The sequence below is a fragment of the Phlebotomus papatasi genome, chromosome 1 (genome assembly GCF_024763615.1).
Source record: "Phlebotomus papatasi isolate M1 chromosome 1, Ppap_2.1, whole genome shotgun sequence".
In the NCBI taxonomy this organism is placed as follows: domain Eukaryota; kingdom Metazoa; phylum Arthropoda; class Insecta; order Diptera; family Psychodidae; genus Phlebotomus; species Phlebotomus papatasi.
In genome coordinates, this window is record NC_077222.1 from 33,403,288 (window position 1) to 33,951,006 (window position 547,719).

Below are 547,719 nucleotides of genomic sequence, written 5' to 3' on the forward strand. Positions count from 1 at the left end.
TGTCTTTGGACGACCCTCACCCCCCGTAGGTCAACTTTTGGATTTTCAATATGTTCCTAGATTCCCCCGCCCCTCCTCTTCCTCAGAAAAAAATCGCACTATGTGTTTTTGAGCAATCCCAAAAAACAATATGGTTTTTGGAGTGGTAGGGAGGGGGCTGGGTAAATGAGGGGTAGGGTAATGATCCCAAGGTCGATTTACGGGGGCGCCGCCGAAGGTGCCAAGCTTCTATTTTCAACCTTTTGGTACTTAAATCTTACTAAAAATATTCAAAAGAAAGATGTTTTTAAGACATTGTTTTCTTATCTTACAATCGTAGGTGGACCTCCATATTACCATTGAAGATGGAGGATAGTTATGTACATAATATATTTCCAATACACAGCATTTCTACTTTACGCCGTCTCTTCCTAGCGATTTTCTTCCAAACGTACGACTTTTTTTGGGACAAGAATTTTTCTCAAACGTACGACTTTTTTTTGGGACGTAGGGAGTATGTTTTAGTATTCTAGTTTTTATTCCCAAAAGGGTTTTGCTTAAAAAAAATTGGAAGTATAAAAAATAATTAAAATCAATTTTCAATATGAGAATTTAAAAATTCGTTATTTTTTAGCTTAAATATTTACTACACAGCAAATAGCTGTAGAATTGCAAAAAATATTCTAGATTCCTTCAACCTTCTACTTTACAATTTTGTACAGACATAAGAAAAAATAACTTTAGGTAGTCAGGAAAAATTATTTTCTTTATGATACACCGGTGTCCCAATCGTCCTTAAAGGGTTAAAGGATTAAGAAAACAATTAGGTATATTTTCCATTGTACAATCTATTAAAAATACAATTTCTCTTTGTTATTGATAAAACTTATTCATTAATCATAGTAAAAACGGACGGACGGACGGGAACGGTTTTTAGCCATCCATATATTCGTGATCAGGAAGTGTCAAAACACATTCTGGCAAAGTTTGGGGCCGATCGGAGGACATGAGATTTTGTTAGGATTATAGTAGGTGAGATTGTTAAGAATCTCACCTAATATTAAAATTATGAGGACTAGTTATAACATGTTGAGTCTCTCCTCCCAATTTCTTAACATATTTATGTTGAGGGACTTGGCTGGTAAGGTAGGTTCAAGTAGTTAATTAACACTGATTGAATTAAATATATAAAATAAATAACCAAATCTCCAGTTTTAAATAAAATTTTGCAATTTTAATTTTCATTGCACGTACAATGTTTTTGCATCATGCATATGCTCGATGAACTTTTTTCTCAATAAAATTAGATAATTGCCTAAATCTATGCAATTGTCTAAATGACGACTTTCATAATCAAAAAATGGTTCAATGGGTTCAATCTGTTTTTCTTTTTAAAATCTTTTTCGCGTTATTGTAGCTTTTCATTCTTGTGGGTATATAATATGCAATTTCTTATTTTACTCTTTTTTTTAATTTTGTAACAAATTTACCAGAATAGTGATTTATTTTTTTGTGAGCAGCAACAAATAGAAAATTTAAATTGAATAGCAATTGCATATTCTTCATTTTTTCTTATATTGTTTCATATTTCCTTTTAATCTAATTTTAAAAGACTGTACAGAATTATCCGGAAAATTCACAAAGTTTTAAGAAAAATCAGGGTGGCATTATGAATATGTTAATAAATCTTAATTCTATTTCTTGACATGTAATCATATATTTCATCTAACTTGAGCAGTTTTTTTTTTAAGCTGAAAGCCTCTTCTACACACAGAAAAATTAAAAATTCTCAAACAGAAACACCCAGGAATTTAATTTCAAATCCCATCCAATGAATGCCAATGCCCTAATTCTAAATCCATGATCATTTAGTTTTAGTTGTAATTTGCAAATCTGTAGACATTTTTCATTTTTCAGCTCATGCTGAACTTAAGTTCCCGATCTTTTAACTTGAAAGAGCTAGGAATTCTATCCCATTTTCTTCGCTCAGAGCTTCTAAACTTAAACGCCTCGAGGATTCACGTCCAATTTAAGTTCCCAGGATCTTATATATTCTTAAATTTAGAGTCAAAATTTTTCTGAGTGTATAGCTTTAAAATGCGAGCTACACCTTTTGTAAACATGAATTTTAATTTCTTCCGATCATTCTCAAGAGGTATCTTACTTACCTGCAGTATAAACGTACAAACACTTTATATATTGTTTTTTTAATTTTTTTTCTAAATAAGGATATTTTAAAATATTTATGATAGTCTAAATTCATTGTTTAATAAGTTAAATTGCTCAACTCCTCATTAATTTTTTAGTCTCTGTATCAGAAAAGCCAATATTTAAATGTTTTATATCAAAATTCTACCATTTGTAACTAATAGGTTTATGATTAGCCCTAATTTAGAATTGCATTCAATAACCCGCAAGCTTGTCATATTTTCCACTCTTCCCACAAATATTTGCTAAACTATTTGGTAGAACAGACAACAGAGACTTATCTGATAAAAGAGTATGTTGCAACTAAATTATTTTGTTGGAAAAATAAGTACTGAAATTGACCAAGAGGTTAATAAGTGCTATACACGGTTCACTTAAGCAGAAATAGTCGAAGATCGATAAGATCTTCGACGATCTTATGTTCTATTTTTGTGCGAAAGATCGATAAGAATTTTACTAATAAAAAATAAAATGTTTGTTTAAGGAATCAATTCCAAGTAATTTCTTTTACTAAAACCCAGCAATATTTATTTTTGTCATATTTTCCTGAAAGCCGTATAATTGATCTAAAGTCAAGGACTGTTTAAGTATGCAATTCACGTTTAATTAAACAATGATCTGTTAATCTTTATGCTAATATCAACAAGAATTTTTCGATTTTCCACTCACAGTTCATTAAAACACCTGCTTAATCCCCTCTTGGGATTGACAAATGTTACGGGAGCTTTTTTTATCACGTTCAAAATGCTTTTTTGCACCCGCAGATGAATTATCAAGAGCACCAAGTGGAACACTAAATAATGTTAAGTATTTGTCGGGTACTGGTACAATAAAATATTTTAGGCGTTTCATTAGTTAAAAATCGGTGCTTGATAGCGCTTCTATTGCGGAAAACTTACAAACGTTCTTATAACTTTACAAAGTATAAAGTTTAATATATAATGCAGGAGAGTTTAGTACTATTCGTGCTACTTGTTTTGTTTGCAATCCTTGTGAAATCACGAAGTGTTCCTGAAGAGAGATTTGCGTCGTTTTCAAGTAAGTTTTAACAGGATAAACTGTAAATTTTCTAAGTGAGTTAGTGTTCTGAATAAAAATTAATTAGCTATGAATATTCTTTTCAATTTAGAGATACAATCTCTAACGCTTTGTGAGTTGTTCTAAGCTTAACTTTACAAATATATCTTCCCACCAAATCTGAGATAAAGAAAGCTTGAAGATTTACTTTCAAAATTAAAGATTTTCTTATCAAAGTTACAGGCTAATGATTCATATAACTTAATCTTATCTCAAAGTTTTCTTTAATTAAAGGTTTAATGGTCCTCCTGATCAGCTTTTAAGTTCAAGGAATCCTTAAAGAATTCATGTTTTCTATTTTACCTTAAAAATTAAAAAATTTTCATTCGAGAATATGAATAATCCTTTAATGGCCGATTTAAAGAAATAACACCTTAAAATTTATCTCAGAATTGAGAGGATCAGTTCAATTTTTTAATCTGAACTGCATCAAAAGCTTTAATTTCAATCATTGAACCCAGGGAGGTGACATTAACTCTGAAAAATGCGACCGGTTTTAGAGTAAATTTTTCCCTGTTTTCGTACACATTTCACAAGATATCTGCAAAACTATGTAGGTTGCCAATTTAGGGTTTTCGGTTGCCTATTAAATATTAAATTGGCCTTTATTTTGCATTTATATATTTTGCTAATTCATCTTACAATGACAGAAAACAGTTAATAAACTCAAAAAATTTTTTGGCTCGCTAGAAACTTGTGGGAAGCATAAGAAACGTCATGCCCCTGATTGAACCACTATAGTCAAATAAACAATTAATGGATTAATAGATAATTTATGATTATAAAGTGGTGAAGTTCCAATGATATTTTATAATAATTATTCTTGCTCTCAGGATATGAATTCACACGAAATGCTATCAAAGAATTTGAAGAAAGAATTCGTTTGGGAGCAATCTTTCTGAATGAGAATGAAACTTTAGCCAATGAGATTATAATGAAGCACAAGACAGAGGAAATCCAAGCTGGACTCAATAATTCTGCAGATTTCCTGGCTTCCCATCATTTTTTCAAAGTCAAAGATAAAATTGAAGAGAGTGAAGTGTTCAAGTTCATCCAGAAAATGCCCAAAGGGGCCAATCTTCATGGTCATAGCAGTGCTATGGTATCTTTAGAGTGGCTCCTTAAGAATGCAACATATCGTCCTGGAGTGATTCTCTATACAGATCCTAACAACGTCACCAAATTGACTTTCCGACGACCTGATCCTCCCACTCAGTGGTACTACCTAGCCGATCTGAGGAATTCATCAGGCGATATAGAGGCTTTCGATAAGTGGTTGGAGAGTAAATTAACACTCTACACTCCCACTCCTGAGACAGATTACCCAGACATTGATGTAGTTTGGACGAGATTCGAACATATGTTCAGTACAATTCATGAACTCCTTCGATATCTACCACTCTTCCTAGACAGCTACAGGCAGATCCTACAGGAACTCGCTGATGACAATGTCATGTACACAGAATTTAGATCAGGATTTGGGGATCTCTATGATGATGCTGGAAAGACTTACGATGCCGTTGAACAAACTGAGCTCCTCATAAATCTCGTGGAAGACTTTAAAAAGGAAAATCCGAATTTCTTCGGGGCTAAGGCCATCGTATCTGGCAGCCGAAATCAACTTCTTCAGGGAAATATGAGAGACATTGAGGCTTTTATTACCCTCAAAGAACGTTTCCCTGATTTTATTGTGGGCTTTGATGTTACAGCTCAGGAGAAGAATCACAATGCAAATTTCAAGTTCATTGAAGCTCTGCAGAGACTGCCAAGAGGCACTAAATTTTTCTTTCATGCGGGAGAAACCAGTAAGTTTCTATTTTAAACCAATTATAATTTCCCAGGTTTCACCTGGGAATGTTAATATACAAATACCGCTCTTTTGATCCGAGATTTATTACAGCCATATATGATAGGTCGGTCAACTTTAATTTTGTTACTTATTCCTTTTACTTAGAGTGTGATAACTGATTAAAATAGTAAAGAATGAACAATACTCAGCGAATTCCAAATGTTATAAATTAGTAAAATTTTGCTACCATTTAATTAAATTTGGTTTAAAAAAATTTTGAATTTGGATTTCGGTCTGGTATTTATAATATGGTATTTATGAAAGCTCTATTCTAAAACTACTAAATGTGCTTTATAAATATTTTTTGGGAGAAATTTAGTGAAATGACAACTTTAAGTTGTAAAATCGGTAAACTTTACAATTTTTTTTTTAAATTTTGAAGTCATATTAAATTGTAACTAAATACAATTATTTTATTCAGTTTTTGGGGCCACATAGGCTCTAATTTTAGTTCCTTACATTTTAAAAAATTAAATAGCTTAATATTCAGAATTCAGCAAATATTTGGCAAGGTAAAACGAAAATTCAGTTAAAGTGTTTACGTGTGTTACAAAGACTAAAAACCGGTAGTGCCCATGCTTTGCATGGTCCCAAGTTCCAAGCTTCATAATAACTAAATTTTTCCTATGTTTTTCAATAAGTGTGACTCATTGCCCGCATATTTTAAAATACCCATATTGCGGAGTCACATTTATTCAGAAACATAGGAAAAATTTAATCATCATTAACTTGGGACCGTCCAAAGCATGGGCACTTTCCTCTATTATCTTCTTTCATTTTTTATCTGTTTTATACATAATAAAAAAAATGATTCAATCTTTTAAGCATATAAAAGTAGGTACAGCATTTGAACTATATTTTCTGAAATTTGCATTAAAATATTTTTAAAAATTCAACAGTTGTGAACAGAATTTCGGAAATCTTTTTTGAAAAGACTTACTTTGCGGTAATCACGATTACTCGGTGTAGGTAGATAAATCTGCAGTCATAAAACTAAATATTTCTTTTTAGCTGATGAGTCAATCTTGTACTTGAAAAAAAGACTCTTTGTTTCTTTCATCACTATTCATTTTACAACACGAAAGTTAGTGTCAAAATACTTCGAAAATGGTAATTTTGAACAAAATTCTCCTAAAATCCAAATTGCATTTTTTTTCAAAATCCGCCGCTTGAATACGAGTTTGGTTTAACTCACCTTCTAGGAAAATTTAGTTTTTTTGACTTCTAATAAATTATAAAGGTGCTTGAAAATCAGGTCCCATGACTGATTTTTTAAATTTGTTTTTATTGAAAATTTCAGAAAATATAGTTTAAATGCTATGCTTTTATAAGCTTAAGAGTATAAAAAAGTAAATACTTTTAGAGAAAATATGCTTTTATTTACTCTTCTTGACCCCATCATAACCCCATAAGTAACAGTTTTTAATTAGAATAGAATTTGAATAAATGACTCGGATCAGCAAAGCTATGTAGCTTTTCTGTCTTCAGACTAGAGGTTTAGCCCAGTTCCCGAATGTGTTAAAATCTTAAATAGCGAGAACTTTTCCCAAGAAACAATTTTTTCTTAATATAGTCTTGTAGAAATCCTCAAGTAAGGCACTATAGGATCAAAAATCTTTTTATTTGCTTATAACGCTCTTGGTTCCATCACTGAGATAACTATAAGTAAAGTGGCGCACTCTTAAGGATCTTAAGAGCGTCTATAGGAATTTCAACGGAAAATTCTCACTTTAAATTTTTTAAAAGTGAACTAAAAGACTTGTTTAATACTTGGTTCTGTAGGGCAGCTATTTTTCTTCTTGGGTTATTGGTTTTTAGAGTTTAATAGGAAATTTATCGTTAAAAATCTAATCCTGAGTTAAATTTTTCCAAAAAATTGTGGTTGATGAAATTAGAGCAGTTAAGCCATATGGCTAAGCCTTATGCCTTTGACACACCTACGACTTAAGCCGAGAGACGACTTAGTGGAAAATGATGGAAATGTAGTTTAACCATTATTTCTAATATAATTACGCTAAGCCGTCTCTCGGCTAATCCTCAGGTCTGTCAAGGTCCTTAGGGCTCAAGCCCGTATAATTGTCCTCATTTCAGCTTTATAATAAGAAAAAAAGTTAAGAAAACAATTAACTATTCTTCTTGTTGATTTGTAATATTGGAATCCAGCTGTTATGCTAAAATTAGCAACGAAATGTGCTAAAAATATTCTTTTTCTGTGTTTTATCAATAAGTTCCGCTAGATAATTAATTATTATTGTAAATTTAACTGCGAAACTTTTTTTCTGAAACGAATAACTTTTTTGGGACGGTGGCGAATAATTTCATCAGCTGATATTCTCTATTTAATTTTTTTATCTAAAAGATTGGTACGGGACTAATGTCGATGAGAATTTGATTGATGCTATTCTGATGAACACGACCAGGATCGGTCATGGTTATGCCCTCCTTAAACATCCTTATTTGTTGGAGACTGTGAAGAAACAGAGGATTGGGATTGAAGTGAATCCGATATCCAATCAAGTTCTCCATCTAGTCAGTGATTTAAGGAATCATCCGGCTAGTTTTTACCTGTCTCAGGGCCTTTCTGTCAGCATCTCCAATGATGATCCTGGTTTCTGGAGTGCCAAAGGACTCAGCTATGACTATTATTACGCTTTTATGGCAATAGCTCCAGCCAATGCTGGATTGGAGACTCTCAAAAAATTCGCATGGACTTCTCTTGAGTAAGAATCATCGAGCTTTAATACTTAAGATGTAACATAAATAAATTTTTTCTAGGCAAAGCGTCCTGTCGGACAAAGAATGGATGACTGTGAGTGACATGTTTCATGCACAGTGGGACAAATTCATCCAGAATGTAACTGCTGAAGATCAATCGGCAGCGTGACATCTCCTTGTCGCTCCGTGAATTCTCAGAAATCCTACACAACTCCTACTGATCTGCTCAAAACACCGCCTAAATCCATGATCTCCTGTCTCAAAATACGGGTCAAGAATTATATTATCCCTCTCACTGTCGTACCGTCCAAGAAGTTCAATCTTTGCTGGTGAGTCTGGAGGAGCCAACTTCTCGAGGTCTTCAACATTTCTAGGGTCCATTCCAAAAATAAAGTCAAATCTGTAGAAATCATCTTGGTTGACTTGCCTGGCGATGTGGCAAGTATCAATTCCGTGTTCCTGGAGAACTTTTAAACACCTGGGCTCCGGAGGGAGCCCCACATTCCACGATGCTATCGCTGCACTATCGATTTCCCATGTGGATGATTGCGGTAGGAGATTCTTCATCACAGCCTCAGCCATAGGGCTACGACAGGAGTTTCCTGGAGTCACAGAAAATCAAATAAAAGTTCCTTTTCTCAGGAGTTTTATTCAAAACAGTAATTACCAATGCAAACAAATAAAATTCGCAATTTTCTTTCACTAGTTGCACACATTTTCTTCACAGTTGGCTTGACACAATGTCGAGAGATCTATTTTTAGGAAGAGACACAGTGGTCATGTGGAAATGCGAGGAAAACCGGTGATGTGAGTTTTGGCGGGCAAATTAAATTCTTCCCTCGGTGGTTTGTGCCAGGAAAGCTTTGCAGGATCTCACACATTGGACGTAGCACTCTTCAAATCCTTCCAATCCAGTATCCTGCTCAAGAACCAATCATCAGGCATTTATCTTTTAAAAATTCGGTTACTTACACAATAGGGATCCCTGATGTTTCTCTGACCCTCAGGATCAAAGTCCCCTAGAAGGAGGATATTCGCTGAACTATTTGCAGGAGCTCGCTCCTTCAGATCACTGATATTCCAGCGATCCATTCCGAAGATATAATCAAATTTATTGAAGTCTTCTTTCTTAATCTACCAAGATAAATATATTTACTTTTTAGATAGATTAAATTCAAAAATAGATTTCGGTTACCTGTCTGGCTTTATGATGTCTGAACGGAAGATTGTGCTTAGCCATCGTTTCTATAGATCGACGATTAGGATTTTTGCCCACATGCCAGTTAGCAATAGCAGCACTGTCAATGTTCCATTTATCCTCCTGACCAGCTTTTTTCACCTCATCCATAAACACAGCCTCAGCAATTGGAGAACGGCAAGTATTTCCTTAAGTTTCCCGCCAAAATTAGTAAATCTTTTTAAAATGTTTTAAGGGCTTTCTTACCAAGGCAGACAAAGAGAGCAGATTTTGTAGTTCCGTCCATAATAAATTAACTAATTCTTATACCATTGGGGAGATTTTAGAGAGTATTTTCACACTAGATGGGAAAATTCTTGACATGACTCATAATGCAAATACAGCATAGGAAAGCACAAGATGGAAGAGGTAAGATTTGAAGAAGAAATTCGTTAAAAAGGGCAGTTCAGATTAGAGAAATAATATGAAAACCCATCAATTTAATCTGAAAAACTGTTGAGATTGACTGAATTAATCATAATGATCATGACTGATGTGAGGAGTAAGGTAATTTAATTAGGGCTTTGATATCTCGTTCATGGTAATATTAGCTTGTCAGGAGGATAGGTAACGCATTCTTCAAAGGTCTTAAATCCGAAATCCAGAGCTTATTCATGTATTAAATCGGATTGGTTGGATGTATTCAAGGATGATCTCAAAGTTCTAAAAACAATATTTACGTATTACGGAAATTTCCTACCAAATTTCTCGCACTTTTCCTCTAGAAAATTTTTAATTTTTTTTTAGATCTTTGGGAAGATACTCTATCATTGAAAACCCTACACTGAGGAAAAAGGGGGTGCGATTAACTTTTTTTCCTCGTAACTTTAACACTTTTTAGCTGTAAAAATATATCAACATTTTTTAATGTTAATTTTACACCTTTTTAAGGGTAAAATTAACCTGAAAAAGCGTAACTTTAAACCATAATACACCTAAAAAGCATAATATTTACACCGATTTCGGATTAATAATGCAGGGTAAAATTAACACTTCCGGAATGTTATTTTAACTTTTTCGGATTTCTCTCACTCAGTGTATGAATTGGATGGGATGGTCTGAGTACTTTAATTTGAGTTAACAATTTATATATCATAAATATTTTGAAAGAAAAAATATGATAAATCGTTAAAAGAGAGCATTTTTAAATGGGCTTCTCCAAATAAATGCAATTGACAATGAAAATATTGCTTTTCAGTAATGTGTTTCAACAAAAAATACAAATTTACAAAATTTTTAATTTTTCTAACACTAGTTTATCACTTTTTAATTTTGATAGACAGTTCTCTTTATAAGAAGACACCTTCAGACTGTTGGTAGATAAATTAAATTCTTCCCTCAGTAGTTTGAGCCAGGAAAGCTTTGCAGGATCTCACGCATTGGACGTAACATTGCTTAAAGCCATCCGATCCAGACTCCTGAAAATAAACGAAAAATAAGTTTTCAAATCAAATCAAAAATTTTTAAATCATTTAGCTGACAAAGTATGGATCTTTGATGATTTTCTGATCCTCAGGATCGAAGTCCCCTAGAAGGAGAATCTTTGACGAACAGTTGGCTGGAGCTAGTTTCTTAAGATCATTGATATTCTCATTGTCCATGCCGAAGATATAGTCAAATTTATTAAAGTCCTCTTTTTTAATCTGTGAAATGATTATTTCTTTATATTTTGTATAATCATGCTCAGAATGGATTTGGCTTACCTGCCTAGCTCTGTTGTTGTAAGACAGATTGTGCTTGGCCATAGTCAACCTGGCTCGGTGGTTAGGCTTTTCACCTAGATGCTTGTTAGTAATACCTGCACTGTCAATGTTCCATTTATCTCTTTGCCCAGCTTGCTTAACCTCATCCATAAACACAGCTTCAGCAATTGGTGAGCGGCAAATGTTTCCTGAAATTCCCGCCAAAATTAGTGGATCTTCAGAAAATGTTTTTAGAGTCTCCTTACCAAGGCAGACAAAGAGAGCAGATTTCTTATCATCTGCCATAATTATTTGGGTAATTGTTGCGGAAATTAAGGATTTTTGGACACGTTTTCAGATATTTTGAAGCACTTTCCATGACATCCGGAGACAAATGCTAGTATAGCATACCAAAGCAAAAGATGGAAGAGGTAAACTTTGAAGAAGAAATCCGTTAAAAAGGCAATGCATCTGAATATTAAAGTAGAAAGCAGACATCGTGCGTTTGATTAAAATTGATAAAGTTGAATATAGTAGGATCAATATGACTTATATGAAGAATTAGGGGTCTAATCGGTCTAAAAGGATTTCACAAGGACATACAGGAGTCTTGGCTTTATGTGTCCCCTCAAGACTGACACTGAAGGAAGCACTCTGGCTTTTGGGAATTGTCAAAAACATTTCGAATGAAGGATTCACGGAGATCTGACTGATCAGGCATTTGTCTTTCGTTTTAAAAATTATTCTTCTTGTAATAAAAAGTCATGAATTATTACTTGCTGAAGAACTTTTTAAGTTTTAAAGACTTCAGGAGAATTGCTTTGCTCCCTTTTATTCTATATAGCCATATTACTTCGTATAAAACTTAATAATCATTCGTCATTAAGTAAAAATCCAAATCTCTGTCCAGCTTCATTCCTGCACTGAGAAAAAAAAGAGGGTGCGATTAACATTTTTTCCTCAGAACTTTAACACTTTTCAGGTGTAAAAATATATAAACATTTTTAATGTTAATTTTACACCTTATTAGGGGTAAAATTAACATGAAAAAGGATACCTTTAACCACTAATACACCTAAAAAGTGTAATATTTACACCGATTTTGGATCAATACTGCAGGGTGAAATTAACATTTCAGGAATGTTATTTTAACTTTTTCGGATTTCTCTCAGTGTGTATTCTACCGCTGTGCTTGTAGCCCTTAAATTTGTCTTCATTGTCCTCACAAGATCATCCTGGATTAAGATTGTTTAAAGCTGGGTGGACGAGGTGGTAAGCGATCGATATTCTCCGTTTTTGTCTCCCGTATCCAGAACTATATCTTATAGTAATAGGGGGTTAGATACACAAAAACGAATGTACGTTAATTTAAGTACTTAATTAAGTACTTAACCAAAGCCAATGTCTTATTTTTAAGTAGTTTCAAAACAATTATACTTCTTAAATGTATAAAAATTAGATAAATTAAATAACTAACATGTATTACCTGCAAGGGCGTATCGAGGAAGGGTCAGGGTGTGACTTTTGACTCTCCCTACACGATATTCAAAAGAAATGAAAAAAAGCCATAACACTGAAAGTAATTTAAAAAAATACTAAGATTTAGCACCAGAGCATTTTCAAATCAAAAGAGAAAAGCGCCTTTATGGGTTTAAATATAATTTGTTTTCTATATATCTTAAATATATTTATATATATATCTTAAATATATTTTGTTCTTTTATATTTTGTATCTCTTGACCTTTTCAAAAAGCTCAAAATTCATCCAATTTGCAATGAAAATGGATTTATAGTGAATTTTTAAAAAAGCATTGCAGAAAATCTAATAGAAATCTCAAAATAGTTCTTCAAGATGACTTTGGGGAAACTTTTAATTAACTTTTCTTAAAGAAAGCTGAAGTGATATTTGTAAAGAGCTTAAAGGGAATGCTCAAGTTTTCAAAATTTCCAAAAGTCACAGACTAAAAATTCTTTATATCTCAGGAATTTATTTCAATAAGATTTACCAAAACAGTTAAATAAAATTCATAATTTTCTCTATTTGCTCTTTTTCGTTTTGCTTGGCACCGAAGAGATAGCACTGGTCCTGGTCAAGTGGAATTATTAGGAAAAACCAGTGACAAAGATCTTGTTGGATATATTAAATTTTTCCTTCGGTGGCTTGAGCCAAGAAAGCCTTGCAGGATCTCACGCATTGGACATAGCACTGTTCAAAACCTTCAGATCCAGAATCCTGACAATGAAATAAAAAAAAATAGTAAACTCATTTTCAAGTGACATAACTCATTAAATTTACATAGTAAGGGTCTCTGATGATTTTCTGACCCTCAGGATCAAAGTCCCCTAGCAGGAGGATTTTTGCTGAACTATTGGCCGGAGCACGCTCCTTCAGATCACTGATATTCTCCCTATCCATCCCGAAGATATAATCAAATTTATTGAAATCCTCTTTCTTAATCTGTAAAAAAGAGATTCATTATTTTTTGTTATGTCTGGAATTTATTCCTGGGATTCCCTTTACCTGCCTGGCCCTATTGCTGTAGGGCAGATTGTGTTTAGCCATTGTCTCCCTGGCTCGATAATCGGGATTATTTCCCGCATGCCAACCACCAATAGCTGCACTGTCAATGCTCCATTGATCCTCCTGACCAGCTTGCTTGACCTCATCCATAAACACAGCCTCGGCAATTGGTGAGCGGCAAATGTTTCCTGAAATTCCCGCCAAAATTAGTAAATCTTTTAAAATGTTTTTACGGCTTCCTCACCAAGGCAGACAAAGAGAGCAGATTTTTTAGCTCCTGCCATAATCACTTGCGTAATTGTTGTGGAAATTAAATTTTTTTAGACACGTTTCACAGAGATTTTGAGATACTTGCCATGACACCGGATGATGGTACAGCACAGCGAAGCACAAGATGGAAGCGGAAAAATTTGAATGAGAAATCCGTTGAAAAGGGCAGTGCAGCTGAAGGTAAAGATAACCATTGCCGAATTTATGCATCAGTCCCAAATTAAGAGCTTTTAAAGATGATAACAAACGAGATAATTCGGCCTTCAGCCCTAGGGTTGACCATATGGATTTACATAATTTCTTATCAGTCAAGATTTTTTGGAAAAATGTAATTAAAGGATTGCATTACTAACGGTAAATGATATAGTAGATTCTTGGATTTTTCACGCGTTGTTAAAAAATCCATGACTCCTGAAGATCATGAAACTTAAAAGACTCCAGTGATCCATGTACTTATCTTATTCCTGATGGTGTGAAAGCCCATATCCCCCATCCCCGAGAAACGATAAATCGTAATACCAGAATCAAGAACATTGAGAGGATTCGAAACTGGAGAATGTTGGTCACGACAGGCTTGAATGTAAAAATGAACCAAGATGAGATCGATCTTCTGGTCCATATCAACTTTCTAGATATCCCAAGATGCTACTGTCCTCAGACTGGGAGTATTTCTGAGTTCCACTGAGCTCGGAGTAGTTGAATTGACCACCTTCTGGACATTTGTTTTCATACGCAGACCATGCCCCTGGCAAGTTTCCTGAAATTTGAAGCCACTTTCTCATATTTCAATTTAAATTTATATGCGATTTTTTTGCACTCGCGACCGTTCCGCTAAATATCTAAAAAAAAGTGAGAAGTTTTAATTAAAGAAAATAATTTTTCCTGACTACCTGAAGTTATTTCTTTCTAATGTTTTTACCAAATCACAAAGTAGAAAGATGTAGGAATCTAGGATATTTTTTGAAAATCTCCAGCTATTTGCTATATAAAAAATATTTGTGCACAAAAATAACGAATTTTCAAATTTTCACGTTGGTGCTTGAATTTTAATATTTTTAATATTTCTAATTTTTTTAAGCAAAAACCTCTTGGGAATAGAAACTATTATAACTATACATAATATTTCTCAACAAAGTAAAAATTATAGTTTATTGGTATTTTCAAGAAAGCTTCATAATTTTCATGGGTCATATATGACCCAATCGTCCTTAAAGGTAAAAAAAAACACCGAATCTGTCACTAGTGGATTTTCGAAGATTTGATGGTAGACTGTTTCCTGTTTTTGTTTATGTGTGTGCAAAATAATTAATTATTCGTGTAATATTGTGTGATAATATCAATTAGCTGAGATTTCCCAATGCAATACTGACTGAAGAAGGTAATATTTTGATAATTTGTAAGGTACTTTTGCGTATATGTTGTAAATTCAAAACTTTTTACTCTTTTAGATGACTTCAAAAATGGAAAAAAATCATGAACAATGAACCAGAAATCATCCACATATTATGCCCGGAAAATAGCGATGATGCCGACAATCTTGTCCTGAACGAAAGCGACATAATATATTTGGAACAAGACGTGGATGAAGTGGACTTTGAAGTCTTCATCGAAAACGCGTCAACTCCGGAAGAACTCCCGGATCCACAGCAACGTACAACTGTACGTCTGAAATTCCCAGAGACAAACAAGCAACATTTTATCTACCCATTACCATCAAACATGTTTCGAAAAAAACTAAGGTGCACATGGTGCTATCAGAAAAAAGGTTTAATAAGACCAATTGTATTTGTGAGGCATGCGACATTTATATCTGTGTTACCTTACCAGTATGCGAAATTTGTTTTGGTGAATATCATAAAAATTAAAAATGAAGTTAATAATACATTTTTTCATAAAAATTGTTGTTTTTGTGTACAAGTCTTCAAGAGTCTTTGAGACCAAAAATTGAATGAGATTTTTTAAAATTAATTTTTGATCGTTTTAATTTTTACTCGTACTCTAAATTTTTTTTATTATTACAAATATATTCAAGTTATTTATCTTTCAAAAATAACAGCGCAAACGAGTAAACTTGTCGTCTGGAAAATGTTGTGCTTTTTTACCTTTAAGGACGATTGGGTCATATATGACTCATAGTTTTCCAGGACTCCTAGGGATGGGAAAATTTCTTTTTAACCGTAAATCTCTTATTTAGGCTAAAATATCGAGGGAAACTTGATTTCATTGAATTTCGCTCAGCGGAAAGCTTCTCGTCCTTAAAGGATTAAATACATTTTTTCTTCGGAGCATTGTAAGGTGAGTCCGAGATCAATTTAGGAAATTGGCTCCAAATAGCTCCGTATAAAAAAATTTACTTGCCACATGCTTGACACAGACTATTGGACTCCCCAATAAGACCCTGAGGTGCTACTACTGTAGCTATTGCCGTAAGTACTTTGGCCGATGAGATAGGAGACGAAACTCAATTGAATCGATGGGAGTTTATAAGTTCACAAATAAATAAATAAGATTCATGAAAAATCTCTTGTATTGTATCAAATTACAGAACTGAGCATGAAATATCTCGGAGCGGAGTATAAATAAGCGAAGAATGGGTTGTAGAGGGATTGTGTTTGGGTGCAGGATCAGCAATCTTCCTTCTTGCAGTCCACAACATTGCTGAGTTCTGTGGAATTGGGTGGTCCCTCGTTGTAGAGGAAGGTGATGGGCCAGAGACGTGCTGCTGACAACTCTTCTAAGCTCTGGAGACCTCCAGGTCTTGGTGGCTGTTGATAGATCTCTCCTTTTTTCTTCGTGGGGTGTGTCGATGTGTGACCAGATGGTTTGCTGGGGAAGTAGCGATCACTACATGTTCGCCACTGATCTAGCTTATCACCTACGTAACACCTGAAAAGAAACCCATAGTATTAGGATTTGTAAAAAAAAAGCCATCCTTGAAAAGAAACAACTTACCAAGGATAATCAAAGCCTTGGGAGTATCCACAGGGATGATCCTCTTTGCAGCAGTAGTCCCAGGATCCGATTTCACCTCCGTCGATTTCGCAGGAGTAGAAACCTGTCACGAGATTCTGCTCGCACTTGGCTCCCTGACGGCAGGGTTTTCCGGACACGGTGAAGTGGCGCAGTGTCTCGCCTTTGGTGGCAAAATCCCAGCAAAATAATGAAATGCGTAAAAGAGACAGAAATTTGAGAGAAAGAGATTCACAGAGTTTGAAAAGGGCCAGAGAGGTGAAGTGGCAGGATGAGGTAGAGGAGGAAAAGCCAATGGGTGAGGTGTGTGATCTCAGAAGCAGAGAAGTGCTGCAAATGGTTCATAAACAGCTGTAAGATCTTTTCTGTGCATTCCCCATGCATGTGAAATTACGTTGGAAAATTTGATCCTGGACAGGAGGGAATCGTGCTGGGGGGAATTTGTTACCCGGTTCTCGGAATACATCCATTCGGCGATCATTTCTGTTCCCACTGACCGATGTCACCTTGTCCCTGCAAGTGAAATCAAAAGGATTCCATGCGAAGAGCCAGAAATCCCTGTCTGTTGTATGTGCATAGTGGACGTTCAACTTCAGCTCACTCTGGTCCAGATCGGACATCTCGCAGTTGTACGATGAGGCTTGAGATCTACGGGAAGATTGATCATTAGTTTAAGAATCTTAGGATCCTCGTCATAGGCTCACCCGTAACTGAAGGAATAGCACTTGAAGGGTGTAGTTTCTCTAAACCGAACACATTCGTTTTTACACTCCAGTTCCGTAGGAGCAGATACCACTTTCTTGATCGCTGAGGAGAGTAATTTAGCAGGAGATCCGTATCCTAAATAACACACTGAGAAATTTTCAATAGGATTAGTCAAAGATCTAGGCTCCCACCAGTTAAGATCCTTACATTTCTGATGCTTTTCATCAACAATTGGTTGAAGTTCACATCCATGACCGTAACTTGCTCTTTCGTAGATGTCAAAGGAAGGGTCAGCTACTAAATGCCGATCCTTGTCAATGTCCTTGCAGGGCCAGTCCGATAACTGGCAGTTGTCGATCACAGAATCATGACCATGTGCTCGATACCTTTATCAAAACCGTTTCAGGATCTTAAAGTAATAATGTCTTTTTTATTGATTTTCTTACCTAAACGTAAAGGATCTGCAAGTGAACTTTGTAGATTTGATGCATTCCCACTCGCACTCCCCAATAGACTTTACAGTCAGAGAATCCCGGACAATGGACTTGAAGAAGCGATTCCCATCAATGGCCTTAAAAAAACATTCTACAAAAAACGAAAGATCAAGAAAGAATTTTACAGGGGTTTTATTAAGAACCTACGAGCATTATTCTGTTCCTCCCTGGCTGGTTGCTTGGTGCATGACTTCATATCATCCGTCATTGAGTAGATATCACAATCTCTGTCCGGCTCGAGGTCTGCATAGTAATCCAGTAGATTGTAAGGCCTATCACAGAGGAAGCAATTGTCCCTAGTTCCTCCGGTGTATCTATAGCTGTACGTGTAGCACTTGAATTTATCCTCACCTACGCACATTTTTTCGCATTCCCGGACATTGGGTACAGCATATGCAAACCTCACTACACCCTTGTGAAGCCTAAATCCTTCACTAGATTTCACACTGCATTCATCAACTCCCGGACGTCTGGTCCACTGTGTACCGTAATCTACTCGATGGGGCCGATCTTCTGGGCCATATCGACTTCCTGGATAACCCCAGATACTGTTGTCCTCCGGCTGGGAGTATTTCTGATTCCCACCGAGTTCGAAGTAATTGAATTGACCACCTTCGGGACGTTTGTTTTCATACGCAGACTGCTGGACTCCCCAATAAGACCCCGAGGTACTTCCACTGTAGCTACCGCCGTATGTACTTTGGCCGATGAGATAAGGGACGAAATTCGATTGAGGCGGTGGGGGTTTGTAAGTTCCTCCTGTGGGTTTATCATCTCGGTCAAGGTAATTGTAAGCTGGCCGAGGCGGTGGGTAACGTTCCCTGTATCCATCAGCTGTATCTGGAGGTCCTCCATAGCTTGGGCGGGGTTTGTTTAATGAAGGTCTTGAGAGATTAAATTAGTAATTAGATATTAAAAATTATGTAATGATTCATTGAGTTTATTTTACCTTGGATGATAGCTATCGGGCCTTGGTCGATAGAAGGGTTCAGGAGGAGGCCTTCCGTAATCCTGTCTTTCGTGATCGTAGTATCCAGTTGGAGGACCGGTAAATGAAGGGCGATCGGGGCGTGATGGTCTGAATTGATCATACCGGTCTACCCCATAAGGCTTGTACCCTTGATAACTTGGTGGTCGATAGACATCTACAGCTGTGGAGATGTCATATCGGTTGTAGTCAGACGTCGGTGGTCTGAAGTGTCCTCCGTATCCACTAGTCTCAGGCTTGTATCGATCTGGAGGGAAGCCTGGATAGTTATCTATCTGTGGCCTAAATGTAGTTGGTCTGTAAAAGTCCGATGGTCCACTACCATGGCTTGAAGGTGGGTAGGGTTGGGGTTGCGGTGGAGGGCGGTAGGGCTTCAGACCGCAATTAACACATCCACTGGGCATCTTACAACTCGGAGAATTGCTACGATCCCTTTCGTAGTAATCGTAATCGGGATGGTTGATTAGGTTCTTATCCCGGTGGAAGGGACTCGAGTAGAGGTCCATTTCGCCAAGAGGTACTTCGGTCAGTTCACAGTTGCCCTGACCCCGTCCTGATGGATCCAGACGGTAATTAAATCCCTCACAAATGAAACGTTTTTCTTCACCGCATTCCCGTTGGCAATCCTCGACTCTGAATTCAAAATTAATACAGTTAGGGTAAGTGTGCCAAATTCCGGCCAGCTTGCAATTTCGGCCACCTTTTTTGTTCCTCGAATTTTCATGAACTTTTAGATTTTACGTACTCTAAAGATTATACAATGCCAAAGAATAACAAAAAATGTAGCTTCGACAAACGAGATGACGTGAAAAAGATATTGGAAGAATTCCCGAAGGGCTAGGAACTATGAGAATGAAGGTAGCCGAAATAGGGCACCAAAGCTATGTCTATATTTTTATTCATTTTAAAATGTATTTAGAATGATTTTAGAGTAAATAAAGACGGTAAACTCTTTACAAGGTTCCAAGTAACACTCTTACAAAAGAAAGAATAAAAAAAATCAATTTGTATTGAAAATATTACATTTCAAACGTGAGACTTTGACGCTTGCATGCAACTATGCCGAAATTTGGCACACTTACCCTAAGAGAATATTAAAATTTTCTGAAACAATTTTTCAAGAGTGGTCGTTACCTCACCTTTCACATGAAAGGGTCCTTCGAACCCAATGAGATGCAACTCTTTTCCCGGCCAGAACTCTTCGAAAGCACGCTGTAAAGATGAAAATTCAGTCATTGGGTTTCTTTCAATCCACCTAAATGAGAATTTCTTAATAGTAATTTGAGAAGTCAATTGAGGACAACCTTTAGCATCCTCGACAATAATAATAGTACTCTCATGGGGGAAACTGCAGTGAGTTTGGATTGCACAGATAGTGACAATGATAAAAATTCTCAGGGTTGTCACCATTTTTTCTTCACTGTCTCGCACATTTCGTTGTAAGATCACAGATTTTCCACGCACTCCTAAACCCACTTACATTGAGATGTTGCTGTGAACATTAGCAAAATCCAAGAATATCTTTCACTTTAAATTCTTTTATAATTAACTTTTATTTTTGTTTCCTGAGAATTTTCGTTCTTATCTTTTACTCAAAATCTCCCCTGAGAATTCTGGGAGATTTCCTCACAAGTTCCACCACGAATTTTCTTAAGCTTTTCCTTTTCTTATGGCTTTTCACTCGATCACACTTGAAACACAATTGAAGTAGCATCCACGCGATGTGGTGTCTTTTATAGATTTTTGGCGGGAAACTCAACACTTTTCCTCAGAGTTGTGTGAGCGAGAAGACTAGCCAAAGTGGGGGCTCTACATGAATGAATTCACCTTCACTCTTTCGGCCAAAATGCACAAGAAAGACGGAAAACCTCCCACAATTTGCACTCATCACCCACCATTGTTCTTATTCTTTCCGCACGTATTTTTTCCATACGATTCTGAAGGGAAGATTAGGCAAATTTGAATTTGAAAGTATGGAAATTTTCAAGTGCAAGACTCGGGTTCCTTTCAAAAATTTTTAATTTTTAATTTGCACTGAAATGATGATTAACGATAAAATATAAGTCTATTGTAATTGGGTATTTTTATCTAAATTACTAAGATCAGGAAGTCTGATGGCGTAGAATATTTTTGATTTGGAGGCCATAGGGGGATGCGGGGTCCCTTTGAAATTGGGATTTTTCTCCTATGTTTAAGTGGAACTTAGCTATATTACAATGCAATTTAATTTCTCAATCTATCTGTGCAACTAAATTATATCACGATAAGGCTCAATTTTATTTAAAAATACTTATGTGAAAAATCCCAATTTCAAAGGTACCCCATTTTCAAAGGTTCCCCACTTCCCCCTATATACTAGGAGCCAGGGACAAAGAAACAGCAGACGTAACGGTCCAGGGACATTTTGTCCATCTGAATCAGCCAGGTCAATTATCCTCCTGAGACAGTAATTCTTTCCCAGAATTAATCAAAGAATTGAATTTGGGATAAAAAGTTTTCTATCCGTTTTTAGCTTTTTCGGGATCATATCATATCCAGTGCTTAATTAATCGAAATCCTATAAAAATATTCTAGGTTCTTATAAGTTTGCATTGATCCACAAGGATTAGTTTTTTATCAGTTCTAAATAAATCAAGAAATTGTTTTTCTCAGACTATTCATATTTTCTTTGGGTACTTTAGAGTCCAAAAAGGTGCGAAAGAGTAAAAAGAAAAATTGTTTGAATCCGGTTTTAATAATTTCAAAAAGTGTTCTATTTTTCAATTTTAGTTATGAAGAAAATTGCAAAATAAAAAAACAATTTTTCCATGGAAAAATTCGAAGTACGTTTTGTCACGTTTTGCATTTTGAATTTGTATGGAGATTTATATTATTTTTCTTTAAAACCTTGCAAAATGTTATTCCATTTCATTCAAAATTTGCTGTTCTTCACTTTCGACATTTTTACTAAATTCATCAAATTCCAAACTTCCAAATTGATTTATCCGAAATACAACGCTGTCCAAAATTCCAAATACATATATTGTCTTCAATTTTTGTTGTAAAATTATTGTGAATATTATTAAAAAACCATAAATAATTTTGTATTTTGTATATTGTAAAAATTTACTAACTCGTAAAAAAAATTTGAAACGAGTTCTTTGTCAAGATTTTCTAAAATCGGACATAAGGATGGTCAAATTTGAATTAATAAAAATTGTAAATTATAATGGAAGTTTTGGGAAAAGAAAAATAAAGAAAAAATTCAGCTTTGTTTAAAATATTTCTAATTTTAATATTGTAATTAATAGGTGAGATTGTTAGGAATCTTATACTAAATACGGTGACTGTTTTCTTATTCGGATAATTGGAAGACAAAATGACATATATGCTCGTTTCGTTATTCGGTTGCATTTATTTTCAATGGCTTGAAAATAAATTATTATAATACAAGATTTTTATTAATTTTTTTTTCGTAGGATTGAGTATAAAAACTTTAAGAAAAAATTGCTTAAAAATACATTATGAGAGAATTTTTTTGTTTTTATGATCCATCTATTAAACAAAAACTAAACAGATTAATTAATTTTCAAACTAAATATATTTTAAATGAAACCACCAATATGTCATACTAATAAGTCTAATCCGAATAAAAGAACACGAACCTGTAAGTATTTTAAAAATTTTGAATTTTATTTAAACTGTTTAAATTATTATTGCGTAGGCCTTTTGATTTATTCCAAAATAATCTTCACGTGAGAGAAATCCGAAAAGTTAAAATAACATTCCGGAAATGTTTATTTTACCCTGGAGTATTTATCCAACATCAGTGTAAATATTATGCTTTTTAGGTGTATTAGGGGTTACAGTTACCCTTTTTTATGTTAATTTTACCCTTAAAAACGTGTAAAATCAACATTAAATTATGTTGATATATTTTTACACCTAAAAAAGTTAATCGCACCCCCCGTTTTTTCTCAGTGTTGATACTCTTGATGTCTTACATTCAAAATATTTATTAAAATTTTGTTTTTGGAAATGAATATTATATTTTTGGTAAATCTTTTTCCTTTAAGTTTCCAATATATGTACACTGACTGATCTTCGAGATTATAATTAATCCGTACATTTTGGTGGTAAAGAATCAGCCTTAACTACCATATGCTGGGAGAGTTTAGAATCACTGATTTTTGAATAAATTTCCTTTATCTAATCCTTCCTCCTAAATATTCGCAATGGTCAGCCTGCGTCTATCTGGACCTTTACAAAACCCTTTATCTAAAACACCAATGCAATCCTTTGGATAATTTCAATTTTTCCAAAGTTTCAAAAGAAAATAAAGTTTTTGCATTTCTATTCACTTTGGACAGAACATCAATGGTCATCTTCTCTGGCAGTGTTGGAAAGTTTCTTAACATGAGTTTTCAGTTGAATTTGGAACATATCCGATTTTCCTCTACTTCCCATCTTTCTCACACCCACATTTTCCATCCTGCTTCACGCAAAAGTGGCCGAGAGTTGATGAAATTTGTGTGGCATATGGAGTTGTTAACACAAATCAATCAAAATGCATCTTATGCAAAATACTATTAATGTTTGTTTGTTTGTTAATTATGCCCCATCGTCCCCACTTCAGCATTGATCCCATATGAATACATCCATCCTGAGCAAAAGACGTTTTTGGAGGGAAAACCTCGTTCCACTCTTTGATTCTTCAGTTGTTTTGTCTTCATCGGAAATATCCAGTAAAATGCATTTTGTTCTCAATGGAAAGATCATCCAATGGTGAATGAAGATTAAACATGCATTGTGAGATGTGCAATCGATATTGAAGACTCCGTGTATTAAGATGCAAAAGGGCTTCTTTTCTAAGCATTATCTCATGAGTCTTATTGTGTAAGACTTCTTCTCTGGGTAGTATTTCTTTTTCTTTACTTTTAGGAGTTTCTACAATACTCAACTTTGTTATTTTACTGCCAAAATGTATGAAGAGAAAAATTTAAAATCTTTCACAATAAATTGATGTGCTCTCGCTTTCATGTTCATCGGCAATTTTTGCTCTTTTTTTCGCATTGTTGCAAAACTCCCAGGCTCATATTTATCCATTATTTAACAATATTATCTCACATAATAGACAATATTATCATCATTACATCAAATAATTCTATTGACCTTGTTGACGGTTCAGTCTTCTGTCTTTGACTCTAATTAACTATATTTGATTGATGGGTAATATGTTAGGTAATTTTGTGACACTTTTGCTCAATTAAACTTTTTAACTAATTAGTTAGTGCCTTTTTTCAACAGGTGGTATTATTTTGAGTAAGTCTTGATTTGACTAATTTTTAAGGATTTCCGTTTGCGTAGCAGGAAATTGATAAAGAGATAGACCAGCCTTACAAAATCACTGAATTCTACAACAGTCTTTTGAATGGCAATCTTGGTGTTCTTATTTTAATTGTACCATCAAAAATTAAGTGCAGAGTATAAATATCCCTTCTTTAGGGGAGCATGGGGCAGTTCCGAGAATCCAATCGTGTTTTTCAAGACTGATTGGTCAAACGTTTACTTAACTAAGTCCACGCAGTTTCTCTTATTACCTTGTTCAAAAATATACAGTACATTTCTGAAAAAAATAAATTTTAATCCTAAAATTAAATATTTTTGATGCAAATATTGGCTTGAAACTGCCCCATTCTTTTCTACGTGATTCGTATTATATATCTAATTCTATATCTCTCTAAGAATACATCAATCCTCAAAGAATTGTGAAGATCTATTTTCCTTTCAATTTCTGATATTTACGAGTATAACAATTGGCCAAGGAAATCGGATAAAAATGATTTAAAAATGATAGGGGAATGTAGGCATGGTTCGCACAGAGTTACCCTTCAAACGGTGCAAATTTTCTCTTTGTTTGCAAAGAGCTGACTTACCATTTCTCATCTCGTTTAATGAACTTAAATTATCCATCTTATGGCTAAGAAATGACGAACTAGCTCTTTGCAAACAAAGAGAAAATTTGCGTTGTTTGAAGGTTCACTCTGCGCGAACCATGTCAACATTCACCTAAAACGGGTTAAATTGTTGAATTAGTGTTTGAATGAAAACTTAGTCAAAAATGAGTAATTTGAATGGAGAAGAGCGGTAATTTTGGCATACTTCTACTTTTTATCTACATTTATTTTTTAAAGGAATTGAAGCTGTAGGGGAACGTAGGCATAGTTCGCACAGAGTGAACCTTTCAACGATGAGATTTTTTTTTTATTTGCAAAGAGCTGGTTTACCATTTCTGCCTACATTCCTCTACTCAATCTATCTTAAATACTCAGTAGGGGGAGGAGGGGCTATTTTGAGCTGTGGGGCTGCATTGTTATACGATTTTTTTGTATACTTCTAAAGGAAACTCTGTTTTAACATGATGTAATTTGGATAGACAAAACAGTTGTGCATCTAAATTAAATAATTGTAAAGCCGAGTTTCATTTAGAAATAGGCGAAAAAACCGTATAACAATGTAGTCTCACAGCTTAAAGTAGCCCCACCTCCTCCTATACACCTAAATTTTATTAGATATAAAGTATTAAGCTCAATTTTAAAATATTAATATCGTTCTTTTCTTTAGAATCATTTGCCCTTAGTACTCCTATTTTTCCATAATTATTGTTAAATATCGTATTCAGTAAACAATTTATTAAATAAAACAACTTTGAACAAATTTTCGTTAGAACCAACCGATATAATAACCGTTGATTGAATTTTATTGCTAGAAAGAAAAGGGGGTGACTCAATTAGGAAATAATACAACTAATACAAGTATCGAAAAGCTCAAGAAATTTTCAAAGATCACCTTAAAGTTTAAAAGGTCTTGAGAAATCTGTAAAACGAGTAACAATTTAAGTTTCAAGTCAGTGAAAAGAAATAATGAGCTTACCCCCCATAGAGTGTAATTAGGGCTTCAGATCTAGACCGTAAGTTCCATGAGTTAACTGTTGTTATTTTTCAAAAATCAATGTTTTTGAAAAAAAAATTATATTGCAAATTTCTAGTGATAACTTAATGCATCTTGAAAAATTATTACAATTACTTGTTGTTTAGAAAATCCATACTTTGGGAACTGGGCTAAACCCTTAGTCTGAATACCGCTAAATGCCCGTTCGGCAATTGTTAATTCTGTTGACGATCGAACCCACCAATTTTAATTCTGCCATTTCTATTGCATGCCCAAAACCCCATCCATGATGATGAAATCCGTCTGGACGGTGATCTTGTTGTTAGGCAATTAACATCATTGCTTCAGTGACTGACCATAAGTCATAAATACGGGCTTCAGATCTAAGGTTTAGGCATATAGTTTAACTCTTCTAATATCTTATTAGTCAAGATTTTGTGGTAAATTTTGACTAGGATTGAGGGACAAATAATCTATTATATTCTGAAAAACCAATGAACCTGGTTGATATTTGGGGTTTTAGGACCTTAGTGAACTAGGCTAAAACTCTAGTCCGAAGATCGTTTACGGGTTCTTCATTTGGAGGAAGTTGATAAGATGGGTACCACTTTCTGTTCCCTATTTTCTGTTTTAGACATTGTAATATTATGTAAACCTATAGCGGAGACCGGGGTACATTATCCACCAAATGAAATTTTCCATTGCGTATAATTTGTATAAAAAATGTTTGTATGAGGCTGATAAATATTTCAATGAATAGTAAAGGAAGGGGATATTTAGAATAAAGAATGGTTTCCTCAATATTCCTTCGACAGTAAACAATAAGATACTACTATCTAATGCTATACGTGGCTAATTCTGTCCCGGCATCCCTTATGGGCCAACACTCTTTTAAAATCAACTTTCATTACAAAAATATGAAGTTTGTCGTTTCAGTATTTGAAGTAACTTATTTCGGAAAAAAATTCAGTCAATCTAAAAAGAGATCAGCCAATCCTCCTTCATGCCCTCTCCTCCTTCACGGAGAAATCATCCCGTATGCTGATCAGGTAAAGAATCTTGGTATCGTTTTTAACAAAACTTTATCTTGGTCTGATCATGCTACTTCCATTTGCCGTAAAATTAACTATTCCTTGTACACCCTTCGACGCTACCGGGACATCACATCCTATGACACTCGCCTGCTCCTTTCGCGAGCGCTTTTACTTCCTATTTTTTCTTATGGAGCTGAGCTCTTCTTCTTGGCTGACTGTGAGACCATCCACAGGTTAACAGTTGCATTCAATAATTGCATAAGGTATATTTGTGCTCTGGGTCCTCGTGACCACATTTCTCCTCACAGGGACGTTTTTGTTGGTTGTGATTTTCCATCCTTCCTTCAGATGCGTGCCCTAATTTTTCTTCACCGTCTGGTAACGAGTGGTTGCCCTGAATACCTGGCTTCCCTCTTGACGAGGAGGGGTTCCGTTAGGGTTCGGGGATTTATAGTCCCGAAAGCTTCGCAAGACACTTTCAAACGCACACTCTTTGTCAGGGGAGTATTTTTGTACAATTCCCTGCCCCGTGAGGTCCGTGTATCTCAGCAGGAAATTCAAAGATATTTCCAGCCTGGGCTTGGTCATTAAGCTTTATCTTCCTTTACTTGTTTTTTCTTTTCATTTTCTTATTCACTATTTTTCTTCTGTTTGACTTTTTTTTTATTTTTTTCTGCCACACTATTGTAAGAGGGTTGCTCCTTATTTATGGTGTTTTTATTCTAATAATGATAATGATAATAATGAAAAAAAATCTGTTCGGGGAACCCACACATTTCTTAAAGGAACCTAGAGCAGGACCTAAAGCCACGGAAGCCACTTTAATTGCTTATGAGCCACTCCCTGCTGATTTTCATTTCACAAGGCATTGGACTTGCAATCCTTTCATGTGTATACGTATTACGAAAAATAGGATTATGAAAAATTATATATAGGGTAAAGTGGTACAAGTTGGACAATCAATGGTACAATTTGGACAGAGCTTTTTGTCTTGATCAAATTTAGTACTCCATTTTTATTTGTATATATTTAATGCTTTAGTTTTATAATTTGGTTCCTTGTGCTTAAAAACAAATTTTGTACTGTATTTATCAAGAAAAAAAGCCATGTACAAATTGTACCGGCGAATTGTCCAACTTGTAACACTAATTTCAAATTATATCACTTTACCCTAAATTGAAAAAAAAAGATTAGAAAATTTTATTCGAAAAAATACACATTCTCAATCGATGAAAATTTATGCTTTTATCAATATAATTATTTATTTTCAACCGCTTATCTCTATTGGGATCGCGGGTATATAAGCATTTTACGCTTAAAGGTTTCTTAGAGAAAAAATTTCTGCGTGTAAAAAGTTACTTATTTGAAAATAAATATAGAATAATTTACGAACAGGCAGACACTAATTTGTTTCAAGAATATTCTTTTAATTGTCCCCTTAGTGAGTTCTTCAGTTCAACAATACTGGAATACACCGGAATAACATTTGGACCTCCGGGTTATTTATTAGAAAACCCTCTTTTAGCGGAAAATTCACCCTTGAGCTTCTCAATGACGATCATTAAGATCGCCAGGAAAACAATGATCCAAAATTGACTCCAAAATAATTCAGGTGGTAATTAAAATAAATTCAAATATTCTGTCAGCGATTCGAGGATCATTTGCGGAGGTGCGATGGCAATGAAAACCAGCATAGCATAAACCCATGCTGCTGCTGTCTTTTGTGCTGTACATGGGATTTTCTTTGAACCTCATTTGCATCCGTATTGAGTTTTAAAACAAAATATCACAGATCCCTCCCATCACCCCTGGACAATAGACCCGGAGACCCCTTATAGTACCTCAAAAAAAAAAGAGTGCGAAGTGGCGGGAGAATTATGTTAATTATCCATGAGATTATGTTCATTACAATTAATGTTGGCATCGCACACAAGCACAAGAGATCACACAAACGACCTAAAGGTTTTCGTGTTATGCTCTGATGATCCCGAAACCAAAAAGCTTCCCGCGATCTTCCATCTCTTACACTCCCATTAGCAATTTGCAAAATATCTATAACAATCATTTTAATTTTATTACACACATCGCTTTTCAGGCCCATTGTTATGGGGCTCTTTTTGTCATAATGTCGCGCGAAAATGAGCTTTATTCGAAGCTCACGTTCATTCATGTCTTTTAAATACCGTGGATGAAGTCATTTTGGCGGTTAACGACATTCTAAAAATTACTGAAAAGGTACATTTGCCTGATGATTATCAAAGAATTTGAACACATGGCGTGTAATTCTGAAAGAGTGAATGAAGAATATTTTTGATAATCCATGCCAAAATGTTAGAAAAAAAACTAAACTGAGATTTTTCTTGTGAAAAGAATGAAAAATCTAAAGAGACCAAAAACCTCATTAGAGAAGGTGGAGGGGTTAGCGGATTTTTCCGCAATTTGCATCCGCGAATAAATTCTCTTCTTCACGATCGACTTGGTGCGTGACATTGTGGCAAATAGCAATTATGTAATTCAACAAGTCAGAACATTTGCTGTGTATTTATTTTTTTTCCAGAAAATCGTAAATAAGAAGAATAGAAGCTTTATTTCATTTCCCAAGACAGATTCTAAAAACGTTCTAAGAATATTAGAAAGGTAGTAGTTTTTGTACAGATAAATCAAAATTTGGTCAGCACAATAATTAGAATTCTTACGGCAGGAAAATTATAGTGCAATGCCCCCATCACAACTTTTAGATTAGAAAAATTTTACGAAATAAAAATTCACTTTCCTTTTTTCACAAATATTTTACATACGTCTATCACACTTTTCAGCATTTCAAATTCAATTGAAAAAAAAAATGAATTTTTAGTAATGTTCAAAAGAATAAGAAGAATGCAAAAGAGTAGAATAGAAATATGCACAGCTTTTAATAAAGAAAGGGATGTGAACTTTCATTTCTTGAAATTTTCCCGATCTAAAAGGTGTGTTGAAGCTAATACAAAAGTTTTTCGTTTTCTTTAGCTAGCCAAATAAAATTATTTACTGACTAAATGTATTTAACAATCAAAAAGCACACTAAAAGGAAGTTCAGGGTTATTAACACAGTAAAAATGTCCAGTATCATCCAAAAATAGAAATTAAATAAATATTTTTGGATGAGGATAATATACAAATTTTATTTACACGCGCTATTGTTATTTTTTTATTCATGTTTATTATATTATTTTATTTTAGCCGGAAAACATGGTATTCTGTCTGAATTTCTGAACTTGCTCATGTTATGGCTTCGATTTTATGGAGAGTATTTCCCTGAATATGAACAATACTTATACGAAATAAAATGTTTTATTTAATCTCATAAAACTTTTCAGACCTTTAGAACATTTTAGAACTTGAAAGAATTTTAAAGTATGCAAGGTTTTCAACTATACTAGAGAGTAACGAATTTAAATTATAGCCGTTTAACTGGTTCATTACCAGTTCATAACTGACTGAAACCCATTCAGTTTTATCGGAAATTCCAAGACCTTTCCAACGAGCCCAAACATAAGACTATTCGGATGAGAAATACACTCTCTAGAAGTTCTTTAACCTTTTACCTTGAAAATCCCTTATTAGGAGTGTATTTTCGGTAGTTTCGTATATGCAGGAAATGTCCACCTGGGTATGAATTCTGAGATGCGTGAGTTTTTCACGTGAGAAACTCACGGTTTTTAGATCGTTTGCTGTAAGCATTTGGTGAAGCTTTCACAAATTGCCACGTGAAATATTTACAGTATCTAAGAATTCAAATGAAAGCTTTTACGAGAGCTTGATAAAATGCTTACTAAAGATGATCTCAGAGCCGTGAATTTCTCACGTGAAAAAGTCACCATCTTAGAATTATTACCCTGGATAATCTCTAAAACATATCCAAAAATGAAAAAAATCGCAGGACGCGTTTTCGAGCAATCCCAAAAGAAACTTGGTTTTGGAGAGGAAGAGGAGGGATGGTAGGAAAATGAGGGACATGCTAACTATCCTTCACTGAGAAAAAAAAGAGGCTACGATTAACTTTTTTTCGTTATAACTTTAACACTTTTCGGGTGTAAAAATATATCAACATTTTCTAATGTTAATTTTACACCTTTTGAGGGTAAAATCAACATGAAAAAGGGTAACTTTTAACCCATAATACACCTACAAAGGGTAATATTTACACCGATTTCGGATAAATAATGCAGGGTAAAATTAACATTTCCGGAATGTTATTTTGACTTTTTCGGATTTCTCTCAGTGTTCGATCGATTTATGGGGGTCCCCCGAAGGTCCCAAGTCGGTATGTCAACAGTTCGACGGACAAATGGACAACAAAACGGACAAAAAAACTCGAAATTTCAGATTTCTAACATTTTACCAAAACACGGCCCCCCGTGGGGGTTAAGAAATCGAAATATATATAACTCAAAATCGAGGAATTATATACTACTCTCTCTGTGGAGTTTGAGCAGTAAAAAAGTAGCTTTATTAGTAGATATCTGTAAATTAAGCTGGAAATTAATTAAATCTTTTAAAATTTTTAACCTACTAACAAGTTTGTAAAAGTTTTTATTTTATTACAAGCATTGCTCATATTTAACTTGATCTCTTGATGAGCATTTTAGTTCTTTTACAAGCATTTCTTCGTTACTGTGTGTACAAATAAATAAATTTTGTAATTTTTTTGTAAATTTTTGTTTGGCTCACAAAAGTTTTTGAACATAAATAAGTATATTGTGATAAATTTTACTATTCGTATACTAACATTTGCTTACAAAATGCTTGTAATAAAAGAACAATAATATTCGATATAAGACCACATTACGAACAATGTTTGTGAAAAAGTGCAAACTTTTACAGACTTCTTAGCGAGTTAACGATTTTTCAGTATTTTGTAAATTTGCAATGCATTTGACAAAAATAACCAGATAGGAAATAAAAAAATAAAGACTTAACTTTTTCACCGAGAAAAAACGAGGGTGCGATTAACTTTTTTTCCTCATAACTTTAACACTTTTTAGGTGTAAAAATATATCAACATTTTTTAATGTTAATTTTACACCTTATTAACTGTAAAATTAACATGAAAAAGGTAACTTTAACCCCTAATACCCAAAAAGCATAATATTAACACCGATTTCGGATCAATAATGCAGGGTAAAATTAACATTTCCGGAATGTTATTTTAACTTTTTCGGATTTCTCTCAGTCTTATTACTTTTTTTTAGATGTTTAATAATAACAGACAAATCTAAATTTTATTTTAATTTTGTGTTTAACAGTCACAAAGAAAGGAATATGATTAAAGAAAATTTCTTTTCTTTAAATAGATTTTACCCCTTCAAACCCTTGAACAATATTATATTTTTTTTACTTTATGTAATTAACTTTTTGTAATTACTCTTAATACTATAATTACAGACTATATAATTACAAAAATACCATAGATGTGGGTGGCTTTGTACCTCTAAGTTTCGTAAGCTTTTTTTTAATTCTAGCACTTAAAGTTGATCTTAAGCGCTTTAGGGTAGTAGGATCATCTTAGCCCTAGTATCCTAGAGTTAAAGTATTTTTTATGTTAAATTTAAATCCTAGAATTAAAGCAAAGCTCAAAACAAAAGAGTGCAAAGTCACCTGTATCTACGGTGCAGGGATCTTTTAGAGATTTTGCTTTATCAAAAGGGAAGGCTGAGGCAGATTACCCAGTAAAAGATATTTCTTTATAGGGTCGAAAGAACAACTATTGGCGCTTTACGATCTTGGGTCATAACTCATGATATGACCTATTTGAAGCCTCTCTGTGCTAATTGGGATATATTATTATGAAATTTCTCTCTTTATACGAAAGGAAAATGTTATACTTTATTTTTGCATTTTGTTATACAGGGGGATGAAGTAGGAAACTTTTAAATCAGAACCTTTGAGTCAGAAACATTTCCTGGAGCCATTTCTTAATTCTCAATTTTTCAGTGAGACTTTTTTTTTGACAAGGAAGGAGTAAAATTTCAATAAATATACTAAAGTAGTAGTATACTAAAATTATTATCCCTTCTAAGGCAAACTTATAATATTCCACTGTCTAATTTTACCCCGAACCCCTTATACAAATGTATAGGGTATTATTGTAAATATATCTATTTTTCTAAACTGTAATTTTTAGACTAAAATCTTAATATTTCATCTTCAATAGTATTAAAATTATTGAATTGCTTTTGAATATCTTCATTTTTTCTTGGTTTCAGAATTATAAGTACATAGATGTCTATCTCAACTTGCAATAATTTTTTGCAGGGGTTTGAATTTTATAAAATTTAAGCTGGATTTTCTAATATTTTATTTTTGTAAATTCATGAACTTCCGGAGTAAAATTATGAACATGAGACAAAATTTGTCTCATGAATGTCGTGAGACTATTCATCAAAATAAACCCTGATTGTCATAGTGAATTAAATCTCAGGTAGTTTCAATGAACTTCTCAAGAGAAAAAAAAAACAGAAAACTTCCTAAAAGATTGACTTACGTGGTTCCGGTCTTGGTCGATATCCTGATCCTCCGCTTGGTCCATAAGCTCCTCCTCCAGTTGGTGGTTTATCTGTCCCAGAAAGATCGTCCCCGAAAAAGAGAAAAATTCTCATGAACATGATCAAGACAACAGAGCAATCAAAAAGGTGGGAGGTATAAGAAGTTATTTGGCTCAAATTATTTTTAATGCCTCTTTAATTGCTGAGTGATTTGTTGCAGAGTATACTTTAATGATCTCGCACCAGCAATAAAATGAGGCTGAAAATCTCAATGATGGTGTATAGAAAAAGAGCTAGAGAATTGGCTAATGAAATTGTGCCATCATCCCAGCATCGGCAGTGGAAACAATAACACCATGTGACATTGAATTAAATATCGCCAGCGACGGAAAGAGCTCACCAAAGTGAATTATTACGTGATCAAAGACAAAAGGACGGGTAGAAATTAATTCAGGTGAATTACCAAATTGAGAGTGAGTGTAGCTGAGAAATTGAGAGTTTTTTTTTTTGGTTTTGCTGTGCAACTTCCAGGAACTTACATTTATCATTCTTCACGGGTTTCTCATACATATTCGAGGGATTGCCGTAGGGATCCGATGGCCTGGTATCCTGACCAGTAGGAAGTTCTGTCACTTGATATCCTCCTCCTCCTCCTCCTCCTCCTACAACCCGGTCAGGCTGCCTTGATCCATATCCTGTTTCACGATCTCCTGCAATTGATCCTGTTCCAGGCCTTGGACGATACTTATCACGCTCATCCAGGGGAGCCAAGGGTCTAATCTTGTGTTGTGCATTTGGGTGCGTTGGTCGTTGGTTAATTGCTGAACAAATGTGATTTTCAGTGAAGGTGAGGGTGTTGTGAAAAGTGAATTAATGTTTGATGAATGAAGATTCCAAGAAGCATGAAATTGAATTTACCTGGATAGTACCCTGAATGTCCTCCATTGGAGTCAGTGGCAGTGTCCACGGGTCTTTGCCCAGGATACCTTCCCGGGGAGGAAGGATATTCTGGTCCATACGGCCTCCCATTGGAAGGATATTGTGGTCCTCCTGGATAAGAAGGTGGTTTAGGTCGATTGGGATACCCTTCAGTTGAGGGATAAGGAGTTTCTGGGTAGCGATTTGTCGTCTGAGTACCGTACGTTGTCTCCCCAGTGCTTCCTGTCGTTGCAGGAGAGTTTCCAGTGGTATCAGTGGGGGTGTAGTTAGGTGTTGAAGGTGGTCTGGTATTTTCTGTTGACTCTACAGAGGTAAACGGCGGCCCAGCTGGTCGATCTGATGTTGAAGATGGTGGAAACTGGGCAGGACGATCTGTGCCTCCGGGAAAACCACCAGGAAAGGGCAATTGACTCGTTGTACCCTGCGTGGGCAGACAATTCTCCTTCCTGGCATACATATCGAAGTCAGGATCGAAGATTGTACCCACAGGACGTGATTTACTGGCATCGATTCTCTGAGATGATAGTTGGCACGTGCCATTTCCTCTTGGATGAATTCTGAAGAATAGAGGAAAGGTGATCACAATCAAGAATCATTCAATAGAAATTCTATTTCGAATGTTCCCCATGTTTAATAATTCAGAACGCAATTGCAAAATGAATGCGTAGAGGAAAAAAAAGAGCAATAAAAGTGCATGGAATTCAATTGAGTACGCTTTTATGAATGAGAGAATCCATTTAGATAGTGATCTTTTTATTAATCGAGGAACAACACATCAATCACTTTGGGGGCTTACCCGAATGCAAATGTCTGGCATTTGGGGCCTTCTCGGGCACACAGCTCCTCACATGTCCTCAGTAAGTTAGTGTCGGTGTTCCTGAAGGTGCTGTCGAAGGGCATCATCGCCCCCAGAGCAATCCTCTCGAAGCAATCTGCAAGAAAGGTATGAGAACACTCGTGAAATCGTGTGTGACAAATTGGCGCGAAACTCTCCTTGATGTTGCGCAAGTCAGCAATTGTTCAGACTGGCGGTTCAATTAAAGCCCAGTGTCTTAGAGATTGGTCCGCGTCAATTAATCACCCTTTTTGAACTCAGACGCTGGCGGATATTTGCAATTAAAGGCAATGCTTTAGCAGTCTTAGCTGCCATGGGTATCGTGGTGCGAAAACACCTTGTCGAAGGTGTGTTTAGGTTAAAGTGAATTTAAAATGCACATTAGGAACTGTGCCCAATTATGTTAAAATACATGAAAAGATTTATTACATTGATCTATATACACCACCTTTTACACAATTAAATAGGTAATCTATTTAAAAGATGTAATTAAAATGATCAACCGTAGGGGAAAGGGCCCATGCTTGATACTGTAAAATGATGTCCAAGGTTTGTGATTATTTTCTGATTAACACACAAACCGAAGCGATTCTTGCACTATGACAAAAAAATGTCTCACTTATTCGGTTCATAATCCAACCTCAAATAGTTCCTGGAAATCCTTAGATTTTCCTCAAGAAGAAAATGGAAATTCAGTAGCGATTTTTATACAAGTTGGGTCCGGGGCCTTCCTGTATAATAATTGATTTGACAATTCGGATGCCCATTTTCACTGCAAAAAATTCACCGGATACAAAAAATTGCACATCAATATTTAGACGGAACTCTAATCTATCTGCTTAAATCGATTGTACGACTGGTTATTAGTTTTAAAATCACTTTTATGTAATTTTTCTAAGCCATGTTTTAATGACATTAGGGCGCTAGCGAAAACAAATTTTTTCACTTTGAGTCCATGAAAATGTCATTCTGCAACCTTAAAATTCAGGCAACAGGGTTGAAGGCTATGTCAATTGTCGATAAAATTGGAGGATTACAATAGGTGTAATTATGAAGAAATCACATCTAATGATAGAGTTGCCACATTTAAATTATCATTCATGGACCCTTCTTAAAATATAGGATGGACACTAGGGCGTTTCAACTAGGAAAAAAAAATTTTGGCACTATTCTCACGGTGCTGTATTTGATGAGACAAGAAAGTTTTTCTTCTACGACCATATGATCAGACGCTGTTTAGAGGTGGCTGAACGACCCTCTCTGTAGTGTAAAATCCGGTAAAATCAGAAATTTGTTCTACAGAGAGGGTCGTTCAGCCACCTCTAAACAGCGTCTGATCATATGGTCGTAGAAGAAAAACTTTCTTGTCTCATCAAATACAGCACCCTGAGAATAGTGCCAAAAAAATTTTTTCCTAGTTGAAACGCCCTAATGGACACAGGTAGAATTTATGAATTTGTCACCACCATCAAAAACAGTGTCCGCAAGTAAAACTACTTTTACATAAATATTAGTACTGATGACCCCTCTGTGTGCCTATGATAGTAGTTTTCGTGAACAGCGACATTAATTAAGAAATACTTATGAAATATCATGTATCGAAATTACAGTTTTGGGCCCATTTTTGATTTTTGCTTCCTGAAACTAGGAAAAAAGAGCTAGGATCCTAATTTTTTTTAGGAAATGTGAGGCTTAGCACCAGCTATTAAAATATATTGCTATGAGTCATCATAACTATTGATTAACATAGGAAAAAATAGTTATTATCAATCTTGGATCGTATCAAGCATGGTCACTTTCCCCTATGGTTCTGAAATAAATGAGCTTAAATATTTATCATTTTAGGGTTAATATTAAAAGTTTCAAACTTTTAATGTTTAAAAATTATTGCTATAGGGTAAAGTGATACAAGTTGGACGTTGGACAACTCGCCGGTACAAGTTTTACATGGCTTTTTTCTTGATAAATACAGTACAAAATTTGTTTTTAAGCACAAGGAACCAAATTATAAAACTAAAGCATTAAAAATATACAAATAAAAATGAAGTACTAAATTTATCAAGAAAAAAAAGCCCTGTCCAAATTGTACCATTGATTGTTCAACTCGTACCACTTTATCCTACGCCTTAAAAATAGAAGAAAATTTTTATTTTAATTTCAACTCAGTTAATGTGAAAAGGGTTAAAGACACTTATAGAAGTTTAATACTTAAAATTGAAAATCTTTATCAGAAACTGAATTAGTCTTAAAGGCCTGGGCTGGAACGATAAGTTTTCGATAGTATCAATAAATCTATATCTGTATAATTTTATGTGAATGTTAACTTCTTACGGATTGTTAGACAATTTAATGTGACATTCTTAAAAGAATGTGACTGTTGGTAAATATCCATTATCGCTATAAAAGCTGCAAATATTAGGTGAGATTCTTCACAATCTCACCTACTATAATCCTAACAAAATTTCATGTCGTCCGATCGAGCTCAAACTTGGCCAAAACGTGTTTCAGCACTTCCTGATCACGAATATATATGTGGCTAATTTACGTTCCCGGCCGGCCGGCCGGCCGGCCGCTCTTTGGAGCTTAATAGCTCCTAAACTAAAAAAGATATCGACTTGCGGTTTTCGGCAAAGGTTATATATCGGGTGAAAATTGCAACTTGGTGCATAGACCCCCCACCCCCCACCCCTCCTTCCGCCATTTTGAAGACCCCCCTTTTTTTGTTTTCTCAATAGCTCAGCCCCTATGGCATCGATCGGGCTCAAATTTTAGTATGTTATAGCTGGGCCTTAGAGCTTTCCATCAATACCAAACTTAAGGTCCCCCGACCCCCCTGACCCGAGCTATAAGGGTCCAAAAAAAATTTCTTAAAATGGCCATAACTCCGGTTCTAATTGTCAGAATTTAAAAAGTGAGGGCTTTTTGGAAAGCTCTCGTGAAATGCCACTTCCCCTTCTAACATCGCAAGTTCATAAAAGCACCGCTAGGGGCGCTTTTTTTAAAAAGAAAATTTTTAAATCTTAAAAGTTAAATAACTCAAAAATTCCATTGTGCATCGAGCTGAAAATTTAGTATGTTGTAGCCGTTGATTATACCTATCAAACAAAAAAAACCTTAAGTCGATCTAAAACCCCTGACCCGAGCTATAAGGGGTCAAAGTTCGAACATTGACCGGCCTCTATCTCCGGTTCTAATTAACATAGCGGCCTAAATTTTACCTTTTTGGTTTCGTCTCGATGAGCACTTTCAGATGGAAGTTCAAAAAGTCACCACAGGTGGCGCTGTGATAGCGTCAAAATTCATCGAAATTCAAAGTCACTTTTCTCAAAAACGGCATTGTGCAAGTTAATGAAATTTTAGTATGTTGTAGTCCAGTCTAGGACGTTTCCAAAATGGTGCGTATGCGCGCTGTGGTTTCAATAGAACCGGAGATATGAGGGGTCAAAGTTCACGAAATTCAAAAAATCATATCTCCGGTTCTATGTGACCGATTTTGATGAATGAGGGCTTAAACGAAAGATCTCACCAAATGCTACAACTTTCTAGAATATTTGAACTTCGTGGGACCAACACCAGGGGCGCCACAGTCGAAAAACCAATTTCAATATCACATAACCTCAATTATCTCGACTGTCGCTGAACCGATTTTGATGATTACTTCTACATAATTATAGAGCACATTTGTCTCTGCATTTCGTCCATACATCATTTTCCACTCAGACTACGCTATCACTCCGATTTTGCCGTTTAAGTGCGAAAAAATTGATTTTTCCAATAATAACGCTTTGAAAACACTCAGATGCCAATTTGACTGCCTCTACTCCACCAAGACACTTAAAATAGGGTTTTAAATGGAAAGTCCCGCAAAATACAACAATTCTTTGATATAGTTGAAGTTCAACAAATGACTACTTGGGGAACTCTGGATGAAAAAACGAGTTAAGAAACAAAAAACCTCGCTTATCTTGGCTTCTGAGTAATCGATGAGTTCAAGTTCTACGGCAAAATTATAGAGAACATTCTGGTCTACATTTCACCCATATAACACTTTTCTGTCAGTTCATCCAAATCCTTGATATTTTGGTTTAAATACAAAATTTGTATAATTTCACGAATTTGATTCAAGATAACTGAATGGCGTCTCCCAACTTCAGCTCCAAATCGAATTTGCATGCACTCCGAGTTAGCTCACGTTAAGAATCTCACCTACATAAGCCGGTTAGGATTATCTGTCCCTTATACTTTATGATAATATACCAGTGAATCTTATAAAATCTTCCCCGATACCGTCCCTCTCTCTAAGCATGTCTCAGCTAAAATAAAAAGGTATACACATTGTATTTTTACATAAATTGGCCAAATTGTTATCAAAGCTAGTCCTTTAATTGTTCCATCGAAGTACTCTTGGACAAACTCACATGTACCATTAAAAAATTTTAAAAGTGTAAGATTCTGTTAATACAAAAATCGAAAGAGTTTTCTATCGTTTTTGCCCTGGAGGTCACAAACAACACTAAGATGGGGATGGTCTCAAAGTAGAATTGGTTGTATTTAAATATTTTTTTATTGTCATGAAAATAACAAAATAAAATTTAAAAATATTTAAAAATTGTAGGAAAGAATGCCTCATAAACGAAAATTTAAATTAAAAATACTGATAATATAATTTAATGTTTGCTTATGAAAATTTTAGAACTTTGCAAGTTTTTATGTAAACATTAAGACCAATTTAAAAATTGTTCGTTACCATTCAGTTTTTCTTATTTGTGTTTGTTATAAATAATTATTAACGGATTTCAGAGAGCACAGGATTTCGATCGAAAGTTCTAAATAAGTTCATTGGAGTATTTTTATATTTATTTCAAGAGGGAGATTTCGAATAAAAAACAGGGAAAAGTGCCCATATTTTGCACAGTCCCAAGCTTCATAATGATTAAATTTTTCTTGACAGGGAGAGTATCCGGTGTTCGCCAGTGGAAAAGTGTTCACCCTAAGAGGAAAACAGTTTTCTGGTCTTGCCCAGAGCTTTCTGTCGCGATATGGACCTTCTTCAGTGGTCGACTAAATTGTGTTTTCGCAGTATTTTCAGGGATCGATCGATTTTTGTTGGTCAGGAAGATCATTCTCAGTAGGATGTCACTATGCGGGTATTTTCTTGTGAAAATTTCTCACTACTTCTTGTAATATTTAAATAGGTTTGGAAAATTGTGATGTGACTCTTTATGACGGTTATTTCTTTTTATTAGGGGAGACTAGGGCAAAACTTGTCAAAACGCATATTCAATTCTTTCACGTGCTCTGAGAAAACTTAAACGTTTTATAATGAGCATATTCTTATAGGAAATTTTCTGCTCTACAACATTGCAGAAGACTATTTTCCTCTATCTCGAAAGAAATGTGATTTTCGAATGATTTTCTAAAAGTCGATTTAGTGGAGATTCTAAAAATTTCTGGAGCAAATTTTGCCAGTCTTCGGATCATTTGTGACGTTTTACTCTCGCAAACGTTAAAAATGTCAAATAGACATATTTTTATAGGAAATTTATTCCTCTACAACTTTCTCGAAGATTATTTTTTCAATCTTAACGAGAAATGTGCTTAAATTGAGCTAATCAGTATTGATATTTTCTGTAAGCCAAATATTCCAAAAATAAGGCTCAAAATTTCATTATTTTTTTATTTTACATAATCCTTCCTTGAATCCCTTGAAACTTTGTAAGTTTCAGAAGATTCACGAAGGCTATCTATAATAAAACTTTCAAGCCTCAGTCTCTTTTATTTTAAAAAATAGTGAATATTGAAATTTTCGTTTTGACAAATTTTGCCCCATTCTCCCCTACTTTGTTTTGTCTTTTAAGTATTTTTAAGAATTTATTAAAAATTACCGAAAATTCTGTAGATACGGATGACTTTTCCGTCTGGGCAAATTCTATTATTCTATAATTTAATTACATTTTAGGCGTTTTTACATAATTTAAAAAAAAGTAACAAATTTATTGATAAGAAAAATTATTTCATTTAGTACTTTTCTATGTACTGCAGATGTGGGTGACTTTGCCAATCTACTGTTCAATTTTTTTTTTAATTGTAGCCCTTAAAGAGGGTCTTTACCGATCGCACCTGGTAGATAGGACGAGTGAAGATCATAATTAAGGGCTGGAATTTAAGAAATGCTTATGAACAACAGGATGGCCAAGTTATCCACGGAGGGCAATATTTCCCACATTTACGTTACCCAAAGGGTTAAAGTCAAAAAATCTTTAACCATGAAATTCTGGTAGTCCAGCGTAGGCCCTATTAAGGTGCCAAGAAATTTAGTAAGTTATTTACTCAAGACAACATAAGTTAAAATAAATTTGCAAAAATAGAATTATAACGCGACCAACACGAGGAGTTGATAGTATTTTATTAAAATCTCATAAAATTTAATGTTTTAAAGTATTATAGATCTTTATCACAGAAAATTTAAATTTAAATTTTTTCTTTCAAATAAGCTGCTTTATCGCAAGATAGTATTACGCACATTGAGATCGAATATTTCACAAAGTTGAATATATTTTTTATATAATAATTTCCAACAAAAAAATATATTACGTTTGACTCTAAAATTATCGAATTCCATAAATAAAAATAAATTGTTGAAATTTCTTTCTATATTTATTTACAAAACAAAATTCATTTAATTACGTGCATAGCGTATTTACTTAGAAGTCGAGTAATTTAATATCATTGATGTTTGCCGGCAAGATGATTTTATATGTGAGAAATTTTAAGCTGTATTATCGCACGGAAATCTCTGAATATTTTTCACATACTAACTTTATTGCTATTATAGCTACAAACTTACCATTTTGTGCAGACACTAGACGATTATCTATCTGGATGGCAGTGGTAGATGTGGCACAGAGACACAGGAACCAAATGATCGATGGAATGTGCTTTTTTCTCATTTCGAGGCACAGAATTCACAAATGCAATTTTAAAAAAAAATACACAAAATTTTAACCACCTTCTGCTACAACTAACACCGTTTGTCAGAGAATCCACAAGAAGCTCAAACTTAGTTGTGACTCTTCTTGATGAATCTGCAAACGAAATTGGCACATCAAGTGTCCAAATGGAGATCAAATGTCTTCACTCACGCTAAATCTCCCCAGAATGAGGAAAAATTTCATTAAATGATTCTTCACCGTTACTCCCCGTGTTGCTGTTTTTTTTCACCTGTCTCAATCTCGTGTTATTTGAGACAAGAGATTATAAAAAAAAACGCCTCTTCGGAGGGAAAAAATTCGTGCTCTCGTACTTTTTTTTTTTGCACAAACACTGTTCACTGGATGGAGCTTCTTCGTTAATTTCAATCTACTTGATCTTCTTCCTCTTGCTCTCGCTGGCTACCTTCGTTGATACTTTAGTACAAAAAAAAAATAAACACATATCCAGAGAAAAAAGATACACTACGGATTTGCAAAAAAAAATTAATTATACAGTCGCAAAATATTTCGATGATGAAGATGATAGAAAAAATTGAGAAAAATAAAAAATAAGATTTTTTAATCTTGAATTTAATGATGATCGTGGGGTGGGAGACAAGGAGAGAATTCTTGATGATTTCACCTTTCAATTATTTGATCATTTCCTCATTTATGCTTCTCAAGTTTGTTTTCTGACGATCACGAAATGATCTTCACACAGTTCTAGGGAGCTTGAGGTTGGTAATTGAATCACGAAAGGGCGGAAAACTGTTTAAATTTACTTCAATGTTTTATTTTTTTGTTACTATAAATTACTTAAAGGAAGATAAGTAATTTCTACACATTCAAAATTTTTAAAAATATTTATCGTTAGGATAACTAAAAATAATTTGATTTATTCAGCTTTATTATAAGCATTATAAGTAACACTTTTTCGACAGATGATTTAAGAAAAAAAAACTAAGCAGCACGAAACTGCCTCACAGTCCTTTATAAGCTAAATTGGAAGAACAAATTATTTTTTAAATATTTTTTTTATAATGCTAAACAAAATCAATGTAACTTAAATAAAATGACTAACGCAAGGGAATTCAATATTAATAAAATTAATAATGTTAAAAAACTTTATTATTTTGAAGTTATTCAAAATTTAATTTACAAAGTATTAACAATAAATATAATTAAATATTTCTTACTTAGAATTTCTTAGGAAAATTACTGCAAATGTGTAGGAGCCTTTAGGCATTTTTATCCACAATTTTTTAAATAAAAAAAAACGTGTTTATTGATATGAAAATTATTTCATGTAGTACTTTCATTATATACCGTACGTAGATGTGGGTGACTTTACCCTCCGGGAGTGACTTTGGCACCATTTGTTCGTACGCTGTTCGTAAACTTTTCTTTAATTCTGGCACTTAAGGATGATCTTCACCAATCGGCCATGGTAAATAGAATCGGTGAAGACAGCTAAAATTAAAGAACAAGCTTACGAACAGCAAAGCGGAGAAGTCACCCGTATCTACGGTAGGAGTGGAGCAATTTTATGCAGATAAACTTTTTTTCAAGACCCATTTTCTAAGCTAATTTAATCCATAGTGAAATAAATTAATTTCCGTTAGTTTTTTTTTGAGTATTTATTATCTAAAAACAAATAAAACAGGACCTGGATTATCATTTATTATCTAAGAAATGTGTATTTTTGTGCCTCACCTTCTCTTATTTAATTTATTCCGTTTACAAAAAAAAATAAAAAAATAAATAAATTCATTAACAAAAAATTTAGAAATATTTTTAAAAATATCAAAAATGATTTTTTCTTTGCTAAATAAGTCTAAAATCGACAATGTCCCCATTGTAGTTATTGAAAATAGTATTTAGTTTTCAGAAAAAGTTTCCAGACAAGCCTCACGTAAAAAAAATACTGAAAAATTAGGGATTAAGGAATGGTTTCAGAGAATGTTTTTGTTATTTGCAAATATCTTGTGGATAAACTATCCTCCATGTTCAGGGATAATATGAGGATCCTATCGCGATGGTATGTTGAGGATTCGATATGTTGAAGTTGTCCATTTTACGCGTATTTTTCAAAGAGCTCCGGTAGATAGTTAATTACTTAAAAACGGACTGTGATTAACATTACAGGCTAGAATTTATTCTAATTTTTTTGTATGCACAAGTAGAACTCAACAGTTATTACCGATATGACATTTTTTATTGCTCAAATTTTGCAGAATGAGCACTAAAAAGAATATCCTTTTTTATGTGTTTATGTATCTGGATGCAAAATGGTGAGAGATGGGGACTTGGGACTTTCAGAGAACCCCCCATAAGTTGACCCTGGGACAATTTATATGTTTCTCTAAAACATATTCTGAATTGAAGAAAAAAATCGCACGACGTGTTTTCGAGCAATCCCAAAAAACATGGTTTAGAAGGGGAAGGAAAGGAGTGGGGGCAAAATAAAGAACATATTAATGGTCCCAGGGTCAACTTATGGGGGGGTCACCCGAAGGTCCCAAGTCTGTATCTCTCACCATTCTGCATCTATTTTAGATTGAAAATAAAACGCAAAAATAAGAAATTTTTAAGACATTCGTTCCTCAACATACATACCATTAAGACTGGACCCCAATTTTAGTACTGGACATTAGCAATAGTTCTTTACAAGAGATAATTGTTGATACATAAAACATTTACCAATAAACTTTCCCTTAATTCCAATTTTTCCCAAACGTATGACTTATTTCGGAACAAGATTTTTTCCCAAACGTACGACTTATTTCGGAACGGAGGGAGTATAATTTAATTTTTTTATTTCATAGTAAAACTATGAAACTCAGTGCTCTTTAAATAATTGAAAATAAACAGTACGGCATCAGTATTAGGGCAGAATCACATTGACAATAAAATGCTCTCCATAGCCTTACCATATTTCGTTAATTTACGCATTTTCGTTGCAATTCTTACAAAAATTTTCCATTTCCATATTACCTTATCTCATACTTGGTGGTACTAGGTGAAAATAATATAAGAAAATTGAAGAAATAAAACGAAAATGTGACAAACGATGAACAAAAAAACTGTACGAGTGATTTCTCTTACAGTTTTTTTTGCTCACCGTTTATCTCATTTTCGTTTTATTTCTTTAATTTTCTTATATTATTTTCATCTAGTGCCACCGAGTATGAGATAAGGTAATACGGTAATCGAGAATTTGCGTAAGAATTGCAATGAAAATGCGTAAATTAACGAAATATGGCGAGCATTTTACTGTCAATGTGACTCTGTCCTTAAACTGTATTCGCTAATATTTTCACTAACAGGTTTTTAGTGATAAAATAAAATTGCAATAAACTTGAATTAAAATTGAAATGAATAAAAAAAAATTATTTCATCTGTTACTTTTTTTTGTATTATCGTCGGGAATTAATGCACAATTTATCACTATAAAAATTTAAATTGCCTAAGATTTTAGATGATTAATGTATCCTTTAATATCCCTTTAATAATAATTAAACCACTTTTATTTTTAACAATAACCGATTTTTTAGTATCCATTTTTACTGTAAGGTAAACCATTTAATTTATCAGCAACCAAATTGCTCAAAGGATTCAATTATTTGTTTTTAAGATTTTAGCAAGGAATATGAAGGTGTTTTAATTAAGAATCCGATTAAGAAGATTGACAGATATTTTCAAGATTTATTCCTGAAATTTTAAGAAAAAATATTTAATCAGTAGGAGAAGGTGGGGCCACATTCAAAACTCAAAAAAAGAAAAATAATATTTATACCAATTTAGCTTAAAATTCAATGAAAAATATTTAAATAACTTTTATGTGAATTATATTAAGGACTACTTAAACTTCAGTTTATTGCTCTCCTCCCAAGTGAGACTACTATACTAAATATCGTTTAATTTTTTACCAAAATTAATTAATGTGAAACAAAGAATAATGAGATCAGAGATTCTGATGACATCATTTCACGCTATTGAAATCTCACATCATAAAATTCACTTTATACGTAAATTATTTTTCAAGGTTTCGAGATTTTACGAATCCGATCCTGAGGAATTACTAAAACTTGTAAACTTTATGGCTTTTCACCTACGGCTTACCAATTAGGTAAACCTTTACGATTCTAAAATTCACTGCACTTGTATTTTTAATTAGAAATTTAAATATAATTCTGGATAGGATTAAACCTATACTGCATTCGAGTAAGAAAGATGAAAAGTGTCTTAAATTAATTAATTGCAAGCCCTTTAGAACTTATGCATGGGGTCTTTTTTCTCTTGAAAATGTTTTTTTTTTTAATTGTAAGGATTATAATTGATTAGGATAGCAGAGTATTTATCGTATAATTATTTATTTTAAAAAACATGCACTTCTTGTATTGAAGATCATCCAAAATTTGATCACAAGAACACAAAAAATCCGAAGATCACTACAAATCTTTAATTTTCAGGAATATTATCACATTATCCAGAGAGTAATAGTATTCAGCAAATGGTCCTGGAGGAGTGTCCACTAATGTACACAAATTCCTCTAGAGAGGATCACTGATACTGGCAGTTGCTGGTGTCGATGAAGATTTGAGTGATCGCGCGCGATCACAAGAGAGCTTCCGAGGATTGCGTGTTGGCGCGTCGGAGTGACGAAAACGACTGAATTACATTGATTGTGTTTAAACTATTTTATTATATTTTTACTACGAGCGTCGTCGTAGTACAAACAGCAATTTATTCATGAGTTGCTTCCACTTTTGTTATTTTATTTTTATATTCTTTTTCTCGCGCGCTGCAAAATTACATTTTGTGTGAGAGAAACACCTGTGCTAAATGCTTGCTATTTGCTCTTTTATGCTACTTTAAAGCAAATTCTCTCTCTCTTGTCTTTTTTTGTTGTTGTAATATTTGCTGCTAAAATCCCATCAGAAATGGGTGAGATAAGGATTTCTGTGTGCAAATTTTTCGGCTAAGAATGACACAAAAGGAAATGATTCTTCATTTCTTGTTCACTGTGAAATTTATTCAGAACCTTTGTCATGGAAGAGACAAGAAAATTAACTAAAGACCATCTTGAGAACTTTTAATTGTTCCTTAGGAGTTCTATTCGCCTAAAACAAAAAAACCGACACCTTTTCGAAATCACTATCTCGCCCTCGGGATCTTTCACGTTTTTGGCGGGCCATTTTTGCGCGTTTACAAAAATCTTACAAGAAAACCCTTCATGTGGAAACTTTTAATAACCTTTCGTGATTTGTTCAGAATTTCTTTCCAGATTTTTTTTTCGGGAGGTCTATTGCCATTTGGGGAGGAGCAGAGGGAAAAAAAAGAGCACAGAACTCTGTCATTGATGATCAAATATGCAAAATAGGCTCACGAGAGAGACACATTCTGCAATCCAAATGCTCAGCCAGTGGAAAGATCATTAGCAATTGAAATGTGGGCCAATCGCTGGACAACCGGGAGATGTTGATGGAAGTATTTTAGGTGAGAAAATAGAATTCACCGAAGGGCATTTCAGATGACAAACTGATAGTAAAAATGTGCACTTCCATGCCAGCACAAAAAGATCTCGCCATTGGGATCATTCACAAAAATGTTCTATGATGATCGCACCATATCCACAAAAGGTACCCCCAAGAAGGCCAAATTTAATGACTCTACATTTCAACAATGGGAAATTTATTCTGTCTTGTTTTTTTTCGGGTATTTTATTAGTTAAATTTGTGGACCTAGAGCTAGGGAAATTATCGAATTGAGCGGAGTAACTGAATTGCGTGAATTTTCATTGAGGTTTTATTAAATGGCCTGAGAACGACGAGGAAGAACACAGCTAAAAAGAGTGAAATAAAAATAGAAAATTACACCATTTAGTGTTAATTCAACAAATAAAGAAGGTTTTATCACCTCACACAATTAACTTGCTTGCTTTTAATCAATTTCTACAATCATTTATTATTATTTCAAACTCTCTTTGTTAAAACCGATTTACCTTTTTGTTTATTTTTGAAATTTAAAATTTTAAAAGTCCTTTACATTTAGGAATAATGGGATTTCAGTAGCGCAATAGTTAAGATCATTAAGATCGTTAGGTCTTGGGCGGACGAGATCTCTGACTCGATTCGCAAAGTTGTTCGAGTTCCGTCCAGTGCAAGCAACTGAATGTCAGGAGCACAGGAAAAGACATTTTCACTGTACTAAAACGTAATAGGGGGAGGTGGGGCTACTTTGAGCTGTGGGGCTACATTGTTATATGATTTTTTCACCCATTTCTAAATGAAGCTGGTTTTTACAATTATTTTTTTTTTAAATCCGAATTAGATCAAGTTAAAACCCAGTTTCCTTTAGAAATATGCGAAAAATCGTATAACAATGTAGCCCCACAGCTCAAAGTAGCCCCACTTCCCCCTATAATGCACGGCCTCTGCCCAAAAAACTCTGGGAGTATGGAAGAAGCATTCACACTACGGGGAAGGCGCTCCTGGGCGGTCTACATAATGGACTTAGCGGATTCTTTAGAGTGTATCCTAGCACCATACCCAAAGACGCCTCAAAGTTGATTCTGTTTTCCGAAGTTTGACAAATCAAATCATTACTGTTTTGTGAGAGATCTCAAGTGGGCTGATGCTGATTCCCTTCTTCAGGCGGCTGCTATTGACCATCGGTCAATTTGTTGTCATCGATCAATAATCGGGCAGAGTTACTGGGTGACCTCTTATATTCTATGTTTTAATCACGCGTTCTCTATACAGTAAGGTGATAATATTACACAATCCTACGACCCCTAGAATGCGTTCATATTAAAGGCAATCGAAGATCCCAATACTGCTAACAAAGAGTGGAGGAATTTATCACTGGTTCGCATTTAACGTTCTTTGTAATAAGGCGAAAACTTTGATACGTGATGCGAAGGCTAATTAGGGGAAAGTACTCTCACTTCGAACGGTCATGCCTTTGAATAATGTGAATTTCTTTTATTGTTCCTAAGAGCCTTACATGTAATTATCACATATTTATCAATAATTGATAAAATAAGCTAACTAATATAATTAATAGAAATGTTTCTTAGGATATATCGACGCTTCCATTCTATACTATGCTATCTCAGAGTGACTACAACTTTTCAGGAGAGCCATTTGGAGTTGGTGATTTCCTATGCTGCCTGTGTAATTTTTTTTTTCGAAAAATGGGATATCAAACCAAATTTTAATCAGTTATAGATCTCGGAACCAGGAACAACATATTTCTCGGGGTAATATAAGACTAAGTCGACTAAGCATAGTATGAACGTTCGATCCTACTATAACAGTCAGCGAGACCCATTTCAAGATTCTGCTTGTGGCGCAATTTGTGCCGGCTAGGGCTTAAAGGGATCTCATAATTCAGCAGATGCTGGTTCAAATGAAATTAATTAATTTTCCTTTAAACTTTCCTTTCGGATGAAGAAACTCAACTTTCCTCCAGAGTAAAGAATCTAGTTGTCATCTTTAAGGTGTTACATGGGTAAAAAAGACTGGGAAACACCATATTTTCTCTATTTTTTTTTTCAACAGCATAAAATGTTTGTTCTAATTTAAATTTTTAGGCATATAAAAGTACAACACATAAACTAATATTTTCTGAAATTTTCATTAAAATTTTTGGAAATTCAGCTATATTAGGGCCTCGCTATAGGCCATATTTGGTTCCAGATTTAACATTTGGGTCGCACGCAAAAGTCGCATTATCAACGACTTTTAGTATTGAAATTGCTCGACGACTTCCACTCCAGCGGGGTTCTACTGTATTGAGACTGGATAGATTTTCGGAGACTTAAAAAAAAAAACATGCTTTTCGGTGGACAAGATTTCTCGGAGTATACTAATCTGAGGTCAAAAATAAACTAAACTCGTAATTGAAAAAATTTAGAGGGGAAATATGCTGTGCTTTTCTAGTCTGCGTGACCTACGTATCTCCTTAATGATACATTTACTTGATCGGATCATGTAGCTGATATGTCGTAATTGGATGAAGGGTTGATGTGATACGTAGGGGAAAGTACTCTCCCTTCGAATGTTCATACCTTCGAATAATGTGAATTTTCTTTAAGTTTTCCTTAAGAGACTTATATACATTTCTATTAAATATTATTTAGCTTATTATCAATTACTAATAATTATGTGACAACCATGTGGAAATCTCTCTGGTGATGGCCAATGGATTTGAAGTCACATCACAATAAAACCACTTCTTCAATCTTGCTCAGAGCTTTAGATATGAAGAAGGTCCATATCCAGGACCGAAAGATCTGGGCAAAACTGAAGAAGCTTTTTTTGGAGGTGACTTCAAATCAACTGACCATTATCGGAGAGTCGCCTATCTGTCTGTCGTAAAGTTTTTCTTACGCTGCGCATATTACAACGATATCAAGCTTTTACGCCCAGGGAAACCAGATTGCTTCTGGTTAGAGCATTAATCGTGCAATTTTTCATCTATGGATGGATGTGAGTTCTTCTTCAGAATACAGGCTGAAGCCCAAAGTCCTCTGAAACTCGAATCTAATTCAAGTTGACGATATGCTTTCGGACTTCACAAATAAGACGCTCAGAGCAAAGGTGGACCGTTTTAATAGGGAAATGCATATAAAGGAGACCACTCTTGCTCTGAGCGTCTCAATGATCACATCTCGTTGGCTTTTCTACTGCCCGGATTTCTGGATGCCCGTGTGGTGAATTTCACCTCCAGGATTCTTAGGGTAGGCCGCGGTATCTCGCAGAGCTTTTGATTACTGAATTATCTTTCAGATTTTCATGTCTCCGTATGCCTGATTAAGGGGATCGTAATTTTCTAAATTCCTTGTTTGTGGAGGGCGTCATTCTCTCATGTTTGTGTCATGGCGTCGTGTTTGTGGAGGGCAAAGGGAGCAAAAGAGGGGCTTACTTGGAGTCATGTGGCCTTCTCCTTTAACACCTCGTCCTAACTTACTAGGTAGGGCCATTCGTTATTCAGAGGACAATGTGTTCTAATTATTTTAAATAAATTGAATGTAATTGAAAAATATCTCTTATGTTTCAATTTTTTATACGGGTATCCTTAGGGGATGGGGAGAATAGGAGCGATTTTTTCTAGACAGGTTAAGTAATTATATCACTTACCTATTAGATGATATTCTTGAAATTATTATATTCGGCTTATCCGGCGTATAATAAATCCAGTGATAAAAATCGATTAGTAGTATCTTTTTGAGGATTTTAAGTACTTATTTTGTGTTAATTAATTGACAATTGCTGTTTTTCACTGCAAGTTTATTCATTTTTGTTAAAAGCTTTCTGTGATTTTGAACGAATATGTTTTACATATTTGCATCACGGGAAGAATATAAATTTATTATTCTTTGTTACCTCAAAAATTTCTTCAATTTTTTGTTCCATTCTCAGAGTCAACTTGGCTTTGTTCATCCATCAAACAGAGACCTTTCTTGTGTGGGAAAAAACAATAAAATTTGCAATAAATCGACAAAATATCGTAAATCTAGAAAGCATTATGACATTATCTCTTCGCAGCACGAAGACAATGTCCAAGAAGATAGAGATGCCATGGAGCGTAAATTGATATCCTTCCTCGGTAAATTCCTGCCACAGTGAATTCTGTGACTGTCTTGAGAGGTTCTTTGGTGCTTTTGGCAAAGTGAAAGAGGAAATTGCTTTATGTTTCTGTCTGTTGATTTCCTGCCTCCGATGTCAATGACACTCTTTTTTTCTGCAAAACTTAATTTCTGTTGAAAATATTTTCAACCTGTTTTTCGGACAAAGAAGATATATTCTTTGGAACTGTTAGGAGTTTTCTAAGGTTTCTAGTTGGATGATTTCGAATGTTTAGCCTTTTTGGAGTAAAAGATTCTTATTTCGTCACTTTTTTTTTGTATATATTTAATAATGTATTAATTAGTATAATAGTTTCTGTACACTTTCAATAAAAATCTTTTTTACTTTTTTCTTCAACATATTGTTTTTAATTAAAAAAAAAACAAAAGAAAAGATCTTCTCTTTTTGCTTTTTCTTCTATTTATTTTTTCACTTTTTTTCTCCTTGTTTTCTCAATAATCTTTAATTCTTTCAATTATTACTAGTTAATTAGATTTGTGTTTATTATTTTTTGTAGGTTTTTCTTCTTACTTTCTCCCACTTTTTTTCTTACTTCCTCACCTTGTCTCCTAACTTTGCTGATCGTTTTATTTTCTCTCAAAATTTTGCTTAATTCAAAAATTGTTTTTCTCTTCTCTTTCTATTTTCTTCATCATCTTTATTAATTTATTTATTTTTAAAAGAATAAAAAGAAGAAAACTATATAAGAGTTATTACAATTATATGAATTTATTATAGGTACATGATAATTTACTTCTTTTAATGTTCATCATCCATTTAATATTCTTTTGTGTTTTTTTTTTCTTTCTTTCAATTTCTTTAAATATTCTTTTCATTTTCATTTTCAATTTCTCTACAATTCTGAGAAATTTCTATATACTGAAGGATTCTTTTTTTCTTCTTATTTCTTTTGTGATTTGTGGTTTTTTCTTTATACTCAGAGAAGGAAACAACAAAGTTAAAATCTTTACATCTTTCTTCTTTTTTGTTTTTTCTGCTAAAAGTAATAATTAATATTTTCTCTCAATCATAAAAAATACCCTTCTTACACATTACTGATGCTTTGCATTTAATAAAATGTGATTCATTTTGTAATTCATTAAAACAATTACTTTTCAACAAAAAAAAATCTAGTTAGAAAAAAGAAATTTCTCTAAAATTAAATTGTTTATATTTCTTTTCTTAATTTGTTTGTTTAGAGTCGAAATTTTTCACATTACTTACGTTTTTTTTTGTTGTTTTTCTTATGTACACAAAAAAGTATGTACAATATTACATAAAAAAGATTTTTCATGCCCATTACATCTAACGCCTAGCGGATCCATCCTAAATCTCTTACAATTTCACAGTGATTCCATCATTTTAATAGGTTCATTTTTTTCTTTTAATTAATTTGTTGTTTGTAGAATAACAAAAAAAACGAAAATTGGAAATGAGACAATAATTTTCTTTATTCAAGACTCATCACTCAAATTTGAGCGACAAACAGTCCTCGATCAAAACTTTCCTTTAATACCCTTTCACCCAAAATAAACCCTAAGAATTAATTTAAATTCTCCACTTTTCCATCTTCTGTTTGTTTTTTTTAGTATTTAATTATAAATTAAGAAATAATTATTTGCATCACTTACGTCCTACATCTTTTTTTTATATACCTTTTCATCTTCAAAATATGAATAATTTCGACTTTGTGTGTTTCATTTTATTTATTTTTTCTTTTGCAATATATTAACGTTTCTATTTTCTCACCTTTTTCTTGTTTTCTCTTTTTTTTTACTAATGTTCTATGAACAAATTAAAATTAATTAAATAAATCCCTACAAGATATACTTTACATACGCGCACTTTCATCATTTTTTTTGTTTAAAAATTCTTTTGAACAAGAAGGAAAAGAAGACTAAATTTCATCTATGAAAAAATATGCCAAAATTTTCAAAAATTCATTCTTTTGTCTCATTCTGAGAAGATTCTTTGTGCATAAAATTGGTTTTGTTCCTTTTTTTGTCTTTGTTTTAGATTTGCAGGTTTATGGGATTTTCGAGATCAAATTAAAGACATAAAAGAGCACTTGAAACTTTGCTGAAAATTCTAACCTCAAAGTTTGTAGGTAATAAGCACTTTGAGGTTAGAATATTAGAATTCACAACGGTTTTCTTGAAGAAACTTCCTAGGACACTTTCAAATGCCCTAAACAAAAGCGTTTAACGCTCTGAAGCTTAGCTTTGACTGCAATAGATGCATCAAAATTGAAAAATCGTTTCAATGTAAAGGTAAATCCTTCTTTTTTATAATTTTGAGGTTAGAATTCTCAGTGCTTTAATATAATTTTCACGCTTAAATTCCTTAGAACGTAGTTAAACGAATTGGCCTGGCGCTTGATTGCTATGACAGGATCAGATGCAAGATACATAAAACTAGAAATAAAATCACCAAGCCCAGATCCTTTGCCCTTTTGAGGTTAGAATTTTCAGCATTCACGTCCGTGGAATAAATAAACTAAAAAACGACTCCAGACAAAAGATGAAAAATCGCTTCAAATTAACGAATAAAGCAGTTTTTGTAATTTTTAGGTTAAAATTTTCAGCACTTGAGAACGGGTTCTACGTTTATACTTCCTAGAACGTGGTTAATCATTAAGCGAGTTTTCCTTGCGCCTGGTTGCTCAGTGGTGACTCAATCTGACATAATGTGACAGAAAATAGAAATAAAATCAGCAAGTCCTGATTCTTTGCCTCTTTGAGGTTAGAATTTTCAGCATTCGTAACGGTTTCTGTGATTGAAGCTCCTATGACGATTTTACACACTAACAGCGAAAGCGTTCAACGCTCTAACGTTAAGCACTGGTTAGAATAGAGGCAAAAAATAAGAAATCGCCTAAAATCAATGAATAGAACATTTACTGCAATTTTGAGGTTAGAATTTTCAGCATTCGTAATTTTTTTCGGGATTGAACCCCTTAGGACAAATTCAGTCTCTATAAACGAAAACGTTCAACGCTCCAGTGCTAAACATTGGCCACAATAGGTGCAACAAAAATGAAAAATTGCTTGAAACCAACACATATAGCAGTTACTGCCATTTTTAGGTTAGAATTCCCAGCGTTTGGGAATACTATCCACACATAAGTCCTTATAAAGCATTTAATCTTAATGCAAAATCAATAAGCCTTCCTTTTTTGACATTTTGAGATTGAAATCTTCAGCATTCTTAACGATTTTCGTGATTGAACCCTTTAAAACAATTTTAGACGCCACGAGCGAAAGCATTTAACGTTTGGGCGATAAACATTGGCTGCAATAGATGCAACAAAAATTAGAAATCGTTAACTAACGTATACAGCATTTACTGCCATTTACTGTCGCTTAAAGTCTTCACAACATGTTAATACGTTTCTTAAAATTACCAAGCTATGGTTTTTTTTTATCATTTTGAGGTTAGAATTTTCAGCACTTGCATTGGTTTCCTTGGTGTTCTTCCAGACGCTACAAGCGAAAGCGTTCTTTATTTGGGCGATAAGTGTTGGCTGCATTAAACGCAATATAAATTATTAATGTTAATAAAATCAGCGAATCTCACTTTTTACGATTTTAAGGTTAAAATAAACGTTCACGGACCGTTGCTATATTTGTGTTCCAAAGAACGCGTTCTAATGCTACGATTCCAATTTAGTTTAAAATATTTTTATTTTCAGCTGAATTCTGCAAACCCTAAACGAAAATTCCGAGGCAGTTCCAGATATTTGGTTAGCACTTTTTGTTCGACTGCTGCTGACCGGTTAGCACATTTTTGCTGATGGATTTAGCAAAAATATACTGAAAACGCATCTTTTATTTACTGTGGTCTCTGGGTCATGGCAGCATTTACTGAATTTGATGTGACATTAATAAAAAAAACGCAAATAAAATCGACGAATCCGTTACACTTGTGTTTTTTAGGTTATACTTTTCAACGTTTGGGAAGAGTTACCGCGATTTACCTCAATAAAGGCATTTATACATTAAGCCAGTTAGCATTGTGCCATCAGACGATTAACACTGGGAATTTTAAATACAATGTTGCCATTTTTGCGATTTTGTAAGGTTAGTTTTTCAGTATTCGCAAACCGTTTTTCTAAGAGCAGTCCTTCATTTTTCTTAGTGGTTTTTGCATAGAACTAAATGAGGACGATGAAGCTATCATCGCAAAATAGTTTTGATTATTTTGCACATAACCTCAAACAAATGGAATTACATTATATTCAAGAAGGTTAAATTTTGTAGGTTAGAATTTTAAACAATTTGAGTTCTGTTTCGCATTATACAGCGAGAGTTCTACCACTTGACTTATTGAGTTCTTCGAATCATTCTCAGTAAAAAAACGTTCATAATTTTCAGGTTATGTTGACTTTGACAAAGATTCTCTGGAAAATTAAAAGATTTTAACAAAACAAAATTCGGTATCAATATTTTACGAAATGTGGAAGGCTTTTTTTCTGCAGAAAAGCAAAACACGACTAATTTTCAACAAAAATGCCATTGAGGTTAAATTGAGGTTAGAATTGACTTCCACTGAAAGATCTCCAAAATCGCATAAACCTTTAGCTTTTTTTTTGAAAAATAATGAAAAATAGAAATAACCTTTAAAATTTTAGTAATTATCTAAAAACAAAGTTCGTTTTTTCTTCTTCTAAATTTTCTTTTTATAGTAAAAATGTTTTATTATCGAAATATTACGGATTGAAATTGAACATTTTTTTTGTGTATATTTTACGTGTATTCATTTTTGTTTTAATGTCTTTTTTGTGAATTTTAAATGCAACTCTGTAGAGATTAATTTGTCAATTAAGCCTTTCCCCCGAATTACCCCGAAAAATTTCCCACCAAATTCATTCCCAATTTGTCCATCTTCTGCCCAAGGGTATTATGAGTTTTATTTCTCTTTTTTTTTAAATGGAAAGTTATTTTCTTTTGTCTGATAAAAGTTGATTTGAAAATGATTTTTTTTCTTTTTGCGACTAATCACTAAGTATTTTCGTCTTATGTTTTTTTTTCATTTTGTAAAAGTGTTGTATAATTTATGTAATATTTTTTTCTTTTAGTTTTTTTTCTTTTTAATTTATGCACTTAAGACTACTCTCAGAAAAAAAATTGTATCTAATATCAATCTTTTAGTTTTTTTTAGTAATTTTCTTTTTTTATCTATTTCTCTCTCTCAGATTTTTTTTATTCTTAAACTCTTTTCCTTCTCTTCACTCACACTCATTTCTTGCACTCTTTTTTTAATTTTTTTTTACTTTGCTGTATTCTGTGAAATATAATTTTTTTTAAAGGTTTCATTTATGTTTAACAAGTTTTTTTTTTAGCTTTTTTGTTTTTTTTTTCTCTTACTATTGTATATAATAATAGTTAATAATAATTACTAATATAATTCTTTATATTTAATATTAAATTATTCAGATTTATTTTTTTTAGTATATATTTTATGTCATTAATATATATTAAATCTTCTTTTTTTCATCATTTATCTTTTATTTAAGGCAATTAATTCATACATGTATTTTTCTTCATTTTTTTTTATTATAGAAGCACCCATACATTTATAAGTTTCTCTCTCTCTTTATTTTTTTCGGTATTTTCATTCTTCATTTACTGGATTTTTGTTTTTTTTTTTTGAAAAATTGTAATATTTCTACTATTTTCTTGTATTCTCGATGATTTTACAATCATCACGATCAACATGAAAAAATATTTATGAGGTGAATAACCAATATTTTTTGAGGAAGAATTAGCCAAAGTAATTTTTCTAAAAAAATGTTTTATATCAATGATTTTTTTTTGTGTTTAGGAATTTTTATTTTTTTTGTATTTTGAGAAAAACAAATTTCATGAAAAGTGTATTTTATTTTAAATTCTTTCTACTCGGAAAATGTCTATTTTCTTTATCATTCTTTTCTTTTAATATTATTTGTTTTCTATTAATGTTTTCTTTAGTACGTATAGAAGATTGTTTTTTTTCATTTGCTTTCTTACTAAATCTCTTTTATTGTTTTGTCTATTTTTTAAAAGTTCTTTTTCTCAGCTATTTTTAATCGTATATTTTTTCATGTCTTTCCGTTTTTCTCTTTTATTTTTATTTTTTAAAATTTTCATTTTTAAATTTATTCTTCATGAAGATGCAAAAGAATTTCAGAAACGTTTTCTTGGAAAATAATACAAAAAAAAACAAAATAAAAATATTTTTAACAAGGATTTTTACAGCTATTTTCACACACTTTTCCTTCACTCCCTCCTTTTTTTGTATTCTTTTTAACATATCACAAGATTTTCTCTTCGTTCACTATTTTTTCTTACGTTCCTCTCCAGCTTCTTTTTCTTCTATTTAATTTTTTGTTTTTTTTTCTGGGGTAAGGGTCCTGCTCTAAATATTGCTGAAATTACAACAAAACAGACAAAGGACAAATCATTTAAAAAAAAAATCAAGAAAGAAATTGCAATCCTCAGTTCAAGGTTTCGTTTTTGTTTTTTGTTTTTAGATTGATATTGCATGTAAAAAGTCTTTTTACTTCTTCAATAAACTGTATTAAGTGATTCTAACAATTACTGTTCTTTTTATAAATCTATTTCTCTGTTTTTTTTTCTTTATAAATATTAGATTGCATTTTATTATTTCAAAGTGTGGAGATTTCCTTCTTTTTCAAAATAGTTGATAGGAAGTCGTCAAATATGAAAGGAACTTTTGCCAAATTAGGAACAAAAAGCAACTTTCATTATTTGATCTTCCTCTTAAAATTCAGAAAATAAAAATTAATGTAATTAAAAATTTTATTTATTATTTGTTTTATTAATTTTTCAATACTTTTTAAATTGTAAATATGAATGCAATATTGATGTTTTATTTTATTTTAATGTTGTTTTTTGGTTTCTTTTTTCTAGTTATGAAATTTCCTATTTTTATTTTTCTTTGTCTGTATTGTGTGTCAAATTGTCTTTTAAATGAAGAGTTTTATTTTTAAAATATCCCTCTAAACTGTTTTTATATTTATTAAAAATCTATTCGCTGCAATTTTTTCAACAGTATTAAATTCAATTTAGACAGTAATGCCCAGTGCACAATAACTTTTGTTTTGTAAACATGTTTTCAAAATTTCCCATGAGAGTGAACGAGATGAGTAGATCTAGATCTCACTCACTCTCATTGAAATGTCAAAAACATATTTACAAAACAAAAGTTATTGTGCGTTAAGCATAATGATGAAAAGAGAGTATTTTGATTTAGTGAAATTTTATTTGTCGCTCAATAATTTTGGTTGTTGACTTAATGACTTAATGACCAGTGAAAGGTAATTTTGTACAGTTCTTTTAAGCTTAATTGAAGTAAACTTTTTCGTTTGCAAATTGTCCAAATATTCACCAATTTTATTTGGGTATAGCTTACTGTCAAAAGCTAATTCAGCGTTTTGGGTTGGCATATGATATCAGCAGGTTTGACAGTTCTTTTTAAATGAAAATAGCTTCTAATTAAGCTTACTAAGTAATCTCGATTTTAAAGCTTCTATCAAGTATATTTTTTTCTCAAATTCTCTTCTTTACCTCCCTTTCACACTCAGATCTAAATTGAATTTGTTGTGATGCTCAAAGGAAGAAGAAGAGTACGAAAAAGTGGAATGACCATACATAATACTTTACAGAGAGAGGGATGGAAAACTTTATTACAAAAAATAGAAAGTAGAAAGTGTTCTAAAGATTATGAATTTAGATTTCGAGATCACAAAAATTTCGAACAAACTAAATTAAATCGACAGAAATAGTTCGTTTTCAGCAAAAAACGTATTTATAAGTTTCAAAACAATTCTTTCAATATTTTAGCAATCCGAAAATTTAATTTTTCCAATTTAGATTCTATTGAATTTAGGCTTATTTGGTATCCAAAATATTGTTTACTGATCATCAAAAAATTTTCACAGACATATTTTTAAGTTATAAATGATTTACTAACAGAAATTAATAGTTTGCTAAAAATCCTTGTATTCCAATACAGAATTACTAAGTAAAAATAAAAAAAAACGTATTCAGTCAGTAAAGAATGCCGGTAGAAATTTAAAAATTGACTTAAAAAAATAATTTTACTTCAGTCAGTCAAATTCAGTCGATCGAAATGTCGTAGTACATGATTATATCTTTCTAAGAATGAGAAACAAAAATCATATTTTCTCATGAAAATTAAAATTTACACAATATTGGAAGATATTCTATGGCAACCCTAATTGATGAATATCGTATTTTGACAGCTGCGAAACAAAAATAAACTCAAAAAATGCATCAGAACGTAGAGAAATGAAATTTTCTTTACAAATTCTTTATCTTGACACATTCACTGACTTTTTTTTGTATGTAAAGTAAATACAACTTGACAATTTGAAATTGACGTCTAACTGTGACAAACAAATTTCACTAAATCGAAATTAAAATTCACCAAATCGAAAAGGTGTGCGTTAATTACAAATCTAAATTCATAGTAAAAAATTGTAATTGAAATCCAAAAAGAAATCAATGAAATTTATAATTTATCCTCACTGATTTAGTATTGAAAAATAACTTTTAAAAATATTGTTTTCTTCAATAATGTTCTAATGACATTGTATTCTCTGATTGGCAGGAACCTCAAAGCGTATAATGCTCGAACCAATCAGAGAACAGGATGGGATTAATATATTTAAATGGCATTTATATTATTTATTTTCCGGATAATGCTCTTCTAAGGCTTTATTTTTTGAACTTTTCTTTTCTGGCAAAAAAAGAAATTATGTCTCTGAAGCTTTGTAAATTTCCCAGAAGGTAATCTTAAGTAAAAATTTTCTTCTTTTCGTAGAAAGTTTTACTGAAAATTCTTCTTTGGGAAACTGCAGAAACTTTATCTATTTTTCAATCTTGAGCCAAACCCACGCGTAATTAAATGTGTAATGTCGTAAAATATTTTAGTCACCGAGCATTCTCTGATTGGCTGTAGCTTGAAAGTCCGCAAAGCTTTTGGAGATACAGCCAAACAGAAACGACTGCGAGACTAAAATATTTCTGAAAATAAATATTCAATTCCATAAAATATTTCAGTTCCATTGCGCTTTTTGATTGGCTAAAGCTTAAAAGCCCTAAAAACTTTCAAAGCTTTAGCCAATTAAGGAATGAAATGGTACTAAAATATTTTGATAAATAATATATAATTCCATAAAATATTTCAGTTCCATTGCGCTTTTTGATTGGTTCAAGCTTAAAAGCCCTCAAAGCTTCCAAAGCTGTAGCCAATTAAGGATCGCAATGGCACTAAAATATCTTAATAATTAAATATTTAATTCCATAAAATATTTCAATTTCATTGCGTTATCTGATTGGCTAGAGCTTGAAAGCCCTCAAAGCTTTCAAAACTTTAGCCAATTAAGAAACGCAATGGCACTAAAATATTTTAATATTTAAATATTTAATTCCATAAAATATTTCAGTTCCATTCAAAATTCCATCCAATTTGAAAACACAATGATAATTAAATATTTTAAAAATTAAATATTTAATCCCATAAAATATTTTAATTTTGCAGCGTACTCTGATTGGCTGGTATTTGAAAGCTCTCAAACCTGGAGCTTGAAAGTTTTCAAAGCTCCAGCCAGTCAAAGATTACGATAATGATAAAATACTGCAACAACTAAATATTTAATTCCACAAAATATTTCAGTCCCATTCGGTTCTCTGATTGGCTAGAGCTTGAAAGCCATTATAGTTTTCCAAGCTCCAGCCAATTAGAAACAGCAATGACATTAAAATATTTTAATAAATAAGTATTTAATTCCATAAATAATTTCAGTCTAGCGACAGTTTCTAATTGGCTGGAGCACGAAAGCTTTCAAAGCTTGCGAAGTTCCAGCCAATCAGAAAAGACAATGACACTACAATATTTAAATATAATCAAATATTTATTCCCATCTTTTCATGTCACTGCGTTGTCTGATTGGGTAGAGCTTGAAAGTTAGAAAGCTTTAAAAGCTTCTGCCAATGAGAATTGGCCAAAGCTTTGTTCGCTTTAGAACATAATTTTCATAATGCTTTATTAATATATTTTTTTAAAATAATTGCAAAATATATTTATTTTTCAACTGTCAAAATTGAAAAAATACTGTTCGAAAAACGCAGTTATTTCTTTCACTGGATTTATCAAATTAATTATTTTCATTCTTGAAAATAAACTGGGACATTACGGATGTTTTGGCTTTCGAGAGAATTTTATTAATTTAAAAGAAAAGTAAATAAATTCTTTTTCACAAGAAATTTTTGTATAATACAGAAAAATCAATCGCGTGGGTCAATTAGAAAAAAAAAATAGTTTTCTCACATTACGTCACGGGGAAAAGTTATTAATTAGAAACAAACAAAACTATAAAAAATTAAATTCTACGAATTATAAAAAAAAACAACAAGAACAGAACTATCAAAGTAGTTATTTAAAAATTCAATATACACCAATAATATTTTCAATGCAAATAAAATTTGAGTAACGTTAACTAAATGACATGTTATTACACAAAAAAAAAGACAAAAGAAAAAAAGTAAAAGAAGTTACATAAAATATCCAGAAGGATAAACTTTTCCAGTGTTTTGTTTTTTTGCTACAAAAATTTTTTTCCTTATTTTTTTTTATAGCTTTTCTCCAAATCAGTTTTTATCTTCTCAGTTAAATTATTTTAAATTAATACAAATTATGTGCATAAAATTACATTTCTTAATTTAATTGCATTTTCTATACGTTTTCACTGTGTTCTCCTCTTTATTCTCTCATTTTCATCCCTCCTCTTGATCTCGAGACCTTCTTCTTTTGCAGATTTTCTCACTTGTTCTGAAGGATTTCCCTTTTTTCTAATTTTACTGGAGAATCCATTGAGAATTAAGTAAATAAACAAATACACAAGAAAATGCAATCAATCTACAAATATTTCGAAAAAAATATACTGGTAAAAAACTAATTATTTTATAAAAAAAAAATTATAAAATGAACACAAACGTTTCGCTAAAACGAAGGCAGTTTTTGAGTTTCTTTCACAAAAGAAAAATCCCCTTTCTCCACGAATCTTTGAGAAAATTAGAAGAATTTCCCGAAGAAGAGGAGAATGAGAAAGAGAGAATTGTGAACAAAATAAATAAATTACAATAAAGAGACCAAGAACATGCAAAGAAAATTCATAGAAAAAATTTCCTTTAAACATTTCTCGAGGGATAGAAAATGAATTAAAGACATTTCACACACAGTATAGTTTTCTTCTGAAACAATTATCACTTTTCTTCGCTATTTTTTTCTTATCCTTCTTTTCTTCCTTTTTTCTTCTTCACTGTTAAATAGTAATGTTACTCTTGTCCCCATACCTTTATAATATGCCGTGTGCCTAGAATTTCCTCTGCTTTTTTTTTGTATTGAACACCACACAATCTCCTTCAGATGTATTCTATTTCTGCCTCTTGTATGATGAGAACCACGGCGGCATTGTCGTCGCTATGTTATGTGAGATCTTGGGGTGAATCGATGGAGAAGAGCTCCTTGTACAGTGCAGGAAACACATAGTGTGGATGATCCTGTTTGAATTTGCTCAGTGCTTCCATATGCATCAGGGAAAGTTCCCTTTTGGATATTGAGAGAAAGTCCCAATTTAGAAAATGAATAGAACCACAAAAAAATATATTTCTGGGTGATTTTTTTTTTAAAGAAACAGTGATGTCAAAAAAATTTACAGCGCCACTGATGATCATTTTACAAACTTGTCTTGTTTTAAAGTTACTGGGGTTTCAAAGACCTTTCATTTGAACTTTATGTAATTAAAATCAGGCAAGTTGCACTGGAGAAATTACCACTAAAGTACCAAAAACTAGAAAATTAATTTTGCCTAAATTACAGGCGCAACTTCAAATTTTTGTTCTGATTACAAATAATACGCAAAATAAGCCAAGATCAGCTTATTGTAGATGAGCTTCTTAACGTGAGTAAATTCGGATTTACATGCAAATTCGAGTTGGAACTAAAGAAGAGAAATATTTATATAGAAGAGAAATGTCTGAAAAATTGCAAACTTTATATTTAAATCAAAATACCTAGGATGTAAATGAACTGACAGATAGATGATTGTGGAATATAGAGCAGAATCTCCTCTATAATTTTCCCCTAAAACTTGATCTTATCGGTTGCTTGGTACCCGAGATAATTCAATTTTTGTTTTGGAACACGTTTTTTGACTACAGCGGCCGTTTTTTTCCATGTGACGAACTACAGCAATATCAAAGAATGATTGAATTGATCATTCTTTTGAACCCTATTTTTAATTACTCAGCCGAGTAAAAGCCGTCATATCAGCACCTGCGTAGGGGAAAGTACTCTCCCTTGGAACGTTCATGCCTTCGAATAATGTGATTTTCTTTTATCTTCCCTAAGACACTTATACATAATTATCACGTACATATCAATAGTTGACGATAAGCTAACTAATATTTAATAGAAATGTGTAAGTTTCTTAGGAAAAAATAGAAGAAAATTTATATTATTCGAAGACATGAACGTTCGAAGGGAGTGTACTTTCCCCTTACTTTCGCAGCATTATTGTGGAAAAAATAATTTTTTTCTACACTAAATCGACAAAATCGAGCAGATGGCATAATCTGAGCAATAAAATGATGTTTTGACAAAATATAGATATAGGGGAGACCGGGGTACTTTTAGCCAGCAAAGAGGCTTTTTTTCGCGCATGATTTGTGAAAAAATGATAAGGTTTGTCTAATATTTTTATATTTGATAAGTAGCTTTAGGATATTGGCTATATGAAACAGTGTAGTTCAAAGCTCTAAAATCCTTGGCTTTTTCTAGAGACGACAATGAAAAAAGTATGACACATTGGCTACACGTGCCCCGGCCTGGATAGATATGGCCACTTTTGGAGTGCTAATTGCCACGAGTTTTCCAGACGAAATTTTAAACTTGAGATACCAAATACTGTTTCGCTTGATACACTGAAGCCCACTAATGCTAAGTGTCACTTAAAGCTAAACAAAAGGGCCTTAGCCGACTTTTTTATGACATTTTTGTAATTGCGGTAAAATAAATGAAAACATCCTGAAAAAATCTATTTCACAAATTGCTCATCCGAATGGCAATATTGCTTCGAATATCAATAGTACTTTTTCATCTAACAATTACCCATATATTAGTGAAAAATCATTGATAGTTTTAGCCCGCAACGGAAGAGTGGCTACAACTGCCCCGAGGGCTGTTTCAGTGTTTATCGTCTTTTATAAAAAATTGGATAATTATTATCCAAGTGAAAAATATTTTTTAATTAGGTTTATTAAACCACAAACGAGGTAAAATTATGAAATCATGACTTGAAACTCAGAAAACTAAATGCTGGTCTAAAAGCTGTAACATCAAAATTACAATTTTATTCCCATTTTATAAAATTGCTTCTAAAGTGTAGGATGACAGGATCAGACACTTAAATATTTCTGGGAATATGGGGATGTGTTCCTACTTTCATTAAAAAATACTTTGCTCAACGCACATTTCAAGGGATATGAGAAAAATTCACTGTCTACTTCTACCCCTGGCTAATTGTACCCCGGTCTCCCCTATATGTCCTCAATAATTATGCCGAAATAATCATCAAAATCGGTTGAGCAAGAGTCCAGATAATTGAGTTTATATAATATGAAAATTGGTTTTTCGTCTGTGGCGCCCCTAGCGTTGATCCTATAAAGTACAAATGTTCTATAAAACTGCAGTGCTGTGCGAGACCTTTAATTTGCGCCATCGCTTGTCAAAATCGGTCAAATAGGTCAAAAAGAACCTGCAGGGGGGATGACATTAGCTCTGAAAAATGCGACCGATTTTAGTGTAAATTTTTCCCTGTTTTCGTACACATTTCACGAGATACCTCCAAAACTACGTAGGTTGCCAATTTGGGGTTTTCGGTTGCCCATTCCATATTAAATTGGCTTTTATTTTGCATTTATATTTTTTGCTAATTCATTTTACACTTACAGAAAACAGCTAGTAAACCCAAATTTTTTTTCGGCGCGCTAGTAACATATGGGAAACATAGGAAATATTATGCCCCTGAGAACCCGATATGGCGTTTAGAATTTCGTAAACTTTGACCCCTCATATCTACGATTTTATTTTAACCACAGAGAACCCACGTTACTTTTTGTAAACTTCATAGCCTAGACTACAACACTCTAAAATTTGATTAACGTGCCTAATAGTGTTTTTGAGAAAAATGAGTTTGAATTGGTGAGGCAGCGCCACCTGTGGTGACTTTTTGAACTTTCATCAGAAAGTGCTCATTGAGACGAAACCAAAAACCTAAAATTTAGCTCAAAATGTTAATTAGAACGGGAGATAGAGGCCGGTCGATTTTCGAACTTTGACCCCTTATAGCTCGGGTCAGGGGTTATGGATCGACTTAAGGTTTTTTTTTGTTTGATAGGTATAATCAGCGGCTACAACATATTAAAATTTGAGTCCGATGCGCAATGGAGTTTGTGAGTTATTTAACTTAGAAAATTGAAAGTTTTTCTTTTAGCGATAGTTTTATGAACTTGTGATGTTAGAAAGGGAAGTGACATTTCACGAGAGCTTTCCAAATTGCCATAATTTTTTTTTAATTCTGACAATTTAGAACCGGAGTTATGGCTATTTTAAAAAATTTTTTTTTGGACTCTTATAGCTCGGGTCAGTGAGGTCAGGACCTTATATTTGGTACTGAACGAAAGCTGTAAGGGTCAGCTATAGCATACTAAAATTTGAGGCGATCGATGCCATGGGGGCGGAGCTATTGAGAAAACGAAAAAGGGGGGTATTCAAAATGGCGGAAGGGAGGATTGGGAGTCAATGCACGAGGCTGCAATTTTCACCCGATATAACCTTTGCCGAAAACCGCAAGTCGATATCTCTCTTATCGTAGGAGATATTAAGCTCCAAAGAGTGGCCGAACGGACGGGAACGTTTTTTTTTAGTAATCCATATATTCGTGATCAGGAAGTGGCCAAACACATTTTGGCAAAGCTTGGGCCCGATCTGAGGACATGAAATTTTTGTAGGATTATAGTAAGTGATATTGTGAAGAATCTCACCTAATACAATATATTTCCTATAGGAGGAAATGGGGTTACTTTTAGCTGTAGGGCTACATTAAGATGCGATTCTTTTTCGTATATTTCTAAAGAAAACTGGACTTAAACGCATTGTGCGTTTCATAAAACAAGCGATGATGAATCTAAATTAAATTATGGTAAGACCCAGCTTTCTTTAGAAAATGTCGAAAATTCTTATTCTTGTATGGGTTTTTATTTGTTATTTTCGGTCCCAATCATAGCTCAGCGTTTATGGAACCTAGAAACGATCTTAACTTTTTGAGATTAAGTTTTTAGAATATTTTATTGACACTAGCTCCTCTAGTGTCACTCTAAGGAAATTTGAATGTTCTAGAAAGTTTACATAATCAATTAAGACTTTAATTTGAACACAAAATAGAAAAATATAATGACGAGAAGGGTCGTTAAATTTAAAGCGCAGATTTAAATTGATTTCTAAAAATAGACAAAAATACTGCATTATTTGTATATTCTTGTAATTTTAACATCACTGTTCCAAGAAACAAATTAAGTGCATATTCTCTTCTTGGAAAACTCACCTAAATGTTGGAATTTTATTGAGAAGTGTGTCCAACACCGTGACATCTCCCTTAAGCGGTGCATGATTTGATTCTAGTTCTTGTCGTATTGCTGACATGCTCATATTGAACAGTCTTTGAATTTCCGTATTGCCTCGGACACCATTTCGTTCTGGTACAAGAAATAAAAAGAATAAAATAAGAAGAAATAGAGAGAGGGGGAGATAAGAATGATTCAATAGAATTGCCAAGGTATAATTGAGTATCCAGGTGGATAGAAATGTATTAGTCTCACCTGGCCACAGCAACACAAGACTCTGATAGAGTGCCAATTCAGTTTCTGTGAGTTTAAGTTCCGCAATACTTTTTGCAGTCTCAAAGATAAATGCAACTAATTTCATCTCAAATGAATCAGAGGTATAGAAGGCCTCCTGTGGCAACATGACATCACCATATAGAACAGCATTTTGTGAGAGATCCATCAGTCGTGACATCCTTACGATGGCCAATTCGAATGAGCCAGTTTTCAGCAGGAGAATCTGCAAAGGAGAATTTCACGAAAAAAACAAGGAACGACACGCGAACCAAAAGAAGAAAAAAGAACATGGAGAAAGATCACTCTTTTTTTTGCTTTCACATTTTTTTTGGTAAAAAAGGAATGAAGATGAATTTTTTTGATGTGAATATCAATTCCAAATTTATAATTTACTAAGAAATATGATCTTTGGACTGAGAGAAGGAATTAGGATTGGATTTCGATTGGGGAATTTTCTTTGAAGGAAAGAGTTTGAATATTTGGTAATGAGATGAATTTTATGAATGTTTTTTTTTTAATGAACAAATGATTGAATAGCTTGAAAAGACTTTCATTACCTGATCATCTTGACTTAACCTCATAAAACCAGGTATGAGTTTGGCGAATTCGATGATATTTTGTATCATTGCTGTCAACTTTTCTGCACAATCCAACCACAAGTCCTCCTGACCCAAATTCTTATAGTACAATATCCGAGACATATCCTGAGGAAAAGACATAATATCAAAATACGATGAAATCGATAATGAAAATAGTTAATTTCTTAATTCATAGTGCGTTAAAGTAATTTACAGTTCCGTGCAATAAATGCTCTAAAAATAAAAAGTTATGAAAACTTGTCGCTGATCTTTTATAGAATTTGGTTTGCTACTTCCAAAGATTACTTTAATTTTTATCCATTACATTATTATTCTGAGAAAAATTTTGTCTTTCAAATTTGATTTAAATAGATCATTAAGATCTTTATCGCACAAATGTTTCGTGCAAAATTCATTATAGGGAAGGCATTCAAGCTTCGCACACACTCTAGCTTCGCAAATTTCATATTATCCGTATTATCCCATTTTCCTTTAATAAAAGTTTTCGGCAAATGTATGAGTTAAGACTGCTATTAAAATATATTGACATTAGGTCAGATTCATTAAAGTAATATATGGGAAAATAGAAAGTTTTCCCCAAGCTTTACGTAAAAAACGTAATCATTAAGCAATTATTTCCAAAATAACTGTTTATTTTAAATAAATTTAAATTTAAGGTTATAAACATAAGCTGTCCATTGGTTTATATACCAAACAAAATTTATTTCAATATCGACCATTCAGAATAAAAGTCGAACAAGTCGATTTGTAAATCTAATCTATGTAATTTTTAAATATCAAAAATCCTATACTCTGCATGTAAAATCTCTGCTTCAAATTACTCTCCTGTAAAATGTGCCTACTGCGAGTTGTTCGTGTCTTATACAGGCTTCAGACCTAAGGCTTAGCTATCTGGCTTAACTCCTCTAATTCGTCATCGAGCACGATTTTTTTAGGAAATTGTTGTGTAGGATTGAATATTAAGGGCAAATGATCCATAAGATTTTTAAAAATAAGAAGTAATATTAAGATTTTTGAGACCTTCGGGAACTGGGCTCCAGTCTGAAGCCGGTATTACTCTGAGTGGTCGATATTTGCTGTCAACACAATCTGTAATTACCAGTAGAGATCAGAAGAGAAGTTCTGATCAAGATGGCTTTCTTAAGAAGAATTGAACATAATAATACGAAATGTGTTCAAAAATGGCTAACGCGAGTCATTAAGGTTGGCTTCAGTAGAAGAGTGCCGAAGGACTGACAAGTTGGGGTCATTGTACCCATATTCAAAAAAGGGAAACAGAAAAAGATTGCTCCAATTAGGGAAATTCCTCTTTTTGATTTTGCCTGGCAAAGTGTATGCTTAAGTCCTTGAGAGAAATGCCGTGAAATAGTCGACCCCAGACTGGGTGAGGAACAATGCGGCTTCGAATCTGGTAGAAGCACCACGGATCAACTCTTTACCCTGAGGATGATTGTCGAAAAGGCTTGGGAGTATGCAATTCTTTGCTTCATAGATTTGGAAAAAGAACATATATGACCGAGTACTGAGAGAATAATTTTGGGATGTATTGCATGAGTACGGACTGGATGAGGAATTGGCGGTAGCCAGTCAGTCATTGTACAGAGACTGTAGTAGCTGTGTTCGTGTAAACCATGTCAACGGATCCAAGTCGGAAGGTTTTCAGGTGGGTATTGGAATTCACAAGGGGTGTCTTATGATGATAAGATTATGGAACTCAGTTGAGGGCGGAATATCATTCGTATTGGGGATTTCAGGGTGACCTATCTTCTCTTTGCAGATGATTTGGTCCTTTTTTGATCTTCCGAAGAAGAGCTTCAGCGTACACTTGACCGATTTGTAAATGTTTGTGCCGAAACAGGTATGAAGGTGAACGAGAAAAAGTCGGAGGTAATGGTGATTTCTCAACAGCCTGTGCAATGCACCCTACATGTTAATGGAAAAGGATTCACACGTGTGGAAAAGTCCAAGTATCTCGGGATGTTATTCATGAGTGATGGTAGGTTGATCACCAAACTATCATCGTAAATCGGACGAGCTTCTGAAGTAATGAGGGAGTCGTTCGGCTAAATTTATTGGTTTTTAAAGCTGTATCCATTCCTATTCTCACCTATGGCCATGAGATTTAGGTAATAATTGAAAGCTAGCCCACGGCGAAGTGTTTTTTTTATATGGAGCTGTTTGAAGCTAACTCACAAATTAATTACAAACTCAGCTTACACTTCTCAGAACAAGACCGCATTTAGACAGATATATAGTATATTTATCCCTCTTTACAAGGCTCAGAGTCTTGTACACAAGGACCACGTCAATTTTGACATATATCATGTAATGGTCAAGAGTGCATAAAAATTCCCATACTCATTTGTATGTGAAAGTAAGAAATTGGCTTCAACTTTGAAGGACACTCGCCGAGGACTAGATTGAAATTATAAGATTGCGAGTACAAGCTGCCGAGATGAGGTACCTCCAGGCGGTTAAGGGAATCACTCGTCGAGATCGAATAAGGAACGTTGAAGTTCGTGAAGAGCTGCTTTTTTTGCGTTGAGAAATCACAACTTCGATGGTATGGACATGTTCAGGGTATGAATAGAAAAAGATTTCCTAGAAAATCTATGCAAGCCATTGTGAGGAGGCGTCGACCTCGAGGCAGACCTAGGACAAGGTGGCTGAATCAAATTCAGAACCTTGCCTTGGAACGCTTTGGGATCGAACCCGAACATTTTATTGAAGTGGGGGAGGATCGACAGGCGTGGGCTGCCAATTTGGATATCATGGACCCGCGACCCCAATAGGGATAAGCGGTTGAAAATGATGATGATGTTCTAAAAAGTAAGTTTCTATTCCTAGAACTAAAAATCCCCATGAAAAATGACATTTTGTCACGATTAAGGAGATAAAGACCCCATCGCCGGAAGAGTTCGAAGCCATGTCAAAAAGTGCACATCAGAAGGACTTCGAGTATTGGAAAAAAAACTTAAGCATAAGTGCTTTATATCTGACAGGGATTACTTTGAGGAAACAGAATAGATTATGATGAATAAATAGGTATTTCTAGAGAAATATAAAAAATTACCTTACAGTACCTAAATTCACACACCTCGTATACAACAAAATCCCATGAAAATATGGGATCTTCTGGAAGAAGCAAGAGAGATGTCCTGAGCAAAATAATGTTTTACTATTCATAAAACAGGCTAATTTTAACAGTTCTGGATTTTAAAGAATATCAGCAAAATTACTTTTGCATCACTTGACGTTTATCGGTTGTCAACCGATGTAAAACGATTCATACGTCACTCTAAAGATCTCACAGAAAAGGTTTAGGAGTAATAGTATTGATTTTCGGGCAAAAATTATTTATTGGATCATAACTTGCCGATTCACAACCGAAACGTTTCCGGCAATTGCTAAGGGTTTCTCTATATGAGTTACCCCTCGAGTAGAGGATATAAATTAATAAAATAAAGAATAATAATTAATAAAATAAAAGTCCTTATTCCGTGATAACTTTAAAAAATTTACTACTAATACACTAAAATTGTATAAAAACTTGTTAAATATATTGCCTTTTTCCACATAAAGCGCCTATATGATATTGTATGCAATGCTAGTGGCAATAAAAGGGAATATGAATAAACATGAATCATTGGATAATATTACTAGTGCAACAAAATTAATATTCCATTCAACGGCTGTTATTTATAGTTTCACTAGACTTTCATATAATAGTGAATTTGAGTGTTGGCTTTTGGTTGGGGGAGGTGTGAGTTATCATTTATTGCACGGTTCTGTAGACTAATAGGATTTCCTTTTTTTGAAACGGAGCGTACAAAGTGAATAGCAACAATAGTTAAAATCTTCAACATACCTGCGGTTTCCTAAACATATCATGAACTACTTCTAACTTGAGATTTGTGTTTGCATGCGCCTCAGCAAGTGTTTTAATTAACACTTCATTGATGTCACCTTCGGCTGCAATAGAAAGGTCAAAAGTTTCACATTAGCACTATTATCAATTTTTTTTATCAAAAATATCCCTATTTAATTACAATTTAAAAAAAATATGAAATTGAGAAAATTGTAACAGAATTTATTTGTTTGTTTTTTTTTTCATTTATTGGAATCAAATTAAAATTCTGTGACAATTATTTTGAATCTGATTACATGAAACAGAGGATATCACACTGAATAATATTAAATAAATTAATTACTGAGGAATTATTTGTTATTATATTGATATTAAAAAAAAAATAAAAATAATTATTTGCAATGTATTTATCGTATCATGCAAACAAGCAAATTATGTTGAATCGAATTCAATATTTTTCTTTCACAAATATTTGCACAAATCACACGATATTAAAAAAAGGAAACATAAAAAATTATCATAATATGAGAGAAAATCGAGAGAATGAACAAATAAAAAATAATTTCGGGTTGTGGAGAAGGGATGGCAAATGGGATTGGGGGGTTCGGTGAAAAAAATAAATACAAAAGGCAGAGAAAATAAAAATGAATCAAAGGAAAATAATAGAAAATAAAATTGTTGCAAGAAAAATCTTTTCTTTCTTTTTTTTTGGAAGGATCAAATAGCATCTTCTTACCCCATCTTGTATGGGAATCACAAGAGCTATCGTCCTCTCCAAATGTGGTTATTTGAGTTATTTGGGCATTCTGATGTTGGTGGCTCTGGGAACCCGAACCAGGAGGATTTGAATCACCATGGCAGCACTCAGATCCTCGGCGTATATTGTTGCCTAAAAAAATGTATCCTTCATCTTTTTAGCGCAAGACACGTGAAAACACGAGACACATGGAAAATCCTCCCACAAAAATAGTATATAAGGTATATATATCTAAATGGCAAGGCATGACAATTTTTCTAATGCGTCCAAAAAAATAATTATATAAATAAATTTATCATTTTTTGCTTATGTTTTTATTTTTTGTTTTCCAAAAATCTAATAAGAGGCAAAACACATCATTCTCTGTTTTTTTTTTCAAACTTATTCTTGTCCTTTTTTTTTGTTTCAGGGACGAAAATATTACATTACGAAAGAGGCATTCCAATTTAAAATGTCATTCCAATTTCTACGGAAAATTTTCAATATAACGAACAAAAAAAAATTGTGAGAATTTCTACGCAAATAAACATGGAAAATAAGACACCATCGAGGAGACATACTTTCATACAAAAGATATTCAATATAGAAAAATAATAAATATTATTCAGCAATGTTGAAATTTTTTTCCTTCAAAATATTAAACACCAACTTCTTCAGAGGCTTCTTCAGCTGATGATAATAATGAAAATGAAAATGAATTAACGTCTTGCAGAATTTAAAAGATTTTAATTGGATAGAATTCCAAGAGGAAGGTGAATGTTTGGTTCATTTAATGAAAATTTACAAAGGGTGACTGACTGACCGAATTCTGGGCATATTCTAAAATCATTTTAAGGCAGAATCACATTGACCGACAACACCTTACAGAACCCGTTAACCCTTTAAGGACAATTGGAACACCGGTGTCCCATAAAGAAAATTATTTTTCCTGACTACCTAAAGTTATTTTTTCCTTATGTTTGTACGTTTTTGCAAAGTAGAAGGTTGAAGAAATCTAGGATATTTTTTGCAAGTCGCTAGCTATTTGCTATACAGTAAATTTTTAAGCTCAAAAATGACGAATTTTTAAATTCTCATCTTGAAAATTAATTTTAATTATTTTTTATACTTCCAATTTTTTTTTAACCAAAACCGTTTTGGAAAAGAAACTACAATACTCAAACATAATATTTTTCATTAGAGTGAAAATTATCATTCATTGTTATTGTCAGAAAAATTACTTAAAGTTTTGGGCTATTTTTGTCCCTATCGCTCATAGAGGTAAAAATACACCGAATCAGACTCTGTTGAATTTTCTAAGGCTAGATGTAAGTCTTTTTCTGATTTTGTCTATCGGTTTCATTTTTATTGCGTATTTTCGATCCGCTAAAACTGTCTCGTCGTTAAAGGGTTAAACTGTTTTATCACAATTTATTAAAGAAATCTAGCTATAACAAGGTGATAAAGAGAGCTAATCTAGTATCACTTAAACCGAGATTTTACGATTTTGTACAGAAATTGTAAAAAATTTAGAATTATTTTTTTAAGCAAGGTTCTCACTATACGCGTACTTTACACTAAATTATATTAAAAATGAACACAGCAATTTGTCGATTTTTGCGCAAAAACTCATTCGCTTTAATGGTAAGTGTGTAAATATCTTACGATTTTGCAATCTCTGTGTAAAAACTGTGCGATTCTGAAATTTCTGAAAAAAAACTCGCGACAGATTGTGATTTATCGAGAAAAGCTGCACGATCTTGCTATTTCTATAGAACTAATTACGTGATTTTGCCGATTTTGCCGATTTTGCCGATTTTGCCAATAAGGATTCACTCAAATAATTATTTTGGTACCATCTGCCGAGCAAGGCACTCCCATGTGTATTAAGATAAACGAAATAACGATTTAGCGATTTTTGTGCAAATATCACGCGATTTTTCGAACTCTGTTTATTCGATTATTACACAATGATTACGCAAATTTATGTACTTTCATTAAAAATCGCGCGATCAAACGCGTGAGAAAGCTCGTGATTCTTTGGCAAAAATCGCAAGATATTACGATTTGTGTAGAACAAATCACGCGATTTTGCCGATTTCGCCATTCACGCCTTAATTAGCCTTTTTGTCACATCTGCCTAACCTTTCTCCACGAGTATTCTCAGGTTAAGAAAACGAAACGTAATAAAAAAATAAGCCCAAAATGTAAGACATTATATAAACGAAAGAATGATCTATAAAAATTCCACCATTTACACGAGACACAAGCCACATTATCCGGTTTTAGCCAAAATTCTTTACAAACTCCTCTTCTGTGGTTCGTTTATTTTTACAAAACTCCTATACCAAATGACCCGTGCCTGCTCTAATACCTTAGTTTCTTCTACACATTAAAATGTTACCATTTTACTTATCTTAAAAATTTTCATCCTTTGAGTTTCCACACAGAAATAAAAGCGAAAAGACTTTTTGCTTCTGACGGTTTAAGAACATAGGATAATCCGAAATATTGTAGGATATTAAATTCAAAATAATTTAAAGTAATACTCGTAATATTTTATATTATGACTTTATACAACATTAAAAATTATATTTTGTTAAATATAAAATTCTGTTGCAATTTTAAAATTTTTATTATCAAATACATCAATCTTTTCCCAGTAAAGACATGTTGTAATTAATGTTAATGCTAATAAAGCTACCATAACTCAGCATGGATTACTTTTAAAAGAATGTTCACAGAATATTCCAAAATGTATTATTATAAGTCAATTTATTCATTGCAATTGACAAGAAACGGTAACGGTTAAAATTCAACGGTCAGTTTGATTCTGTCTTAAATCCAAAATTGTCACAATTCCTCTTGAAACTCTTACTGATAAAATAATAATGAAGTGATAACAGCGGAAAATGAGAACGCCAACAGAACCAAAAGAAGAAAAAAAGAAATGATTAAAATGATCAACTTCTAGAATATTACTTTTGCCTAAAATTTTTCTTTTGCATTCAACCGCAGTCTTTTGAGGAAGAAGAAAAATTTAAAAAAAAAAGAAAATTCATTCGAAAAATCACCTGCTGACGCTCCTTGAACTTGAACGAGATTTGGGTTAACCATTTGACTATTTGGTGAGTGCAAGAAAGTCGTGGAATCGACAAAATTGCCAACTAAATTGTCAACACTTTGGAGTGATTCTTGCTTTATGGTGACAATTGTACTTGAATTGTTTGTACCATTTCCGGTGGTTGTTTGATTGTCCGCCGTGGCACCTGGTTGAGCCACCGCTGTCGGTGTTGGTGGCGAGGAGGAGGATTGCTGAGGGCCAGAACTGCTGGCTGCACGTGAGACAGCACAAGAGAGGAGACATATGGGATAATCCATTAGTTTGGGAGTTGGGACAAAAGCTACATATCACATTGGACAGACAGCTAAATACCCATCAAGAATACCCACCCCCACCCACCCACTCCCCAAACTCTCAAATCCAAAAGAAAGCAACAGATTCATCATCAACATCCCACTGAACGAGGACAAAAACAAGGGACTGCTCGCTGTGTATCGAAAATATAAACAGAAAATAATGTATTTAGAGGAATTTAATTAGGGGGAAATACTTTTTTTTTTTTTGATAGCAACGATAGCAACAGAAGATTGAGAAAAATTCGGGATTTTTAATCAGAAAAATTCAATAGAAGATTATTCTTCTGAAATATGTTAACTGTACTACATCGGATAAATTATAAGGAATTATGGAGTTTTAAACTTTCTTTTTAGCTATCATAGAAACTCATAGAAGAAATTAACATGGGCTGTTCTAAGAAGTTGTAGAAGTTTGCATAAAATTCATCTAGGAATTGTTGTCAAAGAAATAATTCATACGATTGTAATTATTTCTCTTGATGTTTCTTTGAATACTTCAAAGATTTCTTTTTGGCTTAAAAAATAACACAAACTCGAAGTACACAAAGTTTAATGAAACTTTTAGCAAATTCATGTTGTACAGGATTGCTTTATTTATTGGAACTTGCTGTAATTTTGTGCAAATGTTGTTGAAATTAATACACTGAGAGAAATCCTAAAAAGTTAAAATAACATTCCGGAAATGTTAATTTTGCCCTGCATTATTTATCCGAAATCGGTGTAAATATTATGCTTTTTCGGTGTATTATGGGTTAAAGTTACCCTTTTTCATGTTAATTTTACACTTAAAAAGGTGTAAAATTAACAGTAAAAAATGTTGATATACTTTTACACCTAAAAAGTGTTAAAGTTACGTGGAAAAAAAGTTAATCGCACCCTCTTTTTTTCTCAGTGTATGGTGAACTCCTATTTTTAAATGGTTTTTATTAAAATATTTTATTAAAATTTTTCTCCTATTTCTAAATGGAATTGAGCCTTAGGGCAGAATCACATTGACAATAAAATGCTCGCCGTAGCCTCACCGTATTTCGTTAATTTGCGCATTTTCATTGCAATTCTTACGCAAATTTTCCATTACCGTATTACCGTATCCCATACTTGGTGGCATTAGGTGAAAATAATACAAGAAAATTGAAGAAATAAAACGAAAATTCCATAAACGGTGAGCAAAAAACCTGTAAGAGAAATTAATTGTACAGTTTTTTTGCTCACCATCTATCGCATTTTCGTTTTATTTCTTCAATTTATTATGAGATAAGGTAATACGGTAATACGAAAATGCGTAAATTAACGAAATACGGTGAGCATTCTACTGTCAATGTGATTCTGCCCTTATCATAATGTAATTTAACTTCACAATAGGTTTGTAAAGCTAAATAATATCACAATAAGGTCCAGTTTCGTATAAAAATGGGAGATAAAAGCCGAATTTTAAAACTGCTTCAATTCAAAGGCGCCCCATTTCTCCTTACAGCACGATTGCAATAGTGTCTATCCCAAGTTTAAACACCTTTGAAAAAATATATAAATATTTTAAAAATAATAAATATTTGATATCTGTTTAACTTTGGAAAAATATGTAAAATTCCATCGTAATGCGCTTCTTCCGTGAACAAGATGGAGAGCAATATTTTGGCTTTTGTAATTCCCAAAGGTTCCCAAAATTGGGTAAAACAATTGAAACCTCAGTGAAAGCTCTGCAACAGGATATCTTTGAATGTTTGGTATGCAAATTATGAAACAGATAATAAAGAAAAATTATAGATATTAACATACAAAATTAATATTAATAATAAAAATAATAATAATAATTATTATTATTAATATTATTATTAATTATTTAATGGTGTTAGTTCAATGACAAATGAACATGTTTTTCTTTGTGCTTTTTTGTTCTTAATTTTGTTCTTAGATGACGCTATTAACTATTCACAAAATTTATTTTTAAGCTTTTGTACGGAAAAAGTCAACCACATTAAACATTTTTCAAAATCTCTGCAGCTTTTTGTCTGGAGATCAAAAAAAATTTAAACAAATATTTGTCAATAAAGCTCTCCGGCGCATAATTTTATTAAGTGAGTTTTATTAAGGGAGAATCCGAAATAATTTTAAAAGAGTGAATTAGTGATGTGCTGGTCACACTAACGACTTATGCCCAGCGCACAATAACATTTGTTTGTAAATATGTTTTCAAATTTTCTATAAGAGCGAGAGAGATGACTAGATCTAGATCTCACTCACTCTCATTGTAATGTCAAAAACATGTGTAATAAACAAAAGTTATTGTGCGTTGGGCATTATGCCCAGCGCACAATAACATTTGTTTGTAAACATGTTTTCAAAATTTTCTATAAGAGCGAGCGAGATGACTAGATCTAGATCTCACTTACTCTCATTGAAATGTCAAAAACATGTTTACAAAACAAAGGTATTTGTGCGTTGGGCTTTAAGCTAAGAGATGGTATAACGTAATTATTCTCAAAATAATCATTACATTACATTCTCGTCAGTTTCCCATTAAGTCGTATCTTAGCTTAAGCCGTTAGTCTGTCTAGGGGGTCCGGGTCAAAATCCCGAAATCCAAAATCCCCAAAACCAAAATCCCGAAAGCCAAAATCCTGAATTCTTAAAAGTGTCATAGCTACTTTCATTAAATTCATTAAATTCATAATTCATGAAATTATTCACGTGTGTATACACATTATTCCTCCATGTAATTTCATCCCTTTCAGGATTTTGAATATTCGGGATTTTGGCTTTCGAGATTTTGGCACTTTCGGGTTTTTGCCGTTCGGGATTTTGGCTGCCTCCGCTGTCTAGGGCATAACTACTTCGACTAATGACATAGAAAATTTTAAAAATACAGGAATCAAACACATTGACACTATTGGAGTCGTACTGTATACTTATAAATTTGGAGACTATCAAATTCGAATATGAGTATTTTACAAGGAGATAAAAATAATTCTTATTAGTAGGCAGCCCCTTGATACGACAAATATCCTTAAAAATTAATTGAGTTTGTGGGAGTTGTGAATTTAATGCCAACTTTTAGAGCCAAAACAAATACTTTCGAGCAGTTTCTTTGGAAGGAAATTGGAATTTTTGAGCTTAAAACCACTTAAGAAGGAACTTTAGCAAAAGCTTCCAAAAATAGCCTCAGAGTTGTTTTTATTATTTTTTCGGTTCGTCAACAGAGAGCTGTAGATTGTATTTCAGCAAGTGTTGCAAAGTAAAAGAACAAATCGATAATGATTTGTAATGCTCCAAATATGGAATATAAGACGGAATTCCTGCAAATGAGTCTATTAGACACTTTCACAAAAATTGTCTTCCGATTTTATTTATAAAATGTAAATAGAAATTTGGGTCAAAATTAGCACAAAACAGATACATAATATTTGCTCTATTTTTAATCAAATACAAAAAAAAGGAAATCTCTCTGACCTCCATTTGGGGGGGGGGGGGGGTAGTGAGACACAATATCCAACGGAAATTCTTGGAATTGTATTTACCGGGGTAATATTAAAAGGAAATAATCAATGAGGAGAAAACCTTCTTCCATATATGTTTATTTTTAGAAATGGCACAATATAACGCACCAATTCTTCTTCTATTCCCCAAATTTTTCCCTTGAGAAAATCATCTTCCTGATAAGGTTATTGCCTCTGGCTAATTTTTCTCTAACTATCCCTCTCTATCCTCCTCCACATACAGAGACTATCATCCCTGATTATCTTCTAATTAATTAAGTCTCTCACTATCTCTCTCTTTCTCCACGTGAACTTTACCATGGGGGATTTTCTTAGTTAATTTCCATCAAGTGTTATTATTTTGCAACTCTGCAATTTATTCTTCATTTAATTTCCACCACAAAATTAGAGAGGGAGCGAAAATGAGGAAGTGAAGGAAGGTAAAGAATATAGGAAACATCTTTTATTCTACCAAGAATATACCAACATTTTCCCACCCTGATTTAGTTTTGGGATTTTAAAATCAATTTTACCTCCCAATCTTTTATCCCCCGATACAACAAAAAAGGAATCAACACAGGCCAATTAGTTAAACCACAACCACGAAATTGCTTTTTTTTTAGAATACAATTAACCACCAGACTCTCTTATAGTTATTAGCAATAATAACAATTAAAATGATTTTTCTGCACAAGATGTTTTCTCTCACAAGTGAATGTCTTTTTTTGTGATTATAATGTTTGGTGAAGTTCTTTTGCTCTTTGCTCTAAATAGAAATTTTCGTGAATGACAGTGTGAAAGGAATAACAGAAGAAAAATTACGATGAGGGATGATTTTTTTTATATAAAAGAGAAAATTACTTCGTCTTTTTTTTGATGATGAGGTTTATAAGATGAGGTATGAAAGAATAAAATGACTTATTTTTTCTTGGTATAAGAAATTATGAGAAAAAGGCTTCTGACTTACTGTGTCCCCCAATGAAATCGGGATCAATCATCGTACTTCGAGGCTCATATGTTGTTGTACTGTCCACATAATCGGCGGAAATGTCGTAACCCATTGTCTGCTGAGGCGTCACAGATGAGGAGTAACCATAGGGACTAGCATATCCCACCTCATTGAGGTACGTGTACCTATAGTTGATTGGAAGTTTTCGGAGAAGGATGGAAAGAAAGGAAAACATTAATCCACAAAAATCACACCCAAATCATGAAACTATTCTGAATGAAGTTTAGAAGTCAAAATATCAGTAAAAGAAAAATTCCTTAACTCTCAATTGCCTTTAAAAAGAAAAATAAACGCGAAAATTTATTCTTTTAGGTTATATCAGAATGTGAGTAAAACTCTCACTGAGAATTCGGTTTTTGAAAGACAAAACCTTCTAAATTGACTAAATAAACCGGCTTCAGACTGGAGGTTTAGCCTACTTCCCGAGGGTTTCAAAACCTTAAACAGGAACTGATTTTATTGATTTTTCAAAATTAAATGGATAATTTGCCCTTGATATCCAATCCGAAGCAACAATTTCTTCAAAAATCTTGCATGATAAGGAATTAAAAGATTTAAGTCATATAGCTAAGCCTCATGTCTGAAGACCGTAATACATGTAGGTCTGTAGGTATGTTCTGAAAAATAATACCATTTATTCACAAAAATTTAATTTTTTTAATTGAAAATTTGAGTATTGTGTTTTAAGGTTATGTTATGCATAACCTTACGTTTTTGACTATTTCTTTTGAATTAAGTCCAACACGGAGAAAAATTTCAGACTAAACAGTCTGAAATTTTTTTATAAGATTAAACTATCTTATATTATCCAAATTTTTGTAAGCATTTTGATATTATCATTTAAATATCAAGATTGTATGACCAAAAATTTTATGAAAAATCTCAATACTGAAAAAAAAATATCTTGGCTGAGGTTACCAAAGCTTGGGATCTTACGAAGTATGGGCTGGGCATTTTCTCCTAAGTTTAGTTTATCGTCTAAACTAAACAAAAAATGTAGATCTACCAAAATTTGTAAAATTTAAACATTGTAAACAATAATTTTTTGTAGACAATAATTTTTTTTATCTTAAAATATTTTGAAAAATAAAAAGATTGTGTAAGATTTTTTTAGCACATATTAAGTGAGATGCATTATGTACCAGCTTTATTTTGCTAAGAACTATTAAGAATATCAGTTCATTCGAATATTAAATATTCAATTAAGGGGTTACAAAGTAAAACATTTTCAAATATATTTTTTCAAAGTTTCAATTCAATCGAAATAAAACTCTAGGAGGTAGGGGATTTGAACATCCTACGATTGTGCTGTGAGGATCGTAACATGGATTTCAGACCTAAGGCTTAGCCATATAGCTTAACTGCTGTAATTTCTTAATAAGCAAATTTTTTTAGAAAATTTTTATTCACTGAGAGAAATCCGAAAAAGTTAAAATAACATTCCGAAAATGTTTATTTTACCCTGCAGTATTGATCCGAAATCGGTGTAAATATTATGCTTTTTAGGTGTATTAGTGGTTAAAGTTACCCTTTTTCATGTTAATTTTACCCTTAAAAGGGTGTAAAATCAACATTAAAAAATGTTGATATATTTTTACACCTAAAAAGTGTTGAAATTGTGAGGAAAAAAAGTTAATCGCACCCCCAATTTTTTCTCAGTGTTCAGTATTGTATAATAATAGCAATTGACTAATATAATAATTGACATTAAAGAAAAAGAATTGTAAGTGTTAATATAGAAAAGCCAGACCATCGGGAACAGGGCTAAAGCTCTATACTGAAAACCGCTTAACCTTTAATGGCACACTGAGAAAAATCCGAAAAAGTTAAAATAACATTCCGGAAATGTTAATTTTACCCCGCAGTATTGGTCCAAAATCGGTGTAAATATTACCCTTTTTATGTGTATTATGGGTTAAAAGTATCCTTTTTCATGTTAATTTTACCCTTAATAAGGTGTAAAATTAACATTAAAAATTGTTGATATATTTTTACACCTATAAAGTGTCAAAGTTATAAGGAAAAAATGTTAATCGCACCCTCTTTTTTTTCTCAGTGCACTTTTTATCAAAACTCGATTTCTAAAGGTGGTTCTCACGATTTTTCGAAAATTAAAGCATTGATTTTATGGATTTTATTGAATTTTTCACACATTTTAATCCCAAATTCATTGCATAAACGATAAAATGCTTTCCATAATATCTTTTTTGTATAAAAAATATGCCGTAAACTCAATTTTGATTATTTTCAAAAATCCCTCGCTTTAGCCCAACCTGTAAAGGGAAGTAGACCTACACTGAACTGAGACAATATTGAAAAATCTATTTGTTTCATGTATTTCTAAAGAAATCTAGGCTTTAACACAAATTTAATTTAGTTCCATAATACCTTTGTGGAGCTAAATTACATTATGTTATTACCCAGTTTGTTTTAGATAGATTAGATTAGATTTCAGTTTATTTCCTGCCTTTTGGATCCAACGATCCTTTCTTAAGACTATATGTATATATTAGACATATTAGAAAATTATCATATAATGAAGCCCCAGATCAATGTAGCTCCAGTTCTCTCTATTCACACTTTATCCGAGTTTTTTCAAAGGAATATCTGAAAATCAGAATCAAATCTGAAGTTAAGAGATTAAATTAAATAAATCCTATAATAAAAAAAACATAAAGTGCTTTTAAAGCTCTCAAAGCTCCTATTACCCCTTAATGATGGCCTCTGACGCTAAATCACAATTCTTTACGTTGATGTCGTTCAAATTTATCAATTGAATAATTTTGTGTTTAATGAACCGATTAATCGTCGAAATTTAAAATAATATATAAAATTCGTTGGAATAGTCGTCATAAAATCGTTACAATGCGTTTTTTATTTTGTACAAATACCTAATTAAATTATTGCAAAATTTTTAATTGTAGAGACTTATCTCTCTCCAGGTAATGGTGGACAGTTAATTTAAATGAATAAATAATGAATGAATAAATAAAAAAAACAAGTTTGTTGTACAAAAATTGTTCAGAAAAGGCATTGGAGGGTTAAGAAGATTCAGTTTATCTTCCAAGAATAATTGATCAAATAATTCTTATGTATATTAGGACTCAATTCATTCAAAATAGTTCATTTAATCAAAAGCAAAAAGCTTGTAAGAATAACCCCTATTGAACAAAACACCCACAAAACAAGGAAAAAAATTACAGCGAAAAAAAGGGTAGAATGAGGTTGTAAAGCATCCTCGTACCAGCGTGAAAAATTAAATGTGAAATTAAATGTCTACACGATACAAAATTACCCATTATACCCATGATGAAGTTGATCACTGCTTGATGGCGTTTGGGTGTCAAAGACAGAACTATCAGGTGCTGCATCACTCTGAGCTCTCATCTGTGCTCGGTGAAACCGCACCTCGTCCTCCACCTTTTCCCTCTGTTTCTTCGACATTCGTCCAAATTTTACAGCTGAAAAGACATTGAGGAAAAAAACAACAATTTATTAAAAATCAATGCGACAATTCAGGGAGAAATAATTCACAGGTTCCTTAGCCGAGACACACTTTAGAGCATCGAGCATATGCTGCATAGAGAATTTTGCATTCACCTAATATCTTTCAGTTTATGAACTATTCTAACCACCTAATTAAATGAAATTAATTGAGAATTCTTGAAATGTTTGTATTCTCACTGTCGGTGGATGCTGTCAGAAGAGTCTTCTTGTTTAAAAAAGAAAACATATGACAGAAGAATCGTGAGAAAGTCGTGAGTGTGCTAAAGAAGAGCTACTTCATTTCTCTCAAGCACGAAAGTTAGTGGTTTTCATTTAATCTTCCCGCACTTCCCGCATATTCCAAAAACCAAAATTAGTGAGAGAATTTTGCAGATTCTTCAATTGACACAAATTGTACACAATTATTCATTCCCTCAATCCATAAGTCACATTAAGAATTCTTTGCTCATTTTTTTTTATTATAGTTTGCCCTCGCACCGAATAAAAAATCCATCTTCTCACACTGAAATACCGCGTGTTGATGCACACAAGATCAACTCTAACAAGCCATCACACAGTTGGAAATCGTGTAACACACGAAAACGTTAATTTTATAATATTAACGTTATTACAGTGCTTATTTAAAAGGCAGTGTGTCAAAAAACAGTTATTTATTATTGTGTTCTTCACATGTTCCTCTTTAAGCTGCTTCTTCTTCAACCTTCTGGTTTCGTGTCTTCTCCAATGCATAACTTCTTCGGCCTCTTGGTCATCCAACCTGGGGGATTCTCTACTGTATATACTATAGTGATGATGCGTGAAAGATGCGATATTTACATAGACATATCTATTAAGTTTATTTATGAGTTTTCTATTTGCATCCTCAGTTGAATCAGCACAATCGGGTTTTTCTTGATAAGGAATCGTGAAGATGGCATTTTATTCTATTTTGCCAATATTAAACCTAATGGCAAAATTATGTAATTATCTAATGCACTTCAACATTTCAGATAGTCCCTAGTAGTAATAGATACTTTATAATATAAAGAGTTAGACATTATTATAACGGATAAGAAAATTGATTAGTTCTCCTTTACCGGTGTCGTTTGTCCATGATAAAAGACATTCGAAGAGATCGGCTTGCAAATCAAAATCGAAATAATTCCCTGTTCGAATTTCGAAATGTCACAAGTGTCAACAGAGTGTCATTCTCCACTTTATTGAGAGGAAAATCAAATAACAAAGTGCATAATTTTCTTCCGATTTAGGCTTATTAACCCTTTAAGGACGATTGGAACACCGGTGTCCCACAAAGAAAATAATTTTTCCTGAAAACCTGAAGTTATTTATCTCTTATGTTTGTACGTAATTGCAAAATAGAAGATTGAAGGAATCTAGGATATTTTTTGCAAGTCTCCAACTATTTGCTATATAGTAAATTTTTAAGCTAAAAAATGGCGAATATTTAAATCCTCATAATGAAAATTTATTTTAATTATTTTTTATACTTCCAATTGTTTTTAGGCAAAACCGTTTTAGAACAAGATACTACAATACTCAAACATAATATTTCTCTTTAGAGTAAACATTATCTATCATTGGTATCGTCACAAAAATTACTTAATTTTTTTAGCTAGTTTTGTCCCTATTGTTCATAGAGACAAAAAATACACCAAATCAGATTCTGTTGGCTTTTCGAAGGTTAGATGTAAGAATCGTAAGTTTTGTTTATCGGTTTCATTTTTATTGCTGATTTTCGGTCAGCGAAAACTGCCTCGTCGTTAAAGGGTTAAGACCGAAAATAACATATAAAAATCAGTGCGAGAATGGGGATTTTTTGGACTTTTCCGTGTCTTTTGCAGCGGTCATTCGAATATATTGAACTGCCGAATATCGGACAGCTCTTATCACAGATGCAATTTTTTTTCATCAGAAAGAATCTCGACTAAAGGTGTCTACACACTAGGAGAAATATCTTTAAAAAATGCCTTTTTAAAGAAAATTTCCCCTATCCTTGTTAAATTGTTAAATTAATCCAAATGGAGACAAGGGAAATTTTCTAATTGGAGACAAATAGTGTATAAGTGAAACCGCTACGAAAGGCTTCCAAAACCTTGTTGAGTTGCTCTTGAGTGCAGGATTTGTTCTTATTCCTGGTTTTTTCTCATTTTCCATCTAAAACAATAAGAAAATCTCTCCAAAAAATCATATTTCCGGGGTTTCTTATTGAAGCATTTGAAGACACTTCAGAAAAACCCTTTTTGTTCACGAAATAGGTAATTATTTCATTTGAAAATTTCACGTACCGTTAACAATAAAGATAAGCACTTAATTTAACTAAAATTAGCCAGAAACATGACATAAATGTTAAACAAAACGAATAAACAACAGTCACCTTATTGCTGTGTTTTTCATTGGAAAACATGGTCGATCGATGAAAAATTCGATGGTGAAAAGGTACACTTTTAATTTTTCTGAGAAATTAACAAATTAAAATTTGCGATTATGAATGGGTTTTCGCTATATTTTGATCAAAATTAACTAAATAATGAAACTGTGGTATAGAAAATACATAAAAATAATAATTTAGTACTATCATGAAAACAATGACATTTCCATTTGGAGTAGTCAAAAATTTCCATTTGAAGCAGGTTTTGAATTAGCCTAATTTACCCTAAAGATTATAATTTTATGTAAATAGTGAATCATTCTTTAAATTTCGGGTGAAATTTATCATCCGAATCTCATATTTCATGTCAAAAAATAAGTATTTCGTGAGCGTCTCTTCAGTGAGGTAATGTTTGCTATTTCGGACAGATCTTTTGCTTTTCCAAAATTGCTATATTTTAATTTTTTTTTCAATTTGTAGGTTATGAAATACCCAATCAGAGGCAAGAGCATTGCCTGTATGAAAAATATAAGATGAAAGAGGCCTTGGAAGAGTTCTAGAAGGCCAAGTCACTATGGGAATCTGTGCGTAAATTTGGGATGTTCTTCTTAAATTTTTCAGAATCTAATATACACGAAATATATCAGGACTCTGTCGATCATATAAATGTATTAAACTAAATATTAAACTCGTTTCATATGATTTTTTGAAATTTACTATCAGTTGTTTCACACAAGGTAGTCTAAAAACAAGGAGTCGAAATTCCATTCAAAGTGGCCGAAATATTACGCAATGCCTGTATTATTATTCATTTTTAAATTTTAAACACTTTAGGAATTAATTTAGAGAAATATAGTAAAATAAGAAACCACTTTTAAGGGTTCCAAAGAATACTGCTAAAAAAAGAAACAACAAGAAATTTCAATACGATTTAATATTACATTTCAAAGTTAGGACGTTGGTACGTATTTTCAACTACGTCAAAATTTGGCACACATACCCTAACTAAAAAAAATGTACTCCAAAATATTTTATTCTGATCTAAAAATTTATTGAGCTCATTTATTACTATAATTATAATAAAATTAAACCTTTTCTTGATTTCGATAGTGTTAAAAAAAATAGATAATGTAAATCAGAGGCGTGCAAGAACTGTTGAAACCGAATAAACGTCAAATGAAACTTGTACGTCAATGGTCAAAACGCTACTAGAACAAACTTATTTTGACGTTTATTCGGTTTCAACGGTTTTTGCACATATCTGATGTAAATTGTCTTGTTCTGGATTCTTCTACATTATTTAGTTTCATTTCTCAAGGTAATTTTAATTGGATATTTTTTCTATTTAATTTTACTAATTTTAATGAGAGTAACTACAAAAAAAATTGAAAACAAAACTGCAATGATATAAATGCAAAATGTTTTTTTTATACTATTGAAGACGTACCGTAATTACCTGTATCTAAATTTACAACATTGCATTGCATATTTTACTATAAATATATTTAATTCGCCAATGTAGTTTTATTTTGTGAATTATGTATCAAACTCAATGCATTCTGGTGAGAAATAAATTTGATAAAATGCGAAGAATGGAAAATTCTTATCATTAGGATTGAAGAATGCGAAAAATTGCAAGTTATCTTAATTAATTTATTAACTGTTTAAAATATCATTCTCCATCTTATCCAGTGAAATTTCAACAATTATTCTCCGTATTTAATTTGAGAGATATGCGAAAAGTATTTTGTCTTTCCACTTATTTTTTCCGTTTAATTATTTTGCAACTCGACATAAGGAAACAGTCTCAAGTGATGAAATAATCTAGACCTCTTTAGTTCTTCTGCACGTGAGGAGTCATCCATAAGATTTGTGAATTTTCCTCTCTATGAAATAAGTACAGAAAGAATGCGAAGAAAGGTGCAAGAGATGCAAGGTAAAGTGTGTTAAAATAAGAGGTCAAGAGATGGATTAAAAAAAAAATGCGAAATAGTACTGTAAATACAACCGCTAGAAGTAAATTGCACACACGCAACATTTAAAGAATGTTTTGAACCATTTATAGTGTCTTGCGTGTATTTTTTAGCGGTTTTTTTTTGTAAACACTTTGTACATGGCAACTAAAAGACAGGAGAACAAGAGATGATTTTCTTTTGAGGAATCCCAAAAAAAGACCAACTCAATTCTTTCTCTTTCTCACTCCCCAAAAAGCATTTCTCAAGCATTCTTCACAAACTTCTTCCGTTCTTTGCCTGCATCTTGATGTTCCAAAACAATTTACTTTTTATCATAAAGCAGCATATTATTACACAATGCTTATTCTCATTTTAATATTCAACACTCATTTTTTTATTCTCTTATTATTGCTATTGTTGTTCTCTTTTGTCGGAGCTCTTTTCACGCTATAACTTTTTTTTTGGCAACATTGTTCTTATATGCTTGAGCAAGAGAGACTTTAAGGAGCAGATAACCGGTAAAATGCAATGATAAAATTATAGTAATTTACAAGGCAATTTAATATAAATGCAATTTTTCACTCTAATTTTTTTTTGAAGGAAGGCGGATATATGAATATTCAGTAGTTTGGTTATTCAAATCAATATATAGGAGGATAATTGGACTAATCCCGAACAAATATTGGTTTTTATTGCGGGAAACATGAAATTGACTTTAGGTCATAGCTGCTTGCATAATAATTTTTATTGTAAATATGCTGACAGTGAATATTGGTCGGTATTTTGCAAGTTAGTTATTTGTATCGGGATATCACTCGAAAAACCGTTGTAGTAATCATTTATAGGGGAGAGTGTGGTAGGTGAACGAAAGGACAGTTTCAGTTTTGAAGAATCCCATTGAAAGGGATAATATAAAACTTTCAAGTAAAGAGCTATCTAAGCCCAGTTTAAAAAAAAAGCATTAATTTTATTACGCTTCTCGTATGTTTTTTGCAATTGATTTTATAAACTGATTCATCAAAATTTTTTATAATTTTTTATTTTAATATTTGTCTTATTTCACCAATTTCTGAACCATTCCAGGTAGGTGAGTTGTTCTGCTTGAAGTATCAAAAAGTAAGGTAAGTGTACAAAATTCCGACCAGCTTGCAAATTCGGCCATATTTTTGTTTTTCAAATTCCCATGAATTTTTAGTTTTTGCATACCCTAGAGATTGTACAATGCAAAAAAATAACAGAAAAATGTCGTTTCGACGAACAAGATGCTCTGAAAAAGACATTGGAAAAATTTCGGAAGGGAAAGAAACTATGAGAATGAAGGTGGCCGTAATAGGCCAAAAAAGTTATGTCTATATTTTTATTAATTTTAAAATGTATTAAGAATGATTTAGAGAAAATAAAAACGATAAACTGCCTATAAAGTTCTAAGCAACTTGCATTAGAAAAAAAGTAATAAAAAAAATCAATTTGTATTAAAAATATTGCATTTCAAACTTAAGGCTTTGGCGCTTGCATGTAACTATGCCGAAATTTGGCACACTTGCCCTATACTTCGTTCATATTTCTATTTTCAAGTTTTCAAAGTCCAAGATAATAATTTCCTAAGAACGGAGTAACCTACTAAGAATAATCATTCAGAAGTAATGAAATTGATAAGATTTCAATTCTTTTTTTAGCAAAAGCCTAAAGCAGATTGAGCAGTATTTTGAAGAGATTGTTATAGTCAAACTGTACCAATACATATGCAATATCGGACACGTGTTTTGTTCGGACACGGAGTCTTCCGAATGTAGCGCGCTCTTCTCTACAGTTTTATTTTACGATTTTAATTAAAAACAATTTAAAAATGTCAATTGAAAAGGTTTTGGCAGTTTTTTTGCCGATAAAGTTTGAGATTTCAAAAAATAATATTTCCTAAAAGCACGTAAAAGAGAAAAATAAACTTTTAGTGCTTTTTGCATATTTACAGAATGGAAATTTAATTGTAAAAATATTTTTTTAGAATATTTTCTGCAAAAAAATTCTATACTTTAGTTGAGATTCTTTACAATTTTAGTTTTTGAGGATTCAAAACTTTAGAACATTATAAAAAAAATTATACTACAAAAGATACAAGAAAGTGATATAATAGGTAATCCTCCAATGTTCAGAAAAAAAGATGCAAAAGATCTGCTATTCGTATACAAAAATTATCAAAATGGAGCAATTGATAAGGAGAGCATGACAAAATCTAAAATATTTTATGTATTTTGTCTTATAAAAAAGAGTAAGAAAGACTGGGGCAAAAAGTCACAAAACTAAAATTTCAAAATTCACTATCTTCCAAGATAAATAAGATAGAAATTCCTGGGGCGTTCGAGTAGTTTGTAAAAAAATAAAATATCCGTTTTGTGACTTTTTGCCCCAGTCTCCCCTATTCAAATTCTGTTATAAAATTCCAAAACGATTTAATTTTTTTGTATTCTAATGTCTTACAAAGTCTCAGAATACTATTTTAAATACATTCTGATACTGGAAGTCAGAAATAAAGGTTCATTTATTGTCCTTGGATCAAAAACTGATTTCTTGAATATCACAAAATTGTTAAACACATCATAAAGTACTTATTTTACGGTTTTTCGAAATCTATTCTACGTAAAAAAAATTAAGATTTTTTCAAGCTATCCATAAGTGTTTAACCCTTTAAGGACGAGAAGGTCGACAATTGATGGTCAGAAAAAAACATTTTTTCTAACTTTTTAGAGAAAAATACATCTTTAGAAAGCCGTAGGCAAAAATTTCATTTTTGGGTCACCGGTGACCCAATCGTCCTTAAAGGGTTAACGTCCATAAATTGATGACTGCACTCTGCATGGTATATAGACTTCTTACCCACAAGAGGTAACATTTTGGTAGAATTTTGCAAATGTGAAGCTCTGAGTTTTTAGACATAACGCTGTTTGTCTGTTAGTCCATCCGGTTATCATGCTTAAAGGTCAAACGGATATCAGGCCTTGGAGGACCTCCCCATAAGTCCACCAGGGACCATTAATATGCCCCTCATTTTTTTCTACCATCCTACCCTTGCCTTCCAAAACCGTGTTTTTTAGATTGCTCGAAAACACGTCGTACGATTTGTTTCATCTTTGGAGATGTTTTATGGTGTCTAGACACTAGAAGCAATTTTCGTCAAAAATTGCCTTTTTTTTAAAAAAAATTATGACGTTTGTGCCTACAAGAATTTTCTAAAGAAATTGCTCCTAGTGTGTGGAGGCCATTAGAAAGTACCCAGCCGAATATTTGCTCCCTATTCGAAAATACCGTTTAATCATTTCTTAACGGTTTTTCAAGGTCAAAGAGGGAGCGTATTTTTCAACCGAAGGGTAATATGTTTGGGCTCGTTGAAAAGGCCTTGAAATTTTTAATAAAACTGAACCAGTTCCAATCGGTTGTGAAAAGGCAATGAATCAGTTATGAACGTTATGAACCAATAAATAATTTTTGTCCGAAAATCAATTCAATTAGGGGAAAGTGCTCTTCCTTCGAACGTTCATGCCTTCGAATACTGTGAATTTCTTTTGTTTTTCGAAAGAAATTTACACTGAATTATCACGAAATTATCAATAATTGATGATAAACCAACTAATATTTAATAGAAATGTGTAAGTCTCTTAGGAAAACTAAAAGAAAATTCACATTATTCGAAGGCATGAACGTTCGAAGGGACAGTACTTTCCCGTACTCTCAACCTAATTTGGAGTATCTTGAGAGATTTATGAATTGTTTTAAATCGGTTAAGAACCGATAAACGGCAAATGATGTGAAAGTACTTTTGACGTATACCGCTACGGAATGAACCATTCCGCAGAGCATGAGATGTTTCACCAACCCTTTTTGTAAATAATAGAGAACATTTAAATTTTTACGGTTAGTAATTTGATAAGTTTTGAATTGTTTGGAGGCTAATTCACGGTTTGATAAAGTAGGGGAGGAGAGTACTCTTCCTTCGAACGTTCATGTCTTCGAATAATGTGAAATTTCTTGTATTCTTTCTAGGAGACTTACGAATTTCTATTGAATGTTAGTTAGGCATTATCAATTATTGAATTACGTGATAATTATGTGTAAGTCTCTTAAGAAAAATGAAAGAAATTCACATTATTCGAAGGCATGAACGTTCGAAGGGAGAGTACTTTCCTCTTTACTTTTTTCAAAAGCTTTTTTATATTTCTCACTGCTAAAATGGTACATAGAGGCACTTACTAAATATATTTAAACTAGAAAAAACATGAATATTCAATTGAGATCTTCAACAGAGCTTTCAGAGTAAAAACTATTCTTCTTTCAAATTAAACCAGTCACCAAAGAAACACAATAATTTCATTACGAAATAGAAAGTGTCAGGGTACAGAGAATGTTTAAAAATATCCTTTGCAGTAGATATTTGTTCTGTGTTTTCATTTGATGGACTTTTTCTCATGTACATGTTACGCTAGAAGTCACTTGGCTGTTGTGGCTCCTTTTGTACGAAGCATTTCCAGCTCAATTGCAGTATTTTGCAATGGAAAACCGATGGTAAGAGGGAGGTAGAAAAAAAAATCATAATACAATATAATGTGTTAACAATGAGTCGATAGATTCACAATTCAAAGAGTTTTTTTTTCCCATTTCGAGCCATTTGCAGTGTGAGAGAAGGAGTTTCAATTTATGCTTGTCTCATAGCTATATTTTATTACAGCATATATCATGGAGTTTATATAGAAGACATGTCGAGTTGTAACAGAAAAATCGATACATGTGAAAATTGTGTGTATATTTTCCTTCCATTTAGTAGGAGTTTTTTAAAGTGTTGTACGAGGATAGACATAAAAAATATTTGCTATTAAATAGTATAAATCCTCCTTTTCAAATTAATTGAAAATTCAACGTGTTTTTTTGCCGGTAAAAAAAATTTTCCAGTGGTTTTAATTTACAGCTGCGTGAGAAAAGTTTTTTCAAGTTCTTTGATTCTTTCATCAAAGTTCTTTAAATGATACAGTCAATGACATAATTATGGGGTACAGAGTGGACTTTTTTTTGCTGTTTTTGCTCGCAGCTCACTCTCTTAAAAAGCTACAACTCATCGATCTCTGACAGTGATCCCAAAAAGCAACAAATGACGAGAATTGATTTTGCAGATGATTAAGCATGTTTCGTGATTGAGAGTCAAAGAGCCGTTCATGAAGAAAATTTCCCATTGAAATTAAAGTCTTTAATCCAACGGTGGATGTATTATAAGATTTATTAGAATTTATAGTGATTTAGTGGAAGAGGTTTCAATTGGGAAGAAAGTTCATTGGGGTTGTCTCTTGTGAGTCTGTTGATTGTGAATTTATTTGAGATCTTAAATTTGAAACGTTGGTAGGGTAAGATGGGGTAATTCGGAATCATGTCTAATTTGGAATTTTGAGATTTTCTCACTGTTTCAGTTAATCAAAGAGAAAAAGAAAACCACAAAAAGTACAAGACTTTACATTCGAGAGTACTTATTCGGTCTTCTTTTTTACATTTGTCATCTAAAACTGTTAGGAAATCGCACAGTTTCAAATTAGACATGATTCCAAATTATCCTATATTGCCCTATACCTCCAAGGTTTCCCAAATAAATCAAAGGAAAGATACCACAGGGTGAGTCAATTGAACTGCAACTTTTTAAAGTGCTGTATTTTTTTATTTGAAGATGAAATTTATTGACATAAACGAGAAAAAGTCAGAAAATAGTCAACATTTGAGAATATATTTAAAATTTTACATAAAATGACCTTTAGGATAGATAATAGTCCTGTGCTAATCAATGAACGCATCGCACGCTGTCCGAAGATGAGACTCCGGCATGTGAGCCCATACAAGACGAAGGGCTGCCTTCAGCGGATTGACACTCTGGTATTTTATAGTCATGATATTGACCAATAAAATGCCGCTTTTGGAGAAGTCAAGAGAATTTGCATTCGCTGATGCAAAACGAAACATTGTGTTTTGGCCAATCTTCTTTGACGTGCAATTTCTGTAATGGTTCCGGTGCTTATTGGAATCTCTACTAATTTCTAACCGATCTTTTTTGTGTACTCACGGTTTTAGAGCTTCTTCCAGGACAATTTACCGATACACATTGATATTCATTTCGATCCCATAAGTCGAAAAATATCAAAGGACATCGCGAAAGTCATCTTTGACATCGCGAAAGTCCTTACCATAAAAAAATTATGGTGATTGAGTTCCGGTGGACGTTCAAATGTTGAAATTATATTGAAACAACCATTTTATTTGCTCCCGGATTACTAAATTGGATAATTTTGGCCAACAGAGAAGCTGATCTTTGGCAATTGGCCTCTAATGGCTAAGCGAAGCAATTCATGCACCCAATCGAGCATTACTTTTTCTTGAACATCGATAATTTTTAACTTTTCGGAATTTTTAAGACTTCATATGGAGATCCTTTTTATAGATATTTGTCTAATGGTTATTTGCTATTAGAGCGTCTTAGCGACCGTTTGTCTACAGCTATGACGCGGATTTCGTTCAATTCGCTTCTTCACTTTGAGGACGATGGTTGACAATGATGCGATTGTTTTCGACATTCACCATAAAGTTTTATAATGCTGGCAGTAGTCCTGTATCGAGTTATATTTCAAAATTCAAAAGAATTAATCGTATTTAGGTATGGAAGGGACCTAAAGATAACCATTGGAATCTTTCCGGTCAAATATAGAGCAATCGCGCCATCATATTTGAGTGCCATTAGGGGAAAGTGCTCTCCCTTCGAACGTTCATGTCTTCGAATAATGTGAAATTTCTTTTATTTTTCCTAAGAGACTTACAAAAATTATCACATACATCAATAATTGATTATAAGCTAATTAATATTTAATAGAAATGTGTAAGTCTCTTGGGAAAATAAGAGAAAATTCACATTATTTGAAGGCATGAACGTTCCCAGGGAGAGTACTTTTCCCTACGTATACAAGAAAAATCAAAAAAAAAACATAAATGTTTTTGTGGGCCTGACACCAACCCCCTACAAGTTGCCTGAAATTTGAAGTCATTTTCTCAAACTTCAATTTAAATTTGTATTTGAATTATTTTGCACTCGCTACCGTTATGCTAAATATTTAAAAAGTAAGAAATTTTTACGTATTATAAGATACCTTTCCGTATGGAGGGATAAATATACTAAATTTTTGTTTAAATAAATTTTTTCCTCGGAGCTTTGTGGGCTAAGTCCGAGATCAATTTAGGAATTGGCTTCAAATAGTTCCATATAAAAAGGCCAACTTGCCAAGGGGTTGCCTGAAACCAATCAAGTGTACTAACTTTATGTAAAATTTGAGCATGCTGTAGCAAACAGTTTCAAAGTTATATCGATCTAAATTTAGTTGCAGTTCAATTGACGCACCCTGTATTGAATTTAAAACTTTATGAAATACTTTTGGTGAGTTAGAAACCTAATTTAACAAAAGTGGATTTAATTTACACAAATAACTACATTAAACATAGTTACAGAAATTCATACATATGATTATTATTACACTTTATTACAATTAATTAACCACATGTTATTAATTGAAACATATTTTTGTGTAACGTTAAAACTAATGTAATCGGCGTTTCGTTAATTTGATGTTCTTTTCAAAATTTTATATTATTGTTAGGGGCGGGAGAGGTAGTTTCATGCTTGATTTGAGACTTGATTGAGACCGTTTTACAAAACGTTTTTGGCCTTTCTTCTTCATAAAACTATAATCAAATCAATTATAAGATAAACCCTAATGTTCTGTACCTTGTGCCTCAAACTACCCCTGTTTCAAACATCCCCGTTCTCCCATTACACATTTTAATCATAAGAGCTTCAATTGTCTTTAGATTGATTTGTAATTGAAGTGATTAATTTCTAACCAATAAATTGGCAACATCCTTAATCGTCCTTTACATTTCCTTTACATCAAAATTGAGGGGAAAATCCAAAGTCTTTACCAAACTTACATAAATAATTACGGTAAATTAAAGGGAACTAAAACAAGTTTGCATGATATTTACCATCATTTTCGTGTCACGCTTCCTCTTAGTTAACGCCTCCGAGAAAGACAATTTGAATTCGGAACCATCCCTATATTTTTGAACTTCAAAGAGCGGTATATTTGCATTCATGCTGAACTTTAGCGACACTCAATGAAAGTTTCAGTCGCAGGAAAATCCCTTTAGCGCGACTCAAACAATTCTTTCCCACTGCACATTCGTATGTAAACAATGTAAAATGGCTTACAAAGACGCAAATAGACAAATTAGAGGTGTTTTGCAACATTGGCACAATAAATTATATAAATTTTCATAGAATCTTTGCCAATATTGTGAAAGCATATGGAATACAAAAAAAAAGAAACTAACATTGGATTCTTGGTGAAGCTAATAGTTAGTTTATTTTTCCTCTCTGTGAACATACAACACTCTTGTAACTTATTTGGTGGAAAAGACGTAAGAAGAAGGATGAATTGTGGGGATGCCCTTCGGCAAACTAACTGCAAAATTGTATATAAATCGTTCCGGTGATTTGTTTCTCTTTGATAAACACAAATTGATAGTTAACTATTAGAGCTTTTGCTTGAGAGAGCAAAGGTACATAAGTTCTTATAAAATATCGTTAAAATTTTTTGTCTCTTCAATAAATCCCACGTTAGTGATTCAGTTATGCGCTTTAGTATAAATCTGCCCATTAAGAGATTGTCAAGTAAGGGGACATGTATGAAGAATAGTCTAATAATCCCTTGCACCTGAAATTCTTCCCATTGTACAATTAAAATGGATAATACAAACGTGCGTAGGAGCGCAAAGACTTGTTCAATAAATCGTCACTTGTATCTACGATTGTTCTATCTTTTATATATTTTCAAAAGCCAGATAGAACAATTGCTGATTTAAGTGATAAAACTGCAAACACACCCATTAAACCGATTAGAACGCAAAGATAGGAAGTTGCATTGAATAATTTGTACCTTATTTCGCAATTTCAATCGATAACCATTCGTATGTTGATTTGATAAGTTAAAGAAAAAAAAATGAAGAATTTTTCCTTGTTCACTTCCCCTCTAAGACTCGTCTTCTACTTCTCTTTTTTTTTGCATATAGCTATGAATGAATTGCTACTACCAGTAAAAGGTAAGAAAAGTATAAATCGATAAACTACTCTAAATGGGGTTAAAACACAAATAGCAAAATGTTTCGCAAAAAAAAAGAAGTTGCATTGATATTCAATCAAGAGAGCGACAATGAACTCCAACAACAGCACAAACGTCCTTAACTTTGTTATAATTTTCACACAAGAAAATCACGTAAAGTGCATACACAAGTTCGCATTTACGTTTTATAGAAGAAAAACTCAAACTCATTTTCCTTTAGTTAGACATTTAAAGAAAATTTTGTTCAAACAACCGGAATTACTGAACTAAATAAAATAATTAATTCTAAAAAGAAGAAAAATATATATCAATCAATTTGTTAAAATGCCCCAAGTTAGGTTTGTCATTGAAATTTTTACATTGTTAATTAACTTCTTAGCGTGGTATGTCGACGCAAAATATGGCCCAATTGAAAAGCTTCCGCAATGAAACCTACATTTTTAGAGGAAGAACAATGCGTTCATGTTCTCATTTTATATGGAGAACTTTTCTCACAGGAAGTAAAATTGGTTTTGGCAACAGACAATCTATTAAAAAAAAATATACTGAAATGCAGTTTCGAAGATTGAAATAGTTTTTTCTACAAATATTTATATGTACAATTAAATATAATATATTAGAAAATTAACCGAATATTCGAAATTTTCAAGAAATTATTTAAATTTAATTGACAAGTCGTGGATTATTTTACCTTATTGAATTTCTTAAATAAAACGACGTTAACGAATTGATTCTAATACGACGAAAAGTAACGTTTTCTCAGAAACTTTTAGAAAATAGGAAAAATACGTTAATCACGAAATTTAGTTTGATTAATCATGATTACCACAAAATAAGTTATTTTTTCAAAAAAGGTCTCCGAAAACAGATTCCAACGACCGTATTTTTAAAATTAAAAAAAAAAATTTAAATGTTGTACTTTTACGTGCTTAAGAGTTCAAATCAAAAAATTACTATGTTCAAAAAACAAACTTAGAGAAAATATGCTATTTTATTGTCCTCGTAATCACATAACGTCTTAACAGCTGTTTGCTGTTAAGAAACCGTCAAGCAAAGTAGTTCCATAGTTAAGCAATAATACCCGATTAAAACGGAATAAAATTGAGCTAGCTTTGGTATTGTAAATCTTGCAAAGCTAAATCCTATTTTCTTCTTACAAAATTTAACAAAAATTTCAAATTAAATATCTAATTGTAAAATATGATTATCTATTATATAATTAGTTTATAAAGCAATAAATCCCGAAAACTATCTTTTGCACCCTGGTATTCCGAAGATGTTTTTAGGCTAACACTCACTATTCGTGTATATGCAAAAGAAGCCTCCGAAACATTTCTTATTAAGTTTTTACAAGTTTGAAAATTAATAAATCTAGAGAGAATTGGAACGGGTTTGTATTTGAAGTCCCAGGGAAAATTTTTAATTCACAATGCCTTTTCCATAGAAGCCGCTATACCTGAGAACAATTTTAATCGAAAAAAATCATAAAAAATTGATATTCTGAAGGAAATTTCCTGTAGGGGAAAGTCGTCTGCCTTCAAACGAAAAATGGAGTTCCAAATTTAAGATTTTTTTCTGAAGAATCCACAAAATGGATTTTATTTTCTACTACACCAAAAAATTCTCTTGTTCATTCGACGTATATGATTACCTCATTTAGCACTTGCAAGTCCTCAGTTTTTCCTTTAGAGGAAATTAAAAAAGTGATGTCGATTTGTATGAAGGCAGCTGGCATAGTCTGCCTTCAAACGCGAGGCAGCTGCCTTTAAATGTTTTTTTTTTCACTGAGAATATTGAATCAATAAAACTAAATGGGCTATAAATGATTAGGTTGAAGCCTAACGCACTCACTAAAATCATCACTGCAGTCAAAAGACATTAAACAATAACTTTTCTTCACATTTTTCTGAAGCACTGTTTTGCACATGAAAATTTGGAAGAAAAAGCCATTGAAGTTGAAAATTGTCAACTTGAAACATCCCGGCCGGAGCAAGATAGCAGGTTATAAGTATTTGTATGACGTTCGTCAGAGAAAAGTGGGAGTTCGATTTCACATGTTTTGATGTATGGAAAGATAGGATTTAAAGGCACACGACATTAGCATTTAAAGGCTGCTGCAGGGTGATATTTGCAAATTTTTGCCACCCACAAAAATTATGTCATCTGAACCAAAATGTATTAACAGAAATATTAAGCCTTCTATGTGTCACAATGGAAGATTTATTTGTAAAATGATTTTTACTATGAAAAATCACATGATTTGTGGAACATCAAAATTACAGTTTAGAGCTCATTTTCATTTTTTTTATCTAGCATCTAGGAAATAGGAGCTAGGCTCTCCATTTTTTGATGATTTGTGAGGATGATGGATAGCTACCTAATAGTTAATAGAATATAATTTATGCTTTTGAGAACAACGAAAAAATCGCAACATTTGAAGGCTGCTGCATTTAAAGGCAGACGACTTTCCCCTACTACTGTGGAAAGCAATGTTAAATACCATCAAAAGGACAATTTTCACGAAAATTGCTCCAATTCGGTGTGTGCAGAGTCAAAGTATGATTCTCCCAAAATGTCTCAGCTGTCCCGGCTATTTGTTCTATTTGCAGAAAATGTCGTTGATTTTCGAAAAACTTAAATAGAATTTCGAATTTTCATGCTCGATATTTTGTGAAATGATACAAAAATTTTCAAAATACCACAATAACTCAAAGATCATAAAGCGATTAATTCTATTAAATGATGAGACAGGAATATTATGATCCTCATTGTTTTGATATTCGCACAATAGATAATTCTTATTTCGAAATACGAAAATTATACGTTAGGGTAAATACTTATGGGCAGCTTGCATAAATCATAAATTTTCACCGAAAAGGATTTCGAAAAATCATAAAATTAGTATTCTATGATTTGTTTAACAGTTTTGTATTTTTTCAAAACCTGAGAGGTAATTCACGAGCGCACCAAGATAAGTTTTTGACTGGTTACTGGTTAATATATTTCATAAAAATAATATTGCCTCACCGGTTAAAAATAAAGTTTTTAAGTATTTCGGATTAATATAAAATGGAGTGATGTACGAGATAATTAATTTTGGTCATAGCTAACTTCCCGATTAACCAGGGGCGGAATGATAACTTTTCGATACTATCGAATCGATAGTATCGATAAATCTATATCTCTTAGATCAAGTGGATGTCGACTTTTTACGCATTGTTGGGCCATTTATTAAGACATTCTTAAAACAATGTGACTATTGATAAATATCTATATTCGTTACAGAAAGAGCAGCTATCCCTTACATTTTTCAGAATCGACAGTCGATAGTATCGAAAATAAGTTATCATGTCACCCCAGGTAATCGACAAACGAAATAGACAGTAATCAGTAATCAGTTCTGACTGGTTATTTTTAAGAATTTGACCTCTGTCTTAGATAAAAACCCAACCGACTGTCCATAAGTGTGTAACGTCCTTAAGTGGTGACTTCACCCTATCATTTTTATTCGAACATTTGAAACATATTTACAAAGTAATTACTATAGTGTGCAGGCCGATTTTAAACAAAGTAAATAAAAATTGTTGAACGAATTATCGCAACAGTCTGACTTATTATTTGGTCCTATACGATGATATGATAAATTATAATGCAATTCAACATCATTATTTGTTATGTCTCTAAACTTAAACTCGTGTAAGAGAAGATACAGCTATTTCTAAATCGAGAAAAAAACCTATAGAATTTCTTTAGTTAGCTGTGATTCTTCATTAAAGAATTTTAAATACCACATATCTTTCAATAAAATAAAAAAATAGTGATTTAAGAGCAAAACCATTCATTAAGTAATTTAGAAGAGTAGTCGAGATGGGAAGATCCTCACTTTACTACATGATACACGAAAAAATCTCGATGCTATTTGATAAGAATACCAACGTTATAAGTTTGTTTTACGTAAAACCAGTAATATTCCATTTCTATGCCCATTAGAAAAATTCATCTGCATCGCGATGTAAAGAATTCTACTGGAATTTAAAATAATTCAAATTTATACAATTGAATTAGCTAGAGTTCTGCCTAAAAATCGGTACTCCCTAATTAAAAAATAATTTCTGTGAATTCGCACTATTTTGTTATTCAACAAAGCTCTCCTGCATAATTGAAAATGCTTTTTGATTCTCTAGTGCTGGTTATTTTTTTTCCGTGCGTCATTTGAGGAATTTTAATTTGAAATTTATTTGAAAATCCACCCTTTCGTGGAGTTTATTTAAATTAAATACAATCATCAATGAATTAATTAAACACAGATTAACACTAATGACAACGAAATATCTGTAATCCACAAATTATCCTGCTCATATCCCTCGTGATTTTCACAGATGGAATTCCAGAGGGATGAGGGTGGGAATGTTATTCGCTGGGATGGAATTCTGTGCGTAAAATTACTCATAGAATCAATGTAATTTGTGGTTGTAATTGAATTACCACCAAAGCCATTTGAGAAGAATTAGATAAAATCGGATGTATATATTTCGGAAGTTCAATGATCTTGGAGTTGTTCACCCCTTTTGTTGGATATTGATTGAAAAAAGCTCATGTGGGAATAAATTTAGAATGACACGTAATCCTCCAAGTTGTGTGCTTTAGAAAAAAAAAAATTTCTATTTGGGAAAATGTATGGCCAGTGACTCCTATTGGCCAACCTCAAGAATTTCAGTATTGATATTGTCAGTGTTATAGAATTCGTGCCGGAATGCCAAAGACCGATGGATTTATTTTGGGGAGTTGAAAATAGTACATATTTTTGCAAAATTTTGCTTTTAAGTTCATGAATGGATCAATGAAAAACATTTTAAAAGTCACATACTGCATGAGTAGAGGAAACAAAACACTTTTTGCCATTTTTTTAGGCAAAAATTGAATTTAATTTGACTAAAATAAATTTTCATCAAATTATGCCCAACGCACAATAACTTTTGTTTAGTAAATATGTTTTTAGCATTTCAAGAGTGAGTGAGATCTAGATCAAGTCATCTCGCTCTCTCTCATAGGAAATTTTGAAAACATGTTTACAAATAAAAGTTATTGTGCGCTGATCATTATGCCCAACGCACAATGACTTTTGTTTGTAAACATGTTTTCAAAATTTTCTATGAGAGAGAGAGCAAGATGACTAGATCTCTTTTTCATTCACTCTCATTGAAATGTCAAAAACATATTTACAAAAAAAAATTTATTGTGCGTTGGGCATTGTACCCAACGCACAATGACTTTAGTTTTGTAAACATATTTTTGACACTACTATGAGAGTGAGTGAGACCTAGATCTATCTAGTCATCTCCGTCACTCTCATAGGAAATTTTGAAAATATATTTACGAAAATAAACTATTGTGCGCTGGGCATTAAGCTCAAAGTTTATAGAAATATTTGGAAACTATATTTTTGTCGACCTTGAAAGTAATTTCAAAAAATTACCCGAGTTCCCGATTTTCCCGGACTTTAGTGTACACTGCCCTGCGGTTATATGGCTTAATAACACCTTTATCTTCCGAAGTATACGCTTAAGTGTTGATCCTACAAAAAGGATCTACATGATCTAGTTAAAGAAACTTTCTTACGCTCCATGGAATACTTTACCTTACTCAGAGAAAAAATCGAGTAAAGGGCAATGGGCAGAAATTTATGGGAGCTGGTCCAACCCTTTTCCAGAGATAGGAGTAGGCCCGTTTTGTAGGCCGAGGCTCATATCAGGAAGGACAGTCAGTCCTTGAAAAATTAGCGATATCCTTCTGAAAATTCACAAGTTTGACATTTTATTTCTTGAAAACGACTTAACCGATCTTAATGAAATTCGGGTCAAAGTTAATATGCGATCTAAGCTTTAAATATATATTTTTAGATTTTACCTTTGATTGCTCTATCTGGTGGCTCCCATACAAACTAATCGCGTTTTAAAGTCTTCGAACATTACAGGACAATAAAATGAAGAAAAAAATCGTATGACGGGAAACCATTGGTAATTTGGGAGTTCTTGGAATGTCTTTAACATGTCTGTCGAAGAAACTTATAGTCCGTCGCGTCAAGTTTCTGTGATATCTTAAAATAAAAGTTCTTAAAAAATAGGTAGAATTATTTTTATGAAACTTGCTTTTTTTCTCGATAACGGTATATCGTAAGTTGTCAGTGCCAAAGACCTATTTCTAAAGGAGAACTCTAGAAATATTTTCCTAGAAGAAACCATACACCTATACCTCCCTTGTCCTTGTAGTTATTCAGATTTTTCTCAAATATCCTCGAATGTCCTTTAATTCCATTAAAAGCATTGCGTTCTTTTGTCTCCTTAAAAGAAATATTCTCCTCAAAAAAGGTGCTAGGGTTGCTGAAGATCATAGCGTTGGAAAGGTACCGTTACCAAGGGAATTTTAACAAAAGGCTCAGAGTATAATGGCTAAATTATAATATTATTACTCTAAAATTATTATTCAAAGTTTTTGAATAATGGTAACTTTTAGGACTAAGTGATCTTCAGAGGCTAACTCTATTTCTTTCAAGGAGAATATATACTGAGAAGACATTTCCCTACATAGAATCCTTTTTATTAATTTGAAGAATATTCCAGGATTTATTGGGTAAATCTGGAAAATTACAGAGAAAATGAACAGATAAAGATATAGTTTGTTCTAGATAAATCTTCTTTGAGCCCTTTTTTACAAATTGTTCTTTGAAATGACCAACATAAGATAAATTGTTATTTTATAAAAGGAGTTTTGTAAAAAAATCGTCACATTTCTTAATTATATGTTTTATGCTCTAGTACTTTTCTTACATGCTTTTGGGGTTGGTCCCGGAACAAAATTGCCAATACCTATTCGATCGTATAGGTCTTATTCGTGGCGAAAGGTTGGACCATTTTGCCCATTGTCCTTTACTCAAATTAACGCAAAATAAATTCTTTTTCATTGTTAAACCCAAATGACTTTTTTCAAACCTAATGTTACATCTATTTCGGTGAATTTTATTTGAAAGAATTGTTTCAATTCTTTTAGAGTAATTCTTACTCTTTTAGTCCTAAAGTTTACACGGAAGTGAAAGTTAAAATTACTCTTTTTTGCTAAATTAACTTTTTCCGGACAAGTCGAAATATAAATACATTTTACAATTTGTTTTTTGTTTTTTTTTTTAATTTTTAATTTATTTATTTTTTAATTCAATATTTGTTTTCTTGAAATCAGGGTTCCCATACTACGAAGCACTCCCAACACATTTCTGATGAATTTTGCTAATTGCAAATCATCTAGACTGAAGTATAGTTTTAAATAAAAAAGAACACTTTACTATATACTTCAGTCGAAATAAAATTTTTCGTCGAAAAGGAATAATAAATGAATAGAAATGAAACAACAATAAAGGAGTTGTTTCAACTCTCATTTCTTAAAATTTACAACAAAAAAAGAGCAACAATTACATCATTCAAGTTAATTAACTCGCCGGTGCAATTATTTTAACTCTCGAGCTTTTTTCTTAGTGTTGTATTAATGAAGTGATTCTTTAAATCTAAAAAAAAAGATTATTTTCATAAAAATCTTTTGACGAGAAGGAGCTTTTGTGTCATGATTGATTTTTCATGAAATTCCAATTAAACATAATGATTTTCTGAGTAACACTTTAAAATAAATAAAAGTAAGGAAGACTTTTTCCACTGGCAAATTGTGGTTATTGCACCCTACTAAAATTGGTAATTGAGATTTTTCTGCTCTCGATCGAAAAGTCACGATTCTCCTTTTGTGAACACCGTACAATCATCTCTTAACTTTTGAATAAATTCTAAGAGTGCGGTTGGATAAAGCAGGTTTAGAAGATAACACATGGTTGAATATTTAGCGATAAGAGGGAGCATTACATGTGCGAATAAGAATATCCCTGACAGAGTCTTTGGGGATAATCTCCTTGAATATTAATCACTTTTGGTGTCTCTAATCTCTTGAGCTTTTCTCCTCCTCAACTTTCCTCATCAAAATGATCTCATACCTCTCCACTTTCCTTTTTTGATACTATCCCTTAAGACGTTCCACGGGGGATGGATAACAGACAAAGTTTCTAGTGTTTTGCTTGGAGAGTCTTTGCGAACGAATATGAGGCACAAAAGAGATTAAGGAATAAATAATAGAGTGTTGTGAAGGGGCCCATAAGAAGTTCTATAGCTCTACCCAATGACTCTGTATGTCAGAATAAAAGCGCCAAAGAGGCGCGTAGTAAAAACCCATACAGACATCATAATACAAAAATTGCGCCTCTTCTCTCTCTTAGAACTTTACGCAGAACTTTGTGAGAGGAAGTGAGATGGATCGATTTTGTGTACTCCCCGTTTTGTGAGATGTGGGACTCCACGTGTCCGAATCGCTTTTATTTCTCATTCCTTCCCATTTCTGTGTTCCATTCCAGTCATTCACCTCAATTTTTCGTAACTCACAACCAAAAAAAAAAAAAACAGAACTTCTTCTCGCAAACTTCCCGACTTTGCGCGCGCTTTTTTTTTCTTCGACCCGGCGTCTTATCACAAAACGCCTAGGTAACATAGCAAGAATAAAAATTGGAAAGAAAACTCATCGTGATCCCATATGGGTGGAGGCTTGGGAAAGTGAATGACTTTCGCAATTGATCTCGCATATGCTCTGTTATCTCTCGGACATGGGGAATTTAGATTAAAGTAAAAGTAAACTTACCATCACGACTCATTCCCAATTTGAGGCACTTTTGCAGTCGACAATACTGACATCGATTCCTATTGACACGATCCACTACACATTGCTTATTCCGTGGACACTGATAATTCACCACAGAACTTTGCGATCGTCTGAAGAAGCCCTTGCAGCCCTCGCATGTGATCACACCATAATGCACGCCCGATGATTTGTCTCCGCACACTTTGCATGGGATTATCTCAATTTGAGCTGCAAAGATAAACAGAAAGCACAAGTTAAAAGTGAACTTTCTTAGGGTTCAACACAAATTTAAAAATAAATTTACAAAATGTTCGTCAAAAGACGAGAACTTGGCATAGCTGATATCCAATGAAACTCATTAATCGTTGAATGAGAAATTGATTAATCTTATCATTTCTCTTGGATCATTTTCCGAAAAATTTTAACTCATAATTTCTAATATTTTTATAATAATTTTTATATCTTCTCAATGATTAGAAAATTCTATTTAAGGGTTTTTTGTCCACATTCTACGAGGTTTTTAAGCTTTGATTTTCAATTAAAGCTTTCAGAACTGGTTAAGAATTTGTTAATTCTTTTGTGAATTACCAAAATTTATAGTATATTTCCGAGAAGATTTACGCATTCTTTCTTAAATAAATGAAAAATATATTAGAAATCTTAGAAATCAAGAAAAAAATATGCTACTAATTCCTAGTCAATTAGTAAAGGTTAAAGAAAAATCAGAGCTTAAAAACCCTAAAGCTTGAAAACCCCTAAAGCAAGATTTTATTATCAATGAATTTTTAAAATAAAAAAAAATAAATAAAATTTATAGATTTCTGAGAAAAAAAATAAAGTGGCCGAAATTTCAAGCTAGCCAAAATTTCTTACAGTTCCACAAAATTTTTTATTGACAATCGTTTTACATAATCACATTTTGGATCAAAATTAAAAAGAAAAAGGAAACTTTATACGTCACTTTATTGATGGTTTAAAACGAAAAAAATCATTCTATTTGTGCGAAATCTTAAGAACTGGAAATTTAATAATTTGAAATGTTAAATAATAAGCAAATTAAAATTTTAAGTCTTCTAATAATTTTCAGTATTTCAGAACACGTTTAGTAAGGTATTCTTTTTAGAATAAACTTAATTAAAAGAATTTCATAAACAAAAGGTAAAACAAAATATATATTTGTAAAAGAAAAACATAGCTTAGCTTATTATATTTTATTTGGCATTGTATAATATTATATAAATGAACAGTAAACAGTTAAAATTGAGCAGTAACAAAAAAAATTGAAACAGTGATATTATCGTCCAAATTTTGGCAAAGAGAAAATAAAAGACTTTTCATTCTATCCGAAACAATTTTAAATGTTAAATATATAAATTAGACCTATTTTTGTAAAGATTTAAGTTTTTTACCAACCATAATTAGATATTTTCCTGATGATTTTTAATTTTTTACTGCCCATTTCGATTTTTTTACTGCTCGTTTGTTATTTGCCATTTTATTCTTGGTAGAAGATTTTTGTTTTTTTTTATTCTCTTTAGATAGACAGATAGATTTATTGTCATCAATGTTTTTGGAAATTGCGCTATATTCATTACATTGCAAATATTTTTCTGTGGCCACCGCTGTCTTACCGTTGGTTACCAACCTACTCCATGTGTGAAAACGGTGGAAAACTCTTTTTCAGGTTGTATATGCCATATATCCACAGGATGCTCATTTTTATTTAAAAATTTATTGAAGTAAAAGAGTAATTTAGCATTTCTACAAGTTTACAGAATATATAAAGTTCGACAATTCGTTCTAGTACTAAAATAATTGAGATTGTTAATTTCACTTAATGTTGAACCCATTTTTGGTGGTATTATTCCGGTATGAAAACTATATCTAGAATTCTAGAATCGTGTTCTCAAATATCTAGAAAATTTCAGATATTTAAAATTGTATACGTAACTAAATATTTTGGGAATGAATAAATAAACTTTCGCAAGTTCCTTTTATTAAGATTTTTACATTAAGTATTTGGAAGTATTTGTAAGTCAGGGGGAGGTGGGATAACTTTGCGCTTTGGGCGTACAGTGATATATTTTTTTTTACCTATTTCTAAAGAAATCCGGGCTATAATGTAATGTAATTGAGCTCTACAAAACTTTTATGGAACTAAATAAAATAATTGTAAGGATCAGTATCCTTTAAGAATATGTGAAAAAATCATATATCAAGTACATCTTTATCGCCCCACACTGCACAAAACAGCTCCATCTCTCCATAATCAACTATTATTTAGAATAATAAGTAGGGGAGACTGGGGCAAAAAGTCACAAATCGAAAAATTCAAAATTCAATATATTTCAAGGTAAAAAAGATAGCGGCTCAATTTTTTTTCTATAGATAGCCTTCATTGACCTTCTTCAATGTCGTAAGTTTCTTAGAATTCGAACAAGGAATTTAGAAAATAAAAAATATCGAAACTTTTAGCCCTATTTTTGAAATATTTTCCTTGCAGAAGATAACAATTATTACCTACTTATTTTCCAAAATTTGGATTCTTTGAATACAAATCCGCTATCTCTTTTAGAATTGTACAAAAGTTCTTTTCTCCACAAATCCTTTTATTAAAAATGGCCACTTGGGGTAAAAAGTAACAAAAGGTATAGAGCAAAAAGTAACAAAAAACGAAACAATTTGTGATGTCTCACGGCGAAAAGAAATGTCATTATCATGTCTCGTCGCTTGTTGTTTGGATTGGTCAACCGATTTGCAGTCTTTTGTGTAAGTTTTTTTTTAATAGCTTGAAAAGCACTTTTCTCGTTTTTTCACCTTCTCGCAGAGAAAACGGTGTTTTAAAAAGGTGTAGATGAATAAATTTTCTATGAAAATATGTCCTCTATGTATTTTTTTTTCAAATTTACGGAAGTCTGGTACTATTTGCCCCAGGATTTTTGAGAATAGTCACAAAGTTACCTTTTAGAAATTGGCTCGATAAACGTATTTCCTTACAAAATAGAGGAAAATTACTTTCACAAAGTTGTAGAACGGTAAATTTCCTATAAAACTGCGCTAATTAGAAATTTTTGAAGCGCTCGAGTAGCTTGTAAAATAATAAAATATCCGTTTTGTGACTTTTTGCCCCAGTCTCCCCTAATCCTATGCTTCACATATTAAAAAAATGGGTCAATTCTGCTTCAGAATTCAAAAATTTTAAAATTCTTCAATTAGTGTATCATTATTATCACATAGAATACTAAATTCTATGTGATAATAATGATAATAACAATCCGGCAAGAGCCATAACCAAGCCTAATAAAAATATAATTAAATATTCTGATCATTTTTCATTGAAATCACTGCTGCTTTATTATTACTCTTATATCTTGTTATTCAGTTTAATTAATTTGAATACTATTAATATGTTCATATCCCATTCGTACTGAATAATTCCGCAAATGAAGCACCAAAAAATAATATGAGGTGGTAGTATTCCAATAATTTTAACTATATTGCAAAGAATAATTGAATTTTGCAAAAATGCATTTAATTTTCGCATTATGCAAACAAAATAAAATCATGCCAAATTTTTATAAAATGATGCAGACAAGAGAGAATGGCTCTGAGAGTGAGTTCAAAGACTTGGATCAGTTTCAACAAGTCTCTAAGCTTTAATAAGATCAGAAACATAATACGACGAAAATCCACCATGCAAAGTGAATTATCACACGCGTGACAGACGATGGAAATGTAAAATAGCTAAAGATAATATAGTTGGAAATATAATCTAAAAAAAATACTAAAATAAAATTTCAAACTAAAATTAAATGTATATTATTAAGGTTTACTGTGTCACAAAATACTTCAAGTATTGAATATATTATTTAATTATTTATTCAGTTGTTCGATCACGTGAATGAGAAGGTAATATTTTTTTATTGGGCAATGTCCTATTATTGTGTCAAAGCTCATAATATTCTGTAGCATTATTCATTGGAATCCCCTACGAAATATAACTCCAAAGTGTTTCTTTTGCAGCACAAAGAAAGTTCAAAAATGCGGAAGTTGACCTAAAGGAAAAAAGTGAGAAAGAAAAAAAAAGGCAGAGAATAATCAAATTTAGCTCCTTCTGAGACACGGTATAAATAATGTAAATTTGACTTGGAATTCTTACGTTAAAGTATTTATGCCTGGGTGAAGTATATAAGAGGAACACCAGAATTCTTCTCAACACCGGGAGTCATTCACCTGACCTCACCAGTGGACCAAACACATAAACTTTTTGAGCAATAAAAGCTCCACATGTGAGTAAATTCACCTCAATGAACACTAAATAGGAGCCAGGCCTCTAAGTTTTTGTCTAAAATAAAGAAATTTATTATATACAGGGCTCAAGAAAGTGATAAGAGAACAAAGAGTAGGTGATTTTATCGATAAAACCGACAAGTTGAAAGAGGAAGTTTAGGTTGTAAAGTTTGTTGAGTGAAACATTGACAAATGCTTTAGGGTCAAATGTCCCCATATTGGCCGGGTGGATAAAATTATTAATTTCACATAAATTGTTTAAATTGGTCTTATATGTGAAATTTTTAAACTCAAACTCAATTCAATAATTTCGTTGTTATATTGAATGTTTTAAGTTATATAAAATTAATTTCTAATGAGTTTTAACCAAATAGGGTAAGATGGGGTAATTTGGAATCATGTCTGATTTGGAACTGTGAGGCGTAACAGTTTTAGATGACAATAGGGAAAAACAACGTAGAACTACACTTGAATGTAAAGTCTTGTACTTCTTCGTGGTTTTTTTTCTTTGACCATGTGGAACAGTGAGAAAATCTCAAAATTCCAAAATAGATATGATTCCAAATTACCACATATTACCCTATTACTCCAAAATAATTCTAGTCACATAATATTGATTTTTTTATAGTTTGACTATATTTCACCAATGGAAAACTTCATAAAAATTAATCAGAATGTTAATGAAACTATGAAAAATAACTGGCTTGGAATGTTTAATAAAATATGCAATCAGTCATATCAGCAACAAAATAAGGCGTTATACGAATTACCTCAATTACATATTTGCTAAGTAATTGATTGTTCAATCACTACTTAAAATTAAGGAATTGCATTAAATTAAGCACTTATTAAGTCCTTAATAAGTACTTAATGTTTTAATTAGGATTTAGTGTCTAAATGGGGCTTAATGCGATACATAGCCTAATCCTCTCAATTTCTGTGTTCACCTCCAAGCGGGCTAGATGCCTGATAGGCCCCGGTACACTCAGGTGAATGATAGAAAATTGAGTAACCAATCTCAGTGGAAAGTCAAAACCCTAAGGCTAAAGAATAAGGGATCTGCTCCCTTATCTGGGCGTGGATCTGGGCGTGGTGCTAACAACCCCTACCTGCAAAGTAAGATTGTTATGAAAACACCAAAGGAGCCTAGGATAGGACGGACTTTCCGGCAGCGACTTATCCAACGAATGTTAGCTGAATGTTAGCTACTACACACTGAGAAAAATCCGAAAAAGTTAAAATAACATTCCGAAAATATTTATTTTACCCTGCAATATTGATCCGAAATCGGTGTAAATATTATGCTTTTAAGGTGTATTAGGGGTTAAAGTTACCCTTTTCCATGTTAATTTTACCTTTAAAAAGGTGTAAAATTATCATTAAAAAAATGTTGATATATTTTAACACCTAAAAAGTGTTAAAGTTATGAGAAAAAAAAGTTAATCGCACCCCTGTTTTTTTCTCAGTGCACTGATAAAAAAGGGAGTGCGATTAACTTTTTTTCCTCATATCTTTAACACTTTTTATGTGTAAAAATATATCAACATTTTTTAATAATAATTTTACACCTTTTTATGGGTAAATTTAACATGAAAAAGGGTAGCTTTAATCCCTAGTACACCTAAAAAGCATAATATTTACACCGATTTCGGTTCAATACTACAGGGTAAAATAAACATTTCCGGAATATTATTTTAACTTTTTTGGATTTCTCTCACTCAGTGTAAGAAGCAAAAAAAGTGAGCCTAAAGGAAGTAGGATGAGGGAGGGCTCAAAAAAGCGATCGAAAGAAGTGGTGAACAATGTCCTTAAAAAGCTGGGGATACTGAGGTGCTGGAGGGAGCTGGCTGAGAGTCGCTAGGACTGGAGGAGGTTAGTACAAGAAGCCCGGTCCCTTAAAGGGACATTGCAATTGCAGCAGTTGAGTACAGCTAATAATGTGTTAGGCCTTGGCCTCGGTGTTCTCTGTTCAATTTTGTGTTATACAACGTAGCGAATGTGTTAAAAGCTGTAAAGATATGATTTTATTTCATCACTTTATGTGTCAGGACTTAGTGCAAATAAGTCTCATGAGCTAAGACCTTGGTAGGGGGGGGAGGTGGGGTGTTAGGGAAAAGGAAAAATAAAAAAAGAACATTGCAGCCACCTAAGTAAGTAAGTTAGTCAAGATTTATCCATAATTCACGTAAAACTGATCCAAAAAGAGAAGAACTATAGAAATTCGTACTAACTAAGGAAAGCTTAATATTTTTTGGAAAGACTGAACTCAAAAAATCAAACTCCACCCTAAAAAAATAATCCACGCCTTCTATACGAGTTAAGTCCATTAGATTAAAAACACCTTTCAATTTTTAGAACTGAATTAGAATCGAATTTGGCAAACTTAGAGCACACCAGACCAGGCACATCCCAACTATAAGTTTAATTCAAAGTTGGATCAAAAATGCCCACTCCCGGCATAATTAAGCCACGCCCCTTTACAGACTTTAAGATGGCTTTAAACAAAATAATATTTTTAGATGAATAACGAAAGAGCTATTTACACTACTAGAAATCCTTGTAACAATAAGGCAGTTTAGGAGGGAGTGAACATACTTGTTAAGCAAACAATAATTCCTAAAAGGGGCGTGGCTTAAAATCGTATCCTTATGGGGTTTACTAAAGATGGCCAATATTACCTTTCTAGAAAATATACGTTTTGGAAAAAAAGCTATGCTCTTCTATAGTTCGACAGAGTTATAGGGAACTAAATGTGCTTCTTGAAAGAACAGATAAAAAGGGAGCATTTTTTCCCTAGTTAACTTTAAATAAGCCCTCCAATTCCCGCTAATGATGCATAAATTTCAACCACAGACAACACCTTGATTTATTGTGATATATTGCCACAATAAATTAGAGCTTACATATTTGCGCATAAAAACCACAATTTAAAATAAAATGTATTAATAATAATTTTTCTCATTCACCACAAAAATTGTGAATTAAATCATATTTTTTCGACATTACATGGTGCACAAAAAATTGTATGGTTCATTGGGCAATTTCTGTTAGCACATTGGTGTATGATGGAATTTCCACCCCAAAACATCCCAAACTCTCCGCAATGAAAATTTCCTGGTGCAGATAACAGCGGAAAAAAGCTCTCGTTGAGCTTCAAATAAATCAAAGAGGACAGAGTGCGGATATTCGCCTATTGTGCGGCTGCCTGGTGCTGGAAAGTTCTATTTTTCACCCCCAAGTCCATTGTGGCGGAAAATGAGGCACAAAGCCAGAGAGAGAGTGAGATTGATATCAAAAATTTAATAGCAACGCAAATTTCTGTTGCAATAGGTCAGGTATGAAGCGCGATTGTCTGCGGTTGTGTGCGAACTTTTCTGTATGCTCTGGACACTTGAGTTGGGGATTTGTGGTCGACAAAAAAAAAACACAGCAGAGACTCAAGTATTATCCATCCAATTGAAAATTATTTGTTTAAAATATAAACTGAAAATAGAGTGAGGAAGGAGTTTAATCCATAATCCCTCAGCACTTCAATCAATCATGTCGAAAATCACCGTCAAAATTCGAAAAGGGTTGAACCATTCCGTACAGACAAAAAAAAAGCTCAATAATCAGCCACTCAATCAATTTAAACCCATCGGTGGGCCTATAGTAATTTGTTAATTTTTTCATGAATGTCGTACGCCTACATTCAATTATACCTTTTCTACGAAATAAATCATTTTGAACCATAATATGGATTTTTTTTAATTTTTCATACATTTCGCTGCTCCGGCAAAAAATGCAAATCAATTTTTCTACCTCCATCCTGCCTAATTTTTTTTTCAGCTGAATTTTCTCTTATTCACAAATGAAAAGTACACGAAATATGTATATATTTTTTTGGCATTATTCCAATTATTCTTTACTGTAAAAATTGGTAAAAATGCCCCAGAAAATCTCAAACATTAGGAATTCATTGGAAATGAGGGGAATCATAAAAAAAAGGTTTTATTATTAAAATACATTATTTTTTGGAGCCTTACAGAATGATTTCCCCAACGAAAATTTTTTTAGGAGGTTTTGAATAAGAATTGTTTAAAAATGAGGTATTTATTTATTAGAAATTTATTGTTCTAAAAGAACATTCTTAAACGATATCGTATTATAGTCAAGTGTGCTAATCCGGACGCTTCGCTATCTGGATAGTTAAAATAATCCACGTTAATTGGATCCACTTAAAATAATATTTTTATTTTTATTTCCGTAATATAGTCACTACAGTAACATAATATACCTATTCTAGTTCGAAAAAATACAAAAATAATATTTTTATCCATTAAATAAGTGAGTGTAATCGTCTTATTTCAATCTTGTGTTAGCTGGGTTCTTCACTAAAAATTTTCTAGCAGTGATATTTTCGCTAATGACAGCTTGTTGAATGAAAACATTTATTGTTTCTTTCCTTGTGAAAAAGTATTTTAAATCCAAAGGTTTAATTAAAAGTGAATTAGCGAAAAGGCGACCCAGTTAGGGCATGCTGACTTATTTTAGTATTATCATTACTTTATAAATTTTCTTTAATATTTTTGATATTTTTTTTAATATTATGTTCCTGAATGAAACAGTGAATAATTCTATGGAGTTAGAAGAAGTAAAAAATAATTTCATCAGTCCAAAAACAAGTGTTTAAGTAGCACTCTTCGGAAAACGATCCAGTTACCCCAACTTACTATAAGCAGGGGCAATCAGGTCTGTTATGCTCTAGGCACACTTACGACTTAAACCGAGATGCGTTTTAACGTAATTATAATAAAAATAATGATTTGACTAAATTCCCATCAGTTTCACACTAACTAAGCCATTTCTCAGCTTAAGCCGAGAGACGGATTAGTCGAATTAGTCAGAAACTAATGGAAATGTAATATTATCATTATTTTGATTACAATTCCGTTAATCCGTTGGCGTTTAGGCATTAGGGGAAACTGGGGCACCACCAAACACGGGGTACCACCAAATACTAATTTTTATTTCTAAACTATTTGGACTATCTCGACCATTCCTTCAGTGGACAAACATCCCTATAGTGCCTATAAATTCCTATAGGTCTTATCCTCTGAAGTAGAATATCCGATTAAAAAATCGCAGTGTTTAGTGGTACCCCGTGTTTGGTGGTGCCCCAGTTTCCCCTACTCCCGGTGTACTATATGTAGCTGCAGATCAGCCGATGATTAAGACTCGTCGGCGCCGATTATCCGAATAATTAGTGCCGATCTGCTGATCTACCACTAGAGACATTTCTGGTCACTTTCAATCAGGGTATGAATGAATATGGTCAGTGAGTGAACTGTGAGTGGCTGATCGGCTGATCGACACCGATCAGTCTCCATGATCGACTGATATTGCCGAATAGTCGAAATGATCGGCTGATCGGCGCCAATCAGTCCCTATGATCGACTAATTGGATGTTCAGCAACCATAATTAATCATGAGCGGCTAATCTGTTTACCCCTTTCCAAGAGCAGATTCGAACCAGATTCGAACTTGCACAATAGAGCAAGCGCTCTATCACTTATCTCGGATCACTGTCTTGGAATAATGTATACATTGACTCTAAGTCCAATCTTCAAATGAAATCTATAAATATTATTATTATTTTATTAAGATTAAAGCCAAACTAATTTCATGTATATTTGAATTTATCTGGAAAACGGACTAATTTGATACAACTTGCCTTAACCCTTTAACGACGAGACACTTTTTCGGACTGAAAATCAACAATAAAAATTAAACTGAGAAACATAATCAATGACAAGTCTTACATCTAATCTTGGGAAGTCTAACAGGGTCTGATTCGGTGTATTTTGTGCTTCTATGGACGACAGGGACACAAATAGCCCAAAAATTTCAGTATTTTTTTCTGACAATACCAATGAATAAATATTTTTCGCTTTAATGAAAAATATTACGTATGAGTATTGTAGTTTTTATTGTCAAAATGGTTTTGCTTGAAAAAATTGGAAGAATTGGAAAAATTAAATATTTACTACATAGGAAATAGCTACACTGAGAAAAAAAGAAGGTGAGATTAACTTTTAACACTCGTAACTTTAACACTTTTTAGGTGTAAAAATATATCAACATTTTTTAATGTTAATTTTACACCTTTTAAGGGTAAAATCAATATGAAAGAAGGGTAACTTAAACCCATAATATACCTAAAAAGGGTAATATTTACACCGTTTTCGGATCAATACTGCAGGGCAAAATTAACATTTCCGGAATGTTATTTTAACTTTTTCGGATTTCTCTCAGTCAGTGTAGAGACTTGCAAAAAATATTCTAGATTCCTTTAATCTTCTACTTTATAAATATGTACAAAAATTAGAAAAAAATAACTTTAGGTAGTCAGGAAAAAATATTTTCTTAATGGGACATCGGTGTTCCAATCGTACTCAAAGGGTTAAGAAGGGTAGCCATCAAGGGATGCAGAATGTACTCAAATATAGTGACCTGGGTTTCTTGTAGACACCGTAGATGATGGTGACTTTGCACTCTGGGGATAACTTTGCACTCCTCTTCTTCGTAAGCTTTTCTTTAAGTGCCCTTAAGGACTTTAGAATATCCTAGAACTAAAAAATACTAAAAGCAGGAGTTCAAAGCCTAAATCAAAATTTAATTGCCAGGAAAGCTATGCAAGCCATTGTGAGGAGGCGTCGACCTCGAGGTAGACCTAGGACAAGGTGGCTGAATCAAATTCAGAACCTTGCCTTGGAACGCTTTGGGATCGAACCCGAACATATTCCTGAAGTGGCGGAGGATCGATAAGCATGGGCTGCTAATTTGAATGTCAAAGGCCTGCAAGCCCAATAGGGTTAAGTGATTGAAAATTATGATGATCTCATAAGTTCCTTTAAAAAATATTTAAAGAACTTATTGCATTTTTTAAGACAAATTCTGGAATTACTTATCCATTAGAAAAAATCAATAACGATCATTGTAATATCTAAAGGCGTCCCCAGATGTAAAGCTATAGAGCTGTAAATTGTATCTAAATTTGATTTCATCTGATAGGATTTTTAAAATTGGCCCATTAATTAGTAATGAATATCAATAGAAGTATTATTAATACAACGAATAGTGAAAGTTAATTAGGGATGTAAATTGATGGATGAGTTAGGAAATGAGTTATAAAAGAGATTAGTAGCTACACTAATTTAAATATCTTTCAGCGACTGTTTTATTATTCTATCTCTCTCTCTTTTATACAGCAATCAATCCTATGATAGAAAATAGAAATGGCTCAATTTTCACATGAAAAAATGTTTATAATTTTATGGAAAGAATGTAGAATTTACATTAAAGCAAACAAGACAACAGGTGATGGAAACGACGATTTTATAAGGTTTCAAAAATAAAATTAATTTCTTCACCAAGCTTGTGAATTAATACTGTTTAAAATTTCGCTAGCTAAAATTCTCACAGTGAATAAATTATATCCAACTGATTATTATTTAATTTACTTTTTGAATATTTAATAATTTTATTAAACACTGTGCTAAAATTAACATTAAAATGAGTAAGATTAAAATTGCATTTAGCGTTTTGCATTTCATTAATTAGAATAACTATGTTTACAGCATTTATTAGGCAATCTTTATATATATCGTGGAATAAATAATTTATTTTTTAGACAACCTTTTATTCTTTAATTGATGAATATTCGGTAATTCTTTACTTTTAAGTTTAGTAATATTGTTTTAAAATAAATGGATAAGGAAAAAAACACTACAGGACGAAACGAAGAAATAACGAAAATAAAAACTGACTAGCAAAAACTAAATTTTAACTAGGCCCCAAAAGCGGAATTATATCTTTTTTTTGATATCTTAATGTTTATGCAATACATTGCACAATTTGTTTAGGAACTTAAATGAAGAACACTGTTAAATTGTATCCTCAATTGAAAATGTTTCCTTCTCATGTAAGTGCCACAACATTAAAATCCAGAAGCACAGACGTTTTAGAGCAATTACTTTTAATGACATCCTTTCACGAAGCAATTCTAAATACTCTTTCTCCCTAAAAAAAAACACTTCACTAAAAAATGCGTAACGACAAAAACCTACACGTGAAATTGTTACAAACTCCAATTAAGATTCCATTCTTCAGGAAAATTCTCCATTAAAAAAATAGAAATGAAGAATGAGTCTGAGGAAAAAAATGCCTTGGGAAATTTCTCAATAACTCAAAAAAATCTAAATTTGCATTTTAATTGACTTTTCATGCTGTACAGTGCACAAAAAGACCTGAGAGAGCACCCAGAAATCATGGAAAAATGTGTAATTTCGCAAAAAAAAGTCTGAGAGACTGATGTCATCGCAAAATGAAGAAATGCAATAAGAATATTGCATTTGTTCATTTTTATTTTATGTTTCACACCGAAAAAAGGCAACACAAAACATGTGAACAAAACACAGCAATTTCGATGCCAGTGAACTTGAACGTCCTCCACCCCCTTTTGGCTCACAGGTTGCCCCACCCAGATTGGCCACCCCCTCACCCACCCAAACACAGGTTCTCAGCAATGATTGTTTCTTTTCTCGCACATACACCAAAGTCTCAATGAAAATCGACAGAAAATCACGTCTTGAATTGCTTCTTTTGCCACACATGCCTCATCATAGCTCATTTTGGCTCACTTCACACCACCAACGAGCATTCCTCATAAAATTGCATCGAAAACTGGCTAAAAAAGTCACTAGAATCCCAAAAAAGTTTTTGAATAAGGGGGAAATATCTGGTACAATTATTTTTAATTAAAGAACTTTGAACTCGATAATAGACAGAAAAAAAACAATTCATAAAATTGTTCATAAATGTTTGTGAATTCCTATTGGGGACTTACAAAATGCTATAGAAATCGTAGGGGAGACCGGGGTAGAATTAGTCACTAAATGAAATTTTTCTTTGCGTATAATTGTACAAAAAATGTTTGTATGAGGCTGATAAATATTTCAATGAATAGTAAGGGAAGTATATATTTAGAATAAAGAGTAGTTTGCTCAGTATTCCTTTGCAGGCAAACCATAAGATACCACTATCTAATACTATACGTAGCTAATTATGCCCCGGTCTCCCCTATAACCCACTAAAAAGGTCGTAAAATTTTGCACTTTTTCACAAAAATTGTTCGTAACATGATCACTTTACGTGCATTTTTTATGTTTTTACAAACTCTTGTTCGTAAAGAATCGTAAGCACACACAAAACGGTCGTAAATTTAGTCATTTTTTGATAAAATTTTGCCAGACAAAAATATACGAATAAATGTTTGTAAAGGACAAAAATTGTTCGTCAGCTGATCATCATACTAACAAGGTTTGTGAAAAAGTATAAACTTTTACACACTTTTTAGTGAGTTATACGATATAAGAACATATTGAAAGTAAGGAAGACTGAGGCAGTATTTGTCAAAATGGATATTTTATTTTTTCACGAGCTATCAGAGAATCTAATTGACTTTTATTAAGCATATTCTTATAGACAATTTACCGCTCTACAACTTTACCAACGTTATTTTGCTCTAACTCGAAAGGAAATGTGATTTCCGAGCAATTTTTTAAAAGATGATTTTGTGGGCATTCTCAAAACTGCTGGGGCAAATTTTTCCAGGTATGAGGTATTTTTTGCTATTTTCTTTTGCTTTGCTACGAGTTCTCGTGAATGAATGAAATATCCAATTTTATTCCTTTATAACTTTATCCAGAACATTTTTTATTATCGAAATGAGAAATGTGCTTTTCAAGTTATTTTCCAAATGCTGTTTTTGGCAAGAAAATTCTCTTCGCCGGCTTAGAAATGGCAAGAGGGCGAATTGGGTGAGTTGGACCGAGCAAAGATTGCAGAGTAAATGTCACATAACAAAACAGGGGAATAAGGTGGCGGAGAGTGTTTTGTGTTTATGGAACTCCAGAAAAAATTAGGCCTTAAAAACTAATTTGTGATGTTGGAGATTCTTCCAAAAATCCTTTAATCTCTTCCTGTTAGAATTGTTTTGCCTCATAAATCATCTGCAGTCTCCTTAGAACCAGTGACTGGTTGTTCCCGTTGTTCCTATTCGCCGTGTGGAACATCGGCATTCTTCGTTTTTTTACAATATTTGCCCCATGCCTTCTGACAAATTTTACCCCGAGTGTTCTTTTTTAATAAAACTACTTCTGGAGAAAAATCAGTTTGGAAAATTCACAAACGGAAAATAGATTCGTGTTCAGCAGATCCGAATTATTCACCAAGCACACACTAATTCAAAAATTTTGGAAAGTAAGTCGATGAAAATTGATATCTCTTGAAGGGCAAATATTTTAAACACAGGGCTCAAAATTTCAATATATTTTATCTTCTATATTCCATGCTCGAATTCCTTAAAAACTTTGACGTTTATTGAGGTTCACGAAGGCAATCTATGATAAAAATTTGAAGTCTCGGTCTCTTTTCTTTTGGAAGATATTAAATTTTAAAATTTTCGATTTGACAAATTTTGCCCCAGTCTCCCCTATGTCCAATACGAATTCACAAACATTTACGAACAATTTTATAAAACCTTTTTTTTCTCTGTAGAGGAACCAGATCTAAACCTGATAAACGCAGTTTTGAGACATAATAGTCTTACGGCGTTATCACACTTGCACATTAAAATTTTAATGTGATTCACATTAATTGTCGCTTGCGAGCGTCCAAATGTGTTATTTGTGTCTTTGAGTCACTTAATATTTGGGGTTTCTCTATTTATTGATAAAGAAGTGGACTTGGCCTGCAAAAAAGGTTTAAATTTACCTAAAGCATAAATATTTTTCACATTAAAAAATTAAAGAGAAAATCGCATTAATTTTTCGCATTAATGCTATAAATCAATTTATGTCAAATTTTGCGGGCCAAGTCTACCTTTTTATCAACAAATAGACCAAATTTTGAATATAAAATGATTCAAACACACAAATTACACATTTGGACTCTCACCAGCGACAATTAATGTGAATCATATTAAAATTTTAATGTGCAAGTGTGATAACACAGTTATGGAATGTTAATGCTAAGTCTTGTTTAATTAAAGCATTGAAGCTTTTTGAATGCCATTGGAATATCTTTAATATCAGAAAATTTCTAGTGACTTAGAGAGAAATCGGAACAAGAACCTTTGCATCACAGAACCTGGACTATAGCACTTAAACCCACTGATTGATCATTAAAAAAATATCAACACTGAGAAATGTAATATTTTAGTAAATATTTTTCAGATTAATTATTTTGCTAGATAGTTCAAGAGACAAGTCATAAGAAGAGTTACTAAATTAATTTAAATATTTTGAATTATTTCATAATTTATTATTTTTGAAAAATCTCAAAAAAGTCAGTTTATAAAATCTAAAAGTCGGAAATAGTGTAAAATCCTAAATTTGATAATAATAAAATTATGCAAAATGTCATTTACATTTCTGATTCTTTTACAGATTGGACTATAAAATAATCTTCTTAAAATGAAATTCTTGTTATTCAAAATTTAAATGACAAAATATGCCAGATATCTCCCCCTTGTTCCTTATAAGACATATTTTCACACTTCATTTCTACAGTCATCCCCATGGTAAATAAATCAAAAATCTAAAAAAAATGAGAAAAGTCTTTTTGTGTTCATCAATGAATGGAGAAAAGCCCCAGCAGAATTCCACCCATGCTTGTACTGTACGAAAAAAAGTGAGTATGTGAGAACACAAATCGATTTTAGAGCGTCAACAGAGTGAGAACGAAAACTACATCGTGTCAATGAACTCTCCTCCCGATTGAGTCATTAGATTCATTTTTTTTTGGGTGGTAAAAATATTAGTATAAAAAAATCGTTGGGGCCACGAAGTGAACGCGCGCGTATTTTCCTCCCCGATCGCGAAAGAATTTCAAGAATGCCGCATCCCAAACTACAGATGTGTGCGTTCTTATGATAACAGCAACTCATTCATCATCAATTTTAAAAACAAGTAGCTATTTTGGAGAAAAAAAAATCCAATATAAATTCATTTAGCGTGCTGGAAAAAATTCAATTAAATTCTTGAGCCACTCTATAAGTGGCTCAATTTCAGTCGCTCATCAAATAAGATTTATAATTTCTCAATTTCAAGATTTCAGTTAGGGCAGATTGCATTGTGATATCGACTGTGACTCAGGCAGATGGAGAAGCGAATAAAGACAATACGCAGAATATAATCAAAGCAAAAAAAGAAAATAAAAGCGTTGACCCACTTTTGAATTTTAGAAATATAATCATTATCTGACAAAGTGTTTTAAAATAATTTATCACAAGGAAGCCTTATCACCTGAAGATTAGGAAGTCTGCAATATGATGCTGAATTTTGTGAGAATTATCGTTTAGGCCTACTTTTATTGTGGAACATACTCCAAGTCAAACAATGTTGTGCTGTTTATTGTTAACTCGAAAAACAAAATCTTCTTCTAATATCCGGAAAATACGCACTTATTTATAGATTTAATTTTGTACTATGCGAACATTTTTACACCTTTATCTATTGGGGCTAAATTATTCAAGCTTTTAATCCATGATTAAATTTTTGATTATTTTTAATTACAAACAGAAATTATTTTTGTCAAATGGAACTGATTGCATTACAGAACTATTTTCTGTTTTACAATCTAAAGTTGTCTACAATATTATCATGTTCGAAACATTGCTGACAACGTTCAATTGATTCAAGCTTGTGATCAAGAGATTAAGTATTCCAGAATTCAAAAATATTCAAGATAGAAATTAGTGTGAATAGTATCTAATCTAGAGATAAATTGAGTAATTTGGACATAGACCTAAAATGGAAACTTTAGATTTTCTCACTGCCTCAGTCTCCAACTTAAACAAATTTAGAGTCCAAGAATTTCGAAAACTCCAGGAATTTAGAAATTCGAAAAGGAAATGCTTCAGCCATCACGCGAACGAAAAGAGAAGCAAAAATGTAGAAAGACAAAAGGCAGATAATAGAATAGAAAAAAGAAGTAAATTTGGCTTTCCAAACCGATCTTCGAATGTCTTTTCTGTTGGGGAATCTCCTTCTGTAAGCGGTCGGAATACGACTTTTGATTTATTGAAAATTGTCAGCAATAATTCGACAATACAACAAGTCGAACACGCAAGGTTTCTAACTAGTCATTCGGAAACAAATTCAAAGCTACACACCGGTTCAGACCCATCAATTAACCCGAATTACCTGTTCGAATTCGAATTTAAATCCAGTTAATGAAGATCTACAAGTGGTAGGTTATTTCGGGATATAGAAAAATTCTATATTTTCGAAAATACTATTTCTTGTTCGAAAGTTTCTTATCAATTGGACATGGACATTGCAATCCATTAAAAGTACAAAACTTCGGATTCAAGAGACATTAAGAATATGAATGAGAAGCAATACTAGGGTCATTTGCCTAAAGCGAGACAGTTTGGAAAGTTGGACAAAGCAGTGTGGAATGTGAGACACCTCCCTAAAAACTTGATAATAAATCAATTAAATATTTCAATTTTCGATAAGAAGACTATTAAATCTAATTTTATGATTATTTTAGAAGTTAAAAATGCAAAAATCTTTTAAAAAATGTATTGCATGCGTGATATTCATAACCTTGACACGGTAGTTGTCATTTTCTCTGTTTCTTATGGAAGTTGCTAGGAAAATATCAAAATGTTTTATTTGATTTTTCTGCATAATTCCGTAGTGAAAATGGAAGGACATACATCCATTTAAAAGGTGAATAAAAAATATTTGTGAAATATTACATTAAAAAAGGATAGAAAAGTGATTTAATTTCGCGTTGCTTTCTAAACAAGTTTTATGAAATCTTGGACAAGTTGATGGAATCAACAAGTTTGTGCAGTGGAATCATGTTATCAAGAACGACAAAGATCCTCAAGTATCCGGAGAAATAGTTGCTACAGTAGTTATTAGCTGATAAGGAGAAAATCTCCTGGAGAAAAGCTGCCAAAATTTCCAGATTCCTAGGACCACTTTTTCTGACAGAATGGATAGTAAATATCGCAAAAACTCCTGGAGAAAGACAAATAGGAGCCTCTACAGAACTCTCAAAGCAAGTGGAAAAGGATTTGGGCGGATGGGGAATTGAAATGTGCTAAAAATTGCATCCGCTTTAAAACTATAACTGCTGGACAGCGCGAGGCGTCTGTGAAATTTACAGAACCTCTTTTTGGTTGGACGTCCAGGAAGTTCTTGGTAATTAGCGTTCCTCAACTGTTACCCGGACATAAAGGAGGGATTAGCATAACCATCAAATGTGCAAGTATACACAGAAAATCCTCAACATTTGATTTTCTACATATTTTGTATGATATTTTGTCATTAATATCACTATGTTCAACTTTCCAAAAGTTTTTGTCCCGCTTTCCAAAATTTTCTCCATCTTTTAAAAATGTGTTGTTTTTTAATTTCCGTAAATTTTCCGATTATTCGGTGGCAATATTTAATAACAACTGTTAAGATTCTGTTAAAATATTTGTCAAATATTTGTATCCCATGATACAAAAAAATGGTAAAAAAATAATTATTTATTCAGTTTAAAAATGCATTTGAATTTGATTTTTTTCTTAACTGTCTCGCTTTCCACCATTCACCCTACAAGTTTTTTTTTTATTAAAATTAATAAGAAGTAATATTTCGATGACAAATACGAAAATTACACACGCATCAGAATTTTGAGGTATATTCGAAAGGAATTTCGAAAAAAATGTAACGTCGAATGCTCACTTTTGAATACAGCAGAAATTCTAGCTTGAATAAAATTTGAAACTCAACAAACGAAAACTTGTAAGATACATTTCTTTGAGAGTGTTCTGTTTGTAAAAAAGTTTGCCTGAAAAAGAAAAACGATTTTCTACCTCTGATTGAGTTGGGAACTTTCTTCTCAGGCTCTGGTCCTGTAGCCCCATTGACATTTCCGGCCGTTTGAACAGCCATGGCAGTTGCATGCATATTGGAGCAGTTTTGAATAAGTGGAGGCGGCGTAGTGCTGTCCGCCGTCTCCTGATGTCCCGAAAAAGTCGACGAGGCCGCCGCCGCATGTTGACACGGCGACGTCGACGTCGATATGGCACTTAGTGAAGAAGAGGCAGCAGCACTGCGGGCATTTCGGGTGATGGTGGTATCAAGTGGCAGCCGAAGTGCCGGCACTTCTTTGAGTGGCGGCTGCGGCGGATGAAGTGGCCTCATGGGCCGACAGGAGGCTGAGGGTGTGGCATAGGAGGTTCTATGGTGTATTGGAAATTGCTGATGACGCTGAATGTTGGTCTGATGCGTTGGACCACGCATCTGGGTGAGGTCATCGAGAAAGAGTCGCGGATCAAGTCCCATCGACGTCTCCTTGCCCATTTCGGCTGGCATAGCCTGATGGGTCGGTGCTTGATGCCCCATGTCCATTTTCCCGCACACCCCTCCCGTAACCACATTATTGTTGTTTGTCGCAGAATTTCCACGTACTGCACCATATTTTCCATACCAATTCTGACTGAGAAAATCGCTAAAGTCGTTTTCCATCTTCTCCAGCGTCTCTTAGGTAGGATACAGTGGTCGTATACACTGAATACTCATCATCGTTGACGTTGATTTTTCTTCAACACAACCACCACCTGTCACTCACGATTTTTTTTTTACCACAAACTTTTCTTCAAGGTTTTAGATTCTTTTTCTCTCTTTCCGGGGATTTATTCTTCACAAACCTCCTAGGATGTCTATCACTGAAATTTGGCAATCAACACGAGAATTTTCACGTAATCACGTGAGACATTCTCCCTTTGGGACTTTCTTCAAACACTATCCCTGAAATCCTTTATCTCTCTCCCCATGGATTTTTGTTTTTCTTTCTAGTGGATTGCGCCCAAAAAGTGCCAAGACAACTTACATTGGAAAACTTTGACCTAAATTTTGTTGTTATACTTAAGATTAAAAATAAGAAAATTTTGGTATTTTGATATTTTGATATTCAAGGCATGAATAGCTAATATTTTAATATCAAAACGTGATTTCTTGCTTTTTCATATTCTTCCTAATACTTTTAGTGGTTTTGATGAATTTGATATTTGAAAATAATCTGATATATTCATCTTGACGCTGATTTGAAAACTAAGATATAAATTATGAAAGAATATCAAGCCTCTAATTAGAAAGTCTTTAAGTATTTAATAAATTAATTAGTCAAAACTTATTGCTTAAAATGTTAACAAGAAAATTTAGTGAAATAGTTTAGATTTGCGAATTTCTTGCAAAGGCCTATAAGGGACTCATTTCAGAAAATCCAGGGGGGTGACATTAGCTCTGAAAAATGCGTCCGGTTTTAGTGTAAATCTTTCCCTGTTTTCGTACACATTTCACGATATATCTCCAAAACTACGTAGGTTGCCGTTTTGGGGTTTTTGGTTGTCTATTCTATATTAAATTGGCTTTCATTTTGTATTTATATTTTTTGCTAATTCATTCTACAATGACAGAAAACAGCTAATAAACTCAACAGTTTTTTCGGCACGCTAGAAACACATGGAAAACATAGGAAATGTCATGCCCCTGAGGAAACCTATGCCAATCTGACCAGGAAACCATCAGAAAACATGGGCAACCCATATATTTTTCTAGAGAACTCTAGAGGATCTCACGGGAAAGTCGGAAAACCAATAAATCAAAACATTTTATCAGGAAATTCAAGAAGTGTATAATATTTTCAGGGAACACCGGACAAGTCATAAATTTTTCCGGGAATCCGGAAAATTCAGATACTTTATCTATACATTCTTTGGGAAAATTGGGAATTCGAGTCACTTTAATTGTTTTAATGACCTCTAAATATTCTTTATGACAGAGATTTTTATGTAAAAGAAGTTCTATTGATCTGAAACAGATACTACATTTCGACAGATAAATTATAAAATCAATTGCCGAGACTTTGAAAAATATCTCGTATCAATTTTAATTCCATCTCCCAATGTAATCGGAAGGATTAAAGTCTCACTTTTACACGAAAGACTTCTGTAGATCGCGCTTTTGCCACATAATATTAAATAAATAAAGCTTCAAGCTTAAGAGAATAATAAAAAAACACATTTTAGAACAAGAATTCAGGATTTTAATACCAGGCCCTATCTTTAGTATTGTCAAAAATTCATTAAAATGCATCAGAGTAACAAAATTTCTCTATCAACCTTTATTTTTTCGATTTCTAATGTTTTCTAAATGAAATTTAATTCTATATATAGAATATTTTAGTCCCATTGTGCATTCAAATTGAGTTTGCAATAAAAGCTCTTGGCAATCAGAGAGCGCGACGTGACTAAAATGTTTTATATGATAAAATTTTTAATTGCATAATAAAATTTTGTGTTATAAAAAAATTCTTTTAACAAGCCAAAATCGACGGTTAAACGATCTGTAAAATTTCATCCTATATAAAATTTAGTGTTACAACTAAACATTTTTGGTTCGAAATCCAAAATTTCTGAAATAGCGTTAAGGAAAATATATTATTCAATTTTAAAAGTGTATTATGACAAATAAAATAAAAAATTGCAAGTTTAAAATATGATAAACTAAAAACGTTACAATTTTTTTTAACATTTGATGTTGTTATTATTCGAAAATGATAGATCGTTCAGGGAATCTGTTCGGACAGAATTCTTTAAGTCAACTGCGTGGATGAGCGCCCTTATTGCCGGAGGTTTCTCCAGAACCTTCACCGTTGATTCTAATGTACTAAATAGACCTACGGCTTAAGCCGAGAAACGGCTTAACGTTATTATAATCAAGATAATAATTAGACTGCATTCCCATCAGTTTCCCTCTGAGCCGTCTCTCGGCCTCAGTCGTAAGTTTTATGCCCTAGACACACTTACAACTTAAGCCGAGAGACGACTTTGTGGAAAATTATGGAAATGACGTCTAACCATTATTTCGAATATAATTACGCTAGGCCGTCTCTAGGCTAAACCTCAGGTCTGGCAAGGCCCTTACACTGGTAAAAATAAAAGGATCAAATTGATCCTTTTGCAAAGGATGGATCGAATTAACATGTCCTATTATGAAAAATGTGCATTCATCGTGTGAAATTTGATCCGTCCTTAGGAAAAGGATCAAATTTGGATCAATTTGATCCTTTTATTTTTAAGAGTGAAGTCTTGGGCATAACAAACTACTCTATACCGAGATCCAACATGAACTAACTTTTATTGCTTTACGTTTCTACGATACCCCTCCCGTAGAGGAACTCTCAGGATAAGGATAACACTAGGAATGCTCTTAGGAGAAATCGTCCTTGTTCTGAGAGATCTCTATAAATCAATTCAAATATCAGAGGGGACTTCAAATGTTGAAAAGCAGCTATTGCGAATAAAAAAAAAACAAATTCTAAATAAAATGTGCAAAGTGCCGGTCCTAGGGATTTAGAAAAATAAGGAATTTTGAAAAAAAATGCTAGGGGAGGATAGGGCACTTAACATTTAATCGATATCCCCAATCGCCAAAAATTATGAACTATATTGAAAGGAAATGAGTCCTAGGAATAAGAACTTATCATACCTATAATATGGGTCCCGGTCAAAATCCCGAAATCCAAAATTCCGAAAGCCAAAATCCCGAACACCAAAATCCCGAAAGTCGAAATCCCGAGTGCGCCAAAATTTCGAAAGGCAAAAACCCGAATTTTTTAAAGTGCCATAGCTACTCCCACGATTGACCCTGCGCTTACTAGAGGCAAAGGTAGAATTTTTGTATCTTAGGAAGTTATTCTACACATTATTATTATTATTATTTATTATTATTTATTTCAATCAATACCAATAGGGTCCGCCCCTCTTACATGGTTTGAAAAAGAAAAAAAGTCAGAAAATAATAACAGAGAAGAAAGAAAGAAAAAGAGAAACTTATTTAGCCTGATCCAGTCTGGTAGAATCTAGCGATGCCGATCAAGGATGATCTGGCATGCAAAGGAAGCATTATGTGCATTATCCTCCATATAATTTCATCCCTTTCAGGATTTTGAACATTCGAGATTTTGGCGTTCAGGATTGTGGCTTTCGGAATTTTGGCGTTCGGTATTTTCGCTTTCGGGATTTTGGCGTTCGGGATTTTAGCTGCCACCGGTATACTAGAAGATTCTCTTGAATCCTAAATTCTAAATTTTCACTGACCAATTACTCAAGTCAAAATGTAATTTTATAAATAGACCATTTGAAAATGTTTACTAAGAAAGTAAATTATTATACTAACCAAATAGATAAACGGTTTATCGTATATGCATTTATCAAATAAAGTAGTTCACGCTTGCTCTAAGAGACATAATTTAAAAAAATAAATTCTTGAATCTAATACCATTATATATTCAGTTTTAAAATTTAGGAATACCTAAAGAAATTTAGAAATCAAGAAGCTAATGCGTTCCGAAAATTCGATATAGGTAATGATCTAATTCTTCGCATAATTTAGATTTTTAATTCTAAACATATTGTTTGTTATTGTAATTCTTAGTCCTATGCCTTTAAGTCCACCACATTAGGTCTTCGAAATTCCTCAACAATTTGCCCAGAGTTCAATGAAGACACCTTGAGTCATCATGTTTGGGAAAATTGCGCAAAAGGCAATCAACTCTGAACCACCCAAAGTATTGGGTACTCTTTTCAATTTATCGTGTGTCTTAGGTCAAGATACGGAAAAGGCCTTATTCGGTGAATTTCTTTTTCGTTCAGCAACCACCCAGAAAAGTGCACAAGTGGCGAAAATTACGATAAAACGACAGAAAAAATAATACCTCAAATTGCAATTTTCAATGTGGGTATGGAGCCAAATCGCACCGCTTTGACATGCAATTTGTCTTTAAACTATTTATGCATTTTTTTTCTTCAAAAATTTTGCAGGAAAAGTAGGAAAAAATCCACGAAATTAGTTATGAAAAATATCGTTAATTTAAGCATAAATGCAGTGTAAAAAATATATATCTTCGCACGATCAATCAGTTCTTTTCTCATAAGACAGTTCAATTCTATAAATAGCCCAATTGGGTTGTTTGGAAATATTCTTCTACCCTTTTGCGGAAGATGATCAAATTCGAATGCGAAAAAAAACGGAGAAAAACAAACAAGAGAGCAAAAACAGAAGTAAGAATTAAATAAAAACTGGGGGGTTTAGTCACCTCGGCTGTGGGAGCTTTCAACGCGTGACGCACTGCGGCCAGAGAGCTTTCTGGAAGAATCTCACGCCGAATTACTCAATATTTTACAATATATACAAAGTCAATGAAATTGTGCTGAAAGGCAAATGATCTGAGTAAGAAAATTCTTAGGCTGGGTTCTATTTTTTTTCCTGGCCAAACACCAAAGAGAAGGAACAATTGAGAGTGTGGCGGAAAAAAAATTGAGTGTGAGTGTTTATAGAGTACGACGTGAGTACTCTCGATGTTATTGAACCGCGGCGCGCGACGTCACCATGAGGCGCGCGATGATTTGCCGGCTTTTTCTCTCACACTCACACCCCGCGGCATCATCATCATTTTCATATGTACAAAATGGAGTGAATGACATTTTGTATATTTTTCATCACCATACTCTTCCCATTTCCACATAACATTTCACATTAAACAATGCTAGACCCAGAGGTGTAATCCTCACGAGAGCCTCAACCAAATATCTACAATGAGATAAAAATTCGCTATACTGCCGGTTGATATTGTTTGAAATTTGAATCATTGGCAGTTGATCTCACAGTGGCCGTCAAAACAATTGCAACAGCTAGAAAAGGTCACACGGTTACTAATAAGAAAAATCTGTAAGCAGAATTTGAAGTATCTTGGCAAATGTGTTTAAGAATGCCTCCAGCATACCTTTTAGTTCAGGAAAATTTCACGAAATCAAAATTCACATTACTTTTATCCTCAAACACTTGGTACTTATTCATTTCACTCTTTTGCATTTTTTTTTCTTTTTTTTTTATTTGATAACGAATTTGATTTAGTTCACTCCAATTTTGAGAGAAGTTAATTTTGATTTCATGAAATTTTCCTGATCTAAAAGCTGTGGAAGGACGCCATATTATTTAAATAGCCAAATTGAACTGTTGAAATTTAATTTAGTCACTATAAAAATACGTTTTTGTCAGTAATACCTCAAGATGTTTTTTAGATAAGGAAAATATCATGAAAACATCATTTAAGTTATCATTTAAGTCCCTCAAAATTCAGTTGAACTAAATTGGGTTTCTTGTGATGTTGAAAATGAGAAGAGCAAGAAATAGTCAGATAGACATAAACAAAACGTTTAAGGAAGAAGTAGATGCAAATTTTGATTTTATTAAATTTTCCTGATCTAAAAGGTGTACAAGAAGGCAATATAAATTAAAAATTAACAGTTGAAATTTAAATTTAAATTAGATATTCATGGCTCCGGCACACCTTTTAGATCAGGAAAATTTCATGAAATCAAAATTCACATCCCTTTCTCTCTCAAATGTTTTGCGTATGTCTATCTCATTCTTTCGAACTTCTAATTCGATTGAGCTAAATTTCATTTGTTGTGATGTTTAAAAGAAGAAGAAGAGTGCGAAAGAATGGAATAGACTAATGCAATAGATTTGAGAAAGAAAGGGATGCGAATTTCGATTTTATGAAATTTTCCCGATCTAAAAAGTGTGCCGGAGCCATAATGGCAATGGCATACCTTTTAAATCAGGATAATTTCTTGAAATCAAAATTCACACCCCTTTCTCTCTCAAACGTTTTGCGTATGTCTATCTCATTCTATCGAACTTCAAATTCTATTGAGCTAAATTTCATTTGTTATGATGTTTAAAAGAAGACGAAGAAGAGTGCGAAAGAATGGTATAGACTGGTGCTATAGATTTGATAAAGAAAGGGATGCGAATTTCGACTTTATGAAACTTTTGCGATCTAAAAGGTGTGCCGGAGCCATAATGGCAATGGCACACCTTTTAGATCAGGATAATTTCTTGAAATCAAAATTCATATCCCTTTCTTTTTCACACGTTTTGCATATGTATATCTAATTCTTTCACGTTTTAAATTCGATTGAATTAAATTGAATTTGTTGTGATGTTTAAAGTAAGAAGAAGAGTGCTAAAGAGCGAGATAGACATATGCAAAACGTTTGAGAAAGAAAGGGATGTGAATTTCGACTACATGACATTTTCTTGGTCTAAAAGTTGTTCCGGAACCATAATGACTCTGGCACACTTTTTAGATCAGGAAAATTTCAAGAAACGAAAATTCACATAATTTTCTTTTTCAGTGCAATTTGAATTGCATACATCTATCCTACTCTTTCGCACTCTTCTTCTCCGTTTAAACATCACACTAAATTCAATTGAGTTCAATCTAATTTAAGGTGAGATGGAATGGGATGGACATATTCAAAATGTTCGAGAAATAAAAGAATGTGAATTTTGATTTTATGAAATTTTCCTGATCTAAAAGGTGTGTTAGAGCTATAAAAAATTGACTCTTATCAATAATGTCTCCCGCATACTTTATAGAGCAGAAAAATTTGAATTTGGTCAGTGAAAATTTAAATGTTATCCGCAAAAATTAATTTTGGTCAACAAATTCTTAAGTTTTGGTCAGATACAGTAACTATAAATAAAAATAAATAGAAATAAAGATCTATTTGTTGTTTGACCGACTAAAAATTGTCGTAAATTGGCGAATTTATTGTGGCGAAAAACAAATTAGCAGTGGAAAATTAAATTTGCCCACTAAAAATCAATATTGGTCAGCATGATACTAAATTTTAATTAGTAAAGAGATACAATATCTTTGCAAGTTTCAGTTAAAATGAAAATCAGTTTATTTTCCCATAGTCAAAATTTACGAATGATTACACTGCTTTTTAAAGTTCTAAATTGACAGCTCAAATTTGACTTTATGCTGATCAAATTTATTTTTTTTTACATAAAAAAAAAATTGAAACATATCTTACTGATCAAAGTTGATTTCATTACTGATAAAAATTGTTTTTTTTTTTAAATAATCATCTTTATTAAAGAAAAATAACAAGTAAATAACCAAGTAATAGACAATTCGAAAAAAAATAATTTTTCAATAAATAATAGGAAATTATCAATACAATATTCTGTTTTGACTAGTAAAATATTCCGCATTAGTAATCAAAATTGATTAGGAAACAATTTAGACAATGTCTGAGATGCTTAGCTTACATTATACAGTCCTTATCTTCTCTATTTTCCCTTGCTCAGTAATATTTCAATTTTCAAAAATTATAAATTTATGGTTTTATATTATAATTATTTTTAAATTGAATTTAAATTCTTTTTGTAATAATTATTATGTAAAGAATAGAAATTATGATTAAAACTGGTTTCAAATCGTGCCAAGAAATTGGTTTTAAGCCACACTGAATTACAGATAATATAGGATTTCCATATTCCCAACAATAATTAAGAATTTATTTTTAACCCAAAACTTAACCTTCACATTGTTTTTTTTTTCTGAGTGTTTTGCGGATATCTTTCCGCAATATTTGTCACTTATCAATTGGGCCGCTCGTTAAAATCAAATTAACATAAAGGAGAATATTTAATCAACATTGCGAAATTATTTCAGAAAATGTCATTAACCCCAGTGCTGAGCTTTACCCCCAAAAGTTCTAGCTAAAGGTCTCTCATTTATGCTCCTCTGGGCTGATTGAAGTTTTTGGTGGGACGGAAGTAACCGCTTGTATTTGGGAAACTATACACAAAATTTCAAAATAATCAGGAAAAAAAATTTCCAACAGAATTTCCATTGCTGTTCTACAACCTCAAATGGCTTTATTGGGAAATTCTTTGCCACATTTTATCATAGTAACAGACACGCATTTGGCGCTATTTCCCCATAATATTGATGGTACTTTCTGGGGCTGATACAGGGCCTGGGACGCAGGGTATAGGGGGACATGTGCGGTGTATTCCCCATTTTCAAATAGATAGTGCATATGGAATTGTTTCAATTGTGAATTGGCTGTTTATTGTGGTTTATTCGGTTGGCTGTGTGACACCTAAATTATCCGCTCTATATTTTCCACGACGTAGTATTTTCATTTTGTCTTATTTTGAAAAATTGCCTTAATGCTCTCTTATTCTGATAAATTGCCTTTTGTGGAGAATTTTATTAAATAGGGAAAAGTCTATTAATAAACCTGCATAACAATGGTTAATTGATAAAAGTCAATTTTCTGTGGCTAGTGCCTTATCAATTTAATACACTTGTAACTGTGTGTCTGTCAGGGTTTTAGTTTTGTGTTCCAAAGCTTTTGATTTGTATAATACAGTGGTTGCCAAAATTATTGAGTCAGCTGATTCTCCCGCAGATGATATGATACAGGCAATAAAAGTCTAAATTTTTTTGGTTAATTTCTCAAATTTTTACACCGAAAAATCTTGCTATGTTAAATAGTTTTAAAACGTTTTTTATTAATTTACATAGAGGAAAAAAATCAAATATTTCGTATTTTTTAATTTTATAAAGTTAGCAAAAAGCTTATTTCCGTTCCAATATTTTGACTGAGAAATCAAAATAAGAAAATAACAATTAATTCAGTGAAAACATTTCTCATGTAAAAGGACACTGTTCCCTCCCAGGAATGAAGTTAGCAACTGTTCTCAATTTTTAATTCCCATGCTTTTAGGGTGTATAATAAATTTTGTAGAAAATTCAGGAAGTTTTTCGACATTAAACATTATTCACATCTAGAGTTATTTTCATAAAGTATATTTCAGTTCTACTTGCTTATTAGCTTTTAATCATAACACTTAGCTTTGAATATCTCAAATAACAGTTTGTTCTCAATATTTTCAACGATTTGAAAATATCGACTTCCACTTTCCACTTTCACTGGATAATTTTTTGAATTCTAAGACAAATTTTTAAACATTAAATCTTAATATAATATTTTCAAGGTGATTCGTTATCTCTGACAAAAATCTGTAATTTTAAAGTATCAAATTTCTTTATACTTTTAAGCCAAAGCGTAATAAATTTCACAATAACGAAAATAAATTGAAAATGTCAAAGTCCTTAAAATTGTCTTAATTTATAAAGTTGATCGAAAAACCATTCAAATTTTCAATGTCAGAAAATTCTGAGGGAATATAGGATTAGATAAAGTACTTGTAGCCCTTATACGGATTTCAGACATAAGACTTAGCCATATGGCTTAACTTCTCTAATTTCTTCTTAATCAAGATTTTTTGGAAAATTATCACTTACGATTGGACAACATGGACAAGTGATTCATTAAATTTTGAAAAACAAATAAAATTGGTTGCTATTTTGAATTTCGAGACTATCGGGAACTGGGCTAAACCTTAAATCTGAATAAGAAATCTGGCCTTACTCAGAATCTTAAATCTGGCCTTACTCAGAATAAGAAAGCTTAAGCTTTGATAAAAACTAAATATTTAACATAAATCTTTTAGTTTACCTTATCTCATAATTCTTAATCAATTTTATTGACCTTTTTGTATTTTCTCAATTTATAAATAAAAATTTTGCAGTAATTTCTGAAACGTCTGAAACCTTTTTTTTAATTTCTAATAAATATTAAAATTTTACGGTTTTTTTTTTGTGTCGTAAAACTACTTTGCAGAGAGATCTTTTTAAGTTTGAATTTAAGAAAGGCGCGGCCTAAGTTTAGCTAACGATTTTCCTTAGGTGTTATAAACTTTATTTATTTAGTTTTTCTTGAAAATGTTCCTGTGTTATTAATTGCTTTCTCGAAAACGCCTTGAGATCTCGGCCCAAGTAATCAGTCATAATCTTCTTAAAGCGCTGTAAACTTGCTTTTTCTTTGAAAAAATACTCTTTAAAAGTCAATTTTATCCTATTTATTTTTAGTTTCTATTGTGTCTTATCAATTGCTTTCCTGAAAGAGTAGTGAGAACCCGATTGATTGAGCCAGTACGAGCGTGGCATAAATTTAGTTAACGATCGTCCTTTGAAGCTGTAAATTTGTTTTTTTTTTTAATTTATCTTCTAAAATGAATTTTATATTATTTAATTCGATATTATTCCTGTCTTATTAATTGTTTTCCCGAAAGAGCCTTAGGGTTTTGGCCCAGAAGAATTTTCTCAACTTTGAATTTAGTAGGGGCGTGGCCTAATTTTAAGTCACGATATCTTTTAGGCATTGATAACCCCTTTTTGAAAAGTAATTGTTCAAAAGTTAATTTTGTACAGTTTAATTTTATATATTCTTTTTTTGCTTTTCTGAAAACGTTTTGACAGCTCGGTTCAAGATTTTTTTTTTTCAACTTTGAATTCTTTAGCGGCGTGGGCTGATGTTATGTCATGATTTCATGTAAGCCCTGTTATGTTTATTTATTATTTTTGTACTATTTATTTTTTATTATTATAATTATTTTTTTTAAAATTACTATTCAAATGTGAACTATATACTATTTGATTTTATTCTCTTTTGTGTCTTATTAATGGTTTTCTCGAAATGGTTTTGAGATTTTAAGCCCAAGGGTGATTTTTTTAAGTTTGAATGCTGTGGGGGCGTGGCCTAAGTCTAAGTCACGATTTCCTTTAGACCTATAACACAATTTTATTGCGAAGTGTTTCTAGAGATTTTTTATTACTTTTTAACCATTAAACAGTGACAGTTTTTAAATTTTGCTAATCATTCCCTTACCTCACCCAGTGGGATTTTTAAATAATTTTACAAACTTTTAGGAAAAGGAATTTTAAGTTAAAATTGTTAATTAATAAATGTAAAATGCATTTTTACAGCAATCTAAAACCCATAGATTCATTAAACGAACTAAATTATTCATTCAACAAATATTAGATTAACATTAAAGTATTTTTTCACAGTGTATTAAGGTGTCATTGGCAAAGCATCAGATTTTTTTATTTCGTTTTGAATTTTGCAATTCATATGAGGATTAAAAAACACATATATACACAAAAAAAAGCATCTCAATGCTCTCCACATAGCAGATAAACATCACTTAATACATGAATATTGATAGCGTGCAGGAAATTGGATGCTAAAAATGTAATTCGATAGCCGATCCAAGAGACAGAGAGTCTCGTACGGATATTTAAATTACAAAGGATTGAATTGATATGGGATGAACCAGTTAAAACTGCCATTATTTCCCCCAAAAGTCAATGTACGCAATGGAAAATTTTGCAAAATTTCCCAACACTTATAGAGAGAGAGTGAATATTAAAACAAAATTCCCCTAGGAGAAGGTGATTCTGGGAAAGGATTGGGAAGTAGGTTAAGATCCTTTTCGGAGGATGATAAAGGGGGGAAAAAGGCTTATGGTATAATGTCAAAGGTGAAAATTCTTAATTATCTCTATAAGAGACTACTAATAGAAATAAATCCATCGTGATTTAGGTGGAAGAGTAAACAAGTGAATTCTGAGAGACGGAAGTAGAGCAGAAGATTGGAATAGCATTTTCACTTTCTGATTTTCTGAATTAGGGTATTGGCACCACTTAAGTGCCAGTTTTGTCCACTTTATGCCAGGGTTGACAGGTTGGTATTTTTATCAAAATTGTGGCACTTGATTGAAATTTTAAAAAGGATGTTGTATCGTAATTTTAAAATACTGAAATGTTGATGAAAAAATACTAAATTATTCAAAGTGGCATTAAGTGGGGTACTGGCACTAAAGGGTTGAGTTTTTGAACTGGCATTGATTGGAAATTAACTAAATTTTCTTGTTATCGCAATTTTTGTGCGCAATCCACCCACCATGGAGAGAAGGCAAGTATTTCTTCGTTTTTTCGCCTTATGCTCGAATTTGTGTTCTTTGATATTAAGAGCACTATCAGTATATGTGTGTATTTTGTGATTATTGATATCGCGGTGTGCAATATAAGATGGAAATTAATATATTTAAAAAGTACATAACATAATTTCACTTAGTTCACATTCTCTCCCGATTAATAGTATTTATTATGTGTTGTTCTGTATGCGATGTATCACAATATTATATATATTATATATATATATAAGAACGTCACACACTTTTGTATATCAGTCCCAATAAGAGAGTCAATGAACTCTTTTGACTGTAAAGAAAAATTATTTACGTCTGTGTTTTATATATGTTATTTTTTTGGCTGATTTTTTTTTTATTTTATCCTACTGTTCGCCTCAACTCTTGTCTTCTTATTTTTGCTCAAAGTGGATGTTTTACACATGAACACAATTTTAATTTTCACACATCTCACTCGGCTTCTTTATAATTCCTCACACTCTTCTTCTTACATGCTTCCTCGTTTTCATCATCTCATTTTCGTCTTTAGCACTATACTCAGAATTTATTTAATTCTTTGCCCTATCACAGATATTCCAGAAACTGCGGTTCTTTTTGCACGTCAATTAAAATCTTTTTTTTTCCAGAACATGGCAAAAAATTTCAACCACTTCTATCGAAAAGTTAACAAGCCACTATTTTCCTTTGGGAAAATTTCCTCCTTGTTTTTTTTTTACCACTGAAGGATTTTTAATTAAAAAACCCTTCGTCACTTTGGCAGAAAAAAATCCTCTGTCAATTTTGTCACTTTAAACAATTTTAGCAAAAATTACAAAAATTATCAAGGCCTCACAAATTTATCAGAAAAAAATTAACTCAGTCACTTCATAGAAAAAAAGTTATTTCAAAATTTATCTCAAAAAATCTAAAGGAAAATCCTTTGAAATTTTCCTTCGACACGAGTCACAGAACTTTTTCACACGGCGAACGACTTGAGAGAATTAAAATAATTTTTTCTTAAACACTCTCGTCAAAGTACAAAAAAAAATGTACAAACATCTCTCTTTCTCACATTGGCAATTGTCTCTCTCCCACACACAAATACACACGCACTTGAGAGGGACTCCCAGAGAACTTTCACCCCCGAAAAATCTGTCTTGGCGACTTTCTGGTGACTTCTTTTCGGCACTTTTTTCTGTCACTTTTACTTCACGTGGAGTTATTCCTCTGAACTTTGCAGCATAAATCCCTTTGAAATCTACACAAAATACAGACATATACTGCAACAAATTCTACAAAATAAAAGAATTGGCAAAACTATCCCAAAAGGGATTAATTGTCGAAGAAAGTCCAAGAGAGAAGTACAAAACTCCCAATTCACTCCTTTTCCACCCCAAAATTTGCTAAATAAATAAAAAATAATAATATCCAAGCTTGGTGAAAAGCACAACACAATTGGCAAAAGAAAAACCGGGCGAAAAAGTTTGAGGAGAGTTTGAGAACAAGACCGAAAAAAAAGAGAAAAACTTTCCCCGCACCGCACAAACTTTTTTGGCGACTTTCATCGACGACTGTGGAACTAGGAAGCGACCCAACACCACGGCACCCGTGAAGCCTGACGTAAGATCACACTCGCCATCCAACACAGAACCGCTCTGACCACGACATCCTCACCAAAATCCCATATGATACTCTATCCATGCTGTCAGCCGGTGCCTCTGTATATGTTTGGAGCCACAATGTTGGGCCTCATGAGCGCATGTGCCCCATTCTCGAGAACAGTAGCTGGTGGGATGACAAGGACGCACAGTGTACTCCCATCTGGTGTCTCTGTCTAGTGTTCTGGGTGCGGTGGAAGCACCAACTTGCACTGGTCGCTGGGAAAGAACGTGGCCTAAAATTCTAGTTGGTTGAGGAACCCAGCGAATCCGAAAAACGCAGTATTTTCAGCATCTTTTTGCTAAATCGAACAGCAAAAATATGCTGACCGGTCAGCTGTTCTCGAACAAAAAGTGCTAACCTAATAGAGGGAGGCTTTGAACTTTCGCACACAAAAATAATGTTCAAGTTCAGTGATTTTTTCTGACTACCATGTAAACCGTATCGATTCTCCAACTATGCCAAAAAAGTCTCTTACTTATAGGGTTCATAGTCCCACCTCAGATAATCCCAGGAAATCCTCAGATTTTCCTCTAAAGGAAAATGAAAAATTAATGACGACATGTGCGAAACTTCAATCAAGTTTCCATCTTCCCACACGAATCACGACATCATTGAAACTCTATTTCTACCTCAAATTTTGCATCGGACACTAAAAGTTGCACATCTCTAAAGCCCAATTTAACCATTTCCTTCAGACAGCATACCGGCGTATAATTGCTATATATAACAAAAAGCATGAAAATCGTGATTATTATATCCACCAAATTGATAAACAATTTGACAGAAAATATTCCAAGATCATTTTGAGAGAAACGGATAAAAATGAAAGTGAAAACGATATATTTTGCAACGCCATCTATTGAGAAATTCCCACGAAAACCAGATTTTGAGAAAATGTTTTACAAGAATTCTGTTAATTAAATTTGGTGGATTCGGTTTTAACAAGAAATCGCGTTGAAAATGAAAAGATTTTACGAGAATCCCTATAGCAACAGGGGTAGCCAAACATTTTTTTTTAGAGTAAAAAGGGGTTCAGGGACGAGATCTAAATTGACCATCCGTGTCTTCTTTCAACCAGATCCTCCTTCTGGTATGCAAGTGCGCCTGTTCTTACTCATTGATGTTCAATCTCTAAATAACTCTTCATGGATGAATAGGTGGTATCAAAGTATGTCAATTGGTACCAAATTGTACCCCTCAATCCCATTCTCTAAGTCCTTACACATCTATCAAAATCGAAGATCATTAAAGAATAATTACAATATTATAATATGTTTACAATTTACGATTATGGTTTACGGTTTAAGGGCAATGATATTGTAAAAATGATTACTGTATTGTGGGTATTGTATGAACGCTTAAGATATGTCGTTATCGAGAATATAGGGATCTCAGTGGCGCAATAGGCAAGATAATTGGGTTTTAGGCGGGGTGACATCTCTGACTCGACTCTCAAAGCTGTGAGTGCCAGCCCCGCCCGGTGCAAGCAACTGAATGTCAGGAAAAGACATTTTCACACGGAATAAAACGTAATATAAATCCACCGCCTCTGCCCAAAAAACTCAGGGAGCATGGAAGAAGTATCCACACTGCACAGCGGGGCTGTGGCGGCCAAAACCTATTTTTTCAACTTTTTTTTTAACTTCACCAAAATTACTTTTAGTTCATTTGGCATTAATTGAAGATAATTTTCCCAAATTTTCATGAAGATCAGTTGAAAATTTTAGCATACAGAAATTTTTAAAGTCACCTCTTCTATGAATTTTTTCATCATTTTGGGCTTCTTAGAGACATGCACCTAAATGGCACGGCCAAGTGTATTTTTCTGGAGATATTATAAAATATTTATACAGAAGATGAACCACTGAATTAATATAGTCATTTTAAGTTATGCTTATAAGGATTTTCAAGGATTTCTTATACGATAAATCACACAAATTAGCAGTTCTGGAGATTCATCAAAGGTTCTACTTATGATGTCGCTACTTGCCGCACTTCTAAACAGCATAATTTTTCTCTATTTTTAATCTACTTCAAAAAGAGATGGTAAGCTCATTTTGCGCATTACCGTTTGCCCAATTAAATATGATTTGTTTGAATACCAACTACCTATGGAGGCGTTACACCCCTTTCCCCTATATTTTTTATTTTAATGACCAAAAATGAATTCAGGGACCCCAAATTACCTATATATGACCTTTTTGCCTCAGAGTTAGGGTTTTGGCCGCAATTTGTATGGAGTGGCCCCACTGTGCATTGAGGGGAAGACGTTCCTGCGGGCGGTCAACACATGGAATTTTAGTGGATTCTTCCGCCACGGCTAACACGATTGCATTGTAACAAAGTATTCCGATACGATTGATACTAATAATCGAGAATATCCGCTTCGCCATGTCCTGCCTAAAAGATGCTTCACGTCACTCTATACGAGGATGACAGCTGTAATATAGTGAATTTTTCCTTTATCCGTATACTTCATGGGAGCAACCCATATGCATTTGGAAGGAAGTTCGTTTTGTGTACTGTATTGAACCAGGTTTCAGTTTAAATTTTAGGTGGAAAATTCAACAATTGAATAAAAAATACTAAATCTGTAGCACGAGGTGAAAAAAACTGCAAGGTGAACGTAAAACCCCACGAGCTTTTCGAATAACCCAAGAAGTCGTCATATGGCCCACAATATTGGGGGCGGGTGTGTGCGGGAGACGCCGCTGATCCCGTTCATTGAACGCACCGTGTGGGTGAATGACTAGAGAGAAGCGGTCAGAGAGTGAGCAGGGGAGGTGTTTCCCCAACTGTCATCCCTTCCACTACGCACCCCTCAGTAATATAGACAAAAACCACGCCGAATGATCAATCTGTCAGTTTGACAGATAGGGGTAGAATCAACCCCCGTCATCCCTTAATCGTACACCCACCGCAGGAGGCTGGATGAATGACGATGGGCCTGTGACAATAGAAAACACCATCGCACACACTTATGCAAATCTTGACGTAGCACTTGGGGAATGTCGCAAGTGTGGCGAGAAAAAAAAAGAGTCACACATATCGCTATACACATTATCTTTTATTTCACCACACAGTGCCATTTCATCGGTCATTGCCCCCACTTTGGGATGGCATATACCATGAGTGAGAGTGGGATAGAACACACTACACATTCTCACAACAATTCTTTTTCTAAAATATTGAAGAAAATACTATAAAAGCTAAATATACAGAATCATTCACAAATACACGATCATCCAAACAGATGAGAGAAATATACAAAATTTCAGTGATTCTTTCGGGAAGAGAAAAGTCTTCCTCTCGTGAGTTCTGCGGCGAGTGAGACAGCGATAGGAGATTCTTATCAGAAATAAACATTCTCCATTTCTGATAAAGGAGACATTAATATGACACCGGCTGCCAAACAATGGAAACCCTCTCCCTGGAGAAATCTCAGAATATGACGGAGGATTTATCCGGGTATCATATTTATGTCCTCAATATAAGGCTCAACATGAAATGAAGCAATCAATTCAGTGTAACTTTAAAACCTATCAATCGATACTTTATGTTGTTGCCGTTTTGTTGGCGTGGGGAATTTCTATTAAAGGAAAAGAATAGAGATTTTTGTACAGCAGATAGATTAATGTTTCATTGTCAAAAACTGGAAATAAAAAAATGGAAAATTTGACGAAAATGTGTAACGAGTAAACACGTGTAAATTTTACACAAGATAATGTGTAAAAGTATGTGTAAATTTTTACAACAAATTCAGCTTCTTTCAAAATGCATCAGATTTTAAAATTCTTTCGCAAAAGAGCAATATCTGAAGTAGGGTAGGTATTCAAATTAAGTTTTGCTTTTTGGTATAATCGAATCGCCGCGGCCATCACAATAGAAGCATCGCTCTTACGAGCCAGGTGCTTTTGGAAAAGCCTAAAACGGCTCCAAGAGGGCAAGGGCATACAGTGAGAAAAAAAAGATGGTGCGATTAACTTTTTTTTCTCGTAACCTTAACACTCTTTTTAGGTGTAAAAATATATCAACATTAATTAATGTTAATTCTACACCTTTTTAAGTGTAAAATTAACATGAAAAAAGGTAACTTTAACCCATAATACACCTAAAAATGGTAATATTTACACCGATTTCGGATCAATAATGCAGAGTAAAATTAACATTTCCGGAATGTTATTGTAACTTTTTCGGATTTGTGTCTCAGTGACTTGGAGTGCCGAAATCAGTGCTCTTTAATGAATTATATGGAAAGGTCCCGGGCTAATTGAAACATCCTACACGGTAAAAAATTTTCGGCACTTATTTGTTCCAAAAATTAGCTCGTCCACGGACACCATAATTTTTGGAACAAATTTGTACCTTCTAGGAGGAACAAAAAGATACCCAATATTAGTAATGAATTTGCTCCAATAAATAGCTCGTCTAGTATAAAAGCGTATCCCTCCTCTCACACTCAGTCACCCGTCACCGAAGTTAAGAGGAAACCAAATCCGTGGCAATTTTCGTGCTACATGGTTTCACTTTTTTAATTCGAGATTCCCTTCCCCTCTTGCTGCCAGCACTTGCATATGATTTCGTCATGCACGCGTCTGTATAAAACACTCTTAAGTTGATTCTTATTTGATGTTCCTTATGAACTTTCGCCACCCAAATCCATCTCGACTGAAGTATAGGCCTTAACTGTAAGACGAAATCACTTACACGAATTTGTTCCCGACAATGGGAACAAAAAGATTCCCCATATGAGTAACAATTTGGTTCCAAAAATTACCTCGTCCACGCACATCGAAAATTTTTGGAACAAATATGTTACAGAGGTAAGAGTAATATTGTTATAAAAAATATGTATTAATTTATTCCTGACATTGGGAACAAAACAGCCGAGTGCAACAAATTCTGTTTCAAATTTCGGGAACAAATTTGTATAAAACGAAATCAACTCAAATTTGTAGACATTCCACCGTATCAAAGCGGTTCCAAAAGAAAACTCTAACAAAATTGTAACTGTATTTTGTAACGAAACTGTAAAGAAAACTTTTTGGAGCAAACAAATATCTTCTCTAGGTACAAATTGATTCCAAAAAAATTTTTTCCAAGGAAAACTTGTTCCAATATTTTGGTCAGTGTCCAAAAGTTTTTACCGTGTACTGTTCCTTCTTATAAACAGGAGATGGACTAGGTAAATTTAGATTCTTGAAATGGACGAAAATGGGACTCCTATTGCAAAATATCACCTGTCCGAAATTAGATGCAAAGTGACCCAATTACCAAAGTGTCTGTCCAAAGTTACAGTTAAATGAATGTCTACACACTGAAAAAATTTGACTCTAAATTTAATAATATATAAGACTCCAGGAACTTAAATTGGACGTGAATCCCCGACGCGTTCAATTTTCTTTAACTAGATGTAAGCAATTTGCAATTTACTTGAATTCGGTGTGAAGTTTGCTTCATTAGTTTTTATATATCTAAAAAATAAAAATAAAATTATGTTAAAAAATACACCTCCTCAGGTGTAAAATTTACACATAATCTTAGTAATTCTATACTATTGATACTAAAATTTTTATTGCGCTTCAAGCACATTGTAAAAACCCCTTACATTGCCAAAGTCAGTACATAATCCCAAGAACAGTTTAAAACAACCACGTCTTCTTCTTTTTTTTCTCTCAAATAAAGCCATAAAAATGGTAATAGTGGGAATATAAAATAAAAATATACAAGAAACTCACATGAATTTTATCATTCTCACTTCACACCAACAGGAGACACTTTCCCACACCCTTCCCTGCCAATGCATACCCAACCCTAAAGAAAACTCATCGAAAGATTGCCGACGATGGGGCGTCATGGAAATTCCTCTCACTCAACCCACTCTTTCTCTCACGCCCAAGACGAAAAAGCTCCGAAGTGAAAGCTCCTTTCCCCTCAGCAGTCGCTTTGCTTGCACACTTTAAATTCAACATAGTGATAAATTTTCACTGAGATAAATTGCGACGTCACAGAGTCGCAAGGGAAAATATCTCGGTGGGATATTAGGAATTCAGCTTTTCCCATCTCCGAAAAAAAAGTATGTGCTTAGCATTCCAGAAGGAGCACATATACATATAGTAAAGTTTCAGTGTGCAATTGAGCGACTACGGAGACAAAATTGCGAATTACACTTTAAATCTTATCAGATGCAATTCATTTGATTAACTCGATGACTTTTTTTCCATCACACTCTTGCACAACCCAAAGAAATTGGTGTGTTGATGACAAATAATTCTCTTGAGATAAAGAAAAAAAAACATAAGAAAAGAAACTGAATCGGGAGCGCGTGAACAAGGGTTAATCATTTTGGCATTCAGGGTACATGAGAAGCTGAAGTACAGGGCTCAATGGAGATTTTAGAACCCATTGCAATAAGGCTATTTTGGATGATTTTGGGGATTTTCTTCCCCTAAAAATTCAAATAAATCGAACGTGAAGGAAATCGGTAAAGTTTTGTGTGAGAAAATGTCCCCTTTCCTACTATTCAAAGGCATTTTCAAATATTTGAGAGGAATGTAAGCAGAGAGATTTTCCCATAAAAGCCATTTCAAACATACGGCTAAAGAAAACATTATGGTATCCGAGGGGTGAATAAGAAACAAATTGTATTCTAAATGGCAAGAATATTGGTAATATAATGTAATATCATAGCTAGGAATTCAAGAATAACGTACAGATTTACATATATTATAAAGAATAACAAGGCATTTAATTTTCAGAGCTTACTAAAAATGAATATTAAAACAACTTATTAATTATGTGTTTGAAAATAATTATCTTTCAATTATAATATTCACAGGGAATGTAGGGGGTATAAAGAAGTATCCAAAAAGCGAATAAAACGATTTTTTGTAAAAAAACGAGTAGTTCGACTTATATTCTGCGTGGTCGATATTATAAAATTTGAATGAATAAAATTAAGAAAAAATAGTCATTTATTTACAACCAAATTATTTTTAAATTACACCGAGAAAAATTTGGATGGTATTTTCTACAAACCGTGTCTTTAAATTCTACTGCCTCAAAAGATAGTAGAAAAAATACCATCCTCCATAGAAACTTTCCTTTAGAATGTACCATCTTGACATTTTAAAATTTACTATCCTATGGATAGTAAATTCTAACAGCCGGATGGTAAAATCTACTATCTTCATTTAGATTTTACCTTGACCTCTCTTAGATTCTAATATCCGGGAAGTAAATTTTACTGGCCGCATATTATATCTTAGAATTTAACTGGAAGACAGTAAATTTTAACGGCGGATAGTAATTTGGATTGAAATTACTATCGAAGCCAGTAAAATTTGCCATCCTGCTGTTAGAATGTCATTTTGGAATATTGTGGGTGCCGATGCAACGGTTCCCGATATGCTTTGAATAAATTATAAGAATTCGTGGCGCAGCTGGAAGATGCTCGACTGTCATCACAAAGGTCGCGTGTTCAAATCTCGGCGCAGTCGTTAATTTTCACGCACCAAAATGGCTTGAAATACAGAGAATATCATCCAAAAAGGGCTCCAAGCCCTCAAACAATGGCCAAAAATCAATGAAAATAAGGAAAAATAATTTTTTCCGACATTTTTCATTCTAATATCCGGCTAGAAAAATGTACTATCCTGCCAGTAAAATTTACCATCCGGCTAGTAAAATCCAATATCCGGGGATATTAGAATTTACCATCCGGATATTAGAATTTACTATCCATGCAATAGATTCTACAAATTTTGACAGTCCAATTTAATATCGCGTTTGCTGGGTGACTTTTTTACTATCCGGCCATTAGAATTTTGTATAGAGGATGGTAAATTTTACCATCCACATTTTTCTCGGTGTAGATTTGCATCTACTTTTAAAATTTTGACGATTCTGCCTCCAAGGATAGAGGAAATTTCCTTTAAAAAGGCATTTTTTAAAGAAATTGCTTCTAGTGTGTAGAGACCTTTAAATAAAAAAAAAGCTTATGAACAGGGGGGTGTCACACTACTCCACAGGGGACAAAGTCTTGCGCACTTACGGTACTATATTTATTACCTATCAGTAACATTTAATAAAACAAAATTTAGATTTTGAATGTCGAAACTAATTATATTATTAAAATTTTGACGCTGTAAAAAAATCCATTAGTTGTTAATTTGATTAAAACATGTCTCGAATATGGCTACTGCTAATTTAATTAAAATTGAACTTATCAAAAAAGCAGAAAAACTGAATGTATTGACTGAGATAAAGTATTTTACTAACCAAATAAATAAAATAATTTCAATTCAATTTTTTCAATTCAATTCAATTTATTCCATCTCCAATCTTGCGTTTGCCGACCAACTTCACTACCGATCTCATCAGGCAAAACGGCAGAAAACTCCTGAATCACTGATCGTATAAGCCACTTACAATGTTTATAATACACTTCATGCTAATTTTAAGGTACATTTCAATCATATTAATAACATGTTATATTAATACGTAGCACGTAATTTCTTGCTTATTTTTACAGTTCTTGACTCTACGCCGCTAAAGGTGAAGAAATAAATATTAAAAAAAGCAATAGGGGAAAGCGCGCTATCTTCGGTCGACTTAAGCTTTGGACACGCATAGTTTTTTTCTATGTTCTTAATGGATTTCACCCATGGCTCTTTTCAGGAAATTTGTATCCAAGATCCTGAATGGGCCGCAATCCCGAAAAATTAATATCCGTAATAGAGAAAATCCCGAATAGGCACAATCCTGAATCCGAACGCCAAAATTTTAAAAAGCCAATATCCCGAATATTAAAAATCTCAAATGGGCCAAAATGACCAACATTCCACTGAGTGAGAGCTAAAATCTCTAACCCCAAAATCCTGAAAGAGCCATAATCCCGAACGTTAAAATTCCGAAAACCAAATTACCGAATGGCCAAAATCCTGAAAGGAATGAAAAGGATAATGTGTGGAATAATTTCCCAAACCACTGAAAATTTCCTAGTAGCCTAAGCCAGTGCAGATGCAATCGTTCTCGATTGTGAGTTTCGGGATTTTGAGCTTCTGGGAATTTTGAGATTTGGGATTTTAGCATTCGAGACTCTGACTGAGATCCTGTGCATAGATAAAGGAAAATGTCAAAATTCCGTTAACGACATTTTTGGATAAAAAAAAACATTCCTAATATGCCCTTAATTAAAGATAATCTAAAGCTGAAAATAAACACAGGGATCGCCTTAGGGTTCAGATAGAAAAATGAGGATTGAGATAGAAAAATGAACTTAGGAATCAACTGAAAATGTGAAGGATCAGGCTGAGCTTCTAAATTCATAAGGTCTATTGAAATTTACGAATTTTTGAGCACTTTTCGAAATGTCATTTGGGTGTTTAGGTGAAAAAAAAAACATGGAGAGTAATGATACGCAGTCGCAAAATCTAAAAACGGATTAGGATTATTGGAGTAATGGGAAAGTCAGAGTGTTTCTATCTGTATAAAAAAAATTATTGATATCGCACTTCAGAAGTTTTTCAGCAATCAATGTATGCATGTTTAACAGACATTTACATTGAAAACGCTAATCCTTGATCCTAAATCCTCGGTGTATGATAATTTGGACTGATTTTTCACCGCCAAATTTTTCGAGCTAAATATTCTCGAGGATCAGCCTGTGTCTATTTTCGGCATAAGGGGATAAATGGTGGAGCGTTTGCTTTATGAAGTAAGTGTCACGGGTTCTAACCTCTTTTATTTTTTTTTTTATTATTTTTTTTCTGGTAGTAAAGGTATTCGAATTACATACAGTAAGATATCAAAAATAATAATTTTTAGCACTTTAAAGATTTTACAATTGATTTTTTTTTAATCAAGTTTTAAGATAGTAATCTCCGAATTCCAAATTCATTTGTCCGTAATTTTGAATTTTACCTTACTGTGTTCTCACACTTGCACATTAAAATTTTAATATGATTCACATTAATTGTCGCTAGTGAGAGTCCAAATGTGTAATTTGTGTGTTTGAATCATTTTATATTCAAAATTTGATCTATTTGTTGATAAAAGGGTAGACTTGGCCCGCAAAATTTGATATAAATTGATTTATTGCATTAATGCGAAAAATTCATGCGATTTTCTCTTTAATTTTTTAATGTGAAAAATATTTATGCTTTAGGTAAATTTAAACTTATTTTTGCAGGCCAAGTCCACTTCTTTATCAATAAATAGAAAAACCCCACATATTAAGTGACTCAAAGACACAAATAACATATTTGGTCGCTCACAAGCGACAATTAATGTGAATCACATTAAAATTTTAATGTGCAAGTGTGATAACGCCGTTATACTGTTTAAAAGTCTTGCTTGCGAGAAGGATTAGTTATTAGTTCCTTTTTGTGATATTGTGCGAAAAAAGGATGTTTGTAGTGAACCTTGAAATCGATACATACTTTTCTGATTGTGAAAATTGATATCAAATCCTTGTTTTTTTTCTGGGAAATTTCTTTCAATTTCCCAGAAAGCTCTTAAAATGCCGATTTGTTTGCTTGACAATTGGAGTATAAAGAAAAAGTTGTTGGGTGCAAAGAGCCCTGAATTAAAGAAGAGTTCACGAAGTACGAACCGCCCCTTGTTGAAAGTTCATTCAATTACAGAGGCCGTATTGAGGGTGGTGTGAATGGCCTTTGAAATCCTTTTTTTTATTATTGTGTTGTTTAATCCACTCTCTCTCTCTGTAGAAAATTTATGTTGTAATAAGGTTAATCACCCCTTAAAGTCACCATCATTCCACCACCCTCACAGCGCAATATTTCCCGTCAATGACTGCGTAAATCAACAAATAGGCTTTCATTTTAATTGTTTTGTTGCGAGGGTTAAAAAAAGAATCACAACATTTTTCTTCCTGACGCATTTTTTTGTGTTTTCTGTCTTGCAATTTTTTTTCCACTCAACAATCTTCTCAAATGGACAATCTGACGATTCTTTTTTTTTCGTTGATTTATTTATTGGTGCTTGTTGCCAACGAGTCTCAATTTAACACGCGGATCATAAAGTTGAATCAACTTAATATGAAATGAACCCGGAAAGTCCATTCTATTATTCACACATGAGTTCATTTCTTCTTTTTCTCTCTCGCCACATTGACGGAGAATCATCCCATCCTCCCCCAAAAAGAACCACCGAAAAAAAAATAACGAAAATTATGAAACTCCTCTGACCCGTCGTCTTGGAACCTCTTGAGTAACAAACAATTCCTCCACCCCTAAACCCAAGCAAAATATTTTGGAGGCTTTTCCCCCCATCAGAAAAAAAAGTTCCGAGTGTATGCGTAGTTTTCACCGTATGCTCCACAAGCAAACTCAAACACAGCCACATGGTAGAAACGCACGAAAAGAAATAAACCAAAAGGTCAATGTCTGATAAACATATAGCCAGGGAGTTGAGAGTGAGGGAGAGAGACTCAATGAAAATAGTAGGAGAAGGAATTACAATTTGGGAAAATTGTCGATGAGATAAGAAATCTGATTTGAACATGAATTCGTTCAAAAAACACTCCAATTGTTCTTCAATTGACCACCTTAGTTCTTCAAACCCCAATTTTTCCACCCCCCTCGCCCCTACTACCCGCCCACCCAAAAAAAAGCACTCAGAACAATTCGTCAGTAGAAATAACAAATTTTTAAAAATAGCCCATATTGGATTTATGTACTTTCCCAGGAACTTCTCCCAGTCATCAGCGATGAACAAGAATATTCCCATTAATTGCTATATATGAAGTTCATTGAGCAAAAAGAAAAACTTCGATATTTTTAGCATCCTCGTAAATCAAATGTCTTTAATCGGGACTGCTTTTTTTTCTTAAGCCGTACGCATAGTCGCTGCGAACTGCGAAAATTCTTTTTATCTTATCCAAAATGACTCGCTATTGGTGATATAGAATATCAAATTTTATTCGTTCAGTCTTCTTTCTTTTTTTTTTTTTTGGTTTTGCCAATTTCTCCTTCACCTCATTTGAAAACACTTTTGCTGCCGCACAATTTCATTCTAAAAGTCATAGACACTCGCCTCGTTTTCTCAGATAATTTATGCATAGCGTCGGAAGTGTTAGACAAGCGAAAAACTTTTTAATGTGACAGGAACAATTTTCAGTTTATTTTTTCGAGTGAAATTTATTTAGTGCGAAACATGTTGTCTTATTAAACATTTTTTTTGTCAGATATATTCATGTTTAACACAAATTCACGTAGTAAATAATTTTTAATAATCATATTTACTTCGATAAAGTACTCGTACCAAAACTAGTTACTTTCAATTATCGTTGAATTTAATGAACTTTAAATTCAATAAAAGGAGACTCTCTGTACAAAAAGTTGAACTTGACTTTTAATAACTCTAAATGTTGTGATTTTGTTAATCAAAATTTATGCAAAGGACCACTAATCGATCATCCTAAGCCTTTAGTGTATTTAGGGGGAAGTGGGGCACCTTTGAAATTGGGATTTTTCTCATATGTTTAAGTGGAACTGAGCCATACCATAATGTAATTTACCTTCTCAATCTGTTTATGCAGTTAAATTATATCACAATAAGGCTCAATTTTACTTAAAAATAGGTAAAACATCTCAATTTCAAAGGTACCCCACTTTCAAAGGTGCCCTACTTCCCCCTATGAGAATTTGTGATATGTCTTTACTGCCAAATTTTACAGGCTAAGCTAAATATTATTGAGGGTTAACCTACGTCTGTTACGGCCCGAACACGGGTTTCATACTGGAAATTTGGCCCGGTATCCTAAGATCTCTAAATTCTAAAAAAAAACTACTAATTTGAAAGATTTTAAATATAAGGAGAAGTGGGGTACCTTTAAATTGGGCAACCATTAAAATAGAGTTTTTCTGCTATTTTTAAATGGAATTGAGTCTTATCATAATGGAATTTAGCTTCACAATTGGTTTGTGGTTCATGAATCAATTGTCCTAAATCAATCCTAACGCAAAATATTCGCGTAAGCTTAATAAGAAATTGGAGCAGTTAAGCCATATGGATAAATCCTAGATATAAAAACCATATATGAGGCACTTCCTCAAGAATTATTCAAAGGATACCGAAAAAAGGTGAAAGAATATTTGCCGGGTGTTAGAATTTAGAACCTTTCGAATTTCATATCTCTTGGTCCATTCGATCTCTTGCTCAGTAAGCAAACACACAAACAAAATAAGAAGTAATGTTCTGGCCAAAAAAATCAAATACCAAATCATTACCGGGTTGGTAACGATATTTTGACTAGGAAATTTCGAGGCCTTTCAGTAAAGGCAATTTTTATCCAAATCAGTTGAAAAAGAAACCTACTAGAATGGGGTTTAACTTTGATCATCAAAAATTGAAAAAGGATTAATACACCTTTATCGAAATGACATGGTTTCATTGCATTCAGAATAATTATTCATAAAACAGCATGAGCATTTGAGTTCGAACAATAAGAATGATATAAAATCAAATTAAAAGATCCAAAATGAATGAAATTTTCAAAATATAACTGAGAAGGAATTACATTATTAAAAATAAATGCATAAAAGAGTAAATAACAAGACTTAAAAAAAAACAAATTAATAAAATCTATCAAGAACCAATACTAAAAACAAATCATCAATTGATTTTAATCTTGGGGTTAATAAGATTGTGACTTTCATTAGACTTTTGGTGTAATAGAATTGTTTTTTTTTCGGATTTGATAATAAATTAAATTTTATGCAAAAAGCTTTTTTTAAAGAATGTTTAAGTTCACTGCGTTTCTATCTTATTTAGAAATTAAAGATCAATAGGGAGTGGTGTTAAACCTTATACCATTACTCTGAATACCGTATTATTTCCACCGTTTATGTAAGCCTTTTATAAATCATTAATTTATCCTATTGATTTTGTATTTAATTAAGGGATTGCGTGGATCCCTAAAACCAAAGAAAACAACATATTTTCTACAAATTTGTTTTCTACATAATAAGAAAAATATTTAATTCGAACTTTTAACCACTTAAAAATACTATATTTAAGCTGTACTTTCTGAAATTTTCATTTACAAAATTAAAAAATTCAGCCATTGGGATCTGATTTTCAAAAACCTTGTTTGAAAAGTTACTCTGCGCTAGTCACTATTACTCAAATACATAATAAGTCAAGAACCAAAATGTTTTCTGTATGCAAATAAAATAAACTTGTACTTGGACAAAGGATACATGAAAAAGATAAATTTTGTAATTTTGAGTGAATTTTATACAAAAACTACCATTTTTTTGCATTTTCATCAAGTTTTATCTTGTAAAATGATTTATAATCTTGGAAACAAAAAAATCCCTCGTCCAAGTATGATTTTAAATCAACTTCTAACAAAAAAATATTTGTTCTCTTTCTTCTAATGGATTTTTTCTAAGTAATCGTGACAAAAAAGATTTCTGAAAATCATTCTCCAATCAATGGCTCAATTTTTAAAATAAACGAAAAAATGAGAAAATAAATAGTTAAAATATTTTATTTTTGAATGCTTAAGAGTTTGCTTGAATTATATATTTAAAAAAATGTATGATATTTTTTTTTGACTTGGCCCATGTCACCATTTAACGAATCATTTTATATGAGAATCCTGCTTTTAATTTTGGAATTTTACTTCAATTTTCCAGATACATGAAAATTTTTTTCTAAATGAAAATTTGATTGACTTTATCAATTGGATCAGTGTCGATTTCTTTATCTGTCAAAAATAGTGTATGAAAAGTATAAACGATTAAGGGCAGAATCACATTGACAGTAAAATGCTCACCGTCACCGTCAAAGCCCTCACCGTATTTCGTTGATTTACGCATTTTTATTGCAATTCTTACGCAAATTTTCCATTACGATATTACCTTGTCTCATACTCGGTGGCACTAGGTGAAAATAGTATAAGAAAATTGAATAAATAAAGCGAAAATGCGATAAACGGTAAGCAATAAGAAAAACTGTAGGATTTTTTTGCTACAGTTTTTCGTACAGTTTTTTTGCTCACCGTTTATCGCATTTTCGTTTTATTTCTTCAATTTTCTTATATTATTTTCACCTAGTGCCACCGAGTATGAGATAATGTAACACGGTAATTGAGAATTTGCGTAAAAATTACAATGAAAATGCGTAAATCAACGAAATACGGTGAGGGCTTTGACGGTGACGGTGAGCATTTTACTGTCAATGTGATTCTGCCCTAATTCCAAAAAATTATTTAATTTCAAATAAAATCAGTATAATAGAAGAAAATACATGTCGGTTTTGGTAATTTCACTTTGTTTACATTATAAAGATATATTTGTTTTTTTTTTTTTAAATAATTAATGCATAAACAAATTCCCAGCTTAACTTTTTCTACAGCATTTTTACACAAATACGTCTCCGAAATATTGAAGAGAAAATTGCAAAAATGCCACAAAAAGCATATTAAAAGCATTTCATTGTCAAGAATAAAAATTTTGGCAGGTAATAAAATGAAATAATCGGCGCATTATAATTAATTAATTTTAATTAATTTTTCTCTCAGTGTTCCCTGAAAATGCCGAAATACGTCCAAATACTATTTCATGTAATATTATATATAGAAGTTTTCCCCATTCACATTTGACTTCCGGTATTTTCACCCCTTAAATGATGAAAAAAAAAGACTTGAGAATGTAAGGTGGTTGCTCTCGACTTTTCTGACTCATTCACACTTTCAAATTGCGAGGGTGGATGCCATAAAATTGAGAGTTTTGTATATTTTACTGCTTCTCATTCAACTTTTTCTCATGAGACTTTTTTTTCTTAAGCGATTTAAGAAGAGACTTTGCCTGAAGGAAAAAGTAATTCTTTAAAACTTTTGGTTAATTTATTTCTATAGATAAAATTTTTCATGAACTCCCCCTAAAGCGTTCTTTTGCAATTTCCACCGCAATGCAAAAGTATTAATAACGATAATTTGTCCGAAAAATTCGATTGTGACACAATCAAAACGAATAAAAGTGCAAATATTTCAATGGAAACCAATAAATTATATGCTGAATACGTTAAAATTCCTCTTTTTTTGTATCTGACCAAATGTATTTTGTCCATAGAAAAAAATTTGTGTAAGAGACACAGAGAGTAATTGAAATAAATATTTTATATGTTAATACTTATTTTCATGGTATTCCATCAGCATATGCCACGTTCACATCCATAAATTTAACAAACACCCAGAGAAGCTTATGCATCGTCTCTTACCTGGAAAAAATAGAAAAAAAGAGAGAACATATTAATTTTCGAACTCATCTCAATAAATAAATGATAAATTATATTAGAGGTTTATTTACTAAAAGTTATGTACAATTGCGGTGGGAAATTTTCCGAAAAAAAAATGCTTGAAAGAGTCGTCTTCGCCAGTGATAATGTGTTAAAAAATTTGTTGAACATTTATAGAAAAAGCAACAAATAAAAAAGAGCAACAAGCCGCCCAATTGTTGGAGTTCCCCAAAGAGTTAAATGTGACTGTGTGGCTCTTGGTGTAATTTATTATAGAATTACGCAATGAATTTTTACGCATTGCTGAGTGAAAGTGAGTTTAATATGATGAACATGGGGCTTCTTGCATATTACTAGTGTTCGAGAGAATGATATGGATCCCAAATCAACAGTTTTCTTGTTATTACAAGAGCTAAAGAGAATCCTTACAACATTTTTCTTCCTATCCACCTTCTTGTGGAAAAAAATCAAAAGCATATTGTCAGATTAAATTGCGTGAGATTTGTCACTATTCTTCCCAATTTGCTAGAAATTTGATAAGATACCGATCATATTCCACCCACAATTTTTTGGTATTCATTGCAGAATTTCACCCCAAAAAATGAATGACGAAGAGACAGGTTAGAGGTCATTTCCATTTTATAGACAGATACGTGACACAAATATTAGAGCTTCTCTCACTAACTTATGGGTATGATAAAACTACAATTTTTTTTACAGTCACTTCGTGATGTACAGAAGCATTCCACTTTAGAGATTTTATTTTATAAAATAAAATTTGCCATTCAGAACTTAAGATTTTATCTTATAAAATAAAACATTTTTAATTCCATTTTTAGAGAGCAATTTACTAAATAGTACATCCCAAAAAAATAAACTTATTTGATGAGACCCATTTTTTGTGCAGAATCTAGTTTAGTAGAACTCAATTTTATTTTAAACACCTTTAATGCTTGAAAATTTTTAATAACCTAAAGGACACTCAAACCAGGAATACATTCGTTACGAAACGAACGCTCTGTCCAGTTCTGACGCTTAACCGATTGAGTTACTGAACATGACAAAGAAAACTTATCATACTTTCAGCACAAAATGATTATAGGAAATTTGAATATAAATATATTAGCAAGTAAAATAATTATATTAGATAAGTAATAATTATGGCACTTGGGCGGATAATTCCTCGGCTTGACTCACACTCAATAATTTATAAACAGTTTTCATATAACATATAATAGAAATTATAGAATCTGTGAAATGCTTTGCAGCTGCAGGTGAGAAAAGGTGAGTCGCAGCAAGGACTTTCTTTGTAAAGTTTTTTCTGTATAACAGTTTTTCCAAAACAGATGTGTAATCAGAAGGAACTGGGGCACTAGTAAACACGGCGCAGTTGTAAACACTGCGATTTTTTAAAGTGGATATAAAACATTAAAGGACGAGACCTAGGGGAAAGTACTCTCCCTTCGAACGTTCATGCCTTCGAATAATGTGAATTTTCTTTAAGTTTTCCTAAGAGCCTTAAACATTTCTATTAAATATTGGTTAGCTTATTATCAAGTGGAAATATCTTAGGAAAAGTAAGAGAAATTCACATTATTTGAAGGCATGAACGCTCGAAGGGAGAGTACTTTTCCCTATATGAATTCATAGATTTAATTAAAAAAAATATTATTTAATAACAAACAAGATATATTGGAAGACTTTCGGGTGTGATCAATAAAATAAGAGCAAAAAATTCTTTAGAATCCTTCCTCTTTTAGAATAGATATCTTTCAACAAAACATACGATCAGCAGTTCGACTTTTATGCCGTTCTCTTGAAAAACCAATTGTATTAAGGCTGCGGCAGCCGAAACCCAAGTACATTTGAAATGAAATACATAATTAAGATTTAAAAAAAAATGAAAAACTCGATTAACTTTGAGTATTTCGGACAATTGATAATGGTTGAGCATGGCATTACGATAGTTGATATAAACCGTCACGTCGACCGGATTAATAATTGTCGAAGAGGTCATACGACTTTACACTTAGGATTCCTGATTTATATTACTGTTTCATTGGCAAATGTCACAATATCATAAAGTCTTTATTTTAATTTTAAAAGATACTAGCCTAGATGAATACTTAAATAGATTTTATTATGCAAATAAATCTCTAAAAACGATAAAATTAAAAGTTTTCTCTGAAATTTGGGAATCAGATGGGGGATTTGTTCAATTTTCAAATCTTACGGTTTATTAAAAAAGCTTCAACTTGTTGTGGTGTGAGTTTTTATCGATTGGTTTTCTAATCCTCAGTTTGACTCTAATTGACCAACTGGGATAGACACACATCAATGGTAGAACGTTTTGACGAAAACTTGAATTCTTCGATAACAAGAATCTATGACAAATACCGGAAAACCGGGGATCTCAGTGGAGCAATAGGCAAGGCTGTTGAGTCTTGGGCAGATGAGATCTCTGACTCGACTCTCACACTTGTGAGATCGACTCCCGCCTGGTGCAAACAACTGAATGTTCGGAAAAAAAAAACATTTTCACACGAAATAAAACGTAATAACTATGCACTGTCTCTGCCCAAAAAACTCCGGGAGCATGAAAGAAGCATCCAAACTATCGGGAAGGCAATCCTGGGCGGTCTACAAACGGACTTAGCAGATTATTCCAACACAGGATCAACAACAATATAACATGATTACATTGTAACAATATATCCCGATACGATTAATAATAATAGTAACCGGAAAACTTAAAAATTAATAATTTTCACAAAAAATTTTTTTACGAAATTTTCTTAATATTGATCTTCAAACCGTGTTTTTATATTTGGACAATTTTCTACTTTTTACTTTGTAGGGAAAGGGACACCACCGGACACGGAGTGGCACCGAACACTGCGATTTTTTAATTAGATATTACGGATATTACACTTCAGAGGACGAGACCTTTATGTATTAACAGATATTATAAGGATGCTTGTCCCATGAAGAAATTCTCGTCATAATCCATGTAGATTGGAAATAACAATCAGTGTTCGGTATTAACCCATGTTCGATGATGCCACAGTTTTCCTTAAAAGTTATTTTTCAGAGAATTGTGCGCAGGTTACCCTTCTGTAATTCTAACAAATTCATAAATAACAACATTCTAACGGTTTGAATTTGAACTTGAAGAGGTTTTCATAAGAGCTTCAGATTTGAGGTTTATCGATACTAGACTTACTTATAGTTTTTCAGCAAGCAAAATATTTACAGAGATTTTAACTCATTTTAGAACTAGACTAGGTCCGAATAGGTTGAACACGGTGTCTGAACCTGAACACCGTTTTAGGTAACCCGAAAAACTACTCTTTCTTATCGATTTACCTCAGAGGTTAGAAACAGCACTACGACGGCGATGGCCGTAAGGTATGGTAGCTTGCGCATGAGAATTTACAGGTACATAAGTCAGTATTTGTCGATAGCAATAAATTAAAAAAGACTACCAAAACAAAGCCTGAGGTCAAATTCTTGAAAATAACCAGTCACAACTGGTTACTGGTTACTGTCTATTTTCTTTGTAGATTCCTTGGTTATACGGAAAATTAGCAATGACAAAAACCAATTATCTCGTAAAATACTCCATTTTATATTAATCCGAGATACTTTCCCTTGTTTAAAGCAGTGACACAATTTTTTATTTTTTTTTATAAAATATATTGACCAGTAACCATCAAAACCTCATCTGGTTACGCTCGTGAATTACCTCTCTGGATAAAACATTATGTAGCACTTTTCAATTCAACTTAAAATATTAAAAATAATAAAAGTCTCTATACAGATTTAGAAACAAATGTGATTTATAGATGTCTTAACTAAAATATTCATTGAAAATCGACATAGTTTGAAGAAAATTAGTATGATTAAATACTTTAAAAAAAAATCAATGGAACCTAGACGTGAAACATGTGTCAGCTTTTAGAAAATGTTGTATCAAAGGCCTCATTTCGTACGACAAAATAATTTTGAATAGCTCATTTAATATCTTAAAAGTTGAATGCTCCTTTTTTCTCAAAATTTCCATAACACCTGTCACAATTGTTTTAAAACCTGTTGTGATTGTAAATCTTTTGACTATCATGACCATAATAAATTTACCACTGTCATTTATAGATACATTATGAAATCATGCCTAAAAATAGTCACTTGCGATAACATTTCTTTTACTGATCTGTTATTTTCGCTCTCATGTTACACACTTTTCCCTATTTTCACCCAACGACCAAAATTTAATATTCGCAACAATTGATTTTTTTTTGTAGGAGTTAATTCTCAGCGAAATTTTGCTGCTTTTTATTGACCAAAAGAATATAAATTATATATAAAATAAAATTTATAAATGAGACATTTTCTGTTCTCTCTCTGCACAACTCAACGTGTACCCACCATCAAAACGAGAGTATCAATCAAGCTACATAATGCACATTAATTTAATAACTCATAAGACTATATGTAATAGTTAGAGATATTGTAATTTGTGGTGTAATACCATCCTCTCTCGCGGACGGCGTCTCTGTCGCTCATGGCGAGACGACGACGATGGAGCAAAAAAAGCTCCTCAAAAAAGCTCGCTCTCTGTCTCTCCCATGATGAATCCCCTGCACTCCCTCCCAACAGACATCGAGAATCAATTGAAGGTTTCCCCGAAGACAAATGGGCATTAGAAAAATGAAATAAAATAAAAAAAATACGCCAAAGCAAGTTTGACTTTTCATATTATATTCACTTTGAATTTGTCATCCTCTCTTTGCACTCTCCCGTTTCTACGTCGCATTGAATAATAATTTTCAGAGGTGGGCAGGAGGAGGAGAGGAGGCATGAAAAAAAAAGTGCGATGGCAAAAGAACGCAATGGATTGGAGTGAGATGGGAATAGAATGAGAATAACAGCGCCGCGGCATACATAGTGCAATGACCCAACTTAGCGATGACCCACTTACGAAGCTTCTCGCGTACAACTATACGCGATTTCGTTGGGGATTCGCGTATAGTCGTTCACCACCGATCAGGCGGCTTTTTTTTTTACCCACTACATACATGTCACACTGAGAACATCACACACTAATCCACCTTTTAGTATTCATACTTAGAAAATACTCTTCATTACACTCCCAATAAATCACCCATTATACCTCCCCAATACACTCAAACCACCAAAGCTTTATACTTCCATTACATTCTTATACCTCTCTTTCTCTGTATATGTCCAACACTTTGCACGCAAAATAGAGATGTGCGAAGAAAAATTCTCCTCTCAATACAAATGCAATAGACCGAGAAAGAGATAGCACGACATGAAAGAGACGAATAAACAATGTATACAAGCAATTGCAATTAAATCGTCGTTACATGGCTATGTTGGAATTATTTAGAAGCATAAGAATGAGAAATGCTGAGAACTAGAGGTTGATAACTGTCAGAAATAGCGGTTGTCAATTTCGAAATTTTCATCAAAGAACTGTCAATTGAGAATGACAGATGTCAGCTGATTTTAATATATACACATAATTAAGCAATGCTCTTGATGACTAATATCACTTCATGTTAATATTTAACTTATATTGATTCACTTATGTCGATATACAGAATGCATTATGTTGACGTGACAAATGTCAAATTACTTTGAAAGAATCATAATGCGAAAGAAGAAATTAATGAGACATAAGACAAAGGTATGAGAAGAAAAATTAGTCAGTATATTGGGCAGGAGCGATGCAGATCCTGAACCCAGTTAGGCAAGAAGTGCATCATGTTAGATCCGTGCAGAAAATTTCTACGGACAGAATCCATTAAGTCAATCGCAAGGATGAGCAATTTGGCCGACATAGGTTTTTCCAGAATGCTCACAGTTCCTCCTAACGAGCTACTGCTCCCTACCGAGATCCATCCTGAACTAACTCTCATTATTATGACTATATACGATATACTGAGAAAAAAAGAGGTTTCGATTAACTTTTTTTCCTCATAACTTTAACACTTTTTAGGTGTAAAAATATATCAACATTTTTTAATGTTAATTTTACACCTTTTTAAGGGTAAATTTAACATTAAAAAAGGGAACTTTAACCCATAATACACCTAAAAATGGTAATATTTACACCGATTTCGGATCAATAATGCAGGGTATAATTAACATTTCCGGAATGTTATTTTAATTTTTTCGGATTTCTCTCAATGTACTTGGAGTGCCGAAGTTAGTGATCTTTAATGAATTATATGAATTTAAATTTTATTTCAATAAGTGTTACAGACAATAAAAATAGTACCGTAAGTGCGGAAGACTTTGTCCCTTGCGGGTGACTTTGACACCCCCCTGTTCGTAAGATTTTCTTTATTTTTAGAACTCAAGGATGGTCTTTACTGATCAGACATGGTAGATAAATCGGTAAAGACCATCCTTAAGTTTTACACTGAGAAAAAAAATAAGGTGCGATTAACTTTTTTTTCGTCATAACTTTAACACTTTTTAGGTGTAAAAATATATCAACATTTTTTAATGTTAATTTTACACCTTTTTAAGGGTAAAATTAACATGAAAAAGGGTACTTTTAACCCCCAATACACCTAAAAAGGGTAATATTTACACCGATTTTGGATCAATACTGCAGGGTAAAATTAACATTTCCGGAATGTTGTTTTAACTGTTTCGGATTTTTCTCAGTGTACCCTTCCCGAAGAAGTAACTCACAGGATAACAAAAAAAATGCTCTTAGCAGAAATCTGCATTGCTCTGAGCACTGTTCGATGCGGTGATTAACACCTAGGCGTATACTTTGGGAGAGCAATCCTTAAAGAATTCATTAAGTGAAATTATCAGCGAAAACTGAGATCAGTTAACAACTTCTAGACCCGTATCGGTAGGGATACAACTAGGTCCAATGGAGGCATTTTACAAGTAGCCCTCTTTGAAATATTTTCCAGAGGAAACAAATTAAGCTTTTGCAGAAGGATTTTTTTCACGTAAGAGAAAAATTCCGATCCAAACGATTAAGAATAGTTCACAATCTCAAGATTCTTGGCCAGTATTTCGTAAGTATGCTACAGTAGTGCTCCAGACAAGGCTCCAGATACGGGATGAGGAATGAGAAGGTTCCGCAAACGCATAGAAATTTAGGATTATCTGCCCCATACATAATACTACAAACTACACTCAATATAAGGATCGGCGATGAATACCATCTTTAAAGATATTCTCAATTAGAGGAAAGTGGAGCAGAATAAACAAGGGGTAACTCTGAAGCCTAATTTTTATTTTTAGACTACTTGGACTTATGTCTACCATTTCCTTAAAGTATAAAGATCCTTATAGTATCTACGAACTCATGTCTCGTCCTCTGAAGTCAAATATCTAATTACAAGAAATCGCGGTATTACAACTACACCATACTTATTACTATCCCAATTTCTCCTATACTACTTTGTCGAATATATGTTTAAATGCTCAAAGCATTATTTAACAATACCAGTTACATTACTCCAGATAAAATTAACATCATTAAAGATATTTTGTATTCGACAAAAGACAAGATCTGAAACCTCGGCTTTTCAACAATTTCAAAATGACCTACGAGTATTTAATCAAGACAGAACTGTGAGAATTTTACATCCTGAAAAACAAATCAAGCTGACAATAAGCGGTATAATGCCCAACGCACAATAACTTTTGTTTGTAAACATGTTTTTAAAATTTCCTATGAGAGAAAGCGAGATCACTAGATCTCTGTTTCATTCACTCTCATTTAAATGTCAAAAACATATTTACAAAACAAAAGTTATTGTGCGTTCAGCATAAGGGACCAAATCTGGATTATTGGATCGCTGTTACGAGCTCTGTAAGAACTACGGGCTAAGACAAATGGATAGTTTCAGGCATCCTCTTAAACTTGGAATTGGAGAGAGCAATCTACCGAGCTGGCATGAGTTAGAGGGCAATCAAATTGAATAAGCCACCGCTACACTTACATGAGTTCTTCACCCAGATGCTACACATGCTATGAAGAACATTTGAAAAACCTATGTTTCCGATATTTAACTACATCTTAGAGGTTCTGAATTCCGTCTCCTATCAGATTTCGACCATTACAGTAAGCGGCACATTTGATCCTTGGGTGTTTCAATCCAGAAGCTTCAGCAGAAAGACAAAGCTTTTAATGTACTGGATTAGATCCTGTCAGTATTTATGTAGTATAAACAATATTGTGAACTACTGTTCGCGTTTAAGAGTCGAATTCCACGACATATTTTTGTCTCAGTGAATGTAAGAGACCAAAATAGATTTAGATTAATCCTCGAGAATATTCGGCGTGTAAAATTTCACACTAAAGGATTATACAAAGAAAATATATGAAAAGTACCTGTAAATTACAGATCCACAAATTTTCTTTCACTAGGACACTCACAATATTGCCATCAATGTTACAGACCGTTCAAAATGGAGTCGAAGTTTCGAAGGATAACCTATTTCAAAATTTTACAAAACACCTTTCAATCATTGTGAGAGCAAGAACATGATCTAAATAAACGCCCAAAATGCTTTTCCGTGAAAGTCTATCACTTAATGTTAAACTTTTCGAAATTGGCCTAACATTAAAAGCTACAACTGCAACTTTTTGTTCCACATTTTGGAAGAGTTCTTCAAAGGACATCTCGACTTATTTGAAGGATACTTGGTATTAGTGGGATGTAAGACAATATAATCTTTCCAGTACAAACAAAAAATACATGAGTGATAGAGATAAACATAAACAAGGATAAACAAAACTTAACACCCTGCATGAAAAAGCCCCACGAACTTATGCAATCATTCGATAGGTTAAATATCTGGGTTTTGTAATGCTTCTGCTTTCGATGGATGACCATCCACTCCCCAGGGGGGGGGGGGGGGGTAGAAGCGCCTTAAGCGCATGAGCGCTAATTTTAGTGATAAATGTCATAAAAAATGAATTCTATAGTAAAATTTAGAAAGACAGATACTTAAGAAACAGCTCAATTTAATAGTCAATTAACCCAATAGGCCCTAAAGGTTTAATAATTTTATTCGCAAGAATGATAACAGCCCAGATACGATAAGCTAATAAAGGATGTAGGGGAAAAGTGTGACGTAACAGGATCTATTGGCTATGAGTTTATGAGCATAGTAAAATAAACACCGAAAATTACTTCACTGACTGAGAGAAATCCGAAAAAGTTAAAATAACATTCCGGAAATGTTAATTTTACCCTGCAGTATTGATCCAAAATCGGTGTACATATTACCCTTTTTAGGTGTATTAGGGGTTAAAGGTACCCTTTTTCATGTTAATTTTATCTTTAATAAGGTGTAAAATGAACATTAAGAAATGTTGATATATTTTTACACCTAAAGTGTTAAATTTCTAAGGAAAAAAAATTAATCGCACCCTCTTTTTTTTCTCAGTGTTGTACCGCCAGGTAAATGATTAAAGGATTTTCAAAATATAAGAATTTTTAAATAAAACATGTAAACATTAATTTAGAATGCATGAAACAAAATAATATTTAATGAAGGTTTCCTCCTGGGAATTCTCTATTAATGCTACGAATATGTAGTTTCTTCCATTTCTCATTGAAAATTGAATAAAATCATACAAATTAAATAAATTAGACAGAAAAAGCATCCCTATGCTGCATTGCCAAGCATAATTTCTTACTAATGAGTAACCCCTAAAGCGTGAAAGACGAGGCATACAATCAATGAGAGAAACGGTGTATAAGACAACGGAATCTTGTGTGGTATGTGATGGAGACAGAGAAGGAAGATCCCCAGGAGAAACACGTGACAGAGCGAGATGGGAGATGGCAGTCAAGTGGTAGTCGGCAAATGAATTGTGCGATGGAGACGCCAGTCCTGTTATCCACGAGCACGTCATACACGCATTGCATGAAGCATAAGCGCCATTACCGGGCGCCTCCACTGTATTGTGGCTTAACTCTCGCATTGCACTTTGGAAGAGCCTTTTCTTCTCATTCCTTCGTCATCTCTACGTCAATTCTCTCTCCATTTCCACTCATTTTCTTTTCTTTCACCTCCCTCTTCTTTTTCTTCTTATTACTTCTTATTACTATATATCATACCGTGCCTTATTGGCATATTGCAGATAATCTCATCACCAACCAATTCTCACACATAACACTTTTTTTTTAATAGCACCAACGAGCCGGAACATTTTTATTCATTTACCTAACATTTATTCTCCATCTCACTCTGTCATCACACTTTCCTCCGTCCCTCTCTTAACACCTCAGACATTACTTTTTTTAAATAACATTATAAAACACATCTATCTCCCTCTCACTCCTACCCTCCCCCAGCTTTTTCTGCCTCATTATTCATCCATAATTAACAATTACAGGTGAATTATTTGCAAAATAATAAAAAGAAACAAAAAGAGAAAAATTGCACATAGAGCGCCCGATTATCAAATAACACACATCATCATTAATTAAATGTTATGCATTTTGCTACTGAATAATGAATTTTTGTTATTCCCCTGTTTCTCTTTTTTATGCACTCAAATAATATTTTGAATATTGTGAGAAAGAAAAAAAAAGCAAACAAATGTGATAATCACCAGTGTGAGAAATAAAATAAATGTTGGGTACATTAAACAGATTAGAAATAAATCATATTAACAGGTACAAATAGTAACTTTAGGCTTTTCCATAAATAATTTGACGAGCGATAAATTTCAGAAATGGAACCTTTTAAAAACTCCATTAAAAATATTCATTTTAAACATTGATTTTTCGGGTTTTCTTTTTTTATTTTGGAAAAAAGAATATTGCTGTTTTAACTTGAAATTTTGATTAATTTGTTTAATAGCATTTCTTAGAATAATTCGTTGTAGCGTGGGAAAAGACATACCAAAAAACCCTGGACTTTTACCTATTTTAAACAACAAATAGACATAAATGAAATCGATATATTTTTCGAGAAATAACACAATATGCAATTATTTTTAATTAATAACTTTAATAGACTATAAAAATAATTGACAAAATAACTTATAGTAGGGGAAAATGGGGCACCTTTGGTTTAGGGCAGCTTTAAAATTTGGATTTTTTTTGGAATTCAGAGTGCCTCACTTCCCCTTGAATTTTATATATTAAATTTCAATAGCTCATTTACATTAACTGAGTCTTAAATGTTTAAAAATGCACTGTATTTTCTCTATAATTTCATTTCTTGGGTATCACTGCAAGAACATTTGACAATTGTAAATTTTGTAAGAAGTTATTAATATTTTAAATTCGGAACAAACTTTGTGTTAATACATTAAAAAAGGTATCAAAATTACGAACAAGATACAGTACCTACTCAATTATAGATCATAGATATTCAGATGACATCTTGACGGTTTCATTTAATATATATATAGTTCCATATAATGAAAATGACTTAAGCACTGAGCACAAAACTTTTGTTTGTAAACATGTTTTCAAAATTTTCTATGAGAGCGAGTGAGATGACTAGATCTAGATCTCACTCACTCTCATTCAAATGTCAAAAACATGTTCACAAAACAAAAGTTATTGTGCGTTGGGCATTATGCTCAACTCACAATAACTTTTGTTCTTTAAACATGCTTTTGACATTTTAGTGAGATTGAATGAGATCTAAATCTAATCATCTCGCTCGTTCTTATAGGTAGTTTTGAATTTCGAAAATATTTTAACAAAACAAAAATTCTTATGCGTTGGGCATTAATTTGTCAAGGTTTTGTTTGGTAAATTGATTATAAAAACAATGAATTCACAAAAAATAATAACTTAATTATTCCGTCTTTAAAGATTTTCTTGTATTATAATATTTATATATGAAACGTTGAACACATTCAAAAAATCTATCCGAATAACGAAGCGAATATCTGTCATTTTGTTTCTTAATTTTCCAAATAATGACCAGCGCACAATAACTTTTGTTTGTAAACATGTTTTCAAAATTTCCCATGAGAATGAGCGAGATAAATAAATCTAGATCTCACTCACTCTCATTGAAATGTCAAAAATATGTTTACTACACGGTAAAAAATTTCGGTACGTATTTGTTCCAAAAATTAGCTCGTCCACGGACACCATAATTTTTGGCATAATCTTGTTCATTTTATGAGACTCAAAAAGATACCCAATATTAGTAATGAATTTGTTCCAAATTGTAGCTCGTCCATGGACACCATAATTTTTGGAACAAATTTGTACCTTCTAGGAGGAACAAAAAGATACCCAATATTAGTAACGAATTTGTTCCAATAAATGGCTCGTCTAGTATAAAAGCGTATCCCTCCTCTCACACTCAGTCACCCGTCACCGAAGGGAAGAGGACGCCAAATCTGTGGCAATTTTCGTGCTACATGGTTTCACTTTTTAAATTCGAGATTCCCTTCCCCTCCTGCTGCCAGCACTCGCATATGATTTCGTCATGTACGCGTCTGTATAAAACACTCTTAAGTTGATTCTTATTTGATGTTCCTTATGAACTTTCGCTACCGAAATCCATCTCGACTGAAGTATAGGCCTTAACTGTAAGGCGAAATCACTTACACGGATTTGTTCCCGACAATGGGAACAAAAAGATTTCCCATATGAATAACAATTTCGTTCCAAAAATTACCTCGTCCATGGACATCGAAAATTTTTGGAACAAATATGTTACAGATGTAGGAATACTATTGTTATAAAAAATATGTACCAATTTGTTCCTGACAGTGGGAACAAAACAGCCGAATGTAACAAATTCTGTTCCAAATTTCGGGAACAAATTTGTATAAAACGAAATCAACTCAAATTTGTAGACATTCCACTGTATCAAAACGGTTCCAAAAACAACTCTAACAAAATTGTAACTGTATTTTGTAACGAAACTGTAAAGAAAACTTTTTGGAACAAACAAATATCTTTTCTAGGTACAAATTGGTTCCAAAGAAATTTGTTCCAAGGAAGACTTGTTCCAATATTTTGGTCAGTGTCCAAAAGTTTTTACCGTGTAAATAAAAGATATTGTGCGTTGGGCATAAAAAAGGAACCTGCACTGAGTAACTATAATTAAACTTTTAACAAGCTACGATCGGGATATTAGATCAACCTTTAACTTTAATATCATGTGAGTTTATCTCTGGCATTGATATAGTAGGGAGTCAAAGGTGAGCCTCTAGTCCTCAAAATCTTAAAAGAAAAGTTTAATTTCTCAATATTTAAATCTTCTAATATTAATATTTTAGAGCTTTTAGTCTTTTAAAGATCAGGGGATCGGCACCGGTGACTCAAAAAAGAAAACTTTTTTTCTGACTACTTAGAAGTCAAAATAATATAACTTTGTTTTAGGCACAGATGATCCAATGATCTTTACAGGATTTATTTAAAAATCTAATTTACTACTTGAACGCTATGCATGCTGCGTTGTAGTTATTAGTTTGCTGGATACAAATAGTATAGGGCGTATAGGGTTAACAGTTACTCAAAATAATTATTAAATCTGGTACATACACTGCAATATTACAATTCATAAAAAAACAATTTAAAATTTTTGATCAGTAAAATACCACATTGGTCAGTGTTAAATTCAAAGTGTTTTTTTTTATGAATTATTATGAATGAAATTTCTTAATCAACTTCACCAATTTTTGAAACAAAAAACTTCCCATATCATTTACTATTTTTTGCATTGAATAAAGTGCGTGGAGTATGACGCAGAGAATTTTTATATGAAAGCATCATCGCATAGCTCCCATGGGCATTTCTTAAAAGTAGTTTGAGGCAGTGATATATACTCTCTCTGAGCAAGTTTTTACAGTTTTTCCTAGTTTTGTCGAGGGTACAAATTGAAGAAGCTCATCATAAAGTATTCAACAATTAAATGTAGCAACAGCTTAATGAGTCTCGCCATATAGTGCGTTAATCGACAAATTGTGTAATATTTCGATATCATGCGCGATAAGGAAAAAATCTTGAGTAAACTTTGCTCAAACTTTTCTCTTTCTCTATTTTCACCATATAGCTGTAAAATAGAACAATTTAAACAGAAAGTGTAGTAAAACATTGATAAAAAAAGAGAAGCACTATTTGTAATTTGAGATGGTGAGGCTAAACAGGAAAAAAGTGCTTACAAAAAAAAAGTATAAAAGAAAATGAAATGAAAAGTCTCATGGAGGCGCATGCGTTGGTTCTTTAGAAAAAAGCTGATGAAAAAAGCTTCCATCTACCCCAATCCATTGACTTTTAAGTGCCATCCATTCCTTCAACCACCCTCATTCCAGCTTTTTTCCCATCCCCGAGTGTACCAGAGTGTTATCCCACCCTCAGGAAGTTGAAACATGTAAACGTGGATGTTTATGTGGAAATTGAGATGACATATGATGATGGGTGTGGGTGAGGAAAAGCGCTTTGGGAAAAATAAAGTAAAATGGATATGATGAGTGGGTATTTTTTTTTCATCACACCGCCGTGTCTGAAAGCTAAGGAAGATACATATAATATACCGTCCACGAAAAACAAGGAGTTGGGCAAGGAAGTGTTGAAAAAAAAAATGTGAGATGGAATATAAAATGCATTTGAAAAATGAATGTGAAATGAAGAAAAAAGCCCTTTTCACTCATTTTCATTCTCTTGTCCCATCTTCAGCCACTCACATATCGTCGATGGCGCATAGAAAGAGCTTTCTCACCCACACACAATATTCCTCATTTCTTACTCTTAATGCTCCTCATCAAAATCTTACTTAAGTTCCCTTTTCATCATTTTATATTCATCATCTTTTCAAACATAAGGATTTCCATTACAACAAAAAAAACGAATTATGGTGCAGAGAATAAATTGCAAATTATTGAGACTCTTCTGCGGAAAAGAAAGGCTTAAAAGACATTTTCCTCACGTTTCACCAACTTTTTTACATAAAAAAAAGTCTTTCCCAGAGAAACAGAAAAGAATAATTGATTAAATTAATTCTCACTGCAATTGAGCTATGAAATTAAATTATCTCAAGAAGGCAAAAGAAAAAACTAGAGAGAAAACTCAAGGATTTTAAGGGTAACTTAATGAGAAGAAAGTAGAATAATGAACAAGGACTAACGACTATTTTTTTTGCAAAACTAGAAAAAGTTTAAATTTTTTGGAGATTATAAAGTATATTAAGAGAAATATGTAAAAGTGTGGAGAAAAAATGTATAAGCATAATAATTACTAAAAAAAACAAATATTGGGAATAGAGGGGTTGGCTTTACAAATCTGTGGTTATCTCAAAATGGTTGGATTGTATGCATAATGTTGCTTCCTCTTAACTCTTTCGTCTCTTTTGGGACTCTGAGTACCCAAAGCAGCATGTGAATGTTCAGTGAAAAACAATGTTTTTTTTTTAATTATTCAGAACTGATAAAAATCATATTCTTGTGGATAATTACAAACTATAAGGATGTCCAAATGTAAGATATTTTTTGTAGGACCTCAATTAATTCCTGAGCTTAGATATTTTTGATTAAAAAATGGTGAACTTGGCTTGCAGCCTATGCTGCGGTCCGGAAAGAGTTAAGAGTGTTAAAAAAAAAAACTACCGCGCCTTTTTAGAGGCCATAAGCAACTGAAGCTTATGGTCTCAGAACAAATCAGAATCTTAGAACTCATAAGGAAATAATTTCTTTCTTAATACCTATTTTTGTGATTATGATGCAATACAAGATGAATAAGACATGAATTTGGCTGCTTCATTCTTTGAGGTAATTCCTCTTCAAAAAACTTATTAAAAAGAAACGAATTTCTTTTTGTTTCTTAATAAAGACCAGATACATCGAAAATACCAAAACAATTAATAAACTATGAAATTTAACTTCAAAATCAGCTATTCTGTGTTTAAATAATGATCCTTTATAGCTTTCGTAATCATTTGTATGATATTTTGTTTGATATTTAACATTCAGTCATTTCATTATCCTTTTCGTTACGTGAATATATCAACGGCTCAGAATATAAAACGAATAGGGGAAGTGTGCCAAATTTCGGCCAGCTTAAAATTTCGGCCACTTTCAGTGTAATTTCGGCCATGCAAATAAATTAATTAAAATTATGTATGTTATCTTCGAATAGTCAATGAATTCATTTTGCTCTTAAATATTTATTCATTTTAGAATGTATTAACACAAAGACCGCTAAATTTTAGATAATTTGAATTTAAATTGCGTTGTAAAAACTCAGTGTGGAAAGAGTCTTACAGAAAATGTGACAGATCGATTGTGTTTCTAGCAGTCTTACGATTTGTGGTGACGTGCAAAAGGTTTTTCTTCGGTGTTTCTCATGAAAATTGATTAGTTTTCATTAAAGATTGTTTCTGTTTATGTTAATAGTGAATCAATCTTTAAATTTCAGGTGAAATTTCCTAGCTGGATCCTGTATTTCGCGTAAAAAAGTACATAATTTGCGAGCGTCTCTCCGGTGAGGTAATGTTGCCTGTTCTGGCAACATTTTTTGTTTTTCTAAATTTCTTATTCATTTAGTGTGCTTTTTTCAATTTCTGAGTTCTACAATGTCCTGAGAAAAAAAACCATCGCTTCTATGAAGAAGATGATGTGGAAAAGGCATTGGAAGAGTTCAGGAAGGGCAAATTGCTACGGGAATCTGCGCATAAATTTGAGATGCTACTCTTCAGGTCTCCAGGACAAATTACACGGAAGATCTCAGGGTTTGTGGGTCATATTAACGTATTAAACTAAATATTAAACTCATTCCGTACGACGTTTAGAAATTTTCTATCCGTTGCGTCACAAAAGGTGGTCAGAAAAAAGGTGGCCGGTATTTCACTCAAAGTGGCCGGAATACTACCCAAAGCAATGTCCATATTATTATTAATTTTTCAATATTTTAGGAAGTGATTTAAAGAAAACAAGTATGATAAACTAGTTTTCAAGGTTCCACACAACCCTCCCGAAAAGATAGTAACAAAAAATATCAATATGAATTAAAAATATTGCATTTCAAACTTAGGACTTCGGTGCTTATATGCAACTATGCCGAAATTTGGCACACTTCCCCTAATTCCTCTAAAGTCGAACAGTACTGAAAGTCGAACTATAAAATCCGTCTTCAGTACACAATTCCAGATGAAGTTGAACTATGTTTTAAGTGTCTGCTTTTCCAAATATTAACCTGACCAACCATATTTGCCGTTTAGAAATTAGAAATATTTGAGAAATAAGCTCAGCTCTATTTGTATAAAACTTAAAAAAAAGTTTAAGTGATAAGAGAACCTTAATTGGACCGCCAGTATGATTTAATTCACAATGATCTTCAGATGACACTTCTAAAACCTGGACGATTTTCAAACGATCAACTTCTAAAGGCAAGTGAATTGTAAAGATCTTAAGAGAAACTATCCAAGGAAAGTTTAAGGACCAAAATCTACAAAGAACTAAGTCCACATTCAAGTAATAAAACACAGAAGGAAATTCCTGCATATAAAATTTCACAAAGAATACTCTTAAATCCTCACATGCAAGCACTGATTCATCAGAGAAGTTCTGAATGCACATTTCTGGATCTTATTAGTCAAAAAAATTGTTATATCTCATTTATAGAGTGTATAATTAAGAGCCCCTAGACAGAATCATTTTCTTATCGTGCTTTCTTCTCATGAGCAAAAAACTAAATTAAAACTGACACCAAATGAAATCGCGCCAAAACACACATACACACTGATACATATAGCCATTTTATTCACACACTATCCCCTCATTCTCAACATACCTAAATGACATAATGAATTTCGCTTTCGTTTCAATTTCAACCACCCGCCGCCTCCACTGCTGGCCACTTTCAGTCACTTTTCTATTGTATTTATTTGCATCGTCTAGACTTGTGACTAATTTATATTATTGTTTAATTATCCACATTACTCTCTTTAATTTTATTAGCTTAGAAAGAAAGGGGGAAAAAGCTTTTTCAAACCCTAAAAGTTCCTTTAATAGCAGCCCTTCACATTGGTACAAGGATGAAAAGAAAAAGCTCTTGGGGATTATATTGAGGAAATGAATTCAATTGAATTTGCTGTTAAAGTGAGAGAGATTGTTACTTGCAATGGGCTTTTCTTTTCTTTTTGTCTCTCTCTTGGGTGAGAGGAAAATTTGAGAGTGAGAGGAAAACTCAAAGGAATATCGCCTAATTGCCCGGCAACCAGGCGTCTCCATCGTGTCTGCGCCAAAACTCGACAACTTCCTCCGCGCCCAAGAACCCCTCCCGTCTTTCACAGCTCCTCCGCGGATGTTTGTTCCTTCCCAAAGAGAAGGCGACAAGAAGATACTCCAAGTCTACGAAAACACTCCAAAATCCGCCACGGGACTTTTGTTTTGTCCAATAACAGAACAAAAAGGACTAAAAGTTCTTGATATCTTGATATCTTTGAAAAATAACACAGAAGAAAAATTAGAATGGTTAAAAAAATGTTTTTAAAACCAAAACGTTTAATTTTTTAGATCCTAACCATTTTTCTAAAGAAAATTTAATATTTTTGAGTATTTTTGTAAATTTCAAACATAAAAAAAACTGATTAGAATAGCTCTTTTATCTCATGCAGGGCAAAGGAGGATGTAGAAAAAGCTCTTCTGGAAGGAGGAGGAGAGTTGTATATCTCCTCGACAGATCTCTGTGGAAGACGTAATATTTCGCATATTTATTATAGACACAACAAGGCAAATAGTTGTAATAGCATATATATGTATATAGCGAGATCGCGTCAGAAAAGCACGCGAGTATTTGTCGGAGTTATATAGAAGAGCCAAATAGGAGAGAATGAGAGAGAGAGAGAATTGGAAAACGCACGACTTGGTGTGTGAGGAAAATAAATGGGACAAAGTTGAATAGACCAACCAAGGACGGGCAGTTTGGTCGCTAGAATGGCTTCCAACTCTCTTCAATATATATATATTTTGCTATTATATAAAATTGCTACAAACAAAAATGTGTGTTAGTGTGGCTTCCACTTGGGTATCACTCTGTTTTGTCACCATATCGTCTTTTTATTGTCACAAGCTCTATGTCATTTGCCTGTCTTTTCTGCTTTTTTTTTATTTAAATGTAAAATACTGCCTCAATGCAAAGTGCTTAATACCCCGCATGCACTAAGTTTACATATACATGTTATACCTGCCAATTTTCCCATAGGTACACGCAAAATCTTTAATTTTTCATGAAAATATCTAACATCAATATTTTCCCAAGCTTTTTTTTCCCAACACGCCAAATAACTGCTGAAATAGACGATGAGAAGAGGGTTCCCTTGAGGAAATTTTCCATGGGATTTTCCTCAAGAGCCGACAACGGGTGGGAGGTGAGAAACATCAGAAATCATCTGTCAACCCAATGGACATTTTTGTTCCATCTATTCCTCTATCCAAAAACTATTGATAAGCGCGTTTCAGTTCATTGAGGCTGTGATTCTCTAAGTGGTAATTCTATTTAGGGGAAAGTGCCCATGCTTTACACGGTCCCAAGCTTCATAATGACCAAATTTCTCCTATGTTTTTCAATAAATGTTACCCATTGCACTCGCATTTTAAAAACTAGGGCAAAATGTCCCGTTTTTAAAATATATTGCGGAGTCATATTTATTCAGAAACATAGGAAAAAATAGTCATTATAAAGCTTGGGATCGTGCAAAGCATGGGAACTTTCCCCTAAGAACCAAATAGAACAAAATTGAATACAAGAAAAAAATGTTTTTTACACAATTATTGTTGTAAGTAATATTACACAAACGAGTAATGTGTAAAATTTTCACAAATGTATCATTTGTATAATGCATAAAAGAACTTAGGGTAAGTGTGCCAAATTCCGGCCAGCTTGCAATTTCGGCCATATTTTTTGTTCCCAGAATGTCCATGAATTTTTAGTTTTTGGATACTCTTGAGATTGTACAATGCAAAAAATAACAAAAAATGTCGCTTCGACGAGTAAGATGATCTGAAAAAGATGTTGAAAGAATTCTAGAAGGACAAGGAACTATGAGAATGAAGGTGGCCGAAATAGGCCACCAATGCTATGTCTACATTTTTATTCATTTTAAAATATATTAAAAATGATTGTAGAAAAAATAAAGATGATAAACTGTCTGCAAAGTTCCAAGCAACATTACTTATAAAAGAGTAACAAAAATATTCAATTTTTATTAAAAATATTACATTTCAAACTTGAGCCTTGTCGCTTGCATGCAACTATGCCGAGATTTGGCACAATTACCCTATCTGTATGTAAAGCATGAATTTTTTTTGTGTAAAGTACATATTTTACACAATAAACTTTACACAAAATAAAGAAAAGTACATGAATTATGATAGTAAGACTTGTGTATGGATTTTAAATTGTGTATATGTTTTCTATGGTTTTAAGCTCTATTTTTTCAATATAAGCGACCGCGCCAAAGATTGATCACGGAAACTTGTAATGACTTCCGAATGTACCATGGATTCGCAAAATTGCGGAAAAAACAGCACAAATATTTTTTGTGTAAAAAGTAGATATTTTACACAATTAACTTTACACAAAAAAATACAGTAAACAATAATACAAGCATCATAGTTGGTATCATTTTTGAATGTGCATTAAAAATGAAAGACTCGGCAAAGAGTTAAATTGTCAATTTGTTTCTTCAAAAATTTATATCAAAAATATATTTCTAGGGGTCTGAAGGTTATAACAGTGTAGAATCACTGAGACATTCCAAGTGTAATAGAAGTAGGATACTAAAATTTTGACAATAATCTAACACAAAATTGCCATATACACAAATTTTGTTACACAGTTATTTTCCTCTACTTCATGACCATAATGCCCAACGCTCAATAACTTTTATTTTGTAAACATATTTTTGGCATTTTAGTGAAAGTGAATGAAACGTAGATCTAGTCATCTCGCTCTCTCTCATAAGAAATTATGAAAACATGTTTATAAACAAAAGTTATTGTGCGCTGGGCATAATGCTTCTGATATTACACCACTTCATTATTTACACAATATTTTTTTATTGTGTATGTTTTTATTATGAATATATTTTAGTGTAACTCTACAATAAAAATCTGAATCAACGATTACTAATGTATCTGTTATACACATAATTTTGGAAACTATTTGAAAAATTTCGGATTTGGAACTGTTAAAAGAACTAAATGGATGAGAAAATTACATCCTGCTAGTCTCGCTGTCGTTAAAAAATATAAATTCATGTTTATATCTACAAAAAATAAGATTTAAAGATAACTCTAAAAGCGATTCAAGTAATCCCAAAGTATGGCATCGTTGTAAAGGTCTCAAATAGGCCTATAATTTATCTCAATTAGCATTTAAATCATTGAATAATATAAAGAACAAGTTTTTTTTTTTACATTTCTAACTTCTAACAGAAAAAAGATTTTCATATGCAATTTTTTTTTAAACTTAAGTCGTAAAATATTAAGCGGTATTCAGTCAAGAGGTTTAGCCCAAATTCCGAAGGTCTCAAAATCCTAAATAGTAACAAATCTTATTGATTTTTTTTAGAATCAAATAGATTATTTGCTTTTAATCATCCGAACCTAAGTCAAAATTTTTGAAAAATGGCTTTCGGTCTGAATTCATTCCACAATTTGAGTTAATATTATTCACGTTTTGATCTTAGAGGGAATCTTCTTCACGAATCTAACAAAGTCTAATTGCATGGTTGAAATTCAGTACACAGAAAAAAAGTATTTTGTAAAATTGTTCGTAAATGTTTGTGAATTCCTACTGGGGGCTTACGAAATGCTTGTAAATCCTATAATCCACTAAAAAACTTGCAAATGTTTGTACTTTTCTTACAAACAATTGTTAGTAAATGCTCGTAAACACATAAAAGAAATGTTTGAAATTAGAATTTTTGAAAAATTTTGACTGATAAGAAATTATAAGATTTCATCCATAAGGCTGAGCCTTAGGTCTGAAGCCTGTATTACGATCAGAAGGTTTAACGAATGGTTTTTGACGGTCGGTCGTATTAGAATCACAAATATTCAAATTCAAAACATATACTGTGAATATGAGTTCGATCTAAAATGCTTGATTGAACCCTATTACATTAGCTGTGATTATGAGACAATCAGAGCTAATGTAAGGAATCCATTGGAGAATTTGAAATAAATCCTAGAACATGGTATATATTGATTTAACATGTGGAAAAAGAAGTATCCGCAGAAAAGTTCCATCATACGGGATTTTCTGGTCAGATTAATGGTTGTTAGAAAGGAACGTAGAACACTTTAACTCACTTTGAGCCTTAAATAGCCTGAAAAGGTCTTAATATCCAAGCAACTCCTTCACATTAAATCCGAGGATACAGACTCCTTCCTCACGAAACCATAGAGACATCTAAGAAAAATTACAATTTCCGCAAAGTAAAAGATATTCACAAGTCCCATGGGGAATATTCAGAAAAACCCCATTAATTTCTTCATGCCAAATGGTGTTTTAAGAAAAGGTGTATTAACATAAAACACCATAAGTCAGTAACAGTTTATAAATCCTCCAAGACCAAACAACAAATCATTAGCGTTGAAATAAATTAAACTGGCAATTGCGGCATCTTTTCATCTTTTCCCTTTACAAAATATCTCAATTGAATTCACGTTCAGCAGTTAAACTCCTACGAAGTACATTTAAAATAATGTCTTTGCGTGAAAATTGATGCGAAAACTTTTCTGTATAAATTGTATCACAATTGTAAATCATTAGCACTCACTCTAGATGCATTTTCGAGGGCCAACGCCAAATACTTATTTCACCCATTCCTTTCTCTACCCCCCAATACACCCATATCTTTCCAATTGCCAAGTTATTTAGTCTAGAATTTATTTGACTTGAAGTATCAATGATTCAAAAATAACGTTACATCATGAAACATTTACTATCAATTTCATCTCTTATACTTTTTATTGTGCTTTTTGGCTGCTCTCTGTGACATGACAAGTAGTGTTATCAAAAGGAAAGTTCAAGAGGAAAAAGTTATATGTACCCAGAAGACACTTTCGATTGCATTCCGTATTCACATTGCTGCTCTATTTATAGATCATACTGATTTTATTTATACTATTTTCAATTTAATTTTGTGGCACTGAAAAGGAGCAAAAAACACAAGACGAAGTTTCTTCAAATAAACTTAAGAAGAATACTTTATGGACAGGGATTTAAAGTCCTTAAGATCATAAGGTTTCAAAGTTGAGTTAGTAAGGATGAGGACGACTTAGCCTGGGAAGTCTTAATGAGTAGAACTTATGCTTTGAAAATATGAAGTGATTCTATATTTCTCATCAGGGATGTGTAACTAAGGAATAGTGTATGTAATAGGCTCTAATGCAAATGCAAATTCAAGTTTTCAGAACAGTTAAACTCTTGATTAAACTGGTATACTTAATTGGAACAGAGATTGAGGTTCTTCAACCCTTTTAAGTCAGAACTAAAATCAAACAAATTAATTTTTCAAAATATTTTAATCTCAATCAACTAATTCTTCCAAGTCTTTTGAATATTTCAGAGTGATGACTGAGATCCCTTAATATCAAACGGTAATAGATACCGACATAGGGCCGCGCAATCCTTTCATTACAAACATTTACCAAGGTCATGTAATTCTAATTTTCTCAAAAAAACCCATCTGATTCACAACCTAGATTTTCGTCAAGCCCTAAAACAATTGACGGTTATTTGTAATGAGCCTTAATTAAATTAGAATTCTTTTGAATGAATACAGAGAGGTGAGAAAAACCAGAATTAGCGTGGAAAAGAATTCTTCATCACGCATGGTGTTCTCCTCAAGAGTCGGCACTCACAAGTTGCAAAAGAAAAAAAGGAGTCCAAGAGAAATAATTTAATAAGATTTAATTAATAATTAAATTGTGCATATAAGAACCTTAAAGTATGTGAAGCGTCAGATTTCTTGGTGTGAATGAGAATCTATATAAAAATATAAAGAATAAGAGACGAGATTGTGTCGATAAATTTTCGCATATAAAATCCACAAGTTGGCAACCACACTATACACGATGAAATCGCGCATTAAAAGCTTGATGAAGAAGATCTCTTCTCTCTCTGTTACATCCGTTAGATGGTTCTTTGAGCTTGTGCTATATACTGCACAAAGCAAAAATACCATTACTGGAGGAAAAATTGCTCTTAGACATATTTTTCATTAATGCACAATACACCATGTTGGATTTTTTTCTTTTCATTGCTCAAAGTCCACAGAGAGAGTGAGAGAGAGAGCAATACATATATAATTCATTCATGTACAGATATATGTTTAGTTTAGAGTAATTCCTAACCCTCAGTCTCCTAATTTTGGTATAGGGATCCTATTTCGGTGAAATTTTGGAAATATGAAGTATCAATAAAAATGACGTAGTTTGTCCGAGGGGCTGACCGCTGCTAGATGTAGAGCCGAACGGTTGAAGATAGCGACTTAGGGGTGTTTAAGAAACTCTCCCATAAGTTATGCCCTAGACACACTTACGACTTAAGCCGAGAGACGACTTAGTGAAAAATTGTGTAAATGTAGTTTAACCAATTATTTCGAATATAATTACGCTAAGCCGTCTCTCGGCTAATCCTCAGGTCTGTCGAGACCCTTATGTCGTGAAAGTGACCTACAGATCATAACCGTGACCTTCAGTTTTACTCCAATTCTGTTTTCCCCTTCCGAAACCAAGGTTTTGGAAATTCGATTGGCGGTCAATTAGATTAAAGGTAAGGCTTTCGATCTGATTTCATTCCACAATTTAAGTTAATATTGTTCATGTTTTGATCCTAAAGGAGATTTTCTTCACCGATCTAACAAAATCTAATTGCATGGTTGAAATTCAGTACACAGAAAAAATAGGGTAAAGTGGTACAAGTTGGACACTGGTACAATTTGAACAGGGCTTTTTTCTTGATAAATTTAGTAGGGGAAAGTGCCCATGCTTGATACCATTGGAAGCTTCGTAATGACTAAATTTTCTATGTTTCAACAATATATAATATATGTGACTTATCGTAACCATTTTTTAAAAGTATAGGAAAGTGGCCAGTTTTCAAAATATATTGCGGAGTCACGTTTATTGAGAAACATAGGAAAAATTTAGACATTACGAAGCTTCCAATGGTATCAAGCATGGGCACTTTCCCCTGTTTTATTTTTATTTGTATATTTTTAATGCTTTAGTTTTATAATTTGGTTCCTTGTGCTTAAAAAAAATTTAGTACTGTATTTATCAAGAAAAAAATCTCTCTCCAACTTGTACTGGCGAATTGTCCAACTTGTAACACGATGTCCAAATTGTATCACTTTACCCTATTTTGTAAAACTTGTTCGTAAATGTTTGTGAGTTTCTACTGAGGGCTTACGTATTGCTTGTAAATCGTATAATCCACTAAATAGCTGTTTGTACTTTTCCTACAAAAAATTGTTAGTAAATGCTCGTAAATTCATAAAAGAAATGTTCGTGAAATTTTGTCATTTGCTTGTAAAATTTTATTAGAGAAACAAAAATGTACGAACAAATGTTTTTAAAAGAACAAAAAGTGCTCGTTAAGTGCTAATGAACAATAGCCGTACTCACTATGGCGCTGTTATCTTGTAATATCGTTATCTCGTTATCTCGTTATGTTCTCGTAATGTATTTTATAAATGAAAAATTATAACAAGATAACAGATTACGGAGATTACGAGATAACAACGCCATAGTGAGTACGGCTACTATGGCGCTGTTATCTTGTAATATCGTTATCTCGTTATCTCGTTATGTTCTCGTAATGTATTTTAGCCGTACTCACTATGGCGCTGTTATCTTGTAATATCGTTATCTCGTTATCTCGTTATGTTCTCGTAATGTATTTTATAAATGAAAAATTATAACAAGATAACAGATTACGGAGATTACGAGATAACAACGCCATAGTGAGTACGGCTAATGTTTGAGGAAAGGTACAAACGTTTACGAACTCTTTTGTAGGTTATACGATTTATGGGCATTTTGTAATTCCCTAATCCAGTAGGGATTCACAAACATTTAAGAATAATTTTTGCAAAATTGTTCGTAAATGTTTGTGAATTCCTATTGGGGAGTTACGAAATGCTCGTAAATCGTACAACCCACAAAGAAGTAAGTAAAAGTTTGTACTTTTTTCACAAACATTGTTCGTAACATGATGATATGACCAAGATTTTTGTACCTTTACAAACATATGTTAGTAAATATTCGTAAACACACAAAAAATATTCTTAAGTTTTTGTCATTTGTTCGTAAATTTTTGCCAGATGAACAAAAATATACAAAAATACATTGAATACTACCTAAGGATCCAAGTAGACTGAGGCTGATCCTCGAGAATATTTAGCCTATAAAATTGGTCAGTAAAGATTTATCCAAAATTGTTATAGACTGAGAGCTTAGAATAAACGATTGTCCCTTACTTAAATTTCCTTTACTCAATTTTTTTCTGTTAAATTTTATATACTACATAATCTCGCGGATCATCCTAAACTTATTTGGGCCCGAATATCGGTTTTCAAGTTTAAACAAAAAAATATCCTATCACGTGCATTTCTCAACCGATTGATGCAAGCTTAGATTCATTGGAAAGGTCTTGGAATCCTCGACAAGCATGAACCGGTTCAAAGCGAGTATGAATCGATAATGAATCGTCTGTGAATAGATAATATCTTTTCGAATCGGTTGCGGGTCAGTAAAAACAAAAACACTGCAAAACGTTTTAATTTGTGAGCAGTTTAAAGAAAGTATTTTTGAAATATAGTAAGGTTGAAGAATAAAAATAGCCTAGTAAGTGCATTTCTCAACCGATTGATGCAAGCGTGAATTCGTTGGAAAGGTCTTGGAGTTCTCGATAAGTATGAACCGGTTCAAATCGAGTATGAATCGATAATAAACCGGCTGTGAATAGATAATATCTTTTCGAATCGGTTGCGGATCAGTAAAAACAAAAACTCTGCAAAACGTTCTAATTTGTGAGCAGTTTAAAGGAAGTATTTTTGAAACATAGCAAGGTTGAAGAATAAAAATAGCCTAGTAAGTGCATTTCTCAACCGATTGATACAAGCTTGAATTCGTTGGAAAGGTCTTGAAGTCCTCGATAAGTATGAATCGGTTTAAAGCGAGTATGAATCATTCATAAACCGGCTGTGAATAGATAATGATTTTTTTTAATCGGTTCAATTCGGCTTCGAACCAATAAACACAAAAACTCTTTAAGACGCTCTAACTTGAGAGTTCAAAGTTCAAAGAGTTGAACAATTTCATCAATTAACACAAATAACGAGAAAGTACTTTTGGGATATAGCATGTAAGTCACGAGTTCGAGCACTCTGCAAAGCTAGAACTCATTCCCATGGTTTTTCATCTTGCAACGATAGTATACTCTCCTCCTGAGAGACTATATTTATTATGTCTTCACCCATCCAGCCCCCATTTAGTCCACACACGATCAACGGCAAAACTTCACACAGTAAATAAAATAAGCATAAGTTGGGACTGGTATATTGTGGAGAAGTGAAAAAAAAATAAGACAGGTAAGAAAAGAAGACGTAAAGAAGAATAACAGAAGCAACAGAAGCTTGAGATTGCAGTTAGATTTACCGGTTTGAGAGACCTCAATTCCCCACCAAAGAAAATACGCGACCCATAATTTCTTCAGCTACTCTTTAACCATGTCTCAACAACATCACATTTATGCGAGAAAAATCCCTCCACATATTTGGACAAGTCAAAAGCAACGAGTTTTCTGCGGTTGTGGCTCAACCATGAGAAGTAGGTGAAGATTCTATTTAGAAGCTCATCAATTTTGTAAATAAACCAAAAACTGTGAATCATAAACAAGACAAACAACCCAAAGTCCAAAGAACTTTCTCAAGGAATTCCTTCATTCAAAATGGCACTATTTCTGTGGATTTAGCCAGAAAGTCTGATATATCCTTGATCACTGGCAGTTTATAGTTTATTATACTATCACATCAACCATCCCACCATGGAGAATTTATATCAATTAAACTAGTCAGTAGTGTTTGTACATTATTGGCAACAACTTCTTAACTTGACTCGGTGGTGTCTCACAGAGAGTTCAAATTGAAGGTCAACGGTGAAATTGAGCAATCAACGCCAATATATTATTTTTCCATTTAATTCCCCCTCTCTCCTACTCAAATATCCATTCTTTTGTATATATACTTTAAAAAAAAAAAAACACAGAATAAAATATCTACAGCTACTTTTTCAAATCCACCACGCACGATTAAACATGTGCTAGAAGTTTGTTGGAAAAATAACAACACCCAATATCACCGACATTTTTATCAAAACTTCAACCAAATAGTATTGAATAAAAAAAATAAAGCTCTAATAGTTTGAAAAAAAAAACACCTCAATATCACTTCATGTGGGAAAGAGAAGGAATTTCGTTTATACTGGTAAATTAGTGTTAGGTACATGGTAAAATAAAATAATCAAGAAAATTAATCCGAAGGTTCTTTTTTTCACAAAAGCATCGCTCTTGGCGTAAATTAATGGGAAAATTTTCCCCATGTTGGAAAATCACTGCTGAAGAACATAAGTTGCCACTTCAATTTTCATTCATTAAGGTGTATTGTATATACACTGAGCTTTATGGGAGTCTCCAAGGAGTCATCTCAAAGAAATTAACCCCTCAAGGAAAGACAAAATATTTATGAAACCTAATATTAGACACACTGAAAAAAACTTAGGTACTTATGCTGCTCGTACACCTTTTCGATTTAGTCAATTACATTTTTAGTTAATTCACATCAATCAAAATCATGGATTTTCTTCTGTTGCTTCAATGAAGAAAAGCGACAAGTTCTATCAAATTGAAATTGAAATTTTATTTTTGATATGAAATTGAAAAACCTGTAGATACCGTCTGATGGCAGCCTCAAATTCTAAAAGTCTTTACACATTGGGAGCAATTTTCATCAAAAATAAAATTTTTGACAGATTTTTGACATTTTCACTCACAGTACTGGCCTCTACACACTATGATAAATTTCTTTAAAAAATGCTTTTTTAAAGAAAAGTTCCCCTATCCTTGTAGGCAGAAACGTCAAATTTTTTTTTTAAAAAGGCAATTTTTGACAAAAAAATGCTTCTAGTGTGTAGACACCATAATGCAGACAATTTTCTTCAAAAATGCAATTTTTGACGAAAATTGCTCCCAATGTGTAGAGGCCTTAATGGATAAATGTGCTCTAACAAATAATATGAAACAAAATTTAAAAAATAATGCCCTCTGAAAAAAAAAGGTTTGTAATTAAGTTTGTAATGCTGCTAAGTGAATCTCGTTAAAATTTAATCAAAAGGATGTTTTTTTTTCAATTTGACAACACTGCTTCTCAGATCCAGTGGACGGTCGATTTGACAAAATTATTTTGTACTCTGTATGGAAGAACATCTTTTGATAAACTTTTCGCTCAGAGAGTTAAAAAAATCTTGCTTCTTAATCTTTTTCGTCAAGGAAAGGTAAATTTCGACCATATTTTGAAAGAAAAAAATATTAAACGCCAATCTGACAAGTTAGAATTCAAATTCATTTACTGTCATGAGATTTCTACTAAATCGAAATTAAAATTTACTAAAAATTGTAACAGGTATACATAACCTGCATAAAAGGAGGAAATTTGCTCAACGAATTTATTAAACTCATAAGAAGACCAAAAAGTTACTAAAAAGCGTTTCTTTAATGTTTCTTTAATGGATTACAAAATGCTCTTAAAGCGTATAAGCTACAAAAAAAAAGTTCGTGAAAGTTAATACATTCTTACAAATACTGTCCCCAATATGATAACTTGACGAGCATTTTTTTTTTATTTTTATACGAATATTTGTTCGTAAATGTTCGTATACATACAAAAAAAGTTCGTAAAATTTTGTAATTTGTTCGTAAAGTTTTGTTAGACAAACAAAAATGTACAAAAAAGTGTTTGTAAAAAAAATGATCGGAAAGTGCTCAACTTACGAACAATGTTTCGAAAAAAGTACAAACTTTTACGAACTTTTTAGTGGATTATACGCTTTACGAGCATTTTATTAGTTTCTATTTAGAAGAAATTCACAAGCATTTACTAACAATTTAACGAAATATTTTTTATCATTGATAAGCATAATTTTGAAAAATAAATTGTAATTAAAAATTAATAATTAAATAAATAATTATAAGGTAAAGTGCCCCCAAGTCGACCGGTTCCTCAATTCGACGGGTAGAGTTATTTATTCAATTTATTTATATTTACTCAAATATTTGGCGTTTGATCTAACATTATAATAGATCAATTATTTCATAAATAAATACGAATCAGTGACAATTTCATAGAAATTGACCACCAAACAGTCAAAAATTAGCCCACCGGTCGATTCGAGGAACCGGTCGACTCGTGGGCACTTTACCTTAATTTTTAATTAAATTATTAGACGAAAAAAAGCAATAATTTTAAAATATACTAATTCTCTTTAGTTCGTTTTTCTTCAATTATTATCTGCTTAATTTCGAAATAAATCTAAAAGGTGAACTTTAAAAGCTCAGATGAATTTTTAGGTGAAGTTTTTTATATTACAATCTCAGAATTTAATATATAACTTAAAATGTTAAACCTTGTTAAAGTTTTCTTTAATTAACAAAATTTCTTGAAGATACGTTTAAGCTTTCTTTATCTCAGAATTTTGGGTTTAAGGTGAATAGTTCAGATTTTTTTTTAATTTGGTGGAATATTTGTCAAAGCAAACAAGGCGATGTTAAATTTATTTTTCCTATGCTTTTTAGGACAATTATTTAAAAACTTGATATTGCAAGTATCAGCAATAATATCTGTAATACCTCTATAGTCCTTTCAGAAATCTTTTCTTGATTTCTGAAAGGATTGATCTCCCTAACGAATCCGAAAGGAACTTTTGTCCTTGATTTCTTTAATTGGTCTACCGTCAGTGTCTCAATGCATTACTAAATTCTAATTAAAATATTCCGTATCAAGTCCTGTCGTTAGTTTTCTTCTTAGCCAAATTTAGAACTCTAATGCGATAGATGGCAAAGAGCAGGGGCATGGCATTTCCTATGTTTCCCATATGTTTCTAGCGAGCCGAAGAAACTTTTGAATTTATTAGCTATTTTCTGTCATTGTAGAATGAATTAGCAAAAAATATTAATACAAAATAAAAGCCAATTTAATAAAGAAGAGGCAACCGAAAACCCTAAATTGGCAACCTACGTAGTTTTGGAGATATCTCGTGAAAAGTGTACGAAAACAGGGAAAAAATTATACTAAAACCGGTCGCATTTTTCAGAGCTAATGTCACCCCCCTGGCAAAGAGTTTGCTCTAAAATAAAAGTGTCTAGAGTACATATCCACTTAAGGGCACTATATTTTCTAAAATTAATGTGTCAGGAATCCCGTTCCTTACGCTGTCAACGTGATCAACTCTACAGGATTTAAAATTGAGAATACTATCCTTGTTTAAGGATAACAATGAATAATGAATGTCTATTATATTTACCTTACAAGAAAGCCTAAAGGCTCACATACATTATTACATATTACGAGTTTCAGACTAATTCGAAATTCATTTCTAAATTCTTTTTTCAAGAAATTAGAGAAGTTAAGCCATAAGGCTAAGCCTTAGATTTGAAACCTGTATAAGTCAAGAAACAGCTTTATGAAATAATAATCAGAATAATGATTACAACATAATTTCTAATACTAACTGACATTTTGAAGTTCTCGATTAAGAAAAGTCAATGAGCTTTTGTTTTTTAATTTAAAATTGTTTTGGGAAGATTGTTTTGAAAAATAAATATCCTCAAATTTGTCATGGATTTTTAAATAAAGAAAATTTGTTTAAAGTTGTTTTTAATGAATTAAATTAAAAATAAATAACATAACACTTGAATAAACAAACTATTCTTTTAATGTTTTTAATATCTTTTTCTCTGGGTGTAAGAAGAGTCTTAATCCGAATCAAAGAGCTTTTTTATGGTTGTTGTTTTCTCAAAGGAATCCCAAAGGGAAACAATAAATTAAGAGATAGTTTGCATGCAAGAGCTGAACGAGGTGATCAAAAGACAACCTCAACATGATGATCGCGTATGAATTTATTATGAAAATTACTCACACATCTTAAACTCTTTTTTTTGTCATCATAAGCATATGCTTTATATGCGAGAGTCAAACTGTGTGTAAAAATTATGCAATCCATGATTTTTATTCTCTCTCCTTTCGTCTCTTTCATGCTCTTTCAGCTGTATTTCTGAACATTTTTTTTTATTATTTTATTTTCAACATTTTGTGACAAACACGAGTCAAGTGTATACAAAATTCCTCAATATAACAGAAAAGTTAGAGAGAGAAAAGATAAAAATCCATCGAGATTATTTGCAGTTTTGTCTAATTATATATAGTAAATGGTTGTGCTTCAAAATTTTGCCCTCAAACACACTTAATTACACGTGTTTTTACCTTCTAACCACCTGTAATCGTGGCTCAAACTATTTTTGATGGACTTTTTCGTGTGCAGGCAAGAGAGACAGAAAGATGTAAAAAAAAAGTATCGTAAAAAGCTTGTAATTGATTGTACTGAGAGAGCTTTCGCAACATTTTAACTGCAGAGTCACGAGACTTTTTTCGACACTCGTGAAATTTTTTTTTCCTTCGAATGCTTTTTTTCTGCAACTCTGCTTCTCTCCCTTTTGCCCTCCCTTCCCCTACTTATTCAATGTTGAGAGTTGTTGGTATAAATGAAAAATCAGCTGGGCATTTATTTTTCTCTCTACGCCACCCAAAGCAAAATCTCATGAACTTTTTCTTTCTGGCAGACAACCCGTCAAGATAGATTAGAATCTGCTTTTGACTCCATATTTGGTTCAAACACTATTATATATGAATTTTTCATGTTAATTGTGTTTGACTACAAAAGACTATGTGAGTTAATTGCATGAACTGATGGAGATAGTACAAGGGATTTTGGTGAGAAAACTTTATATGGAAAATTCTTCTGCATATAAAATCTCATACTTCACTAATTGATCTGTTGTTCTTCTATAACTTCTAACAGAAATGTAAGAAACACTGAGAGAAAATTTTATTTTGTCTACCGTTTAATTCACATGACCCACAAATGCTTAGATTTTTGATGAAAACTTTGATTAGCAGACTTTAACTTACGTCTAGACTTTTGTCTTATATATTTCAAGAAGTACACGAAATCAATCAAAAATAATTTTTATGCTAGATTTAGCAGAGACACATTCCAAATTATGTGACATTTGTGTTCAAAAAAATGTCAAAATAAACCGGGAGTTTTTCTTTCAAACTTATCCATCAAATCAAAATTTAACTTAGTTTTTTATGTCATAATAGCAAACTCAACTGTTAAAAAAAACAAGTACAATAAACTGAGAATAGGCTAATAAATATTGGTTTCTAAATGAAACGTCAAAAATATTTCAAAAATACAATTCTTGACGAAAATTGCTTCCAATGTGTAGAAGCCTTTAGGAAAAGTTTATTTTTGGGTCACGCGTGACTCAATAAAGGGTTAATTCTTTAAGGATGATTAAGAAGACGCCGGTAATCAAAAAATAAACTTTTTCCTAAATGCCTCTACAAATTTGAAGCAATTTACGCCAAAAATTGCATTTTTGCTACTATGACGTAAAAGTAAAAACTAAGCCAAATTTTGAATTGATGGATAAGTTTGAAAGATAAACTCACGGTTTATTTTGACATTTTTTGAACATATGTCAGATAATTTGAAATGTGTCTCCGCTAAATCTATCATAAAAAACTGTTTTTTATATGTATGAAACAGAAAGAGATCGACAAAATCTGACGGATTGAAATTGAAGTTTATTATTGTGACAAGCAAATTTTATGATGAATTGAAATTGAAATATACTAAATCGTGCAAGGTATGCAATCAGTTTATTTTTATTTTTGCTTTTATTTAAGAACAAGCAACTGCATTCAAAACTATTTACTCAATAGATGTCCAATAGTACGACCAAAATACAGCACATGAACAGTACACGAAAATACAGTACAACATCAGTAGTATCAATGCATAAAAAATTCAAAATTTGATGGAAAAATATGACAAATTCAAAGGTAATTTACATTTTTAACTAATAGCCTCATAGCTGAAGTACATTTTTAACTAATACGGTTAAGTAAGAACACGTGAACTAAAAACGAAAAATTTAAAAACTATATAAATATATTTTAACCAAACATATTGACACTCTAGGAGTCGTACTGTACTAATTTTACACAAAAGAGAATTAGACTGATCCGACTGATCCGATAATACTTTAATTTTTCAAAAAGTTTCATTTTTAACGGATTTTTTTTCTCAGTGACCAAAAAGCTCGACAATGATAAATCGATCGGTAGTCTTTTGTGGCGCCCACCTCCAATTGGTCTCCCCCAAAAAATCACGACAATTGTGAATTCAGTGAGACAAAAATAAGAAAAAATCCTCACGTAGAGTGTATGAAGCAAAAAAAAAATTGAAGTTTTGAAAAGAGAAAGTACAGCCCGTTATTGGGTGAGAAGGTGAATGAAGTGCCCAAGTTGGAATTCATTTACAGTTTTCTTTCATATTTTGCTTCTCCATGGTGTGTTGGATATTCTCTTTTGGTTTATAACACAGACACAACATTATGACTCAAAGAATCGGTTTTGCCTCTCGTTGGACTCTGTTGAGCCAGGCAGAAGAACGGGAGAGAGAGAAAAAGAAGTTGAAAATAAAAAAAAAGAGGCGCACGTATAAAAAGAAAAATAATAATAATAATGTGAAACACAGACCGGCGATTATACAGTTAGGTAACTGTTTCTCATTTTAGACATTCAATGTGAGACACTGTCGACGAATTTCTTCTTGCTCAGGTGTGCGCGAAAAAGATCGCGAAAGAAATTTGAAGAAGACACTTATTATCATTTAATCCCCATTATCGATCATTTTCCCCTCTCTCTCTCACACACTCCCGTAGGTTCAAATGCAAAACAGTTGCTGATCATCTGTTGATCACCTTTCTCTCCTCAATCGATTTTTTTTCACCTTCTTCAATTTCTTTTAAAAGCTCTTGTTCTTCACAAATCTCAACTTGCCCATCAACTCTTCTCCATTCCGTCAAAGATCATCAATTAGATGATCATGCTTGGCAGAGATAGATGATGTTGGGACTTTAGAAAATCCATCTAGAGACACATTTATTGCAATTTCCTCCCCTCTCGAAAACAGTTAACAGAATTATTCAACTTGGCTGATTAGTCCCCATTAATTGGCGTGGATTCGATCTTGGTGAGATGCTAGATCGCCGTTAGCAGTAAGATCACGCACATTATCTTATGTATAATACGCACAACACTTTTCAAATGCTAAAATACTCCATGCCAATTTGCCATCTTTCTTAATCACTTCAATGCTCACAAGATGTGGTTGCAAGCACACACAAAAAAAATGAACCTCAAGATTTCCGTTTGAAGAGAAACATAAATCCGGATACAATTTATCGGTTGGGCATTAGCATTTAACACACAATCTTCCACTGAAAGAAGTACCGAGAGCCACAAAAAAATGCCCACACGAAGAATAATATCACAGGGGGCTAATTTAACTCATTTCGACACTGAAGTGAAAGATTTGCACATTTCCTCATCATCAATGGAAAGTTTTGACTAAAGGTGTCTGCAGAAATGGCAAAATTCTTGATATAAGAATTACACATATATGTGTAAGTTGCCGGTAATCACAGATTATTGCCGGTATTCATAATGACGAAACTTTTTAAAATTTAATGAAAAAAATAGAAATTACGTAACAGTGGAAAAAATTCATAGTATCAATTCACGATCATTCCAGCAAAATCTTAAGCTCGTACAACGATCTATTTTAGCACGTACAACATACCATCCAAGACAGTTTTCGAAATTCGGAAAGGAAGTCGAATTTCTCTTGAGTATACCGACAATAGAATCAGCCAAAATATTTATTCGTACGTAGAAATGAAGATCAAAGTTTTGTAAAGGATTTATTTGTACAGTTAAAACTTCCTAAGATATTTTGGATTAAATTGGAAGTAAATCGTATTTATTCTTTTGGATAATTAAAAAGTGAACAATAAACGTTTCAGAAGTGAAGATTAATCACAATATTTTGGCTTTTGGGGGTGACTATGCTGATTTTCGTAATCCTCTCGTTCAGTAATAACCTTCCCGATTTGAGAAGTCTCTCCGGTTGCGGTTTTTCCTTTACCGATTCGAAAGTAAATCAGAGAGAACTTACCTAAAAACTCGTTGGAAGTTCTAACGTTTAAACTGACGAGTTACACAAAACTGAGCAAGTTCATGAAATGCATAATTTATCTTAATAAAATTACAAGTCAAACTTTCTGCCATCCTGAAATTCCAAAAAACTACACAAAAATTCACTTTTTGTAGCAAACGTTTGCACACTGTTGTTGGCATTGTTGATGATAAGTGTCAAGAATATCGAAATTCGAAATAGCACAACAACCACCGCTAGAGCGGCGGGTACGTGAACTTGCATTTCAGGCTTCCGGTGGATTTTCGAATAGGTTTGGCTTGGCTTTGGAGTGGCTTTGTCTCTTCGAAAGGTTATTACTGAACGGAGCCAATATGGGTTTCAAACTAGAGGTTTAGATCAATACCGGAATATTTCCGCATACAAGAAATTCTAATGGGTTTTCGAAATATAACAAATTATTTGTCTTTATTAAGTCAGAATTTTCCCAAAAAACTTGTCTGTTATTTATCAGATTTGAGAAGTTATGCCATATGGCTGAATATTAGGTCTGAAGTCCATGTAAACTTTTCTTTAATTCTAGAACTTAAGCGTGATCTTGACCGATAGAATATGTCAGCGGTGAAGATTATCCTTATGCCCTAGACAGACTTACGACTAAAACCGAGAGACGGCTTGTCGTAATCATACATAATGGGATTAACGACATAAGTAATGTAATATTAAAAAAAAAAACACTGATTTATAAAAATCTCGATCCTTTCTCCGTTTCATTCGCACCTGATTCTTGATTTCCGATCATTATTACGTTATTGTAAATTTTTTACTTTGAACTACACGTAACACAATAAATCTACCTCTCTAAACCTAAAAACCCTACACGATACTTTAATTTAATTTTGCCACGAATTCCTTTTGCATGAAAAAAGATTATCGTGAGAAGGGCGTCGCAGCGACAGCTTTTTCTCCAAACACACTATCAGTATTAAAATCAAATTCATAGGCTTCGAAAAATAGTTTATTTTTTTTCTCTCTGCCATAGAGAGTTAATAAAATTGTCTCTCACTTCGCACCAAAATATGCATGATTATTCAATCACAAAACTATAATCAAGATACACGATCGCCCGTTAAATGTCAATCTTGTAGAGGTGCGAGTATTAAAAAAAAAACGAAACAGAAAGAAAATAAAAGAAAAGGAAGAGTTTCTCCTGATTGCAAAGCCTTTTTCTCCTTGATTTACATAGTGGACTAGAGGAGTGAAATTTTCTCTTTTAGCACTTCTCCATCGAAGAAATTGATTTAACCACTTATTCCTCAACTTGATCTTTAACATTATGATGGGATGTTGAAAGAAAATCACGCCAGTAGGTAAATAGTGAAGAGCCAAGGGGCGGACTACAATTTTGTCAGAAGTACTATACGGATAGGTATAGAAGTTTTTTTTCATAAAAAATATAAAGCACTGGGTAAGTGCAAGAAGTGTCAGAAATATGTTAGACATTTTCCTCATAGTTCAAGAGCTTTTTATTATTTATAACTGGAGTGATTTCAATATCAATTTTCTTATAAGAAACTTACGAGTCATTTTCCATAAAGTGAGTATGTAGCACTTTGAATATACTCTATACTTTTATCTTCAAGTCACTCCTCCCTTCAGAAACTATTATCAATTGATTTCTAAGATATTTCTAAGATTAAATGACGGAATATTTTGACATCCTCATAAGTAGACTATTATCACAATTTTCTTCTGAACTATTCTGATCTAAAATTCACCCCTGGATAAATAGGCCACGCCCCTAATTGTTTTTGTTTTTTTTTTAATAAAGACCGTTTCCCATATGTTTCTAGCGCGCCGAAAAAACTTTTGAGTTTATTAGCTGTTTTCTGTCATTGTAGAATGAATTAGGAAAAAATACTAATACAAAATAAAAGCCAATTTAACAACGAAGAGGCTACCGAAAACCCTAAATTGGCAATCTACGTAGTTTTGAAGATATCTCGTGAAATGTGTACGAAAACAGGAAAAAATTTACACCAAAACTGGTCGCATTTTTTTAGAGCTAATGTCACCCAACTGATAAAGACTGTTCCTAAAATATCTAAATCTTATTTATTGTCGGTGTGTTATATCCCCAATCGAAACTGCAAATTTTATAAATGATGGCTATTCACGTTTAATTAACTATAAAATGTGAATAGTCCCCCAGCAATTTTCTAATTGGCTAAACCTTTGACTGCTTTAAATTCTATTACGTTCTAACTAACCCGAAAACGCGGTAGTAGTGAAACATTTTAAGAAATCACACTTTAACAGCCAGATAAGTCATTGTTTCATTAAGAAATGGATAATTTAATTAGGCCACGCCCACTTTACAACCACGCCCATTTGTTGTATATAATATCCCAATCAATAATTACCGTATTTATAAATTATCCGAAAAGACTGACAGAAGTATAGGGTAAAATATATAACCTTGTTTTTTTTTATTTAACTTGTAGTAATTTAGTATTCCTATATGAACGCTAATGTTAAGAGGCGGCGTCAATGTAGGAGGAGCATAGGAGAAAGGGACAGCTTTGGCTGGAATGAAGACAGAGTATGATCCTGGGTTTCGGGGCAACCAATTATACACTTTATAAGACCCAGGACAAAGAGCTTAATGATTCACTTTTCTAGGTTTGGACAAAACTGTCTCGAGACATGTACCTTTCGCGATATATACCGCCCTTCTGTGTTAATGTTCACACGGGAAATTCAAATGTTCCTTCTAACATAGGTCTGGTCTTGCCTATGTATTGACTACTACAACGAATACAACAGTGTTCTCAGTCAATTAATAATTCCAATATCAAAAATCGGGATTTAAATCCAAGTCTACAGAAGAGAATAGTGGAAACTTTTTCTAGAAGGTGTGGCTTATTTTTCCATTAGTGGAGCCTTCATTACTTTGCGAGAAAATGGTAATCCAAATTCTAAGTATTGAATATCCTGAAATATCAACGACAAAATTGGTCATAACTTTTTAAAGAGGGAGGGACTAAAATTTTTAGTAGGCGGAGCTTATTTTGTCAAATAAGAATTTTAATTTCTTATAGCTTTTTACCTGGGGGGGGGAGGGGTGCTTTTATCTTATAACAAAACCGATTATTTTACCTTTAATCGACCCACTAGACGGACTCTGGACAGAAGTTGTCTGAATGTTGCTCTGCACCGAAGTGTGTCCATCTAATTTAGTGGTGACTGTGCTCCACATATCAAACATTCTCGAGGTATGCATTTAATCTCGTCTCTTGTTTAATCACACTATTTTTAGGTAGGTCTATCCCTCTCTCACCCACAAAGAATCACTGTGATACAAAAAAGTAACACTGACGAAAATTCAAAAGAAAAAAGATCGTCGTTTTATCTTTATTCCCAAAACACTGCCACTCTTTGAGGGCGGGAAAAGTTCTTTTGTGCTTTTTCCCCCAAAAGAAAAAAAAAGAAACTTTGTGGAAAGTGAGATGAACACAAATTTCCTTGTTTGAACAAGGATGGTTAGACGAAAAGAAAAAAAAAACTTAGATACTAAATGCAGTTTGTGGATCACTTTTCACGTTTCTGTCTTCTCTTCTTTTCTCTGTCGTCTTTGGGAAAACACGAAAGTTCCATTCGCAGTGAATGGACAAAAAGCTCCCTTTTTGGATATCAACACCCACGTCTTTTGTTCATTCACCAACATTTACCACTTGGCTAAAATCATTTTTTACCTATCCAATAAGTTTGTTTTCTTTTTTTCTTTTGCAAATTTCTTTCTCTTGAGTGTCCATTTGGGCTATCAACACTTATACACAAAATTTTTTCAAACATCACATTTTCCTTATCAAAAAAAAAAACGTCTTCTTTCACTCCCGGAGACACTGTTCTGAGTGCGTTTTGTCCCCTTCAACTCAAGAAATGTTTCTTGTTCTCGATCTTTATCTCAAATGCACTCAATTTATCATTCCTATTTTGTTTGTCAACGAGAAATTGACACAATTTCCACGTGAAATATCTTCCATGTGCATTTTACATTGACTGAGGACATCCTTACACGCAAAATACCAAACCGTCCAACGAATAATTTCTCCAAAAAGCTCAAATTTGTTGCCAAAAATGAAGGAAAAAGAATATCAATTGCAGTCGAAAGTTTTCTCAAACGTCTCTCTCTTCAAGTCTTCTCAATTTACTTTTCAGCAGTGATTTTATTAGGAAAATTTCTTGTCTTTGCTCTCAAAAATTTTCTTATTTTTGTGTTTTTTTTCCTAAGTTGTAAATTTGATTTTTTTTCTTTGTAAAAAAAAGATTTTAGTTGTTATTTTTTTTTGCCTTGTGTTGTCTTTAAGCCAAGAGAAAATGTATTATCACAGTTTTTTTTTATATTATGCAAAAAAGGTACAAAAATTTCAACTCTCCTTCGTTTTATTATTTTTTCTTCTTTTTTTTTAAACTTCAACTGCCCAATACTTGAAGTGGCCAATTCTTGTCAATTCAGTATAACTTTTATATATTGGTATTGTTTTTTTTATTTTCTTCTTTTTCCTCTGTACCAACGTTGTTTTCTTGCCTCTTGATTTTTGTCAATGTTGCTTTCTTTTATTCACATTGCCTGTAGATTTTTTTTTTTAAATATTTTATCTCTTTTGTGTGGTTGAAATAAATAAATAACACAAGAAAAAATTTATATATGTACGGTATAAAAAAGCAGAGAAGAAAAAACGTTGTATAAAACTGTACTTTCACGTTGCCATTGCATAAGACACTTTAATATTTTGATTTTACAATTATTAAATCTGCATATAAGCTCGAATTTAGAAAACTCTTTTGCTCTCTCAAGCTCTTGGCGCAAATTTTTGGTGAATTTTGTGGTTTTCTTTTCTTTTTTTTAACAGTTTCTTCTGCTTTTTTTCGTCTTTGAAAATTCAAATGTCAATTTTCAGTTATACGCTTGTCTTCCTCTCAATCTTGGAGTCGGGTTGTTCTTTTTTTTTGGCAATCATTTGCTAATTTGTTAAGCCGACACCTTCTTGTCTATTTCCTAATCAATAGCGATTATGCCATTTGATCTCTATCATGTGGAGATGTTGTTCCTTTCGACGGCTTTGTCGTAAACACACGATTTTTAAGCGTGTACCAGAAAGATCCTCAAAGGAGATTAGTTCGTAAAAAGAAATTTTCCTGATGTTTTATTTTATTTTTGTATTTTTAAATTTCTCCTTGTGCTCCTCTCTCAGTTTCTCTCCTTTTCTTTCATTATATTATTATATTCAATCATGTAATTCCACCTTATATAACGGCTTAAACTCGAGTTGTTTTAATATCACTTTGTAAGACACAACACACCAAACAGTGCACAGATATATACACCAAAGAGGAGACTCTCCACAGAGTTTTATTATTCCAATGCTATAACTTTTCTTGCACACGCAATTTTCAATTTAATTCACAGTCTCTCTCTCTCACTTGGTCTTCCAACAATTGAATTTAATTCTTTCTTTTTTTGCAGTCACTATCCAAGAGTTTATATATGGTTAACAGATATACCTCTTTTCTTTTCTTGCAGCAATAAAACACAAATCACGCAAGTTCGAAGAACAACATATATATATATATATATAACTTAGAGAAGATCATCCAGGTTTTTGAACGGTCCACAGTTTTTGCGACATCCTTTCTAATATGTACTTTACAGAGTTATTTTTACACAATTTTTTTTCTCTCTGGAAATTCGCCACTTTCTACAGAAAGACAAAAACACGATAAATTAAAAAAAAAACTTTCAAACCATTCTATAAGAATTTCTTCAAATCACAGCGATACACGAAAATTCTATTGAGCTTTTTCACCATTCTAAGCTACCCCATAACTTGGTACGTCATGTAATGAATCTTGTGAGCTTTTTCATTGCAATGAATTACATCGTTTTTCATGTTGCACTCTCTCTCTCTCTGAAACTCTCTTTCTCTCTGTTGTTGGTAAAAATTCTGAGAGAGAATATTGATTGCACATATTGTTCCAACATTTTCCTCCAACGTTTTTCCCACGACAAACTATCCTGCTTTTTGTGCACAGAAAATCCACCCTTTCCCACTCCCAAAAACAAATACAAGTACAACTGCGAATAGACTGAAAAGTCCACCCACATTTTTCACCCACCAGGCGCCTCCATTTCCCACTATATTCTAACGAGAAATCGACAAAAAGGAAATTCTCTATGTAGTCAGTATATTTCTTTTCTCATTCGCATTCTCTCACCACCCTCTCAGCTTTTTCTTTGAGCATTATTTTCTGTGGATATGTCATTTTTGTGCACAGCGAAACAAGAAATTATGTTATACATAAAAAAAAACTATGTAAACTAGAAAGAAATTTCCTCAAACAAGAAGTTTTTTTTTCACAAAAAAAAGTAGAAATATTGAGATTGAAAGGGATTTTCTGAGGTATTGTAACATTCATTCTGAGTAACGTTTCTTGAAAGAATTCTTTAGTAAGTTTGGAAAAAAGAAAACAGTTGCATAAGGAATGTGTTTTTAAAAGTAAAATTATTGATATAGGGGATTATGGGAATATTACATAGAAGCATAATATCTTGGAACTGCTCTTAATATTTTTTTTTTCTGAGACAACAATGTACAGAAGACAACATAAAAGAAACTAACGTATACTCGTAGGGGAAACTGGGGCACCACCAAACACGGGGTACCACCAAACACTAATTTTTATTTCTAAACTACTTGGACTATCTCGGCCATTCCTTCAGTGGACAAGCATCCCTATAGTGCCTATAAATTCATATAGGTCTTATTCTTTGAAGTCGAATATCCGATTAAAAAATCGCAGTGTTTGGTGGTACCCTGTGTTTGGTGGTGCCCCAGTTTCCCCTATTATAGCAAAATAATTATGAAAAGAAGTTGTAAAACGTGAAACTACCCCTTTCCTGATATATAAATAAGCTCAGCGACCTGTAATTTTACGATTTACGAGAAACATTAGTAGAAAAACCCCAAACAGATAAGTATCAAATAATTTAATTTTGAAATTGATTGAAAAATTATTATTCTACAAATATCAGTGTTTTAAAATTGAAATAAGAACAAAAAGAAACATTAATCTATATCTTTGAAAATATAAAAATCTTAAACGATATACTACAATTTATTAGGAAATAGCAAATTACTAAATTATTTTATTTTTCATTATAGGCAAATATGCAACCTACCAAATTTCGGCATATAATTGCATGCGAGCGCTTACAATTAAGCCTTAACATTAAAATAAATGTAATATTTTTAAATTGATTTTTTTGTTAATTATTTTTAAGAAGTACTGCTTGGAACCTTGTAGATACTTTATCGTCTTTGTTTTCTCTAAAATTATTCTTCGTACATTTTAAAATGAAGGAAAATATAGACATAGCTTTGGTAATATTTAGGCCATATTGATAGTCATAGTCCTTTCCCCTCTGAAATTCTTCCAAAGTCTTGTTCATAATATTTCGATAGTCAAAACGAAATTTTTTGTTTTATTTTTGGATTATATAATCTTCTGAGTATGCAAAAACTAAAAGTTTATGAAAATTTGAGGAACAAAACAAGTGGTCTAAATTGCAAACTGGACGAAATTACAAACTTGTCGAAATTTGGTACAGTACCTAACTATGTATTATATTTAAGCAAATTAATTGCGTTGTACTTATAAACGCGTAAGCGTAAATTGAAGCCTGAAGTAAGCCCTATCTTACATAACTTACTTTGAAGAAGCTCCATTCAGACTTAACCCTTTAACGACGAGAAAGATTTCGCTGATCGAAAATCAGCAATAAAAATGAAACCGATAAACAAAACTTGTGAAACGTCTTACATCTAACCTTCGAAAAGCCAACAGAGTCTGATTTGGTGTCTTTTTTGCCTCAATAAACGATAGGGACAAAAATAGCTTAAAAATTTAAGTAATTTTTCTGACGATACCAATGACTGATAATTTTCACTATAATGAAAAATATTACGTTTGAGTATTGTAGTTTCTTGTTCCAAAACGGTTTTGCAAAAAAAAACTTGGAAGTATAAAAAATAATTAAAATCGATTTTCAATATGAGAATTTAAAAATTCGCCATATTTGAGCTTAAAAATTTACTATATAGAAAATAGCTGGAGGCTTGCAAAAAATACCCTAGATTCCTTCAACCTTCTACTTTACAATTATGTACAGACATAAGAAAAAAAATAACTTTAGGTAGTCAGGAAAAATTATTTTTTTTATGGGACATCGGTGTTCCAATCGTCCATAAAGGGTTAAAGACGGTTTCAGACTAGAGGTTTAGCCCAACTCTCATATATCGCGGAATCCTAAGAATCCTTTTAAAAGTTTTTAAAAAAAATCTAATGGACCATTTATCCTTATTATATAATTCTCAGTCAAAATTTACAAAAAGAAATCTCAAGAGATAATAAAAATTAGGAAAAGTGAGTCATAATGTTAAACCTTAGGTCTAAAGTCCGTATAAGGGTTAATCATATGGTTTTACTTTTCTAATTCCTTGTTAATCAAGGTTTTTTGTAAAATTTTGATAAAGAAGTAAAGGTGAATGATCCATTAGATTCCAATAAAAACCAGTAAAATTGGTTGCTATTTAAGATTTTGAGACTTTAGGGAACTAGGCTAAACCTCTAATTTGAAGACCTGCTAGTTCTAGTTCTATTTCCTCGCTAACTCTCATTCGGTAATTCGATAACATACTTTCAAAACAAAACCCCTAAACATTCTGTTACCAAAAATTATAAAAGGAAGACGTAAATAGGGGAAAGTAAGGCACCTTTAAATAGGGGTAGCTTTAAAATTGATCTTTTTCCTTTCTTATTTTTAAATAAAACTGGACCTTACCATGATATAATTTAGCTCTGTAAGGAATTTGTGAAGTTAAAACACGCCATGCTAATGCCCAACGCACAATAACGTTTGTTTAGTAAATATGTTTTTGATATTTTAATGACAGTGAGTGAGATCTAGATCTAGTCATCTCGCTCCTTCTCATGAGAAATTTTGAAAACATGTTTACAAACAAAGGTTATTGTGTGCTGCGCATAATGCCCAAAGCACAATAATTTTTATTTTGTAAACATGTTATTGTCTTTTCAATGAGAGTGAGTGAGATCTAGATCTAGTTATCTCGTTCACTCTCATGGGGAATTTTGAAAACATGTTTACAAACAAAAATTATTGTGCGCTGGGCATAATGCCCAGCGCACAATAATTTTTGTTTGTAAACATGTTTTCAAAATTTGCTATGAGAAGGAGCGAGATGACTAGATCTAGATCTCACTCACTCTCATTAAAATGTCAAAAACATGTTTGCTAATCAAAAGTTATTGTGCGCTGCACATAAGGCTTAATCCAATTTAAAAATATGAGAAAAAAGCTCAATTTAAAAGCTGCTCCACTTCCCCCTAAGTTAGTTATTCTAATTATGTAATTTTACCTTGGCTTTACATTAATTTTCACTAAACGCTGGCCAGTTAAATTAGTTGTAGTTGTAATCATTGTAATCCACAAAATGTTTTACACGAACATTCTTAAAGTTTACTGAAGTGCATTAAAAAATCTTTACAATGTCCAACCTATTTTACTTAGAACAAACAGTACATATACTCTAAAGATGCTTTGACAAAGAGAAAGAGATTCTTGAAAAGACAATCTTGCATATTCATTGAGAAAAGTCTGAAGATGAGAACAAGCTCAAAAGTCATGTGAATGCAAAAGCCTCAAGGGAAAAATCTTCCTTCTATATATATACATTTTTCTCATTTCTTCCACCCACAATCTTTGAACATATATTAATTTCTCTTCTTGTCTCGTGCCGCAGTCATACTTTGGTGAGAAATATCTGAACTTTGACATAATTTTCTTCTCTCTCATCCCCAGCCCCATTGTATATATATAATACCGAAAAATCTCTGTGAGAAAATTGCAATTGAAGCGAGAAAACTTTTCCTTCTCAACCACCCACCCCAATTCCCCTCGTCATCAATTCCTCTGTGAATTCCTCTTCCCTGTTAACAGTTGGTATGTGGGTCCCCGTGGTAAGTAAGACAAGAGTAACTAAATACAAAAAAAAAAATGTCAAAACATCCACATGAGACTTTTCTGTGGCACAAATCCGTATCATATGGTGTTATGCGAAAGAAAATAGGCAAAGGAGAGACCCACTAAAAGTGAGCAAGAGTGAAAAAGAGGGTGTGTGAGAGAAAGAGGCACCAGAGAGATGGAAATAGAGGCAAAATATAGAATGTGTGTAACTGGGTACAATGGCACGGCAAATGCACGATGATGATGCATTGAATGTGCGCGACACACATGCTCCATTGCATGTGCATTAAATACTCTCCAACATATTTATAAGTTACACCAATACAAGAATTTCACAGGAGGGAATTTTATGCTCAAAAGAGCCATATATATAAGTATATTTTCCCATCGGACTTTAATACATTTCTCATGTTGCATTCCACCCATTTAATGATTTTTATCCACAGACACACACCGCCAACGACAAACAACCCGGGGAACATTCCCATGCATGTTTATTTTTCTTTCTTTTTTCTTATGTTGCATGCACATACAACACCATGCAAATCGACCCCCGCTTCATCATCATCCCAACATACACGAAAAACTTTTAACTATCATTGTATTCATGAGATGGCTCATAAGTATGTGCAATTTACCGAATAGATGAGTGTGTAATTTATAAGTCATCGGGTAAATAGTACAAATCCCAAAGCAACTTGTTTTACTCTTGTTTTGTTATTATTATTTTTTCTTTCTTTTCATTTTTTTTTGCATAATACCGCTCCAAAAAGAAAATTATATGGAGATGCAAAGTGCACGCAGCATTTGCATCATACACGATAATTTCAACCAACTTATGTATAATTTTTCCCACTCGTGCTATATAGATCCCTTTTACAGAAAGCACTTTAAATTAAAAAAAACTACATATGGAAAAAAGTGTTATATGTAACAACATGGATTTTTTGGGATATAGTTGAGCATATAGAGAGAATGTAAGAGGAAACAATTTAGTACATGAAGGAATTGCACTGAGATTGCGCATTTTCTCCCATTTAATACTCTCTTTCTCACTCTCTCACATTTTCCAAAAGAGATTTTCCTATATAGAAACATGTCCCCCCTGATAGTTTATTCCCCTATCCTCTTGTGACAGGAAAATCGAACTTTTCTTTTTTTTTTAATATTCCCCGAACAACCTGGGAAGAAAACAATAGTGAAGGAAAATATTAGCAGAGTGCTCGCAATTGGTTTTGTAATCAGTTTCAACCGGTATGCAAATCAATATACCGCTTGCCGAAAATTAACTAATGGATGATGCAAATGGATTCCTCTTTGAAAAAAAAATCACTAAAGATTTATTCCGAAAAAAGCATAGACAAGGATCATAGTTGAGCATCTAGGGAAAACTGCTGTCCCTTCGAACGTTCATGCCTTCGAATAATATGAATTTCTTTTGGTTTTCGGAAGAGGTTTACACTAAATTATCACGGAATTATCAACAATTGATGATAAGTCAACTAATATTTAGTTAAAATGTGTAGAGTCTCTTAGGAAAACTAAAAGAAAATTCACATTATTCGAAGGCATGAACGTTCGAAGGGAGAGTACTTTCCCCTACATAAGTTCAAGTTTATCCAAAACGGCTATGAAATAAGCTTTATATTTAAATGGTTGTTAAACCATTTTTATTTAAATGTCCTTTAGAACCATTTGCAATATTTAGCGGTTATATCGACAATTGTAGCATCTGAATTTATTTTGTGTCAGCATTTAGTGGAAGAGGTGACGTTTCTATCGTCATTTGCACCAAATGCAGATACAAAACAAATGCAAATACGATAACTATCGATACAAGCGACGATATATCCGAGATAATTTTCTTTTGGAATTGTTTTCAAAATATAATTTCAAATCAAAAATCGCAGAGTGCTCGATTGCAGAATATAAACCGTTCTGCTATTTTTTTCTTGTAATGGTTTTAGGAGGGGTACCGCTTTATAAAACCGGCATTAAACACTTTAGCTTAAAAAATAAAAAGAACCGTTTTTAGGTCATGCCAACTTATGTGTAAACATACAGAAATCTCAAAGCGAATATCTCTAACTGTTTGACTTCAAAAGGAGCAAAAAAGAAATCATTAAACCTTTGAGGATGAATGGATCATCCTTCGAAAAGAAATAATTCTTAAGAGCAGACAACAAATGAGCAGTAAAAATTAAATTTTGTTTTATTTATTGACCACGTTTGATTTTAAACTCTTCAAATTTGATTTTTTATAGGCGATCATAGGCGGTTATGAAATATAATGGTTCCGGCATACCTTTTAGATCAGTAAAATTTCATAAAATCAAAATTTACATCCGTTTCTTTCATAAAAGTTTTGCATAAGTCTATCCTATTCTCTTGCACCTTAAATTCGTTTGAGCTAATTTAATTTGTTGTGATGTTTAAAATAAAAAGAAGAGTGCGAAAGAGTGGGATAGATATATGCAATAATTCTGAGAAAGAAAAGGATGCGAATTTCGACTTCATGAAATTTTCCTGATCTAAAAGGTGTGCCGGAGCCATAAACTTCAAAATCCTAAGCATGATCATTTGAAATCTTTAACTCTTTCGCGTCTTTAGGGTCATATATGACCCGGGGAAAAAAGTTTCTTTTTGGCTATTTACATTAATTGAAATCTAACTGGAGTCTTGAGAAAATGAGCCAAGAATCTTACATCCTTCTATTATGATGTCGTGCACGAACAGATAGATTTCAATTAATGTAAATACCCAAAAAAAACTTTTTTCCCCGAGTCATGACATTACCCTAAAGACGCGAAAGAGTTAATGGCTTATTCGAATTTACAAGAGCATGGCATAACTCGATTTTTTCGATTCTGAGTTTTCGTTTTTCACGAATTTAGTAAGAAAATTGATGGAATTTTCATAAAATATACACAAAAAATCGCTACATTGGAATTATTTTTTTAGAATTATCTCTCTTTACTAAAAGCGCAATTAATTTGAAGAAAAAGGATACAACACAACTTTTAAGAAACGTTTTCCTTAAGCATAATAACAAGAAAGCTTCTGTGTTAAAAGTTTTCAAATGGTGAAAACAAATAGAAAATAAATAGTTTTATTTGTTTATTGAAGAATAATTTATGTCTTATAGCAAATTAAACAATTTATGATGCCTTCTGAAAATTGCTCAGAATGGTTTGTGCTTCTTATATTGAACTTTTTTTGAGTTTAAAGAATCACGTTTTTTGCAGAAGTTGACTTTTGAAGGGGTCATAGAAGACCCGTGGTCAATATTTCTAATCATTTGAGCATAAAAGCCGATTATTGAAAGAATACTAAATCATTAAAACATACTTGATATTACCTTAAAACTTGTTAAATCTCAATCGAACAATTATAAGAGTATTGCATTCCCTTCAGAGTTAGAGCGATTGAAAAAAAAAATCGGGGAAATGTACTGTATACCCAAGCTATAGTGGGCGAACAAGGAAGAAAACAACAATTGAATCCTGTTAGAAGCCTCACGTAAAATCCTCAAAATAAAATGTCTAAAGGAAGAAGGGAGATTTGATGATGAAATTGAATCCTCGCAGGGATTTTCACATGAGAATGAGACATGATGGGTAAAAAATTGCTTTGAAGAGGACTCTACCGGGATTTCCTTTTTCATATCAAAAAATCCTTTTCTCCCTCAATACACATCCTGGAATAAAATTCCTGCAGGTTTTGGATTCTCAGATTCTGGTGCACTTGAGTGCGTTTTTTTATGCTCTTCTGGGCACTTCCAATTGAAATCTCCTCTATCAACGTAGGTGAGGAATTGCAACAAAAGACCGGGAAAAAGAAGCGCGCGAAGATAAAATACCTTCGAGGGATGCAAAGGTATCTGGCAAGACATTCAATATATACCCCTCTAGATTCTTTTTTTTTATTATTGTGGTTGTTGTTGCTGTATCCCATACATCCTCCAATATCAATATCAAATATCAGGAGGATTGTTTTCCACTCAACAATCTGTAACAGTACAAGAATCTCTTGAATGCAACTCGCAACAAGAGGAAATCCTCATTTTATTGCACATCTCTCTCCCTGTCTTGGCTGTTTCTTATTCTTCTTTTTTTTTTGTTTTTCTTTTTTTCTTCAATTGCAACTTCTTTCACTGTTAAAATATTTAATGTGAGCATTTTTTGCTCACTTGCACCGGGACTTGATCATCTTCAACGTTTTTATTCCTTCTAACTTGTGTTAATCTCTCGCGTGAAGATGTTAATTTACTGAATGTGCATTTTAACGGTATTGCAACAATATTTAATTCCACTTGACTCCCATGCCATGGAGATCCCAATTGAGGTGATCATCGCGATCGTGCTTGAAATGTGAGCATATCAGTACATTACAATGTACTTTAGAGCAATACAAAAAAATATACACACACACCAAGAGGAGCATCCAAGAGGATGTTCAGTGTGCTATATTTAAGGGGGTAAGGTCATATGAAAAATCTAAAATTAGGTTAATTCTTATATATAGGTGTGATTATGAAGGAATCACACCTAAATTGTTTTAATATAATAAAGCATCAGTGAATCTCTTTCAAAGTTTCAAAAATTGCAGTTATGATATTCAAGAACAAAACTGAAGGTACTTCTGGATAATATCAACTATTGAGGGGTCATCGAGGACCAGAAGCTGATATCTCTCTCTCATATTTTCTCTGTACAATTATGTGTATAGGACAATTAGTCCCTACTTGTCTATTTAATAAATTGAAATTAAGATTGAATTGAATCTCTAATCGTTTTCCTTAAGCCCCTATACAATTTATCAAAAAAAAACCAGTGGAAAAAATTCTTTCAAAATTTCAGATTTACAAAATTAGGGGGAGGTGGGGCAACAATGAGATGGGGTTACATTTAAAAACGCAAATTTTCACATATTTCTAAATGAAGCTGGGCTTTACCGTAAAGTAATTATAGTTTAGTCAGCTTTCTTCAGAATTATGAGAAAAAATGTTTTCAGTATAGCGCCAGTTCAATGTAGTCCCACTTCCCCCTACATTAGGTGAAAATTAAAAAGTACCGTTTTTTCTATAAAGCCCTGTATTATAATCTAAGAAAGAAAATTCCACATTATCAGAGTATTTTCGTGAGTTTTCTGCCTTCATGTTCCTTACAGAAATTTAGAGTTTAACCCTTCCAGGACGAATAGATCACCGATTATCTAAATTTTTTTTTAGCTATTTAAAGGAAAAATTTCAGCCAAAAAAAATTTCTCTATGGACCACCGGTGATCCACTTGTTCTCAAATGTTCAATTCAAAATCACTCTTTTAAAGCATAAGGAATTATATAAGGTTTAGGGGAGGTGGTGCTACATTGATATACGATTTTTTCGGATATTTCTAAAGAAAGCTTGACCTAACAATTATTTTATTTAGTTCTACAATTGTTTTGTAAAGCTAAATTACATTGGAATAAAGCAGAGCTGTCTTTAGTAATATCCGAAAAAACTCATATATAAATGTAGCCCCATAGCTCAAAGTAGCTTTACCTCCCCTAGATTCGAGTTTATTTCATTCTAAGTCTTAATACTACATCGCCTTTTCGTAAAGACTAATATCTTAAATTTGATATTTAGATCTCCAATTTACAGTAATTAAACCTTTAAGAAATTTTCAAATGTATTTGAATAATGTAATTTCCTTTTTTGCAAGTTTTTGTCTTCAGATCTTAATTGTAACAGTTTCATTAATAATAAAACATGTCCTTTAAACATTGTAATTTGAAATAAATACATAAAGTGTCATTGAAAAAAGAGTGACACTTTTAATCTAAGCATGAATACTGAATAATTTTTGTCAGGTTTTATAAATCGATTTTGAAATAAAAAAAAGGTTATTTAATTACTAACATTATCCTTCCTTTCAACCAATACCTATATGAACTAATAAAAAATATCAGTTCTTTAATTTAAAAAAAAAACATTTCAATTTTCCGTATTTAAGTTCTTGGAAATTTTTACTCGATTTTAAGGATATTAAATTTTAAATTAGGATTCATTACTTTTATATTTCAAGTGTAATATGTGTAATTATATTATTTTGTTTTTTAAATTACTACACTGAGAAAAAATGGGGATGCGATTAACTTTTTTTCCTCATAACTTTAACACTTTTTAGGTGTAAAAATATATCAACATTTTTAATGTTAATTTTACACCTTTTGAAGGGTAAAATTAGCGTGAAAAATGGTAACTTTAACCCCTAATACACCTAAAAAGCATAATATTTACACCGATTTAGGATCAATACTGCAGGGTAAATTAACATTTCTAGAATGTTATTTTAACTTTTTCGGATTTCTCTCCGTGTAAGAGTCTAAATATTTCCCTCTTAAACCTGCCTATATATCAAATAAAAAATATATATTAGGGGATAGCTTTCAGGCTTCGCACGTACTCTGGCTTCGAATACTTCATATTTTTTCCTTATTCTGTCAATGAATTTGATTATTTAAAGGAATATGGAAAAAATATAAAGTGTTCGAAGCCAGAGTGTCTGCGAAGTCTGAAAGCCTACCCCTATGTACTTGAATTGAATACGCATTTTCATTTCGAGTATTAAATTGTCTCATTTTTTTAAAATCAATTTTGAGGCTACCAAAACTACGGTGTGAAATTAAAGTGTTTTAAAAATTAAAATAAAATAAAATAATTTAAGGTAGTGACCTTTCCCCCTTGAAACCTAAATTTCAATTTTGACAGCAGTGCTTTAATTGAAAGTATATTGTCATTCTCCATCGATTTTTTAAATAAATTTCGAAAAAATATCAACTAACTGAGGACTTTCTTATCCACTCTTCCAACGTGTGATTTCCCTTTTCTTGGACTTTTCAATTCTCCATTTTAATACCCACAATAATGTTGATTGAATAATCAAAAATGTCTCTTACAAAATATGGCAATTTGCCACCAACGCGTACATTTTAATCTCTCACGACCAAAATAAAACCAAAAGTTGTCTCTTTTTTCTTATAATTTAATATTTTACGTGAACTTTAAATCAGGGATTCCCCCTTCCCATAAGCTATGGAGAGTGAAACATTTTATCTGATACTGGAAGAAAAATCCTTATGCAAAAAATATTTTCATATGGTGAAAATATCTCTCTCTGTTGGTGGTATATGTGTGATGAAGAATAAATTTATCCAAAGTGATTTCCCAATATTTTGTGTCTCTTTTTTAGTGTGAAAGAGAGCTTAGTTGCGATGAAAAAGCACACAAGTTTTTGATCGCTGTGTTATGAAGAAAAATTCCTCCAAGAATGGTTCTCTTTGGTCGCACTTTAACACTATTTTTTTTCTTCTATGTTAGCACTATAAATATTCCACCCCTCGAGCTTCAATTCATTCACCGGGGAAAGCTTCAAAGCTAGCAAAAAATGTCACATGAGCCAATAAAGCTCAATATTTTGCCTCCCCTAGTGATTTTCACTCTGAAATAACTTATCACCTGACAGTATTATTCCTTCTTTCTTTTTTTTTGAAACTTGTCACAGGAAAAGCTCGAGAATCGGGTGGAAATGTCACTTGTGAGAAAAAGCACAAACCTCTAACACAACATTCTAAAAATTCTGAGAGAAGGAGTGGTAGTTTTTACCCTTATTGAACTGTCTCTCACACAAATTCTCTCCCTTAACACTAATGTTTCTTATCTCCCCGTCAACAACTATATATATATACTTTTTATTGCACTTTATCGTTCACTTATAGTCCATAGTAAATTGTCTCTTTATTTTGGGTGTAGAAGGTACAAAAAAAAAAGATTGGTAAACCGCATCGATGCGCTCCACACGAAGTTTGGCGAAAGACTGGCTAGAAGCATATTACCACTACTCACCATCGTGATTGTGTAAAATGGCTGTTTGGGTTCAGTTATAAAATCTATAGTGCTTATACCCAAGACTTGTGCGACTCTCTCTCAACAAAATCCCAAATGCTCTCTCTCACTATGACTTTTCCTCTCTCTTTTGCTCACTCTACTTCTGTCCCACAAACTATAAACCTAGAGAGTATTAAATTCAACTATGAATACAGCACATTTTATGTATACAATATGGTTATGTATGATGCCTCTAACTTATGGGGTATAGCAAACTCCAAAGTTATGGAATATCTCATTATATTGTATATATGGCTCCTCCATGGTTTTGTCTGTCTCTCTTATTATGAATTTCAAACAATAAATGCCATATCTCTCCTCTCTTTGGGATGGAAAATGGTTAAATGGTGTGTGCATCGTTGTCACACATTGTTCATTTTCCCGCCATACCCAAAGAATAAGACACCCCCTCCTACCACAACCCTTCCACCACCTACACAAACCAACCCTGAGCTCTGCTAAAGGGGTTGAGAATATTGTCCACTAACCATACCCTTCTCCAAGAGAAAATTCCACCCGCAACGCCCGCAACATAAACACAAGAATGCTATCCACAGAGAATATTTCTCCAAAAGACTAAAAAAAATAGCAAAGTGATCAAACTTTGCAGGATGCTCGAACTGACTGTTTACTTTTACATATTGCATTGGCTCCGTTTAGTAATTAATAAGCTTTTGAAGAGACAAGGTCACTTCAAAGCTAAGCCAAATCTATTCGAAAATCTACCGAAAGCCTAATGTGCTCACAAAAAGTTCACGTACTCACCGCTTTAGCGCTGCTTGATCTCCAATTTCGAATTTTTGTATTCTTGACGCTTCAACGGTCAACAATGCCTACAACACTGTGTAAACGTTTGCTGCAGAGTGATTTTTTTTGTGTGGTTTTGAGAAATAGGGTAAGTGTGCCAAATTCCGGCCAGCTTGCAATTTCGGCCACCTTTTTTGTTCGTCGAATTTACATGAACTTTTAGATTTTACGTACTCTACAGATTATACAATGCAAAAGAATAACAAAAAATGTAGCTTCGACAAACGAGATGACCTGAAAAAAATATTGGAAGAATTCCCGAAGGGCAAGGAACTATGAGAATGAAGGTGGCCGAAATAGAGCGCCAAAGCTATGTCTATATTTTTATTCATTTTAAAATGTATTAAAAATTATTTTAGAGTAAATAAAGACTGTAAACTCTTTACAAGCAACACTCTTACAAAAGAAAGAATAAAAAAATGAATTTGTATTTAAAATATTACATTTCAAACTTGAGACTTTGAAGCTTGCATGCAACTATGCTGAAATTTGGCACACTTACCCTAAATGTTCTTTTCATGAACTTACTCACTTTAGTGAAACACGTAGGGTGGAATCATCACTTCTCGCCTGTGACCCACTTCTCGCAACTGTAATCGTTATTTTTCACGATTTATGAAATAAATGAGCCGCAAAGTTACTTGTATTTTTATTGCTGCTACGTATAGAGTCGAAAAACACTAACTTTTTGTTTTGAATTTAAATGTTTGAGCATTTTTTAGAGGAATATTTTAAGCAAGTGCATCGAATCCAATATTTCTCACCAAATATAGTGTCATGAAACTTTTATCGAACAAAATTTAATTTTTGAATAAATAATTTGCCTATTGAACATTTAATTACATTCGGCGAATACACAAAATTTGTATTTAGTTAGTTAATATTTCATTTTATATTATTTTTATGTAAAAATGAGCCATGGCGGAAAGTAGTAATATTCTAAAATTCATTCACCACCTGTCGCCATAGCTTTTTAATAGGCGACGCTAACTTCACTTCATAGATTATCAGTTGTCAAATCTACTTTGTTTACATTCTGCAATAGTCTAATAATTTGATTTCTCAAATAAAAGTGAAGAAAAATCATTTAATGTAAGTAATAATAAGGTGATCATGAGGAAAAAGAAATGCTGAATATATTCTTTGCATATTATTGCTCAAAATAATCGAGTTTGAACTTTTCCAAGTGGGTGGCGAGAAGTGGTTACAGAACTGGCGAAAAGTGGTAAAAAGTGGCGACGAAGTGGTTATTTTTGCATTGTTAATAAAATTTAGTTTTTCAGATACTCCCGCGTTAAATTGTAGGACAATTGTTTTGAAGAATCTAGAGCCAATATGTCTAAGTAGCTTTGTATCAAATTTGACTTATCTGATAATAAGGGGTCAAAAGTTATAACACAATTAATTTCAATTTTTCCTAAAAGTGGCGATAAGTGGTTACTCCACCCTAGTTTTAATTGTTCGAAACATCCAACGGGTTTTTAGGTGAGTTTTCTCTGATATACTTTTGGATAGGTACAGAAAAATCGTCAGCCGGAGAGAGCTCTTTAATTAGAAAGGTTATTACTGAACGTAGGGATTGTTTTTCTCTTTACATTTACCGATTAGATTTTCCATAATGAGTTGAAGGTTATTTCATTACAGTCAGTTCAATTCTTTAAACTTTCGTTTTAGAAAAAGCAAATAAATCTTCATCTGACAGCTCTAGGAGGAAGTTTGGCACCTTTAAAATTGGGATTTTTCACCTATTTTTAAGTAAAACTGAGCCTTATCGTGATATAATTTAGGTGTACAAACAGATTGAGAAGTAAAATTACATTTTGATATGGCTCAGTTTCATTTATACCATCGCAGAAAAATCCCAATTTCAAAGGTGCCCCACTTTCAAAGATACCCACTTCCCCCTATAATCTTCCTATTGACAACTGGAGTTTGATTCTCCAACAGTGTCTTGGATAAAATGTAAATCAAACTCTATTTGCACAAAAAACCGTCAATATTCATTCAAACTAAGTTTCGAATTTTGAAAATAAATTTTCGTACAAAATATATTTTCGAAAATTTATGAAATGTCACACTAAGAAGATGTTAAAAGTATTACTCGAAACACTTCGAAGTTCAAACATGAAGTATTTCAGTCACAACACAGACGAAACTAGAAGGAAAAATATCTTTTCTTTGATTTTCGAAACTAATCTTCGAATTTTTTAAACTTTAGAAAAAAACACTTTTTCATCTTGCCCAGAACTATATTTTTTTGGTCTTGAGCTGTATAATCGCCTTCATGTTATCAATTTGATAATGTACACATTCAGTACCGAAAGCTCTGGGCAAGATTCAAGTATTTTCTTTTTAAAGTAATTTTGAATGCCCTGAGGTTAATAGCGTTTGGTGTGATGTTGTAGTATTGATTACAACTGCCAAATAATCTTTTTTGGACTAGGCTAGGAATCCAAGTAAATCAGTCAGTGAACAGTCAGTGAACTTCATAAGTTTAATGCCCAACGCACAATAACAATTATTTTGTAAAAATGTTTTTGACATTTCAATGAGAGTGAGTGAGATCTATATCTAGTCATCTCGCTCCCGCTCATAGAAAATTTTGAAAACATATTTACAAACAAAACTATTGTGCGCTGGGAATAAAAAAGCTTTAACAAATAAGGTCCCCGAAATTGTTTTTTTTTTCTTTTGCCATATGGTCCCATTTTAATAACAAACAAATTCGTCCAACGATTTACAAACGATTTAAATAAATTCGGAATTGTCGAATACTTAAAATCTGTTAATGGATCCAAGTATGTATTATTCGATTAGGTGTTACTTGACCTTTGTTAACTTATTAAGGGCACTTGATAAAACCAATTTTATGTCCAAGACACACTTTCGATTTAAGTCGAGAGACGACTTAACGTAATTACAATCAAGGTAATGCGTTGAGAAAATTCCCATTAGTTTCCCAGTAAATAAGCCGTTTCTCAACTTAAGCCGAGAGATAGATTAGTCAGAAACTAATGGAAATGTTGTCAAATCACTATTTTGATTACAATTACGTTAAGACATCTCTCGGCTAAAGTCGTAAGTGTGTCTAGGGCAATAAATCAACAGTTTTATCACAAGTCCCGTTAATGGCCTGGTAAACGCATAAAGAATCGTTGATATGACATTTCTAGGAAACCTTCAAATTCTCAAAATTATGTGATAACTCATAAATCGGTAAAAAATAATTTGAACAAGTATAGAATGATACTAGTGCACTGAGAGAAATCCGAAAAAGTTAAAATAACATTCCGGAAATGTTAATTTTACCCTGCAGTATTGATCCGAAATCGGTGTAAATATTACCCTTTTTAGGTGTATTGGGGGTTAAAGTTACAATTTGTCATGTTAATTTTACACTTTAAAAGGTGTAAAATTAACATTAAAATATGTTGATATATTTTTACACCTAAAAAGTGTAAAAGTTATGAGGAAAAAAAGTTAACCCTCTAACGGGTAAGACCGCCTCCAGGCGGTCATTCTATAAATCGTATTTACTGCGGTAATATTACTTATTTGAAGTTAAAACATCTACAGTGTCCTCAGTTATAGTCTTGCTAACATATTTTCTGAAGATATGAACTCATTTTGACCTTTCGTTTGATTAGCATCTTCACTTTTGTGTGACAGGTCAGAGAAAAAACAACAAAATATCGTTCGCAACATTTTTCGTTTTCAAGTGCAAAAAAGATTGTTTTAAAGTAATCTAACTGTAATAAGAATATTATTTTCTGAAAGATATGCTGTTCTAGTTTGTATATTTCGATTGATAAATGTGAAAAAACTTGAAGTTTGTGTGTAAGAATACAAAAAGGAAGACCGCCTGTGGGCGGTCTTATCGGTTTAGGTGTAAAATTTTCAAAAATTACCGATATTTTTATTTAATTGTTTTAGTTGTTCTAGTAAAATATATTATTATTATGCAATATATTATCATGAAAAACAACTGAGATTACACGAAGACTGTCCAGAATGAGTAAAATGGTCGATTTCTGCGAATTAACCGAAATTGATAAAGAAGCAGACTTCAACAGTGATAATGAATTCCTTAATTCGTCCTTAAATTCCCCAGATCGTGAAATAAAACCCGAAAATGAGCAATGTATTTCAAAGGACCTTCAAATTATACAAGAAGATGACGTTTTCTTACTTAGCCTGTGACTTATTCATTTAAAATCGGTCTTATTGCCATACCTTGAGCTTCATTAACGTCTAATTATACAAATTATAAACGTTTTTTTCCTAAAAATTATCATTTCTTAGATAATAATACAACATTCATCCATAAAAAATGTTTAAAATTCATTTATTTCACTATTTGTTCACTATTTTTCAATAAAAAATATTTCAGTCTTTTTATGCCTTAAACCGATATGACCGCCTCCAGGCGGTCTTTACCTTTTCTCACCTGGCGCCCAAACGAAATGAGATAATGAAGAACGGATGGTTTTTTTGAGTTCAGTGGACCATTAATTACCCTAGACAAAATTATTTAACTACTATTTTTGCATATTATAGAAAACACTGTTAGAGGGTTAATCGCATCCTCTTTTTTTTCAGTGTGTAGTAGGACTATTGGGCTGATAAGAAACTTCATCAGGATGGGACGAGCTTTCTCCCTCCAACTCCTGATAGGCGCAATAGTCCTACTACACAACTAGAAAGGATCTTTTGAATTATGTTTAAATAGTTCAATTAACTTACTCTTGACATTCTTTTCGGACGAAATATCGTAAGTGTTCGAAAATGCAAAATATTTTAACTGAATGGAACAGATTGCTGTGATTTTCCAAAAAAGTGAAAGCTGTCATTGTTAACATTAATGACATTTTAAAATTCGAATTTCTGACAGAAAATTTCTTCTTGCGGATTTCACAATAAGTCCAAATGTCTTTTCGAAACAATTATGGCTGTTTTCAGTAAGGCAGTTTTTAAAATTTTCAGAAAAAACAAGAGATTCTGTAAATTATACATATAGCCCTTTCTATAGAGTTCGAGCAATAAAAAATCTGTACAAGATTCATCATGAAGATTTTAAAAACATGCCTGGCAATTTGTTTCTTTTCCCCAACCACTCATTCTCTCTTACTCTCTCGCTCTCGCTTTGGTCAATTGATTTGTTGTATATATGATTGCACAATTTCGGTGAATTTTCAACGCCATGGAATTGAAAAGGCCGCAGTAAATACAGTGAGACAGACACTCAAAAAATCTGTCGTCATCGTTTCCCCAATGGACACTGAATGTCTCCAAATTCAAAAACAAGAAAAGAAGCAGCGACACAACATAATCCGCTATATATAGCAAGAGAAGCAAAAAAAAGCTCACCAAAAAGCTCTCTCCCACTCTACACAGTCACGATCTTTAGCTTATTGGGAAACTCCCGAAATTCACCATGCAGCATATGCATCATTCATCCTTATACTGTGCATTTTTTTATGAAAAAAATAATCAATCTTTGCTAGAATCAAAAGAATTCATGAGACCATATGTTCTTGTGAAATTTTATGCTATCTCCCTCTACCCCCTTTCTTAAAACGCCTCATCTGGTGCACATTTTTCACATAAATATATATAAAAGTGCTTAAAAATCTCGCGAGATCATCGAATATGTGCGTTCCAAACAATACACACCGAAAAAAAGATAATCTCACACTATATTATTTTTCTCTTAGTGTATCTCTCTCTTGCTCTCTCTCTCTCTCGCAGTTTCACATCCATACACTATTCCTCCCGAGGCCACCGTATAGCGGCTATTAATACTGCAGTGTGAATGCACTTTGTTATGTAATCTCATCGCGCGCGCGGTAATGTTGATCTCGTGAGCTAATACGCCAAATGGTTGAAAAAGCTCCCCCTCTGGTAAACCATACTTTGGCTATACGAAAATGCAGATACATTTGCAATTGATGATGACTCTAGCACAATGGGGCATTCGGTACAATACTCTTCTTGGAAGAGACATCGAGATTGTGGCCCATTTTCTTTATATTAAAACACCCAACCTATATATACGTATATATATAGATATATTAATCTATATCTCGAGGGTAGGAGGAAGTACAAGATATAAGCTTTTGACGAAGGTATTCATTATATATTGCCTGAGAGTCTGTTATTTGCTGTGAAAATGCCTCTTTAATTTTCCAAAAGAGGAGACTGACACTAGAGGCAATGGTGAATATTTAATTGAACGTATATTTTTGTTATTACGATAATGCACAAGAAAATTCTTCTATTATGACTTGAAAACGCCAGAGGGTGTAAGATTTTTAAAATGTAATAGCACATAAAGTGTCGAAAATGTGGGTATTATAATTTACGGAGAAAAAAAAAATCATAATAAAATATGAAACTTGATAATACCAAAAACACATTCCCACTCATTTTTGTGCTTTAAATGGACTAATACGAAAAAAAACATACAATTTTAAATATTATGAAGACCAAATGGACTTATATATAGAACTTCAAAAGATTAAAAATTCTAATAATAATTTATCAATTTAAAAAATCAATTTAAAAATTATATTGTAACATCAAAAAATATGAAATAATTTTTTTATCCAGTTGCAAGAACTTTATTTAAAAAAAAATTGTAACAGAATTTAGTAAAATAGCCTATGGAACCGATTTTTTAAATAACTTTAGTAGGATTATAAAATCAAGTAGGGTAAAGGCTCATAATTTTGTCCAGTCTGCCTCTAAGCATCGATGTTCCAAGTTTGAAGTGCGATATTTTCAATACTAATTGACTTTTTTTGTTACTTTTTTTTCAGAAGGATTGTTTAGAAACTTGGCAAGCTATTTATCATCTCATTTTTACTAAAATTAGTTTTAATACGTTTAAAAATGAATTGATATGTAGAGGTGAATTTGACTCTTATTTTGGACAACTTGGTTATTAATTTTTACAACTTGTCTGTAAATTTGGACAGATAATCCACCTCAAGAGGATGCCCATTGTTCTTCATTTTATGAACCAATCTTACCAAGTCCTCTTCCTGGTCATATAAGGGAAACGTGGAATGTCACAAGAAGCCCAGAAACTTTCCATATCATTCATTAAAGTGAGTTGACTTCGGTACTCCAAGTACGTGCGGATTCGCTCATTCCCTGCCTTTCCGGGAGCATTTCAAGGCATTTCTCGCTGCATCTCTTTCGTAGAGATGGTGCTCCTTTGTTTCTCCAGGCATTTGTCCAACCTAGTCATCACAAAAGCTAAAACTTCACGAAATTTCGTGAGAAAAACACCTGTCCAAAATAAGAATTATCACCTCACTGGTGAATGTCTTAAAAGATTTCCCATTTTTCACACGAAAAATATAATTCACAAGGCAAATCTCACTTCAGGTCAAATGTACAAATCATAAGTAACGTGAATCAACACAATTTTCAATGAATATTCAATAATATCACTCAAAAAAAGCGAAGAAACATTGTTAGTACTTCACCACAGCTAAATAAGACTGAAGTAAACACGAAGTTCTGTCATATTTCTCGTAAGCAATTGCTCACACTGAATTTTCAACAAAGCAATTTCAATTCAAATCATATTCAAAATTTAACGTATTTAGTGTTAAAATCTTCCAAAAAGAACAAATATTTAGATAGAATTCATTGTTCATCAAATATTGGAATAAAAATCCATCATTTTAATCAATTTATTTTTAGTGTCCAATGTTATCTTCAAAGTGTCCAAAATAAGAAACTGGACAAAATTATGAGCCTTTCCCCTATGTAATTAAGTATTCTCTATTATATAATATTATTCGAACTAAAAGAGGAGCAGTACCTATATAAAATCCGCTTTTTATCAACTTATTCTGGAACTTAGGTGGTAAGACGTATTGATTTATTTATAGTATTCGATGACCTCTCTAAAAAACAAGAGACCGTCTTTCCAATTTTGCAACACCACCTCCCCCCCCCTTTATCCCCGCCAAAACCATTTTATTCGGGTTTATTTTGAAAAGGGCTTTTACAATTTCGTTCACTTTCGGATAGGTTTTAGAGAAGTAGTCAGGGAATCCGTGGTGCAATTAGTAAGAGCGTTCGGTTCTTGGGCGGTGTGACCCCCGGCTCGACTGTCACAGTTATGAGTTTGAGTTCCGCCCGGTGCAAATGATTGAAGCGTCTGAATGGATATTTTTCACGAAACATTGTAAACTGAATAACAAACTTGTAAACTGAACAATGTACAAAATGGTAATAAAAACCCGGTACATCGAAATAAAATAAAATAATAAATAGAGAAGTAGTTTATGCTAACATTTCGTCCATAACCTGTTCGAAATTTGGCAAAAATCTAATGAGAAAAATCAAATTTCAAATTTAAAAACATAAATTCTTTATACATAAAAAATAGTGAGAAATTCTTGGCAAAATTCAGAAGTTATAAACGATCTTGACATCTTTGTTATAAAGTAATTTTTCACATCAATTTTACGTTTTTTACTGACGAAAACATACTTAGAATATTTCATTGACGAAACCTGCTTATTCTATAAGAAGTTGTGTGATTCAACAGACAAATTAACGAAGGATTGAAAGGAAAGATTGATAGGCCTGATATAAAATAAATTAATAAATTTTAGTGTAAATCATTCTTAATATAAATCAGTAGACCGCTTCGAGCTGACTTATTCAAAATAACAAGTTATTTTCGACAAACAATAAATCTGCAAATTTCATCACCTAACAAATCCATAAGATTTAAATCTATTAAGATTTTCAAATAAAATGACCACACGAGAACGGTTTTTCGACATCTTGATGATTCGCTGCATAAAAGTTTTTGGAAGTCTTTTTAATCCATTCTTCTTTGATTTTTACTATCGCTACTAATATCATGATTGAGAAACTGTTACACACGATTTTTTATTGATCATTATAAGATTTTTTTTTAATTCTTTACAAGTTGTTTTCGCACTTAACGGACATTTCCATGTTCACTGAAGCTCTTCCACTTCATAGAGAGAGAAAATTAAAGAGAAAACTTATCAAATCTGATTGCTAATCATCAATAGATGATCACAGTAATTGACTATATACGTAAAACATTGAGAAGAAATGATTATAATTTCAGAAAGCTCTTTTTTCTCAGAATTTTTTTTTATCCCGTTGTTGAAGATGCCGGTGAATCACGAACATCCCAAATATAACTTTTTTTTAAACATTTTATGAGAGATTTTATCAAAGATTTTTATAGCCTTTTTTTGAGAAAACCAAATACAAAAAAAAATTAAAAACTGCATCCAGTGAGAGAAACAGAGACAAAATCATGCCAACAATAGCCCATTGAAATTCTTATCTCACTGAAAACTCCTTAAGATCGAGCCAACAACGGAGAAAAAAGTTACCGATTTTTGCCTCCCTGACTAAGGTTAACCAATTTCAATGAAGAACAATATGTTAAGAAAAAAAGGTAAATTAATAATTTTCTTACTTCATATATAATACAGAAGGAATGGTATAATCGTCTATTTTCAACGACACATTTTTCAATGAATAATTTTCACATACATAACATAGAGCATGATATGGTGAAAAATCTTGCAATAAAAACTATTTCATGACCCATTGAGAAGTTGATTCTCTGTTATAATCTTGGGACTTTTTTTCCTAATCATGCATGCTACCTCTAACTCTATATGACACAAAATGAAGCCAAAGAAACATCCGCTCAACGAATTTGCACGATTCACTGTGAAATTATTATTTATTGTTCAAACGACACATTGCATAATGCAAGAAGAGTCATGAGAGGAAAATTTCGATATATATTCCAGACTAAAAAGTAAAAGAGATTGATGTGTCTTTTCCTAACCAAAAAAAAAGAAACTATTCTCTTTGAATGAGAGGCAGAGAACTCTAGTGATTCCAAATAGATTTTCCCTACACTGAGAAAAAACTGAATTGTACTGTCTATGATTTAGAAGTTTTCTTAAATCAAATCAATAGAAAGATAATACCCAAGTAGCATTTTAAAGGCATATTAGCTTTGCTCATGGTTACTGTGGATGACAAAAAGGAGTCTTTGATGATTATGAGCGTGTCAAATAACGGGAATTTAGGAACGATATTTATAAGTTATTTTGCAAGTCATATCGAAGTCAGAGTGACTCTGAAATTCCTCATAATTTACTCTTAAATGACACGTCAAATGAATACTTTCTAGAGAATTCTAGAGTCGCTCAAAATTATTTCCGCAATACAAAATAATTTTGTAGGGGTAATGGGCAGTGGCGGATATAAAGAGGCAATCCTGACAGAGCTCCTACTCCAAGGGGGCCTCCTGCGCAGTTTTTTTTTATATTTTGTAGGGTGAAAGGAACATCTATTGACACTTTAAGAACTCGTATCAGGACCTATTGACATATTACTATGTGCCATTTGGAATACGAAATATGATCACTTATCCTTATCGAAAAATGTCAACATTTTGACAAAAGTGTCAATAGGGGTTCCCTGACGAAGAGGTGTTCATTCGACTCTAAGTCACTTAATTTTATTCATTCGGCCTTCATGAATATTGCAAGTTTTGAAGTTCGAATTTACTACACGATTCTAATTAAACACTAAACAGGTGCATAGCAAACGTGAGCAGGGTGGGGCGTTGCCGTTCCTACACAATATTCAAAAAAAATTAAAAAATGAAAAATAATTTAAAAAAAAAACCATTTAGTTCACCTTAAGAACATTTTTACCCAATGTAGATTTACTGTTTTAAAATGCCTTTTGTTGGATCTATGTGCTTTCCAAAAACCCCAAAATCATTTAATTTGGATTAAAAATAGATAAAAGAGGAAGTGCCAAAGGAAGCGCAATGCTAGAGTCAGGGGCATAACATTTCCCATGTTTCCCATATGTTTCTAGCGTGCCGAAAAAACTTTTGAGTTCATTAACTATTTTCTGTCATTATAGAATGAATTAGCTAATAATACAAATACGAAACAAAAGCCAATTTAATAACGAATAGGCAACCGAAAACCTCAAATTGGCAACCTACGTAGTTTTGGAGATATCTCGTGAAATGTGTACAAAAACAGGAAAAAATTTATACTAAAACCGGTCGCATTATTCAGAGCTAATGTTGCCCCCCTGGTTAGAGTAGTCGCCTAGATAGAGAAAGATCCTCAGTTCAAATCCGGGTGGAGGCAGGAATTTATCCTGATTCAGTTGAGAACTGAGGATTGGATGTCACTCGTTTCGACTGGAAACCAATAACAAAATACACTTGGACTTACACATCAAGTTGAACACATGTTCAAACACTCCAATAATATAATTTTTAAAGTTTTCAAAATGGGCTCTCTCAAAAGAAGCTACAATGTCGTCTTGGAATAGATTCCTGGAGTCGTATAGAGTTTTTTATATTCAATTTTTGATAAGTTTTCTGGCATTTTCTTCAAGGAAACGTTCTATTGGTGTTTTTAACAAGCTTCCAGCTTACGATCACCATCGAAAATTTGAATATAATTTTTTTTTTAATTGCAAACACATCAAAAAGAACATTTCTTTCTTTATCGAATTTTCCACTCAATAAAAGCCCATTTTGGAAATATTTTTAGACGTTTTAGAAACTTTTTTGAAGAGGTGTTCTTGTCTGTTCAAATAAATTGAAGATCATTAAAAACGATGCAGAAATTGATTGATGATGTATTTGAAACGGAAAGCTTGCTAAAATCTTCCTAAGAGAGTTTCAAAAAAGAACAACTGAAACTGGCTACAATTTAGTTTTGAAAAACTACTTGAAGACTGTTTATAAGCTAGCTGAACCACTTAAAATCATCAAAATGGGATTAAAATAAGATTTATGTCGACAATGAGTCTAAAAGCCTTTTTGATATAAGAATATCGTCATGAGACATTATTTTCAAAAGCTTCAAATGGATTTTTTTCCAATAAAAAGCTTCTCAAATCCATGAGAACGTTTTTCTATACTTTTGTCTAAATCCGTCAAAATAAGTTTTCTCCAAAAACAATTCCTATAAGTGGATTTTATTTTCCTAATGGTCTTTATTAGGGCACTCAATGTGTCAGGTGGTAGAGCACTCGCTCTATGGAAGTGTCCCGGGTTTGAATCCCCTTTAGGTGACCAGGAGTTTTTCTGGCGTTAAAGGTGTTCGGATTGCATCCAGTGAGCTTCACTGCACTTGATTCCACGAGCATGGGATTGACAACCTCATCCCGTACAAGAAAAAATAATAATGCATGTCTAGAAATCCCCTTGCGGGAAGGCCTTGTTTCTTCCTGGAATGTTGTGCCAGCATTATTATTATTATTTATTAATGGTCCTTATTAACGATTTTATTAATTTTTAAGTAAGATCGAATTCGTAAAAATTGGACTAATATTTTGCAAATTTTCGAGAACTCTCTTGCGTTTGAAAAAAGGTTTTTTTTTAGAGATATTCATCCAATTTGGTCACTCTTACTAAAATCTAGGCTACATCCTTGACAATAAAATAAAACCTTTTATTTATGCTGAATGATGGGGACCTCAACCTAGACCTTTCACCCTGTATCCGCCATTGATTCTTACTATCTTATTTTTCTCAGTGTATTCCAGACTCTTTTGGCATAAGAAGTGAAATATTGCAATTGTTATTGCAAAACAATCCTTCATGATCTCAAAGTAAGATTTTGCGTCAATTTCCGCCACATGGTGAGTCTGTGCATTGGTTGATTGAGTGTTTGGTGTGAGGAACCCATAATGGAGAAAAAGACTTGGAAAAAAGGCTGACAGAAAAACGCATCTGAGAGAAGAACACAATTGTGTCTATTGAGAAAACGCTCTAACCACTATAAGAAGAATCGCAAAATTCCCTCCACATAATTGTTGCTTGAACATTTTCTTTCTAACACACATTATTACTATAGAAGATTGTCGTGTGACTGGGAACAATAACCTACTTTTTCACTGAGCCAGAGACACACACTTCCCAATAAGCTCAGGAAAAAAAAAATTATAGAAAAGAATACAATAAAATATGTTTTAATTCTTTCATCAATATTGGTTCTTTTATTTTTTGCCGCATTCGTCGTGTCCTTTTTAATGTTCCATCGAAGTTATACTATTTTATTTTCTTTTTTTTATCTCTGATAAGATGAAATGAGGTTTGTGTGCACTAAATACCAAACAATAAATTAGTCCAAGAGACGAATTCGTCATTGTTTGCCACCTTATTTTGCTACTCAAAGTGAAAGAAAAATCGACACCCTCTTCCCACTTTTTCTTTATCTTATACATACATTAACTTTTTTGCCAATTAACACCTTTTGCTAAAGTGCTTAAAATACGCAATTTTTTCTTTAAACATTCCTTCTATACCTATCCAATAATTTCAAAAGGAGGCACACTTTTGTACACGCGAACATGCCACGTGAAAGACAAACCATTGCAGAAACGAGATCAAAAGAAGAATAAATATTTAATAAAAGTAAAATAAAAATGTTGAACAAAAATCAGCAAATATTGTCGCAATTGTGACAAATCAGCACATTTTTTTCTGCCAACCCTTTCGATTTCTCAAATTACCAGCAATTTTCTTTCATATTCTGCCAAATAAACTCCCCAATATGTCTCAAGAGCCAAAGGAATTAAATAAATTTTTGTCTGTGATTCTCTCTTCTATTTTTTCCCACAATAAAAATGTTGGATACTTAATTTTTCTTGGATTGTCTGGAAGAAGGAGAAAATTATGCGACATTTTGCCAAGCACTGACCCATTTCTACATCTTATATGAGTGAGTAAATCATTTCTTAGAACGAGTGACATATCAACAATTTTCTTGGAGTAACATATTCTTTTATACTAAAAGATGTTGCGACAAGACACGGGGATTAACGGAATAATTCCTAATATTAGAACTTAGAAGCAGCCTAATGAACTTTTCCAAGAAGATGCCCCACTGACATATTGATGAAATCGTGACGTGTGTACAAATTCTTACATATAGAAACATATATAGGTATATTAAATTATTGGAAACTTTGAAAAATCGTGAAAATATGTATTTCGTAAAGAAAAAACATTTTAAACACGTAATGATTATATTACTTTTATTGTTTATTGTATATCCTTTTTACTGCCACATTTTCACCGGAGGCACAAACCTTAATAATTTAATTTCTTGGTTTAGATATAATTATGAGTATATAAGAACTTAAGTGACAGATCGCGAAACATTGAAAATTAATAAATTCAAAAAGAAATTTCAAAGTTTTTTTTTAAAAATCATTATTGTTCAAAGTTATCACCAATCCAATTGCCATAATTTCAAATATGTAAAAATAATTATAGCATCGCATATCAGAGCCAAAACTTTTCTTTTCAGAATTTTTCAAAAATTAAATTCGATTATGAGTGAAGGGCTCTACACTTTGGGAGCAGTATTCGTTAAAAAACACATTTTTGACAGAATTTTGACATTTTCACCTGCAGCAGTTCAGATAATTTCCTCCAAAAAGACAATTTTTTACGAAAATTGCTCCTACCACTGAGAGAAATCCGAAAAAGTTAAAATAACATTCCGTAAATGTTAATTTCACCCTGCATTATTGATCCGAAATCGGTGTAAATATTACCCTTTTTTAGGTGTATTGGGGGTAAAAGTTACCCTTTTTCATGTTAATTTTACCCTTAAAAAGATGTAAAATTAACATTAAAAAATGTTGATATATTTTTACACCTAAAAATGTTAAAGTTACGAGGAAAAAAAGTTAATCGCACCCTCCTTTTTTTCTCAGTGTAATATGTAGTGGCCTTAAAGGCCTTAAAGACCTCTACACATTATTGGGAGTAATTTCTATTAAAAAATTCCTCTTTTGATGGAAATCGTCTGAATTGTGGAAATGTCAAAATTCTGCCAACAAAGTATTTTTTCACAAAAATTGCTTTCAATGTCGATCTCTTAGAATAAGAAACGAATAACTCGCAGTAGTGAAATTTTATGGAAGAGCGATTTGTAGCTGAGATTTTATATTCAGGGTATAAGGTTTTTTGAGATTTGAAATCTGTATAACTTTGAAAATAATTATCTTTCAAATATAATATTCACACACTAAGAAAAAAGGGGTGCGAATAACTTTTCTTCCTCGTAACTTTAATAATTTTTAGGTGTAAAAATATATCAACATTTTTTAATGTTAATTTTACACCTTTTAAATTGTAAAATTAAAATGAAAAAGGGTAACTTTAACTTATAATACACCTAAAAAGCATAATATTTACACCGATTTCGGATCAATAATGCAGGGTAAAGTCAACATTTCCGGAATGTTATTTTAACTTTTTCGGATTTTTTTCAGTACATAGAAGGTAGAGAGTATACACACCAAGAGAAATCCGAAAAAGTCAAAATAACATTCCGGAAATGTTAATTTTACCCTGCAGTATTGATCCGAAATCGGTGTAAATATTACCCTTTTTAGGTGTATTAGGGGTTAAAGGTACTCTTTTTTATGTTAATTTTACCCTTAAAAAGGTGTAAAATTAACATTCAAAAATGTTGATATATTTTTGCACCTAAAAAGTGTTAAAGATATGAGGAAAAAATGGTAATCGCACCCTCTTTTTTTCTCAGTGTACACTAGGAGAAATCCGAAAAAGTCAAAATAACATTCCGCTGCAGTATTGATCCGAAATCGGTGTAAATATTACCCTTTTTAGGTGTATTATGGGTTAAAGCTACCTTTTATCATGTTAATGTTATCCTTAAAAAGATATAAAATTAACATTAAAAAATCTTGATATATTTTTACACATAAAAAGTGTTATATTTGTGAGGAAAAAAGGTCAATCGCAGCCTCTTTTTTTCAGTGTAGAAGAATTCAAAAAACTAATAAAACGATTTTTGCATAAAATCGAGTTGTTCGACTTATATTCTGAGTCGTCGATGTGTAGAGTTCTTTACATCCTCAACACATGAATATTATTCAATAAATTCGCAAGAGAAAATTTTCTAAATTTTCTTAATTAGCCAAGACACGCACCATAAAACTTAATTGTCTATGACATAAAGACATTACTGTTTTTCTGAATATATTTACAATTTTTTGAAGTGAAATGGAAAAGATATACACAAAAACGAATATAAATAAGTAATTAATGGTATTATTTTCCTGCTGTAAGGTATGTGTCTCGACTATTCATTTTATGTTTTCTTGTAATCTTTATAAAATCAACGAGTTTCAATCTTTATGCAAATTTTTCTTACCCCTTTTGTTAAAACTTACAATAGAATTCTCTTACTTCTTCAAAGTACGTACAATCAAATGGTAAAATTGAGACGTTCGTCACCAACATTAAGCATCATAGATCAAGTATTCTTTTAGACCAGTGCAACATTGCAATCACCAACCAAATGGACATGCATGTGACCGTAATAAAAAGGCCTTGAAAGTCTTTGAAATTTGCCCTTTTCAGGGCAACTACTGCAAATGCGAAACTTGATGATCTTGTATCATAACACTAAAAATCCTACTGAATGTGGTCTACATGCAGTTATTGCACAACATATTCTTGATCAATTAACGGCCTTTTTTCTGGCATAATTAGATTTTTCTCCCCTTCCATCGCGGCTCAGCCAAAGAAGTGATTCTAGAAGATAATTTCAAGTATTTTCTTGTACGCACTGTGCCACCCAAAGAAAAACAAAGTCCAAACAACCGTTCTCAATTTTTCCCTCTCCCCCTTCCCCCTTCGGATGAGAATATCTTGGGGCAATTAAGTGTGTAAACATCGATACGCGAAATAAGATCACATTTGAAAAGTTAATTGCATTTGACGCATTTTGTCTCTCATTTTCCAACATCTAATACCACCATTTGGATTCTATTAAACTTGGTATTTAAACCAAATAAGACGGTCACTTGTAAAAAAAAAAGAGAATCGTAAATATGGTCCACCTTGAGATCAAGAAAAAAAAAGAACCCGCAAGAGCTGTGCAGAATGCAAAAGAACCAGCAAGTTAAAGATCTTTCGAAAAAAAAGCTCTCTCTGTCTTTCAAGCCATCCACCTCTCTGTCACTCACGCATCTTATTTCAGATGATTCTCAAATGCATTTTCCATCCCAGCCTCTAATGTAGAATGAGTTAAAGAAGTTGAATTGAAAAAAAAATCTTCATGGTCAACGTGACAAATTCATTTTTACCCAAGACACCTTTGGGCACAAATCATCGAGAGTTGTTCTTGCACATATTGATGGTGAATGCGATTATTTTTGCAAGATAAATATAACGTGTGAGTCAAGAAAATGCAAATTAAACTCCTTTTGCTTCTTTAAAGTTTAAGAAAAATAAATTTGAAAACCAAAAAAAAAAATATATATGTATATATAATATAATATTAAATCCAATAATACTCCAGATAAATATTCAAATGCATCCATTTAGTTGAATTGCTTTTTGATCTTTTATTAATAAACCTAATGCGATGAACATCAAAAGCTCCGAGGCTTTTATTCCCATCTAAGCCTTCAAGAGATGCAAAAATTCTTTGCCATATATCCACAAGAGGTAGTACATCGGCCAAAATGAAAAGAAGCTGAAAAACTAGTTAGAAGAGAAGTTTAAGTGCAAATATGAGACACACACAGTGTCATAGACAATTCTTCATAATTTTCTTCTCATGTATTGCACAAAATCATTCGATTGACCTCATTCTCCTCTCTTCTTTTTTTTTTGCAATTCAACTTAATGAAAAAAGCCACCTTAAGCACTCAGAGGATTCTTTTGCCACTAAGATTTTATGACTTTTCATCATATTCTGCTGCACGCAACTCCATCAGACAATCCACCAAGCTTATCATTATATTGCCTCATTTTGAGAAAAGCACAGTACATACATATATGTACATATACGTAGGAGAAACCTCAAGTTGAAGAATAAATTATTAATTGCTTCATCGAATAATTCTCAAGAAGAACTTTTAAAGATTATAACGGCGATTGGATTAAGGGAAAATCAATAAGCTTGCCTTTATTGAACTTTATAGAATTTTAGACAAGTCTTAAAAGAAGCAATTTAAACTTCTACGAAAGCAAAATATAATTTTATTGTTTTTGAAATCTCTTTTATGAGATTTAGATAGTTGTCATAATAATGAGGGAGTACACCATATTATGGAGGAAAGGCCTTCTCGCAAGTGCAATTTCTAAAGGATGGGGTAGTCAGTCCCATACCATTTCAATTAAAAATAGCTCAACTTATGCAATTTGTAAATATTTGAAATCCCGGACAACACGGATTTCCGGACAATCGAACTAAGTTTCTTGAAACTTGATAAAAGAAATTAACAAAAAAAAATTGCAAAGCATACTCACTTTAGGAATAACATGTTTTATTTATTTATTTATTTTTTTTTTGAATTATAGTCCGAACTTACAAATTGGTTTATCAGGAATGTCGAATTTGACCCTAAATCTTTAGAAGAGCCAGGAAATGTCTGGTGATATATACAGTTCGTGCCTGAATTTGACGCAAATTTCTATAATTCAATAAAAATTATTTACGTATACTTTTTAAAAATTAAACTTATTATGATACAATAAAACCCTTATTTTGGTATTTTAAACTCTCAGAAGTTCATCAGCTTATAAGGTTTGTTTACTAGTTTATAGTTTATACATTAGGTTTTAAACAATCTCATGTCAAAAGTTTTGAGAAATTATAAAATAAATATTTTATCAGTCAGTGATAATATATATAAGTTAACCTTATTACTTGATTATCTCCACCGCATTTACTTAGTTTTTTTGCGTAAAAAATATCCATCTAATTTTATTTTTGTCAGTCCCCAAAATAATATTTTTTAAAACAATTTGTAGTCGTTGTTATTTTTACGCTCATTAAAAATTATATTAGAATTTAAAATCGGATCTCCCTTTTATTGTTTAATCCTAATTTGATACGCAAACTCAAAATCTACACCACCCCCCCCCCACCTTACAACTGCAAATTGAGTAAAACTAGGACTTAACGAAGAAATTTGAAAAAACGAAAACTTAATGTCAGTACTATTTCTTCAGATAGGAAACGGTAAGGAGATATTGATGTCGGATCTACGATGACCCACCGTTTGATAAGTCGATAGCCCCATAAGACTTCACCGCTTTTTTGATATGATAAGTTTTTAGAGGTTTGGTTGAAATGTCAAATCTTTTCAGGGTCAAATTGTGCAAAACCTTTTCATAATTTTTATGAAAGAACAAGGAAATTTTAAGAAAAATCCTTACAATTCTTATCTATCTGATATATCTTGTTTCTGCTATGATTTCGATCAAGATTGAATTCATTTAAAATCACTTAATTCTTCGACAAGTCTAACCTATTGTAAATGATATATAAAATAAAGTAATTGGACTTTTTTGGTAATTCAATAACTACTGTCAAGTGCGCTAATCCGGGCGCTTCACTATGTGGATCATTATGACTACGCTAACTGGATAAAACCCACTTAAAATAATATTTTTATCCATTAAATAAGTGAGTGTTATCGACTCATTTCAAACTTGTGTGACCTGGGTTCTCTGCTAAAAATTTTCTTTCAGAGATATTTTCGCTAATGACAGCTGAATGATTGAAAACATTTATTGTTTTTTCCTTGTGAAAAAAGTGTTTTAAATCCAAAGGTTTAATTAAAAGTGAAGTGCAATCATTGCCCTATAAGGTGAGTAAATAGATTTTTGTGAAATAATATTTTATACAGAAGTTTGTGAATATTTCTTTCCGGCAATCGCAATATTCAGCACTGTTTTACTATTTCAGAGGCCGAAGGGAACAAAGGAAAAAATTTCTTTAAATATATATAAATTTAATTATAGAAAATCCCTTATTCATTCGTTAAAGTGTGCTAGTATAATTTGTTATAAACTCCTATACAGTCTAAATAACATAAAAAATATGATAACCAAAGCTTTCAAAAACATTTCGGAATTTTGGAACCTATACCAGCATTGAAAATTTACGACTTTTGAAAATTTGGCTGTAAAATATGAAATATTTTAAGGAAAAATAAACAAGAATTTCAGACGAGGCGAAGCTTGTGTATTTTCGTATGGAAATTGATGTTCGAGTTTTACTGAATGCCACACATACCGAATCAATATATCGTCGGTTGCCTCAGCAACTGTGCTAACTGCATCTGCTTTGTGTCTGCATTCATTGCAAACGTCGCGCAGCGATGCGTTGCTTACAACGAATGCTGACACAAAGCAAATGCAGTTAGCACAGTTGCTGAGGCAACCGATGATATTACTTTGTCAAAAAAATCTCTTGCTTATTAGGTTCGTAATTCCATCTCAGAAATCAAATGGAAATGCTTAGATTTTCTTCTAAAGAAAAATTAAAATTTAGTGGCGCTTTTTGCAAAGCTGCTTTGGTTTGCTCAACTTCGTACAAAAAATTTCCACTTATGTACGCCTCATTTTCACAGTAAACATTACACTGAACACAAAACTAAGAGACTACAAAATCTTCTATTGTGTGATGTACCGTTTCTTTAATTCTTAATTTGTATTGTAAAACTTTAGAAATTTTATTTTTGGTTAGGCTAAAGATTTTAAAAATTCAAATCAAGATTTTTCAAAAAGAATAGAAATAAAGCAATTTCAATATATTTTGTGAATTTCTTCTAAATATTGTAACCGACAAATGTTTTTATTCTTAAGATTTCTTTTTAAATTAATTAAATTTCTTCACAATATTTTGTTTCTTCAAATATCTTTTGCTATTTGAAGAAACAAATATTAACATATTATTTTACTAGAAAATTAATAAGTTTAAAATAAAAGTCGACCTTGTCACACTTCATTCATATGGAAAACCAAAATAAATCATTTATAAGAAAGAATTCATGTAGAAAAAAATTATAGAAATTTTATTTGGCATTTTTAGATGAATTATGCCAATTTCCATTAGCATGGATTTTTCAAAATGGATATTTCATGCATATTTTTCGTTTTCTTTCTTTTTCAAACGAAATGTGACGAAAACTTATCATTTAACATTTGTGATATTTCTGCAATCAAGAATTGTTTACGGAAGTAACATATACATGACATTGACTGATGGAAATCCTTAAAAAAAATAATGAAAATGCATTAGGGGAAAGGCTCATAATTTTGTCCAGTTTCTTATTTTGGACACTTTGAGGATAAAATTGGACACTAAAAATAAATTGATTAAAATTATGGATTTTTATTCCAATATTTGATGAATAATGAATTCTATCTAAATATTTGTTCTTTTCGGAGGATTTTAACACTAATATTGTTAAATTTTGAATAAGATTTGAGTTAAAATTGCTTTGTTGAAAATTCAGTGTGAGCAATTGCTTACGAGAAATATGACAGAACTTCGTGGCTTACTTCAGTCTTATTTAGCTGTGGTGAAGTACTAACAATGTTTCTTCCCTTTTTTTGAGTGATATTATTGAATATTCATTGAATATTGTGTTGATTCACGTTAGTAGTGATTTGTAGATTTGACCTGAAGTGAGATTTGCCTTGTGAATTAGATTTTTCGTGTGAAAAATAAGAATTTTTTAAGACATTCACCAGTGAGGTGATGCTCCTTATTTTGGACAGGTGTTTTTCTCACGAAATTTCGTGAAATTTTAGCTTTTGTGATGACTAGGTTGGACAAATGCCTGGAGAAACAAAGGAGTATCATCTTTACGAATGAGATATATCGAGAAATGCCTTGAAAGGCTCCCGGAAAGGCCAGGGAATGAGCGAATCCGCAAGTACTTGGAGTACCGAAGTCAACTCACTTTAATGAATGATATGGAAAGTTTCCGGGCTTCTTGTGACATTCTACGTTTCCTTTACATGAACAGGAAGAGGACTTGGAAAGATTGGTTCATGAAATGAAGAACAATGGGCAGGATGTTGAGGTGGATTAGCTGTCCAAATTTACAACCAAGTCGTCCAAATTAATAACCAAGTTGTCCAAAATTCGAGTCAAATTCACCTCTACATATCAATTCATTTTTAAACGTATTAAAACTAATTTTAGTAAAAATAAGACGATAAATAGCTTGCCAAGCTTGCCAAGAAACAATCCTTCGAAAAAGAGAGTAACAAAAAAAGTCAATTAGTATTGAAAATATCGCACTTCAAACTTGGAACATCTATGCTTATAAGCAGACTGGACAAAATTATGAGCCTTTACCCTATATGTAAAATATAAAATTTCAAATATGTAGCGTCTTGTTAAAAGATCAGGAACCATTTTTAGAAAGAGAACATTTTCTATTCAAAGAAAATGAAATCAGGCTTATGTGAAAATATTTATTTGAAAATATATCGAGCTTTTATTTAAAAAAAAGTTTCACTTAATATTAGAATAATTTTGAAAAATATTCCTCAAATCAATTCAATTTATTCTTAAAACATCTCTCTAACAAATAGATTTCAACCCCTCTTGTAATTGCGCGCTAGCAATAAATAAGAAACAGATAAAATGAATTTAAAGAATAATTAAATGAACAATAATAAGTGATAAATGCAAGAAAAAGACGAAAGAGAAGGAAAAACTAATTAGCTACGTCCAGGCTGGAAGTGTTTTGAATTTCCCGTAGAGACCTACGAGCTTCTCGGAGAAAAATGCTATGTGTATATATGGCAACATTTGACAAAAAGAGTGCAGTCAAATAAATCTATTAAGTGTTCTTACTAATGAATAAATAATTCTCTTGACTCTGGAAAATAATGATTGTTCTGCTTTGAGAATTTATCAATATTTTAAATTTGTAGAAGTCTTACGAATCTGAATTATTTTCCCACGAACAACAAAAAAAAAAGTAACTTACATATTCACTTGGCGAAAACGTCCTTCAAGAATAAACAAGACAATTTTAAGTTCTTCAACTTACCTGAAAAGAGAGAAAAAAGAAGTGTTAGACATGAATATTCAGATTGATGTTCAAATTAATTTTCAAATCACAAAATCTTCTATAAACAAGTGGGTAAGAATTTTAATAAATATGTTAAATTATGCTGCGATTTTGTGACCATGGAGCGCCTTCTGGCCCACAGTAGGAGAATTATCTGTTCGCGACGGAAATTGATTCTCCTCCCCACTCTCTTGAGAGAGAAACGGTTTCTCATACCGGCTCTCATGTTCTCTCCGTAAACATAATCTCAGCGGCTTTTTCGTGGCCCCACCAAGCACAGATACAGCATAAAAGCCACCAAAGCAGAAAAAGCTCTAAAATTTTACAACACGAAAACCAAGATTGGGGAATTATTGCAAGAAAAGAAGTGGAGAAAAATTGAAGAATAAAAAGAAAAATTATGAGCATGAGGGCTGGGAGGAGGAAAAGTCGGCAAAAAGAGCAGAAAATGCCATGGAAAAAACTATCCCACATTTGGGGGAAAATGTCATGAATGATGGTGAAGACAATTAAATGAGAAAACGTTTTGGATATGCATAGGGTAATGGCACCCTTTAGTGTCAGTTCCCCAATTATAATGTCATCACTTAAAGTATTCTACTTAATGTTTTTTTTACAATTTCAAAAAAAAATTTCATTCGATCGGGCCCAAACTTTGTATGAAGACATTTTATCACTTACAAGTCACGAAAACGATGTCCGCTAAAGATCGATTTGTGAGTCCGTTCGTTTCATCTAATCTAGCCCGTTGCTCTTCTAATTTCGTTACGCTTTTGAAGGGAAAACGGAAAAAGATATTGACTTGCGGTTTTCGGTAAAAGGTTAATATTGAGAGGTTACAAAAGTTGGTATTGTCGAATCCCTGTCCCCTTCCACCCTTTTAAACACTTTCAATTTTTTTCTCTCAATAATACTGGCTTCAGATCTAAAGTTTAGCCATATGGCCTAACTGTTTTAATTTCTCATCAATCACGATTTTTTTTTGTTGAAAAATTTAACTTTGGATTGGATTATTGAAGATGAATAACCTATATTAGACTCTCAAAAAGCAATGAAATTGCTCGGTATTTAGGATTTTCAAACCTTCGGGACCTAGGCTAAACCTTTAGTCTGAAGACTGGTTAACACAGCCGACAGTCGACGTAATCAGGGCAAGGGTCGGTCTCAAACTGTAATCGAGATTTTCCACCTGATAGCAAAATAGAGCCCGGCTAGTGGATTCCCTTTCCTGTTCGCGGGAAATTCATATTTCCCGCCTATCGCTCCAAGCAAGGCCTTTTACTAGCGGTGTAGCTCTGTTGCCCGCCGTGTGGAGGATTGATTGACAAGGGACACTGTCAGTCAGTCGGTAGCATGGCCTGGCAATTGGCCGCGATAAGCCTTGGTTATCCTAAGGAATCTTTAAGGGCAGACGCCCGACTACAAAATCTTAGTAACTTAAAGAAGGGGGCCCGGTATTATGTACACAATTATGCTGATTTGCCTGCCGTTATGGGCTAATTGGTGAAATAATTTTTGAAATATCTCTAAATATATGCAAATATTTTTATGCCAAAAATTTGAAAATCATTTTTACGAAAAGCTAGTTCTGAAAATTTACAGAATACTTGACGCCAAAGATGTTCTGCATAATATTAAGACGTTCTTGTAACCTTTTCGACAGAAATCTTTTGCGTCATGTACATAATCCCGGGAACCGTTGTACGGGAAAACGCGTTACCTTCAAACGACTGTAGCTTCGGTCTAATCGATTTTTTTCTATGTTCTTAATGGATTTGACCTATGCACCTTTTCAGGAAATTTGTGATATTGAACTAGTTATTAAAATGTAATGCTATAATTGATCAAATTCATTATAAACATATTGAAAAAAAGAGTAGTCCGAAAATAGTGCACTTTAACTTAGCTGAATTTTAGACCTTGTGATCAAAAATACTTAACTTCGGAAAATCAATTCGAATTCGAATTGTTTCGAAGGTATTCGATCTATTCGAATTTTCGATATCGAATACCTTATTAATCCCCTGTAGCTGAAGTCAAAACCTTTCCAAAGATATATTTTATTCCCTCTCAGAGTCCTTGTAAAAACGTCTTTATCCTTTCGAAAAAATACTATTTTGACATTAAATTACTCAAAATCGGATGAACCGATTATGATGAAATTCGGTATGAAGTCAGTGTATGAATTAAGCTATTTATCCATGGTTACTACCTCCGTCCCCCATCCCTCTTTCTAATAGCCCCCATACAAAATGTAGACTTTTTTCAATATAACTTTTCTCTGAGAAGAAATAGAAAACTGAAACTTGGCGTGGAATCAGTGCTCGTCAAGTGATCATGTTACGAACAATGTTTGTAAAAATACAAACTTTTACGAACTTTTTAATGGATTATGCGATTTATGAACTTTTCGTCAGTACCTACTGGGAATTCACAGACATTTACGAACAATTATAATTAATATTTCTTTTCTGTATAAGCTTATCTGAGCTTACCATTGGTATTCATCAATACTGCAATATCTTTAGGAATTGCAATACAAAATATCAACCAAATTCATATTAATTACTCAGAGTGGCATAAAGTGGGGTACTAGCCTTAAGGAATTTCACTACCCCGTATTGAAGGGATGGCAAAAGGTGGATGGTATAATACCAAATTACTGTTTTTCTTAAATCCTTTTTGCTTCACAATTCTTAGCTGTTTTTATTCGCTTCTTTAGCAACCACAAATAGACCTCCACAAACGCAATGCAAGAATTTCAACAGAGGTGGAGGAGCAGCAAGAATTGTAAAAAAAAGAAAACAGCCAAGAAGCTGCTTCTATACTTTGATCTGTTGGTAAAATGTTATACGGTTGTGTTCCATATGTAAGAAGAGAGCATTAAAAGTCAGTAACGGTAAGATTTGTAGTTGACGCAATTACCGTTAGTTCTTGATGGTTTGCCATCCACAGCAAAACCAACACACATACAACACTCGCGAGATACTCCAAGAATCCCAAAGTCAAGAAGTTGCCAAGATAATGGAGAGAATTTACAAGAAGCTCATAAGAGTTGGAAGATACTTGAATAAGAGAAAAAAAACCGTCATTGTGCGATTCCACCTCTTTTGAGCTTCTTCATCTCTTTAGTTACCATCACGATACATCCACAAGATTCTCAGTGGGAGGATACACATAAGAAGCCCACTTTATAAAAAAAAAATTCACGGGATTTCCCGGGAAGTAATTTCCATTAAAAAAGTAACCTCAAGAATCACTAGAGCCATTTTCAGGATTGGAAAAATTCCAGAATATTTCCACGCATTTTCCGAGCTTAAGAAAAAACATGGAAATAAAAAGGACATTTCCTGTTAATCATTGGAATTATTTTAGAATGTTTCCATGTAATTTTCGAAAAACACTTTTTAGAGGGCACCCAAAAGCTCGGATGGTCAAAAAGATTAACTGAAAAAAGCACAACACAAGAAACCGCGTGCAAATAGACGTTAAATTTGCCTAAGGAATTCCTTCTTCATGTCTTCCACATCGTCTGACTGCTAGAATGGTAATAAATGATCGAGAAAAAACCCATCGAATTGGTTGATTTCTTTTTTTTTCCATCTTGGCAGATAAATGTGAGTATAAAATAAGAATATGTCCGTTATTCTTTCGGTATGTGCTCTCTGAACTTTTCTTTCCCCCCCAAAAAAAAGAGACGATGAAGAGAAAAACGTTCCTTCAATCAATCACACGCAATGTTAAAGCTTTGAGCTTTTTCGTCCAAAAATGTTTTTTTGAGAGAGAAGGATGTCTACGCATTGCGTGGTTTTATGGCTTTATATATTGTCTGTCTGATAAGTTTATCCTCATGTGGTTTTATTTATGAATTTCCAGATGGAAATATCAAAGTATTTATTGAATTGAAAGGTTAATAATTTATATCACAGATTACTGAATGATATTTGTTGTTAATCAGCTTATAGGACGCAATACTCAATGATATGGATAAACCACCGAGATGGATGAACTTTTAATTAGAGAGAATGAAATTGAAACTCTTCGTTTTATTGTGGGTTAGTTCGGTTGAAAATTCAACAAAATAGTTTCAAATTTTAAAAATATGCTTTATTTTTCTTTCTTTGATACCAGAAATTTTTCTCCTTCAAGTAGCGCTAAACCACCCTAGGAAAAATTTGGCAACTTGTAAGTTATATTAAGCTCTTGATCCAGAATTGCACATCATTTAAAAAAAAATTATAGATTTATTGCCTTTTACCTATAAAATATCACTAAAACAAAAAAAAAAAACAAAACGGTGAAATGAACTTCTTGTTATAAGAATGTTTCATAATCAATCGCTATTAAACAAATAAGTCTCTTAAATAGATAACTTTACTCAAAGAAGACTCATCAAAAGTTTTTTTACAGCTCGATCTCAAAGCGTGAGCAATTTATATTTCAAACATTATAAAATGAGTTGGATAATATTCATTAAATGTCTAATCCGTGTGAATAATTTCACTTTATTTTATTATCAGGAAAAGAAAGAAAGGGGATTGTGGAGCAGTTTGCAATACTTTAACTCTTTATTGCTTCAAGTGATAGAGAGGAAGAGTTGATTATCTCATACAGAATTTCATGTCTTCTTTATAGGGTTTCGACATTACCAATGTGTTTCAAAATGTTTCTCTTAAATCCTGATAAACCGTTTTGATTGTGCTTTAATTTCCAGTATTTACTAAACGATTTTCCCAATTGAAAGTCAAGTTCAAAATATTTCCACTGAGCAAGCTTTCACTAGATCACATAGGCAGCCAAAATACCGAATGGTTAAAATCTTGTGAAAGGGACGAAATTATACCTAGAAAATTTTCCTTTGCCTCCAACAAGGGCGGATGCAATCGTACACAGAAAAAAATATTTTGTAAAAATGTTCGTAAATGTTTGTGAATTCTTATGGGGGAGTTACAAAATGCTCGTGAATCGTATAACCCACAAACAAGTTCGTAAAAGTTTGTACTTTTTCACAAAAATTGTTCGTAAAATGTTCAACCGGAAAACAAACATTTACGAACCAATGACAAAATTGTACGAACATGTTTTGTGTGTTTACGAACATTTACGAACAAATGTTTGTAAAAGTACAAAAAAATGCTCGTCAAATGATCATGTTACGAACAATGTTTGTGAAAAAAGTACAAACTTTTACGAACTTGTTTGTGAGTTATACGATTCACGAGCATTTCGTAACTCCCCCATAAGAATTCACAAACATTTACGAACATTTTTACAAAATATTTTTTTCTATGTAGAAGTAGCTATGACACTTTTAAAAATTCGGAATTTTGGTTTTCGGGACTTTGACGTTCGAAACTGCGGCTTTCGGGATTTTGACCGAAACCCATATAGGCCTATCACAATTTGACATTCAGTTACGGTAGCTTCAATTGTTGGTAGTCAATTTCGTGACGTGTTAAGCTTTACAAGAGAAACTCCTATCATGTGGATAATGAGAGCTCTCCCGGAAGTGTTCATTGTCGCCTGGTTGATCGACACCAATCTGCCCTAACTTTATCTAAAAGTGTAAGTTCCGGAGGGCTCTCATTTCGAATCTTATTGATTTACTCATATTAGGGGAATGTAGGCATTATTCGCACACAATTAACCTTCAAACAATGCGAAGTTTCTTTGTTTTTAAATCAGTAGGGGAATGTAGGCATGATTCGCACACAGTGATCCATCAGAAAATGCGATTTTTTCTTTGATTGCGAAGACCTAGTTCATTATTTCTTAGCCATAAAATAGATATTATTAACCCCATCAGAAATATGAGAAATGGTAAACCTAGCTCTTCGCAAACAAAGAAAACAATCGCATCTTTTGATGGTTCACTCTGTGCGAACCATGCCTACATTCCTTTACTGATATAAAATCAGTCCCCTAGGGGAATGTAGGTATGGTTCGCACAGAGTGAACCTTCAAACGATGCCAATTTTCTCTTTGTTTGCAAAAAGCTGGACAAACCATTTCTCATCTCGTGAGCTTAATAATGATCTATCTTATGGCACAGAAATGACGAACTAGCTCCTTGCAAACAAAAGAAAATTTACGTTGTTTGAAGGTTCACTCTGTGCGAACCTTGCCAACATTCCCCTATTAGCCGTATTTTGACAAACAGTGGGTTCCGGAATTATGCATATTGGGATTATGCATAAATCGGATTATGGAAACACATCTATGTATCTTGGCCTACCACTAGGAGTTCATTTGTGAAATAAATTTTGAAATAACCCTAAAAGTATGCAATTTTATTCAGGCGGTAAATTTGAAATCAACTTCTTATGAACCGTTGGCGCTGAAAATAGCCCGAAAAATTGGCACCAAATATATTATGCATATTTTACAGCGTTTCTTTAAATTATTCGAAAGAAACCTCCTGGAGGTATGCAAATTTTCTGTATGTATATAGCGATTTCTCGCGATTGTCTTCGGTCCCGAAAATATACATAATCTCGGGAACCCCTGTACCTTTGCAAATCAGACCGTTTCCCGGAAGTTACCAAAACTTGAAGCCAACTTGTTATATATAAGGCTTTGAGATCTTCGGAGACCCCCCTTCGAAAAATCGACTATTGTATTAATTAACATGACTTTCATTCTTTCCAACAATTCCCCTTCTTCCCAAAAAAAACCAATCATTTTGATATCTAAAATCGAAAAAATAACCTTGAGCCATTCCTTTTAATGCTATGTCAAGGTCAAAAATTCAAACGATTCGGAGAAGTATGGATTATTTTATATCTTAAATTATATACACTGAGAGAAATCCGAAAAATTTAAAACAACATTCCAGAAATGTTTATTTTACCCTGCAGTATTGATCCGAATTCGGTGTAAATATTACCCTTTTTAGGTGTATTAGGTGTTAAAGTTACCCTTTTTATGTTAATTTTACCCTTGAAAAGGTGTAAAATTTATATTAAAAAAATGTTGATATATATTTACATCTAAAAAGTGTTAAAGTTATGAGGAAAATAAGTTAATCGCACCCCCGTTTTTTCCTCAGTGTATTGCAGATGTATGGAAACAATTATAGACAAGATGTTCCAAATAATTTAGAAGTCTTTTGTGAAAATAATGAAAAGGGGAGATCTTCCTCTTGCACATTTTTTTTTCAGCACAAGTGTTCTCAAGTGCTTCTGTGTTATCGATTTTTCTTTGTGTTAGTTTTTGTCTCAACTGTTTTCACCAGTCAAACAGTCGTGACAGGAACCAATTCACAGAGTTTATTATGCAGTAGCACTTTATCACAGTAAAGTGCAACAAAAATGTTTATTTTCAAATTGATTACGAATTATTTGCCAATACATAAAAGTCTTTAAATGAGCATCCTAGGACTCCTTGTAGGGAAGGGTTTCAGACTTCGCATATACTCTGGCTTCGAACACTTGATAATTTTCCATAATTTGAAATTGGATAATTTAGAATAAATATGAAATATTCAAAGCCAGAGTGTGTGCGAAACCTGAAAGCCTTCCCCTTCTTGTTTTGTTTTAGAAGAACAGTTCATATTCATTAACCCTTTAACGACGAGACACTTTTTACGGACTGAAAATCAGCAATAAAAATTAGAATGAGAAACATAATCAATGATAAGTCTTACATCTAACCTTGGAAAGTCCAACAGAGTCTGATTCGGTGTATTTTGTGCTTCTATGAACGATAGGGACAAAAATAGCCCAAAAATTTAGGTAATATTTCTGACAATACCAATGAATAATATTTTTCGCTTTAATGAAAAATATTACGTATGAGCATTGTAGTTTATAATGCCAAAAGGATTTTGTTTAAAAAAAAATTGGAAGTATAAAAAATAAATAAAATCTATTATGAATTTGAGAACTTAAAAATTCGTCATTTTTAAGCTTAAATATTTAATACTCCCTCCGTCCCAAAAAAAAGTCGTACGTTTGGGGAAAAATTAGGGATTAAAGAATTGTTTTACGGAATGTTTTTGTTAATAGTAAATATCTTACGTATGAACTATTCTCCATCTTCAGTAGTAATATTGAGGTCCACCTACCACGGTAAGATAAGGAACTGGTGTCTTGAAGATTTATTTTTTTCACTTTTTTTCGAAGAGCTCCGGTCGATATGTAACTTTTGAAAATTCTACTGCAATTAACGTTGTTAACTAGAATTTTATTTAAAAATTTAGTGTACCAAAGAAGGGATTTATAGTTCTTTTCGTTATGCCATAACAATGGGTCTAAATTCACAAAAAGGGCAATAAAACCAATCTTGCTCTTTTGTTCTACGTTCTCTGATATGGGTGCTGAATGGTTTTTCACAAAAGACTTCTAAATTATTTGGAACATCTTGTCTATAAGAAAGATTCCCCAGAAAAGCTATGCAAGCCATTGTGAGGAGACCTCGGCCTCGAGGCAGACCTAGGACAAGGTGGCTGAATCAAATTCAGAATCTTGCCTTGGAACGCCTCGGGATCGAACCCGAACATCTTCCTGAGGTGGCGGAGGACCGACAGGCGTGGGCTGCTAGATTGGATGTCATGGGCCCGCGACCCCAATAGGGATAAGCGGTTGAAAATGAATGAATGAATGAATGGTTGGAGATAAAGATTTGATGTCTTTGGACGACCCTCACCCCCCGTAGGTCAACTTTTGGATTTTCAATATGTTCCTAGTTTCCCCCGTCCCTCCTCTTCCTCAGAAAAAAAATCGCACTATGTGTTTTTAGCAATCCCAAAAAACAATATGGTTTTTGGAGGGGAGGGAGGGGGGGTAAATGAGGGGTAGGGTAATGATCCCAAGGTCGACTTACGGGGGCGCCGCCGAAAGTGCCAAGCTTCTATCTTCAACCTTTTGGTACTTAAATCTTACTAAAAAAATTCAAAAGAAAGATGTTTTTAAGACATTGTTTTCTTATCTTACAATCGTAGGTGGACCTCCATATTACCACTGAAGATGGAGGATAGTATGTACATAAGATATTTCCAATACACAGCATTTCTACTTTACGCCGTCTCTTCCTAGCGATTTTCTTCCAAACGTACGACTTTTTTTGGGACGGAGGGAGTACATAGCAAGTAGCTAGAGACTTGAAAAAAATATTCTAGATTCCTTCAAGCTTCTACTTTACAATTATGCACAGACATAAGAAAAAAATAACTTTAGGCAGTCAGCAAAAAATATTTTCTTTATGGGACACCGGTGTTCAGGGTTAAAGAAAAATCTTCAAAATTAAGTAACGTGAAACTGCGACGCATTCCTCTATAAATTATAATCCTCGACAAAATCCACAAAGAATTTTGGACAAATGGACAACAGAAGTAAAAGAACCAAAGAAGTGAACAAAACCCAACCTGTCATGACGCCTCCCGTCGATGAAATGTCCCTGGCAAGTGGATTTGTCGTTCCGGCCGAGGAGCCAGCAGCTTTGGTGAGTTGCGGTTGATGCTGGGCGATTGTCGTGACAACGAGTGTTGCTGATGTGGAAGCCGTGGACGTGGTGGCTGCGGAAGAGGATGAGGATGGAGTGGATGGGGATGAAGTGGATGCGGTGGACAAAGTGGCAGATGAGGAAGTATCCGTGGTGGAGGATGAGACAGCCGTGGAGGAGGGTGCTGTCTCACCCACAATGAGGATCGTGGGAGAAGTCTCCAGTGGTGTTAGAGTAACACTCTGGGGGGTGGTGGGTGGCGAAGAAGTGGGGAGAGATGGGGATAATTCGTTTGATGCCGCCACTTTGAATGAGTTTCCGCAACTGCAACACAAACTTCCGCTTCTCGGACGTTCAAATTTGCAAAAAGCCTCTCGCGCTTTTCAGGAGAAAGAGTGATAGTCCTTTCCCGAGTAAACTCTTGTTTTTCTTTTTTTTTTCTTTTTTGTAGCTGTTTCCCACAATCTAGTGGGGTTCTAAGGGAAATCTTAACACGAAACACTCTTGCCAGTTCCTCCTTCAATGTATATATACAATCTTCTCTCCAGAGTTTTCTATCTTACAGTTCTCACACTTGAAGCTTCACCTTTCCCATACGCGCAATAATCTTGAGGGTGTGGGAACTTTAAAGCATACACTACATCTTGCCACCATCAAACTACGTCGCTTTCTTCTCCAGCACCTTCACAGGAGGGTGGCTGCATCCACCAGAAGTGACTCTCTAAAGCTCTTCTCTTCTCTAAGAATTTTCTCCCTCTTCAAACAACGCCTCTTCGTCGTGGCGCTTTTTATATCCAATATATATATATTGGGAATATTTACTTCGCAATTGCAAAGAAATTTTTCAATTCAGCGAAAAAATTGCGACCTTCATGTGTGGAAATTCTCACACTATATTCATCTTTCGTCGTAATTACTTGAACACACAGATTCCTTGATAAGTCGACACTTGTGATTTTGTGAACACAAGAGGGAAACTCTATTACTTAATTTTTCCTGCACAACACTCTATCCGGGCGGGATTCTTCACCCCTTTTTTTTTTGTTGGAAAAGCTGCAAATTCCGATACAAGAGCTTTTCCTATCGGCACAAAAAATCCCTCCTTCTCCCCTAAAAACCACTAATACACCTTTTCTCAACCACTTCCACTGATTTTCCTCCAAAAAAAAAAAGATTTCCTGTATATTTTTGTTGGTAATGAGCTTTCTGTTAACAAACTTCAAGATATTTCGTCGCACTTTTGCACTTTTGAAGTTTCAATTATCAGTCTAACGCCATAAAAAGAAAAGCCCAATTGTGCTTAATCTTTCTCACACATTGAAGTCTCTTAGTTTTTCTTCACCAGCCAACCAGGAAAAAAAATCCTTTTCCTTTGCGAGTCTTGTCAGTAGAAAATTGCAACTCTTGCCCATCCAAAAAGCCTATATTCTTCTCTCGCTCCCTCTCTACGATATTTCGTAATCAATAACACAATACACACACGAAAGGGAGGAAAATGTACCAAAAATGGCGGATTTGGGTGTTTTTCCTCATCGACTGGTGCTTTCACCACTTTCACCCTCCTTTCACCAGAGAGCACAAAAGAGAGAGAAGCCTTATCCCTCAACGTTCTACTAGGGCTCTTTGCATTGCACTAGCACAAACCGTTAAAACCGTTCAAAACAGCTTTTTGTGGTGAATTTTCCGACCGTTGGTAAAGCCTAGACTCCAACCTCCACGGATTTTCCTTTCGATGATAACAAAATTTCCCTCAATTCTCCTTCTATCCCTGTGTGCGTTATCAATAACACCTCTCTCCTGTTTTGTCCGTGATTTTTTTTTTCAATATCTCTCTCCCTCTCTTGCGACTTTTCCTGGATTTTCACTTTTTTTTAGAGATTTTATTAATTTTTTTTTGTAGCACAACATTTATGAAAATCAGACTTGAATTACTCAGTCGATTCGGAAAATGACTCTCCTTTCAATTTTATTTCGTCGTAGGTATCCTTTTTTGTGTATAATTTTTATTATTGCTAATAGATTTGGTTCCCGGAAATAAGAATTTCCCGAATTTTCCACAAATGTCCAAAGTCCTCTTTTTGCCCAAACTTACATAGAAATTCTTATAGGAAATGCACAAAATTCTGAGAGTCCTTTCCCTTCTACACAAAGAAACACCTTTTTGAACACACTCTTGGGGATTAAAATTTTTGTCCAAAAATACAAATAAAAACACAAATTTTCACGGTGAAAATCCAAACGAGAGAATGACTTGCTGACCACTGATGATGACAAAAAGTAATTTGTAGAAGAAGTTTCGTCGGAAAAGAAAAAGAATTCAGATAGACACGCAAATTTCTTCACTCAACAACTTTTTCTTTCAAATACAACACTCAAAACCACATAAAAACACATAAAAATAAATTCAGGTGAGATCTATGCAAAGGTATTTTCCTTTTCAAAATCACCCTCCTCTCTCAGGGTGGTTTTCACTGTGGCGAGGTGTGACTTCTTCGCGTGATTCCCAACACTTTTCTCCCACTTTGGTATTTACCCCTGTCCCCTTTTAAAATATGCCTGATGTAATACAAAACTGATTCACCAACTGTTACTGCTTAATTATAACTATTTCCACTTTTGTGAATGAAAAAGGACACAGCGGAAGTTGATGCCGAATGTGGGTCGATTCCATTGTTGGATGCAATTTGTGACGTCGTCGCTAAGAATTTTTTTCCTTCAAATAGTAAAGCTCTCACATTCACCCATCTCACTCCAATTTTATCTCTCTCTAGTGAAAACTTTAAAGAGATAGGAAGCTATATAACTTTCCCATTTATACTTCATGAAAATCAACAACAAACCATTTTGCTGATAGGAAAGCTCCAAGAAAAGGACCAACGGAAATATAGGATTTTCCTTTTCCTACATTCGAGAGAAATTTTTGGTAAAAGTGGGGAAAATTCTCAGAGAGCAATACTGGGAAATCCTCTCTTCCACAGAGGATTAACATTTCCCGGGTGTTCCAGGAATTTTATTTAAAAAGAAAATAAAAATTCTCAAAAACCTGTTTTTACGCAGAAATTTCAGAAATTATTCTGAAAATTGTGAAAAATACCAATCCTTAATAGACTTAAACACATTAGAAAAACATCCAAAGTGAAAAGTGAAAGCTTTGAAGGGGAAATTCTTCTATGCGCAAACTCAGAAAATAGTATTTAAATATTCTTTGATTTAAAATTTTTCAGGAGGAAAAATTCCCTGAAAAATACCAAACAGTGCAATTTTCATAGGCAATTAAGTAATTTTCTTTAAAACAGCAAACTTGCTTTTAGAAAAAGCATTTAAGAATAGAAACTTTATCAATTTTCAGAAATTTCTAGGTAAATATTATGAAATAATTCAGTATTTAATTTCAGAAAATATTTTAGAACCGAGCAATTGTCTATTCGAATTGTCTATTTATTCGAAATACAATTATATTACTTCTAAAGTATTTTGGGCAATGCAATGTTTTGAGTGATTTGTAAATCCGTTCAAATCGGTTGTGAACCAGTAATGAACCGGTTATGAACCGATAAGTAATTTTTGTCTGAAAATCAATTTTATTAACTCTAAAAATTATTTTGTGGAATCTTTTGAGTGATTTATAAATCGGTTGAGAACCGGTAAATGTTAAATGATGCGAAAGAATTTTTAAGGTATAGCATCTAAGTCACGAGTTCGAGCACTTTGCAAAGCTTGGAACGCTTTGCCACTCCTTTATATAGATGATACTGAAAAACATTCTTCTTTGGGGTAATTAAGCGGTCTTCCAAATAAAGGCTTTGCTCAGTTCCGAAAAGTCTCGGGAACAAAATTAGATTAGGGAGAGATATTGGCCTCAATTCTGAGACCAAAATCAAGATCAAAATTTCAAGCTGTCAAATATTTCAAAAATCAAGATTTCTTATCATCGTTAATTTTCGGATATGTTTTTGGAGGTAGTCCAGCTGAATATGATGATGTAGACACCAATCCCCAGAAAAATTGCCATCTTAGATTATTCGAGGTTAAAGTTCAACCACCCAAGGGCTTGCTTTGCAACGGATTTGGTTAAACTTGGATTTTTTGAAAGAACTTGAAATTCTTAACCCGACAGTTTTGCATTTTTTCAGTCTTCTGACCCACCCAAAAATCCAAACTGTAAGACAAATACGCACCCTTAACAGGAGAAACCTTCTTGGGCCACCACCATCAGTCGCGCTACTGTGCCCGCTTTCCAAGACCTCGGTTACGTTTGATCTCACAAAGCAGTAAGGGTACACATTAGGGCGTTTCAACTAGGAAAACAGTTTTTAGGCACTATTCTGAGGGTGGTCTACCTGATGAGACAAGAAAGTTTTTCTTCTACGACCATATGATCAGACGGTGTTTAGAGGTGGCTGAACGACCCTCTCTGTAGAGCAAATTTCTGATTTTAACGGATTTTACACTACAGAGAGGGTCGTTCAGCCACCTCTAAACAGCGTCTGATCATATGGTCGTAGAAGAAAAACTTTCTTGTCTCATCAAATACAACACCCTGAGAATAGTGCCAAAAAACATTTTTCCTAGTTGAAACGCCTTAGTACACATCTCGCAAGGTGTAGATAACTGTGACGCTCACTGTTCATTCGAGCGCCGATCCTCCGATCTTTTGTAAAAAATGTACATAGCTGCACAATTTTGTGTGCACAATTTGTATCGATCTGCCAATTTTGCAGAATTTCCGCAGAATTTCCACGGAAAGATTAGTGTTTCCAGTATGGTACATTAAAATTTACCAGCTGTCTATATAAAATTTACGATGTTATAAGAGTTTAAATGCACTCTATACTTCATATAAGAGCAAATTGATATTTAAATCTGCCGATTCTTCGCTAAAATCCAGCCGATTTATCGATTTTTGCTAACATGCCGATCTGTCGATTTTCAGTTCCAAATCTCTACAATTTTGCCGATCGCCGCTCACGGTTCACTCTGAGAGCCACTTATTCACCCCTTGGGATATCGACTTCCGGTCTTTGATGACCTTTCTAAAATGACATTATATCAAGACTAGTCTTTTTGTTTTTCCCCAATCCTCTTCATTCGTTTGTTAAATCTGCTAAAATCCGTCAAAAATGAGGTTTTCTAACTTTTCTCAAAATTTTCTCTAGTTTTACTGCTCGAACTTAAAGAGAGAGCAGTTATATTTCCAAGATTTTCGGATATATTTTGTTGTTAGTCCAGCTGAATATTTCATCCTTAGACACCTTTTACCGGTTCAATACCTATAGCCTGAATTATTTAAGGACAAATGGTATTATTTTCACTCGATTTGATCAAAAAATTAATTAAAATATTTATGAATTTTTAAATACCCTCTTCTTAAACAAATTTCTATTTCGAAATAATTTTATGATGATTTATAGACATGTTTAAATCGACATTTATATGCATCAAAAAACCTTCTGAAAAAGAATAAGGAAGAACTCCTTCTCGGGAGTTCGAGCAGCTCGCAAAGCCTCGGACGCTTTACCACCCATTTTTCTTTAGATTTTTTTTTCAGAATAATAAAAAATATTTAATTCAAGCTTTGAAGCATATTAAATACAATATTTGAAATATATTTCCTGAAATTTTTAATAAAAAAAATTGGATTGTGAAAACTGCTCCCTCTTGGAGTTCGAGCAGTTAAAAAATGTTAAAAATTCAGTTATTGATTTTGATTTCGATTTTTTTAATAAGAATTTCAGAAAATATAGTTCAAATATTGTATTGCATAAGAACTTGAAATATTTTGCTGCTCGAACTCAAAGAGAGAGCAGTTATACAATCGACTTTTTTCAACTTTTCACCCTTCCAGAGCTTACACGATTACAGATATCAACTTCCGGTCTTCGGTGACCCCCAATAAAAAAAACTATAAGGGAAGAGTACCCCGGATCGGAATGTTAAGAGAGATGCTCCATATTTAGTTAAAAATATAATCCACAAAACATTATTTTGTAGTACCCGAGGATACTACTCGCCAGAACAACCGGAGAGCCTTCCTTGTCCTCGCCAGCTCCAGGTCCAGCATCTCGCTGAACCAACTGGCTCTAGCCCTCTCAGCCGTCTGACCTCGTCGCGAGTGGCGGCCCGACTGACTGTCTTTCTCACACACTCTCCGAGGTCTTAGGCTTTCTCACAGTTACTGCCGATACGCGCGACCTCTCACGCCCGTACACAGCAGCAGCCTCCGGTTGAACGGCTATTCGTTAAATTAAACACTACATTCGGCCAACTCCTGACAATGTCGATGTCCCCATCGACGAAAAATAGGGCTTTAATCTTCTGGAGCTCTTCAGGCCATGCTATTTTACTTCTCATATTAAATTTTTTCTTTGAGCCCTTTTCTTTTCTTTTCTTTATTCTTGTATATATTTTTTCTGTACCCGACTAAGTCATCAACCAACAAAACTATGTGGCCTTAGTCTGACTAAATTATATTCATCAAGGTTTCTGCACTGGCATCCAAAGTATCTACCAACAAAATATTCATGCGGCCTTTAGATTCCACCAGTTCAACCTAGTACCACTGGCCACTAATTAGTGTCCACCAGTGTAACTCATGTCAGGTCTTATATTAGCAAGACAATGCTAACAGTGACATAGGTCTATCAGAAACTTTACGACATATTGCAAAAAGAGTGATAGTGCAAATATTTTACATCTAAAACTCAAAATTGCTTTATTCGTAAAGTTGCTCCTGAAATATGAATAAGACTTCTGATCCAAGACCATCCTGTTTAAAGACCTTCAACAAAATTCTCTGAATTACGTTTTTTTTTTATTACTAATTTCATTGTTTTTTTTTATTCATCAAATTATAATATAGTAATATAATTCCTTCCTTTCAGTAAAAAGTAAATTCCTTTGAGTTTTTATTTAATTTTTACCTTCACTTATATATTAACTTAAACATAATACCTTCATTTTTTTCTATTTTATCACAAAGTTTACTCATCATCATTTAATTCTAATTCCCAAATTGAATCATCTGGATCAATAAACTTCTTCATATTTTCTGCAGCATACACAGATTCAAATGGCTTTTGTGTGATTTGTGTTGCTGGTGTATCACCTACTACATATCTGTCTGAGCCCAAAATCTTCTTAACAACATACGGCCCTCTATACCTAACCATTATTTTCCTAGACCCTCCTGTGGCTGGTGGATCATACCTCACTAAAACTAAATCGTTTACATCATATTTTGTGGGCCTCAATTTCTTTGCGTTAACTTTTACATTTTGTTTCTCTCTAAGTTTGTTCATCCTTTCCATAGCTTTGCTCCTCACTTCTGACACATCATTTTCTGCCTCCAACGCTTCCTCTCTTCTCAAAAAATTTAACAAAGTATTACCCTGCGGAATTTTAGGTCTGTATGCAAAGAGGAGTTCTTGGGGAGATTTCCCAGTCATTCTGTTCCTACAGCTATTTAATGCCCACTGAACTGCTCCTAAATTCTGTTCCCAATCCGAACCATCTGCTACCTGAGACATCGTTTTCAAACTTTCTTTAACTATCCTGAATTTTCTTTCTATTTTCCCGTTTCCTCTTGGCACTTTTGCCGCTACCAAAGCTAATTTAATATTATGATCTTCACAAAAAGTTTTGAATTGATGAGAAGTGAACACTGATCCTCTATCACATACTACATTACTTGGCATCCCAAATATCTGCGCTACTTCTTCTATCACATTCAAAGTATCTCTCACATTTGGTGTTTTCATTGGCTTAAGAATCGTAAATCCTGTGAACGCATCTACAATACCGAAAATATGCTGATTCTTCTTTCTCTTTGACTTCGGAAAGGGACCTGTATGATCCAAATGCCATGTATAGAACGGAATCTCTTTTACATCAACGCAACTCAACTTGTATCTATTCTCATCTTTCGATCTCTTATGAATACCGCACTTGATACAACTTTTAATATACTTCTCAACAAACTGCCTCATTTTGGGAAACCAATAATCTTTCTTAATGATCTCAATTGTTCTTTCTAATGCTGGATGACCTAACATATCATGTGCAAATTGGACTACATGAAATCTTATACCCTTAGGCACAACAAATCTCCAACCATCTTCTGTCCACTTATAAATTATGCCTTTCTGAATCGAATACTCTTTTTTAATTTCGTTCTTCCTCTTGTTATCAACATCTTTTCTTTCCAACACATTTTTAATATCAATCAAATCTTTGTCTTTGACTTGCATTGCTGCAATCCAATCTACGTCCTGCTCTTTAATTGCCAGTACATTGTGACTTTTTACATCTTTATCTATAGGCCTACTAAGGCAATCAGCATGTTCCATCTGAGAATGCCTCCTATACTTTAAATCAAAATTAAATTCCTGAATATCCATCCACCAACGAGCGACCCTCATATTTAACTTAGTCATGTCTTTAGTTTTCTTCAACGACTCACAATCTGTATATACTGTAAAATGCCTGTTTAGCAAATAATAATAGAATCTTTTCAAACTCTCAACTAATGCCATTGTTTCGTGTTCATAAGATGAGTATTTTCTTTCAGCTTCTGTTAAAGACCTGCTGAAAAATGCTACAGGTTTCAATTGCTTTCCGTCTTCCGCTTGTAATAAAATACCTCCTAATCCCCATTTACTGCCATCACAGTGCAGCTCGTGTCTGGCTTTTGGATTGAAACAGGCTAACACCGGTTCGCTTATCAAGCAAGTTTTTAAATTTTGAAAAGCCTCTTCTTGTTCCTTCTTCCAGAAGAATCCTCCATTTTTAAGTCTTGTAACTTCTCTCAGTGGTGCGGCTATTTGAGCGTAATTCTTCACGTACCTTCTAAAGAATCCTGTCATCCCCAGAAATCTTTTCACCTGCTTTTGTGTTGTTGGGGTTGAGAAAGTCTTGATTGCTTCAGTATTTCTGTCTGCCGGAGCAACTCCTTGACTGGAAATCTTGTGACCCAAATATGTAGTTGAACTCATCAAATACTCACACTTTTCTGTGTTTAAGGTCAAATTCGCTTTCCTCAGCTCTGTCAGCACTTTCTCTAACATTTCTATGCCTGATGTCTCGTCTTCCGTGGCAATGATAATGTCATCCATAAAAAAGGAAATATTATCCTTGCCCAATGGCTCCAAGACTTGAGATATCGTCCTCATAAAAATTGCTGGTGAATTTGTGCTACCAAATGGTACTCTCAAGAATTCATACTTCCCATCAGGAGTAATGAATGCCAAAAATTGCCTGGAACTTTCATCTACTTCTATTTGGTAGTATCCTGATAATAAATCCAACTTCGTAAATACGTTCTTGCCAGCAAAACTGTTAAGTTCTTCTTCTAGATTGGGTGTTGGGAAATTTTCTCTTTGCGTGATTTGATTCACTTTCCGAAAATCGACACACATTCGGAGACCACCTGTCTTCTTTGGAATGAGTATAACTGGGCTGGCGTATGGCGAATTTGACTTCTGGATTATCTTGTTGTCAAGCAATTCCTGTATTATCTTCCTCAACTCAGCTTTGTGTCCTTCAGCTACTCGATAAGGTCTGTATGTCACTATTTTATTTTCTTTCAATACAATCTGCATTTTCTCTAGTCCAGTCTTGCCCAACTCCTGTAAATTGCTTGCAAAAACGTCTCGATACTCATTCAGTAATTGTATTAGGTCCTGTTTGATATCTTTTGAAACATTCTGTCCAATTATCAAATTTTCTTCCTCGATAGGTTTGCGATATCCTGAATTTTTCACTTCTACTCTGAGTACTTTATGTTCTGGAGCATCCTGCTTAATAATTTCAAGGCCTTTCCACTTCTTAATGACAATCACCTGAGGATCATTAAAGAAATCCAAACCCACGATCATTCCTGTTGGATGCAATTCTTCCTCCACGACATGTATGTTAACCTCCTTTTCAAAACCTTCAATCTTCACATTTTTCTTCATTGACCCCAATGTCTTACAATCTTGTCCAGTGAAACCGTGCAGCTTAATGGATGTGGAATCTAACTCTCCCTTTAACTTTTCAGCTTCATCTTTGCACATAATTGTTACTTCGCTCCCGAGATCTACAAAAGCCTCAAACTTCTCTCCGTCTATCTCAGCATGTTTATACAACTCTTTATTTTTTTGATGGGTGGCGAGTTGTGCTGCCACCCTCTGCCGAAAATCCTTGCACTGGTATGCCAAATGTGACTCAGATTTACAACGCCAACATCTTTTTATTGTTTTCTTCTTATGATAATCTTTGTCACTTGATCCTTTGGACTTTTCATCCTCTTTCTTCATTTCTTCTTTTTCAGCATTATGCCTTTCATCTGTATAATCGTTTGACCTTCTCTTCCAGTAGCCCCATCTATTCCATTTTCCTCTGTAGCTTCCTCGATGACCACCTCTGTGATAATTTGAGCGCTTGTAGTGCGATTCATGTCGTCTCTTTGGGCTTTCACTTGGCTTCTCTTCTTGTTTAGGCTCCTTATCCTTTTCAGCTTCTTTCTTCTCTTCAAGCTTTTCAAAATCACACACAATCACAATATTTTGCAGAAGCTCTTTCAAGGTATTTGACGCTTTTGATCGTACTGCTGCTTTCTCCGACTCATTCGGCAAACCTCCAATCACATATTCCATAATAGTCTTATCATCAAATCTTGCTCTCTTTGCAATCGCCACTGTCTTGTGAAAATACATTTCGATGTCTTCATCTGGCTTCTTCTTGCGATTTTTGAGGATGTCGTGTACTTCTTTTGCCGACACAGTGTCAGGAAAATTTCCAACAATTTCCGTTTTAAAATCTTCCCAAGTTGCCAAATTTTCTTGTGCAGTCTCATACCAAAAGGTCGCTGCACCCCGGAGACGCATCGCAGCGTAAATCATAGTCATTCTCGAATCCCATCCATAGGCGACTTTCATTGACTCAATTTTCTTCACCCAATCCTTTGCTGTTATGTAGTTTTCACCTTTTTCTCCAAACACCGGGATAATAGCAACCAAATCCTTTGCATTTATGGCAGGAAGCCGCGGATAATCTTCATCTACATCCATTCTGGGAGGTCTTTCTTCAAAATCTTTGTCGAAATTCTCATTTATTTCCTCAGATGCTGCCATTCTTGCCTACAAATACAAAACACGAACAATTTTAGAGAAAATTCTAATACGAATTGAGTCATTTATATCCTCTTTAAGCATTTCCATTGAAAAACATTTAATTCTCCTCTTTTGTGCTGTAAAATAGCCCCCATGTGCAGTTGATTCCCTGATTTTTTCGCAAAAATATTCTGCTCTCTTTCTAACTCACCACATCTGTGACTGTGTCGCTCTGCTCGCTTTCTCTGTCTTCTCCTTTATTCTCGAATGTTCTGTTCGAAAAAAAGACATTTACTTTAAGCCACAAATACCTTGTTTTTCCCAATAAAACTTACAATTTTCCGAATGTTTTCACTATCTCACAACTTCACCTGCACTTTTACTCACTTCCTTGATAAATAATTCACAAAATAAACAAGATTTTAATTGAAATATTTCTTCTACGCACTTTTTCACAGGACTTCTTCTTCTTCTTTTTTTTGACAATTGAACAACGTGAAGTTTCTTCGATTTCTCTTGACTATGAAGTTAGTTGTGTTAAACTGACAGCATCTCACCGCATCATATTTTACCGAAAAATTCACTGAAAGCATTTCGTCGTGTAATATTTCAACAAAATTTCAATTAAAATCATTATGATGATAAATCAGAAAATTATTATTATTCAATAATTTACCCTAGAACAAAAATAAAATTATATTTAACTCTCGAAAATTCCAGAACATTCTATTTTTTTAGCCATCTTGTTTTTTTTTTTTTTTTTCATTCACCTCTCATTCACTCTTCTTTCATGGTGCACCATTTTCACTCACACATTCATTGCATTCTCAATCCTAATTTTCACAATTTTTTTATGCCTGTCTTAAAATTTATTTACTAAAATCAGTCTCATCAGCGTCTTTATATATTTGAAAAGAAAATTACTTCCCTGAAACTCTTCTGCAGAGAAATTCCTCGGACTTCCAAGACGACGCTTACCCCCAAACATGTCCGAACATGTTTCTCATTAGCACCAAGTATAAAATTCTTCACTTCTTTTAAATTTTTTGAATTCACGACCACTTCTGAGATGTAGTACCCGAGGATACTACTCGCCAGAACAACCGGAGAGCCTTCCTTGTCCTCGCCAGCTCCAGGTCCAGCATCTCGCTGAACCAACTGGCTCTAGCCCTCTCAGCCGTCTGACCTCGTCGCGAGTGGCGGCCCGACTGACTGTCTTTCTCACACACTCTCCGAGGTCTTAGGCTTTCTCACAGTTACTGCCGATACGCGCGACCTCTCACGCCCGTACACAGCAGCAGCCTCCGGTTGAACGGCTATTCGTTAAATTAAACACTACAATTTGGTATTTTTATGTATGCTAATTGATACATTAGTGATCCTCTTTACTATATCTGTGCTTTTGAATTTTTAATTTTTACAATAAATTAATAAAAAATATGTGTAATTGCAAACTTGTATTCTGTACCTCGGATCGTCAGGAATTTAATCAAGTGTCTCAGGGAAATTTGGTTTTATAAATTAAATCTGAGCTAATGCATTGCATTCTTGTGAGTGTTAAATGGTAAAAAGTAGCTAATAATTTTAAATAAATCATTTAATTTGGAGCAACAATGTGGTATTAACCTGACGATCCGAGGAACACTGCCGATCGCTGGTACTCCTCCCTTATATCTAAACGGTTTCTTTCTTTTCCTCCACCCCCTCAACCCCTCTAAAACCATGTTTTTTTTAGTTTTTCTCTAAAACGGCTCCTACAATTTCTTTTATTTTTGGAAAAATTTAGGAGGTGATCCAGGCGCACTTTTCGTCCAAATAGTCATCAGGTCAGTCATCAACAGTCGAATATTCCTATTCGGCTCTATACTGTGACGTTACATTTCCCTAAATTTAAATACAAGAATAAACAGAATCACACGTTTGGAATACTCGTGACATTGGAATCACAAAGAATAAAAAGATATCGCCACAAATTTTCGACCTTGGTTACTCCCTCTATAACCTAACAAGAGGCTAGAAACACAAAACGGATCACTCATAAATTGTAAATCCTACAAATCGTAGGTTGTACTACATTCTGAAATTCGTAAACTAAAAATTGAAAAATTCATAAATTGTAGAAAATACCATCCAATTCTTTTTTATGCAGTATAATTTATTTATATCCTCAATAATTGCTACAAAGCTAAATATTCCAAAATCAAAAATATTTTATTGAAACGTTGTAGACTAAGTTTATAGGTAGCTGGTATGTTTCTAGACTAAATTAATTGTTTTCTTTCTAATTCTTAAGTGATTTTCAAGAGACTAAAAGAGCAACTAAAAGAACCAGAATTGTAGAATATATTCTAAAAATTCTTAGTTTCGGCCTCATTTATCTGTTTCACCAATTTAAAAATTTTTTGATCTAAGTATATTTGCTAAAAATAATATTTTTAATTTCTTGTTATTTCAAATAAAAGACTTTTAAAAGTCCGAAACTTAGATAGAAGATCTTGTAGTGATATTATCCAATAAATTTTATAACAGCTAGTCCACTTTAGAATCTCTGGGAAAAACATTTTCTACTGCGTAATCTTTGAGAAATATCATAAAGCATATAGAGAGGATTGATAAAAGAAATTCTTCTATATCAAATGCTTCTGGAATCTCCGATCTGTCGGAAATTCCAAAAGTCTTTTATTTTTTTTCTAAACTACCAATGTCAGCATTGAGAAAATGAGTAGAAAGATTAATGATAAAGATAGAATCCATTACCAAAAGGTATGTTGGTAAATTTGTCAATTTGTTTAAAACATTATAAGAAAATTGTCGTAAATCAATTGCTAAACATCTCGATAAAATCCTCCGTTATCCCGTGTATGATTTTTCTTTTTTTTGTTGTTCAAATTCATATTTGGTTAAATATTGTGACTGTCTCTCTCAATATATTTGATTAATTCTGAAGAGACAAGTGAAGTTGATTTTTTGAGGAGTGGAAAAATTCCTCAGCATCAAGAAATCCTCATCAATTCCTCACATATATACATTACACTTCATCTTTGCGCTTTCTTCTATCTTTTTTTTGCATTAGAAGAAAAGGTAGAAGAATGCCAGATTGAAGAGAATCACACGTTAATTTGTACGCACTTTACAGTGTTCTTTTCTTACCTGCTAGCGCTTTTTTCTTATTCTTTAAATATTTGAATCATATGGCAAAGTACCGTAACACTTGTCCTACTTTGCGTGATGGTCTCATCGTGTGCGCGCGCAAAATGCTTAAAGAAGAGAATTCTTTTTCGCAGAAAAGAATCTGTGCAGAGACATTCTTCCCACTTTTAAATTATTCCGAATGGATCCCAGAAAAACTTCAACCCCAGTGTCATCCAGCTTCTGGTGGGTGCATTTTTGCCACCACGCATCATTGGCAGAAAACCTGCCTCCCAAGCTAATTGAGAATTCCTCTCTTGGAGATCCGGGTTCTCAACAGTCACCAAGAATGTCTCATTGATTCCTGTGCAACTTTTTTCACCAAAGCCACCTCGCGCACGTCTTTCTCCACATTTATCATTATGTTTTCTTTCACCCATTCTTTACCTCTTAGCATAGAGCATTAATGTGTATGAGAAGAACACAGTTAACTGTTAATTTTTATGGTAAACTTATGTTATTTCTACTTCTTTCTCATTCTTCTTGACCATCTTTCTCCCTCATCCAATGCACTTCTTTGGTTAGGAAGCGCGCGCGCTTTTTTTTCATTCAATACATACCTATATATAGCTTTTTCTTCAGTACAATTTGCTGTAATTGTTTGTTTACATTGCATCAATAATGTGTTTTTTACCACCGACATTCATTTTTTTTATCTTTCTCACCATCCCAAACATAGAGACTTTTAGTGCATTACAATAGAAACCACTTAACAAGGAATAGACCATTATTCATCTTCCCTATGGAGAGTGTCTTTCTTTGGCACTTTCTTTCGTGATCTTGCATCACAATTTACTTAGGAGACAAAAGTAGACTTTATGGGAGGGTAGGGCAATTTTTTATAACAATTGCATCTTGAACTTCGGAATAATAAAGCGGAACAACGTCTTATATAGGAACTAAGTATTCTCGCTTACATCAGTATTCTCGAATGGGGTGTCAGTGCCATGGTCATATAATAATAATAATAATAATAATAATAATAAGTTTATTGGTTAATGCCCAGGATATAGAAAGTAACATGTAGGACTATACAATTATGTAGTGAATATTACTGGATGATGTCTAAAAATCTTTAATGATAAAAAAATGTTGATGATCTATAAAGGATTCGAACACGGGACACTTGTACCATAATAGAGGTCCTCTACTAATTAACTTGTTGCATATACAATAACCGAAAAGACAAAAGGATCAAAAGATTGCAAAAGGATCAAATTAATCCAAATTTGATCCTTTTGCAAAGGATGGATCAAATTAACATCTTCTAATATGATAAGATTAACAATTGTCTATGGGTCGCGGCTTAAACCTTTATCGATTCCGTTGCATCCAGGCCACTTATTTGGGCACATTATGCACTTCCCATTACTCCATTCTATCTTAACCCCGAAGGCAGTCCTCCTAATCTAATATGATAATTATGCATTCAAGTTTGAGTGGTCAATATTGTATAGTTATTTTTTGTTGCTTTGATAAAATTTACTAAATGTCTCTTGTACATGACAGATTGTAAATAAATATTGCGAAATTGTGAAAAATTCCTTTGCAAAAGAATCAAATTTGGATAAATTTAATTCATTTATTTTTAACAGTGGAGGAAGATTTTAAAATTTATCTCAGAATTGTGTAAAGCGTACGGCTTATTTGACAAATGTCAACTCAGTCGACACCGTATCCCATCAATCTTAATCAACGCCCAATCCCTACCAGCCTCACTCTCATGAAATGAAAAATGAATGGCACCTTAGTTCCTCAGTTTCCCTCTATATAAGCTTTTATTGTTATTAAAGTGAGCCCTATCAGAGTTTACAATCGTAACACAATTATGACAAAATTATAAAGAAAAAAAACCCGAGACACTCAATGGCCGATGGTAAAAATCCCTTAACAAGCATCGTAACAACCTTTCTTCATGTATTTTTCTTTTGAAATTTTTTTAATTATTGATAAGAAAAAGGTCTTAATCCATAAACAATAAAACCACAACAGCAAATTCGAAAAATTGTCTAAAAAGGATACATATAGCTAATCTTAGAAATTCCAAGTAAAAATTATCGGAACCTATTAGAATTTAATGACAAAACAGTACCTTTAACCACATCTACAACATATAATCTTAAAGAATAGCCCCAAAGGACTTGAATATGAAATATAGGAACAATCAGATACCTTTTGTGTCATTATGTGAAGACGGAGAGACTGAATATCGAAATTAACCATACCTATATGTTGGTTTGGCAAGGAAAAATGTCGAAAGAAATTTTGTAATTTTTTCACAAGGATGATGATATGTAATTCGTGAATATTTAACTGGAGCAGATTAAACATTATTTTAGCAAAAATGGATAAAAAAATTAAATTTGGTATATAGGGAAACTGGGGCACCACCAAACACGGGGTAGGGGTAGCACCAAACACTGCGATTTTTTAATCAGATATTCGACTTCTAAGGACAAGACCTATAGGAATTTATAGGCACTATAGGGATGCTTGTCTACTGAAGAAATGGTTGAGATAGTCCAAGTAGTTAAGAAATAAATATTAGTGTTTGGTGCTACCCCGTGTTTGGTGGTGCCCCAGTTTCCCCTATATAAAACGTAAAAAGATTCTCCAGAAAAGTTATGCAATTAAATGTAAGGAGACCTCGACCTCAGGACAGACCTAGGACAAGGTGTCTGAATCAAATTCAGGATCTTGACTTGGATCGCTTTGGGATTGAACCCGAACATTTTACTCTTACTGTTCACCGGTTCACAACCGATTTAAAACTCACTTAAAGTATTTCAGAAAAAACATTAGGAGTAATATAATTATTGAATTTCGGATAAAAATTAGTTATCGGTTATGAACCGGTCCAGACTTGTGAAAAATTCCAAGACCTTTCCAATGAGCTCAAATATGATACCATTCGGTTGAGAAATATGCTTTCTAGATCCTTTTAACTCTTAACCTTGAAAAATCGTTATTAGGAATGATTCAACTGGATTTTCGTATTCTCTAGGACTTATTCAAAATGAAAAAATACACAACGCGTTTTCGAGCAATCCCAAAACCGACTATCCGTCTGTCCCGCTCGGACAGACGGACGAACGGTTAAACAGCATAACATAAAAAAAAACTTTAAACTTAATATTTCTAAAATTCTATATGACTATTCTATATGACTCTTTAGGGTATAAGAAGTCGAAATATATATAATTCATATTTATAGATTATTACTGTTCTACCTACGAAGTTTGTTTAGTAAAAGGTATAAGCCATATTGGCAGTTGCGGCTCAATTTAAAACAATTTTATGATTACTTTTAACTTTTTATACAGACCATTTTGAATCACTTACTAGGCAATTTAAACTATTTATTGACTCATACTTTAATTTACCGAACACAAATGTTTTTAATAGCTTTTTAAGTGATTCATTTCAACTTGTTCATACAGGAAGTTCCGGGATTATGCATATTTTCGGGACCGAGAAAAAGCGCGCAAAACGGCTATGGAGGAAACTGGGGCACCACCAAACACGGGGTACCACCAAACACTGCGATTTTTTAATCGGATATTGGATATCAGAGGATAAGACCGATAGGAATTTATAGGCACTATAGGGATGCTTATCCACTGAAGGAATGGTCGAGATAGTCCAAGTAGTTAAGAAATAAAAATTAGTGTTTTGTGGAACCCCGTGTTTGGTGGTGCCCCAGTTTCCCCTATACATACAGAAATTTTGTATACTTTCAGGAGCCTTTTTTTAATAAGTTACGAAAAGGCCGTAAAATATGCAAAATATTGTTGACGTCAATTTCTTGGGATATTTTCAGTACCAATTGTTCATCTGGTACGTATTACAGATTTACTGCCTAAAAAATTGCATACATTCAGGGGAATGTCAAAAATTATTTCACAAATGTGCTCCTATGATAGGCAAAGATGCATAGATGCGTTTGCATAATCCCGGGACCCCATGTATTTAACTTTGTAAGTTATTTACTTCAAAATACTTTATTAGACCTCTATACGATTTTGTCAAAAGGAGGTCAATTTTAGCAAACATGTTCGTCATTTTTAAAACTATCCAATTTTTGACAAAAGAGTATAGAACAATTAGTCAAAGGATTTATATCTTCCAATTTTAAATCTTAACAGATTTATTTACCAACATATTGCTATTTTTCATATCGAAATAATCTTATGATAGTTTTGTTAAACATATTTCTCAAAGTCCGGATAATTTTTGACTCAAAGCGATTTTTACCGGCTTTCTCCCAGATCTAAATCCAAAGAATAGGGTTTAACGTCTTATTTGAAACTGTCCATATACGAAAATGCCCCAATCTTCCCTATGTTGTTTCCCGCCAAAAATGTTCCCCATGGAAGAAAGTAGATAATTGTGCGAAAAAATGTTACGCATAAGGAGGAAGAAGAACAAGTTGAACCATGTTATTCTCCGTTTTGTCCCGCAGGAGGAAGAATTTCAAGAGAAAATTTATTAAAAGTAACACATAAATAAAATGGTAAAAGGCAATAATGACAGGTGCATACCGTTACCTTAATCGCCAGTAAATATTCTCTTGTGTCTCATTGGAAAAACAGGTAAGTTTGTGACTCTCTTGTACCATCTTTCCGTTTCTTTCGCACCGTCATCAGCACACAGGCTTAACCCGCCAAAAATTTTTATTATTTATCATTTGTACAAAAAGCAATTTCTGTACCAAAATTATTGTAATTAAGTCTTCCTGGGTGAGACGTACGTTGTCTCTTCGCCCAGAGACATTATTCCCATCTCGACAACAACATGATCGTAAATTTTGTAGCATATTTTGCAATTCTTTGCCCCTTCAGTGTATATGACATTCTGATGATTAATATTGAAGAATGCAAACAATTTTTGGTCTGGATGGAAATCACATATTTTGACAATAAATGCGTCATCATGTAATTTTATTCGACTCCCTCTCAACTACAGTTTTTTCCTCAGCCATATAGTTCTCTTATGTATTTTTTTGGATAAGGTGTTTGACCTGTGCCGATCGTTTGTTTTATTTCTGTTGTCTTTCGTGATTTTTTTTTCTGGCCAGTGGGAGAATTTTTACGGCTTATTGACAAACATTATGAAATTTAAGCATTCATTCTCCAAAAAGGAAAAATATTCAGCATGAATATCAATTGAGAGATTTTTGCAGTTAAGAATATCGGGATTTTTTGTCGTTCGAAAGAAAGGCCCATTGAATTCCGACTTTGGTTTTTTTTCTTTTGGCTTTGCGGGAACTTCTTCAACAGTCAAGAGAAGCGAAAAGGCCTAAAGCAACCTTCAGACCTGAGGCTTACGCCAATTTCACATTAAGCGATGGTTTTGTTAGACATAAGATATACACGAGAAACTTTACCACTCATATTCAAAAATTCTTTCAACATTTTACCAAAAACCTTTCCTGATGAGAAGTTCAAGCTGTATGGCTAATGCCCTAAACACTCTTACGACTTAAGCCGAGTGACGGCTTAACGTAATTATAATCAAAACAATGATCAGATTAGATTTCCATCTGTTTCTGATTAATCCATCTCTCGATTTAAGCCAAGAAATGGCTCGAAATGGGAATTTAGTCTAATCATTATTTTTATTAGAATTACATTAAGTCGTCTCTCGACTTAAATCGTAAGTGTATCTAGGGCATAAGTCTTGGATCTGAAGTCTGTATTACAAATTTATTCAAATCAAGAAAAATCAATCAAAAAGCCCAAAATCTATTAAATAATTTCGATTTCAATATTGAGTTATATATCGCTCCTTGGAAATTAAAAGGGGCCAACTCAATCTGAGCCATTTTTCAGGAGACAGCATGAAAGATTCAACTTTGTATAAATAATTATCTCAATTAAGTATATTAATAAAAATAATTTAATTCTTTTCTATTTGTATGAGCATTATTATAAACATCGAAACATACATATTTTTACCTTTCAAAATATATTTTTTTATGAGTTGGCTCTTTGTCATTCTAAATGATGCGCAAATTTTCATGAAATTAGAATAACACGGGATCAACTTGCTTGAGTTAGTCCCTTGTTTCACAAAAATTTGAACGATAAAACTATTTTGTGCCCCTTGACTTTAAACAAAACCGCGCAAGCAATCGTAAAGAGTAAAATTTTGAAAAACTTTTCTAATAACGAAATTTATTGACTCATATCATCTGAAATTTTATTAAATTCTCTGACTGAGTGCATTAGAACCTCAAAATTGCCAAAAAGTGAGGTGGCCCCTTGTAATTTCCAAGGAGCGATATATTTTGACTCTTTACCCCGCAAGGGGTCGTATTTTGGTAGAATTTTGAAAATGTGAAGTTCAGAGTTTTATGACGTAACGCTGTTTGTCCGTCTGTTTGTACCACGCTCAGAGACCAAACGGTTAAAAATTTGGGACCTTCGGGGGACCCCATCCTCCCATAAATTGACCCTGGAACCATTAACATCCACTTCAATTTTTCCCTCATTCAAACCATGTTTTTGGGATTGCTTGGAAACGCGTCATGAGATTTTTCTCATTTTTGGATATGATTTAGAGATTACCCAGGCAGACATTTAGGCCTTATACAAAAATCCCGTTGATCCCTCTTAATAACGGTCTTCAAGGACAAAGTTTAAACAGGCTCCAGAGAGCGCATTTAACAACCAAATTGTGTCATGTTTGGTCTCGTTGGAAAGGTCTTAGAATATCCGACCAGACAGAATGGGTTGCAATAGATTCTGAACTGGTTCATGACCGGTAACTAATTTTTATCCGAAAATCAATTGTAATACTCTAAATACTCCAAAGGCATTTTGAGCGATCTTTTGTGTAATTTGTGAATGGTTTAAATCAGTTGAGAACTGGTAAACAGTAAATCATGCGAAAATACTTGTGAGGTATAATATCACCCCGTTTGACATAATTCTGACGTTTCCACCTAGGGGAAAGTACACTACCTTCGAACATTCATGCCTTCGAATGATATGAATTTTCTTTTATTTTTCCTATGAGACATTTCTATTGAATATCAGTTAGCTTACTATCAATTATTTATAATTACGTGATAATTATGTGTAAGTCTTTTAAGAAAAATAAAAGAAATTCACATTATTCGAAGGCATGAACGTTCGATTGGAGAGGATTTTCTCCTAAAGCAGTACAAACGTTTTCCTTCATTAAAGCAATTTTTGACGAAAGATCTTCTCAATGTGTCGAGGTCCTAATAGGAAAATACTGTTTTGGTCTTGCCCATGATACGATAAGAATAAATTTTAGTGGAAAATATTTCAGGCTCGCATTCTTGATTATAATTCTAGTAAATACTTTTCTTTAAAATTTCAGTGTTCAAGTAACAATGAACTCTGAAATAAGATCTATAATATTGTATCTGTAATGTTTGTGTTTTGAAATACTGAATTTAGCATCACTTAGTTAGATTCTATCCCATTCTGAATTAGGGCCCAAATAGACTCAGACTGATCCTCGAGAATATTTAGTCTGTAAAACTTGGCAATAAAGGATTAGGTAATAGAAATTTATAAATAGGAACTCTAACTGGATGTTCCTAAGCCATAAGTGTACGACAGTTTAGGATAAATCTTTACTGGCAAATTTACGGGCTAAATATTCTCGAGGATTAGTCTGAGTCTATTTGGGCCCTTAGGCTCCATCAAATATAGTGAAGTTGAATCCAACACATTTTGGCGCTGATTCTATCCCCATATGTGTAATTTTGAAATCGATTATATCCAATTTTTAGAAGAGATTTTATTCAATTCTGTTATTGATTTTGTCTAATTTTGAAATTGTGTTTTTCATTTTCTAATCATTTTTAAAAATTGTATGATTCTTTTTATCCCAATATTGCAAGATTAATTCTATCTCATTTTGTGATTGATTTTTTATATTAAGTTTTGTTGTAGATCTCAAAAATGTTAAGATTTACTATTTGTATCTTAGTTTGGTACACTCAGTCCCGGCATTATGCACTTCGGGATTATGCACCTGACGGAATTATGCACAGACAATTATGCAAGTTTGCCTACCATTGGGAGTCAATTTATGAGATCATTTTTGAAATATTCCTGAATGTATACTATGTTGCGACACGGGAAATTTGAAGACATTGTGCTTATTTTTCAGTATAAAACTTTAATTCCTTTTATTAAGGTAAAATTTTTAAATATTTTAACCATTTATTGAAGAACTCTTTCCATAAAGTTCTGTTTGTGAATACATTTCTATTAATCAGTTGAATCTCTTTGTTTTGACTACTTTTATTCAAATTTATTCAAAAGAAAACCCCTGCGGGTATGCAAATTTTCTCGATGCGTAATGCTATTTCGCGCGTTTTTTTCGGTCCCGAAAATGTGCATAATCCCGGGACTGAGTGTATTCATTTGGTTTAAAATTGTGATTCATTTTATCTCATTTTCTGACTATGTTCTATTTTCCTAATGGTTTTCGTCAAATTTTGCGATGTTTTATCACATTTCGGAATGAATTCTACCGTTTTTCTAAGACTGATTAAATTAATAACTTTTAAGAGTTAATCCTATCCCTTTCACTGATTGATTTTACCTCTTTTAAAAAAGTTTCTTAGTCCGTCATAGTAATATTTTTTTTAGAAATTATTATGCTTTCGGATGGTTTAAATAAGTATTATTGTTCTTCGAGACACTTCTAGTGTACTTCATTTCTTATTTGCCGAACACGACTAAACCTCTAGTCTGTAGAGGTCTCAAGTTTCTTGTCTGAATACCGTTTAACTCTCCGAGACAATAATACACCAACTATATCATGCGGTAAAAATCTGCAAATCAAGTGAGACTCACCTCTAATTGTACTTGGCATTTTAAAATTCTTTCCTTGACGAAAAATTCAATTCACTCTCTTTCTCCTTGGTTTTTTTTCTCTTCTTCTCTTCACCGTCTTCAACGTTTTGATTCTTGGATTTGTTCTACCTTCTTTCTCTTCTTGTAATTGTCACTCCTTTGACAGCACAAGCAACGAGAACTCTTTTTTTTTTTAAAGAGAAAGAATTTCTGCCTATCACACCACAAGAGGACAACCCAATAAATTCAAATCCCTGTCAATGGATTGTTAGCAGTAATCCAGTGAATTGTGCACCTTGTTGCAATGTCTCATTGAGAGTTTCATTTGTACTATTATTGTGCCATCTAAGATAATCTTGATCACTATTAATGTAGTTTTTGTCATCCCATTTGACAAATGGTGAAGACAATTTGCACCATTCCGACAGTTTCAATCTCTTGATCACTTCACTATTTGACAATGGCACATACATTTGATGATTCTCTTCCCCAAAAACCTTTAAGATCTTTTTCTACCTGGGATTTATTCGGAAAAATAATTTACCAAATTCCAACCGCAGTTCACAGTCACAAGTTTTTCTTGCATAACATTGCACAATTTTTTGCCCTATAGGGTGTGATATCCCCAAAAAGCACTGGTAAATCCTCAGAAGTCACTTTTAGAATCAAAGAATCCTTGTCACATCCTTATCATTCGGGAAGGTGCGTTCGAGAAATTGTCTTAAGCGCCAATCCAATTAGAGAAGAACTTCTTTTTTTTCCCCTCTAAAGAGTTTAGCTATAAACTTCACTAATCAAGCACAATTAGCACGTTGTCTGTGTTCGGAAAAAAGGGGGAGGACAAAAAGTGTTGCAGAAGGCGCGAAAAATCTTCCACCACTATTGGATTCACTGGCAAACTAGTGAGTTGTTCTTGAATGGTGAAAACGCAATAACAAAAATACGGAAATGAAGAAAGGCATGAAAAGCAACACGATAACGTAGAAGTTAAATAGCACAAGAAGAACTGTTTCTACCTCTGATGCTGCCTCAATGTTCTTGCTGTGGTTGTTGTTTGGGCACCGTCTTTGTCGTCATTCGGTACCCACGATTGGAAGTCAATGCTGGAAGCTCCCCAATGATGATGAGGAGATGTTTATTGGTATATTTTGCTCCAACATTGCTAGTATTTGTGCTTAAACCCATCACACCATCTCATCCAGCATATTTCACCTGAGAGTGCGTCAGAGTGAGATGGTCAGAACCTTCTTTATTATGCTTATGTTAGAATTTCACCGCATGTGTATTACACAAGAAGTGAGAATATGAAAAGAATCAAACATTCTTGGGGTGTGTGACCTCAACGGGCGGCTCTCTCCAAGATGCCAACAACAAGAACATTGAGTCAAGAACTCACACACTTCTTCTACACCATTGGAACCTAGTACCATCTCTTGTTCTCAAGCACCTTTCCAGCACCTCCACGAACCAAGTCTGTTTCACCTTTTCCTGCTTATCCCATCCACATGGAACTTTTGGAGCAAAATTCCGGGCAGAGCCGGAAGGGAAAAAAAAACGATCCAACGGTTATTCTCCACTGTGACAACATCCACTGTGCTAAAGTGAGATGGAAAACCAAAAAAAAAAACCCAGGAGCCCCTCAGAGAATCAATCTTTGCAGCTTGTCCAGCAATCCTCTCTGGCCTCCCAATTAAGAAAACCGATACCAAGTTCTCCTTATCCCTAAATCCCCAACACTCACAGAACCTGATTAAAATTCGTGACTGGTTAAAATTTCTTCAGCCCTTCCAAATAACCATCCTTAGCACAGAGGGCCCACACCACACTATTAATCACTGCCATTGGGGGAATATAATCAACCAGAATCACGATGGAGCCACCCGATGGAGGTCCAAAAAGCCAAATGCCAGAGTGAGATGACCAAAAGAAAAATGCTGTATGAAAGAACCCAAAAAAATAAAGAAAAACACCCAGAAATGGTCAATGAACTGGACCATTGGAAGGTCCACACCAGAAGAAGGAATCAACTTTGCTCTTTTGGGCCAAGTTCTCGCATCTTCCTCTCTCTCACTCTCGTTACCAAGACTATAATATACAGAACCTAAAAGAAGTATCATGGTTAGAGGCAGCTGCCAAGACTTCACTCTCTTGGGGACTCCCTTTTTTTACCGCCCAATGTCACTGTATGTGTGAGAAGGGAATTTTTGGAAGGTTCTTTTATTTTTTTCTTCTTCTTCTTCCTCTCTGTACACCTTCCAAGAACCAAAAGGTTCTTGGCCATCCAAAATAAAACAATATAATCTTAAGCCGGCTTCGTGTCTTTAGCCTCTTCCGCATCCAAAGACATTTGAGTTTTACAAGAAATGAAATCCTTTTATACCTTTTCAACTGTGATTCTTATGCATTTAAGAACGCCACAATTCATTCTTTATGACTGTGGACAGAACTCAGGATGTAACTTATAAGCGAAATGGAAATGATGACAAGTCTTAAATTATTGCGAAATTTAATATTTCTACAATTTAAGAAAAAAATCGAAAATGGAATATCATATGAATTTCCTTTCATACTTTATCCAATTATAGCCCTACAATTAGAATAAGAGCCCAACATTAAAGAAGCTTAAGGGGATTAGAACAGCTGAAACTTGCCAAACACGAAAACACGCATGCGAAGACATCACAAAATTAGATAAGAGGTGTTGATGGGTTTTTAACATGAGCTATAATTTGACAGGCCAAATACGGAAAGTTGCTTTTAATTTCAATATTCGTTCGCTTTTTGACTTCCCTACATAAGTTTCTTTTTTTTTAAATTTCCGCTCAGTTAGAATATCAAGAAATTCATCTTTTCTGAATGGAAAATATTTTAAATGGTACAACCCAGATTTTCGATTTAATGTTGTTTTTAGGTTCTATTTAAACATAAGCCTTCTCAAGACTTGTGTGAAACCATTTTTAAAGCCCATGAATAAATAATAATCAATATAAGACGTATTTGATTGACTCTCGAAAATATAAAAAACTATAAGGAATGCTAAAGTAGAGTTCTAGCATAAACAACAGTACAGGTGAAAATCGAGAATACATTTTACTTGTTCCTTAAAAATATAGAACTGCATTAAAGAGTTCCTGATTTCGATCAAGTTCTCTTGGGTTTCCATACTTATTCTTTTCCTTAAGGGAGCATCTAAACCGGGGGATTTTATTTCGAAACCGCCATTTTGACACAAAAGTCCCCCACTGAGCTTTGGACCGGTGCATTTTTGTCTATCTTTCGGCGCTTAAAATCTCCCTCTTCGAAAGCTCCATTTCTTTATGTTCGAATATTTTGATATTTCAAGCGATTTCAAATCTTTTTTTTTTGTTTTTCAAGAGGTGTTTTTCTCGTGATCTATTTTCAAAGTTATCAAAAGTCGAAAAGCAGATGAAATAGGGACACGGTATCGATCTCTCTTCTGAATGTATCGTGTAATCTTCTTAATATGGTCGAATTCTTACATAGACATCATTAAATAGAAATAAAGAAATAGTTAAATAGAATAAAGTTGATTTATAGAAAAATAAAAACTTTGGATATTTTCTTAATTTAGCAAAAATTAAAATTAAAATCCTGCGGTAAGACGGTTTTGATATAGAGGATGGGTGCCTCATCTCCTCTTTCTTATGAAGTATTCGTCATCAGGCATAAATATTAACTTGACCACTCTTTAACAAATTCTTTGATTTGTAAAGCACTGTGTGATTGACGTTTGAAACTTTTCGAAATAAAATAGAAAGTCTTCCAGACTATCTTTTTTCGTTAGAGCACATTTGGAGAATTTATAACAGAGGGTGGAGAAAATTTATCTCAGATATGAACCACTAGGGGAGATTTCCCGAGACTTATCGGTGCATAGCACAGTGGGGTGCATTTCGAAATCTCCCCGTATAGAAGACGCCTAACTGGTTCTTTTCCTTTGCGATTTTTTATTTTCGAAACGGTTCCAAATTCGGACAGCTTACATAGGGGGCAGTGGGTACCTTTGAAATAGAGATTTTTCACCTATTTTTAAATAAAATTGAGCCATATCGTGATATAATTTAGCTGCACAAACAGGTTGAAAAGCTAAATTATATTATGTTATGACTCAATTCCACTTAAACATGGTAGAAAAATCCCAATTCCAAAGGTGCCCCACTTCCCCCTATCAGGCAAAATGCGTCTAATATAAGGTAGTAGTTGGACTGTCCGGTTTCTTTTGACCTTATTGACAATTGTTCATTTTAGTAGGGAGCGACTAGGAAATCTGAGCATGGAATCTCCATCACTTTACTTGTTTTTATTGCCCCCTAAGGATTAAGACTTGGGGTTTGTCTGTTAACCACCCCCCCCCCCCCATTAAATAAGTCTGCCTTTTGAATTTTGCTAGAGCTCGGCTTTGGAAACACAAAGTTTCTTGAAGGTTTTTAATTAGTAGGAATCCTTTTGAGGCTTTTCCCTAAATGAAATTAACCAACTAATAAATAAACTAATAATAAACTAAAAAATCTATGAAATTTTGAAGAACATAATGGCTCCGTTCAGTAATAACCTTTCGAAGAGACAAAGCCACTCCAAATCCAAGCCAAACCCATTCGAAAATCTACCGGAAGCCTAAAGTGCAAGTTCACGTACTCGCCGCTTTAGCGCTGATTGTTCTGCCATTTCGAATTTCGATATTCTTGACACTTCAATCGTCAACAATGTCAACAACAGTGTGCAAAGTTTTGCTGCAAAAAGTAAATTTTTGTGTAGTTTTGTGGAAATTCAGGATGGTAGAACGTCTTAATTGCATTTTCACTCAAAAAGATGTCCTTTTTTATGAACTTACTAACTTTTGTGTAGCTCGCCGGTTTAAACGTTCGAACTTCCAACGGGTTTTTAGGTAAGTTCCCTCTGATATACCTTTGATTCGGTAAAGGAAAAACTTCTACCGGAGAGAGCTCTCAAATCGGGAAGGTTATTACTGAACGAGAGGAATGAGCCCGATCACAAGTAGATTTTGATTCTCCAATAGTGTCTTGGATGAAAGGTAAATGGAACTCTATTTGCACAAAAAGTCGTTGAAGTTCGAAGAATTCAAATTCAATTTGGAATTTTCATACCAAATTTTCGAACAAGTTGGGGAAAATTTATCAAATATCACACTAAAAAGCTGGCACAAGAGTTACTCAGTGATTATGGAGTGATTAAATACTGGGGCGAAAACAGTAAACGTCGTTGTTCAGTTTTTTTTCACGCAAAAATGTGAAGACCGTCACATTTTGACACTTGAGCACTTAGAAATTCGAATAGGATGTAACTTCCGCCACCTTGCGAAAGTATTAAGAAGTAAGAAAGTCTCTTTCTTGGATCTTCAAATAGATTTTCGAATTTTTCAAGATCTACTTCTGTACGGAAAGAATGAGTATTCCAAATTGCAAATTATCCCGAATTATGCGGGTGACTTGTCCTCCATGTGTGACTTTACCCCTCTACTGTTCATCAACTTTTCTTTAATTCTACACAGTAAAAAATAATTACTACGATTATCGCGTGTAATGGGAGTAAATCGATTATCGTAGTAGTTTTCGCTGAATATCTCTAGTTGAATTTAACCCGCTGATTTTTTTTAAGTTGAAAATTTTTAGTTTAATATTTCTAAAGTTGAATTTAACGGGCTGAAATTTTTTTCCGTTTAATTTAGCTTAGTTGAATTGATTGAGTTGATTTTTTTTCGTTGAATTTTCTTTTAGCTGAATTTTTTTTAAGTTGAATTTCCTTTTGGGTTGTTTTTTTAATATAAATTATAAATAAAACAAATTTGAATAAATTCAAGTATTTTTTTTTATTATTTTCTTCTTTGGGAACATAATAATAATTGAACATGTTGAACGATGTAATATCCACTGAAAACGCTCCTTACAAGCATTTTGTATGGATTAGTGGCCCCATTGTCCATACAAATATAACGTATTCACAAATGTCCTTGTCTAAAAAAGAATAAAAATTGTAAAGAAAAAGTAAGATATGGGAAAAGTTATGTAGTCATGTTACAAGCATTATAGTTAAGTCTTAAAATAACTATTTTATTTTAAGGGCTTACGTGGGTCGCGCATTCTTGGAAAAAACAGCATATTATTTTTTGACGTCTTTCTTCAACATAATAAACAGAAAAATAATTCGAGCTCATAAGCATAAAAATGTATAACATTTTATCTATATTTTCTGAAATTTGCAATTAAAAATCTTTAAAATTCACCTATTGGGACCTGATTTTCGGAGACTTATTTTGAAAAAATATGCTTTTCCGTGGACAAGATTTCTCAGAGTATATTCATCAGAAATAAAAAAAAAACTAAATATTTCCTGTTAGCTTATGAGTTAAGCTCGTACTTGAACGGTAGTATTTTTCATCTTGATCACAACTTATTTTACAAGAGAAAACGTGGTATAAAATACGACAAAAATTGTATTTTTTTTTTCTAAAATTCTACCAACAATACAAATTTTATTTTAAAAAATCTACCATTTAAGTACGCGTTTACTCGTCAGCTAATAGGAAATATTTATCTTTTTGATTTCTGATAAATACACTCTGAGAAATCTTGTCCACGGAAAAGCATGTTTTTTTAAAAAATGTTAAGAAAATATTTAAATAATGTTGTAATTTTATATGCTTAACAACTTAAATTATAATAAATATTTTAATATCGAAAAAAATTACAGAAAGTATGGTATTTTCTAATCTTTTTGACTCATCTACTTTCTTAAGTGTAATATTAGCAGATTGTTAGCATAATGTCTGTGTTTGGAATTTTACGTGACATTTTTAAAATTACAGTGCCATACTACTAAAATGCATTTACGATTCTTATAAAGCAAAATTCAGTGATTACTTATGTCTCAAAACGATTTTAATACCAAGGAAAAATTATGCACAAATTTAAATTAATTGAAAATACAAATTTAAATTAATTCATATCAATAACTCATATCTCTACAACCATAATGCTTGTAAAATTTTGATTCTGCAAACTTACCTAATATTTGTCTGGATGGTGGCTCACTCCTAAAGATAAATATTTTTAATATCCGTCCCGCCTGTGAATTAAAATAAATTAAAAAAAAAATAAAACTAATACCCTATGTTGATATCTGAATAATAAAATATGGATGGCAAAGCGTTCTAGATTTGCGGAATGCTCGATTCGCGAAATACATATTTCCTTGAATATTTTCATTTTACATGGCTTGATACATACCGACTTAATACAAATTGAATTAATTATTAAATTGCAAAAAACAACAAAGAGCAGTAAAAAAGTTTTGGATGGCAATTAATTAAATTTGGTTAAAATTTAAAAATGGATAAACCTGAGAGAATTTTTCACAGTAACTTTAATTCTTAAATTTTTTTATATAAAACACGAGGTCGAGCATTTCGCAAAGCTAGAACGCTTTGTTTCCCTGTTTTGCTCTCTCAGGAAAAAAATATGTTTTGCATACTTTTTGTCTCCCTTAATTCCATTTTGAGGCTTAAGGGAGATATGTTTGGAGCACTAGAGTTTTCTTTTGGCTGGATTTGTTTATTTTGGGAGCTCAGACAGTCAGATTCAGATTTCCATGCGTGGAGCTGATTGATGTCGAATGATTCAAAGAAATCCTCAGCTTTTGAGAAATTCGTAAATTTCTCAATTTTCTGGAAATCTATCTGACTTCCTGTGTCCCTGGGTTTAGGAAAATTGTCAAAAACTTACCGTAAAATAGTGAAAAACTGTTGAGATTGTCAGCTTCCTTTTGCACTTGTGCTGCACAATGACACCTTTGTGAACTTCTAACGCCGTCGCCGCAGTGGGCTTTTCATTACAACGATAATTGTTTGAAAATTCAGGTAAAGTTGAATTTTACAACGATAATCGTTGAAAAGCTCAACTCAAGGTTTAAAATTGCCACAATAATCAGATGAAAATTTCAACTTTCAGTTGAATATTCAACTAAAGTTAAATATTCAACTGATAGTTTAATTTTCAAGTAAAAGTTGAATTTTACAGCAATAATCGTTTGAAATTTCAACTTTTTGTTCTAATATTACTACGATTATCGGTTTAATATCGGGAATTCAACTAGAAAAATTCATCTTGTTTTTACTGTGTAATGTTTGTGAACGATCTTTACCGATTTGACATGGTAAGCCAGATCAGTAAAGACCATCCTTAAGTGCTAGAATATTAACGAAAACCTTACAAACAGGAAGGGGCAAAGTCACGCGCGTTTACGGTAATCCCTAGATTATTTCATGGTATCATGTTTGGGCTCGTTGGAAAGATCTTGTAATTTTAATAGAACTATATTCAGGGGCCTCTCGACATTTCATTTTTAATATTCCCTAAAAATAATGTTTTTTTCAATTTTTCTCAAAATTGGCCCAAGCTTTTTCAATAATTTTTGGATATGTTTTAGAGCTGGTCCAGGCGAATATTTCGCCCAAACATACCTATGACCGGAAAATTCGCCATTTTGAATTATTGAAGGTCAAATGTCAAATACTTTGGAAGGCTCATTTCTCTTTTTGTTTCCATATGCTTTTGCATAGCGCACTGAAGAGAATTGACTTATGAGTCTGATATATTTCGAAATTGTGCGTCAAAAGCTATATCTAAAGATACACATTTCATAATGTTCGCCGAAATAATATAAGAACTACCAGCAAATTTGTTTAAGTAGCGGTGCAATATCTGCAAAATAAAGATAAAGTGAAAAATATCTTCACTTTTTATTAGGCTTAATAGGCTCCTGACTATATCGGTTCCAATTGCTTCTAAACCGGTTCATATCTCATAACTAATTTATATCCGTAATTCAACTATGTTACTCCTAAAGTATTTTGGTCAATATTTTTGAGTGATTTATAAATCGGTTCAAATCGGTTGAGAACCGGTAATGAACCAGGAGGGGAATTTTGTAACGCTCTGGCAATGCCATATGACAAATTGGGTTCGAATCTTAAGAGAGCATTTTCGAAAATGCAATTCTGTAGCCGTGACATTGCCATTTCAGCTCACGTGGCATTGTCAGAAGTCACATATTTGAGATTTCTGGCAATTCCAATGACAATGAATTTTGTTAAACAAATCAACCATATCAACCATGTATTTTCATAAAATCATCAAGTAAAGGAATTTCATTTAAAATTCAATGAATTGCATTTTCGAACTCATATGATATGACAAAAAAAGGTCGAATGGCATTGTCATGTTTCGAACTCACGCGTGATAATGCCACGAAAATTACAGAATTCCCCTCCAGAAAACATAACTATTTTTAATCCGAAAATAAATTTTATTGCTCTTAAAACTATTTTAAAGGATCTTTTGAATGATATATGAAACGGATAAAATTGGTTGAGAATCGGTAAACGGTAAATGATACGAAAGTACTTTTGAGGTATGGCCTAAGTTACGAGTTCGAACACTTCGCAAAGCTTTTGGATGCTTTACCACCCTTTTAAGTTGTTCACTATAGTTTTATAGAAGTATTCGAAACTTTTTTCCTTCTCTCAGGGAAATTACAAAAATTCAATTTATATATTTTATTTCAAATTACCTCATTGTACTCTAATTTAAATGAAGCTTTTGACATCTTGGACATTAAATACGGTCAATTAATTTATTTCTTTACAATAAAAGATGCATATATTTATTTGCGATAAGACTTAAATGTAAAACTCTTCTGCATATGAGAAAAAGGTCTAGATAAGGATTAGCAATTTTAAATAATATCAATAAAAATATCTTAGTTGATTTATCTTATAATTTCCAAATCTAAGTTCTTCTTGGATTTTGAAACAGAATTAATGATTGAACTTGTGGTCATTATGTTGCATTAAATAATTTGTAAGCTGGATTTAATTCCCGAATGATTCAAATTCAGTTAAACCGGATCATTTCAACCGATTTCTGATACTGTTCAAAATCAAGCAGACTTTTCAACGACTTAATATACAGCGATTTATTTCCATTTCTTTCTAAAATCGAAAATTGGCTAAGATTTAGAATCACAACAAAGGTTTTAAAAATTTCCTCTTAATTTCCATTCAAACGATATTAAAGCCCAAATAAATTTAAAACTAGCTGAATGAAGTCCAGTTAATCCAGACTATTTTGGTAATTTTGAAAATCTTAGAGATCACCGGTAATAGAGTTAATTTCAAACAAAATCATCAAATGCTTATGCATCATGTTAGAACATCTCTATTGATTAATATTCTCAGAGAATTTTAATTAGTTTATTGATGAGCTTAAGTTCATAAACCAATATACGTGGTTACCGTTTCATCATCAATCTCGCTTCATAATTTATTGAATGTCTTGTAATATTTTCTCCCAAAAAATCTGTCGCTAAAAAATCTTTTAATTTCGCCAAGGAAGTAAAAATCACGCACATTTGTCACTCTTCTCCATGGTACATTCTTCATCATTTTCCCTGACTTGTCTTCATAAGTCATGATCACAAATAGAAATGAGACAAAAAAGAGCCATTGGGTATAAATTAACTAATTACACCTGGAAGATTCTGAGAGTGAGGCTCAAAAGGTGTATAAATGTATGAAGAATGAGCAAAGAGAATATCTTGATATTTTGTTGTTGTTGTTCTTTACCAACAATTTTTCTCCTTACCCCCCTTTTATACCCCAAACGTGGTACATTTGGTCAGAATATGAGGGAGAAAGAAAAGAAATTTAAAAGGTGTAATAATACCTCCTTATTCCATTTCTTCCAAGAGAGTGTCTTGTGTACGATCTCAACTACAACCATATCATATCCCCGGTAAGATGTGTAAGAGATCAGTCAAGGAAGGTAAGAAAAAGAGCAGAAGAAGATGAGGTGTATTGAAGTTGAATTTACCGCTATATGAGCCACAGAGGTCAACGAACGTACTCACAGTGCGACACACAAGAAATTTAATACAGAAATACAAATTTTCTTAAGGTGTGTGAGAATCTTCAATCCATCTCACTCATACCTTCCATATATTCTTTTCCCATTTTCTCTCTCTCTACTTCTTCATTTCTTTCTTCAACCACCTCTAATAGTCCAATATGAGTCAACTTCTTGACAAAATTATATACAAATAGTATATGTTCCGCAATAAGTGTAAGTTTCATATTGGACATGCGAGCGCAAAAAAGCGCATCAAAGAGCATCAATAGGAAAACCACAAGAGTCAATTGGATAGAATTTGAAGATGAACACTTAACACAAAATACCACTCCGGGACACTTCATTGCTGATGTTAAGTCAAATACACAATAGAGAAGAGGAACAATTTATGTATATAATCCATCGATTTCAAGTTATACATAGTCAATCGACCACCTGCAAGGTATTCATATATTCTAATAATTTTGCAAATAAAAATGAAGGACGAAAACGATATAATTGTGGATTGCCTGTGGTTCTGTAACTGTTTTAGTCCAAAGACTAAACGGTTAGAGATATCGATTAAACGATCAACGATCTAATTCACCATATCTAATCGGTGAAGGCCATCCTTAAGTTATAGAATTAAAGAAAAGTTTATAAACAGCAGGGGGAGGCAGTCACCCTCTGAGGCCAAAGTCAAAGTAATTATTAAAATTTTAAATAACTAAAATTCTAACCTTAAGACTCCCTTGAAAAAATCATGTCTTGCAGTCCGTCTGTAAATCTCTAACTATTCAACCCAAAAACGAAACTGTTACGAATAGCGACATTAAGCTTTAGAGCGATAACATACACGGTAAAAAATTTCGGCACGTATTTCTTCCAAAAATTAACTCGTCCACGGACACCATAATTTTTGGAACAAATTTGTACCTTCTAGGAGGAATAAAAAGATACCCAATATTAGTAACGAATTTGTTCCAAAATGTAGCTCGTCCACGGACACCGAAAGTTTTTGGAACAAATTTGTACCTTCTAGGAGGAACAAAAAGATACCCAATATTAGTAATGAATTTGTTCCAATAAATACATCGTCTAGTATAAAAGCGTATCCCTCCTCTCATACTCAGTCACCCGTCACCGAAGTGAAGAGGACGCCAAATCTGTGGCAATTTTCGTGCTACATGGTTTTACTTTTTTAATTCGAGATTCCCTTCCGCTCTTGCTGCCAGCACTCGCATATGATTTCGTCATGCACGCGTCTGTATAAATCACTCTTAAGTTGATTCTTATTTAATGTTCTTTATGAACTTTCGCCCCCGAAATTCATCTCGACTGAAGTATAGGCCTTAACTGTAAGACGAAATCACTTACACGGATTTGTTCCCGACAATGGGAACAAAAAATTCCCCATGAGTAACAATTTGGTTCCAAAAATTACCTTGTCCACGGACATCGAAAATTTTTGGAACAAATATGTTACAGATGTAGGAATAATATTGTTATAAAAAATATGTACCAATTTGTTCCTGACAGTGGGAACAAAACAGCCGAGTGCAACAAATTCTGTTCCAAATTTAGGGAACAAATTTGTATAAAACAAAATCTACTGAAATTTGTAGACATTCCACTGTATCAAAACGGTTCCAAAAGAAAACTAACAAAATTGTAACTGTATTTTGTAACGAAACTGTAATGAAAACTTTTTGGAACAAACAAATATTTTCTCTAGGTATAAGTTGATTTCAAAAAAATTTGTTCCAATATTTTGGTCAGTGTCCAAAAGTTTTACCGTGTACATTGGCTTCACGATTTTTCCTTTCATTAGGACTTTCTTTTAGATACAGCATGGATGAAATAATCCTCGTTTAGGATAAACAAGTTAACATATTGCTCATTTAGTACTACATGGGCACAACTCAAACTACAAGTCTACAGTGACTGAAAAAGCTTATTTTCTTCCTTTTTGCATACCTTCTCTTATCTTTACAGTAAAAAGCAATATAATTTCAAAGTTGTACTATGTAAAGTAAACTTGTGGCTTGATTTTTGTTAATATAATATCTAACGACCTTATGATTTTTTTTAAAATAAATTATGGTAAGGAAGAACGGTGGTATAATTATTTGAAGTATTCTCATGTGATTTTCATTGAGAAATTTTAAGAATTGTGGATTTTAGAGCAGATTTTGGCTTTTTTTAAACATTAGAAAAACTCTCAAAAAAATTCAACTAATGATTTTATACTTGATTTTAAAAGGTATGGAAATGGGCTCATTCAATGCTATAATACTCTGCCTAACGGCGTTATCACACTTGCACATTAAAATTTTAATGTGATTCACATTAATTGTCGCTTGTGAGCGTCTAAACATATTATTTGTGTCTTTGAGTCACTTAATATTTGGGGTTTTTCTATTTATTGATAAAGAAGTGGACTTGGCCTGCAAAAATAAGTTTAAATTTACCTAAAGCACAAATATTTTTCACATTAAAAAATTAAAGAGAAAACCGCATTAATTTTTCGCATTAATGCTATAAATCAATTTATATCAAATTTTGCGGGCTAAGTCTACCTTTTTATCAACAAATAGATCAATTTTTGAATATAAAATGATTCAAACACACAAATTACACATTTGGACTCTCACCAGCGACAATTAATATGAATCATATTAAAATTTTAATGTGCAAGTGTGATAGCACAGTAAAACTATTTCAGAATGGTAAATCAATCAATTAATTATTTTAATTTAAATGTAATATGTATTCCCATTTATCAATACAGATAGGTCACCAATATTAAAATAACGATGGCCGCAAGTATACCAAATCTTTATCAAAATTTCAGTAAAATGGAATTTGACATATAAGTTATTTTGACAGCTAAAATTAATGCTAAAGATTTTTTTCTTTCGTAACCTGTAAAAGTATTACTTTGGTGTTTTTTCTTAGAAAATAAATAGAAGTGTATTTTCATATATTCTTCAAATAAATTTTGATTATCTAAATGAACACATCCAAATACGATTTTGAAGAACTCTATACGAGCAGTCTGCGAATTTTCCCTCGCCACTCTTTATCTGTTGCTTAATAACAAATTAGTTTTTTTCTCTTGTCTATTTGCAGATGAATCGCGATGAGAATAAATGCTTGGTAAAAAATAGGAACAGATTATCTGCAATAATTCTTTTCCTGGGACTAATTGACCATAATGAAAAATGGGAAGGCGTATTCTTCGAAAGACTTCAATCTCAATTGACGAAAGTTTCCGTTAAGCAAGCGAGAAACCTCGCAAGATTAGAAAAAAATTCACTGCGCAACAGGATGGACCAGAAGATGTGTCTCCACAAAACCACCCCCAATTTGGGGAGATAGTACCCACCCAAAACTCCTCAAGATCAGTCCATTCTAGAGGGTATAAAAGGCACCATCCTGAACGGTTTCACTTCAGTTTCCCGGAAGATTTTCCCCCGTGTGGAGTACAAAAAAAACCCAAAGTGAAAAGTCAAGTGAAAGAAAATCTCTTGTGATTTTCCAAACCATAGTATTTCATTGAGACATTTTGCAGGTCTTTGTGTGGTATATTGTGCATTTTTGCATTGTTAATAGCATTAACTGGGTTCAAGTGTAAAACTTCCCCACCACCAACTGCCACTATACTGAAGGAAGCCAGAGAAAATTCCACAAACACTGCGGAAATTTCGCGAAAGTGGTTTTCAGTGTTAACATTTCCTCTCCTTGACTTGGTGTCTCATTGAACTTGTTGGAGAATTCATTTTTTTCCCCCAATATTTTCACAATTATAATTTCTTACGCAATTATGTCTTGAACAAATTGCACCATTTGCTCTTTCAGGTTTTGCTTTTGCGTGGCGAACAATAGAAAGAACAATCTTTGAAAATTGTTCTTGGGACAAATTCTCGTGCTAAAAAGTTTTATAGAATTAATCTTGTGCCATGGATTGTGAGGAGTATCGAAGACGAGGTATAATAAATTTTCACCCAGATCAATCCCTTTTATATGCAATTTCCATAATCATTTTCCTATTATACCACTCCTCTATACGGAGAGGGGTATTTTGTCAATGAAAATTATTCACTGAGACATGTGAAAAGGGCACGCTCTCTCCCATTTGGCGCAGCATGTGAAAATATATAAAGTGCATTAAAGGATTTCCCGAGGATTTCTAAACATGACCATCCCCATGTTATTGCTTCCAATTTTATTGAGTTAAATGTTTTACCAATTTTAACTTCCAAATTGGATTCATTTTGATTTACTTTTCTTCATTCTTTTTTCTCTTATTTTTTTTTGTTTCTTTGGCTCTAGGCAAAGAAATGGTGGATTACATTGCGGATTATCTGCAAAATATTCGTGAAAGACGCGTTTTTCCCAACGTCAAACCCGGCTACATGCGTTCCCTCCTACCGGACTCTGCACCCCTCGAGGGTGAGAGTTGGGATGCAATTTTTGCAGATGTTGAACGTGTTGTAATGCCTGGAGTAACGCACTGGCAAAGTCCTCACATGCACGCATACTTCCCAGCTCTAAATTCCTACCCATCCCTCTTGGGTGACATGCTGGCCGATGCCATAAATTGTCTGGGATTCACCTGGGCATCTTCCCCAGCTTGCACAGAACTCGAAACTGTCGCAATGAATTGGCTAGGAAAGATGATAGGACTACCAGATGAATTCCTCCATCTGAGCAGCTCAAGCAGAGGTGGTGGAGTCATCCAGACCACCGCCAGTGAAGCCACTTTAGTATGTCTTTTGGCTGGCAGAACACAGGCCATTAGACGCTACCATGAACATTCACCAGGACTTCAAGATTCCGAAGTAAATGCCCGTCTTGTGGCCTATTGTTCCGATCAAGCTCACTCAAGTGTGGAAAAAGCCGCTCTAATTGGTAAGAACAATTCTAAACTTTACCATCCTTCCACCTCTTACAAACAACTAATTTTTCATCGACCGAAATTAAACATTTTTGTATTGGTTTTTTTTTATATAAAAGCGGCAAAATTAAAAGAATTATAGGCTTTGCCTTTGAAGATTTCAGAATACTCCTTAGCTTAGACATCTTCATTAAAATAAAAGTTTTTGCTTAACTGTTACGCGAATACACAAGTGTAAAGAATTCACTAATAAAATTTACAATTGTACCTATATTCAAGAAGAGTGCAAAAACGTTAAGGTAGCTCGAATTCATTCCGATTATTGGAACCGCTTTACTGGCTCCTTTAGAGGAATATTTGTATTTATTTTCCCAATCCAAAGCCATTGTTGCGTCTGCCGCTGTCTTACCATAATCGGTCACACGAGGTAAATGGCAGAAATAATAAGTTTGTATGAGACTTAAAAAGATCAAAATGAATTGATCGCATTTGTTAAGGTAAGGGAAGGATTCGACTTGTTCTGTTCATAATATTCTTACAACTCAGTAACATTTAAAAGAAACTAAAACCAAAACAAAAACTAAACTTATTCCAAAATGGGTTTCGATTAAAATTCAGAAATGATCAAAATTGAAGAGTAAAAATCCCGAATAAGTTAACAACTTTTCAGAGTCAAAATTCAGAATAAATCGAAATCCCGAAGGGTCAAATTCTTGAATGGATCGAACCTTAAATGTGTCATAATCTAGAAGGGTTAATCCCGAAGAGTCAAAATCCCGAATGGATCAAAATTGAAAAGTAGAAATCTCGGATTGATCGAAATGCCGAATTAGTTAATATATTTTAAGGGTTTAAAACCTAGTCAAAATTCAGCATAAATCAAAATCTCGAAGGGTTAAAAATACCGAATGGATCGAAATACCGAACGTGTCGAAATCTTGAATGTGTCATAATCAAAAAGAGTTCATCCCGAAAAGTCAAAGGCAAGAATGAATGAAAATTGAAAAGTAAAAATTCCCAATGAGTCGAAATGCCAAAAGAGTCAAAAAGTCCAAAGCCAAAATTCCGTATGAATCGAAATACCGAAGAATAAAGATCCTGAATGGATCGAAATGCCGAATGAGTGAAAATCCTGAATATTATCACAATCAAGAAGGGGCAATTCTGAAAAGGCAAAGTCCCGAATGAATAAGAATGGAAGAGCCAAAGTTTTGTGTGGGTTAATATATCGAATAAGTGAACATTAAACAGTTTTTAAAATTCAAAATTCCACATGAATAGTAACCCCAAAGGGTCAAAATCGTAAAGAGTTAAAATCCGGAATGGGTCAAAATCTCAAATGGTTGAAAATTCCGAATGGGATATAATTAGAAGAGTCAATCGCGAGGCTCCTAGTCATAATCCTAAATGTATCGAAATCCCAAAGACAAAATTTTGAAAAGGTAAATTTTTTTAAATAATATAACTAAAATACTTTAAATAAGTTGAAGTTTAATGGATGAATCTCGCCATAGTTGATGGCCTCATTGGTAAAGTAATCTACTTGAATCTTCCTTATTACTTATTCCAAAAATTCAATTAATTTTTAAGAGAAAGTAAAACAAAAACTTACACTTAAATTGATCACATATCAAATAAAAGCAAAAACAGTTAAAAAATTTTGAAAAAAATCTATGACACAGAAGGTTTTTGTTTGAAAGCTTAAAGTAATTTGACACTTTAAAAATAAAGAACTTACTGAAGAATACACCCATCAAATAATTTCGTCAGATATCTTTAAGATTTCTGCAGAAAATATCTACACCTCTGCCGAAAATCTGCCGAGAAATCTGTGGATATTCCTACGAATTTTATTTGGGCTTGGAACAAAATTCGTCAGAAATTTTTCCAGATTTTCTGACGAATCCTAGTGCACACTCTGACGAATTTCTGTAGATATTTTGCCGATTTTCTGTAGATTTTTCTACATTCCAAACTTTCCAGACAGCTGTGTCAGAAAAAATGGAATATTTTTCACTGAAGTTTGCAAAATTCAATAGAGTTATTCTTGGTGATATCACAGTGTTTATATAAAATAAAGAATTCTGCGACGTCGTGTTATATGTAGAGAATAGCGAAGTGATAACTTTAAACACAGTGTCGACCTAAATTTCGTGTTTTTGTATCATTCGATTGACGATTTTTAAGAAGTTAGTATTTTTGATCGCATCTTTTTAGTTATCTAAAACGTTTAATCGGTAATGCTTGTTATGCAGAGCATAGCATTTTCTTTGTAACTTCTAATACAATGTCTTGATAAATCAACAATATTTTTGTTGAGACAATGGAGACTATGCAGATTTCATATGCAGAAATTCTGCCGAGAATCTGTAGATTTTCGGAAGAATTTCTGCCGAAAATCTACAGATTTTTAGGCAGAAATTCTGCCGAAAATCTACAGAATTTCTGCCTGAATGTACTAGAATATACCGTTACAATTCAAAAAACCTCAGAGTAAAATCGGCAGGTAGAGCAATGATTTGACGGGCATTATCAGCCATTAAGTGCTTATTTTAAGATTTATAACCTAAATATTTATATTAGAATTGTGGAGAAAGGAAATCATCCTACAGATGGACCCCTAATAAATGAAAAAAAAGAGATGGCAAAGCGTTCCAGTTTTGCCGAGTATTCGAACTCAAGAGAAGGAGCTATCCGTGTAAATATTATCTTTTCGCATGCTGCATAGTGCATAGGGTGGCAATTTTAGTCGCATTTTTGTCAGAAAATGATTCCAAAGACCAAAAAAATATGATGTGCTAATACAACAAAAAGTAAAGACAACTCACCCACAAGTAATGCCGCCATTCTACCGGTTTATTACCAATTAAATTGATTTATACATTTAAAAACATATTCTGAAGTAAAATATCGCTTAAGAAAAGTTCATTTTAGAATATGTTAGCATTAGCCACAAGCATACGGGCAAATAAAAAAGTAAATCCAAGAAAGGTATATCATTTACGGGTACATTACCGATTCATTACTGATAAATTCCGATGCATCCGGGTTATAAATTTCTAGAAACTAGATTTTTCAAAAAAAAAAAAATAATCCGAGTTTAAGCAAATCGGTTGAAAAATAAGCTCCCCAAAATGGTTCAATGACCTTCAAAAAATCAATATCGAAATTTTTTCGAACATTAGATGTCTAAGTCACCTTAACTACCTCTAAAACATATTCAAAAATGAAAAAAAAATTGGAGCCCTTTGAAACCTAAATGTGAACATGTTTTAGAACGGAATAAAATACAGTCAAGTGTGCTAATCCGGGCGCTTCGCTATCTGGATCGTTTATGACTAATTCCCTTAAAATTATATTTTTATTTTTATTTCCGTAATATAGTCAGTACAGTAGCATAATATAACTATTCAAGTTTGAGAAAAAAAAACAAAAATAATATTTTTATCCATTAAATAAGTTTGTGTAATCGACTTTTACGGATAATAGGTAACAGATCAAAATTTAATATCTCCTAAAAATTTATTAAACTTACAAGCAATGATTTATTAAATAATTCAATAAAAAATTGCCAGTAAAAATCTCATTTAAATTTGTATCAAATGTTGTTTTCTCAATAAGATAACAAAAAAAATTAAGTTTATAATTACATTAAGGGCAAATATTGAAAACAAAAGTCAATAGACATAAAATATTATTTTAATGACTAATAAAATACGTATAATTATACTTTTTTTTATAAATATTTTATGAAGCACCATTTTTTTACAATCCTGTTAATTCCTTTGAAACATTATACCGATAAAATCGTTGATTTACTGATTACTTGCTTAGCTATCTAAACATTCGCTATTTTAGTACGAAAAACCTCCTGGGATTATTAAAAAAAAAAAAAAATTGTAAAATTTGCAGGTCTCGTGAGGATGAGATTCATCGAAGCTGATGAGAAACTGAGTCTTCGTGGGGAGCCCCTCCGAGAAGCCATTGAAAGTGACATGAAGCAAGGATTAATACCATTTTGGGTAAGAATACCTCAATCACCAAAAATACTTTCCATGAATGAAAATTGGTCCCCAGAGAAAATCTCCCATCACAAATTAAAAAAGTACAGGAATTCCATGACAATTTGATGGAGTGACAAACCACACAACAAGAGTATCATGGTCTAATACAAAATACCCAGAGAGTGTGAGCTGCCGAGACACACGACGACAGATTGTGAAAAGATTTCTGACAAAGCGGATTGCCTTTTCCACTAGCAATTTGGCGTGGGTGTTTGTTTCACCAGCAAAAGACATTCTTAAATAAACTCATAGTCTCATCACTTCGCATCCTCATTTCCCATGGGGGATCCAATTAATAAAAGCTCCCTGATTTTTCTCTTCCTACTTCCTCATCCCCTTCCAAGGAGTGTCTGCCTTCAAATCACTCCGTAATTGCCCAATGCATTTTTTTTTTACTTCAAATGCATTCTAGACATTTCACCCATCTCTCTGCCCTAATCCTCAAGGTCTGTGCTACTCTTGGAACAACAGGAGCTTGTGCTTTCGATAATCTCGAGGAGGTAGGAATTGTCTGTCAAGATTTCAAACTGTGGCTCCACGTGGACGCAGCCTATGCTGGCAGTGCATTCATCTGCCCAGAATACAGGGGATGGCTCAAAGGGATTCGTCGCGCAGATTCAATTGCTTTTAATCCATCCAAATGGCTAATGGTACATTTCGACTGTACAGCATTGTGGTGAGTTGGTTAATTCAATGATTTTCAAAACAAATTCATTCAATTAGTTCAAAATTCAGGGGCAACAATTTCAAGTGTTCAAAATGTACTATAGAAACTTTATGAAATTCTAACAGATTTTAAGACAACAATTTGTATATTATTCTAAATTTGTTTGAAGACGAAGACAGTAAATTTTTTAAAAAAGTAAAAAAAAATACTGTACAAAACAGTAAAAAATTATTTTTTCTCATCAAAAAATAAAATGTGATCAAACAATATTCAATTTAGAATTTAAATTCCAGTGAAATTTTCATGCAACTTTTGACAAATGGGACTGCCTAGCCAAATTTGTTAGTCTCTATCAAAACGAAATTGAAGTCACATTTTCTTGTATGATATTGAACATATTGTATAACCTTAATTGATTAATCGATCTTTTCCGGCTTTCACAGCCGTAAAACGAAGTCCAGTCAAAGAAAAATGGAAATTATTTACTTAAATTCCTCCTTTTTAATTACTACCTTATCTTTTCCTTAAGGAAACTTATGTTTAGCTTAGTTTAAAGTAAATATCTTAGCTTTAAACTTTGACTAATTAAAATTGACTTTTATAGTGACAGACGAATTCCACTAAATTGAGATTGAAATAAAATAGATAAAAAAGGTATGTCAAAATTAATTGACTGAGCAAAATTTCGTAACGTTAAAATTCATATCTCATTCTTTCTATAAAATTTTGCATATGCCTTTCCTACTCTTTCGCACTCTTCTTATTCTTCTTTTAAACATCACACCAAATTAAATTTAGTTTAGTTCAATTTTGAGTCCAAAAGACTGGGATAGGCTTATTCAAACCCTTTGAGAAAGAAAAGGACGTGAATTTTCATTTTATGAAATATTACCGATCTAAAAGGTGTGCGGGAGCCATTATTACTCCAGCAGTGTTTTTTGTGACATTTTAAAAGAATTAAAATGAATAAATCTCAAATTAATCGTTAGCATCGTACCGTGTCGTGTCTACGTATTTTTTCTGGTTTTAATAAATGTTTCAAAACTTATTCAGTAGTTTCCAAAAAAAAAATATATATAAATAAATTCAGATTCAGAGTTTATAAAACAAAATATTCTTGGGGCTGGAGTTTTAATTTCTTCGTTTATTTTCAATTTCGATTTATTCTTGTAAAATAATTGAAAGAAGAGAAATAATGTTTTATAATGTATAAAAAGTATACTGATAAGCAAGTTTGATTCTTGAGTAACAAAAATTGAATTTATACTTTCTAAAATCGTTTTTTATGGCTCCGGTACGACCGGGAAAATTTCATGAAATCAAAATTCACATCCCATTATTTCTCACATGTTTTGCTATGTGTATCTCAACCTTTTGCCCTCCAAATTCGTTTGAATTAAATTGAATTTCTTATGATGTTCAAAAGAAGAAGTGCAAAAAAATGAGATAGACCTGTGAGAAGGAAAGGGGTTCGAATTTCGACTTCATAAAATTTACCTGATCTAAAAGGTGTGCCAGAACCATTAGGCAGTATTTTAGGATTTGACCAAAATTTATGTTTTTTTATTTATATTTTTGTCTGAAAATCAATTGTATTACTTAAGATATATTGAAAAAAATTTCAAGTGGTTTATGAATCAGTTCAAATCGGTTGTGAAACGGTATAAGCGGTAAATAATGTGACAGTACTTTTGAGGTATAGGGGAAACTGGGGCACCACCAAACACTAATTTTTATTTCTAAACTACTTGGACTATCTCGATCATTCCTTCAGTGGACAAGCATCCCTATAGTGCCTATATATTCCTATAGGTCTTATCCTCTGAATTCAAATATCCGATTAAAAAATTGCAGTGTTTAGTGGTGCCCCAGTTTCCCCTAGCATGCAAATCATTAGTTTATAAATTTCGCAAAGCACGAGACGCTTTGTCACCCCTTTCTTGCTCATTTCGTTCACTGCTCAAATTTTATTTTTTTATTAATCACTTTTACCAAAATGATGTCCATTATTCTAAAGCCGTATGTAATATTCAAAATGTGCTAATATCGTCTTTCAAGACCTTACCAACTGCGCTATTTTTTTAAGTTGTTAAAGTCATTTAGTCATTTAGGGAACGAAATTTGCAAAAAAAAATAACCAGATGCATCATGGTACGTTTGATATGAGGACCTTACGTAGTTCTAAACATATCGCCGCTTGGGGCTTGAAACACAAATAAAGTAAATATAAAACAAATGCAGTTAGCACAATTGCTGATCCAACCGATAATATGTCTTTATAAAATTGAATAGTTTTATATTTTATTCGCAAACTCTTGAGTTTATTTAAAAACTAATGAAAGCTTATCTCTTTTTTATGACATAAAATTAAAATGATAAATAAAAAAGACTTTTAAATTTAATTAATTAATTTAAAATCTCAAGAATAAGAATCCAAAAAAAAAATATTTTCAGACAATATTTCTGAAAACATTTTTGTTCTTTGATTCTTAAAATTTATTCTCAGGCTTTAAAACACTAATAGCTTTAGTCATCAGAGATCATCATTTAGAATAAGTTCAAAATATTTTTACACAATTTTTCAGGGTAAGAAATAGTGGAGCCCTCCACAGGACCTTCAACGTGGAACCTCTCTATCTTCAGCACGAAAATTCAGGATTAGCCATTGACTATATGCACTGGCAGATTCCACTTAGCAAGAGATTCCGCGCTCTAAAATTGTGGTTCGTTCTTCGAAACTACGGAATTAAAGGACTGCAGAAACACATCAGAGAAGTAAGATTGAAATCATTTATAGTATCTCTGTCTTGATTGATCATTTTCAATAGTCAATAATCATGATTTCTGTGGCGCAGGGTGTTCGTTTGGCGCAAAAATTTGAGGCTCTGGTTTTAGCTGATCATCGCTTCGAAATACCAGCTACGAGACATTTAGGTGAGATTCTTTATAGAAATCCGTCTTAATCTATCACTTCAATCTCTCTCTCGAGCAATCTGTCCACTGGGAGTGTTAGTTGGGGAAATCAATAAAATTAATTGTTATCTCGTGGAAGAAAGTTCCCAAAATATTCACCGTTAAGCACTTGAAGAGTTTGGGCAGTGAAAGAAACCGCGGGTGTTTTTTTTTTGTTTTCTTTTTTACTCATTTTGCCCCGTCCATCGTGCCTCCCGAGAATTGCGCCTTTCATCTTCTACCATTTTTGGATATCCTCCAATTGTATAAATTCTTCCTGGCAAATCATTCTCGTCAAGTTCATCTTTCTCGCAATGTAAGAGAACATTTCTTTTTTGACACATTTGCGTGTACCAAAGTTGGAGGATTGGTTCTTTTATTTTATTTATTTTTTGTTACTTCGTGCTTTTTTCTTATTCGTAAATCACTTTTTTTTTCTTAAATACATTCTCGTCTTGTGCACCATCATCAATTGATGCTGAGAACAATTTCACAAGTATAATAAATCCATTTCATTTTTTCGCCCAATCCATTATTATATTGCTTCTTTAGCTGTTTTGCCAATTGGATCTTCTACCCACCACCTCGAGGCAACAAATTGTATGGATAATTTGTAACATTAAATACCAATTTTGTCAGGTTTGGAATACCGCATGAAAGACAATTTAGTACCCTTCCACTTGGTTCATACCAAGAGACCTCCGCAGAATTTTCTTCTTCTCTTCGATGATCCGGCTGGATTTTGCCCAAAAACGCGATCGAAATGAGGGATTAAAGGCACTCTCTTGGAAGCCAAATGGGATCCAACTGAGAGTGAGCTTTGTAAAAAAAGTGCAAAAGCACCAACAATAAACCCGGTGATTAAGCCTGAAATGCTTATGCCAGCTGGGATTCTTTCCCATTGCGTCATGTGTCAATTACATTATTATGCAAGTGCTTTCACTGAGAAAAAAGAGGGTGCTATTAACTTTTTTTCCTCAGAAATTTAACACTGTTTAGGTGTAAAAATATATCAACATTTTTTAATGTTAATTTTACACCTTATTAAGGGTAAAATTAACATGAAAAAGGGTACCTTTAACCCCTAATACACCTAAAAAGGGTAATATTTATACCGATTTTGGATCAATACTGCAGGGTAAAATTAACATTTCTGGAATGTTATTTTAACTTTTTCGGATTTCTTTTAGTGTTACCATTTAACCCTTTTGATTCCCAAAATTCACGAAAAGTCCAATCAATGCTTAGAAATAACAAATCGTATCAATCTCATTATGGAGACTGAACCAAACTACTCCGCATCAGAAATTAATTAAAATACGAAAACGTTTATAATATAAATTGTCCACATTCTATATAGTATGGTAAACTATTATAGCAGGATTAGAAAAATCGGAAAGATATCTGCTTACTTTAAGAAAAATAAAATGATTAAAAACACTGAAGATGTAGTTTTGTCAAGCATTAAATTTCGAACATTAATAACTAAGGTCAAGAACGACCCAAGAATAAATCAAACTCATTATTGACAAGGTTTTAAGGTCAACTATAACATACTAAAATATAAAATTGTATTATTTCGTTTAACGGTTACTCAAGTTTGAAGTTTAAAGTATATAATTTTGAAATTTTAGATTACAAGATTAGAAGTTTAATATTGACGAATCATCCCATCGGGAAGGTCCATAGTTTGGAAATCGTAACAAACAGTGTCAAGATAATAAAAAAAAATAAATAAATAAACAAAACAATGTCTGCAAAGATACTTAAATATTTAACTTCAAAAATTCCCAAATTCAGTTTTTCGATTTTAGTGCATCTTGCGGTGATCTGTCGAAGAGGACATGTTATAGAATTTTACAACTTCGCAAAACCTTTCATTTGCGCTGTTAAATGATTAAATTATCACAATTATAATAAAGAATATTTTTAGAATCACAATATCCTGGGTCGAACAATTGTAATGTCCAACGCACAATAATGTTTATGTATAGTAAACATGTTTTTTACATTTCAATAAGAGTGAGTGAGATATAAATCTAGTCATCTCGCTCATTCTCATGGGAAATTTTGAAAACATGCTTACAAACAAAAGCTGTTGTGCGCTGATCATAAAGAATGAGCAGAGCCCATGTGAAAGCCAGGAATAATGGATTCAGGCCAAAATCCAGAAAGCCAAAATCCCAAAAATCAAAATTCCGAATGGACAAAAATCCAAAATGGATTAAAATCCCGACTGGGTCAAAATCCCGAAAAGCTAAAATACCGAAAATCCAAAATTCTGAACATCAAAACCCCGAAAAAGCTACTATTCACAAAAACCAAAATCCTGAATGCCAAAATCCCGAAAGGGCTAAAATTCGGAACGCTAAAATCCCGAAAAGGTTGAATCCTGAAGGCCAAAATCCAGAATTCTTAAGTGTTATAGCTCCTGCCGCAATTACACCCCGCTTGTTGGAAGCAAAGGGAAATTTTCTGTGTTTTGGGAAATTATCAGGAAATTATTTCAGGATTTTGACCATTACAGATTTTGGCATCCGGGATTTTGGCTTCCGGGATTTTGGTTTTCAGGATTTATGTCCTTTGGGGTTTCTTCTTTTCTGTCTTTTGTCTTTCGAGATTTTCGCCGACACTGAGAAATAACTTATACAACATTGAAGCTTGATCAATGTAAAAGAAACTGCGAGATTCCGATAAAGAACAAAATTAGATGGAACCCTAGCGGTTACATCACAAAGTTGTTATATTATGAAAAGTTATAGCACTCACTAAACCTCTCATTGGAGTCGTCTATGACCAAGTTCTTAAACTTAGAACAGGGGATATATCTGTTTTAGAATTTCTTTAAGATTTTTCATCCTTTTTCGGGTCAAGACTTGATCTTTACCAAAACCCATAGTAAATATCTCTTACTGTTTTTCCTTTACAAACCCATTTCCACTACAGAAAAAGAAATGGCCGTACTGCTATCTATGATTGTTAGAAAGTCTCCTCCCTAAAGTCAAGACCAATCGGACAAAATCAAGTTTCACCTCCGATTACATAAGCTGCCATTGCAAAAAGTCTTTCCTCAAAGTCCAACTTTAAAAATGCGCTTAATCATTCTTTGCCCAGGGAATTGCAAAATAAATTTCTCTCAGTGAAGATGAAATTGTTAACGGTTCTTTCTTTTCATCTTTTCTGCCAAGAGGGAACTGCTACAAAAAAAAGTTAAAGGCACTTTCAAGAAGCTTCTTTTTTTTTCCTCACTCAAACTCCCTTGATGTACACTTTCCTGGAGAGATCTTTTGGCTTTTAAGAACTACCCAAAAAAATGATTATCATTTTCTTATTCTCAACTTTTTCTTCTGCCCATCAAAATGTCAAAAAAAAATCCACCATGACCCAGGAATGGTGGTGTTTCGCTTGAGGGGTGATAATGATCTTACCGAGAAACTTCTCAAGAGACTCAACAATCGCGGGAATCTTCACTGTGTCCCATCATCACTGAAAGGACGCTATGTTATACGCTTCACTGTTACTTCTACACGTACCACCAGTGAGGATATCCTCAAGGATTGGTCAGAGATTAGAACTGTTGCTACAGAAATTCTCGAAGAAATGAATATCAAAATCGAAAGGACAAGGGTCTGCCTCAAAGAAACCAGAGAAAAGAATGAAGCTTTTGGATCAAGTCTCTTGTTAGCAAATTCTCCCATGTCTCCAAAGATTGTCAATGGATCATTTGCTGCAATTTTCGATGCTGATGAATTTCTAGCCAAAGCCTACGCTGGCATCAGAGTTTCTGTAAGATAAATTGAAAGAAAAAATCCCCTAAAGATCCTGAAAAATATTCTAATGTCTTCTTAGAACCAAGATTCTCCTGCAATGAGACGCCGTGTTCGTGGAATTTTAATGTCCGGAAAACAATTTTCCCTGGATTCCCGGATGGATCTTGTTGTCCAGGGAATTCACAACAGCAGCGATGGGGAAAACTTTCTGGACACAACTCGGACAATTACCGAGGACAACGAGGATCCGTGGGAAGGTACGAAGGGAAGGTAGTGATCGACATTTTTTTCATTAGGTGTCGTCTTGCATGATTTGTTTAAAGCAGGAATTTCTTAAATATTTTCGAGGCTATGTCGTAAAAAGTGAGGTTATAGTTGGAATACGAAACTACTTTGTGAAAAAGACAGAAAAGTATGACTAGATGAATATCAAAATCTTCGTTATCTTCTTTTTTTTAAACAAGAAAGTTTTCTGCAAATTTAGGTTATGTTACAACTAACCTAAAAAAGAAAGTTACAATTCAATCGGCAAAGAACTCCTAAAAGCTCTGTAACAAGATAGTTTCCATAATTGAAACATTTTTAATTATTTATTTGGCGCAAGAACCCTTTGAAATTTTTATTGCAAAATTTATCCATATAGGAACGTATTACATGAAAAGTTTCTGAGGTTAAAGTCAGATGAATGTTACATCCTCAGCATATTCAAAATAATGGACTCATGAACTAAATACAGATTACTTTGACGAGTAACATTTTCTTTTCTATGTAAGAAAAATGGCCTAGTATGTACCAGTTTTTTTTTTATTTTGGGATTTTTAGACATAACCTAAAATTCACATAACCAAAAATAGTTATGTTTTACATGGAAAAATCCTTTAGTTTTCCATCTAGCTACTTTGATTTTACCTTTCATAAGTTAGGAGGCAATTAATCTCCAATTTGTAGTAAATTTGGAGTAATTTTGTGCTAAAAAAAATTGAATTTCATGAATTGTAGTTAAGTACATAAAACCTTGTAAATCGGAGTTTTTGAACATAGAACCAAGCTTATTTTTTTATGTATGCAAGTTCTGAAAAACTCGTTGCTTTTTATAATAATCCGATGAGCAGATATTAATAAATATTAAGAATAGTTTAGGCGTTTAGAGTGAATTATTATGAAGAACATAACCTTAAAAAATCAAAGTATTATGGAAAAAAATTTGAAATCAGTAAAAATAGTTGAAAGGTCGTCTTAAACTCGAAAAAGTTCTTCTTAATCTTAGATCCTATTCTCTTATATTATGGCGTGAGCCGGGAAATTTACCTGGGTAATAGGGTAAGTGTGCCAAATTTCGGCATAGTTGCATGCAAGCGCCAAAGTCTCAAGTTTGAAATGTAATATCTTTAAATGAAATTGATTTTTTTCATTCCTTCTACTTTAGGAGTGTTGCTTAGAACCTTGTAGACAGTTTATCGTCTTTATTTACTTTAAAATCGTTCTTAATACATTTTAAAATGAATAAAAATGTAGACATAGCTTTGGTGCCCTATTTCGGCCACCTTCATTCTCATAGTTCCTTGCCCTTCGGGAATTCTTCCAATGCCTTTTTCACGTCACCTCGTTTGTCAAAGCTACATTTTTTGTTATTCTTTTGCATTGTATAATCTCTAGAGTATGTAAAAACTGAAAATTCATGGAAATTCGAGGAACAAAACAGGTGGCCAAAATTGCATGCTGGCCGGAATTTGGCACACTTATCCTATAATTAATATATTGATCCCAGCTTTTGTCGCCGCTGCTATGCACTTTTAAAATACTCCTGCTGGATAGGAAGGACACTGCAAATAAATAACACTTTGTTTTGGTTGAGAAAAAGATCTTATATTCACTTCAAAATTGCACTTTACTTCACAGAGGTTAGATAGGATGTTTACTTAAGAAGAGAATGGTCAAGTGACGTTAGATGGCAAATGCGCTGCCATCTAACATCTTATTATTAATTATTTGTTAGTTAAAAATTTGAGGTTATGTTGACCATAACCTTCATGCTTTGTATGGAAGAAACCTCAAAAATATTGCATAAAATTATTATTTCACAAATTCTGCGAGTTTAAACGAAAAACAAAATGGTTTAATTTAAAATCGAGTTTACTTAACTTTTCATTCCTTCTTTTAATTTTAAAACACATAGAATTCTAACCTAAAAAAAAGCTTTTAACGTAATATGCAGAAAAATATTAAAATAAGACATTTTTTCAATCTACACATTAAAAGAAGTTTTTTATCAATTTTCATTTGCTGTTGTGAAATAACAAAAACAATTATTTGATTGGTTAGTTTTAATTAAACCACAAAAAATGTTATGTAATGTTTTTGACAGAAGTTGACAGAAGACCGAAAATCCTCATCAATCATTAAAAAACAGGTTCAATCAAGGAAATGACGAGTATTTCTGATAAAGGTGAAATTTTATGTTATGAATGATTCTGAAATAACCTCAAATCGCACATAACCTCATTTCATGACATAACCTCTCAAATGTTTAAGAAATTTCTACCTTTGATTATTTTCATTACAAACATTTACAATTTGGATTATATTGGGAATGTTTAGAATAGCAGATTATACGTCTTTTTGTCATGACCTAACCTCAAATTCCATAACAGAACAATTTTAAGAAAAATTTTTCATCATTTCTAGCTTATGAAGAAACAAGCGACATTCAGCAAAGTGCAACAGACATCGACATGATACCCCAGTCTTTCCTATTAAGAAACCGACGCCGGTCCAACAGTGCGGCAGAAGTGATTCCGATCCCTGAGAAATCCCCCCAAAATTCCCCATCCCGCCTCCGAATCCACCGAAAATCTGAACCGCTCCTCTCGGCCTGGAAAACTTCCCGAAATGTAGAGAAATTTCCCAAAATCCAACATGTAACCTCTTTTGCCAGCAGCCTGGGAAGCATTGAGGAAAGCCCCAAAACACCTCAAGACATTTCATGTGGCTTTTCAAATCCTGCATTTTTTCAACCCATACCCCATCGCTTGGAAGTTTTAGGATTCTCCCAGGATAATTCTGACTGGAACATTCCTGAAGATGAGGCCTATAAAAGTCCCCAAATTCGCTTTTCCATCACAGACAAGTGCGACACTGTCCACGAAGATGACAACAAATCACCTCTGGAGGAAAGAATCTATGCCAATGTAAAATTTTGCCGGAAATGTGGTCATCATTCACTCAAAATTTAGCGATATAATCCCATTTTTCGCTTGTTCTACAATAACTAATTTGCCATATTATGCGTGTGTGTTATTTGTCTTTCAAAGCATTTTCAATGCTTTGAAAGAGCGTTCTTATATGAAAGATTGTACGTAAGAGAATTTCGTAAATTGCGATTTAAACAATCAATGAAGAATTGGAAAATCAGAAGCGTTTTTATAAACTTTTATTGTTTATTGGAGAATTAGAAGATTTGTTGTCAATCTCTGAATCAACCATTAAAAAATCCTCAAAACAGAATTAAGAAATATTTAAACAAACGTAACTTTTGAAAAAAAATAAATAAATTTTAGAGCTTACATAACTTAAATAATTTTAAAGTTAAGACACATTGATGGGTAGAATTAAAAACTGTAAGCCGAGACACACACCTATTAAGGCTCCTTCACACTGGGAGCATTAAAAAAAATGTTTGTTTTTAAAGAAAATTTCCCCTATCATTGTTGGCGAAAACGTCACATTTAAAAAAAAATCTATTTTTAATGAAAATCATTTCCAAGATATAGGCCATTAGCCATAAAATGAAATTACCATGGGCCTATTTTATTGCTACACCTTTGTTTCTTAATTTCAACTTATTTTTTATTTACTTTTTCATCATTTATGTTATCTTTACTCACTTTGAACATTAATCGAATTTCAATTAATCAGTATTTCGGACAAATTAATGTAGTTCGGATCGATACAAATGAATTAGGAATTATAATATTAATATGAAATATTTTGCAAATTACTAATATTAGGGTTGATTAAGTACTTTTCGCCACCTTAAGGTTTTACACCCTAATAATTCTTACATTTTTTGTCGAAATAAAAAGAAATTTTGTGTACAGGTGCTTTGAAGCATTGAGCCTAAACACAAGTAGATTTTGATTCTCCAATAGTGTCTTGGATAAAAGGTTAAATGGAACTTTATTTGCACAAAAAGTTGTTAATGTTCGAAGAATTCAAATTCAATTTCGAATTATCATACTAAATTTTCGAACAAGGTGGGGAAAATTTATCAAATATCACTAAAAAGCTGGCAAAAGAGTTACTCAGTGATTATGGAGTGATTAAGTAATGGGACAAGAATAGTAAACGACGTTGTTCTGTTTTATTCCTCACAACAATATGAAGACCGTCACATTTTGACACTTCAGCACTTCGAAATTCGAACAGGATGTATCTCAGCCACCTTGCGGAATTATCAAAGATTCTTTCCGTACAGAAGTAGATCTTGAAAAATTCGAAAATCTTTTTGAAGATCCAAAAAAGAGACTTTCATACTTCTTAATATTTTCGCAAGGTGGCAGAGTTACATCCTGTTCGAATTTCGAAGTCCCAAGTATCAAAATGTGATGGTCTTCACATTGTTGTGAGGAAGAAAACAGAACAACGTCGTTTACTGTTCTTGCCCCAGTATTTAATCAATCCATAATCACTGAGCGACTCTTTTGCCAGCTTTTTAGTGTGATATTTGATAAATTTTCCCCAACTTGTTCGAAAATTTAGTATGAAAATTCGAAATTGAATTTGAATTCTTCGATCATCAACGACTTTTCGTGCAAATAGAGTTCCATTTACCTTTTATCCAAGACACTATTGGAGATTCAAAATCTATTTTTGTTTGGGCTCATTGGCTCCGTTCAGTAATAACCTTTCGAAGAGACAAAGCCACTCCAAAGCCAAGCCGCCAAACCTATTCGAAAATCTACCGAAAGTCTAAAGTACAAATTCATATACCCGCCGCTTTAGCGCTGATTGTTCTGCCATTTCGAATTTCGATATTCTTGACACTTCAATCGTCAACAATGTCAGCAACAGTGTGCAATCTCTTGATGCGAAAAGTGAAGTTTTGTGTAGTTTTGTGGAATTTAAGGATGGTAGAAGTGGTAGAACGTCTTAATTGAAGTTTCATTCAAAGAAATGTCCTTTTGATGAACTTGCTCACTTTTTGTGTAACTCGTCGGTTTAAACGTTCGAACTTCCAACGGGGTTTTAGGTAAGTTCTCTCTGATATACCTTCGAATCGGTAAAGGAAAAACCTCAACCAGAGAGAGCTCTCAAATCGGGAAGGTTATTACTGAACGAGAGGATTCAGTCTTAGAGTAACAATGTTTTAAATTTAAAACATTACACAACTCTATTTTTTCTACATATCAATTTTCAAGAAAAGTCAAAATGTGGAACAACCAAAATACAAAACGCCAAAATCTCGAATGAGACAAATCCCGAAAGACAAAATCCAGAATGGGCCAAAATACGAAAGAGATAAATTTCGAAAAGTCATAATCCTGAATGTCAAAATCTTGAAAGTCAAAATCCTATAGTCAAAAAATGAACATTTTAAACACTTAGTTTCTTTATTATTTCTTTAGTTTTTTATTTTCTGAATGAATTCTGAAAAGACGAGAATTTGGTCTTTCGCCTGAGTCCTCGACTCGAAGAGAAGACTGGCCGTTTATTAAAATCAGTCTCTTTATATACATTACAATTTTGCTTATCAATCAATATTTAAAAAAAATAGGAGAAATTGGAAGGTGGGAGAATATGATAGAAAGAAAAATGGGAAAAATGCATTGCACACATTCGGCAATGTGCTGCACTTGCATTTGCAGTATGTTAACCCTGCTAAACCTAATAAATGCATCACCATGGCTAATGAAATGACTTCTTTCTTACAATTATATTTTTAACATTTTATGATTTTATAGACTATTTATTTATTACTAAATAAATCTAACATATATACCAAACTAATTAAACCTCTTCTCTCCTCCTGTTCATTTCACTGAACAAATTCTTTTGAAATTTTTTTTGAGAATAGCTTAATAAATTAATGATGGCTTTTATTGCTTTTGACGTAATGGAGTCTGTCTTGGCTTAACCTGAAATTTTTGGAATTTTATTTTTTTCGCTGTTAACTCCACTTTGTATTCAATTATTTCTATTTTTCCTTGTAAAAATTCTATCACAACGTGTGGTAAAATTTTAACTGTACGACCGTCTTCAGACTAGAGAGGTTTAGCCCAGTTCCCGAGGGTCTCAAAACCTTAAACAGCAACTGATTTTATTGATTTTTCAAAATGTAATACGTCATTTGCTCTTAATAATCCAATTCTAAGTCAAAATTTTCCAAAAAATCTTGACTGATAAGATATTAGAGAAGTTAAGCCGTATGGCTAAGCCTTAGGTCTGAAGCCCGTATAACGGCCAGTAATGTAACATCACCTTAAAATTTTAATTTATTTTAGAAGAATTCCTTTCCTACAAATATAGCCTGAAGCTTTTGAAAAAATCTTCCCATCAGAGAAGTTTATAAGAATGCTTCATGTAGTAAGTTTAAAAAATAAATAAATAAATACAAATTTCTGTAATAAAATGCAAGAGCATCAAAATACTGCTGTGCTATCAATAATTGTTAAGAGAATATTCTCTCTAAGAAAAAGACATTGATGTAAAAATTGTCCTGTTTAACTCATAAAATACCAAAGAATATTCCCTCTATTACAAATATTCCAAAAAAAGATCAAAATATATGTATTACTTTCCCCTTATACCTTCCAAATAAAATGTAAAACTAAATGTAATTGTTTTCTTCCCTTGGAAATCCAATAAAAAATATTTAGAAAAAAAATGTGGACTTACTTGATTAATTTGAAGTTAGCCAAATGGGCAATCCCCGCAGGACCATGGAAGCCCTCAGCCAAACTGTAATAGATTCTGTTTCACGAATATCTGCAAAAATGCCCAAAATACTGGGATTGTGATGTTTTTCCCACATTGGTTGGGCATTTCCCTTGAACTCTGCATAAGAATTTAAAAAAAAATCAGCATTCAAAGCAATTAAATAAAATAAATTTCTTCCCTCACCTATTAGACCATTTTTGAATGAACTGCTGTCAGCAAGAGCGAAATGTTTGGGAGCTTTTGACTTGAACCACGTACTGAGGATTCGTGAACAAAGTTGATCAGTGGGGAGATCAGTAATGACATTTGTAGCTCCAATTACAAGAGGGCTGCAAATGCAACACGTTATCAGGATAAAAAACACTAAATCGAGATGGGAAAATAAAAAAAATTACCAAAGAACACAGTGGTAGTACAGATGAGCCCCGGACATTTCACTGCAAAATCCATTGGACTTCAATCTGACAGATTCACATCCAAAAAGCATCACGATACAATTGAGATTGTCTTTTATCAAATCCCCAGATTTTATAAATTTCAGAGCATTTCCATGGCCAGAATAGCTGAAACATCAAAATTCCCTTGTTAAATTCAATTCAAAAGTAATTTAGAATTTTACAAGGAAAACTAAAAATGTTTGAGCAGGAACTCAAAAAAAATCATCGCATTTTTTAACTCCTGAAAGCTTAATGCACTGAGAGAAATCCGAAAAAGTTAAAATAACATTCCGGAAATGTTTATTTTACCCTGCATGATCCGAAATCGGTGTAAATATTATGCTTTTTATGAGTATTAGGGGTTAAAGTTACCCTTTTGCATGTTAATTTTACCCTTAAAAAGGTGTAAAATTAACAATAAAAAATGTTGATATAATTTTACACCTAAAAAGTGTTAAAGTTATGAGGAAAAAAAGTTAATCGCACCCTCTTTTTTTTCTCAGTGTGGTGGTGTTTCAATTAACACTTGGAAGGACCCTAGTGGCAGCCGCTGCCAATTTAGTTTTCAATTTTATTTTTTATATTGATAAATATATCATTTCGCCTGGAAACCCGATTGAATCCGTGCAGAATTTATCTGGCTATTTTTTTGTTATAAATTTTTTAATAAAAATTAAATATTAATGTAAATATATTGCAAAAACAAAAAACTGCACTCGGAAGGATCAAGTGGCACTTGCTGCCATATGCATTTTATATGGGAGTTTGACGTTCTGCAGATGTAATTTTCTTGATTGTTAGTGTATAAAAGCCTTAAAAGAACAAATTGAAAGTGTTTTTGCAAATTATTGAGAAGAATTAGGGGAAATATTGAATTGAGAAATATGAATAATTTTGGGAATTATTCAATTTTTCTCTTACTTCCCAAAGCTCAAAATCCATTTTGTTAAGCGAAGTTATTAGAAAATAGTTAATAGTATTTACTATTGTTCATAAAGTAGAATTTTTGCTTTGAAAAATAAGAGAAAAAATTAAACATTCAAAGGCTGCCGCATTCAAAAGCACACCTCATTCCCCTGACTCCATGATTCTGATAAAGATGAAAACATCGAATGGTTAAAAATCTTTAGATACAGTACCCAAGGAGATGAAATTTATGATTCAGACACCAGAAAAGAACTGACTAAAGCTTCAAATATTAAAATATAAGTAAAAATATCAAAATATTTTGTAAAATCCGATAAATGGCAACGGCTGCCACTTGGTCCTTCCGTGACACTTTTAGTTAGGGTTCTACGAAGTGTTAAAAATGAAAAGGGGAAATTTTTCTCTTAAACTCATGAAAACTTGTTTTAGTACATGACTGCTCCCATTGCTCTCATGTGCTTCTGTGTTATTGACTTTTCTTTAAGTTGGTTCTTGTCACGGCTGAAACACAAAACTGTCATGATCATGACAGAAACCAAGATAAGGAAAAGTCGATAATGCAGAAGCACTTAAGAAAAGTCCTGTGTTAAAAAATGTTCAGGAGAAAGATTTCCCCATTTAATTTTTCATTGAACCATTTTTTCACTGAAGATTTCCTTTTTAGAACTTGACTGCTCTTATGTGCTTCTGCATTATCGACTTTTCATTGTGTTAGTTTCTGTCACGACTGTTTGATGATTTTAGAACACGATTGAGAGTGGGGAAATAGTCGAATCGAGACTGAAACCATTTCAAAGAGGTACATGAAAATAACTAGGTGAAAGTGCTCTTCCTTCGAACGTTCATGCCTTCGAATAATTGCGATTTTTTTTTTCATTTTTCGTAAGAGATTTTCACTAAATTATCACGGAAATATCAACAATTGATGATAAGTCAACTAATATTTTATAGAAATGTGTAAGTCTGTTAGGAAAACTAAAAGAAAATTCACATTATTCGAAGGCATGAACGAGAAGGTTTGTAATGCTATTTTTATTAAATTATTTTATTAAATAAAATTACTTTTGATAGCTAAAAAGATGAAAAAGCGTCCTAGCTTTTCAGATTGCTTGAACTCAAGTGATAAATATTTCGTGAATTATATTTCATGTCACAAGCTTTCGAACAAATTTATTTTTGATTTCTTTTTTTTTTTTTTTTTTTGAAAAGGATGCATGACTTACGAACACTTTATCGATTCATTACCAATTAAGTCCGATGCAAGTCAGGTTGGAAATTTCAGGATCTTTCAAAAAAAAAGTCCAAAATTCAGCAAATCGGTTGAAAATAGGCTCTCGAAAGTGGTTAACTTTTATCTTCGAAAATTCGATATCGAAATGATTTTCGAACATAGGTGTTCAGGAACGAAATATGCGCCTTGACTAGCCCTAAAACATATTCGAAAATGAAAGATATTGTAGGATCCGATTTCGAAATAAACCAAAAGGTTACGGTTTTAACACAGAGAAATCCGAAAAAGTTAAAATAACATTCTGAAAATGTTTATTTTACCCTTCAGTATTGATCCGAAATCGGTGTAAATATTATGCTTTTTAGGTGTACTAGGGATTAAAGTTACCCTTTTTAATATTAATTTTACCCTTAAAAAGATGTAAAATTAACATTAAAAAATGTTGATATATTTTTACACCTAAAAAGTGTTAAAGTTATGAGGAAAAAATGTTAATCGCACCCCCGTTTTTCTCTCAGTGTAGAAGTTTATGAAGGAATGTAAAATGTAGATCGAACACATTTTTGTTTAGCTTTTTTCTTACTTATCCTCTGCACCGATCTTTTTCAAGGTCTTTTGTCCTTTCTCCGTCTCGTGCGTGATAAATAGTAGGTATTACCACTACTTTTCATCCCGTGTGCCATCGTGACATTGAGAAATTCTAGCAATGTGTCCTGACTAAATAAGCGATTTCGAGTGGTTCTAGAAGTTTTAATGAGCAACTTTTCACTTTAACTTTAATGTGAAATTTTCTAGTGTGATAACTCCGTAAGAAAGTTCATGAAGGCTATCTATAATAAAAATTTCAAGCCTCAGTCTCTTTTATTTTAGAAAATAGTGAATATTGAAAAATTTTTTTTGACAAATTTTGCCCCAATCTTTCCCTACCCTTTAAAAGTTATGTCTTGGTATTTTTGATATTTTGGTTATTTTCTACTTCATTTGTCTAATCTAATTTTTATTAATTCATTTAAAAAAAATTAACGGAAAATAATAGGCTGAAAATTGGCTAAATAATTTCATTCGGTGCATTCACAACCAAAAGTGTCTCGGCTAAAAGGTTACTTTTCTAAAATTCATGCAAGATTATAAAAATAAAAGTTTGAAGGTTATGTTGAGCATATAACTTCATCTTTCTATCCTACATTCTCAGCTAATTGAGAGAATGATGCTAGATAATTTGTTTGTCTTCATATCTAGCTTTATTTTGTCATTCTTCTGGCAAATTTTTTAGCTAAGCTTCTTTACTCTATATAATTTTTGGGATGTGAGGTTATTTTACAGTAGACTCTCTCTCAATCGGGAATATGGGGCGAAATGTCATCCGGTTTAGCGATAGAACTGAGCGTCAAAGCCTTTGTAAATTCCACAAAAAGCGCTCAATTATAAAGAATCACGATAAAATAGGAAGAACTACAGCGAATCTGAGCAAATTAGCTTCATAATTAAACGTGAAAATTATCAACAAAATTTGTCGCCCGATTGAAAAAGAGCCGATTGAGTGAGAGTCTACTGTAACCTTAAAAAATATTCCATGAAGTAATGCAAGATTCTTAAGTGATAACGTTATTATCTCATTTTATTTGTAAATTCCGGAGATAAAGAATTATTTTTTAATTTTTCTTCAAGATTGAGAAATTCTGCCAAAAAAATATGAGCTTTTTGAGGCTAGAATTACCATAACCTCAATTTAATTTTAATTAACCTATAAATAAAATAAAAGGGGTAATTTTGGAATACTTACAGAAAAATATCCGTAGATTCAAGAAGGTTCCTCATTTCCTGAGAACTCGGAGTTTTCTGTACAATTTGCTTCCATTCCGGAAGCCAGTACTTCAGAAATGCCGTAATTCTCTTCTCCATCTTCAGGAGATCCCCATCGGGATTTATCAGTGCATTTCCCTCTTTGACGCTCAAATGCAGATAACCCTTCTTGATCTTACTCTTGTACTTGTCAAAGAGCCTCAAGAGGATATGCAATGAACTGATTCTCGTGGTTTCATTCTCTGGCAATAACAATTCCCACGGAAACTGATCCAACAGTTCATCAACGATCAAAAAAATTGGATATCTGGGAATGTTCTGTTCCACTTCTGGGAAATTTTCTTGCACCGACAGGAAATCTTTAATTAATTTGTACTCCTTCTCTGTACAGGAGATCTCCTGGGCAGCCCTTTCTACATCGGTATCATTCAGGAGATCCATGGAGGAGCAAATGATACTCAGAAGAATTCTCTGGCGAGGAGAGAATTTGTGTTTTTGCACAAAATCATCAACAATTGAAAAGATTTTCTTCTCTCGGGCATTTTCTTCTTTTTTTGATTTTCCACGGAAGAAAACCACCCAAGGACCTATCCACTTTATAATCAGATCAATTAACTTGAGATATCTCTGATCCAGCTCCTTCAGATTAGCCCAGTAAGCAAGTCTATCAACATTTTCCGTGAATTTCATGAAAGTCATCTGAGTTTGGGAGATTTCATGCACTATTAAGTATATATTTTCTGCCTCAAATGGAGGAAGTAGGACAGAAAGGGGCTCATGATTGTTAATATCTGCCCTGGGATACTTCAGTAGGGTCAGAAAGATCCCAATATTGCTGCAGAGTAATTCTTTTTGAAGGGAACTTGCGGAATTGGAATCAAAATTCTTGCATAAATGCACAATTGTCCACTCCTGCGGGAGTTCCTGACACCTCTGCAGAAGTTCCTTGGCATCTTCATGCACTAAAGTCTTCTCCTTCTCAGACTTTTGCTTCTTATCGAATTCCTTGAGCTGGGATTTAACATAATCCCAACCCAAAGCCCTAAAAACATGCAAATGTTTCATGAAACATCGGAGAAACATGGGATATTTTTCACTCACGGTTCAAAATCTCCTGAACATTCATCATCTGCATGCAGAGATTCGAGATTCTTGAGGAATTTCATGTGAAAATCTAAGAGAAAATCCCTCCGTTAACCCTTGAAAACTGCCTCAAGAAGATTCTCCAGGTACTTACCAGAATCAAAGGAGGAATAATCACAGAAGAAAAACTTTGTCCGGAAACCCAAACAAAGAGCTTCTATTTGGCATTCTATAGATTCCATATGCTTCCCAGCACGATAGAGTTCATCGGCCTGCTTCAGGAGGATCCCTACATGGACAAGAACACAGTCAATTTGACTGATAAGTCTGATAAGAGAAAGTAGGTGAAAGTAACCTAACCTCTAAATGCTGCATCATTTTTAACAGTGTTATAGCACTCTCCAAGAGATATATTCTCTGCAGACTCCACTGAACACTCTTTGTTACCACACTTTCTTGCCATTTTCACACTTTTCACGCACGAACGCTAAAAATTTTCCGCGAAAACCGCTTGTTTTGAGAGCAACAAGTTTTCCCCGGCTTCTGACAAATGAGGTCACGGTCAAACTGGATTAATTCACATTTTCACCACTGGCGCTGCACGCACAAATTTCACCACGCACCTTCCGTCCAGTAGCCCAACTATCCAACTTTCAAATTTTAAATTCAACCGCCAATCAATCAAATGAAGAAATAACGAAAACAACAAAATAATTCACAAAAACCTCAAGAAAAATATCAACAATTCCCCAATAGCATCATGTGACAAAGAAAAATAAATTGCAATTGTCATGGTATGAGAACTCCAGTGAAATAAATCAATTTTTACTACCGCCTGCTTAAAATCACTCGCGATATTTCTTATTTTCTTCATTTTTGCAATATGCAAAAGCCAAAATGAGAAAATTCCTCGAGAGCAAGGTGGAGAAAAAAATCCCAGAGCAGAGAGCATAATAATAATCATATAAAATTGGATTGCATAATGTCTTGAGCGCTACTTCCACATTTTGTGCCCAGAGAAATTTGCGGGAAATGAGTTTTGATAGTGGCAACAAAAGCTTCTTGTACTTAGGTGAGATTCTTACAACTCGGCTCTATTGTGTGGCTTTTGAGTGAAAAATGAAAGTATAATCGGAAAGATCTGAGACAAGGGGGGAGCATGAATTTAGTCTCTCCAGGAAAATTGTAGCTGTTAGAAATGTAACTTTGGGGCAATGAATTTATTATGGATTCTCATATTACCAATTAGTACCAATGCTTTCGGATTGGGAATTTAAAGGCCTAGCAGAGATATCCAAATGTGACTAAATCAGTTAAGAGCCTCTAAAAATTCACCATTTAAAAATGGTGAATTTTTCTGTCATGACAGCAGTCAAGTGAAGCAGTCAGTCAGTTCGGACGTGTTTTGCAAAGAATTTCTAAGGCGACGAGTTAATGTCTTTGTGTCTTTGAATACTTGTCTTTGAGAAGAAAATTCGAGCAAGGCGACGATGATCAGGAAATCTTCAGCCCCAGGAAAGGGAAAATATACCAAACCTACCTCGGTGCCGATGAACAACCGTTTCGGATTCGGACCCCATTTTGATTCAGGCGACGATGCGTGAGTGACAGAAATCGGCAAAAGAGTTAAAGCCAACCAGAAGAGAGTGTCCCCCATCATCCTTACTCACAACGCCAGGCAGCTCAAGTAACAGCTCTCCAAGAGCAAGAGCAGCATTAGGGACTTCCATTTCAAGATGAACAAGCAAGGATCCAACAAGAACGTTGTCAAGGGTAAAATGACCGAGAAGCATCGGATGCTTCTCGACTGTTTCCGGAAAAGAGGAACTTATATATTCTACTCATTCATGCAGGTAGAGGAAAAATCATTCAAGGTCTTCTTGTCAAGAATCTCAAGTGTGAGATAAAACGTAACCGACGGATAGGAAAGCGGGCATAGTTGCACAACTGGTAGTGGTTTCTCGACAAGATTACTCTTGTTAAGGGTGTGTTTACGTAATTGTAACTTAGAACTAACTGACGATCTGTTGAGAGAGTACCATCGGAAGATACATTAGCTCTCTCCGTAAAGTCTAATGCCCATTAAAGATGTGCTAAACTAAAAGGCTTTCTTAAAGATGCAAAACCTTCATCTCCCACTCAGACGGTTAACCCAGGCTAACCCTAGGGCCCCTAGGGACAAGGCTCATTGCGTACCCAATCAGTCTTTGGGGATTCATATTGATGGCAGAGACTTTAGCCGCCGAACCGATTAGTTTTACACAAGGAAGAGGTGATCAAGGATCTTCTCATCGCTTAAGATGCAAAAGCCCAGAGAGTGATAAAATACACAACTAACCATATCAAAGGCGGTGCCTTAATCGTGCATTTCAAGAAAAAGGGAACTACTGCAAACTACTGTCCAGCTAATATCCTACAAATTTTGCAAGTTCCACGGATTCCAAGTCCAGTGGTCTCGCTTGATTCCGTAAGAAGGATAACCTAACGCAGTGCTTCAACTAAAGATCACGCTGCCAACTATCAGTACTAAAAGTAAGGAAAACATACAGTCTGAGTGCTATACGGCGCGTCAAGTTGGACAACAGCAGAAGTTTATCCCAGACCCAGCTCCAGGTACAAATGCTTGATTCAGAAATGGACAAGCCACTTCACGACCTGTTTCAGCCGTGAAAATTCCATAAACACGACTACCATCAAACACTCTTGTGTGTATATGCGATATGCTGATGCGCAACATTTTTTCAGACTGGGAAGTTATCATCCAATTTGCTCTATTTAATTTGATCTACACTTACGACAGGGAATACTCATAGAATTCCCCTTACACAAAACACAACACGGCTACCTAAGTGGCCGTTCCACTAATACCGCTTTGAGTGAACTGATTTATGCTGTTGAGGGCTCTCTGGAGGCGAAAGAAGTTGCGCTATGTGCCTTTATTGACATCTCTGGGGCATTTGACAGCACCAAATTTGACATGGTACTCGAAGCTTCACGTAATAAGAACATCAACCAGTTCATTATAGACTGGATGATGGCAATGCTCAAATCCCGTACGGTAGAAACCGGAGAAGGCCAAGACCGAGTGGCAGCTCGGGTGACTCAGGGATGTCCACAAGGTGGGGTGTTATCACCACTAATGTGGTCCCTGGTCATCGATGGACTTCTTACAGAATTATCTGAAAACGGGATCAGAGCTACAGAATATGCTGACGACTTAGTCATCATTATAAGGGGTAAGCATGATAAGATAATTTCATCTTGCATGCAACACGCCCTAAATATCATCTCGAAATGGTGTCAAAATGCGGGACTGAAAATCAATCCCTCCAAAACTACCTTAGTACCTTTTACAGGAAGGCGTAAGGTAAATCTCGATAATATCCTTCTAGAAGGAACTATTATTGAGATCAAGCAAGAAGTTAAATATCTAGGGCTCATGCTTGACAGCAAATTGACCTGGAACGCACACATTACGTACATTACCAATAAAGCCATAAAAGCCCTTTGGACATGTCGTAAAATGGTTGGTCAAAAATGGGGTCTGAAACCCCATATCATCGTTTGGATTTATGAATCCATTGTTAGACCAATCACAGCATATGGCTGCCTAGTTTAGTGGAAGAAAACCCAACAAACTAAGGCCACAAACCAACTCCAGAAGGTACAAAGGCACGCTTAGGAACTGGTGTCTTGAAGATTTATTTTTTCACTTTTTTTTCGAAGAGCTCCGGTCGATATGTAACTTTTAAAAATTCTACTGCAATTAACATATTTAACTAGAATTTCATTTAAAAATTTAGTGTACCAAAGAAGGGATTTATAGTTCTTTTCGTTATGCCATAACAATGGGTCTAAATTCACAAAAAGGGCAATAAAACCAATCTTGCTCTTTTGTTCTACGTTCTGTAATATGGGTGCTGAATGGCTGGAGATAAAAGATTTGATATCTTTGGACGACCCCCACCCCCTAGGTCAACTTTTGGATTTTCAATATGTCCCTAGTTTCCCCCCGCCCCTCCTCTTCCTCAGAAAAAAATCGCACTGTGTTTTTGAGCAATCCCAAAAAACAATATGGTTTTTGGAGGGGAAGGGAGGGGGGGGGGGGGTAAATGAGGGGTAGGGTAATGATCCTAAGGTCGACTTACGGGGGCGCCGCCGAAGGTGCCAAGCTTCTATCTCCAACCTTTTGGTACTTAAATCTTACTCAAAATATTCAAAAGAAAGATGTTTTTAAGACATTGTTTTCTTATCTTACAATCGTAGGGGGACCTCCATATTACCACTGAAGATGGAGGATAGTATGTACATAAGATATTTCCAATACACAGTATTTCTACTTTACACCGTCTCTTCCTAGCGATATTCTTCCAAACGTACGACTTTTTTGGGACGGAGGGAGTAAAAAAGTAACTTTTTAAACTTTTACTTTTTGCAAATGAGTTGTCTGTAATCTATAGATGTTATTTATGTGTTTCAAAAAAGATTATTCATTTTTTTACATCAAAAATAATTGTTTCCTACAATTCATCAATTTTCATAGTCCAAAAGTATCTTGACCTTGACACATTCGTAAAATGACCAGTGATAAGCCCAGATAAGCTTATGGTAGCTGAGATTCTTTACAGGTAACCTTGAAATGCGTGCAACTCGGAGTGCTTGCCTTTAGTTAGTGCTTAACCTTTGCCGAAAACCGGTTGTAGATATCTCTTTCCGTTCTCTCTCCAGAAGCGTTTGTACTCCGGACGGGACGGACGGGACGTCAACGAAAATCGATGTTTGGCACACATGATTTTCGTGATCTATGAGTGTCAAAATGTGTAAGTCCAAAATTTGGGCCCGATCTGACGAGGTCGGATTTCACCTTTGACCACAGAAAGCTGAGATTGCAAAGAATCTCAGCTAAAAATATACAAGATTTAAAGCAACCAGTGCGACTAAAACAAAAATACGCTATGCGATATTCAGATAGGGGAAGTGTACCAAATTTCGGCATAGAATAAAATGGGACAATTTGGAACCGTTTACAATTTGGGACATTTGACATTTTCTCACTGTTTTAGAGATTCAAAAGGAAGAAATCTGTTCCTTTTCTTCTTAAACGTCTCTTTTTTGCATGTTGCGGTCTTTGTTTTCCCTTTTGCTCATCTGAAACAGTGGGAAAATCTCTAGTGTCCCAAATTGTAAATGATTCCAAATTACCTCATTTTACCCTAGTTGTATGCAAGCGCCAAAGCCTCAAGTTTGAAATGTAATACTTTTAATACAAATTGAACCTTTTTATTATTTCTTCCTAAGGAGTGTTGCTTGAAATCTTGTAGACAGTTTATCATCTTCAAATCATTCTTAATAATTTTAAAATGAATAAAAATATAAACATAACTTTGGTGGCCTATTTCGGCCATCTTCATTCTCATTGTTTTTTGCACTTCCGGAATTCTTACAATGTATTTTTAACATCATCTCGTTTGTCGAAGCGACAGTTTTTGTCATTTTTTTTTTGCATTGTAAAATCTCTAAACCTCTAAAGTAAGCAAAAACTAAATATTAATTGAGACTCGAGGAACAAAAAAGTAGCCAGTACACAGAAAAAAATATTTTGTAAAATTGTTCGTAAATGTTTGTGAAATCCTATGTACTTTTACAAACTTTTTGTACTTTTACAAACATTTGTTCGTAAACACACAAAAAAAATGTTAATAAAATTTTGTCATTTGTTTGTATTTGTTTGTAAATTTTTGTTTGTCTGGCAAAAATTTACGAATAAAAACGAACAAATGACAAAATTTTACGAACATTTTTTTGTGTGTTTACGAATATTTACGAACAAATGTTTGTAAAAGTATAAAAATGTTCGTCAAATAATCATTTTACGAACAATGTTTGTGGAAAAAGTACAAAATTTTACGAACTTGTTTGTGGGTTATTCGATTCACGACCATTTCGTAAGTCCACCATAGGATTTCACAAACATTTACGAACAATTTTACAAAATATTTTTTTTCTGTGTAGTGCACGCTGGCCGAAATTGAGATACTTCATGAAACTTCAAATAAAGCGAGCATATCTGAATTTTGCGAGGTGTACATCTCCCATACACTAAATATGCATGAAACCCAAATTTTCACGCATTCCACATTTTGACTGGTCGTGTAGAGAATCACATCCAACATAAACTGAAACAACCTTATCACTGTTTAGCTTCTTAACCACTCTAATGACTCTCCCTGAGTCTTGCGGTGGGAAAAAGAAATCAATTTGCTGGTCAATTGGCAAAATCACTTCCAAAATGCGGAAGTGACATTTTGGGAGGGAAACCCAAGCCAAAGAGGGGAGGTACTGTTGAGTCTTGTTTCAACTTTGTAACACAGAAAAGGTGCAAATTGATAGTTTAATTTAAAATGACTAAAAAAGTAGCAAATTGAAAATGGAATTCAGCAGAAATTTACACACAAACGATTTTGGATTTTTGACACGTTATTTCTTTTTCCGCAAACTTTACACATCGTCAAACAACTCTCTCAATGAGTAGCCCTTTTTGAGCAAAAGTTGGACAGATTTCTTCGCAGATTATTTTCTCATCAGTTTTGAAACACCCACATTTTGTGACCTCAAAAAACCATCACTGCTGGAGACAACGCAACCAAAAATGCCCATATGAATCTCTCTGCCAAAAAAAATCCCCAACATTTCCGCAAAAATTTTTGGGGTCTCTTTCTCTGTCGCCAAAATCCTCCGAAAAAAAGCCCAAGTCTTTTTTTCTGTTTGTCATTGCAAGCTGAAGGTGCAGAAATTACAGCACATTCACTTACCACCTCAATAATGACTTCCTTATTCCAAAATCTTCGAGGTGTCTTCATCACCACGATCAACCATTAATGATCTTGCAAATGAGATTCGTGTGCGCTGGAGCAGCTTTTCATTTGAAGCGGAAGTGAATCTTGCCCATTTCACTCTCATGGTTCGCAATTTCTTCCTTCTGCCAATGCAATAAGAGCTCATACTTGGGCTTGCAATGGAGAATTTGGTGGAGAAAAAGAGATGAATTGAAGTGAAGAAAAAAAAATCATTGGAAGAAAGTGCATGACAACAAAAGAGTGCAAAAATCAGTGAGAGTGGAGTTATTATGGAAATTGTTCAGGGATTTTTTTTCGGTGGATATCTCAATGTACAATTTAAATGCTAATTTTCACTAAGTCATTTCTCTAATTTTCCTTAAATGTTGCCTTTTAAAAAATGTAACAATAACATAAATTTACTACTTTTTTTGCAAAATCAATTTATGCAGAATTTACAGATAGAAAAGTGAATGGATTGAATAAAATATCAAAGATTAAATCAGCTGACAATGTTGTATCCCTTAGTTAGCACAAACATTATAAACGAAGTGAACAATGATAATAAATATTTTCGTAAATTGTCACCTTTGAAAACTGCAAGGAAGTTTTGTAATCACAGCCAATTTCTTGTAAATACATATATTTTTATGACACGAAATTTAAATATTTAGTAAAGTCATGTGCAACTAATTCATTGATCGGCCATTAACACCAAAACACAACAATGCTTCATTTTCTTGCACAAACTTTGTACAAATATTAAACGTAAATTTATAGAGTATAGAAGAGCAATTTTGAAGACGAATAGTGTACGAAAAATATTACTAGGGGTCGTGTAAATGAGTCTTTTAGAAAATATTCCGTAGTGGTTCGTCCCTGAGCTAAAACCTCCCTTCCTTCTATTACAATGCTCCCAAGTGTGTCTTAGCTATGGCTTTTTAAAAAACTAAAATAAAGGCGTGTAAACTAAAATTCACAATCCTCACCAGAGTAGAAGCAGGAAAAATTCCAAAAGTTTTTTATTATCATAAATTGAAAATAAAAATAATCAAAATTGATAAATTGGGATATATTAATTATGGTGGTACACCAATGAAAAATTAACATTTTCTGAGAACTTTACTGTACTCAAATGCATCTGCATTATCGACTTTTCCTTCTGTTGGTTTATATCACGACTGTTTGATAGTTTTATAACACGACAAGAACTTAAGAAAACAATTGGGAACTGATACAAAGAAAAGTCGATAATGCAGAAGCACTAGAGAATAGTAAGTGCTAAAAAAGCATGTTAATTTCTCAACGATATTAGCACCATTAGAGGAAGGTTTTGAAGGTTCGTATTAAAAAAGGAGTCCAAGATTTAAGATTTTTTACTGAATGCCACACACACCGAATCAATTATATCACAATGTCAAAAAAAAACTCTCACTTATTGGGTTCATAATTCTGCCTCACAAAATTCCTGGAAGTCATTGGATTTTCCTCTACAGGCAAATGAAAATGTAGTGACATTTTTTACGAATCTGCCCTGGTTAACTCAGCTTCGTACCACTTTTTCCCACCTCTGTAGGCCTCATTTTCCCCGAAAACATTACACCGAACACAAAAATTTGGGCATTACTAATTAGATGGAACTTTCATCTACTTGTTTCCACCATTTGTAGGAGGTAAAAATTCTCAAAATGCACCGGATGGGCACTGAAAGAATCACACCTACCATAAGCAGATTCAGGCTTAATGTTTAATTTGACAGAAATAAAATGAAAACATCTGATGAAGTCTCATTTTGATGGGGAAGTGCGTGTTTTCCTTCGAGATTTTAGTGAAAATTGTTTTATATCCCAATTTTCTTGTGAATTTATTCAGTAGAATCTCTGATGAGTCAAATATCCCGATGCGGCGTGCACAGTGTGACCCAAAACAGTGAGGAATTCTCAAATTCGGTGGTCAGTAATTTTGAAAGATGTTTTTACGAAGCTGCAAAATTCAATTTTCCTGAGCTGCAAAGGTGGTAATTTTTATGAATTTTCCTCCACCCACAAAAACGACCCCCTTCAAGCAAAAGATTTTGATGGTAAATATTAACCCTAATAAACCCTCTATAACTTGGAATAGTTGCTTTTTCGAAAAGCAACTATTGTGAAAAAATCCATAAAATATTACACATCAGAATTACGATTTTAGGCTCATTTTTTTATTTTTGCCTTTTGGACCCAGGAGAAAAGGCCTATACTTTCTAGTTTGTTAGGAAATGTGAGATATAGGACTAGCTTTTAGATTATATGTCCATGGATGAAATTCATTCAGTAACTGCTGAATGAAGCTGCAACATTACGAAGGTGCGACACCTTCCCCTACTCGAATTATCTCATTTTCATAGACTTGTTGAGCAGTTAGTTTTTCTACATTAAACTACTGAAAATTGAGGCAAATCATTAAATTAAGTACTTATTAAGTGCTTAATAAATACTTAACGACTTAGCGGGGAAAGCGCTCCTGGGCGGTCTACAATAGACTTAGCACATTCTCCCAGCACGGGATATACGACTTTGCAGCATGATTACATTGTATTAGAAGCTGGGATAGCGAGAAGTTGAAAAAAAACTGAAATATGGGAACTGCTCCCTCGTGGAGTTTGAATAGTTAAAATCAATTATAATTATTGCTATCACCAAAACTTATATTTATTTACAGCCCATTGCCTCCAAAGTTTATAAAATGAATATGTACAACTTTTAAATTTAAAGTTTATAGATGAAGAAACCTGTTTTGTTACAGTTCTCAATTACAAATTTGGCTGTAAACCTGCATTATTATAACCTCCAAAGTTTGTTAGGGTCAACGTTTACCTCCAAATGTACAAATATTTTAACATTTTTTTACTGTTCGAACTGAAATAGAGAGCAGTTATATAATCGACTTTTTTTCAACTTGTCACAGTCCTGGAGATTAAACGGTAAGAGATATCAACTTCCGGTCTTCGGTGATCCCCAATAAAAGAAACGAGGTCTCTAGACGTTTTTTTTTCCTTTCCCACCACTCCCTCCATCACCCTCCAAAAACATGTTTTTTTGGTTTTTCTTGAAAACAGCTCCTACGATTTCTTTTATTTTTGGAAGTTGCATTATTTCGCCAAGGCGAACATTTCGTCCAAACATATGATCTAAAAAAATCGCCATCTCGAATTTTTAAAAGAAAAAGTCTATACTACTGTGAGGGTCTATTTTTCAATCGATTTGGACAAATTTGGATTTTTTGGAAAGATCTTGAAATTTCCAACCCGATTACATTGGTCGCAATCACCCGCGACCAATATGCAATCGGTAATGAATCGGTTAAGTATCCGTAAATGACAAATCTTTTTTTTTTTTTTAAATATTATTTTTTTCTGTCAGTGAACTTGTTACCTATCTGAGGCCAAACGTTAAGAGATACGAACTTCGGATCTTCAGAGGACCCCCTCATAAGTCGACCGAAGTAACATTATTATGATTTTTAACTTCCCCCACCCCCTTTTATCCCCTTCAAAATCATGTTTTCTAAGGTTTTTCTTTTTTCGGGATTTTGGCTTTCGGGATTTTGACCGGGACCCCTCTAAAACATATCTAGAAACTAAAGATATCATAACGGCGTTATCACACTTGCACATTAACAGCTGAATGTTGAAACGAAGAATAACTTCAGTTGAACCTCAGATTAGCGTTAATCTAGAGTTAAAATTAAGCTAGGTTTAAATATTTTTTCGTATGCAGAAACTAGGAATAGTGCTTTGGCGTAAGCTGTTTTTGTCATACGGCAACCCTATATTTTGGCTTTTCTGGCATGCCAGAAAATGTCAATTCGTCAATGTTTTCGTTCGATTTAGCAAGATTCCACGGCTTTTTCTCGTTATTTGGTAATCTTGAACCACCAGACTTGCTAAAAATTCTCTAAAATAAAATAGGAAGGAATATTGTGGTAGTGAAAGAATGTGCATGTTTTCTGGATGCAAAAAAGTACGACTCCCGCGACTCCTACTTCAGTGGCGACTCATTGAATTCGTATATGGTGGATGTTTCTTTTTATTTCAGGCAAAATTGGCTTTTTTAGAAGCTGTAAATAGAGTGAAAGCCTTATTTCTTTTCAATTAATCCACCTAAGTGCAGATTATATCAATTTTGTATCATTTAACAGTATTTTCTGGAAGAATTTACAGATAGATGAGGACAGGTTTATTCCATATTTAAGCCAAAAATTATACCTCCGAAATCGGGGGTCTAATTTTTGGCTTAAACGTTAATCCACTGACTGTTTAAATTTAGTCTATTTCTCGTTCAAACATTAGAAAACGGTGGATCATCCTCGAATTATCTTTATACTTCGATTCAACATTCAGCTGTAAAATTTTAATGTGATTCACATTAATTGTCGCTTGTGAGCGTCCAAATATGTTATTTGTGTGTTTGAGTCACTTAATATTTGGGGTTTTTCTATTTATTGATAAAGAAGTGGACTTGGCCTGCAAAAATAAGTTTAAATTTACCTAAAGCATAAATATTTTTCACATTAAAAAATTAAAGATAAAATCGCATTAATTTTTCGCATTAATGCTATAAATCAATTTATATCAAATTTTGCGGGCTAAGTCTACCTTTTTATCAACAAATAGATCAAATTTTGAATATAAAATGATTCAAACACACAAATTATACATTTGGACTCTCACCAGCGACAATTAATGTTAATCATATTAAAATTTTAATGTGCAAGTGTGATAACACAGTAAGAGCCGTTTTCAAGAAAAACTCAAGAAAACATGGTTTTGAAGGGGATAAAAGGGGGTCCCGGTCAAAATCCCGAAAGCCAAAATCCCGAATGGGTCAAAATCCCGAATTCTTAAAAGTGTCATAGCTACTTCCACGATTGCACCCGCGCTCGCTGAAGGCAAAGGGAAATCCTCTGTGTCTTGGGCAAGTTATTTTAAACATTTTCCTCCATGTAATTTTATCCCTTTCAGAATTTTGAACATTCGAGATTTTGGCATTTGGGGATTTTGGCTCTCGGGATTTTGGCGTTCAGGATTTTGGCTGCCACCGGTTTTAGAGATCTACCTAAAAAATCGCCATCTTGAATTTTCAAATGTAAAAATTTAACTTGTCTTGAAATCAGTAATAAATCGGTTAAATATCCGAAAATTACTTATTTTTCTCGTATTTACTTTTTTTGTTAATCAATATGCTTTTAACTCGTCGAAACATTGTAAAATGATCATTTATTTACCAATTTTTGATTTTATAAAATGCTTTTATAATTTTTGAATCAATTTGATCTCTAGTAGATCAATAAGCACCAAAAAATCATACGAAAAACTAATTCATGAAGAGCTCTATTTCGTGAGTTCGAGCATTCCGCAAAGCTGCTTCGCTTTGCCATCCCTTTCCCTGAGTAGAACTAAAAGTAAAAAGGAATGCAATATATCCAATATATCCAGGAGAAATCACTAATAAATCCGTAACAGAAATCTTTGACTATTACTTACCCCCCGTGCGGCGATCGACATCTCAGCTTACGAATATTAAGGTAATATTCTGAATATTTTAAGAATAATGCAAATTATTGCGAATATAATGCAAAAGTTCAACAAAATCGTAAGCAATACACAAAGCTGGCTACACAATAGACAAAATTCATTGCAATATTTGCTTTCAGTATGTAATATTGACAAGGATTGCCTACACACTGCAAAGATATATTGCCATAAAATTTCAATATTGAAAAAAAATGTGTCTAGTAGGGGGAACTGGGGCTATATTGAGCTGTGGGGCTAAATTGATATACGATTTTTTCGCATATTTCTAAAAACAGCTGGTCTTTACAATTGTTTTATTTAGATTCACAATTGTTTTGTGTATCTAAATTATATTACGTTAAGGCCCAGTTTCCTTTAGAAATATGAGAAAAAATCGAATATCAATGTAACCCCACAACTCAATAGCCCCACTTCCCCCTATCTAGGCAATTATTGCAGTATTTATTTCAATATTTGCTTTAAAGACCTCTACGCATTACAGAAATTTATGTCCATATTTGGTAGTGTTTCCAACACAAGCGTGGGCAATTTGCTTGAATATGGACATAAATTTTTCTAGTGTGTAGCCAGCTTAAATTTTGTGAAATTACTGTGCGCCCTATGTTGAACTTGCAGTAAAATTCTCCGTGCGTAGCGCCTTAGAACTAACAATCTTATTGCAATGCATTTATTATCTTGTTGTAAGGTAAACTATCCTAATAATTTCATTATTATTGGTTTAGTGCTTTGTTAACATCGCCTTTAGATTTATGCTTTAGTGAGTTTGGTGCATAATGTTTTATGTTGGGCGTTTGTTATTATTTGTTGGTATTTGTTAAACATTATAATTTATGCCTAGGTGTATCTTGTTAGTTTAATTATTCTTTCTATTGAGATATTTGTAATTTTTTTTGCAGTTAATCTTGTAGCTTTTATCCAATTATGCTGTAATCGCATTGCAAAGTCGCATCAGAATTGCTCAGAAAAAATAAGGCATTTTGAGGGGAAATCCATAAGATCTGAATTTTTATGATGGGTTATTCTCAGGCTAGAATTACATAATGTTTATGCTGTTGAATTGCATGACCCAGAAAAATTTCCTTCGTATCAACATCCGCCTGGAGCTTTTTTTGCATCTCCACTCGTTTTCTTTTGACCCACTGACCAGCAGAAAAAATGAGTCAAGAGTTGCCGGTTGAGAGTTTCACTGATGACCTTCGTGAGTCATCTCGTAGCCATGGGATAGTGAGGGTGGGCATCCTTCTTGTTTTGTAAAACGGGGCTTTAGGAGTTTTTCGGTCGAGCGCATTGCATCATGCACGTCAAAAGGGAATCAATGAACTTTTATTTGATGATCTTTTGCACTCGAAAGAATTTCTTACAATATAAATTTTTACTTTCAATACGTGAATTATCTACAATCGCATTTTTCTTTTTTTTTTTGCTCTGTAATATTGCCTCTGCCTAAGCTCAATGATATAAAATTATAATAGATTTTTAATGCCCTTGCGTGGCGCGTTATGGATTCAGTGAAGGAGATGAGTGTAAGATGAACTCGAAGGTGAATTTGAAAAGACGCGTAAATGGAGGAGGTTTCTGAAAACTCCAAGAAAAGAGCCACCGAACTTTCCGGTCTTATGATCGTCTTTTCGATCATTTTTTTTTATTATATTTTTCATTTACTGGCTTATGCTCTCGCTCTCGCACCAAACATGCTTCATGTTTTGGCGCACTCAAATAACTTATATTATACATGATCCAAGTGAAAGTGATGGAGGGACTCCTTCGTGCTATCACGAAAATACAGCCATAAGAGTCAACATGGATCAATTTGTTTCTTTTTCACCACTCCTCACCTTTTTTTCTCTTTTTTTTTCTTTACTTAAACTTCTCTCCCCAACAATTCGCTTTTGGTTTCTTGCACTGTATTTTTTTTTCGTTGTCAATTGTTTTTGGCCAAGTCACCGCAAGACAAGAGAGAAAGAATAAATATAGTTGAACAAAAGAAAGAAGAGAAAGACAACAAGAAAAGAGGCTGAGGAAAAAGTCACCAATTGATTCACTTGATGGACTTTTAAGCGATTTTCTACCAATTTTCAGTCTTAATGCTTAATATTTTTTTTATCAAACTGGATCTCTCACTTAAAGTTTGGCGTTTCCGGTATTTTTTTTTAAAGAATCGCCTTTAAACTAGATAAAATTTTACAACTTCCTTTTTAAAAAGATAATATCTGGTAAATCCGCCCACAAATAGATAATGCAAAACTGCACAGAAATATTAAAAGATTATTGTTTCACATTTGTTGAGCACTAAAATGCATAAAATATATTCTTCCATTTGAAAAATGGGAAGAAAGTGAAATTTCAAAATATAGTTTCATTATCAAGTCCACGTTTTATTAGTATAATTACCAGCGAGTTAGGTAAGACAGTTTGAATTTTAATGAATTCCGTTGAATATTCAATCTTATAACTCAAATTTATTTTTTTTATTTTACTAATAATTATTTTGACGCATGTTCGTAATGTTCAAAGTCTAATAAACTTCATGTTTATTTTTAGGAAATTTTATAAAATGTATAAGTTTATAATATTCCTCCAGGTTTTAGTAAAAGGGTACTTTAAACAAATTTTATACAAAAATTGAGTAAAGACATATATTGATACAAACATTTAAATTAAGGGACAGATAAATAATCGAAACAATCACTGTAAAGACATTTAAGATTTTCTCATATAAAATACGGAAATGACGAAGAAGTTTCAAAGGGAGAGGTTGGAATATGAGTTATACAGATTTTTTTAATTGTCTGACAACTAATTTGATTTTTTACTTACGACATTTGGTAATTTACTGACCAAAATTGGTTTTCCCCCGTTTTACTGTTCGAACTCTACAGAGAGAGCAGTGCTATGAACAAGGGATACATCCTTAAATTAAACCAAAATTACGCAAGCAAACAGAAAGTGTAAAATTTTGAAAAACTTTCTTAATAATGAAATTTGATGGCTTATATATCACGTGCCTTTTTTGGCCAAGCTGGCACTAATCCCTCAATATGCTTGCTCCTGTTGTCCTTTCCTTACGCAACGACAGCGCTCTAAACTCTAAACTAACTGATTGAAATTGTAAAACTGCATAAATCCTGGCATATACGATCTATGATTCAGGATTTCTGCCGTTTACCTGATGAGATCGGTCGTGGTAAGTCGGCGGTAGACGCAACCAAGCATTAATTGAGGAGAAAGGGACAGATAATCCTAACCGGCTTATGTAGGTGAGATTCTTAACGCGAGCTAACTCGGAGTGCATGCAAATTCGATTTAGAGCTGAAATTGTGAGTCGCCATTCAGTTATCTTGAATCAAATTCGTGAAATTATACAAATTTTGTATTTAAACCAAAATATCAAGGATTGGGATGAACTGGCACAAAAGTAATATATGGGTGAAATGTAGACCAGAATGTACTCTATAATTTTTCTATAGAACATGATCTCATCGAGTACTCAGAAGCCAAGATAATCGAGGTTTTTTGTTTCTTAACTTGTTTTTTCATCCAGAGTGCCCCAAGTAGTCATTTGTTGAACTTCAACTATATCAAAGAATTGTTGTCTTTTGTGGGACTTTCCATTTAAAACCCTATTTTAATTGTCTTGGTGGAGTAGAGGCAGTTAAATTGGCATCTGAGTGATTTCAAAGCGTTATTATGGGAAAAATCAATTTTTTCACACTTAAACGGCAAAATCGAAGTGATAGCGTAGTCTGAGTGGAAAATGATGTATGGACGAAATGTAGAGACAAATGTGCTCTACAATTATGTCGAAGTAATCATTAAAATCGGTTCAGCGACAGTCGAGATAATTGAGGTTATGTGATATTGAAATTGGTTTTTCGACTGTGGCGCCCCTGGTGTTGGTCCCACGAAGTTCAAATATTCTAGAAAGTTGTAGCATTTGGTGAGATCTTTCGTTTAAGCCCTCATTCATCAAAATTGGTCACATAGAACCGGAGATATGATTTTTTGAATTTTGTGAACTTTGACCCCTCATATCTCCGGTTCTATTGAAACCACAGCGCGCATTTGCACCATTTTGGAAACGTCCTAGACTGGACTACAACATACTAAAATTTCATTAACTTGCACAATGCCGTTTTTGAGAAAAGTGACTTTGAATTTCGATGAATTTTGACGCTATCATAGCGCCACCTGTGGTGACTTTTTGAACTTCCATCTGAAAGTGCTCATCGAGACGAAACCAAAAAGGTAAAATTTAGGTCGCTATGTTAGTTAGAACCGGAGATAGAGGCCGGTCAATGTTCGAACTTTGACCCCTTATAGCTCGGATCAGGGGTAATGGATCGACTTAAGGTTTTTTTTGTTTGATAGGTATAATCAACGGCTACAACATACTAAAATTTCAGCCCGATGCACAATGGAATTTTTGAGTTATTTAACTTATAAGATTTAAAAATTTTCTTTTTAATAATAGCGCCCCTAGCGGTGGTTTTATGAACTTGCAATGTTAGAAGGGGAAGTGGCATTTCACGAGAGCTTTCCAAAAAGCCCTCACTTTTTAAATTCTGACAATTAGAACCGGAGTTATGGCCATTTTAAGAAATTTTTTTTGGACCCTTATAGCTCGGGTCAGGGGGGTCGGGGGACCTTAAGTTTGGTATTGATGGAAAGCTCTAAGGCCCAGCTATAACATACTAAAATTTGAGTCCGATCGATGCCACAGGGGCGGAGCTATTGAGAAAACAAAAAAAGGGGGGTCTTCAAAATGGCGGAAGGAGGGGTGGGGGGTGGGGGGTCAATGCACCAAGTTGCAATTTTCATGCGATATATAACCTTTGCCGAAAACCGCAAGTCGATATCTTTTTTAGTTTAAGAGCTATTAAGCTCCAAAGAGCGGCCGGCCGGCCGGCCGGGAACGTAAAATAGCCACATATATATTCGTGATCAGGAAGTGCTGAAACACATTTTGGCCAAGTTTGAGGTCGATCGGACGACATGAAATTTTGTTAGGATTATAGTAGGTGAGATTGTTAAGAATCTCACCTAATATATAAATTGAATTGAATATCACCTGAATTTTTTTTTTAAATTTTCTATCTAAGTTAATTAAAATTCCAAAAACGCAAAAGTGTTGTAATCAAAATCGCAAAAAGTAATCCCTCGATTTTGAGTTATACACCCTAAGGGGTGGAATTTGGGAAATTTGAAGTTGAGAGTTTTTTGACGTTACGCTGTTTGTCCATCTGGCCGTTACCACGCCTAAAGGCCAAACGGTTAGCGACAGGAACTTGAGACATTCGGTGAACCTCCCATAAGCCGACCCTGGTACCATTAACATGCCCCTCATTCTCTCCCCATGTATCGCTTCTCCTACAAAACTATGTTTTTCTTTTATTTTTGGAAATGTTGTACAGATTACTTAGGCTGACATTTCGTCCCGACATGAAAACACCGTTGAATCATTCCCAATAACAGTTTAAAAAAGGTCAAAGGTTAAAAGCTTTAAGCTCGTTGGAATAAGCTCGTTCAATAATACTGAACCGGTTTCAATCGGTAATGAACAGATAAGTATTTTTTACCGGAAAATCAATTTTATTACTCCTAAGCAATTTGGGAGATTTTTGAGTGATTTCTTAATCCAGGGGCCTATCAAGCCTAATAAAAAGTGAAGATATTTTTCACTTTTCCTTGTAAAAATTTTGCAGCTATTGCACCGCGACTTAAACAAATTTGCACGTAGTTCTTGTATTATTTCGGCGAGCATTATGAAATATGTATTTTTAGATAGCTTTTAGTGCACGATTTCGAAATATATCACACTTATAAATCAATTCTCTTTAGGAAAAAACTTGCCAATAGTCTTCAGTGCTTCTATACAAAAACGTATGGAAAAATGAAATGTTGAGAGGCCCCTGCTTAATCAGTTCAAATCGGTTGTGGAACGGTAAATGATAAATTGTGTGAAAGTACTTTTAAGATATAACATATAAATTACAAGTTTGATCATTTTGCAAAAAATGATGCGCTCTGCCATCCCTTTTCTAATTTATTAATTAAATATTACAATCAGTAATAACCTTGATGCTTTTTGTAGCATACTTTCTAGAATATCAAAATTTTATGGAATTAAAATTTCTGTGTCTTTCTTCTTCAAGTGCATTAGAAATGTTTATCATATTCTTTCACAATCAAACCTACATTATGTCTGCTGTAATTCTCAGAATACATAAATGCAACACAATTCAGAAAGAAAGTGATGGAAATTATTGTGTTCACGAAATTTTATTGATCTAAAAAGTTCTTCTGAAGTTTTTATTTTCATTCAGTATAATTTATATTTGTTATTTAAAGTTCTAATTGAACTACTAACCAAAACCGATTTTTATGTCTCCGGTATATTTTTTAGATCAGTAAAATTTCAAGAAATCAAACTTCGCGTCCCTTTCTTTCTCAAAAGATTTGCATAAGTCTATACCACTCTATCGGTATCAAAATGAACTGATTTAAATTTAATTTGGTGTAATATTCAAAAGAAGAAGAAGAGTGCTAAAAAGTAGGATAGATATATGCAAAACTTTTAAGAAAGAAAGAGGAATGAATTTTTAATTTATGAAATTTTCTTGGTCTGAAAGCTATGCTGGAGCGGCTGGAGCTATGACTGACAAAATTTGATTTACCGAATTTACCTATTTATTAACCAAAATCAAGTTTCAATTGAGCCTATTCAATTTTCACTTTCGATAGAAAATAAAATATTTCTGAAATAATAACAAACAGTTTCAAAAATAAAATGTATTTTTTCTGCTGATCAAAATTCACTTTTTATGACTCCGGCACACCTTTTAGATCAGGAAAATTTCATGAAGTCAAAATTCGTATCCCTTTCTTTCTCATACGCTTTGCTTATGTCTGTCTCGTTTTTTCGCACTCTTCTCCTTCTTTTGAACATCAAAACAAATTGAATTAAGCTCAATCGAATTTGAAGTGCGAAAGAATAAGATAGACATTATGCAAAACGTGTGAAATATAAAGGGATTCGAATTTTGACTTCATGAAATTTTCCTGATCTAAAAGATGTGCCGGAGCTATTAGGAATAATTTTCCATTCAATTCTCATTCATTCATTGTATTAGGAATCATTTTCAATTTTCAGTTAATTATGCTGTTCAAAATCCCACTCTGATTGCTTGAATTACCTCTTACAAACTTTATCATAATTTAGTTTCAAATCAATGACCTTCATGAACAAAGTCAAGGTCATTATGATTAAATCTAGTTGCGCTTTTTATCTACGAAATCCATCACGAAATGTGAAAATTGTTGATTCCATTATTCAAAACATCTTATAATTTTCAAGAAAAAAACAAAAACCCCTTCTCTAAATTTCTCTTCAATTCTCTGGGTCGCAAAATTATCAAAATTGAATGCACCAGAACATCAAAATTAATACCAAAACTACGAAATTATGGGAATATCATGAAATTCGTGGTCAGTTGCATACAGTCTTCAACATCTTTTGCATTGAATTGGAAGACTGTAAGAAAGAAGAAAAAAATGAACGAGATAAAATCGCCATTCCCTCTCGAATTAAATGGCCAGAATCTTCATCAGCGACTTGTCTTTCTCTCTCACAAACTGCCTTCAACTTGGTAGCCCATCCACCAAGATCAGCAATGACGATGGCGAGTGGAGCCAGCAGAAATTACTTTCTCCGCGCCAACGATGGAGTCATTCGTGCTGTTGGCCAAGTTCGTAAAACCCAGAGCCACTTTGGAGAAAGACTTTCATGCGATATCCATCGTCTTCTGCAAACATCCTCCATCGATCTCTTTAATTGGATTTCGTTCAATATTTCCAACCTCAAGGAAATGCAAACCAAAGAGGGATGTACTTTGCAGAGGGGAAACCCGGGCAGAATCAACTGCAGTTTATATTTGGGATTTTTTTGGGTGTCCCCGGATGAAAGAAAAAGTGAAAGATATTCAAATGAACCTTCTTCCGATTGACCGTCTGAGACGACACGTCAAAATGCTAATTAAGAAAATTAAGATGAGACGACACCCCAAGTGAAGACAGAAATTAATTAATGAAATGTTGTGCGACAAAAATGCGCGGGAAAATCTGCGATGGCGCCATTCGATATGGCCTTTCAGTGGAGAGGAGGAATTTTGCGATGCGAAGATCAAATTAATGGCTTCCAAGATTGTTTTTTCGTTACAATTCCACTTTCGGTTTTACTTTCTTGCAAACACGATCGAGTACCTCTATTTTTTTTTGTTACTTATAAGCTTCCAAGCAAAATAATCATTGTTGACGCTTTTGTTTGAAGCATATCTCCCTCTAACACCATGGGCATCTCTTTCAATCACCCAAAAAGAGTGGGATTAATTGTTGAACAGGTGTTGTTAATTGCGGAGAAAAAAGATATAATACATCATCAACATACATTGGGTGATATTAAATTACAAGATTTTTAAGTTATTGCCACTTAAATTATATTTACGTAAACTGAAAAATTAAAACACTTTTTAAATTCGATTATTTTCACGACTAAATAAAACTCTTATTGAATACTCAAAGTTTCCTGTACCTACAAGCTTTTGTATGCGTTTCACTAGGCGGCGCTAAAATCAGTATTTAGGGACATAACGGTAAAAAATATTGCAAGGCTTGGCAAATTCTGGTAGTTAAAAAACTGACCATAAAATTTCATAAAAACGTTCCTAAAAGTCATGATTTTTAATATTATTATTTAAATGGAACTTTTGAGGATTATGTCCAACGCACAATAATTTTTGTTTTGTAAACATGTTTTTAACATTTGAGTGAGAGTGAGTGAAAGCGAGATTTAGTCATATCGCTCTCTCTCTCATACGAAATTTTGAAAACATGTTTACAAACAAAATTTATTGCGCGTTGGGCATTATTTGATGACAGTGTGAGATTAATTACACACGCACTGGTAAAAAAAAGGGTCAAATTGTCCCTTTTCAACAAAAATGGATCATATTTGATCCTTTGAAAGGTTCACCTGAATCTTTTGATATTTTGTATACAAATTTATCACGATAGATTACGTTTTATCGTAAATTTATTACTCCTATCATATTTCTCTCATCTGAGCAAACACCAAAGATGACTTTTCCATTGTTTTTATACGTTTATTCTGGAGTTTAGGTGTCAAAACGGTGACCCTTTCATTTTTACCAATGTAGGACAAGCTGGGACTGATTTTGACATAATAGTGGGATTGGTTTTTAGAAGTGGGATTGATTCTAGGATGTTGTAGGATTATTTTTATCCTGGCATTGTTTGCAAAATATAATGAAACTAATTTTACTGCTAGAATTCAAAGAGAGAGCAGTTATATAATCCGATTCTTTCCAACTTGTCACCGTTCTGGTCTGGAGCTTAAACGGTAAAAATATCAACTTTCGGTTTTGGATTACTCCCATTAAAAAGAGATGGCAAAGTGTCGCAGCTTTACGGAATGCTCAAACTCACGTGATAGAGCTCACCGTGAATTAGTTTTTTTACGTGATCTTTTGGTAGGTACTTACTGGTCTACTAAAGATGAAATTGATTCATAAATCACAAAAGCATTTCAAAATCAAAAAATCGGTAATAAACCGATTCATTACCGATAAAGACCGATGCAGCTGGATTCGAAATTACAATACTTTTCCGAAAAAATCTAAATTTAACCAAATTGGTTGAAAAATGGGCCTTCCAAAGTAATAATAAAGAACAATTCGTCCATGTATATCGATGACCGCAAAATATGCCAATTTGAATTATTCAAGGTCACAAGTCAATCACTTTTGTAGGCTCATTTTTTAATCGGTTAATTTGGTTTAATTTGGATTTTTTGGAATGATATTGAAATTTTGAACCTGAGTGTATCGATCTTCATCGGTAATGAATCGGATTAAGTAACGATAATTTAATCATTTTTTACGAAAATTATTTTTTTTTTAACTTACATAAGTTTTTTCCCGAGGTAGAGGTCATACGGTAAGATATCGGCTTCCGGTACGGTCTTTTCTTTCTTTTAGAACACTGTACTGTGGTATAAAATTTAGAATATTGTCAAGGGGTAGGTAACTATGCCGCTCACGGTTCACTCGACCGCCGATATGCCGATCTCATGTCGGTCTGACACAAGTAAGTTTAAAAGATTAGTGTTTCCAGTGCCACTAATCCACTGGAGATGTCTAGAAATTTATAATTTATAATGTTGCACGAGTATAAACGAACATTATACTACATAAGAGCGAACTGACACTTAAATCTGCCAATTTTGCGGTAAAAACGTGCCAATCTGTCGATTTTTGTTAATTAACATGGTATGCTAAACATGCCGATTTGTCGATTTCTTAGCAAAATAGTTCCAATCTGTCGATTGTTACTTCCACGTCGGCACTATTTTGCCGATCGCCGCTCACGGTTCACTCTGAGAGCCATTTATTCACCCTTGAATATTGTAGCATTAATTTAGTTTCAGAATAGATTTTAATAGAATATTGTTAGAACTTACCAAGGGATAAATTATTCATATTTTATTAACAAGAGTTTCTGGTGTTTTGAGCTTCGTGGAGCAATTTTTAGATTTCGTTTTGCGAAAATTTTTAAATTTTTGCAATTCTTAGATTTTTTCTAATAATTGGCAAGGGTTTCAAGGGTTTCTTAATATGAGTCACCTCTCCCCCTTTGTATTTTAAGAATGGTTTTAGGATATTGTGGGATTGGTTTCTGATTATCGTGGGATTGATTCCAGCCGGAATAACTTCTTTACAAATATTACTAAAATCTGCATTTTTAATATTATTACAGGGAGTTCCGGCTTAAGTGAAAACGGATTGAATGAATTTAATTTAAATTGTTTATTGGGAGCTCATTTATTAAATAATTTTTGAAAGAAGCCGAAAAATTAGCTCCGGAAATATTTGCATACATCACGGCGTTTTCGTATCTTATTACAAAGATACCTCATGTGGCTGTGCAAATTTTCTGTGTCATTCTGGAGTGAATTTGCGGGCTGTTTTTCGGCCCTGAGAATTTCTTTCAAAGCGGAACTTTCTGTTATTGGCAAAAGACAACAGAAGCAAGGAAATACTCTTAAATGTAAAGTCCTGTACTTCTTCTTGGCTTGCTTTTTCTCTTTGATCATCTGAAAGTGAGATAATCTCAAAATTCCGAAATAGACATGATTCCGAATTACCCCATCTCACCCTAAAACCCTCTCGAAATCGCGAAAAGGTTGTAGCTAAAAGAATATTCTAAATAAAAATCAATAAAGAATATTAAAAAATTGTCGGGATATTTTCATTTATAAGAAAACATAACCTTAAAAATGAAAATATTGAGTTTTTTCCTTTATAGCATTTTCATTTGATTAATTTTCTGCTTTTATTCTAAAGAGTTCTGTAATTTGAGAAATATTGCTTCTACTTAGTCGTGTTAAATACGTTAAGTGTGAGAGCCTTAGTTCTTTGGTATAAGTGTCCTGGGTTCGAATTCCCATTAGGTGTTCAGTAACTTTCTGACATTAGAAATGTTGGAATTGTCTTCAGTGAACTTCAAAACAATGAATTCCACAAGGCAAGACACCGACGATCTCATTTTTATTTATTTATTTATTTTTTGTAATAAAAGAAATAATAAAGCAGTAATATTATTTTCGCATCACTACGATAATTTTTAATCTCATCGAAAGATCAAATGAAAAATTGCAAAATCCACCAACATTATTTATCTCTGATGATCTTTACTTCTCAAAACAATCACACATCTTTGGATCATCACTAAAATCCCCATTTTGATCATTTTACACTTCAGCAAGTGGTTAATTAGCTAATTTCGCCATTAGCATAATTTGTCATGGTGCTTTGGGAGTGAAAGAGAGAATTATGAAAGGTGATTTTACGATGGAGAATCGCTATGAGGATCTTTTTCAATTCAATTTTCTCATACTCATGAGTCAATGGTTAGAAAATTGCGCGCGCGATATTTTTGTACCAAAGACATGGACGCGGGTTCGTCGTTCACTCATTCAACTCTTTCGTTTTTTGCTATACAATGTTTTGCCAATTTGCACGTTACTTCGTGAATTTCATTGCAACGAATTAGTGAGCAATTGTATACTATTGCAGGAATATGGAATTTTGCTCTCTGAACCAGAAAAACAAAACACATCAATGATTAAATGTTAATTGGAAATTGATCAATTCCGCAAGTGGAGGAGTCAAATGCATACAACATAAAATGAAATTAACTCTAAACTACGTTCAATTACCATTTCTAGCGTTTAATTTTGCTTCGGGGGAGGAACATTGGACGTGCTAGAATGAGATGGATTGCATTTTAGAGAGAGAGAGGGTAATAGTAAAAAAAATCTATATACACCTTGAACTACACCTTGAGATCTCGTTTCACTTTCGCGCGCATTTGCGGACAAAAAAATCCCGCATAAGGCTTTTTTTCTTTCAAATTCTCTTTCATTTTCGTCGATTGCGATCGTACGTCTCTTATCCGCATGATCACTGAGAGGAAAATTATGCAAATTAATGATTTTTGAGTATCTTCACTTTTACCATTAGATGCCATTTAGAGATTTCATCAATTGCATAACCGAGAGGCATATCTTGTGTTTTTTTTCTGAATCGCACGATCACCGTTTGATGACTTTTTTTTTGTTGGTGCGATCTTTGCGCGCGCAATCATGGAAGAAAGTTCCTCAAACAATGCCAGAAGAAAGATATGTGTATACCCAAGAAGCCTCTATACATTTCTCGGTAGCCAATATTTGCCTGGGCATAAATAACAATGAATTAAACATGAGGCACTCTTCAAAAGATCGTCTTTTGTATTCGACTTGGATTTATTTTTTTCCACCTTTTTCTTTCAACTCTTCTCTCCCCCTATCTTTTTTTTTGCCAATTTAATAATTCGATTGTGTGCATAGAGCGTGGATTTTTCTTTCAGTTTGCGCCAAAAGTGAACTTGATACTCCTTCTCGACTTTTTTTTCTTTTCTTTTCCATCAAAAGATCAAATAGAAAAAAAAAGAAATGAGCAAGAAGAAAACCATTTCCATTTTCATCTCAACTGACACCACTACTAAAGAAAAAAAATGGATGAGCTGAAGAATAGGAGTCTTAATTATTGTTGCATGTGATGGAAGATGCAAAGAAAAGTATGATGGAGATGTTTTTTCGAGACTTATTGTGAATTAATTTACAATTGAATTGATTTTCTCGTCACACAATTTTTTTTCTCCCAATTATCTCTTTCGTTCTCTCATAACTCTCAAGACAGAGATCAATGTGGGAATTCAATGGGAAAACATTTGGCACAACATCTTCTCCAGAGAGACGATAATTGACAAGAAAATCCATCTCAAACAGCTCAATCTTCAGTATGGATATAACAAAGTATTTTAGTAATGATGAAGAAGCCATCAAAAGAATCAAAATTATTCCCTTCGATAATCAAATTAAAATGCCCATAAATAATTCTAGGAGTCATTCTCAAAAAAAGAAATAACAAATATTGCTATGAAGGAGAGATGATTGGGTTTAGATGATCATTGGATGTAATTCATATCATACTCATTTAATACAGAAATTTTTTACGATAGATAGGAGAATCAAACCCAGAAAATTTGCATCATAACTTTATCGGATTGGATTGAGATTGAATTGTCCTAAAATCGGTTACAATATCCCAAATTCTATTGTAAATAATTCTGTGTAAATCAGGCCATTTTGATCGAAGATTAAGATTAAATTGTCGCAAAGTCCGATTTTTAGGTAATTGAAAATAAATGAAAAAAAAGTTAACCCTTTAAGGACGAGAAGGTCAAAAATCGGGAGTCAGAAAAAATCACTTTTTATGACTTTTTAGAGCAAAACGCAACTATAGAAGGCTGTAGGATAAATTTCATTTGTGGGTCACCGGTGACCCAATCGTCCTTAAAGGGTTAAACTATTCTAAGTGCATTTGCTTTATATCAGCATTTGTTGTTAACGATGCATCATCACGCGTCGTTAGCTACGATTGCAAATACAAAAAAAAAATACATTTAGAACGTTTTCATTTTGAAGAGACGAAATGCCCAACGAAATTCATTGGACAAACTTATTTTGACGTTTATTCGGTCTCAAACGGTTCTTGCTCACACCTGGATTATAGAATCACAGTATCACAGACGTTTATCATTTTTTGTTGTGTGACTCCGGTCATTCGAATATTATAAGAATTTAGTTATTTTTTTTTATTTTTAACCAAGTTTAAAGCAACATTTCTACGTTTTCCTTTCTATAAATCTGTCAAAGGAACGTTAATATCCAAATTTACCCCACTTTTGATACTTATTCCAAGACATCGACAGAAATTTTTATATTAAGCAGAAACATATACCATTAAAGCTGTTATTCACGCTGACATAAATATATTAATTTTTATCAATTGTACATTTTTTCTAAATAAAAAATAAAAATTATAGCACAAAATGCATTTAAAAATTAATTAAGGTTAATTAGATAAAACTCGTACAACATACCATTTCTCCTTGTTTTTGAGAGAATTTTATATAAAAAAAACTACCATTTCGACATATTTTACAGAACATTTCGTCTTGTAAAATACGTTGTAATCAACACAAACAAAATTCCACCATTCAAGTAGGACTTTAACTCATTAACTAATACGAAATATTTATTTTTTTATGTCAGACGAATATACTCTGGTAAATCCTGTTTACCGAAAGGTAAAATTCTTATTCAAAAACCGTCTCAAAAAATCGGGTCCCAACTCAACAGTTTACTTGTTAAAATTTTGAAATGAAAATTCCAGAAAATATAATTGAAATATCGCAAGAGAGGATACTACGCTGTACTACGCCTAAGATCTAGAATTAGTGTTTTCTTATTTAGATGACAAAAAAAATAAAAAGTAAACTGTTTTTTTTTAGCTTCGTGACCCACGTAACCCCTTAAATGTGGAAAATCTTGAAATTTTGGTTCTTAACTTAGACATTTCAAATTCTATAAATGCTTCACGTTGGAATAATAAAATCTTAATCTAAGAAATATTTGACTACTTGAATTTTGATCTTGATTTTGGTCTCAGAATAGAGGCTATTCAACCCTTAATTCTGAGTTAAACAAAGGTTAAAGTTTTAGATTGTAAATTTTAATGCCAAAATGAAAGACTTTCTATTCTGAGTTGAGGAGTAATGATGTTTAATATATAACGAGATTACAGAATAGTCTTTTGCATTTAAAAGTTTAAAAGATCTTTGCGATCAGCTCAAAAATTTAGATAGTAATAATAAATATAATTTTTCTATTCCATCCTCGGTATTGTGAAGGATGATGTGTTTTACTCGATTTTAGCTTTAGTATTAAAAAAAAAAGTTGACAATTAAAAGTCAAAATTATTAATCAGAGAATACGAACTAGATTTCAAAAGCTTAATTCAAAGATTTTACGCATTTGTCGCTTTTCGTTTTAATATTTGAAATTTAAGGTTTTAAAATCTTTTATTAATATGTAAGAGTTTATCTCACAATTGAAGCACGAGTTATACTTTTATTTGAAATTTATTAAGAAACAGATATTAGTACACACAGAAAAATGGAAAATTTTTAAACAGCAACACCAAGGAATTTAATTTCAAATCCCATCCAATGAATGCCAATGCCCTAATTCTAAATCCTTGATCATTTAGTTTTAGTTACAATTTACAAATCTGTAGACATTTTTCATTTTCCAGCTAATGCAGAGCTTAAGTTCCCGATCTCTTAACTTGAAAAAGCTAGTGATTCTAGCCCATTTCTTTCGCTCAGAGCTTCTAAACTTAAACGCCTCGGGGATTCACGTCTACTTTAAGTACCTAGGATCTTATATATTCTTAAATTTAGAGTCAAAATTTCTCTGTGTGTATAAAATACTAATATGATAAATAAATAAATAATTAAATTATTTATTTGTCAAAATCCGTATTTTTTACATAAACATTGAAATTTAAAAAATTTTTTTTTTGTATAAGCTTTTCGAAAGCTTCGGGAATTGGGAATTAAATTCTTACAATTTTGTTTTTAACGTAAGTTTATTAATAAATATCGATCGCTTAGGAAAAGAAACGAATAATTCGCAGTAGCAAAATTTTAGAGGAGAGCGATTAGAAACCGAGATTTTTAAAGCAGAGTATAGAATTTTTGAGATTGAAAATTTCTATAACTTTAAAAATAATTAACTTTCAAGTATATTTTTCACAGGGAAGGTAGAGGGTATAAAGAAGTATCCAAAAAGCGAATAAAACATTTTTTGTAAAAAATAGATTTGTTCGATTTATATTCTGAGTCGTCGATATAGCCCTTTCAAGAAAGAATTATTGCTTTCAGATGACGTAATGAGCCCAAACAGAAGTAGAATTTGATTCTCCAATAGTGTCTTGGATAAAAGGTAAATGGAACTCTATTTGCACAAAAAGTCGTTGAAGTTCGAAGAATTCAAATTCAATTTCGAATTTTCATACTAAATTTTCGAACAAGGTGGGGAAAATTTATCAAATATCACGCTAGAAAGCTGGCAAAAGAGTTACTCAGTGGTTACGGAGTAATTAAATACTGGGGCGAGAACAGTAAACGTCGTTGTTCTGTTTTTTTTTTCCTCACAACAATGTGAAAACCGTCACATTTTGACACTTGAGCACTTCGAAATTCGAACTGGATGTACCTCAGCCACCTTGCGGAATTAAGAAGTAAGAAAGTCTCTTTTTTGATTCTTCAAATACTTTTTCGAATTTTTCAAGATCTACTTCTGTACGGAAAGAATAGGAATTTTGTCACTGGTACTTCCCTCTGGTAATAATAAGCATTTCGTTTCACAAATTTAAAGGAGAAAATAATCAATTAGTATCCGTTGCTTGAAAAATTCCGAACATGGTTTATGTCTTAGCTAGTATATTGCTTTGTGTCTTGGTTAAAGTAAAATTTTACCTATTATTTCAGACGTAAGAATCATATACACTGCAAGTCTTTCAAAGCTTATCACTAGTATTTTTGGATGTTTTTTCAGCCTCTCTTGAATCAAACCAAGTAAAAAAAGAGTCATTTCTTCTTACGTGTTTTGAGTATGCTTTTTTGATGTTATATTTCGTATGTTGGGAAGCAATGAATTTTACTTTTCTTTCCACGATAGCTCGTATTTTTTTTCTTCTCTGACTACAACTCTCATACACTTCTTCAAGTGTTCTCCCCACCCAAAAAAAATCCATTGGATTTTGTTGAAGTTGCAGAAGAGAGAAAGAAGTTGGGAAAAAAGCATATACACATATTCCAAGACATAAAAAATAACTCCATCGACTCTTTCGCTTTTCGCTGGCAAAAGACGAAGCGCCAGCACCAGACTTCTTTGAGCTTTTACTCAAGAAGGTCGCATCAGTGAGAGAGAGTCGTGAGTTTTCATTTAAAATTGTACAAATACCTATTTGTAAAGTTAACTATCTTTGCAAATTTCTTTTTTTTTATGTTGTTTTTATTGTTAATTTCAAAGTCTCCTCGCTTTTTTGGGGTGGTGTTTTAATCCTAATTCTATTTTTTTTCTTTTTTTTTGTATAGTTCTCGTTAGAAAGAAAAACTGTGAAACTCTCTCGGTTCAGTGAGAAGAATTATTCCTCTGTCGTTATTTTTCTGTTCATTTTTGGAAGAAAAAGAAAATTCCCCTGGAAAAGTGAGGTGATTGTGAAGATAAGTGAAAAAGAAGAAAATTGTGATAAGTTTGTTAGAAAAGCAAATAATTGTGATTAAAAAGTATTTGAAAGAAAAAGGCAGCACAGAGTAAATTCGACCAAAAGGACAATATCTCTGATCTAGATTTGGTTTTAATTCATCTGGATTCCTCTCATTACCAATTTATGGATTTAAATGGTCTTGAGGTAAAGTGAAATTGTTTGTGTTAAATTTTTTTCTTACGATTTTATTTTCTCGAAAAAACCAAAAAAAAAAAAGAGAAAAAGACAAATATTTCTCAATGTGATGGATAAATTCTCTTATTTGCCATTAAACCGGATTCTGAAGTGTTGTAAATCTCATTAACTTCATCTCTTATTTTTATTTTATCTTATTTTTCTTTTAATTTAATTTTCTCATGTCGTTTCTCTCTCTTTCACTCGTACTCTTGCTTATCTGGTCTGACTCACTCCAATTTACAAAGGAAAATTTCTCTGAAGAATCTCCACTTCATTGGAGCCCAACAGACAATTTTTTCACCTTCATCTGGTTTTAATTTGAGCTCTTGTTGCGTCGATTTTTTTTTATTTATGTTCTCTTGCGCTGGTTCGACTTTGGCTTAAACGACCTTGCAGAAAGTCATCCAGTGAAAGAGAAAGACAATCTTCAATCACTTAAATAAAATTTCATCAACAAGAGACTTCCATAACATTAAGAAAAACATGAACACTGTGAGCGAGGAAGGAAAAAGAAGCAAAGTAAAAGAAACAAAAAAAAACGAAGGGAAAAAATTGTCTGTTAAATCTGGTAACTTACAAGTAACATTCGCAATGAAATTGTCTGTTGGTAGAAAGTGTGTCGCTCCGTTTTAAAATGATCATTATTATTGTGTCTTTTGCACCACACTGAAAGTCTCTTTGCTTTTCAACAACAACAACAACAACAAAAAAAAGAACAGCGACACTCCATGCAAAAAATCAACCACAACAAGAAAAATTACACCTTCATCTTAACCCTTTAAGAAAGACAAGGAATCTAGCGAGCCGATTACTGAAAAGAACTCTTTTTTTTCTAATTTGTGCTAAATTGTCATGAATTCCAAGACCTTTTATTAGAATGCATATTTATCTAGATCGGTTCATAGATACCACCTTTAGAGAGTTTTTAACGTTTGACCTTGAAAATCCCGTAAGACGAAATTACCCAAGGTCATTATCGTTGGAAGGTGATCAACTTTTGAACACTCCTTCTCTGATATTGGATTTTTCGCTTTTTTTCTCAATAATTCCAGTCTATTAAATTTAAGGGTGGTTGATCTACTTTCGAACAAGAAGTTAGTATTTGGAACCCTTTTTTGAGGATTCTGAAAATATTGTGATATTTGAAGACTTGTGTAATCGGAAGCTGAACACTTTTCCTTATAGACGAAACTCTTCCTAGACAACTTCCAAAAGACATCCAAAAGCAAAAAAAGATCATTAGTCTTTGAAAATAGACAGATATGTCAGAAAACTTCAGGAAGAATCTAATTTTGATGCACATTTTTCAAGAAATGTAATTTTGAGTTTTAGCAGAAATTTTTTAAGACTAAAAAATCTATAGAGATTTCGAAATTGATTTAAATGAAAAATACATGTGCAAGAGCCTATTACTGTGTATGATCCGGTGCTCTACAAAGAATTTTCATAATTTGCATTTATTTTCAATTTGAAAAATTCTTAAAATCCTACCCGATCGACCAATTAGTAGGGGAAGTCTTTTAGGTTTCGCACATACTCTGGCTTCAAATATCCGATATTTTTCCTATATTCCATTAATGAATTGGATATAGCAGTTATAACTAGTCTAAAGTAATACATTTCCTGAAATAAAAATAGGTCAGGTTCGGCAAAGGAATATGGGAAAAATATAAAGTGTTTGAAACCAGAGTCTGTGCGAAGTCTATAAGACCTCTCCTACTCTAAATACGTTTTTAGATAAAATTAGTTAAAGTGGATATAATAGTTAGATAAAAGTAGAAATATACAATTCAAAAAATATAAATAAATTATTTCATTAAAATTTTGAGTTTATAAAAATAACAATGATTTATTCAAACTACTTTATATTAGGTGAGTTTTCACTCCATACAATTCGTCCCCCGCCAACTTGGCATTGATGACAAGTCTTCACGGCAAAATGACAGATTTTCTTTCATATGTCAGCGTACCAAGACATGCGTAAAGCCATGGGGATGTAGAGTAATGTTCTTGAAAAGGAAATGCTTATAGCCATATAGCTCTCAGCGACTTTTACGATCTGTTGATCATACGAATTGTTTCTGGCAAGTTGGCCTTTTTATATGGAGCTATTTGAAGCCAATTCCTAAATTGATCTCGGACTCAGCTCACAGTGCTCCAAGGAAAAAATTTATTTAAACAAAAATTTAGTATAGTTATCCCTCCATACGAAAAGGTATCTTATAATACGGAAAAACTTCTCACTTTTTAAATATTTAGCATAACGATCACGAGTGCAGAAAAATTCCCATACTCATTTGTATGTGAAAGTAAGAAATTGGCTTCGACTTTGAAGGCCACTCGCCGGGGACTAGTTTCTATACTAAAATTTAGACACCAAGAAGAATTTCTATAAATAGTAAAAACTATAAAAAAATACTGTTTTTGAGACAAATTAAGGTATATTAGTCCAATAGAGAGACATAATTTCTAAGATCTCTAAAATCGATCAATGATTTTATAGAACTTCAAAATCTACCTTCGGGATTCCAAGAATTTTAACATTTTAAAATAGTTATAAAAAATACCACAAGATTTTTTTTTTTCAAGAAAAAAGATATGGGGTTGTTACTGATGGATCGTATTATCCGATTTAACAAGAATTTTAATGAATCCAGGCCTGATTTACATCCTTTTCTTATCAATTTTATTTAGTAGATATAATTTTACTATTTTAATTCCAAGAAACAAGAATGGAAAAGTAATCTTCGTTATTTATAAAAACAAAGGAATTTTCTATCAATATTTTTCATAATTAGGGTAAGACGGGGTAATTCGGGGAATTATGAATCATGTCTATTTTAGAATTTTGAGATTTTCTCACTGTATCAGATGGCCAAAGAGGGACAACAAAAAAGTACGAGACTTTACATTCGAGAATACTTCTTCCTTGTTTTTTTTTCTAATTAGACATGATTCCAAATTATCCCATCTTACCTTGCCTCATCGTAATTTTTCTCAAAATTAATGCAGTTATAGTAATTATATAAACTGGATTAATACTTTCTTTTAAATTTTAATGTTTAAATTGAATATTCGTACAGAAACACATAATTTGATTAGTAGTATAAAAGAATAATTTTTTATGCCTCATATTCAATTCATTCATCCTTAAATAATCCCAGTATTTCAGAAAATAGGAATATTTACAATCGGAAATTTAGAATACATTTAATTTCAATTACTTTAACTTTGCAGCAATTATTAGGGAATTAAGTAAATGATTTTTGTCATTTGTCAAAATAGTTCGCGCTAAAATTTTTTAGATTTTTAGTCAAAATTTCTCAATCGTTATATACTCGTACTTAGAATTTCTGAAGGAAAATTATGCACTATTATTCATTCCTTCTTAAGGGGTTACCCACCCTAATAGCGCCAGTCGATATACAAACATCCGGAAATTTTAATGATTTTCCTCAAAATAAAAAAAAAAAACGGAAAAGCCTTCCTCATCATCTCTTTTCAACCAATATATTTTATACTTTTTCTCGCGCATTCATTGTTCTCTCCCATAATCTTCAATTGCGGTTGTCTATTGTGAAAAATTGCCCGAGAAAGAATTTCACTATTTCCACGGAACAAACACTCAAGCCCCCCAAGTTTTCGAAATGAAATATATCAAAGAAAAAAAATCACTAACTCTCAATGAAAAATATAAAAGAAAAAGAAATTAGAATAGGAGGTGGTGTGAATTGAATCTCACCTTTTCTTGCATATAACTTCTTCTTCAACTTTGCCTGAAAAAGCATCTTTCTCCTTGTTCATCTCACCTGGGGCACCTTCTTTCTTCAGGCGCAATTGTTTGTTAAAAAAAAATATATATATGTAAAATAAAAAGTGAACGAGCGAGAGAGAAAGAAGGAAAACAAGATATTGTTATTTTTGCCATCCATGGTGAAATGGTGAGTGTGATGTTCATTGTTTGATCTTAGCCCAAAGCATTGATGAAAAAATAAATAATAATGCCAAAGATGAGGCATATATTGACTGATCTCAGCAGAGATTTATCTCCGCGTCATATACTGAAAGAATTAATCAGTGAGACACGAAAGAGGCTCAATTTCCGCGTTTCCGGATGACTCAAACTTCCGTATTGAGCTTCTAGGAAACCCCTCAACTTATGGAAGCTTGTTTTGAAAGTTGTGAGGATATACCGGATATTTACTACCTATAGAGATATGTGGTGCAGTTTTAGTATTAAAAAGGGGTTATTCATCTTATGAAGAGAAATGCAACATGCAGTATTCAATTCACAACTTTTGTAAACATTCTTAATTTATTATATAAATTATTTAATTGAAATTTTTAATAAAAGAATACTACAATAAAAATTGAGAGACTTTTCGATTTGTAAAATGAGATATACTCCAAGTTTATACTTTTATTTTTCTATTTTACTTAAATCATGTTGTAGATAACAATCAAAACCAGAAGCCTGCTTCAGAATTTAACCTCACCAATTAACCTTCCTAATGATTTTCTCCATTTCTCTTTTCTCAAAAAAGTAAATAAAAAGTTATAAGATTACCACAATAATCAAAGAATTAATGCATTTAAACTATTTTCAGTTATTTAAGACATATTTCAAGAGTTGCGATATTCTTCTGGCAAGTATTAGTTTTAACTTAAACAATACGAAAAGAAATATAAAAAAAAGTAATAGCAAAATGAGGTAAAAAAGTTATTATCAAGTTTAAGCTATATAAATTAATCTCGGCGTTATCACACTTGCACATTAAAATTTTAATGTGATTCACATTAATTGTCGCTTGTGAGCGTCCAAATATGTTATTTGTGTCTTTGAGTCACTTAATATTTGGGGGTTTTTCTATTTATTGATAAAGAAGTGGACTTGGCCTGCAAAAATAAGTTTAAATTTATCTAAAGCATAAATATTTTTCACATTAAAAAATTAAAGAGAAAATCGCATTAATTTTTCGCATTAATGCTATAAATCAATTTATATCAAATTTTGCGGGCCAAGTCTAGCTTTTTATCAACAAATAGATCAAATTTTGAATATAAAATGATTCAAACACACAAATTACACATTTGGACCTTCACCAGCGACAATTAATGTGAATCATATTAAATTTTAATGTGCAAGTGTGATAACACAGTAAGAGAATTAAATAATTGAAAAATTCAATGATCATTAGATGAAGTAATACAAGTTGATCCAATTGATCTATAACCAAATTCAGCTCGTTATACATGTAATACTAATACTACTGCAACAACTCCAAACTTTGCATAATGATAATTCATTTTACTGTTTATAAGGCCTTTTATCAGTTATGAAACTCAGACGTGGTACCGTGATAGCTTTATATTTTGCCGGAAAGACGCAAGCGGCTATCGTTACAGCCGTCACAGCCCTTTAACCCTTTAAGAACGATTGGAACACCGGTATCCCATAAAGAAAATAATTTTTCCTGACTACCTAAAGTTATTTTTTTCTTATGTCTGTACATAATTGTAAAGTAGAAGGTTGAAGGAATCTAGAATATTTTTTGCAAGTCTCTAGCTATTTGCTATGTAGTAAATATTTAAGCTAGATAGATAGATAAATAGAATTCATAATTGATTTTATTTATTTTTTATACTTACAATTTTTTTTAAGCAAAACCCTTTTGGCAATATAAACTACAATACTCATACGTAATATTTTTCATTAAAGCGAAAAATATTATTCATTGGTATTGTCAAAAAAATTATTTAAATTTTTGGGCTATTTTTGTCCCTATCGTTCATAGAAGCACAAAATATACCGAATCAGACTCTGTTGGACTTTCCAAGGTTAGATGTAAAACTTATCATTGATTATGTTTCTCAGTTTAATTCTTATTGTTGATTTTCATTCCGTAAAAACTGTCTCGTCGTTAAAGAGTTAACACCTTAATATGATTAATTTTTTATGTTTCAAAACATAACTCGATACATAGATACTACACTGAGGGAAATCCGAAAAAGTCAAAATAACATTTCGGAAATGTTAATTATACCCTGCAGTATTGATCCGATAACAGTGTAAATATTATGCTTTGTAGGTGTATTATGGGTTAAAGTTACCATTCTTTCATGTTAATTTTACCCTTAATAAGGTGTAAAATTAACATTAAAAAATGTTGATATATTTTTACACCTGAAAAGTGTAAGTTATGACGAAAAAAAAGTTAATCGTAGCCTCTTTTTTTCTCAGTGTAGTAACACTGCGAAAAGCCATGGTGGAAATAAAAAACTTGCATCATCGCCAACCATCCTCCTTAAAGTTAAGAAGCTAGTTAAAAGAAATTCGCGTCTTAGCTGATGGATCCCACAGACCATTTGTCTGTGGGATCCACATATTGCGAACAACCCTAAGACGAATATTTGAAAAGAATCTCTATAAGAGAGCTTAAAAATACCAAAAAAGGGATGATCCTACTTATCGATGTTCAAAAAAAGTTAAGCTCGTCAGAATGAAGGAGTATTTTTGCTTGTCCGTTAGAGGCTAATTGCCAACATCGTTTTCTTAGATAAGAAAATTCTTAAAATTTAGCAAACCGTCAAAAAACAAAACAATCATGTCTACTTGAGGGGGAAAGGTCATACGATAAATTGAATATTGGGATGATCACTGGAAGTCACACTGAGAGAAACCCGAAAAAGTTAAAATAACGTTCCGGAAATGTTTATTTTACCCTGCAGTATTGATACGAAATCGGTGTAAATATTATGATTTTTAGGCATATTAGGGGTTAAAGTTACCCTTTTTCGTGTTATTTTACCCTCAAAAAGGTGTAAAATTAACATTAAATAATGTTGATATATTTTTACACCTAAAAGTGTTAAAGTTATGAGGAAAAAAAGTTAATCGCACCCTCTTTTTTTCTCAGTGATATAATATACCAATTAAATTCAGGTTGATCCTCGAGAATATTTGGCCTGTAGAATTTAATTTATCAAATATTAGAAGATTTCTGAGACCTTTTTACGTCAATAAAATAATTTTAAATTTAAAAAAGCAGTGATTTATAAAGGTTATAGTTCAATTGGGCCATCTTGTTATATAAAACTATTCTTCTCAACGAAAATGAGTATCTATAAAAAACTGACGCAAATTTACCATTTTTTTTTTCATAAGAGTGGTAAGACGATGGTAGGCGTACAATGGTAATAAGTTTAAAATGATTGAAATTAAACGATAGCTCACTAAATAGTGATAACTTTGTTGTTCAACGAAAATGTTTATGCCAGAAAAACAAATGAGCAATAAAATGTTAAAATTGGTCAGCAAAATATTAAAATTTGGTTAGTAAAAAATAAATTTTGTTCAATTATTGCTCCGGCAGACCTTTTAAATCAGGAAAATTTCATGAAGTCGAAATTCAAATATCTGTCTTTCTCACACGTTCTGCATATGATTATCTCATTCTTTCGCATAGCAAATTCGATTGAGCTAAATTGAATTTGGAGTGATGTTTAAAAGAAGAAGAAGAATGCGAAAAAATCAGATAGTCACTTGCAAAACGTGTGAATAGGAAGAAGATTCGAATTTTGACTTTATGGTATTTTCCTGATCTAAAAGGTGTGCCGGAGCCATGAGAAACCTAAATCGTTATGGCTTTAGTACACTCTTTAGATCAAGAAAATTTTATGAAATCAAAATTCATATCATTTCTTCTTAAAACGTTTTTTTTTATATTCCTTTCAGTTTTCTTGCTCTTCTTCTTATTCTTCTTTCGAACATCACAACAAATTCAATTTAGTTCATTCCAATTTAAAGTGTCAAAGAGTGGGATAGACTATAAATCTTTTGAGGAAAAAGGATGTAAATTTTTATTGTATGAAACTGCCCTAATTTGAAAGGTATGTCGTAAGAAATGAAACGAATGTAAACATGAAAGAGTTAAAATTGGTCACTGAAGCCTTTGGCACAACTTTTAGATCAGGAAAATTGTATGAAATCGAAATGCACATGCTTTTCCTTCTCAAATGTTTTACATAAGTCTATCTCATTCTTTCGCGCTCTTCTTCTTCTTCTCTTGAATATCACACCAAATTTGATTGAGTTCAATCTAATTTTGAGTGGGAAGGAATGGGATGGACGATGCAAAAAGTTTGAGAGAGAAGACGTTGTGAATTTTAATTTCACGAACTTTTCCTGATCAGCTGTGCCAATGCCATAAAAAATCAAAATAGTAAATAATATATTTCAATATTAGTTAGAAAAAAAAATTCCAAACTGCACAGAAATCACTTTAAACCGTTTTAAAATAGTTAAGATGATTCATAACTCCTTAATTTCTTTTTTAAAAGAATATGTCACTATTTTTGAGCATTGATAATTGGTTATTTTATTACCTTTTAATTAAATTTTTACTGGTGATAAATTTGTCATATTTCTTCCCCATTTTAGAACACAATTTACAATGTACACTAGAGCCTGTATTAATTGATTCAAAATGAATACCCTTTTAGTGACATTCTCTCGTAAAATTCACCCACTCGATAATTCAAAAGTGCGACAGAAAGTGAAAGAAAAAACACACCCATTTCTACCTCAAATACCATCTTCATCATCTCCCAGAGATTATCTGTTCATCTCTGCCCTGGCTGAGTCTTATTTCCCAAGAGAGAGACAGAGATGATCTCTTGCGTGTTTAGAGTTTCAATAAGCAAAAATTATAATTCTTCCCAAAAATCTCTTCTTTCTTCACAAGAATTCTCCTCATATTTTCTTTTTTATATAATGCCTACACGCGATGGTAAAGAAAAATTAATTTTCTTAGAAGAGATTCGACGGACTGTGAATAAGAATGGAAAAAAGTTCCAATGTTTTGAATTTTTCTTACATTTAAAGCAACTTCTCCCACCAACCATGGATCAATTTCTCATTCACTGTCGAGATCAACAATCTCGTCGATCACCTCGATAGGTTGATCTTCCAGAGCAAGTCTCTCTCTTCATTGAATGACTAATTGGCCCGAGTGTCGAGTGTTGGGTTAATACATATATGTATCCATTAAAATCTTAAAGGTGCATGATAGAAGCAGACCAAGAAGCTGGTGCACAGAGTTTTTTGCTTTCTCCCCATCGATTTTTCCATCGGACACTCTGTAATTTTCCTTCTCTCTTTTTCCCAACAGCTATAAATCTAAAATCACCCAGCCAATTGACTTTGGAACGTCTCTCGTGAGAGGAACCTGAAAGTGCTTGGGCGCACAACTGTCGAAGCACCTAGCAAAATACCCCAAGAGATTGTCAGCGAAAGTGAGAAGACCTAGTTCATCTTCGACAGACGTTGATCTATCAATTGTTACGAAATCTTGTGGAAATCGCACCTCCCGCCCAAAAAAAAACAGCACAGCGGTCCACGTGAGTTCAGTGTTCAAATGCTCCGGGAATTTCCAAATCATCACGAGATCGCTGGTTAAAAGTGAAATTGTTCGCGGTGCTCAAAAAAAAAAAGAAAAAAAAAAACGAGCTTCAGAGCCCCTCACCTGAGGGAAATACATACATATAATACAAGACATAGCTCAACAGTTGAGCACCAGCAGCCAACAAATTGGATTATTAATAGTGTAAACAGCCAAGAAAAAAAGTGAAATTCTCTCCATCTGATTTCGAATGCAAATGCCGAAAGATTAAAAGTGAAATTCATGTGTTATTATTCCCAACGCGGAGTATACAGCACATCGACCATTTTGGCGCGTTGTGTAGAATTTAGCAAGTGTACTCCCCATCGTGACACGTTAACCAGTGGAGCTTCCGTTTGAAAATCATTGCGACACCTGCGCAGGGAATTATGTCCAAATTGAGGTGACTTGGCTGTAGTGTCTTAACCCCTTTTTTTTTACTTTTGGAACGCGATTCCCTCCATCAACACAAAAGACCTCAACGCTAAGTGACGAACCCGCGCGGGCCCATCAAAAACCATCTGTGAGAAGCGCAATGTTCGGACCCAATAAATGGCGCCTCCTCACAATTGTGGCGGGAATTCTACTAGCCCATGCCATTGATTCACCAGCACGACCCGCCCGGACAGAATCTCACGTGGGACTCACCCTCCATCGTGCTCAGGGCAAAAATCCCCAACTAGTTCACAATCTCCTCGCACCACAGCAAATCTTCTCCAATGTGGACAACATACGCTTCATGGAGGTACTACAGGGAGCTGTGGGTACCCCACAGGGTTCCTTTGGTTCCTTTCGCTTCCCCCCAACTGCCACACCCCAACGCCAGGATAACGAAACCCCCGCAAATACCACAGTTGCCACCTCCAGTGAAATCCTCCAATTGGAATATCATCATTCAAAGCCCCGTGTCGATAAATTCGACGAGGGCAATGAAGATGAACCTGAAGAGGAAACAACCACAGAATCCTCCGCCAGACGCAGCGGAATGCCAACTTACACTTCCGCTGGCCAACATTACGAAAATTTCTTCATACCCCAGGGCTACAGGGAAGATCATTTGAGCTTTGCCGAAAGTATTGGTGTCTACCAACGTCCCTTTAGTGAAGATCACCTCTCACATGACACCAGGTACACTCGTGGACTCGCATTTCCCGAAGATTTCCCCCAAACCTCTTCACCAGCCCCACAAACCTTCACCCACGAAGAAGTCACGAGATTCGGTGACGCCACAGGTGGACCCATCACGGGCCTCCTCCAGCCATCTCAACCGATGCCACACATCGTCCAACCACCCCAACGACCCTACGGGGACTTTGGGGGCGTTGATAAGCTCGGCATTAGGGCATTTGATGCCTCAACCTCAGCTGCCGTTAGCTACGACAACTATCGCCATCCTCCTAGGCAGTTTTTCCCACCAAAAACTTACGTGGAATACAGTGACTACCCAGGACCACCAAAACCCAAACATTTAGCCCAACCACCACAGTTTTGGCGCAGTCGAACGCCAAGAGTCGTCTTTCCACAAAGTGACGGAATCACTTTCCCTTCGGGCGGCGCCTCATCGACATCAAATTACGCAAATGATAACATTGTCTTCCGGTGAGTACCTATCTCTTCATCTTTGCAATTAGAAATTATTTTTTCTAAGGGAAGTACTGAATTGGAATAATCGACACTGAAGATCAGATCGTTACTTAGAAATAAAAATAAGTTTTTTCCGTTTTTTTCTTAATTATGCAAAGCTCTTTAACAGTTGGCTTATTCAAAATAAATTTCATTAAACTATTCGAACATATTAAGGTAAAGTACCCTCACTCGACCGGGTTCCTCGACTCGATCGGTGGGTCATTTTTTGAATGTTTGATGGTCAATTTCGTTAATTTCTATGAATTTGTCACTGGTTCGTATTATCCATGGAATGATTGACCTATTAATGTTAGATCATACGCAAAATATTCTAGTAAATATATATAAATTGAATAAATAAATCTTCCGGTCGAGCGAGGATACTTTACCTTACGCACTATTTTTTTTGGTAAAAGCACTTAATAATTTTCAAAAGAAAAATCATTTTAGGGTTAAATTAAGCTAATTCAAAACCTGCTCCAAATGTAAATTTTTCGCTACTCCAAATGGAAACGTCATTGTTTTCATGATAAATACAGTACAAAATTATTATATTTATATTTTCTATACCACAGTTTCATTATTTAGTTAATTTTGCTCGAAATAAAGCGAAAATCCGTTCATATTCACAAATTTTAATTTGTTATTTCTCAGAAAAAATAAAAATGTACCTTTTCACCATCGAATTTTTCATCGATCGAACATGTTTTTCAATGAAAAAGACAACGAGGTGACTGTTACTTATTCGTTTTGTTTAACATTTATGTCATACTTCTAGCTAATTTTAGTTAAATTAAGTGATAATCTTTATTGTTAACGGTACGTGAAGTTTTCAAATGAAGTAATTACATATTTCTTGGACAAAAAGGGTTTTTCTGAAGTGTCTGCAAATGCTTTAATAGGAAACCTCGGAAATATGATTTTTTGGAGAGATTTTCTTATTGTTTCAGATGGGAAAGGAGAAAAGACCAGGAATAAGAACAAATCCTGCATTCAGAAGCAACTCAACAAGGTTTTGGAAGCCTGTCGTCACAGTTTCACTTACACTCTTTGTCTCCAATTAGAAACTTTCCCTTGTCTCCATTTGGATTAATATGTTTCCAATAGAAGCATTTTACACTCGCGTATTTTTCTTGTATTTAAGAAGTTTTCAAATTATATCTAAAGAATTTTCACTAACAGTAACGTTCTAGAAGAGTCAAGGCGCGAATTTATGTAATTTTCTTCAGAAAAAATATGAACTTAATGTGTTGAATCTTCTGTCAAAGTTAAAGCGTCTGTAAATAGTTTTGAATTAGGACATTTACACTACTTTTTTAGAGTGCCTATGCCTGTCTGACGTTTAGGTTTCCCCTCCTAGTGCTTCCATTACTCTTTATTTTTTGAACTCTTGGAATCCTTAGTTAGGAATTTAAATTTTTTAAGAACGGATTTGAGTATTTGAACAAAAATTTTTACGAAAAAATCGCTGTATTAAACAATTTCAGAAATAATCCATATTTGGTGAAAAAATAGTTTAATAAAAATAATGAAATAATACAAAACCTATCCTAAATTTGGTCATTTGTAATTTTGCAGTGTTTTTTTTTAAACAACGGATACATTTATAAGGTAATATTTCGGTTAAACGGGCTTTAGACCTAAGTTTTAGCCATATGGCTAAAGCAAGATCGAGCAAGATTTTTGAAAAAATGGATTATTCATGACAAATGATGTATTAGATTTACTAAAATTATTATTTAGAATTTGGAGACCTTCGGGAACTGGACTTAATCTCCAATCTGTAACCTGTATTAGATGAATGTACTAAAAAACATCACTGAACCCTCTTTATAAAAAAAAACATTTAAATTACATGACCTAAATATTTAAAACTAAAATAATTTCCCGATTAGCGAAAAAAACAATGCGTTCGGATCTAATTTAAACGCTTTGGAGTACAAAAGCTCTTAATAACAATGTGTAGGGGAAAGTGCCCATGCTTGATACCAGTGGAAGCTTCGGAATGACAAAATTTTCTATGTTTTACAATATATATGTGACTCATCGCAACTATATTTTAAAAACTATGGGAAAGTGGCCAGTTTTTAAAATGAATTGCGTAGTCACGTTTATTGAGTAACATAAGAAAAATTTAGTCATTACGAAGCTTCCAATGGTATCAAGCATGGGCGCTTTCCCCTACTAAAGATGGTACTAAATTATCTGAGAAGAGTATTTCATAAATTATAAACCCGTTTTCCAGCTTATGGTGCTACTCCAATGAAAAATAAAAAGGGGATAAACATTTTTTTAGTACATGATTACTCTCTTGTGGTTCAACATAATCGACTTTTTTCTATGGTGGTTTCCGCCACGATTGTTTAGCGGTTTTGGAACACGACTAGAATTTGAGAAAACAGTCGTGATGGAAACTGACTCAAAGAACAATCAATTATGCAGAAACACATGAAATCAGTCACGTACTAAAAAAAGCGTTTTTCCTTTTCATTTTTCATTGGAATAGCACCATTATTCCGAACATTAGGAAAAACTTTGTGTGAACATAAATTCTGTTTCTTGTAAAAAAAATGAACAAAACTATAATTACTACATGGCTAATTCTAAACAAATTTTTGAATTTGTAATCACAATTTTTATTAATGTGGTAGACAAACAGATTAAGCTTTATTCATTAATATATTTTAAGAGTGCATTTTTTAATTTTTAATCAATCTTCGAAATGTTCTAAAACATAAGAATGGTCATTTATTAAGTACTAATCTGGAGAGGTAAAAAAATTGCATATTTCAAGTCCCAAGAAAAGAAGAGGCATTCTTTTATTTAGATCCAATGAGCGTCTAATTTAATGTCTTTATTTAGTACTTTCATGTACTAAATTATTTTCCGTTATCAAAATAAAAGATAGCAATTTTATCAAATAGAAAATTAGGCAGTAAGCAAATTTATAAAAGTATATAAAGTTTTGTAAATTATAGAAAAATCTTTAAAAGTAAAACATTTGCTTTGTACTAAATCTCTGTACTAAATTTGTACTAAATCAACATTTTTTTCTAAACCTCAGACATATTAACACTAAACCTACTAACGTTTTTGGTCGTTTTTCGGTCAAATGACAAACCACGGTAGGTTAGGATACTCAACAAATTTGTTTTGGAAAATAACAAAAAATTAAAATTTAAACACTGAAAAATATATAACATGCATATTTTAAGAAATTTATAAAGTTTAATAGTGACATTGTACCGTTTAAATATGTGTTAATTTTAAACCGGTCAATTTGACTGGCTCTTAGTAGGTTTAAAAACACGTCAGATAAACAATGACGCGAAATGGAAAATTTTATATTGTGATAGCGGAAATGAAGTACGTTATCTCAATTTTTTTTTATTCATCTTTAATATTTTTAATCTACTCATGCTTTTATTTTTAAACTTGTGCTCTTGAAAGTACCTAAATCTTACAAACCATTCAGAAAATCATGTTTAAGTAGTAGCGTTTATATAGTAATATTGTTTATCCACGAGGAAAATTATTTGAAAATTTAAAAAAAAGCAAATTTTCAAACATTGAACTCGTTAAAAACCCAACAAAACTTTTAATTACAGGCTCTAAAAACATGAAAAATAAAACTTTAATGCTTCTTCAGCATATACAAAAGTTCATCGATAACCTGTTCAAACAAAACTTCCTATCAATTTCAAGATATCGAGACTTTGAGAAGTTACATCCTCTTTAATTATCCAGGAAATAACAGAAGTTTCCGAATGATGTACATACAATATGAAGACGTTTGAAAGTACTCAAAATCTTATCTTGAAAGTTTTAATTTTTATATTTCAATCAATCAATCAATCGTCTTTTTTCGCATATTGTAAAAAGGTTGAAAGCTTTTTGTGATTTGTTATTCGTGCAATAAACTTTGGGGTCAACAAACACTTGATTATTTTATTGGAAACACAATGTGTCAACATTTCACGCTTGAAAATTATTTATATTTATTATTACTTTTCAATGACTCAATTATGTTTTATTGCCTTTCATGCAAGATATCTAAAAGTTTCGAGAATCTTTGACCATCCTCTAAAATCTCACAAACTCACAAAATTTTCTGCATTGAAACAACAAATTTGCAGCAAATGAAACTTTTACGACTTCCACGGTCAAGTTGAAGATGATAAAATCTCCGGGAGACATATTTATGATCTTCTCACTCAAGAGTATCTCCATCAGCGCTATGCTTAGTGAATTAATTTGTCAAAAATTCCATTGTTGCTGAAGAGTTTTGTAACAGGAAAATTTGCATTTTGAAAAGAGACGCAATGTCAAGTTTGCATTTGAAATTCAATTTCTTCGCATTATACTATTTCTTTTCTTTTCTTCTTCCAAACATTTGTACACATCACTAGCTTGATAAAAATACTAGCAAACATATTAAATATCCCACTCCCGTTGCTATATGGAAAGTGAATGTGAAAGTCAACCCGGTCTTTTATCTCTCTCTCACTCTTTCTTTGCTCTTTTAAATGAATAACAAACGAGAATTGACTGTTGAGGTAGAGAGGATTTCTTAAAACCTTCTTTCAATTGCAATTTAAATTTATTTTTTTCTTATATTAGCTTTTTTTATGGTTTTCATTTGCAGTGATCAAAATTTTGGACTTAATGAACTAGCGGCCATTCAGGATGTTCGCAATGAATTCAATCTACAAGATATTGCTGATGATCCCAGCGTCAACGTCGATCGAGGTAAATAAGAGCTTTTTTGCACGCATGAAGCTTTTTTTGGCTTAATTTATTGATTTTTATTTTCATCAAATCTTATATGACATTTTAAAAGGATGATAATATCACAGAAAATTTTGCAACAACTCCTATTCTTTTTTTGAGGTTATCTTCTCTTAAAAAGCAATCACGCAAATCTTTCGGTGCAAAATTTTTCTCATGAAACACAACAAAAAAAAAAACAAAAATATATCTTTTAGAAGAATATTAACCTCCATATTTTATGATCCAAAGGTTATTTTTGAATTTGAGGTTATGTTGAACCTAACCAAAAATAAATCGCATTTTTTAGTGATGAAAATTATTGTACCATCTGAATAGTCGAGAGAGAATGAAACTAATTCTGATTAAATGAAGGGATTTAATCATCTATCAAGTAAGACAGTCTGAAGACAATCATCACGAAACTACATTTACGGCGATTAAAAAGATTTTATTCTATTTACTGACATTTTTTCTTAAGATAAATGTAAGTAAACGTAAATGTAAGTTAAAAATAAAACATTATAACCTCAAAAACATTACGGAAATACTTAATCTTTCCCAAAATCCCAAATACCCACATTACTGATAGAAAAACTATCAGCAAGGAATATTTAAAACGTCTTTCACTCAGAAATCAGCATAGAAAACTTTCTCAATATGCAAGAGATTTAGTTAAAAAGTGAAATACTTCAAGAATTGGCATAACCTATAAAAATATGTTTTTTTTTAAACTAAAATTCTAATAATTCTGGGTTTAAGTAGATTTTTACACATATCTTAGAATTTTTATTGATAACTAAAATGATTTGATATATTTTCTCAAGAATTTGGAAATCTTACTTATACTGTCGAAATATCCAAGTAATTTGAGGTTATGTTTTGAAAATCAAAGCATAAACAAGAAAGGATATTTTTTCTTATAAAATAAAATGTTACCACATCTTTAAAATAATACGCTGAATTATTTTATTAATCTGAACACTAAATTTTGAAAGAAAATGACGGTTTTCAATAGACAGAGCCAAGCCAAAGGTTTGTGACGCAGGATTCATTTATTTCGATCAAGTCAAAAACAAGGAGAATTTTAAAACAAGTTTAACTGCTATTATTAATAGCTACAGTTAATGGCAGAAGGTAATATAGATCTCCGTGTCTTGTTATGCCGAGATCGTGGAGCCGTCTCCTAGATTACTCCCTCTTCATTAAGGGAGTAACTCTATGGAACAAAATTCCTACACTAAGCAAAAACCTAAAAAGTTAAAACAACTCTATGGCAGAGTTGAATTAACTCCACGAATATCGATGTAATTGTTACTCTTTTTCGTTGTAAATTTTAGTGAATAGAGTAGAAACAACTCTTCGTGCGAGTTGAATTAATTCGTCGGATATCGATGTAATTATTACTCTTTTCCGTGTAAAATTTCATCTCGACTGAAGTATATGCTTAAGTGTTTTCGTTTTAAGAATATACTTCAGTCAAGAAGATTTTCGTGTGACAAAGTTCATATGGAACATCAACTAGAAATATGCCTAACAGTGTTTCATGAAGACAATGCGTGCATCATATGTGATATTTCGCACGGAATAGGGACTTGAGGGTCAAGAAAATATTAATAAAAAAAATGAAAAAAACATAAAATTGCAAAATCTATCCATTTTGGGATTTGAAAGAGTTATTTTAACTCCAAAAAAAGATTTTTTTAACTCTTGGAACGAGTTATTTTAACACTTAAAACTAGTTATTTTCAGTCTTAAAAAGAGTTATTTACACTCTTTTGTCATGTAAATTTTAGGGAAAAAAAACAGTTAAAACAACTCTTCCGAATATTACACCTAAATAGAAGTAAAATCAACTCCAAAATATAGTTAATCGAAAATCACAACGAAAAAGAGTCAATTCAACATCTATTCGAGTAAGTTTTACTCGATTATTTTTCTGAGTGTAGAGATAGGAAACAGCGGTTATCCAAACCATTTTTGTCGTTTTAGTACCTATTATTATCTTTCTTTTTTTATCTCATGTAAGTTTTCACTGGATGTTGCAGACGGCTTATACAATCTGAGAAATAGTTTAGACGGTTTTACTCTGGAGGTTGGTTGGCAACACTAAGACAGCGGTATCCGGTATTACACAAAAATTAAATTATTTTATGAAAACCTATCAGTCAAAGTTTTGCTTTCAAGAGTACTAGGTCTAAAGCAAAATGTAATAATAAATTGAAATAAATTGAATTTGAAATACTCTAAATTCGTAGATAAACTCAGTTTTAATTGAGCAGTCACAATTGAATTTCATAGGCAAAAAAATCAAATTTGACTAGTACTGAAATTAGAACTTCATGGCACCGGTACACCTTTTAGATCGGGAAAATTTCACGAAATCGAAATTTACATCCCTTTTTTTCTCACAAACGCTTTGCATAAGTGTATCTCATGCTTTCGCACTCTTCTTCTTCTCTTAAACGTCAAAAGAAGTTGTACAGTAGACTATCTCAAATTCGGTCATTTGGGACCAAAATGTCACCCCAATTTGAGATAAATTCGGACGTCACACTGTTTGAAGTCCAACGATTTTTTGTTCATCTGCATGCACTGCACATATTAAGTTTATTACTCATATTTAATGTAAATTTCATGAAAATCCGTAAATAATGAAAAATCATATCATAACTAAGACAAACCATGGCAAATTTAAGGATATTTGCTTCATTCGATAATCATAGTCAAACTTGAAAAATGTCAACAAACTTTTTTCGAATGTTAACTGCCGCCCGAATTAAAAAGTAGCCCGATCTTAAAAGAGCCGAATTAGCGAGAGTCTACTGTATTTAGATCAATCGTACTTGAAGTGCAAAAGAATGAGATAGACAGAATGCAAAATGTTTTAGATAGAAAGGGATGCATATTTTGATTTCATGAAATTTTCCTTATTTGGGTGTGCCGAAGCCACTAAAGCAGAAAAATATTCAAACAAGTTTTGGTAAAGGAAAACTAAAGAGTTTTTCATTACTTACAACTATTTTAGATGTTAATTATGTTACTTATATAATTCTTACTGATCAAATTTATTTTTCCATTGCTCATTTATGTTTTTCCTTCTTAATTATTTAAAATTATTTGTATTGCAGAATATCCCACAAATTATAATAAAAAACGAATGGACTTTTATAGTAAAACTTGTTTAATATTCTCATAACAATGCATCCAATTGCTTTATTGAACTGCATAGACTGCAAGGATGGTATTGATAAAGAAAATCAAACGTTAGTAAAATAAGCGCAAGGAAAATATGTAGATTCGATTCAATCTTTGATCGATCCGTATCGAGTGGAATATTCAAAACAATTTTCTCTACAATTAAAAACTATGAGTTATAAAGTAATTTAGGGCTAAATATGTCAAAGAAAATGATGATAAGAAGGGCGAAGAAAAGTAAATCAACAAGAGAATAGAGCCCAAAAAGTAGAGAAAAAAATATTACCAGAAGAAATACTACTTTTAATGTTTAGAACTGGTCCCTTTTTAGATGAAAATGTCAAAATAGCTCATGTCATTTCTATTAGTAACATTTCGCTGTTCTATTTAACCTCTAGATTAATTTTCAAGCCATTTTATGGGATTCTCTCCTTTGGACTTTTTATGTTAGGGCTAACATAACCTCATTTACGAAAATAACCTCTACGTCAAATATACAAGAAATTTCCAATAAGATATTTATAAAAAAATATCCTTCCTAGAAGAATCGCAAAGCCTTTACTTAAACCCTTCTTGCTTATCTGATTATTTAGAATTAGATGAAGAAACTGAAGCTATAACTAACAATTAAGGTTATTACACAATTTATCGTATTCGTCAAACGACAAATTATTTCTCTCCCGCCACTTGTCCATCGCTTTGAGGTAAATGAAAAAAAGTAAATAAATGTGCATTAACATCCGTTTTTAATTGACCATCATTCACCATTAAAATTTTAAATTGATCTTATTCGTGCTTCTGCTCATAATCTTGCTCACCACATTAAATCACGCAATTTTGAGTGACAACGCCAATAAAGTGTTGTACATCAACGTTTTTTTTATATAATTTCATCAATGCCATCACCGATTAAACAAACAACTTCCAATGTGGAAGCTCTGTAAGCAGAAGAATAGACACGATACATTATTGAGCACTATCGATTGTTGCACTCACAACAACAACAAAATTTCACTTTCGATTTTCTTGCCATTTCACTGAATTTTTTTTCCACCTTCGATCGCTCAAGTTTAATTAACGATCTTTAACCTTTCTTTTGGGAAGTGGAGAAGGGGCGAAACCGAAAGTCAACAAAATTGCAGAGGAAATTTTTAAAAAAGAAGACATTATACCTTGGATTTTGTGGATGATAATCAAATTTGAACTTGCCTTTCCTATACAGCAAATATTTCTAATGACAGAGTCAGAAACGCACAATCTATGTTAATCAGAGGTTTAAAAAGCAATAAAACTTCTAATATTCTGCTGAATTACATGGTATAAGTTCATTGATACATTAATTTAAAATAAATACATGCTTCAAGAGACATGCATTGGAATAGCTATAAATTTTGTTAATGGATTATGGAGTTATTACATTGGAAATGTTTAAGGATCACAAAAGTTACTCTTTAACATCAAGTTTACTCAGCGGCAGCAACATGTACTCTCCTAGGAGTCCTGCTGCCGGTTTTATCTCTCCTTTCTTGCAGAATAAGGAATAGTTTATTATGAAAAAATACATTTAACTCTTGTAGAGAAATAAATCGCGATCATTAGCAAAATATTGCATTAATTGCATGCATTTTGAGTAATTTTAATGATCAAAATAAATGTTTCCCGTGGACCATACAGATTTTTTTTTCTTATATCAGATAACATATTGAAAATCAGTCTGAATTTTGCGAAAATTTTTGAAGTGTATAAAGGTTTAATACCCATTAAACTGTCTCATTAAAAATTTTAAAAACTATTTCAAAATTAAGACCGATGGTAGTAGGATTAGAAATTTCAAGGAATACAAACAATATCAAATTTAGCCCAGTAAGTTGAGAAATAGATCCTTTGGTTAAATCACAAAATTTAAAATTTTTCCGTCATAATTCCAAAACACATTCAAAAATAAAAGAAATTATTGCACCCTTTTTCAAAATTAAACAAAAAAATGGTTTTGAAGAGGTAGACCGAAAAGAGTAAAATCGTCTCTAGACAATTTTTTTTATAGGGGTCACTAAAGACCAGATGGTAATATCTCTTATGGTATCACCTCTAGTCCGGCAACAAGCTGGAATAAGCGGATTATGTACACTGCTCTCTCTCTCTCTCTCTCTCTCTCTATGACTTAAAGCAGTATAATAATGTTAATTTTATATATTTTCAAATAATTAAAACTAAGAAATTCGTGAATATGAAATTATGAAATTGACTAATCAAAATGACAATTTTTTGCACTTTTCTTAGAAGTTGTTAATATGGTAAACTTTTTGGCTGAAAACTTATAACTTTTGTTAAATGTATTATATAATATAACCTGGGTTTAACAACTTCTCTAAACACCGAAAAAAAGCAAAGTAGAAATAAGTGCTGTACCTTTGAATTGGAGCTACTTTGAAATATGAATTTTAAAATTTCATTGAAAGCATTGAAATCTCTACATGAACACAGAAGATATGGCCCGGTCACGTTACTTTTATTTATTACTTGAGTCAGGGTAGATAAAGGACAAAGTGCGATCCACCGTTGAAAAGGTCTCGACATCAGCTGCAACTTACTAAAATTTCATCAAAATTGAAAATGGAAGTTCCGAGCAAATCGACATCGAATTTTCAAAAATTGATTTTTCAATTAATAGGATTAATAAGAGTATCAAATAAAATGCAAACAATTAGGGCGTTCAGAAGAGTTGTAGCATTCGACAAAAGCTTCCAAAACACGGAACAAAATAAAATTCTGATAATTAGAATCGGAACTAGAACCATTTTAGGATTAATTTTTTTACCCCTTATAGCTCGGGTTAGGGGGGTCAGTAATGTTTAAGTTTATTTTTAACCGAAAGCTCTTAGGTCCAGCTATAATATGCCAACATTTGAATCGGTTCATGCCATCGGGGCTGAGTTATTGAGAAAACAAAATTGGGAAGTGTTCCAAAATGGCTGAAAGAGGGGGTGGGGGTGATGGATCTGGTATCATCATCTAATTTCGTCCACTCGATATTTAACCTTTGTCGAAAACCGTTTGTTAATATCTCTTTTTGTTATCTCGCCAGAAACTTTTATACTATACGTAGAATCAGCCGGACGGCCGAAAAAAATCGATTTTTGACGGATATCATGTTCGTGTTCTATGGCCGTCCAAACGAGTATATATGTGAAAGTGCCCATGCTTGATACGGTCCAAGCTTAATAATAACTATTTTTCCTGTGTTAATCAATACTTATGACTCATAGCAATATATAATAGCTGGTCCTCAGCCTCACATTTCCTACAAAAAATAGGATCCCAACTCTTTTTTCCTAGTTTCAGGAAGCAAAAATCAAAAATAGGTCCAAAACTGTAATTTTGATACACGATATTTCATAAGTTTTTTCTTAATTAATGTCGCTGTTCAGGAAAACTGCTATCATAGGCACATAGAGGGTTTATCAGTATTAATATTCATGTAAAAATACTTTTACTTGGGGGCACTGTTTTTGTGGGTGTTGACAAATTCATAAATTCTACCTGTGTCCATCCTATATTTTAAAAAGGGTCCATAAATGATAATTTAAAAATGGCAACTCTATCATTATATGTGATTCTTTCATAATTACACCTATTGTATCCTCCGATTTTATCGACAATTGCCATAACCTTCAACCCTGTTGCCTGAATGGTTGGAGAGTGATATTTTCATGGACTCACAGTAAAAATATGGTTTTCGCTAGTGCCCTAATGTCATAAAAACGCGGCTTAGAAAAATTACATAAAAGTGATTTTAAAACTAATACCCAGTCGTACAAATGATTTAAGCAGATAGATTAGAGTTCCGTCTAAATATTGTTCTGCAATTTTTTGTATCCGGTGAAATTTTTTCAGTGAAAATGGGCTTCCGAATTGTCGAATCAATTATTATACTGGAAGGGCCCGGACCCAACTTGTATAAAAATCGCCACTGAATTTCCATTTTCTTCTTGAGGAAAATCTAAGGATTTCCAGGAACTATTTGAGGTGGGATTATGAACCTAATAAGTGAGAAATTTTTTTGTCATAGTGGAAGAATCGCTTCGGTTTGTGTGTTAATCACAAATAAAATCACAAACCTTGGACATTATTTTACAGTATCAAGCATGGGCACTTTCCCCTACAAATTTTGAGCCTGATCTGACAGATCGTATTTCACATCCAATCTCAAAAGCTGAGAATGTAAAAAATCTTGATTTACGTTCGATTTGATATGTAACATTAAATCCCCCGACATTTTTTGGTCGATTTTTCTAGCACGCCCGGTCAAACTACAGATCGCCGTAGATCGGATACTAAACAAATATTTCTTAGAAAGGAAGTAAGAATTAAAATTTTAACACTTTAAAATAAATTACATGCATATTTTAAGAAATTCATAAAGTACCGTTTAAATATATGTTAATTTTAAAAGTTTATAAACCGGTTAATTTCACCAATTTTAGGTTTAGTATTAAATTCAATTGAATACGCAGAAACCCTATTCAGTAGCTTCTTGGTAAAATAATATAATTAAAAAAAAACAAGGATATCATCCCAGAATATCTGTGAAGCCTGACAGTCTTCTCCAAAATATATTTTTTTTATTTTAAATATTTCAATATTTTTTTGCCCCTTCAAGTTTGTAAAAGTTTGTACTTATTGACGAAAGTTGATCGTTGCATAATCTCTTTATGAACATTTTTGTTCTTTTACAAATATTTATTTGCGAAACCATTTATATATAATATGAAAAATATTGGTAAAATATAGCAGATGTGCTAAAACTTTGCAAACAAATGACAAGATTTAACAAGGAAATTTGCCAATTGTACACAAACAATTACGAACCAATGTTTGTAAAGGAATAATCATGCTCGTCACATCTAATTGTTTTTTTTTTCTCAATGTAGGCAAAATCATTGTTCCTGTTTATTGTTGTTTAAGCGATCGTAGCTTCAATCGAAGTGAATCGATATTATTCTCAATAAAAAGTTAGAGATTTTCAAATGACTTATGCACAATATTTTAATGTTTAATCGCTTGTACTCATAATAATTGAGCAAAACTGTTTTGCCATTTTATAGTGTTCAAATGATCAGAATTTATATTCTACTAAATCAATTTAGTCAGAAGGAAAAAATTGATAATTTGACAAGATTCTTGAACTCAAAAAGTTTCAAAAATCATCACCGGAAAAGCTGCAATCTCGTAAAATTTTAAAAAGCCTGGAAAATACCAATTTTCAACAAACTTTGACGGAAATATCTCGATATAAAATAAGAATATAAGAATAACTCATGAATTTCCTTGCGCAAAATTGGTCGTAAATACTTCTGAATTCCATTTGGAAAAACTTAAGAAATGCTCGTAAATTCTATAACCCACAAAAAGTTCGTAAAAGTTTGTACTTTTTTTTACAAACATTATTCGTAACATGGCCACTTGACGAGCATTTTTTGTTCTTTTACAAACATTTGTTCGTAAATGTTGGTAGATTATTTATTTTCTGAGTACTAAATTTCGTCGATAGGTTATTTTCACACAGACTTTTCATTGTACTATTTCTTAAAATAAGATTAATAAAAAGTCTGAGAATTCAACGCCAAAATAATAATTGCAAATTTAATTGCACAACAAGATTTCAATGCAATAGCTACATAATCCAAGGAAATATCATATACACATTTTATGACTTCTTAATAGTCGGAAATCAATAATATTTATCCAATAGGAAAAACTTTTTGTACACATTAAAATTGTTACAAAACAATAACCATATATTGATTATAAGGTTTAAAGCGTTAAAAAAACAAAACTATTATATTAATTACGCCTACAAAAAATTAAACCCATTTAATGCTTTAAAGTCGTGTGATTCACAATTATTTATATATTATTATCCAATATTTTCCAATGTAATAACTCTATTATAGATGAATGTTGCACAATTTTGGTATTGAAAAAAAAAAGATTGAATTGTCTTCCTCATTTGAAATATTTTTAATAGAAAATGTCGAAGGAAATTCAAAAAATAAAATGCAGAGAGAGAGTTTCGACTAGTTTGCAACATTTCAAAGAAGAAGACATGATCTTCTTCATTATTTTTATCAAGAAGAAACCTCACGAACCCAAGTTGACTTGCAAATGATCACGAAAACCTATTCAATTGAGATCATAAGTTTGAGTGAAAATGTTTAGCTAGTCAAGATCGTGATTGTTTTTTTTTTCTTCTTTTCTTTTGCTAAAGAAAAAAAAGTAAAACGTGAAAAACGGTCAAGAACACGCAATGGTCACGCAATGTCTTTTATCGCCGGTTTTTGACTATTTTCAGGAAATCCCTTTAAAATACCTAGAGATTGTTATTGCAAAACTGCTTTTTCAAAAAAATAAATAAATAAAATTTTAGAGAGTCGGTGAATAAATGAGAGAAATTCTTGTATCTTTCGCACGCACGATCGCAATTGTTTGATGATGGTAACCAAAACCGAAAAAAAATTAAAAATAAAAACCTCACCCTGATGCAAAAGTCGGTGAGGGCGTCACGTCAGACATACATTGTCAACACGAAGGGGGCACATGTGAATTTTTCTTGCTGTGCTGGATGTCGGGCGGGCTCCTGCATGGTGCCTGTGGGGGCCTCTTGCGTGGCTGCTGTCACAGGACAGCCAAATCAGCCAATCTTGGCACTGCCGGCGACCTCAGCAATACCGTCGATCTGACGGATCTTCCAAACAAAGATTATGGACCTGTTATCAACGACCCCAGTGAGTTTTCCATTTCCCACCAAAATTTTAATTCATCTTCTCATTTTTTTTGACTCTTTTTTAAAACAAAAAAAAATACCTCAACTTATTTTCTTCTTTTGAAATTGAGACGATCTCAAAAAAAATATAAAACATGAAACCATACACTACTTTCTCCCACCTTTTTGGCATCGCTAACATCATCATACGACAAGAGACTCTTTCACGTGACAGAAAGACATAAGAATAAATTGTTACCCACCCGCAAATGGTTGTTGACAAAAGGTTGATATGAGACAATGGAGAGAGGAGTCTCTACCACGAAGAAAAATGAAGAAAGAAAAAAAAAGAATTATACCCATATTGTCATGTAACGCCTCATTGTTTCAATTTTCTTTGGCGTCGAATGGTGCACGTCGCGTCGAAGATGATCACGAGTACATTAATAGATTCATTTCAATTGTCTCTTTGAGAATAGTAATAAATATAATGACAAAAGGTACTCACGTTCACGCCTCCTTGACACGTGGCGGGGACTTTTCATCTCATTCATTAATCACTTTTACATGGGGCTTCCTCACAGGGAAATCTCCATCACAATTGTAACCAAGTTGTATCAAAGAGATTCCCGCCAATTTCGATGCCATTGATCCTTTGAGTTTCGCTTTTACCACGATGGAAATTTTTGGGGCTTGAAGCTATTTAGAGAAGATAAATTGCATTTTGAAAGTTAAGCTTCAATTGTAAATAAAATAAAATTACAATACGATTCAAATAGGAAAAAGCTTAGAGCTTAGGCTTTAAAACTCAGGCCGATCCTTGAGAATATTTTGCCAGGAAAGTTGGCGGAAAACGGTCTTTTGATTAGGAATTTTGCCCAGTTCGAGAAGGCATCAAAGTCTTACGGCGTTATCACACTTGCACATTAAAATTTTAATGTGCTTCACATTAATTGTCGCTTGTGAGCGTCCAAATATGTTATTTATGTCTTTGAGTCACTTAATATTTGGGGTTTTTCTATTTATTGCTAAAGAAGTGGACTTGGCCTGCAAAAATAAGTTTAAAATTACCTAAAGCATAAATATTTTTCACATTAAAAAATTAAAGAGAAAATCACATTAATTTTTCGCATTAATGCTATAAATCAATTTATATCAAATTTTGCGGGCCAAGCCTACCTTTTTATCAACAAATAGATCAAATTTTGAATATAAAATGATTCAAACACACAAATTACACATTTGGACTCTCACCAGCGACAATTAATGTGAATAATATTAAAATTTTAATGTGCAAGTGTGATAACACCGTTAAATAACAAACAATTTTATTGAATTTCATTAATGGACAATTTACCCTTAATATCCAATATTTAAGCGAAATTCTCCAATATATCTTAATCGATAAGAAATTGGGGAAGTTAAGCCATATGGCTAAACCTTTAGTCTGCAGCCCGTTATAAGGATCAACCGAAAATGTGAGTTTAAAATCAATAGAAGTATTTGAATAAATTTCCTCTAAACCCTTACCGCTAAATTCTACAGGCCAAAAATTCTCGAGAATCAACCTGAATTTACTTAGTATATTATATTGCTTTAAGTTTTCTTTTTCATTTGCTGTATATTTGTTGATTAGCAAGGGTATTAGTTCACTTGGTGAGAGTTGTCTTAGGTTTTTAGTTTATAAAACTAGTCTAAAAATTTCGTATTTATACTGAAAAATTAAATTTCTTGGAATTGCAAATTTGTTATGCGGTTACAGTATCGAAATCGCACTATTATACATATGCTGAGGTTAGAAGAAATGGTCGACATAAGTCCAACTAGTGATCAGTGTTTATAAACGAAATGTTAGAACTGTTTTCTAAATAAATCGAAATGTCATAGATGTAGCGACGTATTCATGGTACTCTAATGGTATAGCCAAGTGTACTGTTCTAAAGAAATTATGCCATATTATATCCAGAAGATGGATCACCGAATGCAATATGGCTATTTAAAAGTATCCTCATGAGCACTGTGTACCAAAACTTGTTAGAGGGACATTTAAAGGTCTAAAATCTATTCCTCACAGTCAAATTTAAACTTTTTAAAATATTTAATTAGCTGAGATTTTAATCTGAGATTTGATTTTCTTTTTAATTAAATCAAATGCTGAGGAAAATGAGTTATCAGAAAGTTAGTTAACTTTGCTTTTGATAAGTTCAAGTTAATTTGCTATCCGGTTAATCCGGTAACGTAGAGATGAAAAACGGATTAACAACGGGAAGTTATTGGTTTAAGAGCTTCAGTAATTAACAAAAAATTCCAATATGATTTTCAAAAACGACAAGTTCGTTTTTTGGTTAAAATTCGAAGGTTATAATTTGACGATTTTGAAGAAACAAAAATCAGAAGAAACAAAATTACACAGCTAACATTTAATAGATGAATTCCTAAAATTAAAACGAAAATTATTGCAAAATTCAAATTTGGATTGAAAAATTAAATTCTTACCACGATTTTTTGTTTATTTATTTTGTAAATGTGCTTTATGTTTATTAAATAATTACAGAGTAGTCGAAATCTGAGATATTTGAAAAATTTAAATCAATTTTGACATACATTGGGAAGAGATACAAAATTTATTTGTGTTCTACCTGACTAGTCATCCTTATTAATCATTTTCTTAAATTTATTTAAAAAAATATTTATTTTATTAATTTAATTAATTTTGTTAAATTAATTTAATTTAACAAAAACTTCAATTCTGAGGCAGCAATATCTTATCAACCCGATTCACTCCCATATCTGTTTTTAAAAAATGTCAATCTCATTTCGTATAACGTATAACAAAAATAAAGCATTTCCAGAATACCCCTTGCGGGAAGGCCTACTTCCTTAATGGAATATTGTGCTAGCATTATTATTACTATGATAATAGTTCAAACTCATAAAGAGACACTCTTTTTGAGCCGTTTTTTAAATAAAATTTATAAAATTTATACACTTCACTTTTCCGCTATAAATACAATAGATTAGCATGATATTCCAATAAAGGATCTCACATTCACAAATACGGTAGTTTGTTAATACCGGTATTTTTGAAGACTATAAGGGAAACATAAAATAATAATAAGAGAAATGACTGAGGTAATCATAAACGATTTTCGAAATATTACAGTCGTATTGTGAAGTGTAGTGAGACTCGAAAAAAATGATCCATTACAATGGACTTTCATTCCAGTACTTCAAAAATCGAATTAACAGCAGTAGAACAAAATCTAGATGCTGTAGATGTTGGTGCCTTTGCATCCTGCTTTTTGTAGTTTTTAGTTTTAGCACCTAAGTATAGTCTAAAAGACCATCACTAACTACTCTTATGGTTTTTAGATCATTTTTAAGAGCTTGAATTAAAGAAAAGCTTACGAATATTGGGAGTGCAAGCAAAGTAACCCCCAGAGTGGAAAATCACCAACGTCTACCGTACCTTTATTTTGCAATTTGGATCAATTTGGATAAAGCTGAGCTAAGAAATTCATTATGAGGAGGCATTGACCTTGGGCAGACCTGCGACAAACAAAGTGGCTGAAGCAAAGTCTAGATCTTGTCTTGAAGTGATTTGGGATCACCCGCGAACATCATTCTGAATTAGCGGAAGGTCACAAGGGTAGACTGTTAATCTAAATGACCTAAGCTAGCGACCTCGATTAAAAAACGCGGTTGAAAATGAATGAATGAATGGATAAAGCTCACCAAAGAAAACTATATTGTACCGTAGATGCGGGAACTTGATCGTCCGTGGGTGACTTTGGCCCCCTCGTAAGATCGTAATTCGTAAGCTTTTTTTTCAATTCTAGCACTTAAGGACGGTCTTTAGCGATCTGATCTACCATGTTCGATCGGTAAAGAACATTCTTATACATTAGAATTAAAGAAAAGTTTAAGAACAGTAGTGGCGCAAAATCACCCACGGAGAACAAAGTTACCCTCATCTACGGTACCAAAAGTTTAAGACAGAAGATTTAGCGCAGTTTTTAAAGATCCTGAAAGTCCAAATAACAAAGAATTTTGTTGGATTTTGCCCTTAATAATACATGCCCTTTTAATTTTAATCATTTGGCCTTAATACAAAATCTAATGTCAAATTTTCTAAAACAATTGTCTAAAAAGAAATTAGAAAAGTAATTTAGGACTGAATGTTTAGCTCGGTTACCGAAGGGAAAAGTATACCAAAAATTTCACGTTCTGAGTAATTTGAACCTTTGTTCTGATAAGATAACTTATTTACCTATTTCATAAAATTCTTTGAAAATAAACCATATTGTAGGGGGCTGGTATTATAATTGTAAATTAAATGGTTTTTATAACAAATTAACCAATAAAAGCTTTGTTATAAATTTATTAAGAAATGATTTAACAATATTGAAAAAAAATAAAATACAAATTATCAATCGGGAACGTTTTGGGTCAATAAATAATAGGGGAGACTGGGGTAAAAAGTCACAAATTCAAAATTTGAAAATTCAATATCTTCCAATATAAAACAGGTAGCGACTTAATTTTTCTTCCATAAATGGCCTCCATAGACCTTCCTCAAAGTCGTAAGTTTCTTAGAATTCGAACAAGGGATTCAGAAAATAAAAAATATTGAAATTTTTAGCCCTATTTTTGAAATGTTTTCCTTACAACAGATATCAATTTTGACCTACTTATTTTCCAAAATGGATGTACTAGTAAATATTTCCTAAATGATTTGGATTCTATGAATACGAAACCACTATCTATTTTAGAGTTTTACAAAGATTCTTTTCTCCAGAAATCCTTTTATCAAAAATGGTCACTTGGGGTAAAAAGTAACAAAAGGTATGGAACAAAAAGTAGCAAAGACCGAAGCAATTTCTGATGTCTCACGGCGAGAAGAAACGTCATTTCCGCATCTCGACGTCTTTTGTCTGCATTGGTCAAACGATTAACAGTTTCTTGTGTTTTTTTTTTTCTAAAATAGCTTGAAAAGCGCTTTTCTCGTTCAGATAGTGAAAACTGTGTTTTAGAAGAATAAATTTTCTATGAATATATGTCACCTAGCTATATTTTTTAAATTTATGAAAGCCCGTAATAAAGCAAATGAAAATGTGATAATATCCCATACCTGTTACTATTTGCCCCAGCATTTTTGAAAATGGTCACAAAATTACCTTTTAGAAAACTGCTCGATAAGTGTATTTCCTTACAAAATAGAGGAAAATGACTTTTACAAAGTTGTAGAGCAGTAAATTTCCTATAAAACTGCACTAATTAGAAATTTCTGGGGCACCAGGGTAGCTTGTAAAAAACTAAAATATCCGTTTTTAGACTTTTTGCCCCAGTCTCCCCTATCGAAAAGGTCATGTATGCCTTTCTAAATTAAAACTAAAGTAGAACATTATCTTCTAATCTTAATTTACGCAGAACATTGATATTAAATTTTAATATCGGATATTAAAATTAAATTTTTTTCGTTAAAGTAGAATTTGAATCGATTTAGAATAATTGGGAGATATTTAAAAGTATTATTAAAAATTTGAGAAAAAAATTATCAATTATTTAAAAAAAAAATTACACGTTCTGTTCAATTTTACAAGCTTCAGCTCATTAAAAATCCTCCTTTCTAATTAGATTAATTAAAATTCAAAATGCATAAGTAAAATTGCACTCAAGATTTCAGTTTTATAACTCGTCGAACATTACAACTTGTCATTTACTTTATTTATTTCCCATAATTATTCAGCGTCAACCAAACTTTTCTGTACCACAAAGACTTTCGAGAAAAGAATATTTTTAGTGGGAGTTGTTTTTTATAGCTTTGAACTTCCGGAAGTTTCATTAAACCTCTACATCTTTAAGCCAAGATCTCATAACTCTTTTTTTTAATTTTCTTTTCAATCCCAATTGCGAAATAAACTGATCTAATCCAATAACATTTAAGTGCTTTAAATCAATAAATTTCTAGAGACAAAACAACAATAAACTCTATACGAAAAATTTCACTTTTCTTTTTTTACGAAACGGAAATCCCAAAATAACAAAATTTAGCACTAATCTCATAATTCAAGGTGATAAATTGCTCATAATGTTTTATGCAATCCATCAACATCTCTTTAAGATAGCGGAAGGAATAGAAACATTTTGAGGATGACAATTTAAAATAGAAAAGAGAAATCAAATAAATTTGTATTTTTTTGCTCTAAATAGACCGCTAATTTTTGACAAAATCATAGTATTGTATGCAAATGATGTTTTAGGCGCATTAATCAGCAAATTTCCGTTTTTTCAATTTTTTTTTTCACTTTTCTCCCCATTGTCAATGGATTCTTAATATCATTTATGAACTTTCAAAGTCACACCTTCGAGATACTTATCTCAATGGGTAGATCATTAAATAAATCTCTCATTTTCACCCACTTAGCATTACTGGAATACTTCTGAAACATTTTTTTGTTCGTTCCTCAATCGTGCAATTTATTGTTGTAAAAATTCTTGAGCTTCTCTTCAGGAGAAATTTAAATTGTTAAATGGATGATTTTTGCCCATTTCACTTAACTACTTCAAATTACCCATTGTCTTCGAGGGAAAATTCTTTAGAAAAGTATTTTTTGTGAATGTCAAACACGAAAAATCATTTAAATTCTTCATCGTGCAATAAATGTTTTTTGTTTTAGGATAATATAAAAAAGCTTTTTTCAGCTGAAAAAGAAGGTCATGCATGGACAAAATAAGTGCAAATTTTTAGAGAAAATCTCTTCTAAACCAAAAACAAATCTCTTTTACTATGCTTATGAGCTTTTATGTCTCTATGCTTCGACGCTTACATATTTTATATTGTGGGAATGGGCAAAGGGATTCAAGAAGGAATTTAGCAAGAGACGTTACATGATATTTTTTTTAATTAAATTCCTTTTAGTCATAATCTATAGCGGGTGGGTATCACATTCATTTTTTTATTTTCTTATTCAGTTCTATATAATCATATTCTCTAATGAGACATGACAATACAAACCTTCCAGCCAATTTTGAAAGAAAGACAAAAAAGACAAGACAGGAAACTGTGACAAGTTTGGCAATAAAAAACCACATATTGGAAAAATCTGACATTAACTTTTCCTCAGAAAACTGAAGAAAAAAAACCGACAAGACGGAAACAAATCCTATATCATTATGGTCTGTTGATTTTGCAACAAAACTAACGACAAAATTACAAATGTGTTGTCGTGGATTGTTTTTAATTAAAAAAAAGACAAGTAACAAGAAAATGAAGATATTATGTTACAAAGTCAAAAGTGGCTGGTTTCATTTATTAATTTCAACATCACACTGCATGCTTTTGCTTTTTCCAAATTTCTACATCACTTTTTTCTGTTATGCTTTTTTTATGTTTTACTTCAAAACATTTACTAAAACATTTGTACTTTTGATTTGGAAGAAAAGACAACACATAAATTGTTACTTTTCATTCTCTTTTGCATTACCTCTGTAAATTCATTATAATGTCCTAGATAATTTGAAATCCTCCCAAATATTTCCCAATCCCACATTCCTTTAACCTTTAAGGACGAGTAGCACCGGTGCGGTGTTCCAAAAACAAAAATAATTCTTTCAACTATAAAAAGTTATTTTCCCCTTTAAATAGTCAGAAAAAAATGTTTTTGTTTTTTGGGACACCGGTGTCTTATTCGTCCTTAAATGGTTGACCCGTAAAGGCTCAAGGTTTTATTACAGTCCCAATTATTACTATTATTTCATTTATTTATAAAAAAAGGACCTTGTAGGTTCGTAATTGATGTCAACAATTAAGCTTTTGACAGACCAATAGATTTCTTATCTATTTAAAGAGATCGAGATATCAAAAGAAGTTAACTCAACATTTAGTGGTAAAGTACCCTTATGCTCTCGGTACACTTACGACTTAATCCAAGGAACGGCTTAACTTAATTATAATCAAAATAACGAATTGAATAATTTCCCATCAGTTTCCCAATAGGCCACTTCTCGGCTTATGCCCAGAGGCAGTTTAGTCAGAAACTGATGGAAATTATATCTAATCATTATTTTTATTATAATTACGTACACCATCTCTCGACTTAAGTCGTAAGTGAGTCTAGGCCATTATGGCTTTATTGGAATCCAAAAGGCTCTTTGCCAACATTTTCCAATCTTTAATAAATCTTTAAAATTTGTTAAGTATTTCTTCAGGTTTTTAGAATAATTTAATAGAGAAAATGGTTTATTTCTATTATTTTAAACTCTGAAACATAGCGAATTCATCTTAATGCAGTATAAAGAGTGTTAACAATATCACCTAAAAAATTTACTAAGTGAATTTCTTTTTTTTTTATGTTGTGTAACTATCTAAGAAAAATATTTGCTATCCAGAATTCAGGTCAAAAAGAGTGGCAAAGCGTCCCAGGCTTTGCGAAATGCTCAAACTCGTGACTTAGATGCTATATCGCTAAAGTACTTTTGCATCATTTATCATTCATCGGTTCTCAACAGATTTGAACCGATTCATAAGTCATTCAAAAGATCCTCCAAAATTGTTTTAAAAGTAAATAGAGTTGATTTTCGAATAAAAATTAGTTATCGGATATGAACTGGTTCATTAACGGTTCAGAACCGATTGAAACCGGTTGTTTTATAGGAAATTCCAAGACCTTTCCAACAACCCCAAACATGACCCCATTCGTTTGATAAATGAACTCTCTAGTGTCTTTTTAACCTTTGATCTTGAAAAACCGTTATTAGGAATGATTCAACACTATTTTCGTCTAAGGGCGAAATGTCCGCCTGGATAATAGGGTGTTTCAACAAAGAAAAAAAATTTTGGCACTATTCTCAGGATGCTGTATTAGGTGAGATTCTTAACAATCTCACCTACTATAATCCTAACAAAATTTCATGTCGTCCGATCGACCTCAAACTTGGCCAAAATGTGTTTCGCCACTTCCTGATCACGAATATATATGTGGCTATTTTACGTTCCCGGCCGGCCGGCCGGCCGGCCGGCCGCTCTTTGGAGCTTAATAGCTCCTAAACTAAAAAAGATATCGACTTGCGGTTTTCGGCAAAGGTTATATATCGGGTAAAAATTGCAACTTGGTGCATTGACCCCCCAACCCCCACCCCTCCTTCCGCCATTTTGAAGACCCCCCTTTTTTTGTTTTCTCAATAGCTCCGCCCCTATGGCATCGAGCGGGCTCAAATTTTAGAATGTTATAGCTGGGCCTTAGAGCTTTCCATCAATACCAAACTTAAGGTCCCCCGACCTCCCTGACCCGAGCTATAAGGGTCCAAAAAAAATTTCTTAAAATGGCCATAACTCCGGTTCTAATTGTCAGAATTTAAAAAGTGAGGGCTTTTTGGAAAGCTCTCGTGAAATGCCACCTCCCCTTCTAACATCGCAAGTTCATAAAACCACCGCTAGGGGCGCTATTATTAAAAAGAAAATTTTTAAAACTTATAAGTTAAATAACTCAAAAATTCCATTGTGCATCGGGCTGAAATTTTAGTATGTTGTAGCCGTTGATTATACCTATCAAACAAAAAAAACCTTAAGTCGATCCATAACCCCTGACCCGAGCTATAAGGGGTCAAAGTTCGAACATTGACCGGCCTCTATCTCCGGTTCTAACTAACATAGCGAGCTAAATTTTACCTTTTTGGTTTCGTCTCGATGAGTACTTTCAGATGGAAGTTCAAAAATTCACCACAGGTGGCGCTGTGATAGCGTCAAAATTCATCGAAATTCAAAGTCACTTTTCTCAAAAACGGCATTGTGCAAGTTAATGAAATTTTAGTATGTTGTAGTCCAGTCTAGGACGTTTCCAAAATGGTGCGTATGTGCGCTGTGGTTAAAACAGAACCGGAGATATAAGGGGTCAAAGTTCACAAAATTCAAAAAATCATATCTCCGGTTCTATGTGACCGATTTTGATGAATGAGGGCTTAAACGAAAGATCTCACCAAATGCTACAACTTTCTAGAATATTTGAACTTCGTGGGACCAACACCAGGGGCGCCACAGTCGAAAAACCAATTTCAATATCACATAACCTCAATTATCTCGACTGTCGCTGAACCGATTTTGATGATTACTTCGATATAATTATAGAGGACATTTGTCTCTACATTTCATCCATACATCATTTTCCACTCAGACTACGCTATCACTCCGATTTTGCCGTTTAAGTGTGAAAAAATTGATTTTTCCCATAATAACGCTTTGAAATCACTCAGATGCCAATTTGACTGCCTCTACTCCACCAAGACACTTAAAATAGGGGTTTAAATGGAAAGTCCCGCAAAATACAACAATTCTTTGATATAGTTGAAGTTCAACAAATGACTACTTGGGGAACTCTGGATGAAAAAACGAGTTAAGAAACAAAAAAACTCGCTTATCTTGGCTTCTGAGTAATCGATGAGATCATGTTCTATAGGAAAATTATAGAGTACATTCTGGTCTACATTTCACCCATATATCACTTTTGTGCCAGTTCATCCAAATCCTTGATATTTTGGTTTAAATACAAAATTTGTATAATTTCACGAATTTGATTCAAGATAACTGAATGGCGTCTCCCAACTTCAGCTCCAAATCGAATTTGCATGCACTCCGAGTTAGCTCACGTTAAGAATCTCACCTACATAAGCCGGTTAGGATTATCTGTCCCTTTGATGAGACAAGACAATTTTTCTTCGACGACCATATGATCAGACGCCGTTTAGAGGTGGCTGAACGACCCTTTCTGTAGCGTAAATTTAGAAAAATGTTCCACAGAAAGGGTCATTCAGCTACCTCTAAACAGCGTTTGATCATATGGTCGTCGAAGAAAAACTTTCTTGTCTCATCAAATGCAGCACCCTGAGAATAGTGCCAAAAACATTTTTCCTCTTTGAAAAACCCTAGTGGGTTTTTCGAGCAATCCCAAAAATAACATGGTTTTGGATGGGAAGGGGAGGGGTGGCGGGAAATGAGGGGCATATTAATGATCTTTGGGTCGACTTATGGGAGGGTCCTCCGAAGGTCCCAAGTCGCTATCTCTAACCGCTTGGCCTCTAGAGCTGGCGACAGCCTGACGGACAGACGGACAAACAGCGTGACGACATTTCTCAGAAATCGTCTGAAACGTGAAGATTTGTTAATAAAAGTGGTCTGCGGGGGGTGGAAGGTGGAAATTTGGGGGGGGGGGGTGCAAAAATCGAGGGATTCGAGCAGTAAAAGAAGAATGAAGGAAAATCGACGCGATGTTAAACTTTCCGTAAGGAAACTAACCGTAATTTTCCGAAACAAGAAAAGATCAACAAAATACGCATTTCTACCTATGTTGAGGTATTTTTCCGACATCGTTAAGGGGTTATGACTGTAAGATAATGCCGAAAATAACCACCATATTTTCTATATATTTTTTTTTCCAACATAATAAAAGTCTGTTTAATTCAAGCTCTTAAATAATATAAAAGTAGGGGAAAGTACTCTCCCTTCGAACATTCATGCCATCGAATAATGTGAATTTTCTGTTAGTTTTCCTAAGAAATTTACACATTTCTATTAAATATTTGTTGGCTTATCATCAATTGTTGATAATTCCGTGATAATTTAGTGTAAATCTCTTACGAAAAACCAAAGAAATTCCCATTATTCAAAGGCATGAACGTTCAAAGGGAGAGCACTTTCCCCTATACAGTAAACTACATTTTCTGAAATTTTTATTAAAAAATCATAAAAATTCAGTCGTTTTAACGTGATTTTCGGAGATCATTTTGAAAAACTTAATTTTCTGTGAATGAAATTACTCAGAGTGAATACATTAAAGTAAGCTAATCTCGTGATTGAACGGTGAATTTTCGAGAAAAAAAATTAAATTTGGATTTTTGAATAATTTTATACATAACATATTTTTACCATTTACAGCTTATTGACATCACGTTCCGTAATGTAAAATAGGTTGGGCTCAAGGTAATAAAAAATTTACGGTTCAAATACGAGTTTAACTCACATGCTAACAGGAAATATTTAGTTTTTCGACGTCAGATGAATTTATTTTGAGTAATCTTGTCTACCATAAATTCAGCTTTTCTTCAAAAACCATCTAGAAAAATTAGATCCCAAATTCAGAATATCAAGAAGTAAGGGTACGATGTCTTTCTTTGTACTTTTATTGACTTTGCACTACTACGGTACACAAAACTTCTACCTACTATACATACAAGGACTAAATTTTCAAAGCTTTTAAACTAAAATTTCAGAAAATATAGTTGAAATGTTGTACTTTAACATGCCTAAAAGCTTCAACTAAATAGATTTTTTCTAAAGTTAAAACAAATGTTTGGATTTTTTTTGAAATTGCCTGACCCACGTACTCCCTTAAGAAATAAAGACTACAGTAACCAAAAATAGTTTCCCGAAAACAATTTGGACTGGACAAATTGTGCAGAAAATAAATTACCCAAAATCGACGTAATGGATTTAAAAATGAACAAAAATTGAAATGTTAAACTTCTCTTCTCATCATTAATTTTAATTCTGGCCGTAAGGAACTGTCAAACTTTTAAACATTCAATATTTACAGAGTTTTAAATTTGAGCTCTAACAATATTAACCCTGGTGTTACCACAAAATTTAAAGATTGCCTTATTGCATGATTTTGTCCAAATTTCACGAAAAACAAAGTTTTCGAAATAAATATAAGTGTAGGGCATTCTGAATAATATTTTACAATATTTATTTATTAGTTAGTTAGAATTCAATTCACTGGAAACAGTGAAATCTTCAGACCGTAAAACTGATTTAATTTAATGTTTAATAGCCTAATAGGTAACAAAATTTAATTTAAAATGCATATTTTGTGATTTTTTATGTCTCAAATTACTTGTGTTTTTTAGTTATGCCCAACTGCCGACCATAACTTAATGTTATCTTTCCGGAAATTAATCTTTAATAATTATTTGAGTGTTTAATAGTGTCAAAATTAATGTCATTAATTTTCATTAGGAAACATATAAAACATTTTGCTTTTAAACTTTTACTTACTAAATTCAATAATCAAGCAAGTAAGTAACCGGTTTTTCATTTTCTTGCTAAATTTTTCGTTGGAAATTTAAGGTCATTTAAGAATTAACCGAAATGTTTTTTTAACTGATCACGTATTCAATTCTTTTGTATTCTTTGAGACTCTGCGTACCTAGAGGGTAAACAATTTTTCGGACTATTTAGAATCCGATAAAAAAATCGATTCCTGTGGACGATTACAAATTATAAGAACATCCAAATTTAGGATTTTTTTTTGCAGAAGTCTGATCAAATCCTGAACTAAGATATTTTTGATGAAAAATCGTAAAATTGTCTCTCCGGATCAATTATAGCCTGTTACCAAAGATAAATTTTTAAGAATGAATTGTCACTCTTATAAAGTTCTTACCTGTGTAAATAGAATTCTTTTGCAAACTTCTAATTTTCTAGAAAAAAAAATGGTTTAAAACTGAAGTATTGGTATTGGTTTGATAGGATCTCACAGCGCTAAAACAAAAATTGAGCCATTGCGGGTTAAATCCATTCCAGAAAAAAAAATTACTGAATTCTCTCCTCCTCCTCTCTCTATTCCTTAAATCCGAAAACAACTTTTGTCTAAAACATGATGCATTCTGTTACTAAAAACAATTTTAAAACATACAAAAACTAAACCAAAACTGACCAAATGGATTTTGCTAAAAGAACTGACTGAAGAACTAAAAACGAGGTCTATAACTTTGTTGTGGAAGATTTTTGCTTGAGACATTTTTTTTTTCATCTGCTCCTAACGTTTATCTATCATTATCGCTGTGGGTGGTGACTTTTTGACTGAAAAGCTAAACACTCTCTCTCTCTACTTCATGCCATTCTTCTGCTTTGCTGAAGGCCATTATCACAGAGAGTCTAACTTTCGGAGATTTTTGCAGCATGAAATATTTTTTTTAAAAAGTTAAATTTTCTTTGCTTCAACTCACAAAATTATTGCGCTCTTTTTGACTCAATTCCTTCTTGAATCCTTCTTTTGCTGGAAGGGGGTCAAAAGAGGCTTTCTTACTTACCTTCTATCCCATGCCAGGATGTGGAATTTCCATTGCGAAACAAACAGCTCAACGGAGAATTGTTGGCGGAGATGATGCTGGATTTGGATCTTTTCCATGGCAAGCCTACATTCGAATTGGCTCCTCAAGGTAATCCCCATCAAGTCTCCTGCAATTAAAAAAAAATCTATTTTTTGTAGTTGTTATGAAGGTCTCTCATTAGTGCTTCACATCATTATTTAACAGAAATCATCCTTAACAAAGTGCTTATCATCATTTACAATACTAACCGGCTTTTTTCCTCACTCTCTCTCTCTCTCGCGATCGCTCGTTCGTGTCCTGAAACGTGCGCCATAAACACGACAGGTCTCTGCTTTCCAGATGCGGTGGCTCATTAATATCACGCCGACACGTGGTCACTGCTGGCCACTGTGTCGCCAGAGCCAGCCCTCGCCAAGTGCATGTTACTCTTGGGGATTATGTGATCAATTCGGCCGTGGAGCCCCTTCCGGCCTACACCTTTGGCGTCCGTCGCATCGATGTCCATCCCTATTTCAAATTCACTCCACAGGCCGATCGCTATGATGTCTCAGTGCTCACCCTCGAACGGCCCGTGCATTATATGCCACACATTGGTAAGTTCGTGCCAAATCTAACCCAACCCAAAAATGAAATAAACCCAAAAAAGCATTAGATACTGACCTTGGAAGTTATTGCAGCTCCGATATGCCTGCCGGAGAAGAATGAGGATTTCCTGGGGAAATTTGGCTGGGCAGCCGGATGGGGAGCACTGAATCCAGGATCTCGATTAAGGCCAAAGACACTACAAGCTGTTGATGTTCCTGTTATAGACAATAGGTAAGAAATGTAATATAAAACACAATTCCTAATTCCTAGATTAAACTTAAAGACGAAAAAAGATTTATTATTTAATCAAACATCACAAAAAACTGAAATTATTATTTTCATGTTTTGAAAAATTGGGCTAAATTCAGGAATATTAAATACGTTTGATTCTTATTAGCGAAGAAAGGCTGGAATTTAGACCTTATAAACTAGGATAAATATTTCAACGAAAAGAAACATTTTACTGCTCGAATTCCACAGAGAGAGCAGCGTGAATAATCATTCGATTTTGAGTTATTTCGACTCTTTCTCCACTAAAGAGTCGTATTTTGGTAGAATTTTAAAAATATATGATGTTTCGAGTTCTTTAACGTCGCGCTGTTTATACGTTTGTCTGCCTGTCCTTCCGACTGTCGCCAGTTCTAGAACCAAACAATTAAAGATAGAAACCTGAGACTTTCGAGAGACCCCTGCATAAGGTTACCAAAGAACCGTTAACAAACCTCTTATTTTTCCCCAGTTCTCGCACCCCCTCCAAGAACCACTTTTGGGATTACTCGAAAATGCGTCGTGCGATTTTAGAAAACATCAAGGTGGACATTTCGTCCTTAAACGAAAATACCGTTGAATCATTCCAAATAACGGGTTTTCAAAGTCAAAAGTTAAAAAGGCTATAGGGGAGCGTGAGGAGCGTGTTCCTCAACCGAATGGCATCATATTTGGGTTCGATGGAAAAGCCAAGTCTGTGACGGGTTCCAATCGCTTATGGACCGGTAATGAACCGGTTCAAAACTGGTAACTAATTTTTATCCTAAAATCAATTCTATTATTTTTAAGGTATTTTGAAGTATCTTTCGAGTGATTTATGAATTAGTTAAGAACTGGGAAACGATTAATAATGTATGTGTCATATTCTAAAGCTGATGTTCCTTAAGATATCGATTTTGATTAGTTTTAAAGACTAGGCAATAGTTCAGATCTCGCCGTAAGCGAATTTGTCGCACAAGTACCGCAACAAATGGTACTCCCTCCGTTCCGAAATAAGTCGTACGTTTGGGAAAAATTCTTGTTCCGAAATAAGTCATACGTTTGGGAAAAATTGGGATTAATGGAACGTTTGTTGGTAAATCTTTTGTGTATCAACAATTATTTCTTGTAAAGAACTATTGCTAATGTTCAGTACTAAAATTGGGGTCCAGTCTTGATGGTATGTTGAGGAACGAATGTCTTAAAAATGTCTTATTTTTGGCGTTTTATTTTCAATCTAAAATAGGTACAGAATGGTGAGAGATACAGACTTGGGACCTTCGAGGGACCCCCACATAAGTTGACCCTGGGACCATTAATATGTTCTTTATTTTGCCCCTACTCCTTCCCTTCCCCTCCAAAATCATGTTTTTTGGGATTGCTCGAAAACACGTCGTGCGATTTTTTTTCTTCAATTCTGGATATGTTTTAGAGAAACATATAAATTGTCCCAGGGTCAACTTATGGGGGGTCCGCTGAAAATCCCAAGTCCCTATCTATCACCATTTTGCAGCCAGATATTCAAACACATAAAAAAGGATGTTTTTTTTATTGCTCATTCTGCAAAATTTGAGCAATAAAAATGTTATATCGGTAATAACTAGGGAGTTCTACTTGTGCATACTAAAAATTTAGAACAAATTCTAGCCTGTAATGTTAATCACAGTCCATCTTAAAGTAATTAACTATCTACCGGAGTTCTTTGAAAAAAACAAACGCGAAAAATGGACAACTTCAACACATCGAATCCTCAACATACCATCGTGATAGGATCACCATATTATCCCTGAACATAGAGGATAGTTCATACACAAGATATTTGTAAATAACAAAAACATTCTCTGAAACCATTCCATAATCCCTAATTTTTCCCCAACGTACGACTTATTTCGGAACGGAGGGAGTATTAAACCGAATATGATAATCTTCCCGCTGGATTAAGCCTACATAGTCTGATCTCTATGATATGACCTACGCCATCTTTTGCAGCCATTTTGTTGGACCAAAATCCGTTATTAATACACATTTCATATGAGAGCGTATTTTACTCAAATCTACAATTACTTAGGTTGTAAGTGAAAAAAAATCCGGAAGTGATCATGTACAATGCATTAATAAGCGATGGTAGTCATTATATAGAATTCCTATTTACGTAAATAGTTCATAAAATAAAATTTTGGAACAAAAAATAGAGTTTGGGTACAAGTGACAAAATTGTACCAATGCATAATTTTTTTTAAAGGGTTTTTCAAAAATATTAGTCCTTTTCCTAAAAAATCCTAATAAGGTGTGGTGACCCCAATTGAGGCCACCTTGTTGCCTCCGGATCCAGATGATGATGTTTCCTCAATACACTATTTTTTTGAGTTGCTATATTTTTTTATTAAGGAAGATTATTACACTGCCCAATGGCATGGGCTACGTTTACACAGTGACTGAACCAACCTCTTGAATCTAGCTACTCTTTTTATACTAAAATCCTCCACTCGCACCCTAATTCTATTCGACATTATTTCCCGTGGGAAGGTGTCCAATTAGTGATTCAGGACGAACCTCTAGATAACGATCGTCTGGAGACGATCGTTAAGTGCCTATAAAAATATCCAACTATCCACTTTCGCTATCTCTAGAGTTTTCTCCAACACTTCCTATATCCTTAAGAAAGGGGATGCTTAATTGAGATGACCGAGGACCACACACCTTTTCGATCTTTGTTATCTTTGTCCCTATTTCTTTTCGGGCTTTTATGGCTTTCTTGGCGCGAGCTCTTATTTTACGACCGTCTCGAAGAGAAAGTAATCTTAAAAGCTTGTCACCATAGATCACCCACTTTACGAGTTTTCCAGGAATAGAGGGTGCCTTTGTTTGCTTAAGCCAACAAATGCACCCTCTTTTTGGTCACTCATATCTCGCCCATCGTGATCTTACGAACACCTGCCTAATGGCTTTAAGATGTTACTTTGGGCTATAAATTTCGTAAGGATAATTGGATAGAAAACTCTCGCGGCGCTAGACATGATCTATCATGTCTCTTCTTGATATTTCACAAAAGAACCAGCGCGATCATGAATATTTGAAAACCGAGTTGTGATGCACAAAATGCGTCACAACAAAGGTACAATTTGTAGATTTATAATAGAGCTTTCTAACAAAAAAAAAGTTTCAGTCAAAATGTAAATTAGATCTTGAGATATAAAGTGCTTTATAGAATATTATGAAACATTGGTACAATTTTGTCTGGCATTGTACTTCATATTGCCAATATTTGCTCTAACATTTTAGTTAACATTCCCATACAGATTTGAAATGCATATTTCCTTAGAGATAAAGAAAAATAATCTTCGGAAAAATCGTAAAGCGAAAAATTTTCTAAGACAATACACTATTTAAAAACCTGTTGTTGCAGAGCTGGTCAACGAAAAATTCATTGTTGCATTGTGCCCAATGTTGTTTAAAAAAAAACATGTAGCGTTGTTTGACCGCTTATCATTATTTAAGAGATCTGCAGTTCAAAGATTCAAGATAGTAATTTGAATATTTGAAGGACCCCCACGAATGAACTTTCGCACTGCATTACCTTTCTAGTCAGGCTTTTGAGGGACATCTCAAAACTGTTTAATTAGATATTTCCGCTTGGAAAAATTTAACCAATTTCATTCAAAAACTAATTCCATCTAAGTGTTTTCAAGGTCATAGCTTAAGAAAGTTTAGGAAAGCGTACATAAATCAATTGGTAAAGTTTTGATTTGCTCATACGAATTCGATTTTGTTTCAAATTATATTTGCAACTTCTATTCTAATTTCTGTAATCAAAATTAATCTTCTTTTATTTCTGATCAATTTTAGATACTATTTTAAGCGATTTATAAAGATATTGTACAATAGAGCACCAATACATTTGACCAGTAAAAAAAATTTCAGCAATCAATTTCTTTCTCAAACGTTTTACAACTTATCTATCCAACTCTTTAGCATTTTTCTTCTCTTAAACATCACAACAAATTAAATTTAGTTTATTTCAATTTGAATTCGAAAAAGTAAGATGGAAAATGTGAATTTTGATTTCAAGAAATTTTTCTGATTTAAAATGTATGCCGGAGATATTTTGATCCGTGCAAGTTCTGATATGGGCAAAATAAAAAGTATATTTAATTTTCTCTGCAGTCATTGTAGGCGTAAATTACATTAATTTTATTGAATTCATTGTGCAAAATTTAGGTTTCTTACTGACCTAACCGTGCTATCACACTAGGATTTTTTTCAATTTGTAATTTCAATTTAATTTTCAGATGATTTGTTCCTATGCGTTATTTTCCACTAAAAACCAATTGAATTGATAGAACTGCACTTATTTATTAATGAAAACTAATACTTGGTCCAGAAAAACCTGTTTAAGTATGTTAAAATAGCATAAATGTGGTTGCTCAAATAAATTTGATTTCAGCAAATTAAAATGTTAAAATTGTTCACTAATTTCAATTTTATTGCAGTTACACAAGTAGTCTTTCGAAGAAAATTGTTCTTAATAAATTTATACAAGTAATTAATATTATTTGTGCCCAAAATATAAGATAAATACAGTGTTTTAGTGATAAACTTGCATGAAGTGAAGCTTAAGTATCGGGTGTAATTCATTAAGTTCCTCCAAAGCCATTCGAAGGAAATTGTTATGTTAAGAAATTTCAGTTGGGAGTTGGGACAACTTTATACAGATTTTCAATAAGACTATATCAGAGTCGCTGCAATAGCCCTTTGCCTACAAATTTTTTTCTGGCTTTAGTGATCCTTCTGATTAACAGATAAGTGACTTATAAGACATTTTAAGTACTATCACACATTTTTTTGAGTCATTTCTAATCAAAAATCTCGCGGATCTATTTAAAATTGAGCAAATTTCTTGCAAAATGCGTCCTGACTGTGAGAATTTTTAAGTAAATTCTAGAAATCTTAATGGTCAATTGGCTCAATTGAATTTAAAATTAAAACGGGAAAAATCCTAGTGTGATAGCACCGTAAATTTGATATTCTACTAATTCAAATTTATTTTTTTTATTGCTCTTCTGTTCTCTCCCAAAAAGTTATGCAAATCACTTTTCTTAATTCATTACATAACTTAATTATTTACGTACTCGTAAGAAGAGTAATTAAAAGTTTTTCGAGAATTTCTTGAAGTAAAAAATGCACTATTGTGTAATGATTGTTCTTTATTCAAAAGAAATGCATTCACTAAGTGAATGTTGGCAGGAAGAGAATGTTTCTCAATCTCTAATCGTTTTTCTTTTCAGGGTCTGTGAACGATGGCATCGAAGCAATGGCATCAATGTCGTGATTTATCCCGAAATGTTATGCGCTGGCTACCGAGGAGGAGGAAAAGATTCATGTCAAGGTAAAATTGAAAGGAAATTCGATGAAGTAGGGTCTAAATGGGTTTAAAGAAGAGCACATGCTCTATAACGCAAATGTCCCGGGTTTGAATCTCGCTTTAATCACCAAAAATTTTCTGGGATCAAATGGATTGAAATGGGGTCTAAAGAGCTAGATATTTATATTAATTCATAAAAATTATTTTCCAGGTGACAGTGGAGGACCTCTAATGCACGAAAAGAATGGACGATGGTATCTTATAGGTAAAGATTTTCCTGAGAATTTAAAATTCCTTTAAAGAAAATCCCTATTGACCTCTGCCCTTTTTGCAGGAATTGTCTCAGCTGGGTACTCTTGTGCAAATCGTGGCCAACCAGGAATTTACCATCGAGTTGCCTACACCGTCGATTGGATCTCCTACGTGAGCAACTTATAAGGACTTCTTTTAATAATTTTATTGAGTCATTCGGAAAGAGAAAGAGACTTAAAAAGAAAAGACACCGAAGCACTAAATAATGATTTTTGTTGCACTTTTGGGGACTCTTTCTGCAATCAACTTTTACTTTGCAGAGGATTTTATTAAAAAAAACAATGTTTTTCTTGTTTTTTTCGGGGAACTTTTATCACACATTATCCTCTTAATGACTTACAAAACCACAAACTAAACAGAAAAAAAATTGATAAAAAGAAAGTTTTTTGGGGATTACAAAAAAACCAATTAAGATAAACCTTTCGTGTTGTGATAGAACAAAGAAAAAAAGGTTAAAACTTAATCTTGAACTTAATATTTTGCTGAAAGGAACTAGATTATCCCTTGAGAAGTATTATTTCATGGATAGCGTGTTGTAGTAAAATGGCAAAGGATCATTTAAAAGAGGAATTCTTTTGACAAAAAAAATAGAAATACGATATAATCAATTCTTAACTATGTGATATAATCAAATGAGAAAAGGGAGAGAATGAAGAGATGGGAAATTTAGGTGAAAATTGATGTTCCGGAGATGAACAACGACCATTCTGGGATATGTTTCTGTGAAACTGAACAAATGGTTGTGTATATAATTTATTAATGTTAATTATCATGTTTGTAAATAATTTTTAAAGAAAAAAAAACTCTCTAACTTATAAGATGATCAATCAAAAAGCAATGTAAAAAAAACACAAGATTGTATAAACACCCGGAATTACGGCACAAATTGAGAAGATTATCGATGAAAATTTCACCAAAAAAAAGAACCTCCATTTTCAATATTGTTACCAATTTCACCCTTTTTGCAGTGAAATGAAACATGTTTATAAAATGGATTTCCATCGAACCTATTCCGAAGAATAAGTATTGATTGTTTCCTTCCTCTTCTCAAACAATTCAACAAATTTGTGTTTTCCATAAATTACATTTAAGAAAGAGAGATAATCAAGCAATTAAACCAATTGAAAAGCAATCAAATTGTGAGGAAAAGAACAACAAAAATAGCAATATTATTGAGGAAGAGAAAATTGTGTAAAATATTTTGTACATAAACCTCCTTAATTGATATAAAAATAATTACAGTCCAGTCATTAATTGTTGTAATTACTCTATAGACGACGAAAAATAAAAACAAAAAAGATATGAGAAAAACTCTAAAAAAAAAACAACAACAAAAAATTCTAGTATTACTTTCCCCGCAGTACTTTGTCCCTAATTTCCTCCTCATCAATCTCCAATTGATCTCGATTCTGGGAGAAAATTCTGCCACTGGAAGAGTGAAATCTTCATAGAGTTCATCATAATGATCTATCGAAATGTGATTCAACGGATTCAACATTTTTTTTTACCTTCTCAATTGCACTCCTTTGGAAATTTTTCAATGATCCTCTCAAGTCATCATCAACATCTTTTGCGACTTTCTATCACTAATCAACGCATATGAAGCACACAATATTAAAGATAATGTTTTGATTTCTTGTGAACTCATCTGCCACCACGAGATGCACTAATCCTATGTGATTGATTAATCAGCGTGACACAATTCCCTACAATTGAACATTGAAAAGGTGAAGTTGATCATCTAGTCATTTGTGGTTTATTTTCTTAATTGTAAATTTTATAAAATTTCATATCAGCCACTTGAGCTCAAACTTTGCTGAAGTGTGATCTATTTTAATCTTTTTTCCCAAGAGGTATTTATTCATAAGCATACAATATTTTTAATTTTAATGTGAAATATTTTCTTTAATTTTATTTTAGATTGCTTTCATTTTCCTAATTAAAAAAAAACTTTCTGACTTAACAATTTTAAAAATAAATAGGGGAACTGTATTAAATTTCGGCCAGCTTTTAATTTCGGCCACTCCTTTTGTTCCTCAAATTTTCATGAATTTTTAGTCATTGCATACTCTGGCTGAAGATTATACAATGCAAAAAAAAAGAAAAATGTTCTTTCTATAAACTATATTTTGCAAAAAAAAAGATTTCTGAAGAATTCCGGATGGGCAAAGAACTGTGAGTATCAAGGTGGCCGAAATATTAGCCAAAGCTACGTTTATATCTTTTTATTCATTATAAAATGTATTAAGAATAATCTTAGAGAAAACAAAAACGATAAACTATATACGGTTACAACCAATACTCCTTAAAAAGAAATAACAAAAAAATCAATTTGTATTAAAAATATTATATTTCAAACTTAAGGCTTCAGCGGTTGCATGGTTAGAATAGTGTCCTGCACACAGGGAATCTGACTAATGGTAAACTTGTTTTTCTGCAAAGCTTAAGCAATAAAAATGTCTACATAACGACCATAGTATAACCATATTTTGACGAAAAGTATAACCACATTATGACCACATTTTCACAGAAATTATAACCACACTATAACCTCATTTTGCCAAAAAATTATAACGACATTATGACCATATTCTGACGAGAATTCTAACTACACTATGACTACATTTTGACGGAGATTATAACCCCATTATAACCACATTTTCACCAAAATTATAACCGTATTATAACCTCATTTTGATAGAAATTATAACTACAATTTGAACACATTTTGACTTAACCCTCTAACGGTGTTTTCTTTAATATGCGAAAAAAAATTCTAAAACAGTGTTTTCTAGGATAATTATCATCCAATAAAGTCGAAAAAACCATCCAGTCTTCATTATCTTTTTTAGTTTAGGCGCTAGGTGGGAAAATATAAAAATTTTTTGAAACTTTTTGCTTCTAAAATTCACATTTTTAGTTTTTTCAAAATTTTTAAATAAAATATACAAAGTAGAATGACATATCTTTCAGTAAAAAATTAATTTATTTTAGTCAGATAACTTTAAATCGGTATTTTTATGGAAATTGGAAATGAGTTTTTTTGCACAAATATTTTTTGTTGCTTTTCTCTGACTTGTCACACAAAACTGGGAATAGCAAGAAAACGAAGAGTTAAAATGAGTTCAAACTTTCAAGAGATGTTTATAAGACTATTACCGAGGACACTATAGCACTTTTAAATAAATAAAACCTTTACTGTCGCTATAAATGTGATTTTTGTGAAGACCGCCTGGAGGCGGTCTTACCCGTTAGAGGGTTAATTTGCACTAATTAAATCTAATGGAGCTCATTGAAAAAAAAAACGCGAAAAAAGACAACTTCAACACTTGTAGGTCGGCCCGAATCTACACATTTGAACCTTTAGGAGACAAAGTAAATATCCTCGAGATTATTTAACCCGTAAAATGCACTATGTACTGAAAAAATACAAAAGCCTCTATACCACCACAAACTTTATCCACAATAAACTAAAATTACGTTAATAATAATACGGGCTTAATACCTGGGGACCAAATGAACCAAGGCTGATTCTCAAAAATATTGAGCCTGTAAAATTTGGTCGTAAAAGGAAATTTATGTTGAAGACATGAAATCCATGATCTTTAGTTCTTAGTGTATGACAGGTTGGGATAAGTCTTAAAATTTACAGGTTAAATATTCTTGAGGTTCAGCATGAGTTTATTTGGGTTATAAGGCTTTAGAGTAGTGTAATGCCCTAGACACACTTACGACTAAAGTCCAGAGACGACTAAGCTCGTTCATAGCCAAGTCAGTTCCTGACACACTACGAACGAGGCTTAACATTTTCTGGTACTCATAAAACATAACTTTCGTGGGTTTTTATGCAGATATTTCTACTGAATTGCACTAATACTCCCCTGAAAATGAAATTATTTGTAAATTCATGTCTCAGTATACGTGCAATAATTATTGTTAATTACAATTATTTCTGAGGTGGAAGCTAACTCGCGACTTAAGCCAATTTAGGCGATTCTAGTGAATAATTCTTGTTGTTATGCGTGAATTGTGAAGTAAATTGAAAAGTAGTTTCATTTTCAGTAGTGCATTTCAGTAGAAATATCTGCATAAAAACCCACAAAAGTTATGTTTTGTGGATACCAGTGAAGGCTAAGCCTCATTTGTAATGTGTCAGGAACTGACTTGGCTATGAACGAGCTTAGTCGTCTCTGGACTTTAGTCGTAAGTGTGTCCAGGACATAACTTTTCTAATTTTTATCAGACAACTTCTTTTTTTAACCAACTTTGGTTGCTATTTAGGATTACGAGACCATCTGAATCTGGGCAAACATCTGAATATCTGAATACTGCTAAATCTAAGCACAGCTCCATACACAGTATGAAGAGCTTTATTGGCCGATAATTCTCTATAACAGATAACATTTTCTAAACCGACACTAGAGGCGCTGTAGTCTCAAATATGTCAGGTAACATGGAAAAATCGCAATTTTGGCAATTTTCATGAATATATCCTGAAAGTTGACACTGTGCCGTACAAAGTCAATGTGTTAAGGTAACCCTATTTTTAAAAGCGTCTCTAATAAGACTCAATAGAGCGTAGAAACCTAGAAGTTTGGTATAAGTTTGCAATACTCTGCTCAAATTTGTTCTATTCAGTCCAATTTAGTCCACTAAACATTTACAATTATTTTTTTATTATGATCAAAGTTTTGAGATATTATTCGTGGAGCAACCTAATGGTACTAAACATTTATTTTCGTTTTCTTCTCCTAATAATTCATCTTATAAAATAGAAAAACAATTTTCAAACCCCTAAAATTCTACGATCTTGATTACTAATCTCCAACAATCTTTTAAAGAGTTAAGCAACCAGAAAACTCTCCAATCACGCCATCAACATTAGAGACCTTTCTTCTGCTTGAATCAGGGGGATTACCAACAATTTGGCTAAATGGTAGAAAATAAACCGAAATGATATTTGACGGTGTGGAGAGCACTCTTGTAGGCACGATCCAGTGATCTCGTGAGTGGATAAAAATGTTGCGTGAAGAACAGTTAGATGTTCCATCATCATCTCTTTTGCGCGCGACTCTGATCATCCTCCTCTCAAGAAGGTTCACAAAAAACACGTTTCCACACCACAACACCTGTGTATAGCTCTTGGTGGAAGAGCCCAGACTCTCGCGAGAGTTGGGATTAGACATCTTCGGCGGAATGATCAGTTTTCGGTGAACTGTCTACTTGACAAGGTGTTTTGCTCTCGATCTCTTTTGGTCAGGTAGCAACACTTTGGCCACACTTCTTTGGTATTGTTTTCAATTTCATGTGATTTCTAATCCAAAAAAAATATCACGAAAAATCAAACCGGGGAAATCCGGACAAGAAGTTGATTGATTTGTGTAGCAAAAATATCTCTCATTCTCCAGTCATTCAACTCTCACTCTATATTTAGTTTAAGAGTTTTGTGCTTTGTTTGATTCACTCAAGAAGTGATAGAACTTTTAATTGAATTGTTTCCAGAAATTTCGTGTTTTCTTCCCCGAAGAATTGGATGGAAGAGAAAACACCAAAGTGGATTTTATTTCTTCAGAGACCATCAAGCTCTGCCAATTGGATTGTAATCTCCCAGAGATGCCTATAGCAAATGGAATAGAGGATCTTTTTTTCTATAAAATCATCTCTTTGCCACTTGTGCAATAATTGCTAACCCACTTCTTCCTAGAAGATGAAGAAAAACATGGAGAAAATTGTTTTTGGACACACTTTTTGATGATACTTTGAAAAGGAAAAAAAGCGACGTTTTCTGGCGCAAATATTCCCACATTAGCGCAAAAAAAAAAGAAGAAAAATTAGAGAAAACAATCAACAAAATTTTTTTTCAAACTCTCATCATCAACATCAATTTAACTTTATTCAGAGGACAACAATAAAAAGCTTGCACCCAAAAAATAGCGCAATTTACGAAGTTTTTCCTCAAAGTGATTCAGGGCAAATTTTGTTGTTTGCGGATACTTTTAAAATCTCTGGGTCAATCGACAACATCCAACATCTTGCAAAGAAGTGTTTTGCACCAGCAAACTGAGAGAAAGACGAGCATTTGTTGCCCACAAAACGGTTCAGTCTCGTGTCCGGCTCTAAGCGTGATCTTCCTTCCCCATAGCTGAGGTCAACACTCACATTTCTTCTTCAAGCACTCATCTTCTTTTTTTTTCGGATGATCTCGCTCACTCTGGATATTCACTTAATTGGCAACAAAAACAGTCACAAAATGACGTCAAAGGTACTAAAAGCAGCATAAAAGTGACCAAAAACACGCGAAATCTCCAAAAAATATGTGATACAAAATGCGGCTTTAATATCTCTTGCATTTAATATTTCACTGCATTTAAAATTGAAAAAAAAAATCATCAGAATAATGCCACAATGGGAGCATGTAATCACCTTCAGACTCTTCCTCCTTCTTGCTCTCAATTCCGGCACTCAATTGAATGCAAGTAAGTATATCAATCAAAATTAATCAAAAACACAAAAAGACTTACCTCAATCACCAATTCCTCCAAAGGTATCATCAGTAGCGTGTTTGGCCTTCCAACAGAATGCATCCATCAGAATCAAGTGATGCCCTGCAAGTTGTCCTTCTCCTGCTGGCTCCAGGGTGGTCGCCATGCTCAAGGATGTGGAGAAAATCGCTGGCTCTTCTCATGCTGTGTCCCTGACACTCCAGAGCCCATTGTTGTCGCTCCACCAAAGCCACCAGTTGTGAGACCTCTGAAACCAGCTGCCAGCAAAATCTATCCCAAAGTGGCTCTTCTGCGGAGGAGAATCGACACAGAGGCTCACAATTATGAGTGTGGAATTTCCAGGAGCAGCCAAAATACTCTGCAGAAGCGCATTATTGGCGGAAGATTGGCACAATTTGCAGAGTACCCATGGCAGGCTCACATTAGAATTCTCGAATACCAATGCGGGGGAGTATTGTGTAAGTATTCCTTTCCCATTACCTTTACCAGGGGTACCGAATTGGATTTTTCAGAGTTCACAGGAATATCTCAAGCGAATTTCTATGACAAAATACTTTTTTCAACAAACAAAATGAATTTTCAAAGTATACTGATTCAGTAAAATTTTCAAGGCCTATCTATATTAAAATCTACTAAATATAAGGAGAAGTAGGTAGAACTTAGGTAGTTAAAAAAAAGTCATGTTCGAGGTTCTTCAAATAAAAATAAACCTAGGTATTAGAGAATAATTTTTGTATTCTGCAAAAGACATTAAAAAAATCAAAAAATATTAAATTTAATTTGAAAATTACAAAATTGTTTATAGAGAACATAAATTCAGAAGAATTTAAAAGAAAAAAACATAGCAATAAGGATTTTGTTTCTGTCAATATTTCTTTTGTGGAAAATCAAATGCGAAAAGCATTAGAATTTATTACCAAACTTAATCAACACACAATCATCACTTAATCAAAACACTTAATCAAAAAACAATCTAGGGGCTTAATTAACAAAACTAATATTGCAAGTTAACATTGACGTATTTTTCCAAATTTCAGCAATTTATTTTTTTCTAGATAAGGTAAAATGGGATAAACAGGATCATTTCTAATTCGGAAATATAGGAGATATCCTTACTGTTTTAGATGAGCAAAAGAAAAACACCACAAAAAATTATTCTTTAGTGAAAGGATTCAAATAGACACCGGTCGATCCTCGAGAATATTTATCTTGTAAAAGGTTAGAGTTACATAAAGAAAATTTCTGTAAAGGGTTAACGATAATCATAAGTGTATGATAGTTTGGGATAAATGTTTAGGGGAGACTGGGGCAAAAAGTCACAAATTAAAAAATTAAAAATTCAATATCTTCCATGGTCAAAAAGATAGCGGCTCAATTTTTTTCTATAGATAGCCTCTCCATAGACCTTCTTCAATGTCGGAAGTTTCTTAGAATTCGAATAAGGAATTTGGAATATAAAAAATATCGAAATTTTTAGCCCTATTTTTGAAATATTTTCCTTGCAGAAGATAACAATTATCACCTACTTATTTTCCAAAATTGATGCACTAGTGAATATTTTCTAAATAATTTGGATTCTTTGAATACGAATCCGCTATCTATTTTAGAATTTCAAAAAGGTTCTTTTTTTTCAAAAATCCTCTTATTAAAAAATGGCCACTTGGGGTAAAAAGTAACAAAAAAGCGAAGCAATTTCTGATGTCTCACGGCGAAAACAAACGTCATTATCATGTCTCGCCGCTTGTTGTTTGCATTGGTCAAGCGATTTGCAGTCTTTTGCGTGTTTCACCGTTTTCTCGCAGAGAAAACGTTTTTTTACAAAGGTGTAGATGAATAAATTTTCTATAAAAATATGTCCTCTAGGTATTTTTAAAAATTCACGGAAGCCCGTAATGAAGCGAATCAAAATATGATAATACCCAATGTCTGGTACTATTTGCCCCAGCATTTTCGAGGATAGTCACAAAATTACCTTTTAGAAATTGGCTCGATAAATATATTTCCTTACAAAATAGAAGAAAATTACTTTCACAAAGTTGTAAAGCGGTAAATGTCCTATAAAACTGCTCTAATTAGAAATTTTTGAAGCGCTCGAGTAGCTTGTTAAAAAAATAAAATATCCGTTTTGTGACTTTTTGCCCCAGTCTCCCCTACTGCAAAATTTTGCAGGCCAAATATTCTCGAGGATCAACATGAGTCTATTTCAGTCCTTAGGATTGCACTTCTTCGTAGTCTTCTCTTTCTCTTTGTCAATATCAAATAGTAAAAAATCTCAATTTCCAAAATTAAATAGAGATATTTCCAAATTACTCTATTTTACCATACGTAATATAAACGCAAAATATTGAACGGAAACATATTCAGCAAAATTTTACTGTTTACCAAAATACGCGCATTTTATTCAGAATTTAAAAGGGGTGGCAAAGCGTCCCAGGCTTTGCGACCCCTCTAGATGCTATTCCTCAAAAGTACCTTCGCATCAATTACCGCGTTTAAAAGTTCATAACCGATTCGAACCGTTTCATAAATCGCTAAAAACATTGCTCAAAATACCTTAGGAGTAATATAATTGAATTCCGGATAAAAATTAGTTATCGATTACGCACCAACTCATAACAGATTGGAATTTTGGATTTTTATGTAAAGTTTGTTTTTAAAACTAGAAAATTAGAAGTAATTAAATTATGAATAATACAAATTCCTAAAAAATTATATTGAGACATTAAAGTTATAAACTTAATTTAATCAACAGTATAAATATAGTAATAGATTTATAATGAAAACCTAAAAATAATTATTTTTAGGTTTTTTTTCGTAAAAATCACTGCTGAATCTAAAACTAATGACAGTATTACTTTAAATTTTACGAAAGAGATTTAAATAGGAAGCCTAAAAATCAGTACCTTTTCTAATATTCTAGATCTAGGCGAGACAAATACAATAAAAAAAAAAACTAAATCTGTAACGCGATCCAATCTACGTCTCATTAGTACTGATTTAGAAAATTTCATCAGGGGTTAGTATGACGAGAAACCGTTTTTTTATTTTTAAAATAAAAAAGACGGTTTTAAGAAGACAATAATCAACTTTACAAAATACATATATTTCCTACCAGGGTACTATAAAATCATTTTCCGAACGCGCCAGCATTCGAAGATATTGGATTTTTTCTGATTCATCAGAATCTATTCATTAGAATCCATTTTGGTTTTTTTTAACTAATAGATCATTTGCCATTAATATAGTATAGTCTTAAATGAAAAATTTTCATTAAATCTTTAATTATAAGAAATATGAGAAGTAAATTCATATGGTCAAACCTTAGGTCTGAAGTCCGTATAATACTTAATAGAAGAAAAATTTTCTTTATAGGAAAACAAAGAAAACAAAATGCTATATAAGTTTATAGGTTTCAATACACCCTCAAGATGAAGAAAATTCCTTTAAATGAAATATAATAGATCTAATTTATTATCTTTGTGATATTTCCATAAATAATTAGATAAAGTATGATTTACTAGTTGAAACGTAATGAACTTATTACGCTAGATACAATAAAGCTTATAATAATAATAATAAATAAACAAATATAGGTATGCTATTTATTTAGAAAATATTAAAATTTTAAATATTTTTCTAAAAATCTTTTAAATACTTTTCAATTCTCATTTTCATTAAATTATCTTAACAAGTACGTTAAAAAGAATTTCAAAATGACAATAATCGTTAAGGACTAAACGATTTTCAACTCCATATTCCTTAAAACTTTTATTCTGTGAAGGTTTTGTAGAAATTAAATTTAACTCTCAGAAAGGCCATATGACCAAATTAAAAAATTTGAAACAAATCATGTTTTTCCCAGCTGCCCTTTCCTTGATTTTCAACTATTTATTATCAGATAAATTTAAAAAGTCTTCTTTAGTAAGTTTGTTAGTCACGTGATAATCCTTCATTCGGAATTTTAGCACTAAACAAAAATTTTTTTGCTAATTTTACAAAGTGAAGACATTAACATTTTTATGTTTCGCGTCGAATTTCCTATTCATTAAGTGGTCAATGGTCTGTAGATCAAATAATAAGAAGTGGCGAATTCGAGTTTTCTAGACAAGAGCTTCTTAAATTAATTCCAACAGCAGAAAACGTAAGCATAACTTTCTTCCCACAGTGCTTTTCCCGTTCGAAAACATGTTTATTCTAATTATTTTTGCGACATTTCAATGAGTAAAAAAATCTGCACAGTTACTTTTAATTTCTTTTCCCTCGTGTAACTCATAAAGTTAACTTCATCTTTATTTGCTTAATAAAAATAGTTTATTATTACGCTTTAATGAAATAATCGTGTTCCACGAGAATATAATCAGCTTTGTCTCAAATCATTCTAAATAATCGCTTTATGACTGTTTATAAGCTTGAATGAAAAAAAAAGAACCACACGTTTTGACTGTTAATAAGAAAGTGTTATATCACTATTGCTTAAACGGTAACTTTCTTCTAAATAAGTCTTTCGTATTAGCCCACTTATCGGTCAAATCTTTCCTTAAGAAAAAAATATTGATTTGATATAATTGATTTACTGCAAAATATATTTCTAGTATCCCGCAGATTCATTGCCACAGCTGCTCATTGTATTCAACAAGCTAGAATCCGGGATATCATCGTCTTCCTGGGAGAGTTAGACACCCAAAATTCAGGAACTGTGTCTGAACCTCTCCCAGCTGAGAGACACAGAGTCATCCAGAAAATCATCCATCCACGCTTCCAATTCCGAATTACCCAACCCGATCGATTTGATCTAGCGCTACTGAAGCTTTCCCGACCAGCGGGATACAAGTAAGTAGTACAATGATTGAATGTTTTAGACAGAAATTATAAGATAATAATATCTTTCAGGAGTCACATCTTGCCCATTTGCTTGCCCGTTGGGCAATTGGATCTGACGGGAGTTAATGGAATGATAGCAGGATGGGGAAAGACAGAAGCCAGCACCGGGACAGGAACTAGTATTCTCCGGACAGCATCAGTCCCAATCATTAGCCTGACAGAATGTGTAGCTTGGCATGAGAGCAAAAATATAAATGTGGAGCTCTACAATGAGATGCTATGTGCTGGACATTTAGATGGGAGGATGGATGCGTGTCTGGGAGACAGCGGAAGTCCCCTGATCGTAAAGATCAAGGAACGGCATTTCCTGGTAGGCATTACGAGTGCAGGATTCGGATGTGGAGTGGAAAAACAACCAGGAATCTATCACAATGTCATGAAGACCTCAAAGTGGATCCAAGAAACAATTAAGAGATCGTGATCGTGATCTTCAAGCATATAGTCTACATCTTGGCGCTTTTGCTGAATGTGTGTATTATTTCTCGCGGGATTTCCCGACCGTTGGGAGATCTATGACGAATTTTATTGACAATCTTAAAGCAATATATAATAATGAAGTGTCCAATAAATGTTTTTTTTTCTTTAATTTTTACCGTCTGAGGCCAAAGAAAGGAAGAAAGTGACTGATCTACTTTGCCAAATTCGCTGCACCTCAATTAGTGCACAAAGTTAATTGATTGAGGCTGAATGTGAGATCATGTGCAAAATCCCAGTGATTTTCCTCCGGAAACTGTGAATTATATGCTCTGAGAGGTACAAATGGTAAACACCCCGTGAATAAGACTCAGACTTTCCCAACACCAACACTCTTCGATCTAGCATTTCTCTCACTCTCTGTCTTTAATCTCGCGTAAACAAACCATTAAGAAAATGAAATGATAAGCTTGTTTTAGCTCATGGCAGGAGTGATTCCAATGGATGTGTGAAATAACTTAAAATGCGTAAAAAATCATTTTTTGTCTGATAAATAAAGACAGATTTAAAATTTAAGTTAAACGATTAATGTTAAAATTATAAATTTTCGAAAGAGTTGTAGAACTACGGAACCTCTTAATATCAGTGCAATTTCTGATCAATTTCAAAAATATTTGTTCTGCCTTCCATTTGAGCGAAAGATAAAATTAGACACCTGAATGTTAAAATTTGATATAAGGAAATCTAAAATTTTATGGAAGGGTAGTATAATTGCGAAAGGCCCCTAACATTTCTTTTTGAAATTGTCATCTTATGACATCCGGTATATATTTCGCAAGTTTGTTATAGGACCGACACCGCTTGATTTTAATTTAAACTAAACGTTTGTGTTTTTAATACATTTACAATTACAACGAATAATTTACAAAGAGAATCGATACAAAATATTTAATTTAATATTGATACTTTTCTCCCACTGAGAAAAATCCGAAAAAGTTAAAATAACATTACGGAAATGTTAATTTTACCCTGCAGTATTGATCCAAAATCGGTGTAAATATTACCCTTTTTAGGTGTATTAGGGGTTAAAGTTACCCTTTTTCATGTTAATTTTACACTTAAAAAGGTGTAAAATTAACATTAAAAAATGTTGATATATTTTTACACCTAAAGTGTTAGAGTTATGAAGAAAAAAGTTAATCGCACCCCCGTTTTTTCTCAGTGTCGAGACTTTTCTTTGATTTACTCTTAAATTTCGTTTTACCAATTGCAGTAAATATTTTATGTATAAATTTTGAATAATATTAGACAGCATTCAAATTTAAGGATAAGACAGATTGGTGCAGTTTTTTCGCAATTGAACATTTTTTCGCGACTCATTTGACAAACGAATAATATCCATATTTAAACTAACCAACTTTCGATTTCTCTACGGTATTTGGCTACTTAAAAATAAACCGCACAATTTCTGAATAAATATTGCCCCAAAAGTGTGTATATTCGAAAGCAATGTATGTACAAAACTACCCCACCCTCATCGATAATTTTGTTTTCGATAGAGTTCATGTAAGGAAATTGCTTTCGAGTTTGTCAAGTACGACGACCACGACGACTACGATTGTAAACGATTTAACCGATTTCATTTCAGTTTAGGATAATAAAGAAAACTGGGACAGAATTGCACAGAGATAATTCTGAACAACGTTGAGCAGAGAGTTTCGTCTAGAGGAGCGGCGAGCTTTACTTTTCGGCCAAAGAACGATTTTTGAACTCCTCATCTCAAAATATGGGTGTTACCACCGTAAAATTAGAATGAAAGTGACAATAAACTCAAGTGTTACCAAGGATAACAAGGGTAACAATATCTATTACCTTATTGACGGCACATAGCATCCAGGAAAATTACGATTAAACCTATTTCTTATTATTGGAACCAAAAGTTTTAAATCCCCGGGAGAAGGTATCCCTCCAGAAATTTCTGTTGGTTCAGTGAAAAAGTTTATTGGTTACCAAAAATAATAATAAGCTCTGAGCAATTAAAAGTGTATTAAAAAAATCAAGTGATAAATTAAAATTTTGAAAAAAGTGGGTAAAATCAAGTTGCATCAAATATGCTTATTTTTATCGACTTATCGGTAGTACGTGGCATCCCGATTGAAAGATTTTAATCAAAATTTTACTATTCCACTTATTTTCTACGTGTTTTAGGTCAATATTAATGTATTCCTTTAAAGAATTTCCTTTCCATTTTCTTATTCACCATTGGTCGTAAAACAGAGTTTGGGGTAGTTCTGCACAGCAAGTTTTCTCCCAAAGATTGGCAGATTAATTTTTCTATTTTATTACAAAGGTAAGAACTTATAATCTGAGAAATTTAAATTCACATAAAATATCAAATTATTGTCCACCACAACAAGCTTGAATGGCGCTGCCTGCATGACATTAAGAAGTCCAATGGTGTCAAAATTATATGAAAAATCAATTTGAAAATGTTTTGGATTGGTATTTTTTCATTTTATTTTATTTTTCTTTAGTTATTCATATTTTCTATATCAAAATATCCTAAATAACTTCTTGAGATGAAAAAGAAGTATACAGATCTGCCTTAGACTATGTGCGAATCTACCCCAGAATATTCAGTGACTAGTAAGAAATTCACAGTGACACTTTTTTTATTTTCTTGATTCCAGCACCCTGATTGGCTTCAATAAAGTCACTTTTGGTCACTTTTATCATGGAAAAAATTATTGCATTTTTGCAAAAAATTGTCCAATACTACCCCAGCGTCCCCAGAAAAAAGTTTCCAAATTATTATTTAAGGCTTATCAATAATTTTGCAATAAGTTTAAATTAGTATTATAGCTATTTGAGATTCAAGCACTTTTAGAATTAATTTAATTAATTAATCCAGAAAATAGACACACAGAAAAAAATATTTTGTAAAAATGTTCGTAAATATTTGTGAATTCCTATGGAGGGTTACAAAATGCTCGTGAATCGTATAACCCACAAACAAGTTCATAAAAGTTTGTACTTTTTTTTCACAAACATTGTTCGTAACATGATCATTTGACGAAATTTTTTTGTACTTTTACAAACATTTGTTCGTAAATGTTCGTAAACACACAAGAAATGTTCGTAAAATTTTGTCATTTGTTAGTATTTTTTCGTAAAATGTTCGACAGGCAAACAAACATTTATGAACAAATGACAAAATTTTACGAACATTTTTGTGTGTTTACGAACATTTACGAACAAATGTTTGTAAAAGTACAAAAAATGTTCGTCAAGTGATCATATGTTACGAATAATGTTTGTGAAAAAAAGAACAAACTTTTACGAACTTGTTTGTGGGTTATACGATTCACGAGCATTTTGTAACTCCCCCATAGGAATTCACAAACATTTACGAACTTTATAAAATATTTTTTTCTGTGCATGAATATTGTGCAGATTCTATCGCAAACGTACGATATCTCTAAAAGCCACAAGTCACATCTCTCACTGTTTTGCGTTTAAGGGTTGATAATATCACAACTAAGGGGACTTAATTCGTGCTCCTTTGTTATTCTGAGGTCTCTCCGATAACTTTCATTTTTAGTGATGACTGAAGTAAAGTGATTTATAGGAATCACACCTAAAATCATAATGTATTCAAATATATTCATAATTGAGACATTTCGCTGGCGGGCAAGCTAATCTTAGATGGGGAGAGGTGAAAAAAAAACTTTCACTGATCATTTCTGCACCTTGACCATGAATATTTCATCCTCCAAGAGTCATGTGATTGATAATCTCTCTCTTTGCCATTCCTCGAGGGAGGGAAATGTATGTCTCTTTGGCATTGGCGAAAAATTGTTGAGTAACCCAAAATATATATGTCTGATATTTTAACTTGGTAGTATTGGTCTCTTTACCATTCCATAATATACACAATGTCTCTATGGAGATCAACCAGAGTGAAAAGAGAGACGCCACTTATGAGATAAATAATCCAACCACCAGTCTTCAGCACTTCTTTTATGTACATATCCAATTCATTTGAGTTGCGAGCCGGCTACTTTCCAATTGTTGACTCTCGATGTTGAGTGCTTTCGGTAAAAATTAGTCTCGACCCGATCACCATCGAAAATGGATCCTCAACTTTACTGAACACCTCTCTCCCATCATCTCACGAACTTGCCCACCATCAAAGCACTTGACCATTTATTCCAACATTTCTAGTCAATTTTTCTTGGGCAGCACTAAAGCTTTATCAGGAGACCTTCGTCAACTAAATAAAAAACTGCCAAAAGAAAGCTAGAAATATCGAAGGTCAGTGTCTCTTGAGTATTTCTTCGTCATCATTTTTGCTCTCTTCAAACAATCAACAATAGCTCTCTTGTGGACTTTTCTTCTTCATCCACCTCCAACATCTCAAATGTTATTGTGATTTTTTTGTGATCTGTGAAAGTGATTTTTTATGGACATTTAACGCTAAAAAGAAGTATTTTTTGGAAATTCCATCGGCGGTAAAAAGTGCTTTTTCTCACCTTTATTTCGCACAGGAAGTGAACTATAATAAAAGACAACAAAAGAGCCTTCAATGTGCAATGATACCGTGAAATACATTCACTTTTAATAATTTTCCCGGACGATTGAGACAAAAATGGGAATGCTGGGAATCATCCCCATCATCATTTGGATTGACTTCCTCCTAACCTGCCCAGAAATCGTCAGTGCTCAAGAAAATGAAGGATATAACCGTGTAATAAGCTACACATTGAGAGAATCAATCAGTCAGCAATTGCCCAAACAAGCTAAATTCTTCGATGATTTCGACTGTAAGTAATTCCTGTGAAAACTGCCCTTCTTGCACAATCTAAAAAAAATTTCTCTCTCAAATACTGATGAAAGTGTATAATTTCATCACCCGGATTTGGTCACTGATTTTTCCCACTTGACACAAGAAATTGGGTCAAAATTTCTTCCACAGTGAGCACATACCATAAAATGAATCTCATAGGTTCTCGCACCTTCCCAAAAAATGTATCACTTGAGAAAAATTGTATCACATAATTCAATTTTAAACAACCTCCAAGTTTGTACCCACAACAATAAGAAAAAAATAAATAAATAAGAGAAAAACAAATGGAAGAGATGAAAATGAAAATATTTTCTTGTAATCCAATCCATCATGAGAATTCTGAACGCGTGCTCTTAAGGAGGGTTCATCGAGAGCTATAGACTGTGCTTATACAGCAAACAAATCACTTAATTACACAATTGCAAAAGGAAAGTCAAGCGTGTTTAGAGTTAGCAAAAAGCAATTAAACACCTCTTTAATGGCATAAAAAATGATTGCTAATGTCAATAAAACGATATTTCATAGAAAAATATCATAATATTCATGTCAATTTGTCTTTTAAACATCAGCTGATGAATAAGAAAGAGAGAAAAATGCGTAGACAAGGGGTGTACAACTACTATAAAATTATCAGTCAACGAAAGCCAGAAGAGTTCAACGACTGAATGTAGATCTAAAAAAATATACAAGGTAAAGAAAAATGTCTTTAAAAAAACATCGACTTAAAAAGGGGTCTCCAAAAATCATAAATCGATATCGCTCTTGATGCTTGGTCTAAGAACCATACGGAAAACTGGACTAACTTTCTATCGTCACTATTCTTGAAACCTTTAAATCGCAATAAGTAGCAAGGAAGGAACCTTCCCAAGCAGCAATTTTTTCTTAAAATGGTCTTGTAGAATTCCCTAAGTGAGGCACTATAGAACTAAAAATCTTTTTATTTACTTATAACGCTCTTGCTTCCACTTCTGAGATTACTATAAGTAAAGTGGCGCACTCTTAAGGATCTTAAGAGCTGCTATAGGAATTTCCACAGAAAATTTTCACTTTAAGTCTTTTAGAAGTTCACTAAAAGACTTGTCTAATACTTGGTTCTATAAGGTAGCTATTTTGCTTCTTGGGTTCATACGTATTTAAGGCTTATCGGACCTAAATCGGTGCTCCTGGATAGTTCCCGAGGACTAACTGATCCTTCCAACACAAAGCTAAAATTGAGTGTATTTTTTTAGCCGATACGATTAATAATTATAATCCAAATAAATAAAAAAAAACAATATCACCGCTGAAATTACCCGCAATTATAAATCATATGAAAGTGGGGCCCCTTTTGAAACTAGGATTTTTCCCCTATGTTTAAATGGAACTGAGTCATAGAGGAAAGTGCTCTGCCTTCGAACGTTCATTCCTTCGAATAATGTAAATTTCTTTTGTTTTTCGTAAGAGATTTACACTAAATTATCAAGAAATTCTCAACAAATGATGATAAGCCAACTAATATTTAATAGAAATGTGTAAATCTCTTAGGAAAACTAAAAGAACATTCACATTATTCGAAGGCATGAACGTTCAAAGAGAGAGTACTTTCCCCTATCAAAATGTAATTTAGCTTCCAAATCCGTTTGTGCAGCTAAATTATATCACGATAATGTGAAATTTTATTTAAAAAAAAAATAGGTGAAAAACCACAATTTCAAATGTGTCCCACTTCCCCCTATTGCTCCATATTGTATAACACTTAAGAAAATTATACTGTTATCATACAATAATCATTCTTTAATTATTATACTTAACAACAAAAAATATTTTGGCCATTTTTTCTTATTAGTTTCGTTGATCAGGAAAAGGCTTTCTGGATTCGCACATACTCTGGCTTCGAATGCTCTAGGAGAAAGCGCGCAGCCTTCAGACGATTTATGCTTCGCACAAATAATTTTTTTCAATGTGTTATAAATGAATTTGGTCCATTATAATATTATATTTTAATAGCTTGACCAATGCCTCAAAATTTCAGAAAAGAACTGTGGGTGAAATCTATAAGGAACATAAGTAGCGCACCCTCCCCTATATTTTTCCCATATTCAGTTAATGAATGTAAACTAAATAATTAAAGTGTAACTAAAGACTAGCTAATTAAACATATTGCCATAAATAGATCATAGATTCATAAACGGAATATGGGAAAAATATGGAGTGTTCCTGACCAGAGTATGTGCGAAACCTAAAAGATGCCCCCTATGAATTATCTTTTTAAATTTGTAACACAAGGAGCTCATTTATGGCAATAAAATAATACTAAATCATTAAAATGTAGTAAATTTTGAATCGCATGTTAATTAAAATTAACTACTATGTTGAAAAATAAACAAACAAAATATATTACACAATAATTTAGAGTCAGTTAATTCAGTAACACCACAAAAAACAAAGTTATTTTGGAATGTAATTCTTAGTCCAAGAAATATTATATTACATCTTCAAAGGGTAAAAAGTGATTTATATATTTTTTTATCGTCGATAAATGAACTTTCAAAGACACAATATATACAATATGCCATACAATATGTTAATATACCACAAAATGCTAAAAGGTGTTCCTTCGCTTACAATAAAACTACCGAAAATGAAATAAACAATGTAACTCTAACCATACAGATTTTTTTTTATTTATTAAATTTTAAAAACTTCCAAAAATGTCGCGGACTTACCAAAAAAAAGATATTTAAAAAAAAATCTTCTTTTTCATTCTAAAGTTTGTTCAGTAACTCAGAACAAAGGAGGATTAAAGGAATTAGGGGAAGGTTTTGCACCTTCATAATGTTGCAGCTTCGTAAAAGTTGATTTTTTTTCAAAGTTACTAAATGAATTTCATCCATGGACATATAATCTAAAAGCTAGTCCTATATCACACATTTTCTGACAAACTTGGAAACCTAGGCCTCTTTCCCTGGGTCAAAAAGGCAAAAATAAAAGGGACAGATAATCCTAACCGGCTTATGTAGGTGAGATTCTTAACGTGAGCTAACTCGGAGTGCATGCAAATTCGATTTAGAGCTGAAGTTGGGAGACGCCATTCAGTTATCTTGAATCAAATTCGTGAAATTATACATATTTTGTATTTAAACCAAAATATCAAGGATTTGGATGAACTGACAGAAAAGTGTTATATGGGTGAAATGTAGACCAGAATGTTCTCTATAATTTTCCCATAGAACATGATCTCATCGATTACTCAGAAGCCAAGATAAGCGAGGTTTTTTGTTTCTTAACTCGTTTTTTCATCCAGAGTGCCCCAAGTGTTCATTTGTTGAGCTTCAACTATTTCAAAGAATTGTTGTATTTTGTGGGACTTTCCATTTAAAACCCTATTTTAAGAGTCTTGGTGGAGTAGAGGCAGTCAAATTGGCATCTGAGTGATTTCAAAGCGTTTTTATGGGAAAAATCATTTTTTTCACACTTAAACGGCAAAATCGGAGTGATAGCGTAGTCTGAGCGGAAAATGATGTATGGACGAAATGTAGAGACAAATGTGCTCTACAATTATGTTGAAGTAATCATCAAAATCGGTTTAGCGACAGTCGAGATAATTGAGGTTATGTGATATTGAAATTGGTTTTTCGACTGTGGCGCCCCTGGTGTTGGTCCCACGAAGTTTAAATATTCTAGAAAGTTGTAGCATTTGGTGAGATCTTTCGTTTAAGCCCTCATTCATCAAAATCGGTCACATAGAACCGGAGATATGATTTTTTGAATTTTGTGAACTTTGACCCCTCATATCTCCGGTTCTGTTTTAACCACAGCGCGCATACGCACCATTTTGGAAACGTCCTAGACTGGACTACAACATACTAAAATTTCATTAACTTGCACAATGCCGTTTTTGAGAAAAGTGACTTTGAATTTCGATGAATTTTGACGCTATCACAGCGCCACCTGTGGTGACTTTTTGAACTTCCATCTGAAAGTGCTCATCGAGACGAAACCAAAAAGGTAAAATTTAGGTCGCTATGTTAATTAGAACCGGAGATAGAGGCCGGTCAATGTTCGAACTTTGACCCCTTATAGCTCGGGTCAGGGGTTATGGATCGACTTAAGGTTTTTTTTGTTTGATAGGTATAATCAACGGCTACATCATACTAAATTTTCAGCCCGATGCACAATGGAATTTTTGAGTTATTTAACTTTTAAGATTTAAAAATTTTCTTTTTAAAAAAAGCGCCCCTAGCGGTGGTTTTATGAACTTGCGATGTTAGAAGGAGAAGTGGCATTTCACGAGAGCTTTCCAAAAAGCCCTCACTTTTTAAATTCTGACAATTAGAACCGGAGTTATGGCCATTTTAAGAAATTTTTTTTGGACCCTTATAGCTCAGGTCAGGGGGGTCGGGGGACCTTAAGTTTGGTATTGATGGAAAGCTCTAAGGCCCAGCTATAACATACTAAAATTTGAGTCCGCTGAATGCCATAGGGGCGGAGCTATTGAGAAAACAAAAAAAGGGGGGTCTTCAAAATGGCGGAAGGAGGGGTGGGGGGTGGGGGGTCAATGCACCAAGTTGCAATTTTCACCAGATATATAACCTTTGCCGAAAACCGCAAGTCGATATCTTTTTTAGTTTAGGAGCTATTAAGCTCCAAAGAGCGGCCGGCCGGCCGGGAACGTAACTTAGCCACATATATATTCGGAATCAGGAAGTGGCGAAACACATTTTGGCCAAATTTGAGGTCGATCGGACGACATGAAATTTTGTTAGGATTATAGTAGGTGAGATTTTGTTAAGAATCTCACCTAATATGGGCCTAAAATCGTAATTCTGATGTCTAATATTTTATGTATTTTTTCACAGCGCAAGTGTTTTTTTCGAAAAATCAACTATTCCAAGTTATAGAGGGTTTATTAGGGTTAATATTTACCGTGAAAATCTTTTGCTTGAAGGGAGTCGTTTTTGTGTGTGGAGGAAAATTCATAAAAGTCACCACCCTTGCAGCTCAGAAAAATTGAATTTTGCAGCTTCGTAAAAGCATCTGTCAAAATTACTGACCATCGAATTTGAGAATTCCTCACTGTTTTCGGTCACACTGCACGCCGCTCGGGATTTTTGACTCATCAGAGATTCCACTGAATAAATTCACAAGAAAATTGGGATATTAAACAATTTTCACTAAAATCTCGAAGGAAAACACGCACTTCCCCATCAAAATGAGACTTCATCAGATGTTTTTATTTCACTTCTGTCAAATTAAACATTAAGCCTGAATCTGGTTATGGTAGGTGTGATTCTTACATTGCCCATGCGGTGCCTTTTGAGAATTTTTCATCCAATTTGCTTTGTTTTCAAGCGGAATTTTCCACTTTTTACATTAAATTAATCACTGGTAATTCTAAGAATCACTGATGTTCAAAAAATGTTCTATAAGACAGATTCGAGACGTTACAGAAAAAACAAGGATTACAATAGGTGTGATTACTACTTTCTGATTTGTGCAGTGATGAAACTAGACTGCTTATGGTAGATGTGATTCTTTAATTGCCACTTCGATGTATTTTGAGTATTTCTCATTAAATTTTCCTTGTTTTAAAATGGAACCCCACATTTCACTTTAAATTGGTGTCTGGTCATTCTTGAAATCAGTTATGTCCGAAATATGTTCTGTAAGACCAATTGGAGGTGTTAGAGAAAATCCGAGGATTACATTAGGTGTGATTATGAGAGAATCATACCTAACCAAGCTCTTAACTGACTGTCAGAATGCAGGGAAAAATGGTTTTCCGAGTGTCAAAAAGCATGTGTTAGAAAAATAGCTTAAAATTGATTTATAATGCGTGAGACCTCCTACAAATGGTGAAAACAGGTAGATGAAAGTTCCATCTAAGTAGTGATGCCCAAATTTTTGTATCCGGTGTAATGTTTTCGAGGAAGATGAGGCCTACACTGGTAAAAATAAAAGGGTCAAATTGACCCTTTTCCAAAGGATGGATCATATTTGACTCTTTGAAAGGGTCACCAGGTACCCTTCGAAAGGGTCACGGTTTTGACATCTATTTAATTCCGGAATAAACGAATAAAAAAACAATGAAAAAGTGATCTTTGGTGTTCGCTCAGATGAGAGAAATATGATATCAGTAATAAGTTTACAATAAAACATGATTATTCGTGATAAATGTGCATACTAAATTTCAAGAGATACAAAAGTGAACCTTTCAAAGGGTCAAATACGATCCATCCTTTTGAAAAGGGTCAATTTGACCCTTTTATTTTTACCAGTGTACAGAGGTGGGAAAAAGTGGTACGAAGCTGAGTTAATCAGGGCACATTCGTAGAAAATGCCGCTACATTTTTATTTTCCTTTCTAGAGGAAAATCCAAGGACTTCCAGGAATTTTGTGAGGCAGAATTATGAACCCAATAAGTGAGAGATTTTTTTGACATAGTGATATAATTGATTCGGTTTGTGTGGCATTCAGTAAAAAATCTTAAATCTTGGACTCCTTTTTTAATACGAACCTTCAAAACCTTCCCCTACAGGTTAAAGGAATGATAAATGAGGATTTTTTTTGGGGTATCGTTTAATTCCACTTCTGAATACATGAAAGGAACTATCCTTATTCTAAAATAAACAACTAAAATCAAGTATCGGAAAAAAGTGCGTAATTCTCACAGACCCCTTCCCTGTACTTCCCTTTATACAAGCCCCACCTAAGTTCTTCTAATCAACTGAAATCTTCAAGATACAAGCAAGTAACACCTATAATACCTCGGGTAGGGCTAGAGGGCGTTGCACTCTAGGTAGTAGATGTATTCCATAATATTTGAATTTTCTAACAGTTAGAACCTATCTGTAAAACAAATATTCGCGTATTTAGCATTTTTTTCCAAAACAATAAAATACGTTTAAATTCTAATATCCCTTCTAAGCAGTTGCAAGCCCCTCAAATACTTTGACACTCTCTCAATGCCCCAAGAAAATTACCATAGGGTTTTGGCTCAACTATTTGTCTTTGGTGTGTCATTTAGTATGTACAAAAGACACTCTTATATACTTTCACCGTGTTAAACAATGCAAAAAGTGAAATAATTGTCAGGTTCTTCATTTCTTCCTCAACTTCCGTTGCGTTATTTGCATTTTTTAAAGTGAAATAATAAAAAAACCTTGGCATTTTTGTAATCTAGCTCATGAAATCTTTTGGCAAATTCTTATGCTACTCGTCTGAAATTTACAAAAAAAAAATCACAAAAGTGAAGAAAGAAAAGCTGTGAATTTGTTGCTCCAATCTATCTTGCAATCATTTTTCTCTCCTCAATGAATCACCAACTTAAGTCTTTTTTTTTCCTTTCTTTTTCATTGTCCACCAATGCGTGGATTTTTTCTACATCAGGTGCACAAATACAAGAAGAAGTGGTAGTAGTTTATGAGGAGATTTTCTGGGGGATTTTTATACATTAAAAAAAAATTATATTGAGACAAAACTATGAAGACTCTTGGATGGAAGTGAGAGACTCTTTTGGAGAAATTGTACAAGAAGTGTAGTAAAATACAGTGAAGAAATAAACACAAATACAGAAACAAGAGTGAATGAGGTAGTGGGTAAATAATTGAAAAAGTAAGAAAATTTCACTGCACGATGGATACACTTCTTCTCTCTTTTGATAGTACCTCTTTCTTCTTTCGAGCACTTTAGTTCCACACCAAACTCCAAGACGTGATGGCAATTTTTGGTTCACTCACGATTTTCTAGGCAAAACTAAAAATTAAATAATTTTCTATTCTAGTATAAATTATACGCGAAAGTGAACTATTTTTCTCAATTTTTTTTTTACTTTGCCTCTCTGGGATCTTTTTCCACCATTTGACCCAGCATTACATTTCATTTTGCATTTTGCAAAGGTGAACTTATCAGTGTAAAGTGTATGCCAAGTATTTAGGAAAATAAACCATCAACTTCATCAAAAAATGCCAATCAACGAGGCAATTGGATTAAATTCTTAAATTGCTGCATTGAAAAGTAAATTGGGTCATTGGACAAAGTGTTACACATTATATTGAAATTTTCTTGTAACATTGCCTTCTCTCTATCTTACTTCCATTCAGACTACCTGCTTAATTGCATCTCCAATAGAATCCGACATATCGTTACATTTATCTCATTTGAATTTATCTGGTCCATTGCCACCAACAAGAAAGTCTTCCCCATCTCTTTGGCGGATAGGCAATAAATTGTCCAACGAAAAGGAATGTGAAAAGAGCAAAAAAAAAAAACACGATAAAGTGCTCAATGATGAAGTTTGAAATTTTATAGTTTTCTTTCGGTGTGCATAAAAAAACAACCAATTCAAAAAATAATCTACGAAAATTTCTTGAAGACGTCCAAAAAAGCATCGATAAGTAGTGAAATTTTTTTTAAAGTTATTGAATTTGGACAAGAAAAAAAAAACGCCAAGTTTAAGTGAAAAGATATAGAAATTGAATTAGTAGTAAAATGACTAGTTGGAGAATTTGGGCAAAATGCCACCAATTGAAAGTGAATGCTGTGATAATTTTTGTGCTAATGAGTGTTCTGTTGGATGTTAAGGGTTCCACAACAGTAGCTACATCGCGTCAGGAGCAGGATCTCCTCCTACTCGATGCTCTGACACGAAAACATCCCCCAAACTACAATCCCTATGAATCTAATGCAATTATGGATATGTTGGGAAGAAGTAAGATTTTTATCCTTACTTTGGAATAAGTGCACTGGATGAGATTCAATTGAATGGTCTTAACATACGATTTGCAAATTGAAGAATTGAATACTACAACAATTCTGATAAACTAAAAAGGGATTCGAACTAGAGACAATTTCATTATACAGCGAGAGCTCTATAATGAAAATAAATTATAAACAAATTATGCAAATTATAATGAAAATAATGATGAAACTACATTTCAATAAATTTTCCATTATGCCCAACGCACAATAACTTTTGTTTAGTAAACATGTTTTTGACATTTCGATGAGAGTGAGTGAGATCTAGATCTAGTCATCTCGCTCATTCTCATGGGAAATTTTGAAAACATGTTTACAAACAAAAGTTATTGTGCGCTGGTCATTATGCGTTGGGCATAATAACTTTTGTTTGTAAACATGTTTTCATAACTTCCTATGAGAGTGAGCGAGATGACAAGATCTACATTTCATTCACTCTTATTGAAATGTCAAAAACATATTCACAAAACAAATGTTATGTTGCGTTGGGAATTACACAGAAAAAAAAATATTTTGGAAAATTGTTCGTAAATGTTTTTGAATCCTTATTGGGAACTTATGAAATTCTTGCAAATCGATTAATCCACTAGAAAATTCGTAAATGTTTGTACTTACAAACCTGTTCGTAAAAGTATCACTTAACAAACATTTTTTGTTCTTTTACAAACATTTAGGGGAAACTGGGGCACCACCAAACACGGGGTACCACCAAACACTGCGATTTTTTAATCGAATATTCGCCTTCAGAGGATAAGACCTATAGGAATTTTTAGGCACCATATGGATGCTTGTCCACTGAAGGAATGGACGAGATAGTCCAAGTAGTTTAGAAATAAAAATTAGTGTTTGGTGGCACCCCGTGTTTGGTGGTGCCCCAGTTTCCCCTATTCGTAAATGCTTATAAACACACAAAAAATATTAGTATTATTTTGTCATTTGTTTGTAAAGTTTTGTTAGACAAACAAAAATGTACAAATAAATGTTTGTCATAAAAAATACTCGCCAAGTGAACATGTTACGAATAAAGTTTGTGTAACACTACAAACTTTTACGATTTTTTTGTATGTTATGATTTACGAACATTTCGTAAGTCTCCAATAGGAATTGACAAACATTTACAAACAATATTACGATTTTTTTTGTGTAGCCATATATTGACTTAAGCCGTAAGTCTGTCTAGGACCTTTAGAAAAAAATAAGGTTCGTCTAAAAAGTTTTTGAATCATATTTTAGGCGCTTTTTTAAAAATAGTGTTTAAAAAATAAAATGGAAAGCGAAAGGGAATGTCAAAAACTGACGAGAAAAACTTAAGATTATAAACATCATATTGATTTATACTGAGGGTACTTTCAAAGTGACTGATACCTTTAAACTTTTTCTTGAAGTAGAGGGGGGGGAAGGCTTTCAGGTTTTGCACTTAGTCTGACTTCGAACATATCATATTTTCCCATGTTCCATATTCAATATCTAGTCTTAAGTCACACATTTCCTGGAAAAATTAGTTCAGATTCATTAAAAGAAAATGGTTAAATTATATAGTGTTCGAAGCCAGAGTATGTGCAAAGCCTGGAAGCCTTCCTCTCATGTGGCAGAATAGTTTTTATTTATTTAAAATGGCATAAGTGAGAGTCAGTCATAGTCTAAGAAAAACATGCGGAAAAATATATTGTGGTCGAAGATAGAATGCAAGCAAAGCCTAAAAGCCTTGGTCTACTGAACAATATTAAATCAGAAAATAAAATATTTAAGAATTTTGCATATTTTATGCCTACAACTATGCTTCACAGTAACCATCATGATTATTTAAAAATAGAAAATAGAATTTGAAAAAAATATTCCTTGTATAAAAGTCAAACAAATTTAATTTCCAAAAGTCTTAGAATTATTCAAAAATTCAAGGAATATTCTGATGTTTAAATTTTAGAACTTCGAAGTATTAAATGTTTGTTGTGAAACTAACCGAGTTAGAAAATTTCAAAACATAAATGAGCAACAATTTTACTATGTGGATTTTAGAATCTAATATGTGGTTGAGTAAATTTATTAAGATGGATTAGAAATCATAATGATCCAACTAGCAAATTAGCTGAATCATCGAATTAAATTATAAAAGCCTCATAAGAAGCGTAACATAATTTTATTATTCTTTTTAATAAGAAAATAACTCAAACTTCAAAGACATGTTTAATGGCCTCTACATACTAGAGAAATTTATGTCCATATTGAAATAAATTCCCTACGCTTGTGTAGGAAAACCTCTAAAATATGGACATATTTTTCTCTAATATATAGAGGCCACAAGTCTTTCTTATAGACTTAATGAATTATTTAGGAAATGTAAAATTTTGAAAGATATTCTGACAGAATATTTTACTTTCTTTGCCAGTAGCGCTTAAAGAGCTAATTAAAACTCTTAATAGTCCGCCACTTTTGCACAATAGGGTCATTACGACTGCTTTAGTGGTTCTACAAACGTTATTTCAGAAACGTAGTTCTATATGCCGTACTTCGAGTGTTCTTCAAGGAAGAAAATGCTAGTTGTGACGGCTTTATTCTATGCTATTCTACACGAATTAAAATTATATTACTCCGAGAGATATGTTATTCCTGCGGTCGAGTTCTACAACTGGTGAAAATTAAGTTGTCATCCGACATTCGGAAGACGATATTCAATTTTTACAGAAAAAATTGCATTGGCAACATAAATAATTTGCCAACTTAGAATGATTCGCCTGATGGTTGTTACTCTGAAATAGAATAGTATGGAATGGTACCGTCAATAAAGGGAAACGAAATGCTATTTTACTCTCTGTATATTAAAATCTATTATCTGAGTGGTTAAATATACAAATTTAAATCAGAAATTATTAAGAACAGCTAAGTGACAATTTTACTATTTAGATAGTAGAATCCGATATCTTGTCAATAAATTTTACTAACTTGTATTAGAAAATTTTAATCACAAATGAACAAATGTTTTAATGTCTGTAAAAAAGAAACAAATTTCTACTTCATAAGATTCACTAATTCGGAATATAATTCTTTAACCATAAGTAATAGACAATTTTACTATGTGTATATTAGAATCTAATATATAGGTAATAAATTTTACAAATATAGTTAAAGTACACTAACTTTCCTAAATTTTAGTGTTTTGTTTTTATTTCGATTTTTTTTTTTAAAGAAAATAGCATATGGAAGTTGGTAATTTTAACAATCTTATGGATAAATTTTGCCCCTCAAAATCATATTTGTGCAAAATTTTATTTTATCTGTCACAACTAACCCATCTTTGATATTTTCTTCCAGTGATTCCTCAAACGTGCAAATACAAGGGCAAGAAATTCGACTGTGGTTTGTCGATATCATGCGTTTTGGGTGGTGGAAAACCCATGGATTTGTGCTCAGGTGGAATGATTTGGTCATGCTGCATTGACGAAGATCTCCATCCAGCCACAAATCCCGACCATGGAGCCATTCACAACGCCAGTGAGTATCGCATCATTCACTCTCTATCAATTTTCCATTTCACACACAAACACCATGCGTTCCAACTGATTTTAAGGTCAATGCAATAGTCAACAATGAACCAAAGAGTGTGTAAGAAAAGTAGTAGAAGATGAAGAAAAAAAACCATTGAACTTTCTCCCAAAGTGTCAATGGCAAATTAATTTCACTGCGAAGGAATTCAATTAACACTGCGTGAAAAATATTAATTCCTCATAGATGTTTATAACAAAAATGTTTCTTTTTTTTTTCGAAACAAACCACTTTCTGCAGTGAATTTTTTCTTTGCATCTGCTAGTCTGTCACCAATTAGATGATCGAAAGAGAAAATGGAAATACAGGAATGGATTAAAAGAGAGCACTTGCCCATTTCTCTTAAGACTTTCCTGCTCCTCTATTTTCTCTTAGGTTTTCCGAATTCTTCAACTTTTTTACGTAATCTACCAATATTGGAGATAGGATTTCCTGAAAATTACATTTTTACGTAATTTTTTGAGGTGATATTTTTGTAAGCCTTGAAGAAGACTAAAAGAAACTAAGCTCGATTTTTTTCGACGAAATATTTACAGAAAAGAATAATTTTATTAATTAAGAATTTAAATCAATCTCGAGACTTTATACCAATTTTTAAAGCTTTAAAATTTTTGAGCTTCCAATAATAAACAACGATCTTTAGAAATTTTTATCTATCCGTATCAATTGTCCCTTCTAGAATGTTTTGCAAAAACACTTTACGTTATTTATCGCAATTAAAAAGTGTTTAACAAACTGTGTTGGCAAATTAAAAAAATTAAACAACTAATATCAATTATATTTAAGAACGTTATTATTGTTTCCTTTAATAAATTCGTATTAAAATGATCTAAGTGCAAAAGTAAACAAGTTTGTTAACAGAAAGAGATAATTTAATTCTCCCATATGGAGTGAAAGGTTAATTTAAATTATTATTTTATTTATTAAAATGAGTCAAAAAAAAGTTTAAACATATGTTTTAAAAAATTATTTTAGCTCTTCGTGTTTTCAAGCAATCCGAGAAAAAATGGTTTTTGTTGGGAAAAAGACAGATAAGGAATAACAGATATATTAATCGTCCTTGAGTCGACTTATGCGGGGTTCCCCGGAAATACCCGGAAAGGTACCATACGTATGGACAAATAGCGTTACAATGGATTATATCGTTCCGCGGCAGATGTACTGATGTGTTTAGGATTTGAGTATTTTGATAGAAAAGCACTTAAAATTTAATTTATAGTATTTCACATATTATTAATTAATATTTTAAGTGTAGGGGAGACCGGGGAGGTTTGGGACACTTTTTCATGTTTTGACTTTGAGACACTATTCCAAAAAACCACGATAGTGTATTACAATTTTATGCGGTCTATGGGATACTTATGGGTATTGACTTTATAAAAAGTATTCGATAGAACTTGGAAAACAACTGAGTTTTCTTGGAGAAGATAAAACATTTTACTTGACGCTTTGTCCCAAACCTCCCCGATTTGGGGCAGTATGGGACGCAAAAGGGGATGTTTGGGACGCGTTTTTTCTCGCATAATTTGTATTACTGGAACACGTTAATTAATTTTAAATACCAGATTAAAAATATTTCTGATAGAAATAAAAATGTTTCATCTTTTATTTACACTTAAAAATTAATATCAATTTTATTTGTACAGTAGAGTCATTTATTGTCAATTAATTATTTAAAGTATTTTCTTCTTATTTTCCATCTACCTTTCTTTTCTTTTTTTTATTCTAAATATTGCAATCATGATTATCAAATTCCTCAGGCGAATAGATTTTCTTGCAACTCTTAGTTTTGAACTCATTGATGGATTCCTGTTTGATTTTACGACAACTGAATTGTACCTGTTTTCTCATTATTTCCCTGAATTATCTCTCGCCTTGCCTTTTCTGGAGAACTTGTTCGAGAAATTTTCGAAAAAAAATAGTTTTTAACTAGATTGGACAAAGATCGAATATCCTCTGAGAAGGAATTATTGATTCCCAAGCCAATGATGGTGAAATTGTCCCTATAGTTAGAGAAATCTGCTCCACTGGTAAACTTTGCACAAGAGGGAGATTTCCAGTAGAAACTGGGCAATACTCTTCATTTTGACAATAAACAATTGCATACCACCTACAATCTTGTCGAAAATCAACGTCCCATTCATCCCCTTTCAGGTGTCCCAAACATCCCCACGTGTATTTTTGGTATTTAAAACCTTTATGTAAAAAACAAGAGCGTATAATCTCTGAAACTTTTATAAAAATATGTTCCCAGATTACACTGCTACCTAATGAGATAAAAAAGTTTTGATTACACAGAGAAAAAAAATACCCTAGAATCAATACTTTTTTGGGATACTTTTGGTATTAAAAGGGCTCCAATACCTCGTGGTATTAAATTCTAGGGTATTTTGGGATTAAATTCAAGAAAATCTCTGTCATTGATTTAATACCATAAAATCATTAAATTTCAATCGCAATGAGTATTGATTCTATCCCATTTTGGTATTGATTCTATCCCATTCTGGTATTGATTCTATCCCATTTTTGGTATTGATTCTATCCCATTCTGGTATTGATTTTAATCCCATTTTGGGATCGATTCTATCCCACTTTGGGATTGATTCTATCCCACTCTGGGATTGATTCTATCCCATTTTGGGATTGATTCTATCCCATTTTGGGATTGATTCTATCCCATTTTGGGATTGATTCTATCCCACTCTGGGATTAATTCTATCCCACTCTGGGATTGATTCTATCCCACTCTGGGATTGATTCTATCCCACTCTGGGATTGATTCTATCCCACTTTGGGATTGATTCTATCCCATTTTGGGATTGATTCTATCCCACTCTGGGATTGATTCTATCCCACTGTGGGATCAATTCTATCCCACTCTGGGATTGATTCTATCCCACTTTGGGATCAATTCTATCCCACTCTGGGATTGATTCTATCCCACTTTGGGATTGATTCTATCCCACTCTGGGATTGATTCTATCCCACTCTGGGATTAATTCTATCCCACTCTGGGATTGATTCTATCCCATTTTGGTATTGATTTTATCCCACTCTGGGATTAATTCTATCCCACTCTGGGATTGAATCTATCCCACTCTGGGATTGATTCTATCCCATTTTGGGATTGATTCTATACCATTTTGGGATTGATTCTATCCCATTTTGGGATTGATTCAATCCCACTCTGGGATTGATTCTATCCCATTGGGAATGAGAATGATACCTTAATAATATAAAACTGATACCATAATATCGTAGAATATATACCTCAGTGGGATAAAATCAATACCCTATAGTCCTTTTGGAATCGGTTTGGGAAGGAAGATGGTAATGACGTGTCTTGTGCGAGTGTTTTGTATTTAAAGTGAAGTCTGAGTGTATGCTGTCTTTTGCCTGGTTATTAGTGCAAAAGGGCTGCAGTGGATACAGTGTACACACCAAAATACCAAAATGTGGTAGTCAATACCAAAATGGGATAGAATCAATCCCAGATTGGGATAGAATCAATCCCAAAATGGGATAGAATCAATCCCAGAGTGGGATAGAATCAATCCCAAAATGGGATAGAATCAATCCCAGAGTGGGATAGAATCAATCCCAGAATGGGATAGAATCAATCCCAAAATGGGATAGAATTAATCCCAGAATGGGATAGAATCAATCCCAGAATGGGATAGAATCAATCCCAGAGTGGGATAGAATCAATCCCAGAATGTGATAGAATTAATCCCAAAATGGAATAGAATCAATCCCAGAGTGGGATAGAATCAATCCCAGAGTGGGATAGAATTAATCCCACAGTGGGATAGAATCAATCCCAGAGTGGGAGAGAATCAATCCCAAAATGGGATAGAATCAATCCCAGAATGGGATAGAATTAATCCCAGAATGGGATAGAATCAATCCCAGAATGGGATATATTCAATCCCAGAGTGGGATAGAATTAATCCCAGAGTGGGATAGAATCAATCCCAGAATGGGATAGAATCAATCCCAAAGTGGGATAGAATCAATCCCAGAGTGGGATAGAATTAATCCCAGAGTGGGATAGAATCAATCCCAAAATGGGATAGAATCAATCCCAAAATGGGATAGAATCAATCCCAGAGTGGGATAGAATCAATCCCAAAATGGCATAGAATCAATCCCAGAGTGGGATAGAATCAATCCCAAAATGGGATAGAATCAATCCCAGAATGGGATATAATCAATCCCAGAATGGGATAGAATCGATACCAAAATGGGATAGAATCAATACCAAAATAGGATAGAATCAATACCAGAATGGGATAGAATTAATACTGTTTCCTAATAAATAATGACTTTCAAAAATCAATGCTGCAATGGGATAAAATTAATCCCACGATTTCTAAAATTCAATCTCAAATTGAGATTGAAACAATACCATTTCCTCCTCAAAAAATTAATTTCATAAATTTAATACCAATATGTCCTAAAAGTAATCCCAATATTTCTTAACTTTGTTCTAGAAATTAAAATCAATCCCAATATGCACCTATTTTCAAGAAAATTTGGGATAATTTTGGTATTGAAATGGTGGGATTAAAATCAATACCATGGGTATTGAATCTGGATACTTGAAAAATTTTCTCTGTGTATATATCGCTGATATAAAATACAAAGAGGAAAACTGAGACGTCAAAATATACGATTTTTATCAATTTTTAAAAAAATGTTCATAGAATTAAAACAATAAAACTGAGGATATCCATTCTTTTAGTCAAGATACATCTTAATATTGCCTACGATACAGCAATGGTTAAATCCCATTTATTTCAAAAATTAATTGAAAAAATCGCCTTGTCCCACACTACCCCTGTCCCAAACCTCCCCAGTCTCCCCTACATTTTTGATAGTTACGTATTGTCTTGGAGCAAGCTTAAAATAAAATAAATTACTAAAATTTTCGCATTAAATACGCAGTAGAGTTCCGCAAATTTGAACGACGACGGTTGAATTCAAAATGTAAAATTTTAGGTTATGCAAAGAAAGTTTTGTGTGGAATCTGAATTAGAACCATTTTTCTCTAGCGTTTCCTCAATATTATCGTATTATATTAACTTCCGTAACAAATTCTATTTATTTCACAATAAATTACATTGACATATTCTCTAAAGTTGTTTTTCCTAATTTAGCGAAAGTGAATTTCTCATCAATTCCGTTCGTTTTCGAAAATATTGTTCAAATTTGAGAAGTGAAGTGGGAAATGTCATCTATACCCCCAAACGTTCAAATTTAAGGAACTCCACTGTATATTTATTTATTCAATTTTATTTCCAACCCGCTACTATTAAACTAAATTGCAGTCAAATATTGATATATTTGAAGTGTCGTTATTTTCACACTAAAATGTAGATACAGTGGGACCTCGATAGAGTCAACTAATTAATTCCACGCCTGTTGACTCTATTGCAGTCCGAAAAAAAACAATTAAAATGATAAATTTTTATAGAAAGGGGAATTATTTTAGATTAGTATTAGATCACTGATCTACCCCCTGTGGCCCAAAAAAAGTCGTACGTTTGGCCAATAAGGTAAAGTGCCCTCTAGTCGACCGGTTCTTCAATTCAACCGGTAGAGTTATTTATTCAATTTTATTTATATTTGCATTAATATTTGGCGTATGATCTAACATTAATAGGTTAATTATTCTATAAATCAATATGAATCAGAGACAATTTTATAGAAATTCACCATTAAAACATTCAAATATTAACCACCGGTCGAGTGGAGGAACCGGTCGACTTGAGGGCACTTTACCTTACTTGAAGATTAAGAAATGATTTTACGGAAAGTTTCCATTAATAGTAAATATCTGAAATATAAACTACTTTCCATCTTTAGTGGTAATATTGGGGTCCACCTACGATGTTAAGATCAGGAAATGGTACCTTAAAAATTTCTTTTTCTTTTAAACTTTTTTTTAGAAAAAGTTCCGGTGGATATTTAATTATTGAAAATTCTAATGCAATTAACGTTATTAACTAGAATTTCTTTTAAACTTTTGTATAAAAGAAGGACTGATAGTTTTTTTCATTATGCCATAACTATGGCTCTAAGCTTCACAACAAGAATAATAAAAAACATTTTCCTCATTTTATTCATGTTCTATGGGAGCTAAATGGTGATAGATATCGACTTGGAGTCTTCAAATGACCCTCTAATAAGTCAACCTGAGGATTATTAATATGGCCTTCACTTCCTCAATATAAAAATCGCATAAAATTTTAATGAACAAGCGTATAATATCGTTATACTGACCATGGTGTCACATATTAGATTAATATTAATATTAAGAAAAGCAGGAAAAAGAGGTATATTGTATGCAAAATTTCAAATGGAAAATCACGTGTGTTAGAAAGAGTACACTCTAGTGTGTAATACGATGAGTAAGATATTACTGTTCGTATTAATTGTTTTCTGAAACGTATTAATTGCTTTCAGAATCGCATTAATTGATTTCTGAATCGTATTACAAGTAATTCAAGCCATTTTCTATGCGTGCCAACTGTGATTCGGTCAGTTTTCGAGCGATTGTATTGCTGCCAACTTTGTACGCAGAGGAAAAATGCGAGAGAGAGAGAGGCAAAATAAAACAATTGCTATCTTTTTTTTCCATTCTCGCAGTTCAGGAAGTATGAATCATAATATTAATCTTATGGCGTCTACACTCTAGTAATTTTTTTTTTAAAATGCCTTTTTATAAAATTCTGGCGTTTCTGCCTACAAAGATAGGGGAAATTTTCTCTAAAAATTAATTGAATTTTGTAGTCGTCTTTGTTTTTGGACCCACTCTCAAACGGTCATCGTCGTCCTAACATCGAGAATTAATACATTTCCAAACTTATTCATACAAATCTGTACCCTGAAGAGCTTTTTTTAAGAACTATGTTCCTCAGCCCACTTTTTAAATTGCCTTTAAAATCTTTAGAATGTGACTAATAGAAAATGCTAAACTTTTTATAGACTACTTAACAATTAAAAAACTTATGTTGAAAATTTTATCTCGAAGTTAATGATAACTTAAGAGAAGAAATATTAGGTGAGATTCTTAACAATCTCTCCTACTTTTTTTATTTACAGATTTAGTATTTTATAAGACTGATCATTTCAGCGAAAACTTTATTATTTAACTATTGTTTTTTTTTAATATGTTTTACTTCAACAGTAAACCGTGGATATTTCGGATTTATCAATTATGCCTTAACTCATAATAGTCTTTCACAAAAATGATATATTAATTACATTTACATTGCCCTGCATAGGAATTTCTAAATAACAAAGCTTTTTAAGCAATCTCTTGCAACTGATAAAAAAAAACTTTGAAATTTAAACTTGACAAAGACTTGAAAAACCATTGTGACATCATCGCAAAAAATCCATCGCATATAAATAGAAAAATTTTTGTGAAAGAGGAAGCAGAAAAAATCTGCAAGACAAAAGACAAGAAAATTACACAAAATTGCACAGCGAAAAGGTCTTTCTCTAACTTAAAACTAAGCTCATAGTTGGAATAATTCATCTGCATGTCGAATGTTACACTTTGTCTCAGCAATTGCTGTAGGTGTTGAATTCCATCAAAGTTTTTTCTTTTTGGAGCATTTCACAATTCTTTTGTGATATGTCGTCGTGCAGAAACTGCACGAAAGAGCACACTAACCCTATAATACTATGTAGTATATTAAATTCCTTGAAAGATGTCAATGAAAGTGTTTTGGGACACGACACATCTTCTTCATTCTCCCATGAACATCTAATGAGATTATTTCACTTTAACATTTTCACTTTAATTTATTCAAAAAGAACTCCGCAATAAAATGAATTGCACTTGCCCTACTAATGTGAAATTATTTTCAGTTCCTCGTGGTAATTTTTGGTTTTTTTTTTCTTTACATACAAATACACCTCACTATAAAAAGCAATAAATTTCCACTCTACTTCCATCACCAAGACTCTTGTTCATGCCCTTTTCCTGGCTCTCAACTTATCCTCCCGACCTGCCCCCGGTCCCATCAATCCACCCACATCCAAAGAGCCGAGACCGAAAACAATTTGAATGTCACTTTTAGTTGCTCGACAAAACATCAACCAGACACAAGAAACAGCAATCAACGTCCATTGAAAGACATAGAGGAGTAAAGTTGAAGAAAATACAAACCCTCGTGCATCAATTGTCTGCACTTGTGAGAAGATTTTGCCCAGTTTTTAGAGCCATCAAAATTAAATCACACACCAAGAAAAATAAAACGCAAAATGAAAATGAAATCGTTCCACTTGAAAACCCAACAGAATTAAACATTACATTGACTCACATCATTTTTATCTTTTCTTTCGCTATATTACACACGATGGAGAGTGAAATGAAAAAGAAAATTATGTGGCTTTTACAGGGCAAAGAGGTCTCCCTTTCGATGGCAAGATAATTGCATTTTATTAATAGCATTAGTATGTCTTTTTAAGAAGGTTCTACCTGAGTGTGATGATTTTTCAGTTCCTTCATTCTTTTATTTTAAAAGTTCTGAGAAGTGACTCACGTGCTCAAGTTGTTAGAAAGTCAAGGGGCAAATAGCATTAATCCCTTCTTGGTTGGAAATAGCATAAGTTGGATAATTTTTCATAAATAGATTAATAAGGTCATTAGATCTCTTGTATTAATAGTTTTAGCCAAAATGAATCGAATAAAGTTCACGTAATAGTACTTATCATCAAAGAAGGGCTCATTAATTTTTACGGAAACTAAAAAGCGTGAAAATCTCCTAAAGATACCTAATAATTAATTTCACATTTCATTTACTACTTTATAGTCAGTTAACGATTTATTTTATAAGGTCATGTAAAACTCATGTTATACATGATTATAAAATTCTCAATGTAATCACAATGTATACAAACGATTTTATAAAGACATATTGAGGTTTTTAAGTCACTAGCATTGCCAATAAGTCCAATAAACAAATTGTTTAACTATGAGTTGTCCTTAAAAATATAAAAAAAAAATTAAACTAAAAAAGTTTAATAAAAGCTGGAATTCATTACGTAAATATTAGGAATGTAAAAAAAACATTCTTTATGGGTGACCTCGAAATGTATGAAACTCTTAGATGCTTTCAACTCGAAATACTTGAAAATTCGATTATTGTAAATTGAATTTTGGGGTAAAGAATCGCGTCGAGTCAATTTTATCAATTTCAACCAACAAGAACAGTTTACTCTACGCGATTCTTTACCCTCAAAATTCAATTCCCAATCGAATTTTCAAGTATTTCGAGTTTCAAGCACCTAGAGTTGCACGCTTTTTGAAGTTCCCTGTAAAGAATCTCTGCTACCATACCATTCTGTACATGTCAAAGAATTTGTTTTCTTCTAGGGTACTCAGAGTCCCAGTTAGACTAAAAAGTTAAGGAATGTTTAAAATAAATTTAGTTATTTTAAAAGATCTTTTCTTTTTGTGCAAGTCTTTGGAAATCATGTAATTTCCCTTCATTGCGAATTACTAAAATAAGAAAATAAAACATTAAATATAATAAATAAATAAAAAATAAATAAATTTTAATAGTTCATTAAAAACCGGCAATGAATAATTTGTTCAAGTCAAATTTATAAATTCAAATTTTGCGATTCCCAATAATCGATAACGGGCGTACAGGTACAGTTTTTTAGCTACACAGAAAAAAATATTTTCTAAAAATGTTCGTAAATGTTTGTGAATTCCTATGGGGGAGTTACAAAATGCTCGTGAATCGTATAGCCCACAAACAAGTTCGTAAAAGTTTGTACTTTTTCACAAACATTGTTCGTAACATGATCATTTGACGAGCATTTTTTGTACTTTTACAAAAATTTGTTCGTAAATGTTCGTAAAAACACAAAAAATGTTCGTAAAATTTTGACATTTGTTAGTATTTTTTCGTAAAATGTTCGACACGAAAACAAACATTTACGAACAAATGACAAAAGTTTACGAACATTTTTTGTGTGTTTACGAACATTAACGAACGAATGTTCATAAAAGTACAAAAAATGCTCGACAAGTGATCATGTTACGAACAATGTTTGTGAAAAAAGTACAAAATTTTACGAACTTGTTTGTGGGTTATACAATTCACGAGCATTTTGTAACTCTCCCATAGGAATTCATAAGCATTTACGAACATTTTTACAAAATATTTTTTTTCTGTGTAACATTGAAAATGAACGTTTGACTCTGAATGAATGTTTTATTAATATTATAACTACTAATCGCATTTTCGTTTTCTATCTACAATTTTCTTATATAATTTCCATCCAGTGCCTCAGAATATATGATGAAGTAAGACAGTAATTGATAATTTGCGTAAGAATTCCAATGAAAATGATTAAATTAAGGAAAAACGCTTAGGATTTGACGGTGACTGTGAGCATTTGACTGCCAATGTGATTCTGCCCTAAAGTCGATAATTCTATTACTATGACAATAATAATAATAAATTTGAATAATTAAACTAAATCTAATTAATTTTTCAAGAGCTATTAAGTTTTGAAGGGTTTAGTTGGTTTTAGTTAGAATAATAAATTTTACTAAATCTAGTAAATTCTATTCAACCTAACTCATTCTAGAGGGAAGTGGGATACCTTCGAATAGGGGTTGCTCTGAAAATGGACCTTTTTCTCTTATTTTTAAAATAAATTAGGACTTATCATACTGTAAATTAGCTTCACAGTGGGTTTTTAGAGGCCATGTTCCGTTTAAAAATAGAAGAAAAACTCATTTTTAAAACTTCCCTAATTCAAAGGTGCCCCATTTCCACCCCCCCCCCCCCCTATTAGATAAAACAATTTTTTATGAAGTTAACTGAATATGTAAGGAATTCTTTTACCATTTCAAATATCGTTAAATACATCTTACATTTTGATATTATACTTTTCCCAAAGTAGTGCAAGGTTTTGAAATTTCGGATGATGGGAATTTTGGTCAAAATTAATTTTTCTTTGTCCCTTAATAAATTTTACCATTTATTCATATAGTTCATACTTCCTGATAAAGACCATGGGTCAAATTTATTAAGTAACATAAGAAAACTCAAGCGGTAGGAAACTTGCGTTATTGTCAAAAACTTTAGAACTCTTTCTTATCCCTGATCTAACCAGCAAATATGTAGCAAAAGTTCAATGACGAGAAATGAACAAATATTGTATTATTTTTAATATTTAACTTATTAAACTTCTATTAAAAATACGAGTATTTAAACTTCTGCTGGGAAGGTAGCTAATTTACGAAATTATGATCTTTTTTTCTACTCTACTTTTTACAGGACAGAATTTTTGTCTTGGAAAAAGAAAATATTTGCAATATTTGAAGGCACTGACCCCCTCTCACTCTTGTTTCTAAGTTCCTGGGTATATTGTTGATTTCTTGAAAATAAAACCTCCAAAATCGATAATAAAAAACTAAATATTCAATATTCTTACAGCCAAAAATCCAAACAAGAGTGTAATACATCCAAAGTCATCACGTTTATTTATTTGTGTTAATTAGAATCTTCATAATAATTCATTCTTATTAGAAAATGACTTTTTAATATTTCATAGTGCCTACAGACTTGAAACAATTTTCGTCAAAAATACCTTTTTCTAATTTTAACGTTTCTACCTTACATTGATAGGGAAAATTTTCTTTTAAAAAGTATTTTTAAAAGATTGGACCTAGTGCATAACACAATAAACATAACATAATAAACATAGAGTATTAGGCTAAAATAGAATAACCAATCTCCGCCACTTTAATAAAAAAAAGTATGCATGGTTTGTTTTATAGTTTTTGAGTATTATAATAAACCAATTAGCCAAAGTGGCGGAAAAGTGGATAACTGCCTAACAATGGGTAAGGTGCCTTAATAGTATCAGACGTATTAAACTTAGAAAATCAAACGACTTTAAAAGCTGGAAAAACAGTTTTTTTAAGTGTCTTTGCTCACATTTTCCCAATCAAAAACAGCTGTCCTAGTTGTCTCACAAGTCGCAGAGGATTTTTCTTGAAATTTTCAGAAAATTTTTACTTTGATTTTGACATTTTTCCACAAAAACAGAAACAACGTAAAAAAATATCGAACATTTCCTGAATAAGGCAAATTTCAGGTGATATAATACAATTGTTTGGCTTTTATCCAACTGCCGAACATGCCACGACACAGAGACCATCCTACGTCAAGCCAACATCCTACCCTCATCGACCACCCCATCGACCAGCCCAGGATTGGATGCACGAGACAAATCACTTGGGCATCCCCGTGTACAATCGCCCCTCGAGCATTGTGCCCGATCATCACTTTGGCATCACAGATGAGTCACCGTATGACCCTCTTGTGGATGCACTGACATCGCCACTGGGCGATGATGACCCCTATCGACCGCACTATCACATGCAGATGCGTCCAGAGGAGGATGTGTCGCCAGTGCATGGGACAAAAGGTGCAGCAAGAGTAGAAAAAAAACGCCACAGAGCACGAGAAAAATTTTAGGAAAAAAAGAAAATAGCACTCTAGCACTTCACATTTTTGACTTAAATCTACACAATTTCTCTTTTATGTAGTGATCAGCACAATAAACCTTCCCCTAAACCCAAATTTGGATACTGAAACCTCTTTTTCTGCTTTTCTCATTCTCAAAATAGGCTGTGGAGAACTCTACATGAGATCTAACAGAATTGTCGGTGGACATACCACGGGATTTGGATCACATCCCTGGCAAGCAGCCCTTATCAAGTCGGGCTTCCTTTCGCGGAAGCTGAGCTGTGGAGGAGCTCTAGTTTCTAATCGATGGGTCGTCACAGCGGCCCATTGCGTAGCCACAACCCCGAATGCCAATCTCAAAGTTCGCCTGGGAGAGTGGGATGTTCGTGACCAAGATGAACGTCTCAATCACGAGGAATACAACATCGAAAGGAAAGAAGTCCATCCGAATTACTCCCCAGCGGACTTTAGAAATGACCTAGCTCTCGTAAAGCTCGATCGAGCTGTAGTATTCAAACAGCACATCTTACCTGTTTGTCTGCCGGGGAAGCAGGTGAAGCTGACCGGGAGGATGGCCACTGTAGCTGGCTGGGGAAGAACGAGGCATGGACAGAGTACAGTGCCGTCAGTTCTGCAGGAAGTGGATGTAGAGGTCATACCAAATGAGCGATGCCAAAGATGGTTCCGAGCAGCTGGACGTCGGGAAACAATCCACGATGTCTTCCTCTGTGCGGGATACAAGGAGGTAACTTGAAATTCTCCACTGTGAGAAAAATCCGAAAAAGTCAAAATAACATTCCGGAAATGGTAATTTTACCCTGAAGTATTGATCCGAAATCGGTGTAAATATTACCCTTTCTAGGTGTATTATGGGTTAAAATTACCCTTTTTTCATGTTGATTTTACCCTCAAAAGGTGTAAAATTAACATTAAAAAATGTTGATATATTTTTACACCAGAAAAGTGTAAAAGTTATGACGAAAAAAAGTTAATCGTAGCCTCTTTTTTTCTCAGTGTCTATATAAAGAAAACTGCAAAATTATGCCAAACTACAAACTCAAATAAAACCTAATTTAAAAAGCATAAATTTGACAAAAAAAAAACAACAAATGCATCTAAGATTGTTGCAAATAAAATGAAAATCTCTATATTATTTCCCTTTTTCATCAAAGTTACATGAAATCGTATGAAAATTTCACTGCTTTAAAAGTTCTAAATTGAATACAGTCAAGTATAAGTGTGTTAATCCGGGCGCTTCGCTATCTGGATCATTTATGACTAATCCACTTAAAATAATATTTTTACTTTTATTTCCGTAATATAGTCACTACAGAAACATAATATAATTATTCAAATTTGAGAAAAAGCAAAAATAATATTTTTATCCATTAAATAAGTCAGTATAATCGACCCATTTCAATCTTGTGCCAGCTGGGTTCTTCACTAAAAATTTTCTAGCAGTAATATTTTCACTAATGACAACTTCTTTGATTGAAAACATTTATTGTTTTTTTCCATGTGAAAAAAAAATATTTTGAATCTGTTTAAATCCAAAGGTTTAATTAAAGGTGATTTAGCGAAAAGGTGACCCAGTTAGTGCATGTTGACTTATTTCAGTATTATCATTATTTTATAATTTTTCTTTAATTTTTTTTTTATATTATGTTTCTGAATGAAACAGTGAATAATTCTATGGATTTTGAAGAAGTAAAAATGAATTTCATCAGTCCAAAAACAAGCGTTTAAGTAGCACTCTTCGGAAAACGATCCAGTTACCCCAGACTAAATAAATTTGAATTTCTTGGATCAAAATTAATTTCTTGGATCCGGCACAACTTTTAGATCAGGAAAATTTCATAAAGTCAAAATTCACGTCCTTTGCTTCCCTGACAACTTTCTATGTCTATCCCACTCCTCCGTACACTTCTTCTTTTTTTGAACGTCAGACCAAATTCAATTTAGTTCAGTCCAATTTTGAAACCTCAAAAATGGGATAGACTTATGCAAATCTTTTGAAAAAGAAAGGGACGCGAATTTTTGACTTCATGAAATTATACCGAGCTAAAAGGTGTGGCAAATGCATTACTATTCAGATTTCTATTTGTATCAATAATACAGAGTTCAGACTTAAGGTTTAGTTATACGACTTAATTAGCTTCATTTCTCTAATTTCTTGTCAACGAGGATGTTTGAAACAAAATACTGCTTAGGATTGGGTATTGAGGGCAAAAATGATCTACTAGAATTTAAAAACTTGCTAAAACTTTATTTGTTCTAATTTAAAGTTATCTACTTATTGAACTAAAATGTAATGGGAAAGCATCTAAATCTAATGCTTTCCGAAATGCTCAAACTTGTAATTTTGATGTAATAATCCGTCAAAAATACTTTCGAATCATTTACCGTTCACGGTTTCTCAATCAATTTGAATTGATAATAGCTGGCAAAAAAAGATTTTTGAATTTTGAAAAAAGTAATTTCTATTAAAAAATCAATTATCAATTCAAGTCAATTCATTACCGGTCCATAACCAAATGCAACAGATTTTCAAATTACTCACAAGATTCCCCAAAATAAATTAGAATTAACACAACTGATTTTCGTATATTAATTACTTTTTAGTTCGTTACCGGTTTTTAACCGATTCGAATCGCTTCAGGCTTGTCAGAAATTCCAAGAAAATAAATGCTCTCTATAGCCTATTTGACCCGTTATTAGGAATGATTCAACGGTATTTTCATACAAGGACGAAATGTCCGAATGGGTAATCTCTAAAACATATCTAAAAAATGAAAAAAACGAACGACGCGTTTTCGAGCATTCCCAATAAGACATGGAAAATGAGGAGCATGTTAATGGTCCCAGGGATGGCATAATAGCCCAAACGGCAATTTTGAGGAAGATTACTGTTGGATCCCAATGGGCAAACTATTACTCCAACTCAAAAATGACTGGGTTTTGTTCTAAAAGAAATGGTCAAAAAATTACTCTTAATTGGAATCTTAAAAATTAGTCGTATTCGCGTCGAATTTTAGTCAGAGCATTACTCAAAATTAAGTTAGTAATACATTAGTTATTTTACGGATTTAAAATTTACTCTACCATGGAGTAATAAAAGCGACTCCAAAGGACGGTCCTTTTCCGTACAAAAAACAGTGCACTTGCCATCCTTCTCTACTGCATAGTACGAAATCTACTTACGTACTCTCAATGAAAAAGTCAAATGCACTCCACAATTTTGTACTATACTATCACCTTAGACACCGTTTTCTCATTAATTCTTCACATATTTTATTGTTTTTTGATACTTTTTATGGAATTTTGGTCAATTTTTTCCAATTTCACTACTGACATTTGCGAATGTTTTTCTCATTTGACTATTGCTGAATGAGCCGTCCGAAATGTCGAAAATGTTCCAGATGAATGACAACAACACACAAAAATCTTTTAAAATTTTCACTAAATAGGACTTTTAGACACAAGATTTTTATCACACAATACTCCTGAGACAGGAGCAAACACCTGAATAACGAAATTTAATTTTCCATAAAAATTGTCCGGGTATTTATCAACCAAAACACTGCCTAATTTTTGATTAATTTTTGTTGGCACTGTCTTTTTCTAAATCACAACACATTTCTCTACTGGAGGAGCTTTTTCTCCTAATATTACACTATAATATTATTGAGAAAACTCACGAAATTGCCAACTTCTTTGCGAATTCACTTCACAGCACTGAGTAATTCTATTTGCCATTTGACAAGTGAAATTTCCCCTCAGATATACCCAGCGAGGGAAAGATTATTTATAGGGACATTGGAAGTCACTGGAAGAGCCCATTTTGGCGCGTCATATTTTAGTCGTAGGCGAGTAATCTCAGAGTTATTACGACGCCAAGTGACTTTCGTAATAACCGTCATATTATTCCCCACTTTCGGTCATTCGACGCTCTGACGACCGTCACAGGACCCATTTTTGGATCCAGAATACATACATCCAACAGTAATCTTCCTCAAAATTGCCGTTTGAGTCCCGAAAGCCAAAATCTCGAAAGTCAAAATCCCAAAATCCTAAATCCTGAATTCTTAAAAGTGTCATAGTTACTCCCACGATTGCACCCCGACTTGATGGAGGCAAAGGGAAAGGGAAATTTTCTGTCTCTTGGGAAATTATTCTACACATTATCCTCCATATAATTTTATTATTTTCAGGATTTTGAACATTTGGGAATTTGACTTTCGCGATTTTGGAGTTCAGGACTTTGGCTCCATCCGGTTCGAAATATGGCTAAACCTAATCGATAAATTTTGCTTTTACAACAGTGAAACAAAATGCAAAGAACTATATTAGAGAAAATAAAAAGGGGAAATAGTTTTACTTACGTACCTTTTCTTTAATTAATCAGTTACTCTATATCAATAATGTCTAAACTTTGACAGATTTCAATTGACATTTCATCGATAGGATCAGTAGGGGAAAGTGCTCTCCCTTCGAACGTTCATGCCTTCGAATAATTTTTTTTTTATTTTTCGTAAGAGATTTACACTAAATTATCACGGAATTATCAACATTTGATGATAAGCCAACTAATTTAATAGAAATGTGTAGGGTAAGTGCTCATAATTTTGGACAGTTTCTAAATTTGGACACTTTGAGGGTAAAATTGGACACTAAAAATAAATTGATTAAAATGATGGATTTTTATTCCAATATTTGATGAAAAATGAATTCTATCTAAATATTTGTTCTTTTTGGAAGATTTTGACACTAAATATGTTAAATTTTGAATATGATTTGAGTTGAAATTGCTTTGTTGAAAATTCAGTGTGAGCAATTGCTTACGAGAAATATGACAGAACTTCGTGGCTTACTTCAGTCTTATTTAGTTTTGGTGAAGTACTAACAAAGTTTGTTCGCTGTTTTTCAGTGCTATTATTGAATATTCATTGAATATTGTGTTGATTCACGTTACTGATGATTTGTACATTTGACCTGAAGTGAGATTTGCCTTGTGAATTAGATTTTTCGTGTGAAAAATGGGAAATTTTTTAAGACATTCACCAGTGAGGTGATGGCTCTTATTTTGGACAGGTGTTTTTCTCACGAAATTTCGTGAAGTTTTAGCTTTTGTGATGACTAGGTTGGACAAATGCCTGGAGAAACAAAGGAGCATCATCTCTACGAAAGAGATGTAGCGAGAAATGCCTTGAAAGGCTCCCGGAAAGGTCAGGGAATGAGCGAATCCGCACGTACTTGGAGCACCGAAGTCAACTCACTTTAATGAATGATATGGAAACTTTCCGGGCTTCTTGTGACATTCTACGTTTCCCTTACATGAACAGGAAGAGGACTTGGTAAGATTGGTTCATAAAATGAAGAACAATGGGCATCCTGTTGAGGCGGATTATCTGTCCAAATTTACAGACAAGTTGTAAAAATTAATAACCAAGTTGTCCAAAATAAGAGTCAAATTCACCTCTACATATCAATTCATTTTTAAACGTATTAAAACTAATTTTAGTAAAAATGAGATGATAAATAGCTTGCCAAGTTTCTAAACAATCCTTCTGAAAAGAGAGTAACAAAAAAATTCAATTAGTATTGAAAATATCGCACTTCAAACTTGGGATATCGATGCTTATATGCAGACTGTCCAAAATTATAAGCACTTCCCCTAAGTATCTTAGGAAAACTGAAAGAAAATTCACATTATTCGAAGGCATAAACATTCGAAGCGAGAGTACTGTCCCCTAACTGTGCTAAGTACATTTACTTTGTGTCTGCATTCATTGAAAAAAAGCAACCCTCGTATCGTTTAGAACGAATGCAGACACAAAAGAAATACAGTTAGCGTAATTGCTGATCCAACCGACGATTTATTTACTAAAAGACGAATTTGTACTAAATGTGCGAGCAGCATTTATTTCAATATTTGGCAAGAATTCTTCTGATTATATTAACATATCTAATGGAAACTTTTATAGAGCTTTGAAAGTTTGGGAACTTAGTTTGACTTCTAAGAATTTGCTAACTCTATACAATTTAATATTTTTATTCGTTTCTAATTTCCCAAATTGTTACAAATGGTTATAAGATATTTCAACTTCAAATAAAACTTGTAATTAATGCTAATGCTTTTATTTATCTATTGCAGGGTGGCAGAGACTCGTGCCAAGGTAAATCCACTTAAAAGAATTAAATATTTTGTGCAATGATTTAATGATGTGCATTTAGGTGACAGTGGAGGACCATTGACGCTGAGTCTGGAGGGTCGAAAGACCCTCATTGGCCTTGTATCGTGGGGAATTGGCTGTGGACGCGAACACCTACCCGGCGTCTACACCAACATTCAGAAATTTGTGCCGTGGATTGAGAAAGTCATGGGAAAGGACTACAAAATGTGATGATTTCCAAACTCTCTTATTAAAAAAAAAACATTAGGGACCTTGCTCTCGTAAACAAATTTCAACCTCCAAAATGTTCACCTAAAGTTTTACCACAATCGGAACCAACTTTTTTTGGCAAAAGTTTTGTGCTATGTATCTTTCGAAATCTACCTTTAATTTTCAATGAAATAGGGTCAAAGGAACGTCTATTGACACTTTAAGAACTCGTGTCAGCACCTATTGACACCCTGCTCCGTACCATTTAGGATATGAAATTTGAACATCTCTGTTTATAATAAAAGGTATATTACAAAAAAAATGTTATATTACTTATATTTTACAAGATACATTAAATAATTTTCAACATTTTGACAAAAGTGTCAATAGGGGTTCCCTGTCGAACAGACGTTCCTCTGACCCTACTGAAGATTTTTTTCTTTCTTTGTAAATTGGAGAGTTTGTAAATAGTTGTCTTTAAGATATTTTATAAGAATTTAATTTTAAAAGTGTATCTGTAAGTTATAGGGTTTGTTTTTTTTTACTTTAATTAAATGGAAAGAATAATTTATTTTACTAAGAAAAATGATGGTTTGAATTTGAAAGCTTTTTCCCCAAAAGCTCCCGTGCAGTTTTGCATACTTTCAGGCTATTTTTCAATGATAAATTCATAATCGCAAATGATCAGTGATCTTTCTTCCAACATTGTGTCTTCATCAAAAGAGGAAAAAATTGATTAACACTCAATGGGAGTTAATCTCCAGAAAAATGTATAATCTTCCCTGGTGGAAGAAAGAAAGAAAGACCCATAATACCCATCCAGAGAATCTGTTTTTGAAACTGTTCTTTTACGCCATTCACCTTTTATCGCTGTTGTTCTCGCCCGGAGAATTATCATCAAAAGTTATGAGGCAGGAAGAGAAAAAACAGGTGAGAGGGCTAAATGAAAATCACCAAATTGGCCATTCTTCACTCTTAATTTTTGGTGGCCACTGTGATTTTCATGCAGCTTAATTTATGTACATTTATTTTTTCTTTTTAATTCTCCTCAACATCTTCCTCTTTTTTTATTATTATTATTTTTTGTCTTTCTCCCTGAGGTCTGTGTGACGAAAATTACAGTTATTTTGTACATCATATACGTTAATTTCTTCACACACCATTAGAGGTTTAAAGACTTTGAGAGAGTGCAATGCATTTGTGTGTTGTAAGAAAATATACGATAAAAAGAAGTGGCAGTAAAAAATAAACAGAAATGAGAGAAAGATCACGAGAGAGCGAAATTACAAATAGTTGTTACACAACAGGTGTTTTTTTTTTTAATTTAAATAATACACTTGAAATAAACATCTCTCTGAAGAGAGAGAGATATAAAAGAGACTGAGCAGGGAGCTTTCATGACACCTCAATCGTGAAAAAGCTCCTGTCGAAATGATCTATAAAATAGAATTTTATTGCTCAAACTCTAAAGAGACTGCAATTTACACAGTTCATTGATTATGGGATATTATAGCTTTGATACAATTGTGTGAATAAGATTTTTAAAAATTAATTTTGCTGTTTAACCGTCTGCTCATTGACCGTTATGCGGGCTTAAAGTTTATCCATATGGCTTAATCTGTTCTATAATCACCTTATCAAGAGAAATTTTTCGACAAATTTTCACTTAGGACGAATTAAATAGGGGCAATTGATCCATTGATCTATCTTTGTGAAGTAGGTCACCACTAAACCGACTAAACCCACCAAGACCGAACAAACTTAATAAATTTCTTAAAATACACAAGAAATATATTTTTCGGTGTTTAACCCTTTAAGGACGATTGGGTCACCCGTGACCCATAGAGAAAATAGTTTTTCCTGACTACCTGAAGTTATTTCTTTCTAATGTTTGTACATAATCACGAAGTAGAAAGATGTAGGATTCTAGGATATTTTTTTTAAAATCTCTAGCTATTTGCTATATAAAAAATATTTGAGCTCAAAAATAACGAATTTTCAAATTTTCACGTTGGTGCTTGAATTTTAATATTTTTAATATTTCAAAATTTTTTTAAGCAAAAACCTCTTGGGACTAGAAACTATAACAACTATACATAATATTTCTCAACAAAGTAAAAAATTATAGTTTATTGGTATTTTCAGGAAAGCTTCATAATTTTGATGGGTCATATATGACCCAATCGTCGTTAAAGGTAAAAAACACCGAATCTGTCACTAGTGGATTTTAGTTAGAATGTTTTACGTTTTCGTTTATGTGTGCGCAAAATAGTTAATTATTTGTGTAATATTGTGTGATATATCAATTAGCTGAGATTTCCCAGTGCAATACTGGATAAGCAAATCGTAAATCATCATCGGATAAGCAAATGAGAAATTAGGAATAAAATTGCCTATATCGGATGAAAGAAAGTAATTAATTCTCCTTTTTTTCTAAGGGAGTGCAGCATGGCGTCACGATATAGATCTGTTTGGCATTTAGTACTCACTAAAATGACGTAATGTCAGGAACAGGGGCCTGGCCTATCAAACCCGATAAAAAGTGAAGTTGTTTTTCACTTTTCCTTGTAAAAAATTATGAAATGATGATCATTATGAAATATGTATTTTTAGATAGCTTTTAATGCATAATTTCGAAATATATCAGACTGATAAATCAATTCTCTTTAGGAATAAACTTGGCATTAGTCTTGCAAAAACGCATGGAAAAATGAATGTCGAGTCGAGAGGCCCCTGATCAAGAATTTATAATTTAATTGCAAAGTAAAGTGTTTTTTTAAGTCGGACAATTTTGAAATCAGGCATACCGAAAGTCGGACTTTTGGCGTTATTCTATTGAAAAAGGAAAAGGCGACATCTTTCTTCTCAACATATTTTTTAGTACACGACAGTTCTCATATGCCTGCATAATCAATTTTTGAGTATGTTGGTTCTTCTGACGACTGTTTAGTTTAGAACACAGCGAGGGCTGAAGAAACAGTCGAGACAAGAACCAAAATAAAGAAAAGTCAATCATGTAGAACCACTTGTGAACAGTAAAGTGCTAACAAAATAACATGTTGTTTTTCATTGGAATAGCACCATTATTCCATTGAAAAATGGAAAGGGTAAATGTTTCTCCTGAACATTTTTTAGTACAATAGGACTTCTCATGTGCTTCTGCATTATCGACTTTTTTTATGTTGGTTCATGTCCCGACAGATTTGCTCAAAACTCGTAGTGTTCCAAAACCCACCAAACAAGCGTGACAGGAACAACACAAAGAAAAGCCGATCATGCAGAAACGCATTAGAACAGTCATGTTGTACAAAAAAAATGTTTAGAAAACCTTCAGCCCACAAATATATAGTCATTCGAGGAGAGATGGAACACCTTTTTTATATTCAATATTGCGGATACGTTTTGAATGCGAGACAAAGACGAATCACACTGGTTTATCATTTGAAGACTCTAAATTTAGGATATCAATATTAGAAATGCTAGATGAAAATAGTCACTTCGAAAAATAGGATTTAAAAAATGTTGCATTTTGAGGCACTCAAAAAAAAGTTAGGGTGAAATGGAACACCCCTAATTTTAGCAAGATATTTATAGTTTATTTTATTAATTTAGAATAGGAGGGAAGTGTTTTTAGACATGAACACTATTTCATTGAATTTATTGGAGTTGATTTTATTTTTTTCAATATAAATGATTTATTTTGTGGAATATGTGGCTCATATACTTCAATGGCAATTTCGCTGAGTGTATCAAGTCAGTCTTGCCAGAAATTTAGGGAAAATAATATCTAAAATTTACTTGAAAAGATTTTGAATAACATTGATCAAAATTCACACCGGAAGTGTTGCCAAAACTCTAAGTTTCAGCTCTCCTCAACCCCCAAATACACGTATTCTTATGGCGAAATAAAAATTTTTGGCCATTTTTCAGACATCCAAAAAATTCAATTTCAATTTTCTCGTACAATTTTAAAGGTAGAACGCTGTAATTTGGGGGTATTCATTAGAATGTTGAAAGGCACAAATAGACCAAATGAGGTGGAGATTGTGCATAGGGTGTAGGCAGGAGGCGAAGTGGTCCATCTCTCCCACTGTTCCAACTCTCCTCGAATGACTATATGTGAAGTTGGGCTGTTTCTTTGGTGTCCTGTCCGCCCTAACCCTATATCCCAACTTTTAAATTATAAAATTTCTTAGGGGCAGGGTTTATTTTTCTAAAGGAAGCTGTTCACTTGACAGTTCACTTTTATGCAATAAATAAATTTTTGAAATTTTATTTTTCTATGTCTTTAAGCTTTCAATTGTTTCTCAAAATGTGCTACCAAACAATTTTTTTAATTTTTAGTCAGGAAAATCAGTGTAGGGTCAACGAGAGATTATTTAATAGTGCAGTGGGATGTTGATATTTTAAGCAAAACCCTAATTAATCAAATTGAGCTTACACCTTCATCACAAAAATAGTTGTGATCAGTCATTTGCTGAATAATTTTGCCCCGACATCTCCTACATGGAAAAATAATGTAAAAATCGAGCACTCAGCGAATTTTCCTTTGCCATTGCTTTTCCAAAGAGAAGAATCTCACTGAACATGCCTGGAAGGAATTAATCTCTCTCCCTCTCTGTTTTCTCTCCTCATTCGTGATCTCAATAAATTTAATCACCACATCACAAATTAGAATTCAAAATAAATTGATTCTCTGAAATTTTTGCTTCTTCCCCTTCATCCAGTCCATCATTTGACGGACGGTATTATGATCGACATTTCTGTAATATCATAATTTTCTTCTTGGGACACAATGTTGACATGCTATCGTGACACTTACATCTGGAGCAACAACACACCAAAAAATATTTTAATTGCAATTGTGAAATATCTTGGTGCTCTTCTTATGCCTCTCCATACACAAGCCTCAACCACAGAGACAGTCCAACATTTGAGGCCACTGTACTCAACGGTGCACGCTGACAAGATAATGGCACGGAGAATTATGATAAAAGTATTTTTAATAAGAAAAATCTACACACCGAAATAGAAGACCCCTGCCCCTCCTCTTCTTTAACATATTACCGAAAAACTTAAATGAGACAAATTGGATGGAATTTGAGACGAAGGCAAACATTATTTTCAGGTTGGATCAATATGATGATGATGATGACTTTAGGAAGATAAAAAAAAAGATCACAACCGATCGACGCCTTGAGATCAATTTGCAACTGATGACAGAGGTTTTTGCCATTTGCCTTGTATCATCTTCTTCTATATCAAATCACTTCTCTTGTGGTGTTCCCCTTTGGAGTCGTGCGAGACGTTGTTGGTCAAGAATCTCTTGCTCCCCGCGAGCATAATCTTCTGTCCCCCTGCAATCTCTCTCGTATGCGCACGGACTCCACATGATCACAGCTGTGAAAGAAGAAGAACCCATTCCCAAAGCACAATCTTTCTCTTCTTCGTCTCCCCAGTTTTGGAGTCCTCCACACACGACAGAATGAGATGGCTCGACTGAAATTGTCCAGAAGCTCTATCTCACTCATGGTGGATTGGAAAATTGGTGTTCAGGAGCTCCACAGGTTGAGTATCGCAGTTCAGTGTGATTCTAACATCTTCAGTGTCAAGGTCTTTTGGTCTGTTTCTCTCTCGCGATCGCGCGCACACAGACTTCTTTTATTTTTTTTATTTTTAAAGACTTATTCTCCCCATGAAAATCTTCCCACCCAACATCACTCCACTGAAAAAAAGGTGTTTTATATATTTGACGTCTTCAAACTCCGCCTGAAATATTGCACAGTTTAGTTGATGATCACTGGTGGACAAGTGCATATCCGTTGACGCGAGTTGTCCACCTGATCGTTACGTGTAAAATTCTTACGAAACGTTTCAACCCAGATCCAGAACAATGACTACCAATCGCTACAGAAGCAAAAGACTTTAAGGAAAGTTATCCTTAGGAGTACCTTTCCACGTGATCGCACTTATTTCCTTCAACTGATCTTCGAGTGATCTTGTGATCTTTGGGTGATCTTCGAAATATTCGAAACAGAAAAAAAATCGATGTCACTAATTCAGTGGTCAAATCATTGGTGAAAGAATATTTTAAAAAAAAAAGCCCCAGAGAAAGAGAGAAAAGAAGCACAGTTCGAATTAAGAAAAAAAAGAAAAAAAAAACCAAGTTATCCAGAGAAGAGGAAAAGATTTTGCTGGTGTTGTTGATCGCAATTGAAAGAAAGCCAGCCAAGCCAAGAGTCGATCGAATTATCATGGAATTCTTGAGTGTGAGAGGAGCAAACCGTTAGCCAAATAACAGTTCTGTTGGTGGTGTTTCTTGTATTTGTCAGTGTATTGCTCTCACCTGGGTTTACCTCTCTTTTGCTTGGGTTATTATTATATGAAGAGTTCAATTTTCAATGCAGCCACCTCATGACTGTGGCTCGTTGTCTTCCCCATAATCCCGCACATTTGCCCAAACTCTCTGTGACACGACAATATTCAGCCACACAAAATTACATGCCTTGTTTCTGTGATAACGAGAAAAAGTGAAAATATATCCCTCATTCCCGGAGCCAACATACCACACACAAAAATTTATCTTTTTATTTTTAAACACAAAAATGACAAGTGAAACTTTGCTGTGAATTCTGGTGCTCTTTTTTTCTGTTCTAATTAAATCTAAAATCCCGGAAGATTTCTTCAAATTGTTCTTGTGAAAAAAAAAGCTTTTTTTTTGTTGGAGCTTTTGTACATTCACCGGATCCACACATCTAACCCAATCAAGAAGGATTTATATCACCTGGATTTTTAGCTGAAGATTGGAGGAATATAAAATTCACATTGCTGAATCATTGGGGCAACTCTCATACACCCACACAACAGAGAAAGGTAAGAGAAAAACAACCGATGAGGATGGAATATGAAATGGTTTCAAGATGAGGTCAAGGCTCATATCATTTCCGCCTCTATCTCATGTTTTAAGCCATACCTCCTTTAAAATTTCCGCATTATTTCTCGCAGTGAAATATTCCTTGTCATTTTCAACTGCCAATACACTCCCCCCTATTAACGTATTGCAGGTCTAATCGTGATCTGTGTTTCTCAAGTATTAATGTACGATACTTTGTTGACTGCTCGAGATCGCGGGTTTCTTGCTATATTCAATTTTGCTTCATTCATTTTATGAGTAGTTTTGGGTTAGAATACAATGGGGTAATTTGGAATCATTTCTTATTCGGGATTTTCAGATTTCCTCATTGTTTCAGATGAACAAACAGAAGAAGAAGACCACAAGGAAGTAGAGAGAACTAGGGCAGTTGTAAACCTGGGGTAGTTGTAAGCATTACGATTTTGTTTCAATTAAATACATTACCCTATGGGATATGTAATTTATCCACCTTATCGAAAGGAAAATACTTGTTGAAAATAATTGTTGCAATATTTATAAAGGAACCGGCTTTTAGAGATATGCATTTCAGAGTATGAGACCTATATGCATTTAAGTGGTCTTCAGACTATATTTAGACTAGGTTTAGCCCAGTTTCCGAAGGTCTCAAAATCCAAAGCAATAAGGAATTTTATCGGTTCATCTGAATCTAATGAATTATGTACTCTGATTATCCAATCCTAAGTCAAAATTATACAAAAAATATTAACTGATAAGAAATTAGAGAAGTTAAGCCACATGGCTAAGTCTTAAGTTTGAAGTCGGTATTATAGGGGAAATGCTTCTAATTTTGTCCAGTTTCTTATTTTGGACACTTTGAGGATAACATTGGACACTAAAAATAAATTGATTAAAATGATGGATTTTTATTCCAATATTTGATGAACAATGAATTCTGTCTAAATATTTGTTCTTTTTGGAGGATTTTAACACTAAATACGTTAAATTTTGAATATGATTTGAGTTGAAATTGCTTTGTTGAAAATTCAGTGTGAGCAATTGCTTACGAGAAATATGACAGAACTTCGTGGCTTACTTCAGTCTTATTTAGTTTTGGTGAAGTACTAACAAAGTTTGTTCGCTTTTTTTGAGTGATATTATTGAATATTCATTGAATATTGTGTTGATTCACGTTACTGATGATTTGTACATTTGACCTGAAGTGAGATTTGCCTTGTGAATTATATTTTTCGTGTGAAAAATGGGGAATTTTTTCCAAGAGATTCACCAGTGAGGTGATGATTCTTATTTTGGACAGGTGTTTTTCTCACGAAATTTCGTGAAGTTTTAGCTTTTGTGATGACTATGTTGGACAAATGCCTGGAGAAATGAAGGAGCATCATCTCTACGAAAAAGATGCAGTGAGAAATGCCTTGAAAGGCTCCCGGAAAGGGCAGGGAATGAGCGAATCCGCACGTACTTGGAGTACCGAAGTCAACTCACTTTAATGAATGATATGGAAAGTTTCTGGGCTTGTGACATTCCACGTTTCCCTTACATGACCAGGAAGAGGACTTGGTAAGATTGGTTCATAAAATGAAGAACAATGGGCATCCTGTTGAGGCGGATTATCTGTCCAAATTTACAGACAAGTTGTAAAAATTAATAACCAAGTTGTCCAAAATAAGAGTCAAATTCACCTCTACATATCAATTCATTTTTAAACGTATTAAAACTAATTTTAGTAAAAATGAGATGATAAATAGCTTGCCAAGTTTCTAAACAATCCTTCTGAAAAGAGAGTAACAAGGAAAGTCAATTAGTATTGAAAATATGGCACTTCAAACTTAGGATATCGATGCTTATATGCAGACTGTCCAAAATTATAAGCACTTCCCCTATATACTATAGGGATTCTTCTCCACTAAAGAAAGGGTCCACATAAGTCCATGTGGTCCAAGTCCAAGTCAATGTTTAAAACTGCCTATTTACCACTACCCCAGTTTCACGCTACAAGCCCTACACTTTAAGGTACTTCTTTGTAGTAGTTTTCTTGTCTCCCTCTAAACCAGGTTAGAAAATCTCAAAATTACAATTTAGGCCAGATTCCAAATTACCCCATTGTACCCTATACCATGGGCAGTATTTTATTTTGTCTAAAAATGTCAAGTAAAGTACAGAACAGATAGCAAAGCAATTTTTAATATTGACTCCGGCATACCTTTTAGATCAGAATAATTTCATGAAATCAAAATTCACATCCCCTTCTTTCTCCCGTGGTTTGTACATGTCTGTCTCATTCTTTCGTACTTTAAATTCGACTGAGCTATATTGAAATTATTGTGATATCTAAAAGAAGAAGAAGAGTGCGAATGAATGAGAAAGCCATATGCAAAGTGAAAGATTCGAATTTAGACTTTATGGAATTTTCTTGATCTAAAAGGTGTGCCGGAGGCATTATAATAGAAATTAATACATTTATTAAATGACTATATGGAACACGGGTGATTCACAGTCCTCAATGGATTAAGCGGTCTTCAAACGAGAGGTTTAGCTCAGTTTCCGGAGGTTTCAAAGTCATAAATAGCAATTAATTTAAGTGGTTTTTCAGAATGTTATTGATCTCATTAGTCCTTAAGAATCCAATCTTAGGTCCCAATTTTTCAAAAATTTTTGGCTGATAAGAAATTAGAGAAGTTAGCCATATGGCTAATCCTTAGGTCTGAAGCCTTTATTACAGTCAATTCACTGATCAAAATTGAATATTTGATTGATCAAAAAAATGTTTATTCCGTAGTCCAGTATCCTCTGAAAATCATTTCATTTCTTAATGCAATAAAAATTCAAGTTCGGGTATGTTGCATAGTGTTTCTCACTTTAACATTTCCTCTTGTTTATACCGGTCAAGTCGAATTTCATTAAAATTCTTGTACCAAAATATGAAAATTTTAGCATAACCGCAAATGTAACTATTTTGAAACTTTTCCTAAATGAACGAGCAAAGTGTATAAAATTATAATGATACATTTAACATAAATTTTGTAATGATTACACGAACACAATAGATCTTAAATTCCAAATTGAAAGTCATGAAATTTCCATTTTTCAATGTTTTTTTTATAAAAACATAAACATATATTTGGCAGAAAAAAGAATAAAAGAATAAAACTGAAAATAATACATACTATTTATATAGAACATTTCATTTATTATACGGATTTCAGAAAAAACTAAAGATTATCTTCTTTACTAAATGCTCCCAATCTGCACATCTGAAGTAGAATCACACAATTTTAATAGTGCGAAGAAACAATTTACTTCATTTTTCATTCCAAGAATTTCACTGATTACGAAATTATAGAAATTAACACTTTCGGGACCGCAGGAGATTCAGCAAGCCAATTTCACAATTTTTTGATCAATTAAAAGAGTTAATAAATAATAATAACAATAATCGCGGCACAACGTTCCATAGGGGAATTTAGGCCTTCCTGCAATGGGAGTTCGGAACATCCATTATAATTTTTCTTATACGGGACGAGATTGTCAGTCCCATGACACGTGAAATCAAGTTAAGTGAAGCTTACTGGAGGCAGTTCGATATTCGAACACCTTTAACGCCAAAAAATAATTCCTGGTGAGCTAAAGGGATTCGAATCCGGGACACTTGTATCACAGTCCTCTATCACTTAACCCATTGAGTGCCCAGGAGTTAATAAAAATCCTACAAAAAATATCCTAGGTTTTGACAACCTTATATAGTTTGTAATAATTAATAAGTGGTTTTTCTTGATTCTAAATAGTCAGAAAAATGTTTGTTTTTTTTTTTCAGAATATCCATATTTTCCTTTAGGTTCAGAGTACCAAAAGAAACGAAAGAACTAAACTAACTAACTATGTAAACCTCAGATCTGACAATGCCCTTATACGGGCTTCAGATCTAAGGCTTATACAGGTTTCATACCTGAAGGCTTAGCCATAGAGGACCTACTTTCTTTCATTTCTTATCAATTAGGATTTTTGGATAAAGAATTGACTTTGGATAAAATATTAAGGACAGATTATCTTATTAGATTTGAAAAATTCCTCAAAATGCTGGTTCATGAATTTCGAAAATTTCAGGCATTCGACTAAACCACATTCTGAAACACGTGTTAGCCATAAACTTCTCTAAATTCCTATCTTACTATTACTCTAATAAGTATTGCTTTATAATAGACAGTTGATTTAGATGCCATTATAGTTTCTTAACAGTTTTTTTAATGGCAATATTTAACTTACAAGGAAATAGAACACGGCCTAGAGTTCATTGGGAATCTTATAAATGTAATGCTTTCTTTAATTTCTTATTCAAGATTTAGATGTTTTTCAAACTGGATTAATTCTTTCGTCTGAACATATTGCAAAAATTCATTATAGGTTTATTGCAAAGATCAGTTTTTTTTTGTACAGGTTTAATAAGAATCGAACCTAGAATTCTATGCCACAATGCAAATGCTTAGTATATTAATCAATTTGAATTTTATTAAGAAATCACTAACTGCACCATCTTAGATAGATAAGTGGTCTTCAGACTAGGGGCTTAGCCCTATTCGCGAAGGTCCGGATTTCCTTAACAACAAGCAATTGCAGTAATTTTTCAATCTATATTAAGTTAACTTCTGTAAATGAACAATATTCAGTCAAAATTTTTCTTCAAACTATTGCGTATTGAGGAATTAGAGCAGTTAAGCCATAAAGCTAAAAGCCTTAGAGTTCATAAGATCGAATCCTCACGTTCATAAAACCTGATGCTTAATACGAACTCAAATATTTACTTTAAATGATGATTTAAAATTAGTTTTTTCCTAAAGAATTATTCCAACTTTGATAAAAAAAAATTGTTGTATGTTGCACGAAAGATAATTCGAAAGCCTTTTTGAAAATTGATAAAAAGAAAAATTTCATTTGAACACAAAAATTAAAATTGGTAAATAAAGAAATAATCAGAAGAAATACAAAAAAATTGAATTAAACAACAGAAAAAAACCATTCGATATAAAAAAAAAATTGTATTTTTGTTCAAAACTTTTCGATGTTACACAATTCGCATTTTTTCACTTAACCACTGATAATACTTTTATTTTCGGCATTAGATTTTTATTTAATTAAATCTTTAAAAAAGTTACAAAATATGACCTGATTTTGTGAATGTGTTAAACTTTTGTTTAACCAGTTATAAAAGAGACTGAAAAAATTATCTGACGTTCTGAAAGTGACTGAATGACGAAGATCTGACGTCACTATCTCTCACCGTTTGGCCTCTATGTCTAGACAAAAAACTGTATCTTTCGAGATATATAAGTATAGATTATACTTCTCTCAATAAACTCGATTTAGAGTTAATTTTCAGCAGACACAAACCGTTTGACCTTTCCAAGTAATCAACGGATAAACAGCAAAACGTCCTATTTTTTAAACCTCAAATTCTCAATGTGATGCGTGATCCCTTGGGAGATTAATAAATAGTACCTCTCCTTAGAGTTCGAGCAAAAAAATTAATAATAAATCAGTCCTTAGGTGTGAGATAATATCTAATAATTTCAACACTTGTATCACGAATTCATCTTGATGATTATAATGAAGATGACCCAGATGAGATGGAAAAATGTCAAGAATTCCTCCATCGATAGCAATGCATTAAGATTCTTGCTAAAAATTTTACGAGATAACACGAAAGACTTCAATAGAGTGCAAAAGACGAACCTGCCAAAGCGGTTTTGTCTTCTCTAATATCTCTTGGGGTTGATTTATCCGTTAATTAAATTAATGCCTTTTCTCAGAGAGAAGTTTGCGCTTCTTTTTTTTTATTCTATTTCTTTTCAAGACAAAAAAAAAAACTTGTGCTATCTCCTGGATTTTCTAGTAGAATGTGTGTGATTCTAAAATTAAAATAAATATCTTATGTGTTGGATGTCAGTAAAAGTTGAACGAACGGACTTGATCGTTGTCTTCTCTTCTTGTGCAAAATTGTTATAATATACTCCTTCTTCTCTAAAGTATGGGATGCAAAAGTCGATGGGGAAGAAGCCCAGCAGGAGATATAAATTCTCCAATATTGTGAATAGTTGAAGGTATATGCTCTATATACAGACAAGTAGCAAATAAATAAAGACAGCAATTTACACCGTACACAGAATACACAAGAGATTTTGTCATGGTAGAAATAAACTATTTTAGAGAAAGAGAACTCAATAGATAAGAAAAAATAGAAATACTAGAAGAGAGATATATTAAAGAATAAGAGTGTGAGAGAAGAATTTTCTCCTTTTCCTGTCCCCTCATTTGGAGATTGAATTGTCTTGTGATGGGAAAACAAGAGATTCTAAAAGGAGAGAGAGAGGATGGATTCTTGTCATCTCATTTTCCATTTTACCCACAAGAGACACTGTGTAAGAGATTCAGAGTGAAACAAGAGAGGAAGTTCTTGATTACTTGGTACACACATATTCCCAATTCCGTAAAGAAGCCTAAAGAAGCCAAGTCAACCGATGGCAAAGAAATCCAACTTTTAGTACCACAACCAAAGAGACATTATACCCTGACGACGTGGAAGTCGCTGTCCACAGATGGTCTTATGGTGGAAGAAGAAGATATATGGAGAAGATGCAACTTCTTTTCATTATTTTGGTCTCATTTTTGCATTTTTATATTCCATCTTTCAAGTTCTCTCCGTCTCCTTTGGTGATCTTCTTTTCTCAACAATCATATCATTCTCCATTAAGATGAGATTCTCTTAATTATCTCACATATTGTAATTGGCACAAAAAATGAAAGTTATCGGTAAGAACCCTACGGACTAAGAATGAATTAGACAACCCAGACAAACGAAAATGGAAAGCGCTAAGAAAAATACTGGTTGATTATTCGGCTATATATTAGTACAACCATTCCTGAACACTTCCTGAACACTTTTGAACTTTCAAGTTAAAGTTATGGAAACCAAACAATAAAGTTTAAAATAAACGTAACACCCATAGTCATTAAAATTAAGATTTATTTAATTGATATCGAAACAAACCAAACCCTATTACAAAAGTTACAGAAATCTGATCAATCGCTCAATAATGCAAACTCCGAAAAATGATTCTCCTGCAAATCACGAGCAGTTGAAAATGCAACCTACTGCTCACGAAACAAGAACACGCGAAGACACATCTCGAATAATCCACACTCAACCAATCCCGAAAAATATTCCGGTCGAAACATCAATAAAAGACGACAGCCTATACATTTTAGTAATCTGGGGGGTAATACGATCATCGGTAAAGATAGATAAGGTCATAGAAAAGAGACATCTTTCAATTGGGGCACCTTTGAAGTAGGGTTTTTCCTCTCATTTTTAAATTAACACTAGACCTTACCATGATGTAATTTAGCTCCTCAAATCAATTTTAAAGCTAAATTAATTTATGATTTATGATAAGGCTGACTTCCACACTCTGAAACCATCCTTATAAAAAAGTTGAAGGCTCTGTTCAGCATGTTAAGGTAGGTCCTAACAGGGCCAAAAAAAAGAGTTCCACCACATACGTAAAGTAAGTATGAAGGCAACCTATACCAAAAGTAGGCAGGTCTACGTTGAGGTATAGAACTTAAAACTCATTAAAGCCCAATGATCATAATAGACTCCTACCAATACTAAAATTCATAACATGATCACTAAAGGCGATCATGGGATTAAGAAGAAAAGGGAACGGAGAGACAAAGGCAACGAAAACAACTTTGAAAAGCCTGCAAATTTTGAGATCAAGACTATTATTAAACAACTATCTAGAAATTTTAATAATGACAACACTTATAAGATTTAGGGTAACAATAAAATTCTGGATATTCATAGGGGGAAGTGGGGCACCTTTTAAATTGGGGTATCTTTGAAAATAGGGGTTTTTCTCCTATTCTCCTATTGGGGAGCGAAAACCGTTCAGTAATGCCATAATTTTGCGTTGAAGAGGGGGATTCACCTTATGCGACATTGTCGGGATCGAAAGAATGTCCACAAATCCACGACCAATGGCAGGAGAAAGATCTTTGTGTAAGCACAGAGGGGGCTTACCTAAAGGGAAACTGGAGAACTGAAGGTGTCACCCATCTTTCAACTTCCTCAGAGTCTACGGCGACTGATGTTCACTCACTGAAGTACTGATATTAGTTGCCATAAGCGACAAAAGCACCATATAACAACCTTCAGCACCCACCTTAGGATGGTAGAGGTTAGGCGTGTGAAAGGAGTAAAGGATTTGGATTGATGGGTTTGGCCGTCGGCGTCGACTGGGTTAACAACTGTCGAATTGGCCATACGCTCTATATTTGGCATAAATTCGGATGGAAGACATGTTTTCAATAATTTTTTTTTACCTATTGAAACCTCCAACTGTTTCAATCCTTTGCTACACAACGTGAAACTCTCTGTTAATTTTGTAAGATCTTTTCGATATTGCAATAGACAATCGGGACTCCTTAACCTACAATAATTACCTGTTCTCGAATTCTATTACAAAAAATTGATGCATGATATTTCAATTTGATTGAAAAATATGATATTCTGGTATATTATTAAAATGCCAAATTCTGATATTATTTGAAGGATCCTAATGATCTCCGAAAAAAATAAAAGGGCTTGGCAAATTCTACTGTTTTCTAATAATTTTGGTCAAAAAAGCGGTGCTAGTGCATCTAATGCTTTGAGAAATGTTTGAAGTCGTTATTTAAATGCTATACCTTATATGTGCTTCCGTAAATCGATATTATATACCGTTTATCAGATTACAACCGATTTAAACCAATTCATAACTCAAAGAACTACTAAAAACGGTTTAGAAGCAATAAATTGATTTTCAGATAAAAATTAATTATCGACAAGGTTATCGGTTCATATGAACCGATTGAAATCAGTTTGGCCTTTTCACATATACTCAGACCTTTCCAACAAGCCCAAGTATGTTCCTTTTCGGTTGAATTTCTCGAATTTTTTGAAATGTTCTAGAACCTTTGGAAACTTTGATCTTGAATAATCTTTTTCAGGAATGATTCAAATGTATTTTATAAAAAATAAAAACATAGGTGGGGAAAAGTGAGAGTCTCGTTAATGGTCCCATGGTCGACTTATGGAGGGTCCTCTGAAGGCCCCAAGTCTCTATCTCTAACCGTTTGACCTATAGGCGTGGTAACAGCCGAACGGACGGATAAACAGTGTGACATGACTTTTCAGAAATCGTCTGAAACGTGGAGATTTGTTGAGAAAAGTGTTTCCCGGGACGTGGAAGATGGATTTGGGGGTTAAAAAATCAAAAGATTATACATTTCTACTGCTCTCGCTGTGAAGTTCGAGCAGTAAAAAAAATGATATTATTGCACACAACCTGAAATATTTTAACTCCCAATGGTAGAGTTCCCCTATATTCCTTTCTGTCTTCAAAATCAATCATCTTACTATGAATGTTATTCGCATAGAGCATGAAATGCTCTTTACGTTTTAAGATTTTTAGTAAGGAAAGAAAAATATGTATACTATGGGAATAACAAATTGTTTTTAACTATTTTAAATCGATAAAAAATTCATTCTTGTGAACGTTTTCAAACTACAGGATTTTGAATGAAATTTCGGTCTGATGGTTCGTAGCAGACAGTGGCCGAAAAAAACCTTTCTTGATTTTTTCTCTTTAATTCTTAATGATGTTTCGGGGATGGATGCCTTCTTTAATCAGGTTTCGAATTTAATAAAAAACTGTAAACTAGCTTCGAAAAAGCAAAGAGAAGAAATTAGGAAAAGTCTATTTTTCTGTCCACTATCTGATACGAATTGTAAGTATGCTCAAATCCAGAATATTTCTTGCAGAAGCCAGCTGAAGTTCTTAAAATATTGGTCCAAAATCATGAAATTAACTCGCTGGAAATGATACAGTCCAGAAAGTGTTAAACAATAAACCTTTTTAAGCGGTACACTGAGGAAAAAACGAGGGTGCGATTAACTTCTTTTCCTCATAACTTTAACACTTTTTATGTGTAAAAATATTTCAACATTTTTTAATGTTAATTTTACACCTTTTAAGGGTAAAAGTAACATGAAAAAGGGTAACTTTAACCCCTAATACACATAAAAAGCATAATATTTACACCGATTTATGATCAATAATGCAGCGTAAAATTAACATTTCCGGAATGTCATTTTAACTTTTTCGGATTTCTCTCAATGTACTAAAATGGTGGACAGGGTTTATTCTTTAACATCAACTCAAAAGCGAATATTAACGTATTTGGAGTTGTAGTGCAAAAAGAATCTCATTCACCACAGACTGAATAGGCTTATCATTGATTTTTTTTCTATATATAACTCTGCTATGTGCAAAAATATCCATCCATCTATACTTTGTAGCTTCTTTGGCTTCTTCTTTTCAATTGCAACAATTTGATTTAATCACGATGGTTGGGAAGTGAAACCACGAGGACGTACTCTCGTATACACAAGAATTTAATCTCATCAAAAAGACGGAGGGCACAAAAGCCAGAATGAAGAAGAAGTTGCAATAAGATGCAAAACTTACAGCCAATGTACACAACCATATTACATTTAAATTGCCTCTGGAACACTTTTAACAATGTTTATGTTTGGAATGATCCTCAAAAGGATTCTTTCACAGACTTTATTCATTATTTACGCGTGAAGGAGAATTATGTTTATCTTGTCTCCCTCCCATAATCTATCGCATAAGATTTACAATCCATTGTAAAATGTCTTCTTCTCCTCTTCATAAGATCTCACCTTCTCACTCTCTCTCTCTGAGTCTTCCCATCTTTATCCTCCTTCGCCCATCACCCCAATTGTTTGGACGCGTTAAACTTGTAATTCAAATTTAATCAGTGAAGCACGAAAAAAAAAGCTGAATGGCCTGACACGATGATTCAATCGCTGTATCTTGGGTCAATGTCTCTATCTCTCACAACAATTTCGCGCAATAAGATTTTTTTTCTTTTTTTTTTTAATTTATACGTTAATCATGTGTGTTGATGATTTTGACACATTCACTCACCTGTGCTCGTTTTGGGTGTTGCTAACATCGTGTTTGTCTGAACCACACTCTCTTCACTTTTTGCAGATGAACGAGAAGACACAGCGAGGAGGAGGATCTCGATGGAGACAATGGAGTCACAAGATTCTCTGGACAATTCTCATTCTCACTTCCATGGCGACGTGCCATTCCTCACCAGTCTACTTGAAGAATTCTCACCATTTGTCACACTGTAAGTTAAATGGGAAAAACGACCAGAGTATCCACTTGATGAGTACACTGAGGCAAAAGCGTGTTGCTTAAACTGATACACAAACTCTTTAAAAAAAACAAAGGCCATTAACGTAGCGGAATATCTTTTGATGTTGCAAAACCATAAAATACAAGCTTTTCTACGAAAATTAATATTTTCTGTTTAAGCATTATCCATTTTTAATTAAATATATGTAACCTCATAAAAATATTTTAGTCGCATCGTGTTCGCTTATTACCTAGAGCTTTAAAAGCTCTTAAAGCTTTCAAGCTGTGTCTAACCAGAGAACGCAATGGTACTGAAATATTTTATGGGACTTTATATTTAATTACACATGCAAAATGCTTCAAGCTTAAACAAATTATTGCAGTTTACAAAATGCACGAACTCAAGGCATGAGATCCTGTGTACTGATTTAGTAAATAAATCGTTGGGAATAGTGCTACTTTACGTTTGGAGATGCTTGCAAAAATATTAAAACAAAATAGAAAGAAAAAAATAACTATTCTTTGAAATGAACCTCATCTATTTACTGAATTTACTGGTTCATAGCTGATTTAACCCCTTAAGGACGATTGGAACACCGGTAACCCATAAAGAAAATAATTTTTCCTGACCACCTAAAGTTACTTTTTCTTTATGTTTGTACGTAATTGTAAAGTAGAAGGTTGAAGGAATCTAGCATATTTTTTGGAAGTCTCTACCTATTTGCTATATAGCAAGATTTTAAGCTCAAAAATGACGAATTTTTAAATTTCCATAGTGAAAAATAATTTTAAATATTTTTTATACTTCCAATTTTTTTTAAGCAAAACCGTTTTGGGAAAAGAAACTACAATACTCAAACATAATATTTTTCATTAGATTGAAAACTATCATTCATTGGTATTGTCAGAAAAATTACTTACATTTTTGGGATATTTTTGTCCCTATCGTTCATAGAGACAAAAAATACACCAAATCAGACTCTGTTGGCTTTCAAAGGCCAGATATAAGACCTTTTACTGGTTTTGTTCATTGGTTTCATTTTTATTGCTGACTTTCGGTCCGCGAAAACTGTCTCGTCGTTAAAGGGTTAAACCGATTTAGACTACTTCGGAATTGCATAATTTTACAACCAAATCTAATTTTGTCTAATTTGACCTTGAATAATCTAAGGAAAAAAGGATTCAAGGTCAATAGCGAACGTAAGTCATACTTTTTGATTACATTAGTTTAATGATGGTTCTAATATTTCGTTAACTTTAATATCTCAAAAACTCCAAGACGAAATCTTTCCTCGTTTTTCTTTTTCTTTGTAATTGAAATTTTAGATTCATGAATACATTACGAAGTTAGACAACTGGTAGATATGGTTAGCAATATATTGGGTCTTTACATCGTTAGCACCTTGTAAAAGCTTTGCAAGAACCCTGTAAGGGCCCAAAAAGACTCAGCGATACTTGAGAATATTTAGCCGGTAAAAATTCATAATAATAAAGGATTAGGTACTTACGCAAATTTTATTTATTTATGAAAATGACCTCTATTCGATGATCCCAAGCCCTCAGAGCGTATGATACTTTGAGGTAAATATTTACTACCAAATTTAACACACCAAATATTTACGAGGATCGGCCTGAGTTTGACTATCCTACACCGAGAAAAAATTGGATAGTATTTTCTACAAATCGTGTCTTTAAATTCTACTGTCTCAAAAGATAGTAGGAAATACCATCCTCCATAGAAACTTTCCTTTAGAATCTACCATCTTAACATTTTAAAATTTACTATCTTATGGATAGTAAATTCTAATAGCCGGATGGTAAAATCTAGTATCCTTCTTTAGATTTTACCTTGACCTCTATAATAGATTCTAATATCCGAGTAGTAAATTTTACTGACCGCATATTAGATGTTAGAATTTAACTGGAAGACATTAAATTTTAACGGTCGTCAATGTTGGAAAAAGATTTTCACGCACCAAAATGGCTTGAAATACAGAGAATGTCATCCAGGAAGGGCCCCAAGCCCTCAAACAATGGCCAAAAATTAATGAAAATAAGAAAAAATATTTTTTTTTTTTTTACATTTTTCATTCTAATATCCGGTTAGTAAAATTTACTATCCTGCCAGTAAAATTTACCATCCGGCTAGTAAAATTTAATATCCGAGAATATTAGAATTTACTATCCATACAATAGATTCTACAATTTTTGACAGTCCGATTTAATATCGCGTTTGCTCGGTGACTTTTTTACTATCCGGCCATTAGAATTTTGTATGGAGGATGGTAAATTTTACCATCCATATTTTTCTCGTTGTACACAGAAAAAAAAATATTTTGTAAAATTGTTCGTAAATCTTTGTGAGTTCCTATTGTAAACTTACAAAATGCTTGTAAATCGTATAATCCACAAACAAGTTCGTAAAATTTTGTATATTTGTCACAAAAATTGTTCGTAACATGATCACGATGATCAGGTTAAAAACAATGCTTGTGAAGAAAGTATAAACTTTTACGAACTTGTTTGAAGGTTATACGATTTACGAGGATTTCGTAAGTTCCCAATAGGAATTCATAAACATTTACGAATATTTTACGAATTTTTTTTCTATGTATATAAAAGACCCAACATTAAGTTTTAACATTAACAAAAAGCTTAACATTTACTAATCTTCATATTAATTGTCTATTTTACTAAAAGCCGTTTACCATAATATTCTACTGATTCTCAAAATTTGAGCTTCATTCAACTTTAAATTGTAACTGTAATACGGTCTTTAGACCTAAGACTTAGGGCCCAAATAGACTCAGGCTGATCCTCGAGAATATTTAGCCTGTAAAATTTAGCTACACAGATTTATCCCGAACTGTCACTTACTTAGGGCTTAGCATCATCAGTTAGAGGTCTTTTGTATAAATTTCCATTACCCAATCCTTTATTATCAAAGTTTAAAAGCTAAATACTCTCGAGGATCAGCCTGTGTCTATTTGGGCCTTTCGCCATATGGCTTAATACCTCCAATTTTTTGTCAGACTAGATGTTTTAAGAAATTGTCGTTTAAGATCGGATACTAAAGGCCAATGATCCATTATATTTTAAGCAATCGGTGAAGTTCCCTCTTATTTACATTTTTGCAACCTTCCCGAACTAGATTAAACTTCCAGTCTGAAGCTGGTATAAAGTTTTTCGAGCAAGCTTAACAATTCTTACACAATATGTTTTAATGTGAAATTTAAAATGTACACATATGTATTCATTAAAAAAAATGAAAATTCTCACTGTTACAAATAACAAGTTTACTGTCTCAGATTTAAAAATATATATTTTAAAAATTAATAATTAATCGGAGATTAATGTATACAAAGCTATTAATGTAATTATTCAATCAGTTTAGTAAATTTACAGTGTCTATGCAAAAACAAAAACATTTTCTTGTGTTAATATTTTAACAAAATTATGTACAAGAACAAGAATAACAAAAATTTTTGAGTGTAAGTAATTATAAAGCCTCGATCATAAATATATTTCAAGGAAAAGATTTTTACGATCGAGTTCAATATTTTTCTCAGAAAAATATTGGCTGAACGAAAAATAATGTCAGTTATTCAAAATGTACAATTGTTTTCAAGCTTGCTTTTATTAGCCATACTGATGCTCCAGATTGTAATTTCACGTAGATTTTCTATCTGCCTTTTTTTGTTATTCTACAAACATTTTGTCATTTGTTCGCAAAGTTTTGCCAGACAAATAAAAATCTACGAAAAAATGTTTGTAAAAGAACAAATGATCATGCTAAGCACAATGTTACTGAAAAAGTACAAACTTTCACGAACATTTTATAGTGTTAAACGATTTACGAGCATTTTTTTTTAAATTCTCAATAGGAATGAGCAAACTTGTACAAACAAATTGTAATCATTTCTAATTTGCCATTTTGAGATATCCTTATTGTTTTAGATATACAGACACAGAAAAAAGACCACTAAGAAATACAAAACAAACTTTAGGGCCTCACTTTTTACTGCTCGGACTCCACAAAAAGAGTAATATAGTTGGAAATGTAAAGTTTCGATTGTTCTAACGCCACGCTGTTTGTCCGTCTGTTCATCCAACCATTACCATGCCTACAGAACAAATAGTTAGAGATAGAAACTTGAGACCTTCGATGAATCCCCCTCCGTAAGTCGGCCCTGGGACCATTAACATCCCCCTCATTTTTCCCTTACCCTTACCTTTTCCCTTCAAAAACCTGTTTTTTGAGTATGCTCGAAAACGCGTCGTGCGATTTTTTTTTCAGAGATTATACAGGCGGCCATTTCGCCCTTATAGGAAAATATCATTGAATCATGCCTTATAGTGGTTTTCAAGGTCAAAGGCATAAAAGGCTCTAGAGCAGAGGCGTGCAAGAACCGTTGAAACCGAATAAATGTCAAATGACACGTTTATCTGAATTGACGTTTATTCGGTTTCAACGGTTCCTGCACACTTCTGCTCTAGAGATCGTATTTCTCGAGCAGAAAGTAATATATTTGGGCTTGTTGGAAAGGCCTTGGAATTTTCCAAAAATGTTAACCGGCTCCATTCGGTTCTGAGCAGTGAATGAACCGATTTATAAAACGATAAATATATTTTATTCGAAAACCAATTTTAATTTTTATACCTAACTTCTAAACCATTTTAAGTGATTTTTTGAGTGATTTATGAATCGGATCAAATTATTTGAGAACCGGTAAACGTTATATGATGCAAAAATATTTTGAGCTATAGTATTGCTATAGTATTATTGAGCTATAGTTTTCGAGCACTTTGCAAGCGATCTTCAAAGTAGAGGCTTATACGGGCTTCAGACCTAAGGCTTAGCTATCTGGTTTAACTCCTCTAATTCCTTATCAAGTACGATTTTTTAAGAAATTGTTGCTTAGAAATGGATATTAAGGGCAAATTATCCATTAGATTTTGAAAAATAATTAAAATTGCTTATTATTTAGATTTTTGAGATCTTCGGGAACTGGACTAAACTTCCAGTCTGAAGCCGGCCTTAGCCCAGTTCTGAAAGATTTAAAATTTCTAAAATACAAGCAACACCAGCGATTTTTGAGGATCTTTTAAGATCAACTACCTTTAATACGATCATGAGCCAAAATTTTCGCAAAAATTTTGCTTGTTCAGAAATTAGAGTTGTTACACACACAAAACTCAGGTCTAAAGTCCGTATTAACGTTTTTTTCTTTTTTTTTTAAATAGGTTCATCGACAAAATTTTCGAATAATATTTAAAAGTAGACAAAGACAATGTAGTTAAGCACATGCATAGGGCACTCAATTTCTGTTTTATGAAAATTAGGTACTTTTAACACTTTTAGTGTCACTCTAATATGACCTCATGGTTCTTCTTCCACCAAAATAACAAAATATAATTTTTCTTTGGCAAGAACTTTCATTTCCCCCGAAAAACAGTAGGAGTATGAATCAGATTGAAAAAATGCGCAAAACTTTCGCGTCTCTGACTTTAGTGTCAACGTGCTCATTTTCTCTCTCTTTTTCTTTGCGACATCACCATATGCAGATTGATGGAAGTAGGAATTAAAACATTTAACCCATTTCTCTCTTACAAGCTTTTGTAACGAAAGCCACAATTATGGGTGTGCGAGTCATTTCACTAATTCCTTGTGTACAGTTTTTCTTCTGAACCAGCGTATCACTTCCACGTGACGCTTATGGAGAATTTTTATCAGTAAAATCCGCATTATTTGACTCATACGGAGATCAATGGTAGATCTTGTATGACTAGTACGATGGAATAATACCTCTGAAGAAGAAGAAAAAAAAAAGACAGTCAATAACCGCACATTGACACACATTCCCTTGCTGCTTCAAGTCTCTAACAGTGAGAGAGAAAATTCTTACAATAGACACTTTCTTCATTCTTAACTATCCCAACAAATCATCTTCATTCAAGAAGTCAGAGATTTTTTATCATCAATTTCCGTGATAAAAAAAAATGTTAGACGGTATTTTCTTTTACTTCTCTTTCCTCTTCCAGGTTCTCAAAAAAAGATTAATCTCGAGAGGTAATCTTCTCAAGAAGATTATTTTCTTATTCAATTTGTTTACCCAGCACGAATAACAAATTGCTTTGGAAATCGTTTTAAAAATTGTCATAAATTATACAAAGTAATTGAAAACTAATTAAATCTAAAACATCTTAGCAGGTAAAATCGTGAAAATTTTATCGCTGAAAGAGAGGTCAGAGATTGAGTACAGAATTATTAACAGTGATTGCCTAATTGAGTGAAGGGCACAGGTGAAAAGAAGAGATTCACTCTCAAGACGTGATTCTTTTCACTCTCTCGGCAAGTCTATGAAGTTCTTGGTAAAATAGAACATTCTCACTTGTAAGAGATTCTTTCCTTTGGGTCAAAAAATACCACAGATGGGAAGATACTTTAGAACAGAACAGAATGAAAAAAAAAACAGCCCAGAAGAATGATGGGGATAAAAGAAGAGGAAAAGAAATTAATTAACATGTTCAATAGGAACATCCTTGACCCTATTCAATCGTCAAAGAAACAAAGACATAAAAAAAGAACATCAACATCTCGTAATATTTTCGGTTTAAATACGAAAAACATAGAGAGAAGAAGAGTAAGAAAAGTCCAGATAAGCTTATGGTACCTCAGATTCTTTACATCAGGTAACCTCAGAAGGCTTGCAAATCGAAATACGTACAAATTCGATTTTAAGTTGTACTTAAGGGAACAAGTACGTCGAACAAACTGATCAGTCGAAATGGAAATAAATTACTTAACTTGACACGATGCCCCTGAAATTCAATTCAAAATTTTCACTGGTTTGTTTATTTTAAATAATTTGAATAACGAAGACTATCAGAACTTTAAAATATCAAAGAATTCGATTAACAAATACCGAAAGATCTCAAGTAAAGCTTAAATATAAGCAATTTTTAAGTAAGAGAATATTGACGAAGGAGCACAATTTGCCTTTGGAAAGGCTACTCAACTACTAATCAAAATTTAAGATTTTGACCCATTAGGGTAAAGTTATATAATTTGGAATTAGTGTTACAAGTTGGACAATTCGCCGTTACAAGTTGGACATGGCTTTTTTCTTGATAAATACAGTACAGAATTTGTGTTTAAGCACAAGGAACCAAATTATAAAACTAAAGCATTAAAAATATACAAAAAAAATGAAATACTAAATTTATCAAGACAAAAAGCCCTGTCCAAATTGTACCATTTATTGTCCAACTTGTACCACTGTCCAACTCGTACCACTTTACCCTACATCAAAATTTCAAAAAACGATTTTTCGATTTTATCGCTAAATTTGTAAAATCTCACAAGGCAAGGATTAAACACGTCTGCAACTCATAATTATTATTATTATTATTATTATTATTATTTATTGAAATACGCTCGAGTTCCTTTACAATATACCGCCCCACACGGCAACGAGGATTCGAGCGGCGTCTGCCGCCGTCATTCATTACAGCCTCAGTGGTTAAAACGGCAGAAAACCCCACATCACAGGCTGATTATGATAAAACTCAGTTAGCATTGCCGAAGCGAGGTAGCATACGCAAGAAGTAACTCGAGGGAAGATAAGAGACGACATGAAACAAGGGTTTCGTGTTGTCGTCAATGGTCCTTAGCCGATCACACAGAAAAAAGAAAAACACAAAAAAAAACATACCTGAAAAGCGAAAAACACAGAAAAACAGAAGCGAAAAAAAAGAAAAAAAGAGAAAAAAACGAAAGAGAGAAAAAAGAAAGAAAAGGAACAAAAAAAAGGAAAGAAACAAGAAAAAGAAAAAGCAAAGGGAAAAAAGAAAAGAAAAAGAAAGAGAAAATGGGGAAGCACCTGAGAAAAGCAAGAAACAATGGTACATAATAAGCCGAAAACATTGCGAGCAGCAACAAAAATAGGAGAAAAATAAGAGTCCAATTTCAGGTTACCGAATGATAAACTTACAAATGCGTTAAATCACAAAAGGATGAGCAGGGTAGAAGCCATACCCGAGCACAGAGGAAAGGTGACAAAAACAGAGATGCGGATCGTAAGGCGCCCGACGAGAGCCCCACCAGCACACAACAAAACAAAGCAACTCAGACAAACGGACGGGCCTCCCCATGCCTATGTGCCGAGACATAAAAAAAAATAAATAAAACTGAAACTGAAATAATTCAGTTTGGGTGCTAATCAACGCGATACATGAAAGTGATCGCACGATCACCACAACCTTAGAGACTGATCGCGCGATTTTGAGGACTAATCGTGGCGATTACACGGTAAAAACTTTTGGACACTGACCAAAATATTGGAACAAGTTTTCCTTGGAACAATTTTTTTTTTGGAATCAATTTGTACCTAGAGAAGATATTTGTTTGTTCCTAAAAGTTTTCTTTACAGTTTCGTTACAAAATACAGTTACAATTTTGTTAGAGTTTTCTTTTGGAACCGTTTTGATACAGTGGAATGTCTACAAATTTGAGTTGATTTCGTTTTATACAAATTTGTTCCCTAAATTTGGAACAGAATTTGCTGCACTCGTCTGTTTTGTTCCCAGTGTCAGGAATAAATTGGTACATATTTTTTATAACAATATTATTCCTACATCTGTAACATATTTGTTCCAAAAATTTTCGATGTCCGTGGACGAGGTAATTTTTGGAACCAAATTGTTACTCATATGGGGAATCTTTTTGTTCCCATTGTCGGGAACAAATCCGTGTAAGTGATTTCGTCTTACACTTAAGGCCTATACTTCAGTCGAGATGGATTTCGGTGGCGAAAGTTCATAAGGAACATCAAATAAAAATCAAGTTAAGAGTGTTTTATACAGACGCGTGCATGACGAAATCATATGCGAGTGCTGGCAGCAAGAGGGGAAGGGAATCTCGAATTAAAAAAGTGAAACCATGTAGCACGAAAATTGCCACAGATTTGGCGTCCTCTTCACTTCGGTGACGGGTGACTGAGTGTAAGAGGAGGGATACGCTTTTACACTAGACGAGCTATTTATTGGAACAAATTCATTACTAATATTGTGTATCTTTTTGTTCCTCCTAGAAGGTACAAATTTGTTCCAAATATTTTCGGTGTCCGTGGACGAGCTATAATTTGGAACAAATTCGTTACTAATATTGGGTATCTTTTAGAGTCTCATAAAATGAACAAGATTATGCCAAAAATTATGGTGTCCGTGGAAGAGCTAATTTTTGGAACAAATACGTGCCGAAATTTTTTACCGTGTAGAGCGATCAGCGCGATCCTTGAGACTGATCGCGCGATTTGCGAAATCTTGGAGAGTGATTGTGCGAACTGGGTGACCTTGTAGGTCCTGCGCAATCATCGCGATCTTGGAGACGGATCGGTGCGACCTGCCGATCTGCTGACCACGGTTCACTGGTTGGCTATACTTTTTAACCTCCGGTCGCAAAATTCTATCAAATATTCTTTTGTAAACATATTATGCTATATCAGATAAGAACGAGAAATAAGGTTCATCATTGGCAACGTTCTGATCTCAATTACAACTTTCTAAAAATGAATCGAAATTTCGCAAAACAGTTTTTCGATTTTACCACCTTTAGTGGTGGAAATATCAAGCTGTAAAGCTCTAAAGATTTTGACCTATCACAAGATCTATACCATAGGAACTAAGTTATAGAGAAAATAATATTTGAGGGTATTTCAAAGTAACAGAAACCACAAGCTTGTATCTCTTAACGTTTGACTCCCGGAAGCATTTGTGCTATGAAGAAAAAAACAGACGACCGCGAAAACTAAATTTTTAATACATCTCATATTCGTGATATATTCGCTATATATATTCAAAAAACATTCCTAGAAAGTTTAGACCCAATCTGACGAGGTTTAATTTCACCTCGCATCATAAAAGCTGCGTAGTAGAGAATCTCAGCTAAAAATATGTAGTCGATATACCTTATGTAATTTTTGTTACATATTTTATATTCTTTCCCTACATTCTGGATGTGGAAGAAGAACCTCTTTTTAGATTGTGTGTGCGATCTTCAAGAACCATCCAATATCCCGTTATACCTCCATCATCATCAAAGAATCTTCTGCGATGGTCAGATATAAAATTTTTCGCTCTCCAACAAACACAATTCCCATTCCGTAGTAATTTTCCCTTCAATTTTCAACTGGAACGGCTCTATTACACGAATTTCCGTCTTTTACTTTAGTATATTAAATTAGTTCTATTACTGCTAAGACTATCCCATAGAGAACGTACATGAAATGGCCAAATCGTGTAAAGCATCCAAAGTATATAATTCCCTCAACCACAAACTTCTCCTCACAATATTGATACAGAGTGCTGTTGTTCAGTTAAAGAATTGAGGTCATAACTTTGTTGACATTGACACCCGCACCAAAGTGAGAAAATAACTCATCCCGATGGTAATACAAAAGAGACCCCGAAAAGAGAGACACACAAAAATTTAGCCGCACGTACGCAAATGAGTGCACAGACCTAAATAAACCATCATGAACTCTCCACTGACCTAACAATAATTCAATCTCTTACACTCTCTCTCAAAAAAAAAAAAAACTTCCACGGTGCAAAATCATTAGAATATTATCTTGTGGGAATTAATCAGCTAATTCTCAATCTTTCTTTTTTTTCTCTCTTTTTCATGTCCATCATCCTCTTGACGATGAACCCGTCCTAATGAAGATCAATCGGGTCGCAACATCCGGCATCTACCGTGCAAAATTCGACGATCTGGCGAAGAGGGTATTTGCATGTTTGCCATCGATTGTCTTAAATCCAACGGCACTCATCTTGGCACCTGCATCGACAGATTCTACTTTGGATCGTGCTGTCATATGAAGGTAATAAAAAAAAACATGGGAAATATTCCACACGGAGAACCCATTAAAATCGACAAAGAAAATGCTTTAGAATTCTACACAAAATCTATGTCATGAGAAAATTTATAAAGTGTTCGAAATCAAGAAATAATCTAAATTTTCCATTAACCATTGTTAATTTTTTCTTGTATGGATTCATAACTGATTTAAACTAGCTCATAAATATTCACAAAAATTATTCTAAATAAAGCAGGATTAAAAACTAATGAATTTTCCAAACAAATTTAATTGATTGTTCTTCATTTATTGCCGATTTAAAACCATTTGAAATTGTACTAAAATTGGGTTACTCATTACAAGAATCTTGAAGTTATCTAACCGATAAACCACTGGAAAACATAGAAACTCGTAGAAAATATTTCTTTATAAATTTCTCCAAGCTTTCTTGGGATTCGCATGGGTTTGATTTTCATATCAAAACATCGTTAATTTAAAAGAAGTAAGCCTACAGTAGACTCTCTCTCAATCGGGAATATGGGGCAAAATGTCATCCGGTTTAGCGATAGAATTGAGCGTCAAAGCCTTTGTAAATTCCACAAAAAGCGCTCAATTATAAAGTATCACTATAAAATAGGAAGAACTACAGCGAATTTGAGCAAATTAGCTCCATAATTAAACGTGAAAATTGTCAACAAAATTTGTCGCCCGATTGAGAAAGAACCGATTGAGCGAGAGCCTACTGTAACAATATACAGGGTGAGTCAATTGAACTCCAAATAAAATTTGAGTCGCTAGGGTGGAGTAACCACTTATCGCCATGTTTAGGAAAAAGAGGGATTCATTTTATTATAACTTCTGAATCCTTATAACAAGATAACTCAAATTTGTCACAAAGTTATTTAGATGTATTAGCTCTGGATACGTGAAAACAATAGTCCTACAATTTAACGCTGAACTACTTAAAAAACTGATTTTTATTAACAATGCAAAAATAACCACTTCGTCGCCACTTTTTACCACTTTTCGCCAGTTTTGTAACCACTTCTCGCCACCCACTTGAAAAGGTCCGAAATCGAATTTTTTAGGCAATGTTATGAAAAGAATACATTCAGCATTTCTTATTCCTCATGAACACCTTATTATTACTCACTTTAAATGATTTTTCTTAACTTTTATTTGAGAAATCAAATTATAGGACTATTGTAAAAGGTAAACAATGCAGATTTGACAACTGAGAATCTACGAAGTGAAGTTAGCGTCGCCTATTGAAAGGAAATGACGACAGGTGGTAAAATCAACTCCAGAATATTACCACTTTTCGCCATGCGTCATTTTTATATAAAAATAATGGAAAATGAAATATTAATTAACTAAATACTAATTTCATGTATTCCAAAAGTGTAATTAAATATTCAATAGGCAAATTATTTATCCAAAAATGTATATTTTGCTTGATAAAAATTTGATGACACTTAGCATATTTGGTAATAAATATTGGATTCGATACACTTGCTTGAAATATTCCTCTTAAAAATGCTCAAAATCGTCAATCCAAAACGAATAATTTTTATTTTTCGACTTTATACGTAGCAGCAGTAAAAATACAAATAACCTTGCGGCTCATTTATTTCATAAATCGCGAAAAATAGCAATTTCAATATAAGTGGCGAAAAGTGGGACACTGGCGAGAAGTGGTGATTCCACCCCATAACTTTGAAACCGTTCTGCACAGAATGTTCATATTTTGAATAATGTTAATTCCGAAAAAAAGAAAGAAAAAAGGGTTCAAAGGAAAAAGGATTCAAGTGGATATCTTTAAAGCCCTGCAAAACCTGAATGTGAGGAATTATTTTGAATTTTGAAATAGAAAATTGCATCATCGCCAACTATCATCCTTAGCCCTTTAACCCTTTAAGGACGATTATGGGTCACCGGTGATCCAAAAATGAAATTTTTCCTACGGCCTTCTAAAGTTCGGTTTTGTTCTTAAAAGTCAGAAAAAAGTTATTTTCTCTAACCCCTAATTTTTGACACCTCTTGTTCTTAAAGGATTAAATTTCTACACATTGGGAGCAATTTTCGCCAGAAAAAGGATTTTTTTAAGAGGAAATTGTCTAAATTCTGTAGGTGAATTCTTCAGGAGAGGCATTTTATTGGTCAATGTCGTGACTAAAAATATCAAAGTGTCCATCATCTAAAGACGGATGTCTTTAATGTCTTGAATGGGCTCACATTCCGTTCAGTGATCATCACAGAGCCATTATCCATACCAAAAGCAATTTCATTCAAAATTTTGAATTGGCTCTCCAATTTTGAATTTCTGACTTTTAATCATTTAGTTAGGTCAATAAATTTCATTGTAAAATAAAAAGAACAAGTAGAACACTTCGAAAAGTTGCTGTTCAATTGGCTCACTCTATAGAACTTTATTTTGCATGAAGCTTCAATTTTCACTTATAGTCATATACTTCAGTGGAGATGGTTTATGTTGTGCATAAATTCTCAATGACTTTCTCAAGTAATGGAAGTAGATAAAAATGTCAACATTGTAACGATTGTAACACTCCTTTTACTTGGTCTGTCGTTACACTTGAGAGAAATCCGGAAAAGTTAAAATAACATTCCGAAAATGTTCATTTTACCCTGCAGTATTGATCCGAAATCGGTGTAAATATTACGCTTTTTAGGTGTATTGGAGGTTAAAATTACCCTTTTTCATGTTAATTTTACCCTTAAAAAGGTGTAAAATTAACATTAAAAAATGTTGATATATTTTTACACCTAAAAAGTGTTAAAATTATGAAGAAAGAAAATTAATCGCGCCCTCTTTTTTTTCTAAGTGTACGAATTTACAAATATTCAAATAAAACAAAAAGGAACTCCAAATAACACGAAAATAGAACATTTGCATTTGATCATATTTAATGACAAAAAATAATAAAAGTAAAGTCAAGCAAATTACCAAAATTCTGAAATCAAATTCTCCAAAAACAAAAAAGGGAAGAACTTTCTTCGTCATTTAGAAACTGTTACTCAAGAAATAAGATTCAAGTTGATGGAAAGATCAAAGGTATCAAAATTGATACAGCTAACCGCTTAATTGTTGCATTTAACATACTTTTAATTAGTTTAAGAACTGCATACCAAAATAATACAATACTTATTCTAGGAAATGAACACAGTTGCAAGATATTTAATGTTCTCAAAATCCAGCGATTTTTATTACTCTCCCTCTTTCTTGGGAAGTTGAGCAATAAAGACATCATCACATTGCTATTCTCAGTCTTCAAGAGATTTTCCCACAGCCGTGAGCTTGAAAGGAAAATCATGGAGCAGAAAAAAAAGAACGATGTGCGAGAAATCATTAGAGAAAACCACACAATATTCACTCTCTTAAGCATTTTTCTCACTTTATAATACCCCAAGAACATTAGCATAGTAAAATTGCTCAGTAAACATATTTATAATGCAATTAGAATAATTTATGCAGAGTTTATCACCCGCAGTGGAAACACTGCATTTTTCCCATGCAATAAATGCATATTAATTGCAGTGAATTCTTTCTCTTGCAGGACGATCAACTGCTGGTGGAGACAGAAATAAGTGACAATAGCATAGATGAGAATACGATTTCTCACTTTCTACATCAACAAACACACCCAACGGGAGCCGCCACTGTGAGGCCATCCATTGAGGGTGAGACGCCAGAGAGAACAGAGAGACCACTGGTACCGGTCTCCACCATATCAGCCACCACTAGTCACAATTTATCATCAAGTAGCGTTCCACCACTTCATCATCATTATACGAACAATTATGATGTTATTAGCCTATCTTCTTCCTCTCCATCCACACCAATCTCATCCTCATCAACACCATCATCGGTGCCCTCTTCCAATGTCAGTACATCGAGTACACCGTTAGATGAAACAAGATTCACGTCATCAACAACTCTTGCCACCACAGTGGCCATAAAAAGTGATCAGGTGTCCACAACGACACCAGAGAATGTCAAACTTTCGACATTCCAGTCTGTTGAGGATGTTACAAAGCCACCCGCTGAGGAAGTGACTACAACATCCACCTACAGCACAAGATATCCAACAAGAAGGACCACAACACCGCAAACAACAACGAGTACTAGTACTACAACAGTCAAGTCAACTTTTAGTCCCAAACCCAAACCAAAGCCAACAAAGCGTCCATCATCAACGAAAAAGCCCCCAGTATCATCAACATCCAACCGTCCAAAGCCATCAAGAAGACCAACAACCCCTACCCCAAATATAACTTCAATCACCAAGAAACCTTCTAGAAAACCCACGACAACTACCACTTTGGCACCAATTCTTCCTACGAGGAAGAAAACAACAACAGCTGCACCTAAAACATCAACAACAGCTCCGAAAACAACTACAACAAGTACGACAACAAAAGCTCCAGAAACTACGACAAAAAGAGCAACAACTGAAAGAACAACAGTGACTACAACACAATCAACAACCACCACGACATCAACAACCCCAAAAACTACAACACAACCAACGACAACGACGGTTAAAGTCACACCAGGAACTGATGAAGAAGAACAACCCTTGACAACGCTCAGTTTTGTTGAAACAACGAAAGCACCTCGACCGAAACCTAAACCTACGTCATCTATTGTGATCGTGCCTCCAACAACTATAGCTTCAGAAGACCCAGTGACCCAAAACAGTACACTGGGTGTAGAAACATCAGTTAGTCAGTCAGAAGTGCCATCAACAGCCTCTCCTGTTGAAAATTCAACAAAGTCTGAGACGACAACAATGTCATCAGGACTTGTAACGTGGACAAATATAGATGAGAGTGAAATTAACAAAACAGCAAGTTCAACTGAAGGATGGATTCCTCTGCAGACTATTCCAATAGAGACTACTTCCGAAGCAAGTGCTGTTACAGAGGCCATCAATGCAACCACAGCGGAAGTCACGACGGCGTCATCAACAACAGGAGCAAGTGGAAATATTACAGAGGACACAAGTACACAGACGACAGCCGGTGATGTTACCCAGAATGTGACATCGGAAACAACAACACCAATGCCTTCTCTGGAGGGAATTGACTACAGACTGAGTAAGTTCAGATCTAAGTCACGACATAAGATAAGGTCACAGATCGTTATTGAGGGATTTCTCGTCAGAGTTGCGAATACCATCAAAACATAGTTTGAAGATGATTTCAAAAAAATATGCTACATTTTTTTTTCATTTTTTTTTAAAGAAACTCATAGTTTTTCATTACTTTTTGAACTCACGGTAATCGGACTCTAATTAAAGCAATAAGGAAAATGCTGAAGTTGTTAATTAAAAAGTAATTAAAAAAAAAATTAAAAATGTTAATTCGCAAGAAGATTTAGGAAGAAGAATTAGGAAGTCTAACTTTGCCCTTTTTAAGGAAGTTCTCTTCGAAGGGGAGAATTTTAGCACAAAGCTTTAACAATGGCACATTTATACGAGCTTCAAACCTAAGACTTAGCCATTTGGCTTTACTTCTTTAATGTCTTAATTTTCCATTAATTATTCAATATTCAGAACAAATGTTTGTTATTTACGGTTATTTATGGTTTGTTATTTACGGTTCAAGACCTTCGGAAATCGAGCTATACATCCAGTCTAAAACCCGTGTTAGAAGAAAATTTCAGTACAGAGGTGCTCTTCCCGTCGTACTATACTTCAAAAAATTATAAGCGGCCTGAATGCTTTAAAAAAAATTACAAATTCATGCTTTTCCGTCCTGGACAAAATTCAGGATCTATCTAAGACTTTATACCGATTTTTTCCGGAGCAATAAAGCCCTTCGCTCAAAAGGAAAATCCCAGTTTACCTAAGGTTTTTTCAATGGTCAGACCTTGAGAATATTTTTGGCTTCTTAAAATTAGGCCTATATTACCTAAGTTTCTCATATCTTTGGTATTGCCAAAATCTTGAATGGATCAAAATCCCGAAAACCAAAATCCTGAAAAGTTAATACCGAAAAAGCCAAAATCCTGAGTTCTCATTGCAAAGCCAAAATTCCGAATTGCTACTCCTCCGATTACACCTCCGCTTGTTTGACGCAAGGGGAAATTTTCTGTGTTTTGGAAAATTATCCTACACTTTATGCTCTGTATATAATTTCGTTCCTTTCAGGATATTGACAATCCGGAATTTTTTTTGGCATTTCGAGATTTTAGCTTTTCGAGATTTGGCTTTCGATATTTCGGGATTTTGGGCTTTTCCAGGATCTTGACCCATTCAGAATTTCGATCTCTTCCGGATTTTGCTTTTCGGGAGTTCTTCCGGTTCTCTTCGGGAGTTTTTCTTTTCGGGATTTTGCGTTCGGGATTCCAGTTTTTTCGTTTCCATGAATATAGGAAGGAATAATTCATTCAATTTGTTGAAATGATGTATAGTAGATAATCTCAATTTTTATATTTTTAGTTATCTTGTCGAAAAGCGATCAAAGATTTCTATTATTATTATAGAGAACCTACTATGTAAGCTTCAAAGGAACACTTTCGTAAAACAACTATGGGGAATTAAGGCACATCTATATTAGGGAATCTCTGAAATAGGGTTTTTTCACCTATTTGTAAATGGAATTGCACCTTATCATGATATAATTTATATTCACAAAAGCAATTTGGAAGCTAAATTAGTATTATAATAAGGCTCAGTTCCATTTAAAAATATGATAAAAAAATCTATTTCAGCGGTGCCCCAATTCGAAGGTACTTCACTTATAGTCGTTTAAATCTAATCAATACAATGTTCTCCTTCAACTCTGATCTGCTGACCAAGACAATCCGATGGAATCTTGGTCAAGACAATTCGATCAAGTGAAATTATTGTTCCCACATTTTTTTTTATATATATCCTTTACACCACCGTACATCACCCAATGAGATCGTGTAATTATAGCTTAAGATGATGAAGGAGAGGAAGCACAGAGAGCGAGAGAAATACAAAATAATGGAAGTTTTGGAGTGTTGATCTCTCCTAAGAGATACTTGTGGAAGACCAAAAAAAAAGCAAGAGCTCCAGAATCTCAAGAACAATAAGAACAAGGGAAAAAATCCCATTTTTGCGGGCATCTCTTTTTCAAAGTGGTCGAACAAGATTTAACGTCTTTTTTTGTCTTCCAACTCCTCAAGTCAATTCACTCGCGCCCGCTGATGATCTTTACTATACCAGCCCTCGCCACAGTCTGACTCTATATTCGCGACATTCGTATCATTTCAGTGGGGGAATCTCAGTGTTTGAAATTCCTCCAGTGAGGAAGATTTTATTGGCATTGGCCAAGAAGGATATTCTCTGATATACATATTTTCTGTTTTCTCAGAGAAAATTCCACGCGTGTGTCTTTAAGTGTTTTCAGGATTTTTTTTTACCACATATTATTGTATCTCTTTCATCTTTTTTCTTCTGGTTTTTGTGTCCTGACATCTCTCTGTGTGGGGTAATCAATGCATCCCTCAATCATCAACTCGACCCTTCTTGTACTGGCAGTCTGCGGAAAGCGAATGTTTCCGGAGCCAAGAATTGTCGGTGGTACAAAGGCAGCTTTTGGACGATGGCCATGGCAAATATCACTGAGACAGTGGCGAACATCGACCTATTTGCACAAATGTGGAGCGGCACTTCTCAATGAGAATTGGGCAATCACAGCGGCTCATTGTGTTGACAAGTGAGTGTAATTTCAACAAGTTATTTAGCATCTTTGAAATCGAGACAACACTCAGAATTCATCAAGTTAAAAAGAGTTAAAAAGAAAGAAAAGAATAACGATCACATAGTGCAAAACGACCGAGTAAATATTTGAAGTGTCTTTTCCAGACCAACGACACAGGATAAAATTGCTAAAACACGCGCTTAGCAAAAAAATAAAACATTCACCTGGGAGTTTTAACCCATTGAGACCACACTACACAAACATTTCGATTATTAATAATTTAATAACCCAGAATTGGAACTCTAGAACCTAACAATTTAGAGGATCTGCTACTTAATAGAAACTATCGTATAATCATTATACCGTAATGTGGGGTAATTTGGAATTATATCTATTTTGGAATTTTTCCACTGTTTTAGAAAAAGAAAAGGAAAACCACGAAGAAGTACAAGTACTTCCTCGTTGTTTTTACTCTTTGTCAAACTGTTAGGAAATCTCACAGTTCCAAATTAGACATGATTCCAAATTACCCAATCTCACACTACGCCGACCCATTATCCTTTTTGTCGAATAGTGTCTCGACTAAAAGGAAAACTGCCAAATATTCAAACCGAATAATAGTGCCATTCCGAAGAAAAATGAAAGACGGAAATCTTTCTCTTGAACATTTTTAGTACACGGCTGTTCGCAAGTGTTTCTGCGTAATCCACTTTTCTTTGTTTTGGTTCCTGTCACGACTATTTGGTGGTTTTAGAACTTGGCTAGGACTGGGGAAAACAGTCGTGACAGGAACCAACACAAAGAAAAGTGGATAATGCAGAAGCACATGAGAATAGGCATGCCAACGAATTCTTTACCTAGGGTGGAATCACCAGTTCTCGCCAGTGCCCCACTTCTCGCCACTTATATTGAAATCGCTATTTTTCGCAATTTATGAAATAAATGAGTCGCAATTTTTTTGTATTGTTTCTGCTTCTACGCATAGAATCGAAAAATAATAATTATTCGTTTTGGATTCACGATTTTGATCACTTTTTAGAGCAATATTTTAAGCAAGTGCATCGAATCCAACATCTCTTACCAAATGTACTAAGTGTCGTCAAATTTTCATCAGGCCAAAAATACCTATTTGGGTAAATAATTTGTCTATTGAATATTTAATTGCACTTGTGAAATACATAAAATTTGTATTTAGTCAATTAATATTTCATTTTATATTATTTTTGTATAAAAATGAGGCATGGCGAGAAGTGGTAATATTCTGGAATTGATTTTACCACCTGTCGCCATATCTTTTCAATAGGCGACGCTAACTTCACTTCGTACATTCTCAGTTGTCAAATCTGCATTGTTTACTTTCTGCAAAAGCCCCATAATTTGATTTCTCAAATAAAAGTGAAGAAAAATCATTTAAAGAGAGTAATAATAAAGTGATCACAAGGAAAGAGAAATGGTGAATGTATTCTTTTCATAGCATTGCCTAAAATAACCGAGTGTGGTTCTTTTCAAGTGGGTGGCGAGAAGTGGTTACAAATTTTACAAAACTGGCGAAAAGTGGTAAAAAGTGGCGACAAAATGGTTATTTTTGCATTATTAATAAAAATCAGTTTTTTAAGTAGTCCAGCGTTATGTTCTAGGATTATTGTTTTCACGTATCTAGAGCCAATACATCTAAGTAACTTTGTGTCAAATTTGTTTGTAAATATTTATTTCACTTAAGCATACACGATTGATACAAAATTCATTAAGCAATAAGGCATTCATTTTCTTGTGTCCGTTATATAGGAGCCGTTGTTGCATTGTGAAATTGCGCTTTAAGACAGAAATATTACAAATTTGTAGCTTGGATATTATTCAGACAAAAAATAAACTTTAGCTCTTAATACTCGAAAAACTTAAAAATTCTAAGATGAAATCACATCGCTTATTCGAAATAACAGGAAATCAATCTGATTTTTTTTTGAGATTTTAAGATTTTAATGTACTCAGAGTAAATTCTCAGTAAATTCAGTAAAAATTCTGAAGATAGAATATTCATATTTTGAAATTAGATCCCGAAAGATTAATAGATGATTCTTGAGAAAAGATAGAAAAAACGTCTATCAGGGATGCGCGGGAAGGTGCGATCAACTACGCATCTTAACGGTCACCGGCTAGCCCCTGGCAAGTTGCCTGAAATTTGAAGCCACTTTGTCATATTTCGATTTAAATTTATATGGGAATTTTTTTGCACTTGCGACCATTACGCTAAATATCTAAAAAGTGAGAAGTTTTTCCGTATTATAAGATACCTTTCCGTATGGAGAGATAAATATACTAAATTTTTGTTTAAATACATTTTTTCCTCGGAACACTGTGAGCTGAGTCCGAGATCAATTTAGAAAATTGGATTCAAATAGCTCCATATGAAAAGGCCAACTTGCCAGGCGTTTGGTCACCGGTCACTGAATTCAAATTTTTTACATTACACGGGATCCCTGGATTATGCACATTTTCAGGACCGAAAAAACGCGAAAAAATGGCATTATGCATCCAGAAAATTTGCATACTCGCAGGAGATTTCTTTTGATTGAGTCGACCGTAGAACGAATTCTGCGCGGGGTGAAAGTAGTCAGAAAAAAGATTCAACTATTCAAAAGACAAGCACTAACAAATAGTGCTTTTTGCACTGACAAGTCCTTAATAAATTGTTAGAATAATCAAATTAGTTTACATAATAAATAATAATAAAAGAAGTTAAAGATTTTTTCTAAATATTGCTAATGGTCAATTTTTAAGAGAATATTAGTAAATAAATAATTTAATTAATTGCTAATTTTGATTAAAATAATCAATTTTACGACTCATTTTACTTATCGCTTTTTGGAAAGTGTTCATAAATTAAACCCCTATAATTTCGCGGTTCCCAATGGGTTAAAAGACACTTTATAGCTTCTGTTGAAAACATATTTTGGCATTTTCTGGACACTAATCTGACTTTTGTGGACATTTAATGAATTCGAAATAATTTTGTTATTTTTAATTTGTCTCCTACAGTGTTCCTCCATCTGATCTACTTCTGCGACTCGGAGAGTACGATTTGGCCGAAGAAGAGGAACCCTATGGCTACCAGGAGCGTCGTGTCCAAATTGTTGCTTCTCATCCACAATTTGATCCACGAACTTTCGAATACGATCTTGCCCTTCTCAGGTAATCGCTCCCAAAAACCTCAATTACTGTACTTTTCTCACAAAAAAAAATATCCTCCCTCTTTACCTCCAACAGATTCTACGAGCCAGTGATCTTCCAGCCCAACATCATTCCCGTCTGCGTTCCTGACTCAGATGAGAATTTCATTGGAAGAACGGCTTATGTGACGGGCTGGGGGAGACTCTACGAAGGTTAGTGTGATAGTACAAACAAAAAATGCTTTATTAGAACTCACACGATTGATTATTATTTTAACTACTCAAAGTGATGATCTTCATGCTTTCCGATCGTAAAATCTCCCCAAATTACAAAGAAGCATTCTATCTTCATTATGTGCAAATTAATGTACTTTAGATAATTTTGCCAATCCCCCTCACAAATTCACTTCTTCGGCAGCGTTTGAAGGCTACAAAAGCCACCCAGATAGTAATCTTCCTGAATAAAATGGCAATACACGAAAGCTCCATATAAAAAAGTCACAAACATAAGCTGGTTAATTGTACACCAAAACACATTTATGTTTTGGATTTTGTTCCTTCAGTCAGAGCCGAAGCCGCTCGAAAACACCTTTTCAACTCTCTTTCGCCAATAAACTGATCGGCATAACATGAAAACATTGTGTAAATCTTACAAGAGTGAAGTAAGTTCGTTGTCTCGTCAGCGATTAATTAGGAATTTTAAATACTGTAAAATATTGAGAAAACCGTGATATACAACTTGGTATAAGCTTAGCTTTTAGCATCTTTTTAGAAGATTGAATTTGATTAGACATAAAATCTACTACAAAATGAAGAAAAATAATTAAAGTACTTTAATTCCTGCATAAAAGCTCGATTACCGATTGGAACTAGATAAAACTTATACAAAAATTGCGAAGTCTTTCAAGTGAATCCAATCCTGATACAAATTACTTGAGAAATACGTATTTTGAAGAGCTTTAGGTCTTAATCTTGAAAACTTATTATGAATGAAAATAATCGCAATAGAGGGAAGTGGAGCACTTTGTATTGAGGCAGCTTTCAATTTGGGCTTTTTTCTCGTATATTTTTAAATAAAATTGGACCTTATTTAGATATAATTTTCCTCAACAAACCAATTGCAAAGCTGCCCCGCAATTCAAAGGTACCCCACCTCCCCCTATATGAAAAAAATCTTTAAAACGTATTCAAAAAGGAAAGATAAACCTACACTGATTTTCAAGTTATATAAACTTACAAAAAAAAAACAATATTTTGTAAATATAAGCATTGAGAAGGTTGTATCATTGCAAGAGGACAAACTTTGTAAAAATGTCGACTACAGCTGGGGGGGTCATCGATAACCGGAAGTCGATATTTCCTGCCATTTGAATTCCAGCCCCGGTAAAAACATATGAAGAAACATCATTTTCAGGTTGTTATTTCTAATATCTTAAAAATTACCTTTCTTTGCATTAATTTTTATGAAATATTTTTGGAAGAATTTGGAAATTATATCTAAATTGTATTTCTCTATTTAGTTACACTACAAAATATGATAATTATATTATAGATTTTCCATTTTTATTTTTATAGAATAATATAATTGTTTTATTATTTTTAAAGCGATTTATCGAATTTCAATCTTTTTATCAAAGTTTTTCTTAATAAAAGGCATTTAGGTGGTTTAACTCAAAAATCCTTACAACCATTTCAAGCTATGATTAGCCTGAAATTCAAAACGGTATGAGATATCAACTTTCGGTCTTCGGTGACCCCCCCCCATTACATCCAGACGTTTTTAAATCGTTCTTCTCTCTTTTTGTACAACATATAATTTTTTTTTGCTTATTTCCTTTTCTTCCATTAAAATTGTTATTCTAACTCGACAAATTTTCGATTATGGATAAATTTCGCACCCTTTAAAAGGTTTTGAAATCATAAAAAACTCCTCTAAAAATTCGAAATTCGTGAAAGTGTCTAAATTAGCGCATCCTATCCACGTAGTAAACAAAACCTAATTGAAATAATTATTTCTTATTTCATAATTTCTTCTCCAATCTCCTTAAAAGTATCCAAAATATTGGATCTAACTAAAATGTTTAGCTCTTTTTGCATTTCTTCTGTTTTTTTGAGTGACTTAATTTTTACGCACTAATTTAAACAAATTTGATGATTTTGAAAAACTTGTATGTGATTGAGCGGATTGGAAAGGCCTTAGGGCCTTGACAGACAAGAAGATTAGCCGAGAGACGGCATAGCGTAATTATATTAGAAATAATGGTTAAAGTGTATTTCCATCATTTTCCACTAAGTCGCCTCTCGGCTTAAGTCGCAAGTGTGTCTAGGGCATTAGTTACAGTACGAGTCGGAAAGTATCAACGTATTTGGACCTCATATTCCTGAAAGCTTCTATTTTGTCAGTTGTTGTAATTAGTTGCTAGAACTCTTCGTAGCATTGCAAATTGGTATTTTCCAGATCATGTCAACCGCGAAGGAGGAATCATTTCATTTTGAAATACTTCAAATAATTTTGATTAGATTACATACAAAATGTCAAATAAATGTTATAATCGAAATATTACGATTTTGACGTAAAAACTAACTTTCGTATCGTCGGAGGAATGTCTGTTCGACAGAAAAACCCATATTGACACTTTTGTCAAAATGTTGAAAATTATTTAATATATCTAGTAAAATATAAGTAATATAACGTTTTTCTGTAATATACCTTTTACAATAAACACGAGTTCTTAAAGTGTCAAAAGACGTTCCTTTCACCCTATGAAGTATAGTTATTAATTTTAGGTATTGACCCTGTAATGACGAGAAGATCAAAATTGGGAGTCAAAAAATCCTCTTTTCTGACCTTTTAGACCAAAACATAACTTCAGAAAGGCGTAGGAAAAAATTCTTTTTGGGACACCGGTGTTCCTGTCGTCTTTAAAGGGTTAATGCTTATTTTATGCTCGTGTGCTTTATTCACCTTTTATCAAAAATAATCTGATTTCGTCGGGAAATCGATCGATTTAATTGGCGCATTATTCCTCTATGGGACACTTTGGGACAAGGAAAATACTTGGGACGTTTGTGACGAGGGATGTTTTGCACGTAAAAAAGATTAAAACGTGACACTTTTTGAATATTAATACTTAAAACCTGGGACATTTGCATACAGATGAAACCTGGGACATGGGACACATTGGATATGAACAACGTTTGGGGCACAAAACACTTTCAAAATTGGGACAACCTGGTATACATTTTAGACATGGAACACTTAGAATGCTTAGAAAATGAGATCCTTAAAACACTTGAACGAAATTATACACAGGCATAGCACACTTTGAAGATAATATTTTTGGGACATTTGGGACATGGGGCACAAAACTGAAATACTAAGAATCTTACAAAAATATTCTCTTATTTGACCTATTATTTGCTAAAAATGTGTAAAATGAAAGAAAATAAAAAAAGTACTTACCTTTTTTCCTCAGATGGTCCTTTGCCGAGTGTCCTGCAAGAAGTCACTGTTCCTGTGATAGAAAACTCCATCTGTGAGGCAATGTACCGAAGAGCTGGCTACATCGAGCACATTCCCCACATATTCATCTGTGCCGGATGGAAGAATGGCGGCTTTGACTCCTGCGAAGGTAATGAGCTCAAAGCAAGATCACAGTCAACATAATAATGTCCGCATTTTAATTACCTTTTAATTGAACAACGACAAATTGCATTTTCTGCAGGTGACTCCGGTGGTCCGATGGTCATTCAGCGTCACGACAAGCGTTTCCAGCTGGCCGGAGTCATATCATGGGGCATCGGATGTGCCGAACCCAATCAACCAGGTGTCTACACAAGAATCTCAGAATTCAGAGACTGGATCAATCAAATTCTCCAATTCTAAGATGTTTTACACGTGAATAATTCTTGTCCAACACTCAGTGTTTCAAGTGATGTTGTGCTTCAAGTTTTGTTTAGGAAATTCCCCCAATATTTGAAAATGTTACATTTTTTTTCCAGAGAAGCTGGAAAAAGAAAGATATGTAGAGACATTTTTACAAAACATGAACATTCCGTCTAAAGTAATTGTTAAATGAGTTTCATTTTTTTTTTTTTTAATTTAATTGTTCAAAATAGTTCTAATTATAATTGTGGTTTTCTCTCGTTCGGGAAAATAAAAGAAAAAAGAGATATTATTTTATTTAAAATTCGAATGACATTAGTGTGTAAATAGTGTTAAAAGAAAAAGAATAGAAAACGAACTAAAATGTGAATGAATGATTAAACCAAAATAATCTTATGGTAGAATCATTTTTGCAAATAAATAGATGAAGAATAAAAAGTATAGAAAAAAAGAGAAAAAAAAACTGAAAATGGAAAAAACCAGTGATTAAGTTATTTGCAATTAAAAAAATATATAATGTTAAATCCTCATCTCACGAGATGATAAATTTATAAATAAATTATTTATATTTTTATTATTTATTCCATTGACTTCCTTCCACTTTGGAGTATAGACAGATATAAATAAATTAATACTTTAAAAAAAATTCCACAGCACGAGATATGTTGCTCTCGGCTATTTAAATACTCCTTCCACCCTTTCATGTAAATAACACAATGAACAAAAAAAACTTTAATGTATAGAGATATAGAAATGGTGTAAGAAAAAAATCTACAAAAAATCTGAGAATAAATATTGTGATTCTTTTTCAAAAAAAGACACAAGAAAAAAGAATGATGTTTGGTCACTTAATTTTTCTCAATTTTTCTTTATCATTGCATTTACATAAACTCGTTTTTTTCCCCTATTTCCCAAGTTTTATCCACTGCGTCTTCTCTTCAACTTCTTTGGTACAATTTCATGACCCAATATTCCTCTTCAACATTTACTTCTCGAAAGTAAAAATTAAAGAATTTATTTGTAAAACACCTTCCTACACGAATGAATGGTAAATATTTTCTGTAAATACTTGCATACGATCGTTCAAAATATTCATATAATATATTCATATTTACATGACACAGATTGTAAAACATGACAAGAGAAATGGTGAAGAAGTAGAATATACTTTGTTGGATGTTCGAGCTAATAAAAGCAATACTGTATTAATCAATAAATTATACAGACTTTAGCAATTCTACCTGTGGCCAATTTTGAAATTCTATTCGTATTATACAAATCTTTACACAGAAATTAGTACTTCTACTTAGTAGGTTGCACAAAAATCCAATAGAATTTTAAAATTCAAGAATTCTTTTGAAAATGAGAAATATGATATTGCTGCATGCCCATTTCGTGGAATGCTCGGTGCAAAAACCGGTTCAAATCAGAATCCGATACTAGCTACGAGTAGTTAATAAATATACACCTTGAAGTTTCTTTTTTGACCTCGACCTTACAAAACCATTATAACGAATGATGCAAGGTCATTTTCAAATCTATGCAAGGGCCTTTGAATCCCAAGTCGCTATCCCTATCCTTATCGCCTGAAATCTCTAACAATAGGCGATTAAAAGTGCATTATATGTAGAAAAAAATCACCGCAGTCGTACCTTATTTTTGAAATTTTAGAAAATTGTTTCCTTATTTCATTTTAATCATTTTATTCTCAAAAGTCAACTATGAATATGTATTGAATATCAAAACAAGAAACAATAATCTCACAAGTGAGCATCCCATCTCCTGGGATGCTCACTATGCATTAATGCAGATACGAAAGCGTTTGTAAGCAAAATTAATAATATTGCTCTTTACATAGAACACGAGCAACAATATTTTCAAACATTTTGTAAAATGTAACATTCTAAATTAATTTTACAAATAGTTGTTTTTGTAGGAAAAAATTCTGTAAATTAATTACAATAAATGCTGAACTTACGAAATACTGCTGAATTAAAAAAAATTAACTGTATACATACATTGGCCGAAAGACACAAAAAATCAGAATTCTTAAATCTAAAATTCATATATAAAACATTTTCAATACAAGAAGCAGTACAAAAAGAATTGGCAGAGTCCTAGACTTTCCGAAGTGCTTGAACTCGTGACGTTGTTGTACCTCAAAAGTATTATCGAATCAATTAATGTTTACCACCTTTACTGTGTTATCACACTTGCACATTAAAATTTTAATATGATTCACATTAATTGTCGTTGGTGAGAGTCCAAATGTGTGATTTGTGTGTTTAAATCATTTTGTATTCAAAATTTCATCTATTTGTTGATAAAAAGGAAGACTTGGCCCGCAAAATTTGATATAAATTGATTTATATTTTATTAATGCGAAAAGTTAATGCGATTTTCTCTTTAATTTTTTAATGTGAAAAATATTTATGCTTTAGGTAAATTTAAACTTATTTTTGCAGGCCAAGTCCACTTCTTTATCAATAAATAGAAAAACCCTAAATATTAAGTGACTCAAAGACACAAATAACATATTTGGACGCTCACAAACGACAATTAATGTGAATCACATTAAAATTTTAATATGTAAGTGTGATAACGCCGTTAAGCGTTTAAAACCGATCCATAAATCACTCAAGAAATACCCCAAAATAGTTTTAATTTAATAAAATTGATTTTCGGACAAAAATTACTTGTTGGATTCATAACCGGTTCACAACCGATTTGAACTGATTTATAAATCGCTCAAAACATTTCCCAAAATACCTTAAGAGTAATGATAATTGAATGTGGAATAAAATTGAATTTTGATTAAGAAATGACCTTTTTAGAGCATTTTAATCCTTTGACCTTGAAAAACCGCTGTTAGGAATGAATGATACAAAGATATTTTCGTATATGAAAGAAATGTCCACTCAGTAGGGGACCCTGTAAGATATTTACAGAAATGAAAAAATCGCACGACGCGCTTTCGAGAAATCTAGGAAAAAAACATGTGTTCAGAAGGATAGGAGAGACTTGGGGGAAAAATGAGGGTCATGTTAATGGTCCCAGGGTAGATTTATGGAGAGAGGGGGGCTTTCCTAAAGTCACAAATCTCTATCTCTAATCATTTCGGCTCTAAGCGTGGTAACGGCCGGGCAGACGGACGAACAAACATCGGGATGACATTTCTCAGAAACCGTCTAAAACGTAGATATGTTGAAAGAAGTGGTCCCTGGGGGAAGGAAGATGGAAATTTTCGGGCGGTGAAAAAAATTGAGGGATTATAATGCTCTCTCTCAGGAGAGTTCGAGCAGTAACACATAAAAATAATTCACATATCTTTAAGGAAAAAAATTGTGAAAATTTTAAACCGCTTCGATTTCATTGGCAATTTTGGAACGTATCAAATGAAACAAATTTTGATAAAATTTTTAGGAAATCTATTTTCTAAAACTTTTTTTAAAAAAAAGGTTGGGGGTCACTGATCTATTTAAGCTATATTCAACCTGCACAACCTACAAAATACAATTTCTTTGGAAATGTAAAAGAAATTCACATTATTCGAAGGCATGAACGTTGGAAGGGAGAGTACTTGTCCCTATATGCAATAAATGCAAATATAAAGAAAATGCATATAGCTCAGTTGCTGATCCCACGGACGACATGTACCTCAAAATTGAAAAATTACACTACTGCTTCTCTTTAGAACACGAGCAACTATTTCTGCAAAGTAAATCCGCATTTTCCGCCTCGAATAAGAAGTCATCAGTAAATTGCCTATATTGAGGCACTTTTGCACGATTCCGATTGAAAAATGAAATCAAACACTGCAAGATCCGTTGAATAAACATTAAAGCACTTACTTTCTACTTTAATTTCTTCTGGAATTTCCAAAAATAAAAAAAAAAATATAATTCTCTTTCAGGACATGCCTCAATTTATTTGTCGCCAAGAAGCAATTTAAATATCAAAGAAAGTAATAAAACGATCCGCGACCGAGAAAAAAGTAAGATCAAACGTCAAAAGAAAATTTGCATTTCCGCGGAAGATTTTTTGTGTGATGATTTTTCAGTAATAAACACAATATAATGAGGTTGATAGAAATTCCAGGAAAAAAGTTTCTTTACTTGCAATAAATAAAATAATTTGTTGTGATAGAAAAAAAAAATCCATAAACGAATAAGGAGAAAAAAGAAAGTGCCACGCAAGATCTTGTAATTTGTTATGGTAAATGATGCATTTCTTGTGCTCAATCTTACATAATAAGATAATTGAATGTCATCAATGTCATCATCACTAATTCGATGAAAAAAAACCTAATAAAATAAAACCACCCCAAAAACATCGCTCTAATTGGTTTTCAATTAAATTTTAATAAAAACACTTGGTAAAAAATATTTTTTAAAACTCTTTTCGTGGTAAAAATTCCGAAAATACCAAAAATACAAAAATACGCAATTATCGTGAAGAATAAATTGAGAGATGATTTTTGGATGAGAAAAAAAATACGGAAAAACTCATAACTAGGTTTCTGGGTAATATTTATAAAAGTACATTGTTGGTTGAATACGTGAAATTAAATAGACAATGAGAACATGTGCGTTTTCTGAGCTTAATCTCAAATGGTGATTTTGGACGAAAAATCAACTCTTAAAAAAATTACAAGCCATGCAGCAATCATTGAACATTCTAGTTAATTTTTCTTTTGTTATACTCTCTCTTTTTTCCAGTGAAATTCATGTATAACAAATTTCTTAATTGAAAGAAAGAAAAATGGCACAGTCAGATCATCAGGTGGGTCATTTTCAAAGAAAAGGGACAGATAATCCTAACCGGCTTATGTAGGTGAGATTCTTAACGTGAGCTAACTCGGAGTGCATGCAAATTCGATTTGGAGCTGAAGTTGGGAGACGCCATTCAGTTATCTTGAATAAAATTCGTGAAATTATACAAATTTTGTATTTAAACCAAAATATCAAGGATTTGGATGAACTGACAGAAAAGTGTTATATGGGTGAAATGTAGACCAGAATGTTCTCTATAATTTTGCCGTAGAACTTGAACTCATCGATTACTCAGAAGCCAAGATAAGCGAGGTTTTTTGTTTCTTAACTCGTTTTTTCATCCAGAGTTCCCCAAGTAGTCATTTGTTGAACTTCAACTATATCAAAGAATTGTTGTATTTTGTGGGACTTTCCATTTAAACCCTTATTTTAAGTGTCTTGGTGGAGTAGAGGCAGTCAAAATGGCATCTGAGTGATTTCAAAGCGTTATTATTGGAAAAATCAATTTTTTCACACTTAAACGGCAAAATCGGAGTGATAGCGTAGTCTGAGCGGAAAATGATGTATGGACGAAATGTAGAGACAAATGTCCTCTACAATTATGTTGAAGTAATCATCAAAATCGGTTTAGCGACAGTCGAGATAATTGAGGTTATGTGATATTGAAATTGGTTTTTCGACTGTGGCGCCCCTGGTGTTGGTCCCACGAAGTTCAAATATTCTAGAAAGTTGTAGCATTTGGTGAGATCTTTCTTTTAAGCCCTCACTCGTCAAAATCGGTCACATAGAACCGGAGATATGATTTTTTGAATTTCGTGAACTTTGACCCCTCATATCTCCTGTTCTATTGAAACCACAGCGCGCATACGCACCATTTTGGAAACGTCCTAGACTGGACTACAACATACTAAAATTTCATTAACTTGCACAATGCCGTTTTTGAGAAAAGTGACTTTGAATTTCGATGAATTTTGACGCTATCACAGCGCCACCTGTGGTGACTTTTTGAACTTCCATCTGAAAGTGCTCATCGAGACGAAACCAAAAAGGTAAAATTTAGGTCGCTATGTTAATTAGAACCGGAGATAGAGGCCGGTCAATGTTCGAACTTTGACCCCTTATAGCTCGGGTCAGGGGTTATGGATCGACTTATGGTTTTTTTTTGTTTGATAGGTATAATCAACGGCTACAACATACTAAATTTTCAGCCCGATGCACAATGGAATTTTTGAGTTATTTAACTTTTAAGATTTAAAAATTTTCTTTTTAATAATAGCGCCCCTAGCGGTGGTTTTATGAACTTGCGATGTTAGAAGGGGAAGTGGCATTTCACGAGAGCTTTCCAAAAAGCCCTCATTTTTTAAATTCTGACAATTAGAACCGGAGTTATGGCCATTTTAAAAATTTTTTTTGGACCCTTATAGCTCGGGTCAGGGGGGTCGGGGGACCTTAAGTTTGGTATTGATGGAAAGCTCTAAGGCCCAGCTATAACATACTAAAATTTGAGTCCGCTGAATGCCATAGGGGCGGAGCTATTGAGAAAACAAAAAAAGGGGGGTCTTCAAAATGGCGGAAGGAGGGGTGGGGGGTGGGGGGTCTATGCACCAAGTTGCAATTTTCACCCGATATATAACCTTTGCCGAAAACCGCAAGTCGATATCTTTTTTAGTTTAGGAGCTATTAAGCTCCAAAGAGCGGCCGGCCGGCCGGCCGGGAACGTAAAATAGCCACATATATATTCGTGATCAGGAAGTGCTGAAACACATTTTGGCCAAGTTTGAGGTCGATCGGACGACATGAAATTTTGTTAGGATTATAGTAGGTGAGATTGTTAAGAATCTCACCTAATACCCACCTTAAACTGTGGACTATTAAGACTGACAAAAGCAAACAAATTGTGAGAAAATTGTGTGAAGTGTGGAAAGATCAAATATTTACACAAATGCTTCAATATTTGACCATTCCATAAAAAATTTACATGACTTTTTTTTATATAAGGAAAATGTGAATCAAGATCTGTCTAAATAGATATTAATAACAAAAAATATTTTTAAAAAAAAAGTTTTCACATTAAATACTGATCTATATTGAGGTTACAAGTGTTTATTACTATTTTCTCTCTTGTGAACCAAAAGCTTGAGAGACTTTCGATTTTAGAATAAGAGAAAACATGAACAATTTAAAAGAATTCAGTTGTATATTTTGAAAACTACATTTCCCGGCATAAATCGGCAGTACTATCATAAATAGTTCATTAAGTACGCAATAAGAAACTTTATATAAATATAATAAAACAATATAAGAAAAAAGTTATTGCATTTGTAATTCGAGAATTTATTTTGAAATGCAAATAAAATCTATGTAGAAGCTTTTTTAAATTAATACAGTTTCACACAATATTTGAAAAATTAAACTAACATTAAATACTAATTTACCTAAAAGAAAGAAATATAGGGGAGATCCTGCATGTTTGAGACGTGATGGATTAGTCATGGATTCTTTAAACAAATGTAACAGAAATACCAATCGATTTATTTTAATAAAGTATAGGGGAGATTGGGGCAAAAAGTCACAAAACGGATATTTTATTTTTTACAAGCTACCCGAGCACCTCCAAAATTTCTAATTACCACAGTTCTATAACAAATTCACTGCTCTTCAACTCTGTGTAAGTCATTTTCTTCTATTTTGTAAGGAAATACATTTATCGAACCGTTTTCTAAAACGGTAATTTTGTGATCATTCTCAAAAATTCTGGGACAAATAGTATCAGGCATAAGATACTATCACATTTTGATTCGCTTTATTACGGGATTCCGTAAATTTAAGTAAAATACCGAGATTATATATTTTCATAAGAAATTTATTCTTTTACACCTTTGTAAAACACTGTTTTCTCTATCTGAGCGAGAAAAGCGCATTTTAAGCTATTTTACAAAAAAACACACACAAGACTGCAAATCGTTTGGCCAATGCAAACAACAAGCGGCGACACATAGCATTGACGTTTATTTTCACCGTGGAACATCAGAAATTGTTTCGGTTTTTCTTACTTTTTGCTCCATAGCTTTTGTTACTTTTTACCCCAAGTGGTCGTTTTTAATAAAAGGATTTCTGGAGAAAAGAATCTTTGTAAAATTCTAAAATGGACAGCAGCTTCGTATTCAAAGAATCCAAATCATTTAGGAAATAATCACCAGTACATAAATTTTGAATAATAAATAGATAATAATTGATATCTTCTGCACGGAAAATATTTCAAAAATAGGGCTAAAAATTTCGATATTTTTTATTTTCTAAATTCCTTGTTCAAATTCTAACAAACTTACGACATTGAAGAAGACCTATGGAGGCTATCTATGGAAAAAATTTTAAGTCACTATCTTATTTATCTTGGAAGATATTGAATTTTAAAATTTTCGATTTGTGACTTTTTGCCTCAGTCTCCCCTATATTAGTTAGTATACTGTGTTATACAAATCTTCAAGATAATTCTCTGGGTTTTGGAAATAATGCTTAAAGGCAAAACATGAAAAAAATGTCTCAAACATGCAGGATCTCACCAAATATATTGTAAAAAGAGTGGCAAAGTAATACAGACTTTGCAGAATGCTAGCAATCATAATTTCTATACAGTGCCCTCAAATGTTTGGCCGTTTGGATTAGCTTTTAGAATCTGGTATATGTAATTGGCTATGGGTAAATCATGGTCATCCAGAACCATTTATGTCGAAGAAGACACTTTTTGCAGCGTCTTTTTTGGCCATCTACTGCTGGGACCAGGAGTGACTCACATTTCTCGCACAAGGACTATTTGTTAGAGGAACTCAAAGGGTATAATTTGTGGAAGAAACTTTTTTTTTGGACATCTTCCTTTTTTTTATTCATCGACTTTTGCAAGAATTTTGAAGTGTTAAACGCAAGGAAAAAATTACAGAAATCCTAAAAGAGTGGTTTCTGGAGGGGAAGGATAGACGTGGGGATGAAATTGATGTGATATTTGGATTCCCTCGATCAACTTATGGGGGAGTACTTAGAACATTCCAAGTCGATATCTTCATTAGTTTGTCCAGAAAATGAGATAGAAGGATTTTTGTCATTTTTTTCTATGCGTGTAAAATGTTAAAATTCTTGCAAAAGTCGATGAATAAAAAAAGGAAGATGTCCAAAAAAAAAGTTTCTTCCACACATTATACCCTTTGAGTTCCTCTAACGAATAGTCCTTGTGCGAGAATTGTGGGTTACTCCTGGTCCCAGCAGTAGATGGTCAAAAATGACGCTGCAAAAAATGTTTTCTTCGACATAAATGGTTCTGGATGACCATGGTTTACTCACAGCAGACTACATATACCAGATTCTAAAAGCTAATGAGCCAAGCTTTCCAACAATAGTTCACCCATCCAATTATGTTCATCAGGAGCTGAGATATACCACTCCAAACTTTCGACCTCTTTTACTGACAGAATATATGAACTCATCTAATATATTTCTCCTCAAATCTTGCTTAGTTGCGTCTGCCGCCGACTTACCACTACCGATCTCATCAGGTAAACGGCAGAAACCCTGAATCATAGATCGTATATGCCAGAAAATGTTGTGTGTATATACAATAAGATTGATTTACAAACATTTTAAATAATGGAATTAATAGAGTTATCAATATCTCGTGGCGTCGGAATGTGAGGAACAAGAAGATTGAGGGGGGAAGCGACAGCTTGGCCGATGTGGCACGTGTTGCTGTCACTGGAAAGGAGATTAAGATGTGAATGTGGGTTTGATATGGAAGACCGGGTTCGGGAAGCAGGACGAAGAGAGGCACACACAGAGGGTCCGGATGTAGCCCCGCCGCCAAACAGCCCAAGGCCCAGCACAAGGGTGATCCCGGGTCCAAGTGAGAGGAGCGGCCGGCCCATCTCATACGCGCCCGCCCTTCACACCCACGGGAAAAGAAGAGGCAAAGGAAAGCCAGAAGAAAAACCCACCAGAGCAAGCCAGCAGGAGAAGGGCCGGATGGATCGCGCAGAAGAGACCCTTAATTCAAATTATATTGGGGACCACCCACACACAGGGGAAAGGAGTGCAAGACGGCGGAACCACAGCCAGAGCCAGCCCAGGTGCGCTCAGCGACATAGCACTCCCATAAGTGCTTTCGAAGGAGGTGGAAAAGAGAGGACCTGCCTGCGGTATGGGTCCTTAGGGATCGTGGGAGGTTATTGAAAAGGATAGGAACCTGGTAGATAAAGCATCGCCTAAATAGTTCACTTCTCGGCATTGGTAAAGGCATCTGAGGTCCTAACCGCGACCCTTCGCCACCCCTCACGATGAATTATGAATTCTATATAAATATTTGTTCTTTTTGGAAGATTTTGACACTAAATACGTTAAATTTTGAATATGATTTGAGTTGAAATTGCTTTGTTGAAAATTCAGTGTGAGCAATTGCTTACGAGAAATATGACAGAACTTCGTGTTTACTTCAGTCTTATTTAGCTGTGGTGAAGTACTAACAATGTTTCCTCGCTTTTTTGAGCGATATTATTGAATATTCATTGAAAATTGTGTTGATTCACGTTAGTGGAGATTTGTACATTTGACCTGAAGTGAGATTTGCCTTGTGAATTAGATTTTTCGTGTGAAAAATGGGAAATTTTTTAAGACATTTACCAGTAAGGTGATATTCCTTATTTTGGACAGGTGTTTTCCTCACAAAATTTCGAGAAGTTTTAGCTTTTGTGATGACTAGGTTGGACAAATGCCTGGAGAAACAAAGGAGCATCATCTCTACGAACGAGATGTAGCGAGAAAAGCCTTGAAAGGCTCCCGGAAAGGCCAGGGAATGAGCGAATCCGCACGTACTTGGAATACCGAAATCAACTCACTTTAATGAATGATATGGAAAGTTTCCCGGCTTCTTGTGACATTCTACGTTTCCCTTACACGAACAGGAAGAGGACTTGGTAAGATTGGTTCATTAAATGAAGAACAATGGTCATCCTGTTGAGGCGGATTAGCTGTCCAAATTAATAACCAAGTTGTCCAAAATAAGAGTCAAATTCACCTCTACACATCAATTCATTTTTAAACGTATTAAAAATAATTTTAGTAAAAACAAAGACAATAAACCCTTGCCAAGTTTCTAAACAACCCTTCTAAAAAGAGAGTAACAAAAAAAGTCAATTAGTATTGAAAATATCGTACTTCAAACTTGGAACATCGATGCTTAGCTTATAAGCAGACTGTCCAAAATTATGAGCCCTTACCCTATGAGTTCTTTCAATAATATTGTCTAAAATAATCGAATTAATAAAGAGAAATTGTAAATTTTGAATTCTTAATAAATTTTGCTGCTCGAATTCAAAGAGAGAGCAATTATATAATCGTCTTTTTTTTCAACTTGTCACCGTCCTGAAACTCAAGCGGTAAGAGATATCTACATTCGGTATTCGATGACCTCCAATAAAAAAAAAACATCTCCAGACGTTTTTTTTTTTCCTTTTCTTCATCCCCCACCCTCCATCGCCTCCAAAACCATTTTATGTGGTTTTTATCAAAATTGGCACAAGCTTTTCAATGATTTTCGAATATGTTTTAGAGGTAGTTCAAGCGAACATTTCGTCAAAACATACCTTTGACCGGAAAATTCGCCATTTTGAATTAGTGAACATCAAAAGTCAATCACTTTGGAGGGCTCAATTTTAACCGATTTGTTTGAATTTGGATTTTTTGGACAGGTATTGAAATTTCGAACCCGGCTGCATCAATCTTAGGGCAGAATCACATTGACAGTAAAATGCTCACCGTCACCGTCAAAGCCCTCACCGTATTTCGTAGATTTACGCATTTTCATTGCAATTCTTACGCAAATTTTCCATTACGATATTACCTTGTCTTATACTCGGTGGCACTAGGTGAAAATAGTATAAGAAAATTGAATAAATAAAGCGAAAATGCGATAAACGGTAAGCAAAAAAAACTGTAGGATTTTTTGCTACCGTTTTTCGTACAGTTTTTTTGCTCACCGTTTATCGCATTTTCGCTTTATTTATTCAATTTTCTTATACTATTTTCACCTAGGGCCACCGAGTATGAGATAATGTAACATGATAATTGATAATTTGCGTAAAAATTGCAATGAAAATGCGTAAATTAACGAAATACGATGAGGCTTTGACGGTGACGTTGAGCATTTTACTGTCAATGTGATTCTGCCCTTAATCTACAATGAATTGGTTAAGTACCTATTTTTGAATAATTTTTCCGGATTTTTTTTTCTTAACATTAAGTTTTTCTCGAGCTAAAGATCTAACGGTAAGAGATATCGACTTCCGGTCCTCTATGACCCCCTGCATAAGTGGGCATTATTTCGGACGGCTTTTTTTTTTAGGAAATTCTCCAGAACCTGGAATATTCTTTGGATATTGACCCTTCAGATTATCATTTGTTCCAATCTCTATAGAATAGTTTGGTGCACAAAAACGTGGAATTCGCTAAAGCTGCATAAAACGACCTTGCGAAACTTTCTTCAAGAAAAAAAACAGGCTCCTCCTTAAAAAAATGTAATTGATAAACTTATACATATATCTTTGGAGGACAACTGTTAAGATTATTGAAGACTATATCCTTGATTATACAAATTATATTTCTAAACAAAACTATCTGTTGAAATTTACCTTTGGGAGTCCTACGAACTTATGCAATCATCAAATATAAATCTGCAAATCATTTAAATGATTTATGAGTAAAATACAAAAAAAAACATGCTAGAGTAACTTTTTTTGATTAAGCATAAAAATGTGAGATATAAGATCAAATTTATGCAAAATGTCTTTTATTATAAAAGGAAGAAATTTTTTTTTAACCTACTATTCCGGTGAACAAGATGCCGTAAACAAACAAGACAGCCATTTAAAATTCATTTCACGCATAATTTCCACAATAAACACAATATGGGTGTTAAATTTAAATATTTACATATGTGTGTAGCTTGGGAGCATAATAAAGCCTATGATAAAGAGCTATAGACAAGTAACATTCATCCAACTCCATTGAGATAAATAGAGATGTTGTTATTCCAGAGAAAAATCGCACAAATCAATTTTATATATTTCTGCACAAGGCACACTCATTATTATGAGACTTTTTTCATTTTATATATTCATACTCTTTCTTCATTTCTTTTAATGCCTTCATCATCCAATTCTTTTGCATGCTCATCAGTATTGGAAAGCATGGCAAATTTGTTTCATCAACTTCACACAACACGTCAATTTCTTTTGCCACAATTCCTTTCCTTCAAGTGAGAAATTTCTCATAGTTTCTTGTATGAGCAAAAGTATCGAAAAAATTTTTTTAGGGTCACCTAAAGCAATATTTTTTTCCAGGGCGAAATGCACCATAAAATCCATCTCACTATTCTTGCTAAAGAGTTGATTTCACCAATCTACAATTTACAATCTCTCAAATCATCCAATAAGCAGATTATCAATTATTTCGATTATTGCGGAGAAATTAAATGAAAATATTTAAATGAGATAGTAAATTTGCAATTATCATCTCGAGTGATTCTCTTCTATCAACCTTGTTGCTATTTTTCAACTTCACTGCAGAATATGATGATAAATTACGTGGTAATTAAAAAAAGAAAAATTGCAGAATGCGTAGGCTGCATAAAATTAATTAGAAATGAAAGAAATTGTGGTAAAATGTAGATCATTTGAACAGGAACTAATTAAACTATCGCAATCAAAAGAATACAAAACGTTCAAAACATTTAAAGCATTTAAAGACATCTCGCATAGTTAATTACAATAACAATATAGCAATAATTTACACTTGAATTAACCTACGCCTCTTTAACTACGGTAGTAAAACTCATAGCACAATTTTCTCAAGTGTAATATGTGTACATGGTAAGAAATGGTGCTAATTTTTTTTGTGAAGCACAAGAATGATTAAGCCAAAAAAGAATATCTAATAAATTAAACAATATGGTCAGCATTACTAGAATTATGTGAAGTAGTTGAAACTACTGGAAAAGGGTTAAATTTGACCGTTTAATGCATTTCAATGATCGACAAAAAGTCGCTAAGTTGGTAGGAAAAAAGTTGGTAGGATTATCAACAATCCTGTCGGTAAAATTACCAACCATTAGTAAGTATAAGTTACAACCAACTGTTCTATTCTACAAAACTGTTATTAAAATTAGTTGGTTGCTAAATCAACCAACAATTTATTGGTAAGAATACGGTTGATAATTGGATTACAGGTTGGTAGGATTACTAACTGTTGATATAAATAAATCAACCGACAATTGATAGGTTTATGAATTGTTAGGTTTACCAAATTTATTGGTAACATCTCTAACTGATGGTAAAATTACCAAACAGTTGGTAGATTTATTTACAGTTGTTAGGATTACCAAATGATTTAAAGTATCAAAGAATTGATAAAATTTACAGAAAATACTCAATTAATTTATTTATCGTGCGCTCTGGAAATCACAACAATTGTCTTGGACTGTGAAAATTTTGAGAAATAATAATAATAATCGTAATTTCATATAAAATACTGTTTCCTTCAGTTTCAATAAAGTTATTTCATAAAACGAATTTTTATCAAGTATAAAGAATGGAAGAACTTTAATTTCGCAAGGGTAAAACCCTTCAAATGTCAGAGATATTTGATCAGTAAAAACATATGATCAGTAGAAAAAAATTTTTAAAAAAAATACTAATTTTCTATCAAAACTCTAAATGTTTTGACTAATTTTCTATAACTAATAAGATCTAGAACAGTTGCAAGGCAAAAGAAATAGTTTAATCTTCGATGTTCAACGCACAATAATTTTTATTTTATATGTTTTCGATACTGTGAGAGTGAGCAAGATGCCCAGATCGCCTAGATCTATATATCATTCACTCTGATTGATAGGGTAGTGTGGTACATTTCGGAACGAGATACATTTCAGAACAGAACCTAAGGTGGGGTGTTTCGGAATACATCATAAATATGTCTCTTAAAATCATATAAATATTTATTTTTTTATTTTTAAGTTTTTGTGACTTGTTCTTTACGAACCAGATTGACATAAAGCTTTTGGAATTTTAATTAAATTAGAGTGTAAAATGGGCGCGAAAATTGACAATGTCACAAAATCTTCAGTGTGGCCAATTTTGGTAATAGGGTAAGTCTACCAAATTTCGGCATAGTTGCATGCAAACGCCAAAGTCTTATGCTTGAAATGTAATATTTTCAATACAAATTAAATTTATTTGTTACTTTTTTATAAGGAGTGTTCCTTGGAACCTTGTAGGCAGTCTATCGTCTTTATTTTCTCTAAATTCACTCTTAATACATTCTAAAATGTATAAAAATGTAGATATTACATTGGTGGCCTATTTCGGCCACCTTCATTTTCACAGTTCCTTGCCCTTCTGGAATTCTTCCAATATCTTTTTTTAGATCATCTTGTTCGTCGAAGCGACATTTTTTGTTATTTTTTTCATTGTGTTATTTCTAGAGTATGCAAAAACTAAAAATTCAATGAAATTCAAGGAACAAAAAATGTGGCCGAAATTACAAGCTGGCCGGAATTTGGCACACTTACCCTATCAACACAAAAAGTTTTATGTTTTTTTTTTTATAATTTAAGCCTTTCATCAGTGAAATTAATACATTAACTTTCAAACAAGAGTAAAGACTGAACCTTGTATCCGGAAGTCAATGATCGGGTTTAATGAAACTTTGTTTACTTTTTCAGTTAAAAAAGCAAATTTACAAAAGCAAACAATAGAGGGTATTCAAAATGCAAAAAAAAAAATCTTCACCAGTGATAAGCCCAGATAAGCTTATGGGAGCTGAGATTCTTTACGGGTGACCTCGAAATGCGTGCAATTCGGGGGTGCTTTCAACTCGGAATGCGTGAAAATTCGATTCTGAGTTGAATTTTGGGGGTACAGAATAGCGTCGAACCAATTTTATTTATTTCGACCGACAAAAACAGTTTACTCGACGCGAGTCTTTACCCCCAAAATTCAACTCAGAATCGAATTTTCACGCATTCCGAGTTGCAAGCACCCCAGAATTGCACGCATTTTGAGGTCATCCGTAAGGAATCTAAGCTACCATAAGCTTTACAATCTTCTACACTGTGAGAGAAATCCGAAAAAGTTAAAATAACATTCCGGAAATGTTAGTTTTACCCTGCAGTATTGATCCGAAATCGGTATAAATATTACCCTTTTTAGGTGTATTATGGGTTAAAGTTACCCTTCTTTCATGTTGATTTTACCCTTATAAGGTGTAAAATTAACATTAAAAAATGTTGATATATTTTTACACCCAAAAAGTGTTAAAGTAATGACGAAAAAAAAGATAATCGCAACCTCTTTTTTCTCAGTGTATGGTTCGAAAATTTCAGTTTTAAGAGGCAATTGCTGGGCAAGGGGCGTGACCTAAATTTCCTTAGGGCGGGGCCTATTTCAAAAAACCGGTTATATCAATTTCTTAAACCTCTCTTTGCATCTCTCTTATTGAAACAAAAATATTAACAGAATTTTGTGTAATGTTGTATATAAATTTAAAAGAATTACTGTATACGTTTAAAATGCAACTGATCTATGCATTATATTTGTCTTCTCACAGAATACGAAAGCAAAACCACAATTTACCTGCAGCGATCCCCATGAGTTTACCATTAAATTCTACATTTTTTATAGCTTCGCATGGATCATTGTTGGGTATTAATTTGTTGATGGAAACTAGAACGAGACATAGAAAAATATTGGGAAGAAAAATTACAACTTGCCATTTTCTTCATTCACTAACTTCTTATTTTTTTTTATTTATTTATTTTTTCTTTTAATTTTCTATGTCGAGACTCTTTTTATGACATCGTGCCCTCTTCCCAAATACTATATGTGACAAAAGTGAAAAGTTCCGGAAATTCTTTCTCTTTTTTTTCCTTAATCATATTTATCTGGCAAAATTCTCCATATCATCATCTTCACATACATTCTACGCATATTCTCACAATTGAGAAGACACTTAAATATGTGAATTTCATGTGTCGCATATTAATTTTATGTGTCAACAAAGCATAGAATAATATTCCAACAATTTTGCCATCAATTTACTCTCTCCCTTTCTTAGTAAATAGGCAAAATACCACCTCTTCATCAACCCACTATAGCAAAAGATGAAGGAATTAATAGGGAAAAATAGAGTATCTTTTACCAAGTGGGAAAGCTATATTCTCATTTTCAAAAGATTTGTGTGACATACTAAAAAAAAAACACTAAGCATATTTTCATAGCATTTCTTCGTCTTTCGATCATATTCATACATATGAATGCAGCAGCATCGTAAGACACGTGAGGGACTTTCGAGAATCACTGTGTCAAGTTGAAGATCAGCGTAAAGAGATAAATCTCAACATTTGACCTCACTTTTGGTGTCATTTACGTTAAGTGGAGATTCTTTTCTCTTTAAGCACCTTTTGGAGCCCATACAAATACTCTTCCCTCATTTTACTTCTCAAATCTCTTTCCAAACAACATGACTTTCCCCACACATTTTCCATTGTCATAACCACATGGAGACTGGCCGGAGGCACTTTTTTCTTTAAGATGCACCGCCAACAGGGAAATTAATCACTACTTCGAACAATGGACCATGATAAATTATCATAGGTTGACATTCACCTATAAATCTATAGAGAATTTTTTTCTTATTTTCTTCTTTTTTTGCACGGAGGGAATGCATTCCGAGAAGAAGGATGAAAAATTAGTGTACCACCTACTAAATGTGCCATGAGAATTTTTTCCATTTCTAATCCAACGTCTTCTCATTAAAAAGCCTCCAGCTGATTTAAACTCAAACAGAATTGAAAATATTCTTGATCAAAGATTTTGATTTTCAGGAAAATTACATAGACTGCAATGAAATAAAATATAAATTACAATGTGATAGAATTTATAGCAAAATATGTAAAAAAAAAAATTATCAAATTGGGATAAAAATTATCCAAAGTCGGATAAAAAATAACCCACAATCTGATAAAATTTACACCACATTCTAATAAAATCTACACCACAATGAAATTAAATTTATACCAAAGTAGGATAAAATTCATACCAAAATTAATTCCATACTACAATAAAATTTATACCATAATAGGATAAAATTGGGAAATTGCGAACAAAGAAAAACATTAACTGAAAACATCTTTTCTTGGACTTGGCATTGGCAGAGTTAACAATTACTGTGCCATTAAGCTTCAATGATTCAACCAGCAATCTACTATATTCCTGAATGAACCAAAAATATTTCGGGCCTTATGAATCCCGTTTTCAGAAAATCCCGTAAATTGTTAATATCCTTTTATCTGATATACACTATACTTTTCCTTATTAATAGGATCGGTAGCGGCCAAAATCCTGAAAATCGAAATCCCGAAAACCGAAATCCCGAACATCAAAACCCTGAACACCAAAATCCCTAAGAGACAAATTTTCGAATGCGTCGAAATCTTGTATTCAAAATTTCGAATGAGCCCAAACAGAAGTAGATTTTGATTCTCCAATAGTGTCTTGGAGAAAAGGCAAATGGAACTCTATTTGCACAAAAAGTCGTTAAAGTTCGAAGAATTCAAATTCAATTTCGAATTTTCATACTAAATTTTCGAACAAGATGGGGAAAATTTATCAAATATCACACTAAAAAGCTCGCAAAAGAGTTACTCAGTGAATATGAAGTGATTAAATACTGGGACACGAACAGTAAACGTCGTTGTTCTGTTATTTTCTCACAACAATGTGAAGATCGTCACATTTTGACACTTGAGCACTTCGAAATTCGAACAGAATGTAAGTTCCGCCACCTTGCGAAAGTATTAAGAAGTAAGAAAGTCTCTTTTTTGGATCTTCAAATAGATTTTCGAATTTTTCAAGATCCACTTCTGTACGGAAAGACTATGCGGAATAATTTTCCAAATCATAACAACTCCTTGGATCCAGGAAGCGCAGGTGCAATCGTAAAAGTAGCTTTGACCCTTTTATTAATTCGAGATTTGACTTTCGGGAATTTAGTTTTAGGAATTTTGGTTTTCAGGATTTCGACACTTTCATTTCACGGAATTTCGGCTTTTAGGATTGTGACCGAAACCCAAATTGGATTGCCAAAAGAGTTTTATGTCACTATTGGATGATTGCATAAGTTCGTGGGACACCGAATTGTAAATTTCTACAGACATTTTTTTTATAGAACTATTATTTACAGTGAGTGTCAATAGTTTGTTGCCTAATGGATGTTTGAGAAATCAAGTGAAAAAAATGATAGAAAAAAATACTTTTCCAAATTTTTCTTTTTGCAGATGAGTTCCTTGTAATCCGTAGATATTATTTATAATTTTCAAAAAAAATAATTAATTTTATTTCATATCAAAAATAATTGTTTTCCAAAAGTTGGTCATTTTTGAAAAATCAAAAGTTTGTTGCATCATTAAAAAAACTAATTCAAAATGGTGAAAACGTGCAACCAACTTTATGTAAACCGGTTACATTTTGAGCTTATGTCATTTGATAGGCAAATGGTGGATTTGTACATTTTTAAGGCTGTCAATGGTAAATATATAGGTGTAAGAGTGATGATAAATAACAAGAAATAATCAGTTTTTTGATAATCCATAATTTAGGTTATAATGGCAAATTACAAAAAGTTGAAAGGTGGGATATTGTCCAGAGATACTGCTGGAAGGAATCGGCGTCGCTTAATTGCCAAATTTTATGGAAATTCATGAAAAGTTATACATAAAATGGTCAAATATTATAGTTATGAGGCACAAGTACATCTGAAAAACGCTACTGGTAGACCCAGGGTTTCGACTCAGAAAGTCGATAACCGCATTCTAGGTATCTCTGATAGTAACCCCATGATGTTTCTTCAAAAATTCAGAGTCGGCTGGTTACAGAAGGCATACAGGCTTCAAAACCAACCGCAATTTAATGAAAGTGGTAAGAATAATTACTTGGTTTGCAGGTTTCCATTGGTAAACAAAACCAATCTGGTTAAAAGGTTGTAAATCCACTTGGAGCATGCTAAAAACGTAAAAATACAACCTCTTACGCAGTTTGGTTTTGCTTACCAATGGAATCTTGCGAGCTAAGTACCTATTCTTATATTTTCTTTCATTTTGAGTTTGATTTTCGAAGCATTTGAAGCCTGTATGCCTTCTGTAACCAGCCGACTTTGAATTTTTGAAGCAAACATCATGGGGTTACTATCAGAGATACCTAGAATGCGGTTATCGACTTTCTGAGTCGAAACCCTGGCTCTACCAGTAGCGTTTTTCAGATGTACTCGTGCCTCATAACTATAATATTTGACCATTTTATGTATAACTTTTCATGAATTTCCATAAAATTTGGCAATTAAGCGACGCTGATTCCTTCCAGCAGTATCTCTGGACAATATCCCACCTTTCAAATTTTTGTAATTTGCCATTATAACCTAAATTATGAATTATCAAAAGACTGATTATTTCTTGTTATTTATCATAACTCTTACACCTATATATTTAACATTGACAGCCTTAAAAATGTACAAATCCACCATTTGCCTATCAAATGACATAAGCTCAAAATGTAACCGGTTTACATAAAGTTGGTTGCACGTTTTCACCATTTTGAATTAGTTTTTTTAATGAGGCAACAAACTTTTGATTTTTCAAAAATGACCAACTTTTGGAAAACAATTATTTTTGATATGAAATAAAATTAATTATTTTTTTTGAAAATTATAAATAATATCTACGGATTACAAGGAACTCATCTGCAAAAAGAAAAATTTGGAAAAGTATTTTTTTCTATCATTTTTTTCACTTGATTTCTCAAACATCCATTAGGCAACAAACTATTGACACTCACTGTATATAATCAAGGATATAGTCCCATTGATCTTAACATTTGTCCTCCAGATATATATATCAATTCCATTTTTTCAAGGACGGCCTGTTTTTCTTGAAGAAAATTCGCAAGGTCGTTTGAGACAGCTTCAAGGTCAATATCTGAAGAATATTCTAGGTTCTGGAGAACTTCCTATTACACCTCCTGTAATTTTGGTAGCGTCTGTTGCTCGACGCACTATTTAGTTTTGCGATCTTAGCAATTGTACTCTTTACTTTTGGCCAAAATCGACGTTTTTATCAAATGGGTACATTAAATCTAAAAAAAATTAGTCAAAGTGCTTATCTTTTATGATTGTTTCGTAGCGTTTGATTAACTCAAAGTGATTGATTTCCGTGAAATCCCATCAAATTTACAGCAACACTTTCAAAGAATGCAAATCAGCTTTTGCAACAAACTTATCTGATTTTTTCAGGACCTTTTCCGCCCAAAGTTGTTGCATTAGGACAATTTCTCATCGCATGTTACTGATAAATCTAATACAGGCCTCTTATCATAACTTAACGAGAGAAATAGTCACTTTCTTACTATTTAACATGCCCGATTCAATCAAAAGATGTGAGACTCAAAAATCGATACCGAAAACGTATCCAATCTTTTTTAGATCTTATCTTAGACATCTTAACAATGTTATCCACAAACTTTCTTCCATCAATGTTAGAGGACGTTTAAAATGGAGTTGATCTTTAGAAGGATAAATTACTATATCAAAATATTAAAATCCACTTTTTAATCATCCTGAGAGCAAGGACATGATCTAAATAAACGCCCAAAATGTTTTTTGTACAAAACCATCACTTATGCCTTTCTAAAATTCCAATAACATTACATTCTGTAAATTCACCTTTTTGTTCATCATTTTGTAGGAGTCCTCCAAAGGACATAAAGACATATTTAAAGGTTACTTGGCATTACAGGGATAAAAGACACTATAAGCCTCCCAATACATTAAAAAAAAAAAGTAAACCAAAATAGTGGAGGTAAGCTACGGGGTACCCTTTAACGACACTCGCGAAAATGTCCTACGAACTGATACTCAAACTGCCTTATCTTTATCTTCATCTATAAATCTTTCGTATACCTCAATCAAAGACAAATAGGTGTTCTTAGAATCTAATTGCCCAACTGTGTTCTCGATCGTCATTCTCTCGATCTGAAGACGCACTAAAGATATTTCTTATGCATTCCCTCCCACTTAAACCTCCTCCACCACCACCCACTTGATCCACCAAAAAGAAAATGCTTCCGATACCCAGCATCTTCATCATCTCATTTTGGTCTTTTCACCATTTCATCTCTCCTCTCAGGTCTTCATGTTAGCATCTCTTAGCTCATCGGCATGGCTAATGATGATGCCCCTGTGAGATCCAAAAAGGTAAGTGTGCAAGACAGAGACAGAAAGAACGAACTGAAAAGATGCTGATGACGATGTTTGTGGTGTCTGTGAGTCGTGTCTTAATACATTGAATACCGCTATAAAGTGTACCAGTGGCCTAATTTCCTCGAATATAAAAAAAAAACCGACTATATATACACACATATCTTGGACTGAAGAAGTAAGTCGCGATTCCAATTGGATTAAAACAATATGTATATGTACATTCGCACACTCAACCCGCAATTCTCTTGAACGCGCGCGTTCTGCATTTCTCATGCAGCCCCAACATCATCCACCCATTGATTAATACTTCTCAATCATAATTTTATAGTCAATTAATAATTATTGCGCTAGCTGGCAGATACATACCTATCATGAATTAGGAGAAATTCCTTGTTAGAATTTGAATGAATTTCTTATTTGTAACTTTTATGTGCACAAAACCAGATGATCAAGATCACTGATTGAGAGGTGTAGGCTTTTATGTTGAGGAAAGCCCTCAGTCCATGCATTTAAAAAGCATTTACAGGGTCAAGATTGAACTGAATTGGGTTAAATAACTTACCATTTTTGGCATAACTGACAAGATTGTGATCTAGAGGTGATCTCAATGATCCTCTGGATCTTTCTAGGGAAGTTTCTCTTGCAGAAGAAACCTACCCGCCACAGAAGAATAAATGAAGTGGAAAGGACTTCGCATAATACTCGCAAATATGAACGTACAATTTTGTTTTGTGTAAAAATAAAACCGATATTAACTGGTTTAAACTTGGAGAGATTTTGAAAGGCAAATTTTGTCTTGCCCTTAAAAAAATCCAAAGGGAATTAATAAAGGTTAATAGCGTATATCGCGCACATTATTGAAGCGTCGACCTAGACAATACCACCTGAGCAGAAGTAAAGTCAATTATAGGGGAAACTGGGGCACCACCAAACACTGCAACTTTCAATCGGATATTGGATATCAGAGGATATGATCGATAGGAATTTATAGGCACGATAGGGATGCTTGTCCACTGAAGGAATGATCGAGATAGTCCAAGTAGTTTAGAAATAAAAATTACTGTTTGGTGGTACCCCGGTTTGGTGGTGCTCCAGTTTCCCCTACTCATAGAAAAAAAAGTTCCATAGCCACAATACGCTATTTTGATATAGAATTTAAAAAGCTGAGATTGTAAAGAATCTCAGTTAAAAGCTTCTATTTGTTTATTAATTATTATTTTGGTATTGAATCCCAAGGAGATTTTGGAATTCAGAGCTTTGTTTTCAAAATATTTTAGAATTAATTCGTATTGACTTCATCCAATTTTAATTCTGAATTAATTTTATTTTTAATTTTATGGTTACTGATCTATTATGCATTGTCAGATTGATTTCGTGGTAGTGATTTTATATTAATTTATGGTTTTGTATTCAGTTGATATTGAATTCGAGGATATTTTCGAATTTATGTTGGAATTTCATGGTATTTGCTTATCCCATTGTGGTATTGGATTAAAAATACCTTAGCATAAATTTTAGGACTTCATGGTATTTATTTTAACCTATTGCAGTATAAATTGGAGTGATATCATTTTGCAATTTATTTTTCGGACACTTATGAATTAGACTTAAAACTGCTTCGTATTAATTTCAACCCATATTGTGTGATACTGGATTTAATTTAAAAAAAAAAATATTGCTTTTGTTTAGAAGATTATGGGATTGATATAAAAAGTTCGCGGTATTGATTTTACCTCATTATGGTCATTGTATGAATTTCAATAAACTTGAAATCAGGGTTCTCTGACATTTATTTTCGGAACATTGTCATATTACTTTTAAACTTCTTGGTATTGATTTTATCCCATTTTGTGGTATTAGATTAAGGACATATTAGTATTGATTTACATGACATTGTCTTATTGACTTTAAAACCTAAATTAACTGTGAAAAATTCAAGATCTTTTGGTATTGGTATTTAAAACACAAATGGAGTGGACTTGAGATTTCTTGGTACTTAAATAATTTAGAACTTTACATGGTAATGGTATTGAATTTATAATATTTTAGTACTGTTTACATATAAACTTATGACATTGATTTCCAGGACGTTATCGAATTGACTAAGATATTGCGGCATTATCTTTCTGTCATTGATTGTGGTATTGAAATCCCAACAGTATGGTATTCATTTTAGGATACGTTAACACTGATTTTATTCCATTGTGGTATTCGAAGAGAGACTTTGGTATTGATTTTAACCAATTGCGTTGTACTGATTAGAATACACTTAAAACATCTTGGTACTTATTTTACAAAATTGTATAGTATTAAATTTAAAAAAATTCTGGTACTGATGTAAACTTGTGGTATTGATTTTCAGGACATTGTCAAATTAACTAATATATAATGGCATTGTGTTTCTCCCATTATTTGTAATATTGAGATTATCAACATTGTGGCATTCATTTTAGGACAATTTGGTATTGATTTTATTCCTTCGTGGTATTCGATCAAAGAGACTTTCGTATTGATTTTAATTGCGTGGCACTGAAAACAATTTGGTATTGACTTTTACAACATATAGATGGATTAGATTTAAACTTAAAATTTTTTGGTACTAATTTTACAACGCTGCGCTGTATAATACTAAAGAATTTAGAAAATTTTGGAACTGATATAGACTTGTGGCATTGATTTTTAGAATTTTGTCCAATTGAATAGGATATTATGGTATAACGTTTCTCCCATTGATTGTGGTATTGAAATAAGAACAGTATGGTATTCACTTTAAGACATTGTGGTATTGAATTTATCCTTAAAATTCCACAAAAATATGCGGGCCATGAAAGAGTATGGTTTCTATATATGTAACTAATTCAAAATCAAGGGATTATATATATTGCTCACTCTTGGTATTAGAGCAACATTGGAAAAAAAAAGTCCATTCAACAGGTGGCATGAACTTGAAAATGGAATGACGTTACCTTGACTCAACTTCACTGCCACTCAAGCATCTCCCTTCCCCCATTCTTCTGACTCTCTTTCTCTCACATTTCTCTCACTATATGTTTTAAACTTCTTCCCGCCGAACAACACAACCGTTGATAGTCCCGCGCAAGCATGAAAGAGTGTTGAGCTCTTTGCTGCTGCGTCTTCAGTTGGACTCGAAAATCCATCGTGGATGGTTGTTTGTCTTTTGGAGTACCCCACACATGAACCACCTCATCCAACATCTCATCAACTCTAGTGCCTTGTGCAAGTGTCCTCTAATTACTGTTTAATTAAACATCTCTTTCTGTAAGATGTTGGTGAAAAAGAGGAAAATTATGTGAAACTCCACAGACAAGTCACAAGAGTTTTATTTAACCGAAGAACGAGAACAACACATAAAGTGCAATAATCCAATTTCTTCTACTCTTCTCTCATTGCAATCATATTAACCCCCACGTACAATTTCCACAAGAGATTTTGCCCTAAATTTCTCTGTGAGTGATGTTGGGTAGAAATTTGTGTGTCATATTTTGGTGGAACTATTAGATGTTAATTTGAAGTTTATTTTGTATTTTCTTCGTGTACTCGATTTTTCCCCCATCCTCTCTAAGCCAACATAGCAATTTCATACCTCTAAGTTAAGAAATTATTTTTAAAAATTAAATTATTTAAATCAATTGTTTGATAAGTGGGTGAAAAAATTGTGGTGCTTTCAAAATGTGGTTCTACAAATGGATTTTGATGACAATTCTCCTCAAAAATTCAATCCCTATCAACGGATTAAGTACAGTCAGCAATGATCGTGGTAAGATATACATCAGAAAGCATCGGATATAAGAAAAATATGCAACTATAGGATCGTTATTAAAAAATATATATATTGAATCAAAGTAAATATAATAAATTATGTCAAAACGGTAATACATTAGCATTCCTTGGAGCATAAAATTGTTGGAAGTTTGGCACACATTTTATTCACCAGAAAACAATATGGATTGAAGACACTAAACTCCAACCGAGAAGTTATAGAAGAGAAACATAATAGTGGAGGAAGAAAATCGTGAATCGATAATTGAAGCGCACGAAAAGCTCCATTCCATAATGATACACGCCAGTGTTTAGTATTAATAATCTCTTATCGTTAAAATTTACACGTATACTAGACCTATTAGATAGCTTTATCGTTTCGGAATATAAATGCAATTCTCTTCCAAATCAATTATCGAATTATTAAACTTAAAGATTTTGACAGCTCATTAAAACGTATCATCTTTTGACAGTTGCTTGTCGCGCCATCTTCACGTGATTGCCATTGTTTTTTTTTTTTCAATTAAATAGCAACATTGCACTTATGATGTTTAATATCATTCATCAAGACTTGATGATGTCATAGACACAGTAATCTAATTATAATTTTCCGATTTTTTAATGTCAAAATTAATGTTCGGATTAATGCCAAATGTTATGGTATTTATTTTTCAAAATTGGGATAGAAATTTTGTCTTCTTTACAGTACCGATCTTGAAACAGTTGAAACATTGTTGGATAGATTTTCGAATATGTGGTATTCATTTTAGAACACTATTCTGAATTTAGTACTTTGTGGTGTTACATTAAGGACATTGACATTGTGGACATTGTGGTACAATTTTTGCCCATTTATAATATCGACTTTAAAAAATCGTATCATTGGTACTCGGATTTTATGGTGTTCAGTTTAGAACATTGTCGGATTGATTTTTGTGCTTCGTGGTATTGATTTTAGAGACGATCGTGGTAGTTATTTTATCGCTTTTACAATGCCATTTTCAACACACTGTATTATTGGTATACAGTTTTCTTGGTATTCATTTTAGAACATAACCGAATTTAGAATTTGTGTTATTTCTTTTAAGACATTGTGGTACTAGCTTTAATTTATTCATGGTATTGGTTTTAGAAGAGTTTGGTAGTTATTTTATCGTTTTTACAATACCAATATTTCAGCACATTATAGTTTGGTATTCAGATTTCATGGTATTCGTTTTAAAACACTACAAAATTGATTTTAGTACTTTGTGGTATTGGTTTTAGAAGAAAATTGTAGTAGTGATTTTATTCCCTTTACAATACCGATCTCAGAACATTGTAGTATTAGTATTCTGGTTTCATGGTATTCATTTCAGAATATTATCGAATTGACTTTAGTACTTCGTGGTATTGCTTTAAGGTAATAGAGGCACTGATTTTTATTTATTACTGCTATTGATATTAGAAGATTGTAGTAGGGAATGTTATTTTATACTTTTCCAATACCAATCTTAGACCATTGTAGCACTGATATTCAGGTTTCATGGTATTTATTTTAGAACATTATCGAATTGACTTTAGTACTACGTGGTATTGCTTTTCAGTCATTGTGGCACAGGTTTTAATTTATTCATGGTATTGGTATTAGAAAATTATTATAGGAGATGGGATTTTATACTTTTCCAGTACCAATCTTAAAACATTGTAGCATTGGTATTCAGGTTTCATGGTATTTATTTTAGAACATTTTATCGAATTGGCTTTAGTACTTCGTGGTATTGCTTTTCGGCCTTTTCGGTCATTGTGGCACATGTTTTTATTTATTCATTGGCATTAGAAAATTATTATAGGAGATGGGATTTTATCTTTTTTACAATATCAATTTAAGAACATTTTAGTATTGGTATTCAACTTTATTGGTATAAGTTTTAGAACATTGTCGAATTGATTTTAGTATCTCGTGGTATTGCCTAACTTCCATAACATTTATTTTGCCAAATTATTGGGATAGGACACTTGTAAGTCTACTGGAAAAATTGGCCTAGTAAAAATTTTTCCCACTTTTTTTTTCACCAGTCCAAAAAATTTGCAATGGAATGTTTCTAGAAGTGTCTAATCTTTCCAGTTTTGAATTCCACATGTCTAAGAGTCGTGTTAATCTAATAAATCTACTCTAGAAGATTTTAGAGCAAACTTCTAATTAAAAAAAAAAGAAAAAAACCTACTGGCTTCAATTCGCATTTTCTTAGGTGAAATTGCGGCCCATAGAGCAACAACAAACAGATCAGACAAATAAGAACAAACCCCACAAGTTCCCGATATGCTTCACATGCTCACAAGACTTTTTATACCATCATCCGAGAGTCTTTGAAGAAAAAAATCAAACAGACGACACGGAAGAAGACAGCAAAGGGAAAATTTTATATATATTATATATATACCTCAATACCGTATGCAATATCAAAATAAGTAAAAGTTTTAATGACAATAGCAACCTTCATTCACACACCAAAAGACCCCAGTGGGAGAAAAGTATTTTTGGGGCTTCTGGGTTAATTGTCTGTCTCTTCTGACTGACTCTGCCCCGCAAGTGCCAGTTGGACAAATTGTGCAGAAAATTAGTGAAATTTCACATTCAATTAATGAGGAAAAGGAGAAGAGTTAACAAATCCCAAGACCTTCTTCAAATATTCAATTCCGGTTGAATCCATTGAGGAATTTTTACAATTATCTCAAGCACAAAATCTCATTCTCTATCTCTATCACTCTCTCACTCTTGCTTTGCATTTCAATTTCTATGAGACCCCATGAAGAACACAAAAAAAATTATAATCATGTGCTTGATTTATTTCTAGGACACTGACTTGCTTATTATAAATTTTTGTGGATTAATAACACCATCATTGATGTTTTCAATTGGCCTCAATTTAATTCACTTTTCATCATTTTTCTTACATATACTCCCATTTTCCCCGCATACGAGATCAATGATCTTTCCTCCTTATGCGCGTTATAATCATTTTGAATTTCTCATATGAATGATAAGCAAAAACTACCGCGAAATCTCACCAAATTGCATCACTTTCTCGAGATTTTCAGATTAATAAAGGGTGTTTCATCTCAAAACGTTATACTGATTCGAAAAGCGAAACACCATTAGAAGTTTCTTTTTTTACAGAAAATTATCATGACTCTGAAGTCAATTGACTTATCGTGATTTTCAAACTTTAATAACCGACATCTGACAACAAAAAATCATAACAATTGTAAAAGAAAGCTAGAAACGATCGTAAAATATCAAGGTGATTAAAAATTCTCATATTAAATTGTACCATCAGAAAGTGGGGAAAAATAAAAAGTTAAACTAATAAATGAATGCACCAGAAAAATTTTACACCTAAATTCAAATATAAAAAGTAAGGCGGAATGGATTATTTTCAGAACATCTTAATTTTAAAATTGCAAATAAAATTTTAGAAATGAATACGAAACACTATAGGGGAAAGCGCGCTACCTTCGGACAATTTATGCTTCGCACAAATAATTTTTTTCAATGTGTTATAAATAAATTTGGCCTATTAAAATATTATATTTTAATACCTAGTACACTGCCTCAAATTTTCAGAAAAGAGCTATGGGTGAAATCCATAAGGACCATAGAGAAAAAAGAAATGAATCGTCCGAAGCTTGAGTCGTTCGAAGGCAGCGCGCTTTTCCCTATTTTATCTTCTTTTCATTGAACTACTTTAACAACATTTACTTGATATTCCAATTTAAATCATGAATACATAGCAAAAAAAAGTCTACAATAATTTTCGTAGGATTATTTTTGCATCAAAAATATTACTGTAACTTTATTTTAAGATTTATTTAAACTAAATTCGTGTAAGCAACTAATCGTAATGGATACTTTGTGTAAATAATGTTTTTTTTACACAAAACATACACGATCCTGTATAAATTTACACAACTTCTACGTATACGTTTTACACCTTACGTTACACGTTTAAGTAAAATCTGAATAATTTTGTGTAAAAAAAACACACAATCAAAAATATGTATAAGGAAATTTAATGACCAGCGCACAATAATTTTTGTTTGTAAACATGTTTTCAAAATTTCTAGTGAGAATGAGCGAGATGACTAGATCTAGATCTCACTCACTCTCATTGAAATGTCAATAATATATTTACTAAACAAAAGTTATTGTGGGTTGAGCATAATATCCAGCGCACAATAACTTTTGTTTTGTAAAAATGTTTTTGATATTTCAGTAAAAGTGAGTGAGATATAAATCTAGTCATCTCGCTCACTCTCATAGGGAATTCTGGAAACATGTTTATAAACAAAAATTATTGTGCGCTAGGCATAAAGTTCCCTTGAATAAACAAGCATGAATAAAGAGAAGATAAATTAATTAGATACATTAATTCATCAACAATGTCTAAGAACTACGATTCCGATATTATGCGAAAATGTTTAGTTTTCTACGTCTACCGCCGTCTTAGCATTAGGGACCAACCTCCAGAGCAAATCGGTGGAAACAGTATATTATAATTCAAAGCTTCTACAAACTAACCTCTCAATTCGGAGAAAAATCTTGAAGCATAAATCCTTAAATCAGCGTCTTTAAAGGCTGATTAATGTCAAATTAGTGTTAGTGTAAAATTTCTTTAAACCTTGAACCAAAAATGTAACAAACTTCATAATAACGAAGCTGAAATGGAACTGTGATACGCCTTAGGTTTTCTTTGATTTTGAAGCTGATCAGACGACCTTTTAAATATAAAGTGGAAGGTGGAAATTTTGGGGGTGAAAAAATCGAGGGATTATATATACTGCTCTCTCCGTGGAGTTTGAGCAGTAAAATATATGTAGCACGCTCCTGGCAAGTTTCCTGAAATTTGAAGCCACTTTCTCATACTTCGATTTAAATTTATATGAGATTTTTTTGCACTGGCGACCGTTACACTATAACAAAAAAAGTGAGATGTTTTTCCGTATTATAAGATACCTTTCCGTATGAAGGAATAAATATACTAAATTTTTGTTCAAATACATTTTTTCCTCGGAGCACTGTGAACTGAGTCCGAGACCAATTTAGGAATTGGCTTCAAATAGCTCCATATAAAAAAATTAACTTGTTATATGCTTGATTATGTAGCCTTTAATGGGGAATCGTGAATCTTTAACTTTTACACTAAATATTCAATTTAAACCTTTAAACGATCTTTATCCCAAAGTTGATGGGTAGGTGTAAGTACATATCAAACAAATCTTTCAATCCGTTTTATTAAAATAAAAATCCCGACTCAACGATTTTCTCAATTTTGTAACACATTAAAATCTTTTAATATTTAAATATCAACAGACTTTCATACAAGTTTTCGTGTATACAAATCAACTTGTAATGTGCAATTGTAATATACAAATCTCAAAAAATTGTCTCAGAATTAAGTTTTTAAAAAATATAAATATTTTTTAAATTTACAAAAAAAAAATGAAACACCCTTTTGAACACATTATTTTGAAGTGATCCCCAAAAGAAGCTCATTGACTCTTTCTCCATAATGTAGCAATTCGTTCTTTGGAAACAAATTCATGTACAAAAGTGTCTTAAAGACAAATTGTCGGTAGAAAATATCGCATTATAAATGTATATCTTTTGCAATAATTTCAAGTAATATATGAGAACGGAACATTTCTCTGATTCCGTTAAAATGTATTAGCGTAGATGTATAAGAAAAAAAATTTATAGTATGTCCACAAGCACATTGGTTGCTTCTTCATCATCTTGTCCAACAAGAAATTCTTGCAATGAGCCTTCTTCACCACGATTTTTCCCCCATTGGGGACTACTCTGTGGTCTTTTTCGATTTCTATACCAATACATTCACAATACCGGAAGATCATGTGTATTATGCTAGCCATTTGGAGAGTTTTCTTAAAACATTAAAACAGACACAGCATCATCCATATGAAGAATCCATATGAGAAATTGCAAATGACTGCAGAGGAATGAAGTATTTTGTAAGAATATTATCTGATAGGTGAGATTTTTAATAATCTTCATCTACTATAAAAATCCTTATAACATTTCATATCTCCCGATTGGGCTTAAACTTATCCAAAATGCTTCTTGCAACCTCAATCATGAATTGATGGAAATTTAAAATATTTTCCAGCCGATCATTCGGAAGCAATTCACCCGGACTTATAAAGCCGATTAGAGGTTGTTAACCAAGTAGAAGGATTACAATTGGTATGAATGAGAAACAAAAGTCACACCCAAAATTCTAATTCCACTCCCATACCCCTGACTCGAGCTGTAGGGGGTCAAATACATCTTAAAATTACTCAGTTCTAAATGTCATAACCTAGATATCAAGACTACTAATGAAAAAGATCTTAAAATAACAATATAGAAGAAACTGGGTTAGTTACAAACACTGATTTTTATGTCTCCAGTACTTCAACTAAGACACTCAATGGGTCAAGTGGTAGAGCACTGGCTCTATGATGCAAGTGTCCCGGGTTCGAATCCCCTTTAGGTCACCAGGAATTTTTCTGGCGTTAAACGTGTTCGAATTGCATCCAGTGAGCTTCTTCACTGCACTTGATTCCACGGGCATAGGACTGACAACCTCATCCCGTACAAGAAAAATAATAATGCGTGTCTAGAAATCCCCTTGCGGGAAGGCCTAGTTCCTTAATGGAATGTTGTGCCAGCATTATTATTATTATTATTATTATTATTATTAGTACTCCAACTTATGTCGACCATTCTTCAGTGGGCAAAGATCCCTATAACATCTATGAATTCATATAGGTCTCGTCTTTAAATTAAAATTCACAGTGTTTACAACTACCCCAGTTTCCCCTACTCTTAAAATTTTGTAAAACCACCTTTAAAAGAGCACGAAACACAAAACTTTCGTATTTTCGAAGTTTAGTATCACAAATTATATGGCTTGGATTGGGAATAAATTGCAATTGTACATGGAGCGCCAACTGCCATACTTTAAACAAGAAAAAAAACAAAACCTAATCCTTATTTAACTCAAAGTACAAGGGATCGAAATTTGAAAACTGTCCGGACTATGACTCCCGCAGTTCTAATTGATTTGACTGATTTGAGCATCTGAACGGGAACTTTTCGATCCGAGTTCAAAAAGGAGTGATAAAACGTCCCATATTTAGCGAAACACTCGAACTAATGACTTAAATGCACTACCATAAGCAGAGTAGGCTCGCTGCTCGCTTATTAAATGAGTACTTTTGCATCATTTACATGTTCACAACCAATTTGAACCGATTTATTAAGCATCCGAAAAGTCACCAGAAGAAGCTTACAACAGATATAATTAAATTTCGAAGAAAACACAGTTATAGGTACATCCATGGCAAGTTCCTTTTTTTATATGGAGATTTTTGAAGCCAGCTCCTTTACTCGACTCACAGAGCCGATTGGGAAAAGTTATTTAGACAGAAATCTAGTATATTTATCCCTCCACAGGGATCAGTAACTTCCAAAAAAGGAACAGTCCCCGCTTTTAAGTTCTTTCTCGTAACGGTTGCAATTGCAAATGCACAGAAATTCCCATACGTGTTTCTATGTAAAACTGTGCTTTGGCTTCAACTCCACATGCCACATACCAGGGGGGTGGTTATAGGTTTATAACCGGTTCCTAACTAATTGAAATCGGTTGAGGCTTGTCAGAAGTTCCAAGACCTTTCGTACGAACCCAAACTTTACACCAAACGGTGAAGGAATACTCTCTCTAAAGCTTTTTTTACCTTTGACCTTGAAAAACCGTTATTAAGTATGATTCAACGGTATTTTCGCATGTGGACAAAATGTCCTACTAGGCCAATCTCTATCATATATACGAAAATGAACAAAATAATAAGATGCGTCTTCGGTCAATCTTATAAAACATGGTTTGGTGTGGAATATAGGGAGCAGTATTTTTCATTCTAGACCTTAAGTTCGGAGAACTAACACAAGAGGCGTTATAGATGAATAAACCAAGTTCCATAACCTATAACCTTTTATATCTCAATCCTCGCGCAGTCGATAAGATCAAACCCTTGCTTTGGCCAAATTATGGAGAACATCCCTAGTTTAGTTGCAAATCAAATTTCCATTAAAAATCTCTCCTACGATAAACTTATCTAGCCTTATCATTGGTTTTGCAAGAATATATCTATTTTGTACGCATCACAGAGCATTTCACCTCCATTATGCTACTGTTTGATGATGATGCTGCGGCACAGAAATTGCTCACTAATCCGTTCTCCTCACTTGATCAACATCATTCAACCACCTGATAAATGTTCACTGATATGCTGGATGCAAGATTGGTTATGTTTGCGAAAGTGCGGTATTTTGCCATTATATTGAAAATTATGCAACAATTTCTCTTGCAATCACCATTGCCGCTTCATTGACTTTGAAGCTTTGACGAGTGAGAGAGAAAGATTTGACTTTTCCATCGAGAAAACATTGACTCTTTTTCACTTCATATTGTGCTGAATGAATTTCGTCATTTTACTTTCGTCCAAATAGATTCCCACAAAACTCTCTCAACTTAACTTTATATAGCTTTGCCGGAAGACTTTGCAATTGAGATGTTCTAGCACACCAAAATTATCATTTTCATCTGTTCAAATTCATCGACTAATTCTTTTTTTTTTTTTCGTGAAAATTCCCCAGTTGTATTGAATACCCCGTTACGTATCGGTAGATTTTTTCTGCTTACCTCTTCCACCACGCGTATGATAATGAATACACCACGAACTCAGTCCTCAATAGCAGCCAGGTATCAAAGTCAAAGAGCTACGCGTCACCCGGAAAAGAGATCAAACAGTAGAACTAGAACTTCAATGTAACCCAAGATTTAAACTAAGAATTTCAATGAAAAAGATAGTAAGAGAACAAAGTGTCTATAGCACGTTTCCTAAAGTGATAATTAAATTAAAAGCAATAAATGACCGGAAGTGGGTTCAAATCGAGAACAATTCTTGCAAATTTCTTCATAAAACACTTTTTTTTTAATATGACAACTGTCTTTCCCAGACAATCAATTAGCGTCTTTTGCATATAACATCCAATGAAAGTGGAACGAACTAATGTCTCAATTCGGGAGATGGAAGAAGGAAACAAAAGTGATTAGATATATTTTTTTGCTTTTAAATTTAGCGACATGTGCAAATTTGTGCTTAACACTTCCGTCGTTATAAATAAGATCACTTAATTTAATGCAAATTAACCGATTTAAGATAAAAGAATTCAAATTAGGTGCAAAGTATTATAAGATTGAATGCGCATTCTGAAGATAAGGATCTTGCTCGTGGAACTGCCTATCTCAAGCACTTTAAACGGATGAATGATTCCATAACATCTCACAGAGTTAATTAATTGCGATTTATTAATGAAGAGATCAAAAGCTCAATCAGGTGATACTTTTGACAGTTTTATTTGCACACACAAACACTAAAGAAAAGAGAATTAGATTTTAAATAATAATAATAACATTTAAGTAAATATAAAATTCTAAATTTATGTTCATACCCGAAATTTCACTCTTCTAAAATAAAAGTAAAACTTTATTTTGAATGCTAACTTTATGGAATATGAAAACTTCACATGTACCTAAAGTGCGGATGACTTTATCCCCTGCGGGTGACTTTGATACCCCCCTCTTCGTAAGCTTTTCTATATTTCTGGAACTCAAGGATGGTCTTTATCAGTCAGACATGGTAGATCAAATCGGTAAAGACCATCATTAAGTTCTAGAATCCAGAAATAAAGAAAAGCTTACGAACAGGGAGTGTCAAAGTCTGCACTACTAAATTACTAAATTTCAACAGAACACAAAATCTTACACAATATTTTGTAAATTCGAAAACTACGTTTTCTTCACATTTATGGACTAGATTCTTTTGGGCTAGACCTTTTCTGCGAAAATGTTCTTTGGTAGGTCACCAGACGTAAAGCAAAATCCGAAGAAGATGTAAAGTTGTATTAAATCTCATATGAAGTCAATTCATTCCTCTTGCATTGACTTTATAAGAAAGAACATTTAATAAATCTCAAAACCAAAAAAGACTTAAATATTCCATTTAAGTCAACTGTTTAAAATGACTTCATTAAAAAAAAGACAAATATTTGGGTAATGTTGGCTTAGCCAAGGAGTGCCTACACTAAGAAAAAACCTGAAAAGTGAAAACAACCCTATAGCAAAGTTGAATTAACTCTACGAATATCCATGTAATTGTTACTCTTTTTCATTGTAAATTTTAGTAAATAAAGTTGAAACAACTCTAGTTGCGAGTTGAACAACGCGAGTTGAATTAATTCGTCAGATATCGATGTAATTTTTACTCTTTTTTTATGTAAAATTTCATCTCGACTGAAGTATATGCTTAAGTGTTTTCGTTTTAAGAATATACTTCAGTCAAGAAGATTTTTGTATGACAAAGTTCATATGGAACATCAACTAGAAATATGCCTAACAGTGTTCATGAAGACATGTGCATATTCAAACGTGATATTTCGCTCGGAACATAGGGAACTTGATGTATAATAAATATAATAAAGATATAATATAATATAATAAAGAAAATGATAAAATAAAAAAAATCATAAAATTGCAAAACATATTCATTTTGGGATTTGAAAGAGTTATTTTAACTCTAAAAAAAATTTTTAACTCTTGAAACGAGTTATTTTAACAATTAAAACGAGTTATTTAAAGTCTTTACACTCTTTTGTCTTGTGAATTTAAGGAAAAAGTTAAAACAACTCTTCCGAAGATTACACCTAAATGGAAGTGAAATCAACTCTTAAGATATAGTTAATTAAAAATCACGACGAAAAAGAGTTAATACAACATCGATTCGAGTAAGTTTTACTCGATTATTTTTCTGAGTGTATCTACAGTCCCCTTATTATAAACTTATAAACGACATCATTCAGGCCAATTTTGCGATAAGTCAAAAACATGCTTTTAGAGGCGATGGAAGTGCTAGGGGATAATTTGGTTAAGTTAGTTCGCTAGAGAATGTTGACTTGTGTAAGGGGTCACCGAAGGCCAGAAAACAATATCTCTTATCGTTTGAACGACAGGATGGTGAGAAGTTGGACAAATATTTGATTGTATATACTGCTCTCTCTCTTAGAGTTTAGGCAGTAAAAAGATGCTGTAATACTCGAATTCAAAATTCAAACCTAATCTAATCTTATTTTCTCGTTTTCGTTTAAGGGGTTATGTGGGTCTTGAAAACTAAAAACACAGCACATTTTCAACATTTCTTCTTTTTTTAAACATAATGAAACATATTTAAATTTGCTTATAAACATATAAAACAGCATTTAAACTATGTTTTCTGAAAGTTTCTTAAAAAAAAATTTAAAAATCAGCCACACACTGAGAGAAATCCGAAAAAGCCAAAATAACATTCCGGAAATGTTAATTTTACCCTGCATTATTGATCCGCAATCGGTGTAAATATTACCCTTTTTAGGTGTATTATGGGTTAAAATTACCCTTTTTCATGTCAATTTTACACTTAAAAGGGTGTAAAATTAACATTAAAAAATGTTGATATATTTTTTCACCTAAAAAGTGTTAGTTGTGAGGAAAAACAGTTAATCGCACCCTCTTTTTTTTCTCAATGCAAGGATCTGATTTCTGGAAATATTCCTTTTTAACTTACTTAGGCAAAAAAACAAACAAAATATTTACTATTAGTAGATGAGGTAACCTCATACCTGAATAGTTGATTTTTCACAACAAAAGTGAAATTTGTATTTTTGGGAGAATTTTTTTATAAAAAATTACGAATTTCTGTGTATTTTACATCACTTTTCATGTTGTAAAATAGCTTGTGATCAAAGAAAAATAAAATCCTTCGTTCAACTAATAGCTTAATTTATCTGCTAAAAGATAATATTTTGTTATTTTGACAAATCTATATATTTTAAGCATATATTTTGAGAAATCATGACCACCTTAAAGTAAATTTTATCATAAAAATGATCCCCGAATTTTTTTGATCAAAAAAACTTCATAAAGTGAAAATTCACATCCCTTTCCCTCTTATAAGGTTTGCATACAGTAGACTGTCGCTCAATCGGCTCTTTTTCAATCGGGTGAAGAATTTTGTTGTCAATTTTCACGTTTGATTTTGAAGCAAATTTGTTCAAATTCGCTATAATTTATCTTGTTTTATCATGATAATTTATAATTGAATGTTTTTTGTGGAATTTACAATGACTTTGACGCCCGAATCTCTCGATAATTTGGATGACATTTTGCCCCATATGCCCGAATGAGAGAGAGCCTACTGTATCTCTATCCTACCACTTCACACTCTTTTTCTTTTTTTTAAACATCACACCAAATTAAATTTAGTCCAGTCCAATTTCAAGACCGAAAGAGTGGGATAGTCCTATGCAAATCTTTTGAGAAAGAAAGAAAAGTGAATGTTGACTATGAAATTTTTCTGATCTAAAAGGTGTGCCGGAACCATAACGACTATTTTTTTTTAAATGAAAATTTCAGAAAATAAAGTTTAAATATTATACTTTCATATAAGAACTTAAAACAAATATTTCTTAATTATGTCGAAAAAAAAATATTTAAAAAAGGCAAAAAACAAACGATCAGTAAAAAGTTCTAAATGGACAGTAAAAAATTAAAAATGAACAGTAAAATATCTAATTATGATCAGTAAAAACCTTAAATCTTTACAAAAATGGACCTAATTTATATATTTAACATTTAAAATAGTTCCATATAAAGTGTAAAGCCCTTTATTTTCCCTTTGCCAAGATTTGGACGAAAATATCACTGTTTCAAAGTTTTTTGTTACTGATCAATTTTAACTTATTACTGCTCGTTTATTCAATGCCTTTAAAAAATGCTGTTTTCTTCGTCTTCGTAGCCCACGTAACCCCTTTGTAAGACAGATTTACTCACTAATAAAGAAATAGTAAATAAGTTTTTTTTTTTTTTAAAGAATCGTTTGAAAATTGCACTGAACCTCAAGTCTGAAATCCGTATAAGGAAACATAGCCTAGAAAATGATGCTTTTACTTGAAACTTTCTTGAAAGTAATCAAGATTAACTCAGTAGAGCAAAATAGAACTTTTATGGCTTATCATCTGTTATGGAAATTGTGTTACTTATAGTTAGGAAAAACGAGAAAAGCCAATTTTTACCAAGAAGCGTTTTCATTAAATCCTTACCATTTTTCATAATCGTTACTTAACTGTCGATAGGTTTTATATTTAATTAAAAAAAAACTCACAGTGAAGGTTTCAACGTTATGTAGCGCTAGTGTTGAATGTAACCACAAAATAAAAAATAAATAAATAAACTGTACCTATCTTTGTTTCCCTAGGAGAATATTTCGAAGCTTCGGATGACGGAAGTTTCGTATTACTCCATTTTTTCCTATGATTCTTAAGAAGTTATGTGGGTCGAAAGAACTAGAAAATGACATATTTTCTCTATTTTTTAAACATAATAAAACAAAATGTTATTTTAATAATGTTATTTTCTAAATTTTCACTTAAATTTCTCTTTGATCTAATAATTTACTCTAATTAATTATTCTAATTCGTATATCATAAAAGCAACCAAGGATTGAAATTAAAATCAATGTTCAAATAAAATTTTCCCATAACACTACTAATATGGAAAGCATTTGCATCTAACAAACTTTATTAGAATTTCCAGTGAAACATGTCAACTAACTTCGGACATTTTACAGTTCAAGTTCAAGTTCAACTTTGAAGAATTTTTTTACATAGTGTCTCTAGGCAATAAAAGTTGTAGTAATTATTTAAATTTACAAACCACAACGTGTGTAATTCACAGTGACTATCAGTTTTTTTCATGTACCAAGAGCACTCTCAGTAAAAGTAAATAAAATTCTTGAGGTATTCACCTCTGGGTTTATGCTTTAGAACAAAAACTGAGCACTTTCATTGACATTGAATCTTAACAAGCAAAAAAGATCTATTCTGAAAGTACATTATTCTTAAGTTTGCCAATATTCTTTTTTGCTCTTCACCTTCCATTCAATAAAGTGAAAAATATCTGAGAAAAGAACTTTAATTGTTCTACTGTGCATGGTCAGTGAGAAACTTTCCTTTAAAAAAAGACAAGAGGACGTTTTTTTTAGGTGTTTGTTGTCTACCTCATAGAACCTCTTGAAAGATCTCTATTTATGACCTCATCCGGCCAATTTTTCACTTTCTTCCATGCTTGATGTGCGCGAGTACCATGAGAGAGACACGTGTTTGAGAAGCTTCTATATGTACAAATCAATCGACTAGCGAAGAGCTTTTAACAAAAACACCCACCCACAACGACTTCCATCTATTCTTTTATATGTTGAACATATCATTCTACCAGTTCCCAAGTGCATTGTTAATCCATTGCATCGACTTCCATTCTTCATGTGCCTTCTTAAACCATCTCTCCGTCCAACTTGGAGAGTCATTGAGAAATCTTCTCTGTCAGTGTATTGTCAATCTTCTTCTCTTTGCCAGAATCACTGACCACCTCATCTCTTTCTCACTCTTCCCCAATCACCAAGATCGCGACACAGTGACTTGGCGAAGAAGTGCTAAAGAGAGTCAGAGACATGCAAAGTATCTCTTCCAGTGTGTGTGCAATCAATTCATTCCCGTTATGTCCTGAATTCTTAAGTAGCAGCAGTCTAAACTGGGACACCAACACATTTTACCCAAACGCATAGCAAAAGACATGAAATTAAAGACAATAACAACATACAGTGCTCTACAGACGAAGAGACTTGAACTTCATCGAATGATCATTCTCTTACCCAAAGGGAGTGTGGGGCAGATTTATAAAAGGGCATCTTTGCGAAGGGATAGTGTCAATTTTCACGTGATAGAAACGAGCTTTAGGGAACATTTACCTATCTAATGAAAAACATTTATTTGGTGAATTTGCCGAGATACCGGGAAAGGGACTCTCGAGGTACCTATTTTATGAAATTTATGAAATTTCAATTAGAGATTAACCCTTCCACGACTCCAGCAAGTTTACGAAAATTTTACCTATTTGAAGGTGATAATAATTATCGAAAAGGACAATTTGGTTTTAAAAATTCACAAAGTTTATTGAATGAAAATCCTTAAGAAGATTCAACGTAGTTCTCACTTGGGAAAGCTTTGACTCAACTTTTCTTAAAGAAAGCTGCAATGTTGCAGCTGATAATAATCAAAATCGGAAGAGGATTGAATTTTTTGCCGATTTTTTTTAAAAGAAACTTTACAGGAAATATTTTGAGGATATTAAGAACATTTTCCATTCGACTTTTGATCAATTTTCCGAAATTTCATCAAGAAAAGTCTTCTTGATGTCTTAATCAAGCTTTCAGCTCACGAAATCCATTCGGGGTTCAATAAGAAAATTTTAGTTGGAAATGTTCTCATTTTTAAAGATAAATTTTTAAACCGAAAGCTTGAAATTTTCCTGAGGAAGGAAGTTTTGAACGAAAATTCAACCTACTTTTGATAATTTTTTTCCCTAAACCAGGAAAAAAAGTAAAATTCACGCTTTGAAAAAATAATGAAAAATAGAGCACCAAATGGTAACAGATTTGTCGAAGATAATTTTTCTCTATCTTAACGAGAGATGTGCTTAAATTGAGCTAATCAGTATTGAAATTTTCTGTAAGCCAAATATTCCAAAAATAGATCTCAAAATTTCATTATTTTTTATTTTACATAATCCTTCCTCGAATCCCTTGAAACTTTGTAAATTTAAGAAGGTTCATGAAGGCTATCTATAATAAAAATTTGAAGCCTCAGTCTCTTTTATTTTAGAAAATAGTGAGTATTGAAATTTTCGTTTTGACAAATTTTGCCCCAGTCTCCCCTACTAAAATTTAAAGAAAAATCGTGTAAATTTCGAAATATAGGAAATTGAATTTTCGTAACTCGATTTTTCGATTAATCGGACCTTCGATTAAATCGGATGAAGTTAGGGTGTCAGTAGGGTTGAAGTACTCCACGAGAGTATTAAAAAAAAATTTAAAAAAAGTATCCAAAACACCAAAATTTTTCAACTTTTTTTTTAAATTTTTGACTACTTATAGCTGGGGTTAGGGGATTTGTGAAACTTTAATTTTTTTAATCGAAAACTCTTAAAGCCCAGCAATAACATACCAAAATTTGAAATCGATCGATGCCATAGGGGCTAAGTTATTCAAAAAACAAAATTGGTAGTGTTTCAAAATGGCGGTAGGGGGTGGAAGGATGCCTGATGTCATCAAATTCTAGCCACCTATCGATATTTAACCTTTGCCGAAAACCGCTTGTCGATTTGTCTTTCCGTTTTCTCTCCAGAAGCGTTTGTACTCCGGACGGAACGGATGGGACGAACAGACGGCCGTCCACGAAAATCGATTTTTAGCACACATGATATTCGTAATCTGAGTGTCAAAACGTGTAAATCCAAAAATTGAGCGCGATCTGACGAGGTCGGATTTCACCTAGGACCACAAAAGCTGAGATTGTAAAGAATCTCCGCTAATACGAGCAATTAAACCCAGTCTAGAGTTCCGATTTAAGTTAGAATTCTTCTTTCTTCTCAAAAACTATCCCACTACAGTAGACTCTCGCTAATTCGGCTCTTTTAAGATCGGGCTACTTTTTAATTCAGGCATCAGTTAAATTAAAAAAAATGTTTATTGACATTTTTTAAGTTTTCGAATAAAGGTAATATTCTAAAATTTGGCAATGTTTCGCCTTAGTTATGATGTGATTTTGCATTACAAAGGGGGTTTCATGAAATTTACCATAAATACGAGTATGTAAACTTAGTATGACCATGCAGAAGAACAAAATATCGTTTCATTTCAAACAATTTGATGCCCGAATTTCTCTCTACTTCGGGTGACATTTCGGTCCCAAATGCCCGAATTTGAGAGAGTCTACTGTATTCCTTGAAATTGTCCAAGAGTGAGAGATATTCGAACATAGTAATAGTCTGATAAAATAATCTTTTTTATCAAGAATCAATGGCGAATGATCAAGCTAGTAACATTTAAAAAAAATTAGACCTACCAGTATTAGGTGAGATTCTTAACAATCTCACCTACTATAATCCTAACAAAATTTCATGTCGTCCGATCGACCTCAAACTTGGCCAAAATGTGTTTCAGCACTTCCTGATCACGAATATATATGTGGCTATTTTACGTTCCCGGCCGGCCGGCCGCTCTTTGGAGCTTAATAGCTCCTAAACTAAAAGAGATATCGACTTGCGGTTTTCGGCAAAGGTTATATATCGGGTGAAAATTGCAACTTGGTGCATTGACCCCCCATCCCCCACCCCTCCTTCCGCCATTTTGAATACCCCCCTTTTTTTGTTTTCTCAATAGCTCCGCCCCTATGGCATTCAGCGGACTCAAATTTTAGTATGTTATAGCTGGGCCTTAGAGCTTTCCATCAATACCAAACTTAAGGTCCCCCGACCCCCCTGACCCGAGCTATAAGGGTCCAAAAAAAATTTCTTAAAATGGCCATAACTCCGGTTCTAATTGTCAGAATTTAAAAAGTGAGGGCTTTTTGGAAAGCTCTCGTGAAATGCCACTTCCCCTTCTAACATCGCAAGTTCATAAAACCACCGCTAGGGGCGCTTTTTTTAAAAAGAAAATTTTTAAATCTTAAAAGTTAAATAACTCAAAAATTCCATTGTGCATCGGGCTGAAATTTTAGTATGTTGTAGCCGTTGATTATACCTATCAAACAAAAAAAACCTTAAGTCGATCCATAACCCCTGACCCGAGCTATAAGGGGTCAAAGTTCGAACATTGACCGGCCTCTATCTCCGGTTTTAATTAACATAGCGACCTAAATTTTACCTTTTTGGTTTCGTCTCAATGAGCACTTTCAGATGGAAGTTCAAAAAGTCACCACAGGTGGCGCTGTGATAGCGTCAAAATTCATCGAAATTCAAAGTCACTTTTCTCAAAAACGGCATTGTGCAAGTTAATGAAATTTTAGTATGTTGTAGTCCAGTCTAGGACGTTTCCAAAATGGTGCGTATGCACGCTGTGGTTTCAATAGAACCGGAGATATGAGGGGTCAAAGTTCACGAAATTCAAAAAATCATATCTCCGGTTCTATGTGACCGATTTTGATGAATGAGGGCTTAAACGAAAGATCTCACCAAATGCTACAACTTTCTAGAATATTTGAACTTCGTGGGACCAACACCAGGGGCGCCACAGTCGAAAAACCAATTTCAATATCACATAACCTCAATTATCTCGACTGTCGCTGAACCGATTTTGATGATTACTTCAACATAATTGTAGAGCACATTTGTCTCTACATTTCGTCCATACATCATTTTCCACTCAGACTACGCTATCACTCCGATTTTGCCGTTTAAGTGTGAAAAAATTGATTTTTCCCATAATAACGCTTTGAAATCACTCAGATGCCAATTTGACTGCCTCTACTCCACCAAGACACTTAAAATAGGGGTTTAAATGGAAAGTCCCGCAAAATACAACAATTCTTTGATATAGTTGAAGCTCAACAAATGACTACTTGGGGCACTCTGGATGAAAAAACGAGTTAAGAAACAAAAAACCTCGCTTATCTTGGCTTCTGAGTAATCGATGAGTTCAAGTTCTACAGCAAAATTATAGAGAACATTCTGGACTATATTTCACCCATATATCACTTTTCTGCCAGTCCATCCAAATCCTTGATATTTTGGTTTAAATACAAAATTTGTATAATTTCACGAATTTGATTCAAGATAACTGAATGGCGTCTCCCAACTTCAGCTCCAAATCGAATTTGCATGCACTCCGAGTTAGCTCACGTTAAGAATCTCACCTACATAAGCCGGTTAGGATTATCTGTCCCTTTAATTTATTTATCTAGTTTCTACTAAAGTATTGATTTTAGTTATTATCTTTGTTGTATAACTGTCTCAGACAAATTCGAAATGTGTGAATAAAACTTCCCCACTTTCCCCTAAAACTTTTAAATCCAATCTCTGAGCACTTTCATCAGAAAATTTTCCCTACAAATGATACACTATTCTTTAGAATTTGAAACCTTCATTTCAATACCAATTTGAAGAAAATTTATAAATCTCATTTCAAAGATATAATCATTTCATTACAATGAGAAACATCAAAAAGAATAATACTAGGTATTGAAATTGTATTTTCATACCCCAGAGTAGCAAATGTAAATGTAATGTGTTAGGTGTTTAAAGTAACAAGACACAGATATAAGTGAGAATGAGAAGCGTGCGCCACAAATTCCATTTAATTTCAATTCCATTTATTATTCTCACAGAGATACCCAAAGAGACTCTCTCATATAAACTTCACATGCTACAGAAGAAATTGTCACTAAAAGTGTCAATATTGTCTCAGATGAAAGTTGTGAAAGAAATTTTCTGTTTAAATTTCGCAATGGTTCAAATAACTCTTCAATTGTTCCGGAAGTATTCTATGTAAGACAACAAGGTCTTTTTTAAAGCATCACTTGCCATTGTTTGTACACTGAGAAGAAATTGTGTTCTGAAAATAAGAACACGATGACAAACATTTTATGAGATCATAAAAAATGGATATGTGCTTTTTGCACATTTAAAAAAAACTCCAAGAAAAAGAAGGGTGGGATTTGAAATTTAGCACCTGACTGTACTAAATCTAAAACTAAAGCTACACGTGATAGATTTTTAATAAAACGGTAAATTACTTATAAAATTAATCAATAAAAATTATGAGTTTCCCATTTTTAGTGTACTAAAAAATTAAAAACTTACATTTCACTGAAAAGTAATAAAATTAACAAAGTAATAAAATCTCAACCACTTGACAATTTTAGTACAGTTAAATTTAGCACATTATATGAAAAGGATACTCGTACATACAAAAGGAAGCAAATACATAATTTATTAAAATCACCTGGCATTTTAAAAATATTTTAACACTTTCACATTTTAGTACAGGTTTTCCCAATGATATTGTTTTTTCCTAAATAAAACAAACACAGTTTATACTCTTAAAAATTAAAAAAACCCAAACTAATCTTCAAATTCGTTTTGAATGAAACGAAGTAAAAAGATAACTAGACTAATTACGTGTCACTTATTAAATTATTACAGTTTTTCAAAATATTTGATAAAAAAATAATTTAAATTTAGTACTAAAACAATTAGTATATAAAACTGCCTGATTTCCCGCTTGCATAAAATTACAATCATTACATCTAATTACTTTGTGAATATAAAAGCAATTGGAGCATAATAATTACGCTACCAAATTCGAAATATCTCTGACTAGTGTCATGGACCGAATTATTTTACCATTTTTTTTTAAATTTATTAATTTAGTTGGATTCAAGAAAATAGTAATTTACTTCTATTTTAATTTTGTAAATCAATGCAGTTTTACAAGACAAACAGTTTTTCAATTTAATCATCATCATCATTAGTTTTGGTTATTTTACTAAACCAGTACTACATAATTTTTAGTACAAATAATTTTAGTACTAAAAACAAAAATATAATTTAAAGATTATTTGCGGATTTACCAATGTAATTAGCTGCTAAATGATAACTTTCACTTCCTGAACATATTGAAAATGTTATCGATATAGAGAACGAAATAAAATTCTAGCCAGCCCTGCCACACAGAAGTTTGAGAACGATTTCATAAAACAATTTGCAAGATAAATTCTAAATGTAAACTATAAACTGCAAATACTAGACCCTGTTCCATACTTTCTACAGAAATTTAATAAATTCAAATAAATTCAAATGAAATACCAATAACAATCAAAAACTTGCTTCCCAATAACTTTCATTTACAAAGAAATTTTGAAAGAGAGTTTTTATTCTCTGGAAAAAAAATTGTAGACGATACCATATCGCCAAAATGTCTAACTATTTTGATTAATTGCTTTTTAATTGCTTCTCTCTAAACCTATAAATCTTTCACTATAATTGAATATTGCCTGAGTGAAAATATATTGTTGGACTAAATAGAATTGTGATGCGGTGGTCTCTCTTGGAAAAGGTGTCACTTTATGTCATCGTAATCACCATCTGAGTCATCAATGCATATAAGAAGTTGCGATAAGAGAAATTCTCTTTGACATGAGATTGAATTAAAATTGAAATAAGCCTCAGAGATATTTTGCAAGAGAATCAATTTCCTGCGAGACAAATTGCAATCTTCATGATGCCAGCAGAAACAACAACAAAAAACAAATGTGGAACATCAATGGAATTCCTTTGACCAATCTTCATTCTTTCATCTCATCTTCATTCAAAAGACCATTTCATCAGCATCATTGTAATTATACTGCCAAAAATGGAGAGAAAATAGTCAAAATAAGATGGTGTAATTGGTTAATTAGACAAGATTACGATAGTTCAGAAGAAATGATTGGCAAGAAACAAAAAAATTGTAAAAAAAAAAATATAAATTGGGGTCGATTGAGTACAAAATTCACTCCAACTTTCTTTAACCTTTTTGCCATTCACGTATCAGAAAATTTTCTTTTCACGCAGAGAATTCTAGTTTAGAAGAGATATATACACAATTTGTAAATTCTTTGCACAGATTCCAACAATGGGGAACGCCCGCACGTGAAATTAGAGAAATTAAAATCAACGGATGGGAAATAAATTGACCAAGAGTGGATGTTTGTGGGTCAGAATCAGAAGTCAATGAGCCACGAACTTGTGCAAGATCGTGACTCAGTTGCCAATGTTTGAGAAAGGGGAGAGCGAAAGAGTGTCTTTACTTTGAGACAGAGGCACCAATTGTGTTTTATCATTTTATTTTTCTCGTGTCACTTGCAGAATCGAGAAAATTGTTCGGAGGCTACAGAATCACACCGAAATTCTGCAAACCATCCAAGTCACTGCCCAAAGATGATATTCGAGCGCATGGTCCCACGATCTGTATGTTCAACCATGAGTGTACACAGCGACAGGGACAAGTTGTTGGTGCTTGCATGGACGGGTTAGATTTCATCATTAGAACAACATATCAAAGGTTTCCGCATCATCTAAACTTTCTCTGTTTCTCTCCTTCTCCTATTTTGCAGATTTCTCTTTGGCACTTGCTGTCAACTCCAGGGAACCGTAGAAACTCCACTCACACCACCAACAGATGATCTAGACGACAGACCCATCAGCAATCAAGCGGTCTCGATGTCATACGAAACGTATGGGAATCACATTCTTCCCGCAAATTTCCCCCACAACGAGATCAAGGTCCAAGATCGACCTGTATCAACAACAGACAGTTCCCAAAAGTACACAAGTCACTACTACGTGAACAACGAGGCTGTTGTTGTATCATCCCCATCATCAATTCACAAAGTCTCTACATATCTTCCACACACAACAAGTACAACACCACCCCCACAAGCATCCACCAAAATCGGAGACTTCTACCTACCCATGGGCTCCAGTCCGAGTCACTACAGCTCAGAGATCCCAACTAGACTCTCATCCCCATTTAGTTCAACAGAATCCTCCGCACAAGACTACTTCACGGCCAGTCAAATGAATCATGTAACAAATAGTCTCCTGGACAACAGTTACGGTACACACTTCACTCACAGTGACATCACACATCCAGGAGCTGATGCTGACCTGATAGATGATGGTACTAGTGGATACGCCAGACCTAGTGACTTTACATCAGTTGGCAACTTCATTCACTCAACAACCATCAAACCTTCCTCAAAAAATCCACCTCCAAAACCAGAATTCAAACCAAAACCAAAGCCTACGACTGCAAATCCAAACAAATACGTTCTGGTTCACACGATATCCAACGATAAACCAAGTGTTAAACCTACAATCGGTGAAAACGATATGGAATCCATAGAATCCATAATCTTAATGCTGAATGAGACAAATACAGGACCACAATACAATGCAGCGTCAACTCCAGAAGACAGAGAAACAACTTTCTACACAACGAGATATCCTAGCAACTACACGGAAATCAATACAGACAAATACGGTCCTACTAGTTTCTACGTAACTTCAAAATATCCTTCATCTACGGGGAAACCTGCGCAAAGTCAAAAACCCAAAAGACCACCTTCTAAAAAACCTCCCTCGACGAGCTATGTTTCCAGTACTGCAGCTGTTACTCCTAGACCAGGTGCGACGACAACAAAGAAAGGAACTAAACGTCCCGCTACACAGAAACCTCCATCGACGAGTTATGTCTACTCACCTCATCCGACAAAGAGGCCAACAAGTGTAACTGTGTCTACGAGTCCTCAGAAATTCTCAACATCTGCCCAACCTCTGTTGTCTAGCACAACACCTACGGTTATCGTACTAGGACCCTATGATCAATCCAGTTCAACAGAAAGGCTCCCACCTGAACAAATCATCCAGTCTAAACCTATTGAGCAAAGTGTTTATGATGCCGATGACGATGTAGGATATGGACAGGTTTCAGTAACCCAAAGACCATCTCCGACTGTTGTTATTACGCCAAAGCCAGCTGCAGGATCATCATCTCCTTGGCCACAACATTCAAGACCTACAAAACCACCAAGCACTTCCTACGTTTACAGCCCCATTGTGACCAAGAGACCAGTACAGCAACCAACATCTCCTTACGGACCTTCAAGTACCTTCACTCCCGGCTACTACCGACCTCAATATGATCACACAGTATCATCTACAGCAATCTACACCGCTGAAGAATCTGATGGAATCTACAACTATGTGCACACCCAAACAGATTACGACAAAAACTCCATCTACGCCGGTTCGACTCTTGCCTATCCAGAAATTTCGACAATCAAGGAAGATTATCCCACACCGCCGTACGATTCAATAAACTTCCCACCGGTAAGGAACCCCAACCTCAACACATCATCCAACTACCCCTCAGCTGACGAAGAGGAAGTCGTTACCCCAACCTTCCTTGAGGATCAGAAGTTTAAGGACAAGATGGACCTGTTGGTTAGCAAAATTGTCGCTTCTCTTCAGAACAACTTTGACAGCTTGGCTGATGTAGTCCTGGAAAGAAATGCCACAGGAGTACTCCACAAGCGTCCAACCCCAAAACCCGTCGGAGGAGCACCCAGTAAGAAACCTCCAACTAAGAAACCTTCATCTAAACCTCCACAGAGAACAACAACCCCTGCACCAGGAGTTCCAACACGTCGTCCAACAACAAGACCTACAGGAGCTGGAGTTGCTCGTCCTGGAGTGACAACGAGAAAGCCCACACAGAGACCTGGACAAGTCACGAATCGACCAACAAGAAGACCAACAACCACACTCTTAACTACAACTAGAAAGCCTATCCAGAAAGTCACAACAACAGTACGACCTACAACGAGACCGACAAAACGTATCAAGACTACAACAATAGCCTCCACAACATCGGCAGATGATTATGACACGGAGGATGTAGGCGAGGAACAAGATGGAGAAGTCTCAACACCTCTCAGTATAGAAGATGGAAGAATTCGTAAGTAGCGTAAAGAATTGAGAATTTTCGTAATCAACTAGATTGACCACAACCAACTACAACAAAATTTATAAATTTGTATTTTTGGTAGGATGTGGAGTTAGGCCTCATGTGAAAACTGCGAGAATTGTGGGTGGTAAGAGTGCACACTTTGGGGAATTCCCATGGCAAGTACTAGTACGCGAATCAACATGGTTAGGACTCTTCACAAAGAACAAATGCGGAGGAGTGTTGATCTCCAACAGCTACGTAATCACAGCTGCTCATTGTCAACCAGGGTAAGGCATTCGTTGATAAATATTTGAGAAAATATGATTAAAAATCTAATTCCATTCCCAGATTCCTTGCATCTCTCGTGGCTGTCTTTGGGGAGTACGATATTTCTGGGGAATTGGAGTCTAAACGATCTGTTACGAAGAACGTAAAGAGAGTCATCGTCCATCGACAGTACGATGCTGCTACTTTCGAAAATGACTTGGCAATCCTTGAACTTGAAAGTCCTATTCACTATGATACTCATATTGGTAGAATTTTTAGATTATGGAATTTTTAAGTACGAAAACTCAAAAATTCTTTTTTTTTTCAGTGCCAATTTGCATGCCACCGGACAACGCCGATTTTACGGGAAGAATGGCAACTGTAACTGGTTGGGGACGCCTGAAATACGGTGGAGGGGTACCGTCAGTTCTTCAGGAAGTTCATGTTCCCATCATTGACAACAGCGTATGTCAGGAAATGTTCCAAACAGCTGGTCACAATAAGAAAATTTTGAAATCTTTCCTCTGTGCTGGATACGCAAATGGTCAGAAGGATTCTTGTGAAGTGAGTATAAATTAGTAGCACTTGAGTTAACAAGCTGCCCAAATGATCAAGAAACAATCTAACCTTAAAGAAAATTACCTCGTTAGCTAAATAATTTGGCTTACAAAATCATCCACGTTCAGACACTTTCTAAATGAGCATGATGAGAAATCTGAGAATTTGCGATACACCGTGAATTTTGAAGATTCATTTGGTGTAAAATGTAGCACAAATTGACAGTGATAATTTAATTTAGTCATTTAAATGCTATAAAACTTCTCATTCTCCAGTGAAAAATGAAATTTTTCTTGCGATAAAGAAATTGTCTCATTTTAAGTACTTAATTTAAATAAATTGTGTACTTTTCGTATCTTTCTGAGATGAATATTAATTAATCAGAATGAAAAGTACCTCACGTAACTGAAATAAAAATTTAAGATAAAATCTCTGAGTTTTTCGAGAAAGTTAATTTACTCTGCAGCGATATAATTTACGGCGTAACAAGGATTTTAAATTTATAAATTCACGTTTGGTTTTCAAGATTACTTAGTACATTAAATTACTAATTAACTCATCTAATAAATATTATCAATATTCTATTTGTTTTAACGGAACTCTGGGTAATTTATTACCTGAACACCAAGAGAGAATTATAATATATTTTTGCGTTCCACAAATAAACTTCTAACAATTGCTCTAGATCAAATGATTTAAATCAATGCTTCCGGAAATCAATTTGCGAAAAAATCACAATGCCACTAAATATTATTAAAACTAAAAAAGGAGAATATTAAAATATTGTTAAAAATTACAAGAAATTAGTTAGTATTCCACAAACAGTGGTGACTATGGCTCTATAGGTCAAACAGTTTGAGATATCAACTTCAAATCTTCAGTGACCCTCCCAAAAGTCGATTTTTGCTACTGACCCCAAAATTAAAAGAAATATTATTTATAGAGAATAAGGGAAAGTACCCATGCTTCGTACGATCCCAAGCTATGTAATGAGTAAATTTTTCCACTGCAATGTTTCTCAATAAATCGTCAGTTGGATCAGCAACTGTGCTAACTACAAAAAACTTACCATTTTCCTCAATTCCAGGGCGATAGCGGAGGTCCTCTAGTCCTTCAGCGTCCCGATGGCAGATGGGAATTGGCCGGAACTGTATCCCATGGCATTAAATGTGCAGCCCCTTATCTCCCTGGCGTCTACATGCGAACAACATTCTACAAACCTTGGCTCCAGAGTGTAACAGGTGTTCACTGAAAGGACAAATCCAAGAAAAAAAAACAAACATTTGTGGTGGGACAATTGGACAAAAAGAAATTAATTTTAAATCTCCAATGTGTTAAATGTACAAGACCTCCTGAACTATCTGTCTCTCTTGAAAAAAAAAATAAAAACAAAATGTAGTAGAAAATTTAAGAGAAACACTGGAAATCGTCATTGAAAAAAAAATCAAAGGATTTACTGTGAAATTTCTTGAAATTTTAACACATTCTCCAATTAATGACTTTCAATGGAGAATATTGAGAAATTTCTCAATCGACTTAGCAAATCAATGGAGTTAGTAGAAAAGTAGATTGTAATATTAAGTGGTACTTTTATTTATTTTGTATTTATTTGTTGGACAAAAACAATGTGATGAATGTTGAAGAACAATTGAGGAAAATTCTCTCTCTGTTTTCTCCTAACTTTAAAAAAGAAAAGCTTAAAAAATGTTTTTTTGAAGGGAAAAAAATGTGTGAAAAGTGTGTGCAAGTGTGTATTATTTGTAATTTAGGCGTTAGATTTGTATTCTTGTTGAAAAAAAAAACATTGTTATAATTTATATTTATTTTGTACACAATACTAGAGAAATTATACTGTATTTTATATTTATGATAAAAATACAAACTCTTTGGAAAACATAACGAGGTTTTATTTAAAGACTCTCTTAAATTGAGAGATTTTATAATCTTTCAATGTACGCTTGAAAGTAGGCAATTGAGTAGCACAAAGATCTCGCACGTAGAGTTGTGATTCACGTAGAGTTGTGTGACACAGCTATTGTAATGCTGCGATATAGTCAACATTCCTCCAATTGTCTTCGTATTCAAATAAAACATCTCTACTTACAATTATGCAATTACGAAGTAGTCTAAATCGGTTTGAACTGGCTATGAAGCAGTAAATTCTGTACATCGAAGAGATTCATTTCAAAGAATAAGTTTTTTTTCTTTCAATTTTGTTGTGAATTTCTAAAAATGGTCAAAGATCAAAAACAGGCTAGCTGAACATCCGGACGTAATACGAAATTACGAAAGTAATTCATTTTACAAAATAATTTAATTTTTTTTAATCATCGTTATTTTTTCTACACTCACTCGAAAACATCAATAAAGGTCTCAAACTGTTTTATGGTTTTTCTATAATCTCTAATTAGTTTTACATATACAACATTTCACTTAAGAAAAATAAAGAAAATTTACCGAGCAATGCACAATACTGAAAAGCAATGCAATAGATTATCTTGGAATTAAGTACCTCAAAATGCATGTTTAATAATTTTGTGCAAATAATACTAAAAAAAAACAAATTTTATGTTTATGCCATAAAAAATCTTTCAGAAATAAATAGTGTGTGACTTAAAAAGTTAGATTTAGTTATATTCTGGAACAAAATGAGAATAATTATCAGACTTTTTAGTAAATGATCTGCTCTTAATTATTTTCAATGCATTATTTATTTGATAAAATTCAGATAAGGATAATAAAGTTAAATGTGCACCATTTCATTCGATTATAAATCTGGTAGATTTCCAAATATGTGAATGGACTAGCACAGTGCTTAGCACTGCCCTAATGGTGCACACTTCTTTTCTTATTGCCTATTTCTGACCACTACTGATCTATATGCGGGTGATTTTGCACTCCGGGAGTACCTTTGCGTCCTCCCCTTCTATTTACAAGTTTTTCTTTAATTATCGTACTTCAAACTACAAGGAGTTCCGGATTAAGTGAAAACGGATTGAAAGAATTTGATATGAATTGCCTACTATTGGGAGTTCCGCCGAAAATATTTTACATACATCACAGCATTTCCGTAACTTATTCCAAAGACTTCTCCTGTAAGTATGCAAATTTTCTGTGTCACCGGAATGAATTCGTAAGCTTTTTATCGGTCCCGAGAATTTTTTTGAAATAAGAACCCACTGTATTCTCTATCTCTACTAATCGGACATAATAGATCGGTTCTATAAAGACTATAAAGACCATCCTTAAGTGCAACAACTAAAGTAAAGCTTACGAAAAGCAGGGATGTAAAGTCACCCCCGGAGTGCAAAGTTACTCACATCACATATACGGTAATTTTTATTGTTACTATTTTAAGTGTTATATGCAACAACAAGATAGTTTTTTGTTTTAAATTCATAATTTTTATAAATAACACATTATGTATGTCATTCGAGCTAAAATGAATTAATTATTTCACGCAAGATTAAATATTTCACGCCAGTCTCTCTATGGGACAAATTCTCTCTCATTTTGAGATTCTAGAGATCCATCCTGATTAGTCCGAGGGTGATTTATGGAAGATCTACTCCAATTTATTCGTGGGTGATCTTGTGGGGGGGGGGGGATCCCTAGGAAAAACCGTTCCACCGGCCCATCTGACCCGAGAAAGGAAGGAGGAGAGCATCTTAGTATTTTTTGACTAAAAAATCCGGAATCATGATATGTTTTCACTTTTCAAAAGGGAAATTCTATTTTTCTATGTGGTAAACTTAGACAAATCCAAAATGCGATACATATAAATTACTAAGAACTTTATAGAGCTACTTACAATGAGCATTCAGAAATTAATGGTTTTTAGTGTTATCTTGTTCTCGGTTTTACAAAGAAAATTTGTAAATGACATTGTCATATTATTACAGAATTCTTCCCTCCTGGTCACATGGAAGATAATGGAGATGCAGAGAAGTACCTGATAGCTGACCTGACAGTAGGTTCTGGAGGTGTAGAGTAGCAGCAAACGACTCCGGAAGATATACAAAATTGCAAGAGTTTATGACGACGACAGATCTGAGGATCCCAAAGAATTCATCTTTTTGACACATGGATAAGAAACTAGGCCACCTGGCCTACGAATGAGGAATTCTCACTTTTTTTACAGGAACATTTAAGAAGATCAAAAAAAGCCTACAAAGGGTGTTATGGTGTTTTCGGGTTTAACATTCCAGGTGGTTTTCCCTTCTCAAGGGAAAATCACCTGCAAGGGTCGTAAGTCAACTGAAGGTGACTGCGAAGGATTGCAAGGTTCTACCCTCACCACGGAATCGTAATAATACACCTTTCCATGAAGTTTACACTAAAACCAACTTTGCTATGAGAGAATCACAACATCCATAAGTTTTTACAAACTCTTCACTAGCTTTAATCATAGTTCGTGCGCTCATATGAAATTAACTTTGTGAATTGGACTAGTTCCTGGAATGTCTTTTTTAGTCCTTTCTGGCGAATTCATGAGTCGTAATACGCAAAACATCTTTAATTGATCTTTATGTTAATTCGAGATGACCCCAAAAGCTTAAGAAGTCTTCTAATCTCTTATCTAAAGATAAGTCAGTTTTAAAAGGTTTAAAGACTCTTTAACTTTCGACTTTGAATTAGGTTCATTAGAATAATAGAGCAAGGGTCCAAATATACTCAGGCTGATTCTCAAAAATAATTTAGCCAGTAAAATTTGGCAGTAAGAGATTATAAAGGAAATTTTTATAAGAGATCTTTAATTGATTATTCTAAGCCCTCAGTGTATATCAGTTTGGGATGTATATTTTATAATTAAGCCAAATTTTGCAGGATAATTATTCTCAAGGATCAGTCTGAGTCTATTTAGGCCCTAAGAGTAATTAATCCTTCATATTCTAAAAGTTCAGTGAATTTATTCGCAGTTTAGATGTTGGTAACTTTCAGGAATAAGCTTAAACTTCCAATCTGACAACTGTGGTTAGCGCCAAGTGGAATACCTTTGATATTAAGAAGACTATCGTTTCTTGTATTCCCACGTACGAATAGGAAGGTGTTTTTGGACACATTCCAGTTGCTCTTCAAGAGCTCTTTTGGCCACAGAGAGGCATTTTCTCCCACCGTCAATGGAGAGGTCTCTTGGTTGATCTCAAGTAACGCGCGCACGCGAGTGGAAAGAGCCGAAGACGTTGGAAAGCCACCACATCTAACCACAAGAATGACGATCATGCTAAGAGTTTGTTGAGTCTCTCGAGTCAGTTTCTCTGGTGCATTCGAAGACAAAAGTACAGTATTTTGTGCGTTTTTACCTAAACCACCTCTCTCACAGAAACCAAATCTTTTTTAGCAACTCTAGAGCACGCTCCTATTTGCCAATTGGCAATTCAACAAGTTACTTTCCATCGACTAGTGACTTTTACGCGTTTTTTTTTAGTATTCTCTTTGAACTCTCCTAGGCACATAAACTCAATTTGACAAAGAGATATTTCAAAAGTGCTAAAATAGTCTCTTTTCTTGGAGGAGAGAAACACCCTGAAATTCGTGAATATTTACCTTTCATTGAGTTAACAGAGAACGTCTCTCATAATTTGGGTGTCTTGACTTTGTAATTTTATGTTATTTTATACCTCCAAAGTAGTGAAGGTGTGTGCTTGTGTATTAAAAGTGTTTCTCAACATCAAATCTAAAAGCTATAATACAACTTTGCTATAACATTGCTTCTCCTTTAAATTCTGCGCCTGGATTACAAATTGAAACTGAAGAAAAAAAAACAACAAGTGGCCAGTAATAAGGCAGTTTGAGACTCTCATGGTGTTGACTATGGATTAAATTCAACTGTACATTTTGTAAGTGTCCAAAAGAAGAATGAAACATTCCAGCATCTCTCACTAAATATTTCTTAATTATAAAACTGCTGCTTTTTTGCTCACAATTTATACTACCTATTATATATAAGTTCCAATATAGATGAGAATCCACTGAGAAATCTTACAAAAATAATGTGTCCATTGTGTCTTGGTGTGTCGTTTTTTTTTGTTATCTATACACTTCTATCTCTTTTGAAAAATAATAATATAAAAGAGAGCCTGTGGAAAGAAATTGTGCGCACTCTTTAACTTCTATTCTCCTGTGTGGAATTTTAATGCGACGACGTTGTTCAACTGTCTTTGTACGCGATTAGCTCTTTTTTTCCCTACCTTCATCTTCTCTTTTCTTGCTCAATTCCATCCACTTCTTTTCTCCCATCGAAGAAATTTACAATATATATATATATACATACATATATATACACACTTTGAGAGATTCTCCCCGCGAGATACTTAAGAATTTTCGCCACAATACCTTATTTTATAACATAAATTTTTCTTTTTTTTTATATATATAAAATTTATAATAGAGATGGTAGCAATAAGCTTCTTCATTTATAGCTTCACCTAAGAGACGAGTTGTAATGGATTTGCAAAAAAAAGGGCAACATCAGAAGAGTCTGAAAAGAAAAATCTCTTCTTGAGAAATACCACGAGATCTCTTTGGTGCTGCTGCTTGGAAACTTATAGCCCGCTTTGGCTCTTTGCACATTTGCAAGAAGTTGTGCTTGTATTTCATGTCTTCAAATGGAAATAGATCATTCACTTCCATGTGAACAAGATTATGCATCCAAAGTTAGAAAATCCGTGCAATAGAAATAATAAATTCCTCAACTATTCACACACTAATACATGATCTTCAGCAATAACTTGGCAGATTTGAATTCAAAAAAAAAAATCACACCTTCGAAATGTCATTTTAAATTTATTATATACATTTTTTTATACCTTCTACTCTTCTCTATTTTTTTTAATGCCACCAAAAATTTTCACACATTGCATTTTCACCTTAAACAAATAACAAGACATCACGAGCTTTAATAAGCTTAGCAGGTATTTTTTTAAGTTAATTCAATTATTAAGTTATCCAACTAGAAAGTGGTCACCACATTAGATTTTGGGTTAAACACTCAAATTAAAGAGAAAAAGACCACCAATCTGCTACTAAAATATGATGAGCAAAAAATAAATTGATTAAGCAGAATTAATAAAACAGAAATCATAAATTTTTAATTCTTTAATTATGATGCTATTCCAGTGAAAAATGAACATGGTTTTTTTCAGCATTACTGTTCTCAAATTCTGTATTATCGACGTTTTTTGTGTTGGTTCCTGTCATGACTGTTTTTTATGGCTTTAGAACACCGTAAAGAGAAGACTGGGGAAAATAGTCGAAACAGAAACCAACACAAAAAAGTCGATAATACAGAAGCACTTCAGAACAGTAAACTGCTAAAAACAACATGCTCATTTTGCATTGGATAGCAAATTAATTCTAAAGAATATTGCTTCTTCAAGAAAGAAAATTTTAAAATAAACTGGACAATGGACGGATTGAAACTTGTCAAATAAACATCTATTGACACTTTAAGAACTTGTGCCGTGACCTTATATTTTACAAATAAGTAAAAAGAATACAAGAATTTAAAAAGAAAATAAATTATTATCTAAATAGAAACCACGAAATGCTTTTGAACTTCACAGCTAAAAGATTACAATAAACTCAAAACCTCTTAAAGTTTAATGTTTCTAGTATACAGACACGAAATAGAACACTTGAATGAGACAATAGAATTAGCATTCAAATGAATTGAAATCAACATTTGTACTCATTAATGTTTAAAAACCATAATTTGAAAGATACGAACATATGGGGCTACTGAACTTCTTTGTAACTCTCTGCAAATAAGGAAAACTTGAGATGTAAAATATACAATTTCCTTCATAATAATTAATCTCTTAATGAAGCCACCTCCTGAGTAGAACTCTTACTCACTAATTGTTGCTAATGAGCGTTCAAATGTATGATTTGCTACTTTGAATTACTGAAGCTGCGACTGGGGCAGTGATGAACACGGTGTAGTTATAAACGCAGATTTTCATATCACAAATAATTAGACTTATGTCGATTGTTTATTCAGGAAACAAGGATCCCTGTACTGTCTATAAATTCATATAAGCCTCGTCCTCTGAAATTTAATATTTAATTAAAAACATCGCAGTGTTTACAACTACCCCGAGTATACTACTGTCCTAGTTTCCCCTATCCCGCAAAAATTGATTTATAGCGGCAATGCGAAACATTAATGTGATTCTTGTTAATTTTTGAAAATGAAAAAAAAAATAAAATTGTAACAAACAAGTATACCAGGGCCAAAGTAACAAATCACAGTAGGGGAATGTGTACAGCCTATGCTTTGCACGGTCCCAAGTTTTATAATGACTAATTCTTACCTATGTTTTTCAATAAATGTGACTCTTCTCAGACATGTTTTAAAAACCACGGTAAAGTGCCCTAGAGCTGTACGGCAATTCTGCAACCGTATGACATTGTCATAAGACAAATTTAGAATTTTTATATTGTAAATTTGAAAAAAGTATTCTAAAATGCGATTTATATCAATTACTAAGAGCTCCCTGCAACAGCAATTTAATGTTGACTGACCTCTTTGTCCTGCTCCCGAATTTACCACAAAAATTGTCATATGACATTGTCATATTATTACAGAATACCCTACTAATTTCAAGATTCTTTCAACACATTTAGTGGACTATTCGTGATCCAAAATAATTTTTATTTTTATTTTACTTTTTTTTGGACCGCAGAAATTTTTTGTGCTCTAAATAAAAAAAAAATTGGGTTATTAGTAATCCAATACTTCTTTAAGGATTAATCTTTAAATATTGAAGGCAGTCGGTTTTCGGATGTCGTCGAATAGAATAAAATTCTATTATATTAACAGAATAAAATAGAATAAGATTAATAATATGTATTAAAAAATCGAATTATTAGAATAAGTTTTGTCTTAGGAAAAAAAAAGAAGAATTTGAATATTCAAAAGGCTAACCACATCCTCATAAACTCGTAATAATGCAATGAAACATCATTATGCTTCAATTCAGAATACGAAATCTTTAATTTTGATATTAGTTAGGGTAACTGCATCAAATTTCGGCCAATCTGCAATTTCGGCCACGTCCTTTTTTCTTCAAATTTCCAAGAATTTTGCGTTTTCGCACACTCTAGACTCTAGAGATTACACAATGCAAAAAAACAAAAAATGTCGCTTCAACGAACTGGATGATTTAAAAAAGACTTTGGAAGAATTCCGGAAGGGCAAGGAACTATGAAAATCAAGGTGTCCGAAATATTACCCAAAGCTATGTCTATATTTTTATTCGTTTTAAATCGTATTAAGAATTATTTTAAAGAAAATAAAGACGACAAATTATCTACAATGTTCCTAGCAACACTCCTTAAAAAGCAGTATAAAAAATCAATTTTTAATAAGAATATCACATTTTAAACTTAAGACTTCGGCGCTCGAATGCAACTATGCCGAAGTTTGGTACAATTACCCTCACTGAGAGAAATCCGAAAAAGTTAAAATTACATTCCTGAAATGTTAATTTTACCCAGCAGTATTTATCCAAAACCGGTTTAAATGTTACCCTTTTTAGGTGTATTAGGGGTTACAGGTTACAGGTATCCTTTTTCATGAAATAATGTTAATCGCACCCTCTTTTTTTCTCAGTGCTAGATCCTTAAAAAGTGCTTAACCTATTCAACCTTTATTGTAAGCGTACAATTCGGATGTTCTCAAAACGAACATTTCTTTTCTTTGAATAACAAAATCGTCTGAATGAGTTTAAGGATGAGGATCAGTGGCTTCTACAATTAAGGGTTAACAATTGTCGAATAGGTCACCCAAACCTACTTATATAACTGTTGCTTATTCTGTTGTCTTAAGATTTCTCAGTAAAGGGTAGAACCCTAGTGCAGTCCATAAAAAAACTTCATTACTGAACCAATCTCATTTAACATCACTATTCCGACTTAATCACCAGTATCTGTGAGTTCTTGAGATGCGAATAGAATAAGAGGCAAAAAAGACGACAATCACAGGCAAAAGAGTCAACCGTGATTAAATGATGAAGACTTTGAGGAAAATGAGATGGTAGACAGTGAGAAAAATTGAGGTGCAAAAAAATAGCATCACAGTAATTAGATTTGAGATTTGATCTTATACTTATTCTTTTGTATCACGCTGCATTGTTACACCTTCCGAGCCTCCGGTAGACTCAATTGGTTGTATATATGCTCTAAGCCAGAGAGAAGAGAGCTTTTGCAATTCCACATGGTCTGTGAGATTATGAAATAGCAATATTTTCTAATATGCAAATTTCCTGGTAAAAATACAAGCACATAGGTGTACCTTGCGAGGAAATTCTTCTCTCAAATTATTGTTGCGGCGATTGTGTTTTCTTTTGCTGTCTTGTAAGAAATGCGGCATAAGATGGGCTGTTTTTTTTCTTGTGAAAAATACACACAATTTTTTTTATTTTTTTAACTTTGCTTCTTCACCTGCAATTTTGTACCTGTGCGAGTCTTCTTCCGACAAACTAGAAAAAAACCGCAAATTTGCCACTTGATTGCTCAATTTTTTCTCCTTATCTTCCTCTATCTTCCCCTCATTTTCCATGAATTCTTCACTTGTTTGATTCTTTAACGGGAGTAGTAAACTTGCTAGTGAGCTGAATTAGCTCTCATTTTCGCTCTGCATTCCTTCCCTTCTGCAACATTCTATAAAAGTAAATTTTCGCGCATGAAAACTTCCATCAACATTTTGTACAATTTTTTTCTACGGGAAAATTAACGTATGAGGACTGAACACTAGAAAAATAACTTGAGAAAGAAAAGTCGAGTTTAAACTTTTTTTCTTAAATTGAAATTGGATATTCCGATTTTTTTGTTGTTAAGGGATGTCTCTTAGATAAGGGATACTTGAAACGCATTTTCTGTACTTTTTTAGCATTGTGTACTATTTCATAATCAGTCGCATTCACTTGGATATTGACTTTTCATGATTCGAAATATGAATAAATTTTCCCTGAGGAATAAAAAATCTTTCAATTAGTACTGTTTCATCGGCTACTTTTCAGTAGGCTACATTAAGAAAAAATTGGGGTAATTTGAGACACTCATTTTACCGTTCAAAATTTTCACCGTAGGTTAAAATTATGTTACATAAATGATTAGCATACAAATACACTTTATGTTTCCATGCTTAATATGGTATTTGTGGAAATAAAAACAACTTTACGACCAGCTATTTGGATTGAAGGGCTTTTAAAACCATCTAATGAATGAGTAGAAATTTTCGCACCACTTTGAATATCCCGAATACTATCTTGAACCTCTTTATTGTCGTGAATAAGAAAAAAAGGTAGAATTTGCATGTCCCATGATTTAGAAACATATTTGAAATTTTTCTTTTGCAAACTGATACTTGCCTCTAATTAGAGTAAATATAGGTTTTACAATAACTGAATGCAATAATAAGCTAAATTATAATCTTTTCCAAATTAGAATTTAGGGATTTCCTCATTGTTCTCTCCAACTTATACCATTTGTCTTGAAAAGAAATCTTTTTTGACTAGTCCAAAAACTATTCAATATCCCTCATTGCCCAAATTCGTTTTCTTTTCTTTCAAATTTGTCTTGTAAAATTTGTGAAAACGGCGATATTGCATCTTCATAGGCTGTGTTATGCTTGTCATGCTTACAAAATTTTAAGTTAAGAAGTGTTTTGGAGACAAAAGACTGTTTTAAAGCACAAGGCTATAAAGTTTTATTCCTAATCAGGTAACATTTAACCGATTGGCTCTGATAAGTGCCATTTTAAAGAGGTTGTGATTTCAAGAAATACAAAAATTTAATTTAAAGATAGGGAAAAAAAATAAACTTATAAGACTGGAGAAGTAAAATAAAATAAACATATTGAAAGTTAGGGGAATGTAGGCAGCCTTCGCACATTTTTTCGTGCTTCATATTCAGAACTTTTTTCTGACTAAACTGTAAAATGGGCAGTGAATTGCACTACACCAAAACGTTCAAAAAACACCTTTTAGGTTTCTATGCATGCCTAGTTCACTATCACAGAATTGTTGGTTTTTCCTGGACAGGAAAATGAAAAAAAAAAATATGACGATTTGTGCGATTCTTGCCCCCGGGGGCAGCGTTCACACGATGGGGGTTTGGGTTCGTCATTGTTTTTCTTTCTCGAAATAAATTTTATTTACAATTAAAAATTATTTTCCGATTGTTATACTGTACCCCCGTGAACCCGCGGAAACTATCACTGCACTAAAAGAAGATCTTTAAAACACCTTTTTCACATTTTCTGGAGCACTGTTTTTTCTTCCAAATGGATATCGAAAAATCAACTATGAACATGTTCACACGATTCACACTGTCAATAACCATCGTCTCATGGAGATGGGAAGGAGACTATACGCCTGTCGAAGAGGAAATGACCACGAATGTCTCACTGTGGCTTATGAGGCTTTAGTGAGGTTATGATTTTCAAGCTGGAGTTGTCTGATGGATGTGCGAACGCTCACACATTCAGTGTTTGAAACCACACACAGTGTAGTACTTGCGAATTTTCCACCACCGTGAAAATAATTTTCCTCCGATGCAAAAAACTATTACGTAAATATCATCTCAAGTATACTCTTCATCCACTGTGTAAGTGATGTTTTTTAGAAATGAGTTTAACTATGAGAAATCAAATGAAATGTGCGCCATCAAAATTACCCATTTTGGGCCAATTTTCTATTTGTGATCTTAGCACTTAGGAAAGAAGGGCTTGGCTGCCTATTTCTACAATGAAGATAAGGTTCTTAAATACTTAACTTATGGCTAAGAAATGCGGAACCAACTCTTTGGAAATAAAGAGAAAATTCGCATCGTTCGAAAGCTCACACTTGCGAAGCCTGCCTACATTCCCCTACTGGTTTAAGTTGAAGCCGATCGTCATCGCATATAATGCTATCAGGCTAGAGGTTTATGCCCTAGACAGACTTACAGCTTAAGCTGAGAGACGGCTTAGTGGGAAACTGATGGGAATATAGTCTAATCATTATTTTTTAAAGTTCAGTAGTCTTTCGGCTTAAGCCGTAGGTCTGTCAAGGCCACTAGCCCAGTTTCTAAAAATTAGGTATTAAATGACAATTAAATCTTGCTTTTTGAAAAATTTCAGCAGTGATATAAAATACAATAAAAATTATGATTTTTAGTATTAATACAAAATTCATTTTTTCAAGATTTCTTCATCCAAATACGAGTTTCACTAATCTGCTAGGAAATATTTTGTTTTTTTTTAAGACAATTAAATTTACTGAGTAGTCATGATTACCGCAAAGTAAGTGTCTTTCAAAAAAAGAAAATTAAAATCAGGTCCCAACGGCTGGTTTTTTATTTTTAAATAAAAATTTAATAAAATATTGCTTAATTTGTATTGCAAGGGGAAAGTGCTCTCCCTTCGAACGTTCATGCCTTCGAATAATGTAAATTTCTTTTGCTTTTCGGAAGAGATTTACACAAAATTATCACGGAATTATCAACAATTGATGATAAGCCAACTAATATTTAATAGAAATGTGTAAGACTGTTGGGAAAACTAAAAGAAAATTCACATTACTCGAAGGCATGAACGTTCGAAGGTTGAGTACTTTCCCCTAATATGGTTAAGAGGACGAATGATTTTTTTTTTATTATGTTGAAAAAAAAAATTTTTTGTCTTCGTGGAACGCGTAACCTCTTAAGTTAAGCTTTAAGAATTTAGGATTTCTTGATAATTTTATTTAAATTCTCCTAAACATCCAAGACATCTTAAGCATTAACTTTCCTTGTTTTTAGCTATATTCTATAGCTGCAATCTACTATAAAGATGGAAACTGTGGATTAGTATAATGACTGTGAGCAATACAGAATGTCTTCTATTTCATTTCGCGATTTGTAGTTTAAGTGTGAGAAAATCTAGCTCAAATTATCTCACTCACTCTCTTACGTTTTTGTGCAGAGCCAAAGAGGTTTATGGGTTTAGTTTGCAGAATATAAGTTACCCTAAACTTCCTACAAATCTCAAGATTAAAAGATTTACAATCAATGAAGATTCTTGTCCATCATTTTTGCTCAAAGGTTAGAAAAAAGGCCAAGACGGTGATGGTCACATGGAAATAGGCCGAACAGGAGGAGTTCCATTTTGATGAATAAATCCGTTTTGGTGTATTGAACTGAATTAAATTATTTACCCCAGAAAAAAAAGTGATTTGCTCAACTCATAACAGTATTTAGAACAAATTTTTTTTTTTCAAACACAAAATATTCCCAACTTTTCAGCCCTCATACGTTATCAAGTTCAGAACTTTGATGGAAAATTTATAAATGTAATCGTTAGAGCTATATATCTTAACTTCACCGTTGTTACACTACAGCATTATTTCACATAGATGAAATTATGTGGAAAATTTTTCAACAAAGACTATACGCCTATTTGTTTGAAATAAAAGACTGACCAATTTGACCACAAGAAAAAAATATATAACTAACATTACTTCCCATTTAACCTTTTCTGCTTCTCTCATTTTTCTGATATTGTACTTGTATACATATTTCGTGCAAGCCCCCAATCTTTTGCAATATATGTATCTGTCTTATATGGTTCTCATTCTCCTCGAGAAATTCACATTCGACATTGACTGAGTTTTAATTGTAATAACACATTAAAAATTAACAAACACTGAGAGATTTTTTTTCATTCGGAGAATGAGAAGAAGTACAAAAAAAACCAAATATACAATAAAACATTGAGCTCTAAAAAAAATAATTAATTGACTTTTCTTCGTAATAGAAGAAAAAAATTGTACTACAATTTATAGAAAGCGTCTCAAAGACGAAATGTGCAAAAAAAGAGATATGAAAACAAACTGATTTACATGGAAAATGAATTAGGTATGAAAAACAGTGAAAAATCATCGTACTATTGTTGGGAAGAAGTTTAGCAAACAATTCAATCAAGTGGTGCAAAAAAAAGTGGCAAAACAAACGAGCAATTCCCTCATTCGTTTCGGAAAGAGTTCATTGTGATGCATTTGTTGTTTTTATTTTGTCACATTTGATATTAATAAATGAAAGTAATACCATTTAATGACTTTTTAATGGCAATACCACAAAGATTTTTGCGTCTTTCTCACTCTCTACCTCACAAATCTTGGCGATACTTTTATTTTTAAAACGACCAACCCCCTCAGGGCGTTGAATTGACTTCACTTTTTCTCCTCCATGCAGACGCATTTTTGCTTCACATTGAACCTCTAAAACAATTATTTATGGTATACGAATCATAAGAGAACACGATTAAGTGTCTTTAGAGTCATACACTATTATTTGAAATTTACCTTTAAAAAAAGCCAAACCTTTTATAATGCAGACTGAATGAACAAAAAAAAAAGAAACAGACACCATAGTGCATGGTGAAAAACCTCAAGTTCAGTGGAAGAGTAATTAAATGGTTAAATTATCTACGGTCCAATTTCATGATGTTATTGTTGATGTTATTATTGTTGTTAGAGGGCTTTTAACATCTCTTCTCTTTTTTTTTCTCTCTCTCGTCTTAATTTAATAAAAGATTGAAATGATGAAAAAATCACGAGCCACGCAAAGAAACGCGAGATGAAGAAAAATCATGGGTACAACTACTCCCATCCATGATACAAGTTATCTTGCAACACACCATAATATAGGGTAAGTGCTCATAATTTTGGACAGTTTCTAAATTTGGACACTTTGAGGATAACATTGGACACTAAAAATAAATTGATTAAAATGATGGATTTTTATTCCAATATTTGATGAATAATGAATTCTATCTAAATATTTGTTCTTTTTGGAAGATTTTAACACTAAATACGTTAAAATTTGAATATGATTTGAGTTGAAATTGCTTTGTTGAAAATTCAGTGTGAGCAATTGCTTACGAGAAATATGACAGAACTTCGTGGCTTACTTCAGTCTTATTTAGTTTTGGTGAAGTACTAACAAAGTTTGTTCGCTGTTTTTGAGTGATATTATTGAATATTCATTGAATATTGTGTTGATTCACGTTACTGATGATTTGTACATTTGACCTGAAGTGAGATTTGTCTTGTGAATTAGATTTTTCGTGTGAAAAATGGGAAATTTTTTAAGACATTCACCAGTGAGGTGATGATTCTTATTTTGGACAGGTGTTTTTCTCACGAAATTTCGTGAAGTTTTAGCTTTTGTGATGACTAGGTTGGACAAATGCCTGGAGAAACAAAGGAGCATCATCTCTACGAAAGAGATGTAGCGAGAAATTCCTTGAAAGGCTCCCGGAAAGGTCAGGGAATGAGGGAATCCGCACGTACTTGGAGTACCGAAGTCAACTCACTTTAATGAATGATATGGAAAGTTTCCGGGCTTCTGTGACATTCTACGTTTCCCTTACATGAACAGGAAGAGGACTTGGTAAGACTGGTTCATGAAATGAAGAACAATGGGCATCCTGTTGAGGCGGATTAGCTGTCCAAATTTACAGACAAGTTGTAAAAATTAATAACCAAGTTGTCCAAAATAAGAGTCAAATTCACCTCTACATATCAATTCATTTTTAAACGTATTAAAACTAATTTTAATAAAAATAAGACAATAAATAGCTTGCTAAGTTTCTAAACAACCCTTCTGAAAAGAGAGTAACAAGAAATGTCAATTAGTATAGAAAATATCGCACTTCAAACTTGGAACTTCGATGCTTATAAGCAGACTGTCCAAAATTATAAGCACTTCCCCTACCTAAGATTTTTTTTATAATAAAACTGTGTCAGCGCATTTGGAGCTTCCAGCTAGTCTTGCTAACATCTTGTAATGTTGGAATCAGTGAAGTCTGTATGTGCAGAAAAGATCTCTCGTCAGAGTTCCATGCCACCTCACGAGAGTCAGTGGCCCCCCGAAAGCAATCAATTGTCCAGTACTTTCACTCAAGAACATCACATTCCTCTCGTACACTCTTCTTTCCTCCAACTACTTGCGCACACAGGTTAGGGTGAAATATTTCCATGGGTATTGAAAAATCAGAAAATTTCCGGAGTAATTGAAAAAATGTCTTACAGTTTACGAACGATACTAAATAAACTCAATTATGTAATAATTTTATAAATAAAAACAACTAACGAATTAGACGATTAAATTAATTGGTAATGGCTCCGGTACAACTTTTAGATTAGGAAAATTTTATAGTCAAAATTTTTCTTCTTTTCATATCAAATCGGTATCTCAGAATATAAAACGAATAAGTCGCGAATGGCTATCTTTACAGGAAAGCAAATTCAAACTGAGATTTTACATGATGAGTATAGGATTTTTAAGATTTGAAACCCCTATAAACTTTGGGAATAATTAAGATTCCGGTATAATATTCACATGGAAAGTAGGGGGTGTCAAGGAGTGCCCAAAAAGCGAAAAAAAATCGAGTTATTCGACTTATATACTGACAAGTCGAAATTAAATTCAATTCAGTCCAATTTTGAGACCGAAAGAGCGTGATAGACTTATGTAACCCATTTGAGAAAGAATGGAATGCGAATTTTGATTTCATAAAATTTTAATGATCCAAAAGATGTGCCAAAAACATAGGGGAAAGTGTCCATGCTTTGTACGGTCCTAAGCTTGATAATGATTAAATTTTGCCTATGTTTCTGAATAAATGTGACCCCGCTATATATTTTTTAAAAACAGGACACTTTCCCCAAGTTTTTAAAATATGGGTGCAATGAGTCATATTTAATGAAAAATATAGGAAAACAATAGTCATTATGAAGCTTGGGACCGTGCAAAGCATGGGCACTTTCCCTTAATCTAATTTCAGGAAGTTAATAAATAATGCCAATTTAAACCAAATATCGGTGATACCAGGTGGCAGCCAAAATCTCAAAAGCCAAAATTTCGAAAGGATCATAACCCCGAAACTCTTGAATCTCGTATGATTTTCGTGTTAGATATTTTGGCTATCGGGATTTTGACTGGGACTCATAAATTTTCTTAACCCCTAAAGTCACACGAGCTGACTGATTTAAATCTCAATCTGAAAATTAAAAAAAAAAACTGTAGGGGAGACCGGCAAAAAGTCACAAATCGAAAATTTCAAAATTCAATATCATCAAAGATTAAAAAAAATAGCAACCTAATTTTTTTTCCACAGATAAGCTTCCATTGACCTTCTTCAATGTCGTAAGTTTCTTAGAATTCGAACGAGGAATTAAGAAAATAAAAAGTATTGAAATTTTTAGCTTTGTTTTTTAAATAATTTCCTTACAGAAGATATCATTTTTTACCAATTTTATTTTCAAAATTGATGCACTGGTGAATATTTCCTAAATGATTTGGATTCTTTGAATACGAAGCCGCTATCTATTTTAGAATTTCACAAAAGTTCTCTTCTCCAGAAATTCCTTTTATTAAAAATGACCACTTGGGGTAAAAAGTAACAAAACGTATGGAGCAAAAAGTAAGGAAAACCGAAGCAATTTCTGATGTCTCACGGCGAGAAGAAACGTTATTACCATGTCTTGCCGCTTGTTCTTTGCATTGGACAAACAATTTGCAGTCTTTTGTGTTTTTTTTTCTAAAATTAGCTTCAAAAGAGCTTTTCTCGTTCAGATAGAAAAAACGCTGTTTTACAAAGGTGTAGATGAATAAATTTCCTATGAAAATATGTTATCTTAGGTATTTTTTTTTTAATTTACGGAAGCCCGTTATAAAGCAAATCAAATTGTGATAATATCCCATTCCTGACACTATTTGCCCTAGCATTTTTGAGAATGGTTACAAAATTACTTCTTAGAAAACAGCTCGATAAATGTATTTCCTTACAAAGTAGAGGAAATTGACTTTCACAAAGTTGTAGAGCGGTAAAATTTTCTATAAAACTGGGCTAATTAGAAATTTCTGGGGCGCTCGGGTAGCTTGTAAAAAAGTAAAATATCCTTTTTGTGACTTTTTGCTCCAGTCTGCCCTATTTATAGGAATCAGTAGTTGAATGAAAAAAAGCACTGCCTCTATGACGCAGAGGTTCTTGGTTAGATTCTTAATCAAACAGTGTCCAGTATAAAAGTTAAAACAATTTTCAAAAGATTTTTTTTGGCGATGTAAAATAAAAAAATATAAGTATTAATAAAATTATTAATATTATAATAACAGAAGGTAGGGTCGGAGGAACGTCTGTTCGACAGGGAACCCCTATTCACACTTTTGTCAAAATGTTAAAAATTATTTAATGTATCTAGTAAAATATAAGTAATATAATGTTTTTTACTGTAATATACCTTTTACTATAAACAGAAATGTTCAAATTTCATATCCCAAATAGTACAGAATAGGGTGTCAACAGGTGCTGACACGAGTTCTTCAAGTGTCAATAGACGTTCCTTTCACCCTATACTGTGAAAATTTAATTGTTGATATATGAAAAACAAAACATCTTTAAAAATAAAACGTCTTTAAAAAATAATAACAGAAATAAACATAATATTCAGTAACTAATCAAAATCGAAGATCAAAACCGATCAGGCTGTGAATGAAGCATTACACAATAATAGATTACAAACATGATTATTTTCAAGTAAAGACGTCAAAATTCTGGGCAAAAAACAAACGAGCAGTATAAAATTCGAAATGGGCAGTAAAAAATTAAAAATGAGCAGTAAAATATCTAATTAGGATCAGTAAAAAACTTAAATCTTTGCAAAAACGGGCTTAATTTATATATTTAACATTTAAAATAGTTCCATATAGAGTGATAAGCCCTTTATTTTCCCTTTGCCAAAATTTGGACGATAATATCACTGTTTCAAATTTTTTTGATACTGATCAATTTTAACTTTTTACTGCTCATTTATTCAATGCCAAAATTCTGTAGTCAGATATCTTATCTGATTTTTTTGTTGTAAAAATGTTGCAAATAAGATATGTATATCAACGAGAAAGTCAAAAAGTACCTAAAAACTAAATTTAATCTATTTGAAAAGCAAATTTTTCACAACTGAGAAAATTTCTGAATTTTTCAATGAAATTCAAACAACATTTCCAATAAGAACCAGTTCATACCTTCACCCTCAATCAATTTCCAGTCATAAATACTCTGCGAAGGAGTAAATTTATGATAAATGGATAAAAACACGCACTTAAGATCAATCTACGATGCATCAGAGTGCAAGAAAAACATTAAATTAACATTTTTTCACTGTCTCAAATCTCTTTTTCCTTTATGCTCTTTTTTTTCTACCTTCTCCCTACAAAACTTCTTCCAACACACAATAAAACCGTTAAATAAATTTACAAATAGCATCTCTTAGGAAACTGTCATCTTGATCACAATCTCTCTATCGTGGTTTTTTTACTTATTATATACAACTCTGTCGGAGTTTCATTAAATCCTCCTTTTTTTTATCTATACCTCGTGGCCTTCTTCAGTAAGTGCTGCAATGTCCGGAGAAAGAGGCAATTTTCAATAGAAGAGACAGTGAGCAATCAGCGATAAAAAAGCTCAAGATTCACACAATTTACACATTGCACACAAAATGCAACTGATTTATAAATCAGAGACGAATCTTGAAGCAACACAATTTGAATATTAATTGTGTCTCTCGTGTCTTTTTTTTTACATTTTCCTCGTCTGTTCCCCATATCTAATTGAATTAAACAATTTCCGCAGAGACTTTGTCATCTGTGAAAGTTTTTCCGTTTCGTTTTATTTTAAATGACACATGTCTCTTATAATGCTCACACAAAAAAAAGTTTAATGAAATCTATGTTCATTAGGTATTTATGCAGATTGCAAGAGATGTTGAGCAGAATAATTTTACAAGATCCATCCTTTCCTCAATCCACCTCTGGAGATGGTATTTAGCACAAAATGGACAAATAATGCCTCTTTTCTCTACCAATGTATTATACTAAATACAATCTCATGAGATGGACACTGAAGAAAAAAAATCTTATGTATATAGACAAAACGCACTGGAATCGTAGTGCAAAAATTAGAAAGTAACAATTTATATCCAGTCAAACTGCAAAAGTACTGCAAATATTCTCTCGTTCAATTCACGTGTCACACAATGTGGAAAATGTCTCTTTTCTTGCTTTGAAAGGAAGAAAAGTGTGCAATAGAGAAGAAAATCCACACCAATATTTCTTCAAATCATGAGCCATTTAGCGTGCCATTGAACGGCGACATTTTTTATGGAAAAGAGACTGAAAAAGAAAATATGCAAGTTTCTACTTTTCAAATATCTAATATGTGTGTGTTTTCAAAAGAAATACTGATAATAATAAAAAAACCAATGAGCTTTAAAACTT

General features: G+C 33.1%; 14 protein-coding genes across 37 annotated transcripts; 7 read left to right on the plus strand and 7 right to left on the minus strand.

Annotated features, from left to right (window-relative positions):
- Positions 1–3,003: 3,003 nt before the first annotated feature.
- On the plus strand, positions 3,004–7,837 carry LOC129802345 (adenosine deaminase AGSA). Its single transcript, XM_055848506.1, has 3 exons — positions 3,004–3,225; positions 4,098–5,069; positions 7,473–7,837. Exons 1-3 carry the CDS (start codon positions 3,129–3,131, stop codon positions 7,835–7,837), a joined length of 1,434 nt encoding a protein of 477 aa, XP_055704481.1. The 5' UTR covers positions 3,004–3,128.
- On the minus strand, positions 7,830–8,552 carry LOC129798876 (low molecular weight phosphotyrosine protein phosphatase 1-like). Its single transcript, XM_055842337.1, has 2 exons — positions 8,496–8,552; positions 7,830–8,430 (listed from the first exon to the last, which is right to left on the minus strand). The coding sequence occupies exons 1-2, from the start codon at positions 8,542–8,544 to the stop codon at positions 7,982–7,984; spliced, it is 498 nt and encodes a 165-aa protein (XP_055698312.1). The 5' UTR covers positions 8,545–8,552; the 3' UTR covers positions 7,830–7,981.
- Positions 8,553–8,654: 102 nt separating this feature from the next.
- LOC129798877 (low molecular weight phosphotyrosine protein phosphatase 1-like) lies at positions 8,655–9,360 on the minus strand. The gene is made up of 4 exons (XM_055842338.1): positions 9,273–9,360; positions 9,024–9,214; positions 8,801–8,962; positions 8,655–8,747 (listed from the first exon to the last, which is right to left on the minus strand). Exons 1-4 carry the CDS (start codon positions 9,310–9,312, stop codon positions 8,655–8,657), a joined length of 486 nt encoding a protein of 161 aa, XP_055698313.1. The 5' UTR covers positions 9,313–9,360.
- Positions 9,361–10,356: 996 nt separating this feature from the next.
- Positions 10,357–11,123, minus strand: LOC129798879 (low molecular weight phosphotyrosine protein phosphatase 1-like). Its single transcript, XM_055842340.1, has 4 exons — positions 11,014–11,123; positions 10,769–10,956; positions 10,547–10,708; positions 10,357–10,483 (listed from the first exon to the last, which is right to left on the minus strand). The coding sequence occupies exons 1-4, from the start codon at positions 11,051–11,053 to the stop codon at positions 10,391–10,393; spliced, it is 483 nt and encodes a 160-aa protein (XP_055698315.1). The 5' UTR covers positions 11,054–11,123; the 3' UTR covers positions 10,357–10,390.
- Positions 11,124–12,715: 1,592 nt separating this feature from the next.
- LOC129798878 (low molecular weight phosphotyrosine protein phosphatase 1-like) lies at positions 12,716–13,638 on the minus strand. Its single transcript, XM_055842339.1, has 4 exons — positions 13,513–13,638; positions 13,269–13,456; positions 13,044–13,205; positions 12,716–12,980 (listed from the first exon to the last, which is right to left on the minus strand). The coding sequence occupies exons 1-4, from the start codon at positions 13,550–13,552 to the stop codon at positions 12,888–12,890; spliced, it is 483 nt and encodes a 160-aa protein (XP_055698314.1). The 5' UTR covers positions 13,553–13,638; the 3' UTR covers positions 12,716–12,887.
- A 2,404-nt stretch (positions 13,639–16,042) lies between these two features.
- On the minus strand, positions 16,043–42,051 carry LOC129798852 (uncharacterized). The gene is made up of 14 exons (XM_055842272.1): positions 41,805–42,051; positions 34,919–35,054; positions 34,102–34,679; positions 33,723–34,004; positions 33,183–33,254; positions 19,835–19,907; positions 18,657–19,328; positions 17,855–18,591; positions 17,660–17,798; positions 17,421–17,599; positions 17,213–17,360; positions 16,957–17,156; positions 16,491–16,671; positions 16,043–16,424 (listed from the first exon to the last, which is right to left on the minus strand). Exons 1-14 carry the CDS (start codon positions 41,905–41,907, stop codon positions 16,163–16,165), a joined length of 3,762 nt encoding a protein of 1,253 aa, XP_055698247.1. The 5' UTR covers positions 41,908–42,051; the 3' UTR covers positions 16,043–16,162.
- A 9,764-nt stretch (positions 42,052–51,815) lies between these two features.
- LOC129798856 (probable nuclear hormone receptor HR3) lies at positions 51,816–246,698 on the minus strand. Of its 18 annotated transcripts, none has more exons than XM_055842286.1 (12): positions 210,524–211,078; positions 195,926–198,528; positions 106,397–106,624; positions 83,950–84,115; positions 80,613–80,779; positions 75,827–76,087; positions 72,753–72,905; positions 72,017–72,120; positions 68,107–68,253; positions 67,529–67,772; positions 67,255–67,405; positions 51,816–63,197 (listed from the first exon to the last, which is right to left on the minus strand). In XM_055842286.1, the coding sequence occupies exons 2-12, from the start codon at positions 196,047–196,049 to the stop codon at positions 63,077–63,079; spliced, it is 1,866 nt and encodes a 621-aa protein (XP_055698261.1). In that variant the 5' UTR covers positions 196,050–198,528; positions 210,524–211,078; the 3' UTR covers positions 51,816–63,076. The 18 variants fall into 18 exon arrangements, 15 of the variants coding, with proteins under 15 accessions (XP_055698261.1, XP_055698260.1, XP_055698259.1 ...); XM_055842285.1 differs by having other exon boundaries at positions 210,474–211,078; XM_055842284.1 differs by having other exon boundaries at positions 210,377–211,078.
- On the minus strand, positions 155,389–307,599 carry LOC129798860 (uncharacterized). Its single transcript, XM_055842301.1, has 8 exons — positions 307,172–307,599; positions 306,966–307,100; positions 306,830–306,902; positions 305,709–306,770; positions 301,726–301,893; positions 301,514–301,659; positions 301,289–301,447; positions 155,389–156,402 (listed from the first exon to the last, which is right to left on the minus strand). The coding sequence occupies exons 1-7, from the start codon at positions 307,272–307,274 to the stop codon at positions 301,293–301,295; spliced, it is 1,842 nt and encodes a 613-aa protein (XP_055698276.1). The 5' UTR covers positions 307,275–307,599; the 3' UTR covers positions 155,389–156,402; positions 301,289–301,292.
- Positions 281,708–297,678, plus strand: LOC129798858 (histidine decarboxylase). Of its 2 annotated transcripts, none has more exons than XM_055842294.1 (9): positions 281,708–282,031; positions 282,377–282,955; positions 286,854–286,963; positions 287,452–287,681; positions 290,258–290,447; positions 290,528–290,606; positions 294,013–294,410; positions 294,474–294,664; positions 297,080–297,678. In XM_055842294.1, the coding sequence occupies exons 1-9, from the start codon at positions 282,004–282,006 to the stop codon at positions 297,084–297,086; spliced, it is 1,812 nt and encodes a 603-aa protein (XP_055698269.1). In that variant the 5' UTR covers positions 281,708–282,003; the 3' UTR covers positions 297,087–297,678. The 2 variants fall into 2 exon arrangements, with proteins under 2 accessions (XP_055698269.1, XP_055698268.1); XM_055842293.1 differs by having other exon boundaries at positions 294,474–294,651.
- A 28,710-nt stretch (positions 307,600–336,309) lies between the features above and the next one.
- Positions 336,310–384,849, plus strand: LOC129798859 (uncharacterized). Of its 6 annotated transcripts, XM_055842295.1 has the most exons (11): positions 336,310–336,716; positions 336,845–337,161; positions 346,365–348,233; positions 352,906–353,009; positions 362,774–363,010; positions 377,091–377,202; positions 377,419–377,687; positions 377,772–377,910; positions 383,211–383,311; positions 383,499–383,552; positions 383,622–384,849. In XM_055842295.1, exons 3-11 carry the CDS (start codon positions 347,170–347,172, stop codon positions 383,723–383,725), a joined length of 2,184 nt encoding a protein of 727 aa, XP_055698270.1. In that variant the 5' UTR covers positions 336,310–336,716; positions 336,845–337,161; positions 346,365–347,169; the 3' UTR covers positions 383,726–384,849. The 6 variants fall into 6 exon arrangements, with proteins under 6 accessions (XP_055698270.1, XP_055698271.1, XP_055698274.1 ...); XM_055842296.1 differs by having other exon boundaries at positions 336,310–337,161; positions 377,434–377,687; XM_055842299.1 differs by lacking the exon at positions 362,774–363,010.
- Positions 384,850–388,801: 3,952 nt separating this feature from the next.
- Positions 388,802–395,553, plus strand: LOC129798868 (serine proteinase stubble). Its single transcript, XM_055842327.1, has 4 exons — positions 388,802–390,075; positions 390,144–390,560; positions 394,695–394,932; positions 394,993–395,553. The coding sequence occupies exons 1-4, from the start codon at positions 389,997–389,999 to the stop codon at positions 395,402–395,404; spliced, it is 1,146 nt and encodes a 381-aa protein (XP_055698302.1). The 5' UTR covers positions 388,802–389,996; the 3' UTR covers positions 395,405–395,553.
- A 13,228-nt stretch (positions 395,554–408,781) lies between these two features.
- On the plus strand, positions 408,782–431,471 carry LOC129803800 (serine proteinase stubble). The gene is made up of 5 exons (XM_055851020.1): positions 408,782–408,932; positions 412,289–412,468; positions 425,193–425,776; positions 431,186–431,207; positions 431,266–431,471. Exons 1-5 carry the CDS (start codon positions 408,782–408,784, stop codon positions 431,433–431,435), a joined length of 1,107 nt encoding a protein of 368 aa, XP_055706995.1. The 3' UTR covers positions 431,436–431,471.
- A 5,481-nt stretch (positions 431,472–436,952) lies between these two features.
- Positions 436,953–475,643, plus strand: LOC129798854 (serine proteinase stubble). The gene is made up of 9 exons (XM_055842274.1): positions 436,953–438,287; positions 449,421–449,565; positions 460,299–460,456; positions 464,008–465,550; positions 467,965–468,142; positions 471,164–471,316; positions 471,392–471,507; positions 474,771–474,926; positions 475,020–475,643. The coding sequence occupies exons 2-9, from the start codon at positions 449,421–449,423 to the stop codon at positions 475,178–475,180; spliced, it is 2,610 nt and encodes an 869-aa protein (XP_055698249.1). The 5' UTR covers positions 436,953–438,287; the 3' UTR covers positions 475,181–475,643.
- A 9,031-nt stretch (positions 475,644–484,674) lies between these two features.
- On the plus strand, positions 484,675–528,315 carry LOC129804510 (serine protease filzig). The gene is made up of 7 exons (XM_055852291.1): positions 484,675–484,843; positions 522,951–523,113; positions 523,199–525,603; positions 525,695–525,881; positions 525,943–526,127; positions 526,190–526,425; positions 527,507–528,315. The coding sequence occupies exons 1-7, from the start codon at positions 484,675–484,677 to the stop codon at positions 527,669–527,671; spliced, it is 3,510 nt and encodes a 1,169-aa protein (XP_055708266.1). The 3' UTR covers positions 527,672–528,315.
- The last annotated feature ends 19,404 nt before the right edge of the window (positions 528,316–547,719 follow it).

Coding starts and splice junctions, on each gene's coding strand:
- LOC129798868 (XM_055842327.1), top strand. CDS start 389,997: ATGCCACAATGGGAGCATGTAATCACCTTCAGACTCTTCCTCCTTCTT. Junction 390,561..394,694: donor CCAATGCGGGGGAGTATTGT/GTAAGTATTCCT, acceptor ATATATTTCTAG/TATCCCGCAGATTCATTGCC. Junction 394,933..394,992: donor TCCCGACCAGCGGGATACAA/GTAAGTAGTACA, acceptor AATATCTTTCAG/GAGTCACATCTTGCCCATTT.
- LOC129798859 (XM_055842295.1), top strand. CDS start 347,170: ATGTTCGGACCCAATAAATGGCGCCTCCTCACAATTGTGGCGGGAATT. Junction 348,234..352,905: donor AATGATAACATTGTCTTCCG/GTGAGTACCTAT, acceptor TTTCATTTGCAG/TGATCAAAATTTTGGACTTA. Junction 353,010..362,773: donor CAGCGTCAACGTCGATCGAG/GTAAATAAGAGC, acceptor CTGATGCAAAAG/TCGGTGAGGGCGTCACGTCA.
- LOC129798852 (XM_055842272.1), bottom strand. CDS start 41,907: ATGAGAAAAAAGCACATTCCATCGATCATTTGGTTCCTGTGTCTCTGT. Junction 19,908..33,182: donor TCGACCAAGACCGGAACCAC/GTAAGTCAATCT, acceptor TCATCTTTACAG/CGTGCTTTCGAAGAGTTCTG. Junction 19,329..19,834: donor AGGACCCTTTCATGTGAAAG/GTGAGGTAACGA, acceptor TTTTGAATTCAG/AGTCGAGGATTGCCAACGGG.
- LOC129798877 (XM_055842338.1), bottom strand. CDS start 9,312: ATGGACGGAACTACAAAATCTGCTCTCTTTGTCTGCCTTG. Junction 9,215..9,272: donor TGCTCTCTTTGTCTGCCTTG/GTAAGAAAGCCC, acceptor GGGAAACTTAAG/GAAATACTTGCCGTTCTCCA. Junction 8,963..9,023: donor GACATCATAAAGCCAGACAG/GTAACCGAAATC, acceptor TTATCTTGGTAG/ATTAAGAAAGAAGACTTCAA.
- LOC129804510 (XM_055852291.1), top strand. CDS start 484,675: ATGTGGCACGTGTTGCTGTCACTGGAAAGGAGATTAAGATGTGAATGT. Junction 484,844..522,950: donor AAGGGTGATCCCGGGTCCAA/GTGAGAGGAGCG, acceptor TGTCACTTGCAG/AATCGAGAAAATTGTTCGGA. Junction 525,882..525,942: donor GCTGCTCATTGTCAACCAGG/GTAAGGCATTCG, acceptor TTCCATTCCCAG/ATTCCTTGCATCTCTCGTGG.
- LOC129798879 (XM_055842340.1), bottom strand. CDS start 11,053: ATGGCAGATGATAAGAAATCTGCTCTCTTTGTCTGCCTTG. Junction 10,709..10,768: donor ACAACAACAGAGCTAGGCAG/GTAAGCCAAATC, acceptor ATCATTTCACAG/ATTAAAAAAGAGGACTTTAA. Junction 10,484..10,546: donor TCATCAAAGATCCATACTTT/GTCAGCTAAATG, acceptor GTTTATTTTCAG/GAGTCTGGATCGGATGGCTT.
- LOC129803800 (XM_055851020.1), top strand. CDS start 408,782: ATGAGTGTTCTGTTGGATGTTAAGGGTTCCACAACAGTAGCTACATCG. Junction 425,777..431,185: donor TCTGTGCGGGATACAAGGAG/GTAACTTGAAAT, acceptor TATCTATTGCAG/GGTGGCAGAGACTCGTGCCA. Junction 431,208..431,265: donor TGGCAGAGACTCGTGCCAAG/GTAAATCCACTT, acceptor ATGTGCATTTAG/GTGACAGTGGAGGACCATTG.
- LOC129798854 (XM_055842274.1), top strand. CDS start 449,421: ATGAACGAGAAGACACAGCGAGGAGGAGGATCTCGATGGAGACAATGG. Junction 460,457..464,007: donor GATCGTGCTGTCATATGAAG/GTAATAAAAAAA, acceptor TTTCTCTTGCAG/GACGATCAACTGCTGGTGGA. Junction 474,927..475,019: donor CGGCTTTGACTCCTGCGAAG/GTAATGAGCTCA, acceptor CATTTTCTGCAG/GTGACTCCGGTGGTCCGATG.
- LOC129798856 (XM_055842276.1), bottom strand. CDS start 126,264: ATGGAAAACGACTTTAGCGATTTTCTCAGTCAGAATTGGTATGGAAAA. Junction 67,773..68,106: donor GGTTAAGTCAAGATGATCAG/GTAATGAAAGTC, acceptor TCTCCTTTGCAG/ATTCTCCTGCTGAAAACTGG. Junction 63,198..67,254: donor AATAAAATTCCAACATTTAG/GTGAGTTTTCCA, acceptor AATATCCAAAAG/GGAACTTTCCCTGATGCATA.
- LOC129798876 (XM_055842337.1), bottom strand. CDS start 8,544: ATGTGTGCAACTAGTGAAAGAAAATTGCGAATTTTATTTGTTTGCATT. Junction 8,431..8,495: donor AATTTTATTTGTTTGCATTG/GTAATTACTGTT, acceptor CTGTGACTCCAG/GAAACTCCTGTCGTAGCCCT.
- LOC129798860 (XM_055842301.1), bottom strand. CDS start 307,274: ATGGCAAGAAAGTGTGGTAACAAAGAGTGTTCAGTGGAGTCTGCAGAG. Junction 306,903..306,965: donor TTATTCCTCCTTTGATTCTG/GTAAGTACCTGG, acceptor ATTTTCTCTTAG/ATTTTCACATGAAATTCCTC. Junction 301,660..301,725: donor TACTACCACTGTGTTCTTTG/GTAATTTTTTTT, acceptor TTGCATTTGCAG/CCCTCTTGTAATTGGAGCTA.
- LOC129798858 (XM_055842293.1), top strand. CDS start 282,004: ATGGATTGTGAGGAGTATCGAAGACGAG. Junction 290,448..290,527: donor TGCAGAAACACATCAGAGAA/GTAAGATTGAAA, acceptor TCTGTGGCGCAG/GGTGTTCGTTTGGCGCAAAA. Junction 290,607..294,012: donor ACCAGCTACGAGACATTTAG/GTGAGATTCTTT, acceptor ACCATGACCCAG/GAATGGTGGTGTTTCGCTTG.
- LOC129798878 (XM_055842339.1), bottom strand. CDS start 13,552: ATGGCAGGAGCTAAAAAATCTGCTCTCTTTGTCTGCCTTG. Junction 13,457..13,512: donor TGCTCTCTTTGTCTGCCTTG/GTGAGGAAGCCG, acceptor CGGGAATTTCAG/GAAACATTTGCCGCTCACCA. Junction 13,206..13,268: donor ACAGCAATAGGGCCAGGCAG/GTAAAGGGAATC, acceptor TCTTTTTTACAG/ATTAAGAAAGAGGATTTCAA.
- LOC129802345 (XM_055848506.1), top strand. CDS start 3,129: ATGCAGGAGAGTTTAGTACTATTCGTGCTACTTGTTTTGTTTGCAATC. Junction 3,226..4,097: donor GAGATTTGCGTCGTTTTCAA/GTAAGTTTTAAC, acceptor TCTTGCTCTCAG/GATATGAATTCACACGAAAT. Junction 5,070..7,472: donor CTTTCATGCGGGAGAAACCA/GTAAGTTTCTAT, acceptor TTTATCTAAAAG/ATTGGTACGGGACTAATGTC.